The sequence below is a fragment of the Phascolarctos cinereus genome, unplaced genomic scaffold, assembly GCF_003287225.1.
Source record: "Phascolarctos cinereus isolate Bilbo 61053 unplaced genomic scaffold, phaCin_HiC Scaffold_5;HRSCAF=322, whole genome shotgun sequence".
Taxonomy (NCBI): Eukaryota; Metazoa; Chordata; class Mammalia; order Diprotodontia; family Phascolarctidae; genus Phascolarctos; species Phascolarctos cinereus.
In genome coordinates, this window is record NW_027555958.1 from 225,942,125 (window position 1) to 226,518,840 (window position 576,716).

At 39.7% G+C, this 576,716-nt stretch overlaps 2 protein-coding genes and 1 pseudogene across 5 annotated transcripts; 1 reads left to right on the top strand and 2 right to left on the bottom strand.

Annotated features, from left to right (window-relative positions):
- Positions 1-302: 302 nt before the first annotated feature.
- Positions 303-60,342, bottom strand: ENPP4 (ectonucleotide pyrophosphatase/phosphodiesterase 4). Of its 3 annotated transcripts, none has more exons than XM_078155333.1 (4): positions 60,271-60,342; positions 7,928-8,789; positions 6,057-6,224; positions 303-4,015 (listed from the first exon to the last, which is right to left on the bottom strand). In XM_078155333.1, the coding sequence occupies exons 2-4, from the start codon at positions 8,763-8,765 to the stop codon at positions 3,648-3,650; spliced, it is 1,374 nt and encodes a 457-aa protein (XP_078011459.1). In that variant the 5' UTR covers positions 8,766-8,789; positions 60,271-60,342; the 3' UTR covers positions 303-3,647. The 3 variants fall into 3 exon arrangements, with proteins under 3 accessions (XP_078011459.1, XP_020849540.1, XP_020849539.1); XM_020993881.2 differs by lacking the exon at positions 60,271-60,342 and adding an exon at positions 15,899-16,006 and having other exon boundaries at positions 303-4,012; XM_020993880.2 differs by lacking the exon at positions 60,271-60,342 and adding an exon at positions 15,899-16,005.
- On the bottom strand, positions 59,718-60,692 carry LOC110213556 (solute carrier family 49 member 4 pseudogene; annotated as a pseudogene).
- A 220-nt stretch (positions 60,693-60,912) lies between these two features.
- Positions 60,913-286,375, top strand: CLIC5 (chloride intracellular channel 5). 2 transcript variants are annotated; one of them, XM_020993875.2, is made up of 7 exons: positions 60,913-61,062; positions 80,744-81,426; positions 216,093-216,202; positions 224,018-224,143; positions 233,746-233,852; positions 269,834-270,018; positions 282,017-286,375. In XM_020993875.2, the coding sequence occupies exons 1-7, from the start codon at positions 61,002-61,004 to the stop codon at positions 282,182-282,184; spliced, it is 1,440 nt and encodes a 479-aa protein (XP_020849534.1). In that variant the 5' UTR covers positions 60,913-61,001; the 3' UTR covers positions 282,185-286,375. The 2 variants fall into 2 exon arrangements, with proteins under 2 accessions (XP_020849534.1, XP_020849538.1); XM_020993879.2 differs by lacking the exons at positions 60,913-61,062; positions 80,744-81,426 and adding an exon at positions 152,450-153,022.
- The last annotated feature ends 290,341 nt before the right edge of the window (positions 286,376-576,716 follow it).

Below are 576,716 nucleotides of genomic sequence, written 5' to 3' on the forward strand. Positions count from 1 at the left end.
CACATGCATAAATGTGTATGTATATGTAGTTTGATGTGGCCTAACTGAAAGTATTTGTGAAAGTGACTGTCACCTTTTTTTTTTTTATCATTTTAAATTGTCACAACTGAGTTTTGTTACAATAAATCATCTTTTATTTTCCCATTTAAAAAAAAAACTCAACAATTTGAGATCCATGAAGAGTAGGGACTGTCTTGCTCTTCTACTTATATCCCAAGCAGGTAGCTCAGAGTAAGCACTTAATACTATTTCATTATTACAAGGATTTAGAAGTTTACAAAGCACTTTACTCTCACAATGTATGACCATTTTACAGATGAGCAAGGTGAGGTTTATTAAGTTTAAGTGACAAACATATAGGGCACACCACTAGTGGCAGAACAAGGACTTGAAACCAGATCTAATCAATTGAAGTCCAATGTTCTTTCACCACGACACTGCTAGGACCTCTCATTAAAGCTTACATTTAGAATAAACAGAGCGGAGAATTTGAGGATAATTTTTATTGGTAAGCTGTTTTTTTCCCCCCAAAGGTATATACAAAAATCTCTCCACAGAAATCCAAACAATAAAGACAAAATATAAATATTTTACTTAAAATTTAAGGCACTACATTTTAAAAATAGTACTTTGTTTACATGTACTTTATTCACACACAGTATTTAATGAGGGGAAAATGATTAAACATTTCTAATCATCCTTTTCCCTTCAAACAACTACCTTTATCAAAAACGGCAGCATCTTCTCCAACTACCCCTTCCCTCCCTCTCCCCCCCACCCAGGTCTCAGAGCTTACCAGATACTGGCAAACAAAAACCATGAAAAAACACTTTCAATTTTCCTGTGTCCCAAGTAACTTGATATTCAAGCTCCTATAACAAGCATAACAGATCACTACAAGGAATATCATTTGAGAGAGTTCAGTTTTTTAGATGTTCAAGGGAAAAGCAAAACTGCCCCCCCTTCCATCTATCTATAAAGATACCTTCTATCAGTTTCATTCTTAATAAAAAAAAAATAGTCAAAATTCTTCTTACCACCTTTGACTGACATTGTTGGAAACTGTTAAATCTCCACTAATAAATATTTCATTTTTAAGTGGTATGTAAAAAGATATCAGCTTTACTAATCAAATATTTGAAATGCTTAGCAAAATATTATAGCAATTTTTGTAAGAAGGTTAATTTTACTAGGTATTTTTCCAGTGTACTACAGCAGCTCCTGGCTTATTTTCTAAAGTTGCAGATTAAAACTTTCATACTGTAAATTAACTTAAAGTATAATTTAACAATAAACTTTTCATTTTAAGTACTGTTCTTTTCTCCAGGAAGATATATATTAACAACAACAAAAAAGAATCCAACTTTGTTGGCATTAACAGATAAATGCATATTCTTGTTTTAAATAATTCATTAACAAACATGCTGCAATTTCAGAAAGTTGAGATTTTCAGAAAGGAGTCATGAAAACTTTTTGAGTATCAATAAGCCTACTGATTGTAAGGGCCAACTTCTGCCCCAATTACTACAAAACAATTGACTATCATATTTCAGGCACTTGTTCTAAAAACAGTCCAATACCCCAGATTTTAAAATTCTGAAAATATTTTGCAATTAGATTCTTTTGGGTTAATTTTGTTCTACAAGTAAGTTTCTAGTCTGAATTATGTAGCAATGCTTACAATAATTCATAAAAATAAACTAATACCCCCTTATATTACCTATTCCCTGGCCTTTGGGAAAAAGCAGATACAAATATTTGTCAAAAAGGTAAATAATCCTGAAATAATCTGTTTGTTCACGTGCCCTCAATAATCAATACTCCCTTTTACCTGCATGTACAGTAGTCACACTTAAAGTTATTTCTGCAGAGCTGGTCTGGGAATCTTCTCTAGAGGCCAACTGACCTGATTAGTCAAAGAATTCTGCTACCAGGAATAGGGCCAAAGTTGACCACACAGGTTGACTCAATCAGTTTGCTAACCAATAAGAGTGCCATATTCCATCATCACAAATAATCAAAAGTTAAGTTACTTAGAAAACAAAATATTTTGTGCAGAGTGTCTTCCAATATTGATGTTTACAAGCTCAGCTATTCAATATTTCACACTACTAACTTTTTAAAGATCACAAGTTCTATTAACCACTTGTCTCGGGCATTTCTCTGATTACAGAGACAAAATTTTCCACTAAATAGTGACTGAGAATGCAATGTGTTACCTTCCTTATAAGAATGTTAAATTTTCAATTAGCAAGGGAAGTGCCACCCTTGGGTGGAAGGACACTCCTTCATGATAAATCTTTGGCTTTAAGCCAGTCAAAATATGAGAAACAACGTTTCTGTGATACAAATAAGAACTGAAAATAAGGTCAACAAAGTTATTTGGGATACTCAGCAACGTCACAGTATTAATAAAAATCACAGTGTAAATAATTTTTATTCTTTAAAGATGACACACAAATAAGGTAAAAAAATCCTAACTCTCAGTACTAGTTCTCTGAACTACCAAACTGCCTAGAAAGTTGAGCCACCAAGAATGTTCAAAGGGGAGAGAACTTCTTAAACCTAATATTCATATATTTCCTAGTAACAGGATATTAGATGTTAAAATAAATAACATGAGAAAGTTAGCAATAGTAACCAAAATCAGTGATTAAAAAAAAGTATAGTTTTAATCCATGAGTTACAAAGATAGGATGTTTAAGTGCTAAAGTTAAAGTGCAAACTCCCCCCCCCCCAACTTACATTTAAGTGCAAAAATAAAATCTTCCTAAAAGGCTAACATTAATTAGCCTAATGGTTATTTGAAATTTTGCCCATGGACCTAATGTTAAAGTTAGGTTGCTGGGTTCTCTTTAAAAAAAAAAAGAAAAGAAAAGCCCAGGTGCCACACAGACACTAAATACGTTGTACTTTATGCAGGAAAGGCAATCATAAAATATTTAATACTTTGTCATATTTCCTTCTACATTTCTAATCTGGTACAATTCTTCAAGAAGTATGTGTAAGACCTCAGCAGACTAGAGTCATAAAATAAGAAGTATTTCTCAAGAATGGTGACAAACACACACCGGACTAGCAAAAATTTAACTCCCATTACCTTTCCTAAGAATCATTGCTTCTTAAATTGGATCTCTGCTTTCCTATTTCCTAACTCTACAACAAAGACAGCAATTCACCATATGTATATATTAGTTGAGGGGAAGGTCTTATTAAAGGTTAATACAAAAATATAGAAACTCTTTTCTCCCTGATACATGAATGTGCAAGAACTGCATGAAGAATTTTGTTTCATTTACATATATAAAGATTCACTAGAGACCCAGATACTTGCTAAGTTTTTGGTATTTGGAGGTACAATAGTTGCAAAAACAAAAAGTGGCATAAATAATGCTGCACAAGACTTTTCTAGTTTGCAAAAGAGATCACTTTTTAGCTTGTCTAGTGAACTCATCTATGGTCAGTGTAGTTATATTTGCTAACACACGGAAAAATGTATAAAAACAACTGTTAACATGTTTGGTCTAACTCCTTTGTAATTCTTTTGAACTGTACCTTTTGATGATATACCATCCAGCATAATTCTCCTATGTTTGATGACTTAACTCAAATGAGTGCTTCAAGACACAGTCAAGACTTTGCACAGGCTATCCAATCAAAGGATCATCATCATCTTCTTCTTGTAGCTGAAGACGGGAAAACGGCCGTGGAACAGACAGTTTGTTTTTCATGATAATGATGAGGCAGGTCAGAGTAGTTAACACCAGAAAGGCACCAATCACTATTCCGATAGCTTCTGGGAGATTTATGCACCATTGATCAGCTAATAAACACTTAGTGTTACTAAAAGTTCCATTGTTTGGATGTGGTTTTAATCCCAGGATGTGACACATCATAGGATAAATATCTACAATGTTAATTGTGCTGTGCTTATAGCCTTTGTGAAAAGCAGGACCATGGGCAGCCAGGAATGGATGCATGCTTGGCAACGAATTATCATAACCATGGTCACCTACTGAAAAAAAAAAAACCAGCAAAAACTTGTGTTAGTAAATACATTTTCTTTTTTGGTACCAAAAAATAAAAAAGTTTCCAATACAAGAACAGTAGACTCATGCATGACCTCTGATTAAGCAAATCATTTTGTGCAGAGATTCAAAAATCAAGGTTTCTGGATTATGGCTGAGCCAGCTTTCTTCCTCTAATCCATTCATTCCCCTGAAATCTTACTCAACCCCCACCACCTTCAAGTTTCAACTACGTTTCCCTCTCATGCTTCTTTTAGTCTCCAGACAAATTCCCTTCTACATGCTTCCACTCATCCTCACAATTTCCCAAAGCCTACTGCAAAGAGTGCTTCAGGTGGCAACCGTAGCAAGTGTAGTGAGCATAAGCAGCAACGGGAAGGATATAAAGGAGTAAGAGCACAGTAGGGAATGCAGAGTTTGAGAAAGCAAAACTGATTAGGTGAGGTCAATGAGGTGACAATAATAGAGACTAAGGATTACAAATAGTGGTTACCCATCTAAATGTGGACTACAGATCTAACAAATTCAGACTGCCACTGTACATTGCAGGAATAATGATTTCATGATCAGGAGTCATTTGATTAGCAAACCCTGTCTCCTCCCCCCTCCTCCATAATGCAACTTTCTGGAAAAAATTTCAGAAATACACAATTAAAACATTTTAAAAAAAACTTTTGGAAACAGAGACATGAAGCTACGAAATATAAATAATCAATAACCATTAAAAGTATAATACGCTAAGCTGGGTAGGAACAGTCAATCTGATTAAAAGAAAAAATATTGGCCCAATTAAATCAAAATTAGTATGTATTTTCAGGTATCAGTGTTAGCTCATAATACATTGCAAAATTATCTACGTTATCTACACAAATAGGATGATTATATTTGTTAGTATAAAATGCACCTAATATATCTAAAACAAAATCAAATTCACTTTTAACATTTAAGTGATCTCTGATCCAACAGGACCCAGGACCAGACTTTCTTAAACCACATGAATTTTAGCACAATTTTCATTGTTCCATGTCCAACAACTGTGAGTTATCAATAAGCTGGTATTTTTACTTTAAGAATGCTTCATGACACATAGCTTTTCCTGAAATTTTATATGAATTATTTTCTTAGCCTAGTAATAATATTTTTAGTACAGTGATGACATATTTATCTGAATTTGGGAGTGAGGTCTCATATATAAAGAATTTTTTCAGGTATTTTCAGGTTACTCCCAGGTAACAGTAACTATTTCTGATGGAAATTTAAATGTGATAGGTAGCAGCACTTCCCTCCTTTCACTGGAAAGGTGGAAACCTAAGAATATGGATGACTACTACATACACTATCAAAGATGGCTGACCTATCAGTTGATTATGATTAGTAAGTTGTTTTTTCTTCCTGTTACAAGGGTATATCCAGAAACGACACAGATGTTATTTGAAAAAAAAAAAGACGAAAGAAAAGGCATCAAAAATTTAAATAAAGTGGAGAGGGCAGACCTACAGAAGAAGAAAGTAGTAAGTACTTTCATTTTCTAAACAGGATGGCACTAAAACATAATGTAATGAGGTTCAAAATGAGAACCATATTTAGAAATCAATTTTTGTAGTATGCTGTATAATACAGTGGTATCATCAAGCCTACTCAGGTCCACAGGATTACTTGACCCTACACTAAATGGCCCCAGACTTCCATGCTCTTCAAGTTCACATGTCTATTTTTAATAGTCTATCTCTTCCCTTACTGAAAAGCTATCAGTTATTTCTTGCTGCTCTTGTTTGCTGCTTCTAATCTGTTCTAAGTAAGGATTTTGTACAAAGTTAAGATCTCATCAATAGACTGAACAGACGTTGCAATACCTACTGAGGCAGGTTTACAGCTAGAAGAGACTTCAGAAATTATGTCATAATTATGAAACATGACAAAATTCTACCAATTTTGAATGTGAGAAATGTCTCAAGTAACAAATAAGCATTTTTACATCTGATAATGTATGATTTGCTCCCTCCCCAAGCCAGCAGAAAAAGCACTTACATTTAAATGATTCATTAAGCACAATTGTCCAGCCTTCATCCGCAACCAAAAGAACTGGCTGAATTCGTTTATTGTGCTGGTAATGAAATCTTTCTGGAATACCATCTTTAAGATAGACTTTCATGTGAGTATTGCAGTGTTCTAGCTTTTTAAAAACATAAGTTTGATCTGGGAGAAAAAGGAAAAAGATGAAAAATTAGTCAATGAACATACTGCAAAGGAAAAATATGATAAGGATTAAAGAAATCACCTTGTCATTTTTGTCATTTTGGAGACTTATCTTGTATCTTAATACTTTTCTGAAGCTATTAATCACCCAATCAAAACGTTTCTCTGCTGATTTTCTAGGGTTTTCTAAGTAAATCATCATGTCTTCTGTAATAGAGACAGTTCGTCTCCTTTCTGCCAATTATTTATATCTTTAATTGCTCCTGTCTTCCTACTACTGCTAGCATTGCTAGAACTATGTCAAATAATGGGCATTTCTTTGCCTTCTGCATGTAATAGGAAAACTTCTAATAGTTCTTCATTGAAAGAAATGCTGACTTTTGATTTTAAAGCTGTATTTTCTATCATATAAAAAAGTTCTCTCCATACCTACAATTTTTAGCATTACTAAGTACTACATTTAGTCAAAGTGGGATTTTTTTATATGTACTGATATATTCATGTAGCTATTTTTAATTTGCTTAATGATCCTAAATGCTTTCCTATGTTGTAAATTGTGTATACCTGGAATAAATCTAACTTGGTTATAATGAATAATTTTGTGTGTGTGTGTGTGTGTGGGTAGTTGTAGTAGTCGTCTATTGGCTAGGATTTTATTTAAAATTTTTACAGCAATATTCACTGGTGATACTGGTCTATAGTTCTCTTTCTCTGCTTTATTCGTCTTGGTTTAGGTTATCAGAACCATATTTGTTTCAAAAAGGGAGTTTGGTAGAACACTTTCAATTACTCTTAATTTTTGTAGTAAAGACCTTACAATGTTTGATGGAATTCATTTGTACACCTGTTTGGTCAGAATTTTCTTTTCCTCTTCTAGTATTTCATTTATGCTTTGCTCAATTTCACATTTTGAAACTGTGTTAAGATGATTATTTCTTGTTATTTGAGATATTTTATGAATTTGTGTCATTAACTAACATCATTACCTAACAGATGATTGCATATGGTAGATTCTGATAATTCTTTTTATTTTCTTTTTGCTCATTATGAATTCACCTAGATTGACTCTGAGAAGAAAAAAGTATTCTACCTAGAATTTGTGTAAGCTATTTTTGGTATTCTCTCCCACTAGCAGGGTTTCTGACACCTGAATATTTTTGGAATAGTTTCCAAACTACAAACACCACCTAAGTCATCTATATTCCTTAAGAGACAGAATAATAACAACAATTATGTGATTATCTTTGGATACTTTAATTATACAATCACTGCTCTTTTACTGACTGTGGATATTATCTGTAGCAATTTTTAAAACCGCTTGCACAACATATTAGCTCCTGCTAACTTAGATGGCAAACTAATTTTAAAATCACTTAAAAAGGAAATCTAATTAGGCAGTAAACATGGAACAAATGCAAACGTGTATTCTGAAGCTAAAATAAATGGCTTTTAAATTATCTGTAGACTGTCTCTACTTCAATGGTATGAAAAATAACACATAATTTATATAATTAAATTGCCACCCTGAATATATATATCCAGTCATTTAAAACACACAAGCCAGAATTTTTATACCTCTTTTACTATAAAGTACAGATCTGCCTAAAATTAGAGACAAATTTGCTGAAAACCAGAAGTGCAACTTTTTACACTCCTCTCCTCCCCCAATATAATAGCTTTTCCCTGTCTAGATATATACATACTTTCTTTAGGCAGTATGGCAGCAACTGGGGTTGTGTCTACTATAGTATAGCTTGAGCGATCAATGCAGGCATCCAATTTTATCATTTTATCCTTAGAACACTGGGTCATCCCATGATCACTTGTAATGATCACATTTAGGCTTTCCCACAATCCCAATGTCTTGAGTTTATGGACAAGATGACCAACGTGGTTATCTACTTCTTTCAACACAACACTCATTTGCTCTTTATCTTCAGGTCCATATTTGTGTCCACTTGCATCTGGTTCTTCCCAATAAAGTGTTGCAAAGGTAACCAAAGGATCTGAGTTGTTCAGCCATTTAGCAATATTGTCTAATCTCTCATCAAATGTTACTGAAGAATTATAATTCATAAAATAGGAAGGAGTTGTATTGTGGATAGCCACATCAGTACCAGGCCACATAGCAGCAGCACTCGTTCTGTTTTCTTCAAGCTCATTGGTTACCCAAATGGGGGTTGCTTCATTCCACCAAAAAGGATCTTTGTCTTTGGATTCTGAAAAACGTTTTTGTGTTTCTGCATCATACATTGAGTTAGCCACGATGCCATGGTTTTCTTCATACAGGCCTGTCACTATACTGTAGTGATTTGGAAAAGTTTTTGTGATGAAAACGTTCTTAACATGCTCCACCAAGACACCTTCTTCGATAAAATTACGAAGATGAGGAAGTTCATACTTCTTTAGATAGTCAGCCCTGAAGCCATCAAAGGATACCAAGAGTAACCGGGGCACCAAATTATAGGTAGAATTACTTCTGCAACTAGTTATAATGCCAGAAAACAGAAGTGTCAACACTAACTTCATTGTGGACATCATTCCAAAAGGTAATAGCCAATCTTCCTAAAAATATAAAAATATTCAGTTTGGCAGTTAATAACTGATTTTTTTAAGTTAAAAATTATTGGAGGTCATATTTTCACTAAGTGAATTCAATTTAGCAAACAATAAAATTTAAAACAGAAAGATTACTGTGCTTACTTGAACATATCCACTATTTTTTTACCTTCATCTTTTTTTTTTTTGGTGAGGCAACTGGGGTTAAGTGACTTGCCCAGAGTCACACAGCTAGTATTATGAATCTGCAGCTGCATTTGAACTCAGGTCCTCCTGATTTCTATTCACTGTGCCACCTAGCTGTCCCTACCTTCATCTTTTAAAGAGGGGAAAAAAATCCCTAACTCCGCCCCCCCCCCCCTTATTATCTTGTACCTGATTGCTCCAGCTTCTCTGCTGCTGTTAGCAGGAGCTGCTCTGAGGGTTTGATAAAAATAGATGACATAGTATAAATGATACAATTCCAAGCAAAAAAAAATTTTAAAGCACTGTTTTTATACTTTAACTGCTCTTAATTTAATTTTCTGAGGGTCTATGAGGTTGGGGGTGGGGGGAGGGAAATACATTCCTGGCTTAAATGACTCTCTCTACTTCATCCTGGAAGGCACATCTCAGAGCCAGGGGAAGTAGAGGTAAATGAGTAAATATTGTGTAAAATAATTCTCTTCATTCAATGATTTCTTCTAAATCTGCTCCTAATTTGCTCACTATAGTTTGCCACAGAAAAACTTAGGAAGGGCAATAAGACTACTGTGTTTAGGGTGGGCAAAACATCAAGAAACTTCATCTAATATTTTCTACATTAATATGAACCATATTCCTCCACGCCAACTAGCACAGCACCCTTCTCTCTCGCTCTCCTGTCATTGTCAATAACACATTTATCATCCCCCTCCCTCAGGCTTACAACTTCAGAGTTAATTTTATTCTCTTCTTTTATCTCTATATTTTAGGCAGTTATTAACTTGTCAATCCTTCCTCTTAGGACCTAATTCTTCTTTCCTTCCATTTCTTTCCACTTTGAACAGCTTTGTTCAAATAGAACATTACTAAAATAACATCCTAACTGGTTTCTCTGTTTTCAGTCTGTCTCTACTTCTGCCCATCAGATACATCCTACCAAGATAATTTCTCACACACTTTATTCACGATACATTCAAAGATAATAGATTTTGAGCTGAAAGGGACCTTAGAGACCATTTAATGCAACCCTCTCATTTTACAGATAAGTAAACAGACTTAAAGAGGTTAAATGACTTGCCCAAGGTTACAGCTAGTTAGAGGGGCCCTTTGAACATAGGCCTTGTTCATAAACCTTCAGTGATGCCCCTATTGCCTTTTGTATCAATTCTTAATATTCTCCTGCCTAACATTAAAGGCACATAAGTCATCTTCATCATCACAACCGCCACCTCACATTTTTATAGAATTTTGTAGCTTACACTTTGAAGTGTATAGTACATCAATCACTCTTTCTTTTACAGATTAAAAAAAAAATTGAGGCCCTGAGATGTTGAACAATTTGTCTATGATCACATAGCTAACTCAAGTATCTGGGGCAAGATACAAACATGAGTGTCCTGGCTCCCAGTTCCTTCACCATCTCATAGTCCCTTCTCATCATCAATTACACCCTACTACTGCCCCTAAATGTTACTACTCCCCTCTACATGCTCTGCCCAGTTCAGGTTTCTCATTGTTAAGAACACCTCTGACCTTTCCCTTATGCTATTCCTCAAAGGTGAAATGCCTCTGCTTTCCAGTCAGTGCCCTGCCCCTAAGGTAGCAGATGCCCATCCCCACCCACTTCCTTAAGCCACTCTCTACTACTGCCTATGCTCCTCCCTCAGCTATCTATTGATCTATTGTGTGTGTGTGTGTGTATATATATATATATATATATATATATATATATATATACACACACACACATATATATATATACACATACATATATATGTATATACATTTTAAGTAATATTAAAATGTAACTTTTAAATGCTACATTGCTCTTGCATCCCAATTGAGAAGAAATTACTTGAGGGCAGAGGGCTCTATTTTCTACTTCACTTAGAGCACCTGGTAGAGTGCTAAGTATTCAGGTGCTTAATAAAAACTACTGAATTAATTTGAGTCACCAACTGGCTCTGCACTCCACTGTAGGTGCTAACTTGAAATTCTGAAGAAAATCACAGGTTTTTTTTCTGTGAAGATCCTTCAGTCTTGGAAGATTACCACACCCCAGCCCCAATTAACCCGAGATTACTGTCTTTGTGTGTAATAAAAATCACAACATACTGAAAAGAACAAGGATAACAAAAAGAACAGGATCAAACACCTCAAAAAGGCCCTATCACACTAACAATTTCTAACAACCAAAGAAGGGGAAGGATACAAGGTATTAACACAACATATATACATCCCACAAAGAATCCTCAATATAACTAAGTTATTTAAGCTACCAAACATACAGAGAATGAAGAAGAAGCATGGAAATCAAATGACCTGGGTTTAAAGCTATGTAACATGGGCAAAGATCTGGCTCTCCTTATCTTAAGTAAACGGAAGGTGTAGGACAAGATAAGGAGGCAGCCAGTGGCTCAGTGGATAGAGCACTAAGCCTGGAGTAAGGAAGACCTGAATTCAAAATCTAGCCTCAGATACTTCCTAGCTGTGTGATCCTGGTCAAGTCCCTTAAACTCTGATTCCCTGACAAACTGGATCCACTGGAGAAGAAACTGGCAAACAACGCCAGTATCTCTGCAAATTCAACTGGGGTCACGAAGGGTCCGACAGGACTGAAAACAACTAAACAACAAAAAGACAAGATGAGAAGTTTTTAACCTAGAGTCAATGAACTTGTTTTTAAAAAAAAAAATTTGATAACTATATTTTATTATAGTTTTCTTTGTAATCATATGTACTTTCATTTTATGCATTTAAAAACATCATTCTGAAGGGTTCATAAGTTTTGCCAGGCTGCCAAAAGGAATTCATGACACAAAAAGATTTAAAAATTCAATTTTAATTGTTTCGGCTAGAAGAAGACTTTTAGTTCAGAGGTTCTTCACCTTTTTTGTGTCATGGATGCAAAATTAATTTTCTTTAGGAACTATGTATTATCATTAGAAAACAAGGAAACAATATTTTTAAAAAGACAAAAAAGGAAAAAAAATTGTCAAAATATGATTGAAAAGCATTAGAAAGTAGTATGGTGTTTCCATGATGATGAATGTAAATCTGATTGCATTTTCACGGATTCAACTTTCTCCTGAAGTACTGCCACCTTCTGGCAAATATACTATACTGAATTATATATAGGTGATAATCATCAATCAGTTCCAAAATCTAAAAATTAAATAAAATCAAGGAATCAACAGTACCGTAGAGCAGCACTGCAAATTATAGAGTATTTACATTAGCATTTATACTAATTTTTAACATTTTACTCATCTCAAAGAAAATATATGCCAAAACAAAATTAGCATTGCCACCCTACCGGTTTAAAGCACATTAATTCTTAAGTGATGAAAAAGTATTTGAAAGAATACTTTTATTTGATTAATATATTTATACTATGGGGCAGCTAGGTGGCATAGAGTGGACAGAGTACTGGGCTTGAAGTCAGGAAGTTTCATTTTCCTGAATTCAAATCCAGCCTTAGACACGTAATAGCTGTGTGACCCTGGGCAACTCATTTAATCCTGGCTGCCTCAGTTCCTCATCTATAAAAGGAGCTAGAGAAGGAAATGGCAACCTACTCCAGTATCTCTGCCCCCAAATGAGGTCATGAAGAGTCAGACACAACTAACTGAACAACAAAATTTATACTACTGGAAGAAATCTGAAATTTTGAGCCCCTCTCTAAAAAGAAAAGTTGCTTATTTATTCTGATCATGATAGACGTCTTAAAATTTTCAATGCGTACCAAAGATTGGTCAAAGCTTCAGGCCAACTGTACTGCTATAAAACTAAAGCACACAGTTAAAGCAGTAACTTTTGAAGTTCACTTGTTGGAGGCTGCTCAAGAAGGTAGAAAGTGATCTAAATGTTACTACTGAAAGTTATCCACACAGTTCTCTAATCTGGCATTCACATTTACACTAAAGCCATCCCTTTTTGCCTGCTGTGAGGGGAAAAGAGGCAGCTAAGGGGCACAACGGATAGAGTGCCAAGCCTGGAGTCAGGAAGACTCTTCTTCCTGAGTTCCAATCTGCCCTGAGACACTTACTAGCTGTGTGACCCTTTAAAATGAAGATAATAATAGCACCTACATCCCAGGGTGGTTGTGAGGATGAAATGATGCAATATTTGTTGTAAAAGTGCTAACTAAGCACAATACCTGGCACACAGTAAGTGTCATATAAATGTTAACAGCTGACTCAGCATGCAGGGCCTTCTCAAGTCTATGTTCTAAGAGGATCATCCGAAGGAAGTTGCGGTATTCAGAGGGTTGAATATTACTGCGTCTGCCATCAGCTCTCCATCTATGATTCTATGAATATTCTAAAAAGAAGCATGATGGGTTTACACATAGATAGTTTTTACCCGGCCAACTCTGTCCTCGTACAAGGAAGTCTTACTTCAATGCCATTCTCAGGGCTCGAATCACAGGACCAGTTTAGGGACAAAACACAATAACAACAATATCTCTAGCACATTATAAACTCAAGGCCCTTCACAATGAGTCAAGTGGTCAAGTCAGATTATAATCTAGAATTCCCGATTAGGAGATTAATTTTTTTTCTACTACATCACACACAATAATGTTATAGTGAAGTTTCAGTCCAAACAACAGGTGTGAATTCCAAACCAGGGGGCTTTGCACATAAATATGACTTTTAGCATTATGACCTGATCACTTTCTGTCTCATTCTATATCTCCCAAACAAATAAACTCCCATAAAAATGCTTCCAAGTAGTTTTACCAAGGATTGGGATGTACGAAAGATGATGAGTTGGCCTCTAGTCTAGAAGACCCTAACTTTAAAAGTGCTGCCTAACAAAAAAACAACAACACACACACACACACACAAATAAATGTACTGCCTCTGACACATACTTGTTACCTGACCCTGTGAAGTCACTGAACCACACAATGCCCCAAACAGCTTTTTAACACCATAAATTGCAGTGTCAAGTGTAAATCTGCACTGATAGAGGGTCTTTCTCACCAGGAACTCCTTACAATGACAAAACTAAAAGACTGGTAAACAAACACAAGATTTTCAAATTTCTATACAAAAAGAAAATTTTAGAGAAGCAGGTAGAGGTCTAGTGACCATTGTTATTTCCCAGCAGTACCCATGAGTCCAGACTGTATCACAACACAACCCTCTTTGAGAAGTTAAAAACATCATTACGCTATCTCCTCCAGATATTTTTCACTCTTAAAGAAGTTCTAGCCCTTTTGAAGTTGGCATCTGAATACTCTTGACTTAGAGAAAGGTGTGTCACTACTCATATATCACCTGCAATGAAGTTTAAAATATCATATTAGCTCTACAAGCACCATTTACTATCTTACTTAGAATGGGGTTCTTAATTGGGAAATTTTAAATGGAGTCTTATCTGCCTAAGCACAGATGATTTTCTCATTTAAAAATATTTACGCACTGCATATCATGTAAGTATGCAACTTTTTGGCAGTTTTTCCGCAGTGACCTAGCATGTTAAGAAAAAGCAGTCTTGTGTTTAAGAGAAGGAAGTCAAAGTAAATATCTTTGAAGGCCCCTGTAAGCATTTACAAAGTCATATGATTCTATGACTTTAAATTGTTCCAGATACCCTAAATGATCAGAACTTAAACATTTGACAGTATATTTAGGACTTTACAATTGAGGTTAATGGAGTTCACACTAAGAACACTGAAAGTAACAAATGGCTGCTTCCCAGCACCTAAAACATAGTAGACACTTAATACCTGTTCTCAGACTTGGGAGATGAAAAAGTTGTTGCTTAAAATAAATAAAACCATATAAAGAAGCTTAAACACAGATCATATCCTGTCAGAAAGATGGCTTCAATACTTTCCCTTTTTACTACTTTTTCCACTTAAGTCTTTGCCTTTCCAGACCACAGTATTTAAAGCTGGTAAGGAATTCAGAGAATATCTGGTCCAGGGGTGGGGAACCTTTGGCCTGGAGGCCACATGTGGCCTTCTAGATCCTTAAATGATGCCTTTTGACTGAAAAAATTCAGTGCTTACCTTTGATCTAGTCTAATCTCATTTCATTTTATGAGGAATAAATTTAGGCTCAAAGAGTACCTTGGCTTCCCCAAGGTCCTTTAATCCCTTTCTTAAATTCTCAACCCAAACCTTTATTAATAACCTATTATGGGTCTAGGCCCCATAAATAACAGCTGCCCTGACTTGTGAGTCATTGGCTTTACGCTATTTAATGTAATGCCCACCCAGGTGTGTGTGCATCACATACCTCAGCTTAAAACGAAATCTTTAAGGCAAATAAACCCATCTGCCTATGCCGTTTCTGCCCACTTCACCCATTTTGTACCACATCCTTCCTGAACTTAACTCTTCCCCTTCTCCCCAAGAGAGGATGTACGCCTTCGGAGGTCACACACCAAAATCCCCTCGCTCCCCCACAGGGCACCAGCCACCAACCCCCTCCCTCTATATGAGGTGAACACCTTTTTCCTCCCCTGAAACCCCTTCCCTCTCACGTTCTTCAGGCCCCCCAACCTCCAGTCCCTTCTCCGTCCCCTCATTCCCCCTTTCTGCAGTATTTCTCCCCCTTTCTCAGCGCCCTCCCTCCCCTAAGTCTCTCTGGTTTTCCTCCAACCCCCTCCCCTCCGTCCCCAGCTCCCTCCCCCTAACCTCCCCTCCTGTCCCTGCCCTCTCCGCCTAACCTCCTCTCCTCTACGTCTCCAGCCCCCTTCCCCAATCTCCCCTCCCCTATCCGGTCCCCCGCCCCGTCTTCCCCTCCCCTGCCCCTCCTCCTCTTCCCTTGCCCGCTACTCGCCACAGGTTTCCCTTAGTGTCTGCTCCCCCCGCTTCCAAATCCACTGACCATGACTGGGGGGTAAAGGGTCACATTCCTCCCCCCACCTCCCCAGGGAAGAAAACTCCGGCGGGGGAGGCTGCGAGGACTCACCTGCCGCCGCCTGCGCCTCCGTCGCAGCCCCGGAGAGCGGAGCCTTGGGACACCCGGCCGCCAGGCGGTGCCCTGGGAAGCTGGGAGTACGGTGGTTGGGGCGGTGGCAGTCCCCCCACGGCGCCTGCGCAGCTGTGGCGGGCGTCCGGGTCGCGGTTCTAACAGCCCGGAGCAGCCGCAGCAAGGCCCGGAAAAGTGGGGGGGGGGGCTGTCGAGTGCCGGCCGGGCGGTTCTGACCAGCTGGGGTGAGGGAGGAGGGGATGGGCTGTGTGGGGCGATAATGGGGGGAAAGGGGTGTGGTGGGCCTGTTTGACACGCGCCCTACGATTGGCTGTCTGGCGAGGGTGGGATGCGATCCGCCCTCTGATTGGTCGGCCTCGGGACGCTCCTTGGACACAGGTGATTGAAGTGAAGCCCTGGCTAGTCCAGGGATGGAGTTCTCCTCTGTGAAGGGGACTTGGGCGGTGGGCTTTCGGGATCTCCCTGCTCCCGGGACCGAAGAAACGGAAAGGGGCATGGCTGGAGAGGTCCCCGGGAAATGACCCTTCTTTTCTGCCCCAGCCAGGTTGAACAGAGGCCAGAACTTGGACTTGTCCTTGCCTCAAACTATTCCCTCCCAGCTAACCTGCGGCCATGCATTCCCACAGCCCCCAGCCCTGCCCCTGCATCCCGGGGATCTGAAGGAAATTGGGGCCATGTTTCACCTAGAGGGGGGAGCACACCTGGGAGGGGAATGGCTGCCTTCTAGAGTTCAAAGGACTGTTAGTGGGAGAGGGATTGGGCTTGTTCTGCTTGGCGCCACAGCTTGGGGGTGGGGGGAGTAATTCAGTTCGAGAAGCATTTAAGTTCCCGTTGTGGACAAGTCACTTTACCGACCTAGGCCTCAATTTCTTCATATGTAAAGTGAGACGTTTGAGACTAGATTAGCGTAGCTCAACCCCAAATGGACCACTCTTAAAGTCATGGAGCTTTAAAAACTCTTTAGCGACCCAGGACAGAGAGATGGGAAATGCCGAGAGAGAAGGAAAAGGAGTAGTTTAGGTTTTTTCTTTTAAAAAATAGATTGAGAAGAGCTTTTGGCAATGTTTTGTAGAGTTAAGGACATAGATGATACCTGGGGAGAAAGGAGGAAAAGGAATACTATTTGTTTTTCTTTTAAAAATCACATAGGTTTAAGAAGAACCATTGGTTATAAATATTTTGTGGGCTTGTTAAGGACAGAGATTGGTGACCTGTGGAGAAAGGAGGAAAAGGAGTATTCAGGTGTTTGTTTGGGTTTTTTTTTTATCGTTTTTTAAAAATTAAGTTTTAAGAGGAGCCTTTGGTATTCAACATTTTATGAACTTGTTGAGGACAGAGAAATGGGGGAGTGGAGAGAGAGGAGGAAAAGGAGTAGTCAGATTTTTTTTTTAATTTTTCTTTTTAAAAATTAGATAGGTCTTAAGAGCCTTTGGTAACATTTTGTGGACTTGTTAAAGGGTTTGGTTTTTTTTCCCATGAACCAGTAGTTGGAAACATTGAATTTTAATGACCTCTAGGGTTCTCTGCCATTTTAAAAATCCTATCATTTTCTGTTATGTTGACTTAGAACCAACACAGAAAAACTTTACTAAGCAGAAGGGGCTTATAGTAGAGTAGGACTGACTTGTCATCTTGTAAATTTTGCTGTTACCACTTCTCCTTTAGAAATGCCACTATGCTGAAAGCACTGTATTATTCAGTTTTGAACAGTTGGCGGAAAACATTTCTCTGCTATAATGGGTAGGTGAAGTGGCAAGCCAAAGAGGAAACAGGAACTTCCCTCAACATTGACACTCACAATTCTGCATGCAACTCTTTAATGTCTGGATGGCTATCCAATATTGGATATTGGATAAATGGAAACAAAAGCATGGTTTGGATTTTTAGTAATTGATTGATTACCTTTTGGGCTATGAAATAAACAGGCATAAAATTAATTATAAAAAGTTAAACATTAGCAAATGTTATCTTCTGCCATTAAGTGTCTCCTATCTGCTAGGTGCTGTGCTAAGCATACAAAGAAAGGCAAAGACAATTCCTGCTCTGGAGGAGTCTAATAGGGGAAACATATTCAAATAGCTATGTAAGAACAGGCAAAAAACAGTATAAATAGAGTGAAGGCATTAGAAGGGACATTTGGAAAAGCTTCTTATGGAAGGTAGGATTTTAGCTGGGACTTGAAAGAGGCCAGGAGAAAGAGAGAAGATGGGAGAAAATTCCAGGCATGGGGGACAGTCAGTGAAAATGCTTGGAGTCTGGAGATGGAATGTCTTGTTTAAGAAACAGCATGGAGATCAGAAAAGCTCGAAGTGCTGATTAGAGGACATAGCACAGTGTCCAAAACATATAGATAGATATCTTAGATAGATAGATAGATAGATAGATAGATAGATAGATAGACATAGATATATACACATATATATGTATGTATGTATATATGTACATAAACATATATATGCATATACATACATACATACATATATATATATATACATACATACTTTTTCCTCCTTCTTTAACATCTGAATGAACTACAAGTTGAGAAAATTCACCTCCCTTCTTTGAAAAGGTACAGGATTATGGGTTTGCAATGCCGAATATACTGTCATACATCCTGTATATAAAAGGCAGCAAAGTGGTACAGTGGATAGAATGCTGGGTCTGGAGTTACCCCTGTGTTCTTGTGTACATTTAGAAGAGTCTTGCATTATGGTCTTAAGGATTTTTGTCTTCTCATGGTATGAGAGATTTATGGTCCTTGGGTTGTTTCCACACATCCTGTCTTCAAGATCAGTATGTTTTGTTTGGACAGTGAGCGTATTTTCTTTTAGTGTTATTTTTTTTGCTTCTCTTCTTCTAGACTATCCTTCATTTCTGTATATTTGAATTCTTAATCTGTTGTCCAGTTTTGTTTCTTTGGTGACACTTGCCATTACAGATTCCAGTTATTTTATTCTGCCCATTGACTGTACTGCACAGGTGACAAGTTCTGCTGTCATAATTATCAATCACTTTTGAACCACTCAGGAACAGTGTATTGTGGTTCCTGTTCACCTCACGTTCCTCTGTCTCATCGAGTGTTCTATTGTTTCTTCTTTGTTTTGCAGCATTTGTTCACAGATGCCTGAACTGGTTTACTAGACATATTTCCTTCTGTTTTAGTGTTTCCCATGTTGATTTATCTCCTTGTGTTCAAGGTCTTTTAGTTTTCTTTTTCCTGAGATTTTTGATAATGTCAGGCTTTCCCCACCTCATTTTCCTCTTATTCACATTCTGATTCTGATGGATCTCAAAGCGTGTCAGCTTCCCCCATGCTGGATGATTCATGGGCTCTGCCTCAAGTGACTTTTGGATTGACAGAACTGCCCCAGTTGGATGCTGAGCTCTTTCCCTCAAGCTTGGTGGAGTGCTACATATCACCCCCCCACACACACACACACATACTTTCCATAAATAGTGTCCTGTCCTAGTGTCCTGCCCCACTCAATTTGTTCCTCAGTTCCCTGGCCTGGTAGTGACCATTCAGAGCTTTGCAACATTGGGGCTTTGAGTTGATTTCTGAAGATTAGGTTTCTAGGCTCTGGAAAGAAGGATGAGAAGGGTGTGATGTTGAGCTCTTATTTCAAGCCTGCTTGAAATATGTCCTACTCCTTTCCCTCTGTTCTTTTGCTCTCCTGCAGAGATCTTTTGAAGCAGAGACCACTGTTCACCTAAGTACTGACTGTCTTCCATAGTCCCCAGCAAGTTTCTGCTCCTGAAGGGCTTCCACAGTGCTGGCTGGCTGTTGAAGCCACCTGAGAAAACTTCCACAGCTTAGAGCTAGGGTATCTGCAGCACTGGGAAGAGGGAGGGAAGACTGAAAATATTTTGTTGCAAGCCATGGGTAAATTCCTTAGATTTTGGGGTTAGCTAGAACAGCTTTGTTAACCTGTAGTGTGGGAGGTGAGGAAGAGATGTTGAGTAAACTCAAGGTAGGTGTCAGCTCGTGATTTTTTTTAACCCTTTGGAATCTGGGTGTCTTAGACCAGAGGTGTCAAACTCATGATTGTGGCCACAAAACTCCTGAGTGGGGCCCAAAAAAGATTAAAATATAATTGGGAAATGCTTAAAAAATTAAAATTAATACAACATAATGTTAATTTGTGGTTTTCTAAGTCAGTATGGCTCTTTCATGGATCCCATTTTATTTTAGCTTGAAATCACTGTCCTTAGAACATGGAGACAGCTGAACTTGCTTTATCTTTGGTGTAAAATTTATGTTTTGGAGAAGTTTGAGAGGTCATGGGGATCAGAGAAAATATCTAGTCCTCCATCTTGTTGCTTACATGACCCACATCCTTTTTACTATGTAGTTTCTGTTGCTGCCATTGTAACTGAGTACTCCTATGATGCTAGCATCTGTGCCTCTTTTGGCTCTGCCTTATATTCCTAATCATAAATCTGTCAAGATCTAGGGTTTCTTTACAGGGAGAAGAGAGAAAATAAATCCAAAGATGAGGTCATTAAAAGAGCATTTAGAGACTTCAAAGTGTTTTCTTTTGGATAAATCCTTGGTTGAGCTATTTATATTTCTTTCGCAATGGTAGTGTATTTTCTAGTTTAGTTTAATCTGTATAACTTCTTAATGCTATTTGCTTTGATAAATGGGTTTACTCACTTTTCACTATTTGTGATAGTCTTTTCTAGCATTTGATGGTAAGGAGTCAAGTCTCTGGTTGTAAGCTTGGAGTATCCTCCAGCTTTAAGGGATTAAAAACCAGGGAAGCTATTAGCTTTTTTTCATTTTGAACCAAAAAATATTCCCCTAGATCAGCAATATTTAGAACCCTTCTCTCTTAGATGAGAACAGTGGCCAGCCTTGTGGGCCCTACTCCTCCTTCCCTTAAGTAAGCAGGAATCATAGTCTTACTTGGAGACAGGTGGTCAAGATTCCAGAGATCCTATCCATGTCTCCCCTTGACCCCATCTATATGTTTAGACATTCTATGTGCACATAGCCTAAATGGTCAATAACATTACATACATAAAGAGGTGCACACAAAATGATACAGAATAGATGGATATCTTTGAGGAAAATAAAATGGCAGTTGGAGGGGGATAGGAGGGGGCAGTGAAAAGCCTCCCGTGGGGAAAGTGGTACTTGAGCTGAGTTTTGAAGGAAACCAAGGCTTCTTCAAGAGGTGGAGGTGAGGAAGGAAAGCATTCCAGGCACAGGAAACATCCAGTGCAAAGGAATTAAGGTGAGATGGAAGGTCAAGTCTGAGGAACGTTGAGTAGTCCAATGTGGCTGGACCTCATAGTACATTTAGGAAATTAATGTATAAGAAGACTGGAAATATAGGAAGGCGCCAGCTCATGAAGCACTTTAGCTGTCATACTCAAAAGGTTAGTCAGCACAGTTGATATGGCACTGGACCTGGAATCAGGACAAACTTTAGTTCAAATCTAGGCTTAGATACCTACTAATTATATGACTCCATACAAGTCATTTAACTTCCGTTTGCCTCAGTTTCCTCATTTGTAAAATGGGGAGAATAAGAGTTGTTATAAGGATAAAATGAGTTAATATTTGTAAAATGTTTTATAAACCATAAAGCACTATATAAATACTAGCTATTGTTAATATTATTTTACAGGTAATAGGGAGCCACAGGAGTTATTTGAGTAAGAAGGTAGCATGGTCAGATCTGTGATTTAGAAAAATCACTTTGGCATCTGAGTGGAAGATGGATTGGAGTAGGGAGAAGTATGGGGTAGGAAGACCAATTACTAGGTTGTTACAAAAGTCCAAATGAGAGGTAGTGAGAGTCTGAACTAGGTTGGTGAGAAGGAACTTCTACAAGAGATGGTGAGAAAGAAACAACATTTGGCAACTGATCAGACCTGGAACATCCAGCCTGAGAGAGATTTTATACCCCCAAAACTAACTCCTCCACTAGTCCCTTATGATATCATTCTTTTCTGCCCTTCCTTTTTGGTCGAGACCATGATTTTATTTCATAAGGAACACTTTTCTGTGTTGGGTCAGACTCAGGCCAGGTTCTGGTAGTTTAGATTCAGTATTGGAAAATAATAAGACATTCATAGGTCTTTCAACAGTTTACAAACACATTTATTTAGCCATAGCAAGAGAAGGGCATTTAAGATGCTTTGAGTTGATTCGGGTAAGCAAAGCTCTTTCTTCTGTTACCCATCATGACCCACCAGCTAAGCCAGTGCAAGACCCCTGGTACTCCTGAGTTAACCTAGTCTTGGGGAATGTCTTCATACCTTTTGAGGAAAAAAATAGCCCAACCTGCTATGGGGGAAGAGAGTTATTAATATATTTTTCCTAATGTACCCTGATGAGGGAATTTTCTCTACCAATACAGATCCGCAAATGTTGTGCAATAATTTTAAGAGAATTCCCTGAGACACTAAGAGGTTAAGGAACTTTCTTAGGGTCACAGAATCAGGAGGCAGGGCTTGAACCTAGTTCTTTCTGACTCTAAGGTCAGACCTCTATCCACGATGCCATAAGCTTCTTTCCAGCACTTCCTACCTGTCTTTGAATTCCCATTCTAGCAATACTAATGACAATAAAGCAAAAGTGATAGTGTTTGTTCCACAAGGCCAAACAGCCAACTCCCACAGGCTCCTGTTGTCACATGTAGCTGACCTCTTGGGTCCTGAGGAGATGAGATACAGCAAGGCCAATAGTTTTGGTGGTATGGGAGGAGGATGAAAACAATTAACCCTGGGTGAGGCTTTTCAGGCAGGTAGGCAACAAGTATTTATTAGGGGCAGCTAAGTGGCTCAGTCGATAGAACACTGGCCCTAAAGTCAGAAATACCTGAGTTGAAACTTGGCCTCAGATACCTGAACAAATCACTTAGCCTCTGTTTGCCTCAGTTTCCTCATCTGTTAAATGGGGATAATAATAGTACCTACCTCTCCAGGATTGTTCTGAGGGTCAAATGAGATAATAATTGTAAAGCACTTAGTACACTGGCTGGCAGATAGTAAGCACTACTGTATAGAAATATGATGATGATGTGCTTATTTTGTGCCAGTCATTGTGCTAAGAACTAGGGACATAAATTCAACAAAAACAACAAAAAAAGGCATCCTATGCCCTCAAGGAGCTTAGATTCAATGGGAAAAGACAACACATAAAAGGGAACTTAAAAGAAGGGTGAGGGAAAGGTACTAGCACAGGTAACGGTGTCAAAGTCAGAACAAAGCACAGAGGGGGATCAAGTATGGTCAGCCTGGGCCTATCTGCAAAATGGGAGCCCCTGGAAGGACCTCACCAATGGGATAAAGGGGCCATCATCCATTCCAGGGTGAGAAGATTGCTGAGTCATTATGCCTAGGTCCAGGAGAGTCAGAAGTACAGCAGAGAGGGAATGAAGCATGACTGGTTTGGGCCTGTCCTCAGAATGGAGATCCCATGAGGAGGGAGGAACTCCCTAACAGGAGAAGAAGTCCAGCTTGGCAGAGGGATATTCCAGGGTAGAAAGGCCCCAAGCACTGAAGGACTTTCCAGGGCAAGAAGGCAGCTGAATTATGGTGAAGAAGTCCACAAGAGTCTGAGAAACAGAGAAGGCAAAGTAGAGTATGAAGTATAACCAGCCCTGAGGCTACATGTTGTGGTGGAAGGTACCTGAAGGTTGTATTTAGATAAAAATGGAGTGTTTCACTGAGAAAGGTATTGGATATGGAGTACAAACTTTACAATTCTGTTTGGAGATAGCATTTATAATAGCTAGCATTTATATAACTCTTTAAGGTTTGCAAAGCACTTCACAAATATCTCATCTGATCCTCACGACAATCTTGGGAAGTAGGTTTTATTAGAATCTCCATTTTACAGAGGAAGAAACTGAGGCAGGCAGAGGGTAAGGGATTTGTCCAGGGTCATGTAGCTAGTAAGTGATACTGGATTTAAACTCAGTTCTTCCTGATTCAGCACTCAATCCATTGTACTATCTAGCTGTGGTGAAACATAATTTTAAAACAATAATAAAAATGTTTATTGCTAGAAATGTTACCAGTCTTTATGTGGAACATGGCAGTGAACTTGATTTGAAGTGTTATGGCTCATAAAGATCTTAGGAAGGGTGTTTCTAAGGAGAACTGGCTTTTATACTTTTGGTTTACTTCTCTTTACTCCAGATCGACAGCACTCATATTTCATGGCTTGTCAAGGTGATGAAAATCACAAATTCTGCTTAGTCAGACATTTGCATGATAGATAAAGAAACTGACAGAAGTAGCTTTGGATAAGAGATTTATTCATCTATAGGTGATTTAAAAGCATAGTCTGAATTATCATAAAATAGTGCATAATAATAGTATGTTATCTTTTTTTGTTAATTCAGTTTTATTTTACTTTTAGTTCTGAGTTTTTCGCCTTATCCTTTCCCTTCTCTCACCCATTGAGAAGGCAAGAGAAAAAAAAAACATCCATTACAAGTATACAAAATATGCATGCAAAACAATTTCCCACATTAGCCATGTCTGAACAGAAAAAAAGAAAGAAAGAGAATATGCTTCATTTTGCATTTTGAGTCCATCAGCTCTCAATCTGGAGGTGGATAGCATGCTTTGGAATTGTGTTGATAAGAGTTAACAAGTTTTTTGAAGTTGACTATCTTTACACTACTGACTTTTTTTTTTTTTGAGGCACTGGGGTAAAGTGACTTGCCCAGGGTCACACAGCCAGTAAGTGTTTGAGGCCAGATTATGAACTCAGGTCCTCCTGACTCCAGGGACAATGCTCTATCCTTTAAGCTACCTAGCTGCCCCTCCACTATTACCATCACATGTAGCTGACCTCTTGGGTCCTGAGGATATTGCTAACTTCACTTCATATCAGTTCGTATAAGTCTTTTTAGGTTTTTTGAAACCTAAGCATCCTCTTCATTATTTCTTGCAGCACAATAGTATTCCATTACACTCATACAACATAATTCAGCTATTCCCCAATTGATAGGCATCTGTTCAATTTCCAATTCTTTGCCACCACAAAACAAGCTGCTGTGAGTATTTTTAGGCATATGGGTCCTTTACCTTGTTCTTTCATCTCTTTGGAGAATAGGCTTAGTAATGGAATTGTGGATCAAAGAGTATACACAGTTTAATTGCTTTGGGAGCATGATAACAAATTGCTGTCCAGAATGACTGGAACTTACTAGCTGTGTGACCCTGGGCAAGTCACTTAACCCTTATTGCCTCACCAAAAAGAAAAAAAAAAAAGAATGACTGGAAAGTTTTCACAGCTCTATCAACGATATATTAGTGAAGATCATGCTATCCTCATAGTTGACATTAGAATATTCACATGACAAACTTAAGTTTGCTTTTCACAGTGTTATAAATACAGTCTCTGTTCTATTGATAGTAATCTCAGAAGGCTTTAAAGAATAAGTGGGGGCAGCTAGGTGGCACAGTGCATAGAGCTCCAGCCTTGGAGTCAGGAGGACCTGAGTTCAAATCTGGCCTCAGACAATTGACACTTAACTAGCTGTGTGACCTTGGGCAAGTCACTTAACCCCAATTGCCTCACCATAAAGCAAAAAAAAAAAAAAGTGTGCCTTGAGGACTTACACGGATTAGTAGAAAGAGGGCTGGCCTGAGAGTCAGGAAGCTCTGTGTTCAAGTCCTGCCTCTGATTCAAACTGACTATGTGACCATGGGCAAGTAATTTAACTACTAAAAGCTTTATAGAGGTGACTTGCTGATCTACATGAATAATGTTTCTACATAGGGAAAGGTCCTTTGCCACCTCCGCACCCCCATACCAATAGCCTGTGGATCACAAAAAAAAGTGACACCAACACCAGGGGCATTATTCATATAGTGGATGCACTTTTACTTTGAGGTAAAAAATAGTTTTTATCTTCTCTCGGTAAAAGATACAAACTCAAGATAGATATAAATTAGCAAGGCAATGTTCTAAATGTAACAGGTATCCTCCAAATTCCTTGATTTGCCTTTACAGACCAGGTAGGCTAGGGTACACTACAGAGGTTGTAAAAGTATCTCACTAGTGTCCAAAACATTTTTTTGCCCTTTACAAATCAGTTCCAGTTTAGTGACATTATATTTTTTCATCTCAGAGCTAATTTGGGACACAAAGCAATGCTTTATTCTTCCAATGAAGGCAGTCTAGTTCAATTACAAGAGCACTGAATTTGGAGCCAAAGGGCTTGGCTATGAATACTGAGTTTGCTACTTATCAACTTGGACACATCCACTCTGGGTCTCAGTTTCCTCATTTGTAAAATGAGGGAGTTGGACTTCTAAATCTATGATTGTAGTAGCTAGTAGTATCCCAAGCAAGTCCAACAGCTTTAAAATGACATTAAAATTTTTTTCAAAGTTTTGTTTATGTCATTTGGTTTTATGCCACAATCATATCCCCACGAGAACCTCACCTTACCTCTGCATTGAACCCTTCATTCCTTGAAATGATAAAAAAAAAAAGTTAAGCAAAAGCAACCACTCAGTGAGCTCACCTGAAAGCTTATACTTCATTCTATACTCCAAATCTTCCACCTGACTCCTAAAAAGAGGGAGACAACACTACTTTTTAGCAGAATATAAGTATCAAAGACAATTATTCACTCAAATCCTCTCCCAACTTTCGTATTCAGCCTCTTGTAGGATCATATTCTGATTTAACTTTATATCCTTTACTTCATAATAACTACTCTGAGGCCAGATCTCACATCACCAATTGCCTGTTGGACATTTCAAACTGGATGTCCCAGAAACTCCTCACACTCAACCTATCCCAGCCTGTTTCATTTATTTCTGCTGCTCACTTGCCCTTATTGAAATTGGTATGAAAGGAAAAGGAGAGACATAGTTACAAGAATGTCAAGACTGTTCCCTCAAGGGCACAGACTGACTTGACATATACCATAAGAGGGGAAAACTCCATCAGCTGTGTTTGATTCCAGGCATTTCATATCTGACAGCCAATCATGTTGTCACAGAGAATCAAAAGACAAACTCAGGATTAACCAGATAGGGAAATTTTGTTCAGAAGGGAAATAGCACAATGGAGAAACTGAGTCAAGAGACTCCCACCTTGGGCCACTCAAAGGTCATCCCCTCAAATTTTCCCAGGGACAGACATCCTCCTGTAGCAGTTCTCAGACTACAGCACATGCCATTTTCTCCTTGACTGGTGGACTATTATTGGCTGTGTGACATTTGAGACAACTGTCCCTATAATCAAAATGCAAAACAATAATAAGTTGTAGTCCCAAGAGTTTTTACATCATATGGCAAAATTTCACAAACTATAGCTTAGGGCTTGGATATTATTAATTTTCTCACATTTCTCTAACAGTTGCATTTCATTTATCCTTCACTTATAAATTAAAAATAACTACATTCTGGGGTTTCAGATATATGGTGAATACCTGATAGTTGACTCGCATTAATGTTTTGAAGTTCCGTCTTTAAGCCACTCTATACAATTTCACAATTTTTATAAGTGATAGCCAAAAATTTTCAAATGAAAACTCACTATTATAAATGTATAAATCCACAAACGAGAAATTATTATTATCTGTTTTTAAAAAATATACCCCATTAGATATTGAACAGTTTCCAAATATCCATTTTTATCACATTCTTTTAACAGCTTAATTCATAATCTAACAGCATCCAGATGAAAAGAGAAGTTACCTTTTTAATAGCATTTTTGATAAAAATGGTTGTCCAAATATAACAATATAAGACAAATGACACCAATTTAGTGGAATGCATTTCCAAATTATCATAAATAGAAAATCATTCATTTTATCACCTTTGATATTTTATACTAATCATATTTAAAACCTAGTATAGACTTATCCAATTGAAGAAATTATGATGATGATGGTGATGATGATAGCAATAGTCCACATGTATATAGTGCTTATCATATGGCAGTCACTATGTTAACTACTTCACAATCACTGTATCACTCAATCCTCACAACAACCCTGGGAAGTGGACACCATTATTATTTTCCTCTTTACAAATCAGGAAACTGAAGTAAACATTAACAAGATAGCTTACTTAAGATCACACATCTAATAAATTTCTGAGACTGGAGTGTAACTCAGGTTTCCCTGATTCATACTTTTTAAAATAAAACTAACATTTGGCACTTCTGGTTGCCAAGATGGCAGGGTAAGCAAGAAATCACCTGAACTCTCCCATCTTCACCTCCAAACAACTATAAAATAGCACCTCAAAACAAATTCTGGAATGGCAGAGCCAACAAAAAGACAAAATGAAACAGTTTTCTAGCCCAAACAACTTGGAAGTTTGGCAGGAAAGGCAGTGTAGTCCAGGTAAGGCAATGTTCTGGCAAGCCAGCAGCAGGCCCTGCATCGCCAAGCCAGTGAGAGACCTTGAGTTCCAGTACAAGTTAGTGACTGAGGCCCCATGCTGGTGCAGCAGCAGCAGGTAAGTGGATAGTGCCACCCCCTTAACCCCAGCAAATCCAGGGCAGCACCATCAGGGCACCAGCATAACACCAGGCCCCATCACAGGCCTCACTGCAGCACCAGGCAAGCAAGCCTCCAGCCTCCAGCACAAGAAACGGGACAATGCTCCTTCCACTCCAAGAGCAGAGCTCAACTTTAAAAGCAGTGAAATAAGGAGCAGCTATGTGACGCAGTGGACAGAACTGTAGCCTTGAAGTCAGGAGGACCTGGGTTCAAATCTGGCTTCAGACACTCGACACTTACAAGCTATGTGACTCTGGGCAAATAACTTAATCTCGATTGCCTCACCAAAAGGCAAAAAATAAATAAATAACAGTAATGAAATAGGCAGGAAATGATGGGCAAAAAACCCCAAACAAACCCCAAAACAAAAAAAGAATCTAACCATAGAAAGTTATTATGGTAACAGGGAAGATCAAGACACAAATTCAAAAGAGGACAATAATATCAAAACACTTACTGCAAAGCCTCAAAGAAAAATGTGAGTTGGTGTCAGGCCTCCCCCCCAAAAAAAAACTTTTGAAGAGCTCAAAAAGGATTTAAAAAATTGACTGGAAAAATAAATGAGATGCAAGAGAATTATGAAAAAACAAAGAGTCAACAGCTTGATAAAGGAAGCACGAAAGGAAAAAGATGTACAAAAATTTAGTAACGAAAACAGCTCTCTAAAAAGTAGAATTGGCCAAATGGAAAAGGAGGCAAAAAAGCTAAATGAAGAAAATAACTCCTTAAAAATTAGAATTGGAGGGGCAGCTAGGTGGTGTAGTGGATAGAGCTCTGGCCTTGGAGTCAGGAGGACCTGAGTTCAAATCTGGCCTCAGACACATAACACTTAACTAGTTGTGTGACCCTGGGCAAGTCACTTAACCCCATTGCCTCATCAAAAAAAATTTTTTTAAATTAGAATTGGATAAGTGGGCACTAATGACTCCATGAAACATCAAGCATAAATCAAAATCAAAAGAATGAAAAAAATGGAATTGTGAAATATTTTTTAGTTATCATTCCTTCATATTCAACTCACAGATGTGCCCTCTGTCTATATATACTCCTGTTTGCCCTAATAATGAGAAAGTTCTGATGAGTTACAAGTATCAACTTCCCATGTGGAATGTAAACAGTTTAAACTTATTAAGTCCCTTATGATTTCCCTTTCCTGTTTATCTTTTTATGCTTCTCTTGAGTCATATTTTGAAAGTCAATTTTCTGTTCAGCTCTGGTCTTCTCATCAAGAATGTTTGAAAGTCTTCTATTTCATAGGATGTCAGTTTTTCCCACTGAAGGATTATACTCAGTTTTGTTGGGTAGGTGATTCTTGGTTGTAATCCTAGCTCCTTTGCTCTCTGGAATATCATATTCCATGCCCTCCAGTCCTTCAATGTAGAAGCTGCTAAATCTTGTGTTATCTTGACTATGGCTCCATGATACTTGAATTGTTTCTTTCTGGCTTCTTGCATTATTTTATCCTTGCCCTGGGAGCTCTGGAATTTGGCTATAATGTTCCTGGGAGTTTTCATGTGGGGATCTTTTTTCCGAAGGTAATCAGTGGATTCTTTCAATTTTTATTTTGCCCTGTGGTTCTAGAATACCAGGGCAATGTTCCTTGATAACTTCTTGAAAGATGGTGTCTATACTCTTTTTTTGATCATGGCTCTCAAGTAGTCCAATAACTTTTAAATTATCTCTCCTGGATCTATTTTCTAAGTCAGTTGTTTTTTCCATTGAGATATTTCACATTGTCTTCTATTTTTTCCATTCTTTTGGTTTTGTTTTATTGTTTCTTGATGTCTCATTGAGTCATTAAATTCCATTCGCTCAATTCTAATTTTTAAGGAATTATTTTCCTCAGTGAGCTTTTGTACTTCCTTTTCCATTTGGCCAATTCTACTTTTAAAAGAATTTTTTCCATCAGTGAATTTTCTTGCCTCTTTTTCTCCATTTGGCCAATTATGCTTTTCAAGGTATTCTTCTTCTCATTGGTTTTTTGAACCTCTTTTACCATTTGGCCTAGTTTATTTTTAAGGTGTTATTTTCTTCAGTATTTTTTGGTGTCTCCTTTACCAAGCTGTTGACTCTTTTTCACGATTTTCTTGTATCACTCTCATTTCTCTTCCCAATTTTTCCACTACCTTTCTTACTTGATTTTCAAAATCCCTTTTGACCTCTTTCATGGCCTGAGACCAATTTTTATTTTTCTTAGAGGCTTTGGATGTGGGAACTTTGATTTTGTTATCTTCTTCTGAATGTGTGTTTTGATCTTCCTTGTTACCATAGTAACTTTCTATGGTCAGAATTTTTTTTCCCCATTGTTTGCTCATTTTCTCATCCTATTACTTGACTTTTAACTCTGCTACAGTAGGGCTCTGCTTCCAGGGGGAGGGTGCCTGCCCCAAGGTTCAGGGGTTTTGTATAGCTGTATTGAAAGATACTTCTAGGGATCTGTAAGTTTTCAGTTCTTCCAGAGTAGTATGATGTAAGGAGAAAAAAGTTTACTACTCTCCTGGCCTACGTTCTGATCTGTGAGTGACCATAAGCACTCTTTTCTGCCCTGGAACCACTGTGACAAGAGTACCTGCTCCACTGTAGCCGTAAGCTTTGGTGTGCTAGTGCTCCTCCTCACCCTGGGACTGCCACCTAGGACTGTGACCTGGATCTGAGTATGGGCAAAGCAACAGAGTCCTGTCCCCTAAGCAAAGAGACTGCTGTAATCTCCTTCTGACCAGTTGTTTGACCCCCTTGCCATCTGTGGGCTGAGCCTCCAGAAGAATCTGATGCCACTGCTGAATCAGTTACTTCCAAGGCCTGCTCATGGTTTGCTGGGACCCAATCTGAGCTGGTTTGGCCTGCACTGGACTATGCTCCCCTCTCACCTAGGTGCAACAGACCTTTCCTGCTGAGCTTCTAAGTTATCTTTGGCTGGAAAATGATTTCACTCTGTCCTTTTGTGGGTTCCACTGCTCCAGGAATTGTTTTATGGCATTATTTAAAGATGTTTGGAAAGGTTTAGGGGAGAGCTTAAGTGAGTTGCTGCCTTTTCTCTACCATCTTGGCTCCACTCTCCTTAAAAATGTGAACTATCTCATTGGAAAAACAACTGACCTGGAAAATAGGTCCAGGGGAGATAATTTAAAAATTATTGGACTACCTGAAAGCCATGATCAAAAAAAGGACCTAGACAACATGCTTCAAAAATTTATCAAAGAAAATTACCCTGATATCCTAGAACCAGGTGGTAAAAAAGACATTGAAAGAATCACCAATCACCTCCTGGAAGAGATCCCAAAATGAAAAACTCCTAGGAACATTATAACCAAATTCTAGATCTCCCAGATCAAGGAGCAAATATTACAAGCAGCCAAAAAAGAAACAATTCAAATAATGTGGAGCCACAGTCAAGATTATGCAGGATTCAGCAGCTTCCACAGTAAAGGATCTGAGGGCATGGAATATGATATGCCGGAACACAAAAGAGCTAGGATATAACCAAGAATCACCTAACCAGTGAAACCGAGCATAATCCTTCAGGGGAAAAAAAGGGTTGTTCAGTGAAATGGAAGGCTTCTAAGCTTTCTTGATGAAAATACTAGAGCTGAACAAGAAATTTGATTTTAAATTACAAGACTCAAGAGAAAGCATAAAAAGGTAAAAACGAAAGAGGAAACATAAGGGACTCAATAAGGCTAAACTGTTTGCATCCCTACATAGGAAGATGATACTATTAATTCTTAAGAGCCATATTGCTGTTAGTGCAGTTAGAGGGCGTATACATAGACAAAAGGTGCAGGTATAAGATTACTTTGATGGAATGATATAAAAAAAAAATTAAGGGGGTAAGAAAGAGGATTACACCGGGAGCAGAAGGAAGGGAGAAGTAGAATAGAATAAATTATATCACGTGAAGAGGCACAAAAGATCTATTATGGTGGAAGAGAAATTGAGGGGTGGGGCAGTGGGCATTGCTTGAACCTTAAACTCATTGGAATTAGCTCAAATAGGGAATAACATACACAATCAGTTGGGTATAGAAATCTAGCTTACCCTATAGGGAAGTAGGAAGGGAGAGGGTTGAGAAAAGGGGAAGGGACTGAGAAGGAGGGCAGAATGAAGAGAGGCAGTAGTCAGAAGCAAAATACTGGTGAAGAGGGAAAGGGTGAAAGGAGAGAGAGAAAGATAAATGGGAGGGAAAACAGAATGGAGGGAATACACAGGAATCATAACTGTGAATGTGAATGGGATAAACTCACCCATAAAACAGAAGTAGATAGCAGAGTGGATTAAAAACCAGAATTCTACAATCTTCCAAAATTTGTGGGGTGCAGCCAAAGCAGTACTTAGGAGAAAATTCATTTCTCTAAACTTTTATGTCAATAAAATAGGGAAAGAACAGAAGAATGAAATGACCATGCAACTAAAAAAAAAAAGCCAAAAAATACAAAAAGAACAAATTAAAAATCCCCAATTAAGTGCCAAATTGGACATCCTGGAAACCCAAAGGTGAGATTAATAAAATTGAAAGTAAGAAAACTATTGAGCTAATAAATAAAACTAGCAACTAGTTTTATGGAAAAAAAACAATATGATAGATAAAACATTGATTAATTTGATTTAAAAAAAAGAAATTACCAATGTCAAAAATGAAAAGGGTGGATTCATCACCAATGAAGAAGGCATTAAAGCAGTTATTAGGCAATAGTTTGCCTAATATATACCAATAAATCTGACAATCTAAGTGAAATCAGTGAATATTTAAAAAATATAAATTACCCCGATTGACAGAAAGGGAAATAGAACACTTAAATAACCCCATCTTAGAAAAAGAAATTGAACAGTCCATCAATACCATGCATTTTTAGCATTTTTTTCATTTGATGCCACAATTAATAGAACACATTTCACTACATCATAATTTAATTATAGGACAAATCTCAACCAAATCAAATATGGCTGTACAACCACAAAATAAAAATCTGAATTTTCCAGGTCTGTCAGGCACCTGTGCTTTAAAATTTAGAGCCCAGATTAACAATTAGCTCATTTTCAAAGATTCCAAGTAGCACTTTCACTTTTGCATGAACTTTTTGTTTATTTTCTTTCAAACATTACTGAAAGAACCAAGTTAATTTCTTTTGTGTTAATAACCTGGCTTCACCCTCTCTTTCCCTTTTCAGTAACTCCAGGTGAAAGATAAGGAGAGATTGCAAGTAGCAGCCCCCAATTCCCATCCCCTTGTTTTGGTGCTCAAAAGATACTAACGATGGGAATACTCCCCCAGAATTGTCTTTCAGGGGCAGAATACTGTATTTCCTTGTCATATCCCAAACTATCAAAAAACTAATCTTTATTCCATAGAATTTCTCCTTTGTAATTTTTTAGCATAAAATTTTATACAACCCCAATTAATTGCAAGACTTACCTTTTTGGGTTTCTAAAAGCTTACAAATGCATGGCTTCTTTCTAATATTTCTTTGGTGATCCTGCTTCTAATTTACCTAAACAATTAATTCTGTTATGCAAAGCTTGGAAAGTTCTACTTCAGCCTTCCCAAAAGACATTCCTAGTTCCTAGTCACCTCCCTCTCTTCCTGTAATTATACAAATATTTATCCTCATTATACAGAATAGCATCTGGGCCCAGGGTAGGTAGGGATGGAATAGGGGGTCCCTCATCGTGGACCATTCTGGTTTAAGTCACCCTTTCTTTTCCTTAAATTAAATTTTACTCATTTTTTAAGTTGCTCCTTCATTTTAAACAAATATTCCTTTTTTTGTTGTTGTTGTCAAGAAAGGGTTAACAAGAGACATGCTGTATACTTACTTTTTTTTTCTTTACTCACATTATTTTCAAACTAGCTGCCTTCCTTTATTACACTAAAACAATATACCTATTAGTCTTTGGCAGAAAAGTGATTTCAGTGTTATTTACCCCTGAAACTTTTACAGAATTTAATTCTTGTTTTTCCTTAAAATGAATTCTACAGAGTAGTGCTCCAAAACTCACTATCAGCATATGTTAAGTTTCTGCTAAGTGCTTTATCAGATAGTACAAAGAGAAATGGATGAGCTCCTGGAATTGCCCAAAGTCCCAGGAATTCTGCCTTGCAATGGAAGGATGGAAGGAAGGAAGGAAGGAAGGAAGGAAGGAAGGAAGGAAGGAAGGAAGGAAGGAAGGAAGGAAGGAAGGAAGGAAGGGTCTTATTAAGCATTTACTATGTGCCTGGCCCTATGTTAAGTACTTTACAATAATTATCTCATTTGATCTTCACAACAATCCTGATAGGTGGGTGCTATTATTATCCCCATTTTGTAGCTGAGGAAACTGAGGCACACAGAGATTAAGTGATTCCTTCAAGGTCACACAGCTAGTAAGTATCTGAGACTGGATTTGCGTTCTGTTCTTCCTAACTCTAGATCCAGCTCTCTATCCACTGTACCACCTAGCTGCCTCTTCCAGCTAATAATTTTTAAGTCTTATTACATTTTGTAGATAGATGATTCTAATTATAATAATTTAAGGATATGAGGGAGCCTAGAGGTCATCTAATGCAACTCCTTTCATTAGCCCACTTTTAAAAGAGAAGCCCAGATATTGTGACTTCCACATTTCTCTCAAAAGTATCACCATCATAATCATCCAAGTTAACAACCAAAGTCATTTCCCACTCTTCACCTTCTCTCACTCTATCCTATCCATTTAGTTGCCAAGTCTTATCAAGTCTACCTCTACAGCATCTCTCCCATCTGTACCCTTCTCTCCACTCACTCATATGGCAACAACCATAGTTTAGGCCCTCATCACTTCCCACCTGCATTATTGCAACAGCCTCCTATCTGGTCTCCCTGCAGCCAGACTCTCCCATTTCCAATTTATTCTCTGCTAATCTTTCATACTGATACTCATACCAACATTCATACCAATACAGTCTGAACATCTCACTCTCTTGCTAAAGAAGCTGTGGTGGCTCCCTAATGACTTTAAGAACAAATACAAAGTCTCCTGTTTGTCCTTAAATTTTTTTCACAATGGAGCTCTAACCTACCTTTCTAGCTGTAGCTCAAGCTTTTTTTCTGATAGCTGCTCCCCCTGCCAACATTACCTCACATTTACTTTGTATATGTTTTATATCTATTTATGCACAATTTCTTTCCCCAGATGGCATTTAAGCTCTTTGTGAGGAAGGCACTTGGTGCACAATGCTTAGTAGAGTGCCTAGAAGAGGAGAGGGAAGGGAATAAGCGTTTATATAGCACTTACAGTGTCAGGCACTGTGCTAAGTGCTTTTTCCTTTTTCTTTTTTTTTTTTCTTTTCTTCTCTATTTTTTTTTTACACAAATGCTATCTCATTTGATCCTCCTAACAACCCTGTGATACAGACGCTATTATTATCTTTTTTTACCCTTGAAGAAACTGGCAAACAGAGGTTAAGTGATTTGCTCGGTGCCTCTATAGGAATATGTTGTTGATACTTAATAAATGTCTCGGGTCTTCTGACTCACAGTTCAGTGCTCTTTCATAGAATCCCAAATTTCCAGAATGATCTAGTACCCTCTATAATATGTCTAATGATTAGTCATTTAAGCCTCCCTATAATTATCTCCAGTGACTGGAAAACTCACTACTTAAGACTACACTTTGAGGAAAATTCTGTTTCACAGGTATTTGACCTGAGATAGATTTCAAGAAGTCAATGAACTTTGGAAGTATATTATATTTTGATTTTCACTAACCTTTAACTGAAATTTATTATTTCCTTCAATATTTAAAAGCATTATTCTGAGAAGGGGTCCATAGGTTTCACCAGACTGTCAAAAGGGTGCATAACACACAAAAAAAGTTAAGAACCCCTGATTTAATTGTTAGGAAGCTTATCTTTATAGGAAGCCTGCCTTTCTACAATAATTAATCTTTCTTGTAGACACAAAGTGGGAAGAGGAATACTAGCTCCTTCTGTGGTCTATAAAGTTGTCCTTTCTCTGACATTAAAGTAAATGTGCCATTCATTATTGTCCTGGATAAATAATCTATGTTCTAATGAATGTAATCATTGAACTATTTGCAGAAATGAAATCTAACACCTCAGTGGGAGAGCTAAAACCACCCGGATTCTGATTCTGTTTCCTCTCTGTTCTGTCGCCCTCCCATTTGTGAGATAATTAGGGTTAGGATATGAGCCAGAAAGAGAGATATTAGAGAATTATTTCTGATTCAGAAATGTTATTGCATCTATACAGGAAACTCCCTAATGTGGAAACTGCCTGTAGCAATACAGATCGGTGACTATTGTACAATTGTACACTGCTCTTAGAGCAGTGATTTTCAAACTTTTTGGTCTTGTGACCCCTTTACACTCTTAAAAATTATTTTGAACCCCTCAAATAGTGAGTTTGTGTGTGTTATATCTGTTGATATTTACAACATTAAAATTAAAATGTCTTAGTATTATTATGAAAATAGGCTTGTCCTTATAGACCCTTTGAAAGGGTCTCATCAACTCCTAGAAGTCCCTGAAACAAGAACTGTTGTCTTACAGAATTATCTAGGGCACTGAAAGGTTAAGTAAGTTGACCAAGGTCAGATAGCCAGTATGTGTCAGAAATGTAACTTGAAACCAAGACTTCATGACTATGAGGCCAACTATCTATCTGCTATTCCACATTGGCTTTAAATTCAGAGAATATTTTTCATTACTAATAAACATCCAAGTATGCATGCTCATGCCATTCCAGTCTCTGGTTCTATGTAAAGGGTTACCTAAAAAGTGGGCCACATAATGCTTACACTACAGTAGCCAAATTTCAAATATAACATGACCCTACAATCCATCGTTACTGCAATCTTCCCCCTCGTCCCTTCTCTCCTACTGCCTAGACCTCATGCACATGCTCCCAACCTCTCTATGTTTTTTCAGTGTTTGTCTCCTGATTTTTGAGTAACTGCGAAACCACTCATTTAGAAAACTCATCCATTATGGCTAACTCTAAATCATGCTACACGTACCATCCACATATCTGCTCTATATATCTTGACTTCAACCCTTCAGCTTCTGGTTAGTCCTTCCCTTCACCTCTTGCTCTGGGGAGAGTAATCTTATCAGTTCTACAGTTGCTTTTGGAAAGAGCAAGCCCAAGGTTCTACTCACTATCCTAAACACCCAAGTGACAGATACTTCCCTCTCTAGCTACCACTCCCCTATAAGTATTGTCTCCCTCATCAAATATTTGAATGTAAATTCCTTAATGGAAAGAACTGCCTCACATTTGTGTTTTTACCCCCAGTGCCTAACACAGTGCTTGGCATATAATAGGGACTTAATACTTCTATCATTCATTCATTCATTCATTCATTCATTCATTCATTCTTGCCATTTCTCCTCCTTTAGTTTAGGAAGGCAGTGTGGCATTGGGAATCTCATTCTTCAGGACAATAGTTGGGTGGGATCTTAAAAACATTACTCCTTGACAGTGGCTGATAGCTCAATTCATGAACTCCTTAATTTCTACACTGTAGGTCCACTTACCATTGACTCAGATCACAGCTTTTGCATCTTCTGTGAGACAATTTTTATTATTAGGTGTGGCTAAAAAAACAAAAAAGCATCATCCACTCTTTGGTTGCCAACTTTCAGGCAATGGGTCTTTTAAAAATGAGTTCAGCTGATTATTTAATGACCAATGTGCCTGCTTTTCCAGTTCAGTGAGATCTTCAAGATTGCCTTCTATTGATATTTGAGAAGCAGGCTGCCTAGTGAATAGTCTGCTGGACTTAGGAATGATAAAGATCTGTGTTGAGAAGTTTATTAGCTGTATGGCCCTAAGCAAACCATTTAACATCTCTGAGCCACAGTTTCCTAATCTGCAAAACGGGGATAATAATGGCAGTTGCCTCAGAAAATCAAATAATATACCTAGACTGTTTTGTATACTTTCAAATACTACATAAATGTCAGCAATTATTATAGCCATTTAAAATTATAACAGCTGACATACTTCACATGATTATGAAGCAACCAGGGGAAGTTTCCTGCTTCCCTTCCCTATCCCAGGCTACACTTGTCCACTGGAGGGTCTGGTGGAGGAAATGATACAAGGTCCCCTTCTCCTTGAACCTTCCTGCCAGTTTCTCTTTCACCTTTCCCCCTCTTGGCTAAACACTGACACCATCTTCTCTGATTCTTTCTCCAGTACTGGAGCAGGGTGGGGGGAATGGGTCACTCAGAACACTCATTCTACTTAGACTCTAGGCCCACTTTTCCCATTAATCTCCACTCAGTGGAGATTAATGACAGCTCACACAACTTGGATGAGTAAGAGGTCATCAACTACAATGTTTCTGGTATGACGGAGTATCTATATGCCTTACCGTTTGACCTGCCGCTATGCCCTCTGGACTCTCAGGCACTGCCTTTTAACATCTTGATATACCCCACGGACCCTTGGGCCTTGCTATTTGAACAGGCTCTGAATCCTTAGGACTTCCAGGCCTTTCCATCAGCCTTGCAGCTTACTTGTTTTCTATTCCTTGTTTCTCAAGTATGAATTCGAGCTCCTTGAAATCAGCTTGAGTCAACACTTAATGAACACTTTTTAGTTGACACATTGATTTATTCATTCATTCATTCTCCTTACTGATCCTCTGAACAACTCTGTGAAATTGGTAATAAAGGCATTATCATCCACATTGAACCAGGTGAAGAAACTGAGGCTCTAAGAGGCTAAATGATTATCACACTTCTACAGCTATTGACAATCAGAACCAGGACTTTCAGTCAGTTTTCTCTTGCTCCAAGTCCTATACTCCTTAAGCGAGAATCAGTTACATGACATGATATGATACTATCAGAGAAGGACTTGTGTGGAATAGCAATGGTAAGAGTTTTTTTAAATGTTTAGTAAGATTGTTTTTTAAAAACAACTAAACAGGGAAGATCAGAAGTATGAGGACTTTGACAAGAAGAAATAATATTTCAAAACAGCCACACCTTGCCTTGCCTATAATTCCTGTTTACAAATTAACAGATCACCCTTTATTAGACTGCAAATAAATGATGGAGACTTCCATTCCTTTAGACATTTCCATTCCTTTAGACATTCCTACAAGTTTTACTTTTTTTTTTTTTTAGCTAGGCAATGGAGTTAAGGAACTTGCCCAGGGTCACACAGCTAGTAAGTGTCAAGTGTCCAAGGCCAAATTTGAACTCAGGTTCTCCTGACTCCAGGGCCAGTGCTCTATCCACTGCACCACCTAGCTACCCCAAAGTTTTACTCTTTAAATATATTAGTAGGTATCATAAATGAACACAATTAGCATTTTGTTGTCCATTTATTATCTGAATTGAAATAGAGGGAAGATGCAGGTGTAATAATAATAGTAGTAACTTTGAAAAGTCCTCTAATTTACTCACTTCTTTGGCCAGACAACACAAACTATCTATTCAGATATGAATTTATACTATATCTGAAGACTTTACAAGCTGTGAATAGGCCATTCCCAGTTTTATATTCTTTATAATCTACAAATAGATTCCTCAGGGTGTGAGCCACTGAAAGTCTTATACCCTTTACAAAGTGCAAAATGATCCAAATCTAGAAGAGAACACCCTATATAAGGTATAAATTGACCACTCCAAGTTTGAAAAAGCCTAAAAACCTTAACACATCATTATCTCTGTTAGCTTCCCCTTTTGTCCCGCAATCTTAAGTGATCTGAGAAGACTCATTGTGTCCCCTGATCAACAACCTGCCCCACTATAGTTATAATATATTTTGATGCTTTCTGAGAGTACAGAAACTAATGATGCTTATGAAGGTATCCAACCCTAAAGTAAACTTTCAAAAGGTAGAAGATCCAACCATGGAAATTCTATTCTAGATCTAATTCTAACTGGAGTGGAAATGATGGGAACCCTGGCAAGAAGTTCGACTTTCCTCTAGAGTTTGTGATAGAAAGGGAGAAGAAATCTATACATACTCCATACGGGTATCCTACATTTGGGGGAAGTAGATTCCAGTGTGTTCAAAGGAACTATAGGCAGGGTCTCATGAATTAAGATTGTATAGGGGAAATTAGCTCAAGAAGGATGGGAGATGCTCAAGAAAGGAAGTTAGGAAGGGAGATAATTCTCTTAAGGAGAAAAAATGGAATTTGTTCAAAGAGACCAACATGGATGCATGTATGAGAAACTAAGTAACACAACTTAGGATTTGTGAAAAGAAACAAACAGAAGGTAGAAATGAGGCCAGGTGAGAGATATTGAATATAAATAAGAATATATTACAGTTCTATAAAATAGAATTTGAAAGCTAGGAATGGGCTGAGGCTGGGAAGAAAAGCTAAGGACAATAAAAGAGTGGATTTTTTAAAGCCATATTGGGACAAAAAGGATCAAAGAAGGAATTGAACTTTTGGTCATGGAGGATGAGGTGATAACTGACCACAAATAGAAGGTAGAGCTGCTCAATTCTAGTTTTTCTTCTATTTTCTCTAACAAGGAGAATTAGGTTTTCACTAGAAATGATAGAACCAACATTGTTAACTGGGAATGGATATCCGAGATAAATAAGGATGTAGTAAGAGAGTAGGAGCACCTAGTTGTCCTTGTTAAATTCAAATCACCTCACTTAGATAAGCTACATCCACGAATACTGAAAAAATGGGCGGATGGAATTATTCAGCCATTGTCAGTTGTATTTGTAAAATTATTTGAAAAGGGAGCATACAACAATATTGGAGGACAAACATTATCTTTTTTTTAAAGGGAAGATAAAATAATCTACTAAACATAAGTCGATGAGCTTGACTTTGCTTTCTGAAATAAATCTAGAATGGGTCATCAAAGTAATGGCTAGTAACCATATAGAAACATCCATGATAATTACATAGCTTCATTAAGACCAGGTCATGCTAGACTAGCCCTATTTTCTGATAATGTCATTAAACTGGTAAATGAGGGAAATATTATATAGCAAAGCACTTACTAAAGTGTCTAATGCTATTGTTGTCAAGAAGATGGAGAGATGTGGACTAGTTGATGGTATAATTAGGTTGATTCCAAACTGGTTGGATGGCTGAACTCTTATCATTAATGGTTCACTGTCAACATAGCAAAATTACCCCACGGATCCATACTAGGTCCTGTCCTGTTTAACATTTATGTCAATGACATTGATAAAAGTATAAATGGCATACTCATCAAATTTTCTTGCAGATTAACAAAGCCAGAATCTAAAAGGGATCTTGTCAGGTTAGAACAATGGGTGTTGATTGGTCGATTTGGCCCCAGAAGTCAGAACCAAAGGCAATGAGCAAAAGTTGTAAAGAAGCCAATCTGGACTTGATGTGAGGAAAAAACCTTCTAATAATGAGGTTTATCCCGAAGTGGAATGAGCTGCCTCAGGACAGAGTGGGTTCCTTCTCTCCGAGTGTGGTTGATTTGAAGCTGTATGCTTATTTGCCAATTTCATTATAGTGGGACTTCTTTTCTGGTGTGGGTCAGGCACAAGATGGCCGCTAAACTATCTTCCAACTTTCAAATTCTGTGATTCTGTAAAGTGCTGAATTAAAAAAGAAAAAAGAAATAATCGTGGAGCCAAAGGAGTAGACATAGGGTAGCAAAATGATGGATGTCAAGTAGGCAGCTGATTTAGCTCCCTATTTCTAAGAAGAACAAAAATCTAAGCTAGCAATAGCTTTCTTAAAATTTATTTTTAATTATATTTTTGTACAGGATTTAATAAACAGCAAATGAAATGGGTATTTCCATATACATAGTAGAACAGAAAGAAAAAATTGTGCACAAAGCTAGAGCTCTGTAGTGTATATAATTTGCTTTTCTTTTTAAGTATATAATAAATTCTGCCTGTAGCTTTCAAAGCTGTTTTGCTCATCTATGTTTCTTTCAGAAAGAACTGCTTTCTTTTCTGCAGTTTTTTATATAAAAAAAGATGATTCAGTAGCCCTCTTTTCTTCCCCCCCTTTTTATTTTGCTACACTCTTTCCATAAACCTTCTTCCTCTTAAACCACCTCATCTTCATGTTGATTTCTTTTGTTTTTATATTACTTTCATTTTCAAATACATCTCTTCCTGCTCCCCTACCCAGAGAGCCTTTTTTGTAACAAAGAAGGAAAAAGAAAAAGAGTTTAGCACAGCTAATTAACACAGCAATTGATTCTGACAGAATATACAATATTCCACAGTCCCCTACCTCTGCAGTTAAACAGGGAAGATTCTGAAGGATTTAGGAAACCAAGATATAGTCCAGTTCTAGGTTTTACCACTAATTACTTGGGTGACCTTCAATGAGTCATTTAACTTGTCATATGCTAAAGTGAGGTCAGAGGATGAAGACTGATAAGAAGGCATTAGATTTTGTGAGTTTTAGAAGAGCAGTTTTAGCAGCATAGCAAGAGCAAAAGAATTTCCAGTGAATTCAAAACAAGGAAAATGTTCTCATGTGCAGCACAGAATTTAAAGGGTAGAGTTACATGACTTGATCGTATCATAGTATGTGTCAGAAATGTGACTTGAAACCAAGACTTCATGACTATGACTATTTTTCCTGTGTATGAGGCCTAAATCTGCCTCCTTGCAGCACCTACCTAGTGCTGGTCCTAGTTCTGTCCTAAGAAGCTGAGCAGAGCAAATAGAATTCCTATTCCAAATGACAGCTCTTCAAATACTTGAATACAATTCAGTGTCTCCCCCTCCCCCAAGTGAACTGATCCTTATATGGCATATTCTCAACCATTCTGGTTACCCTTCTCTGGGTGTTCTTCCTCTTAAAATGTGGCAGCAGGAACTAAAACCACTGCTCTATATGTGATCTGACCAGAGCAGTGAACAATGGCATTATCACCTCCCTATTCCTGCACACTGTTTTTTTCCCCTTAATAGTATTTTTTTCCAGTTACACGTAAAGATAATTTTCAACGTTCTTTTTTGTAAAATTTTGAGTTCCAAATTTTTTCCCTCCTCCTTCTCTACCCACCTCACCGAGATAACTAGCAATCTGATTGATACAGGTTATACATGTACAATTATGTTAAGAGTATCTCCACATTAGTCATGTTGTAAAAGAAGAATCAAAACAAAAGGGGAAAATCACGAGAAGGAAAAAAACAAAAAACAAAAAGTGAAAATAGAGTGATTTGTCTGCATTCAGGTTCCATAGCTCTTTAACTGGATGTGGTTAGCATTTTCCATTCTAAATCTTTTGGAAATGTCTCAGATCATTGTGTTGTTGAGAAGAGCTAAGTCTGTCATTGTTAATCATGGCACAATGTTGCTGTTGCTGTAGACATTGTTTCCCAAGGCAGCCAAAGACTACACTATTTTTGGAGATGACATCACATGACATCACTGAGCTTGTTAAAAAAATCTCAGAGTTTTTTTTTTCCCAGAAAACCTAGGCCTGCTTTCCCCCCATCTTGTGTATAGGAAGTTAATTTTTTGAATGAAATTATAAGACTTTATGTTTAACTCTGTTAAATTTCATCTTATTTTATTTTTTCCAACCTTTTTGGATACTATCATTCAGTGCATTAGTTTTCCTTCTGAGCTGTGGGACATTGGTACACTTGATAAACATATCATTTGCCTTTATCAAAGCCATTCATAAAAATGTTAAATAGCATAAGGCCAGATGCACATTCTTGGGACACTCCACTGGAGACCTTCCAAGTTGGCGTTAAACCCCCAGCAACTATACTTCAGGTCCAGTCATTCAACCAATTCTGAAACTATTTAGGTGTAATTTTACTTATTTTGCGTGTCTCCATCTTTTTCACAAGAATGGAATGAGGAATTTTTGTCAAATGTTTTGCAAAGATCTAGGTTAATTATGCCTATAGCTGCCCCCTGATCTACTTGTCTACTTCCTTGTTCAGGAATGGAAATGAGATTAGACTAGCACAACCTGTTGTTGATTAAAAAAAACAAACATGCTCATTATGATCACTACTTCCTATTCTAGATGTTTACTCATCATTCTCCTAAAAAGACTTTTTTTTCTTTTTTTGGCCAGGAATTAAAGTTTTGTCTATAGCTAGCTGACCCCATTGTCTTCCCCTTTTCTGAAAACCAAGTCAAATCAAGTCATCAAGGATTTACTAAGCACTTAATAGGTGCCAGGCCCTGTGAAAATCTCGAAGGATACAAAGAAAGGCAAAAACCAGTTCCTGTCCTCAAAGTATTTATATTCTAGTGGGGAAAGATATCAAGAAAACAACATACAAGCTATATAGAGGGCAAATTGTAAGTAATTTTGGAGGGAAGGTACTGTCAATGTGGTGGTGACAGGATGGGGGTAGCATGGAGGGGGGAAGACTTTTTACAGAAAGTAGGACTTGAACTGAATCTTAAAGGAAGCAGGGAAGCCAGGAGGTGAAGATGAGGGAAAAGGAACATTCCAGGCATAGAGGACAGCCAATCAAAAATTACTGAGTCAGGAGATAAGAGTGTCCTGTGTGAAGAATAAGTAGTCCAGTATCCCTAGACTGTGCAGTGTATGTGCTGGGGGAAGAAGGGCAGTTAAGTATAAGTTAAAGGAGCGTTGTTAAGAGACCAAAAAGCCCAAGAGGATTTTATATATGATCCTAGAGGTAATGGGAAACCACTCAAGTTTATTGAGTAGGAAGGTCCCATAGTCAGATCTGTGCTTTAGGAAGGTCACTGTGGCAGCTAAGTGGAGGACAGACTGGAATGGTAACAGACTTGAGGCAGGCAGACTGACCAGAAAACTGTGGCAATAGTGTAGGTGAGAGAATGAGGGCTGCTGTGTTAGAGAAGAGAAGGGGATAGGCCAACCTTTGCCCTTCTCAAACTCCTGCAGCACGTTTCCCATTCTCCACACACAGTGTTTAAAAGATCTTTGCCAATGACTCAGCCATCACATTTGCTGTGGTTCTTGAGAGTTTCCCATCTCTCCTTGACTGACCACCATAGGATGTTATTCATCTGTGACTTATGATGAAAACATAACAATGACAGAAAGGTGCTCTCTTACCAACACCTTGGGTATCAACTGGGTATTAATTGAGTATTAGCCATGTTTGTTCCATTCCAAAGATCTTTATCCTTGGCAGTAAGATTATCAAATCAAATGAGATAATATTTGTAAATTGCTTAGCATAGGATCTGCCACTTAATAAGCGCTATATAAATATTAGTTTTTGTTGGCAGAGAAAACAAAATAAGATCAGCTGTGTCCATTATTCTATTATTATTGTTCTATCCCCTCAGAGCATGAATCCTAGCCTTTCTTTGATCCTTCCCTTTTGTCCAAAATCACTTTTAAAAAAAGCCAACAACACCTTCTCTTTTTTTGTATGTAGACATAAAGCTATAGGTCTTATTGTTGACTCCTGTGTTAGATTCTGTCTCTTGTGAATTTCTGGAAGTCACTTCTACTATTCTTTTATTTGTTATGTTATCTAGCTTAGTAGGTAGGAGAAGATGGGCAGCATGATATAATGACTGGAGTGCTAGATTCAGTGTTAGAAAGAACCAAGTCCACAATAGTTCCCAACTAAAATCCTATCTTTTACAGGAAGCTTTTCCTAACCGCTCTTAATTCTAGTACTTTCCTTCTTTTAATCGTTTCCTATGTATCCTGTATATAGCTTGCTTTGTATATATTTGTTTGCCTACTATTTCCCCTGTTAGATTGTAAGCTTCTTGAAGGCAGGAACTATCTGCCTCTTTTTGTATCTTCAGTGCTTAGCACAATGCCTGGTACATAGAAGAAAGTAAATGTTTATTGAATTGAATTAAATCTGCTTCTGATAGTTACTAGCTACATGACCGTGGACAAAGTACTGAACCTCTCTGTGCCTCAGTTTCCTCACTGGGAAAATAGGGATAATAATACTTGTAGTGTCTACCTCATAGGGATATTGTAAAGCTCCAGAGAGATGATACAAGTGCTTTGCAAACCTTAAAGTATTATACAAATGTCAGCCATTTCCTCCTTGATCCCTTTCTTTCCAGTTTAAGACCCTATACAGATTTGTAAGACCCTATACAAATTCCTTCTTACCAGCCTTTGTTAGGCATATTCCAAAAGCCCAATATTCCTTATTTTATATCGTAGTTCAGAAAATCAACTTTCATTTTCATATGCCATATTCTTTTTTTTTTCCAGTTTTTGTTCTTTTTTCCCCTTATATTCCTATTAAACATATTTTCACATTAGTGATGTTGTAAGAATTAAAACTAATAGGGTGAACCACCAGAAAGAGGAAACAAAACTCAACAGAAGGAAAAAAAATAGCAAAAAGTATGCTTCGATCTGCATTCAAACTCCATAGTTCTTGTGACCCTGGGCAAGTGATATGACCCTGGGCAAGTCACTTAACCCCCTTTGCCTTGCCAAAAAAAAAAACCCAAACAAACCCCATAGTTCTTTCTTTGGATATAGATAGCATTTTTCATCACGAGGCCCTTGGAGATGTCTTCGATCCTTGTATTGCTGGGAAGGGTTAAGTTTATCATTATTAGTCATCTCTGTTATTATATACAATGTTCTGGTTCTGCTTACTTCACTCAGCATCAGTCCATACAAGTCTTTGCAGGTTTTTCTGAAGTCAGCCTGTTCATCATTTCTTATAGCATAATAGTATTCCATTACATTCATATACACAACTTGTTCAGCCATTCCCCAATTGACATTGGAGAGCCCTCCCAATTCTGAGCTTGTTCCATCTTCCTTTCTTCTAGGAAGCCGTACAGCTCTATGGCAGAGCAGTTAAAAGTCACCAAATAGCCAGGCGTAGAAGGCCGTGATAAATAGTTTTTTAAGCTCACAGCCAATTTATTGCGAAATGTTTCCATCAGCACTACCTGCTCCCAGTCCAAGATGGCCCTTGGTTAATAGAATTAATTTATAGAGGATCGATGGAGAAGTAGCATGGTGTAATGGAAAGACCATTGAATTTTAAGTCAGAGGAGTTGTAATGGGCATACTATGAATGACTCCACGCCTGACTTAAATTACTTAGAGGTGCCCACCAAGGGGCTTCCCTCCTGTACTGGTGGAACTGACCTCTTTAGAATCCTATTCCCTAATGCCTGATAAGCAATAATGAAAGCTATAAGATCAGATTGTCTCCTCCTGTATAATCTATGTGACTCCTGGGCACAGCTGAACTCACTTCTAGGTTTCCGTTAAAAGGCAAGTAAATACCTGAAAGGTCGCTGAGCAACCTAAAGCATACCTGTGTTCAGAGCATCACAGATTTAGAGCTATAAGGGACCTTCAAGGCCTGCTAGTTCACCCTCTTCATTTTGTGTTTGAGGAAACTGAGGCCCAGAGAGTTTAAGTGACTTGCTGAAAGTCACTCGGTATGAAGCAACGATGAGATTCAAACCTAGGTCTTCCTACTCCAGTTTCAGCACTCTATCCACTATACCATCCTGCCATCACCTTAAATGGTGAGTGTCTGTTGCAGTGGTAAACCAGTGGCAGGTATGGACCATAACATCACCAGAATGTGGCCTTATTCAAAGCACCATGGTCAGTGGTGTAGGAATTTCTTGCTATGCCACAAGTTAGTTCAATAGCTAACTGTGAGTAGTCATCCAACCTATGGATAACCCCAATCAGACCCACTAGGGTTATGGGTTAGGAAGTGGAATTGGTACCTAGGGCTACCATTACTTATCAGTGTCCCATGACTTCGGACTGATGGTGTCTCAGAATCTTTGACACAGGCTACAGAAGTGTTCTGATATATTGTCAAAGATGCACCTATCTCTGATCTTATGATACAGAGTCATTCCTACTTAGGCCTTGCTGGTTGAGAGCTCGAGAAGTTTACAGCACAGTCCAATGAAAACATGCCTCAGAGAGGAACATGAACAAAGACACACTGAAAAAGCCACCCACCCAGGTGACTAGACTAACTAGAATCGCCACAAATGTTCTCATCTGATTTTCTTACTATCCTCTTATTCACAGAGTCACAGTGTAAGGGCTAGTTTAGGAAGCACCAGCCCAGAACATCTTCCTTAGCATTTCCTTGTGTTTTTCCACCTGGCAACTGAGTCAGCCTGGGACAAGAAATGCAAGGGATTTGGAGTAACTTGCCCGCAACCATTAATGTAAAGATAGTTGCTAAAAAGGCGTGTAATTGTTTCACTGAGTGGGAGTAAACTACTTTGCAAAAAAATCCCCCCAAACCCAAACACCCATGCCAAGACAGAACTGGAGTGATACCGCTTAGACAGTGTGCCATGTACAGCTGCAACATGCCAGGTGGCAGTTGATCTGCTTGTTTTGGTAGGAGATACTTTCCCTCTGTCTTGGATATCAGGATGTCAGAAGCCTCATATGCCTAGATGGTGGGGACACCAGAGAGATCTGCCAGAGCTCAGTCACAGAAGAAGGGAAAGTGTGCTAAGTAGAGATGGGGTGTAGGGTAGGAAATGATACACAGTTGACCCTAGGAGACTAATGAGAGACTATTGACCCTGAATTCCCTGATGAACTGTTGACTGAGACATCAGGCCCCCAAGGGGATGCTGATGAGACAATTTCTTGGTTTTTCTCCATTGACTTTGAAAGTGGAGTATAAGAATATGATCTCCTGAAAGGCCACTTAGATAATACCTGATTGAAGAGATAAGAGGGAAGTGGAAATTTCTTCAGGATTGATAGAACAACCAGGAGTTTTAATAGTGTCTCTGTGATTCTGGTTTTATTCTGTAAAAGTACTCTGTCTGGAGACATAGTGATTAAAGCACTGGGCATGGAGTCAGAAAAACTTGAGTTCAAATCTGGCCTCAGACTTTTACTAATTGTGTGATCCTGAATTTCTATTTGCTTTCGGTTTCCTCAACTATAAAATGGGGATAATAATATCACCTAACTCCCAGGTTTGTTGTGAGTATCAAATGAGATATTTGTAAAGAACACTTAGCACAGTGACTGATAGACAGTAGGTGCTATGTAAATGCTTATTCCCTTCCCCAAATTTAAAATGCAAGTATGCTTTCCTTTAGGTCATAGTCACATGAAATTGGGAAGAAGATCAGAATCTTGAAGGGGAATAGGGTCACAAGATAATTTTGATAAATTTGATAAATGTTTTCTGTCAATGATTTTATACTTTAAACCTTAAATCAAGTTGATCAAAAGAACACGTACAAGCAATGGGAAGTTGGAAATGTTTCTCAGTGCACATATCAAGATCCAGTCAGGTAGCTTGAAGCTTAGGTATATGTGTAAAAAGCCTGGGGCTAATAGCCTTACCTCAGTCTGTTTTACTTGTGTTGAGATTGTGATCTAAATAAATGGTATTCAGAAGAGAAACCAGTGCTCATTTGTTTACTTAATCTTACCTCTTCCAGGAGTGTACACTTGAGAGATAGGCACATCAGTAAAAGTAAAACTTCCAAAACACCTCCTCCATAAATAATGGCAAAATAAAATAACAAAAATGAAAACAAAATGTGATTGTAGCATGAACAAAATCATTGCAGCAAGGTTGTTGCAAAGAAAGGGAAGCCGTCCTTTGGGGGGAAACATCCTCATGGCAATATCTGTATATATAGGTCTGATATACAAACTGTGTAGGGAATTAACACCTACCTCCCAGGGTTGTTGAGATAATACTTGTAAAGTGCTTTGAAAACCCTGAAACACTATATAATGCTAGCTATTGTTGCTATTATCATTAGAACTGGAATTGATCCAATTTGGAGTTATGCTAAAAAACTGATTAAAAGGTTCATATTCTTTGACCCACAGATTCCACTGTTAGGTAAATGCCCTCAAGAAGATCAAAGAGAGAGAAAAAAATTGCTGTATAGAGCAAAATACTTACAGCATCACTTTTTGTACTAGAAAAGAATTGGAAATGAAGTAGATGCCCATTGATTGGGGAACTGTGTTTTGTGAAACAAACTGTGATATATAAATATAATGGAATATCACTGATTCTTAAAACAATGAATATGGGGAATTCAGAGAAGCTCAAGAAAACATATGAACTGAAGCAGAATGAAGTAAGCAGAACTAGGAAAACAATGCAGGGGATCAAGGCAAGGGCACAATCATATATTCAGCATCTACTATGTGCCAAGCACAAGATAATAATTACAGATATTATCTTATTTGACTCTCAATACAACCCTGAGAGTTAAGTGCTGTTGTGATCCCCATTTTACAGTTGAGGTCATTGAGGCAGACAGGATTTAACTGACTTGCACAAGGTCCCATAGCTAGTGTCTGAAGCTAAGTGTCTGAAGCTAAGTGTCTGAAACAGAATTTGAACTCAGGTCTTTCCAATCCAGGTCCAGCACTCTAACTGTACAATGTACACAATGAAAATGTAAAGATCTGAAAAGAAAACAAAATACCATGTAATTATAATGACTATGCCTGGCCACAAAGAAAAGATATGACAAGATACCTACCTCCCTGTCCCTTCTTTGCAAAAGTGTGGGGGGGTGTCTATGAGTATAAATACATGTAGTTTTAGACTCATTGTATATGTTGGTTTTTCTGAACTGTTCTTTCTTCTCTTTGAATTCTTTGTTATGTATGGTCTTCTGGGGAGAGTTATAATCTTTAATTTATTTAATTAATTTGAAAATTAAGATGATGTAAAAACAAAAGAGCAAAATATTTTTTAAATTGATTGAACACAACAATATAAATTTCTAATATTCACATATATTTAGTATATGTTAACTTTAACAAAGTTGCAGCAAAATAGTTCTTTGTAACAAAAATGCTGAACTTTTTTTCAATGTTTTTACCTGGATTTTGTTGCCCTTGTTATATTTTTTTACATGGCTGTAGCTGGTGCTTTTATTATTCTTTGAGTACTGAACATTTAAGTGAGGCTAGTGAAGTAATCAGGCAGGCCTGGCATGCAGATGGTAAAGTAGCCAATCTCTACTGTTATCCGCAGTGCAGTGTGTGGGAGAGTATGGGAAGAATGGTTAGGTAAAGATCTGGGGATTTGTGGAGCATCTCCGCCGTGGTAGTCCTTTGCATTTCCTTCCAATGTCCTCCTTGTCTCTCTGGAGACTTTGATTGTTTACCTTTTGGGAGAGGCAGGATCTTCTATGCTATATTTAGGTTCTCTGGGTATGGAGCCATTAACTAGCACAGGATGAATGGGCTCTCATCCCAGGGCACTGACATCTGGATAGAAAGGAGTGCACTTCCTTCTCTCAGTGACCCCCTTTCTCGCACATCACCTCTTGGCCTTTACCACCATGTGTTACAACCATCCTCAGGGACCAGTTGGTGAACCCTGGAAGAGAAGCACCACCCCTTTTTCTCTAACCCCTCTGGAGATGTGGGTTAAATTTTTAGGGAAATAGTTGCCCTATCTTTTAGCGTGACTATGCCTGAGGTTGGATCATCTTTGTGCTGCTGATCTTCATTCCCAACAGTTTTCTCCGCTAGGTAATACAATTCCTAGATATAGTTTTGCCGGTGTATCTGTGGGGATGGGAGTGGAATGGGGGGAGGGGCACAATGAGACACTATGCCAGGGGTGGTGAACCTACGGCCTTGAGGCCACATGTGACCTTCTAGGTCTTTGGGTGCAACCTTTTGATTAAATCTAAATTTTACAGAACAAATCCCCTTAATAAAATAATTTGTTCTGTGAAGTTTTGATTCAATCAAAGGGCTATGCTTGAGGACCTAGAGGGCCACATGTGGCCTTGAGGCCATAGGTTCTCCACCCCTGCTCTATGCTATATCAGTCAAAATACGAAATAGAGAAGAGATATGAATGGTGAGGACCTGTGTCCTAGAGGGGCATATTTGACCCTCACTGACTGAAGTCAACCCTCCTATCTCTACAAAAAGTATGCCAAGCTGTGGGCATTGGGAATATGACAGGAGGAACAATAGAACAAGGTCCTGTAGGTGTCAGAAATAAATCAAGGGCATTGGAATGCTTAGTCATCTTGGAAGTAATGAGAATCACCTCTTACTTGGAGCAGTAGGTAGAGCACTGAGCCTTGAATCAGGAAATCTGCATTCAAATCTGGCCTCAGATACAGCCTAGCTGTGTGATCCTAGGCAAGTCACTTAACCTCTATTTGCCTCAGTTTCTCATCTTGTAAAATGGGGATAATAAATAGCACTTACCTCTTAGGATTGTTATGAGGATTAAATGAGATAAAATTGTAAAGCGCTTAGCACAGTGGTTGACACATAGTAAGCTCTATATAAATGTTATCTATTATTATTATTATTATTACTATTAGACGGGCAGGAAAGAGAGAGGATGATCAGAAAGAAGCTTTGAGGTAGGAAGGAGGGAAATTGAGGAAGCTTAAGTTAGATGGCCTCTTTCTCCTCTGAGAAAGAGTCATCTGCTCAGAACAAAGAAGGCAGAGATGAGGTGGGAAGACTGAGGAAAACAAGAAAGGTTTGTAAAACTGATGTGCGGAATCTGATAGAATTGATAAATAAGGAATAAAAGGATTTCTAGGTGGCATTGATGGCTTGAGGTTAAACAATGTTCTTTTGAGGGGTCAGGACTATGATTTTATTGGAATAGAGACCTCCCAATGGGGAAAGCCTTTTCTACTGATGCAGATCAGCAACTGCTCTGCAACTAGTTTTAATGAGATGCTTAGGGGCATTGAGAGATGGAGTGACTTCCCCAGAGTCATTCAGCTAGTAAGATTAAAAAATGGATCCTAGTAGCTCAAGCTGTCTACTCTACTTGCTGGTGGGGCATAAATGGCATCCTCTGGGAATGGAGCCACAGCCAAAAACCTTAGAGGCAGGAATTAGGACACTGATTCTACCACTGATTCACTTCATGACCTCCTTCAGGTCTCAGTTTCCTCATGGGTAAAATGGACATTATAATACCTCCTCTACCTAGTTCAGAGGGCTCAAAGAATGCATGTGAAAGTGCTTTGGAAAATACAAGTATTTAAGGTGACATGCATACCCAGCATATATAAATTGGCTAACATTCTCATCCAGGAAATAAAGTTTATAAAATGTGACAACTATGCCTTGTGGTTGGCGCCTTATTATGTGAGAGTAAAACTTGGTGAATTCACGGGGCAAAACTATGAATGACTAGTTGAAGTAGGACTGGGTTAATGAGTGGGTCAGTATCAACATGCTGTAGTAATCTAGTTCTGTTTGGTACAGGAAATCCAAAAACAAGGCTAGAATAAGTCAAGGACATTTTACCAGGAAGAGAGACACCAGAAGATGAGACGGCCCTAGTGAGTAGAGATCTCTGTCTTGCTTCTGGGAGATATGCTTCTTTTAAACAAAAACAGAATAGAAACCCACTTTTGGTCTTGCTAGACCAAGAAATATCTTTTCTGGGAGGTATATATGTATGCATGTGTATGTATGTGTGGTCTTTGTATCTTCTCCTTATGGCTATCAGTAAAGTAAGTGCATTTAGGACCCAAGCATCAGAGAGGGTACACCTGGACAATTCGGATAATTTGTTATTGAAACACTCATTTTTCCATAGGTAATATAGAAGGGAAAGGATATCTTGTACCCTTTCATACTGCTTTGGACTCCTGAAGATGCAAGGAAGGCAAATTCAAATTCATTCACATTTCTTCATCAGGTATATTTAAATGCATGTTTAAATATGTGATTTAAAGAGATTTCTAAATACAGTGCTCCCTTCTTCTGCCCCTACTCTTGTGCAGCTAAATTAGGGATAACAAAATAAAAAGCTTAGTTATATAATTTTCTCATCCAAGGAATGGAAAATGGTGATGAAAAATATGGATGTATAGGAATGTGCATATGTATATGTGGAGAAAAGCCTGGTGTAGTGAATAGAATGTTAGCCTCAGGCAGGGAGATGATGTGGGCTCAAGATCTGCCTCTGATTCATGTTGACAATGTGACCCTCAATAATCCACGTACTTTTTCATTGCCTCAAGCAAATGATCTCCTCCAGACCACTGTACCAGGCAAGAAGGAAATGCTACTTCTTAATTAACTAGAATGAAAATCCGGTCATCTTAAATGACACTGAAAAAATCATCCTCTGTTCCAGTTTGTCTAATAAACACATCTAAGAAGATATAGTTACAATTCATAGTAACAACTAACCAACTCCCAAGGAACTGAGTTATTCTTCTTAATTGACTTCCTTTTGTTTTTCTCCTTAACAAGATCTAGGGTCAGGACTTCAGAAATCATCTAGTCCAGCCTCCTCATTTTACAGATGTGGAAACTGAGGCCCCAGAAAAGAGAGATCACATGGCTAGAAACTGGCAGAGCCAGAGTCTGAAGTCTGAAGACTCAGGCTAGAGCTCTTTTCATTACATTATGTGGCCTCTGCAGTAGATCTTTTAATTTGCAGCTGAATTATATTTGCCTCAAAAGTGATTTTTCTTTTCTTTTTGGATACTGGGATTTAGCTTCACTCTGCTACAAGATTCTTTGTTCTAAGGAGTCCTTTCTACAGGAAGACTTCCTTGATTCTTTCCCTCCCCTCTAACCACCCTGTATTTATCTCTTTTGGTTTAGCTTATGCATATTTATTTGTTGTTCAGTCTTGTCCTTCGTAATTTGGGGTTTTCTTAGCAAAGATATTGGAATGGTTTGCTATGTCCTTCTCCAGCTCATTTTACAGATGAGGAAACAAAGGCAAACAGGATCAAGTAACTTGCCTAGGGTCACATGGCTAGTACCTGAGGCCAAATTTGAACTAAGGAAGATGAGTCTTCTTGACTCCAGCCTGGTACCCTATCCACTGTGCCATGTAGCTGCCCTACATATATTTATGCTGTTGTTTAGTATTTTTCAGGTGTGTCCAACTCTTGGTGACACTATTTGGAATTTTCTTGGCAAAGATGCTGGAATGGCTTGCTATTTCCTTCTCTAGCTCATTTTATAATAAGGAAACTGAGGCAAACAGGGTTAAGTGACTTGTCCACGGTCACATAGCTAGTAAGTGTCTGAGGCCAGATTTGAACACAAGATGAATCTTGCTGACTCTCGGCCTGGCACTCTGTGCAGTATGATGCCACATAGCTGCCCCATATATATTTATATTCATGCTTATTGTTTTCCCAGATAAGATGTAAGCTGCTTAGAATGGCAACAACAAAACAACTGACCTGGAAAATAGATCCAGGAGAGATAATTTTAAAAATATTGGACTATCTGAAAGCCATGATCAAAAAAAGAGCCTAGACATCATCTTTCAAGAAATTATCAAGGAAAACTGCCCTGATATTTTAGAACCAGAGGGCAAAATAGAAATTGAAAGAATCCACCAATCACCTCCTGAAAGAGATCCCCAAAAGAAAACTCCTAGGAATATTGTAGCCAAATTCCAGAGTTCCCAGGTCAAGGAGAAAATATTGCAAGCAGCCAGAAAGAAACAATTCAAGTATTGTGGAAGCACAATCAGGATAACACAAGATTTAGCAGCTTCTACCTTAAGAGACTGTAGGGCTTGGAATATAATATTCCGGAGGGCAAAGGAGATAGGATTACAACCAAGAATCACCTACCCAGAAAAACTGAGTATAATCCTTCAGGGGAAAAAATAGACATTCAGTGAGACAGAGGACTTTCAAGCATTCTTGATGAAAAGACCAGAGCTGAATAGAAAATTTGACTTTCAATACAAGACTCAAGAGAACATGAAGAGGTAAACAGGAAAGAGAAATCATAAGAGACTTATTAAGGTTGAACTGTTTACATTCTGCATGGAAAGATGATATTTGTAACTCATGAGTCCTTTGTCAATATTGGAGTAGTTGGAGGGAAAAATTATATGTATGTATAAAGATAGATAGATAGATAGATAGATAGATAGATAGATAGATAGATAGATAGATAGATAGATAGAGGGCACAGGGTGAGTTGAAGATGAAGGGGTGATATCTAGAGAATAAAATTAAGGAAAGAGGATCATACAGAGAGAAGGAGAAAGGGAGAGGTAGAATGGGTAAATTATCTCACATAAAACAGACAGAAAAGGGTTATACATTGGAGGGGAAATAGGGGAAGGTCAGAGGGAATGAGTGAATCTTATTCTCATCAGATTTGGCTTAAGGAGAGAATAACATACACACTCAATTGGGTATGGAAATCTATCTTACCCTACAGGAAAATGGGGGAGAAGGGGACAAGAGAGCAGGAGGATGATAGAGGGGCGGGCAGATTTGGGGAGGGGGTAATCAGAAGCAAACACTTCTAAGAGGGACAGGGTCAAAAGAGAGAATAGAATAAATGGGTGGTGGGATAGGATGAAGGGAAATATATTTAGTTTTTCACAATGTAACCACTATGGAAGTGTTTCGCATGACTATACATGTATAACCTGTATCAAGCTGCTTGCCTTCTCAATGAGGGTGGATGGGGAGCAAGGAAGGGAGAAAATTTGGAACCCAAAATTTTAAAAACAAGAGTTAAAAAAAATTGTTTTCACATACAACTGGGAAATAAGATATACAGGAAATGGGGTATAGAAATCTATCCTGCCCTACAGGAAAATTGAAGGGGAAGGGGATAAGAGAAGGTGGGGAGAGATAGAAGGGAGGGCAGATTAGGAGAGGGGGTAGTCAGAATGCATGCTATCTTGGGGTGGGGGGAGGGATGAGATGGGGAGAAAATTTAGAACTCAAAATCTTGTGGAAGTAAATGTTGAAAACTAAAAATAAATTAATTTATAATAAAAAAAGAAATTGGATAAGCAAAAAAAAATCTTCTTGAGAATAGGAATTTTTTTTTGGTTGCTTATATTTGTGTATATAGTGCTTAGCACAGTGCCTTGCAAATAGATACTTAATAAAAACTTGTTGACTTGACCCAGCTTCAAATTCACCCCCAACCTTCTATTAATTTCCAGGTCTTTGGCCCATGGTGGTGTAAACCAATGGTGTCAAATTCAGATGGAAACAGGAGCTTCTAATCCATACATAAAGATTCCTATAGGCTGCATTATTGTCTTAGTTCTTAATTGTCTCATTTACATTTTATTTAATTGTCTTATTTACATTTTATTGTATTTTTAATTTGTTTTTCAAATATTTCCAATTATATTTTAATCTGGTTCAAGCCACACTTCGGAGTGTGGTGGGCCATGGGTTGTGTGTTTGACCCCTCTGCTATATACCAGCACCCTACAGAACTCTCAACTGTCCTAAGCTGTGAATCTTGCCGTATCCCTCCTGCCCATATTAGACAGGACAGAGACCTTGGACTCTAAGGCTAACTTCTTCTTTGTGTTTTTCTGTTTCTTAGCAAAAGTTAGATGATTCAGAAAATGCACCCCTCTCCTTTTTTGCAAAGGTGTAGTACCATGGGTGTAGAACATGCCATATACTATCAGACATGTTTGATTGAGTTGGGTGGTTTTTTTCTTAATATAAATTTATTTATTTTTAGTTTTCAATATTCACTTCCAAAAGTTTTTGAGTTCCAAATTTCTCACCCCTCCCCCCACCCCAAGATGGCATGCATTCTGAATACCCCTTCCCCTGGTCTGCCTTCTCTTCTATCTCTCCCCCCTCCCTTCTCTTATCCCCTTCCCCTTCTATTTTCCTGTAGAGCAGGATAGACTTCTATATGCCATTTCCTGTATTTCTTATTTCCCAGTGAGTTGGGTGTTTTTCTTGAAATGCTTTGCTCCTTTTTCTTTTTAAATCTTTGTTCCAAGGAGTGACTCACCAAGGAGACAAAAAAGGAAGGGATGTATTTGGAAAGGAATGTTATGTGAAAACAAAAGGTATCCATAAAAATATGATTTTTAAAAGTTAAAAAAAAAAGAATGGCAACAATAACAAAGCCTTGAGAATGACTGTTGTCTCATTTTTTGTATTTGTGCTCCCAGGTCTTAGGACAGAGTAGGCACTCAATTCGTGCTTGCTTTTTGTAAAATAAATTTTATTGACATTATTTCCGAATTTTGCCTAAATTTCCCCCTTTATTTGCTCTCTTCCCCTTCCAGAGAGTCATTTCATTTAAAGAAAGTTTGATAAGCTCTTTTAAAAAAGAGAGAGAAAAGAAGGGGAGAAAATCAGCAAAACAATGGAAAAATAGGAAAATATATGCAATGTTCCCTACCTACGAACCATGCCCTAGTCTACAACCTATGGGAAGGAGTGGGGAAGGTGTGCTGTCATATCTTTTCTTTGGGACCAGGCTTGTTCTTTGTAATTTTGTGACATTCATTTTCAATTATTTTGTGCTTGGTATTCTTTCTCTTTCCATTGTTGTGGTCATTGCATATATTGTTTTCTTGGCTTTGCTTTCTTCACTTTGCATCTGTTTAAGTAAGTCTTTCCAGGCTTTTCTACATGAATCATATTTACTACTTCTTACAGCACAGCAATATTTCATTACGTTCATATTCCACAATTTATTTGGCCTTTTCCCAATGAGGGACATCTGCTTCATTTCCATTTTTTTTTTTTGCTGCCATAAAATAAAAATATTGTGCTGTGTATGGAGACTTCTCTTTATCAATGAATTCCTTGCAGTAGGTGATTAGTAGTGGAGTATGGACATTTATTTTTGTTACTTGATTTGCATAGGCATAAACACTAAGAGTTGATTAAAAATATGTGAGTGGTTGTCACTTCAGGGGTTTAGAACTGGTGACAGCGGTACCTAACAAAAGAAAAGCAAGGTCACTTCCAGCTCTAATAGTTTATGTGGAAGGCTTACAAACTGAAACTTATAAAACAATGGTAATTGGTCACATGAGCCCTCTCATTCTTTCTCTAAGTAAAAAAAAATAAAGTGAGCATTTCCTCTGTGGACCAAGGATCAGTGATGAAAAGTAGACAACACTGCCCTCTCATGGACACAATGAGTAAGAGCAATCAGAGGAAGGCTGAACGAAATTTCCAGGGCTGGCTGGCCTCTGGCACGCCCAGGGTTCATAATGTCCAAAGTTGAGGAAAAATGGTTTTATTAGGGAAAAAAAATAACATACAAGTAGGCCATTGCTGTGATTTATACATCTGTTGGCTACTTTATGTTAAAATCTGGTACATATTTTTAACTTCTAAAGAATTTACTGGCCTTTTTCTTATTCTGATCAGTGACTCAGAGGAGTCTTTTGATAGTAGAAAAAATTGAATTAATATTATCCTTCTCATAATAACATTTAATCACTCAGTAGTTTAGCATTGGTAAATAAAATGAACACTAAACTGTTTGGGGGAGTATTTTTTCCAAAAGAGAGCAGTCCTCCATCCCCAGAGTCAGGCATCTATGTGCCAAATGGGTATATTTTACAATCATCTATTACCACCATTCAAGTCTTGCATTGTTATCTAGTAGTAATAGAATAAACATAAAAATAAAAATCTGCACCCTAATAAAACCTCCAAAAGTTTAATCTCTTTTCTTCCCCCTCCATTTAGTTATGCAATTCCAAGCAAACATCTGGTATACCTTTGTGATGGCCAATCTCTGTAAATCCTTCCCAGTCTGTGCTATCAGACTGAGACATTAACATCAGGATAAAGCCTGTCATAGGATTCCCTGAAGCGCAAAATGAGGAGCAGACTGAGCAAACATGACCCAGAAAGGCACCAGTTGAACCAAGACAACTCCATATGATAAAATGTGAGAAAAAAATAAAAGCACTCCCAAGAACATATTACTTAAAAAGGTAACGACTCCATGAGTAACTCTTTCTGGAAGTGGATAGATAGTTTCCACAAAATGCTGAAAGAAGATAGGAATACTGCTATTTAAGAATACTCCCAGCAGAATACAGAAGGCATATAATGTCACTGTAGATAAAGGCAGGGAAGTAATGCTGCTCAAGCAGGTCAGGGTGAACCAAGTGGATGAGAGTGTAGCTGCAGAAACAGTATTAGGACAATGAGCTTCAAACAAAATCTGTAAACCTTACAATAGCTATACCTCCACAGTGCAGCCTCCAACGTGGTCAGCATCTACTTGGCTGATGTCAAAATGAAATCCAGAACTCCAAAACCAACCAGCAAATACACCTAAAAGTATAGCATAGGCTAAAGTTATCATCAGAAACCTCAAATTGCTTAAGAGCTTACAGAAACTGTCAGTAGCTTAGCTGCTGGCTAGCTGTAGCCATGTTAGAAGGAAATGGAGATTGTGTTGGAAAATAGGCAACTGATGCAAAAGAAGTCAGAATTCCAAATTCTGCACATAATACCATCTCTATATGTTATCTCTATACGATCCCTAATATGGATGCTATTACTTTCTGAGGCAAATAGATGTGATGTTTCATTAGAAAATGGAACCACAAGAGATCCCATCAGAAATGCACAAGCTCCACCAAGGTAATTGAGCATGAAGGCCATCGCTATAGCAGTAGCCCATTCATCTGCAGAAAATCATATAGTAGACAGGAATGGAGCAGTATTCATTACAGTTGGATGTGTTAATCCATTAAGCAGCTGTCCTTTATGGAGCAGTCTTATTTTAATCTCTGAAGTCTCATGATATAGGTATGTATCTTAGACTTGTTACCAAAACCAAAAAGGATGTCAGCTGCACAGTTACTCAGAGATCTCTCTTGTCTTGCATTTGAAGCAGGGTAGGAAGCCAATGGGCGACCAGAGTATGAGCAGCCTGATGGATGTCCCAGCTGGGGAAAACATATACGCCAAATGAGTTCTGGATGGAGCCCCAGATGTTTCATACCAGGTCCTGCAGGAGGCTGGGTACCAGGTGATGATTTTTTTTTTGTTACAATAACCTAATCTTCAATTGTGATAATTAAAAAGGTTTGAGAGACAGTTTCTGGGTAATTTAATCATTTTATTAATAAGACCAGCAGATTGTTAAGAAAAGGATGGTCATTTGGTCCTCTCTCTTAGACCAAAGACAATCATGCCAGGTGGGATCCCAGTTTATATATACGCTTCCAATGAGGGGCTGATGGCACCCATCATTTTATCACCCTTGGACGGAGAAAATATCTCTCTACCAGACAACTCCCAGCTTTGGGCTATCTAGGCAAAAGGATCTGTCTCCACCCAAGCTTGAGTAGAACACAATGGGCTTCCCTATCTTAGATTAAATTCCTTGTAAGGTTGGGTGGGGTCTGACCAAGATCTAGAAGAGTTAATGCAATCTCATTTTCAATAATGTCCTTTGAAAGACCTTAAAATCAGGTCTTTGAAAGAAGGGGAGAGCGTCTGAATCTCCTCAAGATATTGGCTATTAATAGTCATTTCTCTCAACATTAAAGAAAAGATGTTTGCCTTCATTTAAAAATAAGCCTAATTATTCTAGTTCCATAGCATATATTTTGTAATAAGTCTTTGATTGCAGGTCTGCTTATCTAGAGCAAGATGAAATTTTTCTTTGAGTTCTTTGCAATTTCAAAAACAAGCCTTGTATTTGTATAAATTTACATGAATATTTTTCCTGGTAGTGGCAGCAAATAAGCCATTACCTCAGGTCAGCTCTATGGGGGAACAGAAAGAGTGCTGAGCAGGGAATTGTTAGATTTGGTATTGATTCTGACTTTTATCAGAAGAAGCTCACTATATGACTTGGACTATGCAATTTAACCTATGCCTCAGTTCCCTTATCATTAAAATGAGGATGTATGATAATATCTGTCTTACCCAACTTCATGAATTGTGAGAGTTGAATGAATATCATTCAATCATTTTCAGTTGTATTGGACTCTTCATGACCCCATCTGGAGTTTTCCTGGCAAAGATACTGGCGTGGTTTGCCATTTCTTTCTCCAGTGCATTTTACAGGTGAGGAAACTGAGGCAAACACGGTTAAGTGACTTCTCCAGGGTCACACAGCTAGTAAGTGTCTGAGGCTAAATTTAAACTCAGGTCCTCTTGACTCTAGGCCCAGTGTTCTGTCCACTCTACTACCTAGTTGTCTACTACCTATAAAATTCAAGATATTGTTATCATCATCATCATCATCATCATCATCATCATCACACTGAAGGAGGAGAAGTGCCAGTGGAAGGCAGCAGGGATCAGTGATCATACTGAATCATAGCCAGAAGGGACAACAGAGAGCATCTATAATTTTGTCATTTTGTAGGTAAGTAGACCAAGTCTCAGAGAGTCTACGTGATTTGTCTAAGGTCACCTTTGTAGTAAATAGCAGAGGTGAGATTCAAACTATGCTGTGTACCACAATGTTCTTTAGTTACCTTACGATTAAATAGAATAATCTACACACCCACTAGTTCACTACAGTCTATCTATTATGGTGGAAAGAAGACTGGATTACAAGTCATCAAATCCGGATTTGAATCCCTGCTCTTCTTACTATAGATGGAAAGGACATCTCAGAATTCCTAATACCCTTACTCCTCTACTCTTCTGTTCTGTATTAACTGTATGATTCCATATTTTTCTCTAACAATTATTGTATTATCCAGAGATGCCCAGCAAGTCATTTCAGTATGGAGAGTACAATCCTTTCTTTGTCTGTTAACCCAGCCTAAATTTATATATATATATATATATATATATATTATATATATGTATATGTTTATGTATGTGTATATATTTATATACATGACCTCCCAAAAGCCTTAGAGCAATTTTAAACTTTAGTAGCTTAAAATTGCATCAAGGCTTTTAGAATACCATATATATGCATGCACAGCTGTGTGTTTGCACACATATGTGTATACACACATCTATAAGTACATATATACATATAATTATATCGGGATTAAATATATAAATCAACCAATAGGAAAGGGCACGTGATTTGAAGGCAGAGATGCAGCTTGGACTATGTTAAAAGACTCTGTATTATTGGAACTTGCCATCTAAAATTAGTAGTAATTGATATCCATTTTCTACGTGGCTATTAGTGAGTTGCCTCATTTTCCTCGCCCTCAAAAGAAGGGCTTACACCTTATGTCCTCTAAGGTCCCCTCTACTCTGAATTCTATGATCTTTATGAACCTGAATCAACTACCTCATCCTAATAAATTTCTTCAAAGCTCTCCCATTACTGAGGCTCAGCAACTGTCCCTACTTTAGTTGTGAAGTCAAGTCAACAAACTAATATACTAGGAGCCTAACATGTACAATGCACCATGAAAAGCTTTGGGGATACAAGAGTAAAACAAGACCTGATCCCTGCCATTGTAGAACTTACAAGGTAAACACACAGATAAGTATGATTCATATCATAATATGCTAAATGTGTGCTAGATGGCACAGTGGATTGAGTGCTGGGCCTGGAGTCAAGAAGATTTGAGTTCAAATCCAACCTTAGAACACTTACTAGCTGTGTGACCTGGACAAGTCATGTGTCTCATTTTCTTCAGCTGTAAAATGGAGATGATAATAACAGCACCTAAAGTGCTTAGCACAGTGCTTGGCATATAGTAGGCAATATGTAAATGCCGGTTATCATCTTCATTATTATTATATGAATTAGAGAGGTCTAAACAGAATGGCATGAGAGAGCTGGGAGGATAACTGGGGGGTGGGTGAGAGGACAGGGAATCCTGGAAGGATTCATGAAGGTGGTATCATCAAAGCTAGGCCAGGAAGGAAAGAAAGGCTAGGAAACAGAGTCCATTTTAGGTTTGCAGGTCAAGTCCAAAGCTGGGGAAATGTGAAGAGTCTTGTTTGGAAAAAAAAAATTTACATGAAGGGTATTTACATTTTGAACTTCAGTAAGATAGTTGGGAAACAGTCAGTTATTAAACATTTATGAAGCACATCCTAGTTCACTGATGGGTATGAGGCCTGTTGGTTACCTTCAAGCTAGTTACTTTCAACCTGCTTTAGCCTATCTGCCAAGATAGTTTTACTGGGTTGTGGCCACTGTAGCCACTACAGAGAGTTAGGGGACAGGTGGACATCAAAGGTGGATAAGCAGTCCTGAAAAGGGCTTGGCAAACTCTTACACTAGAGGTGCCAGTCCTCCTTGAACATACGATAAATGTGAAGCATGTGAAGACTTCCCGTGGTGGAATGGGAGGATGAGAATAATTTGTTCCAATACCATGAAGGTGGCTCAAGCAGGGGCTGTGGAGTGCTTAGAGCTTGGTCAGACATCGAAGACACCAAAGTCATCCACTGCATCTGGGGCCATCACCAGGTGTCTTAACTTTTGTCTTGCCACTGGACTTCTAAGACTGGAGGAGAGAGTGAGGCTGATGACTGCAACAGTGCCTCACTTAAATCCAGTTCATCTGTAAGTCAAGACATCACCCCATGAAATCACTCATCCTCTTAGAAAACAAAGGATGATCAACAACATTAAGCACCTACTAAGTGTCAGGCACAGTGCTAAGTGCTGGGAATACAAAAAGAGGAAAAAGTCCCTGCCTTCAGGGAGCTCACAGTCTAAGGAGACAGACAACAAACAAGCTAAATACAGGATAACTAGGAAGTAATTAATGAAGAATGGGGCAGCTGGGTGGCCCAGTGGATAGAATACCCTGCCTGGAGTTAGGAAGACTCATCTTCTTAAGTTCAAATCTAGCCTCAGATACTTACTAGCTGTGTGGCCCTGAGCAAGTCCCTTAACCCTGTTTGCCTCATTTCCCCATCTGTAAAATGAGGTAGAAAAGGAAATGGCAAACCCCTCCATCATCTTTGCCAAGAAAACCCCTCAAGAGGTCATGAAGCATTGGACATGAGTAAAATGACTCAGCATCCACAATTAACAAAGGGAAGGCACTAGAATTAAAAGAAGTTGGGAAAGGCTTCCTGAAGAAGACAGGCTTTTAGTTGGAATGTGACAAAAGCCAGGTAAGTCAATAGGTTGAGATGAGGAAGGAGAATATTTCAGGTATGAAAGCCAGAGGAAGTGTCTGGAGCCAAAGGATGGCATGTCTAACTGATGCAACAACAAGGAGGCCAGAGTCACTGCATCAAAGAGTACAAGGATGGAAGTAGGTGGGGTTGAGGGTGTAAAGTGTAAAAAAAAAGTAGAGAAAGGGGGGTTGGGGGGCTTGTGAAAGGCTTTGAACCCCAAACAGAGGATTTTGTATTTGATACTGGAGGTGAGAGGGAATCACTGTAGTTTTGCACAGGGGTATGATACAGTTAGACCTGAATTTTAGGAAAATCACTTTGGTGGCTGAGTGAAAGATGGATTGGCATGGGGAGAAACTATATACATAGTGTGTCATCAATAAACATTACATATATGTGTACATACACACATGGTGAAAGATGCAGGGTTTATGTTTTATTTCATATACAATAGAAAAATACTGAAGGTTTGGGGGAGAGGGTATATGGTTATTTAAACAGAGACATAATTATTTGTGCCTGGTATGGATTTTATGGGGAGAGGGGAGTGTAGAAAATCAGTTTCATCATAGGCACAATGATGACAAAAGGCAGTGACCCATATGCCAGAGAGTCTGACCTGTGCCCCTATGGAATTAGAGTTGAGAGAGGGGTACCGCCGTGATAAGACCCAGAGATGGTGGCTGGGCACTTGTGCAGCACATTGCTGGGTGATTACTAGGGAGGCGTGAGGACAACAGTTCTGTGGGGAGTTAATGTACCACACCATGTTGTTGTCCCAGGGCAAATCCCCAATTCCCTTTCCACATTTCCCTCATCTTGCCTCAGGGATATGTCAGTTCTCCCAATTAGTATGATTAATCTGGCAATGGTTCCAGGGATAGATTAGAGAGAGAATAGACTAAAAGAAGGGAGACCAATTAGGTATGACAGGAGCCCAGGAAGGAGCAGAAGAGGTGGGAACAGTGGGACTGGACATTGACAGCCCAGGTGCCTCGGCTAGGTGGGGAGCAAATTAGTCAATCTGCAGCCCATCTTCCCCACCTTGGGAGCAGAAAAGAGTAGTTGATATTTATATGGTGCTTTAAAGTTAACCAAAGACTTCCCTTTACCAAGATTTTCCTATTAGGTAGGTAGCATAAACATCATTGTCTCTATTTTTTTAGATGAGAAAATTGAGACTCAGAGAAATGAACTGACTTGGCCATGGTCTGACAGACAGTAAGTAGCAGAAGTAGGACTCAAGCCCTGGTTTGCTAATTACAAGTCTAGGGCTGAACATACCAGACCATATTGCTTCAAGGTGTGGGAGCCAATAGGAACCTGAGATTAGCAGTTTTATAGTCAGAAAAGCAATGAAAAAGTAGAGAGTGGGGTTATACTAAGGAGGTTAGAAGGACTAGGGTCCAAGAACCAGGAGAATGGTGGACCTAAGAGGCCAAGAGTATGGCTCGATGGTGCAGTGGATAAAGCCAGGCCTGGAAGCAGGAAGACTCATCTTCCTGAGTTCAAATCTGACCTCAGAGACTTACTAGCTGTGTGACCATAAGCAAGTCACTTAACCCTGTTTGCCTCAGTTTCTTCATCTGGAAAATGAGCTGGAGAAAGAAATGGCAAACCACTTTAGTATCTTTGCCAAGAAAACCCCAAATGGGGTCACAAAGAGTTGCACACGACTGAAACGATTGAACAACAAAAGAGGTGGTGAGCTGTGCCACTGGAAAAACTTCAGAACAAAACAAAACAAAACAAAACCAGGGCTGGTTGTGAGAGGCATGGAAAAAGGAAGAGTAGGATTGGGGTAAAGCCTCCTCCTAACGATTATTTCATAGTAAATAAGACAAAATGTGTGCTTCAAAGATTGCATTTCCATGCTATAGCCAAACATTGTCATTTCCTCTCCCCTATCCAGGCTAGATTTTTAAGAAATAAAGGTCGTGGGGCAGCTAGGTGGTGCAGTGGGTAGAGCTTTGGCCTTGGAGTCAGGAGGACCTAAGTTCAAATCCGGCCTCAGATACATAACACGTACTAGCTGGGTGACCTTGGGCAAGTCACTTAACCCCATTGCCTAGCAAAACTTGGAAAAAAAAAAGAGAAATAAAGGTCTCCCCCTTCATATCATTCTCATCCTTCTCCTTATGACAAAAAACAAACAAAAAAACCCCCCACAATATTTCTAGGTCTGTGGCATCATAACTTCACCCCTATTTGTCACTAGAATAAAATACAAACTGCTTAGGTTGGCATATAAGGTCCTCTGTAAATCTCAGTCCAAATCACCTTTGGGCATTTTTTTTCCACACTGTTCCCTTTCACCCCCACTTCCTTTCAGCCTGATTGGATTACTACCTCTTTTCCGAATTTGTTCTGCTATCTCCTACCTCCACACATCTTTATATAATCAATCTCCCATACCTGGAGTGTATGACCCCTTAACACCACTTGTTCAAAGGATTGGACCCATAACTAGGAATTTTTGCATATGGGTCAAGTGGTACAAACCATGTCCAAGAAGTGACAAAAACAGCATTTTCACCTTAGGCTGCATTTAGAGAGGCATGCCTTCCAGGTGATGTAGAGATCTATTGCACTCTGCTATGGCCAGACTTCACATTTTTGGAAGGAAGTTGCCCAGAAGAAAGCAACCAGGATGGGGAAGGGCCTCAAATTCATGTCAATATGAGAAGCCAGTGAAGGACCTAGGTATTTAACATGAAGAAGAGATGGGTTTTGCCGGAGCCCTCCCCTTTTCCTAAATTCCTCATTACCGTCAAGGCTAGCACTATGCTGCCAGTCACCAAGGCTCACAACTTTGGTGTCATCCTCAACTCCTCATTTTCACCCTCTATGTCCCATCAATTGCCCAAATCCTGTTGATTGACTGTACCTTCATATTTCTTATATAACTCACTGACACAACTCTCATATGTACTCTCTGGAACTGTGACCTTCTAATGAAAGCCTTTATCACTCATCCCTGTATCAAGTCTGTTTCTACTCCAGTCCACCCTCCCCTCAGTTGCCAAATTAATCTTCCCAAAGAGCAGGTCTGACCATGTCACTCTCTCTATTAAATAAACGTCAGTGGCTCCCTATTCTTCAGAGGAAACTGAGGTCCAGAGTTAATGTTAGAGGAAGGACATTCTACTTATCTCTCGCTCAGTGCTCCTTCAGGCAGAGTATTGATGTTTGCCTTCCCTTGTAAGCAGCTCCTAAGCTCCCTTCTGAGAGCTTACCAAGTCTTCCAGAAGACTGGATATTCATTGCATGATTCAGAACAGCAGCTAAGCAGAGAAGGAGTCCTTTGGTCCTTCTAAGTTCCCTCTGGCACCCACCCCTTAATGCCCCACCCCACACCCTATGTACATTCTGCTTGGCAGGAAATTTTAAGCGTTTTATGGCAGCAAAACTTCAAGGGAAAGGAAAATCCCAGGAATGTGGGAGGTAGAGGCATACCCAGGAAGGCATGGCTCTCCAGAGGGAACTAAAATTCTAACTCTTTCCCCTGCCTTGCCCCACTGAAGAGACTCCACTTTCTAATGCCCCACTTCTGGGATAGGTCACACTAAGAGACTAAGAACATCTAGACCCAAGGAAGCATTTTTTCCTTGCTCCTAGGAATTCACTGCCTGCAAAGGGCCAGGATCCCTGAAGTATCTCCACCTCACCCCCCCGCTTCTTGCTCAAAGCGTGGACTCTAGGCTTCGGAAAATTTTGCAGGCAAGACCAAAATTTTGGGTAAAAAAAAGTTGGCACAACTTTCCAGCAGGGGTGGAGCTAAAGTCTCCCTTCCCCCAACTTGCTCCGCTTTCCAGAGAGCTGTTGTGGCAATAGGACAATCACGCATATAAGAAAAGAACCATCCTTACCTTGTTGCTGTTTCCTGTGTCAGGGGACCAGCAGAAGTTTCTGATCAATTTAGAGGGCATAAGCCTTTGTTTTGGGTCAGGAAAGTACCCTTATCCCCCATGGAGAGTATGTATGCCCACTGGACCTCATTTGGAGGACCAAACTCCCAACTGATTGTCACAGACTGGGGCTGCTTCCCAAGACCATTGGGCAGGTTGGTATTGAGAGGGGTGGAGTCTTGTCAGAGGAGCCACCCTTTTATGAGGGCTTAACAAAGGGAACTGATAGGCCAGATCAGCCCTTTTTGGACTTTTCTTCTTCTTTTTCTGTTTAGAGGATTGGCCAAGTGGGCGTGTCTTCTGGGGAAGGGCAAGCCTGTGAATATGGAATCTTCCCTTCCTCTACTCTAGAAAATGGTCATGGCTGCTTTGGGCAGCACTGGGAAGCATGCTGCCCTTCCGCAAGGAGGCAGCATTGGGAAGCATGCTGCCCTTCCGCAAGGAGGCAGCATGATACAGTAGAAATAGCACTGGCCTTGGAGATAAGAAGTTTGGGTTCATGCCTTGCTTCTTGTACTTATTATATGTGCAACCCTCAACAAGTCACTTAACCTTCCTTGGCCTCAATTTCCTCATCTCTGAAATGAGAGGGTTAGACCAGATGCCCAGTGAAGTGTCTCCTAGCCCTAGTTATAGCTCTGTGATCCCATGACATTGTCATTAGCTTGTCCAGGAGGCAGAAGATAGCTCCTTCAGAGAGTGGACTCCCCAACCCAAGAGATGGCAGTAGCTGGGGCTTTGATAGGTTTTCTAAAGACAATAACATGGCAGAAGCAGACACATGCATGCCCCAAGAAGACAGCTCATGAACAATGATTTCTGTATAGAAGAAGAGAAGCTTTTAATCTCCTGGGTGGTCAGATTATAGAATACAGCTTTCTAGGCAAAGAAGGGGAGTTTTCTCGGGCAGTGCCAGCCTTGGGAGATTGCTTTGTCCAGGGGACTTCCAGTTTGAGAACTCTAAGTTCAAGAGTTCAAGAATCAAACATTCCGGAGAGAGAAGGGGATTTTCTGAGCACTGTTGTCTCTTGGTGAAAGCATTGCCCACATGACCCTTGTGATTAGAGGACTTGAATTAGGGAAATAAGTGACCTGAAAACCACCATTTCAGTGAGTATTTCAGACAATGTAGGCCCAATGGGAAGGTGGCATTACTTTTTTAAGGAGTTTCCAAATATGCTTACCCTTGCTTCTAGGGAATTTATTTAAGTGTCTTATGTTTTCTATATGTTTATGGGCTCCTGTAAGTCTTTTGTATTTCTGTGTGGCAAAACAAAGGCTGTCTATCCTACTCATTTTGTATTTTTAACTTTGAATGCTTGTATGGCAACTGGGATGGAGGACTCTTTTAGTTCATTTACCCTAGACATGAGCTATACTTAAGATAAATCGGGAAGTTTTCCTGGAGTAAATTCCTGGTGGAGGCATAATGTTGTTCAGTCGTGTTTTTTTTGTGTCCAACTCTTTGTGACCTCATTTGGGGGTTTCTTGGCAAAAATACTGGAGTGGTTTGCCATTTCCTTCTCCAGCTCATTTTTACAGATGGGGAAACCGAGGCACACAGGGTGAAGCGACTTGCCCAGGATCACACAGTTAGTAAGTGTCTGAGGCCACATTTGAACTCATGAAGATAAATCTTCCTGATTCCAAGACCAGTGCTCTATCTACTGCACCACCTACCTGCGAAGGAGACATAATGAACCCAAAAAATGAGGGTAAAAATTACTCTCTGGGGTTGCCCCTATGATCAGTCCCAGTCAAGTAGCTTTGGGACCTTTGGACCACCAATTACAAGTGAATGAATGAATGTTGCTACTTTTTATAGGGATGAACTTAGAATGAAGTAAACAAGTCTCATTCATTAAAGATTTATGAAACACCTACTGTATGCAAGGCACTATGCTAGATACTTGAGATAGAAAGATGAAAACTACATAGTCCCTGTTCCGAAGGAATGATATCTAAATAAGACGTGTATGATCTGAAAATATAATCTAAGTTTGGCTGGATTAAGCAAAGGAGGTACCCGGACAAATTATTCTAGTAATAGCTGAGAAAGGAGAGAAGATTTTTCAGCCAGTGAGAATGAGGAAGGCTTCATGGTTTTTGAAGGAATTCAGAATTTTAAAAGGCAGAGATGAGGACAATATACAGTCCACGTTTTGTGGACAACCTGAGTGAATGGGGTGGGTGGTATACTGAGTTCAGAGAATAGCCTGGCTTGAGTAGGATGCAGAGCACATTATAAGGATGCTAGGTGGTGCAGTGGGCAGAACACTGGACCTGGGTCAGAGACTTGAGTTCAAATTCCTTAGACACTGTGTGACTCTAGGCAAGTCACTTGGCCTCTGGCTGCCTCCATTGCCATCCATACAGATGAGGATCTGTAAATTGGGATGATGATAATAGTGAGGTTGTTATGAGGACCACATGAGATAATATTAAGTACTTTGTAAACCTTAAAGTACTACATAATTATAATAATTATTATTATTACACGAAAGGGAATAATGTCAAATAAGGCTAGAATTAGGTTGCATCCAGATTGTGCAGGCCTTTAACTGACAAGCTAAGGTGTTTGTATTTTATCCTGGGGATAGCAAAAAAATTTGAAGTTTTTCAATGAGGAGACTAACATGGTCAAGCCTATACAATAGAAAGATTATTATTTTTGTTAGCTGTGTAAAAGATGGGCAGCTAGGTGACTAGAGTGCTGGGCCTGTCAGGAAGACTCATCTTTCTAGGTTCAAATCTGGTCTCAGACACTTAATAGCTCTGTGACCCTGGGCAAGTCACTTAACTCTATATCCTCAGTTTCCTCATCTGCAAAATGAACTGGAGAAGGAAATGGCAAACCACTTCAGTATTTCTGCCAAGAAAACCCCAAATGAGGTCCCAAAGAGTTGGACGTGATTGAAACAACTCAACAACAAACAACAATGTAAAAGATGGATTGGTGACAGAAGGCATTGGACCAGGGAGAACGTTTAGGTAAGTCTGTTAATGGCCCAGTTGAGAGGGGATGATGATCTGAAATAGGAAATTGACAGTAGGAAGCATGTTGCGAAGTCAATAGGAGCTGAATACAAGGAAGTATCCAACATAGTAGACAGAATGCCCCAAATCCTGGAGACACGAATTAGAATCTTGCCACATACACATCAATCAATCAATCAAAAAACATTTATTAAGTGCCTACTATATGCCAGACACTGTGCTAAGTGCTGGGGGATACAAAAAGAGGGAAAAGACAGTTCCTTCCCTTAAGGAGCTTACGATCTAATGTGGGAGACAACATGCAAACAAATACATACAAAGCAAACTATGTACAGGATAAATAAGAAATAATTAAAAGAGAGAAGGCACTAGAATTAAGAGGGGTTAGGGATTTTAGTTGTGGCCATGGCAAGTCATTTAGCCCTTCTGGACCTCAGTTTCCTCATCTGTAAAATGGTGGAGTTGGACTTGATGACCTCTAAGTTCCCTTCCGGCTATAAATCAATGGTTCTCTCACTGTCCTACAGCATATAGATAACAGACCTTGGGAGGAGACTCAGTTTAACGTCATCAGCAGCTCCAGAGTAGGGATGAATGGTAAGAGTGACCAAGGGTTGTAGATTAACAGCAGAAGGACAAGGGATAGTGCTCTTCTGAAAGGGCTAGCATGTCAAGGAAGGAAAGCGTAATCAGAATAGGAATGGTAAACTTGGAAAAGAGGCAAAGATCAAGGGACCAGAGGGGTGTGGCAGCAGGATCTTCATTTATTCATTAACTCAAGAAATATTTATTAAGAGCTGACCATGTGCTGGGCACTAGGCTAAGTGTTAGGGATTCAGAGACAAACATCAAAATGGAGCTCACCTCCCACTGGGCAAAACAACATAGGCATGTATATAAGTGCATATGAAGCCATTTGGTGGACTAGCGCTAGCCACTGGGAGGATAGAAATCAGGAATGTAGGAGGGCTAAGGTTTGAAAGAAGTCAGAGATTCTAAGAAGTGGAGGTGAAGGAGTGAATGCATTCTGAGCAAGTCTGGCTGACAGCCTGGGCAACGGAAAGGAGGCAGGAAATGGCACATCGTATGGTAGGCCAGTTAGGCGGACACATGGAATGCACGAAGGTAAGTAACGTGCAATAAACCTGGACAGGTAGGTTGGAGCCCAGTTGTAAAAGACGTGAGTCCATATTTAATCCCAGAGACCACAGGAACTTGTTGAACTGGAGTGTAATACAGTCAAGCCTGTGCTTTAGGAATATATTCACTTTGGCAGGTGTGTGAAGGACAGGGGACAGAAAGGGAAAACTCTTGAGACAGGCTATTGTAACATTGAGAGGTATTAAGGACCTCAACTTGGGTAGCTGGGTGGTGCGGCAGATAGAGCGCCGGGCCTGGAGTCAGCAAGATTCATCTTCCTGAGTTCAAATCTGGCCTCCTGACACTTACTAGCTATGTGACCCTGGGAAGTCACTGAACCCTGTTGGCCTCAGTTTCCTTATTTGTAAAATGAGCTAGAAAAGGAAATGGCAAACCGCGACTCTAGTATCTTTGTAAATCCAGAGTTGAGAGGTTGAAGAAGCAATAAGAGAAGTGGAGACAAAGAATGGAGATGGCTTTTTTTTTTTTTAAGAATTTGGCTGTGAGAGGGAGGCTTTAGAGATGGCGATAACTGGAGTGGAGAGTAGGGTAAAGTGAATTTTTTTTAAAGGATAGGAGAGAACTTAGTGTGTTCGTAAGCCACAGGGAAGGAACCAGGGCATAGGGAGAATTTAAAAATGAGAGACAGGGAATGATTATGGGGGTGGGGAGCCGGAGGAAATGGGAGAGGATGGGGTCAAGTGTACAAATAGTGGGATTGACCTTGGCAAGGAGAAGGGCCTCTGAGGTCTATTCTGGCTCAAGCTCTGTGATTTTATAATCCTATGACCTTTTTCATCACAGACTGAAGAGAAAAAGAAGAGAGAATGGGGAAGTATTTTAAGAAGTTTTGAAATGTAAAGTAGAGAAGAAGAGGGAGCTCACAACAAATATATTCTATTTTCTCAGTAAAGTAAGAGGGATGTGAGGAATGAAGAGAAAGTTAAGAACAGCGAGGTCCTGTAGGTAACACATCCTGTTAGCTTGGCTATGTGGCTTCCTTTGGCACAGTTCAGCAGCCCCTGGAATAGGAGGGGCATGACTGAAAATGACTGACAGTCCTCCAGATCTTTGAAGATAGCTATGGTCTCCATTCCTCCCCATCACCCTGCTTCCCTTCTCCATCTTCTCTTCTTCAGGTTAAATATCTCCCTTCCTTCAATAGATCCTCATATGACATGGACTCAAAGACCTACACTACCACGGTTGTCCTCATAGGATCATTGGACCATATTTTAGAGTTGGAAAGGAATTTAAAAGACATGCAATCCTCCCCACTCATTTTTCAAATAGGAATCTAAAGCCTTCGGAAGTTACATGACTTGCTGACCCTTTGGATGCTCTCTAGTTTAATTTTTTTTTAATCAGACCTATGAAGAGAACTATATTGAGAATTCTCAGGGGGGAAGTTAACTTTTATCCATTCAGATCTACATTTGATGAGCAAGTTATAGTCTCAGACTATAAGTTTCCTGCACATTAAGAGTTTATGACTTCTTGTTGTTTAGTCATTTTTTCAGTCGTATTCAACTCTCTGTGACCCCATTTGGTGTTTTCTAGGCAAAGATACTGGAATGGTTTGCCATTTCCTTCTGTAGCTCATCTTACAGATGAGGAAACTGAAGCAAATAGAGTTAAGTGACTTGCCTAGGCCACACAACTAATAAATGCCTGAGGCTGGATTTGAACTCAGGTCTTCCTGACTTCAGGCCTGGCATCCTATCCACTGAACCACCCAGCTGCTCTAGTTGCACCTGGTTTTGACCAAATCAGGATCATGAAGTCAATTTGTTTCTGAAGCAAGACTAGAACCCAACTTGACTTCAAGTCTGGTTCTCTATCCACTATATCATTCTGTTTTCCTGAACTGTGTCACTAGGAATTAAACACAATCCTATAGAATTCATTTCACTAGAGCAAACTACATACCTATATATCACATTCTCACACATTCAGGTTCTCTCTTTCTTAAAGCATCCCAAGTTCAGATGAGCTTTTTTTTTTTCTGCCATATTACATTGTTAACCCATGATAAACATTCAGTCTGGTAAAGAACCCCTTCCCCCAGTTTTTTTCAGATTAACTACTGTCCAACCATGCTTTCCCTATCCTGTGCTCAGGAAGTCAATTTTCTGAACCCTTGTCTATTGTTTTACATTTGATCCCTGTTAAATTTCATCTTTATTACAGTCAGCTCAATGTTCCAACCTGTCAAGAACTTTCTGAATCCTGATTCTTACCCACTATGTTAGCTATCTCTCCTAGTTTTTGTGTCATGTGCCAATTTGATAAGCTCTCCATCTATGCCTTTTTCAAGCTAATGATAAAGCATAAGGCTGAGCAGAGATCCCTGGAGCATTCCTCTGGAGAACTTGAGAGATGATGAAGTCTCAAATGTTACTATTTAGGTCCTAGGTCAACAATGGCCCATGGCCTAACTTTGGTCTGCTGCCTGTTGTTTTTTAAAAGCCTGCAAGCTAAGAATGGTTTTTACATTTTTAAATGGTGAGAGTTGGCTGATAGGTCATAGTTTTCCAACCCCTGATTTACATGACTGAGGCAGAGAGGGAATGCAGGACAAAGAAACTGAGAAGGCTGATGGACTTGGAAGCCACAATGACAGAAAGATAATAAAAATGAATATTGAAGTCATCAAGGATGATGGAAGGGATTGAGGTTGGAAGGAAGATTACAAGCCATGTGCGAGACTCAATGAGCAAAAAGAGGGAGTAATCTGGAAGTCAATTGATGAAGATTCTATACATAGTGACTTATTCAGATGGTGAGAACATCAAAAGAGAAGAGTTTGCTGAGTGATGGTAACAGAGGGATGGTCTGAAGTGGCAGTGGAAACCAAAACACATGCCTCCTCCTCTTCTAGCCTCTGTGAGTTAATGGCAATAGAGAAGGAATGGCCAGCATTGGAGAGGATGGCAAAGGGATGTGGTATCATTAGTAGAAGTGCAGGTTTCAGGTAGTGTCTAGAGATGGAAGGAGTGACAGAAAAAGATTCCAAGAATGAAGGGAGATTCGCTAACAATAGACTGAAAGGTCTAGAAGACAAGTAAGAGGGAAAGAGACAAGGAAGATAGGGACTAGTGAGAAATAGGACTAAGATGGATGAGGATGCAAGAACTGGAAAAGGTAGAGCTGGAGTCTCCTGATCTTTTCATATCATTTCCTTAAGAAGGAATCAGTCTAAGATCTGGACACCAGAGCTGTAAAACTGTACTAGGCATTTATTTACCAGATCAGAGATTTAGATCAGGAATGTACCTGAGGAATGATTCAGTCCAACCCCCTTATTTTCCAGATGAGAAAACTGAAGCCAAGTTTGTCATTTGACCAAGGTCGTACATCTAGTAAGTATTTGAGGCAAGATTTGAGCTCAGGTCTACCTAACTCCAAGTCCAGCACTCTGTTCACTGCACCACCTAGTGCTTGACCCATTGGGGTCAGAAAACCAATGACACTGACTTCCATAGGGTATTTGGAGAAATGGGCTTATTCAATGGAAAGAGTATTAAGAACCATAATGGAAGGGGCAAGATCAGTGTGAAGGGAGAAGGAAGGAGTGAAAAAGTAAGGATTCATAACATAGATCTGAAAAGGAACGCAGGGAATGACAATTTGATAAATGTTTGAGATCTCAGCCTCCAGTGGTCACTATTGGCTACATAACTTTGAAAGGTAGGACCTTAATTGAAGTTCAATGTATTTATGGGAATCTGGGTAGTACAGTGAATGAATTACATTTTTTAACTTCTCAAGGGTACAGCAGTCATCACCCAGGCTTACAAAGTAGGCATCTCTCATACTGTATTGAATATGCTGCCAAGTTCTACCAATTTTACCTTCATAACATCGCTAATATATGCCCTTTCTCTCCTCTGATAGTGCCACCACCCTCTGCAGGCTCTCATCAGCTCACACTTGGACTAATGCAATAGCTGCCGATTGGCCTCAAGCCTCTCCCCACTCCTGTCCATCGTCCACAGCTGCCACAGTTATCTTCCTAAAGCTTAGGCCTGACCATGTCACCCCCTTACTCAATAAACGCCAGTGGCTCCCTACCTCTAGGATCAAATATAGAATTCTGTGCTTGGCATTCAATGCCCTTCATGACCTGCCCTTCCCAGCCCACTCCCTGTATTTTTCCAGTCCTCTTATACCTCATATCCCACTACTGCCATGTACTCTGTGGTCCAGTGACACTGGCCTCCTTGTTGTTCCTATCATATGACACTCTATCTCCTGACTCAGTGAATATCCACTGGCTGTCCCCTATGCCTGAAATTCTCTCTCTCTCTCTCTCCATCACTGTATTCTGACTTCCCTGGCTTCCTTGAACTCTTGCCTAAAATCTCACCTTTTACAGGAAGCCTTTCCTTGTTGTTATTGTTGGTGAGTTGTGTTTGACTCATCATCACCCCATGTGGGGTTTTCTTGGCAAAGATATTGGAGTGGTTTGCCATTTTCTTCTCCAGCTCATTTTACAGATGAGGAAATTGAGGCAAACAGGGTAACTTGCCAGGGTCACAGTAAGTGTCTGAGGCCAGATTTGAATTCCAGTCTTCCTGACTCCAGACCTGGGGCTCTATCCACTGCATCACCTAGCTGCCCTAAGCCTTTCCTGGTTTCCCTTAATTCTAGTGCCTTCACTCTGTTGATTTTCTCTACTTCATTCTATATATATCTTGTCTGTACATAATTGTATATATGCACTCTCTTTCTCTCTCTCTGTCTCTGTCTCTCTCTGTCTCTGTCTCTGTCTCTGTCGTCCCCCCCACCCCCCCGGTCTCTCATTAGACTGTGATCTCTTTGAGAGTAAGGCCTATCTTTTACCTTTCTTTGTAACCCCAGAGCTCATTATGGTGACTGACATATAGTAGGCAACTTACCGCTTTTGGATAGTTCTGATCCCTAGGAAGTTCTCCCTTGTATCAAGCCTAAATCTGCCTCTCCTCACCCTCTACACAGTGAAGTCTGTCAAAGAGAGAGACAAGTAGCAGAGGCAAGCAAGAATTAGCAGAGCGAGGAACTGTCAGATGCAGACTACAAACATAAAGACCCCAAACCCCTAGGACAAAATGGGAAATGTTTTGGAGCCCCTTGGAATAGAGATTGGCAAAGAAGTCAACAAACACAAAAACCCTTGCATACAAAGTGCTGTTCTAACCATTTAAAATATCAAAATGAGACTGATTATCTTAAGGGGAAAATACTCCAAAAAAGGGTTGTTTTTCCTTCTTTGGCTATTTGCTTCTCTGTTCTATTCCTCACCTAGATTGAAGACCCCTCAAAGGCAGAGAGGCAATGCCTCTGAGTCCTCAGCATTGCGTGTTATACCTCGCACAGAGTAAATTGCTCCTCAATAAAATGTTCATTGATGAATACAATCCTGATGCTACAGAAAATGTTGTTTCAAGCAGGAAATGGTAGGAAGGAGAGAGTACTTAAATAAGAAGTTAGAGCCTCAGGGTATTTGTTGAGAAGTTACATGAAATAGGGGAAAGAATTCTGGATTTGGAGAAAGAAAGCCTAGCATCAAATCTTGGCTCTACTCTTTCCTAGTCTGTGTGACCTTAGGCAAGTCATGTAACTTCTATAAGCCTCAGTTTCCTCATCTGTACAAAGGGGATAATGATACTTATATTACCTATCTTCACTGGGTTGTTATAAGAATCAAATGTGATAATGCTTACAAAGGAAATAGGGACAGTACTGATTTCATTGGTATTGAGAATTTCTTCTACCAATGGAGATCAGCATCCTCTTTAAATAGTCTTAGAGAATATGCCCTAGGTCACAGAGCCAGTGTATGTCAGAGGTCATACTTCAACCCAGATATTCCTGGCTCTTGGGCCAGATCTCTATCACAACCATGCTGCATCACGATGTATGCAAAGAATCTTATAATCCACATAAAGCACCATATAAATGACAGCAGGATTGATTATCATTACCATCTTCCTTACTGACTAGCTATGCATGAAAGAAGGCTGAATTTGGAGACAGAGGATCTCAGTTTGGGTCCTAACTCTGTCACTTACTACCTGTGACCTTGACCAAAACACTTGATCTCCTTGGGGCTCCATGGCCTCAATTAAAAAAATTAGAGGATTGGTCTAGATGACTTATAATGGTCCCAGCTCTAAATTTATTGGGGAAGCCAAGTTACCTCTCTGAATTTCTGTTTCCTTATCTATAATATAAAGAGGTCAGTCTCTCAGGACCCTACCAGCTTTGAAATTTGGTGATCATGTCTATGAAAAGGAAGTCATCCATTATGAATCCTTGCACCCTTTGTTCAGTGTGGTCTGTGCCCATTTCCTCTTCCTTCTGATGATTAATCACCCCCTTGATAGATAATGGTTCTGTTAGCTGATAGGAAATATAAACTTGATTTATCACCGGTCTGGACATGTGAAAGAGTTAAAATTTATTCATCATTGGCTCCTTACATTCAAAGTACTTTGAAGCCATTTATTCATTCAGAAGAGGGTTTCTTGCACTTCTAAAAAGCTATCTAGGAGTAGATTGGTTGTCGAATTTTGTCAAAATTTAGCAGAGGGGTAGGGTAGAGAAGGAAACTCTATTTACCAACGGATAGCCACATTTTGAAGATTTGAGTGCATTCGAAAATAATCAACCCTTAGCTTACCTGAAGTATCCAGGAAATAAAGATAATTGTGTGTGTGTGTATGTGTGTGTGTGTGTGTGTGTGTGTGTGTGTGTGTGTGTGTATGTGTTCAGGGCAGGGGGTGGGGGAGATGGGAAGGGGGACACAGAACTACTAGAAGCAGTGTAGTGAATGGAGAGCTAGTCTTAAGAGTAACAAAGACCTGTTTTCATCTTTGGCTTCTGACACATACTGATTGTGTGACCCTGTCAAGGTCACTTGAGCTCTCAGTGACTTCCCTCCAAGCTTTATATTACATTTATTTTATTTGTGTTTGTATTATAGACAACTATGTCATACAGGGGGTTAAAAAAAACCAAACAAACTGGACTTGGAGTCTAGAAGACTAGATTAGAATTTACATCTGGCTCAGACACTTTTTAGCTGTGTGACCCTGAGCAAATCACTTAACCTCTGTCTACTTCAGCTTCTTCATCTAGAAAATGGGGATAGTAGCACCTACATTCCAGGTTGTGATGAGATAATATTGGTAAAGCACTTTGCAAACCTTAAAGCAATATATAAATGCTAGCTATTTTTGTCATTATTCTTATAAGACTATCAGTTACAGAACAGTTACTGACCTCATTGGTGGAGGGAATTTCCTTGCCAGGAATTGTCTAAACCAATGAAATCCCAAGTCTGGGCGAAATAAAATAAAATGAGGGTGGGGCAGAGAAAAAAAAATCCCAGTTACAAGTATAATTAGAAATGAAAGAGTTAACTATATTTATTAGCTTTATTTTCCACCCAGTGGAAATGTGGTTTGCTGACTAAAGCCTTTGTAAATGATTGTTAGAGACCTGTCATCTGTAGCTGTTGGTAGCTACTATACGTGTTCTGCAAATGCTGTTTCCTCTGAAAGTTTGTGTATCGTAACCTGTCTCATTATTCTGTCTGATCCTGTCCAGTTACTCTTGGAGAAAGACAGCTCAGACAAACAAGGATAGAAGACAAGGACTACAGCACTGTTTCTGAAATGATCCAAAGCGAGGAGACATATGAAATCCCTGATCAGCCAGAAGAAAATGAAAATAAGCTTTATGAGCAGGTTTGTGATGATAGGTTATCCCCAGGTTCCACCACAGATGAAGAAACTACCTACATCAATGTCCAGGAGACTCCAGGGAATGCTCAGTATGACTCTGTGTCCTCCTACTGGGATAATGATGAAGAATACAGCATGGTCTTTTCTCAGCAAGGAGAGAGAAATTATGAGCTGCGTGCAGAAGTCTGTGAGCAGGCTGAAGATGCCCATCAACAGTCTGAAAAAGCCTATGAGTCTCCCAAACACTTCTACCAGCTTCCTGAACCACTCTACCAGTCATTGGATAAAGCAGACCAGAAGCCTGAAGAAATTTATCAACCGCCTAGGGCAATCTACCTACTGGATGAAGAAATTTATCCAAAGGATAAATCCAAGGAGAGGATTGATGCAGACACGGGCAGGATTATCTCAAGGGGTACATTGCCCTCTCCCACAAGCTTCAGCATACAGTCTATCAAAAGCTCCTTTAGCTTGTTTTCCAGATCTGACAGTTTGCAAGAAGTCAGAAACTCTACCAGTGACCCAGAGATCTATCTCTTCGTCAAGGTAAGAGGATACCCCTCTTAGATGTATAGATGCTTAGGTGGTATGATAGGGTTTTCTTTTTAAGGCCAATCATGTATTGCTGGCCATGGTATATAGCAGAGGTATCAAACACATGGCTCCAGGGCCATGGTATGGTCAAAATAAGGTAAATTGAGGCACAAAGTTATAAACACAATAAATGTATTAGTAAAGTGTGAATTTATCAATAAAGTGAGTCAGCTTCCTTGGCAAAGCTAAAACCCTGAGATGGGGAATGACTACCCTTTTCATAGTTTTTAGGGAAGTGCAGAATGAAAAACAGAACTTTGTAGACAGGAAACAAGTTATGATTGGTTAAAAGAGCTTAACATCATAAATGTTGAAATCAATATGATTGGCTACAGAGCTGAAGCATGGGGGACAATATGATTAGCTGAAAATTGGGATTGAGGGGCTGGCAACAATCCCTTTTTTCCCTCCTGTGACTGAGAAATGTTCAATGTTTGAGTCCGCATACAAGGTTAGAGATGATAGACTAGACTTTCTTTGTTTGGATAGCAAACCAGACATCCTTGAAGGATAGCTTGGTGGTGTAAGGACCAGACTCCCTGGAGTCCATCTGCTTTCTTCAAGGGTAACAGGTTTTCTTGACATTAAGAATAACAGAGATTAACAAGGGAACTGGATTTCTAAACTTAACTCATTGCAGGCCCAATGAATTCTAAACTAAACTGAGAGACAAAGAACCATGACTTAGGCAGTTATAGGACAAAATCAACTAACTATAAATAGGATCAATTAAAAAAATAATAAATATTCAATCTGATTATTTCAGCTGCATTGCCCACAACACTCACAAGTACTGCCCAGACTAGATTAAAATATAATTGGGAAATATTTAATAAAATAAATAACAATACAATAGAACAAAGATAATGATAAGATGTGATTTTCTAAATTAACACCCAGCTTTCAGGGCTCCTTTTGTGTGGTTTAGTGACCTAGTTTCTATTTGTGTTTGACACCACTGCTACACAGTGTCATATATTGAGACTCTTTCCTAAGCAACAGTGTTAAAAAGCAGCAACAACCAGGGATGTAGCTGAGTGAAAGAAAAGCTGAATGCTGAGTCAGAGGATCTCACTTTGAATCTTAATTCTGTTAACATAATATCTCTGTGACCTTGGGGAAGTCAATGCCCCTACTCTAGGCTTCAGTTTCCTATAAAATGAAGGCATTGGTAGAACTCTTAGCTCTAAATATATGTTATGATGTGATGTGATATATAATATGCTGTGATATGACATTATATAGCACTTTTCTCACATCAGTCCCTGATGCAGGTGGGATGAGTGCTATTATCCCCATTGCACAGATGAAGAAACTAAGACTTGGACTAGTGAAGCCACTTGTTCATGGTTATACAATTGGGAGGTATCAGAGCTGGAGTTCAAACCTAAGTCTCTCTTGACTCCAGGTCTGTTATTCAACAGCTATTCACCAAAGAAACTGATAGTCACCAAACCCTTCTAAGTATTCTCAAATACATGAAAACATTTATTTTAAGAACATGTTAAAATGCATCATTGGATTATTTGTTTGGATATTTACCCTATCTACTATTAACATTGATAAAAGTCCATCTGTTTAATTGCCCGCATGTGAATAATAGTTGTACAGAGTAAAATCATTAAAAAAACATAAAATGTCACTAAAAACTTTAGAATATTAGAGTGTGAAGGGGCTCTAGAACATAGGATGATCTGTCAGCTGAGACGGGCCTCTGAAAATCCACTAGTCTAGTCTAAGCCCCTCATCTTATAGGTGAAGAAAATGAGGCCCAGGGCTAATAAGGAGGCAGGCAGAAAGTCAGGATGTATTAATGTCCTACTGAAATAGGGGGACCTGGATTCCAATCCTATCTCTGCTGCTTTCTACCTATGAGATTTTAGACGTCACTCTCCCTTTTAGTCTTTCTTCCTAGGAAAATCAAGGGGCTAGACTCCATGATCTCCAGGAATCTGTGCAGTTTTATGTGTTATTGATGAACCTAAGAATTGCCTCAGATTTCTGTTTTGGAATAATGTAAGGTTTATATTGCTCCAACAAATGAAATTCCTTCTGTCAACGTGGATTTTTGTTTATTTATTTTTGTGACACTATAGCTTGTGAAAGTCAGCTTGGGAATATTTCTCAGTTTCCTTTCCTGTGTGTTTCATGTGTTATATAGGGACTTAGCTCTTAGAATAATAAACGCTCTTTTGCCTTTGACCTTGCCCTTTTGTTCCTGATATTGCTATCTAAATTGGCATGTAAAGTAATTGCTGCTTCAATAATTGTCAGGAAAATAATGATCCATGTTAATGTTTAATGACAGTGATAATCAGATATAAATCTTCAGTGATCTTTGAATTGGGGGTCATTATGATAGAAAACAGATGAATTTTATGAATCTCATGAAATATGATAATTATTTCAGGTATGAACAAATAATTATTTATTAGAATGTATGAGATATTTCTCAACATTTTCTCCTGACAGTGTTCACAACTGTTGATAATTTGAGGACTGAACATTAATGAGAATCCAGGTGAATATGATTATGGACCTTACTCTAAAGAGGAGCCATTTAATTCAATTTACCAAATATTTATTTTTTTAAATTTTTTTGATGTCTCTTGTTTTTTAGATCACTTTCATTTCCCAAAATACCCCTTCCCCACTACTTTCCAGGGAAAAACCCCTTAAAATAAAGAATTTTTTAAAAGAGGAAAAATTAATCAACAAATATATTGATAAGAGTCTGACAGAATATGCAGTGTTTTACACTCATTCATAGTAGTCTTTCACTTCTGAAAAGAAATGAGTCGCCAAAAATTTCTCAAGCATTTTCTTTGTGTTTAGAATTGGGAAGAACTACTTCAAGGCTTCAGTACTTGAAAATGGAACATATCTGTGATTTAAATGATGCAGATGTGATCTCAATTGGGGCAAATTGAAATCTATCCCAGCCTCCTCTTCCCATGTGATTCTGGGTCTTCTTTCCTCCATAGATCCCTTTGAGTGGGATTTAATATTTTATTTTAATTTTATTTTTCCCAATTATGTGTAAACTTTTTTTCAAATTTTAGCTTCCAAGTTCTCTTCCTCCCACTCCTCCCCCATCATTGAGAAGGCAAACAATTTGACATAAGTTATACATGGGTAGCCATGCAAAACACATTTCCTTATAAGTCATGCTGTGAAAGAAAACACAGACAAAAAAAAAAGCCCAAGAAACATAAAGAAAAAAATCTTTGATCTGCATTTATACTCTTTCTCTGGAGATGGATACCACCTTTTATCATAAGTCCTTCAGAATTGGCTTGGATCATTGTATTACTGAGAATAGCTAAGTTATTCACAGTAGATCATCATACAGTATTGCTGTTGTCATGTACAATGTTCTGGTTCTGCTCATTTCACTTTGCATCAGTTCATGTGAATCTTTTCAGTTTTTTTCTGAGAGCATCTTGCTTGTCATTTCTTAAAACACAATAGTATTTCATTACAATCATATACAACAGCTTGTTCAGCCATTCCCCAACTGATGGACATCCCCTCATTTTCCAATTCTTTGCTACCACTAAAAGAGCTATTATGAACATTTTTGTACACAGAAGTCCTTTTCCTTTTTTTTTTTTTAATATCTTTGGGAGACAGACCTAGTAGTGGTGCTTGGTCAAAGGGTATGCATGGTTTTATAGCCCTTTGGGCATAGTTCCAAATTATTTTCCAGAATGGTTGAATCAGTATACAACCTCAATAGTATATTGGTGTTTTATTTTTCCCAAGTGCCTTCCAACATTTGTCATTTTCCTTTTCCATCATATTAGCTAATCTGACAGGTGTGAATTAGTAGCTCAGAATTGTTTTAATTTGCATTTCTCTAATCAGTAGTGGTTTAGAGCATTTTTTCGTATGACTATCAGTAGTTTTGATTACTTTGAAGACTGCCTGTTCATATCCTTAGACCATTTATTAATTGAGGAATGCTCTTATTTCTATAAATTTAACTCCATTTTCTATATGTCTGAGAAATGAAGCCTTTATCAGAGAAATTCACTGTAATTTTTTTTCACAATAATGATCGCCAACTACATAGTTCCCTCCATCCTATTTTCTCCCCTGTTTATCCTACTGTCTCTCTTTTTTCCCTATCCATTCTTAAAATGTTTTGCTTCTGACTTTTACCTCCCCCAAATTGCTCTCTTTGCTATTAACTCCCCCCTCCCCCACTCTCTGCCCTGCTTATCTTATCCCCTTCCCTTCCTGCTTTCCTGTATGGTAAGACAGATTTCTATACCCAACTGAGTGTGTATGTTATTCCCTCTTTGAGCCAATTCTGATGAGAGTAATGTTCATGTTCTACCTTCCCCCTTCCCCCATTTTCCCTTCCACTGTAAAATCTCTTTTGGACCTCTTTTATGTCAAATAATTTGTCCCCATCCTGCCTCTCCCTTTCTCCTTCTCCCAATGCATCCTTTTTTCTCATCTCTTAATTTTTTTTAGATAATCATATCATCATATTCAACTCACCTCTGTGCTTTATGTCTGTATATACTCCTTTTAACTGCCCTAACAAGATTTTAGGAGTTACGAGTATCATTTTTTCACGTAGGAATGTAAACAGTTTAACCATATTGAATCCCTTATGATTTATCTTTCTTGTTTACCTTTTTATACATCTTTTGTATCTTGTATTTGAAAGTTAAATGTTCTATTCAGCTCTGGTCTTTTCATCAGGAATGTTTGAAAACCCTCAATTTCATTGAATGACCATTTTTACCCCTGAAAGATTATACTTAGTTTTGCCAGGTAGGTGATTCTTGGTTATAATCCTAGGTCTTTTGTTCTTCAGAATATCATATTCTAAGCCCTCTGATCCTTTAAGGTAGAAACTGCTAAATCTTGTGTTAGCCTGATTGTGGCTCCATGATATTTGAATTGGGGTTTGTTTGTTTTTTTGGCTTTTTTTTTTTTGGCTGCTTGTAGTATTTTCTTCTTGATCTGGGAGCTCTGGAACTTGGCTATAATGTTCTTGAGAGTTTTCATTTGGAGATTTCTTTCAGGGGTGATCAATGGATTCTTTCAAATTTATATTTTACCCTCTGGTTCTAGAATGGCAAGGCAGTTTTCCTTGATAATTTCTTGAAAGATAATGTCTAGGCTCTTTTTTTAAAATCATGGCTTTCAGGTAGTCCAATAATTCTTAAATTATCTCTTCTGGATCTATTTTCCAGGTTGTTTTTCCAATGAGATATTTAACATTTTCTTCTATTTTTTCATTCTTTTGATTTTGTTTGATTGTTTCTTGATGTCTCATAAAGTCATTAGCTTCCACTTGCCTAATTCTAATTTTTAAGGAATTATTTTCTTCACTGAGATTTTGTACCTCCTTTTCCATTTGACCAATTCTACATTTTAAGGAGTTCTTTTCTCCAGTGTATTTGTGTACCTCTTTTTCCATTTGGGCTTTTTAAAAAATTCTTTTCTTCAGTGAAGTTTGTATTTCTTTTTCCATTTGGCCAATTCTGCTTTTCAAGGTATTCTTTTCTTCATTGGATTTTTGTGCCTCTTTTACCATTTGGCATATTCCATTTTTTAAGGTGTTATTTTCTTCAGTATTTTTTTTGTGTGCCTCCTTTGCCAAGCTGTTGACTCTTTTTTCATGATTTTCTTGCATCACTCTTATTTCTCTTCCCAATTTTTCCTCTACCTCTCTTACGTAATTTTAAAAATCCTTTTTGAGTTCTTCCCTAGCGTGGGGCCAATGAATATTTTTCTTTAAGGCTTTGTAGTTTTGATTTTGTTTTCTTCTGAGTTTGTGTTTTGATCTTCCCTTTCACCATAGTGACTTTCTATAGTCAGGATTCTTTTTTTCTGCTATTTGCTCATTTTCCAGCCTATTTCTTGATGTTTAACTCTATGCTAAAGTAGAGTGGAGGGGGCACTGTCTCAGACTTCAGATTTTTTTGTGCAGCTGTTTTCAGAGGTAATTCTGGAGACTTATTAGTTTTTGGTTCTTCCAAGGTGGTATAATCCAGGGAGAGTTGTATTTACTTCTCTGTTGTACTGTGCTCTGGTCTGTGAGTGATCAAAAGCACTCTTTTCCACCGTGGAACTGTGACCAGGGTTCCAACTCCCCTGCAACCTCAAGCGCTGGTGTGCTAGTGCTCCTTCTCACCCTGGGACTGAGACCCAGTAACGCAACCCAGATCCAAGGATAGGCAATGCAACAGAATCCTGCCCCTGGGGCCAGCAAAGAGACCCCTTTAATCTCCTCCTGACCAGTTGCCCAGCCCCCTTATTATGTGTGGGATGAGAGGTCTGGAAACCTCTGCTGCCACCACTGATTCAGTCGCCCCTGGGGCCTACTCCTGGGGCCAGTCTGCTCTGGCATGGCCTGACCTGGACTGTGCTTCACTCTCACCCTGGTGAAACAAACCTTTCCTGTTGACCTTCTAAAGTTGTCTTGGACTAGAAAATTGTTTCACTCTGTCTTTTTTGTGGGTTCTGCTACTCTGGAATTTGTTTAGAGTCATTATTTAAAGGTATTTGGAGGGGTTTGGGAGAGAGCTCAGGTGAGTGCCTGCTTTTACTCTGCCATCTTGGCTCCGACCCTCATAGATCCTTTATGGAGGTTCTACCTAATATGTTGGAGGCCTTCTTTTGACTCTCTTTTTTAAAATAACATTTTATTTTTCCCCAGTTACATGTAAAGATAATTTTTAACAATTCATTTTTTTTTTAAATTGAGTTCCAAATTTTTCTCTTTCTCTCACCTCCCCTCTTCCCTGAGATGGTAAGCAATTTGATTTAAGTTATACATGTTCAATCATGCAAAACATATTACTATATTAGTCATGTTGTGAAAGAAGACACAGACCCAAAAGAAAAAAAAAACATGAAAAAGAATACAGAAAGTGAAAAATAGTATGCTTCAATCTGCTTTCAGACTCCATCAGTTCTTTCTCTGGAGGTGAATAACATTTTTCATCCTTTGGAATTGTCTTGGATCATTGTATTGCTGAGAATAGCTAAATAATTCACAGTTGATCATCATACAATCTTCTTTTGACTCTTACATGCAGTAGGCACCAGTATCATACTAAGGCACTGTTCTGATTGCTGCCACCTTCCTTTCTAGCTGCCCATCTGACCATCCATCTCCTCTATCATTTTCCTTGCATTACTTCTTTCTCAGGGGTCATGGCTGGATATATGCTACTGCCTACCTATACCTATTGTGTAGGTGCCATATGGGTCACCCATAGCTTTGATTCTTTGGTAGTGGTCCAAGATTCATAACCATACAACATTATTGAGAGAGACAGACACAAAGAGGGAGAAACAAAGATTAAATAAGGCATGATCCCTGCCCTCTTGGAGCTTATGATCTTGTTCTTTGAGCTGGATTTAATTAAATAGTGGGATATAAAACAATCCTGAATAACTATAATACAGAATAAACCATGGCAAATATTGAAGAAAAAAAACACAAGAGCAAAGTGTTATGTGATGTCCAGAGGTAGGAGTGCTTATATTGAGGTGGGAGAATAAGAAGAGTATATATAAAAAGAGGTAACATTTGAGTTGAGTTTAAAAGAGTTCCTTGGATTTCAGCTGACAGAGAATGGGAGAATGGTGCTGAAAGGTACCTACTTCCTAGAAAGCTGAGGAATTCAGTCAAAAAATGTTGATTTTATTGGGCAAGAATTTAATGAATTACTTAACTCAACTCTAATTTGAGTTACTTTTTAAATTTTGTAGCTTTGAAATAAACATCTGTTTTTTTAAGGAGTTAATTTTTTCAAGTGACCAGAAGGAGATCAGCAGAACAGTTTGTTGTGACCTGAGATATGGGAATTAGAAGCAAGAATTAGGAGCAAGCCAGCTTCTTGGGGATCAAGGAGGAAAGGATCTTTGGCCAGAAATAAGCTATGCTTTTATGACTAAGAATTGAGGAATCTGTACAAGAGATTTATCTACTGAGCTGGACAAGACTTGATTCATTCAGTATATATTCTACATAGCTGGAAGAGCCTGTCCATAAAGGAGAGTCTTACTGTTTGCAATAATATTCATTCTAGGTTTTCCTGGCAGTAGTAAAATGAATGCTACCCTCTTCTTGTTCTGATGCCTTCCTTCTCCCAATCACATTGTCTCTAAGAATCAACCTAGCTGCAGGACCTGGGAGAAAGAACAGACCTCATACACACATATTTTATCCTCCTTTTTCTCTTTTTTCTCCCATCCCTCCTGCTCCCGGACTTTTCCCCTTCTCTAGTCATCCTTCTCCCAGTAGTGAAAGGTTAGAGGTGAACAGGTTTGAAGTAAAGAGGTTGGACTGTATTGGAGAAACTAGGCTGAATCAGACTCTGAGGAGATCGCAACTTTTCAAACTAGTTTTGACATTTTAACTAGTGTCCTTGATAGGATAATGAATAGCCTGTAGTTACATACTTTATTGACCCCCTCAAACAGCCTTAACAAACAAAGGGCTCAGCACTCTTCCGTTGGGAGGATTAACATTGTACATGGTATAAATATTTAAAATGGAATTATATTCCTAGATTTAGGAAAGTTGCTTCTCTATAGTTTGTACCCTTAAAAATTCTTACACCTCCTAAGTCAAGTAGCTTCTGTTTTATGTGTGTGTGTGTGTGTGTGTGTGTGTGTGCGCACACATGCGCGCACATGATAACTTGCCTGAAAACATGTTGCTGTCCTAGTTAATTGTCCAGGAGTAATATAAAAGACAAGAAGTTCAATTTCAGGACCCAATAGCCATAAGAACAAATCCCAAGGTCCTTGGTAACAAAGAAGGAAGGTATTCTTCTGTGTTCTTCATGCAGGACCTCTCTAATTGTCTAGAGGCTCTTAGAATTTTTATGTATGTTGGGTACCAGTGGAGAATTCTGGCTGTCTGTTATTTTTCACTCTCATTATGTTATGAACTTACCTCCTTCCTATAAGGAAGAACTTCTAAAACATTATAGATATCTAAAGAAGGAATAAGCTATCCTGGCAGATATTAAATTATGTGTTAAAAGAAGTTTTCAAGCAGAGACTGGGTAACCACTTGCTGAGGATAGAATTTGGATGCCCTCTAACTCTAGGACTCTGTGTTTCTAGAACCATATTCCTACTGCTGGTACTGTCAAGAGTACCCAGCTTCCCCTAATATTATTGTTATGACTCAACTCTAGCAAGAGTTTATCTGATAAGAGCAGCATGTTATTAGTTTGATCAAAGATCATTTTGATGGGCTAACAAAAAAAGAAAGAGGAAGCAAAAAGTCTACATAGTCTACTCATTTATTGATTGATCAATTGGCTATTGATTTAGTCAGTTGCTAGACAAATATATAACCATGCATACATTAGAGTGAACTCCCTCCCCTTTAACCCCTATCCATCCTGCAAAAAGTAATCAGGTCAGAGTAATCTTCCTAAAACAACACCTAGAATACAAGTTCAGAAGATTAAAGACTTAGACATTCATTTAGTCGGGTTCCCTCAGATGAGAAAACTGAGGCTCAGAGGTCACACAGATAAGTGACAGAATTGCCCAACTCCTTCTCTACCTTAATTGATGAGAAACCTTCAATGTCTCCCCACTTCCTGCAAAATAAAACCCATGTTCCTTAGCTTAGAACTAAAGGAGTCTGCTCCGCCAAAGTTCTGAAAACATGGTAGACAACCAATGAATATTTGATAATTCATTGATTATTCATCAGTATAGAGGCAACTATGTGCTGTATTTTGTAGTATAGCCAGGGTATGAAAAGCTATGAGAGATTTCAGTGATAGAAGGCAGAGCCAAGATGGTGGAGTAAAAGCAGTGACTTGCTTGAGCTCTCCCCCAAACCCCTCCAAATACCTATAAAAAATGGCTCTAAACAAATTCTAAAGCAGCAGAACCCACAAAAAGACAAAGTGAAACAAATTTCCAGCCCAAGACAACTTGGATGGTTGATCGGAAAGATATATCTTGCCAGCCTGGGAGAGGAATGCAGTTCGGCGTGTGCGCGCGGGCCACAGCGAACCTGGAGCAGGCCTCAGAGGACTGAATCACAGGCAGCCGTGGCAGTTTCCAGACTTCTAAACCCACATACGCCAAAGACAACTTAGAAGGTCAGTGGGAAAAGCCTGTGTCTGCCGTGAGAAAGAGAAGCACTGTGGGGTCTCAGCTCTGGTCCCAGAGCTCGGCCCTGGGGCGGCGGCTACCTCCTGAGCTTCCTGCCCACAGACTGAGGGGGAATTGATAAAAAGGAAATGATAAACCACTCCAGTATCTTTGCCAAGAAAACCCCAAATGGAGTCATGAAGATTTGGATATAACTGAAAAACAACTGAACAACAAGGTTTTCAATGCATTTTACATATGTTATCTCATTTAAACCTTACTATAACCTCCTGAAGTAGGTATTACAAGTATTATTATATTATCTCTACTTTACAGTTCAGGAAACTGAGGCTTATAGTGTCTTGCCTCCAGGAAAGAAGGAAACAAGTACTTATTAGGCAATTGCTATGTATGTGCCAGGCACATTACAAATATTACCTCATTTGATCCTCAGGGTAACCCTGTGAGGCAGGTATTGTTATTACCCACATTTTATAGTTGAGAAAACTGAAGCAAACAGAGGTTGTGACACGCCCAGGATCACACAGGTAGTAAGTGTCTGAGGCTGAATTTGAACTCAAGTCTTCCTCATTCCATGCCCAGCATTTGATCTACTATGCCACCAGCTGCCTTTATGGTCACACAGTAAATATAAAAGGTAAGACTCTAACCTATGTCTTCCTAAATGCTTAGCACATAGTAAATGACTAATAAATGCTTTTTATTTACTCATTTTTCATCCATTCTTTCCCTCATGCCAGACTACCTCTCTATAGGCAACTAGGCAGCACAGTGGACAGAACATTGGACCCAAAATCAGGAAGACCAGAATTTAAATCCAACTTCAGACACTTACTAGTTGTGTGACCCTAGTGTGCGTACTACCTGCTTTTCTTTTGTCATATCTCATAATTCATACTTTTTTTTGCCAATTCAGTTGACCTAAATCCAGAAAATAAGAAATTATCATTTCAATTAAAATAGATTAATATGCTAAAAGCTCCTATTTTGATATCACTTTAAAATATATAAAGCCCTTCTTTTACAACAACTTCAGGAAATAGGTAGGTTTTTTTGGTTGTTTGGCCTACAAATGTGATTTTATTGGCAATAGATCTATAATTCATCCAGAACTTATAGCCTTAGATAATTGTCTAGGTGATGGAGGAGTCAAATACCACACCCATGGTCACACAACCAATATGCCAGAGACCCTACTAGACTCCAGATCTTCTTGTTACCCAGGGCTACTTTAATCTACCACCCCACAGTAGTATCTCCCAGGTAGTTAGTATAAATATTATTTTTTTCATTATAGAGATGAGGAAACTGAGATCAGGTCAATAATGTCTAAGGTAAAATACTACCAGAAACTGGAACCATATATCTAAATACTTTGCTTCATACTGATAAAACTTATTTCAGACAAATTATCTCATTAGTTTACAAAACTTTTTATACCTTTTTCTATATATCTATGTAAGCACTTTCTGATATAGCTTTAGCAGGAAGCTGTGTGTCTTTTGTATTTTTTATTAGTCATTTAGACAAGAGATAGGCGCAAGGAACATGCTTAGGTAATGTAAAGGGCTGAATCAGGAGGTCTTGGGAGTTCAGAAATTTAAAAAATGGAGAGTATTGCTTTATGCATTTGTGTGTCTCTTTAGCTCTGTTTATTCCAGAGTTCACGTTTGTAGTGTATGGGGGGAATAGGGTTTAAGTTTGACTGCTCCCAACCCAGAACCCTGATAGATCTGAAAAACAAAAACAAAAACAAAACAAAACAGAAAAACCTCTGAGGAAGCATTAAACAACATGGGTAGCTAATAACAAAGTTTTCTAGGACTAGCCTCTGGAGGGACTGTGCCTAGGATTCACCCAGGGGACCCATCTTAGAGTTCCAAAGATAGGAATTCTTAATCCCTTTGGTAGTCTGATGACTGCATTATTCTCGGAACAATATATTAAAATACATAAGATTAAAAAGGAAATAAGTTATATTGAAATAGTTATTAAAATGTCTTATTTTAAACACATTTGTGGACCTCATGTTAAGAATTACTACTATCAGAGGAGGTTGCTTAAAAGTGAGCTAATTAGTTTCCTCCTTTCCCTTCCTCTTCCCAGGAGATTATGAAAATGGGACACTAAAGAGCAATTCCTTAAAATGGCATTTGGGTGTGCCTGTGAGAATCAGGTACAGAAGATAGGGTGGAGGGAATAGAAAAAAATACATACAATCCTTTCTAAGAGTGTCAGAGCAGCCATTCAGGAGTTTTAAAAGCTGTTTTCTTTTTCCTTTGTATTTAAATTCATTAGATAATTATGTATAAGTATGTATGTGTAACACAGCTAGGTGGCACAATTGATAGAGAGCCAGACTTGAAGTCAGAAAGACTCATCTTCCTGACTTCAAATCTGGCTTCAGACACTTACTGGCTTCAGAACCCTGGGCAAGTCACTTAACCCTGTTTGCTTCAGTTTCCTCATCTGTAAAACAAGTTGGAGAAGGAAATGGCAAACCACTCCAGTATCTTTGCCAACAAAACCCCAAATAGTGTCTCGAAGACTGGATAGGGCTGAAACAACTGAACAACAATATATGTGTAAACAATCCTTTCTAGATGGCATAATATTTTGAAAGCAAGTGAGATTAGAAAGTCAGTATGGTAGAATGGATTGAATACTGGACTTGGAGTCTGGAAGACCTGGATTTATTTAAATCTTACCTCAAAAGCTTAATACTTGTGTAACCCTGAGTAAGTCATTTAATTCATTATTAAAACATCTTTAGAATCATAATTAAAACATCTGTAGAATGTGAAGGTTGAGTTCTAAAGCTACAATCCTATAGGAGTACAGGCCAGAGCCAGTTGGAGTTATGAATGATGATGCAAATTATTCTTACTAATAAGACTAGAGAGAAACTCTGGGGTGAGCCTGGAAGGAAAAAGGCTGGAAAGACACAGGAATCAAGCAAATCCCAGGCACACATCCACAGAAGTACTGAATAGGTCCTGAGACTTAGAATGGATAGCACAATTACTTGAACTGATAGCTCAGAGATTGGGTCACCACCTGGTGGCTTGTACAGATATTGCATTCTATTTGGCTATTCCAATCACTCCCCTTACTGCCAATGCCAGAGAGGGTGTGTGTGTGTGTGTGTAGGGTTGGGAATGTGTGAGGCACATGTACCTTATTAAATCCCAGTACACATGTAAGAATATACATTGGGGAAATTTTATTTATTCATTTCACTTCCAGTAAAACTATATCTCACAAATTTATCTATATGATCTATCTCAACCTGTGCATACTAAGTGTCAAATATTAATATATTTGGAAATAGATGGGCCTGCAAAGATGTCTTGTTCCACAAGACAAAGAAATGGCTGTTCCAACTTGAACAAAAGCAGATAGTTCAAACTGCATCATTGGAAACCTCTGTGGGGATTGTACAAGCTTGGACTTGTCCCATAAGCCTAATTGTCATTTCACAAGACTAAGGAAGTATTTAAAAAAAAACTATCTAAATGAGGAACAAGTTGGATCTAAGATAAATTTTTACTATGAATTCCTGCTTCATCAGGGTGCTTATCAGTCTTTTCATATGGGCTAGTGTTCAAATCAAAAATATCACAGTCATTAAAGAGACCCTAATAATTGCCCATAGTTATTGATTTGAACCATCATGAAGATGTTCATAAGTTTTAGAGATGAAGGAGCCTTAGAATATAGTTTTAGAGCACAGAGCTGGATGAGACTTTAGAACACAGAATGTTTGAGAAATATCTTAAAATTTAGAATGTTAGAAAACGGGACATAGAATGTCAGACCTTAGAACATAGACTGTTACAATATGGACTATCCGTGCTGAAAGATAACTTGGAAACTGTCTAGTCCAAATCCCAGCTTTTACAGAGGCAGCATAGAAATATGTGTAGACAGATCAAGAAGATCTGGATTCAATTCCTGTCTCATACAGGCTGTCACTTAAACAAAGGCAAATCACTTAAACTTCTTATGAGCACTCCCAAACAACTAAAAGTAGAAGGTTTGGGACAGGTTTAGATCTGCATTGGTAGAATAAATTTCTCCACAGGGAATTCCTTCTATCAATGAAATCCTAGGTCCTCATCAATGATGATGATGAGGAGGAAGTGAGAGAAAATTATTTTACTATTAAATTAATAACCAATTAGTAATTTGAGATCCAGGCTTTTCTCCTTTATTTCCTCATTTGAAAATAGTCAATATCTGTGAAAAGTCAATCTCTGAAGGACATGATTCATTGATGAGATTGTCTCAAGGAACATGGTCTTCAATCTTGGGCAGGACTCTACCTAACTAACCTTACTTCTAATTAGAGTGTAAATAGAATCTAGTCTAGGTGACTTCTTGGCCTTGGGGAAAAGAGCCCCTGTCCTTGTACTCCTCCACTAGAGTTTAGGATGACCCAGTTCATGAAGGAGAAAACCAACCAGAGTGGTCTGGATGGAGTTGGCTTCTCCTGTTCAGATTGCCAGAGGTGGTTGAGTCTCATGATCAAACCACATTCTCACCAGAAGCAGCTGAAGACTATCTAGCCCACCTCCTCTTTAAATATCCACCAATCAGGGCTGATTTTCACTTAGCATTCCCTTTTACAAAGGTATTTAAGGCATTCACTGTTTCTATTGGTTGTCTTTAATTACCAAGAGAAAGCACTGACCGTCAATTTATTGGTTGCTGGCTAGTTTAATTAATAAATTGATTCTTAATTACCCAGCAATTGTCTCTTAGGGTTTTTCATTCATCACAGAGGAGAAGGACTAGGAGGAGGAGAAAGGGGAGAGTGATGATCACACATTACCAGTCAGAGAAAAGAAAAAGGCCCTGGTTAAGAGGCTGCAGTGAAAAGATCACAGACCTCAGAGCCAGAAAACTTTGATTTGAGTTTTGGCTCTGTTCCTTGGGCAGTGGCTTCCTCTCCTCCGGTCCTCAGTACAAGTAACGCATTGAACTAAATGTTCTCTAAGACTCCTTTCCTGGCTCTGACTTTTTATGTTTGAAAGTTTCACTTTCTCTTCAACAAAAGCTTTTCTTTTCCAGAAAGACAACATCATCATAATATTCTCTTAGAGCTCTTGTTGGCTCTGTGACCATAATGTAACAATAGAATATATGATGAGTGGCAAGGGGGTAAGGATATTTCTGCAAAAATCAGAGCAGGATCAGAATCCAAATGTGTTGTGGTTGAAAGGACACTATATTTGGGGTTAGATGAGCTGGGTTCAAATCCTGACGTTGCTTTTTACTAGCTACTTGAACTTGGGTCAGTCTTTTTATCTCTATGGGCTTCAGTTTCCTTATCTATAAGACAAAAGGGTTGGACTAAAGGGGTTTCCTATGCTATAAATGAAGGAGTTGATGTTCTAGACTTTAATTCTCTGACTAGAAGTCAAGCAGTTGACTCTAGGCCCCAGGATCTCCTGAATTAATTTCTCTTCTGATTCAGTAACATTGGTGACTGTCACAGGAAGTAAGCATCCTGTCGTTATATTGAGCCTGTGTTTACTGAAGATACAGCAAAACATTTTTAGGAAAGGCAAGAATGGATTGATATCTGCACCAGTGCAAGGATAACCCACATTTTTGGAATCACAGAGCCGTCAATAGAAATTTAACATTCATTAATGGACTTACTTTGTTTCTGAGCATGCTCTTCACCCTCATCTGGCTCAAGGCAAAAAGAGGTCAATCAGTTCCTGTCTTCCCTATGCTTCAGTTTCTGTAACAGTGTATCTTCTCCTGTACAGTGTTCTGCCTTAGACTCTTAATCTTTAGAAAGTGAGCAGCAGATATTCTAGGCTGGTCTGTCTCAGAACTGAGCTCTGGACAAATCCATCTCCTCCGGTTTCCCCTTTCACTATTTAAGCTTGTGGTGATTCTGTGCCTGCTATTTTGCTCCATCCCCAGGGGAAACTGACTTCCTCACTTGTCACTAAGAAGGACCCTATTTCCCTAGTAACTCCTCAACCTCCCCACTCCTTTCATTTTTTGCTTTGGTATCTGTGGGAATTGCATGCAACAAGTGTCAGAATCTGCTGATTAGTAGTTTCATCCCAGATAAGGCCCATCTGACAGGTAAGAGACTAATTAATCATTTTTGACCCAAGGTTGTCCTTTCTTACTGACTTGTGCAGCCTTCTGGGGATAAAGGTTAGAAAGCTGTGCTCTAAGTCACCTCCAATATATATGCCCCACTTATGTGCTCCATAAACAAAGTGCTCCTGCCTTTCTGAAAGCTCCATGAGTCAGTGGGGAGCTGGTGAAATCAGGTCCTCTTGGAAGCTGTCAGCCTCCCTTGGTTACAGGAGTTCAGCGTGTAGCAATCACTGAGCAACCACTAAAATAAATAGGACTATGCGTTGTTTGGGAAACTCTTAAAGCTCGGAGGTTTCAGCAGCAATGACTACCATGATTGTGTGTGGAGCCTGGTCATGAGTAACTGAAATGTGACCCTTTTGTTAGGGACACTGCCAAGATATTCTTCTCCCTCACCCACCTACCCCACCCTCTCCCCAGAGAAGTGTTTCATTCTTCAGTGATCCCTTAGCCTACAAAGATATTGGAGGGATGTTACTTTTTAGGAATGCTACACTTTTATTGGCTTAAGACCCTTCCTGGGAATTTGGGACAGAACTCTACAAGATTGCCTGATAAATTAACATCCTTCCTTTAGGAGTCAGAACTGGAAGGGACTGTAATAATAATAATAATAATGATAATAACTTTTACATAGTGATTTAAAGTTTAGAAAGCACTTTGAGTATGTTAACTCATTTGATTCTCATAGCAGTCCTGTAAAGCAGATGATATTATCTCCATTTTCACAGATGAAGAAACTGAGGCACAGAGCGATAAAGTGACTTTCCCAGGGTGTACTACTAGTAAGTGTCTAAGGGAGGATTCAAACTCAAATATTCATGACTCTAAGTTCTGCATTATGCCACCTAGCTGCCCTAGAATCTAGAGTGTTTGAGACTGAAGGGAGCATAGAATTTAAAATCTTAGAACATAGAATACTGAATGCTCAAAGTGGAAGGAACCTTTGATGCATGCCCAATTCATTAATTTGTTACTTATATTTTAAATTGATGTAAATGTTTAGAGATATAAAATTTCCTCTTAAGTGTTGCTTTGGCTGTATCTCACACATTTTGTTATTTGTTGTTGTCACTATCTTTAATGAAATTATTGAGTATGTCTATTATTAGTTCTTTGACCCACTCATTCTTTAGGATTAGATTTTTTTAGTTTCCAATTAATTTTTAATCTATACTTCCAATGCTATTTATTTATTATAATTTTATTGCATTATGGTCTGAAAAGGGTGCATTTAATATTTCTACTTTTCTGCATTTGATTATGAGGTTTTTATATCCTCATACATGGTCAATTTTTGTGAAGGTGCCATATATAGCCAAGAAAAAGGTATACTATGATCTATTCCCATTCAGTTTTCTCCAGAAGGCTATCATATCTAACTTTTCTGAGATTCTATCCATTTCTTTACCTTTTTCTCATCTATTTTATCATTATAGTTATTTAACTCTGAAAGGGGAAACTTGAGGTCCCCTACTAGGATAGTTTTACTGTCTATTTCTTTCCATAATTCATTTAACTTTTCCTTTAAGAATCTGGATATTATGCCATTTGGTGCATATATATTTAGAATTGATATTACTTCATTGTCTATGATGCCTTTTAGCAAGATGTAGTTTGCCTGCTTATCCCTTTTAAGTTGGTCTATTTTTGCTTTTGCTTTGTCTGAGATCATAATTAATCCCCCTTTTTTACTTCAGGTGAAGCACGATAGATTCTGCTCCAGCCCTTTATTTTAACTCTGTGTGTGTCTGTCTGTTTCAAGTTTCAATCCAACAACATATTGTTAGATTTTGGTTTCTAATTCACTCTGTTATCTGCTTCCTTTTTATGGGTGAGTTCACTCCATTCACGTTCAAAGTTCTGATGACTAGTTGTTCATTTCCCTCCATCCTGTTTTCTTCTTTTTATTCTTCTTTCTCGTTTTTATCCTGTCACTTCTCTAAAGTCTGTTTTGCTTCTGACCACTACCTTCTTTTATATGCCTTCCCTTTTATCACTCCCACTCTTCTCTTATCCCCTTCCCATTAGAAGGGACCTTTGAACATAGAATGTTAGAACACAAGACATAGAATGACCAAGTACGAAGGTACCTTCAAACAAAGAATGTTAGGACACAGGATATAGAATGTTTGAGTGGTAAGGGAGCTAAGAGACATCTAGTCCAGCTCCCTTCTGTCATGGCTCTGCAACTAGCCAGCTGGGTGACCTAACTTTAAGTCACATCATTTCTCTGAGCTTTTTATAAAATGAAAAGATTGTATTAGATTATCTCTGAAGTCTATTATAACTTGAAGACTCTATAAGGCTAAAATCCTATGATTCCTCTGAGGTTAGGGCATGCTTAAAAACAAAATAAATGCATAATGAAAATTATTTGTAGCAATGGCTCTGTAAACTTTTGAATACTCCCTCCACTGATGCAGACAGCAACCTATTCATGCCCATTTTGGGCAATTTTGGTCCATGTCTTTCTGTAAATCCTTGATTCATTTAGAACCTCTCCAAGATATACAAAGCCTTCCTCTGGTTTTGTTAATGTCTTGACAATACTGATTTGGCATTTGTACTGTCCATTTGTTATCTGCTCCTCATTCTACATGCTCTATGTAAGCCCATGAACAAAGATGACCTATTGTGGGGCAGCTAGGTGGCGCAGTGGATACAGTGCCGGCCCTGAAGTCAGGAGGACCTGAGTTCAAATCCGCCCTCAGACCAAACACTTGACACTTACTAGCTGGGTGACCCTGGGCAAGTCACTTAACACCAATTGCCTGAAACAAACAAAAAAAGATGACCTATTGCAACAATTCCTAAATCAAGTCCTAATAACTAGCGAACATAGTTTTAGGGAATCCACAAAGAAAAAAGATCTAGACTATGTTCTCCACAACACTCTAACAGTCTCAGTAGAGTATTCCCAGGCAGTTTGACAGACAGTGGGCTTCCTTTTCATTAAAAGATCATCAGGTAAAGGTAGATGACCAATTTTAAAGTGTGTTGGAGGGAAGACTCTTTTTTAGGCACAGGTTGGACCAGATAACAACCAAGGTCCTTTCTGATGCTGAGATTCTGTGATATGAGAAGGTATCATTGTATGGTGGGAGAAGCACCAAATTTGGGATCAGATAACCTGACTTTGAACCCTGGTTTCATCACTTACTATCTGTGTGACCTTGAGGCAAGTCACTTCCCTTCTCCAGGCCTCAGTTTTCTCATCTGTAATGTGGACTTAGATGGGCTCTGGGATCCCCCCAGCCTTCAAACTAGCATTCTCCAATTATAACTCAAGAACATTTATTAAGCATCTGTCTAGAAATGGGCTACGAGGGACAAGAAGAAGTATAAGTTCCGGCTCTTTCTTCCAAGGATTTGACAGTTCACTTGGGTAGATGAGCCTAATATTTATCCAAGAATTATAAAACAAGATAAGATCCGTATATCTAAAACCAAATCCTCAACTGTGTAATTCAGGCTGCATACATAAGTACTGACGGAATTCAGAGGAAGGACCAGTCACTGTGGCTTGTAGATCAACTAGAGTTCATCAGGAAAAGCTTCATGGAGGAGATGAGTCTTATAATGGGCACTAAAGAAAGTGTACAGGTTTGATTGAAAAATAGGAGCAAGGGAGATTTTTCTAGACAGAGAACTTTATGAGTCTTGTCTTAATCCGTCCTAGGTGGCAGTGATTTCTCTTTGGAGTGTCCGATAGCTCTTTGCTCAGTCTCTCCTAGTCACTTTTCTTTTTATTTCAGACCTCTGATTTCAACAGTGTAGGGAACATCCCATGGAGGAACCTCTTCTATCAATGAGGATCAGCAGCAATTTTTTATAAATTAGTTTTAGATAGTTGCCTGAGAGAACTGAGAAGTTAAGTGACTTATCTGGAATCATCCAGCCATTATGTGTTAGAGATGGCACTTGAACCCAGGTTTTCCTGACTTCAAAAAGGAAGGAAGGCAGAGAGGGAGGTAAGAAGGGAAGGGAAAAGCAAAGGAAAGAAAGAATAAAGAAAAGAAGGAAGAAAGGAAGGAAGGAAGCATTTATTAAACAATTGCTATGCACAAAGCATTGTGCTAAGCAATGAGAACACAAATACAGGAAAAAGAAAGTCCCTGTTCTTCAGAAGCTTCCATTCTAATGGTGGAAGAAAACACACAAAAGGGAGTTGAAAATAGAGAGGGGAGAGGAAAAGGAGGAGTGATGGAGGTACCTAGTGTGAAGAACATGGTTTTGAAGTCCAGAGCCAGGACAAAAGGGAGGCGTCAAAATGGAGAATCCATGATGGACTTACCCATGGGAGAATGGGCCTTAAAGAGAAATGTTCCATGTTGAGGAGGCCACAGGGATAGTTGGGTGTTCCATAGTGAGGAAGCCCCAGATGCTGAGGGAAGTTCCCAAATGAAATAGCATGATTTGAAAATTCTGGAGTAAGAAAGGGCTGGAACAAGGGCAGCCATTCATTTACTATATCATGCTGCCTCTTCTCCCAGCACTTATTACACTCTAATTTATGTCATAGTCATTTATGTACAGATCTTAAACTCTCTACTTGGTTTCTTCTTATCACAAGCACTATGTCTTATCCATTGAGAGGATTATTGTTCACATGTAATTGGGCTAAGTGGCCTTGGAGGTCCCACATAAGACCTTCCCTAATTTCCACAATTATCACTGCTCCCTGCTTCTTGAAATTAATTTGTGTTACCTTGTATTTACTAACTTTTGTACATGTTCTTTCTCCCTAGTAGAAAGCTCCCTGTCCTTTAAGACAGGAACTGTTCCTTTGCACAAGTGGTCCTTCATGTCTAGGGCAGATTGGCTTTTTAGCTTTCTGCCTCTTGAAACCTCTAGCTTCCTTCACGGTAGAGGTCATGTCCCTTCCAGGCGGAGGCCTTTCCTAGCATTCCCTTCTCTCTGCCTCTCTCCAACGATCAGCACTCTTAACATCTTAAAATTACTTTCATACTACTTTTTATGTAGTTTGTGCTTATTTACTTGTGTTCATGTTGTTTTTCTCCTTGAAATCTCCTTGAGGGCAGGCACCATTTCATTTTATGTCTTTGTAGTCCCAGCGCCTGGCATAATGCAAGGCAAATTGTAAGGTTTAATGTACATTGGTTAAATCAAATGTAGTTCAGCTCCCTCATCTTATAGTGGAGAAAACTCAGGCACAGAATGGGGAAGTGACCTGATCTGCCCAAGGTCATAGAGGCAATAAGTAACAATTGTATTTGGAGCCCAGGTCCTCTGCATCCAAATCCAGTGCTTTTCTCGTTGTGCTAGGCTGCTTTTTAAATAAAGTGAAGTGAGTTGCATTGAATTATCACTGCTTCATGCTACCCTAAGAATCAAACTTTCTGTCTAAAACACAATTAAAAAATCATTTTAGCAAATGATGTTGAAACGGAACCTATGAATGAATTGATTCTAAGTAAATTGTAGTCTGTTCTTTGCTGATTCCTATGTATGTAGCACAGGGGACAGCTAAGTTTTGAAGTAGAGCGCTGGCTTTGGAGTCAGGAATACTCATCTTCTTGAGTTCAAATTTAGCTTCAGAAACTTACTAGCTGTTGGACTTTGGGCAAGTCATTTAACCCTATTTGCCGCAGTTTCTTCATCTGTACAATGAGCTGGAGAAGAAAAGGACAAACCACTTCAGTATCTTTGCCAAGAAAACCTCAAATGGGGTCATGGAGAGTAAGGCACAACTGAAACCACTGAACAACAACAACATGGCACAGCCCACATGCTCTTGCATTCCTGCACTTCATAAAGGGTGTAGCTAGGTATTAGAGACTTAACTCATAAAAGTCTTCATTGCAGGGCTCTTCTCACTGAGATTACAGAATGAGCTGCCTGGCCCAGGGTAAAGTTCCTTTTGGTCTCAGGAGGTGATTGGTTCTGACTGGCACAGATAGCAACAGCTAAAAATAGCCAGAATATAAACCCAGTGTGCCATAGCACTCAGAGGACACTCATTTCAGACAGAAAAGTCTGCCAGGGTTTCTGCCAACATGTTATCAGGAATGTGCTCACTTGCCTGCCCATGATATCAACTACTAAAAAGCAAAGTAGGTTGGAAACATAGAATTTTTAAGTAGTTAAGAGCCACAGGTCTTCTTTCTATGTCCCTTCAGTTCAATTCCACAAGCATCTACTCCAGGCACTGTGCTAGATGTTGGGATTACAAAGACAAAACCAAAGTCATCCCTCCTCTCAAAGTTCTTTCATTCTGCTGAGGGGGGTGGATATAAATTTCTGTGAACAGGCACAAATAAATGCTAAATATTTTTTGTAATGTAGATTGGAGGGTGATTGTTGAGAGAGCTGTGAGGGATCAGGAGAGGCTTCATAGAGTAGATATAAAATCCTGCGTATTTGCAAGTATAGAAACTGAGATTTTGGTACCTCAGATAATTTATCCAATGTCACACAGCAAGTTACTGGAAGAATCAAGTAGGACTAAAACCCAGGCCCTCGGACTCCTTTTTCTGAGCCCTTGCCAAACACCATGCTGCTTTTCTTACTGAAGGTAAGGAATTGCAGATGTACACCTGTTCACCATCTCTATTGGTAAACTGAGGCTAGCCCTTCACAAAATCATAAAATTTATTTTAGCTATGTCATGTTTAAGATCTACAAAGTGCTTTCCAATTAATTTTTAATCTATGTTTTCATGGCCTTTTATTGAATGTAATTTTATGGCATTATGGTCTGAAAAGGGTACACTTAATATTTCTGCTTTTCTGCATTTGATTGTGAGGATTTTATGCCCTCATACATGGTCAATTTTTGTGAAAGTGCCATATACATCTGAGAGAAAGGTATGCTGTGTTCTATTCTCATTTAGTCTTCTCCAAAAGTCTATCACATCTAACTTCTCTCTCTCTCTCTCTCTCTCTCTCTCTCTCTCTCTCTCTCTCTCTCTTTTAAGGCAATTGGGGTTAAGTGACTTGCTCAGGGTCACACAGCTAGTAAGGGTCAAGTGTTTGGTGTGAGGCCAGATTTGAAGTCAGGTTCTCCTGACTTCAGGGCTGGTGCTCTATCCACTGTACCACCTAGCTGCCCCCACATCTAACTTTTCTAAGATTCTATTCATTTCTTTAACTTCTTTTTTATTTGTTTTATCATTAGAATTATTTAGCTCTGAGAAGGAAAAGTTGAGGTTCCCTACTAGGATAGTTTTACTGTCATTTGACTCTTCCTTAAAAATCTGGACGTTATGCCATTTGGTGCATTTATGTTTAGTATTGATATTACTTCATTGTCTATGATGCCTTACAGCAAGATGTAGTTTCCCTGCTTATCCCTTTTAATTTGGTCTGTTTTTACTTTTGCTTTGTCTGACATTGTAATTACTACCCCTTGCCTTTTTTACTTCAGGCGAAGCACAATAGATTCGGCTCCAGCCCCTTATTTTAACTCTGTGTGTATCTCTCTGTTTCAAGTGTGTTTCTTGTAAATAACATATTGTTGGATTTTGGTTTCTAATCCATTCATCTATCTGCCTTCTTTTTATGGGTGAGTTCACCCCATTCACATTTACAGTTTTGATTACTCATTGTGCATTTCCCTCCATTTTATTTTCTCTCTCTTTTTATCCTGTCTCTTCTCTAAAGTCTGTTTTACTTCTGACCACTGCCTTCTTTTGTCTGCCCTCTTTTTTATATTACCCTCCCTCCTTCTCTTATCCTCTTCTACCTCTCTGTTGGGGATAGATTGTAATACCAATTAAGTATTACCAAATGAGTATTAAGTATGTATATATACATATATTTTCTCTCTTTGAACCAATTTAGATGTGAGTGAAATTTGAGCATTGCCCACCTCATTCCCCACCATTTTCCTTTCTACTGTAAAAGTTCTTCCTTGAGTGTCTCTTTTATGTGAAATAATTTTCCCCATTCTTCCTCTCCCTTTCTCCTTCTTTCAGTGCATCCCTCTTTCTCAACTATGTTTTTTTTACATCATCTCAACATAAATGATTCACTCTCATGCCCTCTTTTTATGTAGACTTCTTCTAACTGCCCTAATAATGATACATTTCTTAGAAATTACATATATCATTTTCCCATACAGAAAGGTAAACAGTTTAATCTTATTAAGTCTTTCATGATTTCTCTTTCATGTTTACCCTGTTATACTTGTCTTGAGTCTTGTATTTGAAAGTCAACTTTTCTGTTCAGCTCTGGTCTTTTCATTAGGAGTGCTTGAAAGTCCTCTAATTTTAATGAAATATCCATTTTCCCCCTCAAAAGATCATACTCAGTTTTGCTGGGAAGGTTATTTTCTTGGTTGTAATCCTGACTCTTTTGCCTTCTGGAATATTATATTCCAAGTCCTACATTCCTTTAATGTGGAAGCTGATAAATCTTTTGTGATCCCGACTGTGGCTCGATGGTATTTGAATGGCTTCTGTCTGACTGCTTGGAATATTTTCTCTTTGATCTGGGAGCTCTGGAATTTGGCTATAATATTTCAGATGATGATCAGTGGATTCTTTCAATTTCTATTTTCCACTCTGGTTCTAAGTTATTGTGGCAGTTTTCCTTGATAATTTCTTGAAATATAATGTCTAGGCTCTTTCTTTGATCATGGCTTTCAGGTAGCCCAATAATTCTTAAATTATCCATTTTCTATTTTCTAGATCAGTAGCTTTCCCAATGAGATATTTCACATTTCCTTCTATTTTTTTTCCCATTCTTTTGATTTTGATTTATTATTTCTTGATGTCTCATGGAATCACTAGCTTCTACTTGACCAATTCTAATTTTTAAGGAATTATTTTTTTGTGAGCTTTTGTATCTCTTTTTCCATTAGGCCAATTCTATTTTTGAAGGTGTTATTTTCTTCACTATTATTTATGTCACTTTCACTAAGCTGTTAATTGTCTTTTCATATTTTTCTTGCATTTCTTTCGTTACTTTGCCTAATTTATCCTCTATTACTCTTACTTGATTTTGAAAATCATGTTTTAGCTCTTCCAGGAATTCTTGGGCTTGTGTCCAGTTCACATTTCTTCTTTGAGTCTTTGCTTGTAGCTGTTTTGACTTTGTTGTCTTCTGAGTTTATATCTTGATCTTCCCTTTTATGGTCATGCTCTTTTTGTTGTTGTTTGCTCATTTTCCACCCTATTTCTTGATTTTGAACTTTATAATGAAGTTTGGGTTCTGTTTGTGTGTGGGGAAGGGGCACTTTCTCAAGCTTCATGCTTTTTCCCACTACTGTTTTCAGAGCTAGTTCTGGTGGTTTGGAAGTTTTTCGGTGTTTCCACGGTGGTGTGATCTATGGAAAGGAGCAGTTACTGTTTTCCTGGTTTGCACTCTGATCCTTACCCAGGGCCCCTGATCTCTTGAGATTGCAATTGATACTGTTCCTCAGAGTCTCTGATCCCTTATTACTAAAAGTAATACTGCTCCTCAGGGCTCTCACTTCCTCTTGACCAAAAGTGCCCCTCTCTGCTCTTGAACTATGACCCAGTGGATAGAAGCAATAGATTTGCCAGACAGCCTCTGGCCCTGTGTCCAGTGCTAGCACAGAATCCTCTGTAATCTCTTTCTGAATAGTTGCCAGGTCCCCTTACCATATCTGGCTTGAGAGCTTCTGAAGATGTTGATGCTTCTGTATGTACCACCTGGTCCCACTACTGGTCTTTCATCTACCTGGGCTTCAGGCCTGGCTCCACCCCCTTGTCATAGATGTCTGTTTTTGACTTCTTAAGTTGTCTTGGGCTGGAAGAATATTTTACTCTGACCTTTTGTTGGCTCTGCCACTCCGGAATTTGATTTGAGGCATGATTTTAAAGTTATGTGGAAAGAAATGTTGGCAGAGCTTGGGTGAGTGCTTTCTCTACTCTGCCCCCAGAAGTCCTGGCTATATTATATAACAAAGAATATTTTTTGAAGAGAGGAAGAAGATGAAAAATTAGCAAAACCAATTAATATTTTGATGAAATATGATAGGAAACATAATCTTCCTTACCTGTGGACCTCTCAGCTGTGAAAAGGAGGTAGAGAAGTGTTTTCTCCTATCTCTTGGGATCAAGCTTGCACTTTGTATTTTTTGACATTTATTTTTGATCATTTTGTGGTGTTCCTTCCATTATATTGTAGTCTTTGTGTATATTGTTTTCTTGTCTCTACTTGCTTTACTTTGCATCCATTCTTTTAATACTTTTCTATATTTATTATATTCATTGTTTCTTACAGCACGGTAAGATTCCATTATGTTCATGTACCACAATTTGTTTATCCTTTCCCCAATCATGAAACATCTACTTTGTTTCCAATTCTTTGCTGTCACAAATAGCTATAGCTATAACAATTTGCTATCAGTACTTTAGTGTTTATGAGGACTTTCTTCTTATCAATGACTTCTTTGTGTTAAAAATGCCTAGCTGCAGAATCTCTGGATCAAAAGGTATAGGCATTGTAGCCACTTTATTCATATTCTTGTTACTGTTTAGTCATTTTACTCATGTCTGACTCTTTGTGACCCTATTTGGAGTTTTTTTTGCCAGAGATACTGGAGTGGTTTGCCATTTCCTTTTCCAGCTTGTTTTACAGATGAGGAACTGAGGTAAACAGGGTTAAGTGACTTTCCCAGGGTCGCACAGTTACCAAGTAACTGAGGCTAGATTTGAGCTCATGAAGAAGAGTCTTCCTGATTCTAAACCCAGCATTCTATGCACTGTGCCCCCCTCATGTTCCACTACTTCCCTTCTTATCCTAGGGGTAGTTTCAATGTTGTCAGGTGATTTTTAGCCTTTTCTTCACTGCATCTACCTGTCTTCAGGATTCCTACATATCCCTCAGGGCCTGGATGACATACTGCCACCTCCTCCTTGAACCTTTCCCTGATTCATTGACTTTGAAATGGTCTTTCCCTCCCCAAAATACTCATAGCATTTTGATTGAGTCAATTTTATACCCTCATCAATTTGGACTATAGTTATTTGTATATTCTCCTTTATATTCTGTGGTGGTAGGGTTTATGTTGCCTCAAAGCTTACCACAGTACTTTACACTTACTACATTTGTTTGTTGAATCAATCAAATATGTATTGATTGCCTGCTATATACCCATCTCTATGCCAGGAACTGTGAGGAGAAATTGAAGAATACTTGGTTTCCTTCAAAGTGCAAGTAAGATACTATTTCCTAGGTGACACGTTTGTGGATTTCTCCGCATTCCTCAGCTGCTAATGTTTTTTTCCTTGAAATTGCTCTGTATTTACTTATGTGCACATTGCATTTCCCCAGTACAATGTAAGGTCCTTGAGGGCAGGAACTATTTTAATTTTGTCTTTGTAATTTTAGTGCTTAGAATAGTTCTGTCTTCTAGTAAATACTTAGAAAATATTTATTTAATTAAATTAGACAATTAGGTAGTGCCATGACCAGAACAGACAAGTTGGGGTGAGGAAAATCTGAGTTTGAATCCTGCCTTAGTACTCACTGGCTATGTAACCCTGGGCAAGTCACTTGACCTCTCTCAGCCTCAGTTTCTTCATATGTAAAATGAGTATGATAATAGCAGCTATCACATAGGCTTAAAATGAAGAACAAATTAGATAATATTTGTAAACATGTTTTGCAAATTTTAAAGAGCTGGCTGTTATTAAGTAGGGTAAAAATGAACTGATACTGTCTGCAATGAAATATTGTTTTTCCAAGAAATCCTCAGGATCTCTCAGAGGCTCTACTATATTTGCTTCAGAGTTCTGGAGGGGGTAGAGATTGGGAGGGAATGTCTCTCTCTCTCTCGTTTTTAAAAAAATTTTTATTTTAATTAATTCATTTATTAATAATAATTTATTAATTTTTATGTTTATTTTCTTTTAATTTTATTTATTTAAATATTTAAATTTATTTAAATTTATTTCATTTAATTTTCATTTTCTGGAAACTGTAGTCCTGCTTCTCAGAAGCCAGTGCATCTATTTATAAGTCCTTTCATTTCCAAAGTTTAAAGAGCAGCAGATTGGTTTTTCACCTGTGTGATTGACTCTTAGCAATTAGTGGCCTCATTATCCCAGAATGTGCAGCCTACTTTGATCCAAAATTATTTTCAGCTTCTCATTTCTGTAAGTTCAGCTTGAACTTCTTTATTTTCCCTTCTCAAAATTTTCAGTTAGAAAATCCAATTTAGTCAAATAACCACTGGTAGCAAATAGGGCATTTCACGAGTGTTTGCAGCTGTGTCCACACACCCTGTAGCAAAGCTGTCCCCAGAACTGTTCTAAGGGTAACTTTTGGTCACAAAGATGAGCACAGGCCTAATTAGCTCAAATGGCAGTATGGAGAGGCTGCCCAGTTGGGCTGAAAGTAAAGGGCTGAAGGATTCTAGAATTGTTCCTGTGTTGAGAATGTAGATACAATAGAAATGTGGTCAAGACCTCCCACTGAGCCTGTATCAACACACTAATGGGAGGGGAAAAAATGGAAGAGAAAGCAATGTCTTCATCTGCCCAGATGTTTTGACCAAATGATGCCCACAAATTATCAGACTGATTTTTTCAAAGAAGGGACTAGCCAGATGTTTTGACAAAATGTCAATGTGAAATCATCAATACCCATGAGGAAAGTAATTTGTTTCTTTTGACTGATTTGGCCAAGTGGCAAAATCATTCAACCAGATGTGCATTATAGACATGGCCTAAATGTTTTGTTTATCCAAAGAAAGGATCTAATTTAAAAATTGCAATAATAATAGCCAGCATCTATATGGGCAACTAGGTGGTGTAGTGGATACAGCGCCAGGCCTGAAGTGAGGAAGATTCATCTTCCTGAGTTCAAATCTGACCTCAGACTGTAGCTGTGTGACCCTAGGAAAGTCACTTAACTTTGTCTCAGTTTCCTTATCTGTAAAATTAGCTAGAGAAGGAAATGACAAACCACTCTAGTATCTCTGCCAAGAAAACCCTAAATGGGGTTACAAAAAGTCAGATACAACCAAAACCGCTGAACAACAAAAAGTATGTAAGTAATAGTACTTTAAGGTTTGTCTTATTTGATATATATAATATATATATATATATATATATATATATATATATATATATATATATATATATATATATATAAATGCTATCTTATTTGATCCTCAATGACAATGTTGTAAGATACCGTTATTATAGATGTCCTCTTATTATTACCATTTTACTGATGAGGAAACTGAATCTGAGAAAAAGTTAAGTGACTTGTCCATGGTCACACAGCTAGTAAATATCTAAGGTAGAATTTGAACTGAGGTCTTCCTGAATACAACTACAGCATTCTTATCCACTGCAGCACCTGGCTGAGAGGCAAGGATGTTAATGAGAATGTAAGAGTTTAAGATTTGTTATGGATGTTTATCCATGCAAGTTTATATTTATATTTTAACAAATGTGAAGTATGTTATGAATAGAACTCAGTGAAGACACTCCATCTCCAAACTGACATTCAGTTTTGAAAAGCTGGGGTCCTCAAACATTCAGCAGAGCAATATGTGATACTATACATCATGTTTCCAATTGTTAGAGGAGGTCTTTTCTGCGCAGCAAATGGCAGTCCTTCCATAATATACAGTTTTAGGTGGCAGCTTGAAAATCAGAGAAATTATGTGACTTGTCTAGGTTCACACAGCTAATACCATCAGAGGTGGCATTGGAACCTGATTCTTCCTGACTCCAGAACCAGCACTCTGTTTAGTATGCCACACTGCAGGAAACTGGAAACTTTCCAGATTCTAGTCAGTTCATTAAAACATTTATTATACCTCCTGTATGCAGGACACTGTGTAAGGCAATTGCATTGGGGTTGGGGGATATGAAGTTTAGATGACATTGTTCTTGCCCTCATATAACTTAAGGCAGCTAAGTAGCCAAGTTGGAGTCCATCCTGCCTAGGATACTTCAGATCTGTTGGGATCGTGGACAAGTCACTTAACTTCTCTAGACTGAGTTTTCTCATCTGTGAAATGAGACTGTAACAGCACCCGCCTACCTCACATGGTTGTTGTAAGAATTAAGTGTGACAGTATGTGTAAAGTACTTTGTAAACCTTAAACTGCTATTTAATATTAACTATTGTTATTATTGTGTTATAGTGATAAAAGTGGGATAAGACACAGATAAGGTGCCAGTGTACAGCTGAGGACATAATGCTGGAGCTGGAATGAGGAGAGGCCTGGATTCGAATGTCACCTCTGATTCTCTTAGCTCTGTGTCCATGGGCAAATCACTTAACTTCTCTGAAATTCAATTTCTTCATCTAGAAAATAATACCAAGAATATCAACCTCATAGGATTGTTATGAGACTTACATGTGATAATGTATGCAGATTAATCTACTAGTTTATTATTAAGATGATACAGAATGACGCATATGTATATCAGAGAGGTTGAAAACAGAATGATTTTGGCAAAGAAAATGGTCCTTCTTGAAGGGGCATCAGAGAAGGAGATAGGATTTGAGTTGGGCTTTTAAGGATAGATAGGAATTTAAGAGGTAAAGAGAGAAAGGTGCAATGGAAAGAACACTGGAATTGACATTAGAGGACATGGGTCCAAAGGCTGACTCTGCTATTTCTTACCTCTAACTTTCAGTAAATTAAGTCACCTCTCTGAGCCTCAGTTTCCTCAACTGTAAAGTGAACAAGATAGACTAGATGATTTCTCATTCCAAATTCTGATTCTATTACATTGCATGCATATCAAAGAGTCAGTTGGTCAGTCAAGCATTTATTAAGCACTTAATATGTGCCAGGCACTGTGCAAAGTGCTGGCTATGCAAGAAAAAAGGCAAAAAAACTGTCCCTGGTCTCAAGGAGCTTACAGTCTAATGAGGGATATAATATGTGAACAACTATGTAAGAACAAACAACATACAGAATAAATTTGAGATAATCAATAAAGAAAAGATACTAGCATTAATCAGGATTGGGAAAAGCCTTCTTGAAAAGATGGGATTTTAAATAAGACTTGAAGGGAGCCTGGGGAACTAAGAGTCAGAGATGAGGAGGGAAAGAAATCCAGGCCTGGGGAACAGTCAGGAAAAATGCTAAGAGTTATACGATGGAGTCATGTGTTCAAGGAGACCAGTGTCACTGGATCAACATGGAAGGTGTTTGTGAGTAGGGGCGGGGTGGGAGTAAGTTGTAAGAAGATTGGAAAGGCATATGGGGGCCAGATTAATAGAGAATTTTATATTTGATCCTGAAGGTAACAGGGCACTACTGGAGTTTATCAAGTGACTTGGTCAGACCTGAGCTTTAAGAAGATCAGAGCAGAGAATGGACTGCAGTCAGAAGACACTTGAATCAGGTAGACCCAACAACAGGCTGTTGTGGTATTGTAGGCACGAGGTGATGATGGCAGGTTCAAGGTAGTAGTGTTGGAGGAGACAATGGGCCATATACTGGAAATGTTAGGATGGTAAAATCAACAGAATTTGGCAACACATTGGACGTGGCAGAGGGACAAGAGTGAGGAGTGAAGGAAGATCCCGAGCTCTAGGCAGTTGCAGAGTTTACTGGGGGCATCAAGTCCAGTTTGTTTGGAGCATTCACAAGTGGAACACAGACATGAGGTAAACCCCATTGAGAGGTTTGAATATCATGCAAAGAAGTTTTAACTTTACTTATTAGGCTGTAGGTAGCCACTGAAAACTTTTGATCAGAGGAAGAAGTAATATTTTTTAATTTATATGCATTGTAAAATACATTTGAACTAAAGCAAAAAACCAAGAAGTAATTCAACAACTATTTTATTAAACTTTTACTATGTGCATTCATTCATTTTTCCCTTGTTTGAAAACTACTTTTAGTGTGAAGTTCTATAATAATTCCCAGAATCCCCATCTTTTTATCCTTTGTTTCCTGTCCACCTCCATCAACCTGGTTTTTAACGAGAGAGGGACACAGAGAGAGACAGACAGAGAAACAGAGAGAGGGGGAGAGAGAAAGACAGAGAGAGACACAGAGAGACACAGAGACACAGAGAGAAACACTGCATACAATTCATGTGAAAGCTTGAGGCTTGCAAAGTACCCTGCAAAGCAATTTAAATAATGTTGTGCAAGAACTTAACCAAATGAAGGCTTCTGAACATTTCTCCCTTCATCATCTATCATGCATGCTTGAAGACTGGTGGTTGTTTGTATTAATCTGTGTGTGATGGCTCAGAACTCTCAGACAAAGGTTTTCCCAGGTGACTCTAATTTTGGCTTTGGTGGAGCAGTCCTTAATGAGCTATTGTTCCAAACTATCGTGCTCTATGCAAAGCAAGGGATGGCCAGAGTCCAATCTCTTATCTTCCCTACATCGGTCTTCCCAGGAGAGAGTGGAAAAGGGAATTCAGAATAAAGGCTTTTAAGGAAGTGCCCTTTAGACCGCAAGCTCTTTTGTTCCCTTCTCTGGCTCCACAGTAACCTATTTCCCCTCCCAATACTCTTCTTATCAGTTATGGAAGATTAGATTGCAGATAATTTGTTGTGACAACTGTCCACCGAACTGAATCCATTTTCTGTGGCCAGCTGTCTTTGTCAAGACTGGAATCTAATGGACTTTTTGCTCAATCACATCTTTAAAAACAAAGATTGTGGCTTTTGTTTTTGAACCAGTTATTTTACCTTGAACCTCACCATCTTTCTCATTGAAACCTATCTTGTAATGAAAATAGAGCCACTTGACATATGAACTATATGACAGGTTTGCCACACTTCAGACCCATCCTCCCCCACCTCTCCATTAAGAGAAAGGAGGTGTGTTTCATGATCATTACTCTCAGATTACATTTCATTGATCACACATTCATCCAAATTCAATAGCCTTTTAGCATTGTGGTTGACATTATTGTAGTCATTTTATATATTGTTTTCACCTATCTGCTGCTTTTTTTACTCTGTATTACCTCATACAAATCTTACCTTTTTTTTTTCTGACTTCTTTGTCTCCCCCCCACCCCCCTTTCTGGTCTGGAAATGTGATTTCAGTGACACAGGAAATTCTTAGTATGGAAATTACCATCATTGATTGGTGATTTATAATTTCTAGTCTTTTTAAGTTGCTTGGGGCACTGAGAAGTTATGACTTTGGGTAACACAGTTGGTATGTGGCAGAGATCAGACTTGAACCCAGGTCTTCCTGACTGCAAGTCTAGCCTTCTATACATTACCTCCCTGCTTTTCATCCCTTTTTTGGGAGGCAATTGGGGTTATCCAGTGTTACAAAGCTAGTAAGTATTTGAGTCTGGATTTGAACTCAGCTCTTCCTGACTCCAGGGCCAATGGAGATAGGATTCATCAATGGAGGACAAGGACCAAGTTGGAAAGTTCTCAAGGGACTTCTACCCTTTCCTGATTGACAATCACAGTGACACGTTTCCTTTTGTGAGGCTGTTTTCTCCCCTCTTTATGGATTTCTTTTGGTTTTACTGAAGGAGGATCTATTAAAAGTCATTTTGGCATAGAGAAAAGAGCCCTGGACTTGGAGTCAGAAGGTCTAGGCTCCAGTTTTAGCTTTATCACTTAGTAACTCTGTGATCTTGGGCAAGTCAGTTGATTTCTCTGAGCCTCAGTTTCTTATATAATCAGCATGTACTACCTGTCTCACCTGGTAGGAAAAACATTATATAAATATGAACTCCTTTTCCTCTTCTGCATCCTCCCTTCCTCCTCCTCTCTCTCCTCTCCAATTCCTCTTCCCCTTCCTCCTTTCTTCTTCTTCTTCTTCTTCTTCTTCTTCTTCTTCTTCTTCTTCTTCTTCTTCTTCTTCTTCTTTCTTCTTCTTCTTCTCCTCCTCCTCCTCCTCCTCCTCCTCCTCCTCCTGCTCCTGCTTCTCTTTCAGAAAAATGATTAATACTCTAGAACTTATCTATTTGTGTAAGCTCTGAAGAAATTTGATCACCTGAAATGAATGAAATTGGTAAGGAGAGAGGGGTGGAAGTAGAATAATCAGGTTCTGACTTTTCTAGTGTTTCGGCTTTTACAAAGTGCTTTAAGAAATTGAGGACCAGAGACATGAAGTGATTCAACCCAGATTGCACAGTGAGTCAGGATTATAACCCATAGGGACTAGATTCTTGACACTCAGGCTAAGTTGTTGTTCAGAAGACTGAGCTCCCTCTTGGGGAATCAGTGTTTTAGGGGATGAGAAAATGACACCCTAGTTTGCCCAAATGTCCATTTGTAAATGATGCATGAAATCACTCTCAGGCATGAATCAGTTTACAATAACTGATGTTTTCCATTGGGTAGGCAATTTCCCACATCTGGCATAGGAAGGAAGAAAAGAAAGTTAATGCAACCTTGTTGTTTTCACATTGAACAAAGGCATGGTCCACTCTGAGAATATGAATCATTGTTCATTGGGCCAGGTTGTGAAATGAAGAGAGATGCTCCTTCCCAAGGGTTGACCATTTAGGGAATTATCTTTTTAGAGTTTTAGAAAATATGTTTATTCCCAACCTCTTGGAAGAGACTTCTAAGAAGAGTCAGCTAATTACTCTGGCAAACTTTGTGGAAATTTGACCCACCAAGTATCTGGGATGGTATTAAAAATGAATGAAGGCATTTTATTCTCTAAGGAAAGCAAGAGAGTGACCATGCCAGCTCATTGCTCCAGGTCAGCGGGCTAATGATCACTTATTTATAAAAGACCTTCTGCCAACAGGCATTGGTAAAGCCCTGCACCAGTGTGCAGGGTGGGCCTGGTGAACGCCCACAAGTTTAGGAAGATTTAAGAAGGATAAAAAAAAAATCTGAAGTGGGCTAGATAAATGTCCTTGAATGAGTCACTTTTCCTGTTTGTTCCTCTGGTTCCTTATCTACCAAATAAGGAATTTAGGACTAATACTAATACTAATAATATTAATTAACATTTACATAGCACTTATTATGTACCAGGCACTTTGCTGAGCACTTTATGATTATTCTCTTATTTGATCCTCACAACCATCCTAGGAGTTTCAAATGAGGTAAACAGAAGTTAAGTGACTTGCCCAGGGTCACATAGCTAGTAAATATATGAGGCTAGATTTAGCCCAGGCATCCTATCCTATCCATCCTATGTTCCCTGGCATAAGTCACTTCTAGTTCTGCTATTCTATGTTTTGTGGTCTAAGGTTACTTCTAACTCCAACATTCTATGTTACTTATTTTTTTAATCAATCAATCAGTCAATCAATCAACATGTATTTATTGTCTACTATGTGTTAGTTGCTGTGCTGGTTTTGGATCTCAAAGACAGAAATAAAACAGCCCCTGTCCTTACATTCTATCATGGAAGAAGAGAAAACATGTATCTCTGTAGCCATATGAAAATGAAAGCTAGTTTTCGAGGGAGAAGAAGGCACTAGTAGCTGGGGGGTGGGGAGGAATCAGGGCAGGCTTTTTGTAGTAGGCACCACTTTTGCTGAGCCTTGAAAGAAACTTTTTTAAGTTTCTTAAAGGCTTAAAGAAGATTTTAAAAGGCAGAGGTGAGGAAGTAGCGCATTCCAGACATGGGAAACAGTCTAAGGGAGAGCAGAGAGATGGGAGATGGAGTATTGTACATGAGGAACAGTAAGAAGTCCAGTGTTTTGGACTGTGAACACATGGAGGGGAGTAATAGGTAATAAGGCTAACAGGTCAGTTGAGGCCAAATTGTGAAAGACTTTAAATACCAAACAAAAGACGTTATGTTTGATCTTAGAAGTAATAGTGAGGTACTGAATTTTACTGAGTGATTGAGTAATATGGCAGACCTGAGCTTTAGGAAAGCTTTAGGATGTATAAGAGTTCAGAGATGCATGGGGCAGGGATACCAATTAGCAAACTGTTGCAAATATCATGAGAAAAAAAGATATGAGCCTGAATTACAGTGGTGGATTTGAGAGATGTCTTCTGATTCTCTAATTCTTAATTTGCTGCTTCAATTTTAATAGGATGAAGTTAAGATGATTTTAAAAAAAAATTTCAGTTTATTATTTATTTTAAACATTCTTTTCTTTTTAAATTTTGAATTCCAAATTCTCTTCCTCCCTTCCACCCCCTTCTCCAAGGGGGAGAAGGCAAGCAATATGATATCAAGTATGTGAAATCATGTAAAACATATTTATATATTAGCTACATTTCAAAATTAAACAAGAAAAGTAAAGAAAATGAGACAATTATACTTCATTTTGTACTCAGAGTTCATCAGTTCTCTCTCTGGAAGTGGATAGCATTTTTTCATCATGAGTCCTTTGGAAGTGTCTTGGATCATTGTATTAATAAGAGTAGCTAAGTCTTTCACAGTTGGTTATCATTGCAACATTGCTGTTATTATGCATAATGATCTCCTGGTCCTTCTTGCTTCAGTTTGCGTCAGTTCGTATGGGTCTTGCCATGTTTATTTTTTTTTTCTGAAACCACACCCCTCTCATTTGCCATAGCACAATAGCACTCCATCACAATCATATGCCGAAGCTTGTTTAGCCATTGCCCAACTGATGAGCATCCCCTCAATTTCCAATTCTTTGCCACCACAAAAAGAGCTTCTATAAATATTTTGTACATATAGGTCTTTTCCCTTTTTTCTTTTAATCTCTATTGGATACAGAGCTAGTAATGGTATTGTTGAGTCAGAAGGTATGCAAAGTTTTATATCCCCTTGGGCCTAGTTATAAACTCTTTTCCAGAATGGTTGGCCCAGTTCACAACTCCATCAACAATTCATTAGTGTACCTATGTTCCCCTAATCCTCTCCAGCATTTGTCATTTTTGACAGGTATGATGTGGTACCTCAGAGTTATTTTAACTTGCCTTTCTCTAATCAATTGTGATTTAGAGCATTTTTTCATATGACTATAGATAGCTTTGATTTCTTCTTCTGAAAGCTTCCTGTTTATATATTCTTTGACCATTTATCAATTGGGGAATGGCTTTTATTTTTATAAACTTGACCCAGTCCCATACTCAGTATACATTTGAGAAATGGGGCCTTTATAAGAGAAATTTGCTGTAAAAAATTTTGATATTACATTATAGTCTATGGTACCTTTTATGAAAATGTAGATTCCCTGATTATCCCTTTTAATTGAACCTATTTTTCCTTTTGCTTTGTATGAGATCATGACTGCTATCCCTATCTTTTTTTTTTTTAGTTCAGCTGCAGCATGTCAGATTCTGCTCCAACTCTTTATTCTAATTTTGCCTATCTTTCTGTTTCAAGTGTGTCTTTTGTAAACAACATATTGTTGGATCCTGGTTTCTAATTCATTATGCTATCTGCTTCCATTTTATGGGTGAGCTCATCCCATTCACATTCATAGATTACTGTGTATTTCCCTCCCTCTAATTTTCTTTTGTTTTTTTCTTTTCTCTTTCTCTATTTTCATCTTGTCCTGCCTCAAAAATCTATTTTGTTTCTAACCCCAGCGTCCCTTAATCTGTTTTCCCTTTTATCCCCTCCCCTCTTTCCCTCCTATTTTCTATTGGGTAAATTCCATTTCTATACACAACTGAGTGTGTGTGTGTGTGTGTGTGTGTGTGTGTGTGTGTGTGTGTGTATGCATGTTTCCTCTTTAAACTAATTCTGATGAAAGTGGGGTTGAAGCATTGCCTGCCACCATCCCCATTTCCCCCTTCATTGTAAAAATGCTTCATTGTGCATCTTTTTATGTGAGAAAAATTTCCCCATTCTACCTCTCTCTTCCCCTTTCTCTCAGTGCATCTCTCATTCTCACCCTTTAAATTTTTTTGAGATCATTCCATCATAGTCAACTCACACCCATGACCCCTATCTATGTAGACTTCTTCTAACTGCCCTGATAATAACAGTTACATGCATCTTCTTCCCATGTAGAAAGGTAAAAAAGTTTAACTTTATTGAGACCCTTATGATTACTCTTTCATGTTTACCTTTTCATGCTTCTCTTGTGTCTTCTGTGTGAATGTCAGATTTTCTATTCAGCTCTGGTCTTTCCATCAGGAATGCTTGAAAATCCTGTATTTCACTAAATATCTATTTTTCCCTTGAAGGATTATATTCAGTTCAGTTTTTCTGGGTAGGCTATTTTTGGTTCTAATCCTAATTCCTTTGCCTTCTAGTATATCATATTCCAAGACCTCTGCTCCGTGAATGTGAAGTCCATTAAATCTTGTGTTATCCCAATTCCACCATATTTGAATTGTTTCTTTCTGATTGTTTGAAGTATTTTCTCTTTGACCTGGAATTTGGCTATTATATTCCTGGGAGATTGGGATCTTTTTTGGGACATGATAAGTGGATTCTTTCAATTTTTATTTTACCCTCTGAGTCTAAGATATCAGGGCAGTTTTCCTTTATATTTTCTTGAAATATGATGTCTGGACTCTTTATTTGATCATGGCTTTCAGGCAATCCAACAATTCTTAAATTATCTCTCCTCAATCTATTTTCCAGGTCAGTTATTTTCCCAAAGAGATATTTCGTATTTCCTTCTATTTTTTCCTTCTTTTGACTTTGTTTTATTGTTTCTTGATGTCTCCTGGAGTCATCAGCTTTTGCTTACCCAATGCTAATTTTTAAGAAATTATTTTCTTAAGTGAGCTTTTGCATTTCCTTTTCCATTTGGCCTATTCTATTTTCTAAGGAGTTCTTTTCTTGAATGATTTTTTGTTCCTTTTTAACCATTAGGTCAATTCCATTTTTAAGCTACTATTTTCTTCAGTATTTTTGTGCCTCTTTTATCAAGCTGTTAATTTTCTTTTCATAATTTTCTTGCATCGTTCTCATTTCCCCCCCTATTTTTCCTGCCACTCTTATCTCTTTCTTTAATTCTAGGAATTCTTCTTGGGCTTGGGTTCAATTAGCATTTTTCTTTGAGGCTTTGTTTGTAACTGTTTTCATATTTTTGTCTTCTTCTGAGTTTATGTCCTATTTCTGCCCTGCCACAAAGTGGCTTCTTATGGTAGAATTATTTTTGTTGTTGTTGTTTGCTCATTTTTCCTGCCTATTTCTTGACTTTGAACTTTATGTTAAAATTGGGCTCTGCTCACCTGGGAATAAAAAGGCACTGTCCCTAACTTGAGGCTTTTTTTGTGCTGCTCTTTTCAGAGCTAGTTCTAGGGATCTGCAAGTTTTTGTGCTTCCAAGGTGGTGTGATCCTGGGAAAGGTGTGGTCATTGCTCTCCTTGTCCACACTCCTGTCTTTAATAAAGAAGGACCCATTCTCTCCTGCAGCCATAAGTGGTGGCATTCCTCTTGGCCCTGGAACTGTGACCATGGCCCTTACTCCCTTATGTCTGGTGCCCAACACTCCTCTCTGCCCTGGAACTGTGACCCAGAACTGCATATTGACAAAGTGCTAGCTGTACCAACTGCCAGCTAAGGGTCCCCAGTAATCACTTTCTGACCAGCAATCCAGTTCCCTTACTGTCTCTGAGCTAAGAGCTACCAAAGCTGCTGCTGCTGCAGGCCGCTGCTGCTGCAGGCCACTGTTGCTGCCACCACAGGTATGGGCTCTAGGCAGGCCCTCACCCCAGTGTCACAAACTTCTCCTGCAAACCTAAGTTTTCTTAGGCTGGAAAAATGTCTCACCCTCACCTTTTGTTGACTCTGCTCCTTCAAAATTTTATTTGAAGCATTATTTTTTTTAAAAAAATTTTATATTCCCCCAATTACATGTAGAAACAATTTTTAACATTCTTTTTTTTGGTTTGAGCTCCAAATTCTAACCTTTGCTCATTCCCCTCCCTCTTCCCTGAGACAGTAAGCAATCTGGTATAGGTTTTATATATCCAGTTGTGTAAAATATTTCCATATTAGTCATTTTGTGGAAGAAAACAAATAAAAAAAAAGAAAATAAAAATAGTATGCTTCAGTCTGTATTCAGACACCATCAGTTCTTTCTCTAGAGGTGTATAGCATTTTTCATTGTAAGTCCTTTGGGATTGTCTTAGATCATTGTATTGCTGAGAATAGGTAAGTCATTCAAAGTTACTCATTATACAATATTGTTGTTACTGTTTACAGTGTTCTCCTGGTTCTGCTTAACTTACTTTGTATCAGTTCATGTAAGTCTTTCCAGGTTTTTCTGAAATTGCTCTGCTCATCATTTCTTATAGCACTATAGTATTCCACTATAATTATATGCCACAACTTGTTCAGCCATTTGCCAATTGATGGGCATCCCCTCAATTTCCAATTCTTAGCCACCACAAAAAGAGCACCAATTTAAAGTTGTTTGGAGGGGAATGTTGGGAGAGTTCAGCTGGGTTGCCTCTAATCTGCCATCTTGACTCTGCCCCCAATCCAAATGATCTTTTTGAGTTATAGTTCTAGAAAGTGTCAAGAGAATCCCAAAAAGCCTATTTCTGCTAAATGTAGTTACTCCAAGGATAAGCTATAAGCTAGGAAATAAATAACTAATCAAAAGAGAATTGGAGTATTAGAAAGCAGACAGGCTTATTTAAATCCATGATAGACCCAGCTTCACATGCAGTGAACATAACTGCTGGCTAGCATTTATATAGGGGATTTAAAGTTTGCTGAGTACTTTAGCAATTGATCTTTACATCCACCTTGGGAGATAGATGCTATCATTATCACCATTTTATAGATGAAGAAACTGAGGCTGTGAGAAGCTATGGCAAGCCCAGGGTCGCACCCAAATAGGAAGTATTTGAGGCAGAATTTGAGCTCGGATTTTTCTGACTCCAGGTCAGGCACTCTATGTAACGTATATATATACACAACCTAATTGCTACTGAATTTGGATTCAAAAGACCCAATTTCAAATCCCAGTTTTGACATGAGCTGTGTGATTTAGGGAAAGAAATGTCACTTCTCTGAGACTCATTTCCTAATCTGTAAAATGGTTGCAATGGTATCTGCACTCCACATTTCACAAGTTTGTTATGAAGAAGATGCTTTATAAACTGTGAAGTGCTATGTAAGTGTGAGTTGTTATTATCTGTCCATGAAGGTGTGGCTGGAGGGCTATAATTTTCCTTTTTACCCAGGGTATATTTTACCCAGAAGTACTATTGTTCTGACTTATTTATAAAGGACCAAAAGGACCTCAGATTCCTACTTTGGGTTTCACAGATTCATATTAATTTCTGGACAAGGATGGTCTGGGTAAGTGATATTTGTTTTCTGGTGTTACCAGGATCCTTATTTTCTCTTTACTGTTACATTCCCTGTCTCTCTATATTTTCACCTTACTTGTGAATGAACTCAGGAAACAATCTAAATTCATACAACCTAAGTTGTAAATGACCGACAATACTTAATGTATGACTTTGCAGTATTATTTTATATTTTGATAGGGCTTATGCAATCTTAAGCCAAAGAAATGCCTTTCTAATTATGCAATTCAAGGTCCAACAAGTAATAGAGAAGCTTTGGGGGAGAGTTCCTACTCAAGGGTCCCCCTGAAAGCATGTCACATGGTCAGTCAAATGGCCAAATCAAAGAGCCAAAATCAAAACTAAAATTCCTAAGAACAAACCACAGTTTGATTTATGTTTACTGTCTTTATATAACTCCTATTGTCTCAACTCTTCCAATCCCTTATTCTATGTCAATGTCATTAGGAGCCACCAAAACAGTTATTAGTTTTTGTAATATTCATGTCTGGGCCAGTCAGCTCATTTGGTGCTAATAAAGTCAAAGAGACTCTGAGATCATCAGATGAGTCCAAAAGTGGGACTATACCCCGCTTACCCTCACCCAACAAGCTACCTTGCAAAAAGGCATGTTTTTCTGTTACAAAAAGACAAATGAGAAAACAGGAGGTTGTTGAATTGAAATCTGCCAGCAATCGGTCCCATCCCTCCACTCCAATCCCGTTCAACAAGCCTATATTAAACCTAAGGCACTGAGATAAGTGCTGGAGATATAATGACAAAACAAAAAACCCTCAAGGAGTTTATGCTTTGCTGGGGGTGGGGGTGGTAGATAGAATGTAAACAGTCAACTATACAGAAGATAATTTTTGAAGGGAGAGAGCATCTACTAACTAACAGCTAGGGGGATTGGGAGAGGCTTGCTATAGGAGATGGTACTTCAGCTAAGCCTGGAAGAATACTCAAAACTCTAAGAGGCAAAGGTAGGTGGGGAAGGAGTTCCTAACAGGTATGAGGGACAACCTGTGCAAGGCACAGAACTGTTGTTTGTCCATCAGGAAGGTGATGCCAGGATTTGCAAGTGAATTGGATTTAAGTGAGGGGGGGCTCTGCAAAGTCACCAGCCACACTTTCTCCACCTTAGCCATCTGGGTCCAGTGACAATATACAGATCAGGATGACTAGAGATGGCCCCCAAGGCACAGAATACTGAGTCCTGGGAATAGCAAGGCAGGCAGTTTAGATGGAAGGTAGAGTGTATGAAGGGGAGTGGTGTGTATAATAAATTATCTATCTCTGAAATGTGAACTACAGCAGGATTATGAATGACTTAAAATGCCAAACTGAGAAATCTTTACTCTTTCTAAGGACTTGGGAGCCACTGAAAATTCTTCTAAAAATGAGAGTGACAGTTAAATTTGTTCTTTGTGAATATTTTATTGTGAGAGATGTGGAGGAAAGATTGGAGGAGAACCTAGAAGTAGGGAGACTATTTGGGCCCAGATGAGAAGTGGTAAGGACCTGAATTATAATACCTATGGAAGTTCACATCCTGTTGGTGATGGGTATGGTAGCCTTCACCCAAGACAGCACATTTTCTGCACCATATGTGATGTAATTCCCAGAACACTGGATTTGTAACCAACTGTCCCAGATCTACTACCTACTGTCTGACTTTGGTCCTACTGTGTGGGTCTACATTTCCACATCTGCAAAATGGAAGAGTTGGACTGGATGACCACTACCTAGTCTAAATTCTTGGATTCTGTAATATAAGGTGTTTTATATTCATTCTTCCATTTCCCTTTTTTTCTCCTGTGAGCTGAGAGGACAAAACAGCATCAATAAACTAAAGAAACTATGCCCTCTAGGGACTGACTGAGAATAGCTCAGAATTAAGGATGAGTGCAAAAACAAAAAATAAAAGAGGATTTCAAAGGCATCTCTGCTTTCTAGGATGGACAGGCTAGTGATTCCTGACCTTCATAGACCTTCAAGTCTTCCACGTTCCCCCTTTAATCTCCCTATTCTACCTCCTAAAAGGCCACTTGGTGTTGTTCAGTCATGTCCCTCTCTTCATGACCCCATTTAGGATTTCCTCGGCAAAGATACTAAGTGGTTTGTCATTTCTTCTCCAGCTCATTTTACAGATGAGGAAACTGAGGCAAATGGGGTTAAGTGACTTGCCCAGAATCACACAGCTAATAAGCATCTGATTTGAACTCAGGAAGATGAGTCTTTCTGAGTCTAGGCCCAGCACCCTGTCCACTGCACCACCTAGCTGCCCCAAAAGGTCACTTAGTGTTGTTTTTATGCTAAAGTAAATTAAAATGAATTTAGTTTTGACTTTTTTTGGGGTTACAAGCCTTAGAAGAACTGGAGAAACCTTAGGGCATAACAAAATCAGGGCCAAAGTTAGCAATTATTAGACTAGACACGTGAAGCCCAACTCTAACATCTTTGCTTGTGCTTCTTCCATGAATTCAATAGTGTTAACTTTTAATGAGGAAATAGTGCCTTCTTAACTTTTTTCATAGATAACCACAGAGGTTATCTAGTCTAACCTTTTACAGATGAGGAAACTGAGGCTGAGAGAGATTAAGTGACAGGGAGTAAGGATCAGAAGCAGGATCTGAATTCAGGTCACATTACAGCAGAGCCTGTATAATATCTCCATTACTGGGATGCACTACTTCTTCACCAAGCTGCCTCAACCTTGTAAAAATCAATTTTTACTTAAGATTCTAAAGAAAGCATATTGTATGTTCAACAAAGACATATCAAAATGTAGGCACTCTTTAAAACCAGTTTTATTTTATAAAGATCCATTTTGATTTACATTATGCCTTCTTAACATTTGGAGCAAAAATCAGCCTAAGTAACTATAACCTGAATGAAGAGGGTAGAGTAGAAGGAAAATGGGCAGCTAGATGGCGCCATAGTGAACAGAGTGCTGGGCCTGGAGTCAGAAAGACTCATCTTCCTCAGTCACTTACCAGCTCTGTGATCTTGCGCAAGTCACTTAACCCTGTTTGCCTCAGTTTCCTCATCTGTAAAATGAGCCAGAGAAGGAAATGGCAAACCACTCTAGTATCTTTGCCAAGAAAACTTCCAAAGGGGTCACCAAGAGTCAGATAGGACTGAAAACAACTGAACAACAACAAAAAATGAGATGGTTGGACTAGATAATCTCTAAGGTCCTTTCTAGTTATAAATCTATGATCCTACAGTGTCCGTTTTAGGTGCCTATATTTTGAAATCCACAATTTATTGGTGTCTGTGGGCTTTTTAAGTATAACCACAAGCTAACCAATGTTCCCATTAAGAAAATCACAATTCTTTAGGTTCATATCTGTGGCTTTTTATCAGAACGCACTCTGATGTGTTGGGTCATAGCAGGGATGGAAACTCTTGCTAAGTACCAAACTGAAAGCTCTTCATGGTCCCTGTGAGGAGTGAGGATCGGGTGGAATGGGGAAGGAATGTCAAATGGAAATAAATGGAGGGATTCAAGAGAGAGATTGGGAAGGGCCACTTTGAAAATTGGTCACCAAATATTTGAATAGGGTAGAATAAAATAGTGGTCATAGAGTCATTGGGTCCCATGGCATGGACTTCTGCTACAGGTACAGAGTCTGTGTAAATGTATGCTCAGGACTTTATGATTGATGTTATAAGGTCTTTGAAAAACTCCACCTAAATCAATTTAATCTATTTCGACAAACATTTTTTAACATTATCAAAAGGAACCATGCTAGGTGCTGTGGATTAAAAGATGAGCAGGGAAGTTAGGTAGAACAGGGAATGGAGCATTTGTCTTGGAATCAGGAAAATGAGTTCAAATCTTAGCTCAGACATTTACTAGCTTTGTGACTCTGGGCAAATTACTTAACCTGTTTGCCTCAGTTTTCTCATCTGTAAAATGGAGATAATAATGACACCAACTATATAGAGCTGTTTGGAGGACCAAACGAGATACCATTTGTAAAATGCTTTGCAAACCTTAAAATGCTATATAAATGCAAGCTTGTTGTTTTGTTGTTCTTACTCAGGTCCTACCCTCAAGTAGGAACAAGGCAAACAAAGCAAATTCCAATCACAGTATATAGAGAAGATAAAGCATAAGAAGGGGTGCAAAGTAGTTTAAGGCATCAGAAGCTTATAAGCCAATCAAAGAGACAAACCATATACCCATTAAAAGGAAAATTACAAAGACCATATGTGCTGGGTATATCAGTAAGGCCTATGGATACTCAGTGCTATTAGCATTCAGAGAAGAAAGAAATCTGTGGGCTTGGCTAGGCTGATAAGGCTTCTTAGAGGTGGTGGGACATATGAGCTTGGAAAGACAAGAGGAAAAGAAAGAGGGTTTCATGCCAGGGGAATGTCATGAACAGAAGTAAACAAAAGCTAACGGGGACTGTGTCCACGTAACATCCAAACAACCAACCATGTTAGTCAAACAATCAGCCAACCTGACAGGGGAAAACATCCCTAATTACTCAAAAGCTTGAAAGAAACTTAAGGAAATTTAGATATTTCCCCTCAATTGCAGAACGAAGTGCAGGGTGGATTCTTTCTGCTTGTTGTAGTCAGACAAGGTTCACCCATCTTCTGGATGCTGTTCAGTAAAGATTAATCTCTGTTGATCTCATAGAATGCCTTCCTTGTCTTACATTTTGGCCTGGACATTGTCAATTGTACTGGGCTCCACGTCAAGGGTAATGGTCTTGATTCACAAAAATCTGCATTGTCAAGCACTGGTGATGGCAAAGTACATGCTGAACAACAGAGTCAACTCTTGTTCTTTGTGGGGCTCAAGTTTTGTGTTTTTTTTTAGTATTATTATACTATTTAATCTTTCATTATGCTTTCTTATCACCCTTCTTCCCCTCCACCCAAACATAACAGAACCTGTATCTGGTTCCCACAGGGTTTTGCCCTCATCTGACCTCCATTAAAACTTAAAATATTAGCTCTCTTAGGGGCTTTAAAATTATTGATACTTTTTGCTTTTATATCACCTTTGTTTCTCCAGATATGACTCCTTTATCTCTACCCATAGTGATTTTGCAGTTAATAGAGAAGCCTAGAGAAGACCAAGAGATCTGTAAATAGTGTTTTTATCCATTGGTTCCATATGACCTCTTGATTCAAGGTCAAAGCCTTCAGTCTCTATTTCTTCTGGGTACACATTGAAAGATTTACACTGATTGAGTCCAAATAATGTTCCCGTATAATAAGAGAAACTTTCCATGTGAACGAGAAGTTGTTCAATGTGTTCTTTGGTGGGACCACTCTATTTGATGTCAGTGTTGTATATCAAGTGATTGATTCAGTGTTTTGATGCAACAATCCTTGAGAGCCATACTCAATTCTATTCAGAAGATATGATAATGGGTTTGGAACTAAGCAGAAACACAATGATCTTAGGTTGCCCTAAAAGGCCATGTTTTACATAAATTATTCTCTATTATTAATAGTGTGTTTTTAATAGAGAATAATTTTCCATGTAGATACCATTTGCTATAGCATTCTCACTATATCCATGTCTATTTTACATATTTGCAGTACATGAATGGGTACTGAGCTGAATCAAAACCTCTGAATACTCAATGAAGGCCACATAAATATTTTGCTTTTGGGTGGCTTGCTTAATAATTATCAAATTAATAATGAGTTGCCCTTTATGCCTCTAGCACTTTCTGATGCACCCTCAGCTGATGTATTATTTTCTTCCTCAGTGCTTATAAGATTTTTGGATAATGCAAATATAAGCCACTTACGTGTTTATGCATGTTCTATAAAGTGGCTTATATTTATAGAGAAAAGTTGGTGTTCTCATTTCTTAAGAATAAATATGTGATGCCTTCTGTTAAGAAGGATAGAAAAGCTTATATCCATGGTGAAGCTGGTGAACTTTACTTTGTTAGTAATTCATACACCACTGTGAAGTGTCTAAGTCAATAATTATGAATCCTATCTTGACTCGCCATTTTCCAGTTTTACCAAGAAGCTAGAGTTTCAACCATCTCCCTTGATGTAATTGTTCTGTAATTCATTATGTTAAAGGGGAGCAAGTTCTTTGCGTTGTGTTTGATCCAAATTGCACTTTCATTGTTGCAGGGCTTCCTGTCTCCTTATAGATACAGATGACCAGAAATCTTCCATATTTTACTTCTTTGGATGTTCTGTCTTTCCTCTGATTTCTTCTCAAGTCTCTATAGTAACATTTTTTATTGGTGTTAAATTATTTCTTTAGTTCATTGTGTTGTTTTGACTTTTTAACCTTTCAGCTTTCATTCTCAATTGTTGATGGAGGCCAGCTCTCCTGATTGGTGACTGACTGACTGACTGTCCAAACACTATTTCAGGAGTACCTTCAGCGATCTTACACTCCACTCCTGACTCCATTCTCTGAACTACTTTTCCTCCTGCACAGGTTCCTTGCTCCTTCCTTCTCTACCACCCCCTCCTCTTCCAGCTCCACTTTCTGTGTATCCTTTCCCCAGTAGAATGTAAGCTCCTTGAGAGTAGGAATTGTCTTTCTTGTTTATATAATGTATTTCTGCTATTTAATATGGTGTCTAGTACATAATAAGCCCTTAATAAATGCTCCCCTGTGTGTGTGTGTGTGTGTGTGTGTGTGTGTGTGTGTGTGTGTGTAAAATCTATCTATAATTGCTGGTATTTTTTTGCTTTCTAATTCTGTGTTTTTTGTTTGTTTGTTTTGGTCCCTCTAATTAGGTTGTATGGCACTGAAGTTTTCTATTGCAAATTCAGGATTGATATTGATGACAGAAAGAGTTCCACAGTCTTTCTGTAGGTCATCAATAACTTTCTCAAGCTGCTTCTGCTGTAACGGGGCTTGTCCTTAGGAGTATTCCTTGATAGCTCCACCTGTTCCCCTATATCTAGAACATATATGGTGTTCTTATGGTGGAGACACCCACAGCAAATATCTTGTGCAGATCACATTTGTGTTGCTAATGCACCTGTTCGTCATAGTTCTATTAATTATTATTAGTAGTAGTATTCTACTATATCATTTCTTGTGTAGGGTCCCTTCTGTTTGATTTCTGCATCTACTCATCAATCACTTCTTCACCTTTGCTTTTGCCTTTACGACAAAATACAACGGTTTGCCTAGCATTCAAGATCCGTCCACAATTTGGTTTCTAGTTACCTTTCCAATGTTATTTCCCATGACTTCTTTTCAATAGCTCTATCTTCTAGCCAAACCGCATTTCAAGTTAGTAGTCCTCATTGTATCTCCTGTCTCTGTGCCTTCACCTATGCTAATGCCCCATACCTGAAAGACACTCCCTCCTCACCTATGCCTCTTAGAATCCTTACCTTCCTCTCAGGCTCAGCTCAGACGACGTTTTTCTCTTCTAAGTCTTTCTCTGGGAACCAGTCTCCCTCCATACTGCTGCCCTCTCAGTTGTTACCTTGTATTTACTTATCTGCCAGTGTAATCATATCTCCTCAGTAGCACATACATTCCTTGAGGTCATAGACTGTTCATTGTTTTGTCTTTCTATCCCCAGTGTTTAGCACCGGGCCTCAGACATAGTAGGTACTTAATAAATGTTTTTCTTTCTAAAGCTGGTGCTTAATAAATGTTTGTCGAGTTGAATTGACCCATTGCCACCTCCCTCAATTAACATGGAAGTATTTCTTCCAGGTAGGGATAACAAATCCCTTTCTATCATTAGTCAACAAATAATAAGTATTTATTAAGTGTTTATTATAAGGTAAGAACTGAGCTAGGTGCTAGAGATAACAAAGTCAAAACAGTCAAATAAACAGTACTGGCCCTCAAGGAGCATGCACTCTATTGTATAGCTTAAAGCCTTATAGAAATGTGAGTTTGTTAATGTATATTTCTACTGTCCTGATGGGTCAAGCTCATCAGAAGGACCCAATCCAGGGAAGGAAGATGCTGATGCAGTAGGACATTAGCCTTTCTCTCCCCTCCTCGTAACACATACACACACATACACATCTCTATTTATTAGTCAGTTTATCTATCTATCTATCTATCTATCTATCTATCTATCTATCTATCTATCGCCTCTCACTCAGATTAAATGTGGAAGTCATTTAGGAAAGCCACTTTGGAGACCTTGGTCACGTGAAGGAGGGGGCAAGTATCGATGGGAAAGAGGTATCAAAAAACACATCCTTCCCTCCTCTGCTCCCCTCCCCCTCCCCAATGCTCACACCAAACACAAGTTGGAGTCATCTAAGTAGCACAATGAATATCTGCCTCAGACACTTTGTGATCCTGGATAGATCTCTTAAGCTTTTTCAGACTTAGTTTTTTGTTTATGTGAGATAATAGAGATAGTACCTACCTCACAGACTCAGTTTCTTCAACTATAAAATGGAGATAATAATAGTACCTACCTCACAGGATATATGCTTTGCAAAACATAATGTGCTACACAAATGTTATCTTAACTATTATTAGAGCAATATGGCATCCTCCCTCTCCTCTCCACTAGACCCAACTTCAGAGGCCTCTCCAGGTTTATTTCATGACCTACTTCCTCCATTAGGCCTTTCCTGATTAACTTAGCCCACAATGGTCTTTCACATATTTGAATTTCTCTAGTTTCACTTAGAGCCTATGAGAGTTATTTAGAACTTGGATATAAGATAGGAACCATATCTTCCCTAAACCATCTATTCCCCCTAGCATCTAGCATGGCGCTCTACACATAGGATTATAGATTTAGAGCTAGAAGGAAACTCAGAGTTCATCTAGTGCAGTGATTCCCAAAGTGTGGTCCAAGGACCCTTGGGAATTACCAGGAACTTTTCAGGGGGCCAAGAAGTTAAAGCTCTTTTCATAAAAATACTAAGCTTTTTAAAATGTCTACTGTAGTAAATATCAATGGACACATAACATATAAACAAAAGCTCTTTGGAGTCCTCAGTATTTTTTTTTGTTGAGGCAGTAGTGGTTAAGTGACTTGCCCAGGTCACACAGCTAAGAAGCATCAAGTGTCTGAGGCCAGATTTGAACTCAGGTCCTCCTGATTCCAGGGCTGGTGCTCTATCTACTGTACCACCCAGCTTGGGAGCAGCTGGGTAGTACAGTAGATAGAACACTTATTGAGGTCAGAGATAGAATTCTTTTTCATCTTTGTATGACCTGTGCCATGTACATAAAAGGAACTATACACATATCACATACACATATACACATATGTATATACACATGTATATTTCCACGTGTATATGCACATGTATGTATACACACATATGCATGTGTATACACATATATCTATACATACATCTATATTCATATGCATATATAAATATATATGTTTATTGAATTGAATTAGTAAATGTTTTTGAATAGCTAAAAGGATGGATTCATGCTAGGAGTGTATTTACATGAAGAAAGTGGCTAATAGATGATGGATCCATTGAATCTCATGAGAAAGTCCATTTTCCCTCATGAAAGCCCAATTCAGCTACAGATCTAAGGCTGGTAACTTGAAGCCACAGCTAACTCGGAATCACAAGGCAACAATACACAAAACTAAGGTTTCTTGGTAACCCAAATCCCCATTCTTCAGAGTCAACTGACAATATGCCAGCTTTTTTTAAGCAAGTTATTAGAGTTTCCTTCACTGAGAATTCATTTTACAGCTCGTTGTGTGCCATAGTTGGCTAAAAAAAAATGTCCCATGAGAATATAGTGCTTTGTCTAATCACGTGTCATTCTGCTAAGACATCCGCCCCTAAAGCTGGCCCCAACAGATCTGGCAAACTATTTAGTCCCATAGATTTCCTTTTGTAGTTCCTCTTGGTGTCTCTAATCAGTGTGATTGTAACTAGGGTAAGGTGACTACCACTTTGCCCTAGAGTGCTAAAACTTAGAGTGAGCTAACAGAACTTGTATGCTCTTTTGGCCGACAGAAACAACTAAGTGAAGCACCTAGCTAGCAAGGATAATTAATAAAACTAGGAAGCTACCAGATGGTGTTTCTTTTCCCCTGGCCTGGACAGCCATACCCAGGCAATCTCCTCCCCAGTGAGACTCCACACTGCTCCCACCCTAGCAACGGTTTCAAGTTGTTCTACAGTCTCTGTGTCCATAGGGCCTTGTGTCCTCTGAGCTCTCTCCCTTAGGTGAGTTTGAGGGGATTCTCTCTGGGTTTGCCCTAGGCATTAGAATTCATCAACCAACAAGCATTTATTGCGTGCTAATTAATTATGTATGGTACATTATGTGAGTAGGGGATACAAATAAAAGGAAAGAAAGATTCAAGCGTTTATTAAGCCCCTACGGTGTGCTAGGCATTGTTAAGAACTTTACAAACATTTCATTTGATCCTCACAATACTCCTGTGTTATTGTTGTTGTTGTCCACTCATTTCAATTGTGTTTTACTCTTTGTGATCCCATTTGGGGTTTTCTTGGCAAAGGTATTGGAGTGGTTTGCCATTTCTTTCTCATTTTGCAAATGAGGTAACTGAGGCAAACAGGCTTAAGTGACTTGTCCAGGGTTACATAGCTAGGAAGTGTCTGAGGCTAGATCTGAACTCATGAAGATGAGTCTCCCTGACTCCAGACCCAGCACTCTACCTACTGCACCACCTAATTATGTTACTATTTCACTAGACAGTTATCCCTTCCACATCAAGACTTTCCCCATCATGGTTTTGAAAAATCGCGGGTTGACATGAATTAAATTAAATGGGAATGTTTTGGGATTTTTGCAGAAGCTTCAGACGACATGTGAAAGCCAGCAGACAACACAGAAAAAAGTTTAGAAACTCAAAAATGCATAAAATATATGTATAGTATGCATAACATCAATATATTTTATCTTTTAATAATTCAGATTTCTAAATTATCAGAGGAGGGTCAAAAATTTTATATGGATTTTCCATATTACTGGGGTGCCACTCCTCTAACCCCGGAGATGTAGAAGGGATAACTTCATCTTCAGATCACAGAAGCTGGAGCTAGAAAGGATTTCTAGCCCAATCCCCTCTTTTCACAAATGAGGAAACTGAAGCCCAAGGAGATTAAGGGATTTGCCCAGGGCCACATAGATAGATGTGAAGCAGACTGACCCAGGTTCTCTGATTCAGGGAACCAATGGGCTTTCCACTGTACATGCTGCCACTCTGGGCATTATTATAATCATCATCCTATGAACTCTGTACCCATTTTCTCATCCCCATACCTCTCCTCCTTATCATGTGGGGTGGGGTACTAATGCAGGGTTCACTTGTAGAGGCATATAGATAGCACTTCCATGACTAGCAGAGAGGAGACAGCTGAGGAGCCAGAGTTGACCACTGAATTTAGCAAAATCTTTTTGGTGTGGCTGTTTTGCAGCCCAGCCCTGTGTCCTTGGATTCAATGGCTTCCCACCAAATGAGGCTTTAGTATGTGAGTAATGCAGGGTGTATGTCAGAGCTTTCATTAGTCATGCATCTGGGCTCTTGGAGCTTTATAGTGACATTAAGTGTGATAGGAGCTGATGTAATCATGCCAGGCTGTGTCAATCCAAGAAAAATGACTAGTGTTATATTCAGCTTTCTTCATCCAGAGGCTGTGTTTTATAAAGGAGGGTGGGAGCGAGGCAGAAGGCATTGGTGACAATGGCTTTGTCTATCCTGCGATGCTCTAATGGGTCTGTAATCTTATAGATGAGGGTGTCCTTGCTAACAATAAGGATCACAGCCAGTCCTAGGTCACCCTTGGCATGATATAACCATCCTCCTGTAAGTTTGTCATTGAGGGGGTCCAACCAGCATGCTGGGAGCCTTCTTCACGTTCTCCTGATTTTGTGAGGATAGGGGACAGGGAATGATTTCTGGATTCTCTGGATGAGGAAACTCTGCAAGGAATTTTGTGCTGTTTCTCGCACAAGAAAGACACTCCATCTCCCAAATGGGAGCATTTTCACTACATGCCTGGAATGCTCTCCCTCTTCCATGACTCCTGACTTCCCTGGTTTCTTTTAAATCCCAGCTAAAATTATACCTTCTGCAAGAAAGCTTTCCTGATCTACCTTGCTGTTCATGCTTTCCCTATGTTGAATATCTCCAATTTATTTTTTAAAATATATGTACATAATATCATATATAACAGGTATAGGTATGATATATTTAATCACATATGTACATATATATGTGTATAATCAAACGAAATGATGTATGCTAAGCACTTTGCAAACTGTAAAGTCCTCCGTAAATTTCAAGTACCATTATTTCATTATAATTAGTAGTACTATTAACATGAAGAAGAGAGGCTCATCATCACCATCAGACCGGGAGCTAGGGCTGCAAAGGACCCTGGCCGAATCTCCTTTTTTTTTTTTTTTTTTAACATATGAGGAAACTGAAGCCCAGGCAGATTAAGGCACTTGCCCAGAGCCACCTAGGTAGTGTTGAGGCAGATCTGACTCTGTGCCAGTGTGTTTCCCACTGTACATGTTGCCATCCGGGGCATTATCACAGTGATCATTAGACTATTGTCTTCTGGAATTAGGACTAGTTGATGAGGCAGCAGATCCTGGCCAAGATCCAGTGATCTTGGGGCAAGAAGCTTTCTTTATGTATAGCATACTGTTCACTACTTTCACGGACTGGTGATTTCATCCATTCCATGTGCATACTCTGTCCATTAGGACAATTGACAATCCAGCCACAGCTTCATGTCCGTTGCAATCTTGCCCATGTCCTCCCGTGGATCCTCTGTCTCCTCAATGTGCTGAAGGACCTCCTTTAGGCTTTTTTTTTGGGCAAGGCAGTTGGGGTTATGTGACTTGCCCAGGATCACACAGCTAGTAATGTCAAGTATCTGAGACCACATTTGAACTCAGGTCAAATCTGAGTCCAGGCCAGTGCTCTATCCTTTAGGCTTTAAAAAAATATTTCCTAGGTAGTAGTGCAACACTCTATCCATCTGTTTATCCTCACTCTCAGTCAATCAATAAGCATTTTTAAAAGAGGCTAATAGATACCAGGCACAGTGCTAGGCACTAGGGATATAAATATCAAAAATAAATCAGTACTCTTAAGGAGCTTACTTACATCTCTTGAGGCAAGCAAGATGTATACATTTGATATAAGAACATGTTGCATAAAAACAAAACAAAAGCAAGGCTGTTACATACAAAGTAGTTAGGGAAGGAGGAAGAGGTATGCTGAAGTCAGGGGGCTTGTGAGAAATCAGTAAACCTAGAAATCAGGACTTGATTTATTGATCTGTTGATTGTCTAGACTTAAGAAAGTGATGAAGAAATTTTTGTTGTTGCTGTTTAGTCATTTTTAGTCCTGTCCAACTCTTCATGACCCCATTTAGGGTTTTCTGGAGTGGTTTGCCATGTCCTTCTCCAGCTCATTTTCCAGATGAGGAAACTGAGGCAAACAGGGTTAAGTGACTTTCCCAGGGTCACGTAGCCAGGAAGTGTCTGAGGCCAGATTTGAACTCAGGAAGATGAGTCTTCTTGACTCCAACCTGGCACTCTATCCACTCTGCCTCTGACAAAATGTTTACAATATGTATTAAACTTAAAAGTATGTTGGGAACACTTTTTTTTTCTTTCTTTTTTTTTTCTTTTGAGAACTGATTGTTCGACATTTACCAGCACATCCCTGGAGACAGAGCACTAGCATTTGGAGGGAATAAGGAAATGCTGCCTGGATAAGGTAAAACACTTGAGCTCTGTCTTAGAGGAGGAGAGAGAGTCTATGAGGTTGAGGTGAGAGGGAGTGCACCCCAGGCACAGGGCATAGTCAGTCACTGCAAAGCACTAGGCCAGGACGCGGAGTACTACGTATGAAAAAATGGTGAGAAAAGTCAGTTTGGATGAATTGTAGAAAAGAGAATGGATAGGAATATAGAATAAGGCTGGAGAGAGAGGGTCGGGCCAGGTTGTGAAGGGTTTTAAAGCTAAACAGAGGAGTTTATCTTTTATCTTGGAGGCAATGGGGAACCCATGGAATTTATAGAGCAGGGGAGTGACATAATCAGACCAAAGCTTAAGGAAAACCACTTAAGCAGCTATAAGGAGGTTGGTTTCCAGTAGGGAAAGACTTGTGGCAGGGAGGCCAATCAGATCTTATGACACGACTAGCTCACTTTCTTTTCCTATCATACATTTCCTGAATGATGCTGAGAGACAGTGTAGTCTAGTAGTGGGTTGGGCACTGGACTAGGAGTCCTGAAGAACTGGGTTGGGCTCTTTCCTTGGACATTTACTAGCTGTGTGAGTCTGGGCAAGTCACCAAAACTTTCTGTGCCTCAGTTTCCTCAAGTGTAAAAGTGAGAGGGGTTGGACTTCATAGATTTGATAGTTCTAGCTCCAAATCTATGGTTTTATGATCACTTCCACCATTTCTTGGGCTAAGATTATCATAGGTAACATGTAGTAGCCTACTTGTGCCTGCTACCCTTGAGTCTGTGTATGTATACATGCACATACACACACATATATGTATGAATACAATGCATATAACATACATGTACATATAATCTATATGACATACATGTGTAGACACATATACATATGTGTGTATACATATATACACATACATACACATGTGTGTATGTATGTATGTATATATGTATGTGTGTATGTATGTATATGGGGGGGTGTACAGGGCCTTCAGGGAGGACTAGCACCTTTGGTGTGAGGCCTTGCTGAACCTTTTCAGGGCTGCTCATCTACATTTGGTGTCCACCTTTCACACAACTCTCCCCTGTAGATCCAAGAAGCTGTAGCATCTGCAGCAGGCACACCCAGGTAAAACCATCACAGTAGACAAGGCTAACCCAGGTTAAGGGTAACCAATAGGCCTCAAACCCACTGGTGAGTTGGGGGGATGTCTACTTCAAGCATGTGAATACTCTCCCCAGAGGAATGGGTGGATGAGAACACTTTGTTCCGATAGATATGAAGGAGGCTGAAACAGGCGCTGTGGATGTTGACATTAGTCAGACATTGAAGACATCAAGGTCATCCACTGGATCCTGGGCCATCACCAGACGTCCTGACTTTTGTCTGGCCACTGGACTTTGATGACTGAGGAAAAGAGTGTGAGTCTGATGGCTTTGTGCAACTCTGCCTCACTTAAATCCAATTCATACAAAAGTCAAGCCATCTCCCTGTCATGTTATTGGTCCTCTTCTAAACAAAGGACAAACAGTCTGTGTATGTGTGTATAAACATATAAGTGTATACATGTGTGTATATGTGCTAATATATTAGGGTACATATACTGTCTAATAGAGGATATATTACATGTATATTATTATATAATATTTTAATAATTATTATATATTAGACAGTGTGTATGCGTATATACATACACACATTTTATATATACTGACCATATATACACACAGACACATGTATATGTACATATTTTATATGCATTTATGTCTATCTATAGATATATCAGTCTATATCTATACATAGCTACTGATCTGTCGATAGATCTATGTCTATAGCTAGATCTGCATATATTATATATGTTATATATTATGTTTTATATATACATATATGCATTTATATCTATTATTTATATCTAGAGCTATATTTATTTCTATATCTTTAACTCTCTATTGTGCAACTCTGCCTCACTTAAATCCAATTCACATACAAGTCAAGACATCACTCTATGATGTCTTTGGTTCGTCTGTAGATGTCTATATAGAGATAGATATAGGTAGATATCTATATAAGAGATGTAAATAGCTATAAGTGTAAATAATATATACATATATGTATGTGTACACACATACAAATCTATCTCTATAGCTATAGAGATGGATAGATGGAGAGAGAGAGAGAAAGATAGATAGATATTAGATAGTGACTACCTGGGACCACTATCCAAAAGGAGAAAAAGAGGCCTAGACTGCATTTGGGAAATTGGGCAATACTTTTAATGATCCAAGGTTGCTTACTCTCAGGCCAAAAAAAAAAATGATCATTACAAAACCAAAAATGTCTTCCTGGTGACATTATGTGATTGGGAATCTTGGAACACCATAATCTCTGAAGAATCAAAGTTGTGAGTAATCCAAAGATCAGTTTTTTACAGTCTAGTGAAAATGCGTTTTCCTGCCAACACATTCTCTTTCTTCAGCTGAAAGTGGAAATGACATTTAGACCTTACGAGAACATTGTGAGCACAATAGATAAGATGTGTGAAGCACTTTGTACCTCCTAATTAGAAAGGCACTTGAGGGTAATCCAAGGGACATTGCTATGATTTTATTTCCACCCAAGCCCTGTGTGATACTGGTATCATCTCTCTGAGCAGAGTATAAACAATCTAGTAACTGCCCAAAGGGCAAAGGGTATCATGAAACAGAGTCATATTTATCTCCTGTGTTAGGACTGAGCAGAACTCAGGTAGAAAGTGTTGTAGCTTTAAAAAGTAAAAATAAAGTGGGTTTCCTTTTGCTGCTATCGGCAATGACTATGAGATAGTTTTAAGGACCGCATGGAGATGCTAGGGTTCAACAGGTGGAGTAACTGGGCTTTTTAAAAGATAAAAATAGAACGAGTTGTTCATAAAAAGAGGGACAGAGAGAAGGAGGTGGAACAAAAAGAAAGAAAGAAAGAAAAAGAAAGAAAGAAAGAAAGAAAAGAATTGACAGAAATGTAGGACTATGTGGAGAGCCCTTAGGGTTGAGACAGGTCTTCATTGTGCCCTGACTTCATAAAAGACTTTCTTTTTATCATTTTATCATTATCACCTTTTTATCATTGCCATTAGGCAAGAAACTATCTTATCATTAAACACTTCAAAAACAGATTTTGTTTTGTATTATATGATATATAATTATTATAATATAATGTTATATATTATTTTTTATTACAGATATTTATATTATCTATTATGTTTATTATTGTAGAAACATAAGATGTTAGAGCTGGACAGGACTTAAAAGTTCAAAGAAGGCAATTTAGGGCAGCAGAAGGAGTGTGGTACAGTGGTTAGAACACTGACTCAGGGTCTGGAGGACCTAGGTTCAAATCTTGTTTCATATGACCTGTGGCAAATCACTTAACCACCCTGGGCCTCAGTTTTCCCATCTGTAAAATGAGGGGTAGGGAGAGTGGTAGGCTAAATTAGGTGGCTTCTATGGTTTCTTGTAGCTCTATGATCTGTTTTTTTTAATTGTTTTTTAATCTGCACTGATAAATTTTGCTTTTGTTGCTTACTACCTATGTGATCTTAACCAAGTTACTTAATTTCCCTGGGCCTCTATTAGTGGCAGACTCAATTCAGGACAGTTATCCACTCAGTTCAGGTTCATTGTTGAAATGAAGTGAGGCACTCCTAGGTCATTCAGCTGGTAACAAGAGGAGGTTTAGTTAGCTGTGACATAGAAGAAATATTCAACAAGTATACTCTAGCACTTAGCTTGAGTAGATGAGCCCACCTTCATCTCTGTTGGAAACAGATCTGGTGGGCAGGGAAGTGGTAATTCTACTTGTCAAGTAGATCTTGAGACATCTGCTTCTAAGTCTAACGGATCCTGACCTTATATTTTGTGCCATTAGGTGACCAGGAACCCACAATATAGACAAATACTACCAGGAAACAGCCTCTAGGGAGGTGTGATTTTAGCTTTAGGCACTTGGTCCAGTTAAGTCCCAGGAACAGGATAGAGTGCTGAGCCTGGAGTGAGGAAGATTCATTTTCTTGAGTTCAAATCTGACCTCAGACATTTACTTGCTGTGTGACCCTTGCTAAGTCACTTGACTCTATTTGCCTCAGTTTCCCTATCTGTAAAATGAGCTGGAGAAGGAAATGGCAAACCAATTTCTTTGCCAAGGAAACTCCAAATGAGGTCAGGAAAAGTCCCACTTGGTGGAAATGACTCAACAACAAATAACAAGGGGGGAAAAACATAACCTAACTTGCATGAGAGAAAGGATTAGGATCTAGATCCTACCACTGCCTCAGTTTCCTCTCCTGTATGTCATACTAGATGGTCTCTAAGGGCTTCTAGATAAAGAGATAGAGCTTGTGATCTTGACCTCATTTCACAGACGAGGAGCCTGAGACCCCAAGACTTGTCCGAGTTCCCACAACTGCTTAGTGACAGAGATAGGGCCAGAATCCAGTTCCTTGATTGCAGCTCAGTTTTCTTTCTACTATAAGATATTACCTCCTCTACATAAACTTATTCAGTTCTGATCAATGGTCCCTATCAGATAATACTCCCTTGAACCTAGCTTGAATCTTTCAGGTAGCATTTTAAACCCTGTTTCTTCTTTCGAAGAGAACAGTGACCTCCATCCTCTATTTAGGAGCTCTCATATCCTGAAACACGTTATAGTATCTTATATTATAGTGTATACACTAGAAAGATTGCTGCCTCTGAAGGACTTGGGTTTCAATCCCACCTCAGAAGCTTACTGTCTGTATGACCCCAGATAAAACATTTAACCTTCCTTGGCCTCAGACTTCGGTATTTTTAATCTATTAAATGAGGAGGTGGGACTAGGTGGTCTCTGAGGGTCGCTTTCAGCTCTAGGTCAGTCATCTGATGTTTGTGCAAATTATTTTTGTTGTTGTCTGTTCAGCAGTTTGTCATGTCTAACTCTTTGTGACCCCATTTGGAGTTTTCTTGGCAAAAATGCTGGAGGGTTTGCCATTTCCTTCTCCAGCTCATTTTACAGACGAGGAACTGAGACAAGCAGAGTTAAGTGACTTGCCCAGGGTCACACAAGTCTGAGGCCAGATTTCAAAAGCTTTCCTGACTTCAGGACTAGCACTCTTATCTACTATGCTACCTAGCTGTCCCTAATGCAAATTATCTATCCATCTTTTATTTTCTAGGCAGAATAAGTCCAATTCCATTAGCCTTCTCTTCATTCTTTTTCTTTTTATCATTCAGCCCTGAAGCTTTGCCAATTTTTCCATGCCCTTCTTTTTAAATTAAATTATATTTATTTTTAATTAACAAGCATTTATTTTTCTCTCCCTCCAATCTTCTCCCCACTGAAAAAAAGGAAAATAAAACCCTCATAATAAATATGTCGTCAACCAAAACAAATTCCCACATTGCACCCCTTTATTTTGTGGTGTGAAGCCTAGACAGTTCCAGAGCTCTACTAAAGTCCTGAGTCTTGTTAAGTATAATCAGTCAGTCAACATGCCTTTATTAAGCAAGACTTAGCATATGCCAGGAACTATGCTAAGTAGTGGGGATACAAATAAAAGCAAAAAGACAGTCCCTGCCCTCAACAAGCTTAGATTCTAGGAAAGGGAAAAGACAACACATAAAAGTGGAACTAAAAGTGGGATTGAGTATGGTAGCTAAATCCAGAGAGTAAGAGATGGATGTTCTGGGGACCTTTTCTAAAATGAATGTTCCAGGAAAAACCCAACAATGGGAGAAGGGCCCTGCAGGAACAGAGTCAAGGGGCAACTGAGGCATGGTGGCCCTCTGGAGAATGAGGGATGGCTAGTCTGGGTCCTTCCCCAAAATGGAGCTTCTGGGAAGAACTCACCCATGAGAGAAGGGGCCTTCAAGAACACAGTCAGGAAGCAGCTGAGGCCTGGTTTTATAGTCCAGGACCACAGCAGGCTAAATCCTTTTGAAGTATATGAACATCATATTTGATTTTTTAAAAATAGTGCTAGTTTTCCCACGCCCCCAAGATCATTGTCTGTTATAGTGGCATCCAGTTCTTTGCCCTTGTGTATTCATGGGGCTTGGCAAACCTGCATTGGTCCCTTCTTGTTTACTTATTCCTAACTACTACTCCAGAGTACTAGGGATATTTTGAATTCCAATCCCATCCTCCCATTATGTGCTAGCTGCTGTCAATTTATTTCTCAATATTCTTCACTTCTCTCCCTTCTCACTCTTACAATCCCCAAATCAGGTAGTGTAGCATTAGTAAATGATTGAAAGAAAATTTTTATTTACCCTAGTGGCTTTGGAAAAAAGATCAGATGTGGAAATAAACTGGATCAAAGGACCTCAGTTTGAATCATGGCTATGCCATTTATCATGTTTTGTTTGGCCTTGGGCCAGCTGCAAACTTCTGAGTGACGTGGAAGTATAGGACTGAAGCTCCATGGTGTACTCTACACTGTGAAGAACTCGGGACATTGTAGGGTTTGGTCCCATGATCCTAGGACATGTACTACCTTTTGGGTGTTGTTGTTCAGTTATTTCAGTCTTGTCTGATTCTTCATGACCCCATTTGAGGTTTTCTTGGCAAAGATACTGGCGTGGTTTGCCATTTCCTTCTTCAGCTCATTTTACAGATGAAGAAACTGAGGCAAAAAGGTTAAATGAATTGCCCAGGGTCACACAGCTAATAAGTGGCTGAGGTCAGATTTGAATTTAGGAAAATGGGTCTTCCTGACTTCACTCTCTCTACTGTACCACTATACTACTTTATATACTTTAGAAAGTTGTGGTAAGGATCAAAATGAGAAAATGGATTGGAAAGCACTTTGTAACCAGAAGACATGCATTCAAATCATGACTCTTCCATTTGTTACTGCATTGTTAGACACTGGACAGGTCACTTGACCTCTCCTGGCCTCAGTCACCTCATCTGTAAAAGGGGGAAGTTGGATTAGATGACCTGATAGGTCCCTATGATCCTCTAATCTTTGTAATAAAAGTAATTGCTATCCAAGCCCAGAAATATAGTCTCCTTGAAGAGGTCAATAAACAGTCCATCCATCAAAAAGCATTTATTAAGTGCCTACCATGTGTCAAGTGCTGTGCTGGGCACTGGGAATAAATAGGGAAAAATAAAATGGTCTTTGCCCTCAAGTAGCAGTTATCCAGTACAGTTGTGTATAATAACATGCACATATATGGATCTATCTATTGATCTACCTATCTTCCTTCCTTCCTTCCTTCCCTCTCTCTCTTCCTTCCTTCCTTGTTTCCTATCTATCTCTCTGTGTGTGTATATAATCTGTTTTAGACTGTTTATATATGTATGTATGTACACACACACACACACACACACACAAGTAAATCCTAACATAGATAAATCAAACAAGAAACCATAAAGTCAACTGCTAAGTGGCAAGGGGAAAATTACAATTTTATATTAGATCAGAGAATGGGGAGTCCAGTAGGGGTCCAAGTAGGTAGGAAGACCATGGAAGAGGGTAGGTCCTGTTAGTCTTGAAAGAAAGGTAGGATTTGTATAGCTAGAAAGGAACGTGTATAATATTCCTGGGTCTAGAACTAGCCCAAAGATGGGAATGTGCAGGGTATGATGTGTATTTGGAGAGATATTGAAGAGACCAGCCTGCCCAGAGTGGTCATAGGATTGAGACCTGAGATATTATCTTGTCCAATACCTTCTGTTTTATGGATGAGGAAACACGAGGTCCCCCAAAATGACATTTCACCATGTTACATAGCAGAACATTGATTCAGTCAATTCAGGGCCCAAATCTTCTGAGTTCAGATCCAATGTTTTTATGTCTATGGAAGCATAGAAAAAAGGGTGAGGTAGCTAGGTGGTACAGTGGATAGAGCACTTCCTGGAGTCAGGAAGATCTGAGTTCATATTAGACCTCAGACACTAACTAGTCCCGTGACCCTGGCCAAATCACTTAACCTGTGTTTACCTCAGTTTCCTCCTCTTCAAAATGGGGATCATAATAGCTCCCAGGGTTAAAGGAGATCATATTGTAAAGTGCTTAGCCCAGTGCCTGGTACATAGTAGGTGCCTAATAAATGTTTATTCCCTTGAAAGTGGTGTGATACAGTAAAAAGAGAGCTGGCTTTGGAGTCAGAAAAGGTGGGTTTAAATCCCAGCTCTGCCACTATTTCCAATGTAACACTTTCTCTCTCTAGGCCTCAGTTTACTCATCTGTAAAAAAGAAGGGGTTGGCCTAGATGACCTTTAAGGACCCTTCCAGTTCTACATCTATGGTTCTTATAGGAAATTATTTTGGATAGACTGGTGTGGCCAGATTACAGAGGGCCTGAAGAGCTGAGCAGTGGAGTATAGATTTGATAAGGGGGGAACTCTTTTCTTTCTTCTTTACTTTCTTCTCAACCACATTAAAATTGTGGCATGCCCTTTATGTTTGGCCATCCCTTAGGTGAGCAAAATCAGTAGTTCCTAGAAATACCAGCAGAAATGTCTATGACATGACACTTAGGTATAATCCCATTAAGTGAGCTCTATGGTTGCTATAACAATGAGTCAACTAAATACAGGCAATTTTCTTGAAGCTACACAGAAGTTTGTTTTAAAAAGCATTTATTAAGCACCTGTTATATGCCAGGCTGTGTACTAAGTGCTGGGAACACAAAGACAAAACAAACAAACCAACCAAAAAGCAGACCCTGACCTCAAGGACCTTTCATTCTCCTAAGAGTGGAAATCAATAAATAAATATAAAATATATGCAGAGAACTTTGGAGGAAGTACTAACAACTGGTGAGGACGGGGATTAGGAAAGGCCTCTTGTGGAAGGTGACAGGAACGTACTCATTGTAGGAAACCAGAGTTTCCAAGAGACAGATGAGGAAGGAAAGTACTTGAGGCATAGGGGACCCGGGCAAAGACATGAAGACAAGAATTGGCATGTTGGGAATGGGGACCACCAAGTAGGCCAGTTTGCTTGGAACTGAAGTAGGAACTATCCCTGTCCCGGAATCTCTGGAACTAAAGTTTCTCATCGTAGGGAATGATGGGAAGTATTTTCTTTTTCCCTTCTAGGTGACACATTAAGGTCATAGTCAACTAGAATTTATTAGGTTCCAATAAACCAGGCACTGTGCTAAGCACTGGGGATACAAAGAAGGGCAAAAGACAGTCCCTGCCCTCAAGGAGCTTGCAGTCCAATGGGGGAGATAGCCTGCCAACAATTATGTACAGATAAGATATAGGCAGAATAAATTGGGGGAGGGGTAGTCTCAGAGATTTGTATACACAAGGAGTGCATGCATACCTTGACTTCAGGCTTCAGTTCATACCATTTTCATTCCCTTATCCATGCCCAAACATCAGTGGATATATGGCTCTGAGTGCCAACATCATATTGAAGCTGGGCACACCCAAGGCCACATTTGTTTGTAGAGAAATTGATCTGTACCTTCTGGCGCCACCCGGGTGCCTTTCTTATGGAGCTTTGACTTACTTTCCCTTTTTCCTGCGCCTCCTTGCCCTCAGGTCCCCAAAATGCCCCTTACCCTCAACCCCCAAAAAGCCATTGCTAGGGAAACACTAATTCACAGCTAGAATCACAGCTATAGGAGCACATTATGGTTTTTTTAATGCCCAGAGCTGGTCACTCCATTCACATTAGACAGAAGGTTCTGGGATTGAGTTCATGCTCCTTTACAGAGGACACAGGAAAAGGAAGATCTGGGACCTCGCAAAGAAATGGAGATCTCTCTTGAGCACAGAACTGTAACTAGTGATTTTGGTGCTCAGGAAAAGCAGTGTAGAATACACTTGGAGCAACTCATGTGAATATTGCCCTTAAATCAACTTTGTAGTGTCACTATATAAAAATAAAATTAGCATTTTTTATAAACTCAGTTAATCAGGAGGGAGAATTAGTCACTGTAGTAGTTACTGAATCAACTTTTCTGCAAAGACAGTGCACGTGTCAAAACTTTATGCCTTCTAATTTTCACTTTCCTGGGTGATTGTTCCTGTTTCCACACCCTGGTTGTAGCTCTCTCACAAGTATGTATGTTACAACCAAACTTCCACTGCTTTTTCCTTCCAGAATTAGCACTATGCCCTGGCTCCATGCTTTTTACAGGTTGTCTCAGATACTTGGAATTTACCACCTCCTCATCTCTGCCTTTAAAAATCTTAACTTCCCTATCTTTCAAGACAAAGGCCACTTCCTATGGGAAGTCTCTCTTAATCTCTGCCCCTCCCTCCACAGATTACATTGTATTTTGTTATATCTCCCAAGTGAAATGGAAGCTTCTTGGGGGTAAAGCACTTTTTTGTTTTGTATTAATATCTCCTGCATGAAAGACAGTGTAGTTTAGTAGATGGAGAACTGGCCTCAGAGTCAGGAAGTCCTGGTTCAGATCCTACTTCTGGCACATCCTGGCTGTGTGACCCTGAGGAACTCTACAAGTCTCTAAGTTGAAGAGCTGATCTTCGTTGGCAAAGGTAGTTTAAACACCCAAAGTTCCCCTACACCAGGCACAAGTCCAGACAAAAAAAGAAAGAAAAAAAAACAGGTGGAGGAAGAGGGTGGGGAATTATCCATGCTGAAACAAATAGCCAGTATGAACTAGAAATTATAGTCTAAAAAGCATCACTCTTTTTCCAAAATTAGAGTGTAGTTTTGAAAGAAATACTCAAAATTTACCCTGCAAGGTATGCATTTTGTGACTTCAGAAACTCTAGAGGTCAGGTTAGACATTGCGCTAGAGCTAGGCATTAAAGCAAGGTTACTTTTTGCAGTAATTTTAAACAAAACTCTGGCAGAACCCTTGCTCAGTATTTTGAAATTATCTTGCAAATGCCTCCAACTAATGGTATTAAATAGCTGACATATAAATGATTTTTAAAAATCTATTTTCAGGTGGATTTTATTATAAAGCTAATATTAAATAATTGCATGGAAAAGTCTATTATTATTTGCTAACAATCCTTTAATATTTTAAATATCTATAATTTCTCCCGTGTAGATATTCTCATCAATAAAGATAACAAGGGAATAAGTGTAGTGTGGACTGAGAGTCAGAGACTGATTTCCTATCTCAACTTGGCATTTAACGTCACCTGGCACATAGTAGGTTCTTAATAAAAGCTTGCTGATTGATTGATCGTGACCCTCTGGGATCTTGGGGAAGCCATTTTCCTTCTATGGGTCTCTCATTTGTAAAACTTGAGAGTTCCGTTCTTGACTGAATTCTGTGATGATATGAACCTCTCTGTGGGTTAGTCTATGATTCTGGGGAACTCTACAGCCATCCTGGTGTTGAACCTCTCTCTACTTAGCTAGGCTGGTCTTCAGATGACACATACTTGTCATCAGTACCATACTGGAAGCCTTTCCCAGCTCTGCAAAAGGTATCAGAGCCTGTTCACTGCCGTGCTAACAAAGCCTTCAAGAAAGGTCGTCTCCACACCATGATAAGGGCTTTAATGGAGTACTATAAATTAGTATTTGATAACTGGGAAGAATGTTGGGATAACTCCTCTTATAAAGACACATCACAATTTTTATTTTTTCCTTTATTTTCAATAAGCCTACTTGTCACCCTGTTTTGGAGGGATTGCTTTATTTGTTTTTATTTTAAAAGTTTCACTGAAGCTTTTTTATATGGAGTCATTTCATGATGAACCCACTCTCTGTCTTTCTCATTGAATCCTTTATAACAAAGGAAAAGTTAAGCCAAACTGACAAATTATCCTTATCTGATATAAGCAACAACATTCTGCTCCCATAGCTCCCTCTTCTCTACTGTTTCATCATCTGTTTGGAGAGACTGTTTTAGTTTATCACATTTTTGTTTGAAAAAAATTTGAGGGTTTTATTTTAAAATCCATTTTGCTTAATTGATAAATACCTTTGTAATTTTACCAGACTTATAGAACCAATTTTTTTTTAAGTTTTGGTAGTATCACACATTGCATTTCAGGTTTACTAGAACCTCAAATAGATCAATAATTGTCATATTAATATTTCTGCTATATTGGGTACAGACTGAAGTTTGTGAATGTTTGGATCATCATCGTCTCAATTATCAACCTTTTATTTCTTTTTAAAAATTCTGATTTCACTCAATTATCCATATTATGTTGGTACATAAATATTTGTAATACCAGTCTCAAAGCCAGTTGGTGAGGGACTCTTTTCTTATCGGTGGAGATAATATCATATACCTGACTGAGGGCTGGGGAGGAGTTGGTGAGAACAGGAGAGGAAAGCTCTGGGAGACTCCAAGCTCTACATATGAGGCTTGACTCCTTTGCCAAGAAATACCTGCTTCACAATGAACACACATATAACAATTAGTGAAGAAACCCACTTATCCAAATTGGTAGCAAAACAGAAATCAAAGAAAGTATACATCGGAGAATATGTACAGATGAGAGAGAGAGAGAGAGAGAGAGAGAGAGAGAGAGAGAGAGAGAGAGAGAGAGAGAGAGAGAGAGAGAGAGAGAGAGAGAGAGAGAGAGAGAGTCCTAGATCTCACCCAAGAAAAAGTTCTCTGAAGTCTCTAGTATAGCAATGTGGGGATAAGGGGCATGATGGAGAATGCCAGTTTTTCCTCATATGTTCTCAGTCTTTCCTTCAGCAACCTGAAGGAGGGTTGGCCTCATCCAGCTTCTCTTTCTCAAAATTGGAAGCCAGAAGCCCCCAAAGTGACTGCAGGGCCCAAAGTGACTTGAAGCTTGCAGAAAGTCTAAAAACTGCAAAGCTCTCCTCTCTCCTCATTTCACCAACTCCACCCTGTGCCTTATACAGGTGAAGGACATTGCTCTCCACCAATAAGGAGAGCATCCCATACCAATGGGTTTTGGAACTGAGGTTACATGCTAATTACTTTATTTTTAAAAAGCTAAGACTATGATTGGGTACAGTTTATCTTACACATATTCTGCCAGGGCATACTGACAATAAACAATTCATCTGAACAAATTCACTGATTGAGTCTAGATCGATAAGAAGTCAGCTTTTCAGTCAAATGATTGCTTTCAACTAAGTTTGCATAGTCTCCCCATGGAGGACATATACATATTGCGTACAACAAACACAGACTAAAACAAAATGGATTGGTCTGTGTATATTTCTTTACCATAATAACGTATTTTTCTTTCATGGAACCTATTGATCTGTTTCACAGAAATTCACATTTCCATAGAATATAGCTTCAGAAAGTCTACTTTTTATTGCAACTGAGAAAATGTTAACAGAATAAGATTGACAATTCATATGCATGTTGTGCCTCACAGTTTATTGACTGGTTTCCTCAACATAACCAACCCCTTAGAGTAGGTAGCATGATTATCATTGTCTACATCTTACAGAAGAGGAAACTGAGTCTCAGAGAGGCTAATTGATTTGTCAAACATCATTCAGCTAATCTTTACAGAGGACCTTTCATTTAGAGAGCTCAAAATAATTTTATGTATATGTCAGTTTCCCCTCCATACCACATTTCTGGTACATGTTATACCTATCTCAAAGACCCAAGTTCTCATTACAGAAAAGAAAAGTTAGCTGCTTAGGATGATAGAATCAGGGGAGGACCAAGTCCAGGCCTCTTCAGTCAGATTATGAGCCTTATCCACCAACCATTTCTTTGGTCCTCCACTACAGTGGCTATGTCACTAACCTGGAATGTGTAATCATGAAACAAACAATTTTTCCAAGTTCTTTAGTGATGTAAGCCCGAAACCAACAATAAAGCAATTAACCACAATCTTGATTAAATGTCTGCTATAAAGACTGCAAGCTGAGTTTTGCAGGTGCTTCCTCTGCAGCAAAAATAGAAGCAACCTTCTGGTTTGATGGTGATGTACCTACCATAGTTTGCTGTAAAGGACCCTTAGGGTTTTCCTCCCTCTGTTTCTTTGAATTCTGCTCATTCTTCGAGGCTCACCATAAATCCTACTCTCCAGGGCCCTACCCCATAATGACCTGTTGTCTTCCATTTTTGTACCATTCTTTTGGTGCTCATTATATATTCTCTTTTATCGCTAATTATTTGGGTTTTTTTTTAAAAAAATGAAATTTTTATTATCATTTGCTTTTATATCACCTGTATTCCTAACTATTGTCTCTTAGAGAGCTCCCACTGCCAGAGAACCAGCTGCTAGGTACTGCAGTAGAGAAAGTATTTAGGTCTGGTGTAAGGAACGAGTTCAAATTTGACTTCAATTTACTAGCTATGTGACCCTGGTCCAATCACTTAAATTGCTATTTGCCTCAGTTTCCTCTTCTGTAAAGTGGGAATAATAATAGCACCAGGGTTTTTGTGAGGATCAAATGAGATAATTGTAAAGTGCTTAGCACAGTGCCTGGCACATAGTAAGTGCTATGTAAGTGTTACCTATTATTAGTATTACTTTGTAATAATGAATAGAGACAAGATAAAGAAAAATTGTAAAGTTACACAGAATTAACTGTGTCAGAATAAAAGTCTAACATTATATGCAGTATTCTATGAGAATAATGCCTTCTTCTGCAAAGAAATGGGGACAGTGGAAATATCTTCTGATGATTTCTCTTCATTGAGACTAAGCTTGGTCAATATCATTTCATGGAAATCTGTTTCAGTGGTTTTATTGTTCTTTACATTTAAATTATCTGTTTTTATGTTGGTACCTGATTTGTCCAAATTGATTGTAAGCTCCCTAAGGACAATGTAGTTTTGCATTCTCTACTTTCTTGCCTATAATAGGTGCTTAATAAAAGTCAGCTGATTACTTTGTATCAATTAAGATTATTTTTGTAAAGGGATTTGCAAACCCAGAAGGTAGTATGACTTATAAATGTTAGTGAATGGTATTATTAATGATAATAAAGCTCTGTGAAAGAAATAACTGTTAGAGAGGTGACTGCAAAGACAGGAAGACCTGCTTTAAAATTCTACCTCTAATAGGAACATGCCTTGTGATCCTGGGTAAGCCACTTAACCTCTCAATGACCTAAGCAATTCTAGGAAAAGGTGCAGATCTGCCTTGTGCATTAGGAGAGGACATTCCATGCCTACACTGATGAGTTCCGTGCACTGATGAGATCACAGTTCAGGTCAAAAACAACTATCAGAAGATCCCAACAACAACTTAACACCAGGTATATATTGGTAATTAAGTAAATTATGATCCAAGTGGGCCCTGTTATAAGAAAAGGAAAAGGAAAACAAAACAAATTTTATGGGCTGTATCAGTAAGTACTACGTATCAGACACTGGGAATACAAGTTTAAAAAAAGGGGGGGGTACAATCCCTACTTGCAAGAACTTAACATTTTAATGGGGGAAACGAATACATTAAAATATGCATACAGCATAAACACAAAGTTAATTAACTACAAATATTTACAAAGTAAGTTTAATGCATTGTTTTAAAAAAATCTGTCAAAGTTAAAGTTAATATTAAGGAAGAAAAAAAAAAGAAAAAGAAACCCAGAAAACGAAAAGGGAAAGAAAAAGAAACAAAAGGTTAAAAAGAACACTGATTCCTGGCTATGAATGAACTTGACCTGCTTGCTTCACCTTTCCCTTAACCTGACACCTCGCGCCAGCTCATCTCTCCACACTTTCATTTACTCTCTCATTTTTTCCTGCCTATAAAACGATAAATACCTCCTCATTTCTCATGGGATGGGGTAGGGGGTTCCCACTCCCTGTCTCCTTCTCCCCTTCTTGAGCACGGATCATGCAGAAATGGTACTTTCGCATTGGTAACACTAGTACTCTGCTGTCCTGAAGAAACTTCATAAAAGAAACATAAGAACCTGAAAACCATCTCTATCTCTCCTTTCCTCTGCCCTAGCTCTCTCTTTCCCCCTCCTCTTTACTTCTCTCCTCTCTTCTTGCTTTGCTCACCTTCTCTCTTCCACGTCTTCTCTCCACCTCCCGCCCCCCACCCATTCTCTTTGCCCCTTCACCCACCCGAATTTGTCTCCCTCTTTTTTTTCCCTCCTCTCCCAAGGAAGGACGGCGCAACACATTCCCTGCAGCCCAGTCCTTTCTATTAAAGGGGCTGCGCCCCGGATGCGCAAAGAAAGGCACAGACCAGCCCCAACCCGGGGGTCGAGCAGCGATCCAGGACCCAGCCTGTGACTCAGGTGCAGCCCAGGCAGTGTCTCCTCCTCCTCCTCCCACTGCCCGCTAGCCCCGCCCTCCTGTGTTCCCGGCTATTTTGGGCCGCCTGGGAGCTCAGCAGCGCTGACAGATGAGGATACAGTGACCTAACAGAGACGGCCCCAGCACTTGTTGCACCCTGGAACTGTTATCAGCACGACGGGTTCATTTGTTTCCCTTTCTCCTTTGGTAGCCTGGCTCCTCTCTTTTTGGGTGGGGACTCTGCCACGGAAGATCCTCCCCAGCTGGGAAACTAGAATGTTTTAGAAAGCCTCGGTGGGAGCCGTTGAGGAAGGCGGGAGAGAGAGAGCATCCAGGTGTTGTTGAAGTGGCCACCTCTCAGGATACGGGCAGTGGCTCCTGCCTATGACAACATGACTGACTCGGCTTCTGCTAACGGGGACAACAAGGACCCTGAAATCGAGCTCTTCGTGAAGGTAGGTCTGCGCCAGGCTCCAGTCTCCACCTGCCACTTACTAGCACCTTGAGTAGCACCCGCCCTAGCAGTGGCTCACGCGCGGAGCCCTAGGGAGAGGGAGGAAGGGGCCAGAGTGGCCCTACCAGGGGCAGCGGTCCACAGCGACCCGCGCCGTACTGCGCCCAGGGTCGCTTTCTCGAACCCCAGCGCTCCCGGGGAAGAGAGACGGGAGTCAGGTGAAAAGTTGGCAGGTACCCCCTGTTTACTTTCCTCTGGGAGAGTTTGCCCTGCACTTTTGTCAAACCTGCCGCCTGGGACCGACTGTGTCGTCACCTCCCCAGCTCCGGAACCAGGCAGGAACTCCGCTTGCCTTCCCACCTGGGCTTGTTACGGAGAGGAAGATAAAGGGGGGGAGGGGGTGGAGGCAGGTATCTGGATGCTGAGGCTAAGAAGGGAAAGACGGGATACTTAAGCCTCTAGGACCCTAACTGTGAAAGAAAAAGGAAGAAAGCTTAAAGATTGTAGATATGTTTCTCCTTTGGTGATGCCAGAAAACCAATTCAGTACTTTTCCTTGTCTTTTTCTTTTTTTAAAATAAGAGCTACCTAAAAGGAAAATCAAAGAAAGGTGTTCCCCTGCTCTGCCAAGCAAGAATGGCCCCTGCAAAGTGTTTATAACGAAGGAATGTGATGGTGATAACTCTCATCATCATAATTGGTCTTAAAATTGGAAGCTATTATCTGGAAATGTTGAGTTAGCGAATAAAAGGAAAACCGTGGAATAAATAACCTCACAGAGGGTCTAAAAGGACAGTACAGAGTCCCAGTGCAAAATTAAGCAGTCATGTTCTCTAAGCAGTAACAGCTTAATCTGAAAGCTGCTATAATTCGTTTGCTCCTGTAGCTAAGAGAGAAAACTGGGAGAAGTGGCTGCTTTCTCTAGTCCTGCCAGTGTGAATAGAAAGAAACATTTGATCAGTCCCTTGCACAGGCACCCTCAGGAGCTTAGTAACCTGAGGCCAATTGAATGTTGCCTCTAGAAACTCTGCTGAAGGAAAGGGTAGGAGGAAATAATAGGGTTCAAAAATCTGGGGAGGCTAAAGGTAAAGATAGGGGATTTTAAAAAATCTTTAAAATGCAAAGGCAACCCTAGAAACCTGGAGATAAATTTGAGGTGAGAAATAGTATGTGAATGTAGGGTCATGAGGCCAGCAGAAACTTCTTAGTTTCGGTTTAACTTGAATCTTCCCTGGGATGAAAAGGAAATCCCTGTGCAAAAGTGACACCTCACCATTCTTTAAACTATTAAGGGCACTAGAAGCACCTTGCAACTACCAAGAGCTCTAGAAATTCCTTGACACTTAACAACACTCCTTTAGTCCTCCTAAAGATGCTAAAATCCAGTTATTAGCTCTTTTTACACTAAGAAATTGGATACATCCTACACTGTACCTGCCTTCTACAGTGTCATTTTAGTTTCACAGAATCTGCTTTGAGCATGTGTTGCATGCACACACATGCAATTTTCTAAATTATCTCTGTAAGTATGTTTGTGAGATTTATGACATTTTCTCTGGCCTCCCCCTCCCCACCCTCTTCTGTCTTCTTTTCCTCCATCTATTTCTGTGACAGCTCTCCCTATGGATGTCCAGGTGCCTTGACACATAGGGACCATGAAAGATGAGGGAAAAAAAATCCTATCCATTCCTAATGGAGCCAGCTATAATCTGTATCTGAGCTGTCGATGGGCCATATTGTGGGAGTGGTCCGGAATGGCCTCAATCACAGCTTCCAGGTCAGGAGACCAGGAGGAAACTTGAACAAAGAGAGTAGTCTTGCTTCTCTCCTGGAAGACAGCTATTTCAGAGCTTCCTCAGATTCCTTAGGAGTAAGTAGGTAGCTTCAGTCTCAGATTCCTGAATGACTTAAAAAACACAAATGGGCCCTTCAGAGCCAAAAAGCCTCTCAGTAGAGCAGACACCAGTGTCATCTGCGCCTAGGAAATTTGACGTTGACCATCTTGAAGAGTTCTTTCTGTGGCATAAAACCTCCACTATCCCAAAGGGCTTTAAAAAATAACCACAAAGACCAATTTCCCCCACAAAAGATAATTAATCCATAATTAGTAACCCAATCTTTCATAATGAGTCCAATAATCTATCCAGTACTGAGGAGGTCAGAAGACAGAATGGGGCAGGGAATTCTTCAAAAACAATTTTCATTTTTGCAGAGTGATTCAAATCCTGCCTTTGATACATAGTAGCTGTGCGACTGTGGAAATCACTTCACCTTTCTGAGCCTGAGACAATTCTAAGACTACAATTTTTTTTTGTTATAGATATCTTGTTTTTTACATCAACTTAATTTTCTAATATATCCCTATCTCCCCCTTCTAGACAGCCACCCCTTACAACAGAATTTTTTTAAAGAAAAACAAATTAACAATCAATCAACACATCAACCTCTTGATTCTAATACCTTCCCTCTATTATTTCTTATTTATTCTGTATATAGCTTGTTTGGTCATATTGATTTGCTTATCGTCTCTCCTATTATGTTATGAGTTTCTTAAAGACAGGGACTGGCACATAGTTGTTGTTCAGTTGTTTCAGTTGTGTCCTACTCTTTGTGACCCCATTTGGGTTCTTTCTTGGCAAAGATACTGGAGTGATTTGTCATGTCCTTCTCCAGCTCGTTTTACAGATGAGGAAACTGAGACAAGCAGGGTGAAGTGACTTGCCCAGGGTCACACAGCTAGTAAGTGTCTGAGGCCCAGATTTGAACTCATGAAGATAAGTCTTCCTGATTCCAAGACTGGCACCCTATCAACTGTACCACCTAGCTGCCCCTATCTACCACATAGTAGTTGCTTAATAAATGTTTATTAACTAATAGGCTGACAGTTGATGAATCTCCACACTAGTAAAATTAGAGATCTTTGTTGTAGTGACTTGGCCAAGTGATTCACCTTCTCTGACCCTGAGGTTTTTCTTCTATAAACTAGATTCTCATTCATGGGGATAGGAAAATGTTTGAAATATTCTGATATAATTGTAGTGGTCAGGGCTTTCAGTAGTTCCTTCTAAGGAAGCAATAACACACTTTGTAGAATAAGGTTTCCAGGAAGGTATTTATTTATGTCACTTCTTAGTGGGGGGGGAAAAAAGGTTGCTAAGTACAGAAGGATCTGTGAGTTAATCAGCACAGGGAACTCCCAGTGTTTGAATTCCCTTTACTAACACAGATGGCAACCCATCTATGACCTCGTAAATAAATCCTAGGGTTATTATTGCTTGAGGCACTGAGGGATTAAGTGACTTGTCCAGCTACTAAGTGTCAAAAATGGGTTTGAATCCCTGAGTCACCATTTCTTCATCAAAAAATTAGGGAGTTGAGGGGCAGCCAGGTGGCACAGTGAATAGAGCTCTGGCCTTGGAGTCAGGAGGACCTGAGTTCAAAGCCAGCCTCAGAAACTTAACACTTACTAGCTGTGTGACCCTGGGCAAGTCACTGAACCCTGATCACCTCACCAACCCCCCCCAAATTAGGGGGTTGAGTAAATGGCCATAGAGTTCCCTTCTAACTCTCTATTGTCCTATGAAAAAAATTCAGTGTAACTCAGATCAGTGGGTGGTTGTTGTTCAGTAGTTTTTCAGTCCTGTCTAACTCTTCACGAACCCATTTGGAGTTTTCTTGGCAAAGATGCTGGAGTGTGTGGGGAGGGGAGGGGAGGGGAGGAGTGGGGCATGGTAGAATCAAGATGGCAGAGAGAAGCCAGGAAGTTGTCTGAGCTCTCCCCAGTTTTCCTTGGCAACAACATTAAATCAAGCCTCTAAAAGAATTCTGGAGTGACAGAATCCACAAAAAGAGAGTGAAACAATTTTGCAGCTCAAGATAACTTAGAAGGGCTTCAGGAAAAGTCTGTCTTACTTGGAGAAAACAGGAGCACAGCACAGCTCAGGTGGCATCTGGGCAAACCAGCAGGAAGTTCTTAGCCACAGCAGAGATCAGCAACCAAGGCCCCATGGTCCTGGCTCAGCAGGCCGGTTGTGAGGCCTACAGCCCCAGCACAGCAGGTAAACTGTCAGTCCTGGAACCCAGGGCACAGGAACGAGTAAGCCGGGGTGCAGGGGGCAAGTCAGCAGCCCCAGAGGCCCAGTGCAGAAAGTCAGTGACCTGGCCCCTGATACAAAAAGCTTGGAACAGTGTCCCCTGTACCACAGGAGCAGAGCTCAACTTTTAAAAATGAGCAAAAAGCAAAAAAAAAAAAAAAAAAAAAAAAAAGAGCCTTACCCATAGAAAGCTACTATGGCAACAGAGAAGATCAAAACTCAAACTCAGAAGATGACAAAAGTATCAAAATGCCTACATGTGAGCCCTCAAAGAGGAGTATGAGTTGGTCTCAAGCCCAAAAAGTCCCCCTGGAAGAGCTCAAAAAGGAAAATCAAGTAAGAGAGACAGAGGAAAAAATGGAAGAAGAAATGAGAGTTACGCAAGAGAATTACGAAAAAAGAGTCACTATCTTGCAAAAGGAAGCACAAAAATTGACTGAAGAAAACGGCTCCTTTAAAAGTAGAATTGGCCAAATGGAAAAGGAGGTACAAAAGGTAACTGAAGAAAATAATCTCTTCAAATTAGAATTGGGCAAGTAGAAGCTAACAGCTCTATGGTCTCATAGGTGTCTATCAAGAATGTCAAGAATATCAAGAAACAATAAAACAAAATCAAAAGAATGAAAAAATAGAAGAAAATGTAAAATACCTCACTGGAAAAACAACTGACCTGAAAAATAGATCCAGAAGAGATAATTTAAGAATTATTGGACTACCTGAAAGCCATGAGAGAGAGAGAGAGAGAGAGAGAGAGAGAGAGAGAGAGAGAGAGAGAGCGCTTGCACAGCATCTTTCAAGAAATTATCAAGGAAAATTGCCCTGATATCCTAGAACCAGACTGTAAAAGTCATTGAAAGAATCCACCAATCACCTCCTGAAAGAGATCCCAGCATGAAAACGCCAAGGGATATTGTAGCCAAATTCCACGACTGTCAGGTCAAGGAGAAAATACTACAAGGAGCCAGAAAGAAACAATTCAAATATCAAGGAGCCATAGTCAGGATTACACTGGACATGGCAGCTTCTACATTAAAGGATTGAGGGTTTTGGAATATGATATTCCATAAGGCAAAAGAGCTTGGATTACAGCCAAGAATCAACTACCCAGCAAAATGGAGCATAATCTTGCAGGGGAAAAGATGGACATTCAATGAAATATGGGATTTTTCAAACTTTCCTGATGAAAAGACCACAGCAGAACAGAAATTTTGATCTTCAAATACAAGACTCAAGAGAAGCATAAAAAAGTAAACAAGAAAAACAAAGCATCACATGATATTCAATAAGGTCAAACTGTTTATATCCCTACATGGGAAGACGATACTTGTAACTCTTAAGAACTGTATCTCTATTAAGAGGGCAGTTAGGGGTATATTTGGACTGAGGGTGTGGGTATAAGTTGACATATCAAATCAAGTGATGATAAAAAAATTAAGGGGTGAAAAAAGGATTGTACTTGGAGAAGAGGAAAGGGGGAGGTAGAATGAGGTAAATTATATTACATGAAGAGGCATGAAAGACCTATTCCAATAGAGGGAAAGAAGGGAGAGGGTGAGCATTGTTTGAATCTTACTTTCATTGGATTTGGCTCAAAGAGGAATAACACACGTACTCGGTTGAGTAAAGAAATCTATCTTACTCTATAGGGAAGTAGGAGGAGAAGGGGAAAAGAAAAGGTAGGGGGCTGATAGAAGGGAGAGAAGATTGAGGGAGGCAGTGGCCAGAAGCAAATCACAGGTGAGGAGGTACTGGGTAAAAGGAGAGAGAGAAAAGTATAAACGGGGAAAATATGGTGGAGGGAAATACACAGTTAATAATCATAACTCTGAATGGGAATGGGATGAACTGTCTCCCATAAAACAGAAGTGGATAGCAGAGCAGATTAAAAACCACAATCCTACAATATGTTGCTTACAAGAAACACATTTGAAGCAGAGAGACACACAGAATAAAGGTAAAAGGCTGGAGCAGAATATATTATGTTTTAGCTGAAGTTAAAAAAAAAAAGCAGGGGTAGTAATCCTGATCTCAGACAAAGCAAAAACCGATCTAATTAAAAGAGATAAGGAAGGAAACTACATCTTGCTAAAAGGTACCATAGACAATGAAGTAATAACAATACTAAACATATATGTGCCAAGTGGTATAGCATCCAGATTCTTAGAAGAGAAGTTAAGTGAGTTGTAGAAAGAAATACACAGCAAAAATATACTAGTGGGGGACTTCAATTTCCCACTCTCAGAACTAAATAAATCTAACCACAAAATAAACAAGAAAGAAATTAAGACGGTGAATAGAAATTTAGAGAAATTAGATATGATAAACCTCTGGAGAAAATTGAACGGGGATAGAAAGGAATGTATCTTTTTCCTCGGTGATACATGGCACTTACACAAAAATTAACCAGGTATTAGGACATAAAAACCTCACAATCAAATGCAGAAAGGCAGAAATATTAAATGCATTCTTTTCAAATCATGATGCAATAAAAATTGCATGTAATAAAAGACCATGGAAAGATAGATTAAAAATTAGTTGGAAACTAAATCTAATCCTAAAGAATGAGTGCATCAAACAACAAATCATAGAAACAATCAATAATTAAAGTCAAAGAGAATGACAATAATGAGACAAACCAAAATTTATGGGATGCAGCCAAAGTATTACTTAGGGGAAATTTTATATCTCTAAATGATTACGTGAATAAAATAGAGAAAGAACAAATGAATGAATTGGACATGCAGTTAAAAAAGAAATGAAAAGAAACAAAGAAAAAAGAACAAATTAGAAATTCTGAAAATCAAAGGAGAGATTAATAAAGTTGAAAGTAAGAACACTATTGAACTAATAAATAAACTATGAGCTGGTTTTATGCAAAAAAAAAGCAACAAAATAGATGAACCTTTGGTTAATTTGATTAAAAGAAAGAAGAAAACCAAATTACCAGTATCAGAAATGAAAAAGATGAATTCACCACCAATGAAGATGAAATTAAAGCAGTAATTGGGAGCTACTTTGCTCAACTGCATGCCAATAAATCTAATAATCTAAGTGAAATGAATGCTTATGAAAATAATTTGTCCATATTAACAGAAGAAGAAATAAAATTCTTAGATAATCTCATTTTAGAAAAAGAAATTGAACAAGCCATCAATAAACTCCCTAAGAAAAAATTTCCAGAGCCACATGGATTTATAATTGAATTCTGCCAAACATTTAAAGAACAATTAATTCTAATACAATATAAATTATTTGGAAAAGTAGGTACAGAAGGAATTTTACCAGGTTCCTTTTATGACACAAATTTGGTGCTGGTACCTAAACCAGGAAGAGCCAAAACAGAGAAAGAAAAGTATAGACCAATTTCCCTAATGACTATTGATACAAAAAAATTTAAATAAAATATTAGCAAAGAGATTACAGCAATTTATCAACAGGATAAATTTATCATTATGACCGGGTGGGATTTATACCAAAAATGCAGCGCTGGTTCAATATTAGGAAAACTATTAACAATCATTGACCATATCAATAACAAAACCAACAGAAATCAATGATATGTTTAGATCTATTTGTGTGAAAAGTGTTTTGTAATTGTGCTTGGAAATCAAGAAGATTCCCATCAATTGGGGAATGGCTAAACACATTGTGGTATGTGAATGTAGTGGAATACTGTTGTGCTATAAGAAATGATGGGCAGGTGGATTTCAGAAAAACCTGGGAGACTTATGTGAAATGATGCCGGTTGAAGTTAACAGAATCAAGAGAACATCGTATATAGTAACAGCAACATTGTGTGATGATCAACTATGATTTGACTCGGCTCTTCTCAGTAATACAATGATCCAAGACAACTCTAAAAGACTCATGACAGAAAATACTAACCACATCCAGAGAAAGAACTATGGGGTCTGAATGCAGATCAAAGCATACTATTTTCATTTTTTTTTGGTGACTTTTCCTTTTTGTTCTGTTTCTTCTCTAACAACATGACTAATATGGAAATATGTTTACATGATTGCACGTGTATAAGCTATATCAGATTGCTTGCCATCTTTCGGGGGGGAGAGTGGGAAGGAGGGAGAAAAAATTTGGAACTCAAAATCTTATTAAAAAAATGAATGTTGAAAACTATCTTTACATGTAATTGAAAAAAAATGCTATTTACAAAACAAAACAAAAAAACAAAGATACTGGAGTGGTTTGCCATTTCCTTTTCTCCAGCTCACTTTACAGATGAGAAAACTGAGGCATTACAGGGTTAAGTGAGTTGTCCAATGTCCCACAGCTAGTGTCTGAGGCCAGATTTGAACTCGGGAAGCTAAATCTTCCTGACTCCTGGTCTGGTGCTCTCTCTATCCACCTTGCTGCCTAGCTGCCTAAATGAGTTGTAGGTGCACCAGATAAGCCTCCAATTTTTTTTTTGTTGTTGTTAATTGTTGTTGTTAAAACAAAGTTATCTGGCTTCAAGAGATGAGGTGTTACACATTAGTTTGGAGTGGGTTTTATTTTATTTGTTTATTTATTGGTCTTGAATTGGTATAAGTCATGCCCAAGGTGACAAAGATTTGTTCAGGGCCCTGAGAGTTTAAGTGACTTGCCTGTAGTCACACAGCTAAATATGTCAGGAACTGAACACAAATCTTCTTGATTGCAAGGGTTAACCTTCTGACTACTATGCCTGAGAGCCATATGAAGCTGTCAGAGTAAAAGGTGTGTCCACTGATTTCCAGAATAGAATCATTTGGGATTCATTTCTTCACTATGAAGACTCACATAGCTAACCAGCCTCACCTTTCCCTCACTCTTGCTTTTTCTTCTCCTGGGCCTATCTAGTCACCTTTTTCTTCTAATAACTTTCATTTACACAACTTCTCCTTTCCTCACAAGAACTGGGTAAATCAGGTATTTCCACTATTATCATCTCCATTTTACAAATGAATACATTCAGTCTCAAAGAGTGTTAATGACTCACCCATGGTCAAATAAAGATTTCACAGGGATGGGTTCTCACCTAGATCATACCTAGTCTACAATTTATAATGTTAGTTTTCTTTGGTTAATAAGAGTTTAAATGACTTGCTCATGGCCATATGTACAGCTATTTTTACATATATTTCAGAGGCAGAATTTGATCCCTGTTCTTTACCTAACCCCAGGTCCAGTCTTCTTTCCAGTTATATCATACTGCTTCCATTCTCCCTGTCCCCCTTCTTTCTGTCTATGCCCTCCGCCTCCCCCCCCACCCCGTCTTATGCTTCTTAAATTTTCCTACTCATCAATCAAAATTTCAAATTTAACTTGAGTGTTGCCAATAGAATGTAGACAAGTATAATCACATAGGTCTTCATGAACCCTCCTAGTGCTATTAGGACTGGCCCTTGATGGATGGGAGAAGGTAAATTATTGGGGAGAAGGAAATTCTGGGTAGAGATGAATAGGAATAAGAAATAAGTGAGCAGAGATGGGTAGAGAGTGGAAAAAAACAAACAAACAGTATGTCACAGAATTGTGAGTAAGCTTTGTGCATGTACATAGGACAATAAAGAATCTGGCTAGTTGACATAGAGTTTAGGCTGGGATGAAATCCTACAGGAAATTACATGTAATAGGGAACCTTAAAAAAACAAAGTGATATTTTAAAGGAAAGGGTGGCAGGTTCTTGAGAAAGAGGAATAACAGTTAAAACAGATATAGAAAAATTAAGGTTGCATGAGTTTGCAGGGTAGGTTGACTCACAGAGCGACTGGAGGCAGGGAGACCCGGTAGGAAGCAATTGCAGTAATTTGCAATAATTAGATTGAAAAAGAACCAGGCCTAATGAGATTGTGATTAGGGTAGTAACAGTTGGGTGGGGAATGAATGAACCTGAAAGAAGTGCTTAAGAAAGATTTCATGAGCATTGTAACTGAGTGGGTGTAAGGGACAAAAAGAGGAATGGTATCAGTGAGGAATGATCTTAAACAAGGTAGCTAATTTACCTTTTGGCCTTAGGCTCCCCAGTAAAATGAGAGGTTTGCATTAGATATTCTTAAGGTCTCTACTGCTGTTAACAGGTGAAGAGGCATTTATTAAGCACTTATGTGTGCCAAGAACTTTGTTAGGTACTAGGGATGCAGATGGAAAAATGAGACAGTCACTTGTCTCAAGGAATTCGTATTCTAATTGGCAGTGACAACACGTATAAAAGAGTGTTCAATTGTAGGCCAACAGGGCAAGATGTAGGAGTCCTTAAGAGTGTGTGGGCAGAATAGATGGCAGATCACCTGGGTCCATAAGGCAGATCCTGCAGTAGGACCTGGTGAGCCTAAGGACATAGTGGCAGGCCTCCACCTCACCAGAATTATAGTTGATGACTTCCTACTGGGTAGTGCATGGATAGAGTTGCTGGGTCTGCAGTCAAGAGACCTGAGTTCAAATCCAGACTCAGACACTTCCTGGCTGTGAGACGCCGGGCAAGTCACCTAACTTCTGTCAGCCTTATTTTCCCAACTTGCAAGATTATTGTGAGGATCGAATGAGATGATAATTATAAGGTGCTTAACGCAGTGCCAGGTACCTAATACGCTCTACCTAATAGGCTATTATTAACATCAAAAGCAGTATGAATGGCAATTGACCAGATTGGCTAGGACTCCTCACCACTGGGGAGATGGGAGGAGAGAGTGGTCCTGAGGAGATTTGGAGTACAATGGGCACTCTAGACTTTCTCCTTTAGAAATGTGTATGTGGGGGTGGGGGGTAGGGAGGGCAGTTAGGTGGTGCAGTGGATAGAGCACCGGCCCTGAAGTCAGGAGGACCTGAGTTCAAATCTGGCCTCAGACCAAACACTTGACACCTACTAGCTGTGTGACTCTGGGCAAGTCACTTAACTCCAATGCCCCCCCCCCAAAAAAGTATATGTGTAAGGGTGAGAGAAAGGGTAAGGGGAAGGAGGGTTAATATGCAGCCAGGATGGGGAAGGAGAGAGAGGGGGGAAAACAGATATTCCCATGGGATCTGGGCAGGGGATAGGTCAGAGCTAATATTTTTGTATTCTTAGATTGGAAAAGAACGTATGTGAAAGCAGGTGAGAGCTTGTGAAGTCCTTTCAATTCTAACCTTGTAGGCAGCTGAATGTTCTATTTAAATGAGTCTGAATTTTATTACCTAATCCAGAGGAAGGAACTTCAGATTAGGAATGATACCACAGGTTTTTGAGGATCTTGTTCAACTTGAGCTAGGCACTTCTCAGCCTTCCAAGCAGATTTCAGAAAACCATGAGACCCACCAAATTTGTGCAGCCTTCACTCCTTGAGGAAAGCCTACTCCTACCCTTTCTACCATCTCCTTGATCATCTTCCTTTGCCAATAAAAATGAAAAGAATACTTGGAGTCATGGAGCTCATCTCAAACAAAATCCAGAAAAATTTTAATTCTGGAAAAGAGCTAGAATAGAGAAATATAGATAGGCTTTATTGCACTTATTTTATATCTGTTAGGATATATTATTATCAGGCCAACTAATATACATACTCATTCTAATAACTAATACATACATAGACTAATATACATACATATATATGTTGCATATGTAATTGTGAGCTCCTTGAGGACAGAGAACTATGTATATTTTTTAAGTGTGCATAAAGCCACAGGATTTAGATCCTGAAGAGACCTTAGAGGTCATGTAGTATAAAATCATAATTCAGAGAAGTGACATGAAATGCCCAAGGTCATATGGTTTGGAAGTGGCAGAACCAAAGTTCAGACTTGGTTCTTTGACTTCAGATCCTATGCTTTTTAGACTATACGACATGGCCAAAGTGCCTAATGTAATTTAGTGTGTGATCAATAAATGCTTGTTGGCTAATGTTAGGGGCTAAGGGTGAAAGAGATAGGTAAAGGAATTGGACCTGTGATTTCATTGGCCCACACCGTTTTGGGCCCACACCGTTTTGGGCCTATCTCCCTTATCTTTCAGCAGAGTTTATCTAATACATACATTTGTTTTTATTTTTGTTTTCTCAGAGGTAATTGGGGTTAAATGATTTGTCCAGCGTCACACAGCTATTAAGTGTCTGAGGCCCAGTTTGAACTCAGGCCCTTCTGACTCCAGGGCCAGTGCTTTATCCACTGTGCCACCTCACTGCCCCACATATACATGTTAATAGACCAATTTCACAGGATATTCATCCAGCTACGTTTTATAATCTGGATAGTTTGCGTTTTTCATCTACTTTTTGAGGTATGGATTGAGCTCTTTTGCATTTTTGGTCTATTTCATTCAGGGAATCTGAACCCTGACTCTAACCCTGGAGGATATTTAAACCTCGACTCCAACCCTGGTGTATAGTATAGTATTCTAGAACTTGGTGCAATTAGTAGGATGTCCTCTGTGAAGAGGAGCAGTTAGATAACTCCATCATTAATAGTAACTCATAATAGATAAAGAAAAATCTCCATCTTAAGGTGATGTAATTGATGCACAGTAATACCAAATGATATTCCCAAGGTCATATAACTAATAAATGGAAGAGCCAGGTCTTCTGATTCCCTATTCTGCATTAATCAATTAACAAATATTTATTAATCACCTACTATGTGTCAGCCACTGTATTAGGTGCTGGATCGTAGAGTGTGAGATCATATAGGCAGTTTGAGCTTTGATTTTTTTTTTCAAACCAAAGGACTCTATAAATTTTAGGTGTTGAAAGTAGAAGTGAGAGTGGTATTATAGAAGAAAAAGATCCATCTTAGATTGGAAAAGAACATATCTGGAAGCAGGTGAGAGCTTCTGGAAGATGGAAAGTGGTTTGGAAGAACAAACACAAGATGTGTTGTGTTTATATTGGGTTAGGATTCTCCTGGCTTCCATCCTCCCACCTTTTCCTCTTCTGTCTCCAAGGCTTAGGAAGCAGTGAAAATCCAATAGGGCCAGTGTGATGTCACTTGGAGGCACTTAAGACCAGAGCTAGGTGTCTTTGAAAAGCCAGTGTTTCCCCTTTGTCACCACTGCTTGATGGGCAAAGAATGTTCAGGGGCTTTCAAGCAACGCTTTATGGTTGCTGATTCCACAGGGATTTGGACCTAATTGTCTTTGTTCAGTTATTGCTTTACGTGACCCCATGGACTTTACCCATGGGATTTTCTTGGCAATGATACAGGAGTGTTTTGCCATTTCCTTCTCCAGGTGTTTCCATTTTATAGAAGAGGAACTGAGGCAAATAGAGGTTAATTGACTTGACCAGAATCACACAGCTAAAAGTGTCTGAGGCCAGATTTGAACTCAGATTTTCCTGACTCCAAGCCTGGTGCCCTATCCACTGTATCACCACCCGGAGCTGCCCTTTTGGATCCAATAGGTGCCCAGTAAGTGTCCTAATTACTGACTGAGACTGGGTCTACACAGCTCACAATCATTCTCTCTCGTGGTCTATCCAGTTAAATAATCAGCAACTCAATGCAAAAAAAAAATTGTCAAATTAATTACTTTACCATTATTTTGGTAGTACACTGAATGAATGCAAAAACATTACAATTATGGCAAAGAACATAAAGTACTCTAAAAACTCAGACGTAAAAATGAAATTTGAATATGTGAGGGTCCTTGTTACATAGGGTTGTGGAGCTGGCACGGGCCTTTGAGACCATCTATTCCAACCCCCTTATTTTGTCTATGAGGGAATTGAGGCCCAGTGTCAGAGGCAGGACTTGAAGTTAATCTTGGATACTTTATCTCTTGTTCTTTCATAATGGTCCACATTTGATTTCTGCTTTTTTGACAGGCATCCAATGTCCTCAAACTGTTCAGGTCCTCCTCCTTCGGCCAGCTTCCAGACCTTCTCTTCCTCTGATCTGTCCCTTCCCTACATGTCATCCCACTCTACCCCAACCCTTACTACCATGACGCAGTGGAAAGAGCGTTGAACTTGGAGTCAGAGTTCACATTTCACCTCTGGCATTTACTATTTGGGTGACCAAGCAAACCTAAGCCTCAGTTTTCTGATCTGTAAAATGGGAACGATTCTTGTAGCTTTTCCCTTGAAAGGTTGTTGTGAGATTCATAATAAGTTAAACATTTTGCTCACCTTAAGCTGCTATATAAACATTAGTGGGCAGGCCTCACGACATAGTGGAGAGAACTGGACTTACCTAAGGTCACATAAGCAGCAGAGCGAGGATTTGAATTCAGGTGATCCCATACTAGATCCACCGTACCATTTTGTTTCTGTCCTGCAGTGTTTTTCAGTTGTGTCTGATTCTTCATAATTTCATTTGGGGTTTCCTTTGCCAAAGATAACTGAGGTGGTTTGCCGTTTCCTTCTGCAGCTCATTTTACAGTTGAGGAAACTGAAACAAACAGGGTGAGATGACTTGTCCAGGGTCACACAGCTGTTAAAAATGTCTGAGGCTGGATTTGAACTTGGGGAGATGAATCTTCTTGACTCTAGGCCTGGCACTCTATCCACTTGGCTGCTATTGCACCGTACCTCTCTGTAATATATTTGCATTTCACAGCGGCCTCCTACAACCATAATTCTTTAACCCAACAAGGCAAATACTTTAACTAGTAGGAATTTCAGGTATCTTAGGCTGAGGGGGAAGGGGAACTTTAGGCAGTCCTCAAATCTTTCCTCTTAGGAGGCATCCACCACCATGTCTGACAAGAACTGCCTGACTTTAAACCCCATGTTTCTCTCCTTCTGCTATACTGATAATGCTTTTTTTCCCCCTTTTTATAGAACAGAAAAAAAAATACAGCACAAAGACCATTTCTATTGTTGGAGAAAGTTAGGTGGCACATTAGATAGTGCTAGACTTGAAGTGAGAAAGACCTAAGTTTGAATCCTGCCTCAGCCAATTACTAGCTGTGTGACTCTCTGCAAGTCTCTGCCTCAGTTTCCTCATCTGTAAAAAAGAGTGCCCTACCTCATAAGGCAGTTGTGGAGATCTTGTGTGATACTCAAGCTGTCTGCCTTAGTTTCCCCATCTGTAAAATGAGCACTGTACCTCACAGGGCAGTTGTGAAGATCAAATTAGATATACGTAAAGTGATTTTGAAAAATGTGAAAATGCTTTATAAATGTGTTAACTGTTATTACTCAGACAAATGGTTTGCCTGTTTTGATGGTATGGATTGCTCAATTGAGTCAATAATTGCTTTGACTCTGTTTCTACTAAATTGGACAAGGTTTTTCATTCAAGTGATGCAAGCTGACATTTGGTTTTAGCACAGCCTCAATCCTGGTCACGATCAAAGTTATAGGGGACGGGAAGGGTGAATGTGAGCAACAATATATTTTCTGCAGATATGAGACTTCCCATAATGGATTGCTTTATTTGCTTATTTGGGGATGGGGTGTGATTTCTTGACTGTAGAGAACTTCTGTTCTGGACACTCCCTTCACTGAGGAAGAGCTGGCAAAAGATTGTAATTTATAGACTTGCTGAGTGGCAAAGCAAATGTAATTTATAGTTCAAGTTGTCTGTAACATGGAAACTTGCCAGTGGCTACATTGCTAGTATGTGTAGGACTTGGCCAGTATTAGGCAGGATTTGAACCTGGGTCTTTCTGAAACTGAGGCACGACTTCAGTCCTCTACTGCAGGGGTCAAACACACAACAGTCCTGAATGAGTGTACTGAACCAGATTAAAATGTAACTGGGAAAATATTTATCAAAATAAACAAAAATACATTTTTCAATTGTTTCAGTCACGTTCAACTGTTCATGACCCCTGTTGGGGTTTTCTTAGCAAAGGTACTGGAATAGTTTGCCATTTCTTCCTCCAGTTTATTTTATAGTTGAGGAAACAGAGGCAAACAGGGTTAAGTGACTTGCCCAGGGTCGCACAGCTAGTATCTGAGGGCAGATTTGAACTCAGGTCTTCCTGACTCCAGGCCTGGCACTTTATTCACTGCATCCCCTAGTTGTCCCAAAATACAATAAAACATAGATAATGTTAATATGTGGTTTTCTAAGTCAATATGTGTCCAGCAGGGATTGTTATGTGCAGTTTAGTAGCCGCCATTTCTATTTTAGTTTGATACCACTGCTCTACTCCATAATGCCCTTTTAGAAGAAACAGTTTTTACTATTGGGTTTGGGAGAGAGAGTGGCTAGGAAATTCTATGAGAGTGATTTTTCCCCCCACCCCTTATTAGTTTAGTCTTGGCCTTTGGAAAAAGGTGTTTTAAACTAAATAAGATTGAATATACTAGGATCAAAAGTGTCAGAGTGGAACCTGTCTGAGAACCAGAGGATGAATTATAATCAATGAGACCTTAAAGATACCCTAGTAAATAATAACAACTCCCAGTAGAATGCCAGCTACTTGAGGGTATGTACTTCTCCCCTCTTTGTGTCCCCTACACTGGGCATTATGCCTTGAGCATAGTAGGCACTTATATATTTGTTGACTCATATTTATATTTACATAGCACTTTGTGGTTTACAAGTTCCTTTTCACTACATTCCTTTGTGTTGGTTGCTCAATGATTATCATCTCCACTTTATAGATAAATAAATGAAGATTCTTAGAGGTAAAGTTGTTTTTCCACGGCCACATACCTGTTAAACTTCTGAAGCAACATTTGAACCCAGCCCTCCAGACTCCAAGTTGAGCATGCTGCCGTACAAATGAGTTGGTATCCAATAACAGATTGTCTGTGAAGGAGATTGAGAACTAGAAAATACTACACAAAAGGCAGTGTAGAATCATGGTCAGAAGAGCAGGAATTTAGAGGAGGAAGGTGGTGGTGGGCTGGTGAAGGAAGGTTTCATAGAGAAAGTGATCCAATTGGAGTTGAGTCTGAAGGATAAGTAGGTTTCACATAGATGGCAATCCAAGCATTAGCAATAAGTGTGCTAATTGCTGATTGAGACTGAGTCTATACAACTCTGAATTATTCACTTATGTGGTCTGTCCTGTCAAACAATCAGCAACACAATGTGGAAAAAAATGCAGTCAAATCGGTTATTTGGAAGGGAGGCTGGAATGTGTACGCCATATTGGGAGGGATAGAATATACAAATCCGTCTAGATTGGATGAGGAAAGAGTGAGAGATAAGATTGTTAGGTTGGAACCTAATTATGAAGCATCTTAAATTTGACGAAAGGGTTTCATTTATTCTGTAGGCAATAGGGAGCCAAGGAAAGTTTTTCAAACAGAAGTGGTGAAATGTTGTTTTAGGCAGATTCACTTGGCAGTAAAGTGCCGAATGAATGGGAGGCTGCTCCAGGTGTGTGATGATGAGGGCCTGAACCAAAGTGTCATCAATAAGAATGAATTGGAAGACATAATAAGAATAATGTGAGATGTATTTGAAAGGGGAATCCACAGGATTGAGAGGGTGAGGGAGAGGTAAAAGTCAAAGATGACCCTGAGGCTTTCAGCCAGAGTGACTAGGGTCATGATGGTGCCTACTGGTTAAAAAAAAAACAAAAACAAAAACAAGGAAACCAGGATGGAATTTGGATTTGGGGAACAAATAGGAAATTTTGTTTAGGTGGGTTGGATGAGTTAGGACATCCATATGGTATGTGGCAGGCAAATGAAGATGTAGAATTCAAGAGACAGGCCAGGGATGGAGCTTGAGATATCCATTCAGTTTCCAAGTCTTACTGATGATACTACTTACATAGCCTATATCTCATTTGTCCCATCCTCTCCATTCATACAATCACTATTACAATGCAGGACCTCACTGCTTTTCACTAAGACTGATAACTTTCTAAGGGCGTCTAGGTGGAACAGTGGGTAGAGTGCCAGGCCTGGAGTCAGGAGACTCATCTTCCTGAGTTCAAATCCAGTTCAAATCAGACACTTACTAATTGTGTGACCCTGGGCAAGTCACTTGACCCTGTTTGCCTCAATTTCCTTATCTGTAAAGTGAGCTGCAGAACGAAATGGCAAACCACCCCAGTATTTGTAACAAGAAGACCTTAAATGGTGACACAGAGAGTTAGACATGACTAAAACCAACTCAACAACAGCAAAATGGAAATACTAATAGCACCTACCTCACAGGGTTCTTGTGAGGATCAAATGAGATAATAATTGTAAAGCACTTAGTAGGGTGCCTGGCACATAGTCAGTGCATATCAGTCAATCTGTAAACATTTATTAAGTGCTTACTGTGTGCCAGGCACCCTGCTAAGAGCTGGAGATACACAAAGAGGCAAAAGACAGTCCTTGCCCTCAAGGAGCTTACAGTCTAATAGGGAAGACGTCATGCAAACAAATATATACAAAGAAAGCTATATATAAGATAAATAGGAAATAATTAACAGAGAGAAGGCACTAGAATTAAGAAAGTTTAAAGAAGGCTTCCTGTAACAGATGAGATTATAGTTGGGACCTAAAGGAAGCCAGAGAGGTCAGTAGTTGGAGCAGAGGAGGGAGAGCATTCCAGGCCTGGTAGACAACCAGAGAGAATGCTGGGAACTGAGATGGAGTGTCGTGTTTACGGAACAGCCAGGAGTGTCGCTGGATTGAAGAGTATGTGATATAGATAGACATAGAGTGTGTGTGTGTGTGTGTGTGTGTGTGTGTGTGTGTGTGCGCGCGCACATACATATACACATATATATGTGATATATAGTTATATAAAGTTTAGTTTTATATATAGTTATACTTTTAAATATATATTTATAGTTATAAATATACATTGATAACTAAACATACATATTTACAACTATATGTAGTTACATATATAATTATATATATGTGTCATATATGTGCATGTATATATCTGTTATGTTACATAGGAAGGCCCCTACATGACTTAAAGTTCTAGTGACATATTTTAACTTTTGATCAATCAATTTAACAAGCATTTATTATGGTATAGTACATAGAGCAGTGAGCTTGGAATGAAGAGGTCCTTGGTTCAAATCCTCCCTGGACACTTAATCTTCCTGTGCCCATTTCCTCATCTATACAATGAGATTGGACCTGATGACCTTTAAGGTCCCTTTCAGCTTTAAATCCATCATCATCATCACCAGACACTGTGCTAATCACTGGGGATACAAAGAAAGGCTCTTGAAGGAGTTAACATTTTAATTGTGGGGGGGGTTGAGGGGAGACATGTAAACCATTATCCTTCAGTTCACAGAGCTATAGAGCTATTGTTGTGAAGGAGAAAAAGTAGCTGGATTTGGAGTCAGAGAACCTTAATTCAGGTGTTGACTATGCCACTATGTGACTTTGACTCAGTTTCTTCATCTGTAAAATAAGAAGGTTGGAATAGATAGGCTTTTAAAGTTCTTTCTAGCTCAAGATCTCTGATCTTTTATCTGAACTTGATTGATTTAAAAAAAAATTATTGTTCATCACCATGCAGTAGGTAAAGGAAGAAGAAACAGGTATCTGAATCAAGAAAATATGTAAAAGGAAAAGCCTTTAGGAAAGCGTTTTTTTTTTAATGGAGTCAAACTGTGATCCCATTACTTAGAATGAAGAGAACTAGAAACAGTGCCCTAGTTATTCTCTCTTAAAAAAAGAACCACAAAAAACCAATTTTGGCTTCTGTCAAGGCAGTGGCAAACGGGTACATTCAGTGGGTTATGGGCTTGAGAAAATGGTGGTTGCAAAGGCAACCATGATTGTTTCTTCATGCTGCCAGTGGCATTAAAGTGGTGGCCCAGTAAACGCAGATGAAGGGGTGGAATTTCATTAGTTAAATACCTTGAAACTATATAACAATAATAATAGTTAGCATTTATATAGCTTTCAGGGTAGCAAAGTGCTTTTGAAAATTTATTTCATTTCATCCTCACAACAATCCTAGAAGGTAGGTGCTATTTTTATTTTCATTTTATATATGAGGAAACAGAATAGTTAAGTGACTTGGCCAGAGTTATACAATGTCTGAGTTTAGAATTGAACTTGGGTCTTCCTGGCTCCAAGTCTAATGATTTATCCATTAAACCACCAACTTCCTGAGTATAAATTTGTTGCTAAGGCTAAAATCACAGAGATATCTTAGAAATTACTTCAGAAACAAATAAGAACAAGATTTTAAAGGCAGAGAAGCTTTAAAGATTCAATTCTGTTTGTGTGTGTGTGTGTGTGTGTGTGTGTGTGTGTGTGTAAGACTAGGAAGGCTATTGGGACCAGACAGAGCATGATTTGAGCAATAGGAGGTAGTGTGTGCAGTGTTCTCCTGGTCCTGCTCACTTCACTTTGCATCAGTTGATCTAAGTCTTTCCAAGTTTTTCTGAAATCATCCTGCTCATCATTTCTTACAGCACAATACTATTCCATTACATTCATATACATTCAATACATTGATACAATACATACATTCAATGGCTTGTTCAGCCATTCCTCAGTTGATGGGCATCCCCTCAATTTCCAATTCTTTTCCACCACTTTCTTATCTGTTTGAAAACCCAGAGATGATCAACCAATTGGTTGATGTAACATACCTACAGGTAGTCAAGATTCAAGACAGGAGGGGAAAGTCAGAGAGAGTCAGGGAGAGAGGCCAGCCCAACCGTTACAAGATATCTCTTCTCTTCTCCACCCATGCTGTGGTTCTTATTGCCTCTCACCTTATTGCCACGTTCATCTCCTTCCCAGAGTCCTTCCTTCAGCTTTCAAATATACCCAAGACCCCCATATCTTAAAACACAGACACACTTAACTGTGACGCCTCATTCATTCGCCATCCAATGTCTAGCTTTCCTTCATGAACTCACTTATTCCCCATTCAATGTTAAATCATACGCCATCCATCACTCCATTGAAATTGCTCCATCACACTTTTCTCAATCATAATCCACTTGAGACTCTCTGCTGCATTTCCACTAATACTCCTTCAATCTACTCTATTGTTTCATACTCGGAGAGAGCCACTGCGTCATACTGAATAGAGCACTGGACTTGGAATCAAAGACACTTTGGTCCAGATCCCGTTCTGAGCGCTCACTAATTGTGTAACCCTGGACAAGTCACTTAATCCTTTTTGATCTGTAAAATAAGGATAATAATAGCTCTTATCTCACAGGGTTCTTACAAAGATCAAATGAAGTAATATATGTAAAATGCTTTGCAAACTATAAAGCACTATGTAAATATTCATTATTACACTAATTTCATCAGTCAATGAAGTATTTATTAAGTACCTCCTGTATTCCAAGCATTGAAGATGTCTAGTGACATCCTAAACACAATTCTGTTGAATAAAGTTCATCCTAAGCCTGAAGTTGAAGGTTTTCCATTTAGTGGTCCTGATTTTCCTCTTGAAGAACTATAATAAAATGCAAAGAGAAGTGCCGTGGAGTGAGGAGAAATGTAGACCTAAACCCTAGTTTTGTCATTCACTAGCTGTGTGATTATAGGACAATCACTTAACCTTTTAATTCTCACTTGTCTTATCTATGAAACCTGGATAATACTTCTATAGTACCTCTCTCAAAGGCTTGTTTTGAGAAAAGGACTTTGTAAAACTTGACTGTTATCCGACTATTACTCTCTGATAATAAAAAAAATACCTTATACTTATGACATTGTATACTTCAGTTACTCTTATGGGTCTTCAGTTTTGTCAGTGTGAGTAATTCCCTCCAATGGTGTAGATTGCAACTCACTTGACTGCTTCTCCTATGCAGTTCTTGACTGGGACTTTTGTCCCACAGGGAGGGTGGGAGTCTTCATGTGTCCAGGGCCTTTCTCTAAATCTCTTGCTGTTGTGTGGATGCTGGTAGTACACATGGGTAGAACACATCAGTTATTCCTTGATCTCACCTTTTTGAGTACCACATTTCTCTGACATCACCCGTTAGCCAATTTTCTTGTGCAGTTTTTGTTGGTGAGATGTTAGTCTGAAAATGCCCGCCATCCCTTTTGAATGACCTACTCCTTTAATTTTTCAGAGACTGTGGTAATCCATGTCTCAGAGATAATACAGCATCACTGAAAGGATACTAATGTTGAAAAGAATGGCCTTTGTTCCAGTGAGAAGCTTAGGATCATTAAAAGCACCATATAATTTCTTTTTAAAAAATGCTTTATCGATGTTCATTTTAACATCTACCTTACTTTCCAATGAATCCCCTACCTTTCTTTAAAACAAAGACATACAGTTAAGCAAAATGAATCAACATGCTGTCCATATCTGACAATTCTGCATCTATAATGTACAACTTCTCTGGCAGGAGGTAAAAGAGACATTGTACAATTTCCCAACAGCCGTCTATCTTGCTGTCATCATCCTCATTCTAAATCCTCATGCCTGTTCATTGTCCATCTTTGTCATCTGTTCAATATATATGTAATGATGGACAGCTCTATAGATTGTCCATACAATACCATATTGGATTCTACACAGTAAGTGTTCTTCATGTACTTTGTTTTTTCTATGTGGATAATTAGGGGAATTTTAAAAAACTGATTATAATCTGTAATATTCTGGATATTGATGGAATCTACACAATGTCACCTGTAAATAAGAACTTCTGGAGAATCTCACCATCTGTAGGAAACCTTTAATTTGGATTTTGCCTTAGACCACCCTCCATGACAGTGGCAAACACATGTCATTTATAACCCTAGGTTTTGGTTTTTGTTCAGTTGTTTCAGTTGTGTCTGATTCTTTGTGACCCCTTTTGGGTTTTTGGGGGCAAAGATACTGGAGTGGTTTGCCATATCCTTCTCCAGTTCATTTTACAGATGAGAAAACTGAGGCAAATATGGTGAAGTGACTTGCCCAGGGTCACACAGCTATTAAGTGTCTGAGGCCACATTTGAACTCATGAAGATAAATCTTCCTGACTCCAGGCCTGGAACTTCATCTACTTCCCTGCCTAGCTGCCCATTTTATAACCTATATTTGATGTTAATAATTGGAGGGTTGTTGAACAAAGTTATTTCTATTGTCATATTTTTGAAAGGTACCATGTATGATTTGGACATACATAAAGGAGACACCCTGTTAGAAGAGGTCTTTAAATCAGGATTGTGTTCTACTGAAGGAAAAAAAAATAGTCAACAAGCATTAGGCATTGTGAGATCTTGAATGCACTGCATGTTTCATTTAATTATGTGATTGGGAAGATGTAATTTATTGTTGATACCATTTGCAAAATGATGAAACCTATAGTATTTTCATACCTTCATCAAGGACGCCATCTCTAGAAGTACAAATTATTCTCATAAAGATTTTATAGAGTTGTAAGGGACAGCTAGGTGGTACAATGGAAAGACCACAGGGCCTGGAATCGGGAAGATTCATCTTCCTAAATTCAAGTCTTGTCTCAGAGGCTTTCTAGCTGTGTGACCCTGGGTGCCTTAGTTCATCTGTAAAATGAGCTGGAGAAGGAAATGGCGAACCACTCCAGTATGTCCCCCAAGACAACCCCAAATGGGGTCACGAAGATTCAGACGTGACTCAGCAACAATAACAGCCAAACAAAAGTTGGAAACAGGATTGGAAACATATGTTCTCCTGATCTTTTTTGGGAGGGGTGGAGGGGAAGTGGAGTTAAGATAAAATCTGTAATTTTTCCAAGTATTTTCTATGTTCTCTATTTTCACATATCTTTTTTTTTTTTTGGTGAGGCAATTGGGGTTAAGTGACTTGCCCAGGGTCACACAGCTGGTAAGTGTCAACTGTCTGAGGTCGGATTTTAACTCGGGTCCTCCTGACTCCAAGGCCGGATCTCTAATCCACTGAGCCACCTAGCTGCCCCTATTTTCATATATCTTGAGAACTGATCTCTTACACTCTCAAAATTAATAGCTCCAGCTCTGACCTCCTCCATGTGTGGTTGGTTTAGAGCTTCCCTTTTTCCTTTGTTTTCCTTAGAGCCATTTGTATTTCTTCATGAAAAACAACCAGAATCTGTAAAGTTGAGTCTGAATGTGGTAGCTTCATTGTCACTGATGAAGAGGATAGTGTTTTATAGAATCCAACAGATCTTTTCCATTTTTCATGTTGCCCTACTTCCCATTTCATCCTTGTGGGATCTGGCTTAATTGGACCCTCCTGCTCCATTTTGTTACTACCTTCACTGACTTGCTATTTGTGTGGCAATTCTGCTAATCAATCAGCAAGCGTATTTACTAAGCAGAGGGCCATGTTCACAGATATAACAGATATTTAATCATTTGAGAGGCTCAAACGAAATAATGTATATGAAGTGCTATGTAAATGCTAGCTCTTATTCTTTATAAATTGATGTGTTCTATTTTCTCTTTTGACTAAATTCTAGAATACATATTTTGTGAATTGGAGTCTCTTTAGACTGGAGGTACAAGGGAAACAAAGAGTGAGTAGGCAGTGGAATTGTGTGTCAGAATATAGTAGTAACAACAGAAGTAGGGCAAGTAATTAAGGATTATGGATTGAGAATAACAGATCTCTGAGGCCAAAAGCACCCAGGAGGTCAAGAGATGGCGAAAATATAATCATTTAGAGATGAAAGAAGGTTTCCAGTGTGATAAGTGAAAGCATAAGCCTGAATGCAGTGGTCCACCCAATGATTTCCTATTAGAGAAGCTGATGACCTGGAAAGCTGACATGTTTCAGGGAAGCCTAAGGCTCAGGACTCAGCCTTTCCCAGATACATATTATATTTAGGCAGAAAGTAGAAAGGGCCCTGTTGGTAGGTAGACCTGGATCCAGGTTCTGAAAGAAGCTTAGATGAATCCAATCTCCTCTACCCTCAGCAAATTTTGAAATGAACAAGTCTAGCAGCCCTCTCTAACTTCCCTAGGGAAATAAAAGGTCTCTGATGGGGAGAAACTCTTGTCCACCCATTTAGGTTCCAACCTTAGCCTGAATGGAAACTCAACCTAAAAGTAAATCAGATTTAGTTTCAAGGGCAACAAACCTGGGGTAATTTCAGAGACATCCTGCCCATCCTCAAATAATTCCCCATCACTTTCCTTATATCTGGGGCATTCATTTAATTAGGAAAAAAAGTGTCTTTCATTCTACAACTGGTCAAAAAACTTGAAATGCAAATGAATGGCTAAGGGAACAACATGAATAGGAGTTGAGTTGCAAACAAAGTATAATCTGGAGGCAGCATGCTGCGGAGTAAAGAAATGTGGATGGAGTGGCAAAGGACCTGACTTTGAATTTCAGTTAGTGTCTGATATAGGTTAAAACATTTGACCTCTTTGGGCCTCAGTTTCCCTCTCTATAAAGTGAGAGATTTTGGATTAACTGAAAGATACTAAATCTGAGGATCTAATCAAGAACCCAAAGTATAAGTGACTGGCTTTTAGGGCTGTTTTGATTGTGCTTCTGGGCAGAGAGAAGGAGGAGTCTGAGAAGAAATGGAAGGGTTTTTAAATTGGGGAGGGCATCACCATAAATATAGAGGTAGGTGGAGAGATACAGAACAATGAAGCTGAGGACAAAAGATCAATTTCACTTGCTTTACTACTTTGCCCATGTTCTGTCCTTTACCTAGGTAGGTGCAAAAACCAAACAAAAAAATCCATGCACTATTTTTGTCCATCGGCTACAAATCACTTGATTTATGACAAAATTTCCATAAAGGTCCCATATGATCTTAAGATCATAATTTTATAGCTAGAAGAGATTTTAGAGGTAATCTAGTGCAGCTCCTGCTTTTTGTAGATGACAAACTGAAGCCCAATGATGTGTCCAAGGTCACACAGGCAGAGCTAGGATTTGAATTCAGGTTCCCTGACTTTGGTTCCAATGCTGTTTCTCAGAGCCACAAACTGCCTCATGTTATATTTGTTCTCTAATTGTTTTGTGTACGTTAATTCTGGTCTCCTCAGTTAAGTGTCTTTCAGTCAAGGACCATGCCATTTAACGTCAGATGCTAAGAGCTGAAAGGGTCTCCCCTATCATTTTTCAGATTAAGATATGGAGGCCCAGGTTGATGAAGTCACTTGACCAGTCTCACAGATACCATCAGAGTTGGAATTTGAATCCAAGTCCTTTGACTTCATAGTCATCATGCCTTCTATAATCTGCATCTAACATATATTTATTCATTCAAGAAATAGTTATTGAAAAGCTGTACAATTTAGAGTAAGAGACTTGCGTTTGACTTGACCTGGCTTTTAATTCTAGCTGCCTGTGTGATCTTGAGTAAATCGCTTATCTTCTCTGAACCCTAAATTTGTTTCTTCATCCCTAAAATAGAGGAGTTGAATTAGATGATTGCTAAGCTTATATCCAACTCTTAATTAATGTTTGCTGTTTCTCCAGTTTTATTGTGAACATAGCCCTCGGTTACACTGTGAAGGGTACAAAGACATAATACAAGGTTCTTTCCCTCAAGGGATTTATATTTGGGGAAGTGGCCAGCATTTCAGTGTACATCTGTCACGTACTCATTTTACTAGAATGTAGCATAGCAGCAGGATTTGTGGATTTGGCCTCTCAAAGTGGAGATAATGTAGCCTGTCAACCTCCAACAACTTCTGCCTGCTTTGTCTAGAGTAGACTCAAACACCTGGCCCTGACCTGTTTTCTTGCAATGGTTGAGTAATAAGATGAAGAACTTTGAATTTTTTGGATCAATTCTCTTCATAAATCTTCAGTTATTACTATTCATAGCAGCTGAGACCCAGGAAGTTGTCTCACTGCCATAGACATGGGGAGCTGAGGAGCCTTTCTCTCTATGGGCAAGTATGGCGGTTCTGGTGTTGGATGGCTGCTTCTGAGCTGCTGGGCTTTACATAGACATTCTCCTAGAACTGAAGTCATCCACTCCCTCTTGTCTTCCCATTTCTCCTCCCTGCTGACCTTTTCCCCCTGGGTATTTTTGGGGACATAGTTCTGTCAAGTGATATTCTTGACATTTATGTCTTGGATAAGCCATGCAAGTGGTAGCCAGGAAATGCCATTGCCCCTGGGATAGTAGCCACGAGATCATAGGTTAAGAAGAGCTGTGAGAAAATTCAGAGGTCACCGAGTCCATTCTCCTTGTTTAATGCAGGATCTTGAGGCCCATAGTAATGAAGTGACTTACCAAGGCCACATATATAGTAAGTAGCAGAACTAGGGCTCAGTCTCTGCTCTTCAGAAAACCACTTCTCTTTTCACAGTATCAATATCTCTGTCATCCCTGAACAGTGGCATGAAGAGATAGAACATTTATTAAGTGTTTATTATGGACCAGGCATTGGAGGTGGTGCTAAGTAGATGGTGTGGTGGATAAAACACCATTCCTGGAGTGAGGAAGACCTAAATTTAAATCTCTCTGTGATGCTAAGCAAGTCACTTAAACCCTGTTTGCCTCAGTTCCTCATCTGTAAAATGGGGAAACACTGGAGAAGGAAATGGCAAACCACTCCGGTGTCTTTGCCAAGAGAACCCTGTGGACAAGTCCATGGGGTCAGGTAGAGTCAAACACAACTGAACAGTAACAACAATGGGCCAGGTGCTGTGCTAAGTGATAGGAATACAAACACTAGGAAACAAGATGGTCCCTTCTCCCCAGGAGTTTACATTCTGAGGGAGGAAGACAACATATAAAGGAGAGATGGAAACTGGGGATGGGAGTAGAAGGGGAAGACTAGGGTGTGGTGCTGTAGGAAGGGGCCTCTTCATGAAGTGAGGAGTGAGGAGGTGAAGTAGTCCAGAGAGTGAGTAATCTGGGAATTAGCAGGCATGGCTGTGGTTCCTTAAGAAATGCTGAGCCTTGCCAGGTGTGGGCCAATCTGATGATAATGATCATCAGAGATAATAGCAAGAGCTGGTGTTTATAGGGTGTTTTGAGGTTTGTAAAATGCTTTACATAAATTATCTTATTTGAACCTCACAACAACCCTATGGAGTGAGTATCACTATTATTATCCCATTTTGCATATGAGGAAACTGAAGCTGAGAACTATTAAGAGACAGGTTGTAGATCATCTAGCTAGTAAATGACTGAGGAAGAATTCATACTCAGGAATTCTTAACTCCCCAGTCCTGGATTGTATTCACTACACCAGCTAGCTTCCTCATGAAATTCTTAAAGGTTACTTCCAACTCTAAAAACCAATGATTCTGTTGTTTGGTCATTTTTTCAGTGATGTTCTACTCTTGGTGAACCCATGTGGGGTTTTCTTGGCAAAGATACTAGAGTGGTTTGCCATTTCCTTCTCTAGCTCATTTTACAGATGAGGAAACTGAGGCAAACAGGGTGAAGTGATTTGTCCAGGGTCACACAGCTGGTCAGTGTTCAGATTTGAATTCGGGAGGATGAGTCTTTCTGACTGACTCCAGGCCCAGAAGTCTATCTAGTGCTCCACCTAGCTGAGGTTTGCTAAGTGCAATATCATTCTGCTTTGGGGCATTGCTTGGGGTGTCCAATAACAACACAAAATGTGTTTAATGGAGATGGGAAATGACATGAGTTCCTCATTTCTGTACTAATTACCCACCACAAATTAAGCTCATAAACCATCTTTTCCAAAAGGCAAGCCAATCTTGACATCACTGCAAACTACCCCAGAGGGTGGAGTTGGTGAAGAAATTAGAGGGGCAATTTTCAGTGTTTAGAGACCACACCCATAGCTGATGGCAAGAGCTCTTGGATGATCCTTGCCCATGACTCCCCCATGTCTTTGGATAAGACATTACACTTTTCCAGAGAAGTTGCCCCTTCACAGAAGTGGGGACAAACAGTAAATATATCTAGTGCCTGATCTATACGGTAAAACAAAGTACACAACAGAGTATTGTCCCTGTCATCAAGAATCAGTCTAATTGGAGAACCACATGGTACCCCTTGACTTCATAGCACCCCATGAATAAATGTTAACATGATTTAGTAATACTTTTGGTAAGGCTATCTCTGGGGAGGTTCTGATTAAGACAAAATATACCATTTTCCTCTCTTTTCCTCTCCCTTTCCATTCTCATTCCTTTTCTCATAGCACTTTAGGGTTACATTTTTATTTTTGATGTTACCAAAGGATATTTACTTCAACAATATATGAAGAACAGAGGAAAAAACATTTTCCCCAATACCTACTAGGCATATTCTCCCCTACACCACCTCAGCCTTTGGGAGAAGTTTGCCCAAAACTTATTTCCATTCCTACAGGAGCCTTGGTCCCACCGTGTACCTATCCAAAGGTGATATGGCTGTCCCCGTGACTCCTTTCAACTTTCATTGACAGGGGTCCAGAAGGTCTCTTGCTCCTTGATACATCAAAACTGGCTGCAAAGCCTGGCCTGGAATACCAGGACACCAAGGCACACCCTCCTGAGCCTCACCTGGAACTCACCAGGTTGAATAGGCTGTATTCCCATTGGCTCTGATGGAAAAGAACAAATGAAAAGATCAAGGCCAGAAGACCTATTATTCCTACCAACACAGTCTCAGAGGGAAAGAAGGCCTTAAAAATCTTTCTCCTTACTCCATGGTCTTCACGGTTAAATTGTATTAAAACAAAACAATGAGCTAAAGAATCCCCAAGTTTCCCCAGACAAGAATGAAATAGAAAGCCCCATTAGAGTTACTTTCCACATTTCAGTCTAATGCTAAGCTGTCACCATAACCCAAGTGTTTATTTTTAGTCTGTAGTGATTCCTGAATGAGAAAAGCCCTTTCCTCCTTAGATTCTAGGCCTTCATCTTTTGATTTCTGATCAAAACTACTCTGCAGATAATAATTGCCAATAACCTGGGAAAGAATTTACAGCAGAAGGCAGATCTGAGTTGAGTCTTAAAGTATATTCAGGATTGGAAAAGGTGGATAGAAGTAAGGAAAGGCATTCTGGGAGGCAGGGTAAGCATGAGCAAAAGGAAGGTGGCTGGGAAAAGACAAGTATGACGTATAGACATTGGCTGGCATGTAGGGTTTGGGGAAAGCAGGTACTTGTAGGTAAGTTTGGAAATATAGATTGGGCCTAGCTTTTGGAAAGCCTTGAATACCAGGCTAAGGAGTTTAAACTTCATCTTTTAGATAAGTAGTGTCCAAAATTTTAATAGTACTCTTATAAAAAAAAAAAGTGTGTTCCTAGTACACATGTTTATTTCTAAGTTATATATAATTTATATAAATATGTATTTCTAAGTTTATATATATATGTGTATTTTCCAAGTTATACAAAACTCAGCATTCATAATTTTAAAGGGTGAGATAAAGATTAAATAATATTTGATCCTAGGGTCAATAGGGAGCCTAGGGATTGACTATGGGATACTATCCATTTTCCCAGCCTCCTTCTGGCTGATCAACAGAGCCCCAGGTGATAGCTTTTGGAAATGGTAGGCCTCAGTTATTGAGTAAGGGAGTGATATGATGAGACCTGCACTTTAGGAAAATCACTTTGGAGCTGTGTGGAATGGGGAGCCACAAGGCAGGAGGAGACCCGAGGGTGTAAACTAGGGTGGTAGTTATGTGAGTGTGAAGGGAGGGACATAGATAAAAGAGATATGAAAGTAGAAACAAAAAGGTCTGGTACCTGATTGTATGTGAGAGTGAGGAATTGAGGACCATACCAAGGATTTGAATTTGGGTAGCTGAAGGGAGAGTGATGTCCTTGACAGAAATAGGAAAGTTCAGAAGAGGAGTGGGTTTGTGGGGAAAGATTGTTTAATGCGATTTGATCATATATAAGCCTGCTTATCCCATGTGACTCACTCTGTCTCCTCTTCCCCCCCACCCTTCAGGATACAGCCTGCCCTTCTGAGGGGAGTCTGCTGCAGCTGTGAGATGATCTGGGGGACAGGATGTGGTTAAGAGAGTAATCATGGCGGTGGATTTTGACTCCATAGCCGCTGGTGCCAGTGGGTCACTGTTAGGTTGTTACCACCCTGAGAGGAGGAGGGCTAGGGAATGAAGGGAGGTGTTGGGAGCTTGGAGTGGGGTGGGAGGTATGGGGAGAAGGAAGCCAAGTAGAGAAGGGTGAGGGTATAATGTTGGAAACAAAACTGGGATTGACTATGGGATGCTATCCATTTTCCTAGCCTCCTTCTGGCTGACCAACAGAGCCCTAGGTGATAGCTTTTGGAAATGGTAGGCCTCAGTTTGGTTTCTTCATCCGTAAAATGAGGAAGTTGCATCAGACCAGGGCTTCTTAACCTAAAGTCCGCAGATCTTCAAGTGGTCCCTGAATAGATTTCAGAGGGTTGGTTAACTTTAACGGGAAAACAAACAAATAAAAACAACTTGCATCTTTATTTTCACCAGCCTCTAAATGAAATGTAGCATTTCCTTCAATGACTTAGAAACATCATTTGAAGAAAAGGTCCATAGGTTTCAACAGACTTCCAAAGGGGTGGTCTATGACACAAAAAACCTTAAGAACCCCTGCGCTAGATGATTTCATAAACACTACATTGGAGACCATGCTTTAGCTGATAAGGAGCTGTGGAAGGGTTTTGAACAGGTGATACCGTAATGACAGTCTAATTAAGTCTAGCAGTTGTGTACAGGATAGACTGGCTATGCTAGAAGAAGAGGCTGCTTCTCCATTCCTGTAATTCAAGGAAAAAATAATTCAGCGGATTTTTTTTTTAAAGACCAAAAATGTTTTTTCCTCCTTTTTTCTGATGGAAGCAAGGAAAATCATCTTTCACAAAGTATTCACATAGAGATGATGATTACACCGTCAATGAAGTTGGCAGGAGCAGCTGATAAAAATCGGATTTGCCAGGCACTGCACTGCAAAGGAGCTTGACATCCCAGTTGGAATGAGAGATACTAGAAAGGTCAGGGACTACAATAATGCCAGTGCCATGCATCAGAGCTTTCAGAAGTAGAAATGTTTCTACTGTAATATGTTATTTAAGGATAGAATAAGAATGATCACTTACCTTTCTTTTTTTTTTTTAAATCTCATAATAAATATATATTATAAGTGGAATTCTTCTATAAAAGAGAATTCTTCTATAAAAGTCAAAACCATGCAAGAAAATCATTACCTTCCTTGATACCCAGGCAGAGTTGAGGGAGCTTAGCTGCTAAAAGGTAAAAGAGCAAGGTAATACAGTCTACAGGTAAACCACACTTGCATGCGCGCGCCGCACACACACACACGCGCACACACACACACACACACACACACACACACACATATCTGAATCTAGAACAATGGCAATAGCAGCAGAGGCTGTCCCTCTTCACTGGCCACCTGATAGCCGTTCTTATTGTTTCAGAACAGTGCACAGGTATGCATGCACTGTGGGGATGCCCACCTCCCCCTGAAGGGCAGCCCCATTGACAGCTGATACTGACATTTACCAGATTGGATTCAGTGGAGGACAAAGGCAAGGGGCGGGGATAATGAAGAGTGAGAGTGGACATTGGATTCTAGCCACCCTGCTGTGAAATCTGACCTTTGAAGGTTGCCTATGCACCAAACCAATGAAGATGGGTGCATGTGGTTATTTATGTAGGAGGTTGTGGCAAAAGTGTTCCCTCTTTCAAAATACATTTTCGGATTGAGAGGGGTGGCCACAGGTGGGTGTGTTAGAATGTAAATATAAGGCCCTAAGCGTTTGTAAAAGTCCTAATACCGGGGGTCCACAAAATATGCAGCAGGAAGGCCAAATCCTCTGCTACCCATTCAAACTTTGTTTGAAAATATAAAAACCCTTCCAGTTGTTTTTCAGTCATGTCAGACCCTCTGTAAGCCCATTTGGAATTTTCTTGGCAAAGACACTGAAGTAGTTTGCTCTTTCCTTCTCCAATGGATCCATTTTGTCAGGCAATCAGATTAAGTGACTTGTTCAGGGTCACACAGCTAGAATGTGTGTGAGACTGGATTTGAACTCAGGTCTTTTTAACTCCATTCCCAGTTCTCCGTCCACTGAGACACCAACTACCTCCAGTTCTTAGCTCATGACTGTACAGAGATAGGCATCAGGCCCTCTGGTTTGCTGATCTCTTTGGGCCTTATGGGAGCTTATCTACAGTCCTTGGAATCAGGAAGACCTGGGTCCAGTTTAGCTTCTGACAAATACTGGCTGTCTGTCCTGAGCGAATAATTTAACTATTCAGTGCGCTAGGCAATTCTCCGTCAGTTGCAGAGAAGGTGCTGACTTTCATTGGTAAAGGGAGTTTTCTCCCAAAACAGTTTGTTTTGTTGTTCTTTTAATTTACAGGATTGTACTCATTGCATATTTTGTTTTCTTGGTTCTGTTCATTTTAGTCTGCATCAGGTCACGTGAGTTTTTCCGTGCTTCTTTCTAGTCATCAAAACAATCATTTCTTATCATGTAGTCACACTCCATCACATTCACTTACAATTTGTTTAGTTTTTTTTTTCCTACATGATGGGCATTGGCTTTGTTTCATGTTCTTCACTACTATTAAAAAATGCTGGTTATCAATATTTCAGTGTATATGGAGGCTTCTTTTTTTGTCATAAAAAAAGGCTGGTTAGGGGCAGCTAAGTGGCGCAGTGGATAGAGTGCTGGCCCTGGAGTGAGGAGGAGCTGATTTCAAATCCAACCTCAGACACATAACACTCACTAGCTGTGTGACCATAGACAAGTCACTTAACCCCATTGCCTAGCTAAAAAAAAAAAAGGCTGGTTCTTTCCATCTCGTTCAGGATGGAAGTACACAGTCTGATCCCACTGCCAGAGCTTTGACCTGCTCCATTTTGGACCTGGGACAGTCACAGTCTACCCCTTCTTAGCCAACTTGGTGGCCTCTCACTCCTAGGGGCTCACCCTTTTGATCCAGAACTAAACGCAGACACCCAATCTCCTTAGATATCTGCTAGCCTCAGCCTCCCCCTTAGCTAGGATTACAAGAATACCTGCACTAACACAACTGGCTCTTTCTATCATTAATAAGGCATCTGTAGTATATGTGTAGCATGTGGGTAGGTTTTATTAATAGAAAGGGACACCATCTTATGTATGTTTAGCAGGGGAAATTCTAAATTAAAAAGTATGAGCATTTTTATCACTTTCTTTGCGTGATTCCAAATTACTTTACGCAGTGGCTGGTCCAGTCCACAGCTCCAGCAACAGAGTAGTAGTGTGTCTGTCTTTCGATAGCTCCTTTAACATGAACAATTCTTACACCACCGTTGCCAGTTTGCCAGATGTGAGATAGTAAGTTGTTTGGAATTTTTACTTCTCTGATTATTAGTGATTTGGAACATCCTTTCATATGGTTGATAGTACTTTGCAATTCTCCTTTTTAGAATTGTTGGTTCAGATCCTATGATCATTTTTCTGTTGAGGGAATAGCTTGTCCAGTCAAATCAATGAGCATTTATTAAGTCGCTGTTATGTGCCAGGCACTGCTCTAAGTGCTAGGATTTAAAAAAAGCAAACAAGAAAAAACCCACCAAAACAAACAAAAAAAACCCAATTCTGTGCCTTTTCTTGAGGAATTCACAATCTAATTGGGGAGACGACATGCAAATAGCTGTGACAAACAAGTTATATCTAGGATAAAATCAAGATTACCTCAGAAAGAAAGAGTTAAGATTGGAGAGGTCCTCAAAAAGCTCCTTACAGAAGGTAGGGGTTTACCCGAGACTTGAAAAGAAGCCATGGAAGCCAGGAAGCAGAGATGTAGTATGAGAAACAGTCTCTGAGAATGCACAGAGGTCAGGGGCTGGTAGGTGGCACGGTGGAGAGGACACCAGCCCTGGAGTCGGGAGGACCTCAGTTCAAATCCAGCCTCAGACACTAGCTGTGTGACCCTGGGCAAGTCACTTAACCCTGATTGCCTCAAAAAAAAAAAGGCTTAGAGTCAGGAGATGGACAGTTAAGTACAAGGAGACCAATGTTACTGGATCGCAGGGTACATGGATATACATTAGATATAAGAACACTTGAAAGGTAGGAAGGGGCCAAGTTATGAAGAGTTTGAAAGCCAAAGGATTTTATATTTGATTTAGGAGGTAATAAGGAATTTATTGAATGGAGGAGGTGACATAGAAAGACCTATGCTTTAAGAAGATCAATTCCCCAGCTGAGTGTAGGATGCCCAGAGTAGGGAGAGATGAGGTAGGGAAACCAATCATAGGGCTATTTGTAATAGTCTAGGTATGAGGTGATGAGGGCCTAAACCAGGGTAATGGAAGTGTCAGAGGGAAGGGTGTTGTAGATGCTAGAGATGCTGCAAAAGGAGAACTGTCAGGATTTGGCAAGTGGTTGTGGGGTGTGAGAGTGAGAAGTCAAGGATGACATTTAGGTTATGAGTCCCATGACTGGGGGAGGAGCATGGTGGTATGCTTGATATTGATAGTAATAGGGAAGTTAAGAAGAGGCCTAGGGGAAGGTAGAGATAAAGAGTTCAGCTTTGGACGTGTTGAATTTAAGATATCTTTGAGATATCCAGATGTCTCATAGGCAGAGATGTGAGACTAGAGATCGGGGAGAAGTTAGGGATGGACAAATGGATCTGAGAGTCATCTGCTGAGAGATGATAACTGAATACAGGGGAGCCAGTGAAATCGCCATGTGAACGGTAAAGAGAAGAGAAGACGGCCCAGGACAGAGTCTTGTGGGATGTTCACAGTTAGTAGGCACTGGGGTAAGAAGACTTTTTAATGACATTCTAGGGATGGCCAGAAGCAAGAGAAAATGTAAAATGAATGGATTAAAAATGAAAAAGTTTGGGTTAGCCTACCAGAAAAGCTTCAAAGTGTAGGGGCTGCAGGAAACAGAGGAACAGCAATCAGGAAGAGCAGATATGGGGAATAACAGACATGCTGATAAAGATAGGAAGTTCAATTAAGGGGAAATGAACAATGCATTGCTATCAGAAGACTAGTTAGAGATTTCCTGAGGGCAGAGCCCAAGGGAACTTGCCAGCCAATTAGTGAAGCAGGTGGTGAAATAGGAGGCCAGTAGTTTTTCCCCAGAGCCGATGGGCACCACTTGGACCTAGATCCTACCTAGATGCAAAAGGACCTTTCTCTTCCAGAGAAAAAAAGGAGATTAAAATTAATTTCTTGGCTTTAGACTACAAGGTAGGAGTAGGGTAGACCAGCAAGATTAGCCATAGCCTCAAAGGTTGGAGCCTAGATAAGAATTTTCCAAGTTAGGAAGGAAATATGAAGATGAGGAGAACCTAGAAGAGGGATTACTTAATAATGTTTAAAACCTATGCTAAACAAAATGATTAATATGTTTAAAAGATGAAACAAAAGAAAAAAAGCCCTTGAATGTAGGACTTTATTATATATTCCAGTCTGTTGAGATAATTTTGATTCTTGCTTCAATCAGCCATTATATTCACTCTCCCAGATACCCTAGTAAACCTGGAATCCCTTTTAAAGTGAGTAGTCCCTTCAGAGATGACACTGACAATTTACCTATGCCTGTTCATCCCATGGTACTCTTGTCCATACTCTTGCATAAATTCATTCTGTGGGGTTCAACCAATGTTCCAGCCGTCCTTGCTTTCTCTTTACCTCACAAGGATGCCAGAGAAGCATGCCAGCTGTCCATTGGCCATCCTTGTCCTCTCCATCATCTTCACTTTTCAGGCCTCCCCTTCATAGTTATTGATTTATTTTACATTTCAGTCTGCTCATGTCCTCCCTGGGTCTCTCTGTTGTCCTTTGGGTGACCCTTAGTTCCAGTTCTTCAGTGACTATAGTGTTACCACCCCTCTTTATCTTGTGTCATTTGCACACTTGTTAAGAGTGTCTTAAATATCAACTACAGTTTAACCCTTCCACATCTCGACTTTCCCCATCTCAGTTTCGATATATCATGGGTCAGCATAAGAAATTAAATGGGAATTTTGGGGGAGATTTGTAGAAGCTGCAGATGACATGCAAAGGCCAGCAGACTACACAGGAAAAAGCTTAGAAACTCAGAAATACATAAAATATATATGTACTATTGTACAATAACAACATATTCTATCTTTTAATACCATAATACTTCAGGTTCCTTCTCTGGCATGAAGGGAGGGCCCAAAAATTTTACACAGATTTTTTCAGGTTGTGGGGGCACCCCCCCCCCCCAACCCCTATGGTGTGGAAGGGATAAGTGTAAATCATTGATAAAAATATTTCAGAGTATAAGGTCAATGACAGAGCCTTAATAACCACCACTAAAAACATTGACCTCTTAACATTTTTTGGATGTAGTTGTTTTTTTGTTTTCTTTTTTTATACTGTAATTGTAGTTTGGATAGTTTTACATCTTCCATACTGTACCTCCGTACTGTATCCAGCCTGCACTTCTTCGTCTTGTCAACGAAGACACAAATACCTCACTTTTAAAAATAAAGATATGTTATATCAATGGCCTTCCCCTAAAGTTACCCTTTCAAAAAAAAAAAAGCAAATGGGGTTAGATTGAAAGGTGTTATTTGATTTTTTTAATTTAATTTGATTTTTTTTATGGAGAGGATTCAGATCTGTACCCATGCTGAACTCTTGGCATGGAAATGTTCTCCATTGGTCCAAATTCTCTACTTGTCTGCAGTTTATAAGCAATGCAAAGATGCTGCTGCTGTTGTTTAGTTGTTCCTCAGTCCTTTCTGGCTCTCATCATGACCTCTTTTGGGATTTTCTTGTCAAGGATACTGGAATAGTTTGCTGTTTCCTTCTCCAGCTCATTATTTCCAGATGAGGAAACTGAGGCAAACAGTCAAGTGACTTGCCCAGGGTTATATAGCTAGTAAACATCTGAGCTGGATTTGAATTTAGATCTTCCAGACTCCAGGTTTAGCATTAGCCACTTAGCCACCCTAATGGAAAGTTACCTGGGGCACTAAGAGGTTAAATGATTTGTCCATGATTGTGTAGCAGACTTGTTCTTAGTGAACTCATTCTGGTCCTTAAAGATTGCCTCTTCTTTCCCTAGTTTACAAGTCGTCTGTTTAATAATCTGTTATAGAATTTTGTTGGGAATAGACATCAAGCTTAATTACTATATGATGTCCAGCATCTGCTTTTTCACTTTGAAAAAAATATCAGAAATGTTGGAGAAGATGTGGAAAAATTGGAACACTAATGCATTGTTGGTAGAGTTGTCAAATGATTCAACCATTTTGGAGAGCAATTTGGAACTATGCTCAAAGGGCTATAAAAAAGTGCATACCCTTTGACCCAGCTAATAGCACTTCTAGGGCTGTATCCCAAAGAGATCATAAAAATGGTAAAAGGACCCACACATACAAAAATGTTTATAGCAGGTCTTTTTGTGGTGGCAAAGAATTGGAAATTGAAGGAATGCCCATCAACTGGCAATTGGCTGAACAAGTGTGGCATATGAATGTAATGGAATACTATTGTGCTATAAGAAATGATGAGCAGGCAGACTTCAGAAAAACCTGGAAAGACTTGCATGGACTGCTGAGTGAAGTGAGCAGAACCGGGAGGACGATGTACACAGTTACAGGCATGTTGTGCAGTGACAAACTTTGATGGACTTTGCCCTTCTTAACAATGCAAGGATCTAAGACATCTCCAAAAGTCTCATGATGGAAAATGCTATTCCCATCCAAAGAAAGAACTATGGGGTTTGAATGCAGGTCGAAGCATACTATTTGCTATTTTTTTTCCTGTTTTGTTTTGTTTCCTTTTTCTTGTGGTTCCTCCTATTGGTTCTAATTCTTCCTTACAACATGACTAATGTGAAAATTAAAAAAAATAATAACTGAAAAAAATACCAGAACAAAGATTCCAGTCTTTGGGGACTTTCTTCTCTCATTTTCTGTGCTGTCTCCAAGATTACTGACATCAGTTCAGCAAGACTTTTTAAAGTCAGTAGAATACAATTTGTCTAAGGCCTGGAGATTCAGATATATTTAAAGATATATTCTTGTCTAAAGGGAGAACCAGCCATTATAACCTTCATAGAGAAAATATGGTAGATTGGCTATACAGGCTTTCCCATCTCAATTTAAAAAAAATTATTTTACTTAAATAGTATTGGTGATGAATTCCTTAAGCATAGAATTCTCTAAAATAAATTTCTGTGAATTTGCCAAGATCCTTATTCCTATTTAAGAGATGGTTGGCTTTATAATTTTTGATACTATCAATCAAGGGACAATAATTTGTTAAATATCTACCGTGTGCCAGTTACTGTGGTAGGGACTGGGTACATAAAGACACAAAATGAAACACCCTTGGCCCTCTAGGATTTTTTTTTTACTTAGTAGGAATTTTATATATATATATATATGTGTGTGTGTGTGTGTGTGTGTGTGTGTGTGTGTGTGTGTGTGTGTATGTGTGTGTGTATATATATGTATAGGTATATACACATACACATATATATTTTAAATTAATGAATCCCCAAATCATACATATATGGTGTTATTTTTTTTTAATTAATGAATCCCCAAACCATATTGTCTGGTTTGGTTTAAATGAGTTATATTGTATTTTTCCTTGCCTTTAGCATATGGCTACACTGCCATATTGCACGGCTTGGTTAGTCAATTAAAAATTCAGTTCTCATTAATTCACGCTACTGGAGAGAGTCTGTCAGTTTTTTGTTTGTTTGTTTTTGTTTTTTTTAGGATCATGGTTCTAGAGTAGGGAATTCTGAGAACATTTAGTCCATTACCCTCATTTTACAGATGAGGAAATTGAAACCCAGGAAGGCAACATGGCTTGTCTGTGGTACACAGGTAGAAAGTACAGAGGTGAGACTTGAACCTAGCTCCTCTAATTCTGAATCAAGTGTACTATCTTGTCTCACCGTATTCAATCTAAAGATTTCAGAGGCCTTTAAAAAAAAAGCAACTTGTATTGCACCTTCAAGGCTTGAGTGATTAGTGTTGTCCATTTAATAGCAAGGGAAACTGAGTCAGTGAGAGCCAAATGACTTGCCTCAGGTTATAGAGCATTAGCAACTTTAATGCTTACATTTAAGAGTCTGGCTTTTGGTAGTTTAAAATAGTTGGATTAGTGGTACTTTTTATTATACTTAACCTCAAGCCTTTTAAAAAAAGAAATCCAAGACACATTGTAAACTTTTTTAATAAAGAGTTAAGATAGACAGAGTCTTCTTGGCCAATCCATGAAGCTCAGTTCCCTTCTCTTGCTTTCCATGTCCCAGTGAATGTTTCCCAGAGCACTATTAAACATGTATACTTGACACCTAATGAACGCTAAATACACTTCCCCTTAGTAACCAGGAATTACTGCTACTGATTTTACACACTGTAATACCTAACCAGGACTTGTGGGTTTCCTGTCATTTTCCATTACTTGAAACATTTCAGTCCATTGTGTTATGAGACAGATTCCTAGCACCTCAATTTACCTTCTGGCCATTAAGGAGGCGCTTTTGGAAGCCAGTGTCAAAGTCTGTAGCCCTGGGGATAGATAGCTTCAGTTTGGAGATTTCTGTTCAAGAAAACAATCATAATTCAAAAGGCTGTTTTAGCCAAAGTGCTTTTAAAAATATGACTATTATCATATTAATCTGCATGTCACCTTTGGGTGTTTAGTGGCAGGGAATTTTTTCCCCCCTAACCATTATAAAGTGGAGAAACTGAGGCAAAGAACATAAAACTTGAGTTGCCTTGGACACATGGTATTTTTGTCTTCCATATTTCAAACAGTTGCCCTAGTGATTAACTGTACTTCATTACAGATGGGCTTTACGAGCTCCCCTCTCCTAGTCTTGGAGAACCCAGTTTAATAACGGCAGCAGCATATCCAATTTTCACAAATTAAACCATTGTAAGGTAAGGATCCAATACCTTAATATTCCAGTAGGCAAAATGCCCAGTGACTTAAAGAATGCAGGATTGCGTTCTGCTTTAGTTTGTATATTTTCAATGAATGCAAATTCTACTAGCTTCTAATAGTACAGGCAGACTCATGGAATTTCAATAAATAATTTAACCCTGGCCCTGGTGTCAGTTTCAGTGTTAACTTTCAGCACCTGGCTGCCATTACTATATGCAGCAGGCAGGACCCTCCTCCACTCAGAGGTATGGAAATTTGGCTGAGATTCACTACCCTTTTTAGAATACAGAAGTACCAGATTACTGTCCTGGAGTCAGAGATTTTTTTTTCTTTTTCCTTAAACAGGAGTTATGTGATTTCCAGATGTGCACAGATGTGTCTGTCATTTTTTTAATTTTTTTGCAAGCAACACTGGGCACAGATATCTCTCTACTTTTAGCATACTGGTTGTAGAGTGTGTCTTTACATAGCTACTTGGAGCAATGTACTAATTTTTTTTCATCAAAATGTGCCATATGGGAAAGTTATACCCTGCTTTACATCCTGTTGATGCTATTGTCTCTATACTCTTTAAAGAACCTGCCTCAGGGGCTGTGGAGAAAATCTCAGGAGATCACCTCCTTAAAAAAGAAAGAAAGGAAAGAAAACAGTCCTCTTTCTCAGGGCTACATCTCTAAGAGATGAGAGAGATTCTCAGAGAGATTTAGGGTAATAAATGTCATCTTAGGAGAACCCACTTGAAAAATTGCATGAGAAGTGTGCTTTTAATTATAACAACAATAAAAACTCACATTTTTCATAGTGCTTTAGGGTTTACAAAGACCTTACCTCACAATGACCCATTGTAATCCCTGCTTACTAAGGAGAAGTGTATTTAGCATTACATACTGTATTTTAATTAATGAATCCCAAAACCATATTGTTTGGTTTGGTTTAAATGAGTTATATTGTACTTTTCACTTGCCTTCAGCATATGGCTATACCACCATGTTGCCACTTAGTCAGTTAAAAAGGCAATTCTCGATTATCCGCACTAGTGGAGGGAGGGAGGGAGAGAGAAAGAGAGAGAAAGAGAAGAGAGAGAGAGAGAGAGAGAGAGAGAGAGAGAGAGAGAGAGAGAGAGAGAGAGAGAGAGAGAGAGAGAGAGAGAGAGAGAAAAAGAGAGAAAGAGAGAAAGAGAGAGAGAGAGAGAGAGAGAGAGAGAGAGAGAGAGAGAGAGAGAGAGAGAGAAAGCGAGCCAGCGCCTGTCAGTTTTTAAGGTGATATAGCAGCAGGGTTTAAGAAAAGGATGAGAATTTATGGGCGTTTAGTGTACCTCCCTCATTTTACAGATGAGGAAACTGAGGCCCAGAGAGGTATCTTGCCTGAGGTACACAGGTAGAAATTGGCAAAGGGGAGATTTGAACTTAGAGTTAGTTGTCCCATATTGGGGTTACATTTATATAGCTCTTCATACTTTTTAAAGCATTTCCATATCTATTATCTTGCTTGATCCTCACCACCTCCCCATAGGCATAGACAGGGGAGGATTACAACCCTCATTTTACACATGAAAAAAAATTAAGATGAAATAATTTACCGTATGCTACATAAACTAGTATAGTTTACTCCCTAGTTAATAATCTTTCAGCCAAACCACATTGTCAACAATTGACCACATTAATCAATCTGCAGAAATTTACTAGGAGCCTAATGTGTCCTCTTTAATCTTAGTGCCTTCCCTGTTCCCAATTGTATTCTGTACAGAGCCTTTTTTGTACACAGTTGTTTGGATGCTTGCCTCCCCCATTAGATTGTGAGCTTCTTGAGGGCAGGGTCTATTTTTGGCCTTTCTCTATATCCCCAGGTATAGGTATGGATAGGTGCTTAGTACAGTGCCTGGCACATAATGGATTCTTTTTTTTTTTCAGTTTTAATGGGTTCTTAATAAATGTTATTTGACTGACCGCTAAGTACTGTGCTAGAGACATGAACATGAGATACAGCATAGTGGATAGATGGCTTGTCTTGTACTGTCTCTCATGCTCACTACCTGTGTGTCCTGTGGCAACTTATTTCATCTCCTGGCTCTTGGTTTCTGTCTATATCTGGTGCAGAAGTACCAGTTTACTCTCCTGGAGTCAGAGATTTTTTTCTTTTTCCTCAAACAGGAGTTAGGTGATTTCCAGATGTGCACAGATCTATAGATCTATCTCTATAGAATAAGGTTGGACTAGATGACCTTTGAGGTCCCTTCCTATTCTAGATCTGTAAGACCTACGAGCAAGACCCAACGTTTCTCAACCACAGTATCCTCATTTATAAGATGGGGATAATCAATAAGCATTTATTAAGAGCCTGCCACATGCCAAGTACTATGCTAAGTGCTGGGGATACAAATACAAAAGTGAGGTGGCCATTGCCTTTGAGGATTAAATGAGATTATGTAATATATTTAAAAAACTTAAAGTGCTGCATAAACAATTATTATTGTTATCTTCTCTCAAAGAGGTAGACACTAAAGGTAGCTCATTGTTTATAGGATTTAAAGCTGGAAGCGGCCTTAGATTTGTAAGCATGGCATATATAAATGTTAATTGGTGTTGTTAAAGTACATTCTGCCTAGACAGATTCTGGAGTCCTATAACCTAGATCTAATCTGGCTCTGACACTAGCTTTGTGTCCTCAGGTGAATCAGTCAATCTCTCTGGGCATCAGTTGACTCATCTAAAGCATGAGGGAGTTGGACTAGATCACCCCCAAAGGTTCTTTCCAGCTCTAAATTCTGTGATGTTTCGACTTGCTCATTATACAGATAAGGAAGTCTTGGGCAGTTTCCTCAAACTGATATATTCCTCCAGAACTGTACTTGGAGTGTTTTCTATCTTTGTGTGCTGTCCGGCCATCTTGGAAATTTCACAGAGGTCTGGCTTTTACCCTTAAATGTCATGTGGTGGTGTCATGGCAGCATCATGGTGCCACCCTAGCATTGTCTTGCCTCACAGCATCAAATACTGGGGAGAACTGAATGGGGAAGAAATTTTAGCCATGTTTTGTCTCCCACCCCTTGCAAATGATCATTTGGTCACTTATGGAAAATTGTCCAGTTGATTTCTTTCATGAAAACTAGGGGTCAGGAAATGTGGAGGGTGGGGAATAATCTGAGGGAAGTGTGAAACCAAGTTAGCTAGGGATATGATAACAATGACGATAACGATGGTTTTGATGATGGTATTTTTATTTATTTATTTTAATATTTTATATAGCATTTATATAACACTTATTACATACAAGGCACTGTACTCAGTGATTTACAAGCATTATCTCATTTGATCCTCAAAACAACCCTTGGAGATAGGTGCTATTTTTATCCTCATCTCATAGCTGAAGAAACTGAGGCCAACGGAGGTTGTGACTTGCCCAGTTGTATCTGAGGTTGTGTCTGAGACCAGATTTGAACTTAGGTCTTCCTGACTCTAGGCCCAGCACTCCTTTGAATGCGTCAGATATTATAGGGGGAGGGGCAAGGTTCTAGGTACTAATTTCCCAGCTGGATGGTAAGCTTCTTGAGGTCAGGGCCCAAATCTCATGTTTCTCTGTGATCTTCTTCAGTGCTGAACACCATGTTGCATAATAATAAATAATTGTTGGCACTGATGAGGTACAGTATACTATCCATATTTTGTCTCACTACCTCTGGAGTCAGATGATCTGAGTTCAAATGCTACCTCTAATGCTTATTCTTTGTGTGACTTTGGGTAAGTTATTTAATCTCCCCATGCCTCAGTTTCCTCATTTGTAGGGTGTTGAACTAGATAACCTCTGACAGCTGACATTTATGACTTTGGGCAAATCAACCTAAGCTCTCTGGACATCAGTTTCCTCATCTATAAAATGAGAAAATATAGGAAATGACCCCAAAAGTTCTTTGGAGTTGTGTTGTTGTTCATGTCCTACTCTTCATGACCTTGTGGATCGTTGTATAACAATACTGTCCATGAGTTGTTATTGGCAAAGATACTGGAGTGCTTTGACATTTCCTTCTCTAGTGGATAAAGACAGACAGAAGTTAAATGACTTGCCCAGGGTCACACAGCTAGTATCCACAGAACCACCTAGTTTTAGAGCTATGCTCTAAAGTGAAGGTAGGTGCTGCTATTGTCTGTTTTGCTGATGAGATATCTCTATCACTAAGCTAGTAAGCATAGGAGTTGGGATTTGAATCTGTGTTCAATCAATACTTCTTGAGTTGAGCTGAGAAACACCTTGTAAAGTGTTTGGGAGCTCTGAGGTCTAGACCAGCTTTTGCCCCCTTACTGGCTTTGTTACTTGGACCTCTGTTGCCTAGAGCAACACCACTGTCCAATAGATGTGTTGAAAATGGCCGTGTGAACCTAGAAATACTATTGAAAATTCAGTAGATTTTTTTGTTCTTTTTGTGTTTGTTTTGTTTTGTTTCCCCGACCTTTCCACGTTTACTCATGTCCTAATGGTAATAGGCAAGAGGACATCTGTAACCTGAAGAATCCCAGAATGTCCTATTTGGAAGAGGCCATTGAGATAATTTAGTCTCACCCCTTTCATCATACCAAGTAGGAAACAGACTCTTACCTTTAGAGGTCAAGTGACTGCCTGGAGTTACCCTGATAGTTATTGGCAAAACTGGAAATACTACATGCTCAAAGCCCTCCCTTGCTTCAAAGCACACTCTCTTTTTAATTATTATTGTTTTTTTCCTGGTGGCCTACTTCTCATCTTATCTTAAGCTATAAGACCTAAAGATCCAGGCTTCACTTGCCCCACTGAAATAAATGGTAAGTTCTGGCTTTTATTTACATTGCATGGCCAGGAAGAGGTAATGAAAAGATGTAAGTAGCATGATGTGCTCCTTCAATGGCCGTGTGTGTGATAATATAATGTTAATGTGAAGCAGTATAATATAAATCAGAAGCAGGATTAGAACCCAGTTCTGTTGACTCCAGAACCTGCGCTCTTTTTTCTGTACCCCAGTACCTCCTCACAAGGTTGTGGCAAAGACCAAATGATATAATTTACAGAAATGTTTTACAAACTTTATGGTGTCTGCTATTATTATTATTACTTGAGTCAACTAAGTGGCTCATAGAGCACCAGGCCTAGAGTCAGGAGGGCCTGATTTCAAATCAGGCCTCAGACACTTCCTAGCTGTGTGACTCTGTGTAAGTCGTTGAACCCTGTTTGCCTCAGTACCTTATCTGTAAAATGGTCTGGAGAAGGAAATAGCAAACCACTCCAGTATCTTATCCCCAAGTCAGACACAACTGAAAGAGCTCAACAACAGTAGCAAAATTATTATTACTGTGTTAGGTGCTGTGAAAGTCAGGGAGCCTCTTAAGCTACCCCCGCTGCCACTACCACTGCTACTGCTGCTACTACTACTACTACTACTTCCACTGCCACTACTACCACCACCACCACCACCACCACCACCACCACCACCACCACCACCACCACCACCACCACCACCACCACCACCACGATTATGTTGGAAAGATACAAGGGGTTACCATGACTTCTTTCCACCCAAGCCCTTTGCATTTGTCTGCAAACCATTTCTTCTAACCGTTCGAAGACTCTGTGCTTTGTGCTCATAAAAAGGGCCTGTATAATTCTGTCCAAAAACAATTGGAGGGACTGGCTGACCAAAGCAACTGATAAGACCTAGCAGGGGCCTCACTGCTATTTGTGCTTAAAAGGCCATTTTTCTTATCATCACATACTCTAAACATAGTCAAATAATAGCAGGTTTCCTTCCTTAGTAATATGCCATCAAAATAAATGGAAGCTGTGTAACTCTGGCCTGCCCCAGGCGACTAGAGAGGAGATGGTGGGGAGGAAGAGGGAGCTAGGGAGAGGCAAAATAGTCTCTCATTATCCAAGGACTGGAAGCAATTTTTAGAAACAGGTGAAACTAGTTAATCCTGAGCCATCAAACTGGAGAACTAATACCTCTGTCTAAAATTATTTTTGTTCCATATTTGCAAATGGACAAGGTATACTTGAAAAAATTTTTTATTACAGCCTTTTGTTTTTACAGCTTGGTCATTTCCTTATGTACACCCCCAACACCCCGCCCCCACCCACACCCCCACTGAAAGCCTGCCTTGTAACAAAGAAAACGGTTTAGTAAAATCAACCAGTTGAAGTCTGATGGCACATTCCTCATCAATAGTCCTCCACCTCTCTATGGAGAGAAAGGAAATGTGTTTCATCATCTTTTCTCCTGGACCAAGATTGGTCATCACAATTAATCAGAGTTTAGCTGCATATTGTTTTAATGTGCATTATTGAAATAATTTTGTAAATTATTACCTTGTTCTCCACTTGCTTTGCTCTCTATGAGTTCACACAAATCTTTCCATGTCTGTCAGAATTCCTCAATAAAAATAATAATAGTATTTACAGTTAGCTATTATGTCTATCATGTGCCAGGCCCTATGCTAAGCACTTCACAAATATTATCTCTTTTGATCCTCACAACAGTCTTGGGAGGTAGGTTTTATCATTATCACCATTTTACACGTGAGGAAGCTGAGGCAGAAGGAAGTTAAGTGACTTGCCCAGGGTCACACAGCTAGCAATCACCACTGAGGCCACATTCGAACTCAGGTCTTCCTGACTCCAAGCCCAGTGCCGTATCTACTCTACATCTAACTCCCTCTATTTGCTACTTCTTACAGTGCAGATGGGGCAGCTAGGTGATGCAGTAAATAGAGCACTGGGCTGGGAATCAGGAAGACTTCTCTTCCTGAGTTCAAATCCAGCCTCAGACACTTACTTGCTATGTGACCCTGCGCAAGTCACTTAACCTTGTTTACCTCAGTTTCCTCATCTGTAAAATGAGCTGGAGAAGGAGATGGTGAACTATTCCATTATTTCTGCCAAGAAAACCTCCAATGGGGTCACAAAGAGTCGGACATAACTGAAATGGCCGACGAACAACAGTGCATTGTATTCCATTATATTTCTATGCCACATTTTTTTTTCCCAACCATTTTCCCAATCAGTAGGATCTACTTTGGGTTTGGTTTTTTTTTTTGTTTGTTTTTTGAATTATGAACTTGGCAAACATCAGCCAACCATGAATTACATTCACTTTCTTTCCTGGTTATGGTACTGCTGTTGTTTGATTTCCACAAAAAGTAGTCCAAGCAAGCAGTCACAGTTCTTCTAGTACACATAGGAGGTCCGTGCACGATTGTGTTACAGTTGAGAAGACGCTATAACGAAATTCTTGCTGGGCTCAATAACTAGATCTTTATGGCTGAAATCTAAATTAAGCATAGGTTAAACCAAATGCTATTCTCTAATGGATTGTGGTACAGAACAAATTTAGCATATTTGGTAACCTAACCAGAGGAGAAAGTTCCAACGTTCAAAAAGCTTATAATTCACTTTGTGTGTGTGTGTGTGTGTGTGTGTGTGTGTGGCAATTGGGGGTGAGTGACTTGCCCAGAGTCACACAGCTAGTGAGTGTTATATGTCTGACGCCGGATTTGAACTTGGGTCCTCCTGATTCCAGGGCTGGGGCTTTATCTACCGCGCTACCTCGCTGCCCCTAACTCACTTTTTAAAAAATGTGTGTTCTTTTAAATTTTATTGATAGCTTTTGTTTTTATATCACATTTCTTTTCCGATATATTCTTCTCACCTCCTGAGAGGCATGTCTTATAACAACAAATAAAAAGAAAGGGAGGAAGCAGTTCAGGAAAACCAATGAGGCCATCGGCCAAATCTAATAATATATGCCATCTTAAACCTCTACAGTCTCTCACCCTTGCAAAGAAAGGAGAAATATATGTTCTCTTATCTCTTATTTGGGGCTAAGCTTGGTCATTATAGTTAAGCAGTGTTTAGTTTTAACTTCTGTTGTTTTGCTGGAGACATTGCTATAAATATTGATTTCTTTATTTCACTTTGCATCAGACCATATAAATCTTTCTATGCTTTTCTGCATTCATTATCATATTTGTCATTTCTTTCCTTTTTTTTTTTTTTGGTTAGGCAATAGGGTTAAGTGACTTGCCCAGGGTCACACAGCTAGTAAGTGTTATGTGTCTGAGGCTGGATTGGAACTTAGGTTCTCTTGAATCCAGGGCTGGTGCTCTATCCACTGTGCCACCTGGCTGCCCCCCAATCTGTCATTTCTTAACAGCCCTGTAATATTCCATTAGATTCACAATTTGTTTAGCTATTTCCCAAATGATGGTTATCTACTTTGTTTTTAATTCTCTGCTCCCATAAAAGGTATTGCTATTTGGTTTACATGGGACCTTTCTCTATCTGTGATCTCTTTGGGGTATATGTCTAGCAGTGGGATCTATTTATGTATCAAAAGGCATGGCCATTTTTTCTTAAGGGCATTCCAAATTGCTTTCCAGAATGGTTGAACCAACTGACAGATCCACAACAGTGTAAGTGTTTGTATTACCACAATCCCTTCCTTACCGACTATTCCCATCTTTTGTCATCTTTGCCCATTGTATGGGTGGGAAGTGAAACCTCAGGGTGGTTCCCATATCTTTTATCACTAAGGATTTGGAGCCATCTATCATATAGTCCTTAACAATTTACAACCCTTTTGAGAACAGTTCATAGGGAGTTAGATGCATTCAGTGCTGCACATGGAGTCGGGAAGACCTCAGTTCAAATCTGAATCTTGGATCTTCTATGATCTTCTCCTTCATGATCATAGGTGTGAAATGTCCTTGATCTGGCATGCCAGATCTGGCACTTATATCAAATGCTTCATCGTTTTACAAAACATCTATCTCACAGCAGCTCCTGTGAGATAGTCCGGTTATTTTAATGTTGGTGTTACAAGTGATAAAAGTGAAACAGGAGTGAAGTTGTTTACTTCAAGTTACTGGGCTAGTAAATGCCTCAACCTTGGCTCAGACTCAGGCGTCTTTGATTCATTAAATCTAACTCTTTTTTTTTTCCCCTTATATTTCAATGTCTCTATAACTCATCCATAGGAATGCTTAGTGGGCTATGTGATGTAATTGTATACCATGGAATATTTTTTTTTACATTGCCTAATTTCCCCCCTGTATCTGCCCTTCCTTTCCTTCCTCCCAGTGAGTCGTTTTATATAAAAGTTTTCTTTTTAATAAAGAGAAATAATAGAGGAAAAATGTGCAAAAATGATCAATACATTGAAAATATCTGCGATATTCTACATCCATGGGCCTCTCACTTTGCAAAAGAATGGCAAATAGCTTTCTTATATATCTTCTTTGGACCCATGCTTATTCTATAATTAAAAAAATTTTTTTTTGGTGGTTCTTTTCATTTTATATTTTTGTAGTATAACTATATATATTGTTTTCTTCTATTTAGTTCTGTTTGCATCAGTTCATATAAACCCTTGCTTTTCATCATACTTGTTTTTATGGTGCAGTAATACTCCATTATATCCATATATCATGATTTGTTTAGCCATACTTCAGTCAATGGGCATCTTTCTCTGCCCCCTTCCCCTCAGTTCTAACTTTTGAGTTCATTGTTCCTTCTATTCATGCAAACCCATTACTCTTTTGCAACTTATATAGAATTGACTAGGAGATCAAGAGGTTTAATGTCTTGCCTAGTATCATACTAGGGCAACTGGATGGCTCAGTGGATTGGGTGCCAAGCCTAGAGTCAAGAAGACTAGTTTCCTGAGTTCAAATCTGGCCTCAGACACTAGCTGTGGGACCTTGGGCAAGTCACTGAACCCTGTTTGTCTCCGTTTCCCCATCTGTAAAATGAACTGAAGAAGGAAATTGTTAACCCCTCCAGTATCTTTTCCAAGAAAGCTCCAAATGCAGTCACAAAGAGTCAGGCATGACTGAAATGACTCAACAACAAAAAAGTTTCACACAGCCAGTTTAGGGTCACCTAGCCAATAGGTATGGAAGGTAAGAACTGAGCCTAGATCTTTCTGACTCCAGATCTCCAGCCGTTCTGCCACAAGCCTTGGCCTTGCATAGATCAAGAGCTGAAATGCCTGGTGAATTGAATCCAAAACAATAGCCCTGATTTGTGCCAAGAGCCTCTATCCTCAACAGTGGATTCAGTGATGTCCACTCGGCTCCCTGAGCTAACACATAAATCTCAGGAAGGGTTTTAAGAGCGAGTATCAAAACAAACGGGAAGCATGGCGCTTAGCTACTCATTCATCAGCTATTTTTGGAGAAGCCCTTGGCCGAGTTCCCTCCCCCTGAGCATGTGTGTGGGGGATGTCGTAGAATGCTGCTGTCTCTGGTTGATTCTTACCATGGAGCAAATTATCATTGCCAGAAGCCATATTCCCTCAGGGTTTATTCTCTGGAGGTGTTCTATGTGGCTTCCCCTTGGTCTTCCGACTTTAAACTCAAACTCGCCTTTTCCTGCCAGGATCTTGGCAATCTTGTTGATTTTTCATTTTGAAGCTGTGAGGCTGCTGGGTAGTAGTGGTGGATTTGGAAGAAGGAAGACTGTAGTTCTAATCCTGCCTTAGATACTTGCTAATTGTAAGAGTCTGGGCAAGCCACTTGACCTCTCTCAGCCTTGATTTCTTCATTTGTAAAATGAGAATAATAACTGTACCTACCTCACAGAGTTGTTGGGAAGATCAGGTGACATTTTGCCCAGTGTTTTGGAATTTTTTAATGTAGTGTTTTATTTCCAAATTATATGTAAAGATAATCTTTAATATTCATTTTTTAAAATTTTGAGTTGTTTTGGAAACTTTTAAAGCATTTATATAAATTCTAGCTATTTGACCTTGGACTGTTACTTGTAGCTGGTTTTGTCCTCAGTATTTGAACCCCTCATGGCTCCACACACAATATAAAGCACAAATATAAAGTACATGCAATATAAAATGCTATGGGAGGGACGAGAAATTGACTGGAGAGTCAGAGCCAGGGAAAGTTTTGTGAAGAAGGTAGCAAATGAGTCAATATTAAATATTAAAACTGGTGGGGGCCTTAGAGATAAACTTAGACATCATTTAGCCCAGCCTATTGAAAATGCAGTGGAAAGAACACAGAATTTACAGTCACAGGATCTGAGTTTGAATCTTGGCTCTGCCATTTGACTTTCTATGTGATCTTAAGCAAGACACAACCTTTCTGGGCCTTAGTTCCCTCATCTGTAAAATGAAGGGGCTGGACTTGTGGTTCAATTGTTTTGATTGTGTCCAACTCTTCATGACCCCTTTTGCGGTCAGATACTGGTAAAGATACCAGAGTGGTTTGCCATTTCCTTCTCCAGCTCATTTTGCAGGTGAGGAAACTGAGGCAAAAAGGCTTAAGTAATTGGCCTAGAGTCACACAGCTAGTAAATGTCTGGTGCTGGATTTGAACTCAGGAAGGTGTCTTCTTGACTCTGGGTCCAGCATTCTACTCAATGTGCCACCTAGCCACTGGACTAGAAGACCTCTAAGTTCTTTTCCCTTCTGGGACCTAAAATCCTATCAACCTCCCCCATCCCATTTTAAAGAGAAGGAAACAGAGGCTCACTGATAAAATAACTTGCTAAAGGTCACAGAAGATGATGATGATGATGATGATGAACAGAAATGGAGCTCACAACAGAATCTTCTCATTCCTAACCCAATTTTGCCTGTTCTCAGATAGGGCCACTCTTAAAGGGTTAATCAGAAAATCCTTTCCACCAGAACAGTCTCCTGTTCCTTCCAGATTCTGACTAACCAAAATTTTACTGTTTATGAAGAAACAGGAGCATATGTTGTTCCAAATACTTCTTGCTTATTAAAAAAAAATACATCCCAGTAGTCTCCCACCTCCAAATTAATTAAAGGAAAGCTTGTGTGTATGTTTTTAAGCCCAACACTTGGACTAAGGAACTAAGGTAATTTAAAATAGAGGCCTACATGGAAATTAAAGCCATTTGTTTGCAGAGATATTTGTGCCCATTTGCCTGTGGCAACTGCTGTAAAGGAAAAGAAAAAGAAAAAAGGAAAGTTTCCCTAATAAATTGAGGAGGTGATAGTCAGGTGACTTTATCCCTAAATAGAGTAGGTGGCCATCTCTGTGGTGTGACTCCAGGAAGTTGCCATGTTGCCTCAACTGTTTAATCACTTCTTAGGAAAATAATCGGGTGTACTGGAAAGAAAAAGTACACTGATCTTGGGAGTTGGAAGATGTGAATTGAGTTCTGGCTGTAACAGTTAACTAGCTAGGATTCTGTTCAGTCATTTAGACTTCTTTGTACTTCAATTTTATCATCCCTAAGTGGAGATGATAATTCTCTTATTATTGTAAGGAAAATGCATTATAAATCTTGAGGCATTTTACACCTGAAAAATAGTATTATTAGACTTTGCTACTTCTAATTGATTTGTGAATTTTTCCGTATGGGTGCTCCCTCCAAAAGTACAGCTTATGTCCCATCCATCCCTTTCCCCTATGGCAAGATCCTTGTCAATGTTCTGTAATCACAGGGCTGAGATCCTTCTTCTAGATTTCCACATTGTATGGACACTAATGGGGTATATGGGCTACTTCTCACTATTTCTTACTGTTGCTATACAGCCAGACTATCTCCTTTTCAGTTCATGCATCTCGCTGATAATATCTTCTATACATAACGCTTTTCCTGCATGACTCTTTGTTAGTAAATGTGTTACCATCTATTTGTATACCTCTTTTCCTGGGGCCTTTCAGTGATTTTTATAAATTAGATGATAGTTCCTGCAGTGGTTTTAGGTTTTTATTTTTATGTTTAACCAATTTTTTTAAAGGCCAAAATGAAATCTAGGTTCATAGTAGGCTCTTTTTGTTTTTCAAAGAGTGCAACAATAAGGCCTTTAACTTGGCTGACTTCCTGTAACAGAACTTCTGGTCCCTTGGAAGTCTCATATTTTTTTTCCCTAATTGTTCTATGTACCTAAGCCTTGATTCGTGACTAAACTACGAGCCTCTTGCATTCTAGGACTGCATGGTCTTGTACTTCTTTTGTATTTTTTCACTTGACAAATATTTGTTGAGATCTGTAAACCTTGGACAAGGAGTCAGGAGATTCAAAACTGAATATCCACATAGGTCCCCGGAGGGATGGGGAACCTTGGCTATCATTTCAAAGCATAGAAATTTGTGTGAAGTTTAGGATGTGTGTGTCAAGATACCTTAGACATATCTTTTGTTCTATGAAGACTGCAGGACTCGAGTGCCATATCTGTTTTGCATGAGAGGTCCCTCAAGTGCATGTCAGGGAAATGACTCCATGACCAAGTGCTGGAAATAATTCCCCAGCATCTTGAATAACAAATGAAAAAGTATGTCAGGAGGAGAAGAAAACAAAAACTTTTTGACAGTGGTCTAATTGAGTGGAAAACATGTTTCTTCTATCATGTTTGAGGATTCTCTTGGGGGAGATTTATGCAAGAAGGGCGTCTCTTTGGAATTAAGACCATGTGGGAAGGAATTCTTTTTATTTGAGGCTGTAGATTTGTATCTGATTTTGGTTTCCTGTGCTTGGGTACATTGCTGGGACAGAAGGATTCAAACCCGCCTTGTTGATCCAAGCATTAGGTCCAGTGAGAACGTCTAAAGAATAACATGTCTATATAATAAGTATTTGTGGAAAAAAAAGTTCCTGGTGCTCTCAAGCAAGACGAAGGCTTGCATTAGACTTTAGTAGCAGATTCTCAGAAAGCAGCAATGGGGTCAAAGACCCCTTCTCATTCCATCTTTCAGTGTCATAACTTCAGTTCCTGGTATAATCAAAATAATCTTTGACTGCTCTTACTTGGAATTTTCTGCTTCATACAAAAGCCTAATGGCTTTCTTTTTCTTTTTTTGCCCAGATCTATGATTTGATGGGTATGAAGAACTTCCAGCATGGAAATGCCCTCCACTAATACAGATTGGCAACTTGCTTCTAATTCATAGTCAGAGAGAGTTTCCTGGATTGCTAGAGGCAGTGGTGACTAGGGAGTAGAGTAAAGCATGACAAGAGCTAGGAATGGGAGAGAGGAGGGGAGAGCTTGAAAATATTGAGGAGGGAAAGGGTAAGTGTTAGAAAAGCTGAAAGATATGGGAACCATAGCACAATTGGAGGGCAGGAAGAGTCTCCATCCATAAAACTGCATGGAAGGATGAGAGGCATTACAGCAAGTGGTAAGAACCATAGGACCTGATTCAAATCCTGGAGCTGCCTATTAGGACCTCCATGGCTCTGGGCAAGTCAGCTCTCTTCTCCGGGCCTCAGTTTCTTCATCTGTAAAAGAAGAGGCATGGATTAGATGGTGTCTAAGATTTCTTCTAGCACTGTATAAGGGCACAGGCAGAGATGGGGAATATGCTCAGATGAAGGATATGAGTAGAGCTCAGCTAAGATGGTCCCAGGCTTCTTGATGAAGACCACAGCATTAATGATAATAATGATTATGATGACAATTAATAATAATAGCCAACATTTATATAGCACTTACTATGTGTCAGGCACCATACTAAGAGATTTACAATTTCTCATTTGATCTTCCTAACAAGCCTAGGAGGGAGGTGCTATTATTATCTCCACTCTACAGTTGAGGGAATGGAGGCAGTGGAAGTTAAGTCACTTGCCCAGGCTCTTACAGCTAGTAAGTGTCTAAGGCAGGATTTGAACTTGGGCCTTCCTAACTCTAGGCTTGGCATTCTATCTACTGCATCACTTCCATTTAGCAAATGTGCTATCAAAGGCACAAGACCTTAAGATATTAAGATATAATTTGGAACTCAGGTAGAGCAGAATGTTCTGAGTGAACCAGTGATTTCATGAGTGTGGAGAGCTCCCAGTGAGAAACTCCTTTGGCCAAGGACGCTCTAGGTCCTCACTGTGGTCCTTTGACTGAATCCAAACTTCTCACAACAAATCCCCTTAATAAAAGGATTTGTTCTGTAAAACTTGGACTTGGTCCAAAGGCCACACCCAAGGACCTAGAAGGCCATATGTGGCCTTGAGGTCACTGGTTCCCCACCCCTGGAGGCAGATTTGCATCTGCTCTGCAACTGGAGTCTTACAGGGTTGCCTAGAGGCCCTGAGAGTTCTAATGACTTACCCAAAGACACACAGATATTGGGTGGTTTCCATTTCCTTTTCCAGTTGATTAAGGCAGACATAGTTAAGTGACTTGCCCAGTGTCACACAGCTAGTAAATAAAGGGCTGAGGTCAGATTTAAACTCAGGTCTTCCAGACTGCAGGTCTCATGCTCTACCCAGTGCACCACCTAGTTCAGGGGTGGGGAACCTGCAGCTTTGAAGCCGCACGTGGCCCTCCAGGTCCTCAAGTGTGGCCCTTTGACTGAATCCAAATTTCATAGAACAAATCCCCTTAATAAAAGGATTTGTTCAGTAAAATTTGGACTCGGTCAAAAGGCCGCACCCAAGGACCTAGAAGGCCACAGGTTCCCCACCCCTGGTCTAGCTGCTTCATCATACAGAAGGACAAAAGGAATAGCTCCTTCCCTCCAACTTCCTGTTCCCCCCCATCCCTATTAAGGGACATTTTGGGGACCCCTCACCTTGTCTTTTAGGTGAGAAACCTTGACTCTGAGGGTAGGAATGGGATGAGGAGAAAACTGTTACAAATAATAGTATAAAACTTACATTGTCTCAGGTCTCTATAAAAACCTAATTGAAGTTTTCTGGCTAGAATGTTTTTCACATTTATACTTTAGTTCCTAAGTAGCTACATTTTTTTTCACCCAGTGTGTTTTGGCAGAACCAATAACTGTATTGGGCTGGGGATATGCCTTATCCTTTTCCTAATGGCTCCCATCAGACTTGACCTTGCCCCAGTTTAGCTAGAGAGGCAGAAGAATTTCTGCTCCTTTCTCCAGCAGGAGTATTATGCCCTCATTTTAAAGTATTAGCTATTTTGTTTAAAGTCTCCCTAGTTCTTTTTATTGTCTTGTTGCTTCCCTACAATTCCTCATAATTATAACTCTGTGGACCACACTGAAGAATTTTCCTCCTTCACTAAGCCATTGCCAAAGCCAAGTGATGCATATCTTGCTTTCCCCTCCCCCCACGATAGTAATAATTACACCATGTGTGTTGGTTAGAGCTTTCCTTTTTACAGACGTGATCTAATTTGATATTCACAGTGACCCTCCAAGGGAGGCAGGGCACTTTTTATTATCCTCCTTATTTAACAAATGAGGAAATAAATGCTCACAGAGGTTGAATGACTTACCCAACATTTGTATCTGGCATATCAACCTCCATTGGCTGTGTCGGCACTGGGGTCTGTTCCCATCTCCTCCATTCTTTCCACCATAATGAAATCCACCTTTTAGGACCTTGAGTAAGTCCACTCGACCAGTCCACTTAGGGTAGCCAAACCAGCTATATGAAAGGATCGAATTTTGGGATTTTCCAACTGACTTCACCCTCAAAACACAAGTGAAGAACTCTCTGGTTTCTGTGCAAGCATCTAGGGTTAGTGCTCAAGAAGATTGTGAACTAAAGGATGACCATCTTGACAGCTGTCTATTAAATACCTCTCCATTTCAGCAGCCTACCAGGTATCCTATTAACCTGCATCTCTTCTCCAGGATTCAACATTCTCAGTTTGTCCCTCTGCCCAGCATGTTCCTAAAGAACCACGGACTCCCTCTTACCCTTCAATTTCAGTTCAGTTCATCAAGTATTTGTTGATGAGACTTCAAAGCCCAGTGGTCACTACTTCCACATTTAGCACAGATTAGGTTAGCAGGCTGGATATTTCCAAGCAAGGTCCTGAGGGGGATGGGTGCTGGGGATAAGTGTACTTAATGGAGGGAAGGAGGAAGAGGAAAGGAGGAGCTAAAATGGGGATGCAGGTTTAGAGAAGACAAAGATCAAATCTATGATTTTACTTCTAGCTTCTTACTCAAGAGATTGCTTGGATTTTTTTGGAGGGAGTAATTTTTCTGATGTGTGATTTCATCTTTGTAGGGAACTTCTGGTCTGGGAAGTCCCTTTACCCACGCAGATAGATAAGCCATCTGTAACTTGAGGTCTTGGACATCGAGATATTATGCAACTTGCCTGATGGTCATACAGATAATAGTAATGACAATAACAACAGCAACGATAATAGCTAACATTTATATAGTCTTTTAAGGTTAGCAAAGTGCTTTGCATGTTATCTTATTTGATCCTCACAACAACCCGGCAACATAGGTACTATTACTATCTCCATTTTTGCAGATGAGGATACCAAAGCTAAGAGATATTTAAGTGACTTGCCCAGAGCCACACAGTCAATCAGTGTCTGAGGTAGGATTTGACTTGGGTCTTCCTGACTCCATGCCTAGAGCTCTAGCCACTGTGTCACCCAGGACCTGAACTCGGATCTTTCTGACTATTAATGCCAGCTGTCTATCTATTATACCAGGTTGCCTCTTGCACTAGGAAAGCCAGAGCCACAATACTGGAGGAGATGAGGGTGAAATAGAATGGAAGAATGATAGGTTTTGGAAACAAGACAATGAAGAAGCATTGGACTGGAGGGTCAGGAGTCCTGGTTTCTAGTTCTGACTAATATTACTTTTGACCTTACACACATTAATTTGCCTCTTAGTAATCCTCAGTTTCCTCATCCATAAAATTTAAGTCTTGGATTAGACAAAACCTAAGGCTCCCTTCCAACTTTAAATTTTCAGTAATTTCCTTTTTTTCTATCAGGCTCTTCCCTCCACTAAAAGAAACCCACTAACAAAATAAATTTAAAACAGGAAAAAATGGTTCAAACTTCACTGAAATTAAATTGTCCCTAACACTGGGTAAGAGTTTTGTCAAACTATTTTAAATCAGTCAATCTATCCATCAACTAGCATTTAATAAGTGCCTACTAATTCCAGGCACATAATAGATTAAAAAAAAGATAGAGACTGCCTGCTGGAAAATCCTCTTGGAGAAAGCAACATGTATCCATATAAGGAAACACAACATAAATACAGAGTAAATAAAAAGTACTTTGGGCTAGGAGGAAACACTAACAGCTGAGAGGCTTCATGACGAAGACGGCTTTAAATGACTAAGGAGGCAGTTAGGTGGGCTCAGTGGATACAGAACTGGGCCTGAAATCAGGAAGACCTGAGTTCAAATCTAGCCTCACATACTTACTAGCTGTGTGACCTTTAGGGCAAGTCACTTAACTGCTGTCCGTTTCAGTTTCCTCATCTGTAAAATGAGGACAATAATACCAGGATTGTGTGAGGATGAAATGGGATAATATTTGTAAAGGATTTAGCACAGTGCCTGGCACATAAGCATTTATTAGTTACCTTCTATGTACCAGGCGCTAGCTATATCAGCACAGCACTTCTTCCCACCCTCCCATCTGGCCATGGCTTTTTGCAGTGATCTTTGTGAAGACACATGATGAACTCACTTTTAAGTTAGCAGCTATTCCATGGGCCAAGGTGTTATTAAAATTAACAGTGGTCTGGCTTGAGCAAGCTCTGCAGAATGAGGAAATGTCAGTAATTATAGCTCTGTAGGTGACATAGAATGCCCAATCATTTTGTCCTCACAGTTATAATAGAGCCCATTCACAGTTAGCTACTCAGGGGCAGGTCCGTTTCCAACACTTGAACAAAGTGAGAAAGGAAGAAGTGATGGGGTTGCTTGGTTTTGTTAGGACTGAGTTATAGTGCCTGTAATTTCACAGCCATTACTTCTGTCCAACCCTGGAACAGGTCTGAGTTTTCCACAGTAACTCTTAAATCTAGGTGAGTATTTAATTGTTAGGAGAAAAATGGCCATGTAATTTGGATACATTCCTTCCAACTGTGCATCCTATCCAGTTCTCATCCTGGGCAACTCTTGACTATTTCCTCTTATAAATAAATCCCTGATATCTCTCTCCTTCCCTCTCCATCCTCCTTTCCCCTTTTCTCTGTCTCTGGCTGTCTCTGTCTCTTCATTCTCTCTCTGTCTCTGCCTGTCTCTGTCTCTTCATTCTCTCTCTCTGCCTCTGCCTGTCTCTGTCTGCCCCTGTTTCTCTCTTTGTGTGTATATACATATGATTTGCAAACCTGAAAAAGCTTGTACAAGTACTAGCTCATATTGGTGGTGCATATCATTGTAGTGTGGCCAAGTGATTCTATCTCTATGTCTAGGGCAGCTAGCTGGCTCAGTGGGTAGAGCGCCAGAACCAGAGTCAGGAAGACCTGGTGTCAGATCTGGCCTCAGACACTCACTAGCTGGGTGACCCTGGGCAAGTCACTTAATCCTGTTTGCCTCAGTTCCTCATCTGTAAAATGAGCTAGAGAAGGAAATGGCGATCCACAAGAGTCGGACATGACTGAAAAAGAGTGAAGGACAACATCTATCCATATAATAGTGAGAGCGAGAGGGATGATGAATGTAAGCTCCTTGAAGGCAAGGGCTGTTTTTTCCACTTCTCTTTGTAGCTTTGGTGTCTAGCCTCCCAATGTGCTGGGTGCCTTCTTCTTCCATATCTTTAAAGTTAAGTGCATACTAGAGCAGTCCAAGCACTTCCCCTCCTACAACATGGTTTGCCCAGATCCTTCTCTATTCCCATATTTCTTTGTTTCCTTTCATGCCACTTCTTGAGCACAACAATATCCCACTTTAACATGATAGAAAACATGTTGATCTTTTATCTTTCTTAGATTATTTTTTTCTTTTTCCTTTTGAAAAAAAATGTTTTTTTAAAAATTTATGCACCCATGGGGCAGCTAGCTGGTGCAGTGGATAGAGCACTGGCCCTGGATTCAGGAGGACCTGAGTTCAAATCTGGCCTCAAACACGTAACACTTACTAGCTGTGTGACCCTGGGCAAGTCACTTAACCCCATTGCCTAAAATAACAATAACAAAAAAGGAAAAAAAATTATACACCCAGATCAGACACCTTCTGCATTTATACACACACATTTCTTTTGTCTTTGAGTAAAGTCCGGGATTATTCTGCTGGCTTTCCATGAGCTTTTTAAGCCTAATGTTGCTGATTACAGTGAAAATCTTTCTTGACCATTACAGGACCTCTCAATGTGACATTACAGGACCTCTAATTTTGACAAGATGTTACCAACAGAAGCCACATGGCAAGAGTAGTGTCTTCATATCTCAATATCTTATAGTCAAGTCTCACTGAAGAAAACCTCCAGTACTACTACTAATCTTAATAGTTAGCGTTGTAAAGCATTTTACAAATATTACCTCATTTTATCCCCACAACCCTGGGAAGTAGGTGCTATTATTATCCTCATTTTACAGATGTGGAAACTGAGGCAGTTAGAAATTAAGTAATTTGTCCAGGGTCACAAAGCTAGTAAATGTCTGAGGCTGGATTTGAACTCAGAACTTCCTGACTCAAGGTTCATCATTCTATCTACTGCGATACTTAGCTGCCCTAAATATTAACATACTGATTTTACATTACAAAGTTGTTAGGGGCCAATGTGGATTTTTGATTAAGATGAATCAATCATACATCTGTCCCATCCTTTAAGACCCAGCTGAACTGCTACTTCTTTGACAAAGTCTTCTTCATGTTGGAAATTATCTTGTTTCTCACATCTCATATAAAACTCTTTACCTAAGCATTTATCATAGTCACTTCTATCAATACATGAGTTATATGGCCCTAAAGGGTCTGTATAGTTTTGTTTTTTTAAAGGTCACATGTCAAAAATTCTAATGCAACTGGAGTTATAATCAGGATGTCATGGGTTCAAATTCTGCCTCTGATAGCTAACTAGCTATATCACCCTGGACAAGTCACTTGACTTCTGTCAGCCTCAGTTTCCTCATCTGTAAAATGAAGGGGCTGTACTCAATGACCCCTACTGTCCCTTATAGCTAGAGCTCTAGCTCTATAATCTTTAAACTTTGATGCTGTGTGTGTGTGGGGGGTGTTAAAACACAATTTAGATGACAAGTGGATGAGCTAAATAGGGAGCTGGAGAAACCAAAAATGTGTTGTAGGGGGGTATATGATGTAATGATCTAGAGATGTGAGTAGCGTCTAATGTGTACTAGATGCCATAGTAAGTGATGAAGGTCATCTTGTAAAGGTCTTAGACTTAAGATCTCCTCATTTCTTTCCACTGTCATGCAGTCAGACTAGCTTAGGACCTGGGCCCATGAAGTGTTCTTTAGTCATATGGTTTTGAAATATAGTTTTCCTTCTTGCCCAATGTGGACTGAACAGCCAACATGCTTTCACTCTCACTGTGGTATTAGAAGGGGAAACCACAGAGGTTTGAAGGCCATTTTTTATTTTTCTTAGTTGGTGGCACAGGGATTTCAGTGTTCAACCTCAGCTCAGGAAGACCCAAGTTCAAGTGATGCCTCAGATACTTACTAGATGTGTAACTAGGCATTTAACCTCCCTTAGCTTCAGTTTTCTTATCTGTAAAATGGGAATAACCATAGCATCTATCTCCCAGGCTTGTGAAGACCAAATAAGGTGACAGATGTAAAACAATTGGCTTATATAAGTACTAGCTAGTATTGCTGGTACATATCATTGTGGTGGAGCTAAATAATTAATTCATTATCATTAGCTAACCTTCTTACCATTAAAAGGTTGATTTTTTTTAATGTGGTATAAACATTGTCTCATTTTTTTCTTTTCCTGAAATGCCTCAATCTTACCAGTCTAATAATTGAGGTGAGATGTAAAAGACAATGCTATTGTAGACAATGCTGTCTACTGCACACAAGGAGCTACTCAGTAATATTTCTTATTTAGGGAGAGAGCAAGAGGTTACGTTCCCCAATCAGAATGGTTTTCTTCAGTTGTTCCTGTTTGTTTACTGTTCCTAACACACGCTATGATCTAGCTTTTGCTCAATTGCTCAGGCTTTCCTGTTTCAATCCCTATATTTCCATCTGCCTTTCTGCCTATCTAAATACAAATAGTATCTTTTAGGTTCCAGTTTATGGTCCTTTCTGCCTATTGAAACATATATAATATTCTTTAGGGTCCAGTTTAAGGTCTATCTGGCAACCTTGCTGTTCTCCCATACAGGATGTTCCATCTCCTGCCTCCATAGTTAGTCAAGAGGGTCCCCTCGTGCCTGGAATATTCTTCCTCCTCACCTTAGCTTCTGGGATGTCTCACAATTTTCATTTCAACTGCCATCTCCTTTGGAAGCTATGCCCATTGTTCTCTCTCTGTCCTGAAATTCCTTTGTGTGTGTATATGTGCATGTATGTACATATAAATATATATATATATATATATATATTTATATATATTTTTCTTTTGTATATATTTTTGTGCATTTATTTCCTTATGTACATATTCCCTGCTACCCCTCAATAGATTATTAGTTCCTTGAGGACAAGGAAGATTTTGTTTTTGTCTTTGTATTCCCAGCACCTAAAAGACTGCCTGCACTTCTTAATTAATGTTCATTGTATTGAAATGAATTGAAATGCTTTGGCTTTCTTTTCTCCTAGGCTGGATCAGACGGCGAAAGCATTGGGAACTGCCCATTCTCTCAGCGTCTCTTCATGATCCTGTGGTTGAAAGGGGTTGTGTTCAATGTCACTACTGTGGACCTGAAAAGGTAACAGAAATATGCATCAATATCTAGAATAGCTTTGGAGAGTCACACATCTCAAGAGTGAGGATGCCCTTAGCCTGGGACATCTCAAGGAACATTGTAGGTTGGAGTGTTTGAATTTCCAGGGCTATGAGAACCGTGCTGTTCTCTCATGTCTTTGGAATTCCCTACAGGTTATTAGCTTTTAGGGAAAGAAAAGTGTTGGTCCCCCTTATTTCTCTGTGATGTGACTGCTGTCATTTTAAAAATACATTTTGATGATTGGTTGTAAGACATTCAGGCACGGAGACCAGATTTGATGAAAATTAAGCTGTTTCTATAGACCAATCCTTTGTCTCTTTTCTAACTCGCCTTCTTAAGTGAGGTCATAAATCAAGGCTCAGTCCTTAGCTCTCTGACTTTCTTTCTACACTTCCTTTCTCAGTGAGCTCATCCATTTTTCTAGGATCTTTTTATCTCTTTTTGCTTTCAGTCTAAACATCCCTACTTTCATTCATATACATGAATGTGTGTATACACACTCATACCTAGGTATAGGTATATATAGATATGTATAGGTAAAGGTATATCTATATACACGCATGTATAGGTATATATATGTGTATATATAGAGATCTATATATATGTATGTATATATAGGTGTGCATATATGAGAGGTATATGTACACATATGTGTATGTCTACACGTATATACTACAGATGTACACATATATACATGTGTACATACATTTATATACATGTGTGTATATATGTGTGTGTGTATGTGTGTGTATATATATGTATATATATACACATATATATATGTATACACACACACATACATATAGTGTTGAATATATCTTGATTTCCAAATTTATCGCTTCTGCTTCCCCTAGCCAGCAGGTCATCCCTTTAAAAAATAATTCAGTAAAACTAGCAAATATCAACTGAGCTTGATAGATAGATATAGATATAGATATAGATATAGATATAGATATAGATATAGATATAGATATAGATATAGATATAGATATACCAATAGAAATAGGATTTCACATCCATGGTCTCCCACCTTTCCAATGAAGAGAGGAGAATTTTCTCATCTTAGCTTTGGAGACAAGTCTGGTCATTTTAACTGTACAATGTCTTGACCACCTTCCTGATCCCTAACTGCAAATTTCCATCTGTTTAGTGAACTTTTCATTTGGATATTCCACAATTACATAAAGCTCAATTTTGTTTAAACTGAACTACCCTTTACTCTATACCTCCTGACTCTCCTTCATAAACAAGAGCCTAGAGGTGATCTCAGCTTTGGTGCATAATTCAGATATACTAGGTTTAGACAGACTAACCTTGAAACTCTCATCATTGCTTACTCTGTATTGTTGCTCTTTGTGTGCGTGGATTAACAATCCAAGACACAAGTCCTATCCTTTGTATGCCCATGTGCGTGTGTGAGCTTGCACGCACACACACCACCTTTCCACAGTTACTAGAGCTTAGACTGGCACATTGTCTACAAAAGCTGGTTGACTTGATTTGACTGACCATGTAGACCTCTGTAGACCACCATACTTGCTTACATCTGTTATTCCCTACTTTCACACCAAACTGAAGGCTCTTACCGGCCATGCACACGTCCAAGACAGCTAGCTGCAAACACTATCTCAACCACTGTCTTTCTTGCTGCCATTATCATAGCCCTTAGCTTGTCTTCTAGCTATCCCATTCATTGCCCCATACACTAACTCCCTGTCTCCTCCTTCATACCCCTAAATTCCCCTACACCATAAAATTGTAATTATACATCTTCACAATTGGTCTAACAATGGGGAAAGTAAAGAAGAAAACTTCCTGAATAAGCAAAAACATCCATAGAAGCTGTATTTTGTCTTTCTTTGTATCCTCACATCTTACTTAGAACAGTGTCTGGCACGTAGTAAGTTCTTAATAAATTTGTTGACTAACTCACCTGTATTTTTGTCTTTTTTAAGTCTTGCAGCATCTCAATCTTTTGATGGAAGTCTTTTTTTTTAGCTTTTCCTTTGAAGCACATTTCTATAGTTAATCACCAAGTCTTGTCCATTCTTCCTTCAGAATACTTCTCATCTCCATCTTTTCTTTTCCTTTCCATTTTCATTGTGAGCCTTATGATCCAAGATCTTAACTTCTCAAGTCCAGGTTAGTTTCCCCATTGGAGGCAGAAGACCAATCTGCTTTCAATCTCATCTTCCAGTTTATCTGTATGCTGCCACAGAAGTCATTCTCATAAAATGCCACTTTCATCATTCCATTGTTGTGCTCAGAAACCTTCAATGGCTCCCTATTACCAGGCTCTGTAGACTGACATTCGGGGCTTTCTACATTCTGGATCTGACCAAACTAATCTCCTCATATTCCCCCACATAAACCCTCTAATCCAGCAGTTAGTCTGGCCTACTCATTGTCCTTGCTAACCCCCATGACATACTTTTTCCCTTGCCTAGAATGCCCTCCGCTCTCTTTTTGGCTTATCCAAATCCTACACATAATTCAAGGCTCAGAATAATGATGATGATAATAATAAACAACTAGCTCTTATATAAAACACTTTAAGGTTTGCAAAGCACCTTATACTCGTTATCCATTTGATCTTTCGTGTATTCTTTTTTTTTTTAAGGCAATTGGGGTTAAGTGACTTACCCAGGGTCACACAGCTAGTACGTGTCAAGTGTTCGGTCTGAGGCCGGATTTGAACTCAGGTCCTCCTGACTTCAGGGCCGGTGCTCTATCCACTGTGCCACATAGCTGCCCCTATTCCATTTGATCTTGACAGCAACTCTAGGAGGTAGGTGCTGTCGGTTATTCAGTCATTTTTCAGTTCTGTCCCACTCTTTGTAACCCCATTTGGGGTTTTCTTGGCAGAGATACTAGAGTGGTTCGCTATTTCCTTCTCTAGCCTCAGGGCAGCTGGGTGGTGAAGTGGATAGAGTACCAGGCCTGGAGTCAGGAAGACTCATCTTCATGAGTTCAAATCTGGCCTCAGACACTTCTTAGCTATGTGACCCTGGGTAAGTCACTTAACCCTGTTTGCCTCAGTTTCCTCATCTGAAAAATGAGCTGGAGAAGGAAGTGGCAAACAGCTCCAGTACCTTTGCCAAGAAAACCCCAAATGGGGCCATGAAGAGTTGGACACAACTGAAACAACTGAACGACAACATGGGAGGTACAGAAGAAACAAAAATAAAGTCTAGCTATGATGATAGAACTGATATGTATGAAGCAATTAGCAAATGATATATAACAGTGCATAAGTGAGCATCGAATTGCATAGTGAGAAGCATTGATTGAGTGCTGATCTTGGAACCCAAAAGACTTGAGTACAAATCCCACCTCTGATACTTAACAGCTATTTGAGCAAGTAACCTCTCCATACCTCAAGCAGCAACCTAACAGATGGGTAGGATCTTTGAACTTTTTTCTCAATATTTTGATAACTTTAAAATATTTTTAATATTCTATTTAATTTTAATTAAACTTATTTAATTAATTTTAATTTATAATGTTTAATTATAATTTATTTAAATTCTCATTCAGATAAAATTTTATTTAATCAAATATTTATTTAAATTTTTCATTTAATCTATTTTCCTTTGTAATCTTACACATTGTATTTTGTGCATTTAAAAATATTCTTCTGAAGAGGGTTCCCTAGCTTCACCAGACTGCCAAAGGGATCCATGATTCATATACAAAAAAAGTTAAGAATCCCTGAAAGTCTGTGTCTGCCAAGAAAACCCCAAATGGAGTCATGAAGAGTTGGGCACAATTGAAAACCACACAAGGACAACTTCTCTATAGTCATCCTATAAATCCCAATCTCTTGGCCTTCAAGGCAGAAAATACTAATTATTGAAAAATAAGATCAGTGTTTCATCTTGGTTGCTGGGAACCCAAGAACTGCGGACTTAAAATCGTTAACTCTCAAAAAAAGGAGGAGAAACTAAACAGGTCCTTTATTTGTCTGAAGTGAGGAACACATGCAGAATAAACAAAGAAACTAAGTAAATGAGATTTCTAAAATGCTTTCAGGAGGTGTGCCACAAAGCACAGCTGGTTAAGTGTGTGTGTGTATGTTTTAGGAATGGTATGGGAACAGCAATGTAATTGAAATTCTTCCTTGCCTCCTCCTCTGTTCCCAACACTCCCCCTCCCCCAACCCCTAGATTGATTTCTCTAGAATTTTAATTGACTTCAGGTTAATCTTGGTTCCAGTACTCCCTTATTTTTTACAATCCTTCCACTACCACCATTGCCAAGGTTCCTAGAAAGAGCCCATTTTCAGACGATATATTTGGAGAGGGATCTGACCTGACTGTCCTTCACGTTGAATTTCCCCTCCTTTCTGACCCTACCCTTTCCCTTAGGGAAGGGGTTCTCAGCCTTTTTTTAATGTCATGTATCCTTTGGCAATCTAGTGAAGCCTATGAATCCCTTCTCAGAATAAAAAAACAACCTAATTCTATTGCAGAACGGTTCTAGAAATATTTTTAAAAACAATTTCCTGGTCCCCAGATTAAGAACTCCTGCCTTAGGTGAATATTCTTCCTTTGTTTAATGCTTTTTCTTCCTTGCTTTTTCATCTCATACCGTGCCTAGGCCGATTGTGCTCATTTATTGCCACTAAACTCCCCCCATCTATCACAGGTCTTTTTTTTTTCTTTTATACTGACCATGCCTTTCATTAACTAATCATGGTATACGTGTAGTTAATACAGTCATATTGACATTTGCTATAGATTGAAAGTTGTTGTTTTTGTTGCTGTTTGGTTGTTTTAGTAGTGTCTGACTCTTTGTGACCCCAATGGGCTTTTTTTTTTTTTGGCAAAGATACTGGAACGGTTTGCCTTTTCCTCCTCCAGCTCATTTTACAGATGAGGAAACTGAAGCAAATGGGATTAAGAGGATAACACAGCTAAGAAGTGTCTAAGGACAGATTTGAGCTCAGGTCTTCCTAACTGCAGGCCTAGAGCTCTATCCACTGTACCACCTAGCTGCCCCAATTAAAAGTACTTTGCATTTAAGTCAATAGAAGAATTTCTTTCTTGCTTTCTTCTGTTTAATTGATGTGAGGTGAATGAATGAATAATGCATTGATTAAGTGCTTACTATGTACAAAGCACCATGCTAAGCATTAGGGGTACAAATAGAAAAGTAAGGCAATTCTTGCTTTTAAGAAGTTCGTTCTAGTGGGGGAGATGACACATAGGGAAAGTTTCAGCTCGTCTGAAAAGTCCTACGGTCCTTATGGACCAGTTTTGCAGCAGCAAAACTGATGTAAATGTCTTTTCTTTGCGATGAAGGCTCATCTATATCCATAACTATAATACTAACTAGCATTTATATAGTGCTTTAAGGTTTGCAAAGTGCTTTACAAATATTATCTCATTTGATCTTCACAACAAGAATTAGTGCTATTAGTATTCCCATTTTACAGCTGAGGATACTGAGACTGACAAAAAAGCTAAGTGACTTTCTCAGGGTCACCCAGCTAGTAAGTGTCGAGGTCATATTTTAATGCAGACAGCAGGTAAAGGACCCATGCACCACACCACCTAGCTACAAATCCTTCACTTCTGGTAAAATGGCATTAGACTGAGAAATAAAGGATCCTGAGTCCTAGTTCTGGCTCTCTGTCACTGGCTAATTGTGTGATCTTGGGAAAGTCACTCCTTTTCTCTAAGCCTAAATTTCCTCATTTGTACAGTGAAGGAAGGGCAGTTAGGTGGCACAGTGGATAGAGTGCCAGGCCTGAAATCAGGCCGACCCGAATTCAAATGCTACCTTTGACATTTGTTAGCTGTGTGATCCTGGGCAAGTCACTTAACCCTGTTTCCTCATGTGTAAAATGGGAAACCACTCCAACGTCTTTGCCAGGAAAACCCCTAAAGGGGTCACAGAGAAGTCGGGCATGACTGAAACAACACAACAAAACGAAGAATTTGGTTAAGATCATCTCTAAGGTCCCTTCTAACTCTAAATCCTATGGTCCCACTGCATTCTGGGCCATCGCCAGTCTTCTTGACCTTTGTCTTACCACTGGACTCTGATGACTCTGGAGGAGAGAATGAGGCTGAGGACTTTGCGCAGCTCTGACCCCCTCATATCCTCATGTTGTTTTCAGTCGCCTTTGAGAACAAAGGATGACGAACAACAAATCCTATGGTCCTGTATGTCACAAAATAAAAATGAAATTATGGTATAACATCATGAACTCTTACAGTCTGATTAGTTACATTAGATATTATTTCTTTGAAGTTGTGGTGTCATTAAATATTTAGCTTCACCTATTCCTCAAACAACTTTTAACAGCCCCAAAATAATGTCTTTGTTAACTTACTGTGCCATTTTTAGACCTCTCTACCCAGTAGCACCAAGTGAGTTGAATATATAATCCCTGGCTGGGAAAAGATAATAACATGGATTGAAATGTCCTGTCTTTGCCTATTAATTTTGCCTCAATGTCTGCTGGGACATGTGGTCTATGAACTAATGTCTAGTATGCCTCTGTCAATCTTTTTTTTTTTTTCCCCTCAATCTAATGGTCTCCAATGCCTGGTATTCTCATTAAGGATTGTTAACATATCACAGTAATAAGTTGTTGAGTTTGGAAAGGGCCTTATCATTGTGAGACCAGAAGTTACCAGAGTTTAGCTGTATAGTAAGAACACGTCATCTTGGACAAAATGGCAGTGAAAGATCTTAAATTTTCTCTGTCTGAGAGATACTACACTTTGGGGAGGCATTTCTTGCACAATTCATATATTTCTTATGTTCAGAGTCCTGTAAAGTGTATTTCTGGTATGCAAATGATAGCTGTGCTGTCAAACCATGCTAATTTCCAAAAGAACATGTTAAGAGCAAAAGAAGGTATATATGGTTTATATATACGTATATAACACCATATGTATGGTTATGTATAAGCTGTTGGTGTAACTAAGCTAAGGTTATAGCTAATTACCTATTTATGGATTGCCCTTGCCCATTTTTTTCAGGTAGGACTCAACTTACGGGCTTTCTATCCTACCTATCTCTCAGTAACATTCAGGATGTAGGCTATGGAACCAGAGTGTGTTTAGGACTAACAGAGAACTTAGGAATTATTTTTTATTTTATTGATTTTTATTAAAGTTCAGAGAGGAAGAGTAATTTGCTCAGGGTAATAGTGTAGCCGACCGCTGGCTAGAATCCAAGTGTCCTATCTCTCAGCTCTATCCATTGCCCACTATATACCACATTGCCTTCTCTCTTATGATATTAAGCCTCCTCTTGTTCTTTTTTATACTTTTTTCCCTCCTTTTTCACGTACAATTTGCCTTTACTGAAAGGTCAAATTTTTTTTGTTTGTTTTTTTGTTCTTTTGGTTTTTTGTTTTTGGCTAGGCAATGGGGTTAAGCAACTTGCCCAGGGTCACACAGCTAGTGAGTGTTATGTGTCTGAGGTCGGATTTGAACTCAGGTCCTCCTGAATCCAGGGCCATTGCTCTATCCACTGTGCCACCTAGCTGCCCCATGAAGGGTCAAATTTGCCTTTTCAAAAGGACAGTAGGTATTAGATTCAAATAGATTTGGAATTTTATTGATTCAGGAGGTCCCTCCAGTGATACAGATCCCAAATCATACATGCCTGCTAATCCTATGTGACTCTTGTCCACATCCTCCCAAAAGTTTGAAATGGGAAATTCATCCAACATGCTTGGCAGTCAGTGAAGCTGATCTCTATTATAGAGTTTGGTATTTTTCTGAAAGAGTAAGTAGAGTAGTATGAACCAAAACCTACTTTTCACTTTCTTTGTAGAAAGCCTGCTGATCTGCATAACCTGGCCCCTGGGACCCATCCACCATTTCTGACATTCAACGGGGATGTTAAGACAGACGTCAACAAGATTGAAGAGTTCTTGGAGGAGACCTTGACCCCGCAAAAGTAAGGGGGTATTTATTTTCTGGGGTTTATGAAATTGTGGGGCTGGGGAGAAACCAGGTATCTATACTGGGATCAGAAAAATGTTCATTGTTACGTGTCTGCTTTGCAAATGGGTGTTTATCAAGTTTGGTTAGGTCAAAAGACTACAATGAATGGGATCTCTCTTCTCAGAGAGAACCCTTAAATTTTATAGAGAGGTCTGTCTGTTGCCAAAAAGACTCAGACACAGAGGAGGTTCATGGAACAAATATCCCTCCTTGACAAGGTGAGCCTTCCACTTAAGGGGGAGTAGGGGACCTACCTACCTCATCCACTTTTGATACCAAAATTCCATTAATGGGGAACAAATTCTTTCAGACCACACCTAGAGATTAAAAAGTTTGACATACAAATACTCATAATGTGTCATCATGGATAGAGCCCTAGACTTGAAATAATAAGGCCTAGGTTAAATTCTACCTCAGACATTTCTTAGCTGAGCAATTCACTCAACTTCTCTCTGCCTCAGTGGCCTCATTTGTAAAAGGACACTCGACTCAATGGTCTCATCAGTTGCTTCTAACTCTAAATCTGTGATACTTCTGGCAGTTAATTATTCATTTCAATTCACAATGATGTATAAACCATAGAATCATGTAGTTTGAAATATGGACTCAGAATCAGAAGGGCCCTTAGACATCATCTAGTTCTTGTGGAAAGTGGAAAGAGCCCTGACCTTCAATGAGGGTTTCAGGTCCCAGCTCTGATACTGATCCCTTTGCTTAGCTTCTTTGAAAACCTCAGTTTCCTCATCTATAAAGTGCCTATACTATCTCAGAGGGTCATTTTAAAGGATCAAATGAAATGTGAAAATATGTTAAGAGCTTTAAAAAAAAGGCAGCATTGCATAGTGATTAGAAAATTAGACTCAGTCAGGAAGACCTGGGTTCAAATTTGGCCTGACTACATTAATCGGTATAAGTTACTCAACCTATCATTGCCTCGAGGAAACTCTCATAATTATAAGCAGAATTTCATTTGCATTCAGAATTGCATTGCTAGAGGGAGTTTTCCCATACCAGTGAAATCACAGGTCTCCTCCTTTGCTACCTTCTGCACCTCCACCAGCGTGTTCCATAAATAAAGAAAATGATAGCTATCAGAACAGGTTTTGATGGATCAGGCTGATGGATAAGAAGACTACTGAGGGGTACAGGTCAGCTGAAGGTTATAGAAAAGGGTGCCAAGGAAGGAAGAAAAGGGTACAGAAAGGGGCATCTGGAGGCAGAGAGACTTCAGCAGCCACACAGTTTTACTTGCTTCACTATTAATGGTGAAATACACCATCTGTGGTATACTGGTAATGTTTAACAAACAGCTTTCAAAAAATGTAAACATAGCATAATGTACATAAGTATATAACTTTCAAGTTTAATATGCATTATTAGGGGCAGCTAGGTGGTGCAGTGGATAGAGTGCTGGTCTGAAGTCAGGAAAACTCATCTTCTGAACTCAAATCCGGCCTCAGACACTTACTAGCTAGGTGACCCTAGGCAAGTCACTTAACTCTGTTTGCCTCAGTTTCCTCATCTGTAAAATAAGTTGGAAAAGTAAATGGCAAACCACTCCAGTTTCTTTGCCAAGAAAACCCCAAGTGGGGTCACAAAGAGTGGGACATGATTGAATAATAACAAAATGCATTGTTAACATTTCCCTCATCATTTTCTTATCGACAAAAAAACAAATCAAGTGCTCATTTATGGCATTTGTTGATTTTTCAAGTTGTAAATGCTCACACTGAAAATTTAATAATTGACTCTTTTGAGCCAGTTCAAGTTGGCTCCAACACATGCTTGGGTATAGTAGAAAGAGCACTAGATTTGGAGACAGGAGTTGAGATTGAATTTTGGCTGTGCAATGAAATTGTCTCGCCTCTCTAAAATGATAGGGTTAACCTATCCTATTGAACCTATTCCTCTTGTTGAAGATATTTATAGGTGGGAGTGCCACAGATTCAGACCAGTCCATCCTTCCTGTGTGAGTTGAATCTTCTTCCCTCCTTTTCCTTCTTCCCCTCTTCATGCCCTGTTTGGAGGGGGAGGAGGCGCTGAAAGCCTAATTTACAGGGCCTGGACAATAAGTTTTGTGTTGAGTTTTATTAAGGGAAGTAGGGTGCTCAGCCCTTCTCGGCCTCTAGCTTGGTGCAACAGAAACGCTGTGTTCCCTCCAGCAGCTCCGAGCAAGACAGGCTGGGTGTCTGTGATTTCATACGTGAGGGTGCTCTATTTCTGAGCTCTTGTCTTCATTTTTCACTTCAAGATTTACTCTTTGGGTCTTTTGGACATCACATTTGGTTGAGGGGCTAAAAAGAGGACTTGCTTGGCCTTTGGTTAGCTTTGCAGATGTCCACAACAGAAAGAAATATATGGGGACCTGCCCAGGGTGTGCTGGTAAATATTTAACAACTGGCTCTATTCCCCCCCTAAAATGTATCTATGAAACACTTTGAAATTTAATCAACATTGTTAATATTTTCTGCCAACACTTTCTCAAGGCTAGATGCTCACCAAAACAATAGATCAACCCTCAGGCCTAGAATCATAGAAATCTGAGTTCAGATCTGGCCTCAGACACACTGAGCTATGCAGCCCTGGGTAAGTCACTTAATCTCTATTTGCCTTGGTTTTCTTCTCTGTAAAATGGGTCAGATGAGATAATAATTGTAAAGCAATTAGCATAGTGCCTGGCACATAATAAGGGCTATATAAATATATTAGCTGTTATTATTATTAATTTCCTAGTTGTAAATGCTGACACTGAAAATTTAACAGTTGGTGCTCAATCCTAAGCCTGCATCTACAAAGTATCACAGGACTCTTTATCTTATGTCAATCAACCAATTAAGAAACATTTATTAAGTACTTGTTATTATGCCAGGCACTGTGCTTACTTGTCCTCAAAGAGCTTACATTTTATCAGTGGGCACAGCACATACACCGCACCCTAATGCACATACACACAGACATACACACACTCATGCACAAAGTGTGGTAAAACCTTTTACAGAGTTTGCTAATATAGCAGGCAAGTGAAAGTGTCATACATTCTGTGTGTGTGTGTGTGTGTGTGTGTGTGTGTGTGTGTGTGTGTGTATGTAAAAGAGAGAGGCAGAGGATGAGTGAGTGTATAAACACATCTATCTATGCTTAGGTCTCTCACTATACATTAGCTAAGAATACATGAGTTTTAGAGTGGAAAGACATAAACACAGGTGCCAAGGAGCCAGAGAGTGGCATGGTACAGTGTAAAGATTTTGTTCCAGATTTGGAGCTTAGATGACCTGGGTTTAAATCCCAGCTATCACTTTTAACTGTGTGACCTAGGGCAAGTCATTAACCTCTCCAGACTTCAGTTCCCTCATCTGTAAATGAGAGGATTGAACTAGATGGATTCTGAGGTTCTAAGCTCTGTATCTATGACCCCATGCTCTCATGAGGTACTTTTTAACCTCGAAATTTTTCATCCTAAGCCTTAAGTCATACCTGCACACTCAGTATGTCCAATGACGTGATCACCATGTCTGCACATAGACACATCTGTTGGCACTCAGTACCACCAAGGCATGCCTGTCTACTGGCAGGAAGGCTTTCCCTGTCAGTATAACATTGCAGGGTAGTTCCTGTTCATTCACTCGTTGATAGAGAGACTGGTGGCAGGCACTGTGATCCCTCAGCTCAAAGAGGTTATCACTTGAATTGTCCATGACTCTGTCTTCCTGTCACAGTGTGATTGGTTGACAGGACTGTAAGAGCCCAAAAGTACCATTTTTGATGCGTCCGACCATCTTAGAAAGTTGTGCCATACATAGGATTTAGAACTGGAAGGGACTTTTGAGGCCCACCAGAGCGGGCATCTTCCTTATTGTAGAGATGAGAATCCTGGACCCCACATTGGCTAAGTGACTTGCTCTAGGTCAACGTGGGTAATAAGTGATAGAGTTGAGATATGAGTCTAAATTCTTTAACTCCAAATTGCATATTCTTTCCACCAGACCATTTGCCCTCTCCATATTATAGGATATCCTGAACTGCTCTTTAGTATAAGTTACAAATTTTTTCCTATTATCTACCTTGTGCTAAATGTAAGTGTATCCTAAAATTGTGTTGTTAGTAAGAAAACAATGAAAAGGATAGAAATGAAGAAAGCAGTTGATAATAAAAATATACCTAAGATATTTTTATTTGAATGAAAAAGTCTTTTACAATTTTTCATAATAAATATTTTGTTCAGAATTTTCATTAATTTTTTCATTCATATTTTTTAAGAGAAATCTCATTTTAAGGGGTAAGTCTTGTATTGAAAGGAAATTTTAGATCCAGATCAGTATAGTAAGCCAACCAGTCCAAAGCTCCTCTTGCTAGCATTTGAGGAGAATTAGTTGAAATGTTATGGTAGACATAAAAATCACTCTAAGATGTGGCACCGAGGACCTCTTTAAATCACAGCTGCCTAGGAATTTCCTGTACTGCCTAGGTCTTTATATGAATTTTGTGTTCCTTACCTGAGGTCAAGGGCTCTGATCAGAGGCTCAGGAGAGAACTGTCTTTTTCTTATACCTTTGGGAGAGGGATCCAGTTGTGGGGGCTTGCTGCTTGCATGTATTTTCAGAGACAGGTGGTCACTAGGGGTAGTCTCCAATTAATTGATGTTCGTTAAATGCTCCCCTCCATACATAACATTCAATTTCTGTTCTCTGTGTCTTTGTCCATGCTATCCCCCATACCTGGAATGTTCTCCCTTCCCTCCTCCACCTCTTATAATTCTTCATTCCTTCTAAGGCTCACTTCAGCTGCCTACAGGAATTCTTTTCTGACTGACTCCCATGACTGTTAGTCCTCTCCAGACTTCCACACCCTCCCCCACGCCCACAATTATTTTGTATATTTTACAATTTTCTTATCTGGGTACAACTTACGTTAGTGAAAAACCACCAGCCAGGTTAACTATTAGTGACTCTAATTTCCAAGGAAGGGTTTTTTTTTTAAACTTTAAAATATCAGCTTGCATCAATCAAAAAAATATTATTGATCATTGTGCTAGGTGCTTTTGGAGACTACATAGGTGCATAAGATATCCCTGCTTTTGAGGAGTTTGCAATCTAGTCAATTAAATAGAAGATAAGCCAAATACATATGAAAAGATACTAAGTGGCATATATACTAATAATAATTGGAGAGCATCATGAGAAATATAATGGATAATTTTGATTACATTTAGTTAAAAAGTTTCTGTACAACAAAACTCATGAAGCCAAAATTAGTAGAAAAGGACGACATTGGGAAAAAATTTTTATTAGAGAAATGCAAATTGAAATTGCTCTGAAGTACCACTTCATACCTATCAAACTAATTAACATGAAAGAAAAGGAAAATGACAAGTGCTGGAGGGGATGTGGAAAAATAGGGACACTCATGCACTGTTGGTTTAATTGGGAGCTCGTCCAACCATTCTGGAGAATAATTTGGAATTATGCCCAAAGAGGGCTGTAAAACTGTGCATATTCTTTGGCCCAGCAATACTACTAGTAGGTCTGTGTCCCAAAGAGATCAAAGGAAAATGAAAAGGATCTGTATATAAAAAAAAGTTTATAGCAACTATTTTTGTGGTAGCAAAGAACTGAAAACTGAAGGGATGTCCGTCAATTGGGAAATGACTGATCAAGTTGTGTATGTGATTTTGACGGAATGCTATTGTGCTTTAAGAAATGACAAGGGTGATGATTTCAGAAAAACCTGGGAAGACCTATATGAATTGATGCAGAGTGAGGTGAGCAGAACCAAGAGATCATTGTGCACAGTAACAGCAATATTGTAACAGTGACCAACTATGAAAGACTTGGCTAATCTGATCAAGACAATGATCCAAGACAATTCCAAAAGACTCATGATAAAAAAATGATATCTGCCTCCAGAGAGAGAACTGAGTCTTGAGCACAAATTGAAGTATAATTTTTTCACTTTCTCTCTATTTCTTTTTTTTTTTTAACAACATGGCTAACATGGGAACATGATTTCACCTGTAGAGTTGATTTCATATTGTTTACCTTCTCAGTGGGTGGGGGAGGAGCCAAAGGAGAGAAATAATTTGGAATTCAAAATTTTTTTTAAAAGTGCTAAAAATAAATGATACATTAAAATAAAATTTGCAAAGTGAGAAAATACAAAGAATAGCTGACATTTATGTTCTGCTTGCTATATGACAAATACCATGCTTTACAATTATTATCTCATTTGATCCTCAAGACAACCTTGAGAGGTAGGGGCTATTATCCCCACTTTACAGATGAGGGAACTGAGGCAAACAGTGGTGAAGTGACTTCTCCAGGTCACACAGCTAGTAAGCGTCTTAAGCAGGATTCAGATTCAGATATCCTAACATTAAATACAGTGCTCTGTTCATTACAAGATAGAGAAGACAAACTGAGAAGTGAGCAGCAACACACATAGAACCTAAGGTAACTAACACTCAGCTGTCCAGCCCTGCAGAGCTGAGGACATCTTTTACTGAATCCAGCTGGTCACTTTGCTCCAAGTGCCTGAGGACTAGATCTTCCTGCTTTATGGTTCTGGTCCTTCCTCATTGTAGGGATTTTAAATCCCACCCAGAGATGGGGCTGAGGAACTGTTTTCAGTAAATAAGTGGTGTAAGCATAGCTTGGGAGATAAAGAGGGTGATTTCAACAAATATGTAAAAATGAGTAAATGTAGTGACTACCACAACAGCAGTAATACTAATATTCTATTAGAGTCCCATACTAATACTTCGGTAGTGCAGGGGGGCAACCCTGGGTTGTTTTTTTCTCTTTTTTGGCTAGGCAGTGGGGTTAAAGTGACTTGCCCAGGGTCACACAGCTAGTAAACGTTATGTGTCTGAGGCCGGATTTGAACTCGGGTTCTCTTGAGTCCAGGGCCAGTGTTGTATTCACTGTACCACCTAGCTGCCTTGTACCCTCAGTTCTTAAAGACCATGACCCTGGAGCAAGTGTTTTGGTGAAGTGTACCGAGGTGGGTAGCTTTTAGGTATGGATCAAGTGAAAGGCTGTGTCAATCTCCAGTCCATCAGCCAGTGAACAGGCTTACATGAAGTGCCTTTTATTGTTTCTATTCAGTCATTTTCAGGCATGACCAACTCTTAATGACCTCATATGGGGTTTTCTTGGCAAAGACAGTAGAGTGGTTTGCCATTTCCCTCTCCCGCTCACTTGACAGATGAGGAAACTGAGGCAAATAGGCTTAAGTGACTTGCCCAGGGTCACCCAGCTAGTAAGTGTCTGAGGTTGGATTTGAACTCGGGTCTTCCTGACTCTAGGCCCAGCACTCTATCTGTTGCATCATCTACCTGCCCATGAAGGGTGGCATATGTGTGCATTTCACTATGCTAAGCATTGGAGATACAAAGAAATGAAAAAACACAGTTCCTGCTCCCAAGAAGCTCATAATAAAATGGAAGGGAGGAGAACACATCATGCAAATGACTATGTACACTCGAGGTGTATATACACATATATGTATATATATATGTGTATGTATATGTATATATGTGTGCATGCATACATACATATATAGCATAAATGGAGAAAGAATTATTGACTATAAGTCTACTGCAATAGTCCAGGCATGACGTGTTGAGGATCTCCACCAGGGTGGTGGCTATGTAAATGAAGATGAGGAGATGTCTAAAGGAGATTGTGAATGTAGAAATTATATAGCACCTGACAATAGTTGGAGTCAAGATGAATATGAGGTTGTAGGCCTATGTGATGGGAGGATGGTAGTATCCTTGAAGGTAGTAAGGAAGTTCAGAAAAGAGGAGAGTTTGAAGGGTGAGAGAGAGGATAATGAGTTTTCAACATGTTGAGTTTGAAATTTTTACTCCAGTTCATGATGTCTGAGAGGCAGACAGTAATAAGAGTCAGGAGAGAGGTTAGGCCTGGATGAGTAGATCTAAAAATTATCTTGTGTAATGGATGATAGGTGAATCATGGGGGCTGATGAGATTACCAAATGAAATAGTATAGAAGGAGAAGAGAAGGCTCAGGGCAAACCCTTGGCAGAGACCTATGGTTGGTGAGCATGACCTGGAGGAAGCCAAGGATACTGAGGAGTGGTCAGGCAGGAAGGAAGAAAACTAGGAAAGGATGATGCCATGAAAACCTGGAGAGGAGAGAGTATCCAGGAGAAAATGGTGATTGATGATGTCAAAGGCTGCAGAGAGGCTAATAAGGTTAAGGACTGAGAAAAGACCATTGGGTTTTGCAGTTAAGAGATGACTGGTAGCTTTGGAGACAGTAATTTTAGTCAAATGATGAGGTTGGAAGCTAGCCTGAAGAGGGTTTAGAAGAGTGGGGGAAGAGGAAATAGAGACATTTAGTGAAGGTGGCTTAGTTACCAAAGGAGTTAGGTTACTAAAAGGAGAGGACAGCTAGGTGGTGCTGCAGCGGATAGAGTTTGGAGTCAAGAAAGATTCATCTTCTGAGTTCAAATCTGGTCTTAGACACTTGCTAGCTGTGTGATCCCGGGCAAGTCATTTAATCCTGTTTGCCTCAATTTCCTCATCTGTAAAATGAGCTGGAGAAGGAAATGGCAAAACACTCCAGTATCTTTGTCAAGAAAATCCCAAGTGGGGTCATGAAGAGTCAGACATAACTGGAAAATAAAATGACTTATGGGCCATGGGCATGTTTGTAGGAAGCAAGGAAGCAGCCAGTAGATAGGGAGACACTGAAGATGAATGAGAGAGTGGGGCTGATAAAAAGAATGATCTGTTGGAGAAGACAGAATGGAAAGGGATCCAAGGGTCCATGGAGAGTGTTTTGCTTTGGCAAGGTGGAGATCCACAGGTCTTCATGTGAGACTGGGGTGGAAATGAAGGGGAAAAACATCTGAATGATGTGAGATAAGGGGAAGTGGAAAAGAAGCAATCATTGGCCAATGGCCTCAATTGTTTTCAATGAAGTATTGAGGCGAAGCTTCCAACTCAGGAGGTAGGGGAAATAGACACTGAGGAAGGCTGGAGGAGGAGAGATAAAAAGGTTTATCATCTTTTCTTCCCTGGCTCTCAGTTTCCTCCTCTCCAACATCAGGCTTCTAAAGTCTTATCCAGTTCTGACCTTCTACATCCTTTGCTCCAACATTCTATATTTTAAATTCTTTTCTAGCTCTGACATTCTATGCTGTGATTTTACATTTTGTTTTCCGAGTCCCCTCTGGCTTTGACATCCTAGGTTTCTAAGAAATAACTCTAATGGGCTACTTTGTAAATTTTTTTTCCCCTTGGAATAAAAATTCTACCATCATCAGCTCCTACTCAGGCTACAAACCATGAGTTCAGATACCAGTTTCACCACAATCTGCCATTTCACCCTGGACAAATCTCTTTGTACCGCCGTCTCTCAGCTATGGCTAGCCCCATCATCTCATCTATTACAAATCCAGTTTGGGAATAGAAAAACAATTTTAAAGCAATATGCTGGTCCAAAGTGCTGAACAACATTGATTCTGATAATTGTGTCTCCTTCCTTTCATCAGAAACCACCATTTACGGTCCCATCCTCTTCATTCCAGGTACCCCAAACTGGCTGCTAAACACAGGGAATCCAACACAGCTGGGATTGACATCTTCTCCAAGTTTTCTGCATACATTAAGAACACAAAGCAACAAGATAATGCCTGTGAGTAACACCCAGACACGGGACCCTTGTGTCCTACATGCATCACACCATCTTTGTTTCTACCCATCACCATTTGTGAAAACTACAGCCGAGTGTCATCTGGTATGATGGCTCCTCTTTGCTTGCGCTCACTCACACCATTGCCACAGACAAGGAAGTTATTAGTAAAACCCTGCTGGGCATACTCCAACCTTATTTTTAAAATTGCTAAACTTGAAAGAGAGATGTAGTTTGGTTCTTGGGTGTCTATTATTTCATAGTAAAGTTAAAACAGGCTAAGGGTTCTCAGATTCTGATGCAGCTAAATTAGTAAGCTTGCTTATATTCCAGAGAACATAGTTTGGAGAAGCCCATTTTGCTTTCTTTATGATCTCTTACTTTTAGGATAATAGTTTAAACCTGGAAGAGACCTTAGAGGTTATCTAGCTCAGCAGTTCTCAAACTTTTTTGGTCTTGGGAATCCTTTGCTCTTTTAAAAACTATTGATAACCCCAAAGAGTTTTTTGTTTATGTTTATCTGTCAACATTTACCATATTAGAAATGAAAACTGGTGAGTTTTAAAATATTTGTTACATTAATTGATAAATTCATTTAAAAATAATAGTAAGCCCATTGCATGTTAAAACAAATAACATGTTTTTATTAAAAATAACTTTATTTTCCAAAACAGAAAAAATGGTGAGAAGAGTGACATTGTTTATATTTTCATAAATGTAAATTTAAAATTGTTTTTATACCATTGTGCATAAGTCAACCCAATTGTTAAGGGATCAACTATAAGATTAGAAAGTTATTCCACACTGAGTATTTTAGCACCACTTGTGTTTGTAGCCAAGCATTCATGTCTAAGCTGTTTGATTATTAATGGTTCTGATAACAGACCAATACAAGCAAAATATCAAATCTAGCCGTGTCTGTAGATTCATTCATTGGTAAGGCAATGTAACAGTTGTTACAGATGAGATGTTAACTCAATCTTCTTGTAGCTGTATCTTTAATTCACAGCTCATGTAGCCTCTCCAAAACTCTACTGCATACTCATGAGAGCATGAAAAGAAAAAAAGTACATAATATCTTACTACTATCATGAAATTAGTTTTGATCTTACTGACACTTTGAAATGGGTTTCAGAGAATCCCAGAGGGGCCTTGGACCATGCTTTTTTTTCCTTTTTTTTTCTTTTTGGCAGTTGGGATTAAGTGACTTGCCTGGGGTCACACAGCTAATAAGGTATGTGAGGCTGGATTTGAACTCAGGTCCTTCTGCCACCTACCTGCCCCAGACCACACTTTTTAAGAGCTACTGATATAGTCCAATTCAGTTTTCTATTTATTTTCTTTGTTTTATAGGTGAGGGACTTAATTATAGAGGTGTCTTCAGGATAAAACAAAAAATATAAGCACTGACAGTTTTAAGTTTAATGTGTATTATTAAATTCTCTCTATCACTTTCTTAAATTTAGACAATCAACAAAATAGTAAGTCAAGCCCTGATTTTGTAGCCTTTGCTTATTTCTAAGGTGTAAATGTTCACACTGAAAATTGAACAGTCGTGCTTTTGAGAGCCTGTACAAGCTGGCTCCAGCACACTGTTGGACTTGAAGCCCAGAATGGTTATGACTGGCTGAAGGTGGCTCAAGGTAGTAAGAATAGCAGACCTGCGATTTGAGCCCAGGCCTTCAAACTCCAAATTCATTATATCATATGTCATGTATTCAGAGTTTCTTGGCAGGGCTGATAAACTCTCATGACATGAGAGGTAAAAGCAGGAAAAAATGCTAAGACCCTTGGTTTCTACTCTCAGCTCCTTGGCTAATGCAATAGCTAAAGACCTCTCAAACTAAAAGGTAGTCCAGTGGATACTGCACTGGTCTTAGAATCAGAAAGATTCATCTTTATGAGTTCAAATCTGACCCCAGACACACAGGTGTATGACTCCGAGCAAGTCACTTAATTTGTCTTCCTCAGTTTCTTCATCTGTAAAATGAGCTACAGAATTAAATGGCAAATCATTCCAGTATCTTTGCCAAGAAAACCCCAGATAAATCATGGAATGTCAGACATGACTGAAATGACTCAACCCGTAGAGACATCCCTTTGCTTCTCTTGGTTTGAATTTAACATCTGTCTGTACTATCTAGAACAGGGCTTCTTAAACTATGATATTTGTCTGGAATGTGGCTGGGTCTGTCACTTAATAGTTGTGTGACTTTGGGAAAATTTTCTGTCTCTCTCTGAACCTTAATTTCCTCACCTGTAAAATGAGCCTGTTGAATTAGATCATCTCTGAGCTCCCTTCCATGTATAAGAAGTCTACAGGCTCATTTTTATTTTCATACCTGGTTATAGTTTCCTTCCTTCATTTCTTCCTAATGGATTTATTCTTTTATCCCATCCTGTCCCCAGGGAAATGCTCAGTGGGAGAGCATTTTGGCACAATCAATTAGCAAATATTTATTGACTGCCTATTATGTGCAAAGAAAGCATTGTGTCATATTCAAGGAAGTGCAGGACACTGTCCCTCAAGGAACTCACAATGTAATTAGAGGGAAGTGATCTGTGTTCATAAGAAGATAAGTCACAATACCAGGCAATCTATGATAAGTATCAATGAATGGTAACTATAGACACTGAGTGCTATAGGAGTGTAGGATGAAGCACTAGGCTGGAGTGGTCAGGAAAGGCCTACTAGATTTGGGAATATTTGAGCTTGTCCCTGATGCTAGGATTTAGAAAAGTACAGAGCTGTGATGTCCAAGAGCCAACTTTTACTGACTCGGAACTGAGTTGTTAACTGAGCTGTTAAAGTTGTTAAATTTATGCCTTGGAAATCTGCAAACACTGTAAATCGAGGCTTGATTTATTGTTTCATTGATTATCTAGACTTGAGAAGATGGAGAAAACGTTAATAATGAGATTCAAGTATGCCATGTGTACATATATATATGTATATCTATATACGTCTCTACATACAATGTGTATATATTTGTTATACATTATATATGTATTTAATGTTTATATACATACACACATACATGCGAACCATTTGTTAAACATTTACTAGCACACCTCTGAGGGACCTGAATACCGAGACAGAGGAATCTGCATTAGGAGAGGCATAGGAATAGGAATGCACAGGGTAGGGGATAGTGAATTGACCTGTCTGGCTAGACCTAAAGGGTTTTCAAGGACAGTGGTGGCAAATAATGCATAATTTAAAAAAATTGTTGACTCCTCATGAGTCAAACATTTGGGATTTTCATGGCAAAGATACTGGAGTGTTTTGCCATTTCCTTCTCCAGCTCATTTTACAGATGAGGTAACTGAGACAAACAGGGTTAAGTGACTTGGCCAGGATCACACAGCTAGTGACGTCTGAGGCAGGATTCAAACTCAGGTCTTCTTGACTCCAAATCTGGCCCTGTATCTTTCTATACACTGTCTAGCTTGTACAGTGGCACAAGTCAATTGACACCTGAGTGACTGTCAGATAATTGGTACAGATAATAAATGCCTTAGGAGTTTGGAGGGCTTGGGGCAGAGAAAGCTAGTCAGGGAAAACTTAATGGCAGGAGCCCTGAAGGATTTGGATTCAGGTAGATACAAAGGAAGACAGAAAGTGGAAATTGGAATGAGAGTGTGAAGAAAAACCTAGAAGTGAGGATGCAAAGGCTGGGGTAAACTGGTTTGGACAAAACAAAGAAAGTGTTTTGGAAAGTGGGAAGTAGGAGATAAGATTGCAAAGATAAGGTGGGGCTAAATTTGAATGCCAGTAAGATATTTGACTTTGTCCTCCAGGCCAGGGAGAGCTTTTTGTGTAATGGACCCTTTTAATAAGTCTGGTGAAACCTATGGACTCAAAATAATATCTTTAAATAATTAAAGGAAATGCTAAATTATAGTTAGAGGTAATTAAAAATAAAGATGTATTTTGTTTTTCCCCATCTAAATTCATGGACCCTCTGAGTTTGATCCTACATTAAAAACCCTTGCTTTGGATAGGTTCCCAAAGCAGGTAATACTACCCCTTGGTGGGTGCTAGAATGATGAGGGGGTGGTGGTAGTAGCCTTGGGTACAACTAGGGGGCCTTTAATAAAAATAAGGGGACGATGGAAGCATAAGGAAAGAAGAAAAGAAAATTTTGAAAAACTATTCATATGTGCTTTATCTGTTGTGTAGCAGAGTTAAAATTGGAGTGATTACATTGTTTCCCAAATAAATGCACGAAATGCGAGTTATAACTGATCAGTGGTCAAATCTGCCGACAGGTCTTAACAAACAAGTGATGGCAGCCAAGTGTGTTGCGCATTGTGGGAAAGTCTAGCATGCATTAGCAGGAGTATGTGCATGTAATGACTTGCTTACAATATGATACTATACAGTCACATGATACAATATTGCATCATCAAAATTTCAATGCTTGGAAAAACCTAGAAACTTACAATAAATTATTAAATTTAAGATGTGTCATTTAAAAAATCATATATTTTTTGAAATGATGCAAATTTAAAAAAAAACAGCAACTGTTAAAGGCTTAAAGAAAGTAAATTTCCAGGGGGGTGCTGAGTAATTTTTTTAAATGGGGCATAGGCCAAATAAGTTTGGGAACCTCTGCTAGGCCATAGGAAGTCATTAAAGGTTTTTGAGCGAGGAATTGGCTTATCAAATGGTATTTTGGGAAGATTAGATTGTGATGTGTAATATGGATTCAGAGGCAATGTGGTAGAGTGAAAAGAGTATTGGTCTTGGAGTCAGAAGACCCGAGTTTGAGTCCCAGATTTGCTATTAACTCTGTGACCCTGGACAAGACTTCTTTACTTCATTGGTAAAACGAGCTAACAATACCCAAACTATGTACATTACAGGTTTGTCGTGAGGAACTCCTGTGCAGTTGTTTTTCAGTTGTCTCTGATTCTTCGTGACTGTATTTGGGGATTTCTTGGCAAAGGTACTGGAGTGGTTTTCCATTTCCTCCTCCAGTGGGTTAAGGCAAACAGATTTGCCCGGGGTCACACAGCTAGTGAGTGTCTGAGGCTGGATTTGAACTCAGGTCTTCCTGACTCCAGGCCCAGTGCTATATCCACTGAACCATTGACTGCCTCTTGTAATTTTCTTTAGAGATTAGGAAATTAACACAGAGAGTTTAAGAAACTTGCCCAAAGTGATACAGCTGACAAAGTGACAATCACTCTTCTGCTCAAAGACTTTTTTCAATGACTCATTATCTCATGATGAATTCAATTTGAGCTCCTCATGCTGGCATTAAAGGCTATCTCTGTGCTGATATGAGATTCTTTTTTTTTTTTTTTTTGCCATTTCTGCCTCTACTCATGTTGTTATCTCTATGGGCAGTGTCCTCCTTTCAACCTCTCTTGTAATTCTAGGCAGTGTTGAAGCTTAGATCACATTCCACCTAATTAATGATGCTTTCCCTTGATACCCCTAACTGGTGGCAATATTGTAATGCCCACAGCGCTTCCTTTGTACCTACATTTATCATATATATCCTGTTTGGTTTTAGCGTTATTTGTATATTTGTCTTATTTTTTCCTGCTTCATTCCCTACTAGACTCTATGAGATGATTTCTTTAATTCATTCAGCAACTACCTGTGTTTTAGGAATATAAATTTAGCAGCAATGTGGGGTTAAAAAGAGGAGGAATTAGAAAGAGAGACTGGAGTCAGGGGGACCAATTAGGAGGGTTTTGCAAAAGTCCAAGTGAAAAGTGATGATAGGGTGATAGGTATGAGACTAGAGAGAAAAGATCTCTCACACTCGTGAGGGATGTTGTGGTAGAATCCAGAAGACTTGGGAGCTGATTATAGGCAGGTGAGTTGTTGTTATTGCTATTTTTGTTGTTATTGTTCCTTCATTCTCAAAGAAGACCGATGGTACCACGAGGGTGATGTCTTAACTTGCCAATGGACTAGATTTAAGTGAGGCCTCAAGCCTCACTGTCTCCTCCTGAGTCATCAAAGTCCAGTGGCAAGGCATAAATCAAGATGACCGGCTGTGTTCTAGGATGTAGTGGGTGACCTTTACCTTTCTAAATTCAGGACTTTCCTCTCTCAGATTGAGGCAGAGGAGTGAAAGAGAAGGGGGAGGGTAGAAAATGACTTCAAGGTTGGGAACCTGGATAACTAAGCATATCTTATTCATCCTTGTATCTACTACATTCCTTGGCATAGTGCTTTGTAAGAGGTGCTTAATAAATGTTCATTGTATGAATTTCTTACTGTCTTTCTTCTCTTATCACATGCTCTTTGTCTGTAATATTTTGCTTTTACCTTTTGATTTTAGCTGTTTCTACCCTAAATTCACTTTAAAAAATTTTTTCTATGTATTCTTTTGCAGCTGGGAATATGTATTTTGCTCTTCAGAGCTGTTAGCTGTATTCCTTCCTTTGAGAGTGTGTATATGTATATATATGTACATGTACATATATGTGTACATGTACATACATATGTGTATATGTGTATATGGTGTTCCAAAAGTCGACTTTTGGGACACCTTGTGTATACATATGTGTGTATAAGTAAGTATATGCTACCAGGGATAGGGAACCTGTGGCCTTGAGGCCACATCTGGCCCTCTAGATCCTCAAGTGTGGCCCTTTGACTGAATCCAAACTTCACAGAACAAATATCCTTAATAAAGGGATTTGTTCTGTAAAACTTAGACTCATTCAAAAGGCTGCATCCAAAGACCTAGAAGGCCACATGTGGTCTTGAGGCAGCAGGTTCCCCACTCCTGTATCTCTTAAGATCCTTTGCTATGGGTATCTAAATACGCATTCTTCAGTCTTCTGTCTTATAAATTAATTCTTTGTATTTGGCTCATAAGTCAGATTTTTGTTCATTTTCAACCCCTTTCCAGGGATATAGTTAATCATCCTCCCCTCTAATCCCAAACATACACACACATCCTTTCTCATTGTAGACAGAAAAGATATAGACAGGAAAGATAGTCCTAAATAACTTGTTCCTTTCATAGTTCTTCTGGAGGACTTCTCTATTCATACATTTGGTCTTCTCCCCTCTTCAGTTCACATCCACGATAATTCATCTTCCAATACTGATCTTCTACCTCTGAGATATCCACATTGTGCTCTTAAAAACCATCAATAGACAAAGAGATTTCCACTTTTCTATGGTACTTTTCATTCTATTGACTGATGAGAAGATTTTCAGGTATAGTTTATAATTTCCCTCTTTATATTCAGCCTTGTTTCTTCTATTAAAATTACTTCTAACTTCTCTTGAGAACTCTTTGGACATAGGCTCTGTCCTTCTACGTATTATGATTGTTATTACCTGGACCCTCTATGGATATTTAATCAAGCTGCCTTCTCCTTTCAGTCAGAATCCCAAAGGCAGCTGGTTGTCATTCATGCAGTAGATTAGCCCCCTGTTTCAGGTAATACCAGGTTCTGAAATCAGTCTCTAGGTTTATATGTATCCACCAATCCAACCTCTTGATTTGTTCCTCTACCTATTGGTTATTCCCTTTCTTCCTTTTATCTTGTCAAATTAAATCTCTATTAAAAAGATCATTATTTTGGTAGCACTTTAATTGAATTAAACTAAAAGGACTTTTATAGCCAAATAAATAAATATAAATAAAAATAAAATAGAAAAATCATTATATTCCATTCAATCCCAGGTCCACACCTCCTCCTGCCCCACCCAAGGCAGGAAAGCCCCCTTTGGAATTGTTATTCATTTCCCCAATAGCTATAGCCTCCCCAGATGAGATCTGGGTCACCAGACTGTAGGATTTAGTATCTGGTCATAAACATCTTGGCTTCCAGTAAAACTGGAGCTACACTTGGAAAGCTCTTGGACAATCCATTAACTCGTTATCTGTGCTAATATTAGAACGTCTATGGAAAACTTTCAGTGCTTCTCCTGGTTGTAGCAGCATGGGCAAACAGGATACTGGGATGCCAACACTTGGGTTTTGATATGTCCTCATAGTGTTCGCTTCCTCGTTGGGTGAGAAATTTTCTCCCAAATGTATCTGCCTCCTACCTTGCCCCAACCCCATTCTCCCTAAACTGCTATGCCTGAGGTCAAAGTAGATATGGAGAGAAACTTTCCTCATGTTACCATGACTCTCCGCTTCTCCCCCTGTCTCCCTTACTTTCATCTTTAAAATAAAAATAAATTGCTGTACTTTGTACAGTATACAGAGAGACTTTTATATTAAATATGATTTTATGTGATATTACTGCGTTGATCTATTTTTACTGATTTGTAGGTATTTTGAAGTTTTATTGTTGATTAAATAGGATTATTTCTATAAAAAGGTGAGTGTCAGGAGTAGAACCTCCTAATATTTTATCATTTCTATGGAAAAGTCAGACTTGGCTTAATAGCAAGCACAATTTCCAGGAACAGAATCCTCTGTAAGTGTGAGAAATGCTTGTAAATCTTTTTTTTTCTCTTTCCTGATCTTGAAATTCATGAAGTCCTCAGTTCTCAGAATTTCAGTTACTCTGAGTATGTCCTTTGGATACATCACAATTAAATTATAATAATTAGAGATTCACTAAAGCATCTCTAATTGGGAAGTTATTCTTTCTTTGCCAAGTAGCTCCTCCCAACACGTTTCTTTTAAAGAGGTTTTCCCATGTCCCGTCACTCTCAGAAATAGTGTAACTATAGATTTAAAGAAGACCCCAGAGGCCATCTAGTCCAATCCCCTCATTTTCCAGATAAGGAAACTGAGACCCAGAGAGGTTAAGCGGCTTGCCTATGGTCACATAGGTAGCAAGTGACAAAGTCAGGATTTGAACCCAACACTCCTGATGCCAAATCCAAGAGTTGTTTCCATTGTACCACTCTACCTCCAAGTTTTCTTCTCTTTCCTTTTGCTTCACCTCCTGTAGCCCTTTCTGAAGATAAAATACACAAACCAATACTTCTTACTTTTTCCTCCTGTTTATCTTCCTTATCCTTCTTTTTCCTTCTCTTCTTTTATCCTGCTCTAATTTCTCATTTTCCTCCATCTTTCATTTTAGTCCATATTCTCCTTTGCAGCAGATCAGTGACACTCGCCTTTCCCCTTGCCTGTACCAAGGTCTATCCAGTTTAGGCTCAGCACATGCCAGTTCTGCTCCTGCTGAAGGAGTGTGTGTGTGTGTGTGTGTGTGTGTGTGTGTGTGTGTGTGTGTGTTTATGTGTGTTTTCATTTCTTCTTTTTCTTCCAAGTTCTACATGGCTTATGTCCATACCAAGCTCTTAACTGCCCTCCTTTTCTGTATCATAGTCATCCTGTTTGAATGGCTACATTTCCTATTATATGCATCCAAAACACTTTGTCATCTTCCTCCTCTTCCTCATTCTTCCAGTAGCTATGATTGCTTTTTCCTAACATGGACCACGTACAAGGGAATATGTACATATGCAAAGGAAGCCAATTTACTTCATAATATCTCTGTGATATAGATATTTATTCCCATTGTCCAGAAGAGGAAGCCAGAGCTCAAGATAGGCAGAAATTTGCTCTCCATTCCATTCTCCCCAACACCCCACCCCCAAACCACCAATGTCTGTGCCTGGGGTTTTAGGGAAGGGCTTAGAGATGGGAAGAAACCTTCTTTGCTGTCATCATGCCTCTATATGTTTCATGTGTAGGCTATAAGGAAAGATGTGTTTGTCATTCTCCATTAGAACTTTAAAAATAGAGCTAGTTAACATAAAAGAATGGAGCCCTGGTGATGATGGTTTTTGTTGTTTAGTCATTTATGACTCTTTGTGACCCCCGTTTTCTTAGCAAAGATACTAGAATGGTTTGCCGTATCCTTCTCCAACTCATTTTACAGATGAGGAAACTGAGGCAAACAGGATGAAGTGACTAGACCAGGGTTATACAGCTAGCAAGTGTCTGAGGCTGGATTTGGACTCAGGAAGATGAGTTTTCTTGATGCTAGGCCTGGTGCTCTATCAACTATGCCACCTAGCTGCCTCAGTCTTGACTAGTTTCCCATAGTTTCCAGCCTCTTTCTTCTTGCTCCTCCTTTCTTCTTTTATTAACTTCTTTGGCTTAAAATAAAAAAGGGTTTAAAAGGATTAAAGCAAGGATATATGTGTTTATTTGTGAAATCATAGGACTCCCAGATCTATCAAAGGATCAGTGTCTTTTTTTTTTTTTGCCTAGAGTGAGAGGTGGGCGACAATATTTCTATTATCTGCTCGCCATCCCTACCCTTGCCTCAAAGCTAGTTCCCTTTGTATAGACAAATGTCCTTCATCCTTTTGCTTCTTCCTCTCCCACCCCATTTGTCTGGCTGTCCCTTGGAGCCAGGAAATGCTCTCCCTTAGATAAATAGGAATAACTACAGGGACTACAATGTCAGGGTTCCCCTCACCCCATTCACTTACTGTCATAGAAGAAGTCCTAGATTTGGAATCAAGAAAACTGAGTTTGTATCCTGATTGCACTACTCACTCCTGTGTTACCTTGGACAATTTCTTTTAATTCAACAAATGTGTCTATCAAGTGGCCAATATGCATCGTGTAGAGTACTGGGGATATGATGACAAAAAAGAAAGGAAGGAAAGAAAAGAAGCCCTGCCCTCGAGGATCTTATATTCTGCTTGGGGAGGGGGAGGACAGGAACTTCCTCTCTCTGGACCTCACTTTCCTACTCTATAAAATGAAGGGGCTGGTCTAGATGAGCAAAGTTGTATGGTCAGATGAGCACTGGATTCAAATCTCTTCTCTGATGTGTCCTGCCTGAGTGACCTTGGACATGTGACTTAACCCATCTGGTCCTTGGTTTTCTTGTCTGTAAAATGAGGTCTTGGCACTGTGGACTTGGAATAAAGAAGATACTTGCTACTTACTAGCTGGGAGACCCTGAGTAAGTCACTTAACTTCAGGGTGCCTCAGTTTTCTCATCTGTGAAATGAGGGAGTTGGCCTCTAAGAATTGAACCCTAAAGCTATGATCCCATAACTCGATGACCTCTGAGATTCTTTCCAACTCTAAATCTGTGAACTTCAAGGATGCTTTTGGTTCCCAATCCAATGAATTTATGAGTTCTGGGCCTCTCTATGTCTTGCCATTTGACCAGACCTCCTTTGGCTTTGCCATCTCCGCTTATAGAGTTGTGTGCTGCCCTCTCCTGGCACTTAGGGGAGTCTGTGCTAGGGAGCAGAGCTCACCGTGTAGAAGGACCTTAGCTTGCCAGTCAGTCATAGCCCTTCAGGGACTCTCGGTACAGGATCCAGCCTGGTCCTCTGTCAGTGGCATTCCATACTCAAGGAAGGAGATTCTGAGCACAGATCCAACTTGACTTCTCTTTCTGAAGCAGTGGAAGTCACAGTTTCCCCTAATTTCCAGCCTCTTTCTTCTTGCTCCCCTCTTTCCTTTTTTAAAAATTAGTTTCTTTAGCTTAACATTTACAAAAGGGGTTTGAAAGGATTAAACCAAGAATGCATGCATTTATTTGTGGAATCATAGGACTCCAAGTTCTGTAAAAGGATCAATGCCTTTTTTTTTTAAGCACCAGGAAAGTAAGAAGGATGGAGAATCTGTTCCAGATCTCCAGGAAGTGGCAAGTGCTGTGAAAAAGAAACTGCACATATTTATTATTCTAAGCCCCTTCAATTACAAGGCTCCCAATTCCTTCAACACTTCCCTTGTTCCTTTTGACAGTCCTCCTTCCTTCCTCCCTTCTCCTCCATAGTGATCGAGGAAGGAACATGAGAACAGGGTAGTGATGACAAGAGCCATGGACTGGGAGGAGGATGACTTAGGTTCTATCACTAACTTGCTGTGCGACCTTGGGTGAGTTGTTCAGCCTCTTTGTACCTTTGTTTCCCCCACCTGTAAAATCAGATTGTTGGTCTGTTGTTGTACAGTTATTTCAGTCATGTCCAACTCTTCTTGACCCCATTTGGGGCTTTGTTAGCAAAGATACTGGAGTGGTTTGCCATTTCCTTCTCTAGCTCATTTTACAGGTAAGAAAACTGAGGCAAACAGGGTTAAGTGGCTTGCCCAAGGTCACACAGCTAGTAAGTGTCTGAGGCTGGATTTGGACTCCAGGCCCAGTGCTCTATCCACTGTGCCACCTTGCTGCCCTTTGGACTGAATGGACTCTAAAAATTCCTCCCAGCTGTCACATCCAGGGCTGTGCAGAATCTGAGAAGAGTCTTGCTATCTCTGGAGCTCAAAGACTTACTTTGCCAGAACTGGAGACGAGAGACTTTAGCTTCAGATTCTGATTGTGACTCTCCCAGAAAGCTACTCTAACCCTTAGTTTCATTATTGGTAAAATGAGGAAAGTGATACTTCAGGTTCTTACCTCCTGAAGTTTTGTGAGGCTCAAGTGGGATAATGTAGGTAAAGAGATGTTTAGATATCAGATGTTATTATCTGATTACTCTCCCCGTGCTCCTTTGCATCTCACTGGGTGTGACTACTGGACAAGATCTCAGTTTCAGGAGTTGCTTGGGTTGCTCGCTTAAACAACAGCCCTTAGGACCTTAGGAACGGAAGCAATATGGGATTGAGTAGGAAGAGCACAGAATTTGGCATCAGAAGACTTGAGTTCCAATCCCAGCTTTGCCACTTACTACCCGTGTGTCCTTGGGCCAGTTACTTAGCCTCTCTGGGCCTCAGTTTCCTCATCTGTAAAAAATGCAATTAGACGGGCTGGCTTCTAAGATGTCTTCTAACTCTGAATCTATAATCCTGTGACCTTATGTTGCTTTGCTTAGCTCTGGGGATCAATCGCTTTGGGAGTTTTCTGGTGTTAAGACGAGTAGGTGGATCTTCACAGCATTGGCAGAGTGGAGTGACACTCAGCAGTGACCCCATTCATTCGTTGAGTAGCTAGTGTGGAGGAAGGTCTCTGAATCTCAGTATATGATTACTTGTTTCACCCTAACCTCATTTGAGGGAGGAGGAGGAGAAGGCCCCCATTGCTGTTATTTTTGTGGTACAACTGGGTGGTCCAACGAGTCCCACCAGAGCAGCGAGGATAAGGATGTGACTGTCTACTTACTTTCACTTCCTCATAAACCACATAGTGCTTTCTCCAAACCCACCCTGGTCACAAAGCGACCCTTCAGCCCAGCTTCCCTGGCAACTCCAATGTGTAAATGGCCAGCCTCGGTTGTTGATGTTGGGTTTTTGTTTTTGTTTTTGGTTCTTGTTTGTTTGTTTGTCAGTCAAGCTACGGTTTTGCTTTGCTGAAAATTCCTGCAAAGAAAAACAAACAACATAGGTTTGGTCCACCCAACTTTCCAGTGAGGAGACTCCTTGGGGCTCAAGGGGAGGGTTTGGGGCATCCTGCAGAGTTGCACGTTCCCTCCTGCCCAGGGTGCACATTTCCTACTGGTGCCACTTAGTTCTCCTCAGGATTGTCCAGGGGCTGATCTCCAGAGGGCTGAATTATTGGAGAGGAACACTCATAATTTATGGCTCAGAGATGTTCTTGAAATGAATCCTTGGGCGGGCATGGGGATGGCGTGTGGTGGTGGCTGCAGGCAGCGTGCTCAGAAGGGAGGGCGATGGTGGAGGAGGGGTGGGGAGAGAACTGGGTCCTATGTGGGTGGGCGCATTCATTAGTGGGATGAGAAGGCCTTTCACTGTGTGGGCTCCCTCCTCAGAACTGAGCGGGGAGACCACCAACACCATTCCGTGCGGTGGAATTTCCAGCCGTCTGACCAGAATGATTCCTCTCAGCCTGGCCTGGAGTCAGATCAAGGGCTAGGAATAAAGGAACATTAAATGACTAATTTGTCCATAAGTTAAATGCTCTTTTACCTCTTGCTACTGCTCCTTCTTGCTGTGGGAGGAATCCTCTCTTATGCAATCTATAACTCTGTATGTGTGAATCTCTTCGTGCATATATGTGTTTCTATATGTGTATATATAGACATATATATGATATGTACATATACATGTATATGGAGAGAAATACACATAGCCTGTACACTGTATGTGTGTTCTGATGTTTTTTATGTACCACCAGAGGCCATCACATACCTTCTTAAATAAACAGCCACATATGCCAATTATCCAGAAAAAAAAATGTGGTTACACAAGAAAGTTATTAGTGATAGGATGAGAATCCAGGTCTCCCCACTTAGAAGCAACCTATAGTGGTGATTAAACTAAACCTGATTTCACACATATGTATATTTATATGTATATTTATATGTATATGTGTATTTATATGTGTATACATGTATACGCATGTGTGTTTGTGTGTGCATTTGATTGTGTGTCTATGGCTACGCAAACACAGCTTTACAGTTCAGTGTACATAGTGACTTCCATAATAACCCCCATCTGTTTTGGAAAATAGCTTGAAGAAAAGTTCTCCTAGTCTGTCTGGTCCATCAGAAAAACAGATTGCTGGCCATGATGGTGCATACCCATAATCCCTTAATTGATGCCCTTATCTCACTCTGTGCAGGAAGTGTTCCAAAGCTTCTCTTCCAAGCCTCCCATGCTACTTCCTTTTGCCACTCAGCTGAGGATCTTGCCTCATGCTTTATGACAAAATTGGGACCTCCTGCTCTTCATCTCAAAGCCCTTGACAGAATTCCCAACTCTCTCCTTCTTTCATGTAAAGTCTCTCCAATAAAGTGGCCCTTCTTTTAAAGGCAGGATGTGCCCTTGATTCCATCCACTCCCATCTTCCCCATTGCCCCCTGATTTCTCCCTGCCCTCTTTCCAATCTTCAACTTCTCCCTGTCTACCAGTTCCTTCAAATAGGAGTCTCTCGCTATCCTTAAAAAACCTCCACTAGACCCTAATCTTCCATCAAGCTAGTATCTGCTGCCTCAGCCAATCTACTAAGAAAAGTTGTTTATATTCACGACTTCTACTTTCTCTTTTCTCATTCACTCTCAACCGGTTTTCATCTGACTTCTGACCTCATCACTCATCTGAAAGTAGTTGTTCTTTCCAAAGTTACCAATGATCTCTCTCTCCTCTCCCACACACCTCCCTCTTTCTTTCTTTCTCTCTCTCTCTCTCTCTATCTCTCTCTCCCTTCCCTCTCCCTTCCCCTCTCCTTTTTAAGACTGAATCTTCCTATCAGATAGGGTCTATCTCATCTAATCTGAAAGCATAGGAGCTATTAGGTGGTAAAGTGGATAGAGCACTGGGATAAGAATCAGGAAGGCTCATCTTGAGTTCGGATTTGAACTGAGACACACACTGAGCTGTGTGACCCTGAGCATGTCAATTAACCCTGTTTGAGGGTAAAATGATCTGGAGAAGGAAATGTCAAACCACTCCAGTATCTCTTCCAGGAAAACCCCAAATGGGATTAAGAAGAGTCAGACATGACTGAAAAATGAGCAACCAACAGAGCTACTGATGGACCCAGTTCTACTCTGATCATCCTGGGAACTTTGCTTTATTCTGTTTCTGATCTGGGCCAGTTCACCCCGCCTTAGGCAACCTTGCAACAGTTGTCCTCCCCATATGCTCCTGGGGGCTCACCATGCTAATGCCAAACTTAGTGTAGATGGGTTTATTCCACTGCTCAGAACTCCCAAGCTCATAAGTACTTCCAGCCTCAGTCTCCCCCATAGCAGGAGTTACAGGTGTGTATGGCACCACACCTGGCCCAATGATCTCTTAATTGCCAAATTTGATTTTTTTTCTTCTCTTTCCTCATCCTTCTTGATATCTCTTCTGCATTGGACACTATTGACCACTGTCTCTTGTTTGCTTCAGTCTCCTCTCTGCATCTTCATGTCACTGCACTCTCCTGCTTCTCTTCCTACCTAGATGGTTGTTCTTTTGCTGCCTCATCAACCATGTCATGTCCCCTAACTCTGGGTGCTCCCTTAAGTTCTGTCCATGGGCATCTTCTCCTCTCCCAGTGACCTCATCAGTTCCGTGGGTTCAATGATCATCTCTATGCATTCTGTCACTTGTATCATCTACTTATCCAGTTTGAGTCTTTACCTTGAATGTCAGTCCTACATCACTAGCTACCTTTTGGAAATTTCAAATGATGTCCTAGAGACATCTCAAACTCAAACCATCCCAAACAGAACTTGCTATCTGTCTCTGCCAAACACATCTGTCTTCTGTCTTTCAAACCTCTCTATTTCTTATGAAAACACTACCATTCTTCAGTATTATTCCCCACTCATCATTCTCCTTTATCCCACAAATCCAATCAGTTGCCAAATCTTATAATTTCTCTTTTGGAGTAAGAGATATCTTTCGGGTGGAAATGAGAAGGGACTATGTTCTAGGCATGGGAAATGAATGACCAGAGGGAAGGCAGAGAAATAAGACATGAAGTACCATGGTGGAAGACAGGGGAGAACACTTTGGCCTAATATGCATCCTCAAATGTGAGGAACAGAGAAGGTCATTTTGGCCTCCCATACATCCCCTTCTCTCTACTCAAATAGCTATTGCATGCGTTCAGGCCCGCATCACCCTTTGCCTTGATTATTTAAACAGCTTCTTCATTGAGCTGCCTGTCTTAAGCCTCTCCCCACTCTAGTCCATCCTACACAGATTTGCCAAAGTGATTTTCCTTAAACACAAGTCTGACCATGTTACTTGTTTCTTCTATAAACTCCAGTTGTCTCCATGTTGCCTTGGGGATAAAATATAATCTCCTCTGTTTACTTTTGAAACATTTCACAGCCTGGTCCCAAACTATCTTTCCAGCTTCATTATGTGTTACTCCCCATCCTGTATTCTCAGATTCAGTCAAATTGGCTTTCTCTTTGTTTCTCCCCCATAACACTCCATGTCCCATTTCTATGTCTCTGCTCTGGTTGTCCCACATGCCTGGAATTTTTTCACTTCTCATTTATAGATCCCAGAACCCCTCTCTTCCTTCAAGTTTCAGTCCCAAAGCCAATTTTTACAAGAAAGGTTTTCCCCAATCCCCTCACTTGCTAGTATCCTTCCCGAACCACCTTATATTTAACTACCTTGCTTTTTAAAAATTTGTATTTATTCCCCTTATATTTATTTTGCACATACTGATATAATGCATCTGTTGTCTCCTGCGAGAGAATACAGGCTCATTGAGAACAGGGGTTGTTTTATTTTTTGTATCCCTATCACCTTAGTAGAGTGCCTGGCATATAGCAGGTACTCAATTCAGGCTTGTTGGTTGCTTCATTGGAGTGGCCTCCCCAGAACCATTTGAGGAGACTTGTCTTTGTATTGTTTTGCCATGTCTTGTGTTTCTTGTCTACACCAATTGCTAGTTACAGCTCTGCTTCTGAGCACCGGTTTTGGACAAGAGCAGAGTAGGGAGAGATCTGGGCTGAGGCCTAAGACAGGAGATCCTAGGGAAGGGAAATCATAGGTGTTTTGAAATCAAAGTAGAAAAATGTAACACACTCTTCAGAGTCCAGATGTTTAAGCTTTGCTTCATGAACAACATCCCATTGAGGGGAGGGTACGAGTGTGATTATCATCTTACCATTTTCTCATCGGGAAGAGCTGAAACCGAGAAAGAGAGGTGAGTCTACCAATCAAGAAGCATTTATTAAGTACTACTATGTGGCAGGCACCATGCTATGAAGAGAAAAATGGAAAAGTCCCCACTGTCTTAAGAGTTTATATCTATCAAAATATATATACATAAACATTTAATAAATAATATAAATTATGACTATAAAATAATATATACTAATTTATATAATATAAAATAGTACATTTAAAATATATTTATGAAAATATAAAATAAATATGAAGGAAATGACCTTTGGAAAATTTAAGATTGATGGTTTCCTTTCACAGAAGAACAGGAACAATGGGAGTCAGCCCTTCCTCTGCTCATAATTGGGTGATTAGAAACATCTCAAGGTGAGGTAAGGGAAGTCTTTAAAAAAACTTTATTATTAGTCTAAAATCAACTACTATTCATTGGTCTTCTTTGGATAGATGAGTGTGAGAAGGGTATTTAAAAGCCAGTAGTAGTAATTGTTGAAATAGGCTGAACAGGATGGAAGGTAATGCTCTGTTGTCTAACCTGGTGGTTCAGTGAATGGATAGAGTGCTGGGCCTAGACTCAAGAAGACCTCAGTTCAAATCTGGCCACCGACACTTTCTAGCTGTGTGATCTTGGGTGAATCCCTTAACTGCTACCTGCCTCAGTTTCATCATCTGTCAAATGAGGATTATAATAGGACCTACCTCTGAAGGGTGTTGTGAGGATCAGATTATACACTACTTGTAAAGTGCTTAGCACAGTGCCTGGCATGCAGTAGGTGCTTAATAAATTCTCCCTTTTCTCCCTCCCTTCTCTTCTTGCCTCCTTACCTCTCTCCCTCCCTCCTTCCTTCCTCCCTTCCTTCTTTCCTCTAGATACTTAGCACAGAACCTAGACCTCAGTTTTATGGCCATAGCTCACAGTGATGTTGGAATCCCTTTCTTTATAGCCCTTTTGGAGTGATAAATTATGCTGTATGTTCCAGTTGTGAGGTTAGGTCACACCAGGAGGCTAGCCTTCTCTGTGTGTTTCTTGGGGGAAGTGGACTGCATTAAGACTTCAGGTGTGTTGTAATCATCTGGGAAGTGGTCTGTGATGACAGACTTCAGGTTTGGTCTAGGGGGCACAAGCCCATATAGTCTTATATATAGTTGGAGCATCTCACGGTTGGATTCAGGATTAGAAAAAAAGGACTCTTGGACTTTTAGTCTTTCCCCAAAATACTAAAGGACACAGTTTGGTATGAATGGCCATCCTGGTCACATCTATGGTCCATCGGGCCCAATGTTCTATCTGCAAAATGGGTACTAGGGGGATACCTTGTAGGAAAACATCATGGCTTCCATGATGGTGACTTTAGAAGTTGAATAATAATGTGAAATGTCTCTAGTTTTCCTTAATAGCCTATTATGGATCTAACTTATATGAATTCATCTAAATTATACTTGGACTTATTTATATTTGTAGCCTCTACTACTTCTTTGACTAAGGAGTTCCATATGCTCACTACCCACTGTGTAAAATACTACTTCCTTTTTTGGTTTATTCTATAAACTCTCTCTTCCAGGCTTCATGCTAGGGGGTAGAAATGGGGACAACCTCTGGTCCACTGAGACTGAGCAAACAAGCCCATTCTCGGTCTGTCCATATATGTGCTCTTTGGTTTTATAAATGTAGACCATATTTCATTGAAGCCTTCTCTATTTTTCTATCAGAGGCCTATCTTTTGTAGCCTGCTTCCCCTGGATTATTTCAGTTGACTCTCTGGTTTTTCTCCAACTTTATTTTAGGCTTCTCAGGGCTCTATGACCAGGCCTGAATTCCAAGTTGGAATGCAGAGTTTCATGACTTCTTCAATAATTGCTTCATTTTAGAAACAATGAATAAATTAGTTTAAATATATAAAAAATGCCTTTGCATAGATAAATGGTGTGGGGCGTTCCTTTCATTTGTTTATCTTTTACCTTTTACATGACTCATAATGATGGCTAGCACTTATATGCATATACATACCCATTACTGTATACACATGCATGTGTATATAGGTATGGGTATGTACATATGTGTATGTAGGTGTATACATATATAACTTAGAGGTTTGTAAAGCCCTTTACCTATGTTATTTATATATTTCAATCTCACAGGAACTCTGTGGAAAAGTTGTTTTTATTATCCCCATTTTACAGTTGAGAAAAATAAGACTGAGAGAGGTTAAGTGACTTGACCAGGATCATCAGGATTTGAACTCAAGTCTCCCTGATTTTGATTCAGAGCTCTATATACTAAACTACTTAGCTTCCTGGATTATTATATACTCTCAGACAGAGATGGGATGGGGAGAAAATTATTTACTCCAGGAATCCTGGCTGTGCATCTATTCAGTGGCTTGAAAATTGGAAAGACCCAAGTATATCTCTCATATTTAGTATAACGCCTATCTTAGCCATGAGGGGGTTGTGGTCCTTTGGTTTTGTGATAGACAATTCTTCATTGACACCTACGCCAGTATCCACACTAGCATTCACCAAGTCAATTTTCCCACAGAACATGTTGGTACTTGAAATATATTGACAGAACCTATAAATTCTGGTCTAAGAAGTATAAGAAGGAAAGGAGATGGAATAACTACCCCACCCAATACACCCACACTAGTTAAGAGTTCGTAGGGGTAAATTTTGTAGCGAAATAGAGGAAATAGTGAAGTTTTTTTCACATACTTATATTGTATGAACAGCATTTTTATATGAAAGTATTTAATATGTTACTGGGCTGCTAGGTAGTAGATAGAATGCTAGACCTGGAGTCAGGAAGATTCATCTACCTGTGTTCAAATCAGGCCTCAGACACTTACCAGCTGTGTGTCCCTGGGCAAGTCACTTAACCCTTTTTACCTTAGTTTCCTCATCTGTCAAATGAGCTGGAGAAGGAAATGACAAACTACTCTAGTATCTTTGCCAAGAAAACCCCAAAAAGGGGTCATGAAGAGCCAGATACAACTGAAAAATGACTGAACAACAACAAATTTTATATTTTAGAGGGAAAATAGCATTAGCTTTGAAACTTTCTCCTAGACCTCCTTTTGACATTGTGCAGGGGACCAGGGATCTATGGAACATCATTTGAGAAGCAATGATACAGTCACCAACCATTTGTTATGACTATAATGCTCAGGAAATGGTGTTTTCTGATTCATTGTAAAAGGTATAGGGCCACCAAAGATAAACTTCCCCTACTTAACAGTTCCCCTGACCCCCCTCATCTGCTTTCAGTTTTCTATTTCACACTGCAAAGAGCAGATAGACAGTGCAGTCTTTTGTGGATGCTTTTCCTCAAGGTGCCCAGATTTAGAAGGGAACACTCTGCAGCCTTTCGGTAAATAGAAACAACTAAACTTAGCACTGAGCTAGCAAGAATAATTAAACTAGAAAGCTGCCAGCACTGCAGGCCAGCAGAACTCCAGGCGAACCCTTCTCCTGGCCCATTGGCCCACCCTTGTCTCAGCCCATGGTCACCTCAGCAGGATTTGAGGGGACGTTTCATATTGCTTGATTCAAGCACCTCTTGTGCTGTTTGCCCACAAAAATTGCTAGAGCTCTGCCTTAGAGCACTGATTTTGGACAGGAACAAAGTGGGGAGAGATCTGAGCTAGGCCCTAGAGAAAGAGATCCTAGGGCAGGAAGGTGGGATACTTTTTTCTAATAATTAGCAAATCTCTGAGAGACTAGTTTATACCATTTTCTTGAGGGCAGACACGTAGATGGAAGCAGTGAGGTAATGAATCAGATGCTTGCCCATGAAGCCAAAATCACCAACATAAACTGCTTTCTCTCCAAATTTTGCAATATTGGAGACATTTACTCATGTCATATAGACATATACCTTTAGAGGAAGTTGTATAGAATTCACTTAACTCCCAGTGAATTCTGACAAAGAAAATTTCTGAACAAAATACCAATGTAAAATGATTAGTATTAACATACTATGATGATTGTATCACAGGATTTAGAGCTAGAAGGGACCTTAGGAGTCATCTAGTTCTCTCATTTTACACATAAGGAAATTGAGGCCAAGAGAAGTTAAGTGAGTTGTTCAAAGTCATACAGATAATCGGATAATCAGTTAAAGTCTGAAAGGCAAAGATTTCTTCTTCTTTCTTCCTGCTTAAGAATTATAGCAGCTAGGTGGCACCATGGATACAGTACAGTGTTGGACCTGGAGTCAAGACAACTCATCTTCCTAAGCTCAAATCTGACCTCAGACACTTACTAGCTGTGTGACCCTGGGCAAGTCACTTAACCTTGTTTGCCTCAGTTTCCTCATCTGTAAAATGAGTTAGAGAAGGAAATGGCAACCCACTCCTCTATCTCTGCCAAGAAAACTCCAAATGGGGGTCATGACGAGTCAGACATGGCTGAAATGACTAAACAGTAACAGCAAGCTTAAGAATTTACTAGCCTTGGGGTAGCTAGGTGGCACAGTGGATAGAGCACCGGCCCTGAAGTCAGGAGTACCTGAGTTCAAATCTGGCCTCAGACCAAACACTTGACACTTACTAGCTGTGTGACCCTGGGCAAGTCACTTAACCCCAATTGCCTAAAAAAAAAAAATTTACTAGCCTTTTTGTACTATTTTTTGTTATTGCTGCTATTGTCTTCATAATCATTATCAATAGGACACATTTTAATTAATGCACCATTGTAAGGATAAAGCGTGAATTGAGGATTTAATTCAACAAACATTTATTAAACATGGAACAGTCATGGTTTTGGGCACCGGTGACACCCTCCCACACATATACTTACGCCAGCATTTTATAGTGGCTATAGGGATGGCCTGGGTTCAAATGATGCCTTTGAGATATACCGTGACAGTGGGTAAGTCACTAATGTTTCAGTGCTCCCCAGGTAACTTCTTACACCTGGGGATACACAGTCCAAAAGAAATGGTCCATCTTCTCAAAAAGTTTCGTCTTTCATGACTATACAAACAAATAAATACAAAATAATGGAGAATAATTTGAAAGGGAAAGGATCATTAAAAGGGTCCTGTAGTCAAACCTCTCTCTTCATTTTGTAGTGATGGAAGCTGAGACCAGCTAGTTTACTCAATTTGTTGTTATTGTCTGAGTCTTTTCAGTCGTGTCCAACTCACCATGACTCCATTTGGGGTTTTCTTAGCAAAGATCCTGGAGAGGTTTGCCATTTCCTTCTCCAGCTCATTTTACAGATGGGGAAACTGAGGCAAATAAGATTATCCAGTTTTACCCAATTTACACGGGTGGTGAATGGCAGAATCTGGATTTGAACCCAAATATTCTAACTCTAGCACTACACCTAACTAGTTAATCTATTAACAAAAGCGTACCCTGTGTATGTCCCTAAATTTATCCCTAGGTTAAGAATATTTCCACGATGAGCTTAAGAAGTCAAGAGCTAGGCATCTCGGTGACCCAGTGGATAGTCACGAAGACACCTTGAGTCAGGAAGTTCTGAATTCAAATCCAACCTCAGATACTAATTCTAGGCAAGTCACTTAACTACTCTCTGTTTCAGTTTCCTTATCTGTAAAATGGGAATAATAACAGCACCTATTTCACAGGGTTTTTGTGAGCATCAAATGAGATAACATTTATAAGGTACTTAGCACAGTGCCTAGCACACAGTAGGCACTTACTAAATACTTGTTCCTTCTCCTTCAAAAAATGGGAAGACCGTGTTTTGCATGACTGCACATGCATAATTGGTATCATATTACTTGCCTCCTCAATGGGTAGGGGAGAGGTGGGAGAGAATTTGGAGCTCAAAATTTTGAAAGATCAATGTCAAAAAATTTTGATATGATTGGAAAATATTTAATGAAATAAATAAAAATAGAAAAAAAAAGGGAAGCGGTTCAAAGGACAGTCCCAGAATGACCAAGATGAAAAGTTGAAAAGGACCTGGAATTGTTTAAATTAGGGAAGTCATAGGAAATTGGTGTCTGACTTCCTATGAGCCTTCTCTCTCTCTCTCTCTCTCTCTCTCTCTCTCTCTCTCTCTCTCTCTGAGTTAAGTGACTTGCCCAGAGTCACACAGCTAGTAAGTGTCAAGTATCTGAGGTCACATTTGAACTCAGGTTCTCCTGACTCCAAGACCAGTGCTGTATCCACTGTGCCACCTAACTGCCCCCAGCCTTCTCTTTTACAAAGGGTTCATGTGCCAGCCATGGTCACCCACTATTGGACATGACCAGAACAAAAAGATAGTTAAATAAAGCATCAGGGGAGGCCATTTGGTGCAATGGAAAGAATTCTGGCTCTGGAGATAAACCTGAGTTTGAATCTCCACTATGCCACTGTCAACCCGAGTGACCTTGAGTTGAGTCACTTCATCTCTTTAGGTCTAAGTTTTCTCATCTGTAAAATAGGAGAGAGGTTGGACTTTAAAATTTTAGATCTGTGGCTCTGATTTTTGGGGGGCAAGGAGGTGGAATCTCCTAAATGGTAAACATTAAGCACACCACCCAGGGAGGTCGCAGTCTCTGGCTTTTCTTTTTTTTCTTCTTCTTCTTCCTTGCTGGTATTACACGAACATCCGCATTAAGCCCAACCTGTGGCTCAATGTATAATAATAACCTGTTATAAAATAACCATAAAAAACTTAGCTGTTCTCAGCCTAATTCAGTGTGCCGTATAAACTACGACCAGCACTAATAACTTTAGTCAGCATTTATGTCGCTCTTTCTATTAGCACAATGGGGTTTACAACCATTTATGAGTTTCTGGAAAGCCTAATAGGAAACACACATTCTCCCCCTCTCCCCACCCCGCCTTGGCTGCATAGGAGAAGGATTCAAAAGAAGGCGTTTTGCTTGAGCAAGGCCAGCAGGGGTCGCCACCACCCCACTGCTGAAGCATGAGCTGGGCACGCTAATAAGGAACACGTTCAAGCCTACTGGGAAGGCTTGGCTTTTTCTCTCTCCTTTACTGGCTCCATTCAGAGCTGCTCGCTCTTGGCTCACCATTCTTGCTGTTTTTGCTTGCTGGCTTGCTTAATTTCTCCCTGCTCTTCTTTCTTTCTTTCTTTCTTTCTTTCTTTCTTTCTTTCTTTTTTCTTTCTTTCTTTCTTTCTTTCTTTCTTTCTTTCTTTCTTTCTTTCTTTCTTTCTTTCTTTCTTTCTTTCTTTCTTTCTTTCTTTCTTTCTTTCTTTCTTTTTCTATTGATAAATAAACATTTTGGGGACCTTCAGTCTGTATAAACAAAGGGAAACTTAACATTCAATTCCCAAAGTGGTAATCTTTTCTTTGACATACAGTTTTTAGGAGATTGACAAAATTATTTGATTCTGTAGTTGGGTATATTATCTTTTATCTCCCTTCAATCTTAAATATGAATTTGTATGTGTGAGTGTATACACACACATCTATGTATTTTTACATGTATATACCTATGTATATATTTATATATACATACATATATCTGTATATCCATTAGATTGTAAGCTCCTTGAAGGCAGGGATTGTCTTTTGACTCTTTTTGTATCCCCAGTGTATAGCACAATGCCTGGTACATAGTAGGAACTGAATAAATGTTTATATATGTATATATGTATGTGTATATACATATGTGTATATATATATATACACATATACACATTTATATGATATATACTATATATTTATTATATTATGCATATAAATATAATATGTTGGTACATTTATAATATATAATAGATTTATTTTTAGTATTTATTATAATACATAATATATTATATATATTTATTGCATGAAAGGTGAAGTCATTCTAAACACCTTTTTAGTTTGATATGTTAGTCCCAACTTCCCTTAAAACAGCCAAATAATTGCCCAAAGCTGATGCCTTTTATTTATTTACTTATTTATTTTTGTTTAAATATAATGTCTCTGGACACCTGCATTTAGAACTTTAGGTTATTCAATCCAAACCCCTCAATCTGAGGTCTGGCAATGAGAAATGATTTGCCTAGGATAAATGGAATCTAAATTTAGACCTGTCAGTGACCTTTGAGACCATCACATTCAACTACCTCATTTGGCAGATGAGGTCACTGAGACTCAATGAGGTTTGGTGATCACATAGGTGGTACAGGATAGAGGCAGGATTTTTACCCAGGTCTTCTGACTCAGATCCTATCATCTTGACACTGTTTTATTCTGATTCAGAGGTAGGATACTATACTCGGTCCTCTGACTCCCAATTCATTGCTCTTTCTACTGTTGACACCATCATTGATTTATATAGACTATCTATCAAGAAATATGGTCCTTTTAAATCAATATGGGTCAGGAAGCATTTATTGAATGCCTGTTGTATGTGTAGCACTGAGCTAGGCCCTGGGGAAACAGATATCAAATTGAGACTGTCCCTGTCCTCAGAAACTTATTCAAAAGGATTTCATGAGGGATCGGAGGAAGGGAGATAAAAAGAACCCGGCAGAAACATGGCTATCTGTGGCAATCTCTTTCTGAAAACAGGGTTCTGGAGACTGACATTCAGAGAAAATTTTTCTATTCTCTGTCTTCCCCATCCCTTTTTGCCACCCTCCAAAGACGAAAGAAGCCTGTGAATTACATACCTCTTTGACCTGTAGTCCAAACTAAGATTTCACGCCTATAATCCTGTCTACTGAGCACTAAGTGGTTTCACAGAATCTTAGAGTTGGAAGTCTTATGAAACCTTGAGGTCATCTAGGTTAACCTTCCAAAATTTTCATGCAGAAATCACTCCTAAAAAAGAAAACCCCAAACTAAAAACCAGCACCACCATCACCACCCACATCACCAAGCTCATATCAGTTTGCACCATAAACTTTTCTCTGCCTACCCTACATGGTTGAATGAGAGGATTTGGTTAAGTTGCCAGTTCCATTTTGTTTTCTGGTAAACTGATGTGGCTTTTTTCCCCCTCCTGTCTTTCTTCTTGTCATGAAGATCTAGAAACAGAGACCCTGAAGTACCCTCACAAATGGGATCCTCTGAGCTTTTCACAGCCAGTGTCAATTTGACAGCATTGCTCTCTCTGGCTGTGAATCCAAGTCCAATTTTCTCTGTCTGCTGTAGAAGGATCCTCCAGAACAGCTGACCAAGAAAATTGGGCCCAGCCATGCAGCCTGAGAGAAATAATGATGCCAAACCCTAAGAAATTATTCCAGCCAGGCTTGGATCATAGAAGTGTTGGAAAACGCATGAAAGAGATTTATCCTGTGAGCTGTCCAGCCTGCTCCTTGGACCGGAAAGGTCTTGGGATGTTCAGATAAGTTTGAGATGAGGCACTGACCTTTTGCTTCCAACATATGTTTCTCACTCTGTCTTTCTCTCTACCTTTCTCTCTTCTCTCTCTTTCTACTTCTCTTTCCCTGACCCTCTCTCTTTTTCCTTTTCTCTGTCCTCCTCTTTAACTTTTTCTCCCCCTCTTTCACCGTCTCAGGGCCTAATGAGAGAAATCAGATTCATTCTGAACTCCACTGCCTTTCCAGATACAGATATTAGTAACATACCACCTTAGCCATAAACCTGAAATAGGTGATTGCTCAAAAGGTGTGAGAGAAATTCTTATTTTTCCTCACCCCATCCCCAAACTTCAACTTTACCTAAAAACCACAATTCTATCTCACAGTCTCAACTGAGCTCCTTACCACTTGGTAGTCTGTTAAAATACAGTGTCCCAAAAATCTCAGTGCCATCTTAAGCTAGTAAAACTTAAAATGACATTAAGACTTTTGGGACACCTTGTTTAATACTCCATATCAAAAGAGGTATTACTAGTTAGTTCTAATTCACTATGAAAGAAGGGCTTTCTCAAGTAGAGCTTGAGGGCACCAAATACCAGAGGGAGTGCTATTGAGTGAGGAATGCAAATGTGGACTGTGAGTACCTGGATGGTTGACTTGGTGCTAGGGAAGATAATTTTGTGATTTTTTTCCTAGGTCAGAGGAACCTGTGGCCTTGAAGCCTTTCTACTGTATTCTGCTAAGGCTTATAAAGGATATTATCAGGGAAATATATGACCAGGGGAAAACTGGGCATATAGCAAGGGTGAGAGATCAGCAACGGGGACAGATCTATGTCAGGACAGCAAGGCAGGTAGAGGCCCCAGTGAGGTGGGTTTGTTCCCCCTGCCCCTGCTCCCGTGGTAGATTTATGAGAAGATATGTATAAGAATCCGATAGGATAGGCTGGCATGGATGGGTTGCCCACACTAATCAGATCCATTGGGGTGCGAATATTTGTTTTTCATATCAAAAATCAATAGTGGCAGCTTCTTCACTTTCCTTTAAAAGAAATGGTAGATATTGATGATGCTCTGGGAATAACCACCTCAGCAGTTTCTGATTCAAGTCTTTTAACAAAGACCAAACTGGTCTCTAAAAGCATAATACTAGCTAACTCTCATGTATCGCTTTGAAGTTTGCAGAAATTCTACATTCCAGGGGCAGCTAGGTGGCACAGTGGATAGAGCACAGGCCCTGCAGTCAGGAGGACCCGAGTTCAAATATGGCCTCAGACACATATCGTGCACTAGCGGTGTGACCCTGGGCAAGTCACTTACCCCCATTCCTAGAAAAAAAAAATTCTACTTCCCAAGGGTTCTTAACATGGGGTCCATGCACTTAAACTTTTTTTTTTTATAATTGTATTCCAGTCTTTTGTGATCTCATGTGTTTTATGTATTTAGAAACATTGTCTTAAGAAGAGGTCCATAGATTTTACCAGACTGCCAAAAGGGTCCATGGGGACAAAAAAACCCCAAAACATTAAGAGCCCCTTTTCTACATGGATTATTTTATTTTGCGAGATAGATGCTGTTGTTATCCCCACTTTACATATGAAGAAGCAATGACTTATCCATTCAGCTAGATGTCACACAGCTAGTAAGTATCTTAGGTGGGATTCAGACTCAAAGTGAGATTCAAAGTCTTCCGGACTTCAGGCCCGCTTGGCCCCACTGCTTCTGTGCAAAATTTCCGTCTGTCTCTTGTTTCATTTCTTGCTATTTTTGCACATTCCAGCTGAGTCTATGTGATCATAAACAGCAGATGCAAAGTGAAAAATTCAGTCAGCTATATTTGGTTCCATACAATCCAAAAATATATGCGTTTCTCATATGACATTGCCCCCTAATAATGTTGTTTCACCATAATGTTATAAATACATTATAACCAAATCCTACCATAAAGTCTCTTGATCATATTTTTGTAACATTATTAATATGGAACCAGAAAGGGTAAGCAGTTGCTCATGGTCATGCAGACAGTTGGTTTTAGAAGTGGAATTTGAACCTAGGTCTTCCGATTCCAAAATCAGCATTCTCTCCCTTAGACTAGACTTTTGCCTTCTAAAGTAGCATATTCAAGTTTAATAGACACCAACCCAGTGTTATGCTTGTAAATGTTTTAACAACTGGCTTTCCAAAAATACAACTCACTTTGAAGTTTAATCTGCATTGCATTGCTAACATTTTCCCCTTCACTTTCTTAAGTCTGTCCTGGGGTGGGGAACCTGACCTAGAGGCTGCAGGTTCTCCACCCCTGGCTAATCAACAAAACAATAAACCAAGCCTAGCTTTTGTAGTTTGCTGATTTTCAAGGTGTTGATGCTAAGAATTTAACTACCAGCTTTCCCAAACTAGCTGGTTCCATTACTATAGCCAGTGGTTCCTTTCCTCTTGCTTGTGTGTGTTTGTGTGTCAGAGAAGGGCTACTCATAAAAATGAAGATTGTAGGATAGAAGGATGTAAAAAATAGGGATAATCAGAGGGTTTTAAAGGTAACATTTCCAAGTAAATTTTGACTGGATGTGGGAGTAAGGTAGTTTGCTAGAGAATTGCTAGATAGTTAATGTAGTTAATGACTATAGGGAAAGAAAGAAAGGAAAGAAAAGGAGGGAAGGAGAGAAAAGAAGATAGAAAAAAAGAAAGGAAGGAAAATTCTGAGCTATGCTTGAAAGTGTGTTGGAGGCTGTGTTTTAAAACTTGGCTTCTCAGTCTCCATTCAGACTCTGTGCCCTGGTAAGAGTATATTATTTTCTTAGCTCAAATTGCTGTTTCCAAGTCATTATTTCTCTACGATGAGAAAACAATATTGGGTCTTATGTAATATCAACCTCAATGAATCTGGAAGTGATCAGGGAATGGGTGGGTTTTTTTCCCCTTCTCTTTAAAAAAAGGGGGGGGAATAAATTTGAGATTGTTTGCATATGGCTAAGAATATTTATGAACTATTCCCCTTGTTTCCTCATTACATATTTCACCCAGTGTGTTTGTGTGTGGTATAGGATAAATCTTTACAGGGGCGATGGGATGGAGTAGTTAGAGAAACAGGTATTAGTCAATAACCTGAGTTATTGGTGAATCACAGTTCTGTGGATACTCTAGAAACCCCCCTCCCCACTTTAGTTTCCATGCCAGGATAATTACCCAGCCTGCCGCTCAAAGGAAGCCTTTGGAGTTGGGGGGAGGTTTCAGATCGCAAAGGCAGAAAGAATCTAAGCTGCCTTGTTTGGACATTTTCAAAGCCTTCTTGCCACTCTGGTTTCGATCATACGTCCCTCATCTTTGCTGAAATGGAAAGTACAGCATACACTGCTGTTGTGACCTAGGCTGAAATAGGTAATGGAATTCTTAGGCTGCCAGATTGGGACCTAGCTAATGGGCTGAGATGGAAGGTAGGAGAAAACAAATCTCATGGCAAGGGTGATCTAAATGCAGACAGCACTTGTTAGATAAGCTTGCTGGTTTTCCGGGGTGTGGAGACCATGGGATTTGTTTGCATTTCATGGTGCCTCTCCACATACACAGGGACAAATGTCCCTGTTCTTACTGAGGCAGATTCTAAGAAACAGAGAAGTGAATGGGACTGACAGAAGACAAGCAGACAGGAGCAGAATCCTGTGCTATTGATTCCCCCTCCAGAGCAGACCATAGCTTTTAAGTCTGTTGTATGCCTTGAATACATGGTGAGAGAGACAGAGAGAGACAGAGACAGAGAGAGAGACAGACAGAGACAGAGAGAGAGAGAACTTCTTCCACAGAGGCATCATATGCATGAGACTTAAAGTCAGAAGATTTGGGTCACTGATGGCATGGCAGCATGACCATGGGGTAAGTCACTTCACCACTCTATAAGCTTCAGTTTACTTATCTGTGAAATGGGAATATCATTATACTTGCTTTACTTGAGGTTGTTGTGAGAAAAGCATTTTGCAGACCTTAAAAGGTGCTTTAGGAATACGAGCTGCTATTTCTCTGGCTATCCACTGGGCAATGTGGTATGATGGGTGCAAATCCAGCCTTGGAGCCATGAAGATCTGGGTTCAGGTCCTGCCTCTAACATACCATGACTTTGTGACCCTGGGCAAGTCACATAAACTTTCCAGGCCTCAGGCAGCTCTCTATCGATGGCAGAGCAGGTGCTAATTTGCATGGGTATGGGGAGTTTCCCCATCTCATTGCTCTCACAAATCTGGTCCAAAAAGAAGCTCTTAGATCAGAGGTGTCAAATACATTGTCCATGGATTTCATTGCAACCCAATACCCCCAAATGAAGCACAAACCAGATTAAAATGTGATTGGGAAATATTTAACAAAATAAATAAAAATACAATAGAACATTAATATATGTGGTTTTCTAAGTCAATATACAGCCTCGGGTATCCTTATATACAGTTTTGTGTCCCTCTTTCCTATTTGAGGATTTTTCTTTCCTTTTTGGTGAGACAATCAGGGTTAAGTGACTCGCCCAGGGTCACACAGCTAGTAAGTGTCAAGTATCAGAGGTTGGATTTGAACGCAGGTCCTCCTGACTCCAAGGCCAGACTATCTGCTGTGCCACCTAGCTGGAGGCCCCTCTGAGTTTGACACTACTGTCTTAGACCAGTCATCTGCCCAAGCACATATCTCATGTCTCAACACCCACACTCACACATCAGCCATCCTCCTTCTCTACTCTTATCATGCTTACCTCCTCCAACCTTTACCTACCTATTGAAGTAGGTAAATGGGGATGAAAATGGACTGGACTAGTCAGTTCCAAGATTTCTTCAATCTGTTTGTCTTGGGAACCCAAAATTATAGTACTGTATGGTCCTACCCAAGAGAGATAACTTCACTTCATATGGCAGTGTCCTATCACACCAGTTAAGAAATAAGGTTACTAAATGATATCCCTTCAAAACTTGCAAGCTCCATGAAGGGACGGTATATCTTCCCTGTAGAGGGGAGATACGTATACTTAGATAAAAAGCATAAAATACTTCCCTGCTATCCCCAACACCTGCTCTTGAAGAGCTTCTATTTGTGTTTGTATCCTCAGTGCCCAGAATAGGGGCCAGAACATAGTAGGCATTTAATAAGTGATTGTTCATTGATCCACTTTTGTATTTGTATATTCAGTGTCCAGCACACAGTGAGCAATTAATGAATTCTGGTTGGTTGATCTCAGAGAACTATAGTTAAAATAATATTCTTTGGCCTTTCTTTCAAGGCCTCCTTGGTGCTCTTCTGAAAAAAAAATTGATCTCATAAAGTATGATTCTCTCTGGCATATGGTATTGGAACTGTGTCACAGAACTGTGAAATAGCTTGCTGGCTCCAAGTCCCAAAGCTGACTGTGGAATTAGAACCTGGATCTCATGACTTCTCAGTACATGGCCTCTTTTTTCACAGAAAAGCTACAATGGCAATAGCACTGGATTTGGGATCAAGGAACCCAGGTTTGAAACTTGCTTTTGTCACTTGCTACCTTTGTGGCATTGGGCAAGTCTTGCTTAAACTGCCTGGGCCTCAGTTTCCTCATCTGTAAGATAAGTGGTTGGAATAGATGACTTCTGAAGTCCCTTACACCTCCAAATATATAGTTCTGTGATCTGGACCTTTTTTTTTTTTTTAAAGTCTTGACCAAGAGCTGGTCAGAAAATTAGTCAATTGGCTTATATCAACCATGGTATTTGCCACAGCTGACAGGTGTCAATTAGCTCTCCCTTATCCTACTCCCCTTGACTAAAAGGGGCAAAAGGATTTAACAGACAAACAAAAATAAGTCATGAATGCTTCAGGGAGAAAATACAATAAAGCTGCATTAATCCTTGCTTCTTCTAAGACCCTCAAGGCTTACAAACCCTTGGAAATCTAGACTCTGTGACTGAGGGGAACACAGACATTTCTTCCCGTCCCTGGATACTCCTCCCCTTATGCTGGAAATACAAAGCAGATGATGAAGCAGAAAGGATGAATGATGCACAAGGGAGGGAGAAGTATTGGGAAACAACCCCCAACCTTCAGCCAGTTTTCGAACATTCCAACAGGAATTCAGTTGATTTATCCCGGGTTGGTGTCGTTGCATTGTTTTCAACAAAAGGTTCTGAAAAGAAGACAAAGTATATATATGTGTTGAGTGGCCAACAAAAGGGGAGGGGAGACAGGAGGGGAAAAGCTGGTCCAAAACAAAGCCGTCCCTTTTGCTTCTATTAGAATTAAGGTCAGGCTTGAATCACATTAGTTTATGGGTTCATGCTCTAAGCAAACTCTGGTGAAACTGGGCAATTGGGGAGTGGTGTTGACACCATGGCTTAATTGGCCGATAGCCAGAGTAGCTCTTTGCTCTGAGTATGACAGTTTTCTGAATGAACACAGGCAGAAGATGGTCGTGCCTTGCCTAATGTCATTAACTGGTTCCATGAAAATACAATATTAGGTAAAGTAACATTACATGGGCCAGTTAGTCCCAGAGTTAGATCAACCGATTTCTATCTAGATCATTCCAGTGGAGTTCCATGATTCTTCATCAAGGTTTTCTCTTAATGATTTGAGAGGCAACATGGTACAATGGAGTCAGGAAGACCTAGGTTCAAATCCTGCCTCAGACACTTATTCATTGTGTGATTGTGAGCAAGTTACTTAAAATCCCTGTGCCTCAGTTTCTTCATCTATAAAAATGAGATGGAGGTGGACTCGATGGCCTCTAAGGGCCCTTCTACCCTTAAATCTATGATCTTATAAGACTATGCCTGTTCTTAAGTATAGAGGGGAAGAATGGTATAGTGTAAAGAACATTAGACTTAGAGTTGAATTCTTGATATGTCTCTCACTCTAGTCATGACCATGAGCAAATCACTCCCCGCTCTGGATTTTGTCATCTGTAAAGTGGAGATAATAATACCTGTACCACCTACCTCACAGTACTGTTGTAAAAAGAAAATCAACCCACAAGCATTTATTAAGTACCTTCTGTGTGCCTAAGTGCTAGACAATCAGAAGTAAAGAGTGAAATAATCCCTACTCCTATGCAGCAAAAAACCACAGACTAAACCAGAAAGTATAATATAAACACAAGCAATCATGCCCAGTACAGTGCTCTGTACCGGGGGGAGTGCTTAATAATGATTTGTCACATTGAATTGAAAATATGCATCACTAATATATCACCCTGGAGACATTAAATCTCTGATGTTGTATCCGTCACTGAATTTCTGATTTGGAACATCTCACGGCAATGTTGGATCAAACAATCCCTTCATTATCCAAATGAAGAAACTGAGGCTCAGAGAGAATCAGTGACTTTTTCAAGGTCACATAGCTAGTAAGTGACAGAGGAGAAATTAGAAGGCAACTCATTTGACTTCAGAGTTAGGTTTCCCCCCCCCCCATTGGTACTACATGGCAGGGTAGTCTCTTGGGGTTGCTCATTTGAATGCTTTATTTTTCATCCCCAGAGACCAGGAAGAATCTTCTGATAGAAACCTTTTAGAGAAAGTCTTCAAAAGTACCTCTGCTACTTGCTTAGGAGTTCAATATGATCCTTGAAATGGATATTCCCGTAGCTCCCTCTACAGCATATTTAACATGTGAAATACAGGAAAAGATCATCTGCTCTAGGGTTTTCAGGATGAAATGTCCAGATCCCACAGTCTTCTCAACCAACTTTAATCTGTTGAAGTTTTTAGTCTCCTCTGACCTGATATTTTATCGATAAGGGAATGATTGATAAAAGTGTGAAAACTCCACCTAAGTAGGCCTAAAACTTATGGGCTTAGTTAAAAAAAATAGTGTTGGAGTAATCTATAAAGCAAATGATATTTTAGATATTTAAGGTGCCATGTTTATTATGTATTTTTGTTGGGAAAAGGTAAAAGTATAACTCTAATTTTTCTCACATTTTAGAGTGAATGGGATTTGGCTGCTATTATCGTGTCCATTTTTAAGATAGGAAGACTGAGGGGGAGTAAAATCTCTGGCTCATATTACACTTTAAAAGTTCTTTGTGGCTTTGAATGTGTATATATGCGTATACGTGTGCATACACACATATGTGTGCCTGTGTTTATATATGCATATATGTGTGTGTGTTGAATTGGGACCAAAGGTTCTAACTGAAATTCATGACCTGTGGCAGACTTTACAGTTCCTAGTCAGTCTTCATCAGTACTTTCAAGGTCTGTCAACAGTTACACAGAGATTTTAAGTAGCTTGCTCAGAGTAATGCAGTGAATAAGTGTCTGAGGCAGTATTTAAACCTAGATATCCCTGACTCCAAGTCTAATGCTTTATCCACTACTCTATGCTGCTTACTTTTCCCCTGACAAAGTTGTTTCATAATAGTACAGGATCATAAGATCTGAGATTTAGAGAGAGAAGGGACGTTCCAGCTAATCTAGAGGTTCCCAAATTTATTTGGCCTGCTGCCCCTTTAAAAAAAATTACTCAGCACCCCCTGGAAATCTACTTTCTTTAATCCTTTATCTTTTGTGGGGTTTTTTTTTGGTGGCTATTAATTAATTAATTAATTAATTTTTGCAATTTGCATCATTTCAAAAAAAATTCTTTTTTTATAAACTGACACATCTTAAATTTAATAATTTATTGTAAATTTGTGGGGTTTTTCCTGCATTGAAATTTTGATGATGCAATATGTGTCATGTAACTATATAGTATTGTATTGTAAACAAGTCATTACATGCACATATTCCTGCCAGTGCATGCTGGACTTCCCAACAATGTTCATCAGGCTCACCTGCCAACACTTACTTGTTAAGGCCTGTTGGTGGACTTGATCACTGATTGGTTATAATTTGCATTTTGTGTGTTTATTTGGAAAATAATGTAATCTCTACGATTTTCACTCTTTTACACAACAGACAAAACATGTACGAAGTTTTTCAAAACTTTATTGTCTCTCCTTTCCTTATGCTTCTACCACCCCCTTATTTTTATTCAATGTGCCCCAGTTGCACCCCAGGCTACTACTACTCCCTGCCCCCCCCCAGTCATTCCAGCACCTAACCCAGGGGGCAGTATTGCCCATTTTGGAAACCTGTGATTTCTAGTCCAATCACCCTCATTTTATATATGAGAATCTGTGTCTCTCGGTCTCTCTTATCTGTGTGTCTCACTTTCCCTCTCTCTTCAGTGACCTGGCAAGTAGGAAGGGCTTAATAAATACTTGCTGAATGAATCAATAATCATTGCTGAAGAGATTAGCAAAAGCCTTTACATTTTGTAAATTGTTTTTGGTCTTGTCTCCTAGCTCTTGAAAGAGGCTTGACAAAGGCATTGAAGAAACTGGATGATTATCTGAAAACACCCCTGCCTGAGGAGATAGATGCTGATACTTGTGGAGATGATGAGAAGACCTCCAGGCGCAGGTTTCTGGATGGGGAAGAGCTGACCCTTGCTGACTGCAATCTGCTGCCCAAACTCCATGTAGTCAAGGTAAGGCAGAAAGCCACCTGGCACTGGTTAGGTGTCTTCCAAGAGCCAGTACTACCAATGGTGCCCAAGGCTATCATTTTTCCTTGAGTGAGTTTTGCTCCTTCATCCATGTCATGCTTTCCCTCAAAGGTGTATTTTTCTTCCTATAAAGGACCCGTCTTATCACTTCTTCTGGGTCTTTCTGATGCAAGCTCTGCAATTAGACTGTGCCTCACTGTTGTGAACCTCAAGTGAGAAAGAAAATGTATGTTAAGTGTTTTGCAAGCCTTGCTATGTGTCTGATATTTTTTTCATATTGGTCTCTCATGGTCCTTCATTTTTAGTGGTGCAGAAGAAAGGTACAGTAGGCTATGGGACCTACCTGCTAGCATTGCGTTTATTGCTTGTACCATGCACATTTTATCATATATTTTATCATAATCATAGCCTTTTAGAATTGGGAAGGACAGGAGAGGTCAGCTGGTCCAACCTCCTCCTACCTAGTGCAAGAATCTTTTCTACAATTGCCCTGATGACAACCTCTGCTTGAACAATTTTAGTGATCAGGAGTTCACGCTTTCACAATGCACTGTCCCATTGTTGGATGGGTTTAACTGCCAGAGCATTCTTCCTTATACTGGGCCAAAATCTCCCTCTCAGTAGGGACCCTTTGGTCTTTTTTTCTACTCACTAGAGCAACATAGAACAAGTAGAATCCCTCTTCTTTGCTAGAATATAAACTCCTGGAGCACCAGAATTTTTTTCATTTTTTTTTATTGTTGTATTCCCAGAAGCCTAACACAAGCTCTAATGTGTGGCAGATATTTAGTAAATATTTGTTGGTTGATTGATTCTATAAGGCAGCTCTTCAAAGAATTGAAAACAGAAATTATTTCCCCCTAAGTCCTCTTTTCTCATGAATAAATCTCCCCAGTTTTTCAGTTCTTCCTAATGCAACACAATTTCAGGAACCTTACCTTTCTCTGGACATTTCTTGGAAAGATTCTAGAATCTATCAAAAAGAGATGGTTGGGGGCAGTTAGGTGGTGCAGTGGATAGAGCACCGGTCCTGGAGTCAGGAGGACCTGATTTCTAATCCGGCCTCAGACACATAACACCTACTAGCTGTGTGACTCTGGGACAGTCACTTAACCCCAACTGCCTCACCAAGATAAACAAATAAATAAATAAATAAAAGATTTTAAAAAAAATTTTAAAAAAAGAAATGGTTGCTGAACATGAGAAAGGGAAGCAATTATTACAGAGAATCATGAAGGTTTCATTAAGATCAGTTCACGAGCCACACTAGCCTCATTTCCTTTCTTGACAGGATTACTAAACATGTAGATGAGAGTAATACTGGGAATATAGTTTTACCTGAATTTTAGCAAAGCTTTTGATAAAGTATAACATACCATTCTGATAATAATAGCTAAACTTTATATAGGCTTGAAGGTTTGCAAACCTCTTAATGCATATTGTCTCGTTTCATCCTCGCAGCAATCCATCCCCATTTTACAAATGAAGAAACTGAGACAGAGGCTAGGGTCACACTGATAAGTATCTGAGGCAGGACCTGATTCTGAGTCCAGCTTATGGAATGATATGTATTAGATAATACAGTCGAATTCAGAACTGGTTAGATGGCTGGAGTTAAAGAGTAGTTGAAACAAGGTCAGCGTCAGTATAGAAAGAGGTCCCGAGTAGATTCCCTCAGGGATCCATTTCATATTTTTCTTAATGACTTAGGTAAAGGCACTGGTGGTAAGCTCATCAAATTTGCAGATGATATCGAGCTGGGAGAGATAGCTCAGCCACTGCTTGACGGAGTCAGGATCCGAAAGGATTTTCTAGCACAGGCCAGAGCAACAAGCTGACTCTAATAAGATGAAATTTAATAGGGATAAATTTAAAGTCTTGTACTTGGTACCCAAATACCACTTCACAAGTGTAAGATGGGGGAGTTGTGGTTAAGCAGCAGTTTGTCTGAAAATATAACAGCTTTTATGTCTTACGACTCTCTTCCTCCCTACAGTGAATAAATGAATGCATGAAAGAAATGTAAGTTCTTTCAATGTACCCGGCACTGTGTTAAGCACAGGATCCAAATATGCAAAGCAAGCAACTTGGCCCTCAAGGAGCTTACATTCTGATAGGAAAAGACAACACACTTAATGATGATGATAATAATAATAAATAGTGATAGCTGACGTTTATGTAGCTCTTTAAGATTTGCAAAGGACTTTATGTATGTATTATCTCATTTGATCCTCACAAAAACCCTGAGAGGTAAATTCTATTACAAATGGGGAAACGGAGGCAAACAGAGTTTAAGTGACTTGTCCAGGGTCACACAGCTTGTAAATGTCTGAGGCTGGATTTGATAGTGTCTTCCAACACTATCCAGTCTCCTATGGCTCTACTCACGATTTCTGTGACCACCCAAACCATAATATCCCTCTCTGGCCACCACTCCCCTATGTGTTGTTTTCCCCTCACAGTATAGGGGAATAGTGGGCAGGTCAGGAAGGACATTTTGGACCAGGAATTCATAGGAATGGTGCATCTAATCATTGGGCAGTTGATTTTATGTCCTTTCTAAGAAAGAGAGTATTGATTTGATTACTCAGACTGAGTAATCTCTACCACACTCTACTGAGAGGTAGAAAGAATAGTTGTGTGTGGGAGAGGAAGGGGACTCAGGAGGAGGAAGATGGAGGAATTTCTGGGTCAGGAGAGATGTGGCGAACTCCCTTCAGTGGGAAGCCGGGAACCCAGGGGCAGGAGTTGGAGTACCTGGTCAGAGCTGGAGGCTAGCGCATAGGAGCATGGTGTGAAGGTATGTTAGTCAGCAAACGTTTAGTTAGTGCCTACTGTGTGCCACTCACTGTTCTAAGCTTCTTGTAACTATTTGTTGCCAATTTTTACTGGAGTCTGAGGCCAAATCTATGTATATTGAATTAATTGAATTGCGACAAGGTCTAGTTGTAATCCATGACCTGTAGCAGACTCTGTAGTTCCTAGTCAGCACTCATTAGTACTTTCAAGGTCTGTCATCAGTCAGTATCTTACTTTGTGCCAAGTGCTATGTTAAGCTCAAGAATACAAAGGAAAAAAAAAAAGTGCAGTCCCTCAAAAAACTCATATTCTAATGGGGGAAATGTCATGAAAACAACTACATACGTTATCATCATAACTAATATTTATATAGCATCTACTATGTGCCAGGCACTGTGCTACGTGCTTTACTATTATTGTCTCTTCATTTGATCCTTACAACAATCCAGGAAGTACGTGCTATTCTCCCCATTTTATAGATGAGAAAACTGAGGTGAACAGAGATTAAGTAACTTGTCCAGGGTCACACAGCTAGTAAGTATCTAAGGCTGGATTTGAACTCAGGCCTCCCTGATGGTAATCTCAGAAGGAAGGCAGTAGTTTCTAGCCAGAAACTATGAGTGAACCAGATGTGTCAATATGGTCTGGAAAAACCTGTGCAACCTGCTTGCTGACTTGAGTCAGAATGATGGTTTGGGGCTGATCCAGTGGTCATCTGTAGTTCTGGCCAGAGTATATTTCTTTATGGTCATCAGTGGACTACAGGCCTTTTGGTATCTTTCCTAAGCATACTTTATCTTTTTTTTTTTTTGTTCTTCGGGATACTTGCTCCCATTAGGAATGCCAGAATTCTAGTCCAATTCACTTAGCCAGGGTGAGGTGATAGGAAAAGGACAGAATTGAGAATCAGGTCACCTGGATTATTGCCCAGGTTCTGCCACTAACTAGCTTTATGACTTGAGGCAAGTCACATAACTACTTTGGGTCTCAGTTTCCCTGTCTGTAAAATGAGGAAATTAAAATACATTCATTCATTCATTCATTCATTCATTCATCCAACCTCCTCACTTTATGACCGAGGGATCATTTATTGAATACCTGCCACAAGCAAGGTGGTGTGCTTGGTTCCAGCTCTCAGAGGCTATTCTAGGACTTCCTTCTTGAGGAAAACTCAATTAGTCACTCTCTTCCACAGAAATGAGGGATCAGACATGGGATGACCGATGATGGGGTAAGGAGGCCAGGCAGCATATTGTGTCTCCTTAGATTTCTGCTGATCCCACTTATCAGATCCCAGAGACCTGGCAAACTTCTGCAAGTCAGGAAAGATGGAAGCAGGAGCCAAGTCATGCCTCCAGTTTGGTTTCTGGAGCCAAGACTTAATCTGGGCTGTGGGAGCTAACTGTTTTCATATGAAAAAGCAAATTCAGAACATGCAGCAGGAACGTCTCTGTGCACGTCAGAAAGTCATGTGCACGCATTTTCTCTCTCTTGGCTTCCCCTGAAGTTCATCCTCATACATGGAAGCTGAAAGGACCTGGCTCAAGCTCTCAGCAAAAACCTGGTTTGAACTTTCATTGTCTGAAACACTTGTAGCTCACCCCTCCGGGAGTCCATTCAACAGACAAGGAAAAAAACCGGCCAAATCAGTACAGTTCTTTGGGAACTCATCTAGGCCTCCAGGAGAGCTGCAGGGAAGGCAGCTTTCCCTAGTATTAGAGGATCTGGGTTGAAATCCTACCACTGCCACTACCAGTGTGACCTTGGGCAAGTCACCTAACTGCCCTGGGCCTCAGTTTCCTCATTTGGAAAATGAGAGGATTGGACTAGATGTGTCCTGAGGTGATCCTTGTGATCCATTAATTACAGAGGGATTGGATGCTGTCCTCCTCCTTGTTGTTGTTCAGTCATTTTCAGTCATGTCCAACTCTTCATGACGCCATTTGGGGTTTTCTTGGCAAAGATACTGGAGTGGTTCACCATTTCCTTCTCCAGCTCATTTTACAGATGAGGAAGCTGAGGTAAACAGAGTTCAGTGGCTTGCCCAGGGTCACACTGCTAGTAAGTGTCTGAAGCCAAACTTGAACTCATGAGGATGAGACTTGTAGACTCCAGGCCCAGTGCTCTCTCTACTGTGCCACCTGGATGCCCAGGATGCTCACCTAGCAATGTGTTTTGCAATGGTCAGCTTGTATGTCAGCATCCTCTGACATCTTATATATCTTTTTTTTTTTTACTTTGGAGTAAGTTGTTCCAGAACCTTCCTGGTAACTTTCCACTTTTCACCAGTAGCTCTACTTGGCTTTGACTTCTTGGAACATCATGGCCCCTCCAGTATAAGCTGCTCGCCTGAAATATCACCACTATGCTGATTGACTCAGTTTTGGATACTCTGTCTTCTCAGCTCTGCATGGCCTCTCCCTTCTGATTGGAGAGCTGGAAGACAGAGCAATAGGCTTCTCCCTAAGCCTACCTTCATAGAAGGCTCAGAGCTTTCTGAACTTTGCTTGGTAACTCCATTTTCCATTAGCAGCTCTGCTTGGTTTCAAACATCAGACTCCTTGGTGGTTCCCCCCTTTCTCTCCTTTGCAGCTTCATTTTTCTGTGTTGTCTTTCCCCATTAGACTGTAAGTTCCTTGAAGGAAGAACTGACTTTCTTTTTTTTTATTTATGTCCCCAGAGCTTAGCATAGTGCCTGGCACGTAGGAGGCACTCATTAAATATTTATTGAATTACTGAATTGAATGATTCGAGTTGTTAGGAAGCCTAAATTTTTCTCCTGGCAGCTTCCACCTCTTCTTCCTAGTTCTGCCCTCTAAGGTCCAAGAGGAACAAGTCTGATTCTTTAAAATACTTGAAAATAGCTATCACATCCTAGGCTCCTAAGTCTTTTATTCTTCAGGAAAGTTCCCTCAGCAGATTCTCCCATGGCATCATCTTGAAGCCCATCACCATCTTATAGAATCAGACTCTAGAGCCAGAAGGGAGCTCAGGAACCAAAGAGTTTGACTCATTTTACAGGTGAGTTTTGGGGACATTAAGTGAATTGGCCAAGGTCACAGACTGTAGTGTCAGAGGCAGAATTTGAACCGAGGCTCTTTTCCTCTGGAACCATTGTTCATTCCACCATATTATGTTGCCTCCCATAGTTCACCTTTCACCAGATGCTTTCTTTGTGATAGTTGGTTGCTTTTTTTTTTTTTGGCTACCAATCCTTCTCTATCCTCTGCCCTTTTCTCCCTCCCACCCTTCATTGGAAAAAAATATAAAACAAAGAAAGTTGCTGTAACAAATATGCATAGTTGAGCAAAACAAATTCCCACATTGGCTATGTCTAAAAATATATGTTCTCTGGATGCTCTCTAGCCTATCAACATCATTGCTCAATTGTGGTCCTTAGGACCAAGTGCAAGCACTCCAGATGTGGTCTAAGCAGGGCCAGAGGACAGAGATGGCCTCCTTCCTTCTAGACATGGTGCCTCTCAGTTCAGCCTGATCCAGGCTTTTGTTTTCCCTGGTTGCCATATCATGCTGTTAACTCACATTGAGTTTGAATTTTACTCAAAATTCCCAAATCCTTTCCAGTAAGTCTGCTGTCTAACCACACCTCTCCAGTCTTATGAAGTTGCTTTTGTGAACCCAAGTTGCAAGATTTTATATTAATTCCCAGTTAAATTCCACCCTCTTAGATTCAGCCCATTATTCTAGACCAGGGGTCAGCAAACTGTGGCCCAGAAGTCTGCCCCACCTGTTTTTGTGTAGCCTTCAAGCTAAGAATGTTTTTTTTTCTTTCTTAATATTTTTAAAGTGCAATTGTGCTTGATTTAAAAATATAAAAAGCTTTCTTTGCTCTGGTCTATATGGAAATAGGCAGTGGACTGCAGCCCCTAGGGTATTGTTTGCTGGCCTGCTGGCCCCTGTCTTTATCTATTGAGCTTCTCTGGGTTCCAGACTCAATCATTTAGTGTACAGGCTGACTGCCTCTCCTAGCCCGTTGTTAACATGGCAAGCCAATGTAACACATTTTAGACCTAGAACTTTCAGTCTTTTCATGATTCCAGGGGCCCTAGGGGTCTTTATAGCTCTTTAAATTCACCCTGAAAGAAAGCCTGAAGGAAGAGATCTGCCATTGCACATTGAATTGACACTGTGAGGAAAAGTAATGCTATGTCCTTTACAAGCCTCAAAATGCACTTGCAATATGGAGACACATGAGGACATTCCAACCAACCTACAATAAAGAGTACTTTTCTTTCTTTTTTACATATTTTTTTACTTATTTTGTTAAATGTTTGTTAAATGTTTCCCAATAACATGTAAAATTTTTTTTGACATTCATTTTTAAAAAATTTTGAGTTCCAAATTCTCTCCCTCCCTCCCACATCTCCCCCACTCATCGAGAAGGCAAGTAATATGATATCAATTATACATATGAACTTGTGCAAAATATATTTCCATACTAGACATGTTACAAAAGAAAACACACAAACAAGAAAAAATAAAGTTTTATAAAGTATGCTTTGGGTGCAGCTAGATGGCACAGTGGATAGAGTACTAGCCCTGGAATCAGGAGGACCTGGGTTCAAATCTGGCCTCTGACACATAATACTCACTACCCATGTGACCCTGGGCAAGTCACTTAACCCCAATTGCCTTGCCGAAAAAAAGTATGGTTTGGTCTGCACTCAGAGTTCATCAGTTTTCTCTTTCTGGATGTGGATAGCATTTTTCATCATGGGTCCTTTGGAATTGTCTTAGATTATTGTATTGCTAAGAATAGCCAAGTCATTCACAGTTGATCATCATACAATATTGCTGTTATGGTGTACGGTGTTCCTACTGGTTCTGCTCACTTCACTTTGTGTCAGTTCATATAGGTCTTGCCATGTATTTTTGAAACCATACCCCACCTTGTCATTTCCCACAGCACAATAGTATACCACCACAATCATACCACAACTTATTCAGCCATTCCCCAATTGATGGGCATCTCTTCAACTTCTAATTCTTCATCACCACAAAAAGAACTGCTATAAATATTTTTGTACATATAAGTCCTTTTCCATTTAAAAAAAATTATTTGGGAAACAGGCCTAGTAGTGGTATTGCCGAGTCAAAGGATATGCACAGTTTTATAGCCCTTTGGGCATAGTTCCAAATTGTTCGCCAAAATGTTTGGATCAGTTCACAACTCTACCAACAATGCATTGATGTTCCAGTTTTCCCACATCTTCTCCAACATTTTTCATTTTGCCATTTGTCGTGTTGGCCAATCTGATAGGTGTGATGTGGTACCTCAGAGCTGTTTTGATTTGCATTTTTCTAATCAATAGTGATTCAGAGTATTTTTTCATATGACTATAGATAGTTTTAATTTTTCTTCATCTGAAAACTGCCTGTTCATATCCTTTAACCATTTATCAACTGGGGAATGACAACAAAACATTTTTAAATAACAGTTTATTTATTGTACACCTTTTTTTCTTCATCAGCACTGGTGCTTGCCTCCTACCTTTGATTAGAATGGTCATGCTAGGACTCTACCATTGCTTGCCTTAAGTAACTCCTTCTTATCCAGTGACACCAGATTTTCTGACAAACCCTAGAAAGATTAGTAGCCAGTATGCTTGACCTAGGAAAATCGAGGCAGGCCTTGCTTTGCCACTAACTTCCTGGGTGGCTTTTGCCAAGTCAACGCTCTGTTCTTAAATTTCCATCTCTGTAAAATTAATGATAGCAAGGCATCATTTGAATGTTAGCAATTATTGAGTGCCTGCCATGTACAGAACACTCAGGGAAACTGGACAGAGTAACATAAGGACAGATTCTTTGGGTGAGCTCTTTACCAATTTTAAACTGTTCAGAAAGATGAATGCGTTTCTCATTTGTATCAAAGCGACAAAGCACAGTGAAAAGAGCTACAGATTCCTGATGCCAGCTGTGCCCTTACTTGTCTATCTAACTTTGGGCAAAGCACTCCCTCTTTGGGGGCCTCAGTCTCCTCATTTGTAAAATAAGTGGGGGGGAAAGATCCACCAGATGTTCTCCTAAGACCCCTTCCAGAGTTGACATTCTAAGATTTCTAGGACTTTGCTATGAAATTAGACCTGCCTTGTCTGCTGGTGGTACACAAAGGGTTAATGATAACAAATGCGAGTTTTTGTCTCACAAAAATACTATGTAGACACAACCAAATCAGTATATTCATTCATTTGAGTAGTTGCTAGGTTATCTGCCAGAAAGAAGAATGGTGAGCAATCAGAGAGGGCTAGGTGTTTGCCCAGCAGCCCATAGATACCATGCTTTTCCCTTTCATTTAAATGATTTTCAGGATACATATATGTATATGTGTGTGTGTGTGTGTGTATATATGTGTCTGTGTGTGTGTGTGTGTGTATATGTATATATATGTATGTGTTTATATTAATGTATATACATATACTAGCCACAGTAATTTTGATCTATACTCATTCCTTTCATATTTAGTAGAAAGGAGAGAAAACACATCTCTTTCCTCTTAATCTTTTATACTCCTCAAACTTGCTGAGTTTTCCTTCAGAATTCTTTATTTTAGTTTAAATAGGTGCTGCCTTATAAATTCAATTTTCCACTTCTTAAAATTACTGCATAATTTCAAACCTCTGTATCTCTCAAGGTTTTGTTTTTAAACTGCATGTATGGAAGATAGCCTGGCACTGAACTTGGATATAGGAAGATCTGAGTTCAAATCCTATAACAGACATTTACTATCTTTGTTACCTTTCACAAGTCACTTCTCTGGGTTCCATAGTTTCTTGATCTGTAAAATGAGGAAGTCAGACTCAGGGGTTTCTGTGGTCCCTTTTAAATAGAAATTGATGATCCTACAGCCTGTCATTTCAATGATGTCAGGAGCTCACAGGAAGTAACTCCCTATAACACAGAAGCTCAGCCCCTTCTTAGAAGCTTAGATTCTTGGACAGTCACCTGGGGTAGGTAGAGGGAGGTTGACCAATTTGTTCGGAGTGATGCCACCAATACATGTCCGAAGTGAAATTTGAACCTATGTCTTGCTGACTCCAAGGACATCTGTTAAGCCATTATCCCAAATTGCTTATCATCTCTCCAGTTAAGAGAATGGGTTGTCTGGCTATTCTGCAAATGCTCTTCCTCTTTTCACCCAACGATACCCACAAGCTCCTGGTAGTAATATCTACTTAAAAATAAATGGAAAGTCTCATGCAGATGCCCTAGACACTACTTTAAGAGAAACACAAGGGCAAGGCGGAGACCAAGGAATGGTCAGATAGATAGGAAGAGAACCATGAGAGAGTAGCGTCACAAACACCTAGAGAAATGTCAAAAGAGAGTGATCAAGAGTGTCAAAGGGTAATGTTTTACGTTAGGCCTGTTCTTTGTGGCTCCAGGGTACTTTTCATGCATTCTACCTTCATGCACTCTACATTTATATTCTTAAAGTTCTAGCCAAACTGGCCTATTTTGTTCCCCCAACCCAGAATTTCACCTCTTTACCTTTGCACAGGCTGCTTCTCCTATCTGGAATACACTCCCTCCTCACCTCCATCCACCTCTTGTAATCCTTAGCTTTCCTCAAGGTTCAGTTCAGGTGCAATCTTTTCATATCACCCATGTTATTAATGCTCCTTCCTCAAAGTAGCTTGCATTTTCTCCTAACTTGTGTCTGCTAAGTAGGATGCAATCTTCTTCAGGGCAAGGACTATTTTTTATTTTGTCTGTGAATTCCCAGTGCCCAGCATGGTTCACTGGAGAGAGTACTGGATTTTTGGAGTCAAAGGACCTAGGTTGGAATCTTGTTTTCTGCCACTTAATACCTGTGACCTTTGGCAAGTCATTTAATTTCTGTGATCCTAAATTCTTTAACTGTAAAATGAGGGAATTGGACTAGATGAGCTCTAGATCCCTTATGATTCTAAATCTGTGCTTCTATAGTTCTTTAATGGAATCAGATTGAATTGGCTCATTGGTCTAAAACTAATGGGTAGAAATTGAAGGGAGGCAGCATTTGACTTAATGTGTTTTTTATTTTAGGGTGGTTTTTTTTGAGAGAGAGACAGACAGAGAGACAGAAAGAGCTTCCCAATAATGGGACAGTCTATGTGGTTGGGTAATAGGGATGTTCAAGCACAGACTGTATGACCACCTTTTTTTTTTTTTTAAAGGCTTTTGGAGACTTTGATCCAGCAATACCACTGCTAGGTCTGTGTCCCAAAGAGATAAAGGAGGTGGGGGAATGGAAGGATCTATTTGTACAAAAATATTTATAGCATCTCTTTTTGTGGTGGCTAAGAACTGGAAATTGAGGGGATGCCCATCAATTGGGGAATGACTGAAACAAGTTGTATTATATGATTGTAATGGAATATTATTGTGCTATAAAAAATGGCAAACAGGATGATTTCAGAAAAACCTAAAAAGACTTACGTGAACTGAGGCAAAGTGAAGTGAGCTGAACAAGGAGGACATTGTACACAGTAACAGTAATATTGTACAATGAAGCAATGTGAATGACTTGGCTATTCTCAGCAGTGCAATGATCCAAGATAATCCTAAAGGACTCTTGATGAAAACTGCTATCCACCTCTAAAGAAGGGACCGACGTCTGAATATAGACTGAAGCATACTGTTTCTCTCACACTCTCGCTCTCTTTCCCTCTTCTCCCCCTCTCTCTTTCTTTCTGTCTTCTTGCACAAAATGACTGATATGGAAATGTTTTACATGATTTCACATATATAACCCATATCAGATTGCTTACTGTCTGAGGAAGGGGAGGGAGGGATAGAATTTGGAACTCAAAACTTTTAAAAAAAATGTTAAAATTGTTTTAACATGTAATTGGGGGAAAATAAAATATTATTTTTAAAAGGTTGTTGGAGAGGGGATTCCTACATTGGACAGGAGTTTAGACTGAATGACCACGAAGCTTCCTTTCAGTGATAAGATTTTGTGGTTCTCAAAGTCTTGCTCACTTAGAAATGAACAAACAAAAATCCCAACAGCAGTGACATTATAAACTCACATTCTGCTGGTGATCTTTTTTAGGATGCCCAATATACTCTTGCAATATATTTTTTCAAGAAAACAATCGCCATACTATTCTTCTCTTTTTTCCTTGCTCCCTCAAATATGCATTCAAATCAATTGCTGTTGTCTTTGTTACAGATCGTAGCCAAGAAATACCGCAACTATGAGATTCCTGCTGAGATGACAGGTCTATGGCGATACCTCAAGAATGCCTATGCGCGAGATGAATTCACCAACACCTGTGCAGCTGACAGTGAAATTGAGATGGCTTATGCTGATGTAGCCAAGCGACTCAGCAAATCTTGAACTCTCCCTCACCCTATCTTGCCTCTGCTGCAAAAGAACTTATTCTCCACCAAAGACTCCTGCTTCACAGACTGCTCTTCCCTGTTGCCTTGGGAGATTTTATTATTATTTTTTTCATGATCAAGTCTTGCTGATGTCACCATAACATCAGCATCTGTCTTTCAGAAAGATCTAGAGCTCATCTGGCCTTACCCATTGGGGAAACTGAAGGGCAGAGGTGCATCAGTTAATCTCTTCAAGTGCTGGTCTGATCTTGGTTTAGTCCAAGTGCATGAAGCCCTCTCACACTTGGAATTGTTTAGCTGGCTATTCTGCCAACATCTCAAACCATGTTCTTGAGTGGATAAGGAACATGGAACCAACATTGACTCTTCTTCTCCTCTTTTTGTTGACCCCAGTGACTAAGGATATGAGCCTCTTTTAAATAGATCTTGTCAGAGGCAGCAATTTTGCCTCGGCACGAGAGGTAGAAGGTATTTGACAAGGATGAGGGTGAGTGGATTGTTGGATTCTGGCAAAAACATTTTCAGCCAGGATCTTTTAGCAACCCCCTTGCCAGTGAGTCCTAGATAAAGAGAAAATTGAATACTACTTAGTCACTGGTACAGCTGGCTCAGCTGCTATCTTTGGTGCTGGTAATGTTGTTATAATGCTGCCCAGCAGTAATTAATATAAACTATGGTGGGAAAGAGGGTAAGCACACAATTTTCAAATGGTATGCTTGCAGGCCAAGGGAAAAGTAGGTGACCCAAAAGGAGAAGAGGGCAAAGGGGTGGAGCAATGTTGATGCCAAAAGGCCCACTGGGTCTGCCAGCCAGTGGGGAATGCTTGAGCACTGATATTTGCTTGCCACTGGGTTGGGTATATTTATCAATGGATATGTTTTATCCATGGCGCAGGGGAGAAAAATGAGTTCTCTGCAGGGGCTAAAGTGCTGATACCTGCCAGGCAGGTCTTCTCTCTTCTTCTCCAGGTCTTGGGATGATGTGTGTCTCATTACCACCAACCTTCCACCCAAAGAACTAAGAAATGGCCAAAAGATTTCCCTTCAGTTCCTCCTAGTTTTTCTTGTACACTGACTTTCCCAGATGAGTCCATCCAGTTGCTTCTGTATGATTCATTTATATTAGTACCTGCACGAGAATTACCATTGGTTTATGGCTTGAATACTGAGCATCTTAAGGAGAAATTTCTTGAGATTTTCATACTGAGGGAGCTATGTGTTTTGAATTCGAGTTCAACATGGTTTATATCCTGTTTGGTGGAATATACCAACCCATCCAAGTCATGTTTCCTACCTTAAATGTTCTTTACCAGTTACAAACAGGTGGCTCACAACAGAGCTCTAACTAAGGCAGGGTGACCGAAGCTTGGTCCATGGGCACCAAACTTTAGAGGATGCCAAAAGTACCATCTCATAGTACTCTTCCTTTTCCTCTCATGTGAGTTGCTCCTTCACCTTAGTGATGGTGGCCTTGTTTTGGGGTGTTCTTCTTTTCCTCAGTGGCCACTCCTGAGGCCAGCTATTCCTTTGACTTCTGATCTTGCTCCCTGCCCCTCTCTCCATTTTAACCTGCGAAAAATTCCTTGTTATGGCTCTGACCAACATTTTTCCTGCTGGTTTTGCCTGTATTACTTTTCCTTTGTAACAGAAGGATTCTTAAAAAAATGAACTGACCACCAGCTGTGTCTCCCAATGAATTCATTGTGAAGAACACTATGTTAGGGCAGGGACCAGACTCAAAACCAGACTTAAGAGCACCTCAAAACCACTAAATTTGATTTACCATTTCCCACAATGGTCAAGAAAGAGAGGCATCGGTCTCTTCATGAGAACAGCACCAAATCCTGGCAACAGAGAGGAGAATCTCCTTTTCCCCTGGGGTTTTGGAGGGGGAAATGACACCTTGACCAGAAGACAGAGAGGGGAAAAGATGTACCTTAATTCTCAATATTTTGCCTTTTGCCTGTAAGAGGAAATGACTCAGTGAAACTTTTATAAGCCCTGGGGGGTGGAGGGAAAGCAGAGTTGAAAATATAGAGCGAGCCGATTCAGTTCTCCATCTCAAAGAACCTTTCCATGGGCTCCATGGAAACTCTGCTATTTGAGATGTTTAAACATGAGACCTGATGAGGAAATCAACCATTTTTACTGTAGGAAAGTATGCTGAATTGGGCTCTAGAGGCTGATGACCTGAATGGTCCCAGAGGTCTTTTAATTAGTGTGAAATCCTGTCTTGCTCAGAAATGCTTCCTTGGCCCTGTAGAACAAACTAGATGACCTGGAAGAGACTTCACATTTCTCATTTCTAGGAGTCTCCACACCCCCACCCTTCTTTCCCTTAAAACATGTTCAGTGGTATACACAGTGACCTACTGTCAGCTCCAAGGTAGGGCAGCTTTAGTGAGAGTTTTAAATGGAATGCAATTAACTCTGATGGATACCCCAAAGCCAATAGTGAGAGAGTCTCTTAAAATGGTATCCTTGGAGCCAGCTATGATCTTGATGCCTGAGATAACCCCATGTATAATAACCATGTACAATGCTGACATAAAGGATGGCGCTTTTGAAAGATACCCAGTTTAGATATATATATTTTTTGGTCCCCAGAATAGATAATTATAGTTATTAACATATTTGATTAATGCTCATGGGTTTGTTTTAATAATATCTTAAGACTGGATTGATTGGAGCAATTGAAAATCAGCAAGGTATAGTGGAAGCCCTGAGCTGAGAGTCAGAAGATCTGGATTTTCATGTTGGTTTGACTTCTAAGTCATTATGTAGCCTTGAAAAACTTATTTTCCCTCATTAGACTTCATGTTCCTCACCTGTTAAATGAGATCAGATGACCTTCACTTTCTTCACGTTGACCTTCTGTTGTTCTTATCACACCCGTAATAACATTACTTCCTGCTCATATTTTTGAAAATCCTTGCATTCTCCTCTAGGAATTTGCTTGTAGATCTGGTGATTATCATACATACTATCTGCTCATTATATAATCCTAGTGAGAGATTGGACCAGCTCTATATCTGTGTTCTTATGAACTAAGTTTCTGGAATGAATTAGAGTTATTAAGGAGAGGAAGGCAAAACAGGAATTAGGCGGCTCAAGGAAAAATGTTAGTAATTTAAGTGACCCATGATAAGAGAAATGGGAGCATCCTTAGCCAAATCTGCATTGACCCATACCAATTTCCTGATGAATGCCTCTGTGAGACAACTTTTCTACTTTCGGTAGGTAATGGCCCCTCTTAATGAGAGTAAATCCAATATAATACTTTTTGGACAGTTAACAATATTAATCCCATGATTATAATAGGGCTAAGAAATTGTTTCCCAAAGATTCATTTCTTCACTTACTGTGTTTGACATTGCTGTTTTTTATTATTATTTTAAAGTCCCTCTGTTCTCTCTGAAGTGGTCTTTTCTGATGGTGAAGGAATTTGTTTCTGACTCATGTGATCTTTTGAACCATTCTATGTGCAAGGAAGAAAAAGGCAGAACAACTTTAAACCTATTTGGCTTCTGAGTTCCAGTCCAGTAACTGTGCACTGGTATCCTCTTAACAAATGAAAGAAAAAATGTGATATTTCCCTTAGCCCTTCCAGGATTGTTCCAATTCAAGCTCATATTCCTATCAGAGGACTATTACATATAAAGTTGATACTAGATGTGTTTAAAGAAGGCCAAAGCCTTCTTCCATGGAAGAAACTACATCTCCCTAAATGAATATGGGGTTGATTTTTTTTTTAGCAGCCTTGTTGGTGAAGCCTAAGGAGAAAAGAATCTAAGATCTGGTTTTAAGCAAGTTCTCTTGATATAGGCTATGCCAGCATTTAAGATAGGAGCTGTCCAATAGAGATGTTTGAATATCCTTCTCTTTCCCTCTGTCCTAAGCCTCTGACAGACTCTCCTAAATCTATGGATTGAGTTAATATTTCTCTTTTTCACAAGGAGCATTTTGTTTGCAGACACACCCCAAGAGAAAGTCACCTGATTCTCACTAGACCTTTAACTGTGGTGATAAAATAACAGGACTTGCTGTGAAGCCTCAATAAATGTAAAGTACTTTTTAAATAAAGAAAAAAAGGGTTTTTTTCTTCCTCATGGATTTGAACCATTTATAAAATTATTTCTGAGCTTTGATTGGTACTTGATTCAAATAAAATTTGGTTTATTTTCAAATATTACAGAAAAGATCATCAAACTTCTTTTGAATGCAGACTGAAATTGTTTCAGGGGACAGCACTTACGGTGAGATACGTCTGTAGAGCTTAATGCTGAAAAGGAAAACCCTAAGTGAGAGGGAAAGAAAATTATGGTGAAGTCTTTTCATATTTTTCCATTTAGAGCTGGCATAATTTTCTGGGATTCTGGAAGGCTCCACCAGCCCCATAGCCCAGTTGACTGGCCTACCATGGCGTTCTATGCAACCTCTCTTCCCTATCTTTCTCTTCTTCCCCTAATCTCCACACAATACAACTCTTTCCAAGAATTTCCTCCAATGTAATATTTCCTTTGGATTAGAAAAGGAAAGGGGAGTGGGGGAGGCATTGCCTGAAAAACTACTAGGAAAATGCAGGTAGTTAATTTGAGAAGTGAAAGATTTCTAGCAGTAGCGGGAATTCTGCTATTGTCACTCACTCCATTAACATGCATTTTTAGTTCTTTTAAGCATGACATGCTGAGTTAGGTTAACACTAGCTAGGATACATTCATCCTTGAGTTTAGCTCATTGTCACCTCGGGAAATTTGTCAGTACTGGTCCCAAAGTAATGAGTGTGACTCTGGACAAGTTACTTGACCTCTGATTCAGTTTTCTCAACTGCAAAATGGGAATAATAATAATAGCACCTGTCTCCAAGGATTGTGTGAGGATCAAATGAGATAATATTTGTAAAGCCCTTAGTAGGCATTTTATGAATGCTTATTCCCTTCTCTTCTCCCTCTTTGCTTCCTTTTCCTCTTTCCATTTTTCCTTACTTCTCCTATCCTAGCTTGCCTTCCTTCCTTTTTCTATTCAATCTTCAAAACCCAACTCAAAACCTACCTTCTCTTTGAAACCATCCTTTGCTATTACAGCCCCCGTTGAGATCCCCTCCATTATACTCAGTGGATTTAGAGTTAGAAGAAGTGGGCCAAAATCTTGGTTCTGCCACTTACCATCTGGGTGGCTTTAGGCAAGTCATTTAATTTCTTTGGGTCTCAGTTTTCTTATTGGTAAAATGGACTAAGGGCAGCTGGGTGGTACCATAGTGCATAAAGTGCTGGTCCTAGAGCCAGGACAACTCATTTCCCTGAGTTCAAATCCTGCCTCAGACACTTACTAGCTGTGTGACCCTGGGCAAGTTACTTAACTCTACCTCAGTTTCCTCATCTGTCAAATGAGCTGGCGAAGGAAATGGCAAATTACCCCAGTAACTTGAAAAGAAAAAAAAGAACACAAAACCCCAAATGAGGTCATTAAGGGTTGGACATGACTGAGACAACTAAACAACAACCACAAAAATGCACTAGATGGCATCTAAAGGTCCCTTCCAGCTATAAATATATGATCTTATCACTCCTAAAGCATTCTGCTTGACACCATGCAGTTTGGCACTTAAATGTAGACTATCTCATAATATTCACTTTGGGGTAAGTCTTTTTTCCTCAACAAAATTTTCACCTCTGTGAGGACAGGCATACAAACTCTTTAGTATACAATAACCAGTAGCAAGATGGACTGCTTGCTCTATTCTGTATATGATAATTCATTTCCAGCCTCCCTCTCTTTGCACAAGCCATACCCCCTATGGCTAGAATGCCCTCCTTCCTTACCTCTGACTCATAAAATCTCTAACTTTCTTCAAACCACAGCTCAGGCAATATCTCCTACTGAAAAGCTTTCCTAACTTTTGCAATTAAATATCAGTAGACATATTGTTTCCTTGTGTAGAATATAAGTTCCTTGAGGGCAAGCTATTTTTTCCTTCTTGCCTTTGTATTTCTAGCACTTAGCACATAGTAGGTGCCCAAAAATGATTCTTGAATCGATAATTAGAATAACAGAAATCAGAGTGTGAGGGAAAGACCTTAAAGATAGTCAAACCTGTATGTTTTTTAGGTGAGGAAATTGCATAAGTGACTAAACTGGGAATAGAACCCAGCTCTTCTGAATCCCAGGCCAATGTTCTTTCTCCAACAGTACTCTGGATCCTAAATGTTGAGCAATTAGTAAAAGAGATGAGTCTTGAGAGAAGATGAGTACCACAGTATGGCACTTAGGATAGCCAGGCAGTGGTATGACAGTCCTGAATGCCTTTGGGGGGCAAGAAAGGGAAAGGTATGAGGCTTCCTAACCCTGAAAGAATAATAATGATAAGGATCAAAGTAAGGCTCTGAAGGGGGCAGCTAGGTGGCACAGTGGATAGAGCTGTGGGTCTGGAGTCAGGAATACCCGTCTTTGTGAGTTAAAATCCAGCCCTAGACACTTACTAGCTGTGTGACCCTGGGCAAGTAACTTAACCCTGTTTGCCCCAGTTTCCTCATCTGTCAACTGAGCTGGAGAAGGAAATGGTGAACCACTCCAGTATCTTTGCCAAGAAAACCTCAAGCGGGATCATGAAGAGTCAGACATGAGGCCTCTAGGCCTCAGTTTCCTCATCTGTGAAATGAAGGGGTTAGATTAGGTGACCTCTAATATCCCTTCCAGCTCTAGATTTATTATTCTAATATAGATAAATTGAACTTCATAGGTACCACTTGAGACTGGGTGGGATGCGACTTCATGGCTAGATGTATAAGAATAGAAATATATTCTATATACTGAAAATGAAGAGATTAGGTAAGAGGGACACCAAAGTAGTAGCACTGAAGAATAGGTGTATTTAGTCCAATTAAATTTAACAAGCATTGATAAAGTGCCTAATTAGGTGTCCTAAACACTATGCTAGCTTCATTAAGTGAAACAGAGACCCATCAAGCATCATCCTTGCCCCCTAAGGAGTTTACTAACATAGCAGCCTTTTTTGCTAACTCACATATAGCAATCCCACAGATAAAACCCCAGGAAAGAAGTCCTTTTGGGGTTTGTGAATCTGTAAGCAAAACCTCTCAAGTATTCTCAGGGACAAACACCCTTGATGATGCCACTTTTTATTCTGCTGTTGACTTGTTACCATAGTAATTCTCTCACTGAAATCAAAGGCAATCTAGGGGGTATAATCTGAAATCATCTTATAAATTATTTAAAATGCAAAAACAGTATCATTAATTCGCTCAGATCTCTCACTCCTGTAATACCAAAGAAACCCCTTTTCTCCCATCAGTTAAATCTCTTCTCAGCCTCAAAACCTGAGCTTAGACAAATAGCATATTCCTGGCCATATATACAGAAACATAGACAAACATTTAAGTGACATTGGCTGTGAGAAAGGTCACTTATCAGCATCGCCTCTATGCTCTAGAAAAGCAAGGGAAAGACAAAGTTGTTTATTATAATTTCTTCCCCTCATGTCAGCTGTCAGCTTCTCTAAAATAATGGAATTGTAGTCTGATGAATCAGTTCCTCTAAAAAAATAGTGAACTCTTTTCCTCTCAGAATAACATTTTAAAAATACTCAGTTTTACCTCAGTGATGTCACTTAACTGCTTTTCTTCAGAGAATAAGATTTAATTCAACAAGTTAAGTTTTCATCAGGATTGAAAGATAATTGAACTAACTCTGTTCCCTACAGAAATTCTCTTTAGAATGTCTTCTCCACAGAATGATTGTTAAAGTCTCTCAAACAAGACATTTAACTATCCAAGTCTCCCTCAAACTCTTGTCCAGAGGCAGTTTTTTTCTGTCTCTCAGTGCCTTAGACTGCTGGAGATGAAAGTTAACTATCAGACCCAATTGTCTACATTTTTAAAGATTTAATTTTTATTTTTTCAGTTAATAAGCATTGTTTACTCTTCCTCCCATCCACTCCCATTGAGAAAAAAAAAGACAGAGAGGAAAGCCCCTTCTAACAATCTGATTAGTCAGACAAATCAAATTCTCACATTGATTATGTCCCAAAATAAATGTCTCATTCTTGATCTTGAGTCCATCAGCTCTCTCTCAGGTGGTAGGTAGCAATGCATCATGATGGTCCCCTCGAATTATGGTTGGTTATTGCATTACTCTGGGCAGCTAGTGGCACAGTTAATAGAATGGGCCTGGAGTCAAGAAGACCCATCTTCATGAGTTCAAATCCAGCCTCAGACACTTCCTAGCTGTGTGACCCTGGGCTAGTCACTTAACCCTATTTGCCTCAGTTGCTTATCTATAAAATGACATGGAGAAGGAAACGACAATCCACTCCAGTATCTCTGCCAGGAAAACTTCAACTGGGGTCATGGAAAGTTGGACAGGAATGAAAGGACTGAACAACCACAAGTATCTACTGTGTAGCAGCCATAGTGCTAAGCACTGGGGATAGAAGAAGCAGCAAAAGATAGTCCCTGCATTCAAGAAATTTACAATTTAATGAGATAATTGAAGCCATGGGACCAGATGAAGTTTGAAAGAGTGAAAGTACAGGGAGAGAAGAGAGAAAGGAACAAAGGCAGAGCCTTAGAGGACACACACATGTTCACACACATACACTTACACACATACACACACACACACACACACGATAGGTGGAAAGAGGAAGATGATGAAGACCAAGGAACAACCTGACAGGTAAGAAAAGAACAAGGAAAGAGCAATATCTTGAAAGGTAAGGAAGGAAAGAATGCCCAGAAATTGCTACTGCTGCTGTTTGTCCCTCATTCTCTAAGAGGACCAATGACATCAGGGAGGTGATGCCATGACGTGCAACTGAATTGGATTTGAGTGAGGGAAGGCTGTGCAAAGTCACTAGCCTCACTCTCTCCTCCAGAGCCATCTGGGTCCAGTGGCAAGATATAGACCAGGACAACTGGAGAAGCCCCAAGATGCAGTGGGGGACCTTGGACTTTTTAAGCTAAGTCTTCGTTTGACTGAAGCAACACTCATTCAGTGATTAAGCCTTAGCCTAGAAATAAGGGCTGGGCAGTGGTACCAAATTCTGTAGAAAAATCAAGGATGATAAGCATCAGGAAAGGTCAGTTGGATTTGGTTATTAAGAAATCAGTTGGGATCTCAGTGAGATCAATTTCAGTGGAGTGATGGGATTACAGGAGGTTGAGGAATGACCAGGTGGTAAAAATTAAAAGAAGCATGTGTAAATCCATAATCCTATACATTAATCCAAATTCAAATCGTATACCTACACTCAAAATGATGACCCTTGAAGCAGAGCTATACCTAGAAATTCTGGTGCATGGGGCAAGAGCCACAAATGGCCAATAGCATGAAAAATATCTTCAAATCATCTTACAGTCATTGGCTGACTTTCTATTTTAACTGAGTATTCTTGCCATATAGCTGCTAAAGTTGGTTGTTTTTTACCTGTTCAGGGAATATGATTTCGGGTAGTTGCCTCTAAATTTCAGCCCGGGGCAAAAACAGCCATCTCACTTTAGTTATGGCTCTGCATTGAAACACCACATCCACTATTTGACATCAAATAATCAATTAAATGCAGTATGCCATACTGACTAAGTCAGAGATCGTAAGTGGTCTTGTATAGTTCGGAAAAGACTTCAGCAATAAGGGTAAAAAAAAATGCCAGAGTTCCTGATTGTGCTGTGTTAATTCTTTTTCAAACTTTGACATTTTTTAACTCTTATGACCTCTTTCCTAAGATCCTTGGGAAAATTAATGACCTTACTTTTTCATGACTATGAATTCCATGAGAGCAGAGACTCTTATCTAAGCCTTACATCATCCCTAGGCCTAGCACAGTGCTCTGCATTCATTCATTCATTTGTTTAAGTACCTACTCTATGTCAAGCACCATTCTGTAAATACAAAGACAGAAATGACACAATCCCTGCCTTCTGGTGAACTCACATTCTATTATGAGGAAATGATACATACACAAATAATTAAAACTAAAATATATACAAGTATACAAAGAGTAGTAGAGGGCAGAGAGGGCTCTTATAGCTGGAGGGGATCAAGAAAGGCCTCTGCATGTAAACAAAATAAGTTTGTTGAATTGAATTGAATTATAGTTCCTTTGGAACTATAATAGCCCTGGGTTTCTAGCTCTAAAATTTAAAAGGTAGCAGGTAGTCTTAAGTTTAAAATGAAAGGAAAGGACTAACAAATATATTAGACAAACAGCCATTACCCAGTGAGTAAATGGTCAATGAGTATGAGTAAATAGTTCTCGAAATCAGAATCACAAACAATTATCTGTTATATGAAAGGATGCTCCAGAGCAATATTAATAAGGGAAACATAAAACAAAACAACTCTGACGTTTTACCTCATACCCAGAAAATTGGAAAAGGTGATGAAAGATGGGGAGAGCCCCTCTTGGAGGGGTTGTGGAAAGACAGGCATGTGAATACACTGTTCCTGGAGTTGTGAACTAGTTCATTCATTCTGGAAAGCTATTTAGAATTATGCTAAAAGTGACTACACTATCCATGCCCTTTGACTCAGAGATCTCACTGCTGGGGATATACCCCAGGAGTTCAAAGATAAAAAGAAAGGTTTTTTATAAAATAAACACAACATTTTAAAGAAAAACAATTTTGAAAGACTTAAGAAACAATGAAATAGCCAACCTTGACTCTAAAAGACTAATGATGCTACTCTCCTCTTACTGGAAAGGGTGAGAATAAGTATTTATTAAACACCTGCTATGTGTCAGGCACTATGCTAAGTGCTTTTTTACATACTCCCCAATTATTCTCTTATTTGATTTTCATAACAACCCTGCAAGATAGGTAATATTATTATCCCCTTTTTTACATTTAATTTAATATTATTATCCCCATTTACACTACACTTATCTCCCTCAAATCTCTCCTCTCCTCTTAAAAATACCTCTGAAACCTTCCTGGTAAATAAATAAGCATAGTCAAGCAAAATAAACACACACTACCAGTGTTTGAAAATGTACATCTCTTATTGCACCTATCGTCTGTCTGTCTGTCTGTCTGTCTATCTATCTATCTATCTATCTATCTATCTATCTATCTATCTATCTATTTCTCTGTAGTCTATCTTCCAAGAGGCAGGTAGTGTATTTCTTCATCAATCTTCTGGAGTCAAGATTGATCATTGCATTGGTCAGAATGATTAGATCTTTCAAAGTTTTCCTTCACAATATCATAGATACTGTATAAATTATTCCCTTGAATTTGCTCACTTCATTCTGTATCAGTTCATACTAGTCTTCCTAGGTTTCTCTGACTCCATGCCTTTCATCATCTCTTATGACAAAATAATATTCCATTATAGTCATATAATTTCTTTAGCTTTTCTCTAGTTGATGTGCACTATGCCAAAATATTTATTTATTTATTTATTTTTGTACTAGCAGAGTACTGGCAACAAAGTAGATGTTGATTTAGGAAGGGATAAATGTGGTACATGAGTTTAATGGGATATCACTGAATTGTAATTAATGATAAATATGAAGAATATGAGAAGTATAGGAAGAGTTATATGAACTGATTCAAAATGAACTAAACAGAACCAGAGAAATGATATATAGAATAACTACAGCAGAGTGAATGGAAAGAAAAAAAATAGAAACTGAATGCTATGTAAGTATGAGGATCAAGCTAGTTCCTAGGAAGATCCAAGGAAGATATTGAAAAAAGTTTTTTTGTCTTTCTTTGCAGGGCTGAAGGTAGGATAGTAAGGAAGTGGAATACTGCCTATAATGTTCGCTTTAGTTGACGCATTTTTAGTATTGCTGACATGCTTTTTTCCCCCTTTTTTTCTTTTTTATTCTTTACTATAAGGGATGGTAGCCTAGGGATTGGAGAGAAGGAGGAGATATAATGGGAAATGAAGATGATGTAGAAAACAAAACATAGCAATAAAATTGTTTAAACATAGTGGACAGACGACTGGAATAGAAAAGAACAAGGCCAACTGAACTGCTAGTAATAATAGCCCTCACTCCTATAGAATTTTTTTTGGGGAGATGGGGTTTGAGAAGCAAATATGGTTAAGTGACTTGCCCAGGGTCACGCAGCTAGCTAATATATGAGGCCACATTTGAACTCAGGTCCTCCTGATTCCACGGCTGATGCTCTATTGACTGCACCACCTAGCTGTCCCCATTCCTATAGAAATTTAAGGTTTATAAGGTACTTTTATCACAACCACCTCATGAGGCGGATAATATTACCTTGTAGCATTTTTATCACTATTTTATAGGTGAGGAAACTAAGTCACAGCTACTTGCCCATAGTCACAGTGCCAGCAAGTTTCCAAGGGTAGACAAGGTCTTCTGACACTATGTCCAAGATGGTTTCTATTACGTCCCATTATCTAACCATTGTTGTTCAGTCATTTCAGTCATGCCTAGCTTCATGACCCCATATGGGGTTTTCTTGGCAAAGATACTAGAATGATTTATTATTTCCTTCTCCAGCTCATTTTATAGATTAGGAAACTGAGGCAAACAAGGTTAAGTGACTTGCCCAGGGTCACCTAGCTAGTAAGGGTCTGAGGCTGGATTTGAACTCAAGTCTTCCTGACTCCAGGCCCAGTGCTCTATTCACTGCACCACATAACTGTCCCATTACAACCTGCTAGATAATGCTGATTCACGAAATAGTTAAATGTTCAACATTCTGGAAAGAGTGAGAGATCCCAAAATCCATCATTATGTTACTTAATCTAGAAAAGATAATTTTTATACAATGAGAAAGTGGGGAGGGAGTTTAAAATGAGTAGTTAAAAAAAAGTAGATCAGTGGAGGCTATTTCTTTTTTAAATGTTTATATTTATTTTATATAGTTTTTAATTAAATTTTAAAATATTTTACCTTTGGTTCTTAGATTATCTTCATTTCTTAATATATCCCTTTCCCTTTCCTACCCAGAGGGCTATTCCTATAACAAAGATTTTTTTAAGGGAAAAAATCAATTAAAACTAACCAGCCCATTAGGCTAACAGTGTATATTGTATTCCAACTCCATAGGTCCCCACCTCTACAAAGAAGGGATTTTTATGTTTCTTTTTCAGATACAAGCTTTATCATTATAACTACACAGCATTCAGCATTTGGATTGCTTAAAAAGAAAAACCTTATAGCACCTTGCAAAAAAGTGCAAAATTAATTTCAAAGGATGTTTTAAATACATCAAAATTAAGAGCCCAGCTAGAGAAGTAAAGAAAGGGTGTCAGTGGATGGGTGGGTAGCAGAACTACTTGACTAAAACAGTGTAAAAACAGTATTCAGAGGTAAAAAGAAGACAGCAGACAGACTTAATGAGTTCTTTGCTTCAGTCTTTATGGAGAAAAATATCAAGGGAATTGCCATGCTCAAATATTCTTTCCAAGGAGATAGGTCAGGGATATTGAATTAAATAGTAGTAAGGCCATAGCCACATTTAGAAACATGGGTGGGAAGAAATTGTTGGGAACAGATGCTTTCTGCCCAAGAATCAGAAAGAAATTAAAGGTGAAATTATAGTATTATTGGCTACCATATGTAATTGTTGATAAAATAGTGTCATAACAACAGAAATAAGCCAGGAAAAGGCCTAATAGAATCAGGGGATCAAAGATTTAGAATGGTTAGCTAGGTGGCACAGTGGATAGAGTACTGGGCCTCAAGTCAAAAAGACTCATCTTCCTGAGTTCAAATCTGGCCTTAGACACTTACTAGTTGTGTGACCCTGGGTAAGTCACTTAACTCTGCGTCATTTCCTCATCTGTAAAATAAGCTGGAGAAGGAAATGGCAAACCACTCCAGTATCTTTGCCCAGAAAACCACATGGACAGTATTGGTGTGCTGTGGTCCACAGTCCAAGGAAGAGCTGGACATGGACAACAACAACAAAAATAGCACCTATCTCTTTGTCGTGAGGTTAAAATGAATGAATATTTGTCAAGGGTTGTGCAAACCTTGAAGTGTTTTATAAATACTAGTTGGTGAGAGAAAGAGAGAGAGAGACAGAGACAGAGAGAGAGAGAGACAGAGAGGGACAGAGAGAGAGACAGAAAGAGACAGAAACAGAGAGAAACAGAGAGACAGAGACAGAGAGAAGGAGGGAGGGAGAGACAGAGAAATAGAGACAGAGAGACAGAGAGAGGGACAGAAAGAGAGACAGAAAGAGACAGAAAGAGACAGAGACAGAGAGAAACAGAGAGACAGAGACAGAGAGAAGGAGGGAGGGAGAGAGAGACAGAGAATAGAGACAGAGAGACAGAGAGAGGAAGAAAGAAGAGAAGAAAGAGAGAAAAACAGAGAGACAGAGACAGAGAGAAACAGAGAGACAGAGACAGAGAGAAGGAGGGAGGGAGAGAGAGACAGAGAAATAGAGACAGAGAGACAGAGAAAGGGAAGGAGGGAGAGAGAAAGACAGAGAGAGACAGAAACAGAGAGAAAGACAGAGGGAGGGAGGGAGAGAGAGACAGAGAGAGACAGAAACAGAGAGAAAGACGAAGACAGAGAAAGACAGAGACAGAGATAGAGACAGAGAGACAGAGAGAGACAGAGAGAGAGAGAGAGACAGATAGAGACAGAGAGAGAGACAGAGAGAAGAGAGAGAGAGAGACTTCATTATCCTGGAAATTAAGAAAGCTGAGAGAGTAAATGATCATAGAGATCATGCTAGGAAACATGATGGATTTAGAGCTAAAAGGATCAGTGGATATAAGATCAGCTGGTCTCTCCCATTCCTTTGACAGAGGAGTCAACTGAGGTCTAGAGAGGCATTGGTTTGGTCTCTCATAGACATCCCCTTCTCTCCTTCTCTCCACTCTCACAGCTATCATGTTGGTGCAGACCCTCATTGCCTCTCACCCAGAACTGTTTCAATAGCCTCCTTACTGGATTCCCTGCCTCAAGTCTCTCCCCATTCCAATTCGTCCTCCACTCAGCTGCCAGTGAGTTTCCTGAAGTGCAGATCTATGTCACCCCAGAGTCAGAAAGACTCATCTTTATGCGTTCAAATCTGGCCTCAGACACTTACTAGCTGTGTGACCCTGGGCCGAGTCACTTAACCCTGTTTGCCTCAGTTTCTTCATCTCTAAAATGAGCTGGAGAAGGAAATGGCAAACCACTCCAGTATCACTGCCAAGAAAACCCCAGATGGGGTCATGAAGAGTCGGACATGACTGAAATAACGGAATAACAACAACAAAAATGAGTTAGCAAAGACTCTAGGACAAGAGACCTCAGGGTGTGTGTTTGTGTACATGTATGTGTGTGTGTGCATGTATGTGTGTGTGCATGTACGTGTATGTGTGTGTCTGTGTGTATGTAAGGGTATATGGTAGTACAGTGTTGGAGTAGCCCACTTTGGCTGAGATATAGAGTAAGTGGCACATAATCTGAAAGCTGAAGAAGTAGGTTGGAACCAGGTGAGGGAAAGCCAGCCTTGAATGACAAGCAAAATAGAGACAAAATTCTTCCTTTTAGACAAATTCTTTGTCCCTAGCCTGATGCTGCATATTCCAAAGTCAAACCTGTATCTCTATACACAAAACCCATGAACAAAGGTGATCTGGCACATTAGAAATGATTCTTCTACTTCCCATTTGCCGATCCTGGCCTGAGCTATCTGGCTCTGTCCCTGGTGTCCCTTTAAACTCTGGCAAAAATTTAAGCACACTGTGGTTTCTGAGTTCTCTGGATAAAGGAGATTTTGGAGATGAGTCCTGAAAAGGTGAATCAGGTCATGGATGGGCCGGGACCCACTTCTTTAGTGAGACCAACCAGACCGAAACTCATGCACCAGTTAAATGCCCTTTCTCTAGCTATGGACCCCAGGCATTGGGAGAGACCTTTCTAATTGTGAAGGCAATTCTTTTGCTTTTGCTCTCCTTGTTCTGTATAGGGAGGCAATCTCTAGAAGCTCCATCCAGCCCCAAATCCAAAGCCTTTGAAGTCCCCTGTGACTAAGGAAAGAGAAGGCCACGTTTCAAAGGTGCTTGCCTTTATGCATCTGCAGGAGTAAATTTGCTGGGCTCCACACTCGGATTTCCTTTCAGGTGATCATGGATTTGGTGGTAAGGAGGCTAGCTAATCTTCAAAGAACACAGATCATCCCACCCTGCTCCCCTGCCCCATAATTAGGTGCCCCAGATACTCCCAATAAGCTTGTGATAAAAGGAAATCTCCTGAGTGTATGTCGGGCAGGTGGCTTTTAAAGGTCTAAATTACCATCTGAAGCAGCCCTGATGAAAGGGGTCCAGGCAGGTGCAACTTAGCCTGACAAGGATGGGGACACACTTGTTAGGGCGGGGTGGGGCAGCCACAGCCACTCACCCAACACCAAGGCTTAGGCAAGTGTCTTTCTCTCACCATGAGCCTGCCTTAGGTTGCTACTATAGACTACAGGGCAGAGGCCTGTGACCCTGTTAACTCCTAGCCTGTGGGTGTCCAGAATTAGGGACCTGAGAATTAGGGTCTGAGAAGGTGGAAGCAATAAGTAAGGGGAGCAGGATGGGGACCACAACAAAGAGAAAGAGTCCGTAGTCACAGAGTACCAGATCCAAGGTCCAGGGTCCAATGCAAGGGTCCAAGTCAAGTTTAAGTTAATCGGTCATCAAGCTTTTATTAAACAGACACCCCAGCGCCACGGTACACTATGCTAGGTGCTAAAGAACAGTCCCCTTATGAGAAGGAGCTTACATTCTTATGGAGGAGACAACATACAAGATATAAAAACGCATGCATACATGTATGTATATATACATATGTGTGCATACCCATACATTGCAATACACTCGTGTGTGCATATATACATATGTGTGTATGTATGTGCACACATACACACACCACAGTGCTAGGTGCTGGAGAACAATTCCTTAGAAGGTGTCTACATTCTTATGGGGGAGACAACAAGGATATAAAAATATGTGTATATACATTCATGTGTATATACATATGTGTTGTGTATGTATATTCATATACATGTGTGTATGTATGTACACACACACAAACACACACACACACACACACCACACAGTGCACAGTGCTAGGTGCTAGGAGAACAAATCCATATTAGAAGGAACTTACATTCTTATGGCGAGACAAGGCTATAAAAACATATGGACAGAGACAGAGACAGATACACACAGATGCTGTATATCTATAGATATATCTATCTATCTAATCTCTCTCTCTCTTTCTATCTATGTATCTACATACACAATAATCTCATATTTGCTCTTTTCTCCCCTCTGACACTGCCACCACCTTGGGGCAGACCCTCATCGTCTCACACCTGGACCATTGCAATAGCCTCCTAACTGGTCTCTCTGCCTCCAGTTCCATTTCAGTCCACCCACCACTCGGCTACCAACTTAACCTCTGAAAGCACAGGTCTGACAATGTCACTTTGCTAGTCAATAAACTTCCATGGTGGCTCCCGAACACCTCCGGGATCAAATACAAAATTCTCTGTTTGACTTTCCAGCCCCTTCAATAATGCAGCCCCCTCCTACCTTTTTGAGTCTTAGACTTTATTCCCCACCACCTAGTATAGAATCCAGTTATACTGGATTTACTGCTCCTTGAATAAGACCCTGTATCTGCCAGGGAGATGAAGGAAGGAAGGGAAGAGGAAGAAAAGTGTCTCCCATGCCCAGAATGGCTTCCTTCAATTTCAGCTAAAAATCCTACCTTCTGCAAGAAGCCCTTCCCAGTCCCCAAAAATTACCTTCTATTAACCATATCTATAGCTTGCTTGCATATCAGTGTTTTCATGTTGTCTCACCCATTAGAATGGGAACTCTTTGAGGGCAGGGACTGTCTTTTACTCACTTTAGTTGAGTAAATATTCATATTTGTTTGCGTGTAGTCTCCCCCATTAGATTGTAAGCTCCTTGAGGGCAGGGGCCGGCTTTTGCCTCTTTTTGCATCCCCAAGGTTTCACACAGTCTTTGGCACATAGTAGGCCCTTAATCAATGCTTGTTGACAGACTGTTAACTGACTAGAAGGCAGGTGCTTGAGCACCTTCTTAAAGGTAGAAAGGAGCCCTGTGAGGCCAAGGAAAAGGAGCACAAACCAGACATAGGCAGTTAATGAGAAGAGAGTAGGGCAATTCTCAGGATTATAGTTGGAGAAAATTGAAGTCCTTGCTCACTTTAGTTGAGCAAATATTTATATTGTTTGTATGTTGTTTCCTCCATTTGGTAAGCTTTTTGAGGGCAGGGATCGTCTTTTGCCTCTTTTGTATCCCCAACACTTAGCACATTGCCAGGCAAATAGTAGGCACTTAATGAATGTTTATAGCTTGGTAGATAAAATGCCTATTGTGTGCGGATAATTGTAGTAGGTCAGGGTATGCATGTGTTGGAGGACAGCTGTGGATGGAATGAAACAAATTTTCTAAAAGGCATGGTCCTTGTCTAGTAGGGAATAAGACAATATATAGGAACAGATAAATATGTACAGATAATTATGGTGTGCATTTTATGTGAGAGAAGCAAAACCAAATGTGAGGCAAGATCACATGGGGAGGAAAAGCTTAGTGAAGGCTTCATGGAAGAGATAGCCTTTGGACTGGACTTCAAAAGATGGAACTGCATTGAGCAAACATAAAGGAAAGGGGAGGGGGTCTCTCCAGGCATAGAGAATAGTATAAACTGAATCACGAGGTGTGAAATCTCAGGGCATGCTTGAAGGCGCAGGGAGCTGTCCAGTTTGGCGGCAGCAGAGAGCATAAGGCAGGAAGCAGCATGATATTAGGCTAGACAACCAAAATAATGCTGGGGAATGGGGGGCTTTTAAATACCAAATGAGTAGGTTTAACTTTCATTTTGTAGGTAGTAAGAGACCACTGAAGATTTTTAAGTAGGGAAGTGACATTATTGTATCCATAAATAAAGAAGAGTGACCACTTGACCCTACTCTCTACCTCTTCTTCCTTCTTCTCTGTGAGGCCTTTCCCAATTCCTCCCTCCTCACCTGATCTCAGAATCATAGAATTTTGAATCTAAAAGAGATTCTAAAGACCTTCGTACCTTGTTGGTGTCATGGGCCCCACTGGCAATATGGTGAAGCCCCTTTTCTCAGAAAAAATATTTTAGAATGCTTAAAATAAAATACACAAGGTAAAATACAAAGAAAACCAATTATAGTGAAATAAATATATAATTTATTTTTTCCCATCCAAGTTCATGAACCCTCTGAAATCTAAGAACCACAGTACCTGTGATCTAGTATAACTCTTCCATTTTATAGATGAGGAAACTGAGGCTCAGAGAGCTGATTTGCATCCAGTGGCCTACTACTAGTAAGTGGCAAAGTTGAGATCAGAACAGCAGTCTCCAGATAACTAGTTCTATGGTCTTTCCAAAACACCACACTCCCCTTTCTTTGAACTTTTCTTATAGCGATTATTGACTGTCTGTCCCTGGGCTCCTGTCCTGCCTCTGGCAATGGTTGAATAATCCCAAGAAGTCACTTATGCTCTTAGCTCATCAGGTACCTTTCTAAGATTTTAAGTTGCCAAATATTGGTTGTATGTATTGGTAGAGGGAATTTCCTTTCTGAGAGTTCCCTTTGCCAATGAAATCATGGATCCTATACATATGTACATCCACATACATACATACAAAATCATAATACACTGTCTGGCATGATTAGTTCATTTAACTGCTTTATTAAGTCATGTGTTTTGTCTCTCCAAACTAAATTATAAATTCCTAGAGGACAGAAACCATCCTTTATACTTTTCCTATATTCTCTGCAGTGTCATTTAGTCTTTTTTAGTTGTGTCAGACTCTTCATGACCCCATTTGGAATTTCCTTGGAAAAGATGCTGGAATGGTTTGTCATTTCCTTCTCCAGTTCATTTTGCAGATGGGAAAACTGAGACAACCAGGGTTAAGTGACTTGCTCAGGGTCACACACCTAGTAAGTGTCTGAGGATGGATTTGAACTCAGGTCTTCCTGACTCCGGGCCTAGCACTCTATGCCTTGCACCACCTAGCTGCCCTATTTTCTGTAGTACCTAGCATGGCACTGGCAAACAGATCTAGAACTAGTATGGAGGTAAGTAGGATTTTCCCCCCAGGTGCTCATATCTGCCCAGGATTGTGCCTTCTCCTTGGGATGACTGATATGCCTGTGTTTCACCTAATGGCCAACCTGTTGCCATAGATGGCCACACTCATGGTGTCCTAGGTCTCTCCCAAGGCCCTATAGGTACTTATCTTGGGGAAAAGGGGAAGGGGATAGGCATCTCCTTTTCTTGCATGACTGTTGGGATGTGTTCTATGGCATGCTACCCTACCCTACCAAATGTTTTTTCTCCAGGTTAAAAACAAATCCTATTTATAATTGTGCCAGGGAGATGAAGGAAGGAAGGGAAGAGGAAGCAAAAGTGAAAATAGGAAATGAAATAAAAGGTCATCCCATTTTGATGCAAAGTGATCAGCATTTGGAGAACCAGAGAAAACTTTAGTTCCTGGAGACTTCTTCCCAATTTGCAAAGCAAGAGCTCCTTAGAAGTCCAGTGCCATAGAGTCCCATGAAAAAGATAAGGTCAGTGAAAAAAGGGAGTGAGGAGAAGCTTCATAGGTGGAGATTTGGGGGAGAAAATCCATGGAGGGTTCTATCAAGTGCCAAAAGTTACATGTGCCTTGAGGTTTGCAAGTGGTAGTCATTCATTGCTAAAAGTCAGGCTTCAACTGGAACCCAGCAGCTCGGGGGACCCAAATGGCATCAATTAATCCGAAATTGGTAATGACATGTTTATTTTGGATCAAAGGAGTGGTACTGTGGCTTTCATTCAGGGGATATTCTATTGTGGATGGAGGAGTGGGGGAGCTCTCTGACCTTTCTGAAATGATGCTCATGACATTTGAAAGCTAAAGTGTGTGGGGATATCCCTCTCAGGTCTGGTGACCTCTTAAGACATTCTTCCAAGTTCAGAAGGGTATTTTCCTAAAGAGGCCCCGAAGGAGAGCCTCACCTTCAAATTACAAGTCTACAAACCAGAAAGGCTAAGGCAAACCAGTCAATACCTCCTCTCTGTTTTCAAAGGTTTGTTGGTAGATAGCATTGGGCTTTTAGGGTTGGGTTGCATATCAACTTGTAGCATTTTTATGGAAGGCTGTCTTACTCTTAGTGTGTAAACAATGAGGCCAGAGAGAATTCAATCCCATTTCCAGAACCCACTCACAGTTCATGAGTTCGACATTTCAAACCAAACCCAAACCTTCAGTGGTCAGGTTGGTTTTTGTCTTTGGCCAAGCACAACCTCCTGTGCTTTATAAGTGGGCAGGCTGGGATGGGAGGTCTTTTACAGGGCTCATAACAAACGGCAGCAAAGGCTTCTGGGACAGAAAACAAACTCTTTCCAAAAGAAGATTTCGATGATTAAGTGTAAATGAATCAGAAACATATGGATTAAATTTCCCTGAAATTACAAAAGGTTTTATAAATTAAGAGGGGCATGGAATAGTTTTTCTGGTAACCCCCCAAAACATCTGAGAAAAAAAACAAGCACACACAAAGAACCTCAGACATTCTATGAACTTAAAATCCATCTGGGATGTCCCTTGTTTGGTAAGCAAGGTTGTGTCTTTTACCTCCTGTCAACTAAAGGGGAGAATCTGCAGCGGAAGGAAAAAACAAACAAACAAACAAACAAACAAAAACCCTTTCATAGCCAGAGAGAGGAAGGGAAGGGGTAGCAGGGAAAAGCTGGCCCATAAGCTGTCTGTTAAATCTTTCCATTTAGTTACCTTTCTCTTTATGAATGCCGCTAAGATTCGGGCTTTATCATATATAACTTTAACTCAGTAATATCCTTCATGGGGCTATGATTTGCTGGCTCCATATGTAACCTCTTGGCCTATAGAACTGCCTCCATCTCAAGGCCTGCTGTTACCTGTGCTTTGGAGGGTTTTTTTTTTGCAGGGGGGGGGTTGGTGGGGGAGAGGTGAGAGATGGGGGAAAGAGAGGAGGTAGCAGGCAGAAGGAATGAGGGATAGAAATAAGAGGGGGAAGAGGAGAGTAGTTGTTTTCTCCTGTTAAATCTACTTAATATGGAACTCATTGTCTGTGCTGGTTTGGAAGGAGAAAAAAAGCCAAAACAAAAGAATAAAGCAAGACAAAATAGAAACCCCAAGAGTTTAGATGTTTGTTGAAATCTCCCCCTCCCTCAATCCCACTCCCCACTTTCCCAGTCCCCCTTGTTAAATTCATGCTGAAGCCAACAGTTCCCATCTAGTGCTGGAAATGTCCTGGGCAAGATGGTCATTATTCCTATTTTCTGGGTCAGTCTGCTCAGTTCCCCCACTTCAGGGCAATTAAACTAACTCTTTCTCCTTCTCCTCTTCCTCCTCCTCCTCCTTGCCTGACAGCTGCCTTGCATTTGGATTTACTGTGTGATTTATCAGGCCCGCTGATGTATGGCTGCATGATTTAGTACTGCAAAAATACTGTGGAATGCACCCCAAAAAGCAATATATGCATTATTATTATTAATAATAATAAAGATAAATGTCAGCCCCAAGAGGCTTTGATGGTCTTGCCACTCCATTTAACATTTTAACAGTGGCATGCGGCCCCTACATGGCACTTGGTTACATCTGATGCATTCAAGCCGGCTAAGAAAAGGTTATTTGTCAAATGCTGGGTCTGAGTCGGGGGATATTTTTAAAGCTTTGGGTCAGACCAGCCCAGCTGCATTCCTGTCCCTGACGTTCAACGGGCTGAACTTTGTCACATTATTAAACTGTCAGCAATGCAAGGGCGTTGTTTAGATTTCTGGTGGGAACTCCTCACACATGCTCTGCCTCCTCTATGGGGATTATATCAACACCATTGTTGAGCACATACAAGTGAACTGGGCTGTAATTACTCCCGGAAAGCCTTGCTTGCTTGGTCTCACTGGGCTAAAATGGAAATACCAGAGACAGGCTTCTATGGGCAGAGCGCTATCTCGAGATCCCCCCCCCACCCCCCGTACACACACACACACACACCACACACACACACACACACACACACACACACACGCACTCCCTACTTCTAGGTCAGAGGTAGGGAACCTGTGGCCTTCTAGGTCCTTGGGTACAGCCTTTTGACTGAGTCCAAATTTTACAGAACAAATCTTTTTATTAAGGGGATTTGTTCTGTAAAGTTTAGATTCAGTCAAAGGGCTGTGGGCTCTCCATCCCTGATTTAGGCTGTCACCCTTAATGTGGCCACAGCACACCATTCCTTAGCAATCTGCTATGGGGAACAGCATGTTGCATGACCAGCTGACCAGACTGGACTTTGGGAGAACACCAGAGTTGCTGATAGGTACAGAGCTGAACTTTTTCACCGCACTAGAAGAATTTACAGGTGTTCTTATTGAACTCTCTCAGAAATCGTTAAGCAACTGTGGACAGTGGGAGAGTTTCCAGAAGACAAGAAACAAATTGTGTCTCTGTTTTCATAAGGGGAGAAAGGAAGATTCTATTGACTATCTTACTGTTATGCCTGATGTTAATCCAACAAAATTATTTTTAAATTTTATTTATTTATTTGTTTCTAGTTTTCAACATTCACTTCTATAGGATTTTGAGTTCTGAATTTTCTCCCCCTCCTCTGCTCCCCACTTTAAGATGGTGTGCAATCTGATATAGAGTATGCATGTACAATCAATTAAACATATTTCCACATTAGTCATGTTGTAGGGGAAAGGGGAAAACCATGAGAAAGAAGAAACAAAAACAAAAAAACCAAAAAGAATGAGAGAGAGAGAGAGAGAGAGAGAGAGAGAGAAGAGAGAGAGAGAGAGAGAGAGAGAGAGAGACTACACCGTGCTTTGATCTGCATTCAGACTCCATGGTTCTTTTTCTTCATGGTTCATTTTCCATTATGAGTCTTTTGGAATTGTATTGCTGAGAAGAGTTAAGTCTATCAAAGTTGGTCATTGCACAATGTTGCTGTTACTATGTACAGTGTTCTCCTGGTTCTGCTCACTTCACTCAGCATCAGCTTATGTAAGTCTTCCCAGGTTTTTCTGAAGTCTACCTGCTCATCATTTCTTATGGGACAATAGTATTCCATTACATTCACATACCACAACTTGTTCAGCTATACCCCAGTTGATGGGCATCCACTCAATTTCAATCCAGCAAAATTCTGAAACAAATCTATGAGCCCCTAGAAAGGGAAACTGACCACTACAAGCCAGCATGGGTTCACCAAAAATAAATAATGTCAAACTAAAACCCTCTCTCTCTCTCTCTCTCTCTCTCTCTCTCTCTCTCTCTCTCTCTCTCTCTCTCTCACTCTCACTCTGTTTCTTCTTCATTCTTCCTTCCTTCCTTTCCCTCTTTCTCTCTCTTTAAAAAATAAAATTATAACAATGACCAACTGTCAAAGACATAGCTACTCTAACCAATACAATGATCTAAGACTCCAAAGGACTCAAAATGAAAACTGTTATCTACATTCAAAAAGAGAACTGATGAACTTAAGTATACTTTTTCACTTCCTTTGCTTTGTCTTTTTTCTTTTCTTTTTTGTAGCATGGTTAATATGGAAATATATTTGCATTACTTCACATATATAATTGATGTCATATTGCTTGCCTTCTCAATGAATGAGGAAGGGGTTAGAGTGAGGGAGAGAATTTATAACTCAGAAGTTTTAAAAATTAAAGTTAAAATAAATAAAGTATAATTTAAAAAATAAGGTTATAAAACTGTTAGATTAGAGAAATATTGTTGGCATACGTGAGTCAGGCACTTGGATTCTAGCAAGTCATCAAAAGCATCCATGATGTCTTTGTGGATAAGATAGATTTTTAACGCCAATAAGATAAAATTTAACAAAGACAAATGTAAAGATCAATACTTCAGTTAAAAAAAAGACAACTGTACAAGTATCAAGTTGGGGAAATTCAAGTGAACTGTAAGTAGTTCATAAGAAAAGGATCTGGAGACTTTAATGGACCACAAGCTTGATATGAGTCAACACTTTGATGTGGTTACCAATTAAGTTAATTTCATTACAGGCTGCATTAATAAAACCATAGCATCTAGAATGAATAGGAGATCCCAGGGACTCTGTGCGTTGGAACCTTCTCTAGATGACACACTTTTAGGTTTTTTTTATTGTTGTTTTTTGTTTTAATTAATTAATTTATTTTTTAGTTTTTAACATTCACTTCCATAAGATTTTGAGTTCCAAATTTTCTCCCCATCTCATTCCTCCCCCCAGACCAAGACAACATGTATTCTGAATACCCCTTTCCCTAATCTGCCTTCTCTTTTATCTCCTCCCCCCCCCTTCTCTTATCCCCTTCCCCTTCTATTTTCCTGTAGGGCAAGATAGATTTCTATACCTGATGACACACTTTTAGAAGGGCATTGACAGACCTAAGCATATCTGGAGTAGATGACCAGAATGGTTCAGGAGCAGACCAACTATGTCACGAAGAATGATATTATATGAGGGAGGAAAATAGGAATATTTAGCTTGAATTAGAGATTTGAGAAGAGTAAGTAGGCCTCATACATGTCTTCAGATTTTGAAGGACTGTTATGAAGAAGTTTTAGCCTTACTCTGTGTGGTATCAGAAGGCAAGATTAGGATTCATCAGTTTTCAGATCAATAGAAGAAAAAATCTGATAAGAAGAACTGTACAAAAATGGAATTGGCTACTGTTTATGAAGGGAATCCCTTTCCCTGGCATATTCAAATAGAGGCTAGGCTGGATAAATAAACATTTGTTAATTACCTACTATGTGCCAGGCACTGTACACATTATTTATTCATCATTTATTCTAGGATATTCTTCTTTCTCATCATTTTGTCATGGAATCCTAGGATAGAGGTCTAAACCAGTCAGCCTTAAATAGAAATAGAAACTGATCACTGCCAGCTACATATTGACTTAAAAAATCATAAATTAGCATTATCTCTGTTGTGTCTTTATTTATCTTGTTAAATGCTTCTCAATTACATCTTAATTTTGTTCAGTGTATTCTGGAGAATTACTGGCCCATATGGTTTGTGGCAGATATTTAACACCTTTGATCCAGGTGATTTTTAAGGTTCCTCCTAGCTCAAAGTCCTCTGATCCCTCCAGCAAAAGGATATGTGTCACTGGCCCCCAAATTTAAGACTCTGAATCCTTGCAGATTAAAAAAAAAAAAGCAAGAGGAACTAGATAACCTCCCGTGCACCTTCACTCTGAGATAGAGAGAGAGGGAGTAGAACAGGGAGTAGAATATGTGGCCTCAGTGTGGCCCTTTGACTGAAACCAAACTTCACAGAACAAATCCTTTTATTAAGGGAATTTGTTCTGTAAAACTTGGACTCAGTGAAAAGGCCACACCCAAGGACCTAGAAAGGTTCCCCACCCCTGGAGTAGAGAAACAAAAAGGAAGGAAGAAAGGGAGGGAGAAAGGAAGGAGGGAAGGAAAAAAGGAAAGGAAAGGAAAGGAAAGGAAAGGAAAGGAAAGGAAAGGAAAGGAAAGGAAGAAAGGAAAGGAAAGGAAAGGAAAGGAAAGGAAAGGAAAGGAAAGGAAAGGAAAGGAAAGGAAAGGAAAGGAGTAAGGAAGGGAAGGGGCAGTGGGGAAGGAAGGAAGGAAAGAAGCAAGGAAAGAATGAAGAAAAGAAAAGGAGAAGGTGGGAGGGAGGAAGAAAGGAAGAAGTGAGAGGAAGGGAAGGAGGTCAAAGAAAGAAGGGGAGATTTGAAATGGTCTGTGAGACCCTGAAAGTGACTGTGGAAGAAAGTTGATTCTCATGTCCCCAGAGATATTTAAGTCTAGGACAAATACTATCTGTGTATTGGTTTGCTCCTGTCAGGAGGAAGGGAATTAGACTAGATGATTTTGGTTCTTCTGGATTAGAAGGAACCTTAAAAATCGTTTAGTCCAACCGCTCTCATTTGGCAGAGGAGGTGAGCGAGGCTCAGAAAAATGAAGTCAATCAGGCAAGAAACATTTATTGTGCTTATTATGTGTCAGGCACTGTGCTGAGTGCTGGAGATACAGGGGGAGGAGCAAACACTGTCCCTGTCCTTAAATAACTCACATTCTAACGGGGAGACAACATGTAAATAAGGAGGTCCATAAGATAGGTACAGAGTAGATGGGAAGGGACTAGCAGCTAAAGGGACTGCCATGTTTGAGCTGTCTTAGAGGAGAGGCATGAAGCATCCTGGCTGGGATTCAATATAGGATCCTCTGACTTCCAACCCAATGTTCTTTCCACTGTACTGTGTGGCCTTTCCAGGGTCTGGTCTAGACTCCGCCAGTAATCATGACCTTGAACAAACCACTTTCCTTCTATAGACTTCAGTTTCCTCATTTATAAAATGAAAGGTTTGGACCAAATGATCTTTGAGATGCCTTCCAGTACTGACATTCTGTGTTCTATTTCTACATTGGTGACCAAAAATAGAGCAAATTAGGGTTAGAGCCACTTTGCAGAATCCCTGGAATGAACTGAGGCTGAAACAATACAGGGATGGCTCTAATGGGATTTAGTTACCCCAGTCTAAAACAAAACACATGGTGTAGCTTCTCAGCCCGGGCCCTGCCCTTACGGCCCCATTCCAGCTCACATAAACATGTGGGTGGTCCCTGGTGGGTGACTCTTAGTGTGTGCCTGTGCACAGAGAGAGGGGAGATAGGAAGGAACCACCCTCTCTGTCTGTCTCCACAGCCACTCCCTTCAGTTGACCCATCATCACACACAGGTTCATTAAGGAGAAGGAACAGAGCCCAGCCAGGCCTTTTCTTACCACCATTTATGAATTAGTTAAATTCTGGGCAAGACCTGGTCCTCTTTAGGCCTTGGCATTTGCAATGATGTGGGGAAAAGTTTCAGATGCTTCACCTGGGAAACACAAGTAGTTAGATGCCCTTTTAATTCTCATGTCTCCCAGAAACTCCTAGTTATTATTAATAACAATTTCAGACACTTGGAGGTCATATATTAAGGGAATGTCTTTACTCTTTAAGCCTCTAGATTGGCTAAAAGGTTCAACAGTACATAACTCTGGAAGATTGATACCATTAATCCCCTTCAAATACCTCCTCTCTATGGAGGTGGATAGCATTTTTTTTTTTGTCATGAGGACTTTGGAATTGTCATGGTTCACTATACTGATCAGAGCAGCTAAGATTCTCACAGTTCATTGTCATTGTGGTTGTTTTAGCTGTGTCCAACTCTTCATGACTCTGTATGGGGGTTTCTTGGCAAGGATACTGAAATGTTTTGCCATTTCCTTCTCCAGTGGACTAAGGCAAACAGAGATTAAGTGACTTGCCCCAGAGTCACACAGCTGGTGAGTGTCTGAGGCCATATTTGAACCCAAGTCTTCCTGACTTCAGGCCCAAAACTCTATCTGCTGAGCCGTCTAGCTGCCTCCATGATGAAGAAAAATATTCTTTACTATAGCTTAATCCAGTGTATTAGGATTATAGCTCTAGAGCTAGAAGGGACCTTAGAAGCTAACTAGTCCAACCCTTTAATTTTACAGATGAGGAGACTGAGTTCCAGAGAAATAAAATGACTTGTCCAAGGTCATATAGAGGTGAGATTTGAACCCAAGTTGTCCTTACTCCAAGTCCAGTGTTCTTTATCAAGAAAGGTTCTAGATTCATGTTTCTATGTAAAACAAAATCTACCTTATGTCCTAAAAAGTATGGGCGGTGAGGTATGTATGGCATTGTAGGGAAATAGGTATGGAGCTAGGGAAAGTTGGGGATAGAGAATGATGATTGAAGGGACAGGGATGAGGAAAGAAGGAATTTTCCTTGTTACCAAGTTTTATTAGCTTACAAGCCACTTATATAGCATCTTCTAACTAACACTCAAGATTTTTTTCCATTGAAATATTTTTTCAGGCAAAACCAACCAAAACATTTAATATGGATCACTTTTTGGAATAATGACTATCACTTCCATTTCACTTCATGAATGTTATAGATATCCTCTACTGGGAAATGCCAATTGTCAGCTGAGCTATAAGAAACTTGATCATCTTGGCTTCCTGAGAGTTTGATACCAGTCATCTTGATTCACCATAATCCATATGGGTCCTTTCCATTGAAAGGCATCTTGATTGATTCTGAGAACAAGGGTAATAAAATCTCAGAAGCCAATGCCCCTACCTCCAGGCTATGAGTCTGCCCCAGGGTCAGAATCAAATCAATGTTGCACAAAATAAACCAAGAGAATTCCCATAATGCCAGGTCACTGCACAGGATGTCTGGGGCTGACAGAATACCATCCTTACTCATCCTTGGAAGTACATATCCCCCTATATGGGTCATGAGACAGCATGAGGATTGTTTGAAGTAGGTGGTAGTGATCAAGGGAAAAGAGAGCAAGCATTTATTAAGCACCTATTGTTTTCCATGCTAAGCACTATACAAATATTAGTTCATCTTATTCATACAATAACCCTGGGAGGCAGGTGTTATTAATACCCCCATTTTACATTTTACTGAGGCAGACAGGAATTAAGTGACTTGTCCAGAGTCACACAGCTAGTAAGTGTATGTGTCCAGATCTGAATTCAGATCTTCATTAAGCTAGCACTCTATCCAGGATGAAGATTGAGTTAAATAAATTACTAAGTACATATTGAGTTTATTCATCTGCATGTAGTAGGGGGCGTTGATTAGAGTACCTGTCATGAAGCAAAGCATGGGCTATTTGTCTCCCATGGGAAGAGATACTACTACTTTGATTCCTTGCTAAAGGACATGGCCATGCATGAGGCTTCTACTTGGTCTCCATAATATGGGGAGGGAGAGAGAAGGAGAGTAATGCTGTGCCAAAGAGGATTGGCAACTAAGCCGAGAAGAAAAAAAAAAGCATTTATTAAGCACCTACTATTTGCCAGGCAATGTGTTAAGCACCTTACCACTATAGTTACTACTACTACTACTACTACTGATGATGATGATGATGATAGTTTCCATTTATATAGCATCTTCCATGTGCCAGGCATTGTGCTAAGTGCTTTGCCAGTATTTCATTCTACCCTCACAACAACCCTGGGAGGTAGGTGCTATTATTATCCTCATTTTATAGTTGAGGAATCTGAGTCAGACTAAGGTGGACTGAATGGGTGAAACTGGATTTGAACTCAGGTCTTCATGAATCCAGGCCTGGCACCCTATCTACTTCAACATATAGCTGCCTAGCTGGAAGGGTCTTTCTCTCCCCTCTCCCCCCTCCCCAACAGCAGCTAGGGTGTTTATACATATGGCAGTGACAATGCGTGCTCGCCTAGGTGAAGCTAAGACTGGATCTGGTCTCCTCTTCTGCTTTATGTCTCTTCCCCTGAACACAGGGCACCAAACAGTCGTCCTGAGAGATGGATGTTTCCAGAAAGAAGGACATTTCCAACCTTTTGGGCTACCTCATGAGATGGAGACATCGAAGAACTTGAATTAGGGTCTAGTTTCTTAGCAAGAGGATGCTTCCTTCAAATATACCCTTCTCAGAGGCTTCACCTCTCTAGGGGATTCTAAAAAGCTATATCTAGAACTGAAATTCTGGTCCAGTGTAGTTGAGATCTCTCCCAATCAAGAATTATTTTGTCTCCTTGTTTTTTCTCTGTCCCATTTTGACTATCAAGCTGTCTCCTTGCAAGAGAAGCACCATCCTCCATCTTTTACAGGGTGGGTGACTTAAGTTCTTATATTGTGGCACAGTTCTTTTTTTGTTCCTAACTACTAAAATCTCATCTGAAGACTAATTCTTTAAACACATATTTTAGCTATTTTTATGAAACCAAAGGTTTTTTTCCCCTCTTCCTTTCAGGTGTCAAAATTCTCATCTATGACCAAGGCAATATCTTATATCCTTTGATAATTTATGTAGTTCTATTTCTTTAGAAATTTGTAATTCTTCTGCCCTTTTTAGCTCTAACGTGCTTTATATAATATTGTTGTTACTGTTGTTTTTCAGCTATGTCTGACTTCATGACCCCATTTGGGGTTTTCCTGGCAAAGATATTGGAGTGGTTTGCTATTTCCTTCTCCAGTTCATTTTACAGATGAGGAAACTGAGGCGAATAGGATTAAGTGACTTGTCCAGGGTCACTCAGTTTGTAAGTGCCTGAGGCTAGATTTGAACTCAGGAATATGAGTCTTCCTGACTCTAAGGCCAGTGCTCTATCCACTAAGCAACCCCTAAAAATAGAATATATTATAGATAATATTTATTTGTGGTTTCTAAGTCAATATGAGGCCAGCAGGCGTCAATTTCTATTTGAGTTTGACCCTGGGAATGGAAAGAGCTGAAGCCCTGGGTTCTAGTCTACTGTGACATGCCAAAAAGGGCTTGGCAAGAAAGAAAATAGCAGACATGGTTTCCTATGATTCTTTGGGGACCGTCGCCAGTCTGTCTCTGAATAGTCCTTGGCCTAAGTGAATCACTTTGTGAGAAGTAAAGCGATGCAGGAAAACCAGTGCTTCATTGGGACTGAGAGGTCCTGGCTCTGCTAATCACTAGCTGTGGGGCCCTGGTAAGATGCTTCCCACCTCATGAACTAATTTTTCTCGTCTGTAAGATGAAAGTGTTGGAGTAATTGATTTCTGAAGTAGCCCCCAGCTTTAAAGCCAAAAAAAGAGAAAGGAACAGAAAAAAAGAAAAGACACATGTATTTCTTGCTTGCAATATACTGAGACAGACAACTGGCAAGGGATTTGGAGCTGTATTGGAAACCTGATTCTGCTATTTGGTCCTTGTTATCTGCAGAGCAGCTGGGTGGCACAGTGGATAAAGTGCCAGGCCGAGAGTCAGGAAGACTCATCTTCCTAAGTTCAAATCCAACCTCAGACACTTACTAACTGGGTGACCCTGGGCAAGTCACTTAACTCTGTTTGTCTCAGTTTCTTCAACTGTAAAATGAGCTGGAGAAGGAAATGGCAGACCACTCCAGTATGTTTACCAAGAAAGCCTCAAATGGGGTCACAAAGAGTCTGCAACAATTGAACAAACAACAAAATGACCTTAGTCAAATACAGTCTCTTCTCTGGGCCTTAGTCCCTCAGTTATAAAACAAGGGACATGAACCAGGAGATTTTTAAAGTCTCTTCAAGCTCTAAATCTTATGAAGAGGCATCTAAAGAAAGGACTGAGTGTATAGGGACAGGGAATAACGTTTTATTTTGGGAGAATTGCTGGTCTGGGAATCATCTTGTTTTTATCTTCTTCTATTGTAACCCTTCAGATGAGAGTTCATTGCAAAATTCGCTACTCTCATTTCTAGCTTTGCAATCTTCCAATAAAGCCTGGCGACGGCCAAGGGTTGCAGAGAGGAATTTCCACCCACTTCTCCCCAAATGAGAAATCATTTCAACGTGAGGAAGCCAGGCACGGCTGGTACAGATCCGCTGAGCCTCTGGATTTCAAGAAAAGGACACGTCCTCATCGATGATCATCCCAGAGATCTGCTGGACTTCCAATCATCTCCTGGCCCCATCCCAGTGCTGCGGCCACTTAGTTTTCGATAAAAGCACTTAAGGAAAGTTTAATGAAAGGAAAAACCAGGGTGGAATTGGCTTTTTTTAGTAATAGAAGAACTATTGTGTTGTCTTCCCTCTCCATATTTTTCTTTCCTTTCTTTTTGCAGTATTTCTGCTCAGAGAAAATTATAGGGTGCAGGGCCAGCGTTGTGCTCTGTATGTTTTGCTTATTACAGTGGTTAAAATGAGAAGCATGGGCAATGGCGTATCATTATGACATTCCTGATAGCCCTGATATATTTGTGCATAGTTGTGTGCAGTTGTGGGTGAAGGAGGCCGGAGGACGAGCTGATAGGCTCTGAGCAGTTGTTCCCTATATTGTTTATTTGTTCAATGTCCTGCTGTGCCATGGAGTCGATACTGTGCATCTATCTCTTGTTCATCTTCTCCCTCCTTGCCTCAATCTTCTTCATGTCCTATCTCCCATGCCTAGAACCCTCTCTGTCTCTCTCTCTCTCTCTGCCTCTCTCTGTTTCTCTCTGGCTGTCTTTCTGTCTCTCTCTTTCATCTCTATGTGTCTCTGTGTCTCTGTCTCTCTCTCTCTCCTTTCCTTCCTCCCTCCCTCCCTGTCTCTTTCTTTCTGTCTCTTCCCCTCTCTCTGTCTTTGTCTCTGCTCTGTCTCTGCCTCTCTCTGTTTCTCTCTGTCTCCTCTGTCTCTGTCTCTCCCTCTCCAAGACCCCCCTTAGTCATGAAGCCTTTCACAGTCCCTCTTAATGCTAATGCCTTCCCTCCAATGATAGCAGCAATGTATCCTGCCTATATCTTGTTTGTACATAACTTGTGTTGTTTACACATTGTCTCCTTGTTAGACTGTGAGCTCCTCGAGGGCAGGAACTGTCATTTGCCATTCAGGCACATTTGTATTGTTGTTATTCAGTCCTTTCAGTCATGTTTGACTCTTTGTGACCCCATTTGGGGTTTTCTTGGCAAAGATACTGGACTCTCCAGCTCATTTTACAGATGAACAAACTGAGGTAAACTGAGTTGAGTGACTAGCTCAGGGTCACACAGCTAGGAAGTATCTGAGGCCAGATCTGAACTCAGGTCTTCCTGACTCCAGGCCCAGTTCTTTATCCACTATGCCAACTAGCTGCCCCTTTAGGTACATATTAGGCATTTTGCTCATAAACTGACTGACTTTCCTTTTATTTAAATGGAGTAGAAAGCCTAAATGTCAAATAACCTGAAAAGAAAATTCTTTGAATTAGAGATGTTAGGAGCTGGTTGCTTTTGGCAGGGAAACTGCCTGTAATCCCACTCATACGACAGGAGTTCTAGAATTATGAGTTCCTTCCATTTGGTTTTCATTTTTACTTTTTTAATTTGCTTTTCTAGGGGTATCCAACAGAAAAGCCCTTAGCAGCCCTGTGTAGAAGATTTAGGAATATTTCTAAAATCCATCATGCTATATAAAGAAAAGCACTCTGATTCTGGAATCTGGAGACCTGGGTTCAAATCCTGCTTCTTGATGCTTACTTGTGTGACCCTGAACAAGTGACCTAATTTCCTTTCATCATCCATTCTGCATTCTCTCTCTCTCTCTCTCTCCTCTCTCTCTCTCTCTCTCTCTCTCTCTCTCTCTCTCTCTCTCTCTATTGCTCTCTTCTACTTATCAGCATGGAGATAATCATGATTACCCAGAAGAGACTAACATGAACAGAAAAGAAAGGAAGTTTTCTCCATTTGCCAGCCAAATGTGGCTGCACCAGCCTTGAAAACAGTCAGGGAAACTCAATCTTCCTCCTGAAAATGAAATGGACCTGTATGTGAGTATAATACTCCAAGGAGCACAGCCATCACCCTCACCCAGCTGGGCTGGGCCCACCCCTTCCCATCACTGACTACAGGATTGGCCTTCCTTGGGCTCACTGTTTTCTCTGACATCTGGATGGTATATGCTCCATCTGTGTCCACAGAAGGGCCTTTTGCCTACTTTGTTTTCACTGGGTACATTTAAGCACTTTTGTGGACTAGATCTACTCTGCTGTGTGTTATCCACCATCTTGGTAGAGTTAGTTCTATGCTAAACAATTCCATCATGTTTTTTTGGAATCCCCATGTAGTATTGCCAAAGGGTAAAATAGATTCAACGGTGTCCTTTCACACAAGGACTTCTACTTTCATTAAGGAATAGGTGTTCCCAAACAAGGGAGGAAGGAATTTGCCTTTGGCTTGATAGTTAAATTCATTCATTTATTGGACAAACATTTATTAAACATCTGCTGTGCATAGAACACTGGACTGGATTCTGGGAAAATTACAAAGTTTGTAAGTCATTCTGCCCATGTTTAAGTCCATTATAGTCTAGTGGAGAATATGTCACAAAGACAAGAATGAAAACCCACCACCTTTTGTTGTTATTTAGTTGTTTCAGTACTGTTTGAGGCTTCATGAGCACATTTCTTTGCAAAAATATTGGAGCATTTTGCCATTTCTTTCTCTAGCTCATTTTACAAAGATGAGGAAACTGAGGCGAAAAGGGTTAGGTGACTTGCCCAGGGTCATATAGCAAGTAAGTGCCTGAAGCCAAATTTGAACTTGGGTCTTCCTGACTCTAGCCCCAGTGTTCCATCCACTGTACCACCTAGTTGCGCCCTCTCCCCAATTTTTTTGTTGATTAGTCATGTCTGACTCTTCATTACCCCATTTGGAGTCTTCTTGGCAAAGATATTAGAGTGGTTTACCATTTCTTTCTCTAGCTCATTTTACACAGATGAGGAAACTGAGGCAAATAGAGTTAAGTGACTTGCCCAAGGTCATGCAGCTAGTAAATGTCTTAGGCCAGATTTGAACTCAGGACTTCCTGACTCCAGGCCCAGCGTTCTATCTACTGCACCACTTAGCTTCCCAATGTACCACATTACAGACACTGCTAAAGGCAGCTAGATGGTTCAGGTGACACAGCACTGGGTCTGGAGTCAGAAAGATCTGACTTCAGATCTAGCCTCAGACACTTACTAGCTATGTAACCCTGACCATGTCACTTAACCACTGTTGGCCTTAATCGTCTCAATGTAAAATGGGAATAATACTATTACTTACATCCCAGTGTTGTTGTGAAGATCAAAGGAGCAAGCGTTTGTAAAGCGCTTAGCATTGTGCTTGGCATGTAGTAGGCACTTAATAAATGCTTGCTTCCTTCCTTCGTAGAGAGAGGCAAGACATAATGCTTTGTGACAAAATTGAGCTAGCAATCTTGAAAACAAGCTAGTATTTGTTTAGCACTTTAAGTTTTGCAAAGTCCTTTACAAATATTATCTCATTTAATCCTCACAACAACTCTTAGAGGTAGGTGGCTTTTGTTACCTCCATTTTACAGATGAAGAAACTGAGGCACAGAGAAGATAAGTGACTGGCCCAGGGTCATACAACTAATAAGTGGCTGAGGCCAGATTCAAACTCAGTCTTCCTGACTCCAAGTCTGGCACTTCATCCAGTGCACTAAATAGCCTCTATAAAAAACATCTCCTAGAGATGCAAAATATGCATATAATTAAATGCAAAGCATATGCAAAGTAACCCAAATTAATTTCAAGAGGTAGAGATGGGAGGGGATGAAGAAAGATAAGGAAAGTGCTACTCCTGTAAGAGGTGGTCCTTGCACTAACACAATGCCTTCCACAGAGCCAAAACTTAATATACATTCATTTAAATGGACAGTATTGAACTTTAAAAGGTTACCAGCAGAGCTATTAGCATATGGCTCACTGTACCTTGCTTCCTGCCCTTCCTCAAGTGCCAAGCTAGAAGGCTTCCATTAACATGTGTTAGAGTTAATAAAAGACATATTAACAGTAAATGAAAAGCATGTTATAACACAAGAAGCAGCCAATTAAGACCTGGGTTCTAATCTGCCCCCGTATTTGCTAACTTTGTGACCTTTGGAGTGTCACAGACTCTAAGCCTCAATTATATAATAAGTCAATTCTGGAAGAAAAGTCCTATTCCCCTCGCAAGATTGGTACAAGGCTTAAATTATTGTTTAGTCATGTCTAACTCTCTGTGACCCCATTTTGGGTTTTCTTGGCAAAGATACTGGAGTAATTTGTCATTTCCTTCTCCAGTTCATTTTACAGATGATGAAACTGAGGCAAAGAAGGTTAGGTGACTTGCCCAGAATCACACAGCTAGTAAGTATCTGAGGCCAAATTTGAACTCAGGTTGTCCTGACACCAGGCCCGGTGCCACTGTGCCACTTAGCTGCCCTACAAGGATCCAGTGTTATAACGTATGTGATAGAGCTTTGGAAACTACAAAGTACGTTTTAAATGTTAAAGTATTATGTAATCAGGAGAAGGATGTTATTTAGAAGCAGGCATTAGCCCAACATTAGCGTGGAAGACTGTCTAATTTTCAATTAGGGGCAGTTAGGTGGTTTAGTGAATTAAAGGAGTGAACCTGGGAGTCAGAAAGACTGAGATCAAATCTAGCTTCAGATATACTCACTAGCTGTGTGACCCTGAGCAAGTCACTTAACCTTTGTTTGTTTTAGTTTCCTCATTCCCCATTCCAGTAAAATGGCGATCGTAGTGGCACCCTACCTCCCAGGGTTGTCGTGAGGATCAAATGAAATATTTGTAAAACACTTAACAAAACTTGAAACACTACATCAATGCTAGTTATCATTATTCAATAAAAACGAAACATTAAAATACTACTTTAAACATCTTCAGTTTTGTGATTGTATTTCTCTTGATTAAACTAGCAGCTGAAACTTAACCTGTAGAGGGTTTTTGTATGTGTGGGAGATATATTTTCTTTTTTTTCCTCAAGTACATTAAACATTAACCAGCCCCCCAGGCTAATGTTGGACATTACCCCCGTCATTGAACATTAGTTGTAACATATACATCTGTTCCCAATGCTAAAGCACTTAATTTGGGAACCAAAATTACGATAATATAATAAAGGGAATGTATATATGATGAAAAATAAACTCTGAAGCATATTAAATTACAACTTGATGCTTTCTACTTTATTCAATCAATTTCAAGTTCTCTCCTATAACTCAGTTAAAATAAGAGGAAAGAAGAGAAAGGGAAAGCAGCACTTTAAAAGTATCTCCAATTTTAACCCATTTGTGCTACTTCAATAGATTTAATAATATTTAATATTATAAAACACACACAGTAATCCTGTGTATTTAGACAGTGCCATTTTCCAAGCATTGATACATAGAAATTACCTTATTCTGCTTAATATTCTATCCAGAAAAAATGAGACTTTGGCTGGTTTGCCATGAGTACTGAAGATCTGATGGACATGAGGAAAGATTTGATGCCTCTGCACACCAATCAAAGTTTTCCAGTATTCTAGAGTTCATGAAACCATTTGTACTGGAAAGGGCAGTACTGGGGTTTGGAGTCAGAAGACTTGGGTTTGCCTCCTGATTCTTCCATTTCCAGGTTTGGAAATTTGTTTGGAAAACATAGAATCAGAGTAAGAGAAACTAGCTCTTACTGAGACAAATTTCCAACAATCTAGGCTAGCTTGGGGACTTGCCCTTCTCTACTCTGGGGACATTTCTGTCTAAAACATTATGTCTAAGGTAAGGATACCATTACCAAGGTGAGTTCCATAGTAACGACCCTTCCTACTCTCTCTCCTTTTTTCTAGACTTTATCATAGACCACCACCCTTCTGCTATGACCACATTCACTTGGACATGGGACAATGAATTGGCTCACTATTTATCTTGCATTAGTTATATTTTCACATCCCTGATGAGATTGGGGAGACACCCTTGTCTCCTCAGCAACCCATAGACAAACTATTTCTTGGGGTGGGCTTCTTCCTGAGCTGGCATGCTTCATCAAGTTTATAATGATTCTTAGTAGATTCAGTTTCAAGGGCTGATATTTGACCATGCAATCCAATTATGGGAGTGTATTCCTGTTTGGAATCTTTTTCTGCATTTTGCACCAAGAATGGTTCATATTGTCCAAATATGATGAAGCAGAAGACATTCATCTACAGTTTGCCTATAGCATGGATATTATATCAATCCTCATTGGTTGTGTCCATGACACCTTGTTTGAAGACATATTAAAACCTTGTCTCTCATTTGTTTTACAAAGACCAGGTCAAAAGTCATCTACTACATGAAACTTTCCCAGCTGCCACTGGACCTCATAGAACACTTTATTTTGCAGCTTTCTAACTAACTTGTCATGTAAGACAGAATCACAGGATCATAGGTTTAGGGAAGGAAGGGAAATAAAATGTCATTTTACCCAAGCCCCTCATTTTTTTTTCAAATGAGGAAACTGAGGCCCAGAGAGGTAAGATAACGTGTCTTCCTGGTCACATGGGTAAAGTTAGTGTCATATTTGGGATCTGAACCCAGCTCCTCCCACTCCATAGACAGAGTTCTACCCACTGCATCATGATGATAACATAACTAACTTTGTTTTCCTCTTATCCCCTTTCTGGGTTCTATTAGGTTGAGGATTTAGTAATTCAGTCATTTTTTCAGTTGTGTCTGACTTTTCGTGACTCCATTTGGGGTTTTCTTGGCAAAGATACTAGAGTGGTTCACCATCTCCTTCTTCAGCTTGTTTTACAAATGGGGAACCGAGGCAAACAGGGTTAAGTGACTTGGCCAGAGTCACACAGCTAGTAAAGTATCTGAGGCCAGATTTGAGCTCAGGAAGATGAGTCTTCCTGATTCCAAGGACAGTGCTCTATCCACTGCACTGCCTGGCTGCTAGGTTAAGGTTCGAGATTATGTCTGGTCTAAGCTTGCACATAGTAGGCACTTAACAATTGTGTGCTGGACAAATAAATGACTTATCACCACAGTAAAGACTCACATGCATATAGCTCTGTAAGGTCTCCAAAACATTTTCCTCCAAATGAACTGGTGAAGTACACCATAAAGGTACCGTTATGTCCATATTTCCACTACCTCTCCTTTTCCCCTGGTGGGAAACCTGTGGTTGGGCCTCACTTTTTCCATTTCTGAATCTTGACCCTAAAGTCAAACATCTCAACTCTGAATTGCCCTTGAGTATTGAATACCTTTCTCCAGAGTCCGTCCACCATTCAAACCCTGTCAGTTCTCGACAGTGGGTCAGACCCACCAGTCTGCTTTTGCCATTCTCCTTCTCAATTGCTGGACACAGTCGAAGGAAATCACGTCACCATGTTGAGGAAAAGCTTTCTATAAAGTCATGTTATGCATTGCCACTGGGCTACCATTGTTTCATGGAAATGTTTGTGTCCTTTCTTGCAGTGGTTTTCCTCTCTCCTCAAGCTGTCTAGCTATCCCCTCAATCCCTAAACTTTTCCTCTCTCCTCAAACTGTCTAGTGATCCCCTCCATCTCTAAACTTTTCCTCTCTCCTCAAGCTAACTATCCCCTCCATCCCTAAACTTTTCCTCTCTCCTCAAGATGTCTAGCTATCCCTATTCTGTAGTGAGTAAATGGAGTCTATGTGCATCAAGCTCCCTCTGCCCTTGTGCTCCATACCTCAAAAATCACCTATATCCTACTGACATCTTAAACTCAACAAGTCTAAAACAGAACTCATTATCTCTCCCACTAAATCCACTTCTCTTCTCAATGTTCCTATGTATTTTGGAGGGCAATGTAATCCTCCAAGTCCCTCTGGATCATATTCTTATACCATCCCTGAAAATTTCCTCTCTGCCATCTTCCACATCCAATCAGCTTCCAAGTCCTGTTGAATCTACCTTCAAATCATCTTTTGCATCTTTCCCCCTTCTTTCTTTTTCAACTGTCATTACTCAAATTCAGGCCCATGTCAACTTTTGTTTAGCGTCCAGGGGTGGGGAATTTGTTGCCTTGAGGCCACATGTGGCCTTCTAGGTCCTCGGGTGTGGCCTTTTGACTGAATCCATGTTTTACAGAACAAATCCTTTTATTGGGGATATGTTCTGTGAAGTTTGGATTCAGCCAAAGGGCAGTACTTGAGGACCTAGAGGGCCACATGTGGCCTCAAGGCTGCAGGTTCCCCATTCCTGGTAGACTATTGTCTTTGCTTCCTAATTGGTTTCCTTGCCTATCTAATCTGTCCTTCATTTTGTTGTTGTTGTTCAGTCATTTTTTTTCCCCAGTAATATCTGACTCTCCATGAGGTCATTTGGGTTTTTCTTGGCAAAGATACTGAAGTGCTTTGCCATTTCTTTCTCCAGCTCATTTTACAGATGAGGAAACTGAGGCAAACAGGGTGAAGTGACTTGCCCAGGGTCACACAACTAATAAGTGTCTGAGGCCAGATTTGAACTCAGGAAGATGAATCCTCCTGACTCCTAGCCCAGCACTGTATCCACTGAGCTACCTAGCTGCCCCATCCTTCAGAAAAATTCCAAAATAATCTTCTTAAATCACAGGTCTGACTACATCCCTGCTCAGAAACTATCATTTGATCCTTGTTGTCTCTTGGATAAAAGAGAAACTATTCTGTCTGACTTTTGAGGCCCTTCATAATCTGGCCCCAACCTATCATTTTTTTAGACTTATTTGACATCACTCTCTTTCATGCATTTGATGTTCTAGTCTGAAAAAAAATCATTCTTCAGAAAGAATTGGTAATTAATGTCATATTCACTTGACTCCAGGTCTAGACAATGTTTTTTTCTAAAACTATTGTTCCTAAGCAGCAGTAATAAAAACATAGCAATGTCAGTCACCAGTATACAGAAAGCCAAGAGTAAATACCCTCTGACTGGTTCCTCTGCCTTTGATCACACTGGCCACATTCTTTGTCTAATGCTACAAGGTTCAAGATGATATTTGTAATGAATGATGCTCGCCCTTTTCTGAGTATGACATAAAGTCTAGAAAAATAAAAAAAATACAATGGACTGTATTTACTCTGTGTCCCCTTCCAAATCTCTGTGCAGTGTTCTTAATCTGCTGACCTTATTTTGTGTCACTTTATATAGCTCTTTCCATGTTTCTTTCTTTCTCTTTATTTTATTTTAATTTATGGAATAAAATAAGCATTTCCTTATAGTACAATAAAAAAAGATGAAACCACAAATCTGCTATACATAACTTGCTATTCCTTTCAAATATACAACATAATTATCATGTAAATTTCTTTTTCTTCTTCCTTTCCCCCTATTCCCACCCTAGAGATGGAAGGCTACCATTAGATACAAATAGGTACATATATGTAAAATTATTCCATTCATACTTCTATTTTTCAGTTCTTTCTGTGGATGCAGATAGTGTCTTTCTTCATATGTCCTTTATGGTTAATTTGGGGATTTATAATAGACGAAACAACTTATTAGCTCAAAGTCATTCTTAAGACAATATAGCTATTACTGTATATAGTGCTCTCTTGATTCTGCTCATTTCGCTCTTCATTATTTCATACGAGTCTTTCCATGTTTCTTTATACTCATTTTTTTTGCCTTATGTATGTACTTTTATCAAGAGCGTCACAACCCTCAGAAATAGATACTTCTGGTTGTACTTTGTTTAGTAACAGAGAAAACAGGCTCCCATGCTCACCATTCTAGGAAGTTATCAGAAAAAGTATTCAAACCCAGGTCTTCCTTATTAATAGTCCAGCACTCTATTCACCAGGCCTGGAGAATCCAAGTCTTCTGATTTCAAATCCACTCATCTGCACAGTCTTTCAGGGAATGAATGGAGATGGTGGTAATTTTCAAAGGAGTTTGGAAGTTCTGGAGTCACTTGGACAGTCCGCAAAAGGTAGCAGCATTGTCACCAACCTTGGGCAGGAGGACTCCTGGCATATATAGGAGAAAGATTAGAAACAGATACACAGGGACAGAATGACAAATTGATGGGGAGATAGAAACACAGAACAACAGAGTGATGAAGAGAGAGAGAGACAGAGACAAACAGGATCAGGCAAATTACTATTAAAATGTGTGTTACTTGGGATGGGAGAGAAGAGGAAGAAAGAACAATGAAGACAAATTTTTCCCATTTCACCATTTTCTTGAGACAAACAGAGGGAATGATAGCCAGGGACACACAGAGAGACAGCTAGTCAGACAGAGACAGAGACACAGAGGGTGCATTCTTCATTTTGATAGCACCAAAACATCCCAAAACATTATTACTTATTAAATCATTAATATACCTAGATTTATTCAACATTGTCTAGTCATTCAACAGTTTAGATTACTATACAAGATAGGCTTTTCACTCATACAATAAAGCAGCTATGAATGCAAATTCCTTGAAGGCAGAGAATATTTTGTTTCAGACCTTTTATGCCCAGCACTTACTTTACAGCACCATGCTTTACACATACTAGATATTTGATGAATTGAGTTGAATTGAATCAGAGACCACCTCTATTTGCACACTAAAGATCCATCTGACCAAAATTATCCTCTCACCAGTTTGTCACATTGTCTAGAATTCCCACTATTATTGTTACTACTTTGGTTTAAGCTGCTTTCTCAGGTAAATTCCTATAAAGACAGGCATTATTTGGGGAGAGGAGAGAAAAAAGAAAGGGAAAAATGAAGGTAAACTTTTCGTATTTCATCACTTTGCCCTATGGAAAATGGGAGATACTAGTTGGTAGGAGATCTGGTTTCTCTTTTTCTGCTTATTGTGTGACCTTGGGCAAGGCACTTTCACTTCCTACATCCTCAGTTCTCTCTCTCTCTCTTCTCTCTCTCCTCTCTCTCTCTCTCTCTCTCTCTCTCTCTCTCTCTCTCCCTCCTTCCTCCCTCCCTTCCTTCCTATCTCTCTGTCTCCCTCTCTCCTCTCTCCTCTGTCTCTTTCTGAAAAATAAGAAAGAAGAGAGAAAGGAAAGAGAAAAGAGAGAGGGTCAAAGAGATAGAAGACAGAATAAGAGGAGGGAGAGAGTAGGAGACAGGAGAAAAAGAGGACATGGAAGGGAGAGAGAAAGAGAAGATTAAGTAGAAAAAAATGAGGTGAGAGAAAGAGGAAAGAAAAGAGGAGAGGGAGAAAGAGGAGAAAAAAGTGAGGTGAGATGGAAAAAGAAAGAGATAAGAGAGAGAAAGAGAATAAATAAAAGATAAAGAGAAAAGAAGAGAGAGAGCAAGAGAAAGAGAGGGAGAGAGAGAGAGAGGAATAGGGAGGGAAGAAAGAAAAAGGAAGAAATAGAAAGATAAAGATGCGAACACACACACACATGCACACAAAAAGCCTTATGCTCCTACATTTCATGCTTACCTATAGACCTTTCTTTTCCAGTGGAATAAAGCAATAACAATTTAGTAAGTAGGATTCTGCAAGTAAACATACTACAGATGTTCTAATGAATTGGGACACTGCAGCTGGACAGACCACCCAGAATTCAAGCTTCTTTTACCAAACCAAAGCATCTTGTCACCCTAAGGAGACTTGTGATGAACATTTGCTTGCCTGCTGCCTCAGTTTGGCTAAAGATAAGGTTACATTGTCCCAAAAGGGAAAGGATGGTCTTCACTGCTTTGAAGTGCATGAGATATTATAGATGAGGCTTTTTGATATAATAGCAGGGCCAAATCAACCCAAAGACATGCCTCTGGCCAGGGCTAATCCTATGCAAAACTCTACAATTTTTTTTCTTTGGTTCATTTTCACCTCTGGTCAGCCTTCTCTCATTTATCCCCTATTTACTCAGGGCTTTCATGCTACTCTCTAGGTGCCTGATAACCCCTACTCTAGACCTCCAAAATGAATCATCTCTTTTCCCATTATATAAGAAGAAACTTGCAAACAAGTAAAGTTGTCCCCATTACACACCTTCTGGCTTCCATCATGGCCCTGACCCAGGGCCTTGTCCAATGCAGAGCCCAGGCAATAAGCCATCTGCTTCTCAGATTCTGTGTTTTCCAGGGCCTTCTCCAGGCAGGGCCAGGCACCAAAAGCTCTTGACTAGGCTCCTATACTCCCTCCTGTTCCTGCCTGGTGTGAGGCAGCTCTCCAAAGACCTAAGGGAGTACAACATTACCGTCTGACACAAAGATGGATTATTTGTTGGGATTATCCTGAAATCTAATCATATCCCTCCCAACATACCTCTCTCCAACTACTGATACTCTTCCTGGACTCACTACTCAATGATTAACCTACTCCCACACCTTATACTTGTCCCATCCCAGTAATGCTGAAGCCCCAATTGTCACTGCACAAAATTCTATTGCCCATTCCCAACTGACTTCTTGTTTACTTCTATCCATCTCCACTCTATCCCCAAAGTGTCCCACTATAGATATACCCATCCCTTCCACTGTGCCTTCTGGAAGATATTTTATAATTAGCAAAGTTCTCTTCATCCTTTCCCCGCATTCCATCTTCTAGTCCTCACTGAGACCCAACTCTCTGAGGACCCTGCTTTTCTCACCATCCTTTCTAGTACTGGTTGTACTTCTTCCCATCCTCTTCTTCCCAACTCACTGATCATAGTGGAGGAGTCAGAATACTCTTTGCTGTCCATTGCTGTCCATTGTCCATTTCCCTCTATCACCATCACTGAGCAACCTTGCCTCCTACAAATTCATCATCCAATCCAAATCCTAATGGCCATTACCTGTTGGCTCCCAGGGCATTCTCCTCAATGAGTTCAATGAACCTGACTTATAGTGTTTCTCTCCACCACTCCTGCCCTCATTCCATCACTCACATGTCTTTATTCTCATATTCATTCACTTCCATTCTTCTTTATGTGATAGAACCAGTGGTTTCCTGACATACCTTTCCTGACCCTGACATAGTTTCCTTCTACTCAACCTCATTGGCTCTAGTTTCTCTGATGCAACTTTCTTATTTGGGGGCATAAAAGGTCCCAATTGTATCTTGTCATGGCCTCTTACATGTGGTGGGTACTCAAGACTATGTAAGTTGCCCTATTCTGATGACTGATAAGAAATAAGTTGTTAATTGAGGGAAGAATCTTTTCATCAAATAATAATAATAACATCATTTAAACATTCCTTTTAAGTAAATATTTAAATTTTTGATAATAAAAATTTAATATTTCTTTTAAAGAAGTAGACTTTATTGCTATTTTTTGTTTTTGTAGCATCTATATTTGCCCTGTATCTTTCCCTTCCTGTTCCCAAAGAGTTAGCTTTTATATTAAAGAATATTTTTTTAAAGAAAGAAGAGAAAAAATTTTGTAAAACTGATCAATACTTAAAAAAATTGAAATTACATGCAATATTTCACCCCCATAGATCCTAACCTCTGCAAAGGAATTGGGGGGAGTATCTCTTTCTTTGTAATTTCACACTATTTAGTTTCAATTGTTTTATGTTTTTTTCATTTACAGTGTGATAGTCATTGTAAATATTGTTTCCCTAGCTCTGCTCTTTTTTTTTTTTACTTTGTGTCATTTTATGTAAATCTTTGTATCATGTCCATTATTTCTTAAGCTCAGTTCTATTACATTGCAAGTTACAGGACTTATTTAGTCATTCCTCAATCAATAAGTATCTGTTTTGTTTCCAGTTCTTTGCTACCACAAAAAGGCCTGTTATAAATATTTTGTGGATATGGAGCCTTTTTATATGTGAATGTTATCCTGAGGATAAGTGTCTAGTAGTGTAATTTCTAGGTCAAAGGGTATGGATGTTTTAGTCAGCTTATTTGTATAATTCCTAATTGCTTTCCAGAATAATCGTACTAATTCCCAGCTCCATCACCAATGAATTCATGTATGTCTTTCCAAAACCCCTCTAACCCCATCTCTTTATCATCTTTGTCAATTTTTCTAGTTGTGATGTGAAACCTCAGGGTTGTTTTCATTTCCACTACTCTTATTATTAGTGATTCAGAACATTCTTTCATTTTCATTTTCAATTTTTATTTTATTTCTGTTTGTTCGTATCTTTGATCACTTATGTATTGAGGAATGGCTTTTTGTCTTTTATATTTCTATTAGTAGTCTGCATAACTACAATATCAAACTTTTCTTGGAGATAGTTGGTACAAAGACTCTTCCCATTCAACTATTTCTCTTTTATCCTGAGTGCTTTAATTTTATTTGTGCAAAAGCTTTTCAATTTCATGTAATGAATATTGTCTAGTTTATGTTTTGTAATTGCTTCTATTCTTATTTTGGTTAAAAACTCATCCTCTAGGGGGAGCTAGGTGGGGCAGTGGATAGGGCACTGGCCCTAAAGCCAGGAGGACCTGAGTTCAAATCTGGCCTCAGACCAAACACTTGACATTTACTAGTTGTGTGACCTTGGGCAAGTCACTTAACCCCAATTGCCAAAAAAAGAAAAAAAAAGAAAAAAAATCATCCTCTACCCATAGCTGTGAAAATTATATTAATTGAGGCTCTTTTATTTTTTTTTATAATGAATTGAATATTCAGCTTAAATATATATATTTGTTTTGGAATATGGTATAAAACATTGAAGTGGCTAGGTGGCACAGTGGATAGAGCACCTGGCCTGCAGTCAAGAAGACTCATCTTCCTGAGTTCAAATGTGGCCTCAGTCTAGCTATGTGACTCTTGGCAAGTCACTTAATCCTGGTTGCCTCAGTTTCCTGCTAGACTATTTTTTCTGCTAGACCACTTTTTACTTTTCCCAACAGTTCTAATCAAATAGTGATTCTATTTTAGAAAATTGTGTTTCAAACATTGGGTAATTGAGTGCAATTATTTCTGATTTTTCCTTATGTAGTATGTTCCATTGATGTAGTTTTCTATCTTTTAACCAGTACAAACTTGTTTTAGTGAGTGCTACTTTGTAATATAGTTTGAGGATTGGAAGTGCTATTTTCCCATCTTTCCATCTTTTTTCCATTATTTTCCTTGATACTTAGATTTTTTTGTTCCTTTAAATTAATTTTGGTATTACTTTAGCTCTGTAAAGTATCCCTTTTGATTGGTATAGACTTAAATCTGTATATTGACTTCGGAAAAATTGTCATTTTGACTGTATTATCATGACCTGGAGATAAGCAATAAATGTTCCTCTATCTATTAAGTTGTCCTTTATTTCTTTAATATTTCATAATTCACTCCATATAAGTATTGAGTGTGCTTTAGTAGAATGATTCCCAAATATTTTATGAATTTTTGAGTTACTTCAAAAGGGACTTCCCATCATATTATTACCTTATGGATTTTGTTAATATCATATAGAAATTTTTGTGTTGATTTTTATAAGTTCATTTTGTAGTTGGCATCTTTGCTAAAGCTATAATTTAGCCAGTATTTAGATAATGCTTTAAATTTTGTAAAGTACTTACAAATATCTAATTTTATCCTCACAAACCCATTTCATAGATGAGGAAACTGAAGCAGATAGCAGTTCAGTGATTTGCCCTAGGTCACATAGCTAATGAATGTCTGAGGCCAGATTTTTTCTCATGCCTCCCTAATTTCAGGTCTGGCACTCTATCTACCCTGCTACTCGGCTACCTCAATGTGTTAATTGTCTAAGTTCCTTTGCTAATTTCCTAGAATTTTCCAAGTAAACTATAATGTCATTTACAAAGAGGGTTAGTTTTCTCTCTTCTTTGCCTGTCTTTATGCCTTTAACTTCTTTCTCCTGTCTAAATGCTATTGTTATAATGGGGAGCCTGAGCATGCTTGCTTTGCTCCTGTATTTATTGGGAAAGCTTCTAATGTATCCCCATTACTTAAAGTACTTGCTTTTAAGTAGGTACTTCTGATCTAATTTAATAAACACAAATGGATGTTATACTTTGCCAAAGGCTATTTCTGCATCTGTTGAGATAATCACGTGATTTTGGTTGTTGTTTTTTAATGTAATTGTGTTGATTATTTTCATAATGTTGACTTTCCTGCATAAGTCCAATTTTATCATAATGCATAATTTTTGGATAAGTTTCTTTTGCCACTATTTCACTTAAGATAGTTGAATGAATATTCTTTAGTGATATTTCTTTATTTGTAGTTCTCATTTTTTGCTCTATGCTTCTTTGGTTTAGATATTAGGACTATATTTGCCTCATAAAAAGGAGATTGGTAGAATGTTTTTTCCTTTCAATTTTTAAAATCAATTTGGGTAGGATAGACACTAAATGTTCTTTGAAAGTTTGAAAGAATTATCCTATAATGAACCAGGATAGAGAGTTTCCTCTCCCTTTTTTGGTAATTACTTTACAACTAGTTTTATTTCTTCTTCTGAGATCAGATTATTTAAAATCTATTTGGTATTGTTAGTTTTGGTAATTTGTATTTTTAAAGGTAATGGTTCATTTCCTTTTTGTTCTCAGTTTTGGTGGTAACAACGACAATTCTTTTTATTTTTTTTAGTTTTGTTGTGATTTCACCTTGCTCAGGTTTTTATTTCATTGATTTTTTCCCCCTTCCTTCTAAATCAGGTTATCTAAAGATGTATCAATTTTGTTAGTCTTTTCAAAGAAACAACTTTTAGTTTTATCAGTCCTATAGCATTTATGGTTTCTAAAAGTGCTCCACATGTTTTCTCATTTGATCTACATCAACCCTGTGGGTTAGGTGCTATTATTATCCCCTATGTGGCCCAATGGACAGTGCACTGGGACTGGAGTCCAGAAGACCTGAATTCAAATCCAGCCTCAGATATTTACTAGCTGTGTGACTCCAGATAAGTCACTTCACCTCTGTCTGCCTCAGTTTCCTCAGCTGTAAAATGGAGATAAAAACAACACCAACTTCCCAGAGTTATTGCATGTATCAGATGGGACATTAATTATGAAGTGCTTTGCACAGTTCCTGACACATAGTTGATGCTTAATAAATGCTTGTTCCTTTCTCTTTCCCATTTTTATAGGTGAGGAAACTAAGGTTTATAGAAATTAAATAATTTGCCTTGGGTCACACAGGGGGTAAATATCTGAAGCAGTATTTGAACTCAGATCTTCCTGACTCCCAAGTCCAGCACCCTATTTAGTAGGTCACCTACATAAGTGCCTGCCATCAGAACACTGATACCAAAATTTTTGAAGCTTTTCTGGATATTTTCCTCTCAGCTTGCTTTGGATTCTTGAAGTTGTGAGTCTGGAAGGAATAATACTTGCTGTAGAAGCCTGTGTGTGCTTTCCCTAGTACATGCCAGGAGCTAAGATAAAGAGGATAGAATATAGATAATGCTTTTTACACCAGTAGGTGGCTTTCCTTATTGGACCAGTTCACTTTCAAAAGCCTCATAGATCAAGTTATTTGTGACCCAAGTTGGATGAAATTTTGCCTTCAATAAACTTTGCTGTGACATTTGCAGAGAAATGGAAATTTTTTTAGAAACTATTAGAACAGAGTGGAGAAAACAATGTCACTGTTAGGGGATTCAGAACTAAAGAAGGTAGGGCCAAGGAGGGGAGAGACCCAGCCATTAGACAAGTCATTTGGAAAATGAAAGTCAATGCCCCTAGTGGTTGGCCTCTATTATCTAGTTTAAAATACATTTTTTTGTTTGATATCGTTTTGTGATACCAACTACCTTGGCCCTCTCTGCCTGAAGGCCAGATATGTTGCATCTCATTGCTCCCCCAGGGTTCTCCAGTACACTTAAGGGGGTTTAGAGTGTCCAGGCTCTGCCATTGGCTATAGCCCCCACTGATAGTTCACTCAAGTATAGGGGGGCCCCTTGCACCTCAGTTCCATTTAGCCACTAACAATTGCATTAGTTGTTACAAAGGAACATTTCCTTCAAAGGTATAATAACAAGTATTCAGATACTCTTCCAAACATATGGGGTTTAACACTACTGCCACCCCTCTTTGCACCACCTCATACTCTGGGGAAGCAGAGGGGATCAGGTCCACAGCTGAGCTCATTTCTATATAATGCAGTCCCAGTTCCAAGTCCCCAACTCTTCATGCTTGACCCCTGGCTTCTCAGGGCTTTCTTGTCCGTCTGCAGAATCCAACTACTGGCTCCAACATCATCATGGCTTGAACTCCTGGATCCAGTGAGGACTGGTGCTTGTACTTTAAACCAAGGATAAACAAAATCACTCCTGGTGGGATGGGGTTGGGGTGGGGGTGGGGAGGGCTGGATCAGGGAAAATAGATTTATATTGCATGGTTAAAAGGCCAGTAGGGACAGATTAGGACGAGGATCCTCACCTATCCCCTTCAGGGAGGTGAGGGTGAGGCTGACTAGTGTTGGGAAACAGCATCCTACACCTCAAGGCAGCTAAGATGGTGCAGTGGATGAAACATTGGACTTGGAGTTAGGAAGACCTGCCTTCAAATCTGGTCTCAAACACTTAAAAGCTGTGTGACCTTGGACAAGTCACTCCACTTCTACCTCTCTCCATTTCCCCCTCTGTAAAACTGAGATAACAATAACCCCTGGGGTTGTTCTAAAGACAAAATGAAATAATATATGTAATGTCCTTTATAAACCTCAAAACACTATTTTTTGTTATTGTTCAGTCTTTTCAGTAATGTCTGATTTTTCATGACCCCATTTGGGGTTTTCTTCACAAAGATACTAGAATGGTTTACCATTTCCTTCTCCAGCTCATTTTACAGATAAGGAAACGGAGGCAAATTGGGTTCAGTGACATGCCCAGGGTCACACAGCTAATAAGTGTTTGAGGCTGGATTTGAACTTAGAAGGATAAAGTTTTCCTAGCTTCAGGCTCAGCACTCCATCCATTGTGCCACCTAGCTACCCCAAAGCATTATATAAATGCTAATTGTTATTATTAGTATTAGTATTATTATTGTCCTAGTAATAGAAGACGAGGAATAAGAACTTTAAATTCCTAGTCAGTGCTACCTAGGTTTTCCAAATTTCTTTTTTCTTTCATGCTATTTAAAACTTTGTCCCTTCCTTTTTCTTTTGGTTGGCAAATGATGAATCACTCAAATAAATCAGTACACGATCTAAATTAAGGGAGCAAGTTGTGCTGGGCTGTTTCCGTATTTGTCAAGGCCACATCTATGGGCCTCTGCCGTCTGGGCTTCAGAAATTCGCCCTTTCATGGTGCTTTATGAAGTGGGCTAATCGATTCCATTAAACAAAATGGAGTTGCAGCAAATCCATTCCTTTCATTTGGTTCTTAAGTGAAATGGAGAGATGCTGGCTGAACACCCTGTACTGTTTCTCAACCCAGTGCTTTATTTGGCCAGGAAAGATGTGATTTAAGGGAATAGAGTCAATTGCATTTAAAAGGAAAATGGATTGACTTGTGATAGAGCACAAGAAGCTTTAAGGTGGTCACCTTCTTGCTAAGCTGAATGACTTTGGAGGGTAGGGGTGCTGGTGCTAAATATTTCTGGCCTAATATTCAGTTTGATTGTAAAGGGGCAATTATGCCATCAAATACTTGAATTTTTTTTTTTAACATTTTGGAATAAGGAGAGAAAGTTCTTCTTTGAAAAGGACTATAAAAATTACCTTTCTATCCCAAGGGGAAATCAGTTTTGTGGAGTGGACCTGGAGTCAAAAAAGAGCATTAGAGTCCTGGCTTTGCTATTTATGATATGGGTGACTGTGTTGGGGCAGCTAGATGGTGCAGTGGATAAGAGCACCAGGCTTAGAGTTAGGAAGACTCATCTTCTTGAATTCGAATCTGGTCTCAGACACTTGCTAGCTGGGAGCCCTGGGCAAGTAAGTCACTTGCCTCTTTTTGCCTCAGTTTCCTCATCTGTAAAATGAGTTGGAGAAGGAAAAAGCAAACCACTCCGGTGTCTCTGCCAAGAAAACCTCAAATGGGGTCACAAAGTTGGACACTACTTAAAAATGACAAAAGACTCTGTGCTGAGTCTTACTCTCCTCCAATGTAAAATGATGGCTGTAGAAGCATGGATTTAGAGTAGGAAGGCATCTTAAAGGTGATCTAGTGTCACTGTCTTATCTCACAAATAAGAAAACTGTAGCAATAACCTCGGTGACATAGAGGATAGCATGCAGACTCTGAAGTCTGGAGGACCTGAGTTCAAATCCAGCCTCAGACACTTATTAGCTAGGTGACCTTGGGCAAATCACTTAACTGTTTGCCTCAGTTTCCTCATCTGTCAAATGAGCTGATGAAGGAAATGGCAAACCACTCCAGCCTCTTTGTCAAGAAAACCCCAGATGGGGTCATGAAGAGTCAAACCCGACTAAAACAACTTAACAACAAGCAATAACATCCACCTCACAAAATTGTTGAGAGGTTGAAATGAGATAACAGTGTATGGTAACCTCAGTGAGTGTTAATTGTGAAGAATTGGCTTCAGTGCTTTTGATCCTTTCCGTTACCTCCTCCCTGATGGAAAGGGGAAGGTCTGAGTCCTTCTCAAGCCTCTCCTGTCTTCTCCCTAGGAGGATGTTGAGGTATGATATTCAATCATTGTCCTTTCCTTCCTACCTGCCTCCCCCTCGTCCCCACTTTTTTTCTCTGGAGAGTTAATCAGCCATACTCTATTACAACAATTAGCTCACTTTCAAACTTTGGGGCAATATAATATCTCTCAGATCCATGTAGTTTCCTCTTCTCTTGTTTTATAGAATCTATACCTGATAAAAAAAAATTAGTAGCACAATCACAATAGCTCAGAACCCCCAGTTAGAAAAATTCCTAACATTCAGCTTTGCCTCTCTGTCCTAATAAAATTTTTTATCTCTAGCTGACCCCCAGTCCCTTTATGTTTCAGGCAAAAATCAGGATATGGGACATAACAATGGTAACTAGCATTTAGGTGGCACTTACTTTGTGCCAGGCACTGTGCTAAGCACTTTACAAACATCTTATTTGATCCTCACAACTGCGGTAGGTAGATAGAAATATGTTGGTTAGCCATTTTCTGTCATGTCTGACTCTTTGTGAGTTCTTTTTCAAATTTTCTTGTCAAAGATAATAAGTGGTTTGCCATTTCCTACTCTAGCTCATCTTACAGATGAGGAAACCAAGGCAACTAGGGACCTGCCCAGGGTCACACAACTAGTGTCTGAGGCCAGATTTGAACCCAGGAAGATGAGTCTTCCTGATTCCAAGACCAGTGCTCTGTCTGCTGTGCCACCTAGCAGCCCGTGCCTATTACTGGATAGGAAAAGGAAATAGAGAGCAGATCTTTTTTTTTTTTTAACTTCCCTCAGTCCTTGCAGAAGTGTGTATAAGCCATAGCTTCATTTTTTTCCTTTTTTAAATTAATTAATTTATTTTTAGTTTTCAACAATCACTTCCATAAGCTTTTGAGTTTTAAATTTTCTCCCCCTTCCTCCCCACCTCCCTTCCCAAGACAGCATGCAATCTGATATAGGCTCTATATATACATTCCTATTAAACATATTTTCACATTAGTTATGTTGTAAAGAAGAATTAGAGCAAATAGGAAGAACCATAAGAAAGAAGAAACAAAACAAAACAGAAGGGAAAAAAAAGAGCAAACAGTATGCTTCGATCTGCATTCAGACTCCATAGTTCTTTCTCTGGATGTGGATAGCATTTTCCATCATGAGACTTTTGGAGATGTCTTAGATCCTTGCATTGCTAAGAAGGGCTAAGTCTATCAAAGTTAATCATTGTACAATGTGGCTGTTACTGTATACAATGCTCTCCTGGTTCTGCTCACTTCATCCAGCCTCAGTCCATACAAGTCTTTTTAGATTTTTCTGGAGTCCACTTGCTCATCATTTCTTATAGCACAATAGTATTCCATTATATTCATATACCACGACCTGTTCAGCCATTCCCCAATTGATGGGCCTCCCCTCAATTTCCAATTCTTGGCCACCACAGAAAGAGCTGCTATAAAGATTTTTCTACCTGTGGGTCTTTTCCCCATTTGTATGATCTCTTTGGGATATAGCCCTAGAAGTGCTATTGCTGGGTCATAGAGTATGCACATTTTTAGTTGTTCTCCAAAATGGTTTAAGCCATAGCTTTAGCCCAGGTCTTTTGCTCTGATATGCCCGTCAGGGTCCAATGACCCTTCTTGATCTATCCCTTCTCTACTACAGCTTACTCCTCCTTTCCATCTGTCCCTTTTACTTTCTCCTTTCTTCCATTATCCTCATACAGTTGATTCTTCCTGACTCAGTTTAAGTCCTGGGTGATGCTGGGGAACCTGCCTTCCTACTAAAACTGTTCAGCTCCTTCCTCTCAGTCGTTGTCCCACTAACTGTGTATATCCCTTCAAGAATACACCATTATGACTCAAGTCCTTCTGACTCAAATACTGATCTCAGCGCTGAGATGGAATACTTGCCCCTCTCTATTACAAATCCATAGACGTCAGTCAGTTCTCAAACAACTATTATACATCTAAAGTGCTTTGTCAGAGACATAACTGACAACATATATATGTTGTGTATGCATATATACACACATTTATACACATATAAATACATACACATATACATGCTTACATATGTGTGTGTGTGTGTGTGTGTGTGTAGATATATATCTGCAACTCTTCTGATGAGGGGATGGGGAAAGTGAACTTGGGACACAATAAGGCAGCTTCTGAGTAGGCCACAGCTTAGGGTACAAGGCCAAGAGGGACAGGAAGAAGTTCACATAGGCTACAATCTCTAGAGGGGAAGAATCAGGGTATGCATTTTAATTTTCTGTTTTAATTGGATGCCTTCCTCCTGAGAGGTGGCTGAGAAACAGGCAGTGAGGAAATGAGGGACAAGGAGAAGTGATCATTTTGTAGTATGTGGTAAGACCTCAGAAAAGGCAGGACTGAATAGGATATCCCTGGGGAGAATTTAAAGACAGGGTTCAGGATATGGGCACTGAACGTCTCTCCTATTCACTCTTAGTGAAATAAGAACATGGAGGCATTCATGATCTCAAATACTCAGAAACCTCTCCCCAGTTCATAAGCTCATAGATTTATAGCAGGAAGAGACTTTAGGTGCCAGCAAGAACAACCCCCTTACTTTACACATGAGGAACTGAGATCCATAGAGATTAAGTGACTTATCCTGTGTCACACAGTTACTGTGTCTGAGGGAGAGAATGAACCTAGGTGTTCCTGATTCCAAGTTTAGTGTTCTGACCACTGCTACTACTCTGCCATGTTAATAATGACTTTCCTCCTAGAACCTCATATAGCCACCCTCCTCCCCTTATTTTGCACCACTAATGAAACGTAGATTTTTTTTTAAACTTTCTCCTACTACTTGTCTATAACATCCTTAAGTGAAGGAACTATTTCTCTTCTGAACTTTGTACTTCCCCTAGAGCCTAGTACATGGATTGGCATGTTGATAGGCACCTAATAAAAGTCCCTTGGTTGAATGAAATTGGAGGATATTAGGAAGAGCAGTTAGAAGGGGGCCAAAGGCAAACTTCACCTAATTCTCCATTTTGCAGGAAAACCTTCTCCATCAATGGAAAACAAATGACTGCTAATCCTGAGGCCTGTAGGGAGAAAGCGGTCTTCCAAGGCAGAATCCTGTGTTACCACGGGCTCCTCGCCTGCCAGGAGAAAACCACATCGTGTGCTAGCCCACGTTATGGGCGTCTCACATGGAACGGGATTTGGGGCGGCCTGGTCCCTGACAACCTAGGAGCAACTCTGCCCCGGCACCGGGGCTACTGTGTTCTCTATTGAATTGCAATTTTTCCTTTTGGTATTGATAAACAGCTGCAAAGTCAAATTAGTCCTGTTTACTGTCAAATTAACATGGAAACCAAGACTTTCTGTTCTTTGTTTATAGCTCCTGTACTGCCTGTCCCAGCTCCCTGGAGTGATTAAATGCAGGCAGACGGCTTCTGACGGTCGATGCTCTCACAGATCAAGCAGGAGGCAAATTTTGTTTGTCTTCTAAAATAAACTATCTTTTCAGGTTCATGGGCTCAGAATAACAGTGATCGGGTTTCCCCAGCTGTTTTTTATTCCTCTGTTAATTTTACTTCTGGCTCTTTCCAGTGATAGGGTCTGCTTTTGTTCTGTTCTTCTAATGCTGAAGAAAGGAAGAGAGTAGAGGCTTGTGAAAGGAGGGAAAGGAAGGGAAGGCTGGAGGGGGCTACACATACAATATTCTCACAATGCTCCAACTCATAATGCAAAGGGTTTTAATTCATCAACATGACAAGTTTAGTTTATCTCTTATAAGTTTATGAGAGCCTATGGAGCATAGTTCCTAGAGAGATAGGCTCAGTCAGGAAGACCTGGGTTCCAGTCTGGACTCTGATCCGTACTGTCTGTATCACTTTGGGCAAGTCTTTTAACCTCTTAGTGCCACGAGGCAATTCTCTGAGACTGTATTTCAAAGCCCGTCTACACTGTTTGAGGGCATTCCCTACATTAATAAAATCACAGGTCTGATCATTTTTTTAAGGTTAATACAAATCAATGTTCAAAAAGCATATTATTGCACCATCCCTATAATGTTCTCTAAGTACTCAACAAAGAAATTGCCCATCATCAGCCTAGATGATTTTTTTTTCCTGTAGGACCTTCTGAAGGCCAGCTGTCACTCAAAGGCCCCAGCAGCTGGAAGGTTGGACATTGCACATTTCCAGGCTTAAGAAGTACTTATACCAAGTCAGGTCCCCTTTACACCATATAGATCTTCTATACCTACCCTCTCTTTTGAGACAGGAGACGGACAGAATCTTCCCAAGCGGACAAGGAGGAAAGTATAGTGAATTCTCCCCAACACACTAATAAAAATTAAATTTAGAGTTTGGTTGGAATATATAGCTGAGGAACAAAGGCTAAGACTTCTAATTTGAAGCCTTATGCCACGTTCCAAAATATATACATATGGGGGGGGGAGGGGTTGAAAGGTCAACTGGAGTGGTGATTGGTTAAGTGATTTGGCCAGGTTCACACAACCAGCATGTGCCAAGGGTAGGCATTGAACATAGGTCTTGTGACTCTGCAATTGGCCTTCTATTTACTACTCTAGGCTCCCCTTCCCCCCACCCCCACCCTGGCCTTTTCAGTCTCCTTTTATGTGTTACCTTTCCACATTAGATTGTAAGTTCCATAAGGGGATTGTCTTTCATTTTTCATATTTATATCTCCAGAGCTTAGCACAGTGCCTGACACATAGTAGGCCCTTAAACATGTTTATTGATTATTAATTAAACAAGAGTCATGGAATCAAAGAAAGTTGTTTTACATTGGTAAGTGCAAAACAGCACAATTGGAATTTAGTTTAAATTCATGTTTTACTCACTATTGTATAGCTAACCATCTTCCTCAACTCCTAAGTAAATGTAATATAAAGTTTTACCAAGCTTTAAAATTTGTCAGCTGACACTCTTTTATTTGAAAAATATTTTAAATGTTTTGCATGGCATCACATGTATATATTGCTTGCCTTCTCAAGGAGTTGGGGAGTAACAAGAGGGAGGGAGAGAATTTGGAACTCAAAATTTAAAAAACAGGATGTTAAAATTTAAAATATGCATATGAGAAGTACTTAACAAAAATATATTGAAAAAACATTTTTAATTAAAGTATATCTTAAAGAATGGAAAGAACTGATTTTAATTATATAGACCAATTAATAGAGTTTGAGATGAAGAGTACCAAAGTCAAAAGTAAGATTTGGAGGAATGGAGAATAAAACGATTCATTGTAGGAGTGCTGTTTCATTTCATTTCAGTTGTGTTTGACTCTTCATGACCCCATTTGGGGTTTTCTTGGTAAAGATCCTGGAATGGTTTGCCATTTCCTTCTCCAGCTCATTTGACAGATGAGGAAACTAAGGCAAACAGAGTTAAATAACTTGCCCAAGATCACACAGCTAGCTAATAAGTGTCAGAGGCTGGATTTGAACTCAGGAGGAATCCTCCAGGCATGGCACTCTATCCACTGCGCCCCCTAGCTGCCACTTAGCTGTTGTAGGAGAAGGTTCAAGTAAAGCAGGGGCAGAATGTATGGTCAGAAATTACCAGATTAAATTATCAAGGAAAACTGCACAGATATCTTAGATTCAGAGGGTAAAATAGAAATCTAAAGACTCCACCAATCCATTCTGGAAAAGATCCCAAAATGAGAACTCCTGGGAATGTTGTATCAAAATTCCAGAGCTCCTGGGTCAAGGATAAAATACTTCCAGCAGCCATAAAGAAACAATTTAGGTATTGTGGAGCCACAGTCAGGATCACACAAGATCTGGTAGCTTCCACATCAAAGAAGCAGAGAGCTTGGAATATGATATCCTGAAAGGCAAGGAGGATAGGATTACAACCAAAAACAACCTATCCAGCAAAACTGAGTATAATCCTTCAGGGGGAAAAATGGATATTTAGTGAAATACAGGACTTTTAAGCATTGCTAATGAAAGACCACACCTGAATAGAAAGTTTGACATTCAAACACAAGACTCAAGAGAAGCATAAAAAAGTAAACATGAAAGAGTAATCATAAGTATCTCAACAAAGTTAAAATGTTTTATACTCCTATATGGGAAGATGATACATGTAACTCCATGAGAACTTTATCATTATGAGGGCAATTTAAAAGAATTTACATAGACAGAGGGCATGGATGTGAGTTGATTATGTTAGAATGATCTCCAAAAGAAATAAAGGGTTGAGAAAGAAGAATGTACTGGGAGGAAGAGGAAAGGAGAGGTAGGATGGGGAAAAATTATCTCATATGAAAGAGGTATGCAAGGAAGAGCTTTTACAATGGAAGGGAAAATTGGGGAGGGTTGCTTGAACCTCACTGTCATCATAATTGGTTCAAAGAGGGAAAAAAATTATCTATCTATCCACATATCTGTAGTGGTTTATACAAATGTAACTTACCCAATATAGGGAACTAGGAGGGGAAGGGAATAAGAAAAAGGTGGAGGAGATGATAAAGGGGAGGACAGATAAAAGGAGTCAGTGGTTAGAAGGAAAATATACTTTTGAGGAGGGATAGGATAAAAAGAGAAAGAAAAGAAGAGGCAGAAGAAAATGGGGTGGAGGAAAATATGCAATTAGTAGTCATAACTGTGAGTGTGAGTAGAATGAGCTCACCCATAAAATGGAATTGGACAGCAGAATGCATTAGAAACCAGAACCCAACAATGTGTTGTTTACAAGAGACACACTTGAAACAGAGAGACATACACAGAGTTAAAATAAGGGGCTGGAGCAGAATATAAATGCTTTAGCTGAAATTTTTTTTAAAAGGCAGAGGTAGCAATCATGATCACAGACAAAGCAAAAGCAAAAATAGACCTAATTAAAAAGGATAATCAGAAAAACCACGTTTTGCCAAAAGGTACCATGGACAATGAAGTAATATCAAAATTTTTTGTAGCAAGTTTCTCTGATGAAGGCCTCATTTGTCAAATACATACTGAGCATAGAACTGAGTCAAATTCATAACAGTAAGAGCCATTCCTAGGTTGATAAAGGATATAAATAGGCAGCTTTTAGAAGAAGAAAAAATCTAAGCTATAGCCAATGGGAAAAATGCTCTGAAATCACTACTGATTGGATAAAGGTAAATCAAAATAACTCTGAGGTACCACTTCATGCCCACCAGAAATGACAAATGCTGGAGGGAATGAGGGAAAAATAAGTACACTAATGAATTGTTGGCTGAATAGTGAACTGGTCCAACTGTTCTGGAGAACCATGAACTAGGAACTAGTGGAACTAGGAACAGGAACCTGGAACTAGGCCTGAAGGGCTAGTAAATTGTGCATAGCCTCTGGCTCAGCCATACCACTACTAGGTCAGAATGCAAGAGAGATAAAAGAAAAGGGAAAATGATCTATATGTACAAAAATATTTATAGCAGTTCTTTTTGTGGTGGCAAAGAATTGGAAATCAGATAGGGAATGGCTGAACACGTTGCGGCATGTGATTGTAATGAAATACTATTGGGCTGTGGGAAATGATGAAGGGAGTGGTTTCAGAAAAATGTGGCAAGACCTATAGGTCCTGAACTAATGCAAAATGAAGTGAGAAATATTGGAAGATCCATGTACATAGTAACAGTAATGTCGTAATGATGCTCAACTGTAAAAGACTTGGCGACTCTGATCAGTACGATGATCCAAGACAGTTCCGAAGGACTCATGATGAAAAAATGCTGTCTACCTCCAGAGAGAGAACGGATGAACTCTGACTGCGGTATACTTTTCTTACTTTATTCTTCTTGCTCTTAGAAAATATGGCTAATATGGAAATATGTTTTGCATGATGTCATATGTATAACTGATATATTGCTTGCCTACTCAGTGGATGGGGGAGGGACTAGGGGAGGGACAGAATTTAAAACTCTAAGTTTAAAAAGAAAAGAATGTTAAAAATAAATACATAAGATAATATAAAATATAAACATAAATACTAAATTTATATACATACATACATACATATGTGCATGTGTGCATTTTATATATATATATGTATGTATGTATGTATGTATGTATGTATATAAAATTATCAGATTGTGAATAGGCTAGAAGGCTAGGCTAAGGGGCTTAGCAAAGATACAAATGCTAAATAGCCTAAGCAAAGTATAAACACTGCTCTGATTATGGCACTTTTCTACTCAATAATCTGTGATGGCTCCCCAGTGTCAAGTAATAAAATATAAACTCTGATCCTGGCATTCAAAGCCTCCACAATCCTACTTAATAAATGTTTATTAAATCAAACTGATTTGAATTGAAATGAAATGAATTTGAAAAATGAAATCTGTTAAAATCAACCCTCCTCCACAGAAGTATCCTATTAAAGATGAAGTGCTCAAACATAGGATAGTACCATGATATAACATGGTACATTATTTTTTTTGAGGTAATGGGGTGAAGTGACTTGCCCAGGGTCACACAGCTAGCAAGTAAGTGTCAAGTATCTGAGGCCCCATTAGGTCTTTCTGAACCCAGGGCCGGTGCTCTATCCACTGCACCATCTAGCTGCCCCTTAACGTGGTCCATTATAAAGAGTGCTGGATTTGCAGATGCAAGATCTGGATTTTTAGTCAATCTATCAATTGTGGGGGAGATTCCAGACAGGATGCCCCTGGGGCTCCCCTGAAAATTCTCAGGTACTTCAGAGACAGTCTGACAAGCATTTGGATGAATAAGAGATTTGCTTTTTTTTTTGCATTGAAATTTAAATTTAGGTTTAAATTTGCATTGAAAAATCTTGACATTTTGGCATTAAGTGGTACCTACTGAATAGTGGGTGCCTAGATCATCAACCTGACCTGCAGCAACAGCAGTGGACTGGAGTGCTAGGTCAGTTAAAAGCAGAGATGTCTTCTGACTTGGTCTTTTTCTTCAGCCCTATAGGTGGCATCATGTAGCGTCTTTTTCCCCCCTCTCTTTTAAATAGTATTTTTTTTCCAATTGCTTGTAAAGACATTTTTTAACATTCATTTTTTAAATAAAATTTTGAGTTCCAAATCTTCTAATTTCCTTCTAACCACAGCCTCACTTAAAATCTGTCCTTCTCTTTATCATCCCCCCCCCCTTTCTCTTATTCCTTCCCTATTGGGTAAGTTCATTTTTTTTTTTTAAATAAAATTTTAAGTTCCAAACTTTCTCCCTCCTCTGCTCCCTCTTCCTTAAGATGGCAAACAATTCGACATAGATTATATACATCATGTAATTTCTAATGCCTCGTGGCCCCTAAACAGCCGGGACTTCATTATCTCCTAGTCCCAGTTACGACTTCATTCATGCAACCAAATGGGCTGAGTGGCACTGTCTCTGAAGGCCCTAGAAGTTTCCAGGGGAGCTCTGGGCACACAATCCCTAGAATGGCCTCTTTAGACCACTTACACCGCTGCTATGCTTTGAATAAGTTTGATGCTTTATGTGTTTCCTTGAAGGAGCCATGCACCAACTGTTATATGTCAAATGCAAGCTTATCTCTCTGTTTATGCAGAAGCTGAAAGCTGAGTTTGAATACAGTTCTGCCATTTGCTATGTTTATTAAACTGCATGAGACATCTAACTTCTCTGGCCTCCTTTTCCTCACGTATAAAATAAAGGGATTTTATTTGGTCACCTTTAAAGTACATTCCAGTTCTTAATTTATAAGGCAATGAAGCAATCATCAACTGCTAAAATACTATAAAGTGTTGTTCAATTGTATTTGACTCTTCATGACCCTCTCTGGGGTTTTCTTGGCAGAGATATTGGAGTGGTTTGTCATTTCCTTTTCCAGCTCATTTGACAGATGAGGAAACTGAGGCCAACAGGGTTAAGTGGCTTGCCCAGGGTCACACAGCTAGGAAGTATCTGAGGCCACATTTGAACTCAGGAAGAGGAGTCTTTCTGACTTCAGGCCTGGAACTTTATCTACTGTGCCACCTAGCTGCCCTTTTCTTGGCAAAGATAGTGGAAGGATTAGCCATTTTCTTCTCCAATGAATTAAGGCAAACAAAAGTTAAGTGACTTGCTCAGGGTCACACAGCTAGTAAGTGAGGCTGGATTTGAATGCCGGTCTTCCTGACTGCAGGTCCAGCACTCTATCCACTGAGCCACCTAGCTGCCCCAAATTATAAAGTGTCCTTGCCTTAATTAAATAAGACAAATATAGCAGCAAGATCATGGAGGATGATCCATATATTTCCATCACCTTCATGACTTACACTGCTTATAGGTACAGGGAAAGGAGTGGACCTCCAAAGTTGGTTCCATAGGTAGAACAGAAGGCATGAAAACAAGCTAAGAAGAGCTTCCTTTCTCAGTCAGTCCCTTATGACTTCAAATAAGTGACCTCTGTCCCTTATGATAAGTGACACCGAAGTCATTTAAATTTTTATTTTTAAATTAAATTATATTTAAATTTAAGTCATTTAAAAAGATAAGTCATTTAAAACAAGGTCTGCTGACTATAGGGTAGCAGAGTTTCCATAACTTATTGACCTTGTTTTGTCATTAGAGAGAGTCAACTTTGACCAGAAAATGGCAGATCCTTTCCCTGTGATTTACAAATTACCCAGAAGCCTCTGGCTTCCTGGAATTTCCACTTAAAGAGTACAATATCCAAAGAAACATTTTGAAACCTCACAATTTTCACTAACAAAACCAACCAACTAACCAAATTAAAGGGTGAGGGAGAAGGGTGGGCAGGCTGCATAGGCAGTAGAGGGAGATATGAAACAGAGAAGCCAGAGTTTAAGCACTCGAAAAAAAAATGGAGAAGTATAGTCATGTATCTGTGGTAGACCACACTCTCGAAGACATTTTCTGGGCTCTCTCTCTCTTCATCTCAACTTCTTTTGGCATAAGACTGAGTCCCAAGCCCAGAGATGCATTGCATTTTATAGCTGGGAGGGAATTTAGAAATCATTTAATCTGACTTTCTCATTTTACAGATGAGGAAACTGTAGTTCAAAGTGAGTTGTTGACAATCACACAACTAATTAGTGTCAGAGATAGGATTAGAACCTTGGTCTCCTGACTCTTAGTTCACAAGACAGATGGGAGATCCATTTATACCCACTGGCTTCTCATGTGAATATTTAAATCTCTAAACATAAAAGCAAAATCCTATTTTGGGGCACCATGAGGCTGGCAAGCCATTCTGAAGATAGATGAGGGGTTTTGTGTTTGCCAGTTACTTTCTTGCTAAATCTCCTTTCAGGACAGCTATTTGGCACAGGGCTGTAGAGTTCTAGACCTGGAGTTGAGAAGACCTGAGTTCAAATCCAGCCCCAGACCTTTACTAGTTGTGTGAGCCTGGGCAAATCATTCAAACTCTGCATGTGTTGGTTTCCTCAACTGCGAAAGGGGTATAATTTTAACACCTTCCCCCCAGGGCTGTTGCAGACATAAAATAAGATATTATATATATATATATATATATATATATATATATATATATATATATATATATATATAATATAAATATTTGTAAAGCACCTGACAAACTTTAAAATGCTATATAAATACTAGCTAGAAGCTAGAAGGACTATACAGGACATATAGTTCAACCAGAAATGTTGAAGAGACCCTCGTGATACAGATAAATGCTGAAGGACAGTATTTCTCTCTGCTTTGGTTCCACACCAGTCAGAGTCAATAAACATTTATTAAGCACCTACTATGTGTCAGGTGCCAAGCTAAGCACTGGGAATACAGAAAAAGACAAGATAGTCCCTGACCCCAAGAAGTTCACAATCTAATGAGGGAAGATAGCACATAAATAGAAATTGAAAAGTGAGGGCGGGGTATCCAGTATAGAGGTAAGGGGGCAGGGAAGGAGTTGGGAAATGATTTGAGGAGCTGAGTTACAGGCTTGATTTCATCTTGTAGAATGATGAGTCTCCGGAGATTCTGAAGGACAGGAGAGCAGCCAGGTAGGAGATAACACCAGCTCTCTGATTAGGTTTCCCAAAATACTGCTTCCAGGATCATGCCACTCCGCTAATCAAAAAGCTTCAGTACCTCCCTACATGGTCTGCAAAGTGAAGTTCAAATTCATTCTAATGACATTTAAGGCCTTCCATCATCTGGCCCATTTTTTACCACCCACCACTCTTCTATTTGAACCTATTGAACTTGTGGTCAGCAAGACCTGAGTTTGAATCCTGCCTCAGACACTTACAGCTGTGTGATCTTGGGCAAGTCATTTAATTTCCTTTACCTTCAGTCTCCTTATCTGCAAAATGAGGATGATAACAGCACCTACTTCCCACAGTATAATCAAATGAAACAATATGTAATTTGTAAAACTCAAGGTACTATATTTATTATTATTGTTATCATCATCATCATCATCACCATCATCACCATCATCTTAACAATTAACCCCTTCAGGCTCATTCCTACCTCTGTACCTTTGCTCAGACTGGACTTCTTACTGGAATGAATGCCTCTCCATTCTACCTATTTACTACCTACTTATTATATAAAAACCAACTTAAATCCTGTCTCCTTCAAAATGTCCTACCTGACTACTCGGGGCCAAAATAGTCCTTTCCTTCTGAGTTTCCAATAGCACTTACGGTCTCCCTCCTTCCTTCCCTCCTTCTTTCCCCTCCTTTCTTCTGCCTTTCCTCTCTTCCTTTTTTTCTCCCTTCCTCTCTTCTTTTCTTTCTACCTTCCTTCATTCCTTCCTTCTTTTCCTCCTTCCTTTCCTTTCTCCCTTCTCCATATACCACAATTTATTCAGTTATTCCCCGGTTGATAAGCATGTATTTTTTTTCCAGGTTCTTTTTTTTTTTTGCTACAACAAAGTGTAACTATAGATATTTTGTATATATATATATGCATATATATACATATATATACATATATATACATATATATATGTATATATATATATGTGTGTGTGTGTGTGTGTGTGTGTGTGTGTGTATGTGTGTGTGTGTGTGTGTGTGTGTGTCCTTTCTTTCTTTGACCTTTCTGGAAGCATTTCCCTAGTAATTGTATTGCTGAGCCAAATGGTATGCACAGTTCTGTGGCTTTTTGCATACAGTTCTAAATTTCTTTCCAAAATGTTAGACTAATTCACAGCTACACAGAGTACAGTAGTGCGCCTGTCCTCCCACAGTCCCTTCAACAACTGCTATTTTCGTATTGTGTCATCTTTGTCAATATTATGGATGTGAGATATAATCTCAGAATGGTTTTAATTTTCAAATCTCTTACAATTAGTAATTTGTAACTTTTTGGAAATGATTGTTGAGGGCTTCCATTGCATTACTCATTTGAAGAATATTGAAACTATTGAAAACTTAAAAACCATTTAAAAACGGATGAAAACATTTGAAAATTTATTCCCCAATTGATAGGTAGCCAAAGGCTATAAATAGGCCTATTTAATTAGGGTTAGGGTTGGGGTTAGACATATTTGTATATAGATATATTTATAGCCTTTGATCACTTATATATTGAGGAATGTTTCTTATTCCTATATTGCTTAGATATCAGTACTTTATCTGTAAAAATCTTTGCAAAAACTTCCCCCCAGTGAATAATAACTAGCATTTATATAGCTCTTTAAGCTTTATAAAGTACTGTTTATGAAGTATACCTATTCTTCCCATGGATGCTGATTATGTTTGTGGAAGAGTGCACCTCAGGCAATTTGGGTGTTTTTTTTAACCAATTGTTTTTGCTATACAATCTCAGAAAAAGACCTTTCCTAAAAGCTAATTAAGTCTGATGAGCCACAGTGTAGCCAGCCGTTGGATAATCCAAGGATCTGAGGTAGCAGACACCCATTGTGGACCAAACTATTGAATCTGAATTTAGGTTGGAAGAATTGTCTAGAAGGGGTTACAGATAAAATGTTACTAAACTAAATAAAATGTTACTAACTAACTAACTAAAAATAAAGTGCTTTACACATGTTAACTCATTTGATCATCACAACAGCTCTTTGAGAGACGGTGAGCGACTTGCCCAGGATCACACAGTTAAGTAAGCATTTGAGGCAGGATTGGAACCCGGTCTTCCTGACTCCAGTATCCATCCACCATGCCCCCTAGCTGCATACTATTTTCTTTCTACTTCAAACGTCATGGATTTTGCTTGTGCACCAGCTTTTCAACTTTATTTGCCATTTCTTTTGCAAAATCCTGTCCAAGCCCTGTCTATGAAACAGTGATGATGGCAGAATCAGACAAGCCAGGGAAAGCTAAAGGCAGCTTTAAGCCAAGGATCTGGCTCAAGCACAACTCAGGCCCATCAAGGATCACAAGCTGCTGAAAAGTCTCCAGCTCCCCCCAAACTCGAGAGCGACCTGTCTATTTTCCTCCTCTTGGGCGCATGCTTGAGCCCAGTGGTTAAAGCTTCGGTCCTATCTGCTGGGAGCAAAGCCAGATCTCTGGCTGGGTGTAACCTAAGGGCTCTGGTTTGTCTCCATCCTCATTAGGGAAGAGATGGAGCTCTCCAGAGGCTCGCTTTGTTTTCTCCTCAGCGTTCTTCCTGCTCCAAACCTCTGCGGTGAGGAGACCTACATTCTAGGCCTAGCTCCCGCATCAACAACTTGGGTGACCTTGGACATGTTGTTTACCATTTCTGGACCTCAGTTTCCTCCTCTGTAAAATGAGGAGGTTGCATCGGATGATCTCGAAGGTCCTTTCCAGCTTGGAAATGCTATACTTTTCACGGCTTCAATAGATGGAGCCGTACCGTATTGAATTCCCTCTCAGCCTTCCAACCTCAGCGTTGCTTTCCAGAACTGGGGGAACTTTAATTCCAGGGCTGCAGACTTGCAACATTAAAAACCCTTCCCAGTGGAACCTAATTGGAGCCATACTGAATCCAGGCACGCCCGCTTCCACAGAGGGTCTGCCGATTTCCAGGCAGACTTTTTGCTCCATGTCACTCTGAATTTCACTCATTTCATTTCAATCTGATGTCGTTTTGAGTGTGTGTTTATTTTACCTAATAAGTGAATCATTTACCCCATAAAAATCTCATTTTGGAGGAGGTGGGGTGGAAGCAGGAGGAATGAAATTCAGCAATGGGCGATACACAGCGTACTCATTGACCTGCTCCATTAGCTGGGACCAGGGGGTGAGGGGTGATGTCATCTCCACTGATGGAGGCCAGACACGCAGGGATAAACAAGGCTGCCGTTCTCCACTCATTGGAATAGACAGTGCCAAGGCAGTTGTGCCGGATTTGAAAGAAAGGGACTCCAGTGTTGATTTCATTATAAAGACACCATGAAGTCTCCACAAATGTAGGAATCTGTTGACCCACTGTTTGTGCCTGAATTAGAGACAAGATTGAGAGAGGCAGCTGACAATATCCAACCATGAAACTCCCATCAAATCATACAGATTTGACATCTACTCCCACCCACACTGCACCCAAACACCCACGTGAATGTGCGTGAATGTGCAACTTCATTATTCAGTGACATTTAGCGTCATCTAACATCAAAGCCACTTCTGGCTTCTTTATTATCTGTGGCCTGAATATTGTTGACAGAGCCAAATTCATCTGGTAGGGGCAATATGGTACAGGGCGGAGGGGTGAGGGGTGGGGTGGGAAGTGTTCAAATGGGAATTATACAACTCTGGGTTTTAGTCTTCCTTCCGATGCTAACTTTCTGATCAGGGGCAAGTTTCTTAACCTCTCTGAGACTTTGAGCAGAAAGACCAGGGTTCAAGTTTTGCCTCGGACACATCCTGGCTGTATGATACTGGAGAAGATACTTAATTTCTCAACGTTCTAGGTATCCATCTGAAAGTACAAATTGCCAGGAAGGTGCCAATCAGTATCAGTAAAGGAAGCTCTTCAAAACAAAGTTTTCTACCTTAATGAAATCATAGATATCATTTTTTAAAAAGTCAGCTTATGTGCTTATAATTATTTTCCAAGTTTTATATGACAAGAACAAGGGTGGAATTGAGAAATAAAGAAGTTGTGTGGGCCTCTTTTGTGTGGGGGGAAAAGGAAGGTAGAAAGAAAGGATGAAATATGAATGGAAAGAACACAGGCCTGGAAGTAAAGGGAACTGGGTTCAAGTCCTGATTTAGCCATGTACTAGTCGTATGACCTTGGGAAAGTCACCTTCTGAGCCCTGGTTTCCTTATCTGTAAAATAAAGGAATTGGGCTTAGATTATCTCTATTTCCTCCAAGCTCCAGCGCCTATGAATCTATGTTCCCTAAGGTGTTTTCCAGTTCTAACTATTTATGGTTTTATGATTCTAGACCTAGATCTAAAACTACTCATTAGGTGATCTTGGATAAGTCACATCTCCAAGATTCCATTTCATCCTGCAGCCCCTTGCTTGCCGCATGTGGAACAATGTCTTTCTAGATCCAATTTCCAGAGACCATAGAGGAGTTAATCCCCTTGGTTTTGGAACTCTGCCCTGGGACTAAACTGTCCTTGGTGAGTGAGTGCAAATATGCCTAACTAACTTAGCATCCTGCTTCACATCCATCCATCCATCTAGTTCACCTTGCCATCATCTGCCCTGATGCTACACATATATGCAAACCACCCCAACACACACACACACACACACACACACACACACACACACACATGCACACACACACACACACACACAGGCTCAGAGAACAATAATCAACTAGAAAGGATGGGACAGCTACTCTATAACTCTATTAGTTGGTTATTGGTTTTCATGAGTTAAGAGGACTGAAATGACATCCCATGTGTCTATGACTCTATCAACTATCTCTGTGACTCCCCAGATCAAAACATCCCTTCCTGGCCATCACTCCTCATATGTGTTGTCTTCCCTTATTAGAATAGAAGGTTCATGAATCACAGAGGTCATCAAGAAGCGTCTGTTAAATACTTACAGTGAGCACTCACAGTGCTGTCTCATAGTGACACTGTGAGAGGGGCTTTGTTGTTGTTCAGTCTTTTTTCAGTCTTGACTGAGTCTTTGTGACCTCATTTGGGGTTTTTTTTTAGCAAAGATACTGAAGTGGTTTGCTATTCCCTTCTCCAGCAAGTGCTAAGTGCTGGGAATACACCAAAAAAAGGTTAAATAACTAAGTGCATACAATATATTCATAAAATTGATGAAGGGGCAAGGTACTACCTATGGGAGGCTAAGGAGTAGGCCTCCTGCAGAAAGGGGATTTAAGCTGAATCTTGAAAGAAGCCAGGGTAGCCAGGAGGCAGAGGTGAGGAGGGGGAACATTCTAGGAATGGGAGATCCCCATTAAAAGGGTATAGAGAAGGAAGGTGGCATGTTGTGTATGAGGAATTGCAAGTAGGTCAGTGTAGCTAAACTGCAGAGTAAATGGAGGGGAGTAAAGTATCAGACTGGAAAGTTAGTGTTATGATTGAAATCAAGGTAAACTGGGGCACAAAGTTCTGAGCATGATCAATTTATTGACAAAGCATGAATTTGCCAATAAACAAGGTCTCAGCCCCTTCAGAAAAGCTAAGATACCAAATGAAAGGGATAGCTGTCTTTTATGGACAAAAGGAGAAACCCTCAAAATAGAAGGTAGCATCACAGATGGGGAAAACAGTATAATTGGTTATAAATTCTATAGCATCATAAGCAGCAGCTAGGTAGCGCGGTGGATAGAGCCCCGGCCTGGAGTCAGGAAGATGAGTTCAAATCTGTCCTGAGACACATACTAGCTGGGTAACCCTAGGCAAGACACTTAAGTATTTGACTGTTTCCTCATCTGTAAAATGAGCTGGAGAAGGAAATAGCAAACCACTCTAATATCTTTGCCAAGAAAATCCCAAATGGATTAATGAAGTGAAATGACTAAAGTGAAATGACTAAAACAACAAAAAGCATCAGAGGCATGAAGTCTAATCTGATTGGTTGGAAATTGGCAATGTGGGACTAGCAACAATCCTGTTGCTAAGAAATGTTCTTTTTTTTCTTCTTGCATCCACCTGCAAGGACAGCTTAGTGGACCAGACTACCTTGGCTAACAGGCCAGACTCTCTGTCATCCACCTGTATCCTTCAAGAATAACAGTTTCCTTGAGGCAAGAATAAAACAATGATTAGCAGGAGAACTGAACTTCTATATTTAACTCAGAGACAATGAGTGATTTACTTGAAAGCTGAATTTCCAAACTTAACTACAAGAAATATGAAACATGCCTTATGCAGTTACAAAAATGTTGGTAGTGATACAGTATGAAATCAATTACAGAATAGAATCAATTTTATTTTCCAATTTTCAGTAGGAAGGGGCCAAGTTATAAAGGATTTTAAATGCAAAAGAGAGAACGTTATATTTTCTCCAGGAAGTAAGTCACTGGAGTTTATTGACTGGAGTGTGTGTGTGTGTGTGTGTGTGTGTGTGTGTGTGTGTGTGTGTATAAGAGAGAGGGAGAGAGAGAGGGGAGAGAGAGAGAGAGAGAGAGAGAGAGAGAGAGAGAGAGAGAGAGAGAGAGAGAGAGAGAGAGAGAGAGAGAGAATTTTGGCAGGTATTTGGAATACGGATAGGAGGCAGGGAGACCAATTATAAAGTTATTGCAATGGTCTAGGTGAGAGGTGATGAGGGCCCATACTAAATGGGTGGTGGGCATGTGAGGAGAGAGAAAGGGATGAGTACAAGACTTGTTGTGAAGAGAGAAATTACAAGATTTGATAATAGATTAGACATGTGAGGTAAGTGCAGATGAGAAGTTAAGGATCTCACTGGGGTTGCAAGCCCGGACAACTGGGAAAATGGTGGTGTCCTCCGTATGATAATTTATAAGAACAGCTAGTAGGGGTGGGGAGGGTTTAGTGGTGGTGAAAATAACGAATGCTGTTTTATAAATGTTGAGTCTGAGATAGCAAAGGAATGTCTAGTTTGAGATATCTGAAAGGCAGCTGGCGATGTAAAACTGAAGCTTGAGAGAGACTAGAACTGCATATACAGATCTGGGAATCATTTTCATAGAGATAATAATTGAAGATATGAGAGCTGATGAGTTCACCAAGCAAGACAGTAAAGAGGGATGAGAGAAGAGGGTCAGGACAGATCATTGAGGGACCCCCACAATTAGTAGGTATGCCATGGATAAAGATACAGTAAAAAAGTCAGAGAAGAAGCAGTCAGATAGGTGGGAAAGCAGCATTATGAATGCAGGACTCTCTCCCTTTTGCATTTGTATCTCTAGCGCCTAGTACAGTGTCTGGCACATAGCAGCTTTTTCATTCATTTATTTTCAATTCCTTCATTTATGTATGCATGCATGAGTTTATACTTTCCATGCCTGTTTCATAGGCTTGTGGGGAGGATCAAATACATTAACAAGTATACAAGAGTTTGGGATCTATGAAGTATTACATGTAAGATGTAACATTATTATCTTTATTTTTGAGCAGATTCAAATTCAAGAATTGGAGCTAATGTGGACTTGTGGCTATGTCTGCATGACAACAAACACACCTATGACAATGTCAAAATTCTGTTCATAATCCAGGTGATTCCAAATAGTGAATATAGCTTAACTGAAAAGTCCCACTTTTCTGAAATTCCACCTGCTTTTTAGCAACATTAACCGTCTAGAACATAGCTAGGTACTTAAGACTATATCAAAAATATTTCCAAGAACTTTATACTATCAGGTAGCCATTGAATTATCCTAAGACCAGAATTAGAATCACATGCAAGTTAAGACTTCCAAACATGTTTTTCTACCTAGGTTCCTCTTATTTTTCCCCCAAGTCACAACTTATAGCAGATTAGACACAAGGAGAATAGAGAGTAGAGGTGAAGGAGAAGGCATCACTAGAAGGCATCAACACTGAGAAGGGATAATGGACAAGGAAAGAAGATATAAAAGGATCTCTAACAGTAGTGTGGGTATATTCGATGTCAAGAACAAGTAGCCTTATGTACCTCAATAGGACTCCAAGCCATCAAGTTGTTAGGCAGCCAGGTATTATAACGGATAGAGGGCTGGGCCTGGGATCAGGAAGACTCGTGTTCGTGAGTTCAAATCCAGCCTCAGACACTTACTAGCTGTGCGACCCTAAACAAGTCACTTAAACCTGTTTACCTCAGTTCCTCATCTGTAAAATGAGCTGGAAAAGGAAATGGCAAACCACTCCGTTATCTTGGCCAAGAAATCCCCCAAAGAGTCAGATACGAAACAACAAAAACAAAAATCAAGTTGTTAAATTGTGTTTAATAAAAACTGTTCAATCAGACTGAACAACTCAAAATTGTGGTTGCTTGATCCATTGCCTTAGATGGCCACAATGCTTACTGTGATAACTCCATGATGGTTTCACCAATGTGGATAGTCCCTCCAGCATGCAGATAGCAACCCATCCACACCCTCCCATCCTATGTAACTCTCGTCCATGACTTCCCATAAATCTTTTATAAAAAGTTTACCCAATGTTTTCGAATCTGTCTTCTGGTTCTTTTGATGTTACATTGGATTCCAGTGGAGCCCAGCATTTATCTCACTGTTGTCACATGACTAGTCCACCTTCTTTTCCAGTCATACATCTTTCTTTCTGAGTCAGTCTTCATGCTGCTTCTCTTGTGTAATTCTTAGTTGGCAATGTGATACAGCCTAGTTACGCCCACCATGAGCATCTCCATTGCCCTTTGGGTGAACCCCAACTTTACTTCTTCAAAGACTGTAATATTCTGAGATCCTTTCCAGCTCTAAATTTATGGTCCTATCATCCTATTCTATGACTCACGGTCCTGCAGCAGCACCAGAAGAATATTGATGTTAAAAAGATGGGCCTCTGTTTTAAGAGAAGCTCAGACATCATTCAAGGCATGGCATAATTTCCCAGTGGTCACCCAACCCACAATCCTCTCCCTGCTCAGTTCTGCACCCAGATCAATTGTTCGTGCATAGTACCTGTCTGAGATATAGTCACTAATGGAATAACTCTATGGGTTGTCTATCCAATCCCTTCATCTACTTGTTTCATCCAGTTTGGGTAGTTAGACTGGACCCTTTAGAAGTATTTTGGAACTCATTCAGGCAGCTCTGCTATGACATTGAGTATATTCTTCAGAAAAATATGAAACGGGGACATTAAGGCTTCCATAAGTGATATTCTATAAGTCATCTTTACCATCACCAAATTGACTCAAAGATATTGTGAAAACATCCCACTGTGCTGATTTTCATTTGAGTATTAAAAAGCATTAAAAAGCATAAGACATTTCTTTAAGATCTCTCCTCCACCAATTTAACTCCCATACACATGTCAAAATCACACAAGAATACTAAAAAGATTTACAAACAACAAAGACTTTTTGTAAAGACCCTCTGATTTTAATGTCAACTGAGGCAAACAAAAAGGGAAATACATGCTTTCCAACTGTATTTGAGACCATCATGGAGGATATCCAGGAAAAGTCCAAATAAATTTTTCAAATAAGTGGAATAAGCATTTCCTATGGATGTGAAGCCCTTTAGATATTTCTTCCTATAAACAGTGTATCTGTTGAGAAAATTCCTACAATTCATGTTTATCCTGCTCACTCCTAGCATGTGACTGAGACTGGATCTGAACTCATGAAGGTGTGGTAGAAAAGAAGGAACCCTAGAGAACCCTAGAGGTAGAGTAAGAAGAATTAGGTTTTAGTCTATGTTTTGCCACTAATCTGCTGAATGACCTTGGGCAAGTCACTGCCTTCCTCTAAACAAGTCAGCTTCTTCCTCTATAAAATGAAGCTCTGACATTCTGTGTTTTAACATTTTGTACTCTTCAATAAGGTTTCTCTGAGTGCCTACCCTTCGTATTTTGTATTCTAGCATTCTATGGTCTAAGGTCTCTTCCAGCTCTGAACATTCTATGGTTTTCTTCAGTGCAATGACAGAAGCCAAGCCTTGGACTAACAGTTGATGTGAAAATGGCACATCTTTGTCATTCTTGCTCCTTATGACCACAATTACCAAATTATTTAGTACATGTTTCCATGTTGAGGTCTAATTACAGAATTTTTACATTTTCTTTCTGTTTTGGTTGCTGCTTGAGACTAAGCTGGTTTGCTCAAATACTTTTTTTTGGTGGTGGTGGGGGGACTTCATGACCTGAATGGGTTTTTTAGGAGTGAATCATAAATGTCTTTCAAAGAGAGGGTTAGATTTATTCCCTTTGTGTCTCATGTGACTCCCTAAAAAGTAAAGGAAAAACATGTAGTCACTTTGAATTTAAGTCAAACCAAATTTCAATAACCAAAGAATTTAAACAGAGGTCTGGAAGCTACATCACCTTCTCTAAGACACCAGATTTGGCTTGTATTCTACTGTTACAAAGGACTCTAACACTTTCCAACCTAATACAGCTGAGGAGACTGAGGCAGACAGAGATTAAAAGCCCAGGGTTTGTTGTTGTTTTTGAGTCATTTTTCAGTCATGTCCAACTCTTTGTGACCCCATTTAGGTTTTATTGGCAAAGGTACTATCATTTCCTTCTCCAGCTCATTTTACAGATGAGAAAACTGAGGCAAACAAGATTAAGAAACTTGCCTGGGTAACACTGCTAATTAGTGTCTGAGGCCAGATTTGAACTCACTAAGAGTAGTCTTCCTGACTCCAGGTCCAGCACTCTTTCCACTGTACCACCTACCTGCCCAGGGTTCCATAGCTAGTAAGCATCTGAGGCAGAATTTGGACTCAGGCTTTCCTAACCCCAGGCCCAGTTCTCTATTCATTGTGCCATTTAGCTGCCTGAATATTATATTTTTCCTCTTCAATTTCATCTTATTAGACTCAACCCAATAATTCATCCTATTAAGATTATTTAGTATTCTGACTCTGTCATTCAGTGGTTTATCTATCCCTCTCAATTTTGCATCATCCCCAAATTTTATAAGCCTGCCATCTATACCTTCATCCAAATCATTGATAAAAATGTTGAATTGTACAGAGATCACCAATGCACTCCACTAAGTGATACCTCTTCCAGGTGACACCAGTTTGATTTGAGGCATTATTTTAAAGTTGTTTGGAGTGGAACACTAGAAGAATTCAGATGGGTTACTGCCTCTAATTCTGCCATCTTGGCTCTGCCTCCCCTTTCCTTCAGTAGTACATACTAGGATTTTTCCAGGGGTCAAAAAAAGTCCACTAGCCTATGGTTTGAAGAATCTACCCTCCTTTCCTTTTTTTTTTTTTTAAATTAGGCAATTGGGGTTAAGTGACTTGCCCAGGGTCACACAGCTAGTAAGTGTCAAGTGTTTGGTCTGAGGCTGGATTTGAACTCAGGTCCTCCTGACTTCAGGGCCAATGCTCTATCCACTGCACCACCTAGCTGCCCCCCCTTAATTTAATTTTTGATTTTTTTTTGAAAATCAAGACATTTGCCCATCTCCAGTCCTATAGTACCTGTCTTGTTCACCAAGATTTCTCAAAAATCCCTAAGAGCAAATTAGCCTTCATATATTCCAAAGTTAGCCATAAGTTAAATACAGAGAGAGTATTTTGTTTATTGTATAGATTCCATTTCTGTTCATTTGTATCTTATTTAGACCTTTTATACCACTTTAGGGAGTCATGATTATAGATGGGTGTGGATAAGGATTCTCTCTGTTCTCTTCTGAAGAAACCAAAGCACCCTCCAGACATTCCCTTTCCTTGGGACACCTATTTGTAATTTTTTAAAATTCATTTTTTACAAACCCTTTAATAAAGTTTCTTATTTCACCACACCTCTCCTGGTAGCCTAGAAGGCTCTATAGTTAAAACATTTTTTTAAGTAAAAAAGGCTTTAATAGGTGACTCTAGGAATCATTTCCTAAGAAATTATTGATTTCATCTTCTACAAGACTGACCATTAAAATGGAACCCTTGCCATAGCAACTTAAAATAAGAGAATAAACAGAAAAAGATCTACGTAGCCAATGTTCAGGACTTCTAATGTTCTCTTTATCTTTCTGTTAATGGACTGCATTATTGTTCCATTCACCATATTTGTACATTTTTACTTCCCAGACCGTGATTCCCTTTTCTTTACCATCAGCCTGCCTTACATATCTTCCCTCACATTAGAAAGTAAGCTCCCTGAAGGCAAGAACTGTCTTGCTTTTACATCTGTATCCTTAGCACTTGGAAGAGTGCTTGGAACCTGGTACATACTTAATAATAATAATGATAGTCAGATTTATATAGTGCTTTAAGGTTTGTAAGTCATTTTACAAATATTATCTCATTTTTTTCCTCAGAACAACCTAGAGAGGTAAGTGCTACATTATCCCTGTTTTATAGATGAGGAAACTGAATCAGACAGAAGTTAAGTGACTTGCCCAGGATAATAGTAATAATCATAGTCCGAGATTGGTTTAAACTCACTCTTCCTGGCTAAAAGTCCAACATTCTATTTACTTGTTACCTAGCTGTATTTTTCATTCATTCATTCATTCCTTCCTTCATTCTTTCATTCATATACCCTGCAAATGATCCTATAAAAACTTAAGGTGAGGAGGAGCTAGGTGGCACAGTGGATAGAGCTCCAGCCTTGGAGTCAGGAGGACTTGAGTTCAAATCTGACCTCAGACACATAACACTCACTAGCTGTGTAACTCTGGGCAAGTCACTTAACCCCGATTGCCTCACCAGAAAAATAAATGAATAAGTAAAAAACAATAAAATAAATATCTAGGGTGAGGTTACAGATTTCAGCAAAAATTACTTCTAATTCCTTTGTGCTCAGTTCAATTCTACAACTATAACAGCACCCTACTGGGACTCAGGAGACCTAAATCCAGACTGTACTAGCTGTACAACTTAAGGCAAATCATTCCTTCATTTGATAAAGAAAGAAGCCAAGGCCTAGGGAGGTTAAATGATTTGCCCATACTGTTAGCAAATAACAGAACCCAGATTCTTTCCACAATGACATCCTTCCTTTTTTCCTTATGTGGGTACTTGGAGAACAAGGGTAAATGGATATGTTCAGGAAAAGAAACAGCAAGATGACCAGAGAACTCTGCCTTGGGCAAATTCAATTAAATAGATATGTTTTTCTTCACGTTGCGTTAGAGGGCCACATGCCGCAGAAATTTGATTCTTGAAATGTTCACCACTGATCTTGGCAGCTATCCCCTTTCTGGTTTGTGACTCTTTCAATAAGACACCAAAAGACTGGGAAAAAGAGGGAGGAGATCCCCACCCTTCCAAACCCAAAAAGACAGCACCATCTATCATCATGGTTCGTGCAATGACCTCAGGGGAGGTCACAGCTACTTAGGCATTGGCACTGTTACTGCGGCAAGCCCCATAAAGCTTTTTGGCCCAGGAAACCAATTAGCCAATGATCGCATCCACTTCCTTGTGCCTTCCTGAATTTCTTAAACATGTGTTTCTTGGAATCAACCCCTTCTGCCACATAGACCAAAGTGACAAATCATCCAGAAAAAAAAAACAAAACCAAAACAAAAAAACTTAAAGCTAAACAAAAAGCCCACGGGCATGTGTTGCAACCAGTCAAAAGCATCTCCTTGTGCACAAAGTGAGAGGAATAGATAAGTCCAACTTCCAAATTTGGTTATAAACCATTTGTACATGAAAATAATCCTGCACAATGAAAAAGCACCAGATTTGGAGTTGGAGGACCTGGGTTTGAATCCTGACTCTTCCACTGGTGACTTGTATTACCTTGGGTAAGTCATATAACCTCTCTAAGCCTCAGTTTCTTCATCTGAAAAAAAATGGAGTCAGATTAACTGACCTTTAAGGTCCCATCTACCTCAAAATCTATGATTCTATGATATCATTCCTATATAGACTTTGAGGTATCCTGGAAAGAGCTCTGGATTTGGCTTCAGGAATCATGGATTTGAATCCTGATTGTACTACTTTCCACTCTACAATGTGAATTCTCTTTCTATTACATTATGTGAGTGATTATGGTGATTGGACAGATGGCTGGAACTCCAGAAGACTGGACTGGTTGAGGTAAGGAAGGACAGTGGCAATCCCAATCTCCATAACCTCTATAGTGAAACCTGAGGTGTTTTACCAAAGTCACAAATTGAGAAAACTTTCCAAATTGATTATACCTTACATCCTATCCCCATGCCCTAGTCAAATCGGCCTAAGTACTATTCTTTGTCTACAACCCTCCGTTCCCCACCACCATGCCTTTGCATGGACTCTTCCCTATTCCTGAATGCCCTCCCTTTTGTCTCCCTTCAAGGCTCAACTCTAGGGCTACTTCTTTTGAGAGTCCTTTCCTGTAGGCACTGTGGTAGAGCTGGAAAGAAAACCAGTTCTGGAATTAGAGGACCAGGGTTCAAGTTTCACCTCTGATACTTGTTACTTATGTGATCTTGGGCGAGTCATTTAATCCTTGGCCTCAGTTTCCTCATCTGAAAAGGCTGAGCTAGGTGGCTATTGGGGTCCCCTCTGGTTCTAAATATGATTCTCCCAGTCATCAATACCCCCAACATTGCATTAATTATATATGTGTGCATATGTTGTGTGTGCATACATGTATATATATATATAAAACATAAGCACACATATATGTATACAAATATAATATAAGCACATATGTATATACAATATAAGCACATATATATGTATACGCTACATGTTCACACACATACATACAAATACACAATATGTACACATATACATAATGAATACAGTATTGGGGGTACTGACAACTGGGAGAACATATAGATATAGATATAGATATAGATATAGATATAGATATAGATATAGATATAGATATAGATATAGATATAGATATAGATATAGATATAGATATAGATATAGATATAGATATAGATAGATATAGAATTCATGGATATAATAAATATCCCATATTTATTTATCTGTGGACACACTACAGAATGTAGGTTCCTCAAGAGCAGTGACTATCTCACTTTTGTTTTTGTCTCCCCATTACCTAGCTTAGTTCCTGATACATAGTAGGCACTGAATAAAAGTTGACTGGTTTATTGGTTGGTTAGGAAGACTATTCTTGGAGATGTTTTTTCAGACTCCATTAAACTGCTGTACCTCTCTTGGATTTGCTGAAGTGATTCTTTCTACTTTCCAGGGTGGTATTAGGTAAATTTCTTCATTTCTTCGGGCCTCAGTTTCCTCAAGTATAAATTTAATAGGTTGAATTATCTGATCTCCCAGGTCCCTTCTGGTTTTATCATTCTTAGTGTCAGAGCTGTGAATTTCCTGGGATCTACCCTGGGCCTCCTTAACCAGAATGATAACCAGAAGAGGGAGTAGGGTTCTAGGCAAGGTTCTGCCTAGTTCTCCCTCTCTGGTAGGAATTTACAGGTAGGGGAGGAAGAACAGAGGCAGGCAGAGCTACCAAGTTTCATTTAGCCCAAGCTCTGTACTTTCTGCCATCAGATCTAAGGATAAAGTAAAAGGATTTCAAAACAATGCCATGGGAACACAGAGAGATGTGGAGATTTCTTGACTTGCTCAGATGAGCTTTGTATCAGTTTAAGATGAATACCCTAAAGCCCTGTTTCTGTACTGCTCCTCCTTGAAAACCTGGATCCTGAGAAGGGGATTGAAGATAAGACAACCTTTCAAGAATTCGCAAGTATTCTTGTGAACAATGGCCATGAGGCCCAGTGGAATCAGCCCAAGCTAGTTAGGCCTAAGCAAAATTCTCCATTCAGACACTCAAAAGAGCTATTAGTAACATGATACAAAGATCAAAGCTAGAAATCCAGGAGCCACCAAGTCCAGGGGGTTAGGCAAGGAAGTGTGTTCTGATTTAGGGAGTGGTGGATCCAAAGACAAGGTGGGATCCTCACAAAACAGGATCAGGAGAACACAGAGAAGTATAGGGATTCCCATCATGCCAATTTATTTCATCCAAAGGCACTATTATTTTTGGATGGAAGAGCTCTACCTGTTCCATCTCTCCATTTCCTGTGCACCTGCCTCCCCCTACCCAAACACACACACAGCTGAAGGTAATGGGGGTTCAGACATCTGCCTGCCATCCTTGGCATCTGGAGAATGCCTTCCACTCAAGGACCTTGCATTCATGTCTCCACAAGCATTATCATCTCGGTCTGCTTTATCCACTTTTTAGGGAGGCAGCACAAATTCTTCCATTTTGCCGAAGGTAGAAAGATCATTTTTCAATGAGCTAAATGACTCTCCTCCGGGCTAGTCAAGTGAGGGAGTTGGTACCTGCCTTGTGCGATGTCCAGTGGGGAGGATTGCCCAGACTTACCAGTGAGGAACCTTGATATAAATATAGTATCACAACCACCAAATACAGCTTGAATACTTGGTGCCACTATATAATTTCTCAATGCTCACTGCCAAGCATTTCTTCTCTGGGAAGCAAGGTTGATGCAACAGATCAGTATGGAATAACAGAGTGACAGGATTTCAGAGCTGAAAGGATCTTTAAAGATTCCATAGTTCAAACTATGGCTAAAAACTAATGTCTTCTACCACATATTTAACAAATATGAATTTAGCCTTTGTTAAAAGATATCCAATGGGAGGAAACCTTCTACCCTCCTAGATCGTCTAATGGACCTTGGGATTGCACTAACTGTGAGGAACTTTCTTTTTACAGCAAGCTTAAATATATCTCTTTGCAATTTCTACCACTGCTCCTTATTCTGACCTCTGGGGCCATTTGAAAAAAGCTTACCCTCTCTTCCATATAACAGCCCTTTAGATACTTGAAGACAGCCATCATCTGCCTCCCCACCTCTCCTCCTACTGATTCTTCTCTTCCTAGGCTAAACATTCCCAATCCCTTTCAATTTACCCTTGAAGAACATACAGAATTCTTCATTTTTGTTTAGCACATAGTAGGTCCTTAATAAATGTTTATTCATGGGTTGACCCCCATGAGTCAAGAACATAGAGAACTTCAGTTGGTTCTAAGAATATTGGATAAATCAGCTTATGGAATCCCACCTTTTCCAACACAAATAAAGGTAATGATTTTATTTTTTTTAAATCTGGACCAGTTATTTCATTAGTGGGGAAGGGGGACTCCTGCTTAAGAAATAATTCCCTTCTTCACGTTTATCATTAGTACTGAGAACTTAGTGGTATGGAAACAATTTTTTTTTCCTGAGAGCAGAAGTCAGTGGTGTTATTTACATAAGAATCTCATGACTTAGAAGGTTGGTTTGCCTCATTCTCCTATAGAGATTCTTAACAATTACATCAAAGGTCCCAAATCATTGGCAATACTGGCTTTCTCATCATAGATTGGAGATGTACCCAATGGTGAATTAATGAGGTGGGATTAGAATCTTATGGCCATGTGACCAGAACTTTCCCCACCAAACTATTCTGCCTTCCCATTATGTTCCTAACTGGATAATAGATTTGATCATGGAACGAATTGTTGGTATGTCTTGCTGTATGCTAATGTTTCTAATTATTTTATGGTAATCTATGCATATATACAGATTTACCTTCAGATATTTTTTGGAAATGGAATAAAAAAGACACCCTTTTTATAGTGAAAGTTTTCTTAGGATCATGGAATCTCAGAGTTGGAAGCAGGAGTGTTGTGAGGTTCAAATGAGATAATGGACGTGAAAATTTTGCAAAATTTAATTCACTATATAAATGCCAGTCATTATCCTCCTCCTCCTCTTTCTTCTTCTTCTTCTTCTTCTTCTTCTTCTTCTTCTTCTTCTTCTTCTTCTTCTTCTTCTTCTTCTTCTTCTTCTTCTTCTTCTTCTTCTTCTCATTCTTTATCTGTTTGTTTGTTTGTTTCCAGTCATCATAGAGTCACCAAGCAACTAGATGGCTCAGTGGATAAAGCACTGGGCCTAGAGTCAGGAAAACCTTAGTTCAAATCTGGCCTCACACACTCACTAGCTGTGTGATCCTAGGCAAGTAATTTAACTTCTGTCTGCCTTAATCCACTGGAGAAGGGAATAGCAAACCACTGTAGAATCTCTGCCAAGAAAACTCCATGAACAGCATGATCCAGAAGTTAGACAGGACTACCAGACCTCTAGACTAGGGGTGACTTCATTCCCTGAGCCAATGCTCTTGATGAGTTCAAGCTATGTTTTTTGAACAATACAGAGATGTGCTGATAGATTTTAACAACAGAGCACTGGGGGGAAAATGTATCTGAATCATTAACACGTTCTTAAGTTTAGGCAATCATCAAAATAATAAATCAAGATCTGCTTTGTAGTGTTTGCAAATTTGCAAGGTGTAAATACACTGAACATTTAACAATTAGCTGATTCAAGCTATTTAGAGCTGACTCCAGTATAACCCTGGTTGGAAGAGAGCTCAGCGGCCATCCAGTCCAATCCTGATTTGAGCAAGAATCTCTTCTACAACACAGTCAAGAAGTGGCCATTCATTCTTTTCTTGAGGATCTCCAGTGAGAGAGAATTCTCTGTTTAATTCTTTTAATTTAATTAATTCTCCCATTCCCACCCCCATTCCCCATTCCCCCATTCCATTTTTGAATAGCTCCCATAGATAGGAAATGTTTTCCTTACCAGAAACATCAACTTGCCTTTTTTTCTTTTTTCTTTTCAGGCAATTGGGGTTAAGTGACTTGCCTAGCTACTAAGTGTCTGAGGTCAAATTTGAACTCAGCTCCTCCTAATTCAAGGCCCTGTGCTCTATCCAGTGCTCCTCAACTTGCCTTTTAAAAAATAACCTCAAGGGGAAGCTAGGTGGTGCAGTGGATAGAGCACCTGTCCTGAAGTCAGGAGGACCTGAGTTCAAATCCAGCCTCAGACCAAACACTAGACACTTATTAGCTATGTGACCCTGGACAAGTCACTTAACCCCAATTGCCTTAAAAAAAATAAGCCAAGAGCATAAATCATAGATTTGAGAGCTGGAAGGGACCTTAAAGACCATTTCTTTCATTTTACACCCATTGCTTCTAATTCTGCCCTCTGGGACCAAGTGGAGCAAATTTGATTCCTTCTCCAGGTAACAAGAGCCCTTCCTCCTACATGAGATGAGACATTTCCAGATCTGCCTCTCCCACCAGAATTAATGCCTCCCTCAGAAGAATGAGTGTTCTACATGTTCTTTCACCCCCAAATGGAAATCAGATGGAGAATGGTCAGAGTTCTCATACTCTCAAGAGTAGTAGCTCCCCTCAATTATATCCAATTCACTTGTGAGTCAAGACATCACCTCCTGATGTCATGGGCTCTCTTTGAGAATGAAGGACAAACAACAACAGTGAATAGTTGTTCCTGGCTCCATTGGCCAATGGGACTTCCTTGGCATGGGACCTCCCCACACCCACTCTCCATTACAGGAACTAAGGAACCAACTAGGAGTCTCTGGTCAAGTATGCCCATTACCAAGAGGTCAGAGCACACATGTCACCAGAAGTGGCCCAAGTACATCCTAAGACCCACCACCCATCACCATCACAGGAACAATACGATGCTATATATCCAAATAGATATAATAGACAATAAGAGTTTCAGAAAGGGGGAGGGATTAAGGTTCAACGGGGCCACATATATGCCTCCAGATAAAGGGTAAGTGATTTATTATACTGAAGTCCTCATTTTTTAGGTATTCTTGAAGTCTGGGATGTGTCATGTGGCCCACACTTGTAATAAGTTTGTGGTTCCTTATAGGTCCCTGACCACAGGGTAGCCTGGAGACAGGAATCTACAAGTCTTATTGTGAAAGACCTATATTAGCCACTGAGCAGTTGAATACATGGAAATATCTCTGATTTTTTTTTTCCTGTGGTTTTTCTTAGTTGCTTTCTTCTCCTTCAGTGGAAGAGAGAAAAAAGGAGGGAGAATTAATACTTCTTTATATAGTATCATACTAGCTTTGGAACAGCCACTTCTCTAAGCCCCATTCCCCTCCTCTGTAAAACCAAGGAGTCAGACTAATGATCTCTGAGGTCTTTCTGAAATCTATTCCCCTAGGATTTTATTGTTCTCCATTTGTTCTTTTGTGTTCATTGTCCTTATCTCTGTCTTTTAGAATCTCTAGTTCCCTTCATGAGCATACTACAAGTACTCACTAGAAACACTGATTGTGTGGTCAAGGCAGAGGTGGTCTTTTTTTCAGTCCTTTTCAATGACATCCAACTCTTCATGACTCCATTTGGGCTTTTCTTGGCAAAGTGAAGTGGTTTGCCATTTCCTTCTCCAGCTCAGTTTACAGATGAGGAAACTGAGGCAAACAGGGTTAAGTGACTTGCCCGGGGTGGTTACCATGGTAGAAAGAGCGCTGGCCCTGGAGTCAGAGGAATCAATGAGTTTCATTCTCGTCTCTGAAGCTTACTACCTGTGTGACCGAGTCACTTAACCTAACCTCCCTTGACTTCAGTTTCTCTATCCGTGAGATGAGGACATTGGAGCAGATGGTCTCCAAGGGCCCTCTTAGCTCTAAATCAATGAAACCGAATACTCCAAATCTATGAAAACCATCCACATCAACAGGCTCAGGAGAAGAGGTGGATGTAGTGGGAGGATCTCTCTGGAGAAAAGGGGTTGCTATTTAACCACTAATGTGAGTGTTCTATCTTTTTGTTAGGGCATCAAGCTGAGGAATAAATGCTGAGTATCTCAAACAGCAATGGAGAGACACAGCAGGAGGGGGCATCAGAGGCATGTGTGCTGCAACCAGCTCATATCTGCCTGCAACCAGATCTTACCTGCTCGGTAAAGCAGACAAATTTCTCAGCGAGTATTTGCACCTTGTAAATTGGCAGACTCTACAAATTGAGGCTTGATTGTCACTCTAGACCGAAGAAAATGGTAGAGAAAATGTTAATAATGCAGATTACACTTTAAGGAGCATAATGTGTACCTTCCCCCCACCCCCACCCCAGCCAGTTGTAAAGTATTTAACAACACTCCCCTGAATGTGACCAACCATGATTTGCACTGCACAAATGGAGTGAATGATGTCATTGTGAATAGATATGATTGGAAGCTAGTGGATAGAATGCAGGACCTAGAGTCAAGAAGACCTGGGTTCAAATCCAGCCTGTCTCACTTACTAGCTGTGTGACCCTGGGCAAGTGACTTAACTCTGTTTAACAGTTTCAGTTTCCTCATCTGTAAAATGAGCTAGAGATTCACTCTAGTACCTTTGCCAAGAAAACTCCAATGGGGGAGGAGGGTCATAAAGAGTCCAACATGGCTGAAATGGACTCGACAATAACAACAAAAATGTCTATTATGTGCCTGGCACTGTGCTAAGCATTGGCAATACAAAAAGATGTAAAAGACTAATATTGACCTCGAGAAGCTCACAATCTAACTTCATCTGGATTATTACCATAGCCTACTAATTGGGCCCCCCTGCCTCATCTCTTTCTGCTCTAATCCATTCTTCACATAGCTGACAGAATGATTTTCTTAAAATGTAGATCTGACCATATTGGTCAGCTAGGTGTTGCAGTGGAGAGAATACTGGGCTTGGAATCAGGAAGACATCTTCCTGAATTCAAATCTGACCTCAGAAACTTACTAGCTTTGTGACCCTGGGCAAGTCACATAACCTTCTTTGCCTCAGTTTCCTCATCTGTAAAATGAGCTGGAGAAAGAGATGGCAAACCACTTTAGTATCTTTGCCAAGAAAACCCCACTTGGGGTCATGAAGAGCTGGACACAGCCGAAAAGCAGAACAGACCACATGATACACACACACACACACACACACACACACACACACACACACACTCCCACCCCACTCCCCACCCTCTCATGCACTCAATAAAGTCCAGCACCTCTCTACTACCTTTAGGATCAAATACAAACTCCCCTGTTGGTCATTAAAATGCTTGACAACCTGCCACTTTCCTATCTTTTCATTCTTCCAGTGAATTACTCCCCTTCACTCCCTCACAATGGGCAGGAACAGGCAGAGGTATGGGACCACATCTTGCCTTCCCTGGAGAACTTCTTTGAGTTCTGGAAATGGAATGGTTCTTGCTCCTAGCATATTGCCTACAGATACCCCTGGCATAGCGTCCAATGCAAACCAAGAAGGAAGGAATAGAAGGGGATAAAGATGACGTGAAGAGGTGAAGCCAAGGACAGCATTAGAGGTGGGAGGAGCAGTATCCTGAAAAAACAGAGTGCATGAGTTGTATATGAAAAAGGGCAAGTTAGAATGCTTATGTATAGCAGCAGGCCAAGCCATAGTGCAATGAAAAAATATGGTGGTCAGGTAGAGGGTCCTAAATAATGAAGGGTCTTGAAGCACTTGTTTCATTTAAATCCATTTTAGACTCATTGCAGGAGGCAACAGAGGGTTTTGGGTTTGGATAGGGGAATGCTATGATTTCCTTTGAAAGACTTTTGTTGCCAGTTGGATTAGAATGTGTGAATTACATGTATAATCAAAATCAAATTGCTTGCCTTCTCAAAAGGTGGGGAAAGATGGGAGGGGAGGAGAGAATTCGCAATTCAAAATTATAAAAAATGGCTGTTAAAATTTTTTCCGTGTAACTGGGAAATATTTAACAAAATAGATAAAATAATTTTAGAAATAGAATGTGAATTAGAAACTCAGAGCTGTAATCATGTCCCTACCATGTTTAGAGATTTTCATTGGCTTACCACTGTCTAAAGGATAAAAAATAAATTCCTTATCATGGCATTAAAAGCCAGGGTTAAGGCAAAGTAAGTGTTCCAGCTCCTCATGGCCCCACCTGCTGTCTTATGCTGCCCGGACACCTTTCTTTCTTTCTCTCTCTCTTTCTCTCTCTCTTTCTTTCTTTCTTTCTTTCTTTCTTTCTTTCTTTCTTTCTTTCTTTCTTTCTTTCTTTCTTTCTTTCTTTCTTTCTTTCTTTCTTTTTCTTTCTCTCTGTCTCCCTTTCTTTCTTTCTTTCTTTCTTTCTTTCTTTCTCTCTTTCTTTCTTTCTCTCTGTCTTTCTTTCTCTCTTCTTTCTTTCCTTCTCTTTCTTCCTTCCTTCCTTCCTTCCTTCCTTCCTTCCTTCCTTCCTTCCTTCCTTCCTTCCTTCCTTCCTTCCTTCCTTCCTTCCTTCCTTCCTTCCTTCCTTCCTTTCTCTCTTTCTTTCTGACAATTGGGGTTAAGTGACTTGCCCAGGGTCACACGGCTAGTAAGTGTCAAGTGTTTGGTCTGAGGCTGGATTTGAACTCAGGTCCTCCTGACTTCAGGGCTAGTACTCTATCTACTGTGCACCTAGGTGCCCCCCCCTCCCTTTTCAAGGGACATACAAATGTCATTCAAATTTTCTCAGGATCCCCGATCTTTCCCTTGCTTTGTCTGAACAATGAGACAAAAGCTGCCCCATACAGTTTTGAGAAAGGCATTGATTACATCTGGTCACTGATTACATCTGGTTGTTGTTGTTTAACCTTCATTCTCAAAGAGGACAAGTGACATTAGAGGGTGATGTCATGACTTGCAAGTGAACTGGATTTAAGTGAGGCAGGGCTATGCAAAGTCATTAGCCTCACTCTCTCCTCCAGAGTCATTTGGAGTCCAGTAGCAAGACATAGGTCAGGACAGCTGGGGATGGCCCCAAATGCAGTGGGAGACCTTGGCCTTTTTAAGCTCAGGTCTTTCCCAGGCCTCAGTTTGTCTGCTGGTCAAATGAGAATGTGGCACTACATTGATTTAGAGCTCAAAGGTAACAATCTTACTCCCTCATTTTACAGATGAGGAAATTGAGGCTGAAGACTAAGTGATTTTCCCAAGATCACACAGGTAATAAATGGCTAAGTCAGGATTTGAACTGAGGTCCTTTGACTCCAGGGTCAGCAATCTTCTAACTATGTAACTACTGCTCTACTAACTACTGCCATCCCCTCTATCTTTGCCCACCTCCCTGAGCTAAGGACCTGAACTCAGACTAGAACCCAGAACTCGTAACTCCCAACCTGCTGTTCTTCCCACTCACTGACCCACACTTCTTTTTACTTCCACTCCACACTTTTGTCTAGAGCTGGCACTGCCTGGAAACTCCTGACTGCAGCTCCTCTACCTCCCATCCCCAAGTCACTGCCAGAATTTTGCTGCGATGAAGCCAAAAAAGCAATTTTCTTCTTGGATAAGGACCCCAACAATGCACAGGTTGCTGAAATCGTAAGCTTCTGGAGTGGCTCCTCTAGAGTGGATGAGCAGCACAGGGCTGGGAGGGCAGTGAGGGGAAGAGCAGACACTCAGTTGGAATTCTTCAACTAGAATCCTTAGGACAAGCTGCCATGAAATGATAGCACATTCTTGTGGCTGGGGCCATGGAATTTTCTTTTAAAATATTTCTAGAGTTTTCATTGGATTTTTTTTCCTGGTGGGGATGAGGGTGGCAGGAGGGTGAAAAGGAAAAGGGAAGAAAAGAATGGAGGGAAATAAAGGGAAGCAGAGACTTAGAAGCCAAAAGTTCTTGGTGAATTTGTAGCTCACCTTAGCAAAGGGTAGGAGAGATGGACAGACAGACACAGAGACAGACAGACAAAGACAGAGACACAGAGACAAAGACAAAGATGATGAGAGCCAGAGCCAGAGAGTAAGACAGCAAGACAGGCAAAAAGAGACAAGAGAAAATGAGAAATTCATGTGAATAGAAATAACCAGGGGTTAATTAGGATCATTATTTTTCTGTGCTTGTTGTATATATTATTCTTTGAGCTCTAAATCAATGGTTCTATGTAGTGCCGCATTCTCATTTGACCAATGGACAAACTGAGGCCTGGGAAAGACCTGAGCTTAAAAAGGCCAAGGTCTCCCATTGCATCTGGGTCCATTGCTGGTTGTCCTGACCTATGTCTTACTACTGGACTCCAAATGACTCTGGAGGAGAAAGTGAGGCTGATGACTTTGCATAGCCCTACCTCACTTAAATCCAGTTCACTTGCAAGTCAAGATTTCACCCTCCTGATGTATAAGACTAAGTCAGGAGTTCTTAACCTTTCATGTGTGGTGGACTTCATTGTCAATGTGGTGAAACATATTTTGAAATAATGTTTTTAAATGTATAAAATAAACTATATACGATTATGAAGTAGTAGTAGTGGTAGCAGCAGCAGCAGTGGTAAGCATTTATATAGTGCCTTGAGGTTTACAAAGTGCTTCACAAACATTGCAACAACAGAGTCAGGACTAGAACCCAGTGACTCCTGGCCCAAAGATCACTCCATGATATCAGGCTGAATCTCTGGAGATCAGGAACCTCCCAGTCATTCTGACTTTAGCCACCACAGCAACATTTCCTAAACATACAAGATCCCTAAATTGCTGGGAAGAAATGGAAAGGGAGTAGAGCACAGCCTTACCTTCAGAGGATTCATCCCACAATGGATCAAGAATTTCGGACATAGGCTGGGAAACATCATCATTGCCATCACCATCATCATCATCATCACCACCACCACCACCATCATCATCATCACCATCACCATCACAATAATTATCATCACCACCACCATCATTATCATCATCATTGCCATCACCATCATGATATCATCATGATTATTACAATCATCACCACACCACCACCACCACCACCACCATCATCATCACCATCACAATAATCATCATCACCCCCCCACCATCATCATCATCACCACTGCCACCACCATCATCATCACCAATATCATCATTATCACTAGCATTCATATAGCACTTGAAATTTTCCAAAGCACTTTTTATATGTGTTATCACTTTTGAGCACAACGAGACTAGCATTCTCATGCTTTTTACATTTCATAAAATCACAGAGTACCGTTGATGAACAAAAGATTAGGGTTCCTGACTTTTGTCCCAGTGATCTCTTAGTGATATCGGGTTGCCTCCCTGGAGATCAGAACCTCTCATCCTTTTTGTGAACACAGGGAGAATTCAGAGATTATAATTTCATAGGCTTAGAAATGGAAAGAATCTTGGAGGCCATCAGACCCAAACACACACAGCCCTATCCCATTTTGTTGATGAAAGAAAAACTGAGACCCACGTTTACGTGACTCACCATCACACCAATAGTAAATAACAGAGCCAAGACAGATCTCCTTTCTCTCAATGTAGTGATTTTCCCAGTGTACCATATAGCCTCTCCCATGTATTTTAATAAAACATTTTTAGCAGAACCAAAGACAAAGAAGTGAGAATCTCCACTGCAAATCTTTATTACATATGTATTATTTTAAAATTTATATTATTTTCTGATTCATATATAATTATACTATATTTAAATTTATATATAATTTATAATATATTTTTCAAAAGAAACATGATTATATGAATTTTCTGGAAGTCTTCACGAAAAAGGGAAACCATTGCCTGACTCTACTGACTTTCTTTAGTGTTTTTTGAAGAGACAGTTCTCAGTCTTTCTCCATGTTCTTCACATGTTTGGTTTACTCATTTCCCTCACTTGAAATGCCCTCATGCTTCTGATTGTCATAGCTAGAAGAAATCTCAGAAGCCATTTCGTCTCACAGATACCACCATAAGAATCCCCTCCATGGTATTGCTGACCAGATCATTCTGCCTCCGCTTGAAGTCTTCCAAGGAGAGGGAACCCAATGTATCTGAGGCAGCTCACTCCTCCTTTGGCCAGCTCTAATCGTTAAGAAGCTTTTTCCTGACATCAAGCCAAAATCTGCCTCTCTGCAGATTTTTTGCTGCTACTTCTGTTCTCTGGGGCCAAGTAAAAGAAGCCTAATCCATCTTCCAGCCTTTCATATTCTTGAAGACAGTTTCCATGTCCCAACCCCCCACCCAATCTTCTCTTCTCCAGTGTAGACATCCCCTCTTCTTTTAACACATGCTCATGTGGCATGCTCCAATTCCAGTTGCCAACATCCAGATGTGCTCTAGTTTGTCAATGCCTTCCCTAAAACACAGCCCTCAGAACTGAATGCATTATCATAGATGTGGTCGGACCAGTACATGGTATGGTCTTTTGACTTTGCAAATTCTCTTCATTTTTTTTTTTAGGAACCAGCTCAAGTCACACTCCCTAAAATGAGAATTCCCTGATCCATAAGATGAAAAGGCTACATAAATCACCTGTAAGGTTTCCCTCAAACTGAACCATCTCAGAATTCATGAGCTCTCTTCTGAATTTCTCCACTCTAATGATCTGCAGTTACAATAGCTGGCCCTTGCACAGTGGCTCTCTGATGTATAAACTGCTCGACATCGATGATTATCATTTGGTACAACAATCAGCTGGAGGGGTCCTGAGCAGTACAACTGGAATGGTGAAGGGCCTCAAGTTTGTGTCATATCAGGTAGGTGGCACAGGAGGCATTGGGTGAACCAATAGATAGAGTGACTTGGTCTGGAGTCAGGAAGACTTGAATTCAAATTCAGCCTCAGATACTGACCAGCTACATGACTCTGGGCAAGTCACTCAGCCTCTATTTGCCCCAATTTCCTCATCTGTAAAATGAAGATAATAATACCTCCTATTTTCCAGAGTTGTTTTGAGGATCTCATGAGACAATAATTGTAGAACTTAGCACAGTGCCTGGCACATAGATAACACTATAAAAATGTTAGCTATTATTATTAATATGAACTATTCTTATCAGCATCATTTAAAGGAACTGGCAGTTCTTTGAGAAAGAGAAGACAGGCGTGGGAGTATGGATAACTGTCTTCAAATATTTGAAAGGCTGTTATGAGGAAGAAGGTTTGACCCTAGATGACAGAAATAGAAACTACTGGAAGAAAGATATCAATATAATGGAAAGTTTAGTCAAAATTTGAGCTATGCAAAAGGGGAATGACTTGCCTCTGGAGGTGGTAGGGTTTCAAGTACTAGAAGGATTTCTGCAGAAGCCAGATGACCGCTGATTATTAATGAGGCAGTTGGGAACCACAGTTCAAATACCATCTCAGGCACTTGCTAGCTGTGAGACTCTGGGCAAGTCATTTAACCTCTGACTGCCTCAGTATTCTCATCAACAAAATGTGGATGATAATAGTTTGGATTGGTGTAAGAGTAAAACGAGATAATATTTGTAAATATTGTATCAAAGTCTGTATCTGGGGCCATCTCTAGTCATCCTGATATATATGTTGCCACTGGACCCAGGTGGCTCCAGAGGACAGAGTGAGGCTGGTGACTTTGCACAGGCCTGCCTCACTTAAATCCAATTCACTTGCAAGTCATGACATCTCCTTGCTGATGTCATGGTCCTCTTTGAGAAAAAAGGACAGCAATAACAATCGAAGGCTTGAAGAGGGAGGATAGAATATCGTAGTATGTGAAAAACAACAAGACAGACAATTTGACTGGAAAGATTTGACCCACATCATGAAGGGTTTTAAATGCCAAATGAAGTTTATAGCTGATCTTGAAGGCGATAAGGAGCCAAGTATCATTGAATCCTACAGTTTTAGAGTTGAGAGGTCTTTAGAGATCATCTAATACAGTGATTAGCAATTCCCATCTTTTGGCCTACAGACCTGTGAGAGTCCATGAGGTTACTGGAAGAGATCCTTGAATATATGCAACAAACATGTTTTGCAAACTTTAAAGAAGTGTTACAGAAATGCTAGCCATTATCATTATTGTTGAGGACACGGTAGAGAGAATCCATCTGGAGGACTGAGTTGATTCCAATGGACACTGTGGCACTTCCCAACTCTTACTAGAACCATCTAAGGAAAAAGGTAGTGCAGGTATGATGTTTTCCGCATTTAAAGGGTGAGGAAACAGAAACACAACAAGGTTAAACAATTTGTCCAAAGATTCACAGCTAATAAATGACAGAGCCGGGATTCAAGCCCAGTTCTTCTGGCTCAAGATCCACAAGTCTTTCCACTGCTACATCTGCCTCTGTGCTGTCTACTCTGGGCAGCCACACAGTTTAGCACCTAATTATAGGCCAGCTTCATTGTGGCTTCATTGTTTCATGCATACTCATCTTGTCTCCACATCTAGATTATAAGCACCTTGAGGGCAGGGACCGTGTCTTATATTCCTCACTACCACGACTCCTGGTTCCTAGCATACTGCTAGACTCTGTGGAATTCCGTTATTCAGTCGTTTCACCCTCCGACTCTCCATGACCCGATTTGAGGTTATCTTGGCAAAGATACTGGAGTGGTTTGCCATTTCCTCCTCTAGCTCATTTTACAATGAGGAAACTGAGGCAAACAGAGTTAAGTCACTTGCCCAGGGTCACACAGCTAGTGTCTGAGGCTGAATTTGAACTCATGTCTTCCCGCCTCCAGGCCTGGCTTTCTATCCAGTGGTACCATCTAGCTATGATTAATAGGTACTTAACAATTATTTTTGCTGGATTGAAAGAAAAAAAGTAAAAAGAGGTAGGTTTGCCAAACTAGAAAAGGGAGAAATTTGGTTGAAAGGTCACAAGAGTTTCATCACTTAGAGTCTCTGAAAGTTGATGAATCAACAAACATTTATTAAGCACCTACTATGTGCTAAGCCCTAGGACTACAAAGATAAAAATTAACCCATTCCTGCTCTCAAGGGGCTTAGATGCTATTAGGGGAGATAACACATACACAAATAATTGTATGTGACATTTATTCATATGATATAGATAATGTAATTACAGTGTTGGTACTAGTAGCTGAAGGAATTCAGAAAAGACTTTAAGAAGTCTTAAAGGAAACAAGCGTGTACTAAGTGCCTGCTATGTGCCAGGCACTGTGCTATGCACTTTACAAATATCTTATTTGACCTTCAAAACAATCTTGGGAGGTAGGTACTACTATTACCTCCATTTTTACAGCTGATAAAACTGAGGCAGATAGCAGCTAGGTGGCACACTGGATAGAGCACTGGCCCTGGAGTCAGGAGGACCTGAGTTCAAATCTGGCCTCCGATACTTACTAGCTATATGACCCTGGACAGGTCACTTTACCCTGATTGCCTCAGTTTCCTCATCTGCAAAACGAGCTGGAGAAGGAAATGGCAAACTACTCCAGTATCTTTGCCAAGAAAACTCTACATGAGGTCATGAAGAGTCAGACTCAATTGAAAGGACTCAAACAATAAGGGTCATGTTGCTAGTAGTAAGTGTCTGAGGCCAGTTTTGAACTGACTCCAGACACAGCACTCTCCACTGTTCTACCACACTGTGCATAAGGTATAAGAGACAGAAATGAAGAAGATGGAGAATTCCAGGAGTGGGGGTTAGACACTGCAAAGATACAGAGAGATGAGACGGAATACCACTTTGTGTGAGAAACAAGAAGACTGGACCATGAAGTGTGGGAAGCAGAGTAATGTATAACGAAACAGGAAAGGTGGGGCTCACATTACGAAGGGCTTTAAATGTCAAATAGACTTTATATTTGATCCTGGAGGCAATCAGAGCCTCACCTAGAGAGTGTCATTGAATCCTACATGACGATTTTATAGTTGGGAGTGCTTTTAGAGATCGTCTCATACAACCATTATCAATTCCCAGTCTTTGGGCTGCAGACCTGTGAGAGTCCATGAAATTACTGGAGGAAATCCTTGAATACATGCACAAAACATTCTCATTCTGATCTGTATTTAGTGCCAACAAAATATGCAATCTGATTCAGCATAATAATTTTTTTTAAATTCCTTCTGCAGGTGGAATAAGTAAAATATCTCCAGATATATGTTTTATTTGGTGTCAGAGTGGATATTTGATGATGCAGTAGTAAATAGAATGCTGGAAGAAGACCTGAGTTCAAATCCTGCCTCAGATATTTACTAGCTGTGTGACCCTGGGTAAGTCACTTCACCTCATCTCAGTTTCTTCATCTATAAAATGATAATAGCACCTACTTCCCAGGTTTATTGTGAGGATAAAATGAGGTGCCTGTAAAGTCCTTTGCAAACTTGAAAGCATTGTATAAATACTAGATATAATTTTTTCATATGTATATATATGCTATTACAATCAATAAAATGCAAATTCATTTTATATTAGCTTTTCATCAACATTTTCTTTTTTAAACTTAGTTAATTAATTTATTTTTAGTTTTCAACAGTTACTTCCATAAAGCTTTTGAGTTCTAAATTTTCTTCCCCTTTCTTCCCTCCTCCCTCCCCAAGATGGCGTGTAGTCTGATACAGGCTCTACATATACATTCCTATTAAACACACTTTCATGTCAGTCATGCTCATCAACATTTTCAAATGATATTTTTGCCTCGAAATAGATACTAATAGCATAACCACTGTCATGCAGGAGGGGGACTCTGTGAAATGTGTTGTTATTGTTGTTGTTTTCAAAGGGTCAGCATGCTTGAAAAAGATGGGAACCATTGATTGGGGTACTCCCTGTTAATGCTGGTTTAGCTTGATTGTGTCTTCTCAGAACAAGGTTGTTCACTCCCTCTTTACCTTGTCTTCTTGGTGACTGAAACTTGGCTTCTGACTGATAAGTGCTAATATTATCCCAGATACCAATGTTCATCTGATGAATATATGCTTTCTAGCATTGTTCCTTTTTATTTACTTTTCTAACTTCAGGACTTTTAAAATTAATAGGCAGAGTCTCCATAGTAATGGCTGTCAGTTCTTTGTCCTTGCTATGGTTCACACTAGCCCGGATGTCAATGTTGGGAGACCTGGGCTCCATTTGTAGTTCTACCCATTACACTGGGCAAGTAAGCTCTTTTCTCAGTTCCCTTCATCTACAAAATTAAAGGGTGCCTCTAACTCAGTGGTTCCCAACCTTTTCAAGCATAGGTTTTTTTTTCCTTTTATGTCTCCAGGATGAACTCTCCAGGTCCTGCCTCCTTTTCCCAACCCTACCCCCACTACCTCTCCTCCATTCTTTCAATTCTCCCCATGGCCTCCCCTACACACTAAAATCTTCCTCTGAGGCCTCATCATGGCATGGAGGTGACCAAAGGTTCTGGAAGGCCAGGCCAGCAGAGCTCAAGATTTGGCAGAACTTATCAAGCTAGAGAGACTTCAAAGGCTGCTAAGAATGAACTTTGTGCCTGTGGTCAGAGGGAAAGCCCAGCTAAGTGCATTACCAGAACAGTGGCCAAGATGGGGGTGGGTGAGGAAATAAATTCTTTTAGCCCCATCAGCTCACCAAGACTGTCTACTAAGGTATAGAATAGCTGACCTCTGAATTTGCATTGATGGAGAGAGCACCCCACAGACCAAATCACACATCCTTGAAGTCGAAGTATGTAAAATATGGCAATGCGTTATGGCCTTCATGGAGGAAGTGTTCTATGTTCCTGTAAATAATAATTTTCAGGTGAGGGAAGGTTGCTCAGCTTGTCTGATGCTTTTTCTCACTTCCCTCCAGACTCTCATAATTACTGTTGCTCCAAGCCCAGTTGGGTGGGGCTTCGTATTTTCTTACTCCAAGAATTGACCTTAATGTGGGGTTTTCTTTATCATGTTTGTGAGTTCTCTACACCAGGGGGAAGCCTGGGCTTTCTATTTCTAGTGCCTATTTTGAGCCCAGGCCCCAAGCACTTTGCTGGCCAACATGGGGTTGGCCATGTGGGGAGACAATAAGGTTTAATAGCCGTTAAGAGACTTGGGTTAGAGCCAGCTCTGCCGCTGAATAGCTGTGTTGCCTCAAGCTAGTTACTTGACCTCTCTCCAGGCTTCAACTTCCTCTTCTGTAAACTGAGGATAACAACACTTAAAGCTGATGATTATATGAACAAGGTTAGCTGGTTGTGCAGTGAATAGAGCACTGGACGTAGAATTAGGAAGATGAGTTCAAATCTGGCTTCAGACACTTCCTTGTTGTGTGACCCTAGGCAAATCACTTAACCTCGGTTTGCTTTGTTGTCGTTTGTCCTTCATTTTCAAAAGGGACCAATGACTTCACAGGGTGATGTCTTGACTCCTACATGCATTAGATTTAAGTGAGGCAGAGTGAGTCATTGTAGTCCAGTGGCAAGACAAAAGTTAAAATGACTGGTAGTGGCCTGGGATGCAGTGCATGTCCTTGGTGCCTTTGATGTCTGACTGAGCTCTCAGAGCTCCCCAGCACCCACTTCAGCCTCCTTCACGGCTGTTGGAACAAACTGTTCTCATCTTACCATTCCCACTGTGGGAGGTCTTCACATACTTTGAGTAGACATTCCCCTAACTCATCAACAGGTTTGAGGCCCATCAGGGACCCTCAACCTGATTTAGCTCATCTGCCAACAGAGTTGCAGTATGACCACTGAGCTGCCTTCTTGGAGCCACAGGTGAGAGCTGAGTGCCAGGTAGACACCAAAGGTGGATGAGCAGCCTGAAAAGGGCTCTCACACCAGAGGCGCTAGTCCTTCTGAACACCCATGCACTCTTCTGTTTGCCTTAATCCCCTGGAGAAGGAAATGGCAAACCACTCCAGTATCTTTGCCAAGCAAGGGGCAGCTAGGTGGTATAATGGATAGAGTGCCAGGCCTGGAGTCAGAAAGACTCATGTTCCCGAGTTCAAATATGGCCTCAGACACCTACTAGCTGTAAGTTACTCAATCTCTGCTTGCCTCAGTTTCCTCAACTATAAAATGGAGATGATATTAAGACCTACCCTGCAGAGGTATTGTAAAGATCAAGTGAGATAATATTTGTAAAAAGAACCTAGCACAGTGCCCCGCATGCAGTAGACAGTATGTAGATGCTTATTCTCTTCCCCCTACTTGAGGCAGCAGTGATAGAAATGCAGGTGTTTGGAGTCAGGGTACCTGGATTCAAATTCAAACTCTGCCACTTATTATCTGAATGTGCTTACACACATGACCTCTTCTGGACTTAGTTTCATAAGGAGGTTGGATTAGAAGACCTCAGACAGTCCTTTCCATCTCTAAATCCATGATCCTATAATCCTATACCAAGAAATCTCAATTAAAAAAATCAGATAGCTTATCCTATCTCTGAATGAGGATCCCATGAGATAATTTATGTGAAATCATTTGGAAAACTATAAAAGTGGTAAGCACAAAAAAAAGCACAAAGCACTATGATGACATATGAATGTAATTAATATGTACTATTACAAGATAATATAGGGGAAACCAATTTTGTTTGCTGGTGGGAAGGAGGGTAAAGTTTGGCAGCTCCATCCTGACTGCCCTCTTCAGATTTGCTCCCAAGATGATTTGCCTGAGAACCAGGAACTGTATTGAGGTAGAAAGGAATCTTATTTCAGCTTCATCTAGCATCTGGGCAGTTTTGCTAAATGGAGTCCACAGGATGATTTGAAGGGGCCCTAGGCTGGTGACCCAAGGGATATGGTCGAAGTTAAAAGGAATTTGGGGCTATAACTCAGATAAGAGTTTAGGCCTAGGAACCCTGAGCAGTCTAGGAGATAAGGACTTTAAAAGACTTACTCCAAATGCCTAAGGACTTCTCTAGCTAGCTGGCTGGTTTCAGCTGGTTTGAGTTTAAATAACAAAATAGGTAAAGAAAGCAAAGAGCATCATTATCAAGCTTGACTGAAGAGTTAGTTTTCCCCATGGGCGGATCACCTATGGCAAAGAAGACCAGATGGTGATAGAGGGGAGCAGTGTCAGCTCGTGAAAGAAAACTACATTGCAGCTAATCACCTGTGGATGGCAGCAAAGAACTCCTACCTGGGGAGGGCAGCAGAGAACAGCTCCTACCTGGGGAGGGCAGCAGAGAATGGCTTCAGAGCCACACTCAGCAGAAAGCAGCATGGAGGTCAGGAGATCTGAAGGCATGAGTTGCAATGGTCCCTAACCATGTGTGTTCCTTACATTTATATTCCTTCACACACACTCCCTTCCATGCATAACCTTCCTTGCATATTCTGAGTTTGCATTTATTCCTTGTGTGCAAGAGCTCCTAATGCTGTGGGAGAGTACATCTCGATATTTGTAGTGGAATTCTTTTTTTATTACTTATTTTTCTGTATTGTTTGATTAAATACTCTTTGCTTTGAACTAATGTGTCATTGGGTTGATGTGGTAAAAAAAAACCATATTGACTGGCCCACAATGTGTCTCAAACCTGGGGGTGGCTTTCTATCTCATATATGAGGAGGGCCTCAGGTGCTACAACAATAACAACAATAATTTAACCATTTATTGTATCATTATTGTATCCTTCTTAAGGAAATGGGGGGTGAGGCCCTGTTAAGTTTATCTACTTCACAACTAGAAGTGCTCCTGAGGCCCTCACTCACAGCTTATTGACCTGTTTTCCATGTAATTCTAACAAGGCCCATCATCTGATCTCTAACTCTTTGATGAGTAAGAAGCAGAAAATTAGAAGAGGGAAAGGTATCGTAGCATGTATCTGGAGTCAGAGAACCTGGTTTCAAATACTGGCTCTGCTGTTTACGTACCTGTATAACTGGGCAACTCAATTCCTCTCTCTGGACCTCAGTTTCCCTGTCTGTAACATGGGTTGGGACAAGAGGAGACCAGAGTCCAAGATACCAATAGCCTTGAGAAGAGCTATCTCTCATAGATTCATAGAGCTAGAAAGGGACCTTAGAAGCATTCAGTCCAACTCCCTTCGTCTTATGGATAGGCTTAGAGAGATGATTTGCCCAAAGTCACATGGATAGTAAGTGCCAACATCGGGATTCAAACCCAGGTTTCTGATTCTAAATCCTGCTCTCTCTCCATTACACCAGCTGACAGCCTGAGGAACAATGAAAAAAAAAACAGAAAAGCTATTTTTCAAAAAGCATTCAAGAACTAAAAAAGGGATAGTGATTTGGTCCAATGGGCCCCACAGATACCACACCATACTGAACACACACACACACACACTCACACACACACACACACACACACACACACACACACACACACACGCTCCCTCCTAGCTACTTTTAACTTCTTATTTTCAATTCTCCTTTGGCTTCTCATTTCTGCCTTCCTCACTGGGTAGATTTGCATGGCCTAATGAAGACAAGTTATGATTAGACAACACACAATTTTCTAGATGAGGCAACCGTCTAGACAACTCAAACTTGCCTGAGGTTCCCCAGCTACTTAGGGCCGACTAAACCACCTAGTTAATGAAAAGCTACCCACAGAGTGAGGAGAGGGAGGGGAAATGTGCACAATGCACAGAATCCATTCTTGGCAGAGTCAGTGATGCACTTGGTGTGGTTAACTAGACTTGGGCTTGGGCCCCGTGAGTTTCTTCTTGGCCCAACTTTGATTTTTTTTTCTTGTTCTTTCCCTGACATGATTCCTAGGGATCCTGCTCCATCATGCTCTGAGAGAATTTCAGTCTTGATCCTAGAGAGGTGCCAATTTATGGTAACCAGTGGGAATGGGTGGGGGACCTTGGTGGTTTTTTTTTAATTAGATAACATTGTTTGGTAAAAGAGCATTGACCTGAGGGTCAGAAGTTATGGGTTTAAGTCCCACCTTGGCTACTTCTATGACCTTGGGTAAATCATTTCTCAAAGTCTCCATTTCTTCATCAATAAGAAAGGGTTAAAATGATTTCACTGCCTCCCTCATAGAGTCATTGCAAGGGTCAAATGGAAGCATGTATATAAAGTGTAGGCATAAAGTATTATATAAAAGGGACAGCTAGGTGGCATAGTGGATAGAGCACCGGGCTTGGGTTCAGGAAGACTCATCTTCCTGAATTCAAATCTGGCCCCAGATACTTACTAGCCATGTGACCCTGGGCAAGTCACCTAACCCTGTTTGCCTCAGTTTTCTCATCTGTAAAATGAACTAGAGAAGGAAATGACAAACCACTCCACTATCTTTGCCAAGAAAACCCCAAATGGAGTCACAAAAAGTCAGAGACAACATAAATGAATAAACAATAATCATATAAAGGAAGCATTTATTAAGCACCTACTATGTGCCAGGCATTGGGCTAAGTACTTTACAAATATTATTTCATTTGATCCTCACAATAACCCTGTGGGTGTAGGTGCTATTATTATCCCAATTTAACAGTTAAGGAAAATGAAGTAGACAGAGGAAAAGTGACTTGCCCAGGGTCACATAGCCTGAAATATCTGAGTCCGGAACTGAACTCAGGTTTTCCTGACTCTAGGTCCTCGGTTCTATCCATTGTGCGATCTACCTCCGTCTGTATTAATGAACCATAAGCTTTGCTTGTGATTTCATCGATATGGAGCAATGGTCTCCTAACTTTTTAAATCGTGTATTCCTATCAGTAAAAAAAAAAAGTTCTAAGCACAGCCCAATATATGTTCACATATAATATAAATATATAAAAATATAGCTAATAGTTATAATAGCTAACATGTCTATGTAACACCTATTATGTGCCAGGATTGTACCAAACACTTTATAAATCTTATCTCATTTGATCCTCATTTGAACCCTAGGAGATAGGAGCTATTAACATCCTCATTTTTTAGATAAGGAAACTAAGGTCAATAGTGGTTAAGTTGCTTGCTCAGAATCACGTAGCTATTATGTATCTGAGGTTGGATTTGAACTCAGGTCTTCCTTACTCTGGAAAACCAACATTCTATCCACTGCACCACAGATGACAGATAGATAGAAGATAGATACATAGATAATATGCAGTACTATGGAACACACACACACACACGTATATAATGTAGATTATAAAATACACACAAAATAGACATTTAAAAGGATGAGATAAAGATAAAATAAATAATATCTAATGGTAGCCATTTCTAGAGTGGTGGGAGGAGAGGGGAAAAAAAGAAATCTGCATGATAACTTTATTATGTATTTAAAGGAATAGCAAGTTGTACATAAAAGATTTGCAGTTTCATGAGCAATCATCTTTTTTACTATACTATGTTATGGAAATGATTGTTTTATTCCATAAGTTAAAAATAAAATAAATAAAAATTTAAAAAAATACAAAAATCATGTTGCTCTCACTATAAATTTATATCTTTAGTGAGAGTAACATGATTGAATATGCTTTATTATTTTATAATCTCTGTTAAACAGTATAATACCACAAGTCAGAGTTCTGGTCCTATGATCAGATTAGTTTGAGACTCGGTTTTAAAGTCTCTTCTGATTCTATAAAACATTAAATATTTTATTGATGCCTTTTTTCTTTTTAAAAACATTGCTGTCACTGCCCAGTGACTCCCTTCTCTACACTCTCCTTTTTCACAAATAAAACAAAGTGAGAGAGTGTCTGTATCTGGGAATGTATGCTTCACTCTGTATCTATGGTTCATCACTCTGTCCTAGGCAGCCTTTTCCATTAGTCAGTGTGTTATATGTCACCCACCGAATTATGAATTTCTACCTAAAGAAGTAAGGCTAAGTGATGCATTGATCATCTATTATCTCTTGATACTAACATTGCAACTCTCATTTTTGGGAGACCTCTTTCCAAAGCAGAAGAAACGTTTGCATTAAGTATGGCTTATTATAATTCTTTTTGCTTTCATGTTAGGGGTTAAAACTTTACTTTGAACTATAGCTGATTGAATTTAAAACATAAAAAAAGAAATGCAACTGCATATGATCTCATAATTTGCATGTTAATAGTTCAAGAAGTTTCTTCCCCCTTCCCATTTTAATTTTACAAGAAGTGCAAATGGACTTTGTTTCACCCCTATCCTTCTCTCCCCTCCCCCAAGGTAGCAATAGCTTATTTCAAGATCATTCTAAATATAATTATTAGAACCCAAAATGGGTTGACTGGCTACCTTGAGATAACAATAACTCAGTTCTGAAATTGTTGAGTGTTTGAACGTGCGCCAAGGCTGAGTTATTCAAAATATCAATGACAGTAATAAATAAAATAGAGGCACCTAGGTGTCACAGAAGATAAGGTGATAGACCGGGAGTCAGGAGGACCTCAGTTCAAATCTGGCCTCAGACACTAGCTGTGTGACCTTGGGCAAGTCTTTTAACCATTGTATGCTTCAGTTTTCTCATCCATAAAAAGGGGATAATAATACCTCTCAGGGTTGTTGCAAGAATCAAATGAGATAAAATTTGTAAAGTGCTTTGCAAACCTTAAAGTGTTATATAAATGCTAAATATTCTTCATCGTTATCATTGTGGTCCTTGCCATTATCACACATACCTATATAATGGTTTAAAATTTACAAAGAACTTTATATACATTACTTCATTCATTCGATCCTCACAATAACCTTGTAAGGTAGGTACTATTCTCCCACTCTTATAAGTGAGAAAACTGAGGCTCAGAGAGGTTAAGTAATTTACCTAGGGTCAGTGGGAAAAAAATGTCTCTTTTACACAACGTCATTCAGAGAGAGAGAGGGAGAGAGAGAGTATTGGGTATGGGTTTTATTTTCACCTTTTAGTGGTGTAATAATTATATTTTCTGCATAACTACATATTTAGAGAGCATTTGCCATTAAATATTGGGCAGTGTGTAGGGAAGACAATCATTGGGGCAGCTAGGTGGTACGGTGGATAAGGCCTAGAGTCAAGAAAACCTGAGTTTATTTTTTTTTAATTAAAAAAAAATTTTAGGCAATTGGGGTAAAGTAACTTGCCCAGGGTCACACAGCTAATAAGTGTCAAGTGCTTGGTCTGAGGCCAAATTTGAACTCAGGTCATCCTGATGTCAGGGCCAGTGCTCTATCCACTGTGTCACCTAGCTGCCCTAAGACCTGAGTTTAAATCCAGCCTTAGACACTTATTAGATGTGTGACCCTGAACAAGTCACTTAACGTTTTTGCCTCAGTCTCCTCATCTATCAAATGGGGATAATAATAGCACCTACTCCCCAAGGTTGTTATAAGGCTCAAGTGAGATAATAATTGTGAAGTGCCTGGCATATACTAAGCACTGTATAAATATTAGCCCTTGTTATTATCTCTCCAAAATTTCTTTGTAGCCTCCTTGAATGCACAGGATCATAGGTTATCAGAGGTAGCCTCATTTTACAGATGAAGAAATTGAGACCCAGAGAGACCTGTCTGCTGAGGGAGGATGCTTCACCATCAGTCCTTTAAAGTCAGGATATTACCATTTCACTCTTCCTGATCTTTTTTTTGTGTGTGCGCAGCAAGTGGGGGTTAAGTGACTTACCCAGGGTCACACAGCTAGTGAATATCATGTGTCTGAGGCAGGATTTGAACTCAGGGCCTCCTAACTCCAGGGCTCGTGCTCTATCCACTGCACCACCTAGCTGCCCCCTTTCTGATCTTTTCCAGGGAACCCAAAGCACTGAAGAGGAGAATTCCTGATGCATCAATGTGAACGGAACTCTGTCTCTTATTGCCAAACACAGTGAATCAGAGAGTTATTGGCTGTGCCCTGTCCCACCAGTCACTGAGGAAGCCAGTTTTGGAATCTTGGTCTGGCACCTCCTTGTTCAGAATTATTCCTTCAGTGTACCAAGTATTCCCTGGGAACAGAGTAATGATACCAATGGCTCATGTTTATACAGCTGTCTTAGCCTGATTACAAAGCACTTTCTTGACAACTCTCTGAAATAGGCAATGAGGTATTATTATCTTCATACAGACAGCAAGGAAACTGAGATTCATAGAAGTCAGAGGTAGAACTCACTCAGTCTTCCGATTCCAAGGCCAAGCTAGTTCCACCATAACACAGTGACTCAAACTGATGGACAGGTGGTTCAGTGCATAGAGTATTGGGCCTGAAGTCGGGAAGACTCATATTCCTGAGTTCAAATCTAGCCTTAGACACTTACTGGCTGCATGACCCATGGCAAGTCACTTCACCCTATTTGCCTCAGTTTCCTCATCTGTAAAATGGGCCAGAGAAGTAAATAGCAAAACACTCCAGTATCCTTGCCAAGAAAACCCCAAACGGGGTCATGAAGAGTTAGACAAGACTGAACAAGAACAACAGAAGGTGGTTAAATTGGGAGACAGAGGGCATAGAATAACAAGAGGTCTTATAGTCTGTAAAGGTCTACTTTATGCATTATCTCATTTGAGCTTCATGAGATATAAGCTACACCTATTATTATCATCTTCATTTTACAAATAAGTCAGCTAAGGCTAGTAGGGAGACATTCCTGACTCCAAGTCCAAGGACTCTATCCATTAAGTAAGTAAATGGTTAAGACCAGGTGGATTGATCCAAGGATATGCTGGGAGTCAATTGTTAAATTTTAAGTGTGAATTAAACTGTAAGCTCCTTGAGGACAGGGGCTGTCTTTTGCCTCTTTTTGTATCCCCATCACTTAATACAATGCCTGACACTGAGTAGGCATTTGATCAATGTTGATTGATTGAAATCAGAGCTTGATTTGTTATTTTGCTGTCTGGTGTCAAGAAAGTGATGGGGAGAATATTAGTAATGAAGAGTAAACTTAAAAGTTTGTCTAGCATACATGTCCCACCCCATCCCCCCAACCTGGTTATTAAATATTAACCAGCACACTCCTGGATTGATCTAACCTCAGGGACTCAGGATGGCTTGTATCTTTCCCACCTCTAATAGCCTGTATACAATAAGGCTGCCCTTTTTTTCCTTTTGGAGAGAATTCCTTATTCAATGCTCAGGGAAAAGAAAGAAAGAAAAAAAAAGTCAGAAAATGAATACCATGTGCTGAGTTTTCTTCCCATCAGTCTGTTTAAAGCATTGAGCCAATGTCAACCAATCTTGAGTTTCTGAGTTGTAAATAATAAATTGAATGGGTAAGATTTTTATCTGAGCTGCTCTGTGAAAGCCGCTATTCAGTGTCTGAGTTCATCATGCTGCCAACCCAGAGCCCCCGGCCCCAAACACACACACCACACATACAGAATGAGCTGAGGTGCTGGACAGACACCTAACATCAGCCCAGGAAATTCACAGTGAAAGCTGTCGTTTCCACCTGATCTCAGGCTGCTTCCAGTGTCTGAGGCCTTCAGGCCAGCCAAGTGAAACTGAGGAGGCCTCCTGGGCCTGCTCTCTTCCTCTCCTTGCTGCACCCAGAGCTCTCTGACCAAAGGAAAGCTCCATGGAGAGAGCTTACGGTGCTTCATTCACAGCCAGTCCTTTGTTGGGCACCTACTTTGGGCTCAGCACCTTACTAGAAGTTATAGGGAAGGCAAGAGAAGGGTATGGAATAATACCTGCTCTCATAAAGCTTCTAGGCTAGTTGTGAAGATAAAACTGACATAAAAGGAAAAAATATGCAGTAGTCTTGTGTTTCATGCTGAGAAAAACAAAAATGGGAGATTCACTGTAAGCTGGAGTAGTGTGGGAAGGCTTCATGGAACTGGTGGGGCTCAAGCTGAGTCATAAAGCATGAGTAGGATTTTTTTTCCATTTTTTTATTTCTCAAAGTTTTATTGATACCATTTGGTTTTTATTCCAAAGTCATTTCTGGAAATATCCTTATGTGTCAACCCTCAAAATTAAAACCTCTCTTGTAACAAAGAAAAAAAACAAGTAAGCAATTTTAGGGATGGCAAGGTATATAACATTATGCCCTTGTTTCACGTCTCTACTGAGAGGAGCAAAATATGGTTTGTTTTATGTTCTTCAGGGTCAAATGGGGTGGACAGAGAGCAAAAGAAAGAGAAAGGGAGAGAGACACAGAGACAGACACAGAGAGACAGAGACAGAGATGGAAAGAGACAGAGAATGGAGAGACAGAGAGAGAGACAGAGAGAGAATGGAGAGACAGAGAAGAAGAAAGAGAAGAAGAAGAAGAAGAAGAAGAAGAAGAAGAAGAAGAAGAAGAAGAAGAAGAAGAAGAAGAAGAGAAGAAGAAGAAGAAGAAGAAGAAGAAGAAGGGAGAAAAAAGAAGAGAAAGACAATGTTCCATGAATGGGAAGTAACAGAAACAAAAGTGAAGAGACGTCAGGAGGGATATGATAGGTACATGGGACAGTAAGTAGAATGATTTAATTCTGATGGAGAATACTTTTTAGAGATTAGTGATAAATATAGTTGGAAAAAAGGGTGGAGCTATGATCCAAGCAATAATGAAAAGTAATGGAATCACCTTATTTTCATTCAAGGGATGGCTATTTGGTATAGAGAAAGCCTCATGATATAATATATAGACAATTAGAGTGGGAATCCAAAGTCCTAGGTTCAAATCCCTGCTCAGTTACTTGCTACCTGCATGACATTGACTTGGGACAAGTCACTTCTCCTCACATTCCTTGTCATTGAACTGAGAATACCAGAGACTATATGATTATTAAAGTATGTACCTTCTAGCTTTAAATCCTATGAACTTCTGTAACTAGGACGGGTGGTAGGAATGAGCAGTCACTTTAGCAAAGCGGCTCATGACAGGATTTCACAGCATATGTCACGTATGCTCCCCATTCTACAAGGAACTTGCAGGAAAAGCACCTTCTATTCTTTTCTTTTCCATCTAGATCTAGACCTATCAATCAATGTGGGAAGCTCCCAGTGTGGGAGCCTCTTTCTACTAATATTAAATAACCAACTTATTTGGTACTTACAGATTTTTGGGAATTGCTTGGGAGCACTGAGTGGTCATGACTTGCTCATGGTCTCATAACCTGTATGCATCAGAAATAGAATTTGAACCCTGTTCTTCCTGAGCCCTAAACCTAACCATTATACCACGTAGCTACTTCCTATATATCCACTCTCAACCCAAATAAACTTACAGACCTACTCTCCCCAATTTGAGGCAGTAGTTGCCAGTTAACATCAGCTAAGACGTTGTAATTGCACCCCAGACACCCTCCTCTCTGCTTCCCCATTTCCTGTTGACTTCTCACCCAACCTTTAAAGTCCAAGTCAAATATTGCCTTCACCATGAAGCCTTCCCTGACCCCACCAGTCAGTGCTGACCTTGGTCTTTATGCATCATAACTCTTGTCACTCCAATGTACCATCTACCCAGCCACCAGAGGAATATTCCTAAGGTGCAGATCTAATCATGTCAACCCTCATCTTCCCTTAAATATCTCAAGCAGATGCCTATTGTCTCAAAAAACAAATATAAACTCACCTGTTTGCCATTTAAACTCTTTACAACCTTCCCCTATTCTGGCCTCCCTGGTCTTCTTCCACATTACTCCTCTCCCTTCACTCTGTGATATAGCCCTAATTGCTGTTCTGGACACAATCTTTCATTGCCCCCTTTCTATGCCTTTGCATTGGCTGTCCCCTCTTCCCAGAATACACTCCCTCCTCACCTCCATCTTTAGTAACCTTTGGTTACCTTCAGGACTTGGTTCAAGAGACACTTTCCACTTGAAGCTTTTTTCCTACCTATTCCTTCTAATACCCTCCCTCTAAATACCACCTTGTATTCATTTTGTTCTTACAGAGAAGCATCCTGGTCAATGTGAATAGAAAGTTGGCATTGAAGAAGCCAGGAAGATTTGGGTTCCAGCCTCTTCTTTGACCTATACTGACTGTATGACCCTAGGCCAGTTACTTATCCTGTAGGTACTCAAGGCAATTCTCTAAGATTATAAGTTGCAAAGAAGGTGCCAACCTGCATTAGGAAAAGGAATTTCTTCATCCAGGACTTCCCTATGTCAATGAAAGAGTAATTATTATTATTTCTATTAATAATAATAACTAGCATTTATATGGTGCTTTAAGGTTTACAAAGGTCCATACCCCATCTACATATATGTTTCTTTGTGTATATGTCATCTCCACCGTTAGAATATAAGTCCTTGAGGGCAAGGTCTGTTTCCCTTTGGTCTCTGTATCTTGAGAGCTTAACCCAGTACCTGACACCTTATAAGCACTTAATAAATTCTGTTGGCTGGCTAACGGACCTCCCATAGAGCTCTGCTTATACCTGTCCTATGCACCTAGGTATAATAATCAATAGTCAGTAATCATTTATAAAATGTCTCCTGTGTGCTGTGCTATGCACTAGAGACAAAAAAAAGGCAAAAGATAATTTCTGCTGTAAGAATTCACTAATGAGGAAGATAACATACAAACAATTGCGTATAAACAAGATACATGCAGAAGATATTGGAGATAATTAATAGAGGGAAGGCACTAACGTTAAGGAAAATTGGGAAAGGCTTTATGCAGGAAATTGAATTTTAGTTGGGACTTGAAAGGAGCCAAGGAAGCCAGGAGGTGGAGATGAGAAGAGAATATTCCAGGCACAAGGGACAGCCAGAGAAAATGCCCTGAATTATGGTTACTTGTGTCCATCATATGCTTCTACAGGATTAGAAGTTCCCTGAGGAAAAGGATCTTCTCTTATCTAAACTTTATACCCCACCCAGACCTATATTCGTTGTGTAAGGAGAGTACTTAATAAATATTTATTAAATTGAATCGAAAAATTAGAATCAGCTACTTCAGGGATGGTTCTGACTAAAATTGAAACATTTTTTGGAGATTCCACATAAAATAATAAAATCTGTGAATGTGAACGTCATGTCTGCCCCCCCTATTCTGGAAAAGGGGAGGTATGCAAGAGCATCTGTTTTCAATTATCCAAGAGTGGTTTATTCCCCCTCCCCCTATGCCTGTTTCAGTCTCTGATCTTTACTCAATAGCTCCTCTGTCCAAGGGTAGGCAGAGAAAGAGAGAAAGGTAGCTATCTATTCCTGTTACTTGAGATCAGCTTCATAGATTGGGAGCTGGACAGGATGTCAGAGGCCATTTGATCCAGTCTCCTCATTTTACAGAAGAGAAGACTGGGTGCCAAGAGGTGAGGTGACTGGTCCAAAGTCATACATTTAGGAAGTGACAGAACCCTGGTCCCCAGACTCCCTTATTCATTGCTGTTGTTCAGGCATTTTTTTTTCAGTTGTGTCTGACTCTTTGTGAACCCATTTGGGGTTTTCTTGGCAGAGATACTGGACTGATTTGCCATTTCCCTCTCCAGCTCATTTTATCAAAGAGGAAACTGAAGTAATAAGGGTTAAAGTGACTTGCCCAGGGTCCCACAGCTAATATGTATCTGAGGCCAGATTTGAATTCAGAAAGAGGAGTCTTCCTGACTCCAGGCCTGGCACTGTATCCACTGTGCCACCTAGCTTCCTCCCCCACCTATTCATTATCATGTCTTTATTTCAGAAGTAACAATAATTCATTAAATCCTTCAAAAGGCTATGTAAAAGGAGAACATAAGGGATAATCACTGAATCTAATGAATCAGTGGAGACCTGGGAATTTCTGAGGGTTTGATTTTGTCCATCTGGCCAAATATAGTAAGGAGGGTATTGACTAGTGAGTCAGGAGACTGGAGTTTTAGTCCCTGCTGAACTATTAATTAGCTATATGACCTTAGGTAAATCATTTTCCCTCTTTGGACCTCGATTTCTTCACCTGTCAAATGGGATGAAATGGAATAAAAAAATTATTAAATGTTTATTGTGGGCCAAATACATACAAATAGAAAAGCAAGACAGTCTTTGTTCTCAAGAAACTCATTCTCATTGGCAGAAGATTGAACCTGTGGTCCACATTGGTTTGGAATTAGAGGGCCTGGGTCCAGCTCCCAGCTCTGTCACTGACATGACTTGCAGCAATCTGTTTCACTTCTTGGGGCCTCAGTTTCCTTTCCCGTAAAATGAGAGATTTTTTACTAGAAGGCCTCTAAGGCCCCTTTCATATTTAAATCTATGGTCCTTTGATCCCTTGCTAGGGCTAACAAACTATGATACTACGCTGTCATTCATTAGCAGAAATCTACACCCGTTGACTGTCAGCGCATGAAGCTGCCACAGCAAAGGAGAACAGAGAACAGACAGCTCTTGGTCTCATTCCTGCCCTAGCCACCAAAGGTGTTTGCTTCTAAGACCTTGCACAATCCAACAGATTAGCAGCTCAGTGTTGGGTTTCAACTCGGAGCAGAAGATCATCGTCAGGGGCTAAATATACAGGAAAACTGGCAGTGAGCTGAGACTAGTGTGGAAATATGGTCAGGAGACATTCTCCGCACATTTCTGGTATGAAGAATAAATCGTGCAAAAAAAAAAAAACAAAAAAAAACCCGTTTATAATGAAACCTGAGACTGAATGGAACAAATTCCTGCAAAAAAAAAAAAGCCTTTTTTTTTCTTCAATCGCTTGCACTGAAAAAACCATTCAATGAGATTTTCAAAAGCCAGCCCTGCTAAAGATAGTGTTTCCTTTGCCTTAAGGAGGGAAAGCATTTGAAACTAAAAAGCCTGCTTTCTTGCTTTTCTGGGATCACCTTGGATTCTGCCATCTATTCACTTGTGGGGTTCTGGATTGGGCTACTTTATTAGCGTATTCTGAGAAAGGACTGAATAGCTTTCACTGTCAGTCCCTTAGAGGGCAGCTAGGTGGTGCAGCGGCTAGAGCCCTGGCCTTGGAATCAGGAAGTTCAAACTTGAGTTTGAACTTGAAACTTGAGGCCTTTAAATCATGAGTTCAAACCCAATCTCATATACTTACTAGCTGTGGGACTCCAGGCAAGTCACTTTACCCTGTTTGCCTCAGTTTCCTCATCTGTCAAACGAGAAGGAAATGACAAACCACTCCTATATTTCTGTCAAGAAAATCCCAAATGGAATCACAAAGAGTAGGACATGATTGAAATGATTGAACAACAGACCCTTAGACTGAATTTGGACAGCTCAATGTTTTTTGTTTGGTAATGACTATGAACTAAAACGCTTTGAGCAGAAATTTTAGGAGGCAGGAAACATGCAGGCCCTAGAATCTATGAAGTGGGTAGTCTGCAGCCTGGCCCATCCTTGAGGATTATAACTCTATTCTGACACTCTGGGTTCATGGCCTAGTAATCATTACCTCACTATGTGAAATCATTTCATCTCTCTGGGGCCTACATTTCCACATTTCTAGTAGAAAAATAGTACCATTAATGCTCATTAGTATTAGTATTCAGCCAGTCAACTGTCATTTATTAAATGTCCACTGTGTGTAAGGGGTGCTTAGGGAGGACTGGCACTACTGATGTTAGACCTTGTTGAGCCCTTTTCAGGGCTGTTCATCCAGCTGTGGTGTCTACCTGTCACCCGGCTCTCACCTGTGACTCTCAGGAACTATATGACGTGCAGAGGCCGCATGCTGCAGATGGCCTAAACCAGGTTGAGGGTAACAGACAGGTCTCAAGCCCATCGGTGAGTTAGAGGGGCACCTACCCCAAGCATGTGAAGATTTTCCCTGGTAGAATGGGAGGATAAGAACAATTTGTTCCAATGGCCATGAAGGTGGCTGAAGAAGGTGCTTAGAGCTTGGCTAGACATAAAAGACACCGTGGTCATCCACTGTATCATGGGCCATCACCAGTTATCTTGACTTTTGTCGCTGGACTTCAATGACACTGGAAGACAGAGTGAAGTGGACAACTTTGTGCAACACTGCCTCACGAATCCCATTCACTTACAAGTCAAGACGTTACCTGGGATGTCACTGGTCCTCTCTGAAAACAAAGGACAAATAACAGCTATGTGCCAGAAACCACGTTAAATGCTATACTTAGTAGTAACAACTGACATTTTATATAATACATTATATTTTACAAAGCATTTCAAGGACACAATCTCATTGGTACTTTATAACAACCCTTTAAGGCAGGCACTATAACTATCATTATCCTTGTTTTACAGAAAAGGAAACTAAGGCTCAAGAAAGTTAAATGATTTACCCAGGGTCACATAGCTAATACTTGTCTAAGGCAGGATTTGAACTCAGGTCTTTCTGACTTTGGGTCCAATGCTCCTAGCTCCAGTCCACTATGTTACCCAGCTGTCCCTGAAAGCAGACTCTGTGGTTGTTCACATTCTCCACCTACTTTTAAATCTAGTCCTGAGGAGCATGTGATTCCTGGAGAAAACTTGGTGAAACATTAATGGTCTTAAAGCATTATGGAGCAAAATTGGTTTCTGACCAGTCCTTCCCTGAAGCCCAAGAAAACCAAGATGTAACCACAGAAAGTAAGGATATTAAATATATTAAATTAACTGTAAAGATGTATCTAGACCCTGAATCTCTTTATAGGATGTGAAGTTTTCCTAGATTGAATCAAGAGCAATGCTGTTAGCTAGAGAAAAATTGGCTTTATCCCCAAGGCACCTTCTCCCTTCAAAAAAAATAAAACAAAACCAAGCAGGGAATAACTTCAAAAACCTCACTATGAGATAGTTTGAAGCACAATGGAAGGGTCAGAGACATGCACTCTTCATTCAAATAGGGATTCCTAATAGGGCCAAGCAGTGCCTGCAGAGAGGAAGCAATTTCAGATAAGAAAATTGGCTGTTGATTCAAGGAAGGCTCAGCCTCAGCAGTTGAGATTCAAGCTGAGAAAAGGATCAGAGCCTAGAAACCCAGCTGAACAAAGTACAAAGGTGGACAAAGGTACTGAATCCAGGAAAGTAAAGTGAGGGGGAAGGGGGCAGAGAAAAGAGCTGCTTTAGTGGAAATGTGATTTGCCTTGGCCATGTGTGTTTCCTTCATTCATGTTTCACTACCCTTATATTTTAAGTTTGTTCCCTCTTTTTCTACAGATGCTATGTGTATTTGTGGGAAAGTGTGTCTCATTATGAAGAATGTTTTATGGCTACCACTTTAATTATGTCATTTCAGTAAATGTCAATGCTTTGGGCTAATTGTTACTACTGACTGATTGCTAAGGAGAAACTTACCAGTGGGGGCTCCTTTATAGTTCTAGGAGTGCTGAACCACAGGGTACTCTAGAGCCTGGAAATAGCAGCCACCCTCTAAGTATACAACATGGGAGTGCAAATGCCACTTGAAAGAGGAATCCAAAGAGGGCAATGTAGTTATAAAAATGTGAATGATAGCTTACAGTGCTAATGGGTCTCAGAACTGGGGATAACTTCATTCCTATGTCTAGTTCAACCTTCCTCCAAATGGATAAATCCCTACAACAATACCCTGAGCAAATAGTCATGAAGCCTATGCTTGAACCATCCCTCCTGCCCATTAAAAGAGAATTCACTGCCTTATGAGTGAATAGTTAAAATTTTTTATTAATTACATTAAATTCTTAATTCTTATTAATATTATTCTATAATATGTTATATATAATATAATAATTACATTAATTACATTAAACTGTAACTCACCTCCCTATAGCTTCTATCCATTGGGCCTATCCCTATAGAACCAAGTAGAATAAAACTACTCCTTCCATGTGATAGGTCTTCAAATAATTGAAGACAGCTATCATGCCCTCTTTAAGGCTTCTCTTCTGCATAATTACTCCCCCAATTCTTTCTACTAGTCTTTCTAGGAGGTGGTTTCTAGAATGTTCACCATCCTGGTTGCTGGCCTCTGCCCCCTTAAATGCACCCATAACTTAACACAGTACTCCAGTTGTGATCTGGCCATTGCAGAGTAACTGAGTGCAACTATCATTCATTCATTCAACAAGCATTTATTAATTGGTTGCTATGTGCCAGACACTGAGCTTGGCAGTGGGTGTACAAAGACAAGTCTCTGTCCTTAAGATGCTTATAGCCTATTAGAGTAAAACAATATGAGCACAGATAAATAAATATTAAATATATAGAAAGATTTTTTAGGAGAAGACACTATTGAATAGGGGGATGGAGAGGGTTGTTTTTGGAAATGAAGATGATATAAAACCAAAATATATCAACAAAAATATTTTAAATATTAAATCCTTCAATGTAATTCTGATCTTGTGTTATGGAAGTACCACTGGGTATGTATTCAGTAGAACCTGAGTTCAATTCCTGGTTCTGCTATTTATCAGTCATATAAACTAGGGAAGTCTTGACTTCTCTTGGCCTCAGTTTCCCCAATTGCAAACTGAGGGAATTGAGTTAGGTGACCTCTAAAGTCCATTCCAGCTCATAATTCCATGGCTCTTCATTAGGTACTGAATAGAGTTCAAACTCTTTTGCCTGGCGCTCTAGAATCTGACTTTTCCTTGCCTTTCCAACCTTATCTTTTATTACCTTCTTTCATTTATTTTATGTTTTAGCCAAAATTCAACTACCTGTTATCCTGTCCCTTGATCCAAAACTGTTCCATGTGCCCCCCAGCATCCTTCCCCTGCCCCAGTCCTTACTCCCTAAATATTGAATTTCTTCAGTTTAAAGCCCAGTACTGCCTTTATCAGAAGCCTATGAGTTGATACTCACCCTTCCTAACTCATACTTCACATGATACTTTCTTTGCCCTTCTTTTGTATTCATAGATTTTTCAGGGCTAGAAGGGTTCTCAGGGGTCACCTAGGCTAATCCATACCTGTGCAGCCATCTAAAATATCTCCGGCAAATTGTTATCCAGTCTCTGCCTGAATATAGCGAATGTTTGCATTGTTGTTCAGTCGTTTTTCAGTCCTGTCCAATTCTTTGTGACCCCACTGGAGTTTTCTTGTCAGAGATCCTGGAGTGGTTTGCCATTTCCTTCTTCAGTTCATTTTACAGACGAGGAACTCAGACAAACAGGGTTAAGTGACTTGCCCAAGGTCACTCAGCTGGGAAGTGTCTGAGGTCCAGTTTGAACTCAGGAAAATAAGGCTTTCTTATTCCAGGCCCAGCACTCTCTCCACTGTACCACCTAGCTGCCAAGGCTGATATGCCTTGGCAACAGATTGTATGAGAGGGATGAGAGATATTTAAGTGTTGAAGATAACTCCTAGGTTGTAAGTTTTAGAGACTGGGAAGATGGTCACACCTCCTATGGTAATAGGGAAAGTAGAAGGGAAGGGGGAGATTTTAGGAGGAAAGATAATGAATTCTCCTTTGGACCCATTTAGCTTAAAATCTCCCAGGCATCTAGTTAGAGATGAACGGAAAGGTGGTTGAAGATGTGAGATTAGAGGTTAGCAGAGAATCTAGGGCAAGACATTATTCTGAAATGTCATTTTAAAATTTAGTCCTTTGTTCTATCCTGCCAAGATCTTTTTGGATCCCAAACCTGGCATCCAATATACTAACCAGTCCTCCCAGTTTTGTGCCATTCATACTTTTGATAAGCAAATTTGATAACAAGGGAAGTCATTGTCCTCTGGTCAGACTGCACATGTAGTCTTTCAGTCAAGTTAAATCAACAATCAGTTATCAAACGTCTACTGTATGCCAGGTACTGTTCAGTTCAGGGCACAACATTTTTGGAAGGACATCATAAGCTAGATCCAACCTCCAAGTGAGGTTGACCAGGATAATAAAAATCAAAACCAACATTTCTATAGCATTTAAGGCTTGCAAAGAACTTACATACCTTATACCATATGGTGAATAATAATCATAACCAACCTTTAAATAGTACTTTAAGGTTTGCAAAATGCTTTGTACATATTATATTATTATTTGATGAAGGGTCAAATCATGTCTTAGGAGGATCATTGAAGGAACTGTGAGTTTTTAGACTGGAGAAGAAAAACTACATGAGAAGTAGAGGGAGAATAGTGAATAACATGAAAGCTGTCTTCAAGTATTTGAAGGGCTGTCATGGAGGAAAGGAATTAGATTTATTTTGCTGGGCCCCAGAGGGAATAACTATATCGATAAATGAATAATGAATGAGTAGAAAGTGCAGAAAAACTTCATTTGGAGGGAGATATTTCCCTTTCAGAAGGCAGACCAATTTCTAATCAAGAAAGTCATACCCCAGTTAGCAAAAGAAAGCTATGTTCTCATGTAGCCTTTTTCTTCTAATTAGAGATTTAGAAGGGTAGAAGAGAAACAATGTTAAGTCAGTGCAGTTACATGCACTCAAAATATCTAGAAGGTAATTTAATATCAGCTTAAAAATAGCCTCTTCCACTGAGTATAGTTACCAATAGCGTATCTTTAAGAGCCTATAGTAGGGGCAGCTAGGTGGTACAGTGGATAAAGCCCTGAAGTCAGGAGGACCTGAGTTCAAATCCGACCTCAAACCAAATGCTTGACACTTACTTACTGTGTGATCCTGGGCAAGTCACTTAACCCCAATTGCCCCCCCCAAAAAGACTATAATAGTTTGAGAGCTTGGTAGTTTAGTTTTCTTTCTGGAAATATTATTAAGTAATGGCCTAAGAGGAATCTAGAAGGCAGAGAAAGAGGATGAAGAAATCATCTTTTTTCAGATAACTGTTATAACTTATCTTGTAAAGAAACATCATGATGAGAATTACTTAAAGAGGAGCTGAATGGTAGGACTGTGTTTCAGAAGTGAGAAGTCAAAAGGAGCAATAATGGTCAGAGGTGATTCTAGCAGTGATTTTTCTCACAGCTACAACAGTGTGAATGGTTTATTTACATCCTTGTGTTACACTATTACATTTAGTGTACTGCTGAGAAATTACATAGTCAATAACTTTGGTGTCTATTTGAACTTAGAAGATTAAAGGTTTTGATATAAGTGAAGTGATGATCAATTCCTTATGGGAAAAGAAGTTTCTCCAGTTTTCTGACAACCTAGAATGGGACTCCGAGTTAATTGTTTAACTCAAGAAAAAAAAAGTTATAATTTTAATTATTGATAGGGAGATATCCAAACATACTCCTGGATTATCTTAGAACTCTGGAGAATGAAAATGAATTATGATGAGTCAAGTAGCAGACTGAAGTATGATTACCCCCACCCAGGCTTTACGTGCAAGTCAGTGACCCCAAATCCAGTAACAAAATGCCAAACAATAATTATATTATTGACTCTCCTAACACTAGAAGTCAGGAAAAAGTTTAATTGATACCTTTAGTAATATGTCCCTGAATTGAACCCTCTCCTGGAACAAAGGGGAAAAATTGATCAGAATTGACCATTGAAATATCCTTGTCTCACAGTAAAGGAAACATTCTATACTCATAGTAATTTCCCACCTCCCCATATCTTTCTATTGAGAAGAGGGAAGTGTATTTCATCATATATTTAATGGGATCAAAATATGAGTTCAGCTGCCTCATACCACTGTTTTTGTTACATTACTATTGTCACTGCTAGTAGTAAGTGTTTTATAAATTTCATGCTCTTATGGGCAGCGACACTAGATGATAGCCTGGAGTCAGGAAGACATCTTTCTGAGTTCAAATCTGGCTTCAGACACTTCCTAGCTGTGTGACCCTGGGCAAGTCAATTAACCTTGTTTGCCTCAGTTTCTCATCTGTAAAATGGGCTGAAGAAAGAAATGGCAACCCACTCCCGTATCTTTGCCAAGAAAACTTCAAATGGGCTCTTGAAGAGTCAGACACAAGTGAACAATGAAAAGAAGAATAAATCTCAGTTAGATGGAATCTAATGGCTAAATGGAAGGAAACAAGAAAACAAGCATTTATTACATACCTACTATGTGCTGAGCACTCTGTTAAGTGCTTTATATATTATCTCATTTGATAACATCCACACAGTGAAGTAGGTACTATTAGCCTCATTTTTGTCTTTTTTTTTTAAATGCTAGGTAATGGAGTTAAGTGACTTGCCCAGTGTTTGGTGTCAAGCGTTCGAGGCTGGATTTGAATTCAAGTCCTCCTGATTCCAGAGCTGGTACTCCATCCACTGCACCACTTAGCTGCCCCCTATTAGCCCCATTTTTATAATTAAACTGAGGCAGATAGAGGTTAAGTAACCTGCCTAGAGTCACATAGCTAGTAAGTGTCTGAGGCAATATTTGATCTCAGATCTTCCTGACTCCAGGCCCAGTACGCTATCCACCTTCCCACCTAACTGCTGAATGGAACAGACCAGAACCAGTCCAGTGCAAAATTTTAGTGTAGGGAAAGTATTGGTTTATCATTACCCCATTCCTTTTCTGTGCTTTCCTTTGAGGCTAGGCTGGCTGTGTCCTTGCGCTCTTTCCAAGCTCCCCGTTAAGCACCCTGATTCCTCCAAATCAAAACTCTCATTGTCTCAATTCACTCTGGTTTCAATTAGATTTTGAAAGGAAAATATTTGATGAGATTAATTCATAGCAAGGTATAAATCATTGATATTTTTCCTTCAACCTCACCCTTTTCTCCCTCTTCCCACCTCTAGAGTATTTACATTTTCCAAAAGGAATAGGGACAGAGACCCTATTTCATTGGTAGAGGAAAGTTGCTTAGAATATTGAGAAATTAAATGACTTGCCCAGGATCCCATAGCCAACATGTTCCAGAGTAGAAATTTGAACCCAAGTCTTCTTCCTGGCTTTAAGACCCACTTCCTATCTATTCTACTCTGCTATATGTCAGAAAGAAAGAAAGAAAGAAAGAAAGAAAGAAAGAAAGAAAGAAAGAAAGAAAGAAAGAAAGAAAGAAAGAAAGAAAGAAAGGAAGGAAGGAAGGAAGGAAGGAAGGAAGGAAGGAAGGAAGGAAGGAAGGAAGAAAGAAAGAAAGAAAGAAAGAAAGAAAGAAAGAAAGAAAGAAAGAAAGAAAGAAAGAAAGAAAGAAAGAAAAAGAAAGGAAGGAAGAAAGAAAGAAAGGAAGGAAGGAAGGAAGGAAGGAAGGAAGAAAGAAAGAAAGAAAGAAAGAAAGAAAGAAGAAAGTAAGAAAGAAAGAAGAAAGAAAGAAAGAAAGAAAGAAAAGAAGGAAGGGAGGAAGGAAAGAAAAATATTATTCAGTCCAAAAAGAATCCTTAAACATGTGGAATTTTCTCCATCTGTACAATTCAGTATTGGACTAGATGACCTCTAAGGTCTCTTCTAAATGTATATTCTATGGTCCTATGAAACAGACACCCAGGAAGCGGTCTGGGTATGTGCCCTGGGACAAAAATGTTGTGCTATTGCACTAAGTAGAACTAAAACAGGTTTGTGAGACTCAAGGGTAACCTGGGACTGAAGTTATGGATAAATTGACTAGGTAGCTGTCTATAGGTAAAGAGTTAAAAAACTTGAGTTCCCATCATAGCCCTTCTATGAACTGGCTATATGACCTTAGCTAAGTCATTTCTCCTCAGTGGACCTCAGTTATCTCCACTTTAAAACCAGGGAATTGGATTAGATACACATTTTTTTTTTGGCCAATGGGATTAAGTGACTTGCCCAGGGTCACACAGCTAGTAAGTGTCAAGTGTTTGGTCTGAGGTCGGATTTGAACTCAGGTCCTCTTGACTTCAGGGCTGGTGCTCTATCCACTGCGCCACCTAGCTGCCCCAGGATTAGATATTTCAAAGGTCCTTCCTAGTTCTAACATTCGATTAACCTCTCTTAAGTAACCAACTCTACAGGGTGTTTTTGTGCTGTGATTTGAGGTACCAAAAAGTCTCTTAACTAACATTTTTTTTATCAATTGAAGATGATGAGGTGATGAGGGACTAGATAGGGCTTGGAACAATATCAGCAGAGATAAAAGGGCATATACCGAGATGTTGCAAAGAATTGACACTATATGCCAATCGATTAGATATTAATGAAAAGAGAGAATGAGGAATCAAGGATGATGATACCTATGTTTTAAGTCTGGGTGACTAAGAGGATGATGGTACTCTCAACAGTAAAAGGAATATTAAGAGGAGAGGATCTGGGGAAAAAGACAATGAATTCAGTTTTGGTCATGTTGAGTTTAATACTGAGATGCCTATTGACATGCAGTTTGAGATATCCAATAGGGAGTTATGTGACTGATGGTCAGGAGAGAAATCAGAGCTGGTTAAATAAATCTGAGAATCATCTCTGCAGAGCTGATCACTGAATTTGTGAGAACTTATGAGATCACCAAGTGAAATAGTATAGAAGGAGAAGAGAAGAGGACCCAGGACAGAACCCTGGGAGATACTCACAGTTATTAGTGAGGACTAGGATGAAAATCTATCAAAATAGCCTGAGAAGAATTGGTCAGAAAACTAAGAAAGAACAATGTCTCTAAATCATAGGAAGAGAGTCTGAAGAAGGACAGCGTCATAGGCAGTGTCAAAGACTATAGAATGATCAAGGATAAGAACTAAGGAACGGTCATTAGATTGGGCAATTAAGAGATCACTGGTAAATTTGGAGAGAGCTGTTTCAGTTGAATGATGAGGTTGGAAGCCAGACTACAGAGGGTTAAGAAGAGAACAAGAAGGAAGGAAATGGAGGCATCTCTGATGAAGACCACTGAGAGATCCGCATTGATTGTATACAGCCTTCTTAAGGAATTTAGCCACAAAAGGAGAGAGAGAGGACAATGACTAGTGGGGATGGATGGATGAAGTTAGTTTTGTTTTGGTTTGTTTGGGGAATTTTGAGGATGGAGAGAGATAGCTATGGTTGTAGGCATCAGATAAACAGCTGGCAAATAGGAAAAGATCAAAGATTAGTGAGAAAGCAGAGGTAATAGAAGGGACAATCTGCTGGAGAAGATGGGATAGAATGGGATTACTTGTACATGTAGAGGGGTTTGCCTAGGCAAGGGAAATGGTCATCTCATCATGTGAGACAGGAATAAAGGAGGGAAGATATTGGAAATTCAAAATATTGGGAAGAGGCATCTGAATGATATGATATGAGGAAGAGGGGAGAAGAGGAAACTCACAACAAATGGTCATGATTTATTACTCCCAGGATCAAATATAACATCAGCTAATACCTTAGGAGACATTGTTTTCCAACTTGAAAACTAAATATGAAGGCAAGGTATGTGGCTCATAGTAGAGGCATCTGGTAAAGGAGGGGTGAGAGGTGAGTCTTTGTGAGAATGGAATGTCAGGAGGTAAGAGGGAACTGGTAAAGGATATATGAAGGTACCAAAACCTGTCTCATCATTTTTTTCTTTCCTAGCACCTGTCCTAAGTGGCCTATATTTAAACAGAAGAAAATATTAGAGAAATAGGCCACAGAAGAGTTGCATCATTCTGGGCTATCGAGATTCATATTTGCTCTCATTTTCTTTAAGAGATATTTTTCCAATGCAGTTTGTTTTGGCTAATAAGTCTCTGGGAACACCCATGGAGTTTTAAAAACACATTTCATACCAAGAGCAGCACCCTGTCCCAGAATGGCATAGGCCAGTACTAACACAACAGTTATAGCTCATAAGCCCTTACAGGTCAGAATGAGGAAGCTAACAAAGATAGGTCTGATACAGTGCACTGGGATTCTGGTAGTGAAGAAGTCCTGAAGAATCAGCCTCTGAGAAGAACCTAAAAACCTCTTGCATGGGGACACAAATTAATCTCTTTTCTTTCTTTTTTTTACTTCTTTAATTAATTTATTTATTTTTAGTTACAACATTCACTTCGATGAGATTTTGAGTTCCAAATTTTCTCCCCCTCCCTCCCTTCCCCTCACCCCAAGATGGCATGCAATCTGATATAGACTATACATTATACCTTCATATTAAACATATTTTCACATTGGTCATGTTGTAAAGAAGAATTAGAACCAATGTGAGGAAACATGAGAAAGAAGACATGAAGAAAGAAAGAGAGGGAACAAATAGTATGCTTCCATCTTCATTCAGACTCCATAGTTTATTTGTTTGTTTGTTTGTTTTCTGGATGTGGATAGTATTTTCCATCATGAGTCTTTTGGAGTTGTCTTAGATCCTTGTATTGCTATGAAGAAGTAAGTCCATCAAAGTTAGTCATCTCATAATGTTGCTGTTGCTGTGTACACTGTTCTCCTGGTTCTGCTCATTTCACTCAGCCTCAGACTAATCTCTTTTCATACATTTTTAAGATCGGTCTCCCAAGATGTCCCCTCAAGGAATGTAAGACCATACTTATCTGCCTTCTGTCATTTAGACTAGACACATAGTACTTACAACACTGAACTTGAAATGAGGAAAACCTGAGTTCAAATGCCGATTTAGATACTAGCTGTGTGACTTAAATTTAATGATCTTAAATTCTCTGTGCCTCAGTTTCCTCATCTATAAAATGGAGTTAGACTTGATGGTTTCCAAGATTCTTTTCAGCTCTAAATATCTGATCCTATTTTCCTATGACTCCTTGAGGGACCCTGGATTCCTTACCTAGTTAGTATAGTGTACATACAATAAACACTCAGTAAATGTTTGTTGAAATGTTTATTAATTGATTGACTAATTGTAAAGATTGGGAAAAACTAAATCATGGAGGTTCTGTACTTCATGCATTCATTTCACCACTATTTATTGAAAGCCTTCTAGATCTAAGGTTCTCTGCTAAGTTCTATGGTTGTTACTAAAATTTATAAATCAGTGGTCTCTGCCCTAATCTCCTATTAGACTATGAGCTTCTTGAGAGCAGGGGCTGTCTTTTGCCTTCTTTTGCAACCCTAGTGCTTGGCATAATGCCTGGCACATTGTCTATTGACTGACTGTCTGATTGAGGTATACGGGATGCTCAGAGAGGACTAGCATCTCTCATATGAGGCCTTTCAGAGACCTTTTCAAGCCTGCTTATCCACCTTTAGTATTCACCTGTCACCCAGCTCTTGCCTGTGATTCCAAGAAGCTGTGGCATGTGCAGTGGCCATACCCCAGTAAAATTCTCTCAGCAGACAGGCTAAACCAGGTTGAAGATAAACACCAGGCTTCAAACCCATCCCAGCAGAATGGGTGGATGAGAGCAGTTTGTTCCAGTGGCCGTGAAGGTGGCTGAAGCAGGCATTGTAGAGCACTGAGAACTTGGTCAGACATTGAAGATGTCAGAGTCATCCTCTGCATCCCAAACCACAGCCAGTCATCTTGACTTTTGTCCTGTCACTAGACTTTGATGACTCTGGAAGAGAGAGTAAGGCTGATGAGTTTGTACAGCTCTGCCTTGCTTTAATCCAGTTTCCACACAAGTCAAGACATTGCCCTATGATGTCATTGGTCCTCTTCGAAAACAAAGAACAAACAACAACAATTGACTGGTTGACTGCCCTACAAGGTGGGTCTGGAATGCAATTATCACTAAATACTAAATATCATTCAACTCAGGTCATGCTCCCAACCTGAGAGATCAGAAAAAATCAGAGAAAAGACTCAACAATGTTTCAAGTAATTAAGTTCATGGAACATGAGGGAGATGTTCCATTGCACAATTTTGTGTATCAGTTGCATACTAGCACAGAAGCCCATTTCTGGGACCTGAAATAATTTGTTTGACCCTGCTATGCAACGAGACATCATGACTTTCAGTACCCTGAGTAACTCCCTAATTTGCTGAATAGCTGCAGATCTGCATTGGTAGAGGGCTTTCCTTTCCTGGGAGCTTATCCCACCAATGAAATCATAGGTCCAGACTAATTAATTACAATAACAACAATAATAAATAATAAACATTTATCAAGAGCATACTATATGCCAGACACTATGCTGAGCACTGAGGATACAAGAAGAGGCAAAAGATAGGCACTATCCTTAAGGAGTTCACAATCTAATGAATATAATACCAATGATGATGATGATGATGATGATGATAACCAACTCAGAAAACATTCAAATCACATCCCTGACCATGTCAAGCATGATTGAGATGGTGATGGGGGCTTTAAAAGGGGTAATGAAAGTTCTTTTTTTATTTCTTAAATAGTATTTTTCCAATTACAAGTAATGACAATTTTTAACATTTTTTTTTAAATTTTGAGTTCCAAACTATCTCCCTCCCTCAACACCTCCTCCCTAAGACAGTTAGTAATATAGGTTATGTATATGCAGTTATGTAAAATGTATTTATATATTTTCATATTGGTCATGTTGTGAAAGAAGAAACAGGCCAAAAGAATAGAACCATAAAAAGAAGAAAATGGAAATAGTATACTTTGATCTGCATTCAGACTCCATCAGTTCTTTCTCTGGATGTGGATAGCATGTTCAATCATGAGTCCTTCGGAATTGTCCTGGATCATTGTATTGCTGAGAAGAGTTAAGTCGTTCAAATTTGATCATTGCACAATGTTGTTGAAACCATGTACAATGTTCTGGTTCTGTTCAGTTAACTTTGCATCGGTTCATGTAAGACTTTTCAGGTTTTTCTGAAGTCTGCCTATTCATCATTTCTTATAGCACAATAGTACTCCATTTCGTTCATATACCACAACTTGTTCAGCCATTCCCCAAATGATGGGCCTCCCCCTCAATTTCCAGTCCTTGGCCACCACAAAAAGAGCTGCTATGAATATTTTGGTACATGTGGGTCCTTTCCCCCTTTTTATGATGTCTTTGGAATACAGATCTAGTAGTGGTATGCAAAGGCTATGCATAGTTCAATCGCCCTTTGGGAGCAGTGATAAAAGTTCTAATGACCTAAGAAGTTATTTCTAAAATACTAATTATTTCTAGCATGACTTGTTTGGTACATGCTATTGTTTATATTCAGAATCTGCTCACATTGGTCCTGCCCAAATGCAAAGGGGTACTTACGTTTATTCAAAGACATTAGAACTTTGAGTTAAATAGAACTAACTGATTCCTTCGTAAGTGTAAACGAATGCCTTGACCTTTTTCGGCGCAGTGAAAAAAGTACTGGTTCGGGAGGCAGAGGCCTAAAGTTTGGTTCTCATGGTTGAGGCTTACTTGACTTTGTGACCTTTGGAAAGTCACTCAACCTTCCCACCCTCTGCCTCTGTTTCCTCATCTATAAAATGCAGGGACTGGACTACATGGCCCCAGGAGGTCCTTCTAGCCCTAGAGCTGTGATCTTGTTCCTTTCTGCCTTACGAAGTCATCAATGCATTAGAAAGTTCTCCAACACTGAAAATCTCAGAAGTTCCCTTTGGTGGATGTGTTTCTTATTTTGATTGTTCAAAGTCAGAGATAACTCAACACTCACATTTCGAATAGCCCTCATCCAAAGTGGTTTGGAATGGCTTCTGGGCTTGCACAGAGCTCCTCCGGCCGCTGTGGCCAGATAGGAGTGGGGAGTCCATCCATCTGCAAGTGGTCCCATGGTGATCCCACAAAAGATAGAAGCTCAAAGTTTGCCCTATAGTTCTTTCTCCTCCACAAACCACTCCACTTTCCATTTTCTCTTTTCCAAACTGCGCTCAAGCAATAAGGTTCCCCAGAGGGAGTGGATTTGTCTTCAGAAAAATGAGAATAGCAACAACACTGAATAAAGTTCAGCCTAGATCCCAGGGGGCCCGTTCCCTTTTTTCCTTTTGCGTTCCCTTCTTTTCTTTCTGTAGGGGTTGCTGAAGGCCTAGGAATGTTTCTGAGCAACCCAGGAGAAGTCCTTACCGTAAGCACTGCAGCTAAACAGACCGAGATGTTTAGGTAAGCATTATAATGGGCATGGAAATAAAGAAACCACAATTCAAATCATAAGTCATCATGGATGAGAATACACATGTTTGGGGCTAGGTTTATGAGAAACGAAGAACTGAATGATGCTGGCCTTGTGGATCCGCACCCCGGCACTGGTGTTTTCTCAGTGCCAGGAGTGATTTATTTCTGGTAAACAGCTTTGCTCAAGTGGGGCATCCAATTACTACAGACCTTGTTTGCTATAAAAACTAACTGCATAGAAAAATATTGCCTTAGCAAGGTTTAACTGGTGATTAATCCAAACATGTGGCAAAGCACAAATTCCAGGGCTCAAAATATCCTCCCGGCTCCGGAGGACATCTGAACGTCCAGAGAATATCATAATCATCACCCCCAATGAGCCGTGACTCAGAGGCAGTGTATGGAAAGAGGACATTTCCAGTGAAACCATAGTATGGAAAGCAAACAGAAAAGGGGCTAGAAATCTTCCCCTAGGTAAAAGCCCTAGGGCTAACCCGGCTTCTTTGAAGAAGTTGGGCTGCTGTGGAAGTTTTGGGGTGGAGGGTTAGGAAGGAAGAAAAGAATTAAAAATATACTTGTATAAGTTTCTTTACCTAGAGTGCTGTTCTATGGCATAATTCATTGCCTTAATTTTTCTTTAATTTTAAACAGACATTGGGGTACACCTTTTCCAAAAATGAAGCAACGCATTTAGGGAGAAAATTGTTGTTGTTGTTTTAATACAAATTGGCTCATTCTAGAGATCCAGATTTTGCTTTCAGTATCCAGAAGAGCTAATTACCATACCTCAAATATTTGGATTTTCATATGAAAAAGCTTTTAAAAATCTTAATTCCTACTCCATCAAAAATGGCAGCTCCTGTGAAACTCGTGTTAATTTTTTTTTTATTTTTAAAGGCTAAAATGCAGCGATGGGTTTAATATCCAAACCTTCCCACTTTCTCTCCATCTTCTTTCCTTGGGGTTTCCTGCCTTGCTAATAGCTTTCAGTTGGCCTCTCGAGGTGTCCAGTGACGGGGTAGTCTGATCACTGCAAATGTATATTCTCCTTGCATATCCCAGAGGATTAGTCAAAAATACTTTTCCTATTTAAAGGTGGCAGTTGGCAGTCAAAAGGGATCCCAAACTGGTTTGGAATCATTTCCACAGAGAGGAACGTAAAGTGTCAACTTACCAAAGCAAACAGGAACCTTTCTTGCCATGATGGAGCCGGCTCCTGGCTCTGTTACCTTGGTCTCCTGCCATGGGCAATAATCTAAATTCACAGAATCGGGGAAGGGTAGGGAGAGAAATGGGCCTCCAGAAATCATGCAGGCTCACCCATTCCTTTGCATTCCAAACAGGCGTGCCAGGAAATCACTCTTGATGGATTCATATTCTTATCAATTCTAGCACTCAGCATAGGGCCTGGTGCATAGTAGGTCCTTAATAAATGTTAATTAACTGGCTGAATTCAATTCAAAACCAACCAGCATTTATTAGGTGCTTTAGGATCACAGTATCCTTGGTCTTGAGAACATCTGGTTCACTCCCCTCCCCGTTTTATAAAAGAGGAAACTGAGGTCAACCATTAAGCCATTTGCCCAGGATATTAAATCTGTCACACAGGCATTTAATTTGTTTCCGGAACTGTGCTAGGCACCAAGGATACAAAAGCAAAAAATGAAAATATCATTTGCCCTCTAGGGAATTACATTCTCCAGGACTTATTTCTATCCAGTCTGAATTTCTTCTGATTCAACTCAAGCCACATTCTGCCTCTGTTCCCCATAGCCAGAAGGTTCCCTCAGGCCATCTAACCTAGTTTGTAGTTAATATAATATAATAAATAAATTTAATAAATTAAATTAATACATTAAAATAATATAGTTAATATAATATAATATAGTTATGGTTAAAAGACACTAGAGTCCAGGGAAGTTAAGGGATTTGTCCAGTATCACAGTATGAGATCCAAGATTTGAACCCATGTCCTCTCACCCCCAAGCTACTGTTCTTTCCACTGTATCCCAAAGCTGGGAACCATCTTGGACATAATGGTCCTCTAGTCATTGAAAGTCAGTTATTAAATCAGCTCGCATCCTTGTCACTCCCAAGTTCAATAACTACAGTGCCTTCAGCTTCCCTTCACAAACACCTTTCTCTTACTATTTAATCATTTTTATTGCTTTCCATAACCCTCAAATGGCTGGGCCTCAAACTAGACACTTTGCAAAAGCTAAACTAATGCAGAGTGAATATTAGAAGGAGACTGAGCTCCCAGCCTCTGTGGGCTATTCTGCTTTTAACGCTGCCCATTATACAGGAAAGAATAGACACATTCTTCCACTGTCCTGCCACAAGCTTTTAATTAACCGTTCTTTCTGCTACTCTGATGCCTATACACTGGAACTCCTTATTTATAAGTGAGTGATTTATAAGATGGCACATCCAAAAATCGGCCCCACTAAAGGTGACTTTATTTAGGGCCCATGTTAAATGAGTCAGCTTTAACCAGGGGCTCTTCCTTCCATTTTCAAGATGTTTGCTTCTGGGATGAAAGAGTGGTAACAGCTCATCATGGAGCTGAAAAGCCCAGGACAGCACAGGGAGCTGCGATGGTCACCTGGGGCAGGCAACTGGATCATTTTGTTTGGTTTTTCAATCTTGGATGAATTTGGAGGTTCATTTGCTTCAGGTTTCTCAGCTGTGGTCTTAATTAAAAGATGGGCATTATAGGATATAGGACCGAGGGATCTTAATCCAATTCCTTTACTTTCCAGACTGGAAACTAAGACTTTGTCTAAGGCGAATCATAGATTTAATACTGAAAGGGAATCTCTGAGACCATATATTTCAAATGCTGCACTGTGATTATATAGGCAGTAAATGTCAGAGGCAGGATTTGAACCCAGGTTCTCCCTGACACCAGGGCTGGTTCTCTTTCCACTGTACCACACTCCCACATTCAGAGTAAGTAGAAAGGCCAAAATTTGGTTTGAAGCCTTTTGATTCCAAAGCAAGCATACCTTTTACTACAACACTCTTTTCCTCAAGGGAATTTACACACCATTATTATTCTGTTTTCTCTTACATCCTGAAAATATATCTAATTCTGAAATTCTCTTCATATGAAGGTAGCTAGGTGGCAAAGTGGATGGAGTCTTTTTGGAATCATAAAGACCTGAGTTCAAATCTGCCTTTAGACATTTACTAGCTGTACAACTCCAGGCAAGTCACTTAAGCTCTTTCTAGTTCATTTTCTCTCATCTTCAGAATGAAGAACCTATCTCTCAGGGTTTTGTGAGGATAACATGAGTTAATATATGTAAAGGTCTCTGCAAACCTTTAAGAGCTATATAAATACTAAATGCTTGCTGTCATCATCATCATTGCTATCATTACTGTTATTGTTACCCCCTCACAATGAGGTGGCACAACCTGAACATTCCTGAAGTCAGAAAGACTCTTCTCCCAGAGTTCAAATCTGTTCTCAGACACTTCCTAGTTGTGTGACTCTGGATAAGTCACTTAGCCCTGTTTGCCTCAGTTTTCTCTTCTGTAAAAATGAGCTGGAGAAGGAAATGGCAAACTGTTCCAAGTTTGCCAAGAACTTGCAAAAAAGTTGTCAAGTTCTTTTGCCAAGAAAAACTGCAAATGGGGTCACAGAGAGTCAGACACCACTGAAAAGACTGAACAACAATTATCCCTCACATTTGAGGGGAAGGAAAACACCATGGTGGTGTGGAAAGAGCATTGAATTTTGGGCTTGAAGTCAGAAGATCTAGATTTGAGTTCTGGTTCAAATCTTCCTGGTCATGTGACTTTCAGCAAATCACTTAATTTCCCTGTAGAAATGGAGATAATAATATTGACTACCTACCTCAGAATCACAGAAAAACTAGATTACCAAATCACTACCATTAAGAATCTCACTACTATCACTACTAAAACTAAATCATTACCACTAGAATCTTAGTGTTGGAAGGGACTTCAGAGACATCCAGTCCTATTTGTTTCTGAACAAGAATTCTCAATGAGTACTTGACCCTACTTTACTTGAATAGCCACAGTAGAGACAGCTCATGGCATAGTGAACTGAGTGCTGGACTTGGAGTCAGGAAGACCTGAGTTCAAATCTGGCCTCAGACACTTAGTTAGATGTGTGACCCTATGGTTAACCCCTATCTGCCTCAGTTTCTTCATCTGTAAAAATGGGGATTGATAATAACACTTGCCTCCCAGAGCTGTCATGAGCACTAAATGAGAGAATATTTGTACAATGCCTGGTATGTAGTAGACGCTTAATAAATGTTTATTTCCTTCCTTCAGAGAGAGGATCCCAAAATTTCCCAAGGCATCACATTCTACTTTTGGAAAGCTCTAATTATTAGGGGGTGTTTTTAATAGGTTTTACATAATTGCTCATATATAACCTATATTAAATTGCTTACCATCTTAGGGAGATGCGAGGGAAGGGAAGAAGGGAAAAAATTTGGAATTCAAAATTTTATAAAAGATGAATGTTAAAAATTGTCTTTACATGCAATTGCAAAAAATATAATGCTATTAAAATAAATAAAAGTTAAAAAAAAGAAAGTGCTTTTGTTCATCTGATTTCTATCTTTCTGATATGCTAAACAAATGTAATCCTTCTTTTACATGACAGGCTAGTTGAAGACAACTATCACGGTCCATGTTCTCACCCGGCCCGCCCCGCCCCATCCCAGATTTCAGTCTCCTAAGCATCCCTAGTTTCTTTAGCTTATTTACTGATGGCATGACCTCAAGACCCTTCACTAATGTGATTGCTGTCCTTTGGATTCTCCCAGGTTTATCAATGTGCTTCCTAAAATGTGCCACAGAGAAATCAAAACAATCCTTCACATGTGACCTGACAAGGAAAGAGGAAAGTGGAATTATCAGTCACCTCCTGATTCATAGAAGCTATGCCCCTCAAGGCAAATTAAGATCCCATCAGTTGGTTTTGCTTTGTTTTGGTTTTTGGCTGCCATATTATGTGGTTGCCTCATATGAAGTTTGATGTCCACTACAATCCCCAAATCTCTTTTTTCCCCTCTTCTGCACATTTTGTAAGGTGTGATTTGTGTGTGTGTGTGTGTGTGTGTGTGTGTGTGTGTGTGTGTGTGTGTATTAAAGAAGAGGCATTAATATTTATTTTGTTTTTGCATCCCAAACACCGTGGGACCCTTCCATCTGATTTACAACTGAAACTTTCCCGATGTGTTGTCTCCTCCATTAGAATGTAAGCCCCTTCAGAGTGTTTTCAGTCATTTTTCAGTCAGGTCAAACTCTTCATGGCCCCATTTGGGGTTTTCTTGGCAAAGATATTGGAGTGATATATCATTTCCTTCTCCAGATCATTTTACAGATGAGGAAACTAAGGCAACAAGTGTCTGAGGCCAGACTGGAACTCAAGAAGAAGAATCTTCTGACTCTAGGCTTGGCACTCTATCCACTGGGCCACCTAGCTGCTCCTTGAGAGTTGGTGTTGTCGAGCTGTTTTGATTGCATTGACTCTCTGGGACCCCATTTGGGGTTTCCATGGCAAAGATACTGGAGTGCTTAGCCATTTCCTTCTCCAGCTCATTTTTACAGATCAGGAGCTGAGGCCAACAAGGTTAAGTGACTTGCCCTAGGGCCCCTTGAGAATAGGTGGTCTTATTTTTCTATTTGTACCCCCAAAACTTAGCATAGTGTTTTTCACAAAATACGCACAAAACGAATGCTTTATTCATACATGCATTCAAATAAAATTCATACAAATGTCTATATATACACATATAAGGTAATAACAAAACTTCTATATTTGTTTGTATCTCGTGTGTTTTTTGTTTTTCTTCTGTGCATTCAAAAAAGAACTGTTCTATTGTTGGTGTTGTTGTTTTTGGGGGGTGGCATACCAGTTACTCCACACATTAACGTACTACCCTTCCCTTATAGCAGAAGAAGCCCTTCCTGTTAGCAATTATGAGTGGTCCAGCAAAATGAATCAACACATTGGCCATGTCTAAGAAAAGCAATCTATCTCATTCTGCATCCCAAGTCTATTACCTCGGTCGAGAGGTGGGAAGTATGTTTTATCATGAGGCTTTTGGAGTCACTCATCTTTTGCTGCTTTGATCACAGAGCTGAAGTCCTCCAAAGTTGTTTTCCTTCATATTATTATTGTGGTAGTTCTGTAAAATCTCCTGACTGCTTACTTCAATCTAAATAAATACCTTTAGAATTAGAAGGGAAACAGTTAGTTAGGAGGGAAAATATTTACAGAAAATTTCCCTATTAAAAGTGTAATATATAGAGAATTAAGAATTAACAAAAATACATAAGAAAAGAAGCCATCTCCCAGATTTTTTTTTTCACAAGTGCCTCAGAGAGCTGTCATGAGAAAAAAAGGAGAGGGGAATAGGCATTTTTACAGCACCTATTATGTGGTAGGCACTGTGCTAAGTTCTTTTTATAAACATTAGCTCGTTTGATCCTCACAACAACCCTGAGAGGTAGATGCTATTATTATCCCTATTTTACAGTTGAAGAAACTGAAGCAAACAGAAAAAAAATAATTTTTGCAGGGCTCACAGAGCCAATAAGTATCTGAGGCCAGCTTTGAACTAAGGTCTTCTGAAGTCCAGGCTCAGTGCTTTCTTCACTGGGCCACCAGTTTTTTCACGGGGAAAGTACTTCATAACATGTAAAGTATTCATATGTATTCTTCTAATTAGGGAACCTTTAAGGGGAAATTCCTTCTGTACTATCACTGACAAGTTATGCTTCTATGGGAGGTGGCAATGCCATGGTAGACTGGGGTGAATATAACAGCATGATGCTATTATACCCTAGCTCTTCTTACAAACACAATCACCTCCTTGGGGCCTGAGAACCAGCCTACTAGATTGTGGTATAACGATTAGTTCCATCTTGGATGGTAGCATACCTTGAATAAATTCCTTTGCTAGAGTATAAGAATTAGTATCTAATCAACTCAGACAGAAGAACAATAAATATTATTTTATGCTCCTTTGCCTAGCATTTCAGACCATCCACAAGCTAGACACCATTTTCTCAAACTTTCCACTCTTATTTCCCATTATTCCTTTCCAACTACTCTATATCTTGGGCAAATTGGACTAGTCTCTTCTGCACATACCACAATGCCTTAATCTCCACGTAGTTATTCACACAGATCTCTCTCTGTATATCTTCCCTCCCTTTCTTTGCCTTTTCATTTCCTACTCATCCTTTGAAGTTCAGATCAAATGCAATCCCCTTTATGAAGCCTTCTTTAACCTCTCTTTATTTATAGGGACCTTCCTCCTTGGGCTTCACATAACATACAGATTATTATGGTCATCATGCCATTTTGTACACACACACACACACACACACACATGCATACATATATGGATACATGGATATATGTCTATACCTAGGAGATATAAATATAGATATTGATATAGACATAAATATGGACATACTAAGGAACCAACTACATCTATGTCTATATACTTATTTTTATATCTATATATCAATATCTATATCTATGTATATATATATATATCAACATCTGCATCTGTGTCAGTATCAATATCTATGTCTGTAGCTATGTCTATGTCTCTATCTATATCGGTATCTATGTCTATGTCTATATCTAAAGCCATATCTCATTCTGCACTCTGAATTCATCACATTTCTGTCATGGGATAGGTTGCATGCTTCTAGAATTGTGGTTGGTCATTGCATTGATCAGAGTTGAATCTTTCAGTGCTGTTCATTCAAAAAAAATAATATGGCTATTATTATACAAATTATTTGCCTGGTTTTATTAGCTTTACCCCACATCAGTTTAGACAAGTCTTTCCAGGTTTCTCTGAAGTCATCTTTCATGTCATTTCTTATAGTGTAATGGTAATTAATTACATTTACATGCCATAATTTGTTCAGCTATTCACCAACTGATGGGCATCCTCTTAGCTTCCAGTTCTTTACCACCACAAAAAGAGCTGCTGTAAGTATTTTCATGCACATGGGTCCTTTTCTTCTTTCTTTGATCCTTTTGGGCTTAGTAGTGGTATTTGTTGGTTCACAGGATGTCTGGTTAAATGGCTTTTGGGGCATAGTTTCAATCTGCTTCCCAGAATGGTTAGACCAATTCAAATTTCCACCAAAAATGTATTAATGTGTCTGTTTTTCCAAAGCCCCTCCAACATTTGTCATTTTTCACTTCTTATATCTCTTTGATGGGCATATTTATTATATTTATGTTATATGTATATTTACCTTATAAATCTTTTATATTATATTTATATATTTATATTATATTAATTTTATATTATATTTATTTGTTTAATGTTAGATTGTTATATGCTATATTAGACTATTTGTTATGATATATTAGACTGTAAGCTCTGTGAGGGCAGGGAACTATATTTTATCTAAATTTTGTATATTCCATATCACCTAATACAGGACTCAGGCAATCTTATGTGTTTAATAAAAAATTTCTTGAGTTGAATTGACTTTACAGGTCTCTATATGGTGAAATTGCCAGGCCACTTATCCAGGTAACATGCTAGGTAATATTAGCAGGAAGTAGAGGAAGACTCCAGAGCCTTAGCTCCTGCTCTCAGTTGGTTCAGCAGGCTTGGTTCTCAACAGAAGATGAAACCTTGGAGTTATCCTAAGGACTAGGGAAGCCTGCACCCGCCAGGCAGCTGCTGCATTCTATTTACAAAGATACCCAGAACACCTGGGAATGTAATGATGACAGAAATAGCTCCCAAGACAATCATTCTATTTCTAGACTTTTTAAAGATCAATCTGGAATTCAATATCTGAATTGTTTAGCTCAGCAGCCAGCAAGTAACTCTCTTCTATTAAGCCAATTATTGAACCAGGTTGTCTATATAAATAATAGAGTTTCTTTCATTTTGAAAGCTGCTGAATTTATTTTTTTTAGGATGGGGAATGATGATCAAGGAGAAAGACTGTGGAGAGAGGTTTGATCAGGCTTTTATTCGTTTTGAAGAGCACAAAAGTCCCAGTATAGGTATATGAGATGTTTGTTTTCTCTGTACTCAAGGCCAAATAGATTTGTAATCATGAATCTTTCATTTATAAAAATTATGTCCATTAAAAGGCCCAGACTTAAACATTAGCCAAATTTTATTGTTAAAAACATAATTAAGAGCAACGTTTTAAAGGAACTATACCTGAGGTATAATTCTCACTAATCCCTAACTTTAAAAAAACCCAAAACACCATGATTCTTAGTTTATGCTCAAAAATTAAAAACTTTCCTGGAGGTAAGTCCTTAACTTTCAACTTACTTTGCATCAAAGCACTCTTGGCGGTTTTTTTTCCTAAAGGAGAATACCTCTGTATTTTCTGACTCTATGTCTTGGCCACTGGGTGGCTGTCTTAGCCCTTTCCCTAAGCTATTAAAGGTTAGAAATAGGGAAACCTTAGTTTACCTTTTCAACATCTCTGCTCCCAGCTCTTGCTTTCTTTTCTATATGTGGCTGAAAAGAAAAACAAAAATAACAAAATATCATGATCTTTTAGAAATTGGTATGCCATAATTTTTTTGTTTTCCCAAGCACGAGATGTTTCTCACTTCACTCTTTTTGGTTTTTCCCCTCCCATCTGGTATACAGATGATTTAACTGGAGCCTGATATAAAATTATTTGCATACAACAGGGTTTGCTAACTTTCTATTATAGCAAGTCTTGAAATGGCGGCTTGGAAGTAGCCAGAAAGGTTTGCTTAAACGCTTTTTTTAAAAGAGTCGCCAATATTTCATACGCAAAGCAGAACATTTAGAACCAAAATTTCAACAAAGTCTTTGAACATAGGTTTAAACTGGCTTCATCATACTTTGCCAGGTAGACACGAAGGGTTTTTGTTCCAGCAACCAGTCTCTTTGATCTGTGACACACACTTTTCCTGGGCTTCCCATAAAGTATTTTTAAACAGTCTCCAGGCTTCCTGTGGGTTTTTCACTTTTTTAACTACTTCTGATTTTTTCCCCCTAACTAACGTCTACAGTTCCCTTTTCTAAAACTAAGTAACTATGTGGTAGATTTTTTTTTTAAACCTTCCCTCAATGGCCAGAATATTGAGTTTATAATCATTTGTGATCACTAATAACATTTCCCCAAGGATACTGATTTCTACCTACCATATGAAACTAGTCCAGTCTATTTGCTTTCCTTATAGAGTACTAGAACTCTAGAATGTTAGCAGAGAATCTTCACTTACTCCAACCAATTGCTACATAATCCAACTTGGACACAGTGACTGACCAGCAAAGGAATGGTGCAAGATAGGAATGAGATTGGGGAACTTGCCGGCAATCCCCTGGTTGGACTACCTGTTCTGGAAAGGAGAATTTCAGCTTCCAGGGCAACTAATCTGGCACCACACTGGTTTTTTTTAGAGGTGAAAGGGGGAGTAGGGCAGGGGAAGGAAAAATAATACAGCAGAACTGATCTCAACTCAACCAATGGAATCGTTAATGTGGTTTCCAGCAAACTGCTTATAAAATTCATGGCAGCAGCTAATTGCTACCATGTTCTTCCTCACATACTCCCATATTAAATTTGAAATGGGGAGAAAGGGAGGGGGAGAGAGGAGAGAGGAAAGAGGAGAGAGAGAGAGAGAGAGAGAGAGAGAGAGAGAGAGAGAGAGAGAGAGAGAGAGAGAGAGAGAGAGAGAGAGAGAGAATTTCCAAAGCCTTATTAAGCCATGCAGGACAGAGGAATGCATGATCTAAAGTGAGCCATTCACATCACCACAGCTATGTGGGCGAGCTGTCAAGCTCTGGATTACGTGTCAGTCACAACACAATGAACAAGACTCCTGCCAGCCACCTTTACCCAGACCCAGCTTCTCTCAACCCAAACTGCATCAACAAATATAAAGAGTTATGTCTGTGTGCTAGTATAGACACATATATCTGCATATATGTGTGGGTGTGTATATATATATATATATATATATATATATATATACACACACACATACATGTGTGTATGCACACACACACACGCATACATGTATCTGTACCCACATACAGCTGTCTCCAACTCATCTATAGGGGATTCTGGTCAGAGCCTACTGTCAAACCAACTCGCCCCAGATAGCTTCAGAGGGTAGAAAGTCAATGGCTGATCCTAACTACCAGCGTCTTTTCACTCTGATAAGGTAACTTGGCCAAAGAAACCAACACAATGTTACAAGGACACTAGCCACACCTATAGGTGCCTGGGAAGACCTAAAAATTAAGGTCTTTGCCCAGGCCCTCCCACTTCCTGGGGCAAGTGCACACCCCAGAGAAGTAGCTGGTCGAGGGGAATTGTTTAAAGAGTCAACTCAACTGTTATCAATTACTGCTTGACTAAAATTTGACTTTTCCTTCTCCTCCCAAGAAAACCATTAACTCTTGCCCTAAGCATTGACTGGCTGCAATTTCCCTGTAACTCAGTGCTTCTCTGCTTTGAGGCTTCTGGGATTAAGGGTTTGGTGTTCCAAAGTGTACTGCTTCAAACATTAAAAAAAAAATTAATAGCCTATTTCTCTTTTAAAATTATCCTATTTAGGGCCTGTGTATGTGGTGCTGGTTAGCAGGAATTTTCATTTTGCCTGCTAGAGGAGAACTACCTTTCTCCATGTGGCTTCTGTTGATATGCCCTTCTGTCCAGCTCAGCAGCAGAGAAATCCCATTCGCCAACAGCAACAACACAGAGTCCAACAATATCTACTATTGATGAGGATTATGGTGATTACATTTTATTTCCCTATAACTTCCATTTTATACAATACAGACAGGATTCCCTTAGCAATCCTTTTCTCATTCCACCTCTCAAAACTCTACTTTGACATAAAAGCTATTTTGAAGAGAAAAACTGAATTGATTTTGAGTATAGTGACTATACCTGTGATCTCACTGTTATAGGTAATTTCCAGTGGAAAAAATTCCCTCTGCCAGTGCATAGTAGCACTTAGTCTACCCTACTGTCTTGGAGAAGTGCCTGGTGCCCTGGGAAGTTAAGTGACTTACCCAGGATTGCCCAACCAGAGGAACATTTTGAACTTAGATATTCTTGATTTCTGGCTCTCTGATATACTATGCAACCTTTCAACTAAAAATTACTCTTTAGTTAACTGCTCCCACTTTTGCTTTTCACAATTTCCCCCCTTTCTTTTCCCTTCTGTTCCCTTTCCTTCCCTTCTCCCTACCCTTAAACTAGGTGTCCCTAGATCACCAGACTGGAAAGTACAGCAGCCACTCACTGGTTTGATCACACAGCTGATGAGCATGAAAGTTTTGACCTGCTCAGTTTCTGAGTCCAGCTGGTTCAGCTCTTCTTGGGCAGCCTAGTGCCACCCACTCCTGGGACTTTACCATATAACTTAGTCCGGACACCTACAGCCAATGCTATAGCTTGGAATAGCCCAGGTCAGGTGACCCACCAGCCTTAGCCTCCCCAGTAGCAAAGACCGCAGGTGTGCCCCAACATGCCCAGCACAAACTTTTTTTTCTTTCTTTGACCATTCTAAAGCACAATTAGAACATGGCAATAGCAGCTTATAAATCACAGTCCTGGACGTCAGAGAGTTCAAGATGTCTTCTGGTCACTCCAGACTAGAGGATCTTCCCAGCCTACACATATGCATAACAGGGTCTTTCTCTTTCATTTAATTTCTCTTGTTGTTCATTCATTCAGTCCTGTCCAACTCTTCCCTGGTATGGGGTTTTCTTTGCAAAGATGCTGGAGTGGTTTGCCATTTCCTTCTCCAGCTCATTTGACAGATGAGGAAACTGACTTACCCAGGGTCACACAGCTAGTAAGTGTCAGAGGCTGGATTTGAACTCAGGCCCAGTACTCTAACCACTGCTACTTAGCTGCCTCTTGAAACCTCCAAAATGCAAAAAAAAAAAGAAAGAAAGAAAGAAAAAGAAACCATCCACTAAAAATCTCTGTAGGAAAAATCCCTTTCAAATAATAATTACATCTTGTTTTAACCTAGTGTTTGTTTTCTGTATATTTATTCATGCAAAGAGCAGCTCAACCCTCTAACCTAGAGATTACTACTTTCCTGATTTTGCATGAGTCCAGACTTGTGCTTTCACTGGTGTAGGGAATTTCCACTGAGTAAGAAAACTCCCTAAAGCAATGTCCATTGGCATTTACTGAGCTACTTAGATCTAGAGCATGAGTGGAGAACCTGTGGCCTTGAGGCTTGAAGTTTCCTCACCCCTGATCTAGAGAGATACCTGAGTCACTAAGAGGTTAAGTGGCCTGCACAGAGGCCCATAGCCAGTGGGTACCAAAAGAAGGAATTAAACAGATGTCATTCTCACTCTAGGGCCGGTTGTGTAGACACTATTTATAGTGACAGTTAGGGAGTGCACGAGGTAGAGTGTTGGACCTGAGGTGAGAAGATATGAGTTCAAGTTCTGATTCAGACACTTTCTATCTAAATGACTTTATCTCTCTCAGACTCAGTTTCTTTTTCTATAAACACATTAATAAACATTTATTAAGCACCTGCTATGTGCTAAGTACTGTGCTAAGTGCTGGGGATACAAAAAGAAGTAAAAGACAGTCCCTGCCCTCAAGGAGCTTGCAGTCCGATGGAGGAGACAACATGCAGGTAAATATGTACAAATAAGAGATATACAGGATAAATAGGAAATAATTAAGAAAAGAAAGCACTAAAATTAAGGTTTGGGAAAGGCTTCCTATAGGTGATGGGATTTTATTTTATTTGGGATTTGGAGGAAGCTATGGAAGCCAGTAAGCAAAGATAAGGAAGAAGAGAATTTTATGCCAGAGAAAATGCCCAAAGCCAAGAGATGGAGCATCTTATTCATGGAACAGCAAGGAGGCCGGCATGGATCAAAAAATATGTGGTGAGGAGTAAAGAGTAAGAAGACAGCACAGGAGTAAGGGGTGGGGGGCGGGAACTAGGTTATGAAGAGCTTTGAATGCTAAATGGAAGCTTTTGTATTTGATTCCAGAAGTGATAGGAAACCTGCACTTTCGGAAAATTATTTTGGTGGATAAATAGAGGATGGATTGGAGTGGGGAGAGACTGGAGGCAGGCAGCACCACCAGCAGGCCCTTACAATAATCTAAGTGTGAGTGATGAGAATCTGTCAGAGTGGTGGCAGTATCAGAGGAGAGCAGGGGTCATATTAATAGTACCGACCTCACAGGATTGTTGTGAGGATCAAATGAGATAGTATATATATAAAGTACTTTGCAAACCTTAAAGCTGAATATATGCTTATATATATATATATATATATATATATATATATATATATATACACATGTATAAAAGCATTTATATTAAATATACATAAGAATAAAGCATATATAAATATATAAAGCATATAGCATAAATATATATTTAAAGCTAAATCAATGCCAAGTATGCATACTGTTGCTCCTGATTATCATGCTTTTCTCCCTCAGAATTAATTATTTAATGTTTTTAAAGAGGCACATATTCAATTAATCAACAATTATTTATTAAGCACCTATTATACGCCAATTTTTTCCTGTCTTCAAGGAGCTTGCATTCTATCAAGGTTATTTTTAAAAAGTACAAATACAATCAGATACAAGACTTATATAAAGTGTAATCACTTTTGTAAAGGTCGCTTTTGGGGGGATTTTTTTTTTTTTTGGAGAGGAATGGGAAAGCACTTCTATCTATAAGAACTGAGCTCTGGGCTAAAAGGGAGCTCCACTGTGGACACTCCAGAACACATTCTAGGTCCAGGGAGAGTAAATAGACTGCGAAAAAGCATCCTCCTAATGTAACTGGTTCCAGTGACCTCACGTGCAGCTGAATGACAGTGGACAGTGTCCTTCGTTTTGAAAGAGCTCAGTAATCTGCTAATGGTGAAAAGCTAGAGATGAATGTGTGATGGAGGGGGAGAGGACTTGGGTCGGAAGTCTGTCTTTGCTATTCACTACCTGCAAAATATTAAGTAAGTCAATTGCCCTCTCTGGGTCTCCATTTTCTCAACTGTGAAGTGAAGGGATTGATTGACCAGATGAGCTTTAAGGTCCATTGCAACTCCAAATTCAATGATGAATTCCTTATAATATGATGAGGGCAGCTAGGTAGAGGAGTGGATAGAGCACTGGCCCTGGAGTCAGGAGGATCTGAGTTCAAATGTGGCCTCAGACTTACCAGCTGTGTGACCCTGGGCAAGTCACTTAACACTCTTTGCCTCAGTTTCCTATCTATAAAATAAGCTGGAGAAGCAAATGGCAAAATCACTCCAGTATCTTTGCCAAGAAAACCCCAAATGTAGTCATGAAGGGTCGAGCACAAAACAACCACAGTTTTGGCCATTTTGACATGGTTTCCTAGTCATTTATGTGCAAAAACAGTCACCTCCAGGCATAAATGGCCCACCCATGTCGGGTAGGGACCAGGGATGCTGGCTAGAGCCAGCTCATACTGTGTAGAAAGAGCCAGTTGTTAAAATTTTCAGTGTGAGCATTCACATCTCAGAAACTGGCAAATACTACAAACCAAGGCTTGATTTACTCTTTTGTTGGTTGCCTAGACTTAGGAAAATGATGGGGAAAGTGTTGATAATGCAGATTAAGCTTAAAAGTGTGTCCTCTGTACATTTTTTTTTTTGGAGCACCATTGTTAAACATTTACCAACACACACCTGGTGGTGCTTCTCAGATTTTGCAAATGTCCTGAGACCTCTTGAGTCTTGAGACCCTGTCCAGCCAATCAGATACATTTCCATGCGGCAAAAGGAGGGGGTGGTGGTGACTGCATCTACCTGAATTAATTGTGGAATAACTTTTCCATGCTATGGTTAAGTAATCCTCCTTTAGTGAACAGTTGATTGACCTACAAGTGTCTCATCCTAATATCCAAGGTGTGGCCTCAGTTAGGCCTGCTTTTAATAACCCTTGCCTAGAATGTAAACTCCTTGAGGACAGGCATTTTTCCATTTTTTGTCTGTATATTCTAGGTATCTTGTAAGGTACTTGGCACATAATAAATAATTAATAAATAATTGCTGAATGTAATCAAATTGGAGTCTATAGCCAATCAATAGAATAACAAATGAGCCAGAACCATAGATTTTCAGAGCCAGAGGCCACAGAAGTCATCTAATCCAACTCCTTTATTGTACAGGTGAGGGCATGCAAACTCTCCCCAGGTCATATAGGTAGTGAGTAACCAAGCTGGGATTCCAACTCAGACCCTGTCCTCTTTCCACCACACATTGAGCTGTATCCTGTGCATACACTTACTGAGTCCCTCCTATGTGCAAGATGCCTGCTTGTGCAAGGCATGGATTCCCTTCAATGCTCTTTCCACTACACTAAAGGTTTTCATCCCATCATCTCTGGCTTGGCAGAAAAAGCTTGTTTTATTTTATTATTTTTTTTAACCTATCATTCTTTTTTCTAATCCAAAAAGCACTTTGGTGAGCAAGAACTGAGCGAAGAGCAGTAAGCTTACTTCCTGGGGTCTAATCCACATGGAATCCCTACAGAAAGGTAGGCAGGTGAAATGAGCCAGGCTAACACTCCCAGGAGAAAGGCAGCCCACAGCTGGGTAGATTTAAAACCCCTTCCATCATGTCCCTTAATAAAATGACCCTATCATCTAGCAAGGGAAGATGATTTATCTGTTTCAGGGTTAAATGCAAAGTCTTCTTAGAGAAAAGTGTGGAGAGGGAGTAGAGAAAGAGACCTTTTCACAACTCACGTCTTGAATAAAAATAATACTTCTCTTACTTTCCTGACACCACCCCACAGTCACACCACCCCTGTCTCAGTTTGTCATGTTCAGCTCTACGAAGCCAGAGGAAATTGGAGAAATTTATCATGTCTGGGTCCTCTGGACTAAACATTACTTTGCTCCTTTTATCTTCCAAACGGTCACAAAATGGAATTGCTGGGTTGTAATGGATTAACCTCTAGGGTCCACAGTAGCATTTATATTATGTTCAAAGGGAATATTGAGACTGAGAGTGGGTTTTTAGAGTGTGCTTTTATCACACACAAAACTCTTGTCTCTCAGGTCTGGTGAACACTGGCAGACACGTGCTTGTGGAGGGGATGTGAACTTCCCATTGCCTTTAAACAAAGAGAAACAATAAAGGACTTTGGGTTTAAACTCAAGAAATATTCCCACATCTACACCCTCACCCCTACCTCCAAGCACTGCATTTCCATCTGAGGAGAAGCAGGTAATAGCAGGACTGTCACTTTTTGACTCTTTTGCTTAACCTGAATTCAGTTTTCTCATGTTTAAAATAACTAGATGATCTCAAAGGTCCTTTTCAGTTTTTTAGTCCAATTTTCTGTGTTCTAATGTTCTAAGCCCTGTGACTTTTGCTTCTGGTATTCTGTATTACAAGGTGCCATTTTGTGTTCTGTATTCTAATATTCTATTTCTTGACAGCCCTTCCAGCTCCTAGCATTCTACCACTGCTTCTTAAACTGTGGGTCACAACCCCATATGGGTTGCGGAAAATTTGCATCAGTAAAAGGTTTCTGAGTGTACAATGACCAAAAATTAATTAAAAATCAGATGCATAATGAACCTGAGGTGTTTCTGGCAGTGCTTGGCCATGTTACACTGTGCAACGTCACTGCAGCCTTGGTTCTGAACACACAGCATGCGCACTTTGCACTATGCATGTCATCATGCCACACAGTGCCAATGAACTGCTGCCAAAATGAGAAAAAGCGTTTTGAGTAGAAAAAGTTTAAGAAGCCTTGTTATTATGAGATTGTAAGTATCAAACATGCTGCCCAGGCATAACACTCCTAATGCTTCTGAACCCAGATTAAAATGTAATTGGAAGATATTTAACAAAATAAATTTTTAAAAAACATAAATCATACTAATATATATGGTATATCTAAGTTAATATGTGACCTACAGGGATCGTTATGTAGGATTTAATGGCCCTTGTTTCTATTTAACACCATTGATGTGGACGCTATTTAATAAAACCTGTTCTTGAGCAGGGTCAGTCTGCTTTATCATTCCCTAGTAAGCATAAATCACAAATGTTAGAGAAGGAAAGTTGCATAAGAATTATCTTGTCCAACTGTGTAATTTTATCCACAATGAAACCCAAGGCACGGAGAATAGAAATGGCTTTTGTTGTTAATTTTCAACTCATAATGACCTCATTTGGGGTTTTCTTGGCAAAGAGACTGGAGTGGTTTGCCATTTCCTTCTCCAGTTCATTTTACAGATGAGGAAACTGAGGCAAACAGGGTTAAGCGACTTGCGCAGGGTCACACAGTTAGTGTTTGAGGCCAGATTTGAACTTAGGGATATGAGTATTCCTGACTGCAAGCCTAGTGCCATTTCCTTCTCCAGCTCATTTTCCAGATGAGGAAACTGAGGCAAGCAGAGTTAAGTGACTTTCCCAGGCTTACACAGCTAGTAAGTGCCTGAGGCCAGATTTGAACTCAGGAACATGAGTCTTCCTGACTCCAGGCCAGGTGCTCTCTCCACTGCACTGACCAGCTGATCTTCTTCCTTATGACAGCTCTTATATTATTATCTTGTATTCATTTCCCTTTTGCTTATATTTTTTCTCCTTTTCTCCCCCACCCCAGTTGTCAATTCCTCAGGGAAAAATCATCTAAGATAGAATGTAAACTCCTTGCGGTCAGGAACTGTTTTCTTTTTCCCTTTGTATGCTAGTGCCTAGCAACATGTTTGGTATATAGTAGGTATATCAGTAGGTTTACTGATCAATGGTGGATCATAGATTTAAAGAGGCAAGGCCCTTAGCTAAATCCCCTCATTTTACAGAGGAGAAAATTGAATTAGTGGCATTTTGTAGGGGGCAGCATGACTTTCGAAAGAGTATAACGAAAGAAATAAAACATTGTCAGACTCTGCAGCTATGTATTAAAGGATTTGTTTTTCAGGGTGTTTTTTTTTCTCACTTCAGGGAAGGAATAGTGGGAAAAACCAGATTTTTAAAAAATCTTTGTTATTTGAAATATAAAAGTAGTAAACCAATTCTTTTGAAAGAGAAAAAAAGAAAAAAATTTTAGATTTAGAGCTCAAAGAGACATCAGAGATAATCTAATTCACTCTTCTTTCATCTTTTAGGCATAGAAACTGAGAATCAGGAAAGCAATATGACTTACCCAAGGTCATACTGCTAGGAAGTAGCAAAGCATAGATGTAATCATTGATCCAGTTCATTCCAAAAAGAAGATTTGGAAGAAGGGTTTGAATTAGGCAAGAGAGAACAAGCCATGTTATGTGGTGGAAAGAGAGGGGCCCTGGAGTTAGGTAACCAGAGCTTGTGTCTTGCTTCTTCCACTTACCTGGGCAAGTCATTCCCTTGCTCCATCCTCAGCTTTCTCTTCTGGAACATAAGATGGCTAAATGGCATGACCTCTCCCTCTTAGAAGCCTTCATTTCCTTCAAAACTCTGCTCCAATGATACCTTCTACACTGGGACTTTCCTGATCCTCAAAGCTCCCTTCCTCAAAAAATTTACCTTATGTTTATTCTCTATAAATATATTCAGTATATATACACATATATCAGTACATGCATATAGTACATACCTGTATTTGTACATGCAATATGTATATCGAATTTATGGAACTATTTATAAACACACGTATGTGTATATATACACATACATAAATACTATATACAGATGCATATGCAAAGCAATATGTGTGTATGTATGTGTGTGTATCTATTTATCTATCTATCTATCTATCTATCTATCTATCTATCTATCTATCTATCTATCTATATCTATCTATCCAGAGAGAGAGAGAGAGAGAGAGAGAGAGAGAGAGAGAGAGAGAGCGAAGAGAAGAAGCTAGGTAGCACAGTAGATAGAGTGCCAGGCCTGGAGTCAGGAGGAAGACCTGAGTTCAAAGCCAGCCTCAGACACTTACTAGCTGGATGACCCCAAGCAAGTCACCTTTTGCCTCAGTTTTCTTATGTATAAAATAAGCTGGAGAAAGAAATGGCAAATCACTCTAGTATCTTTGCCAAGAAGACCCCAAAAAGAGATCATGGAGAGTCTGATATGATTGAAAACAACTGAATAATAAAAATGTGTTTTTGTGTGTGTGCGCGTATAGCTGTACAATCTATACATGCATGTATATGCACATACCACATGTATGTAAACATGTATATAGAATGCTTGGGCACATATATATGAATATGTATACATACACATTTGTGTGTCATACACCCAACAGGATATATAGAATGTATATTTTTTAACTCAAGTAGTAGTAAAACCAATTTTTTTTAAATTCCCAAAGAAATGATTCTTACTGCTTTGAGGGAACAAGACATGGGAGGAAGGAAGTGGGGACTGTTAAGTATCCCAGTACCAAGGGGAGGAGAGTCAATGACAGAGAAAAACCTGAAGAGGGCACCATCCAGCCAGGTCCTGGGGCTTTGTGGGGTCACAGAGTGAAGCAGGGCAGGGCTACCATAGTCCCCAAGGGCAGGGATCATGGCCCTCCTTTATCTCTCCTCTGGCAGCTGACCATATATGAGATTTTATGCCACATACAAGATCTCTTAGTGGATTGAATTAATGAATGGCAAAACCCTTCCTAGTTCTGCCTTTAGTGCCCTGCAACACTGGTGAACTGCTGGAGGGAATCCCAAGCAAAAGCCTAAAGCAAACTCCTGCTCTTATGGCAGGGTTTTGCTTTCTGAACCAAGAAATTTGGTTGTTTCTTTTTTCTATTTAACCAAGACTTTCTATTGTTTCTCCTGGACCTAAGAGGAAACAGGGTTTTTGTCTTGTGCCTAGGAATCATAACTACAGCATTTAATAAATATTTATTGAATTGAAGTTAGCTAATGGGCTATTCAAGGGTAGCACCTTCCAAAGGTAGAGTAGCAAAAAAGAAAGGAAAACCACTCATTCATTCACTTAATAAAATATAGTTTACCTACCATGAGTCCAGAGAGGCATCATAGAATAGTGGAGAGAGTGCTAGACTCAGGGTTAGGAAGATCTGAAATGAAAGGCTACCTCAAGCTTGTGTGTGTGTGTGTGTGTGTGTGTGTGTTGTGTGTGTGTGTGTGTGTGTGTGTGTGTATCCATGAGCCACACACTCACCAGCTGTGTAGGTCAGGTTCTTCATCAATCATATGTTCGAAAGAAAGAAAGAAAAAGAAAGAAAGAAAGAAAGAAAGAAAGAAAGAAAGAAGGAAGGAAGGAAGGAAGGAAGGAAGGAAAGAAGGAAGGAAGGAAGGAAGGAAGGAAGGAAGGAAGGAAGGAAAGAAGGAAGGAAGGAAGGAAGGAAAGGTATTTATTTATTTAATTTATTCCCTTACTATATGTGCACTGGGTTCACAAATACATGTAAACAAGATAGTCCCTGCTCTCAAGGACTGTGCTAAGTGCTAAGAAAGATAAAAACAATAAAACAATGATTCTTATCCTCCAGAAATTTATACTCCAGTGTGGCCTAGGTTTATACTTTTGAGGATGGCTCAGTAAGTGATGACAATAGTCCTTAATCCTACATCTAAACCATTTTCTGCAGCCTTTCCTTTGGCTGTGTAGTCTCTCTTGGGAAAGGTTTCCCACCGTCTGTTCTAAGGTATTGATTCTCCTTGTCATTCTTTTCTCTCTAGCTCTTCCACTTTATATCTCTTGTTTCTTTCACCCATGTAATCTTGTAGTCCTTGAGACCAGAACTGTTTTTTTTTCTCTGAAACTCTTTTTTCTCTAGAGGTCTACTTGAATTTGCAATTATTCTGGTCTTCTGGGTTTCCCTCTTTGAGCATCTTTCATTTGAAGACACTTCTTCATTGTGCTTTGTGTTTTCTTCTATGTACTCATATCTCCTGCATTGGGTTCTAGGTTGGGGGTTTGTTCCTGGATCAAGTTCCTTACCTGAACTACAACATAACGTGGACAGATGCTGCTTTATTGGAAAGGGGTGACTAAGATGAGATCTCAACTTCTGCAAGGATTGTCTGACCTTGTCTCTGGCTATGATTTAAGCCTAAACTGCCTGGTTCCTGGGTTGGGGATTGGTTGCATGAATGCTGTGTCCAGCACTGCCCCCTGTTAGCACCTTGGGCTGCCTTGTGTGGAACTGGGCTACTTTATACCACACCTTCTAAACACTTTGGATTGCTTTTGTCCAGAGCTTCCACCAGATTGTGGCAGATTGGATGGAGGGGTTCATAGTGGATGATTTTTGCTTGTCTTTATCATCATTTGTTCTGGTGCATTTTTAGAGTATTGCTGCAATATTTTTGGGGGGAGGGTTTGGGGGTAAATGGGATCTAGCCTCCCTCTAGGTTCTAACTACTGCCATCTTTCCACAAACCTCCTAATTGTACAGTCTAAAAAAAAGTCATAGAATCTTATAGTTGAAAGAGATTTTAGAAGTAGTGGAGCCCAACTTCCCACCTAATTTCAATAGCTTCCTTTCCAGATAACCATCCAGTCACTTCCAGGACCATGGAGGTGACTCACTATGTGCCATGAATACATATGATGTCATCATTGTCATCATCATCATCATCGTCATCATCATCATCATCATCATAATACTTAACACTTATATAGTACCACCTGTGTGCCAGGTGCTAAGTGCTTTACAAATATTTCTCCATTTGATCCTAACAACATATTATATATTTATATAATATATATTACATATTATTTATTAGATAATATCTTTACATATTATATATTTACATTTTGAAAACTGAGGCAAATAGGTTAAGTGACTTGCTTAGGATCATACAACTAGTAAGTGTCTGAAGCCAGATTTGAACTCTCTTTCTGACTAAAGTGAACAACATTGATGATCAGGGGTAAAAATATTCTTATATTGAACCAGTAATAGCTCATTATTTCTAAGCACTGTGACAAATTACTTCCCTTAGAGAAACCCAGTTAGGTAGGTAGTACAAGCAGTATTTGTTGTTTGTCGTTCAGTTGTGTCTGACTCTTTGTGACCCCCTTTTTGGAGTTTTCATACTAGAGTGGTTTGCCATTTCTTTCTCTAGCTCATTTGACAAATGAGGAAACTAAGGCAAACAGGGTTAAATGACTTGCCCAGGGTCACACAGCTAGGAAGTGTCTGAGGCCAGATTTGAACTCATGTCTTCCTGATGCCAAGCTCAGTGCTCTATCCACTGCACCACCCAGCCGCCCATACAAGCAGTATTATGCCAATTATATAGAGGAAGAAACTGAGGCTCAGAGCAATCTAGTGATTTGATTTGATTTATTTTTTTGGATTCTTTTTCTGTGTGTGAGGCAATCAAGGTTAAGTGACTTACCTAGGGTCAAACAGCTAGTAAGCATCTGTGTCTGAGACTGGATTTGAACTCAGATCCTCCCAACTCCAGGGCTGGTGCTCTATCCAGTTACCTGCCACAACACGTTTAATTTTTAATTGATTTTTTGTCGTTGCTTGTTCAGAAACCTTTTACTGCTGCCAATTTTTTTGTGATCCCACATGGAGTTGAGGCCCACAGTTGAAGAAGCACTGGAGGGGCAGCTAAGTGGATAGAGCACTGTCCCTGGAGTCAGAAGGACCTGAGTTCAACTCTGGCCTCAGATGCATGATACTTGCTGGCTTTGTGACCCTGCGCAAATCAACCCTGACTGACTTGCCAAAAAAAAAAAAAGCACTGGACTGATGTCTCTAAATCCTATTATCTTATGACCTAAATGAGCTAATTTGGATTTCTGTAATCAAGAGCCAGCATTATAGGCTGTAGAGACCTAGGAAAGATTAATCTCCTCTCCTCAAGATTAAAAAATGAAAAAGCCAGCAGCACCTGGATTTCAGGGAACAGGCGTAGAGTCAGATCCAGGTCACATCAAAGGCAGCTGAAATTTTCTGGCTAACCCATTCAAAGGTTAACCACTGCCTGATGGTCAGCATCCCCAAATTTCACTTCCTTGTAAAAATGCAGAGCTGATGGAGAAGTCCTCACGGGGATGTGGCTAAGTGATTTATGAAGGCGGAAGAGCAAGTAGTCAGAACTAAGAATCCATTTGGGATCTAGAAGCAGTTTGGGGCATTGCCTCATCTGGGTATGCTTGAATACAGTTGGGAATGTATCTAGTACCACTTACATTTTTATGTGCTCCAGAACTACCTCTGGTGCCCCATTTGTACAAAATCCCTGAATATAGCCCTAACTCTGCGTCAGCTCATCCTCTTTGCCCCATATGCACTGAACCACTGAATCCTAGTTCTGTTTTCAAGTGTTTGACTGAACTGAATCTCTTGCATTTGATGCCTTTTGCCATGGAGAGAGTACTCACCTGAAGGTTTTATATGTTGTGTTCTAGTAAGTGGCAAAATGGTTAGAGCACTGAGCTGGGATTTAGGAAGACTCATCCTTCTGAGTTCAGGTCTGGCCTTAGACACTCTCTAGCTGTGTGACCCTGGGCAAATCGCTCAACCCTGTTCTCAGTTTTCTCATCTGTAAAATGAAGTGAAAAAGGAAACGGCAAACCAGTGCAGTATCTTTGCCAAGAGTCAGACATGACTGAAAAAATGAATGAACAAAGTATGGACACTCTCTGGTAGGAGCTCAGGTGAATCTTCAGGAATCTTCTAAGAAAAAAAACCCCAACAATGATTTAATAATGCCTCGGGAAAAGATTATGAAACATATTTCCTCCCTCATGGCAGATAGGTGAGCGGTTACTAAGACAAATTTTTTTTTTCTATATTATGACACAATCACTATATCAGATGTTTTGCCTATTTTTTTCTTTGTCACAGGAGTTTTGATTCAAATAAAGTATAGGAAATAACAGAAGATATAAAGACAAAAGGCATCCATAAAAATGCCTTATATTAAAAAAAAAAGCTTTCAGTCCCTCTCCCTGCTTCTTGACAAGACTGCACCAGTTATCTCTTACAGGTGGATATCTATCCTTATTTCTCTAAGGAAAGGGCTTGACACCTTCCCTAGAAATTCATTCTTCCAATGGCACAATTTCTACTTCTAGAATAATCTATCAAGTTATCAGGAGGGGGAAATGGAGGAGAGTAATGTTTGCTGAAAGAAACCCAGTGAGACTCAGACAGGGCAGGCCAGGCAAGAGAAACAGAGAAATGATTAACCAGCTTAGAATAGAATGGAGAGCCAATGTGTATTTTATATATATATATATATACATACATACATACATACACACATACACACACACACACACACACACACACATATATATGATATATCTGGCAGGATATAGTGTATGCATTGGTAGGCACTGTCCAGCTCCTGTCTTGCCACCTTCACCGAAGACGCTATGGGCAAGAAAGTCCAGGGGGATTATTATGACCGTGAACTTCCAGATTGAGTCCTTTTCCCTGCCAGATCCTCCTAGCATTGTGGGATCTGCTTCAGTGTGAACATCCCTTATAGGAAATCTCTTCTCAATATTGAACACAAATCCCTCCTGTTGCCATTTAAACTCCTTTATAACTAAATTCTCCTGCATGATGTTATAATAACACCTGGAAGGGTATAGCATAACTCCGTGGCTGGGCAAGTTAGAAGCTTTGAGTTCTAATCCTATTTTTTTACCACTAATTTATTGTCTGAAATTGGGCAGCCCATGCCATAGGATTGGTAACTAGCAATAAAGACCATGAAGTACTGCATATTTATGAACATAATAAAGATAGTAGTAATAATAATGATAATATAGGACTCAACTAAATCCTGCTGGGTTTGGCAATTGAGGACGGTCTCATAGTAATTTTTCAACCATCTGAGGATCGTCAAAATCCCCAAGTGCATTTGGCTAAGGTTTTTTTCCCCCCTTACTCTTTAAACCCACATGTATTTTGGGGTAAATTTAATCCACATGTTTCTGATTCATTGACACTTAACTCATCAAAATGTTGTTTTGTAACAGCTATTTGATGTCCAAGAAGCCCTGTCTTAAACCTTCTTTCTTAGAAATAGGATGTTGTGGTTTGTCAAGAAAAAAAAAAAGCACACCCAATTTGAGCCCCCAAAGGTTTGAGTTGTACTTGAAACTGAGAGATGATGAGGTTGAGGCCTAATCTGGCCCAGTCCCCTTCTCATCAACCCTAATTAGCTTTCACCTCCTAGGTGATTTTTCAACTTGCCAATTCAATGATGTACTGACTGAAAATCCTTAGGCTCTAGTCAGCTATGTGATCCAGGGACAAAGTTTGGGCCCATTGAATGAGAAAATAGGATCTTATTCAAAGGAGGCCTTTCTCTCTCCTCAAGATACTTTTCCTTGCCTTGAAATGCCTTTTCCTTTCCCAGTTATAGTAAGGCTCTGTCAACTAAGCTGTAGGCCTGCCTCCTCACTACATGGTGCTTTTCCTCACACGTGAACTGCCTGGCTCGGGTGGGGAACTTGGTCCTTGGCACAGTTAAGCTTTTCTTCATTTTCCCTCTCAATGAAAGCACTGTGTCCATGGTTTTAGGGAAACAAGAAGCTCATAGCGTGAAGAATTCCATTGGTGCTGCAAAGAAGCTAGATTAAGTCTGATGCTGGAATGAGGCAAGCAGCATGATCCAGTGGAAAAAGCCCCAGCTTGGGGGTCGGGGAACATGGATTCATAATCCACCTCTCATGCTTATTGACCATGTAACCTTAGGCAAATCATTTACCTTCCCTGTACCTCAGTTTCCTAATCTGTAAAAAGGAGGGGTTAGACTGGATGATCCCTCCATTTCCCCACCCCCAACTCTGTCTCTCTTTCCCTTAAGATTTCAACAAAAGTGTCACTTACAATAGGACAAATACAAATGGTTACAGCTCCTCTCAGGAGATCCTTTCAAAGCTGCAAACGTGTGCCATCACTTATCTGTCATGGTGTCCTGAGACATCCTGCTTGGATGGGTTGGGGCCTTCTCGTTCAGCATCTACACAATACTGCAGCATTCCAGTTTGTAATCCCAATCCCAGTGTCTTTTCATGAGGTTTCTAGAAAAGTAGGATAGCCCTTTTTGTAGGCACTTATATCTGAGTTTCTCTATTAAAAGAGGTGAACAATGGAAGATAAATATTTGTTGAATGAATGAACTCAATGTGTGCCAAGAGCCCTGAATGAGCCCAGGCACATTGGGCTGTGAAGGACACCAGGGTGGTGGTTTGGTATAGTGGAAAGGACTGTGGAATAGGAGCCAGGAGTCATGGGTCTCAGTCCCTGATATACTTTTTAATGAGCTAAAGTGGACTCCTTTTGTGCCTCATTTTCCTCCTTTGAAAGATGAGGAAAATGGACTAGTTAAAAATCCCTTCCAACTCTAACAATCTATGGATCCACAAGTGAGTGACTTAACCTCTCTTGAGCCTTGGTTTCCTCATTTATAAAATGGGGACAATAATAAAATTTTATAGCTAGCTAGCTGCCCATCTTAGAGGACTTTCGTGAGAAAGTGTTTTCTTTTGAAAATTTATTTCTTAATTTTAAGGCTTTGTTTGTTTGTCTTATTTATTTTGAAGAAAACCTTTTCTAAACTGTAGTGTTAGCTATGTGAGAGGATGTGTGACATAATGAATTAGAAGGCTTACCTTGAAGTTCAGAAGATATTCTAGTCCTGCTATCTGTGGGACTATGGCCCATATACTTAAGCTTTCTTTACTTAATAAGATTTAATGAAACTCTGTAACACTGTAAAATACAGATTTGCCAACCCACAGCAGTGGAAGAAGTTTCCACACAAGGAGTTCCCCACACCAATGAAAGGTCCAAGTGACCAGTCCAAGTTCTTCCCCCCAAAAACAAACAAACAAACAACCTTGCTATATCATTGAGTTGTTATTATGCAAAAGAAAGGGAAAACAGAAGGGGAAAACACAGCGCTGTGCACATAGTTAAGTGGTTAATAAATGGTTGTCCTAGAATGGAAGAGGATTAGGACAATTGTAGGCTGAAGATGAAGTTGATGAAGAGAGCATTTGGCTCCAGGCATCTGGAGGCCTGCCTGCAGGCAACCCAAACCACAGGCTCCAGGCCCGGAGAGCAACCACTGTGACCTTTCCTATGTAGAGTTTATTATGAGGTCTTTGATGGTGTTGCCCCAACAATGGGGCCCACCCGATTGTGCTTTTCTAATTTTCTTGAGTGTTAAAAGGTAGGAGGGTCTCCATTCTTTTAAAGATAATCTCTCTGACACTTCTTTGCTTCAGACTGGATGGATTATTTTCTGTCCCTACCAAAAACATGCCACACCCTATACTTTTCTTCCTCCATGACTTTTTTTATTCTCTGTGTCTGGAATGTTCTCTGTTCCCCTCTTTGTCAAATGAATTCCTACCAATTCTTTTGGTTTTTGTTTTAAATAAATAAATTTTGTTTTAAGATTGCAGACATAAGCAAACACAAAGCTAAAACAAAGCATACTCCCACTCTATGATCCCCCCCTCCTTGTGAACTTGTTATATAACTGTAAATATGTGTGTACATAGATACATATATGCATATACATACATATGTGTATATATGTTTTGTTCATTTATTGATGATTGTATATCAATATAATTGTTTTCCTTATTAATGCTATGTATTTTATTTTATATGGGCAGCTAGCTGATACGGTAGATAGAGTGCCAGGCCTGGAATCAGGAAGACCTTCTTTCTGAGTTCAAATCTGACCTCCGACACTTAATAGCTGTGTGACCTTGGGCAAGTCACTTAACCCTGTTTGCCTCAGTTTCTTCACCTGTAAAAGGGACTAGAGAAGGAAATGGGAAACCACTCCAGTACCCTTGCCAGAAACCACAAATGGGGTCACAAAGAATCAGACGTGACTGAAAAGACTCAACAATAAATTTTATTTTATGCATTTAAAAACATTATTCTGAGAAGGGGTCCTAGGCTTCAGCAGACTGTCAGAGGGGTTTATGGCACAAACATGCTTAAGAATTCCTGCTCCCCCTGAATAGTTAAGGGAAAGAGAACAGAGTGATTGCAACTGATAAATCAAACTACTCTTCACTTTTATAAATCACCATTCAACACAAATTCCCTCTTCTCTCTTCTTCCTCATCTCCTATCACTTGGAAGCCTTTGCCCTTGCTCTTCCTTCACCCGTATTTCACATAATGAAGTGGTGATGGTGGTCTTATTCCTTACCAACATTAATCCCTCTACCTTTTCTAGTGATCTCGTTCCATCTCATCTCCTCTAACAGACTGCCCCCTCTGTCACTTATTTTCTTTCATTATTTCACTTATTTTCAATCTCTCCCTTCATTTTCTCCTGCCTACAAACATGCCCACGTCTCCTCTATTTGAAAAACAAAGCCCTCACTTGATCCTTCCATCCCTGTTAACTATTGTCTCATATCTCTTCCGCTTTTTAAACTAAATTCCTCCAAAAGGCCTATCTACACTAGAGGCCTGAACTTTCTTTCCTCTGGCTCTCTTCTTAACCCCTTATGGCCTGGCTTCCAACCTTATCATTCCACTAAACTGTTCTCTCCAAAGTTAGTAATGATCTTGGTTGACAAATCCAATGGCCTTTTCTCCATCCTCTTTCTCCTTGACCTCTCTGCAGCCTTTGACATTGGTGATCACTCTCTCCTCCATGATACTCTCTTCTCTCTAAGTTTTCAGGACACCACTCTCTCCCAATTCTCCTCCTATCTATGTGACTGCTCCTTCTTGGTTTCCTTTGTTGGTTCCTCACCTGGCTCATGCCCTCTAACCTCAGGTGTGTCTCAGGGTTCTATCCTGGGCCTGCTTCTCTTCTCCCTCTACCCCACTTCACTTGGTGAGCTATCTTATCAGTTCCCATGGATTTAATTACCATCTCGGTGCTGATGATTGTCACACCTACCTTTCCTGCCCCAATCTCTGCTGATCTCCAATCTTGCATCTCCGATTGCCTTTCAGACATCCCAAAGTGGATGTCCAGTAGACATCTTAAACTCAGTATGTCCAAAACAGAACTTATCACTCCCCGCTAAACTCTGCCTCCCACCATTCTCTGCTACTATAGAAGGTAACACCCTCCTTCTAGTCCCTCAGGCTCACAACTTTGGAATCATCCTGGATTCCTCATTGTCTCTCACCACTCTTCCCCCTTGGCTTGTTACCAAGGCCTGTTGCTGTCACCTTTGTGACATCTCTCCAATACCCCCCTTCTCTCCTCTGGCACTGCCACCACTCTAGGACAGACCCTCATCACTTCATGCCTTGACCTGGCAATAGTCTGTTTGTTACCACAGTGCCTAGAACATAGAAGATGCCTGATAAAAGCCTTTTTGTTGATTGATTATTGAACACTAGACTGTTATATGTATTGGGCTGTGTTTTAAAATCTTGTTTGTCTAATTCAGAGCCTTGAGGCCACGTGTGACCCTCTAGGTCACTCAAGGGCAGCCCTTTGACTGAATCTAAACTTCACAAAACAAATCCCCTTAATAAAAGGATTTGTCCTGTAAAATTTGCCTTCTAGCTCCTCAAGTGCAGCCCTTTGACTGAATACAAATTTTACAGAACAAATCCCCTTAATAAAAGGATTTGTCCTGTAAAACTCAGTCAAAAAGCCGAACCCAAGGGCCTAGAAGGCCACATGTGGTCTGGAGGATGCAGGTTCCCTAGCCTGGTTTAATCTATCCTGCAGATCCATTTTTTCTCCTTTTTTTAAATCCAGCCATATAGTTTTGAAAAGTACTGTTTTATAACTTGAAGTCTGAAGGCAGTCCTTCTTTCCTATTTTTGCGTTTTCTTGACCTTTTATTTCTCCATATGAACTTTGTTATGATTTTGTCTAGGTCTATGAAGTAGTCCATTGGTTACAAGGAAGTCACCTGAAACTATGGGACAGAGTAGAAAAAGCATTGGTTCTGGAATCAGAGGTATTGGGTTCAAGGCACAGCTCTCCTTTATGACCCAAGTGATAATTGTTTGAGCAATCACATCACCTCTCTGGGCCTCAGTTTTCTCATCTGTAGAATGAAGGGGCTGGATTAGATTTCATATAAGGTCCCTTCCAACTTTGATTCTATGATATAGGATTAAATCTGTAGATTCTTTTGAGTTATCTTACCATCTTTACTGTATTTGCCCAGCCTAGCCCAGAATATTGAATTCCATTCTAATTATTTAGATCCTTTATATCTATAAAGATTGTTTTGTAGCTGGATTTATATACATCCTATGTAAGTTAACTACCAGAGGTACAATGTATTTTTTGATTATTTTAAATACTATCTCTCTGTCTATTTTTTGTGGGCTTTCATAGACATATGTGTGTGTATACACAAATATGTTTATAGGTGTGTTGTTCATGTAAACAAATGTGCATATGTGTATATACATGTGTGTACATATGTGTATACATGCATATACACATATATACATGGCACAGCTAGGTGGCACAGTGGATAGAGCACCAGGGCTGGAGTCAGAAAGACCTGAGTTCTGGCCTCAGCTACTACTAGCTGTGTGACCCTGGGCAAGTCACTTCACCCTCTTTGTTTCAGTTTCCTCATCTGTCAAATGAGCTAGGAAAGGAAAAGGCAAACCATTCCAATATCTTTGCTAAGAAAACCCCAGATGAGGTCATGAAGTTGAATATGAGTGAAACAACAACAACACACACATATATGTATGTAGAGATATATGTATATATACTTATGTATTCCATATATACACATACAAACATTTCTCTGGTATAGAAACATTATCATATATCTATTTGTCTATACAAATATATCATATATGTACACACATGTGTGTGCACACTTAATTATATGCATATATGTATGTTTGCTGGTAATTTTAAGGGATTTATCTTGTATCCTTTGCTGAATTATTTTTAGCAATTCAATTTCAGTTTTTTGTTGTTGTTAATTCTCTGGGGTTTTTCCCCCAGTAAATCATCATACCATCTTCACATAGAGAGTTTTTTGTCTCCTATTTACTAATCATTATTCTTTTATTTCATTTTTTCTTCCCTTTTAGTCCTCCACAAAATTCTCCTTTCCAGTGTTATTGAAGGCTACATGAGCAAAGCTCAGGTTCTGGCAACTTTTACCATACCTTCACTGGCCACATGTGAAAATGATCTTGGCAAAAGCCCAAGCTTGTTTTCTGAAGAGCAGGCTAGGTAAATATAGAAATGCTTATTACCAGTAGGCTAGCCAATTGGTGACTGATTAATTCTTTGGCTATAGCAATCCACAAAACAAAGGAAAATACAAACTAGCCATTGTGAGATCCTTGTCCAGTGATCCAGGGAACATTCTACTAGAAGTACATTTTATCAATCTTAATATTCTCACCATAAATAAAACAGAATACAGAAGGAAATTTAAGTCTAAGCTTAGGTCTTACCCTTCTATAAGTGGTCTTTTCTGATTCTCCTTAATCTTAGTTCCTGCCCTCTGAGATTACCTCCAGTGCGTCCAGCATTTTGTTGGTACATAATTATTTGCATGTTTGTCCTCTCCTTCACCCTCACCCCCCAGGATTAGACTATCAGCTCCTTGAGGACTGGAAGTATTTTTTGCCTTTCTTTGTATCTCCAGTGAAAGCACAATAGCAGGCACACAGTGGGTGCTAAATATTATTAAGCCTATTGACTTGACTAAATGAAAGGGAGGCTCCTTTTGGAGAAGCAAATAAAAGAATCAGAGTTGGTTTTATCATTCACCCAAAGGCAACAAGAAACAGAATTTCCATGAGATATTTAGGCGTCTTGTATTGCAGGGTTTGTAATAACTATTTGCTAAGAAATAAATGAAACCTATGCACTAGCATCTTTTGCAATGTCTGAAGAGGTAGAGAAATTCTGTGAAGAATTCAATGAAAATTAAATCAATGTATTCTGATACTTAGTGACTTCATTGCAAAAGAATTGGTGAGGATGATTTTTTTAAAAAGTGATAGAAAATATATATCAAGAATAAGGAATGGATAGAAGAGAAGGCAGACCAGGGGGACGTGTATTCAGAATGCATGCCATCTTGGGGTGGGGGGAGAGGTGAGAAATTTGGAACTCAAAACCTTGTGGAAGTGAATATTGAAAACTAAAAATAAATAAATTTATATTTAAAAAAAGAAAAAGAATAAGGAATGGAAAGGACCAGAGACTTGCTGACTGTGCTGAAACCTCATGTGTATACATTATGATAACCTGGAAAAAAAAAAAAAGCTATTACTAACCTTTGCTTCATCTCTAGCCATTCACCCAATTCACCTTACCATCAACCTGCCCCACTGCCATTCTTTCTTTGTTGTGCCACCTTTAGCCTCTGATCTGACACTGGAGCTTTCACTCTAGGGCTCTTTGTTCCTCGTTGGTGAGGGTTTGCCATATCTAGGTGCCCCAGACCCACCAGGATGATTTCTATTTATACCCCAAAGCTTCTTAAACTTTTTCTATTCACAACCCTTTCAGCACCATATGGGGTCATGACCCACAGTTTAAGAAGCACTGCAGCATTCCTCTCTCCCCCAACACACTCTCTCTTCTCTCTCTCTCTTTCTGAACAGTAATCAAATTAATACTACCATTCCTAGGGAGAACATGTTATTTAATTGCCTTATGACTCCATTTATCATCCCTATGACTTCCTAGACTAAATACTCTTCCCTGGCTACCACTCCTCTACATGTATTGTCTTACCCTATTAGAATGTTAGCTTCATGAGGTCAGAGACTGCCACACTATACATACATATATATATATATAGTATTTGTATTTCTAGCACTTAGCACAGTCCTTGATAAATGCTCAAATTGCTTCTCTTATTCTAAGAATCACAGAATTTGAAATTTTAAGGGAATCTATTCTGACCCATTTATGAAAAGAATCTTTACTATAATATACCCAAGAAGTCATCATCTAGCCTTTATCTGGAGATCTAGAAGGAAAGGGAACCCACTGACTCTAGAGAAAGCAATTCTTATTTTGGATAGTCCTAATTGCTAGCAAGCTTTCCCCTCCCCCCTCAACATCCAGCCTAACTCTGATTCTTTGTCCCTTCTACCACCACTCCCACACATTGTTTCTGGTTCTGCCCTATAGAGCCAAACAAGAACAAGTCTATTGCCTCCTCCACATCCACCCATTTGAGAAAAGAACTGGTAGTTTTCAGGCTTAGAGAGAGAGAGGCAGCTAGGTGGCACAGTGGATAGAGCACGGGGTCTGCAGTCAGGAAGACTCCTCTTCCTGAGTTCAAATCTGACCTCAGACACTTACTAGCTCTGTGACCCTAGGGAAGGCACTTAACCCAGTTTGCCTCAGTTTCCTATTATGTAAAATGAGCTGGAGAAGGAAATGGCAAATTACTCCTGTATCTTTAACAAGAAAACCCCAAATGGGGTCACAAAGAGTCAGAAATGCCTGAAAATGACTGAACAACAATAAGCATGGTGAATAGTGAATAACATCATCAGAAAATGAAATTAGGTGTATTACAACAGGTGGAAAACAACTCATTCCTAATGTGGGAGTACATGAGCTATCTGTGTGTGGTCAGAACACTGACTTTTTAGAGTAAAGATCAAAATTAAAATCAATCTAGAAGAGAGAATAAAATGAGAAAAGGACATATGCAATTGAAACAATGCTATCTTAACCTATTCAAACTAACTACTGGTAATGAAAAACAGATAATCAAAGAAAAGACATAGACACAGACTATAACAATTTCATATGGAAGTTTAACTGATATAAATCAATCCCTGTAACAAGGAGAACAAAAGAGCCTTAAAAATGCCTCAGTCAGCAAACACTTCACTTACTTGCCAAGTGGAGGGATATGGCAGCCAAAGGCAACACTGCCTAAGAATATAAACTTGGTAAATTCTTATGAAGGATGATGAGCGATTATGAGCAGCATTGCCTCATAAAACAGAGAAGCAGTGGAAGGTTGAATGAAATCATCCCAAGGGCATTTAAGGATGAAACTGGAAAAATGAGGAATCTGCAAGATTTTGTTGTTGTTGTTTTTTAAAATAGTAAACATGGGTTCAAGAAATCAACTTCATCCCATACAAGATGGGGAAATACAATTAGGCAGCATCTCATCTTTAAAAGAGTTTTTAGTGGGGGCCAGAGGGCAGAATAAGGAGTGATGTATCGAAGTTCCAAAGAAGCAATTTAGACTGGAGGTAAAGAGAACATTCCTAACAATTAGAAATAGAGATAAGTTGTAGAGACTGCCTTGGGAAGCGGTGGATTCTGGATTAGAGGTTGAATGGGCCTTGTTGGGTATGATCTAGTGAGATTCTTATTTAGGTATTTGACTAAATAGTCACTTAAGTCCTTTTCAAATGTGAAATTCTATGATTCTGGGTAATGATATTGGTTTAAAGTCCCCTTTCTCAGCATCACCCTTACCTGATTTGGGCACCAGGACAATATTCGTCTTTGGAAATAGTGTGGTAAGACTCCTTCTGTTCCTATTTTTGAACACAATTAGGTGGCATGAAAATCATTTGAGTTTGTTTTTTTAAATATTTGATGATAGAATTCACTTGTAAATCTACTTGGTCCAAAATTGTTTTCCTTGAAAGTCCATTTATAGCTTGATCAATTACTTTTCTGAGATTGAACTGCTGAGACAATCTACTTCTTGCTTTGTTAATTTGGGAACTTTAAACCTTATACACATTTGTCCATTTCATTAAATTTTTGACTTCATTAAAAGATTATAATTACAGAAGTTTTTCATAATTTTCATTTCCTTTTCATTCATTGTTTTTATGCTCATATTTTATTTTGGGTGATTTGCTTCTCTTCCTCTAAGATTAAATTTGTCAATGATTTATCCATTTTATCAGCCTTTAAAAACCATTTTTTGTTTTGAATTTTAGTTCAATTTTAAATTTAAAAAAATTTGTTGCTCCTAATTTAAAATTTTTCTCTATTATACTTGTTTTGGGATTATTAATGACTTGTTTTTATTACTTATTAAACTTTACATTCACTCAATTAGTTTCCTTTTTCTCTTTTTGTTAATGTAGGGAATCAGATCAGGATTTGCTTCTAAGAACTGCTTTAGGTACACCTCTTAAATTTTGAAATGTTGTATCACTCTTACTACTCTCTTTAATAAAATATCTTTGTTATTTCTATGATTTGGTTTGAGTCACTCATTTAGGAAATCAGTATTTAGTCTATTTAGATTGCATTCTTATTTGCTTTACTGATGACTATTTTATTGCAGCATAATCTATAGAAGATGCATCAGCTTCAGCTGGTGAGGACCTATAGCATTGTCTCTCTTCTCTCACTGGAATGCTGAGAGCAGGGAAAAGTTAGTCAAAGCAGAAGGCTGAGTCTCTGGACAGCAAGCGACTTTTGAAAGCATCCCTAGCCAATCAAAAAGGCTCTTTCTTACGAAGGTGGTTGGTAGATCAAAACCAGTTGCAGAATGTAACACATGCTCCAAAGTCTCTCCAGTGGAACACTGGAGTCACCACGATTCTCCTGGAAGCAGGTTCCCCAGACCCTGCCATGTGGGGAATTGCAGTGGCAACGTTCTGTGCAAGCTCGCAAGTACTGCACTGAATTTGCAAAGATATTTTTTGATATGGAATTTTCTTCATCTAATTGTTTCTAAGAGTCTCTCTTAATCATTGTATTTTTAGAATAAAATGATCCCATCTCTTTATGAGTTAAAAATAATGATTAAAAATTACATGACACTTCACAGATTTTTTTCAGTTTTTCACACACATGTATTATCTCCCTGGCTTCTATTAAGTTCCAAGATCTTTCTGCTGGAAACCTTCCCCAACCCCTCTTAATTCCAGTGATTTCCCTCTATCATTTTTCTATTATCCTGTATATAGCTTACTTTACAAACATTTGTTTGTATGTTGTCTCCCCCTTTAGATTGTAAGCTCCTTCAGGGCAAGTAATGTCTTTTTGCTTCTTTTTGATGCCTAGCACCTAGTAGGCACTTAATAAGTGTTAGTTGATTGGTTGAGTTAAGCCTCACAGCAACCCTGTGAGGTAAGTATTAACTGTATTATTTTATCCATTTGAATGTAGCCCATGGCCTGAAAGGAGACTCTTCCCACTAGAGATCCTAGCTCTGGGCTCAAGCAGAACCCAGAGTGTTCCTTGGTGGGTAGCCTGGTCACAGAGAGAGGAATCGGGGGGGGGTTTGTTGTTTAAATACCCTCTCAGATTCATTATAATCTCTTAATTAAATCTTAGGTCTAGCTAATATCTAATATCTTTTCTAAAAGAAGGTCAACAGAGTCCCTTCCAGAAAGGTACTCACTGTACAAAGCACAAGATATCAGGAATACGAGAACTCTTTATTTCTTAAATCATCAAAGAAAAGCTTAAAACACAAATGACTCATGAACACCTATTAACAAATGCTTAAAGCATCACAAAATCATAGACTTAGAGCTGAAAAGAAACTTAGAAGTTATTTAATCAAATCTCATTTTATAGATGAGGAAACTGAGGCCCATACAGGTTCAGTGATTTGCTCAAGACCACACAGGTAGTGTCAGAAGCAAACATGAAATAATAATCTTATGTTATACTCTCTGAGAAGGGAAAGTGAAACATGGGATGATTGAACATATATTACATATTCCTCTCAGATCAATACTGTCCAAGCATGTCATAAAGTTCTAATCTTCTAATCAGACATGGCTGCTAAGTTCTTTCGTCTTCAAAATCCAATAGGCAGTGGTGTCCTTCTGCCCCCAAGAATGTGCTACAGAAATCACCTCCTGTTGAACAACCACCGAGTAGAGAATTCTTGACCTCTTGAACTTATTTGCTCACCAATGAAGATAGAAATGTCTATTTCTAAGGTTTGTTTTATGGTTATTTGGGCACAGGAAAAGAAACACTGAACAGAAGAGATCATTGTTGTTGAAAAATCTCTTCCTTCCCTTCTCCCAACACCCTTGTTTGAAAGCCAAGGGAGTGCTGGTGTTGTCTGTGCCATCTCAAGAAAGACTGGAAGCCACCTTTCTTGCCTGCTGATAGCCCACAGAGTGGGCAGCTCTTCCTGACTCAGTAGACAGTTATCCCTGAAACAGCCCCTAGTAATGGGGACCAAGTAGAAGCCACTGGCTTTACATGTCCTTTAGCAAGAGACCAAAGCACGTGGTCCACTGAAAGAGGCCTGGGTTCATGTTTGGCATCATTGCCCCATTATATAAATGTGAGAAAACAGACTCAGGAAAGTTAAGTGACTTACTTGTAGCCATGTAGTTAGTAAGTGTCAGTAGGAGGATTTGAATCTGTTTTCATGACTCCAAGTCCTGAACTCTATTATGACACTGCCTTGGTATTCCTTTCAGATGGCATGCTGGGGCTTATTTCCCCAATCTGGCTTTTCCCTCAATTTTTGAAATTTCCAGGAAATTTACTTGCATGAATTCCTGCAATGTTCCTGCAGACTGTTTCTTCACATATTTCTAAAAGATAGCATTTAGGTTGTTCCTTTGAGCTCTGTCCTCTGTCTCTGTTACATTCAGTTATTTTGTTATTCAGTTTTTTTCATGCATGTCTGGCTTTTGGGATTTTCTTGGTGAAGATACTGGAGTGTTTGCCATTCCTTCTCCAGTTCATTTTACAGATTAAGAAACTGAGGCAAACAGAGTTCAGGGTTAATTGACTTGCCCAGGGTCACACAGCCAGAACGTGTCTGAGGCTGGATTTGAACTCAGGAAGATGAGTCTTCCTGACTTCAGACCTGGCACTCTATCAGCTGTGCCACCTAGTTGTCCCATACATTCAGTTATGAAGAGCTCAAATCTTTATATTTCAATAATTTTTTATTCTGAACTGAACATACATATGTTTATATATATATGTGTGTGTGTGTGTGTGTGTACACAAATACACCCACACATATATGTATATATATACACAAAGCAGAACATAAAAAGAAGGTGAAGTATGAAACTGTGAATCTCTATTCTATAACAAATTTCGCAAGCTACCATCAAAACTGCTTCTTTGTTGCGCCTTCTTCTATTCTCTCCTATGCATTTTAAAAATGTTTCAGTGACTTTCTTCTGTTGTTGTTACTGTTTTGGCATCAACATTGTAAGCTCCCCTTAATTCCCACCTATCACCTCCCAATTAAAAAGTAAATGCAGTAAAGTATAACCAATCTACCCAATGGCCATATATGAAAATGTATGTCTCTTTCTGCAACTTTTGTCCATCACTTTTTTATCAAAAAGTGGGGAACATGCTTCATCACAGGTCAAATCATTGCTTTGATTACAGTTTGGAAATTCAAGTTATTTATCCTTACCAATTTGTTGTTATTGTAGAAAATATTCTCTTGCTTCCACTCACTTCACTTTGCATCAGCTCATACAAATCTTCCAAAAATTCTTTGATTTTTTTCCTGACACAACAATCAATCAATAAACATTTATTAAGCACCTATTATGTGCCAGGCACTATGCCAAGTGCTGTAATATTCCATTTCACTTACATACCATAATTTGTTCAACCATTCCCCAATTGAGGGGCATCCCCTTAGTTTCCCATTTTTTGGCCTTTGTCTTTTCTTTGGAATTTGAGCTCTTCATGCAGGGTGAAAGGGATGTTGTCTCAGGCTTCTTGTGCCAGTGGCTACAAGCCCTGGCTGTTTACCTGGTGTTGCTTTGCCCTGAAGCTCTGGGGACCCTTTTGTCTGGTGCTATGTTGAGGGGGTAGGGTGTGGCTGGCTGGTGCTGCTGGAGGCTGTAGGAGTCTGGCAGCTTACCTGGTGCTGAGCTGGTGTTACCATGGCGGTGTCTGGCTTATGCTGAGGCTATGTGGGGTGTTTCTGCATTTCCCTGGGTGGGGGAAGGCTACGCTGAAGCAGTGTCTGGCCTACTTTCTCATTATTTTGGAGGATGCCTGTTTGCCTGGGGCTACATTGAAGAAGTGGTGGTTCTTAGGGCTGGCATCTATCTATTGGTTCCCCTGGCTATGCTAAGGCACATGGGCAGTCCTAGTGTTAGCGTTTGCCTGATCTACCATGCTGGGGCTTAGGATCTCCTGCTGGTTTGCTGAAGTGGGGCTTGCTGCTGGTTTACCAGGATGCTTCCTGTCCTGGAATATGTACCCCTTTTACTTGAGTGAGACAGACCTTTCTTGCTGATATTCCAAGTTTCTTTGGCTAAAAGATCATTTTACCCCATCTTTTTTCTAGTTCTGCTGTTCCAGGATTTGTTTGGGGGTGCTATTTTATGGTTATTTGGAGGTGAATATGGGAAAGTTACAGTGATTTGCTGCTTACTCCACCACCTTGTCTCCCAGAAGTCAACCCAGTTTTCCATTTTTTGGTACAACATAAAGTGCTGCTATGAATATTTTTGTGCATAGACACCTTTTTCCTCTTTCTTTGATGTCTTTGAGGTATAAGGCTACTAGTAATACTGACCAAAGGTATGTCCAATTTAGTAATTTTTTCTGGAATAGTTCCAAATTGCTCTCCAGAAAAGCTAAATCAATTCTCAGTTCAACCAATAGGGTATTTGTGTGCCCCTGCCTGTCCTCCTATACTGTCCCCCCCATACTTGTCATTTTCCTTTGTTATCATCTTTGCCAATATTATGGGTGTGAGGTGGAACTTTGGAATTGTTTTAATGTGCATTTTTCTAATTATTAGTCATTTGGAGCATTTTTTCTTATGGCTATTGATAGCTTTAATTTCATCCTTTGAGAATTGCCTTCATATCCATTAATCATTTGTCTATTGGGGAATGACTTTTGTTCTTATCCATTTGAATACATTCCCTATATATAGGATAACAGATTTTTATCAGAGAAATTGATGCAAAGATTATTTCCCAGTTATGTTTTCTCTCTTGGTGCTCTTCACAAAGAAGAAGAAAATGGTAAAAGAATTTTTAACATGTGTAGTCACCACTAATGGTTTGTATCTGAAGTATTGAGCTTCTATTCCATTAGCCTTCCTCTATCACTGGTTCTTAACTTCATTTTTTTTCTTTTTAATTTCCACTTCAGGATCCACTCTCAGAAGTTGAATTTTGTTTTGCATGTAACTATTCCCCCTCACTATTATCCTTCCTCCTAACTACCCCTTTCCTGTCCCCTCCTGTGTGGATGTGTGTGATGAGTTCAATAGTGCTTTTTATAATTCACACAAGAGTAAGGTTCATTTGATACATGTTACCTTACTCCATGTTTGGAAACTCTTTTTATATGCCCCAAGATCAACTCTTCTTTCTACTGATTAATTATAGAAATCATATTAGGCTCTGCCATTACTTGCAGTTTTATCTTTCATTTTGATAATTTTATTCCTCCAAATATCCGATAGCTATAAAGAATTTCCACTAACTATTCTAAACTGTTGGGTTTCCACTTCATGGTTTTTTTCCCTTTCATCTTTCATTAATTTTACTTTCATTCTTTATAGATGACAGACCCTTCTTCATTTTCCTTATTGAACTTATTAACCACAGGTTCTTGTGGACAATCTAATTTTATTTCTACGTGCCTTTTCATTTACTGTTTTTTCATTGTTCTCTATTTCTAAGTTTCTGTCTTTTCTTTATTTTACCCCATAATATTTTTCTTTACTCATTTCATTGTGCAAAACTAGTAATGTGGCCTCAACACCTCTCATCTGGGTAAGTCAACACCTACTTACTCTCTGGGTTGGATCATTCATTCCAATCTACCCTCACTTTTGTAGATTTAGGTTCTCAGAGACAGACCACCAATACCATGTTCTTCCAGGGTTCGATCTTAGATATTTTTCTCCTTTCAATGGCTTAAATGAGAGCCATATAATTACTCTCAAACTCTCTCAGCATCCTGAGAGTAATCCTGTTGAGGGGAAATGCACACTTCCTACTGGCCAATCTAGTTTAGCCCCCATCAATGCATTTCTATTTGTACATCCAGACACAATAGGCCATAGTGGACATAGCCTACATATTATATTTATTTATATTTATACAAATTAGTCCCTCACAATAATGTTATTTTTTATCTTAAACACAACTATTGACATCAATAAGAGAAAAAAGAAATAATAACATCATAAATGCATTCATTATAAAGCAAATAATATTACATGTGATCTTAGCCCAAATATGCTAAAGAGACATCACAGTCACCACATAAACTTGGGTCACATTCTCCCACCAATGCAATCAGTATCTGTGGAGGAGAATGGGCACACACTTACAGGAACCTAGCAGGAAAGCACATGATGGAGGAAAACCCATGGTCTCAGGATAACTCTCAATTCTGAATTCACTAATCCACTACTAATCCATTTAGGAATATCTGCACTATACAAAACTTCTCTGCTGACTGCTTATCTGTTAGCTCTTACTGCTCTTCAGCAAATTCTCTCTATAGAGAAACATATTTTTTACAAGTTCTTTCAGCTTAAAATTTTTGGAAGGCAATGAGATATAACCCTTAAATGGGAATTTAGAAAATATTACTACTTAATGTTAATTGCAGTTCCCTCTAAGCTAGAGAAGTTCAATGCTTACCAAACTAGGTATTTTTGCACTCACATAGTTGATATGTTGTCCAGTTATAGCAGAGCTCACAGCATGGTAACTCAGGTAGACTCATTAAGCAAGGCAAATATACCTAGCCAGGTCACCTTGATACAAAGTAGCGGCAAAGTCTGTATTCTGTTCCTCTTTCCCTCCTCAAACCAGGTGGGGCAGCAGAGAGCAACAGGCATTAGGAAATACTTTAACTCTTTCCAACTAAAGTGCAGCGTAATGGTTGTCATTAGCCAATGAAATCAATTCTCTCTCTCCCACTAATCAGGAATCAACTGACTGAAGCCTTCGGTCAACTGAGTATTTCTAGCTGCCATGAGAGCTAGCAAATCACTTTTTTTCCCCCAGCCCTTCACTGTGTAGTCAATTTTTTCTCTTAGGTTCTTCTTTCAGTTTTTGGAGGTTTCAATCCCTTATCTGTCTCCATTCTTCACTGTTACTCGCCTTTCACTTAAAAGGAAGCAACTCCCTAAATTTCCTCTATGAAACCAAAATTATACCTGTCTCCAAATATTTATATGATTCCTGATTTTAAAAATTCCACCCATTTTAGTCATAAAACAAATATGTGCAAAATGAGTTGATGTACAATAATTCCTCGAAGTTGTAAGTCCTCAACATGATCCAACTTCTCATTTCGTCATCTTACTTTGATACTATACTTCCTCCTCCTCATATCTTTCCACTTTTTAACAAATAAAAGTTCTTTACTTGCCTCTTTAAAGTATGAAAATGTTTACATACAAATTATACATCATTCTACATCATTCACAAGGTAATTCAGGCATTTCTATTTATCTAACACTGCTCAGATCCTCAATGAATTATGCACATATTTTACCCAGTTATTTTTAATCAAATAAAAGGTTTTTTCTACTCTTTTTTAGGCATTAAAATGTTTATTTATAATGGTAATAATGTCTTATTTCCTGATACAACTCTTTTACTTCACATAAAGATACTTTTCACTCCCTTCTCTGTTAAGTTTCTCCATATAAACAGAACAGTATATTAAAGGGATAGTACTATACCACATTAGACACTGGAGTATGTTTGGTTTGGTTTTCTTTTTTTCCTGCTAGGTAATTTTCCTGTGAGGAAATTTCCACTTTAATTTTTTACTTTTTTTGTTCTTTTTTTTTGAACACTTTATTTGGAACATTTGTTGCCATGTTGACATAATGAAGAGACACTGGGCTTAGTCATGACCATTACTATGCCTTGCCTAAACTTTCCCACCCATTTTAAAATATCTAATGCAAATATTACTTCCTTTAGGTAGTCTTCCCAATGAATAATGTCCTTCTCCTTCAAATTACTCAAGGCTTTTCTGATTCTCCCAGTTTGTGCTCTTTGCTCTACCCCAAACTTGTTTGTATTTATTGTGTATATATTCGCTTACCTGTGTTACGTACTATTCTTCCCTCCCTCCCCCCAATAGAATACAGGGAGTTGAAGGCAGGAATTATTTTGTTTGAATATTTGTATTCTCAACAACCATCCCCACATCTTGTTAATATTTCTGGAAGGCAATGAGATATAAAATACAGCAATTTCCAAAGGATTAAAAATGAATATCACACAGAGGCAATGGGAAAGGCACACGGCGGGTGTGAACAGACTACAATAAATGGATGAGAAATTTCAAAGAATATTAGTAAATGATGCCATCAAAAAAGTGTATGATAGTTAAGGAGCATTCCCCTGGTAATCTCTGGATGTTAGGAGAAATTGAGGGAAGCCTCTAGCATGATGTTGGAGGAAGCACGAGGGCAAGAGTTGCACAGAATAGGTAGCCATGGTTGGGTTGGATTGGTTGTTTTGGAGAGAACATTCAACTAGACAACTAGGTGGTACTGTGGATAGAGCATTGAACCTAAAGTCAGGAAGACTTGAATTCAGATCTGGTCTTGGACACACTGTGTGTGTGAGCAAATCACTAATTCTTTTTCCGCCTCAATTTTCTCATCTATAAAATGAAAAATAATAGGGGTAAAATGAGATAATATCTGTAAAGCACTTTGCAAACTTTACATTTCTGTATAAATTCTCAATATTATTATTATCATGCAAATTGATTAGATCTCATATTCATTCTAGTATATTCAGTATTTGACTATTTCCAGAGCCTAACACAGTATTTGGCACATAGTAGGCTCATAATAAATGCTCATTGAATTGGATTACTCCTACTCTCTACCCTGAAGGAACTTCTAATCCTGGCTGAATGACAAAATTCCAACTGGGAAAAAAATGAGGAATGTAATCCATTCTTCTGTGCATACTTTCTTTCAAATCTATCTCATATGAAGCTTCACTCCTACTTGAAGTATGTCTCTGTTTCTTACTCACTCACTCACTCAATCACAACAGAGCAAAAGAATATTGGATGGCTTCCAGACAAAGTCTTGAAACATTGATAACGTGAGCAGGGGGGAAGGAGAGAAGGGAGACAATTCAATCCTATATGATTTGGTTCCTACTGTTTGAGGAAGAAAAAAAAAACAAATGCCAAATGGGGTTAACAGTTGCTTTAGAGTAGAAGGTTTTCATTTATGTCAGATAACATTTTTATTCTGCAGGAATATTAATAAAAGTAGCATGGGCAAAAAAAAAATCCAGACAGCTAAAAATAAGGATGAAAGTATTTGGAAAAATATCTGTCTTGGAAATGAAACAAAAGCTTCAAGTCAATGCTGAAGAGCCAAATTACATTTAATCATAAAAAACTGTCCATGAAATCTTAAGAATTTTTTAAAATTTATTGATTCCTTATGGTCATCTGATTCCTATAATCTCACAAACATCAATTTAATTAAGCACTGGGCAGAACATCTCATATCAAGGACTCTAAGTCAAAGCACTCTGATTCTAGGGCCACGGGTGTTCTCATGTTAAAGCTAAAATCTTATTTGGGTCAATGTCCTTAGACAAAGAACAGCTATGAACGAACATGTTTATTTAACTAGGGTTATGGTTACATTTTTGTTGGGAGGCAGCAGGGAAGAGAGTACTAACTATGGAGTCAGAGAATCTCAATTCAATCCTGCTTTTGTTACATATGTGGCCTCCAACAACTGACTTAATCTCCCTGGGCCTCAATTTCCCCATCCATAAAATTTGGAGGTTGGACTAGCTGGCAGGTCTAAATCTATGATGTTGCTGATTCTTTTTTCTGATTATTCATGACCCCATTTGGGGTTTTTATTGGCAAAGATGGTTTGCCATTTCCTTCTTCAGATCATTTGACAGATGAGGAAACTGAGGCAAACAGTCTTAAATGACTTGCCCAGGGTCACACAGCTAATAAGCATCTGAGGTCACATTTGAACTCAGGTCTTCTTGACTACAGACCCAGCACTCTGTCCATTGCACCACCTAGCTGCCCTTTAAATCTATGACCTTATGACAATTATTTATCTATTTAATGCCAGGACTCCATGGGACATTATCAATAATGTTCTTGATTTTCATGAAGATGCACGAAGGCTGTAAATTCTCTGTCACTCTTCAAACAGATAGGATTTTACTTCACAAGACAACACCTGGAGAGCTTTGACTACTGAATTTCCCACTAGCACATAAGTAGCTAGAGGGCAGCATCTGAGTTCTCCACGTTTCTCCTTTCCCTTTCCCTTCCTCCTCCAGCAGCTAGCACAGTGCTGGATGTATAGATTCAGAATCTGAAAATACTTGATACTATTTAGTCCAAGTCCCTCAAGTTCACAGAAGAGAAATTAAAACTCAGAGGAGGGAGGTGGCTTGACAAAGATCACAAAAGGACTAAGCAGAGGAGGTGAAATTTGAATTCGGGTCTGGTGAGTTCAAATCCAGAGTGTTTTCTACTATGTCATGCTATGTCATAAACCCTACATGGCTTTGAGTTCTTGCCAAGATTAAGCTAAGTTAAATAATAATAAAAATGGGGGAAGGAGAGGGAGGGAATGTGGAAGAGAGAGGAGAAGATGAGAGAGAAGAGTAGGTGGAAAGGGAGGAAACAGGAGATGGAGGGGGGGGAAAGGAGGAAAGGGTGAAGCAGGAGAGGGAGAATAGGGGAGAGGGAAAGGGAAGAAGGAGATGGAGAGAAGAGGAAAGGGAAAAGGGGGAGAGGAGAAGTGTGAAAAAGGGAAATGGAGAGGGGAAAGAAAAAAGGGAAGGGGGAAAAGGAATGGAGAGGGAGAGGAACACACCATTCATCAGGCACTTCCAGGGAATGAATTGTTTTATTTATGTGAATATCTATATAGAACTATACCTCTGAAGCCTAATTCTTTAAGTTGTAAAGTTTCCAGAAAATTGTGATCATTTTAATAGAACATTTTTCTTTAAATGTCTCATACATTGTCCTATAATCTTAAACAGCAAAGGCCACATAGCTATTTAGGGGCATAGTCTAAGCTAGAAACTAGGTCTTCTGATTGAACATAAGTTAACCTTCCTTCCTTCCTTCCTTCCTTCCTTCCTTCCTTCCTTCCTTCCTTCCTTCCTTCCTTCCTTCCTTCCTTCCTTCCTTCCTTCCTTCCTTCCTTCCTTCCTTCCTTCCTTCCTTCCTTCTTTCCTTCCTTCCTTCCTTCCTTCCTTCCTTTCTTTCTTTCTTTCTTTCTTTCTTTTCTTTTTTTTTGCCTTGGGTAGCTCCCTATTATCCTGCCCGTTGGTATTTCTTCATCATCAGTTTTTCTGCTTCTTTCTGCTGTCACCCTTTTTCCTCTGGGAATAACTAACCTTCTTAAATTACTGACCAAACTTTAAACACAACTCTCATGGACATAGGCGGAATCTTAAGAGATGGAGGGGACTTCCAGGATTCAGGTTTCTCCTTCACCATATCGAATGATATATGATGTGATCTGTGTGGGTCTCCCTCTGCAAAGATGAGTCACAATGCCTCCACATTTTAACACACGAATTTATGGGTTGTGGCCAAAACAATTCATTACCTGATGGCAATCCTGAGGTAATGAGACTCTCCAACTTCAGTCTGGCTGGTCCTTAAATGACCACATAGTCCATTGTTGATTCACAATCAAAAAAAAATTTAACTTGCTAGGATCTCTCAAGAGTTTGCTCTGCTGACCTACCCTTCAAGAACCCAGGAGCACAATCTTAGTCCAAGAGATGATATGATGAAATACTTCCTTCCTTTAAGTAGAGAGGAGGGAGTGGGTGGAAGTAGGTAATGGGAGTGGAATGTTGCATACACTGGTTTTCCTCATTTCTTTTGCTTACCTGTCTTTGTTACAAGGTGGGTATGACAATGTCATCAAAAGTAAACAAAAGATAGCAATGAATTTTTTAAATCTCTAAAATTTAACTTAAATTATTTAAATTTAAAACATTATTTTATCATTAAATCAAAATTAAATAATTTAAAGTTAAACTGAATTTAAATTTAAGCTAAAGTTAAATTTAATTTAATTTAAACAATGTATTCTAAAATAAATTCATTTTAAAGAAAATACTTTAAATTCAGAATAAAAATTATTTTATTATTTAATTGAAATAAATAATTTATTAAAATGTAAAAATTTGAAGCCAATCAAATTTAAATGAAATACTTTAAAATTTAAATTAGGTCACTTATTTAAATTTCAGATAAAATTAATTTAATTTTAATAAACAAAACCAAAATAATTTAAATAGAATAAAAACTTAAAATTCCTACAGCTCAAATGCCACCTCCTGCAGGAGGCTTTTCTAGAAGTTATCTGTTACTTTCTACATTATTTTGTACAAATTCATTTGCTTTCATACATATTTATCCCTGATTCTTTCCTTTCCTTCCACTCCCCTTCCCCCACTATATATAGAATGCAAGCACTTGGAAAGAATGAAATATATTGTTTTCATTTTCTGTATCTCTACCACCTAGCACAGTGCCTGGCACAAATTAAACACTTAGTAAATGCTTATTGTATTGAAAATAAAACAGAACGAAGAACCCAGGGCCACCTTCATAATACAATGAGGTGTTTGAAGAGAAGTTAGGCAGGATACCTCTCCTACTAAGTAAATAATTGTAGTAGCTCATACAGAATTACAAGGAGAAGAGGTGAAGATAATGGAGAAGGAAGAAAAGAAGAGGAAGAGGAGAAGATACTGAGTGCTTATTATATGCCAAGCCCTCTGCTAAGTGTTGAGGTTCTATGTCAGCAAGACATGCCTCACCCTCAGTCAGCTTACATTCCAGTGGAGGAAGACAATACAAAGAGTGAAACTGTAAAAGACAGAAGGCTCTGCTCATGATGGTGTTGGGGTGCTTGGGTGCTTATGCTTGGGTGCTTGTACTTGGGCCCCAATTTCTCCCTAGCCTCAGAAACACTGTTCTTGATAATCATTTAAGATCAATTGTGCCCCAATAAGGGCCAAAAAACCTAAATTAATCTTTTTCTCTCTGAGTGAACTAAAAACACCCCTTCCTGTGTCAGCAAATTCCAGGACCAGACAGAGCTGATCAGTATTCTTCCTGTTTGTTATCACTGGGCCCAGGATGTCTCGGACCAGATACTCTCTTGAATAATGGGACTTTTCTTATCTTGAGTTTCAACTGAGAACTGACCACTCCTTAACCACTCCCTAATCCCACCCTGAATCCCCTAGTTAGCATATTTGATATGTGTTTTATTGCATTTTATCCTATATAAACTTTACCTGTACCTCTCTAAGGTTGTAGGATCCTTTAAGAATCCTTGCCCGCTGAAAAGCGTAACAATGAATCTTTGCCACCTTGAATTAAAGAATGCTTGAGTCTGTGAATTCATTCCAGACAACCCGTCCTGTACTCCGGTCTTTGAGGGGTTACAACCTCTCAAACCTCTCAGCCCGCAGCAATGGCATGGTGTGAACATAGCCCAGAGTATTGAGGAGGCCTGGTTTCAGGCAAGATGAAGCAAGAGTTCACTGACCAGAGCCCAGTGTCCCAGGGTCAGAGCCCAAGGTACTTTGATGACCTAACTTTCTAAGTTTACCTTAGATGTAATTCTAGAGCCACAAAAGAAATATTTGGTATCCGGATCCAACAATTGAACCAGTCTCTTGATTCATATCTTTAAGCAAAATTGCTGAGAGGCAAAGGTTTCCTCAGTATCTCCATTGGTGTGACACTAACCCTACTACTTTGAAAATCTGATAGTTCACCTCAGACCCCTCCTACCCTACCCCCAATGTAGTGGCCAGACCTTTCAAAACCTTGATTCCTATCCCATTCCCTGTCCCAGACTAAAATCTACCTGACTTAGGCCCTAACCTGTCAAGGCTTTTCTCTTTTCTCTTCAAGGTAATAATTTAATTATCCAATAAATTCATTACAAAATTTATTGAATCACAAAACATCAGAGCTTGAAGGGAGCTCTGAAGTCATCTAATCCTATCACTTTATTTTCCAGATGAAGAAACTGAGGCCCAGAAGGGGAGTGAATTATCCATTGTTAGACAGCAGGTGAGGGGACTCTTAGATAAGTTCATGGATGACTGGATGGGGAAGGGGGGTGGAGAGGATGCTGGCTCAGTGTTCCTTTCATTCTCCTTTGCCTGGCCATGGATCTGACCTGGTAAAGGTAGAGTTAGGCCAGGTATTAAGAGGTTGTTCTCTCCTCATCAAGCCAAATCAAATCAAGTCAATAATCAATGTGCCAGACACTATGTTCAGTTCTGGGGATACAAAGAAAGGCAAAAATAGATTCTGCCCTCAGGGGGTTTGCATTCTAATAGGGGAGTCAACATGCAAACAACTATACACACACAAGATATATACGCTGTAAGTAGGAGGCAATCTCAGAGGGTAAGCACTAGTAGTAGGGGCAACCCAAAAAGGCCTCTTGGAGAATGTAAGATTTGAGCTGAGGCTTGAAGGAACCAGGGAATCCAGAAGGTAGAGATAAAGACAGATAGAATTCTAGGCATGGGTGACAGCCAGTGTAAATGCACAGACTCAGAAGACGGAGTAAGAAACTGTTAGGAGGCCATCAGCCCTGGATGGTAGAATGCATGGAATGGAGTAAAGTTTATGAAGACCTGAAAGGGAAGAAGAGTCCAGGTTGTGAAGAGCACTAAAGGTCAAACAGCATTTTACATTTGATTGTGGAGGTAATATGGAGCCACTGATATTTATGGAGTGGGGGTGGCAGTGGTGGGGGTAACATGGTCAGTCCTGTACATTCAGAAGATCACTATGGCAGCTGAGTGGGGGATGAATTCCTCTTCCCCACATATACCTTACCCCCTATCCCAGACCCTTGGCCTTTAGGAAAAGGGAGGAGACTAGAGTCATAGTGGGGCTCCTCAGCTGGGCACCCATGAGTCCCACCATGAAGACAAAGGAAGTTTCTAGGGGATGCATGCTTAGAGAGAGTGAGACAGAAAGAATAGGGGAAGAAAGAGGGGAGACTCTGACAGTTTCTGGAGAGACATATTGGGAGAAAGGGAGGAATTTGGGGGCACTCCTAAAACTGTATGGTCAGACTCAAATTTCAAATGAAAGGATCAAATAAGATAATATCTGTAAAGCACTTAGCACAGTGCCTGGCACAGAGTAGTGCATTTAATAAATGCTCATCCCCTTCCCTTCCTATTTCAGTTATGATTAGGGCAAGTCTTATCCACTTCAGTGTTAGTAAAGAATGGACTTTCTTACCGAAGCCCCACATAAGCTAGTAGCTATATTGTTGTTTGTTTGTCCATTTTTGAAGAAGGACTAATGATACCACCCTGTGATGTCTTGCCTTGTGCGTGAATCAGATTTAAGTGAGGCAAAGGTACACAAGGGTGTCAGCTCACTCTCTCTTCCAGAGCCATTGAAGTGCAGTGGCAAGACAAAAGTCAAGATGACTGGTGATGACTGTGAAGAAGTGTATGACCTTGGTGTCTTTGATGTCTGACCAAGCTCTAAGCACTCCACAATGCTGCTTCCGCCCCCTTCATGGCTACTGGAATAAATTGTTTTCATCCTCCCATTCTGCCAGGGGAAGTTGTCACATTTGGGAAAAACATCTCACTAACTCACCAACATATTTGAAGTCTGTCAGTTACCCTCAACCTGGTTTAACCCATCTACCGAGATAGTTTACCGAGGTGTGGCCACTGTACATGCTACGGCTTCTGGGAGACACAGGTGAGAGTTGGGTGAATCACGTGGACACCAGAGGTAGATAAGCCCTAAAAAGAACTTGGCAAGGGGCAGTTAGGTGGCGCAGTGGATAGAGCTCCGGCCTTGTAGTCAGGAGGACCTGAGTTCAAATCTGGCCTCAGACACTTGACAGTTACTACCTGTGTGACCCTGGGCAAGTCACTTAACCCAGAGTCCCTCACCAAAAAGCAAAAAAAAAAGGGGCTTGGCAAGCCCTTACACTAGAAGTACTAGTTCTCCTGAGCACCCAATGACAGTGTAGAGCAGCCAGCCTCTCTGTCTCTTGAATCTGAGGCATCTATCCTTAAAAAACACCAGGCAAGCCCTTTTCTCTGAGCTTTATCCCTGATCCTCCCTGATTGACATTTCAGGTGACTGGAAGGTTGCCAAAGTGTTCTGTGAGCATCCTCATCTTAAGGCAAAGGCCAAACATCTACAATGCTGGAATGAAGCAAGAAAAGGCTTCATGCCCCACATAAGACAAGTAAAGAGTATGTGGTGGGGACAAGGGAGTGTTGAGAGGTATGGAAAGGAAAAGCAAGGAGATTGCCTCAATTTGCTATTGTGGAAAAAGTGGTAAATTTGTAGTCTAAAGGCTTGGATTTTAGCCCAATGTCTGTAGCTCACTAGCTGTGTGATGATGGGCAAACCACTTTACCCCTCCCACCTCAGTCCCCTCCACTGTAAAATAAAAGGGTTGAGGTGGATGACCATTAAAGTATTTCTATGTCTAAATCTTTGATCAATCAATCAACTGACACTTTATTAAGTGAATATTACATGCTAGGTTCTTTGCTAGGTGCTAGAATACAATGACAACAACTCTTGCTTTCTAAGACCTTGGAGGGAAGGTGAATCGATCATTCAACTGGAGCGGAATATGAGTAAGAACTTACATTTATATGATACCATAAGATTTGTGAATTACTCCACATAATATAATGTTACCTGATGCTCACAACAACTCTATGAGATAAGGTGTTACTGTCCCCATTTGATAGATGAGGAACATGAGGCTCAGATAGATTGTGAATTGTTTGGGGTCAAAGAGCTAGATAATATCTGAGGTAGGGTTTGAATCTTCACCTTCCTGATTCTGAGTCCAGTGTTCTATCACCAATAGCCCTATGGTAATAGGATTGCCAATAATGGGAGGTGGAGCAAAGACGGTGGAGAAAAGCCAGGAAGTCTCCTGAGCTTTCCCCAGTTTCCTTCAGAAACAACATTAAATCAAGCTTCTACATGGATTCTGGAGTGATAGAACCTACAAAAAGATGGAGTGAAACAATTTTCCAGCTTAAGATAACTTCAAAGGACTTCAGGAAAGGTGTCTCATGGGTAAAAGAACAGACTATGTGTGGGAAACCCAATGGGAGGCTCAGCACAGATCAGCAACCAAGGTCCCTCTGTCTTGGCTCTGCAGGCTGGGGCACAAAAGGCCACCTGTGAGGCATCCAGCCCCAGCACAGAAGGCAAATTGCCAGCCCAGGGACCCCCAGCACAACAGGCGTGACTTGGCCGGGTCATCCCAGCACAGTGAGCAAGCCACCAGGACCTGAGGCCCCCAGTGCAGAAAGCCAGCGAACAGATCTTTGGCCCCCAGCACAAGAAGCTTGGGACAGTGCCCTCTGTGCCCCAGGAGCAGAGCTCAAGTTTAAAAGTCACAAAATAGTCTTTAAAATGAGTGAAAAACAGAAAAGAGCCTTGACCATAGAAAGCTACTATGGCAACAGGGTAGATAAAACACAAACTCAGAAGAGGAAAACAATGTCAAAATGGCTACATGCAAAGCCTCAAAGGGGAATGTGAATTGGTCTCAAGACCAAAAAGCCTTCCTGGGAAAGCTTAAAAAGCATTTTAAAAATCAAATAAGAGAAGTAGAAGAAAAATTGGGAAAAGAAATGAGAGGTATGCAAGAGAGAGTCAACAGAATGGAAAAGGAAAGATAAAAACTGACTGAAGAAAACAATTCTTTAAAAAATACAAATGGCCACATGAGGAAAAAATCCACCAAAGAAAACAATTCCTTAAAAAGTAGAATTGGTCTAGTCAAAACAGAGAACAAAAGCTAACTGAAGAAAATAATTTCTTAAAAGTTAGAATTGGGCAAGTAGGAGCTAATGACTCTATGAGAAATCAAGAATCAGTCAAACAAATTCAAAAGAATGAAAAAATAGAAAATGTAAAATACCTCATTAGAAAAACAACTAACCTGGAAAATAGATACAGGAGAGATAATTTGAGAATTATTGGACTACTTGAAAGCCGTAATCAAAAAAAAAAAAGAGCCTGGGCAGCACCTTTCAAGAAGTTATCAAGGTAAACTGCCCTGATATCCTAGAACCAGAGGGTAAAATAGTCATTGAAAAAAATCCACTGACCACCTCCTGAAAAGAGATCCCAAAATGAAAAATCCAAGAAATATCATAGCCAAATTCCAGAATTATCAGATCAAGGAGAAAATACTGCAAGTAGCGAGAAAGGAACAATTAAAATATCAAGGAACCACAGTCAGAATTACATAGGACTTAGGAGCTTCAACATTAAAGGATCAGAGGGTTTGGAACATGGTATTCTGGAAGGCAAAGGAGCTTGGATTCAACCAAGAATCAACTACCCAGCAAAACTGAGCATAATCTTTCAGGGGTAAAGATGGCTATTCAATGAGATAACGGGACTTTCAAACTTTCCTGATGAAAAGACCACAGCTGAACAGAAAATTTGATCTTCAAATATAAGACTCAAGAGAAGCATAAACAGGAGAAAGTAAACAAGAGAAAAACAACATGTTACTCAATAAGGTTAAACTGTTTACATCCCTACACAGGAAGATAGCACTTGTAACTCTTAAGAACTATATCTCTATTAGGGCAGAATGTGAATAAGTTGACTTTGATGTGATGGTCTAAAAAAATTAAGGGATAGAAAAAAGGATTGTACCAGGAGAAGGTGAAAGGAGGTGGCAGAATAGGGTAAATTATATCACATGAAGAAGAACAAAAGACCTATTACAAAAGGGGGAAAGGGAGGGGGTGAGCATTGTTTGAACCTTACTTTCACCGGATTTGGCTCAAAGAGGGAATAACACATGAACCCTGCTGGGTCTAGAAATTTATCTTACCTATAGGGAAGTAGGAGGGGAAAGAGGAAAGAAAAGGAGTGGGGCTGATAAAAGAGAGGGCATATTTGAGGGAGACAAAAGCCTCATTTCTCAAAGATATAGAGAACGGAGTCAAATTTACAGGAAAACAAGTCATTCCCCAACTGATCAAAGGACATAAACAAGCAGTTTTCAGATGAAGCTATAGTCATATGAAAAAATGCTCTAAATCACCATCAATTAGTAAAATGCAAACCGAAAGATCTGAGGTACTACCTCATACATATCAGATTGGCTAATGTGACAGAAAAGGAAAATGATAAATGTTGGAGAAGATGTGGGAAAATTGGAACACTAATGCATTGTTGGCGGAGTTGTGAACTGATCCAATCATTCTAGGGAGCAATTTGGAACTATGCCCAAAGGGCTATAAAATTGTGCATAAACTTTGATTCAGCAATACCACAACTAGGTCCATATCCCAAAGAGATAATAAAAAAGGGAAAAGGATCCACATGTACAAAAATATTTATAGCAGTTCTTTTTGTGGTGGCAAAGAATTAGAAATTGAGGGAATATTCATCACTTGGGAATGGCTGAACAAGTTGTGGTATATGAATGTAATGGAATATTATTGTGCTATAAGAAATGGTGAGCAGGTGGATTTCAGTAAAACCTGGAAAGACCTAGAGGAACTGATGCTGAGTAACGTGAGCAGAGCCAGGAGAATATTGTACACAGCAACAGCAACATTGTGCAGTGATCAATTATTATAGACTTGGCTCTTCTCAGCACTACAATGACAATTCCAAAAGACTCATGATGGAAAATGCTATCCACATCCAGAGAAAGAGTGATGGAGTCTGAATGCAGATTAAGGCATACTATTTTCACTTTTTTTGTTTTTTCTTTCTTTCTTATGGTTTTTCCCTTTTGTTCTGATTCTTCTTTCACAACATGACTAATGTAGTAATGCACTTAATGTGATTGTACATGTATAACCTATATCAGATTGCTCCAGAAGCTGGAGTCTTTGGGTTTATCAAACGGTGAATTACTATAGTCATTTACTACTGTCTTGTATACCTAACCTATCCCACTGATCCAACACTCTGTTTCCATACCTTAGTTCTACAAGACCACAACAGCACCTAAATATAAATACAGATATGTAAATATTATTATATATTACCGTACCAAATAGTTTTGATGATTGGTGCTTTATAATATAGTTTTATAGCTGGTATGGCTAGACCACCTTCCTTTGCATTTTTTTCATTAATTCCCTTGATATTCTTGACCTCTTGTACTTCCAGTTGAATTTCATTATTATTTTTTCTAGCTCTATAAAATAATTTTTAGTAGTTTAATTAGTATGGCCCTGAGTAGAATTGCCATTTTTTATATTTTAGCTTGGCCCACTCATGAGCAATTGATATTTTCCCAATTATTTAGATCTGACTTTATTCGTGTGAAAAGTGTTTTGTAATTATTTTCATACAGTTCCTGGGTTTGTCTTGGCAGGTAGATTCCTAAGTATTTTGTATTATCTACAGTTATTTTAATTGGAATGGGAGGGAGGGAGAAAAATTTGGAACTAAAAATCTTATAAAAATGGATGTTTAAAACCAACTTTACATGTAATTGGAAAAAATAAAATACTATTAAGGGAGGGGGGGGCGGGGAAGGATTGCCAATGAGCTCCTGCCTGTAAGGGAGAATGAAGGGCCAGCCAGCAGCCAGCAACTTCTTCCTAAGAACAATGGGACTTATTAACTCTGTTTAAATATGACCATAAAAATGCCAAATGAGAAGGGAGAATTTATCAAGCTACTGTGGGAATACTGCATATAGAAATAACTCTCTCCCACTTCCCCTCCCTGAAACACTTTAGTTCTTACTTGATCTATGAGTTTTAAACCCCCAAAGACTGGGTCTCCATTCCACTGTTATTCTCATCAACAGCAGTCTCACCTACAGTCCAGTCTCTCTCCCCAAACAGCCACATGAGGAGACTCTAACCTAGTTGAAGAGTAACTCATGAGAAATGCCCAGAGATCTGGGCACGTGGCTATCACGGTAAACACCCTGGTGTGATGTGGCTGTATCAGAAACAGCTTGGACACTGCTGATCCTAAAGAAAGCAGACTGCTGCATGATATCCAAGCTGTTGGGAGGAGAAGAGTAGAGAGGCCTTGGGATGAGTCTGATGGATGCCTGGGCCCAAGAGCTGGGTTTCCTTTCTTTTTTTTTCCTTTTCTTTTCTTTTTCAGGGAATTGGAGTTAAGTGACTTGCCCAGGATCACACAGCTAGTAAGTGTCAAGTGTTTGATCTGAGGCCGGATTTGAACTCAGGTACTCCTGACTTCAGGGCTAATGCTCTATCCACTGCGCCACCTAGCTGCCCCACTGGGTTTCCTTTCAAAAGAACATTCCACTTTTAGATATGATTCTCTTTATCACATGAAGCATCTGGGGCTCCTGGTTAAGGAGAAAGGAGATATGGTTATGAAGTAGAAAAGAGAAGCTTTAAAATTGAAAAGGCTCCTGGAATCAGGAGGACCTGAGTTCAAATCCAGCCTCAGACACTCACTAGCTATGTGACCCTGGACAAATCACTTAACTCTGGTTGCCTCCCCCCCACCAAAAAAAATTGGAAAGGCTCTATATTTATATATAATGTAATATAGGATAGGATAGGATAGGATAATGTAATATATAATACATATTTATATATCTATATATTTAGGTGCTGTTGTGGTCTTGTAGAACTAAGGTAAGCAAGGTATGGTGCTTCACATGAGTCTAATCACAGAGTTTGATTCAATCCAATAAACATTAAGTGCCTACTATGTGCCAGGCACTGTGCTAAGCACTGAGGATACAAAAAGGGGCAAAAAACAGTCCCTATCTTCAAGGGGCTGACAATCTAATGGGGAGACAACATGCAAACTAATATATACAGGATAAATAGGAAATAATTAACAATGAGAAAGCATTGGAATTAAGAGGGGTAGGGGAAGGCCTCTTGTAGAAGGTGGGGTTTTCACTGGGACTTAAATGAAGCCAGGGAGGTCAGTAGTCAGAGTGGAGGAGGAAAGTATTCCAGGCATGGGGGACAGCCAGAGAGAACAGCATGTAGAAATGAGGGGCAGGGTAGTAGGAAGGGGGGAAATGTATTTAGAGTCAAAAAAGTAGGGTTTGAATTCTGTGCAACCTTGGGCAAGTTACTTAACTTCTCTGGGCTTTGCAGTCTTCCTCTATAAAACAAATGGGCAGAATAAGTAGACCTCTAAAGGTCCTTCCGACTTCAAATCTATGATCCTACACATTCCTACACATCCTGTTTGTACTGAATCAGAGAATCGAAATACGCATCCAGAATTGGAAGGGGACTCTAAGGTCATCTAGATCAACCTATACCTAAAGAAACATCAGTTATGATCCTTTGGATAAGTGGTTATCAGTCCAGCCTCCTTTTAAAGACCATGTGATCTGGGCAAGCCACCTTCCACACTATACCATGCAATCTGGTCTGACACTGGCCTCCTGACTGTTCCATGACCAAGATACTCCGTCTCTCAGCTTCGGCCACTTTCTCTGGCCATCCACCATGCCTGGAGTACTCTCCCTCCTCTGCTCAAACTTCTGACCTCCCTGGATTCCTTTAAGTCCCAATTAAAATCCCACTTTCTGCAGGAAGCCCTCCCTAACCCCTCTTAATTCTGGTGCCTTCCCTCCCTTAATTAATAGCTTCCACTTCTCCTGTCTATGGAATGATTACCCCCAAATTACCTTATATTTATTTAGTAAATATTTTGTGTATTTGTATATACCAGTGTGGCCTTGGGCACATCAATGACCCTTGGTTTCTTTAGTGAGTAATTTCACTAGATGGTTTCCAACATCCTTTCTATGTTTACATCGGTGGTAACAATGAAAAACTCATTCTGGAGTCCAAGGACCATTCCTCTGCCACTAGTTGTACGACCTTGACAATATCATTTAACCATGGTGGGTTTCAGTCTCATCATCTGTAAAATGAGGGGATTAGACTCCATGGACCCTTCCATCATGCTCCCTACTCCAATCTATCCTCCATTCAGCCACCACACCTCAAATCCTTTAACTATTGAAATAAGAAGTGACCTCAGACAAATCAGTTCCCTTTTCTGAGCCTCAGTTTCTTCATCTGTCAGACAAAATGGCTGGCTTTGCAGTCAGTGGTCTCATGTTTCAAAACCCATCTCAGATGTTTGTAATCTGTGTGACCTTGTGTAACATATTTAACATCCCTTGACCTCGGTTCTCTCATCTATAAAATAAGGGGCTTAGACTCAATGACCTCTGTTGTCTCTTCTAGCTATAAATCTATGATCATATGATAAGGTGATTTCTAGGGTCCCTTACAGATATAATGTCCTATGATCCCAAATATAGCACTGCCTAATGTTGCTGCCTCCTTGCAGAACTGATCCTGAAGCGTCCCAAGTAAATGAATGTCTACTTTTCACTGAAGTGCACAGGGAAAGAATCTTTCAAAACCTGCTCTGAGCTACCATGGCCTCATTAGATATCATTTCAAACCATTCAAAAGTCATTTTGGTGCTTGTGAGCTATAGGGAAACTCCTACTTTTTCATGTTTTGACTTAAAATAATAAACTTTAAGGTCTAGCTGAAGAATGAAGCTAATTTAGGCATATGAACAAATGAAGAGGAGACACATTCCCAAGCTCTCTCTGTGAAATATCATGTCAGTAGTATTCCATCACAATCATATACCACAACTTGTTCAGCCATTCCCCAACTGGTGGGCATCCCCACTATTTCCAGTTCTTTGCCACCACAAAGAGAACTGCTATAAACACGTTAGAACATATAGGTTCTGTTCCTCTTTCCATTGCATCTGATGGTAGCCATTTCAGGGGTGGTGGTGAGGAGAGAAAAAAGGAGGAAAGAAGAAACTTACATGATAACTTTATTATATATTTAAAAGAAACAGCAAGTTGTACATAATAGATTTGCAGTTTCATATTCAATCACTTTTTTGCATTTGAACTCAGGTCCTCCTGAATCCAGGGCCAGTGCTCTATTCACTGCACCACCTGGCTGCCCCCTGGATATCAGCTTTTACCTCCAGGACAAATGGGAGAATATACAAAGTTGAAAGAAGGTTGTGCTTTTCTTTAGGAGTCAATTTGAAACTTGTTAGCAGGAAAGCCAATTTAAAAAATGTATTGTATTCATTTTCTTGACTTTCATTTCTAGTCTTAGTGGTTCCCAAATTTTTCATTCCAGAACCCCATGCCCTAGCCCCTAACACCAAGTGTGCTTACCCTTTCAAAAACGACTTCAGTTAAAAAAAGTCTAGACCAATACACAAGGTGGCTGATGAACCATCTGCAATGATGGGCAATGGGTCTGGGGTTTTTCTTGGCAAAGATTCTGTACTGGTTTTCCATTTCCTTCGCTAGCTCATTTTAACAGATGAGGAAACTGAGGCAAACAGATTAAGTGACTTGCTCAGGGTCACAGAGTTGGTAAGTGTCTGAGGCCAGATTTGAACACAGGAAGATGAGTCTTCCTGACTCTGGATGCATTGCTCTATCCATTGGGCCACCTAGCTGTGAATCAGCATAAGATGATGGAAAGAGCAGTGGATTTGAAGCCCAAAGACCTACGTTTTAAACCTGACTTGGTTATTTGCTGCTTGTGTTACCTTAGGCAAACTTCTTCACCTAGTCCCATTTTCCTCATCTTAAAAAAAAAATGGTGGTTGGTTTAGGTAATCTCTAAGGCCCCTCCCAGTTACAAATCCTATGAATATAGCCCTAAGAACATTTCTGCCTATTGAAACCCTTTTTTCATGGCCTAGCTCAGATACCTCCTCTTCTATGAAGGACTCTGATGCCCTTTTCACAGATTGACACCTCCACTCCCAATCCCCCTTTCAGAGTAGCCCTCCTTGATCCTGTCCTAAAGCTCATTCTATACTGTATCGTACATACAGGTGGACATGTCTGACATTCCCCATTAAATTGTAAGTTCATGAGGTCATAGATGTAGAGAATGGTCTTTAGAGAACACCTAGTCTAACCTGTCTCATATTACAATTGGGGAATTGAGACTCATAGATGTTAAGTGATTTACTCAAGGTCACACAGTAACAGAGCTGAAATTTGAACTATGGTGATCTCAATCCAAATCCAACGTTCTTTCTACCGTACCACAATGTCTGGTATTCTTTGAAAATGAAAGACAAACATCAAGAACCAGCAGCAGGTCTTCCATTTTGTCCCCTTGAGCAGCAGAAATGGGCGTAGCATTAGGCAGAAGATGCTAAGCTGAACTCCAGAAACTACTTAGAACAACAATAGTAACAAAAACTACAACAACAGCAACCATTTATTAAACATCTATCTACTATGTATCAGGAGCTGTGGTAAAGTTAAACTCTGGGCAGATAGCCCTGCGCTCCCACCTTGATCTGGCTTTTCTGACCCTGGAGCTCATTATAACACTCCCTAACCCTTCCTACTAAATCCCAGCTCATGTTCCAACCTGCTCCTGTGTATTCAACCTGGCCATGAATTCTCTGACTTCCACTCCTACTCTCATCAACCTGGCATCTTCCTCTCTTTCTTTGAAAATTGTTGACCACAATTTTGCTATCTTGCTTCCTGATTCCAAAACACCCAGCTCCCTCCTTTTCTTCCAGAAATAAACCCAATCCTGTCTGCCTCATGCGGGGCCATTAACTCTTGTCTGGATGACATTAGTTCATGAAAAGAAACGTTATCATGAAGAAATTAGAGAAGAAAGGAAAGAGTCTTCAACCACGGCTATGGTAAAAATTCTTAGCAAGGAATTTGTTTAGTTGTTTCAGGCATGTCTGACTCTTCATGATCCCATCTGGGATTTTCTTGGCAAAGATACTGCAGTGGTTTGCCATATCCTCCTCCAGCTCATTTACAGCTGAAGAAACTAAGGCAAACAGGGTTAAGTGACTTACCTAGGGTCACACAGCCAGGAAGTGTCTGAGGGCAGATTTGAACTCAAGATGAGTCTGCTTGACTCCAGTCCCAGCACTCTACTCACTGAACTACCTAGCTATGAATCAGCATGGGGTGGTGCACCCAGCTGCCCCTTAGCAAGGAACAGGAAAGAGCATTAAAAAAAAATAAATGGATAATTTTAATTGCATACAATTAAAAAGCTTTTTTTGCAAACAAAATAAATACAGTTAAAATTAGAAAGAAAAAATTAACTGGGAAAAATTTTGTAGCAAATACCTCTGATAAATGTCTACTATCTAACATATACGGGGCATTGACATAAACATATAAGAACAAAAGCTATTCCCCCTATAGGCTGTCATTTTCACTCTCTAGACCTCAGGCTCCTTATTTGAAAAATGAAGGGACTAGATAGATAATCTCTAGGGCCTCTTCCTATGCTGACATTTTATGTTCTATGATTCACTGTTGTTGATGTTGCTTAAGAAACATTGACATAAACAGTTATTAGAGAGTTAAGATGAAATGAGATGTCTTCAGTCAAAGTAACCATTGGGAACATTAATTATTCAAAGAACTATAGACCCTGATTCTAACTGGAAGGGATCATAATGATTTTCTAGCCCAATCTATTCAATTTATTTTTATTCAATTTTTATTTATAAGGCAACTTGGTGGCTCAGTGGATAAAGTGCTGGGCCTAAGTCAGGGAGACTCATCTTCTTGATTTCAAATTTGGACTCAGATACTTACTAGCTGTGCAACCCTGGACAAGTCACTTAACTCTGTTTGCCTCAGTTCCTCATCTGTAAAATGAACTGAAGAAGGAATGGCAAACCATTCCAGCATCTTTGCTAAGAAAACACCAGATGGAGTCACAAAGATTTGGGCATGACTGGAAAATGACTGAACAATGACATTTAATTTATAGGTGAGACACTTCACGTCTGAGAGGTCAAGTGATTTGCTAAGGACAAATAACAAGATAGTGGCAGAGGCAAGATTAGAACACAGGTCTTTGAATTACCAGTCCATATTCTTTCCATTGCACCATGCTTGTCTTCATCTTCATCATTATCATCAACACTTAGGCAGCATGGTATAGTGAAAAGAATGTTGGACTTGAAATCAGAAGACCTGAATTTTCATTCTAGCCAAGTCACCTACATGTCTGAGTCTCAGTTTTTTTTGGTTTTTTGTATCCATAAACCAGAGTCTATGTTACTTGTTTTTATGATAAAAGTACTTTGTAAAACAGAATCATGCGATTTGAGAATTGGAAGGGTCTTAATCAGCCATCTAGTCTAACTCATCTACAATGGAACCCCCAATATGCCATACTAGACAAATACTCATCCAATTTCTGTTTGAAAACATCCAAAGAGGAGGAACCTACCATCTCTTAAAGAAGTCCATCCTACCTTTGGGCACATCTAGTTGTTAAGAATTTGTTGTTGTTGTTTTCCCTGACATCAAGCTCAAATTGGCTTCTTTGCAACTTTCTACCCATGGCTCCTAGCTCTACCCTCAAATAGAACATGTCAAACCCTCCTCCACATTCCTGACTCCAAGGCCAGTTTCCTATCCGCTATGACGTATTGCTTTGGAAAACATTGAAGACTTGGTGTTGAAAGGACCTCAGTTGGAATGCTGATTCTGATACTTTCTAGCTGTGTGACCTGTGTGAGTCATTTCACCTCTAAACCTTGGCTTCCTCATTTATAAAATGGGATGATAATACTTCCAAAAATGAGATCCAAGGCCTCATTCTTTTTTTTTTTTTTTTTAGATTGAGTCTCTCTATCTCACCCAGGCCAGAAGCTAAGGGGCTGTTTGTAAGCCCAGTCCAACTCTGATTGTCCTGGAAGCTTTAACTGCTCTGTTTCTTACCTGGGCCAGTTCACTGCTTTCTAAGTTACCTGGGGCTCACCATATTAATGCTGCTGTTGTCGTGGCTGTTTAGTCATGTCTGATTCTTTGTGACCCCTTTTGGGGTTTTCTTGGCAAAGAAATTGAGTGGTTTGCCATTGCTTTCTTCAGCTCATTTTACAGATGAGGAAACTGAGGCAAACAGGGTTAAATGACTTGCCCAGTGCCACACAGGTATTAAGTGTCTGAGGCTGGATTTGAACTCAGGTCTTCCTGACTTCAGCCATTCTATCCACTATGCCACTTAGAGCAAATACCTGATCAGCTAGCTCACTGTAGCTCAGAGCTCCTGAGCTCAAGAGATCCACCAATATCAGGCTCCCCAGTAGCTGGGATCACAGTTGTATGGCACCCAGGCTCTTTCTACAGCATAGTATCATCATCCTAGACTTTGTGTTTTGCTTGGGACAAGAAGGGAAAATGGAAAGAGAGAAGGGAGATTTCCACAGTTGACTTTATGGAGGTACTCTGCTTCTAAATATATTCCAGTGTGCAGGATTTGGACAGGGTGGATAGCATGACCGGCAATCAGGTAGGTCTGTTTTAATGCCACTAACTAGCTGCACAGTCTTGGATAAGTCACTCTCCCTTCTTGGCTTTAGTTTCTTCATCTGTCAAACAAAGTATTTGAACTAGATGATCTCTAACATACCTTCTAGCTCTAACAACATTAAAAAATTGTATATTAGTGGCTAAAAAGAAACCATTATATAACTTAAACTATTCTGTTACCATTACATTATACTTTTGAAATTTAAAAATATTGACCTAATAATCTATTATTGGAAAATACTTTGAAAGCGCGCGCACGTGCGCACATGTGTGTGTGTGTGTGTGTGTGTGTGTGTGTGTGTGTGTGTGTGTGTGAGAGAGAGAGAGAGAGAGAGAGAGAGAGAGAGAGAGAGAGAGAGAGAGAGAAGAGTTCTATATGGTCAAAGAAACAAATAGCATTAGTTTTAATTGGAAAAAATAAACTAGAAATAACAGCCATGTCCAGCAATAAAGGGATGCTTGTTAGTCTAGGAGCTTGTCAGTAGAGCTGATGGACATCTTTTTGGGACAGTGCAATGTGTTGATGTTCCAGATTTCACCTATGTGAGGACAGATGAGCTAGAAAAAAAAAAAGTTTGGGATGTGTCCAGAATTTAACAGGGGCCTTCATGTGAGGAGAAAGATTATGACACAAGGCTTACACTAAGTAGCCAAAACTAACGGCAGTGTCAGGCAAAGGTAGAAAGAGAAAGGAGACCCAGTTCTGAAAACAGGAAAGTTAATCAGGCTGTTACTTACAACTCATCAAATGAGCACTTGTAGTAATTTGCCCCGGAAACCCAGTTGCATTTCCCTTTACAGCTCCTGCTGAATTAATTAGGCTAATTAAATGAGGTGGAAAATTACTCCTGCAAATAAGCTGCCATGAAAGGCAGGTCTTAATTTGGCCTAAGGAAAAGCAAACAGTTCTCCCAATGAAAAAGGAATAATTGGCAATTTGTGTGTATGTGTTTTTGAAGGCCAAGGTACAAATGTGTTTTCATTGACAAGCCTGAGGTTTTCCTTGGTGTAAAGAGAGGGTTTCTAATTAAGGGATCACATAATTGTGTGTGTTGGCTAACTGGAGTAGCAAACATCAGGGGCTATGGGATCCCGGTGAGGCAGGACAGAGAGGAGCTCAGAGAGGTTTTGCCAAGGGCCATCTTCCGGGACCAGCACATTGAGGATGGATAGCAACAAAACAGACTCCTTCCTCTCTTAAGGAATGTACACAGCCAGAGTCACAGACCTACACAAAGAGACTCTGAGGTCCTGGACTGGCAAAAAAAAAAAAGTTAGAAATCTCCTATAGAGAAAGGCGGAGGATAATCATAGATTTAAAGATGGAAAAGATGTTGGAAGTTAACTAATCTTACATTTTTTTTATTTTTAGAACTGGAAAGGCCCCCAGAAGTCAACTAGTCCAATCTTCTCTTTTTACAGATGAGGAAACTGAGCCCCAGAGAGGCTAAGTGATTTGCCCAAGTTTGCACGGATAATAAGTGAGATTTAAACTCAGCTCCTCTGATTCTAAAGTCATTAAGCTTTCTACTGTAACACATAGAGGAAGAAGCAAAAGTTAATAAAAATCATTAGGGGCAAGAATTGGGGGAAAGATAGTTTGTTAACCAAATTCCAGAATCTAGAATTACGAGACCTCTTAAATTAAATCCAACAACATTTATGTTGTTGAATTGGCCATTCACTGTGTTAGATATGGGCCTTACAAAGAAAAAACAAAACAGTTCCTTGCCGCGGGAAGCTTATATTCTACTGGCACTGACAGAGAGCTCTACATTATAAAAACTAATCTGACAGCTATGTGAAGGATAGATCCAAGTAGGAAAGAGACTGGAGTCAGAGAGTCTAGACTGAGTAGGCAATAGGCCAAGTAGGAGGGAACAAACTTTGAAAGTGGTGGAGGAGATACAAAAGAAGAAATGGATAAGAGATGGATGAGTGGATTTGATAGAATTTGTCCACTAATAAGATATTAGAGATAAAGAAGAAGAAGAGGAAAGGAATGGATAGACAGATAGATGGATAGACATATAGACAGACAGATAGATAGATAAAACAAACACATATTAAACACTCACTATATACCAGGGACTATTCTAAGTGTTAGAGATACAAAGATAATCAAACAAGACCATCCCAGCCTTCAAAGGTGCATATATTACAGTGGGCACAATAATACATAAAAAGGAGTTGGAAAACAGGTGGTATACAGTGTCAAGTTGTGGAGATGTCCCAAAAGTGACATGGAGGGCTGGTTCTGGTCGAATCGAAGGGAGAACTTACCTATCAGAGACAGGTATCCCAGAAGCAGTATTCAAGGTTCTAGTGAAATAGAGATGAGATGATGGCTGGAGACTAGGGAGAGGAGAGAGGACAGGACAGAATAGGAGATGACAAAATGGGAGAAAGGAAGAAAGGAGAAAGGAGAGGAAAGAAGGGAGAAAAAGAGGGGGGAAGGAAAAGGGAAGAAGGGGGGAGAGAAGAAAGGAGGAAAAGGGGAAGGAGAGGATGGGAGAGAAGGGGAGGACAAAAGAGGGAAAGAGAGGAGGAGATGGGATAAGGAGGGAAGAGACGAGGAAGGGAAGGAAGGAAAAAGGGAAGGGAAAGAGAGGGGAGGAGAGAGAAGAAAGGTAAAGAAGAAAAGGGAGACCGTTGGAGAAATAGCCACATTAAGGGATTTGGAAGAGGATGTGGAATCATGAAGGGAACAGAAAATAAGCAATTAGAGATAGGAAGAAATCCAACTAATCAATCAATGAATCAATCAGTTTCTCAATAAGCATTTATTAAGACCCTACTATGTGCCAGGCACTATGCAACATACTGGGGATACAAAAGTAAAACATCCTCTGATCTCAAAAACTCTCATTTCATTGGAAGAAATAACATATATGAATATAAGCAGATATAAGGTAAATAAAAACATAAATGCCAGGGGGGAGACATGCAAGCAGCAGGTGGGGTCAGGAAAGACCTAGGAGGTGGTAAGTGAGCTAAGCTTTGAAGGAAATTAGGGATTTTAAGGGGTGAAGGGAATGCATTCCAGGTATAGAGGATACCAGTCTGTGAAGACAAGAAATGAAATTCAGACTGTGAGTGACAGCTAATAAGTTAGTAATGTAAGTCTGGAGAGACAAGCTGGAGACAGATTGGGAAAGGCTTGAAATGCCAAATAGGATTTTATATTAAATGTGATAGGGAGCCAGGGAAAGTTCATGAGCAGGGGAATCACATGGAATACTGCTTTAGGAATATCATTTTGGTGGCTATATGGAACATTGATGAGAACATTGACTAGGGGGTGTGGAGTGGAGTCTGGAGGCAAAGAGAACAATTAGTTGGTTATTTCAACTGGCTAAGTAAGTGGTGAGGACTTGAAGTAGGGTGCTGAGTGAATAGAGAGAGTAGGATGTTGTGGAGGTAGAAGTGATGAGACTCGGCAACTGATTAGATGCAGAAGCTGAAGGAGAGTGAGGCATTGAGATATGTGAAGAAGCCAAGGAAGAAGAGTGTCCAGTAGGAAGACAAGATCAGCAGTCTTTCAAGCCTTCATCACCTCCCTCTTGTAGGAGGAGCCCTTCATAGTTCCACATTCTCTTCCAAATCCCTTAATGTGGCTATTTTCCAAGGGTCTCCCTTCTCTTCTTCACCCTTTCTTCTCTCTCCTCTCCTCTCTTTCCCTTTCCTTTTTCTTTCCTTCCCTTCCTCCCCTCTTCCCACCCTATCCCTTCTCCTCCTCTCTTTCCCTCTTTTGTCCTCCCATTCTCTCTCATCCTCTCCTCTCCTTCCCCTTTTCCTCCTGTCTGGACTATTGCAAATAAACTTCTGGTTGTTCTCCCTGCCTCAATTCTCTCCAATCCATCCTCCTCTTAGCTGCCTAAGTGATTTCCTGAAGCATAGGTCTGACCATCTCATACTCTGATTCAGTAATATTCAATGGCTTCCCATTGTCTCCAAGATCTAATATAAAATGTGTTGTACAGTTAAAACTATTCCCAACCTGGCCCCCTTTCTACCTTTCCAGTCTTTGTAGACCATACGTCCCTCCACATACAGCCATATTGACCTGCTTTCTATTCCTGGCACACTAAATCCCATCACTAGACTCCATGCCTTTTTACTGCTTGGAATACATTCACTCCTTACGCCAGCCTCCGGCTTCCCTAACTTCCTTCAAGACCCAGCTCAAATCCTACGTTCTGCAAGAGGCTTTTACTGGTCCCACCAGCACCTCTATGGTACCTTCCCTTTGAAATTACCTCCCATTTACAAAGTAAATATCTTGTAGCTTGCATGTCATCTTCTGCATTATAATGTGAGATTAATAGAATATATAATATATGATACAATATATTATTATATAATATTATATAATGTGATATGATATGATGATATGATATAACATAATATAACATAACATGACATAACATAGCACATCATATATAACCTGAGAGAAGGGATCATGTTTTTACTTTCCATTATAAACCCTCCTTCCCATCTTTCCCCTGTCCAGTGTTCAGCACTGTGTTGTTAGGCACGTAGTAAGTGCTTAATAAAAGCTTGTTAGAAGTTAAATGGAGCTCAAGGAGCATGAAGGCTAGAAAACATCATTGAATTTTCTGACATTAGAGAACAATTTCAGTTGGTCAGGGTCAGAAACCTGATTGCAGGTAGTTGGAGAGAGACCCGGAAGGGAAACAGTGGAAGTACCAAGTTTGGACTTTTTTTTTCTCCCAGTAACTTAGCAGTAAAGGGAAGGGAAGGTGCCAGAATAGTTGAATGTCATAAAAAGGCTATGGAGAGGCATTTTAAAAAAAGATATCACTGATCATCTCATGGGCAAATGGGAAGGATGGTGGCAGTGGATGAACTGAAGCTCAGTCAATAAATATTCATGAAGTGTCTACTATGTGCCTGGGACTGTTTTAAATGCTGGGGATACAATGAAATGATTACTAATCTCTATCCCCATGAAGCTCACAATCCAGTGGAATCTAACATGTATGAAAGAGAAGTAGTAACTGCTGCTTAAAGTTTCTGGAAGGGCTGGGCAGGAAATGGAAACAGGGGTGAATGTAAAGGGATTGCTTCCCTTGTCTGGGCCTCAGTTTTCTCATTTGTAAAATCAGGCAACAGACTGGATCATCTCAAAGGTCTCTTCCAATATTTAAACCAATGATCTTATGATTTGAGTACAATTCTTTAGTTTCTTGTACTTGCTGTCTTACCTAAACTAAATCATTTACCTGCGAAAACAGGGTTCTAGATAATTTTCTGGGCCCAAATGCCCAGATCCAGGGGCCCCACTTCCATTTTCCTCATTAACCCCTCTCCTTCCCCCTGCTTCTTAAACCTGGATGGTTCACTCAAAATCATTGTGCCTCTATTTCCTTGTTGATGAACTCACTCTTTGGACTGGGAAATTTCAATTCCCCAAGAAGAATGATCAAAAAATGCCTAGAGATGAGTAAATAAGGGCAGAGCTAAAAAAGCACTTTTTTCTTTTCCCTCTTTCCTCCCTTCCCTTTCCCTATCTTCCTCACTCCTTCCTTCCTTCCTTTCTACCTTTCTTACTTCTTTCCTCTGTCACTTCTTTCTCTCCTCCCTTCTCTCCTCCCTTCTTCTTCCTTCCTTCTTTCCTTCCTTTCTTTCTTCCTTTCCTTCCTTCCTTTCTCTCTCCCTTCTTTCTTTCTTCCCTCCATCTCTCACTTCCTTCCTTCTCTCCTCCTTCCCCCTTTTCTTTTCTCTCTCTTTTCCTCCCTCCTTTCTTCCCTCCCTCCCTTTCTTCCTTCCTCCTTCTTTCCCTTCCTCATTTCTTCCCCCCTTTCCTTCTTCCTTCCTTCTTCCAGTCTTTGTTTTTATATACTTTATACGTGCTTTCCTTCCTTTCTCTGTTTCTCTCTCTCCCCATCTCTATGTATGTCTCTCCTTGTCTGTCTTTCCACCTCTTTCACTCTCTCCATCTCTGTGTGTCTCTGTTCTGCCCTTCTCTCTCTCTCTCTCTCTCTCTCTCTCTCTCTCTCTCTCTCTCTCTCTCTCTCTCTCTCTCTCTCTCTCCCCTCTCCTCTCTCTCTCTCCCTCTCTCTCTTTCTCACATAATGTGGATGTGGTGAGCTGCTTGGAGATAAAGGAGATGTTAAAGAAGCAGGGAGATGTGGGTGTTTCTAAAATTAGAGAAAAATCTCTTTAGACCTATAATAGTAGCGGGATCAGTCGGGCCTGGGGCTTCAGGGAAACAGTTAATGCTGCAAACTATTAGCTCTGGGTTTGTCAGACACTTGGATTTTAATTAGTGAAGTTCCTGTAAAAGACTCTTTTTTCCTTTTCTATTCTCCACTACTCACTCTTTTTGCGACACATTGCTTTCATAGGAAACCTGAGTGCCTTTGTGTGGCAGCTACTTCACCGGGAGAGGAAGGGGAGTGCCACTTGGCATTACTATGACTGGCTCTCTGTAAAGCTTTATTCATTTGGAGGGAATTTTATTTTGCCCAGTAGCAGGAGGCTACCCTATATGGACATTTACCTTTGGGTGGTACTGCATGAAGCAAAAACAGGTCCTGTGTGCTGGCTAGCTCCCTGGGGCAGCCTTTCTTTTTGCTTATGAATGTGATGATCTTAAGATTGATTTCTCTCCTTCCTCTTCCAATTTAACTAGTGCTCATTTCCCCCAGTTATAAGTCCCCTTCAGGAGTTTGGCAGGCATCCCCATCTTGCCCTGAACCCCACCCCATGCAAACATTTAAGTCATAGAAGCATAAATTTAGAGCAAGAAAAAACCTTAACCATCAAGTCTAACCCCCTCATTTTACAAGTAAGGAAATGGAGGCACAGAAAGAGGTCAAATGACTTGCCCAGGATCACACAGCTGGTAAGTGTCTGAAGGGAGATTTGAACCTAGGTCCTCCTGACTTCAGGTCCGGTCCCCAGTCAGTTAGACCAGAAATGTCAAACGCACTGGCTTCAAGCAGCCAGCACTCTTGGACCAGATTAAAATGTAACTGGGAAATGTTTAACAAAAATATAATACAACATAGATCTTGATAAGCTGTGGTTTTCTAAGTCAATATGTACCCATGGGGATCTGTTTCTCTTTGAGTTTGATACCACAGCATTTGATCACATTATACCATGGGCAGTGGCACAGTGGATAGAGCACTGGGCCTGGAGTCAGGAGGACTCTTCTTCCTGAGTTCAAATCTACCTGAGTGGCTCTAGACAGGTCACATAACCCTGTTTGCCTCAGTTTCCTCATCTGTCAAATGAGCCGGAGAAGGAAATGGCAAACCATTCCAGTATCTATGCCAAGAAAACCCCAAATGGGGTCACGAAGAGTTGAACATGACTGAACAAAAACTTACCGTGTTACTTACTTTTCTACCAATTTCAAGATAAAGTTTCGAGAGAGAAAATATCTACCACTTTTTTTTTATTGTACTAGATTCATGACTTCGTTGGTTTAGGTAATGCAAGGTGAGGAAACTCCTTCTACCTATGGAAGTCATTAACTGCTCTGCAAGTTATATTCCTAAAGAGTCAACTGGGACACTGAGAAGTTAAGAGATTTGTCCAGGGTCACATAGTCAGGAAGTATCAGAAGTTAAGAGACTTGTCCAGGGTCACATAGTCAGGAAGCGTCAGAAGTTAAGAGACTTGAAAAACTGGGGGGCGGAGCCAAGATGGCAGAGTGAAAGCAGTGACTTGATTGAGCTCTTTCCCAAACCCCTCCAAATATCTGTAAAAAATGGCTCTAAATAAATTCTAGAGCAGTAGAACCCATAAAAAGAGTAAAACAAATTTCTAGCCTAAGACAATCTGGATGAAAATTGGAAAGGTCTATTGTTCCATGCTGGGAGAGGAACACAGCTCAGTGTGGGCCATACAGGAAAAGACCAGGTCTTAGGGAACCTGCAGCAGCCCTCAGAGGACTGAATTATTGGCAACTGTGGTGGTTCCCAGACTTCTCAACCCACAAACACCAAAGACAACTTGGAAGGTCAGTAGGAAAGGTCTGTGACTGCTGTGAGAGAGAAACTAGGTCCCAGCCCCAGTCTCCACATGGCCCTGGGGTGGCAGCTGCTTCTGGAGCTTCTAGCCTACAGACTGATGGGGAACTGAGTGGTTGATCAGAGGGGGATTGCAGGGATCTATTTGCTGGTGCTGAGGCAGGAATCTCTTGCTTTGCCTGTGCTTGGATCTGGACCACAGTTCTGGGTGGTGGTCCTGGGGTGAGGAGGAGTGCTGTCGTGGTGGAGTTTGTAGTGGCAGTGAAGAGAGAATCCTCCTCACACTTCCAAGGTAGAAAAGAGTGCATATGGTCACTCACAGACCAGAGCACAGGCCAGGAAAGGAGTAAACACCTCGCCCTTGATCGTACCACCTTGGAAGAACTGAAAATTTACAAGTCCCTGGAAATATCTCTGAAAACAGCTGCACAAACCCCCAAAGCTTGGGGGTTTTCCACACTGGAAGCAGACCCCCTTGAGTTTAAAACTCAAGTAATTGGCTGGCAACATGAGCAAACTGTGTAAAAAAAAGTCAGACCATAGAATCTTTTTTTGGTGACAAATAAGATCAAAACATACAACCAGAAGAAGACAATGAAGTCAAAGCTCCTATTTCTAAAGCCTCCAAGAAAAATATGAATCAGTCCCAGGCCATGGAAGAGCTCAAAAAGGATTTTGAGAAGCAAATAGAAGAAGTAGAGGAAAAACTGGGAAGAGAAATGAGAGTGATGCAAGAAAATCATGAAAAACAAGTCAACAGCTTGCTAAAGGAGACCCAAAAAAATACTGAAGAAAATAACACCTTGAAAAAGCTAACCAAATGGCAAAAGAGTTCCAAAAAGGCAATGAGGAGAAGAATGCCTTAAGAAGCAGAATTAGCCAAATGGAAAAGGAAGTCCAAAAGCTTACTGAAGAAAATACTTCCTTAAAAATTAGAATGGAGCAAATGGAAGTTAATGACTTCATGAGAAATCAAGACATTGTAAAACAAAACCAAAAGAATGAAAAATTAGAAGACAATGTGAAATGCCTCATTGGAAAAACAACTGAACTGGAAAGTAGATCCAGGAGAGATAATTTAAAAATCATTGGACTATCTGAAAACCATGATCAAAAAAAGAGCCTAGACATCATCTTTCAAGAACTTATCAAGGAAAACTGCCCTGATATTTTAGATCCAGAGAGTAAAATAGAAATTGAAAGAACCCACTGATCAGCTCCTGAAAGAGATCCCCAAAGGAAAACTCCTAGGAATATCGTAGCCAAATTCCAGGGTTCCCAGGTCAAGAAGAAAATATTTTAAGCAGCCAGAAAGAAACAAATCAAGTATTGTGGAAACATAATTAGGATAACACAAGATTTAGCATCTTCTACATTAAAGGACCACAGGGCATGGAATATAATATTCTGGAGGGCAAAGGAGATAGGATTACAACCAAGAATCACCTACCCAGCAAAACTGAGTATAATCCTTCAGGGGAAAAAAATGGTCATTCAGTGAAATAGAGGACTTTCAAATATTCTTGATGAAAAGACCAGAGCTGAATAGAAAATTTGACTTTCAAATACAAGACTCAAGAGAAGCATGAAAAGGTAAGCAGGAAAGAGAAATCATAAGGGAATTATTAAGATTGAACTATTTACATTACTGTACTGAAAGATGATATTTGTAACTCATGAGACCTTTGTCAATATTAAGGTAGTTGGAGGGAAAACAGTATGTTTATGGATAAATATAGGTAGATGATAGATAGATAGATAGATAGATAGATAGATAGACAGACATACAGACAGACAGACAGACAGACAGACAGATAGATAGATAGATAGATAGATAGATAGATAGATAGATAGATAGATGGCACAGGGTGAGTGAAAGATGAAGAGGTGATATCAAAAAATTAAATTAAGGGGTGAGAGAGGATTATACTGGGAGAAGGAGAAAGGGAGAGGTAGAATGGGGTAAATTATCTCACATAAAATGGACAAGAAAAGGCTTTTACAGTGAGGGGGTGTGGGGGAAGGTGAGAGGGAATGAATGAATCTTATTCTCATTGGTTTTGGGTTAAGGAGGAATAACATACACATTCAACTGGGTATGGAAATCTATCTTACCCTACAGGAAAATAGGGGGGGGAAGAGGATAAGGGAGGGGGGGAATGATAGAGGAGAGGGCAGATTGGGGGAGGGGATAATCAGAAGCAAATACTTCTGAGGAGGGACAGGGTCAAAAGAGAGAATAGAATAAACAGGGGTTGGGGCAGGTTAGGATGAAGGGAAATATGGTTAGTTTCCTACAACATGACTACTATGGAAGTGTTTTGCATGACTACACATGTATAACCTGTGTCGAGTTGTTGCCTTCTCAATGAGAGTGGGTGGGGAGGGAGGAAGGGAGAAAATTTGGAACCCAAAGTTTTAAAAACAAATGTCAAAAATTGTTTTCACATGCAACTGGGAAATAAGATATACGGGCAATGGGGTATAGACATCTATGCTGCCCTACAGGAAAATAGAAGGGGAAGGGGATAAGAGAAGAGTAGGGGGAGAGAGAAGGGAGGGGTGGGGGGAGGGGCAAGATGGGGAGAAAATTTGGAACTCAAAATCTTGTGGAAGTGAATGTTGAGAACTAAAAATAAATAATTTAATAAACAAAAAAAAATTTCAAGGAAAAAAAAAGTTAAGAGATTTGTCAAGTCTCACACACAGCCAGGAAGTGTTAGGGGCAGGGCTTAAGTTTAAGTTTTCCTTAGCCTGAGGCCAGCTTTCAGCCCCTGAGAAGCAAGGATTGGAGGGTAGCAGGAGAATGGCAGGTGGCATAGTCCAGTAATCCCCCATTTCTCCAGGGAGATAATGTCTCTGAATAGTATTCTTGGCTTCCCTGTGACTGGGCTGGAGCAGTGGGTTAGTCTTCCAGGGAACCACTGAAACAGAAATTGCTGTTTACAGTGTCCCAAGAATGGACCCCTGACCTAATACTTAAGAACCACCAATTCATAGGAGCCTAAATACAGAGCTGGAAGAGACTTTAGAAGTCATTGACGCTAACTGCCCTCATTTTCCAACTGAGGAAACAGAAACTGGAGAACTCAGTGACTTGACCAAGGTCAGGCAGGTAGTATACAAGGCAAGATTTGAACCCAGATCTTCCTGTTGTCACATCCAATATGTTATCTCTGACATATGCTATCTCCTAATCAAGAACAGATTCCCTTCTAACCATCACCTTGTAGAATCCCTAGTAATCTTCCAAGAAAAATTTGGGTGCAATCTCCTACATAAACTATTTCCTGGTTCCCACTCACTCATGCTCCTTGTCATCAGTACCCTCTTTTTCTTCAAAAATACTTTGCCAGGGGCAGCTAGGTGGTACAGCGGATAGAGCTCCAGCCTTGGAGTCAGGAGGACCTGAGTTCAAATCTGGTCTCAGACATTTGACACTTACTACTAGACGTGTGACCCAGGGCAAGTCACTTAACCCGATTGCCTCACCCCCCCCAAAAAAAGCAAAAAAATACTTTGTCATAAACTTTGCATTTGTGGGGCGTATGGGATGTTCAGGGGAGATTAGCAGCTCCAGTGTGAGGGCTTGCTCAGCCCTTCTCAGGGCTGCTCCTCCACCTTTGGTGTCTGCCTGTCACTCAGCTCTCACCTGCGGCTCCAAGAAGCTGTAGCATGAGCAGTGGCCACACTCTGGTAAAAGCTATCTCGAAAAATGAGCTAAACCTAGTTGAGGGTAACCAACAGGCCTCAAACTCATCAGTGAGTTAGGAGGATATCTACCTCAAGCACGTGAAGACTCACCCTGGTGGAATGAGTGGATGAAGACAATTTGTTTCAACAGCCATGAAGGAGGCTGAAGCAGGGACTGCAGAATACTTGGGACTTGGTCAAAGATCAAAGAGGCCAAGGTCACGCACTGAATCCTGGGCCATTGCCACTCTTCCTGACTTTTGTCTTGCTACTGGACTTCAATGACTCTGAAAGAGAGAGAGAGAAGTTGAGGCTGAAGACTTTGTGCAGCTCTGCCTCACTTACATCCAATTCATGAGTGAGTCATCATCTGTGATGTTATTGATCCTCTTTAAAAATGAAAGAGGAAAAACATTCATTTGTGTTCACATCATACCATCCCCTTCTTTCACTATTAGAACTGAAGCTTATTGAGGGCAGGGACTAATGATTTAGTTTTCAAATCAGGGCTTAACATGCTGCCTTGCACACAGGATGGATTTAATAAATATTTGTTACATTGAATTGAATTTAGAACTGCAAAAAACCTTAGAGACTGACCCAAAGAGGTGAATAAATTTGCTCAAGGTCATACAGTGACCCTTCATGCCCAATCAGGATCCCTAATGCTCAGGGTCTATAGGCATACAGTTGGCTCAACCATAAGACCAGATATATTGGGGAATGACAGTTTGAAATAATTCCACCCACTATAACCTGGAAGGCTATCAAATGCTATAACCTCACTCCTTAGAGAGTAGCACTTACTATAATGCCTGGCACCTAGTAGGTGCTTAATAAATGCTTATTGACTGATTTGTTGCTGGAGCTGCTTTCAGAATCTGCTTCTTCCCTCATGCTACAAAGCCCCAGTGGGATCCCAGGGAGAAAGGCTGAAGCAATCCTCACAGAGAGCTGCAGAGGATATAGGGACTGGATGGAAGGAGGATCTTATTTGTCACCTATCTCTGGGAAGCCTGCCTCCACCTAAGCTCCAGCAACTGAAGCCCAAGGAGGATTAAATGGTCCTTAAGAAGTTTTCAGAGTAAGCATTTGCTTACTTTTAGTGATTTCACACCCTTGGCTAAAATGCAATTTTTTTCTCTCTATTTCTACCAGCGAAAAAGAGAAGGGGAGGGAGAAAAAAAAGCATTGCCTCATGCAGAGTCTTTCCTCCAAGGGAATCACCAGCTCACACCTTTCATCATTTTCATCCAGCTCTTTCCAACACTGTGGCTGCTTCCCAGGTCACAAAATGGAGACTGGGCAGTAACATGACACACATACATAAAGAAAACAGGCTTGGGAATTTTACTACCCATGTGACCTGGAGTAAATCACTTGCCTCAGTTTCCTCCTCTGTAAAATGATGTGTTTAGACTAGGTGGCCTTGGATGTCCCCTTCCAGCTCTGAATTTATGATCCTATAGATACCCCCTACTTCCAATTTTTGTAAATCATCTCTTTCCCTTCACCGTGATCCCTTTATTAACCCTATCCCTCTCCTTCTAAATCTTCCCTCCCATCAAATACTAGTAAATGCATCACAGGGTTTTACATGCAGTAGACACTTAATAAGTGATTGGAAAATTATTGTTAAAGCATCTAAAATGTTCCACACAGTAAATTTTTGGCTCAAGCATCAATGTATGTCAGCTTGTTAAAGCTAGTGACACGTTTAACTTTTGTTTCTTAGCTGTGGTTGCAATGTTGTAAATCCATTTGGGACTGCAGATTTATACAACCAAAGGAAAAATCTTTCAATATGCTTCATGCTTATTGGATTTCTTCACCCACCCCTCTGCCCCTCCACCACTCCCAACCCCCTTTTTTTTTCCTTTGGAAATATTAGTGAAAAGGACATTTGGTGATCAAAGTGAATTCAGCTGCTAGCAGAGCAGGAATGATCACAAGTCAATGAGGCTTCCCGTGTCTGTCTATCTTGGGTCAGATTTTGATGAGATCCATACACTGTACCTAAGTTTCCTGCCTCCGGGGGGATCGAAACCATTACTTTGCTTTTTCATCTTGGCCTTGCAGTTCCCTTTTCATCTTTCCAGTGAAGACAGTGGGCTATGTTTAGGCTTCAGCCATACTTCATCAAGTCTCTCTTTTTTCCATTATCCAGAGTGATTATATGATCATAGCATAATAGGTCTAGGGCTGGGAGGCCACTGAGTCACAGAATCAGAATCACAAAATGCTTTCCACAAAACTTCAGAGCTGCAGGAGACCTCAGAGTACTGTCTAACTTGTGTATGAAAGGAAATCTCACTACAACACAGCAGATAAGGGGCCATCCAGCCTCTGCTTGAGGACCCCCAAGGAGGGGGAAGCTACCACCTCCCACTCACTTTTGGACAGCTGTGATCATTGGAAAGTTTTTTCCTAACATCAAGTCTAAATTTTCATCTTTTTCAACTGATACTCACTCATTGCTCCTGGATCTCCCCTCTGGGGCCAAACAGAGCTAACTTAATCCTGCCTCTGGCAACTAGGTGGTGCAGTGGATAGAGTGCTGGGCCTGAAGTCACGAAGACTCATATGAGCTGTGTGAACCTGTTCAAGTCCCTTAACTTTGTTTAACTAAGTTTCCTTATCTGTCTTTGGGATAGTTGGCCCACTGGATAGAATGCTGGATCTGGAGTCAGGAAGACTCATTTTTCTGAGTTCAAATCTGGCCTCAAATACTTACTAGCTAGATGACCCTGGGCAAGTCACTTAGCCCTATTGGCCTCAGTTTCCTCATCTGTAAAATGAGCTAGAGAAGGAATTGGCAAATTGCTTCAGTATCTTTGCCAAGAAAACCCCAAATGGTGTCATAAAGAGTCAGATACTACTGAATAACAACAACAAAAACCCCTGCTCCACATACTTGGCGCTCCAAATACTCGAAGATAGTTGTCATGTTTCCTCGGTACCTTTTTTTCTCCAAGTCAAATATTCTTGGCTCCTTCAGCCAACTCAAGCCCCTTCACCATAGTAGAGACCCTCCTCCAGACAGTTTTCAGCTTATCAATGTCCCACTTAAACCATGATGCCTAGAAATAAATGCGATATTCCTTATGAGGTCTGATGGGGACAGAGTATAGTAGGGCTGTCATACCCCTTTCCTTGAAGTTATAACCCTTCTTACTTCAGCCCAATATCACATCAGCTTTTTTTGGCTGTGATATCACACTGCTGATTCATATTGAATTTGCAGTCCATTAGCACCCCAGATCTTTTCCAGAACAGCTGCTATCTTTTTATGCCTCTCCCATTTTATTCTTGTGAAGTTTATATTTAGTTCCCAAGTGCAAGATTAGATATTCATCTCTATTGATTTTCATCTTATCACAATCAGCCCAATGGTCTCCTCTGTCAAGGTCCTCTTGGAGACTGATTCTGTTATTCATTCTGTCAGCTATCCCTCCCGATTTTGTAACATCTACACATTTGTTGAACTTATCATCTATGTCTTTATCTGAGGCACTGACAAAAATGTTAAGCATCATGGGGTCAAGAACAGATCCCTAGGCTCCTCCTTTAGAGACTTCTTGCCATGTTGACATTAAACCATTAATAACTGCTCCTTAAATCAAAACATCCAAACTTGTTCTGAATTCATCTGTTTGTATTTGTGTCTTCTCTATATATTCCTATCTTTTTCACAAAAATAGGACTAGGTACTTTATTAAAAGCTTTTGCTAAAATCTGGTTCAATCCCCTCATTTTAACTATAGGAAATTGAGGTGCAGGGAAATAAAGTTATTTGTCCAAGGTTACTCATAGGTAGTATACCTCAGAGGCAGCATTTAAACTGAGGCCCAGTGCTTTGAATCTAGACCCAATATTTCTATTTTGTTCAAAAGGAGAGTCCTGAGGAAGGGTCTGGGTCATAACTAACAATTCTGGATTATGAAATAGGCACTGCAAATGTATGCCCTGTGACATCAATGAATCAACTAATAAACATTTATTAAGTGCCCCCTATGTGCCAAGCACTGTGCTAAATGCAGGGGATAGAAAAAGAGGCAAAAGAGAGTCCTCATCCTAAAGGAATATACAATTGAATGAAGAGAGAACCTGCAGAAAAAAATATAGACAAAGCAAGCTATATCCAGGATACATAGGAAATAATTAATAGAGGAAAGGCGCTGGAATTAAGAGGGGTTGAGGAAGGCTTCCCGATGAAGGTGCGATTTTAGTTGATGCTTAAAGAAAACCAGGGAGGTCAGTAGTCAGAGATGAGGACAGAGAGGGCATTCCAGGTCTGGGGGACAGCCAGAGAAAATGCCTAGAGCCAAGAGATGGAGTGTCTTGTTCCTGGAACAGCTAGGAGGCCATTGTCACTGGATTGAAGAGTATATGATGGGGAATAAGGCATAAGAAGACTGGAAATATAGTAGGAGGGGGGGCTAGGTTATGAAGGGCTTCGAATGTCAAACAGAGCATTTTGTATTTGCTCCTGGAGGCAGTAGAAAATCCCTGGATTTGGTTGAGCTGGAGTTGGGGGTGACGTGATTGGACCTGAACTTTAGAAAAACCACTTTAGAGCCTGAATGGAGAATGGATTAGAGATGGGAGAGACTTAAGGCAGACCAGCCCACCAGCAGGCTACTACAATAATGAAGGCATGAGGTGATGAGGGCCTGCTAGAGTGGTGGCAGTGTCAGAGGAGAGAAAGGGATGTATTCAAGAGAAGTTGAAAGCAATTTAAAAAGGCAGGGGGAAGGACCTGTACTTGCACAAAAATATTCACAGCAGCTCTTTGTGTGGTGGCTAAGAATTGGAAATCAAGGGGATGCCCATCAATTGGGGAATGGCTGAACAAGTTGTATGAATGTACAATGGATGTAATGGAACATTATTGTGCTATAAGAAATGACAAGCAGGGTTATTCAGAAGCACCTGAAGTGATGCATGCTTACACGAAGTGACACAAATGTGAAATTAGCAGGCCTTGGCAACAGCTTGGATATGGGCAGTGAGAGATTGTGAGGAATCTAGGGTGACTCCTAGGTTATGACCCTGAGGGACAGGAAGTTGTTGTCGCCCTCTATAGTAACAGGGAAGGTCATCCGGGGGGTAGTAATGGTGTTAGGGGGAACACATTATAGAGACACCCCAGGTTACTGCCACTCAGTGGAGGAGACAGAGACCTCACAAAGCCGGTACTGGGGAGGCTGCCATTGGGAACAAGGTGGCACCAGACCAAGGAAGAGCTTCTTTGTGGCGTGACTACTGGGAGGTGGGATTGAGTTAGCTTTCAACTTCAATGAATTATTCTTGATATGTAGGTGCTGAGCTGAATTGTTTTTATCTGCAGAAGGAGTGCAAATTCTATCAGGCTGCTCTAAATTTAAGCACCCTGAGACAAAACCTTGCTTGCCTTTAGTTTTGACATTGGGAAGATGAGAAAAGATTCTCCATAGACCTTTGTTGTATTTTATTTTTGAAATCAGAGCAAGTCTACTTCTTTAAGCACTTAAACCTTGGAAGTCATTCAAATATTCTCTACTGTTGATATATCTTTTACCTTGACCTTGAACAGGCTGAATAAAATAAAAAAGTCTAAACTCAGTGCTTCTCTCCAACTCCATTTGCTAGAGTTTGCATGTCCATAAAAAAAAATGATCACCAGTCAAATTTCACTGAGATGAAACTGTGAAAAAGATGACTATCTTATAAATCACATTGCAAATGGTGCCACTCCCTAGTCCCAATAAGTTCACCAAAGAGAGGAAATATGGAGCTAGATACAATCCAAATTAATTCATATCTCATTATTTTACAGGCTTACTTTGCTATTGAATGGACCCCAAAAGATACCATTTACCTTATTGATGCTATATGGCTACAAAGGACATTAAGCTGCCTCATCAAATCTACACACAAAGAATAAAAATTTGTCATTGGCATATGTGTGTATATGTACATATATATGTGTGTATATATATATAATGAGACATAAATTCATATATATACACATGTATATTAAAAAGAATAAGAGGCAGGTTCTTAAGGAAGTTCATAAGATCATAAGATCATGGATTTAGAGATAGATGAGATCTTGAAGATCATCTGGTTCAACCCTCTCATTTTACAGATAACTAAACTGAGGCCCAGGCAGGTCAACTGACCTGCTTATGGTCACACCCATAGTATGTAGCAGAACCAGGAATCAAATCCATGCCTTCTGATTCCAAATTCAATACAAGTTTGCTACTCCAAAGGAAGGGTCCAAAAATGTATCGAGCAATGGTAGTACCATTCAAATGACTACTTCCAAAGGAGGCTATTTTGAAGGAAATAAAATCCATTTTGACATGCTAGTGCTTATCTGATCTTCTGTGGCTGCATATTTGATCTTTGTACATTTCAACTTCTCTTTGTAGCAGCTTACAACTCATTCAGATACTTGTCCAAACATTTTTGAATCTAGCTTTTTTCCCACCTATACCATCTCTAACCTGTGTCCTTGAGGCCACGTGTGGACCTCTAGGTCCTCAAATGCAGCCCCTTGACTGAAGCTAGACTTCATAGAACAAATGTGAATTTTAGATTCAGTCAAAGGGTTGTACTTGAGGACCCAGAGGAGGACATGTGGCCTCAAGGCCACAGGTTCCACACCCCTGTCTCAGGCTAATGAGCTCCATGACTTTACTGGGTATTGTAGCACTTCTTTTTCTTTGTACAAACTTAAATCATTTCCCCTTCTAGTATTTCCAGACTTGGTAACAAAGTCCATTTTCAGACTACCTATGCCATTCATTATTTTATATATGAACTATGCCTTCTCTCAGTCTTTATTTTTCTTTATTTTATTTTATTCAATGGCACTCTTCATGCCAGTCAGTGTATATCCTGAAAGCTCAGTGTGTCACATAAATAAATATTGTTTATTTTATATTTAGAAGCTTCCTTGTCCTTAAAGGGCTTAGACGGTCTCATGCTCATCATATCATAGCGTCATGGCCCCCATGTCCAGATTAGTGACAGACCCACTCCTTAAACTGCCATTCCTATAAAGGCATTGGCGTGTTCCACAGAGGGCATAAGGTGTCTCTGATGGCTGATGACATACACCACAAACAATTTGTATGTTCTAAGAAATATAAACAAAATTGCTCTTTTTCGTCCTAATCTCAAAGAGGGGAGCTTTCGATTGTCCAGTCGTGTTCTTTCTAGGCCACAGACCACTCAGGGCATTCTATGGCCACCTCTCAGTAATCAATATAAATTAAGATCTCATGCCTCCCTTATGTGACAGTGATGTAGCTCTCAGCTCACTGGGAGACTTGACAGGACTCTCATCTTCCAGTAGATCAATGGCTTCTGAGGTCTAATTGAGCAGTCATCTCCTTTCACAGATACAGTTGTCGATAAACTAGTCAAAACAGTGTTCTTCAAAAGTTAGGTTCTGACTCGTTTAATCCATTTGAACTAATATGGAAATCAAGGCATTGAAGCTGGGAATCAAGGCCTCAGTCTCCATCAAACTTATTCACGATGGGCACTAATACCCAAAGGACCTATGAAAGCACAATCTTAAATTTAAATATCATTTCCCATGTGTTCTTCCCACCCTCCTAGAGGGACCAGTTTATACTGACCAACTCATAAGAGGCAACTCTGAACAGAGGTTTATTATATGACCCAGAGTTAGGGGCAAATATGGCCCAGTAACAGGTGAACTGCCTTTCCAAAAATGGTGGTTACATCCAATAACCCATGGCTCCAGAAGCCTACGATTCATCACATCTATCCACAACTCGGTGCCTCCCAATGATTCCACATAGCCTGGTCTTTATGGACAGAGATTTCAAAAAACACAGGCTTAGGTGATCATGAGGGTCGAAGAGGAGAGATCAATTGACTGCCTAATTTAATTCTTCCAGGGCTTTATTCTGATGCAGACCTCAATCGAAAGACATAGACCAATGAGTGACTTGGGAAATAGAAGCCATCAAGATACACAAGTGAGGAATATGAGTTCTCTAACAGCCATGGAACCCAATAAATCTCTGGGCTTCCTTCTGGACTGTGTGGAAGCAAGTGTTAGTAGTTTGGTACAGACTGCATCAGGAATCATCTGGGTTCTACACATTCATTGTATTAGAAAAAACCTTAATAGAGTGAATTGGACCCTGGATTTTCTTTGGTTAATATTCTACCCTTAGCCCTCAAACAAACCATAGTATGATCTAAGATGTCTGCCACTTTAACTTTGTCTGGAGTGATAAACATTACATCACCAATGGAGGGGTTGGCATCACTGCTTTCAGGAAGTGGATTCTCTTTTACATCTCTGCTTCCCAGGCTGTGACAGTATGAGGGAAGATTCAGGGGGTCCCAAGAATGGAATATTGTCCACCTTCCCAGATGGAAGCAAACTGTACCTAATTAGTCTCAGCCACAGGAATCAAATAAACGGCAAAGGAGAAATCGACAACTCTATATCAATCACTGGGGTCTAATCTACCTGATCTTCCATGTTAACAGGGTCAGAAATGGTTATAGTGATTGACATAACAACTTTATTCCCTTACTTGTACTCCAGCCTTAAAGTTCCATCTCGTCTTCTTCACTGTGCACACAGTGACCTAAGGGTGAGTAAATACCCAAAATGTTCCAGCTTCCTTTATCTCCATCACTAAGGAGGAAATATCTTTTACTTCACACCCTGGGACCCAATATTGTTTGGCATTAACTGCATGACAGCTCTACATTTGCCTGTACTCACAATAACTAGTATTAATTTATTTATTTTTAGTTTTCAACATTCACTTCCACAAGATTTTGAGTTCCAAATTTTCTCCCCATCTCATCCCTCCCCTCACACCAAGATGGCATACATTCTGAATATCCCTTCCCCTCACTTCCTTCTATCACCACTTCCTTCTCTTATCCCCTTCCCCTTTTATTTTCCCATAGGGCAGAATAGATTTCTATATCCATTGTCTGTATATCTTATTTTCCAGTTGCATGTGAAAACAATTTTTAACATTTGTTTTTGAAATTTTGGGTTCCAAATTTTCTCCCTTCCTCTCTCCCTCATTGAGAAGGCAAGCAATTCAATACAGGTTATACATGTGTATGTACTCACAATAACTAGCACAGAGGTTGCCATAAATTACCCAGACAGGTATCAATTCCTGAGAGCTCATAATTCCGATTTCCATAATACCTTTAATTCATCCTGAGTATCCAACATGTTATAACCCAGAAGGAGATCCTTCCACCTATCTCCACCTGAGCAAAGACAATTCTTCTCTTGGTGGTTTATTCCTTCAGATCTCTGATGGAAACCTGAATGCCTGTGCATGCCTGTTTGGGTGAGAAGGCCTCCCTGTATCATAGAAACCTGAATGCCCATGCATGCCTGTTTGGGTGAGAAGGCTTCCCTGTATCATAGAAACCTGGCTACTGGTATTCAACATTTCCTTATATATTTGACAACATTGACTCCCTTCCCAGGCCACCATGACTCAGGCAAACGGCCTCCAGTCCCCCTAAGGTTCTCCAGTTAGGGTGACTCAAACCTAGGAGAAATCTCATCATTTTTTTTTCTGCTCAAGGGAGTCTGTGAATGATGTTCTCCAAAATATGACTGAGAACACATGAAAGACTGAATGACAGATTCTCAGCACATTATAAACAACATTTCAAGGAGGTAAGTTTTCGATATTAGCAGTAAGACAGAAATCCAGAATGGGCAGAATCCTCAGATCGACTTAAAAGGCATAAATTCCTACCTCTTAAAAAACACATAAAATGCATCAGCCAGCATGGTTTAAAAGGAAAAGGCAGCCTAGTATAGTGACAAAAACTTTGGATTAGGAGTCAGAAAATCTGGGTTCTAATTCTAAATTTACCATGAGCTCTAGGATATGGTCAACTAGAGACTCTCTGGCCCTCATTTCCTCATTTATAAAAGTAGGAGGTCAGACTAGATAATCTCTAAGGTCCCTTCCTGCTCTGTCATTCTATCATCTATGAAATATGGCTCTTCCAAATTCTGTCAGTGAGCAGCGTGAGACAATTCTATTAGCATGTCCCTTTGTTCCATGAAGAGCAGTAGCTGACTGCCAAGCAAGTTTCCTGTGAGCTGGAAGGATGTTATATTTTATTCTCCATAACCTTTCTCAGAGGTCCTAGCTTCTTGTTTTCCAAAATTTTGCATTTAATGAGACTTTTTAAAAAAGCATGCAATTTGAATAACGACAGGATAAATTAGGCCCTCAACTATTGTCATCCAAGGAAATAGTCAGAGCTAATAACTTTGAAGAGAAATCCCATGACGAATGCATCCAAATCGAAAAGCAATCAACAATGATTGTTTGTCAGAACCCCGCCTTTGGCCCAGAGTCAGAGCACAAGAATGAGCCTCCGGGAACTGGTGGAATTTGTTAACATACTTTTGTGTGCATAACGCGGTCAAGAAAAGACTAGGTTTCTAGGAAAATAAAGATTTTTTTTTACTAGTGAGGAAATTCATTTGGCATGATTTTTTACTTTAATGATAATCTTTGATAAGGTAGAAGAGTAGGTCCCAAAGGATATTAGATATTGCAAAATACAGAAAGAATGTCACTGAAGGCTTTCAAGGCCATGCTTCCAATGTCAGAGAGATAAATTAGGAAGTGTACTTAGAAAGCTTACAGAAAAGTAGTTAGTATGAAATATCATGGATTATTCATTGTTTTAGTTATCTGTTTGTTTTCTTCTATTAATTAATTCTATTAACCCACAAAGGTAGAACAAACCATTTTATATTTTAAATATATATATCTTCTGATGCAACTTAGGAGCTTTTCAGTCTAAACTCTTGTTCTACTTGGAGTGACAAAACTCTATTCATTTCCTTTCTACCTTTATGGTGACAATTGGAGTCTGTGTAAATCACAGGGTCTGGGTACAGAAGACTGAAGAGGGCTACTGACTTTTATCCTATATCCTTCCAGACACCAAATCATTACATTCCATATGTCTATATTTCCCTCAGATTTGCACACAGCCAATATTTAGTGAGTTGAATTAAAATGAAAAGTTTTCAGAAAATTCTCAATTTATAAATAGGTTGTTTTTTTTCTTTTTCTTTAAATTTCTTTTTTTCTTTTTTGTTTTCAACATCCACTTCCATAAGATTTTGAGTTCCAAATTTTCTCCCCATCTCTCTCCTCCCCCCATCCCAAGATGATGTGCAATTTGATATAAGTTCTACATATACATTCATATTGAACCTGTTTTTCACATTAGTCATGTTGTAAAGAAGAATTAGAACCAATGGGAGAAAACATAAGAAAGAAGAAACAAGCAAACAAAAAAAAGAGCAAATAATATACTTTGACCTGCATTCAGACTCCATTGTTCTTTTTCTGGACTTGGACAGCATTTTCCATCATGAGTCCTTTGGAGTTATCTTGGATCCTTGCATTGGCAAGAAGAGACGAGCCTGTCAAAGTTAGTCATCACACAATGTGGCTGTTACGGTGTACGACATTCTCCTGATTCTGTTCACTTCACTCAGCATTAGTTCATACAAGTCTTTCCAGATTTTTCTAAAGTCTGCCTGCTCATCATTTCTTATAGCACAACAGTATTCCATTACATTCATATACCACAACTTGTTCAGCCATCCCCCAATTGAAGGGCATCCCCACAATTTCCAATTCTTTGCCACCACACAAAGAGCTGCTATAAATATTTTTGTACATATGGGCCCTTTTCCCATTTGTATAATCTCTTTGGGATATGGCCCTAGAAGTGCTATTGCTGGGTCAAAGGCTATGCACAATTTTATAGCCCTTTGGGCATAGTTTCAAGTTGTTCTCCAAAATGGTTGGATCAGTTTACAACTCCACCAACAATGTATTAATGTTCCTATTTTCCCACATCTTCTCCAACATTTATCATTTTCCTGTTTTGTCATGTTGGCCAATCTGATAGGTGTAACATGGTACCTCAGAGTTGTTTTGATTTGCATTTCTCTAATTAATAGTGATTTACAGCATTTTTTCATATGACTATAGATACCTTTAATTTCTTCATCTGAAAACTGCCTATTCTTATCTTTTGACCATTTATCAATTGGGGAATGACTTGTATTCTCATAAATTTAACTTAGTTCTCTATATGTTTTAGGAATGAGGCCCTTATCAGAGACACTGGTTGTAAAAATTCTTTCCCAGTTTTTTGCTTCCCTCCTAATCTTGGTTGTATTGGCTTTGTTTGTACAAAAACTTTTCAATTTAACATAATCAAAATTATCCATTTTGCATTTCATAATGTTCTCTGTCTTTTGTTTGGTCATGAATTCTTCTGTTCTCCATAAATCTGACAGGTAAACTATTCCTTGCTCTCCCAGTTTGCTTATAGTATCAGCCTTTATATATAAATCACGTACCTATTTTGACTTTATTTTGGTATAGGGTGTAAGATTTTGGTCCATGCCTAGTTTCTGCCTTACTCTTTTCCAGTTTTCCCAGAAATTTTTGTCAAATAGGTTGGGGTTTTTTAAAGTCTATAAGTCAGTTGAACACAAAACAGAAAGCATTTTCCTTTAGATGCACTAATACAAACAGCAGTGAGATTCCCAGGATAGTCTGTAATATACCTGAAATACTAAACATTTATAATGGAAAGTTAGTAGAAGAGATTTGTATAATATGACTGTAATATCTACAGTCCTTTGCACTATCAAAATTAAACCAAGCAGAATAAGAAACTTGTATTTTTGTGTTTAAAGTCTTCCCTGATGTTGGAGCAGCTAACTGGCAAAGTGAATTGAGCACTGGGCTTGGAATCAAGATTCATCTTTATGAGTTCAAATCTGGCCTCGGACACTTCCTAGCTATGTTACCCTGGGCAAGTCACTTAACCCTATTTGCTTCAGTTTCCTCATCTTTAAAATGAGCTGGAGAAGGAAATGGCAAACCACTCCAGTATTTTTGCCAAGAGAAACCCAAATGGTGTCATGAAGGGTCAGACACTGAAATGTACAGTGTCTGAAATAGATACTCTACATCTGTCTGAAATAGATACTGAAATGATTTAACAAGAATACACTTTAATTAAGTAAGGATGAGGAGACAGATGAAAATGTTCGTGGAGGTTCTAAAAGAGATTCCAGAATTTAGAAGTTGAAAGGACCTTAGAAATTATCTAATTTGTCCCTTTATTCTCCCAATAAAGAAACTAAAGCCCCAAAATGTTAAGTGATTTGTTTAAGATCACACAGGGAGTAAATAAAAGAGACAGGATTCAAACCCAGGTCTTCTGACTCTAAACTTAGTTGATTTCTTCAGTATTTTCAAGGACTTTATTGGTTAATAGCATTAGTAACTTTTGTATGTGAAAACATGCTAACAAAAGCTTGCTGTATGTAAGAGAGAGAAACTGTTTCATGTACAATCTTTTTCTGTTTTAGTATGTATGCATATGGAAATACCCATCTTATTTAACTTTTGATAAATTTGGAATAAAAATAAATGAAACATTAACAAAGTAAAAAAAAAAGGACAAATTAACTGAACATGAAATTTAAGAGCCTAGAAAAAAAACAGCTTAGCAATCCTAACATAATTTTAAAAAGGAATCTTAAAAATTATCAGAAAAAGAAATTCAAAACAAAAAAGACTATAGAACTCATAAACAAAAAAGCTGTTTTAAGACCACAAAATTGATCATTATTAGCCAGTGTCATCAATAGAGACAAAAATTGAATTGCTAAAAATTTAAAGTTTAGAAGGTAAATTTACAAGAGAGGAAATAAAAAGAACTCTTAGAAACTATTATGTGCCCTAAAAACTGAAAATTCAAATGAAATTTATGTTCTGGCCTCAGACACATAATACTCATTAGCTGTGTGACCCTAGGCAAGTCACTTAACTCCATTGCCTAACCAAAAAAAAAGAAAAAAGAACAGAAAAAAATTGGTGAGTATCTACAAAAAAAAATTAAATCCCTCTATTAACAAAACAAGAAATAGTGATAACACACTAAGGTACCACATCATACCTATCAGATTGGCTAACATGACAAAAAAAAAAAAGGAAAATGACAAATATTGAAGAGGATGTGAAAAAAACAGAAATACTGCTAATGGATTTATATGAACTGCTTCAACCATTTTGGAAAACAGTTTAGAACTATGCTTAAAAAGCTATAAAAATGCGCTTCTTACCCTTTGACCCAACAATATCTAGACCTGTATCTCAAAGAGATCAAAGAAAAAGAAAAAGGACATTATATACATACATACATACATATACATATATATGTATACACACACACACACACCCCCCCAAAAAAATGTTTCTAGCAGCTCTCTTTTGTGATGGCAAAAAATTTGGAAATTAAAAGGATGTCCATCGATTAGGGAATGGCTGAACAGGTAGTGGTATATGTCTGTAATGGAATACTATTATGCTTTAAGAAATGGCAAACAGGATGGTTTTGGAGAAAAGCAGGAAGACTTATATGATGTAAAATGAAGTAAGCAGAACCAGGAGAACACTGTATACAGTAACAGCAATGTTATGACTACTGTCCATCCTTCATTTTTGAAGAGTACCAGTGATATCACAGGAGAAGCCTTGACTTGCTCATGAATTGGATTTAAGTGAAGCAGAGTTGTGCAAAGTCCTCAGCCTCACTCTCTCTTCCAGAGTCATTGAAGTCCAGTGGCAAAACAAAAGTCAGGATGCAGTGGATGCCCTCGGCATCTTCAGTGTCTGACCAGGTTCCAAGCCTGCGTCCGCCACCTTCACGGCCATTGGAATAAATTTGTTCTCATTCACCCATTCAGCAGGGGAAGTCTTCACATGATTGGGGTAGATATCACCCTAACTCGCTGATGGATTTGAAGCCTGTCAGTTCCCTTTATTGTAGTAATAATCACTGTGAAAGCCTTAGCTATTCTGCTCAGTACAATGATCCAAGAAAATTCCAAAGGACTTATAATGAAAAATCCTATCTACCTCCAGAGAGAGAGCTAATGAACTCTGAGTGGATTGAAATATACTTTTTTTCACTTTATTTTTCTTGCTCCCCCCCACTCAACATGACTAATACAGAAATATGTTTTATATGATTTCACATGTATAATTGATTTTATATTATTTGCCTTCCCAATGGATGAAAGAGGGACTGGAGGAAAAAGGAATTTGGAAGTCAACATTTTTAAAAAATGAATGTTAAAATAAATAAAAATTTTAAAATAGTGATCACAAACAACCCAATCCCCAAAAATGAAATCTCATGGTGGGGAAATGAATTTAAAAAAAAACAACAACTTTGGACAGATAGATTTAAAAAGAAAATTCTATTGAACATTTAAAAAAATAAAGTATTTTGCTACAAAAATCATTCTCAAACTAGATATAAAAATAAATCTAACAAAATTCCTTTTATGAGACAAGTATTTTCCCTATATCCGAATAAGGGAGATACAAAGCAGAGAAAGAAACTTTCTAGGCTAATCTCACAAATGAATACTGGTGCAAAATTTAAGTAAAATCCTTATAGGACAACCTCAGAAATATGTCTAGGAAATGATTTGGTGTGTCCATGTTGGATTCATATCAGGGTTTGAAGGATAATGCATAATTAGTAAAATAATTATCATATTAATAATATGATCATATAATCAAAAAACAATAGAAATTATGTGGTTATTTTAATAGATACAGAAAAGGCCTTTGACAAAATATTTTGCTTAGTTCTGCCAAAAACTCTGAAAGTGTAGGCATAGAAGGGCCCTTATTTAATGTTTTCAAAATTATATATTTAACACTAAGAGCTAGCATATTTTCCAATGAAGACATATTAAAAACTTTGCCACTACAAACAAGGGTAAAGTAAGGATGATCCCTCTCCTCAGTATTATTTGACATAGATACAGAAATTCTACTGATAACAGTAGGACAAGAGAACACAATCAAAGTATAAACATTAGCAAATAGGAGACAAAACTAGCCCTATGTGCAAATAACAAAATAAATACTTAGAAAATCCCAGATAATCAGCAAAGAAAGTAATTGAGACTAATAGTGGTTATAGCAAGTATCTAGGATACAAAACAAACCCATAAAAACATCAACACTTATACATAGCATTAACCAAAACTAGGAAGAAATAAAAAAGGGAAATGTGATTCAAGATGTCTATAAAAATACATGAACACTTGGTAAATAAGCCACACTTGAGGGTCACACAACATGACTCTTAAAACTCTTTCAACGATCTAAAATGAGATAAACAATTGGATAGGTGCTCATCTATATCAACATAATAAAAGTGCCAATACTATCTAAATTTGTTTACAGATTTGGTACTAATAATACTAAATCAGTATCAAATAAATGAAGGGATATTTTTAAAAACTAGACAGAATCATAACAACATTTGTTTGAAAGAACAAAGGGTCTAGAATCTTAAAGGGAAATAATGAAAGAAAATACAAATGAAGAGGCCATATCAATAGCAGACCTCAAACTGCTATAAGGCAGTAACCGTTAAAATTATTTGGTCTTTAACATTTGTTTGTATCATGAGGATTTAGCACAGTGCCTGGCACTTAGTAGGTGTTTAATAAGTGTTTATCGACTGTTCATCCTATGGCATTCTTATCCATGTTCTCCTATAAATCCTTCAAAGGGGATCTACCAAATGTGTTGAAGGCTTTGCCTGCCTTCCTTCCTTCCCTTCCTTCCTTCCTTCCTTCCTTCCTTCCTTCCTTCCTTCCTTCCTTCCTTCTTTCCTTCCTTCCTTCCTTCCTTCTTTCCTTCCTTCCTTCCTTCTTTCCTTCCTTCTTTCTTTTCTTTCTCATTTTTTGGTCATTGCATGGATATCAAGAGAACATTTAGACAGTCTATAGATTATCTCCTGCTCTTGAAAGACCAGTTGGCCCATCTCCTTTTTTCAAGAATACATCTCTCTGATGGTATCATTTGTCACTTCTGCACAAATTTTTGTTGTTAATATTGTTGTAGGCTACTCATACACACCATGTGATTCTCTATTGTCATTTGGGTGACTCACAACTTTAATTCAATGGCTCACTGCCATTTAGAATCTAAGCTCCTTGAGATCAAGGATTGTTTTTACTTCTCTTTTGTGTCCCCAGTGTTCAGCACAGTGCCTTATATAGTAAGTATTTAATATTTGTTTATTGATTGATCACTGGATATTAAACAGATGGGCCTTTATTTCAGGGAGAAGCTTAAAATTATTAAAAACTCTACTGTTTCCCAAAGACAACCCAGACCACTCCCATATTCCTGTTCAATTCTGGGCCTAGCATACCATTGATCCACAATGTCTCTCCAAGACATACTGTTGCACCAACTCCTGCTGGTAGTAGCAAGTGGTAGTAATAGAGATAGCCATTGGTAATATTCACAGTGGTAGTAGTGGCAGTAGAGTAATAATGGAAGGAGGAGTGGGGCATGAGGTGGTGGAGGAGGTATAGTAGTAGCAGCTGCAATAATGGTAGGTAAGCATTGTAGAGGTGACAGCCACAGTAGTGATGCTAAGGTAGTATGAGTCACAGTCGTAATGGAAGTAGGAATGATATTTATAGTTGTAGTAGCAATGTTGTTGTTGTTGTTGAGTCATTTTCAGTTGTATCCCACTCTTCATGACCCGTTTTTAGGGTTTTATTGGCAAAGATATTGGAGTGGTTTGCCACTTCCTTCTCCAGTTCATTTTATAGATGAGGAAACTAAAATAAACTGGGTTAGGTGACTTGCCCAGGGTCATACAGCTTATAGGTGTCTGAGGCCAAATTTGAACCTAGGTCTTCCTGACTCCAGGCCCAGCATTCTATTCATTTTATCCACTGGTGGTAGCCATAGTAATGATGGTGAAAGGAGTAGTGATGGTGAAAGCAGAAAGGAAAAAGGAGAGGGAGGGGAAGAGTAAGAGGAGAAAGGAAGGGGGAAGAAGGGGTAGAAGGGGGTAGTGGTAGAAGGAATAGGAGGAAGACAAGAGGATAGTAGTAGTAGGAGACATTAGTAAAAATAATTACTGCCATTAGCCATAGCAATAGTAGTAATAGTATAAGTATAGAATCACAGAATTTCAAAGTTGCAAGGTACCCACGTGGCCTCCTGATGCTACCCACACATGAACAGAGATCCTATCTACACCATGCCCAGCAAGTAGTCACTGAGCCTTTGTTTGAAGACCTCAGGGAAGGTGAAATTCACTAATCGCTAGAGAAGCCCAGTGCACTTTCGAACAACTCCATTGACTAGGAGGTTTCCCCTTATGCACAGCCTAAATGTGCCTCATAATAGTACTTGTTATAATAGTATGTATACTTGTAGTAGCAGTGCTGGCAGGAACAGTAGCAGCCAGTGGTGGTAGTTGTCCTCTTGTTGGGAGTGAGAATTAAAATGGCGGCAGCTGCCTTTGTCCATTGGTTGGAACCTCACTCCATCCCTGCTTGTCTGCAGAGGAGAGCCCTGTTGCTTTTTAAATAGCAAGGGAGCAGGTTTGGCTGTTTTCTCTCCACCCCCTCCCCCCCCCACTGCAAACTCACACTGTAAAAATTAAATAGTCACCTCCCATAGCAAGTGTAAGGATAAACTGGTGCTGAAAAGGAGGTGGGGGGGGCATGTAAATTGTGCCCAGTGTATGTCAGGCTGTGGTTTTTACTAGATTAATGAAAGCCCCACATGGCATAATTATGTTTACAATGAGCTTACAGGAGTTTTCCCACAAGGTAGTGAAAGGGGATCAGGTTAAATCAATTATTTAGATTTTACAGCCCTGAACTAGCAATGCTGTGTTGCAGAAGGAGGGATAGCTGTTCAGTGGCCTCCTCACCTGGGTCCCCATTTGGACCCAGACTTTCAGCACCTAGATTTCCTTTGGAACCTGAGTCTATTCTTTAATTTTTTTTTTTACCTGAAAGAAACTGAAGAGGACTCCTCACCTGTCAGTATCCTAGGTGGCAGAAAGGAGCCAGTCTTCCTCCTTGATCACAAAATAACTTCCAAGGGGATGTTTTAGGATTAAAACAAGCTCATCCCAAATCTCCTCTATCTCTTACACCTGCAGTTATCCCTTCCCCATCATGACTTTCCCATCACAATTTATCACAGACAGGCCTAAGAAATTAAATGGGAGTTTTGGGAGAGTTTTGCAAAAGCCACAGATGGCACGCAAAGGCCAAAAGAGCACAGAAAAAAATTTAGAAATACAGAAATGCATAAAATATATGTATAGTATTGTATAATGACAACATGGTTTACCTTTTAATGTCATAATAATTCAGACCTTCTCTGGTATGAAGAGAGGACCAAAAAACATTACACAGATTTTCTAAATTATGGGGAAGGGGAGGTGGGACACCATACCTCTAAACCCGTGATGTGAAAGGTATGATAACTGTGTAGGCCTGATTAGTGAGAACCAATGTTCAGGCTAAGAGCTCTTGGGTCCATAAATAAGAACTCCAGACAACAGAGAAAGATTTAAACTTATTTAACAAACACAATAGGGCAATGAGGTGGCACAGTGGATAGAGGACTGGGCTTGAAATCAGGAAGATTCATCTTCCATGAGTTCAAATCCAGCTGCAGACACTCACTAGCTGTGTGACCCTGGGCAAGTCACTTAACCCTGTTTGCCTTAAACCACTGGAGAAGAAAATAGCAAACCATTCTAGTATCGTTGCCAACAAAACTCCTCATGGGGTCACAAAGAGTTAGACACTACTAAATGGCTGAACAGCAACAGGACAGTCAGCAAGGACTGTTTTCCCACTGTGAGATGGAGGGGCATAGGTAGCATAGGTGTCATTGTCTCTCTCTCTCTCTCTCTCTCTTTTTTTTTTTTGTAGATGGAGAAATGGAGTTATGGCAAGGCCAAGTCCAAGGTCACACACACTGAAGAGCCAGCTTCATGCTGTCTGCCACTAATTCTTTATTTTTCTTTCTCTTTTAAATTAAGGGGGTTAAGATGAATTCTGAGGTCTGATCCTCTTCTGAGATGCCCTAATTATAAAACTAGAACTAAAGTCCTCTCATAGTTAGCCTGCCACACTTTCTGCTACCAGCTTATAAGCCAGCTGTGTAGATTTGACAGATTCAAGTTACAGAGTCTGCATCTAGAAGCCCCCTACCCCTAAATCCAGCCAATTCAGTCTATCATCTAGTTGATTTATCTACATAGCTTCAATAATCCAGTCTGACTGAATCACTGAACTAGCTAAATTGGTTAGCTGTTTCACTGGTATATTAGACTTTGATCTAAAAGCAAATTAATTTTAACTGCCACTTGCAGAATATAGATGTAATTTTGTTTAGGGTTGCTTTCCCCTCCTCCTTTTCCAAGCCAATACCAGTGCCTCCAGAATAGCTGAGGATATTTTAAGGTACAGGGCTGTTCTCACAGGATGTATATAATTTATTGGCAGAATTTTTCTGTCAACTCGTCAGTCATTTTCAATTCCAAATTACACAGGCCCAGCCCAAGTCTGGGATTCATTCGCGTTAAATTATTGTGAATCATTGATTTCAGAAATGATAGGTTGGAGAAAATGTGCTTCATGCAAGAGAAATGGAATCCCACAACACATCGTTTCCTGTTTCCTTGTGAGTCTTATTTTTCCACCAGACCCCCAACACCACCCTCTGTCTCTTGTAAGATGCCCCGACCTCCACATGCAAGTCAAGACACACCCCACAAACAGGATCCTAGGATTTTAGAGATGGAAGGGGCACCTTGGAGATCGTCTAATCCAATCTTCTCATTTTAAAGAGAAAGAAACTGAGGCCCAGAGGGGTTAAGCATCTCATCTGGGGTCACTCAGGTAGGAAGAGGCAGAGAGGTAAGGTTCCAACACAGGTCTTCTGCCCCTACAACATACTGCCTCTCTCTATTCATGGCTTCGAGAGAACTCTGCATTCACCTATGGTCAGCAAGAAAGGAAGATAACATCCTTGTATTTCCTCAGAAACCCAGGACAATGGATAAACTCATTCAATATTTCTCTGGTCTGATGAGTTTTATTGTACTACTAATTACATGTTGTCTCCTGACATTTCTGTGCCAGCCCCTCAATAAATATACATTAAGTGCTTACTTAGTATGGTGTTTGGCAAATAGTAAGCACTTAAAATGCTTGTTGACTATGCCAGCCACTATGTATAAATGCCTTGTATTTTTATTAAGATGTTCATATACATAGGTCTTATTTCCTCAGATAATAAGCTCCCAGAGGGAAAGAACTATATCTAATAACAACAATAATATTCATTCATATTCATGGAGCAAGTTACAATTTATGTAACCCTATGAGGTTGTTAGTACTGAAAACTGACGTCCTCATTTTACAGAAGAGGAAACTGAGGCTCAGGGGGAACTGATTTACCAAGGGTCACGTGTCCAGTAAATTACAGGTCTGGGAGACTGACTCCAGGTCTTCTGTTCTAGGGCTCTTTCTAGCATGTTGTACCATATCAAGAAATGTCATTCTTAGATTTTTAAGGACAATAAGAGAGGGCTAAGCTCCCAGTTGCTATTGCCTACACAGCTCCAGATAAATTAAATGACTCATTGAACTGACATTTTTTGCATTTGTTTGTTGTTGTTGTGGGGTTTTTTTTAGGCAATTGGGGTTAAGTGACTTGCCCAAGGTCACACAGCTAGTAAGTGTCAAGTGTTTGGTCTGAGGTCAGATTTGAACTCAGGTCCTTCTGACTTCAGGGCCCGTGCTCTATCCACTTCGCCACCTAGCTACCCCCATTTTTTGCATTTGTGACCAAAGAATCTAGAACCGTTTATGTCCTCATAAAGTAAATACTGCAGATTATCCATTGGTCAGAAAACAATAGAAGGCAGAGCCTCACAGTACCTCTTCATAAGGTAAACACCATTGTCAGTCAACTCCAGAAGGTTATCAGTCAACTGCATAAGTCAGCTACCTTATTTCCCCATAAGGTACTTACTATCAACTGTGTATTGGTCCATCAACTAGGATGGTCAAGGGCCATGAGAAGATAGGTTGAAGGAATGGGGATTTTTAGCTTGGAGAAGAGAAGACATGGGGTGCAGGCAGGGGAGGATGAAAAAAGTCTTTAAGTATATGAAGGGCTATCACAGGGAAGAGAGATGAGAATTATTCTGCTTTACCCCAAGAGGGAAGATCAAGGAGCTATAGTTAAAAGCTGCAAAGAGGCAAAACTTAGGTTTGATATAAGGAAAAATTCCCAAACCGTAAGAACTATATAAAAGTGGAATGAGGTACCTTGGGGAGTAGTGGCCTACTCTCCCCTAAATGTCTTCTAACAAAGGCTAGATGGGCCACTTATCAAATATGTTGCAGAAAGGATGCTTGGTCAAGCACAGGTGGGACATCATAGACTCTGAGGACCTTCCCAGCTCTCATATTCTATGTATTATTGAGTACCTGCTCTCTGAAGAGCTATGTATTAGGTACTTTCTAGAGAAAGCTATAGGAATTCAGTAGACACTGAGTTACTTAGCACTTTACCAATATGAAAGCTCTAACAAACAGCAACTTAGATCTTGCCCAACAAATTTTTTCAGCCTAGTGATTACCAGCCTTATGGAAATTAATACAATACAGCCAGTAGACTGCTTTGCACGTCAGCTGCAGGGTTACTAAAAAGTTACTAACCTTTCTTTCTGTCTGGAAAAAGGGGGAAAGGGAAAACTGCATTCTTCCTCACAGTTTTCACAAGTAATGTTGAATTCCATGTGTAGATTATTGCTTTTTCATTTTTGTATTTGTATTTTATTTTTTATTACATTGTATTGAATATGTAACACAATAAGAATATATATTTTATTATATTTATGTTGAATTTGTAATTATTAATACATAAATAATATAAATAAAGTATATACATGTATGTATATATGAACTTCACAAGAACTCTTCCAAAATACTAGGCCTATTATACCACCTTTACTGATGAGGAACTCTCACAACTAATTAGTGAGAGAACAGAGACCGGAACCTCAATGTCCTTGTTGTTACCACTATACTGTCCTCCTGTCTACATTACACTGCTTCGTTAAAATCACTCAATAAAGATTTATTAATCATATACTATGTGGCAGATACTGTACTAAGTCTTGGGGATACAGAGACAAAAATGGAACAATCCCTTCCCTCAAAGAGCTCACATTCCATACAAGGAGGTAATGTGTGCACATGAAAATATACACTGACAAAATAAATAAGAGATAATGGGGAGGGGTACTTAGAGCTAGAAGGATCATGCAAGGTCTCATGTGGAAAGCTGTATCTGGGTTCAATTTTGAAATGTAACCCAGTAGCTCTGAGGTATCTTTATCTCAACTCCCCCTCCCATTGATGAGTTGAATCCTCAGAACTTGGCTACATCTCTCTCTCATTTTTCTAGGAGTACTCCTAAGAAGTAGGGATTATTCTCTAATGCCAATAACTTGAGCCCCCAGTGGTGTGCTTCCTCCCTAGATATCAGTTGAACATCATTTTGTCAGCCAACCTTAAGTAGCTTTTGGGAAAAGGTATTTATCAAGGAAGTATAATAAAAAGAGTTGGTGCAAAACACCCCAAAAAGTCTGACACATTCTCTTACAAATACATACAGAGTTCAGGGAAAAATAGGCACAAACTTAAATAGCACATGTGACAAGCAGCTAATTCGTAGCTCTTGGTCGCTAGAATTTCTTTTCTTCCATTCATGGGGTGATCAGGAATTTCCTTTTACATATAGTGAATCTGCATTCATTTGTCATTAGCTCCCCTCGCCACTGCCATCAGCTGATCTGCTGATGCAGCTAAGACACAGATAGAAAGAGAGCAGGAACAATATCTTGCAGACTCTTTAAAGCTCAAAAGGTCTTCTCCTGGCCAAAGGTTCAATATCTGGCCAAGGCTGAAGTTGAGGCCTCCCTTCTTATCATTTTCCCTCCCTGCAAATAGGTAGCTCCTCTGTAAGGTTGTGCTAGGAAGCCATGCTTGTTTTAACTGCTCCAATGACTCAAATTCTTTAGCCTGTTCATTCATAGATGCCCCTTTAGGAATGGTCAGATTTCCTTGACCTATTAGAATATGGTTCTTATGCTACAAGACTAATTTGAAGGTCTTTTCTCTCACTTAGTTGAAAGCCCATGATTGATTGAGCATCATATCACTTGCTTTAAGTGGGTTGCAATTTAGTAAATCAATCAGGAAGCAGGAATGAGAGAATTGCTTTCAAAGTGTGGAGAGAGAACACAGACTTCTTACGTAGAGGTTTTAAGAGGGAGAACAAAAGAAGAATTAAGAAGACCATCTAAGGCAATATGAAGCAACTTTTGAGTTGACTTATGAGGTAATATCTGAGGCATTATTTTAGTTAGTGGAAAAAATTGAGGAACATATAGTCTGTACCCCCAAAACTAACATTATGGTAGAAAATAAATTAGTAGCGTCCTTTCCAATAGAAAAATAAAACTAAGCAAACACACAAACAATTCCATCTTTTCAATTCATCTTAAAGAACACATTTGACCTAGATTTTGCTCTTTGCATATTGCAATGACTTTTGACCAAATAATGCAAGTCTGACTCTCTTTCATGAAGAAAATTGAGAACACTCCACGGTATGTATTTGTGAAACTAGAATGTTAAGTAAGTCCACAGGTGGTCCAACTCAATCCAATGAAGAAAGCAGAAACAAAAAATAGTCAAGCCTTGTATGTGGTGTTCTGGAGTGAACAGTGTTCCCTCAAAAAGTGGTTGAATCTTTTCATTTTAAAGAAGGCACTAGACTAACAGAAGATAGAGTCCTAAACTAAGATTGGCTGCTAACAGGCTTCAAGTCCTTGGCCAGACTCTCTAGGCCTCTGTTTCCATCAATCATTCAAAAAGGATTTATTAAGAACTCATGCCAGGCACAAGGGAGTTGGACCAAGTGATTTCTAAGGCCCATCCACTTAACCTCTATAATTCAATGACTTAATGAGTTAGAACTTAAATCTTAGAAAGCAACTTATCAAGTCTACTTTTAGCTGCATATTTTCATCCCTGCTCAAGCTTCTCCATATTCTGCTGGATGTCTTCCTACTGGAATCTGAGGAGAACCTAGATATGGATCTCCAGCCTCAGAATCTCAGATGAGGAGGACAATTATTTCCAAAAACTAAAGACTTGTCTACGTGATGCCAAAACATCCACTGAGTTCAGGTTTTTTTTTTTTAAAGTCAGTCCAGATGTTTGGCGTTGTATAGACAAAACACCCAGATGCCTGAATGAACTCTTGACTCAACTGCTAGAAGGGACCAGATATGCTGGCATCATGGAGATGCACCCTAACCATCCTTGAGGACATCAAGAAGAGGTAACATTCCTTTTCTGGATCCTCTTGCTACTTGCACGGCTTCTTGAAATTGCGGTAGATAGGTGAAAGAGCTGGATTTATGTTTTTAAAGAGAAAAGAAGAAAAAGAACTGCCTTAGAAAAATCAAGTTAAAAACACACACAAAAAGAGATGTAATGTGATATTTATCTCAAATCCATGTTTTGGGAAGTCACTGAATCACAGCTGTCTTGAGGCATTGTGGTTGCATTTCTAAATACTTCCCCCTGAAAATATTTCTCTTTCAACCAAAATTCTGGGCTACCCTCTCCCAACCCAGGGCACAATGACTCTTAGATGCAACAATCAGAACTAGAAACAAGATCTTTTCCTTTCCTACCCTCCACCTGTGGTCTCTCTGTCCACCCTCATCCCTATCCACATATCATTAGACTTATCAAATGTTAGTACTAGAAGGGACCTTCAGGGTCTCCAATCTAATGCATTTATTTTACAAATGAAACACTAAGACCTAGATAGGGAAAGTCAATTGGTCATGGTCACAAAGCTATTTATTGGCAGACCCACGATGGAAGGTTTCATGATTCTAAATCCAATGCCCTTTTGCCACACTCCAACTGATGTCCCTGTATCACTATTTTCAAGGCTGAAGCACAAAAGTGTTTTGGACAGAATGAGATATAATTTCAAGGGTTTTCACGAACATAATGTCAATAAAGAAATGAAACATGGCACAGTGGATAGAGGGCCAGCCTTGGAGTCAGGAAGATGGATTGAAGTATGATCTCTATGTCACATCGAGAATGAAGGACAAACAACAATGTCGTGTGTGCTCTATTTGACCATGAGCAAATCATTTAACTTCTCTATAGCTCTGGTCAGCTCTCTGTAACTCGGAGGTGAGTTGCTCATCTGCATTGATGGAGGGAGTTTACACACTGGGAGACCCTTACACAGATGAAATCACAGAGACATGCCAAAATCTTTCCCAAAAAACATTTTCAGAGAAATAATATTGCCTCTTTCATGATATAATGGAGAGATTGCTCAATTTTGAGTTAAGGGTCCCTGGTTCAAATGCTGGCTTTGGAACTACCCCTGTGATCTTGACAAACCACTCAAAAATTCTGGGCCTTAGTTTTCTCATCTAGAAAATGAGAAGGCTAGGCCAAATGGCCCCTAAGGTCTGCTGCAATTTTAAATCTATGATCCTTCTGATTTCAGGCCTACTATGTCTGATGAGACAGCAGAGGAAAGTATCCTTCAGGCTGATTGTTCCTTCACAGCTTTAGAAATTGGGCAGACTCGGAGGAAATGGAAAAATTCTTTGCCCTGCTGTGGGGCTGGCACATGGAGAGAACTCCGACCTGGAAATGGCAGGCACCCAATAAGAAATTAACTAAGGGCACAATGTGGAAAGAATGCTGTCATTAGGAAGAAGAAATTAGCCACTCTGACTAGTGGAGCTAGGAGAAGGGTTCATGGTGAAGCACTTATCAATGAGATCAAAAAGAGTCACAGAGACCAGGACCTTCTTCCATTAACTAGTCCAAAATGGTGCCTCTCCAGAAACCAAGGGTACAACGAGAGAAGTGACTTCTTGAAAATGCAGCACCCCGATATTCAGCTGCCAACCAGATTTAGAAAACAGCTTTGGTTTGGGTCAAAAATTCAGTTCTACATTATACCTTTTAAATATTTCCCCCTACAAGACAGGTTTAGTTTTGCTTTTTTGTGTTTTAGTTTGCTTTGCTTTAAAAAAGGGGAGAATAATATTGCTAAAAACAACTTTCACCCTCCCCCTTGTCATCCTGCTTCTCAGCTGCTCTTAAAATCACTTTTAAAGGATCTGACTGCTTTGTCCTCTACCTCACCACAGAGACTTTTTAAATGATCCCCAACTGCCACCAAAGGGCTGGTAAATACATCTCTCATAAGGATACAATTAGAGAACAAGTGAAATTAGGGAGGAGAGAGAAAAGGAGGGAAATAAGTCACTAGTTCCCATCCAAAAGCCATGGTAGAGTTCTCAGCGTTTCCATGGGGCTGACTGAAAAGGGTGGAGGGAGTAGATAGTAGTGAGCCACTGTGCATACAAATCTATTTCATAAAAGTGGTGGAGAGAACCTCAAATACAATTCCTCCCTCGTTCCTGATTGACCAGCACCAGAAAATGGAAGAGGGGCAAGATGATTCAAATACAAAAATGAATTGCTTTTCTGTCCCTCTTAAAAAAATAAAAAAAGAAACCTTATCCTCCTTTTCCAACCCCCTCCTCTCTCTCCAGTCCCTCAGCTTCCCCTCCCCTCACTCCCTCCTCTTTCAGGAATTGGCTTTATTTAAAAAACGATATTTCTGCCCAGGCATTCAAAAATGCTGAGTGCCTCAAGCAAACTAGTAGAGTAAGCATGTTTCTCTACTGTTTCTTGGCAGGCTTCACAACCCGGGTCCTGCTTCCAATTAAAGAGCATGTGGCTTCAGTTTAGTATTATCATGAAAATGAAATTACCACTTTAGAAAAGTCAAGTTATTTTGGAAGTGAAAACTGCAGGTCAAGGCCCACCAAAACTCCAAAAAAAAATTGTTCAAGGGACATCTATCTTATCAGAGGTTCAGAGCAGTCAGACCCATGGACATCTTCAGGTTCTCATTCGAGACCATTCCTTTCTACATATCCCTGCCTGGATTCTGTCCTTACCTATGGCAAGACAAAGACCAGCTCATTAAACCCTGGTAGCATCCCCAACCCTTTCTACTCCAGACTGTCATGGTGCAGAGGCCTTAATTAGAAAGTGATTATGAAAAACCTTCACCTGAGAATTTTGTAATTGTTTTCTAGAAGCTCATAGCTTATAGATTTAAAGCTGGAAGGGACCTCGGCAATCATCTCGCCCAACTCTCCCTCTCTTAACTGATAAGGAAACTGAGTCTCAGGCAAATGAAATCACATAGGCAGCAAACATGAAAGGTGAGATTTGAATCCACATCCTCTTTCCACTGGGTCACAATGTCTCCCAAAACTCACAGTAAACTCCTTGAGACGTGGGACTGAGTCTTTCCATCCACCTTCATGACCCTGTATTGCATTGTCCACATTTGGCACTGACTGTACAATTATCCATTCCACATCACAACTGTTCCCATAGTGGTTTCAATATATTGAGGGTCAGCATAAGAAATTAAATGGGAATTTTGGGGGAGTTTTGCAGAAGCTGCAGATGACACAGAAAAAGTTTAGAAACTCAGAAATGCATAAAATATATACATAGTATTGGATAATATCAAGAAAAAAGAGAAGGAAATCTGTGAATCCAGAAGACTTCTCTGGTACAAAGGGAAGGCCAAAAACTTCTATATGGATTTTCCAGATTGCAGGGGCATTGCACCCCTAACCTCCGAGATGTGGAAGGAACAACTGCATCTACTGAATTAATGAACATAATGCTTCTGGTCTGTACCATTCAACTTATTCACCTTATTCTGCCTTGGAACAATAATTACTTATCAGTTTGAAATGTGTCTTCTATACCCCACCAGGTCATACACTGACCGAGGTCAAGCATTTATGTTAGACCTTCACTTTTCTGTTGATTCATAGAATAACAGAGTTGGAAGGAACCTTAGAAATTTTCTGGTCCAATCTCCTTATTTTATAGATGTAAAAACTGAGGCTCAGTGAAGGAGAGATGACTTACTCGGGATCATACAACTGGTTAATGGTAGAATCAAAATTTGAACCCAGGTCTTCAAACACCTCTTTGTAACCTCAGTGATGAAAGCCTCTTAGACCAGATTCCTTTTGCTCAGAAGAAGGAAGACATGCAGAGGTAGCTAGAAAGGACTAATGAACATCTGTGAGAGTAACCTCTGACTCTAAAGTAATTCTATTAACAATAACATACATAAATATAAGATATACATGCATACTTATACACACAAGTGTGCGCATAAATACACACATATGTACAAATGTTTTAGAGTCAGAGTCTACCCTCATGAATTTTCATGAGTCCATTCTAGCTTCCTTTATCTACTTGTCTTCATTCTTCTGAGCAAAATGGACCTAGTCTAACTGGCTTTCATCACTGAGGTTACCAAGAGGTGAGGAGGAAGTACATAGACTACTGAAAACCTTTTTCTCTCTTTGGACCACAAACACCAAGGTGAGGATAGCTAGGTGGTGCAGTGGATACAATGCCAGGCTTGGAGTCAAGAAGACTTGAATTCAATTCTGGCCTCAGATACTTCCTATCTGTGTGACCCTGGGCAAGTCACTTCACCTTGTTTGCCTCAGTTTCCTCATCTGTCAAATGAGCTGGAGAAGGAAATGGCAAACCACTCCAGTATTTTTTGCCAAGAAAACCCCAAATGGGGTCACAACAAGTTAGCTATGACTGAATAACAACAACAAAGAGGTGATAGGAAACCTGGGTTCAAATCTTGATTCTGCCACTAACCAGTTATATGAACTTCCATGTGATATATAGGTAAAAATTCAGACAAGGAATTTGAACTAGCTCAGGGTACAGTATCTGAGTTAGTCAAGGGTATGATGGTAAATGTTTAACAAATGATTCCCTAAGGGAAAAAACACACACACACACACACAAATTTTGCCCACAACACATTTTTAAATTTAATCTGTATTATTTTCTCCATCATTTTCTTAAGTCTACACAATCAAAAAAATAACAAGTCAAACCACGATTTGTAGTATCTATTGATTTCTGAGGTAGTAATGTTTACATTGAAAATTTAACAACTGGCTCTCACAAACTGGTAGGAGCTGGCTCCAGCATATATCCCTGGAGTTAGCCATCAGACAGAACTCTACTAGAACAAGCCCTCCATTGCCATCTCCTCTTAGAAAAACCAAAGAGAGGGCAGCTAGGTGTCCCAGTGGATAGAACACCAGCCCTGGAGTCAGGAGGACCTGAGTTCAAATTCGACCTCAGATATATAACACTCACTAGCTGTGTGACTCTGGGCTAGTTACTTAAACACACACACACACACAAAGGGAAAGAAGAGATAGGAAACATAGACGACAGATTTTTTATCCTAGTGTCATCCACATTCTTGTAACAGAGAGAGAGCATTGCAACCCCATGCTAAGCACCAGTAGCGCAAATACTAGCAGAAAGATGGTCCCTGCCCTCAAAGAGCTTATATTCTAATGGTGGGAGACAATACATACAAGAAAGCTAAAAAGGAGAGCAGAAGAGATAAAGTTACCCTCAAGGGTGCATCATAAAAAAAAGCTGGAGTCAAGGTGGCAGCTGGGACAGATAGTTTGTGTTGTTGTTATTGTTGTTCATCCTTTGTCATCTGAGAAGACCACTGGTATCATGAGGGTGATGTCTTGACTTGACCTTGAATTGGATTTAAGTGAGGCAGAGTTTGGAAGAGTCGTCAGCCTCACTCTCTTCCACAGTCACTGAAGTCCAATGGCAAGACAAAACTCGAGATGGTTGCTGATGATTGGGGGTGCAATGGATAACCTTCGCCTTTCTAAATCAAGGTCATTCCCAGTCCTCAGCCTGTCTGGGGCAATAGCCCATTCAATAACTAAGGGCTAGGCAAGAATTGAGGCAAAATGTTTTCTGTTCTGGCAAGAAACAGAAATGAAGATATGTCTAGCCTGGGCAACCCCCTTAAAATGGAGATTCTAGGAGGAGCCAGCCAATCAGAGGTAGAGGCCACGGTGTGGAGGGGCACTTCTGATATGTGAAATCCAGAGGCAGAGTGAGCTCCTGGAGGGAAAAGGTTTCTGAGGCATTGTAGACAAATTCCAGGAGTCAGGAGTGCAGTCTAATATACAAATATAATTCCATGATAGATGGGGGGAGATTTTTAAAAAAATATTATTTCATCAGTAGAGCTGTTCCTAGTGAATCAACAGATACTAGTGATAGGGAATAACCCTCTACCAATAGAGGTCAGTGCCTTCTCTTCAGATTGCAGATTTACACAGGGCTCTGAAAAGTTAACTGACCTGCAGAATTATTTAGCCAGGCAGAGGCAGGATTTGACTGTACGTACATATCGTAGGAATATGTTCTCGGGTCTTGCCATGCAGGCTGGGGAGTTTTTGCTAAGGCCCTGCCCCTTACTGACTATGCTAGCTTTGTTTGTTTGTTTGTTTGTTTCTTTTGTTTTGTTTTGTTTTTCTGTAAAAGGTTTTAAAACTGTCCTTGATACTTGACTGGTTCAGGGGAGTAAGGATCAGATTATTGATGTGGCTTCCTGGTCACCTGAACACAAAAGGCCATGAGGACATCTAGCTCTGGACCTTCTCTGGACCTTCTGACCACAAATCAACAACATGATCTCCACTGGGAAGCTGCGCTTAATTGAAACAATGTGATGTCTTCTCAGAACAGTGTTCTCCATCTGTGCCTAAGCAAACTTCCTTTAGTGACTGCCAGATCACCTACAAGTGTTTCATTTCATTTCTGTACGAACCTGAGAAACCATGGGGCAGCTAGGTGGCACAGTGGATAGAGCACCAGCCCTGGAGTCAGGAGGACCTGGGTTCAAATTCGGCCTCAGACACATAACACTTACTAGCTGTGTGACTCGGCGCAAGTCACTTAACCCCAATTGCCTCATGCAAAAAAACAAAAAAACCAAAATGAACCTGAGAAACCAGATCAGCCTGGTCAACCCTGGCCTATATGTTACCAGGTTTTCCTGATTCAAAGAGCAGCTCTCTTAATTAATCATTATACTATACTGTATATATATAATGTGATATGATGTACTATAACATAACATAATATAATACACAGTATATATAATATACTGGTGAATCATTATATTATCATCTGATAATAACAATTATAATAGTTAGCATTTATATAGTGTTTAGCTCATTACATACATTAGATCTTTTTTGATCCTCATGACAACCCTGTGAAGCACTTGTTATCTTCATTCCCATTATACAGATGAAAAGACTGAAACTGAGAAAGTTAACTGACTTGCCCAGGGTCACCCAGCTTGTCAGAAGCAGGGCTTGGAACCTAAGTCTTCCTGTCTCTCAGGCCAGCCCTTTGTTCACCATGCCAAACTGACTCGCATATACTGATTTAAATAATCACTGCTCTGAATTCACTATCAGTTGACACAAATTCACCATGTTAATTTCACTTTTGTTGACTTTGATTTGAATTTTGTTTTTAATTGAAAGAAATGGAGGTATCTTCAAGAGACTTTCATTTGAAAATGTCCAATAATTTTAACCCTACCTGAATTATGGATTTCCCCTCCCCCCAAAACTCGGGGGGGGGTACATCCTAGAGTTTGGAAATCTAAGGAGAATTAACTTTTTCAGTGGGTAATAGGGAGCTACTGAAGGATTTTGAGCAGTAGTGTGGCACATCGGAGTCGTGCATAAGGAAAAGTAACTTCACAGCAGTATTAATGTGCAAGAAAGACTGAAAGGTGACAGAATGATTAGGATGCTGCTGCTAGCTGTAGTTTGGTGGATAGGAATAAAGACCTGGGACTAGAGACAGCTTTATTCACCATCTAAGAGATAATCCATTCCGAGGACTCCTGGTCCCAGTTATAGTTTAGTCTAGCTGTCCTGCTGTTCCATCTCCTACTCCAGTCACTCTCTTTGGCTATCTCTCCCACCCCCACTCCCACCCCACCTCCCACCCCAAACACTCTCCCACCTCTGCTCCAACTACTGACTTCCCTGGCTTCAAGTATCAACTAAAATCCTATAGGAAGTCTCCTCAACCCCTCTTAATTCTAGTGCCTTTCCCCCGTTTGTCGTTTCCCATTTATCCTCTAGGTAGCTTGCTTTGTGTGCTTGCACATTGTCTGTCCCCCGCACCCCCCACCTTAGATTGTAAACTGCTTGAGGGGTAGGGACTTTCTTTTGCCTCTTTTTGTATCCCTAGCACTCAGCATAGTGCCTGGTACTAGCAGGTATTTAATAAATGTTTATTGATTGATTGATATATGACACAAAGGATCACAGAATTAGAATGAGAAGGGACCTTAAAAGGTCAGTCCCCTTACTTTACAGGTGAGGAAAATGAGACCCAGAAGGGTTAAATAAGTTGCTTGGAGTCAAACAGCCATTAATTAAGTATCTGAGGTGGGATTCGAACCTCGGTCTTTCTTACTTCAAGTCATGCTGTTTCATGACACTTTATAACCTATAATTACCTAATCTCTACCTTGGACTGTTCTGGAATTCCCTTCACAGAAAAACATAATTGATAGGTAGACTATATTAGGGAGACAGAAAGGAAGAAGAGAGGTTGGAGGGTGGAGGTGGGGGAGGATGTTACAATCAATAGCCTTTGGGGAAATAACCAAATCAAAGAGCAAAGGAAAAAGAGATTGAGATGAATTTCTTTCTTTTCAAATTGTTTTTGGAGCACTTTGCTTGGATTTCTCCTTTGTCCCAATTTTGTCTTGTCTGGATTATATTTCTTTGTGTATATGCCATTTCCTCCTTAAAAGACTAAATTCCTTGAGGACAGGGACTATATTTTTTCTCATGGATGTATTCCAACTGCCTAGCACATTTCCAAGCATATGGTAATTCTCTCATTTGTATCTCTGTCTCTGTCTTTCTGTCTTTCTGTCTGTGTCTCGGACTCTCTCTCGTCTCAGCCTCTCTGTATCTCTTCTCCTCTGTCTCTATTATATCTTCATCTCTGTCTCTGTCTTGTCTCTGTCTCATCTCCCCATTTCTCTTTGTGGATCTGCCCTTTTTTTATCCTGCCTCTCTGCTGTCTCTGTCTCTGTCTGTCTCTCTTTGTCTCTCTGTCTCTCTCTTTGTCTCTCTGTCTCTCTGTCTCTCTGTCTCTGTCTCTGTCTCTCTCTCTCTCTCTCTCTCTCTCTCTCTCTCTCTCCCCGTATCTCTCTCTGTCTCTGTCTCTGTCTCTGTCCTTCCCTCCCTCCCTCCTGCCCCCCTCATCTTTCTCCCTTTCTCCACCTTACTGCTCTCTGGGCTGTGTCAGAAGTCATTGTTCAAAAATGGAGAAAAATTTGTGGCACCAAGTGCCAAGAAAAATTCTTTCAGCCCAATATTCAGTGAATCAAACAGGGTGGGGGAGGGATATATTAATAGAGAAAACAGCAGTGTGTGGTCTTTCTCACATACTTCAGCACGGATGGAAGTGTTTTGGGCCATAAAATACTGCAAGAGTGTGGCACAATTTTGAGGTCTTAACCTGTGGGTAGCCAGATCTGCAGACCCCAAGGATTCTTTGGAGGTGCTCCACCCTTTTCCTCCTGCTTAACTCTGGTCTACACAAGCTTCAGCACCTCCCCTGTACAGAGAGGAACACCCAGGTAGACATAGGTAGAGGTGAGCTATCCCTTTCAAGTCAAGAGGTGGTGGAGCTAATGCTTCAGCGTGCCCACCTGGAAGACTCTGTATCCCACTGAGATGATGAAATCAATTAAACCTCTGAGTGACCTTGAGCAAGTCACTGTTCTTTTGGTCTCGGTTTCTTCACTTGTGAAATGAATAGATCCTCTCTAAGGTCTTTTCAGCCCTAATGTTTTACAAGTCTATGAATCTTTATCAGTTTTGAATTATGGGATCAGAGACCCAAATCTGGAAGGAATCTTAAAGGTCTTTTAGTCCAAATCCCTCATTTTACAGATGTAGAAAGCAAAGCCCAGCAAGATTTAGTGAATTACCCAAGGTCATATAGGTAGTGGGTAGCAGAGCCAGGCTTTGAACCTGTCTTCAAGCTCAGAGTTCTTTTCACTACAAGAGTAATTTATAAATACAAACATCTAAGAACTAAGGTATCTCAGAGGAAAATGATGGGGTCTGTGAAAATTTAAGTGTCTGAGAAGTAAAGTCATTTGCCTAAGATCAAAGAGGAAAAATCTAACAGAAGTTGCTCAGGGAGCCCGGGGTCTGCCTTGTTCTCAGGACACTGAGCTAGAGTTCATAACATCATACATTTAGAGCTGAGAGGACTCTTGGGGGTCATTTAGACAAACCCTCTCATTTCGCAGATGAAGAAATTTAGGTTCATGGAGGTAAAGTGACTTGCTTAGTGGTCACACAGCTGGTTAGTGTTAGAAAAAGCTGGTTACCTGGGCCTCAGGAAGCCACCAGACACACAATCACTATCCATAGTTAGACTCTGAGTTTTGAGTGTCTTCAAACTATCCCAGCTCTCAGCTAAACCAGGAAAGAAAAGGCACAAAGTTAGCCCCCAGGCCCCTTAGGGATGCAAGCTTCCAGATCTTTTACAGCTCCTGTTTTCTTTTCCTCCCCGTACCCTCCCTCCCCCCGCCAGGGTCACGAGCTGTACCCATTTCAGGTCTCTCTGCTGCGTTTGGCTCCCCCGGCCCTCCCTCTCCCCAGCAAGGCCCATCCTTCCCTTCTGAAGGGCTCAAAAGAGTCTGTGCCACAGTGACTGCCCAGAGCCCAGCCCTAGCAGCCACAGTGCAAAGCTCCAATCGCCCCTTGCAGGGAGCAATCACTCCGCCTCCAGTCAAAGGGGGAGTGTGCGGAGGTGTCTTGGGAGCCCCAACCATGAAACCAGAACGGAAAAGAAAACGTCTCGGAATTGCTGACAGGCAAGCCCTCCGCCTGTGGATTGCAAGCTCCTGGAAAAGCACAAACACAAAAACCATGTCAGCTACTGTGAGAGGGCTTCTGGTCCACCGGCATTCCAGTCGGTCCGGGGGCCGCCACCAGGGACAGCAGCCTGGGGATTAGCTGCCTTTAAATGTTTGCTTTCGTTCCTGTTAAGTGCCGCAGGGATCATTTCAATCAAGCCCTCGCGTCAAGGGTTGCAGAGCTCTTGGCTAGCCCAGAGTGGGTGCTATGGAAATAATGCAAATTATTCCTGCCAGCCTTGTCCGTGTTGGAGGGAAACAAATATTCGGCATATTCAGTCACATACTCACGCAGGGTGGATCTGTGCTATTTGAAAGGACATCTCGTAGCTTTACTCAATGTTAGGAGAGAAGAAGCGGAGCTCAAGCCCTTTCACACAGAGGCCAGGTCACCTGATGTGGCAGAGGGTTGCTCCTGCACCCAGTATTAGTCACCACTTCACAATAATCTATCTATCATCTATCTATCTATCCATCTATCTATGTCTTCTACATATATAATACATACATATATGCATACATTTGTGTGTATATTAAGTGGTGAAGTAGATAGAACCTTGCTGGCCTGGATTCAGGAAGACTTGAGTCAGACACTTACTAGTTGTATGACCATAGGCAAGTCATTTAAAAACAAACAAACAAACCTGTGTTTGCTTCAGTTTCCTCATCTGTAAAATGGAGATAAATAAAAACACTTACCTCCCAGGATTGTTTTGAGGATCAAATGAGATTAATAAAAATTATCATAAAGTATAATTAATAATAATAATTGTAAAGTATCTGGCACATAAGCTATCCAAATGTTAGCTTCTACTATTGTTCTATATCTGATACAGGTCTATAGCTCATTGTGGATGCTCAGTAAGGGCTTGCTGAATCAGATTATCCAAGATAACTGCAGTTATCACCTCCTCCCCTCCTCACTGATCACTAAGTAAATTGGTTTTAAATTGACAGAAGCAGCAAGTTAGAAGGACATCAGGACTGGTCATAGTGAAAAATGGCTACTGTAAGTGTACTTATGCCCATGTCATTAAGCACACCTCACTGATTCCACTACCAAATACAAATAATTTTGGGGTTATCCAGGCTTAACTATCCACAGACTGTGCTAGGGATCAGAAATGTGAATTATAGAGGCAGCTCGGTAGAGTGTAAAAGGTGTTGAACTGGGAGACAGAGGACCTTGTCTCAAGTCTCAACTCTTCTCTTACTCTTTTTGTCAAGTTATATAACTTCTGTGGGTCTCAGTTTTCCTTATCTGTAAAATGAGAGAGTTGGACCAATGACCTTAAGGATCTCTTTCCCATTTGGAATCTGTGAGTGATTGATTGGTCCCAGGCAAAGGTGTGCTGGTAAATGTTTAACAACCATCTCTCCAAAATGATGATGATGATGATGATAATGTAGCAGGTCACACTTTTAAGTTTAATTTGTGTTATTAACATTTTCTCCATCTTTCTTCTTAAGTCTAGACAAGCAACAGGTGGGACATTGTCGGTTATCTTGACTTTTGTCTTCTATTGAAATACTGTTGTTTTGTTGTTTTTCATCATTTTTCAATCATGTCCAACTCTTCATGACCTCATTTGGGATTTTCTTGCAAAGATGCTGAAGTAGTTTACCATTTCTTTCTCCAGTTCATTTTACAGATGAAGAAACTGAAGCAATCAGGGTTAGGTGACTTGCCCAGGGTCACACAGCTAGAAAGTGTCTGAGGCCAGATTTGAACTCAGGAAGATGAGTCTACCTTCCTCCCCTCCCTTTCACCCTTTTCTCTTTCCTCTCTCTCTCTCCCCCCTCCTCTCTCTTCCCCTCTATCCCTCCCTCTCTCCATTTCTCTATCTCTCTGTTTGTCTCTCCTCTCTTCTTTTTTCTCTTTATCGTCTCTTCTCTCTCTGCTTTCTCCTCCCTCTCTTCCTCCCTCTTTCTGTCTGTCTCTGTCTCTCCCTTTTCTCTCTCATATGTATCTCACAGAGAGAGATCTCTAGAAATATACATGTACATCAATTCTTTGCACATACATGTGAACATGAGACCTCCATTGAAATCTTCTTCATCATGGGATGGAGATAACCTTGGGTTCTTGGGGACTGTGCTAGTAGATCAGCTCTCATAGAGCCTACCAAATTGGCAGACTTTGATTATAAGCCTAGCAGAGATTCCCTTTCACTGGAGGACCAGACTCATTAAGTCACAGGAGGCCATCACCGGAAGGTTGGCTACTAAATGATGAATTTTCTTGGCCACAGCAACTCATAAAGCTCACTAACTAAGGCAGGGGTTCTTCACCTTTTTTGTGCCATGGACACCTTTGGCAGTCTGGTGAAGCCTCTTGACCCCTTCTTAGAATAATGCTTTTAAATGTATAAAATAAAATGCATAGGATTATAATGAAAACCAATTTCTTTGAAATAGTTATCAATTTTTAAAAAATAACAAGTTCACAGATCCCAGGTTAAGAATCCCTGTCCTAGAGGTATGGAGGGTTGGTGGTCTGTGATGGAAAAGAGAGGACACATATTGATTAAGTCAAAGATCTTTCAAAGGACTGAAGTAAGCACGCCCAAGTTTCTGTGCATATATACTGTCAGAATTTTCCTGGGCTAAAACTTTCCTCTGTACACATTTAACTGGGATTCAGGGAACCTAGATTCTCACTGAAGCTCTGCCATTAGCTAAGTGACATTGAGCAAGTCACTTCCACTCAGTGGGCCTCAATTTCCACATCTGCAAAATGGGGTAGGGGTTGTATTCAATGACCTCTTTCAGTACTGAAATTCTATGATTCCATATATACCAGTGATTTTTATTTATCGTTATACTTATTTAGCTGATGTCCTTAAGTGAACCCTTTGATAGTGTTCCACATCATAATTGACTATGCTCTTTAAATAGACCTTATGAGCCTCAGTTTCCTCACCTGTAAAATCATGAGACTGGACCAGATGACCAGTAGGGTCCCTTCCAGCTATAAATCTGGTCTTCGTAAGTTGCTTGCTAGCCAAAGCACTCAATTTGAGCTAAGACCTAAGGTGGTACACATTTATGTTGACTTCCAATAAATCAGTTATCAGATGCTGAGTCCAAAACTGACACCCAGGAAAGACTTTGGCAGTGAAGTTGGGAAGGAGAAGGAAGCAAAGTGGGTGTAGATTGATAAGGGGGAGGAAAGAGAGGAAGGCAAAGAATGGCAGAAGAAGAAAGAATAAGAGAAGATAGAGCAAGGAAAGGAAGGAGTCATAGTTAATATAAATGGAAAGAAAGAAAAATCCTGAGAAATAATTCCAGAACACAGTGATCTGTTTCTCGTAGAAAGCATGAGGGCTTCATTAATAGGGAAGCGTATGCGTGTGAGCTGAAGAGTATTTATTAATCGTGGTGGTGACTGGCAGATGAAACCAATGAATCCCATAACTTACTCGGAAATTAACCACAGGGAATCTGTGCGTGATGTTTCTTCAAAGTGCTGGGAGAAAAAACAATCTCTCGTTGATGTCCTGGCCTCCAAGTCTCTCCCCTCCTGTCATCTCTTCTCACTTCAAAATTATCTTTTTTTTTTCTCATTGCTACAACTATAACAGCTTTTTTTCCTAGCCTTCTACATCAAAAGTAAACCACCAGGACCTTTGTGTTTGGAACCTTTTCTCCCCCTCTCCTTCATCTATCTCATTCTCTCATTTTCATCCAAGTCTTGTTCCATGTCTCCCTTTGATCCTAACCCCAACTCTACCTGCCTCAGAATTCATTCCTTCAGCAAGCACTTATTAGGCACCAATTATGCATGGGGGCAAGGAGGGGGAGGGGAGAGAGTGATGTTGTACTAAACTCAAAGACTGGAACAAAAACAGCTTCCACCTTCAAGGGGCTTCTGATCTCCATGAATCCCCAGGGCCCAGGCCATTCTATAGCTTAGAGCACTTATCAGTTCCCAACAAACTAATTTTCCAGGTTTGTTTTTAGAGGGAATTCTTAGTTTATGGGTTGGACCAGATGATTTCTGAAGTCTTTTCTGATGCTGTGATTCTAATAAATCTGTGTGGACTCCCATCCGTTTAACAGAGGGACATTGTTAGACACTAACATGAGTAATATTGTTACTATTATGAATAATAATAATTCACATGGTATTAATTGATACTTAAATAGAGACATAGTTTCTTATTTGAGCCTCACAATAACCTTACAGGGTACTATACTGGGCATTGTAGATAGATTTAAAAAAATCACCATGTTCTTACCCTCAAGAAGTTTACAGTTTATTGTTGGGGTGGGGGTAGGGATAGTAACTTATATTCACAAATAAGGATGATATAAAACAAAATATGATAGAGGCAAAATAAGTTTCAGAAGGGGAGGATCCTTGTCACCTTAGGAAGGTTCAGGGGATAGAAGGACCAGGAAAGTTTTCCTGTGCAAAGAATTCTGGGAGACATAAAGGTAAACATGTTATAGCACCTGTCCTCAAAGTACCTACACCCTAAATTTTGGGAAAGCAGATTTCAAAGGGTTCAGAGGATGGACAGGGAAGAATCTCTGGACTAAAATTCTGCAGGGCAAGTCAACCCAGAACATATGGGAGATGGCCACAAATAAAATTATGACAACGCAAAGGGAAACACTTTCAATTAGAGGGGGAAATGGGATTTGTCTGAAGATACTGATGTAGGTTTTTATGTGCAGAAGATAGAAGCAAGACTTGGTAATGGAGAATAAAATAAGCATGACAGAGTCTTGTAAAAACAGTCAGAAGTACTAATATCCAGAAATAGAGAAGAGTTGTGAGGAAAACCAAGGATATCAAAAATGTTTGTCAGGTATACTGGGGGTGAGGGATAGGACGCTCAAAAAAGGGATAGCTTGGGTTAAATGGGACCACAAAAACTAACAAAAGAGAGAAGATAGAGATGGCCAATCCTTAATTAGCTTCTGTTTTTTTTCTGCCAAGAATTATTTTTGTACTACAAATGGCAAAACAAAAGTGGATCGCATGGAGCTGAAACCCAAGCCAAGAGAGGAGATAGCCCTGAATAGTTAGGGAATATGTTTTTTTTAGTACTATAACTCAAAAGTTCCCACCAATGGGCTTCTCCTCATTAATTATCAGTTGATATAGATTAATGAACCAGACATAATTAGCTCCTAGAAAGGAGCTAATGTGTTATACTTGGTGTTGGAGGCAAGAAGATCTGAGTTCAAATCTTACCTCAGAGAGCTCCTAGATCCTGAAGAAATAAGTGACCCTAACCAGCTAGAGCAAGTTGGGGGTTGGGAGAGTAGTCCCAGAGCATGTTCTTTTTGTGTATTAATGATAGTGACTCACAATTACACTCTGTATTTCTTTCAGGATTTTGGGACACGGCTCCTTGAGAACTCAGTGACTAGAATTTATCAAGGGCAATTAGGTATTCTCTTACTATCTGTACTGATACGACCATTCTGGAAAAATATTTGAAACTCTCCCCCAAAAGTTACTTTGACCTTGTGATCCCATTATGGGACGTGCATCCCAAAGAGATTAGAGGTAGAGGGAAATGACCCATATATACAAAATATTTATTTTAACCCTTTTTTATAGCAAAGAACTGGAAAGAAATTAGGTGCCCATAAATTGGGAAGAGCTAAACAAATAAATGGAATGGAATATTACTGCACACACAAAAAATGATAGAAGAGAAAGCTTGAGAGAAAGCAGAGAAGACTTATATGAATTGAGACTAAGTGAAGTGAGCAGAACGAGGAGAACTAGTTATACAATGACCACAACATTGTAAAGGAAAATAATTTTCAAAGATTTGAGACTTCTGATCAAACTAATGACCAATCAGGACTCCAGAAAATCAATCAATCATCTAGAATGCCTCCCATCTCTTGATGGAGAAGTCTTAGACTACAGGTGAAGAATGGGGCATACATACATTTTCAGACATGACCAATACAACACAAATTTGTTTGTTTGACTATACTTTTTAAATGTTTTTACACAAGGATATTTACCCTTAAAATATAGCAAGAACAAGAGCACAAATTCTCTGATCTACCAAAATTTATAAGGTCCTCCTCTGGCCAAGGGACAAAGGGGCTAGACATCAGTCCAGCAGTCTGTAGCTGGGGTTATGGTCCTCAGGGGCTTTGGCTGAAGGTTTCCATCATTAACTTGCCAGATGCTTGAATCCTCAGCTTTGAACTAGTCCCCTCAACCATTCTGAAAAGACTTGCTATATGGTGTCGTTTCACTTTATCCAACAGTTTTAAGGATTTCTAAATTTATCAGGGACTTTTCACACTTAGTGTAAAGCTTAAGATTAACTGATTCAGTATGCCTTATGAATACATGGTTCACACCTATGATTCACTAATTTATTGTTTTCACCTCACAAAGTTATCGGAGCGGAAAAGTAAGTGAGCAGAACCAGGAGAACATTGTGCACAGTAATAGCAATATGGTATGATGGTCAACTGTGAATGTCTCTTCTCAGCAATACGATGACCCAAGACAATTCCAAAGGACTCATGATGGAAAATGTTATCCACATCCAGAGAAAGAACTATGGAGTCTGAATGCAGATCAAAATATACTATGCTCATCTTGTTTTTTCATGGCTTTTTTTCTTTTGGCCGGTTTCTTCTTTCACAACATGACTAATATGGAGTTATGTTTTACATGATTACACATATATAACCTGTATCAAATTGCTTACTTGTCTTAGGGAGGGGAGAGGTGAGGGAAGGAGGGAGAAAATTTAGAATTCAAAATCTTTTTTAAAATGAATGTTAAAATTATCTTTACATGTAATTGGAAACAATAAAATATTATTTAAAAAGAAAAAAGCAAGGTGACTATAGCAAAAAAAAAAGTGTTAGCAGGTTATAACAATCTTGTTACTTGTTTTAAGAGGGGGTGGAATAACTGATGGATTCACCGAATTGACCCCCATCCTTACATATGAAAGGACATGGAAATGGGACAATTTCTGCAAGATTTTCAGTTGTTGTTTTTTGTTCAGTAATTTTTCAGTAGTGTCTAACTCTTTGAGACTCCATTTGGGGTTTTCTTGGCAGTGATGATTTCTTGACAGAGTGGTTTGCCATTCCTTTTCCAGCTCATTTTACAGATGAGGAAACTGAGGCAAACAGGGTTAAGTGACTTCCCCAGGGTAACACTGAAGAAGGGCAAATGTGGCCCTGAGTTTTTTAGAGTTTGCAAACCATAGGACAATGAGTTTGACTTTGATTACTAGAGAAATTATAAAACCAACCATTAAGAGAAGGTTGGTGAATATCTAGAAAGGGAAGTCATGATTGCAAAGAGCTACTATGTCTTCAGTAAGAACAGATCATGCCAGAATAACCACATTTTCTTTCTTGACAAGATTACTAAACTAGTACATGATGAAAATGCTAAGGATTTAGTTTACATAGACTTTAGCAAAGCTTTGGATAAAGTATTTCATACTATTCTTGTGGTTGTGTGATTTGTCCTTTGTTCTCAAAGGGGACCATGACATCAGGAAGATGATGCCATGACTTGCAAGTGAATTGGACCACAGTGAGGGAGGGCTGTGCAAAGTCACCAGCCTCACATTCTCCTCCAGAGCCTTCTGGGTCCAGTGGCCACATATAGATCAGGACAACTGAAGATGGCCAAAGGTGCAGGGCAAAACCTTGGCCTTTTTAAGCTAAAATCTTTCCGAGTTCTCACTCTGACTGGGCAATTCCCATTCAGTGATTAGGGTTGTTTAATAATGTGCATATAAATAGACATTTACTATGAATATTTATAGTAAACAATAATATAATGCTACCTTGCTACAATTATAGTAATATATAGTCAATAAGTATATAGCAAATATAAATAACATCATTGTACAAATATCATATCATATTATATAAATATAATGATGTAATATGCATATAAACATATTCATTATAAATGTATAGTAAACAATAATATAAAATTCTATATTACCAGAATTACAGTAATATATAGTCAGTAAGTATATAGTAAATGTAAATAACATCATTATATAAATATTACATATCACATATCATAATATATTATATATAAATATAATACAATGCACATCTAAACACATGTTCATTATAAATGTATAGTAAACAGTATGGTATGATGATGATGATGATGATGATGATGATTGTGAACATTTATGTCACTCTTTAAAGTTTCCAAATTACTTTACATTACCATTTATCATTCCAACAACTCTTGGAGGTATTATTTCCATTTTACATACTAGAATTGTTTGACATAGAGAAGAGAAAACTCTAGGGGATTGCATAGTTGCATCAAATATATGAAGGATCATTAGATGGAAGAGAAATTCAATTTATTCTAGTTGGACCCTGAAGGCAGAACTGAGATCCTTGAGTGGAAGATGCAGAGACAATTTTCCACTTGATGGAGGAGAAACATTCTGACACATAGAGCTCTACAAAACAAAAAAGAATGGGCTGCTTCAAGAGATTGGGGTCTTTCTCTCTGTCCTTAACATCTTCAAGCATAGGTCTGATGACCTCTGGCCAGGAAGGTTATAGTGGGGATTCTATTTATGTATAGATTTGGGTATAGGTTTGTTTAGATTGCTGTAAGTCCCTTCCAAACCAGCAAACTCTGTGGGTCTGTGTTACTCCTGAGATTCAGTGTGGGGATTAACATTCTGCACATATGCTGGGCCAGTGCATTCTCTACTTATAGACCAGACAAAAACCATAAATCAAAGAGCAAAGTATTTAATGGAGGTAAGATAGAAAAGTAAATAGAAGGGTGAAATCAAGCAATAGACTCATTTTTAGTCCTTGTATATACAAATAGGCACAATTTTCCACAAATGTGCGCTAGTGAGGAAGGAAACATCCCTGGAAAACTTGTGATCCAAGATGGGGATCTGCCTTGATCCAAAGCCAGAACCTCTTCCTACTTGAGTCCACATAAATATGCTTCCCCTAACTCCTTAATAGGGTCCAGAAATTCCACTGCTTCTAATCTCTTTCTTGCATTTGCTCCCATCAAGACTGGAAGGCTTGTAACTTTGCCCCAAAGCTACCATAACTGACATCTACTAAAGCTCCCTCCTCTGCTGCTATGCTCCACTGCTCAGCTGGCGTTTTAGGCAGATTCACACTTCTCTGCTACCCCAGGGAAGCATTATTCTGCCCGAGAGTGCCAGGCCATATCTCTCAGACTAGTCAACATATCTTCAGCTATGTCATTAGTGGGTCAGCCCACTTTGAGACTTCTCTGACTCACCCCTCTTTACAAAAGGTTCCCAAACCTTAGTCCTAGCTGAGTTAGAGCAAGCGAATTCCTTTCACCTCTCCCATGCTCGTATTTGCAGCCAGCATCTCTCCAGGAGCCTTCTCTCCCACTCATCTCTCTGAGCCTGGGGATAAATATTCACACACCATTTCCCTTTGAATATTGAACTCTTTTCTTTCTCTCTAATAAGCAGCCTCCAGCTATGCCAATGGCCGGGAGGCTCTAATAAGCCTCCAGTACTAGACCCATTCTAGGGGTGGGGAAGAAACTGGCTACCTTTGCCCAGCATTCCTGCTTACACAGTGAATTTCCCTATCTTTCTTACATCTCTAAGGCCCTTTCCAGCTCCCATGTTTATAAGTCTCAGATTCTCTGAATACCTACGCTGTCATCCTTTAAAAACATTCAGGGCATACCTTTCCATGCTGTTTCTTAAAATAATAGGATCATACATCTAGAGCGGGAAGAGATCTGAGAGGCAAACTGGTCCAACTGTTTCATTGTCCAAAATAGGAAACTGAGGCCAAGGAACAGTGGAGTGACTTGCTGAAAGGCACAAAGTAGTTAATCACAGGCAGGATATGAATGAGGTCTTTTTACTCCAGAATTTCCATTGTACCATGCCGCCTTCTCTTTTGTTTGTTTGGTAGTTTTTTTCTCATGTGGTCCCTTGAAGAATTACTCTTCATTCTGTAACTTGAGAAAAATAGAGTGAGATTCTGTTCTACAACAGGAACCCCATTTCATCTAGGTTTCTGCAATTCCAGTAAATCAGGAAGAAACACACCCAATGTAAGAGATTACAATGCTTAATTTACAAAGTGTTTTGTTGTTGTTGTTCAGTTGTTTCAGTTATATCTGACTCTTTGTGACCCCATTGGGGTTTTCTTGGCAAAGATACTGGAGTGATTTGCCATTTCCTTCTCCAGCCCATTTTACAGATGAGGAAATTGAGGCAAATGGGGTTAAATGATTTGCCCAGGGTCACATAGCTAAGTAAATGTCTGAGACCAGATTTGAACTCAGGAAGATGAATCTTCCTGAGGATTGTTGTTGTTTTGTTTTGTTTTTTTGGAGGGGTAAAAGGGGGTGAGAGGGTGATAGGGATGGTAATCTTTATTTCAGGGGAAAACAAAGAGAATTATAGACACAATTTGGTATTTATTTTTTTGTTCATTCCAAGTTAACTTTTAACTACAAATCTTCTGGAATCTCCCCTGAGAAAATGGTAAGATTTTCTATTCCTCTGTAGTACTTAAGAGATCAGGACTCCAAAAAAAAACCCCAAGGTTTGGTTGATTATTTTTTTCAGATTTTTCTTTTAGGGGGTAGGAGTGGTAAAAAGGAGCATAGGGAAAGTGGGCCAAAGGGAGAGGGTAGAAGTTGGTTTGGGGGTTATTTTTAATGAGGACACAGAGTCCAGATCCCAAAGTCAGGAAGCCATACAAAGCCAAGGAGAAATGAAAAGCCTTAAAAACAAACTCAGAGAACAATGGGCTCACAATTTTAAACCAAGTATTTGGTGATCACAAGTCTTGCAACAACACATTCCGGGACAATAAGGAAAAATAGGCTAGACCCAAACCAGCTGAGTACTACTTAAAATCTTCTTAATTTAACAGAACCCCTCTTTTTTTTTTTAAATGAATCCAGGATATGTTTCTGGCTTTCCAGCTTGCCACATGATCTCCTGTCCAGATGTGCTGGTGCATATCTAGTAATGGACCAGCCAAAACCACAGTGCTTTCCTCCAGCCTGTAGCTTGTTACTGTAACTGAACCATGCTCCTTTCAGCGACAGAAGCACCACCATTAATATGTGGTGTTGCAACAATAACACAGGAGGGGATAAAGTTAACCATAGCCTTAACATGTATCTGGGAGAAAAAAAAAAAGGGGGAGGAAGGGGGCAGGGGCAGAGGTTGAGGGAGAGGGGAAGCCAGAGCCAATTCAGATCGGTTTATTTGTCAGTTCCACACAAGGCTGAAAATGAAATCTCCAAGTGTGTGGCGGTCTGAAAACTTCCCTTTTTCTCACCTACCGTGAAAAGCTTTTACCCGAGGACAAGACTTCCTGGAGCTTTCTTCAGGAAATTAGCAAATGCCTCCGTTTGGAACTCCAGATTGCACACCACCCACAGCATGGCCAGAAGGGGCCTTTGGGAACCACAGCGTGTAGAGCAAGCAAATCTACCTCAAAGAAGCTCTGTCCGCCGGAGGCCCTGTCCACAGGCGGGGAGGAGAGCTGTGAGAGGAGAGTCCTCGTAGTCAAGGCTTGCCAGTGGGCTTCCCCACTCACATCAGCTGTAAGTCTGATGAGAGAGCTGAGTGATTGTTTGAAAAAGAGCCTATTAACCCTATCCACCCAACTACGCAGTATCTGCATAATGTCAAGGCCAGGCAGTCCTAAACAATAAGGTCAAATGCACAGAATCTTGGAGTTAAGACTTAATGGGTCATTGAATGCAAATGCTCATCTCCATGCAGAAATACCTCCAACATCACCTCTAAACTCACAATGCTGACATATTGTCACATCTAGCTGCTGTTAGAGCAAGCGTCCTTAACCTGAGACCCGTGAAAGTAGAGAAGGAAAACTTCCACTATTTTCATTAACATCTAACTGAAATTTAGCGTTTTCTTCTATTATTTCTTTAAAAATTATTCTGAGAAGGGGTTCACAGGCTTTAACATCGTGTGGAAAGGGTCCGTAACACACACAGTTAAGAACCCCTAGTTTACAGCAATGCTTTTTAAACTGTGGATTTCAACTCTATATTGGTGACAGTAAAAGGTTTCTGAATGCACAATGACCAAAAATTAATTAAAAATCAATGTAATGAATCCAAAGTGTTTCTGGCAACACTTGCCCAGGTTACATGGAGCAAGTTCACTGCAGCCTTGATTCTGAACACAAAGCATGCACACTTTGCACTGTACCTGCTCTCAGGCCACGCAACACCAACAAACGAAAGGCTAAAAGGGGTCAACAGTGGAAAAGGTTTAAGAAGTGCTGGTTTAGAGGGTGCTTCTCTGTCAACGAGGAGGTGTTTGGTTCCATGAAAGATATTAGCATCACTGAACAGCCAATGAATATGGTTAGAAATTGATTCACAGAAGTGCCACTTAAGTGGTATTGTGGAAAGAATGCTAATCAGAAGGACCTGAGAATGACTGTGGACAAGTCACTTTCCCACCCTCTCTGTTCATAATAAATCTATATTGTATATTTATCTCTATGAATTCAATCATTCTAAAATGTCCATGGATTCAGGAGGAGGGTAATATATGACTCAAGCCCCATCCAGTGCCGACTCAGCTAACAGACCAATTTAGTTCAATTCAATAAGTATTTATTAACCACCTACTATGTTCCAGATACTGTGCAATGGGAACACATAGGCAAAAAGTCTTTGTCCTGAAGGAGCTTACATTCTACTGAGTCATTTAGATAGTAACAAATAAATGAATTAGAATAATGATGTAAAGAAAATTAAGTCATTATTTAAAGAAATAATGACTTAGAAATAAGTCATTTGAGAAGAGGGAGTACATTAGTACTGTGGGAGATGCCTCCTCAGTCAAATCTGGAATGAAGTCTGGGAATCCTTAAGGCAGAGGTAAGGAGATAGGGCATTTTAGACAGCTGGGCCAGCATCTGCAAAAGCAGAGATTTGGGATGGAATGGCATATATGAGGGACAGAAAGGAGATCAGTATGTCTGAAATGATGAGAGCATGAAGGGATATAATTTGCAACAAGCCTGGAAATATTTGCAGAAGCTGGACTGTGGAGAGTCTTAAAGGTCAATCTGAGGAGTTCATATTTGAGAGGCAATGGAGAAATCTTGAAGCTTCTTGAGTAAGAGAATGACATGGTCAGACATGGGCATCTGGAAGATAATTTAAAGTGAAAGATAACTCTAATATATGAAGGGAGTCAAGACATGGAAAAGGTAGCAAAGAAATGAACCAGACAAAAAGGAATCTCTGTCCCTTCCTCCTGTGACCTTTGACCCTAGCCCAAGTGGTCACTACTGTCCCCAAAGTTCAGCCTTCACAGATACCCCATATGTACTTAACAAGGTGAATCTCTCCTCATGCATGGAAGGATACAAGAGTTCTGACTCCTGTTCAAGGCTTGGCCCATGGAGCCAACTGGTGATATGAAGGTACCAAGTCTGGACTCTTTCTGACCTTGACTGTAGGCTACTTCTCTTCCTCTTGGGATATACCTCCCCACCCCACTCCAACCCATGGCTATATCTCTACCAGACAGAAAACATAAAGATGATATCAACGTGTTTCATTGGTGCAGAATAGCAAAGTAAATAACTGGAAACAGACAAGCAATAGAATTATTCTCAGCTCTCCATACCCAAATGGGCACAAGGTCTCACATATTCAAGCACTGGTAGCTGAGAATACCTGAGCAACTCCCTCCAAAAATCCATGTTTTAAAGTGAAGTGAATTTTGGCTTCATTGTCTTATGTCAGAGCTGGAAGGAATTTCTTGCCTGAGTCTTCATGGCCCTGTTTTAAGCATCCAACAATGCCTTCTCAATGGGAGGATGGGGTGTTCAGGGAGAAGTAGCACCTCTGGTGTAAGGGCTTGGCAAGCCCTTTTCAAGGCTGCTCATCTACCTTTGGTATCACCTAATTCTCACCTGTGACTCCAAGAAGCATATAGCATATGAAACAGCCACACTCCAGTAAAACTGTCTCAGCAGAGGAGCTAAACTAGGTTGAGGTTACCCAACAGACCTCATACCCCTATGCATGTGAAGACTTCCCCTACTGGAATGGGCAGATGAGAACAATTTATTCCAATGGCCATGAAGGTGGCTAAAGCAGGCACTACGGAACACTTAGAGCTTGGTAAGATATCAAAGATGCCAAGGTCATCCACTACATCCCCGGGGGATGGGGGTGGGTATTGCAGTTTTCCTAACATTTATCTTGTCACTGGACTTTGATACAAATCTAGGAGATTGAGGCTGATTACTTTGCACAATTCTGCCTCACCTTAAATCCAATTTACGAAAAAGTCAAGACATCACCCAATGACGTAATTGGTTCTCTTTGAAAATGAAGGATGAACAAAAATTCAATGTATTTTTACTGCTTCCCACAGATGCTTGCTATAGGCCCTGTGATCTTTTTCTTTCCTGCTTCCTCTTCAGTTGAGACTTAGAAGCTCAATTATACCCAAGGAAAACTCCTTATCTTTTCCCCAAACCCAGGAGTCACACAAATTGCCTTGAAGTTCCAAGAAGCCTCAAGAAGATACTAGATAGAAAGGGATAATGATTATCAGCTTTTGCTAACATTTTTTCAGACACAGCTAAGGCCATGCCCCCACTTAGAGGTAAAATTATGGTATTAGACAAGATGGTATTTATAGCTTCTTCCAAATCTATGACCCAAGGAAGGTCCTACTACTGTTCCGCATTAGCTAAGGAGTCTGCTGCATTTCAGTTTTCAGCCCAAACTTCCTTCCCTTCTCTCATTTCCTCCTAATCTCAGACTTCATATTCCAGCATTTCATCTAGGACTTCTTTCTGATTGTGAGAGTTGCTGACATACTTGGTGCCATAAGGTCAGCACCCCCATGGAGAGAGGTGTAGGCTAGGTCAAGCAGCCCCAGTTCTAGACATGATTCTGCCACTGTATGACACAGGGCAAATCATTTTTCTCGCTCAGCCTCAGTTTCCTTATTTATCAAATGTAAGACTTCAACTAAATGAAGTCTAACTTCAGTCTTTTCAGTTGTGTCTGTCTCTTCATGACCCTATTTGGGTTTTCTTGGCAAAGATGTTGGAGTGGTTTGCCATTTACTTCTCCAGCTCATTTTACAGATGAGGAAATTGAGACAAACTGGGTTAAGTGACTTGCCCAGGGTCACACAGCTACTATGTGTCTGAGGTCAGATTTGAACTTAGGAAGATGAGTCTTCCTGACTCCAAACCTGGTACTCTATCCATTTCACCATCAGTCTAAGTTCACAGATTCATAGAAAATTGAGCTGGAAGGCACCTTAGAGAACATCTGGTCATGGGGTCAGCAAACTATGGTCTGAGGGCCACATCCCACTGGGTACCTGTTTTACAAAAACACGTCCTACAAGGACTCTATTTTTTCCTAACATAAAGACCATAATAAGCTAGCTACACCAAAGCAGGCAGTGGGTGGATTTGGTATTGAAGTCATAGTTCATCGACCCCTGAATCCTTGACTCTCATTGGACACATAAGCACATTGAGGACCAGAGAGGTTGAGACTTTCCCAAGGTCACATAGGTAAGTAGCAGTGGTAGGATTCCATGCTAGGTCCTTTTCTAACTGAAGCCACTGAATTCTACCAGTGCAGTGAGGGGTTGGCCAACTCTAGGGTTTATATTTATTTTAAAAAGTCAAACCCTTATAGTCCTAAGGAATGGTTACTAAAGCAGCTAATGTATCCAGACTTTCCAATATAATTAGATTCATTGCCCTCCCAATCCCCTCAACAAACTTGCTCTTCATTTTTCATGGCCTATTTTTTTCCCCTTTGAGTGTCAATCCTTTCAAATCCTCTGTGCTCCATTCAGTTCAATTTCACCTTGAGTGGTGATAGGGAAAGATTTATTTCCAAAACTTTCTGTGGAAAGCAGGCTACAGACGATGCATTGTTTCTAAGCAGGAATTCAGATGGTGACTGGGGGTAGTGTGGAAGGAGAGGGAAATCCCTGGAAAATCATGATGGATAGTGGGTACTGAAAATAATTTAATTTTTCAATTAAGTATTTTATACATGTTTATATTCATATTTATATACATGCATATTACATATTTGTTGCTAGCACATGACATGTAACATAGGCCTTCCATATAGATGCTTAATAAGTACTTGTTTAATGGAAATGAAGTATCTATTTTTATGGGTATAAAAAGTAAGTAATGGCATCATGGAAAGAGAACTGAAATTTGGAGTCAAGATAAAGGTTCAGGTCCTAACTTTGCCACATACTAGTCTTATCGTCTTGGGTAAGTCAATTAACCTCTCTAATCTTTAGTTGCCTTTTCTATGAAATAGGAATAGTAATACTTGCACTTTCTACTTCAAGGGATTGTTCAATTTAATCCAATTTGCTTCAAAAAGCATTCATTAAGGACTTCCTATGTGCCAGATAACACAGTAAGCACCAGGGACAAAGATAAAAATGAAACAATCCCTGCCTCAAGATTACTTTTTACCAGAAGGAAAAATATTTTCGCAGATAATTACAAAAATATATGCAAGAAAATACAAAGTAGTTTTGGGACAAGTAGTGTATGAACCACTAATACAGTCCTCTTGAGTTGAGCTTTGAATAGAACTAAGGGGTTCTAAAAGGAGAAAGGGAAGGGAGAGCATTCCAGGCATTGGGATCACCTGTACAAGGGCATGGAAGTAAGAGATTTGGAAATTAATAAAGTGCTACAGAAATGTGAGCAGTTATTATTGCTGGTAATAATATCTCCCCACCTGGACTGTCTGTAATTTAATACACAGCCACTGTACAGGCAGAGAAAAATCTATCCAATCTAAATAAAAGAATAAGTGAAGTGAGTAACACTAGTGAGTTAATAGTGAGATTAAGAATAAGATTACTTTACACCAACCAAATTGGCAAAGATAAACAAAAGTGATAACCAGCATTGAATTGCTGGTGTGGCTGTATCAAAACAAGCACACCATTATTCTACTGGTGGTTTAATCTTTCTTGAAAGCAACATGAGATTATACAAGAAGGGTTACGATGAGAAAATGTATAAATGGTGCTTTGTAATCCTTAACGTGCTCTATAAATGTCAATATCATAAATCAACAAGCATTTATTAAATACCTACTATGTGCCAGTCAGGTTGTGGGTGCTGGAGATACAAAAGCAAACAAAGAAATAATCACTACTCTTAATAAACATAAATTCAGAGGAGGGAGATAACAGATACATACACAAATAGAGAATAAAAACAAAATAAATATAAGGAAGTTGGAGGGAAGACAAAAGCAGTTGGTCAAAATCAAAAAAGGCTTTGTGTAGAAGGTGGTACTTGAATTGAGTTTGGAAGGAAGTGAAGGCTTCTATAGGGGCAGAAGTTAAAAGGGATAGAGTGCATTTGAGTCATGAGGAATGGATAGTGCACAGGAATGAAGAGGAGAATTAGAGCATTGTGTGTGAGGAACAGAGAAAAGGGTCTGTTTGGTTGCACCATAGAGTGTGGGATAAGAAGTTATGTATGATGTGGCAGGCAAGATAGATTGAGGTCAGAATCAAGGGGCTTCAGAAGCCAAACAGATAAGTATATTTCATCATACAAACAATATGGAGTCTCTGGAGTTGATTAAATAGGAGGGTGACATGCTTCAGATCTGCACTTCAGGTGCATCACTTTGGCTTGTAGGAGGAGAATAACTGGAGTATGGAGAAGTTTGAAGTAGACAGACCAATTAGGAAGGCATTGCAATTGTCAAGTGAGGGCTGGGCAAATTATCTACTTTTGGATAGCCTCTAGCTAAGAAGGCAGCTAGGTGGTACAGTGGATAGAGTGTCAGGCCTGGAGTTAGGAAGGCTCCTCTTCATGAGTTCAGATCTGACCTTAGACAAATGGCTAGTTGTGTGACCCTGGACTAAGTGTGGGCTAACCCTGTGTGACCCTAGGGTTAAGTCACTTAACCCTATTTGCCTCAGTTTCCTCATCTGTCAAATGAGATGGAGGAGGAAATAGCAAATCACTCCAGTATCTTTGCTAAGAAAATCCCAAATTGGGGTTACTAACAGTTAGATATGACTGAAAATGACTCAACTAAACAGCTAATAATGTTGGGGTTTTCTTTACATTTTAAATAAAATTTTATTTTAAAATGTAAAAACCATTATTTTAGTATTTTAATACAATAAGACTTTATTTTAAAAAGTAAAAATCATTCTTAGCTCCCAGGTCATACAAAGTCAGGCAGCAGGGTGATTTTGGCATTCAGGCCATAGTTTGGCAACCTTTGTTCTAGGTGAGAGGTGGGGAGGGTCTTAACCTAAGGTGGTAGTTGTGTAAACAGAGAGAAGAGGTATGATTTAAGAAATGTGAAGGTGTAAAAAGCAAGATTAAGCATTGATTATATATGTATGGTGAGGGAAAGTGAAGAGTATAGAATTACATGAGAGTTACAAACCTGGGAAACTGGAAGCATAGTGGTTCCCTTGATAGAAACAAAAAAGTTTGATAAAGGAGTGAGTCTGGGGAAAGGATGAATTCTGTTTTGGACATGTTTTATTGGAAATGTCTCTGAGAAATCCAATTTGAAATAGCCAATAGACAATCGGTAATATGGGACTAAAGAGAAATTTTAAAGACAGAAGGTGAAAAAAGGTGAAAGGGAATAAACATTTATGTAGACCTTACTATGTGCTTTTTGTTGTTCAGTCATTTCAGTTGTGTCTGACTCTCTGTGATCCCATTTGAGGTTTTCTTGGCAAAGATACTGGAGTGGTTTGCTATTTCCTTCTCCAGCTCATTTGACAGATAAGAAAACGGAAGTAAACAGAGTTAAGTGACTTGCCCAGGGTCTCACAGCTAGTGTCTGAGGCCAGATTTGAACTCAGGTCTTCCTGACTACAGGCCTAGGACTCTATCCACTGTGCCACCTAGCTGCCCACTATGTTCTAGGTACTTTCCAAATAATCTCTCATTTGATCCTTATAACAACATTAGGAAGCAGGTACTATTGTTATCTCCATTTTATAGTTGAGGAAATTGAGGTTGGCAAAAGTTGAATGACTTACCCAAGGTCATAAAGCTAATACATATCTGAGACCACACTCGAACTCAGGTCTTCCTGATATCAGACCAAGCACTCCAAAGACTGCACCACCTAGTTGCCTGGAGAGAAGAGAAGAAGGTCCTGGAGATAGCCTTTGAGGAACTCTAGCAGTTAGGGGGTATGATATGGATGTCATGATATGATAGTCCAGCAAATATGACTGAGTAATACAGTTATCCCTTCCTCTTTGTGGCATCCCCCTCAATCTGGGTGCCCCCATGATCTGGAAAATCAGTATAAAATTTTTTTGGCCCTTGCCTTCATACCAGAGAAGAAGACTGAATTACTATGTATGAAAAAATTAAAAAGTTGATATTACACAATACTAAACATCTAGTTTATGCATTCCTGAGTTTCTAAACTTGTTCGGTGTCATCTACTGGCCTTTTCATGTCCTCTGTGGCTTTCACAAAATTTCCAATAGATTCCCATTTAATTTCTTATGCTGACCCATGATATATTAAAACTGTGGTGGGAAAAATCACAATGTGGAAGGGAAAACTGTAGTCAGACAGGTGGTTAGAGAACCAGTATAGACTAGCGCCATAAGAACCCAGAAAGTAGGTGGTAGCAGAAATGAGAGGATACTCAACAGTGGCAAATGTGGCATACAGATCATGAAGGAATGAAAACTAGGAAGAGATCATCAGATTTAGCAACTAAGAGATCACTGGGAACTTTGGAGGGTCATCTCAGTCAAGTGATGAAGACTGAAATTAAATTGCAAAAGGCTGAGAAGAAGGCAGGAGGGGAGGTAATACATATACCCAGTCCTTTCCAGGAGTTTGGTTGAGAAAGGGAGGGGAGATAGAAGACCAGGAACGTCCTGGTAAATTTTTAACCTAGAGGAAATGCTAGAGGAAATAAAAATGTATGCACGTGATATTGTAAGTTTAATCTGCTCAGTTAACATTTCTCCATCACTTTCTTAAGTCTAGAAAAATAACAAAATAATACATCAAACCCTAATTTGTAACGTTTGCTGATTTCTAAGGTATAAGTGCTCATACTGAAAATTTGACAAGCAACTCTCACGAACCCATTCAGATTGGTCCCAGGTCTCTTATTAAGACAATAGCCAGTTGGTGGGATGCAAAGGATTCTTGCAAATGAGACAGACTTTGAAGATACCAGGGAAGGAACCAGTAGTTAGGGAGAGATTCAAAGTTAGAGGTAAAGAGGGGGTGATTGAAGGGGCGCTCTACTGGAGAACGTAGGAGGGGATGGGTTTACTGTCACAAATATTATGTTCAAGAGGCAGTGGCTCATATTGGATAGAGAACCTGCCCCAAAGTCAAGAAGGCCTGGATTCAAGACTTGCTTCTGACATACTGGCTAAGTAACCCCTTAACAAGTCATTGTTATTGTTTGTCCTTCCTTCTTGGAGAGGACCAATGACACCATGAACATGATGTCTTGACTTGCTTGTGAGTTGGATTTAAGTGAGGCAGAGCTGCGCAGTCATCAGCCTCATTCTCTCCTCCAGAGTCATCAAAGTCCAGTGGCAAGACATAGGTCAAGATGATTGGCGATGGCCCAGCCCTTAGCAAGTCACAAAGCCTCTAGATGTTCTGGACAGCTCTCTAAGGCTAAATAGTAGAGAAGGAACTGATGAGCTTTGGTAGAGGGAATATTCTTATCTGGGAGTGTCCTATAATAGTGAAATCACAAGTATAGTCTCTACTATTACTACAGAACCGTATAGATCATTTGCCCTGGTGACACTTCTCCCCAAACTGGGCTTATACCCTAGAGATGTTTTGATAGGAAAAAAAAATCTATCTATCCAAAATGTTCCTACTTTACTCATAATAGCAAAAATAACAACCGAAAAAACCCCTGGAAACAACTTATGTATTCAACAATTTGGCAATGGCTTAGCAAATTATGGCATGTGGCTTTCATAGAATATTATTGTTTCATGAGAAATAACAAAAAGAATACAAAGAAATGTGAGAAGACATGAAATGATATAGGGAAAAGAAAGCTAAACCAAAAGAATAATATATTCTGGCAACACTGTGTTAAATGAAACATTTAACAACACTGTATAAAATGTTCAATGAAAAGAATAAAAACAGTAAGAAAGCCGGGATAAATGCACAGAAAAGAGCACAAGAGGGGACGCAGAAATAAACAGGACAATTTTGTTACTACCTCATTAAATGTAGTACACATGTTTTTCTAAACAAACTGTAAAGGAAAGTATATGGTTTCAAGTGATTTTTCTTTCTGGTTTGTGTATTTGAATATCTGTGTATATCAATGGATAAATACTTTTTAAAATTAAATATAAATCAAAAACCAGGAAATTGATCAAATGCTTGTAATCCGAATTTCCAATTCAAATTTTAATTCAGTTCAGATTTTTTGAATTAGAAAATAAACAGAGTAGATATTTTCCTAGCTTCATACTCCTAAACTCACTGTTATTGTTGTTCAGCCATTGCAGTCATGTCCAACTCTGTGACCCCATTTTGGGGTTTTCTTGACAAAGGAACTGGAGTGGTTTGTCATCTCTTTCTCCAGCTCATTGTACAGATTAGGAACTGAGGCAAATAGGGTTAAGTGACTTGCCCAGGGTCACACAGCTAGTAAGTGTCTGAGGCTGAATTTGAACCCATGAAGACAAGTCTTCCTGATTCCAAGCCCAAGGCTCTATCCACTGTGACATCTAGCTGCCCTAAACTCACTATTTAAAAACAAAAAAACCCCCTAGATTTAAGTAGCTGATTTTCTTTTGAAATAATCTTTTTATGGGTTTTTTTTTCTGTCTCCTGTGAGATTTTCTTTGGCCTTGAGCAAGGCACATATACCAAATTAAAGATGGGTTGATCACAACAAATTTATTGTCATTCATAGGCATTGAATTTGAACTAGATTCTAAACTAAGTTCTGCCGCTTACAATCCTTGTGCGATATTGATCAAGTTGTTGCAATCCTCTGAGGATGTTTCTTCATTTGTAACATGGAAATAATGCCTGTATTACTTTCTTGTTGTGAAGATCAAGTCAACAACCAAACATTAAATGTTTACTATGTGCCAGGCCTGGAGGGAATAGAGTACGGAAAACACTGTATGCATAGCAGTTAGGATTATTGACAGCCTGTGTGCTCTACCATTACACATATAATACAAGGCATACAAAGAAGGACCTCAGCATCAGGATAGATGGGACTCCCTGTAGAAAAATTATGGGAAGTCATGGCCAAGAGTCACAAAGTATGAAAAGGCATGGATGGATTATAATCTGTACTGCTGGAGGGAGAGCCCACATCCATAAGATCACAGATCTAACAAAATATTGTTACTATCGGCAATGTTACCACCAACCATTAGGGAATGGAGTATTCCATATAAATTAACTTTCCAGATGACTGAGGCTCTCCTATTTTAAATATCCAAAATAATTTAAAAAATAATAATTTAACCATTTTCAATGGTGAATTTTCTGAAATGAATGATACATTTCATATGTAAAACATAACTTAACCTTCTTCCTGGTCGACTAGAGTTATCATTATACTCATCAATTATTGTATTGGACTGATACAGTAATGTCCCTCAGGCCTAGGATCCTCTATTCCATCTGCGTTCTCAGTTATGTAAGCATATAATTGTGTAGAGTAGTTTCTGATAATTCTTTTCTTATGGTTTTGTTGTGGTTTCATCTTGTTCAATTTCTATTTTGTTGATTGGATTTTCTTTCCTCTTCTTAATTAGATTGCCTAAAGGTCTACCAGTTTTGCTAGTTCTTTCCTTTTCTCTCTCTTTTCTCTTCTTTCTCTTCTTTTTTTTGGGTGTCTTTTCGTTTTCCTTCCTTTCATTCTTTCTTTCTTCCTTCTTTCTTCTTTTATTCTCTGTCTTCTTTCTTCCTGTTTCTTTCTTCTTTTCTTTTTCTCTGTCTCTCCTCTCTTTCTTTCTCATGCTTTCTTTCTCTTTCTTCATTTCTTTATCTCTTCCTTCCTTTCTTTCTCTCTCCTCCTTTCTTTCTTCCTTTCCTTCTCTTCCTTCCTTTCTTTTTCTTTCTTTCTCTTTCCCCTTCCTTGTCTCTCTCCCTCCCTCCCTCTCCCTCCCTTTTTTCCTTCCTTTCTTTTTTCCTTCCATTTCTCTCTCTGTGTCTCTGTCTCTGTCTCTGTCTCTGTCTGTCTGTCTGTCTGTCTGTCTCTCTCTCTCTCTCTCCCTCTCTCTCTGTCTCTGTCTCTCTCTCTCTCTCTCTCTCTCTCTCTCTCTCTCTCTCTCTCTCTCTCTCTCTCTCTCTTCCTATCTCACTGTATTTGAAGTACAAACACTACTCATGGGCCTGGTTCTATTCTGATGGGAATCACTTTTGACTTGCTCAGTTTCTGACTTGGGTCGGTCTGCCCATCCATAAACAGACAACCTGGTAGCCTTTTCTTTATGGGGACTCATCATACTAATATCAGACTTTGCATAAATACACTATCTACTTAACCCACTGTAATACAAAACTCAAGAGATGCACCAACTTCAGCCTCCTCATTGATGGGGTTATAAGCATCTACCACTATGCTTGGCACCTAGACCTTTCATAGAATCATACACACATACTTCTTCCCCTATATTAAATGGTGGTTTCCCTATTTGGCTTTTTACATTCAGAAATTTACTCTTTAGCATTTTTTGCTTGCTCTTTCTTTAATACCAGCTGTCAATGTGCCAGCCTATAGCAGCCCGTATCCAACACCAACCTCTCTCAGATTGTTGCATTTAATTTCTTCTGGGCTGGGAAACTGAATAACCAAGATCAGAATGTTATGTAAAGTAGAAGTAAATAGTCTCTGAGTAAGGGCCCAAAGAACTCTCCTATAAGCAAGGCATAGGCACTTCATTCCATAAATTTTGAGGCATGTATTTGCCTATTTAGAGGCTTTTTGGCAAAGAATCTCAGAATTGCAAGGTTGGAAGAGACCTCAGAGACTATGTAATCTAGTCCAGCTCTTACATGATCAAAAATCTCCTTTACTACATGCCCAACAAGTGGTTCCACATCAGCCTTGAGCTGAAGACCTTGAACAAGAGTGCCTCCAGTCCCCTTTAAGGCAGCCCGTTCCATTTTTAGGTAGCTGTAATTGTTACATTTTTTTTTCCCTTACAGCAGGCCTAAATTTCTTCCTTTGCAATTTCCACCCTTGCAGCTACTCCTAGTCTTGCCCTCTAATGCCAAGCAGAATTAGTCCAAACCCCTTTCTGTGTCACAGCTTTCAAACAATTGAAGAAAGTCAATAGTTCTCCTAAGGCTTCTTTCCTACCGACTAAACATCCTTAGTTAGATTAGATTACGTAGAGATTTTAGTAAACTCTTACTATGTGCCAGGCACTATACTAAGCATTGGGGATACAATTACAATAAAGAAGAAAGGTAGTATCTGCCCTTGGGAAGCTTTTATTCAAATAGGGCAAGACTACACATGAAAGGAGGCTAAAAGGTGATACATACACATGCTCACATGCACATTCCATACACACACTGTCATCAACAAAATCTAACACTGTCTAGCATTTACCACTGCCTTCAGTAATTGGAATTTGGGCCTGAAGGGTAACTTTTAATTATTCCAAAATGGTTCCTAAAATACTTCTCTCACCTCTTCACCCAAATGTGGCTTCTAGTTTTATTAATAAGTGCTTGCAAAGTACTTTCAAAGTGTTAGTCATCAGTGATAATAACATACTTTTAGATAAATGCTTTGAGGTTTAGGAAGGACTTTCCATACAATTAGGGCAGCTAGGTGGCATAGTGTGTAGGGATTGGGAAGACCTGAGTTCAAATAGTTCAGACACTTCCTAGCTGTGAGACCTTGGGCAAGTCACTTAACCCTATCTGTCTCAGTTTCTTCATCTGTACAATGAGCTGGAGAAGGAAATGGCAAACCATTCTAGTATCTTTGCCAGGAAAACCTGAAATGGGGTCATGAAGACACAACGGAAAAATGACTAAATGATATTCATTACAATTAACCTGTGAGATTGATAATGTAACTCTTACCATCCCCATTTCACACATGGAGCAACTGAGGGCTAGAGAGGTTGTAACTTTCCCCAGGTCACTCAACTAGTAAGTGGCAGAGCCAGGAATCAAATATTATGCTCTTTCCACTTTGTTGAGTTCTTTAATCATTCTGCCCTATGAGTTTCATGGGTTCTCCAAAAGAATATAAGTTCCCTGAGGGCAGGGACAGTTTCATTTTTGTCTTTGTATTCACAGCACTTTGGACAGTACCTGGCACATAGTACTTAATAAAAGCTTTTTTGATGTATTTACTTTGTATATATTTTGTATCCATCAATTAGAATGTAAACTCCTTGAGGGCAGGAACAATTTCATTTTGTCTTTGTATCCCTAATGGGTGGCATAGAACTTAATAAATACTTGCTGATTGACTATTGATCAACTGAAATGCCTTCCTCAAGGACAGATGAGCCATTTTCGCCTTCTCATCTACTGCCTGACATAACTTGCAGCCCTGTTAAATGATGAAACACTGACCACATGGAGCTGGCAAGAGACTGGAATCACAAGTATGACCTTCACACAAGTATGGCTTCAAGTTTAATTTACTCTCTTACCCTTGACTTACTGTGCCTTTATTTCTTCATCTGCAATAATATTAACTGACATTTATATCATATTTTAAGGTGTACAAAGCCCCTATACACTTCATCAGGGAAGCTAGGTGGCTCAGCGGATAGAGTGCCTGGCCTAGAGTCAGGAAGACTCATCTTCCTGAGTTAAATTCAAATCCAGGCTCAGACAGGCACTGGTTGTGTGACCCTGGGCAAGTCACTTGACCCTGTTTGCCTCAGTTTTCTCATCTGTCAAATGAGCTGGAGAAGGAAATGGCAAACCCTCTGGTATTTTTGCCAAGAAAGCTCCAAATGGGATCACAAAAAGCTGGATACAACTGAAATGACTGAACAACAACAATGCATATTATCCCATTTGAGCTTCAAAACAACCTTGTGAAGTAGCTCGGCCAAGTAACTCTGTTCTTTAGATGAGGAAACTAAGGCTCAAAGGAGTTCAGGGGTGGGAACCTGCAGCCTCAAGGACACATCGGACCCTCTAGGGCCTCAAGTATGACCCTTTGACTGAATCCAAATTTCACAGAACACATCTTGGTCCTCAAGTGCAGCCCTTTGACTGAATCCAAACTTCACAGAACAAATGCTTTCATTAAGGGGATTTGTTCTATGAAGTTTGGATTCAGTAAAAGGACCACTTGAGGACCTGAAGGGCCACATATGGCCTCAAGGCCATAGGTTCCCCACCCCAATCCGAGAAATAGGAGGAGAACATTCCAGTCAAGAATGTAACTACATTCTCATGCTACAGCCTCCAAACTAATTTGTTTCTATTGTAGTGAGAACTTTCTGGCCCAACTCTCCCAAAGTAAAGTCAGCTACTTTGCCCCACTAGGGGTACCCTTGAGGGGTTTGGGGTCTCCATTCTCTAATCCTATCAGCTCAAACCCCCATTCTGGTTATGTTTTCCCCACCCCATCCCACCCTCTCTCTCTCTCTCTCTCTCTCTCTCTCTCTCTCTCTCTCTCTCTCTCTCACACACACACACACACACACACACACACACACACACACACACACACACACACACCCCTTTCCTTCGAATCTCTAGTGTATCAATTCCATTTAATAATATAGCATAGACCAGCTTTTACAAAGGGACATTTACTTCAAAGACAAAAGTACAAACATTTGTCCCCCAACACCTTAAAGGTACACTCTTCTTATACGACTTCAGTCTTTGGGTAAAGGGGACCCAGACTTAACATGATTTCTGCATAGCATTGGCCCCACCAAGTTCACACCAAAATGTGGCATTATTTTTGATGAATCCTTGTCTCAGCTACTGCCAAGCTGGGCCCTAAAGATTACTCTTAAGGGTATCAATGCTGAATTTGCTGCAAAACCTAGCTTAGACTCAACTCCTGGACTGCCAGATGCCTAGATGCCCAGAAGGCTTGCTCTCTTGAACTTTCCAAACTCATAGGGTCATTATCTCCAAATAAAGTTCCACTTACAACAATAGAGTAGATATCAAATCAAAGGACTAAAGCTTGTTTTCACAGGGCCCCACATCAGCCTCACCTCGAATGAGGAAAAGGCCCAGGGCTATCCCCCTTACAGCACTGTCTCTCACAAGACACTATCAGCAAAGGAGTCAAAGTAAGAGATGTCCAACCAGGAGAGTCTGAGACCAATTAAGGACTTTTGAAGATGCTCCCAGTTTCAGTTCCACAACCTCAGTCAATCAGGAGGCTGTCATTCACCACACATTAAGAAAATGGAACCAGTTATAGGATGTTTATGCATGCTCCAAGGTCTCTCCAAGGCACTTCAATGAAATGTCATCACAGTTCTCCTTTAAACAGACTCCTCAGTCACTTCCACATGGGAAAATTACACCAGCCAAGAACATTGATGCACTCTGCATAGGGGAGTAAGGACTAGGCTCTTTAGCCAGTCCTCCAACACACGATGAACATTATACAATGTTACTCCCAATATCTACTTCCTCCACTCCAACTACTGAAGGCTGTTTGAGAAAATCATAAAACTGTACCATTTGTGTCTCTTACGTATGTTGTTGTTGTTGTTCAATCATTTTCCAGTCGTGTTTGACTCTCCATGACCCTATTTAAGGTTTTCTTGACAAAGATCCTGGAGTGGTTTGCCCTTTTCTTCTCCAGCTCATTTTACAGATGAGAAAACTGAGGCAAATAGGGTAAAATGACTTATCCAGGGTCACACAACTAGTAAGTTTCTGAGGCCAGATTTGAACTCAGGAAGATGAGGCTTCCTGACACCAGGCCCAGCACTCTATCAACTGCACCATTTAGCTGACCCCTATTACATATACATATACATATACATATACATATACATATACGTATACATATACGTATACATATACGTATACATATACGTATACATATACGTATACATATACGTATACATATACGTATACATATACACATGCACGTACATATACATATACATATACACATGCATGTACATATACATATACACATGCATATACATATACACATACATATGTATATGCATACCCATACACACTCATGTACATAGTCTAATTTCAACTGAGCCTGCACTTTTTTTCTCCCACCTTCATCAACTATTTATCACACCTTCCACAGCTGCTTTTCCAACCCTTTTCTTCTACCCTTAAGCCTCCTACAAGGAACTCACTCTCCTCAATAGAAGGCTTTACTTTCTGCTTTACTAAGGAAATAGAAGACTTTCACCACTAGTTCCCTCTTCTCCTTTCTTCTATGCTTCAAAAAACTTTTTCTCCTCCTTTGCTCCAGATTTTTACAAAACCTTCTTCTCAATGCTAAGCCCCCTACTAGTGTTTCTTCCCATTTCCTCCGGGAGCTTGTCCATTTAATCAACACCAATCTCTACCCACAAGTTTTTTCAACTTTAGTCTTTCTTTTGGATCCTTCCCTGCTGCCCACAAACATGCCCAGATCTTACCTAACCTTAAAAAAAACACCTTCACTTGACCCTGTGGTCCATACTCTATCAGAAACCATCAGTCTTTATATTTCTTCCATTTCACAAGAATCTTATGGGGGAAATTATCTACATTACACTTCCTCACCTTCCACTCACTTAATCAGCTTTTTGCTGTTTGACTTATGATCTCACCACTCAACTGAGGCTGCTCTCTTTGAGACAACTGATGCCCTCTTTTTACTGTGTCCCTTTAAAGTAATTTTTGTCCTTTGAACACACTTTTGTTTATATCTTTTGTTTTTACACCATCTAAATTTCCCCATGTCCCTCAATCTTCTTAGAGAGCCAGCCCATCAACGACTTAATTTCTACATCTAATATTCTTTCCTAAAACCTTATCCTTTCGGCAGCTTTTGCCATTGCTGACTACCCAATTTTCTTCCTGGATACTCTCATCTCCCTCATTTTTTTACACTACTTCCTCCTTGTTCTGCTCCTACTTGCCTGACCACCATTCCATCTCAGCCTCCTTTGCTGAATCATCCCAAAGTTCCTGAGCTCAGTAATTCAATTCCTGACTTGGATGATATGCTATGCATACCTCCATGTTGCTGGCCCAGTTATTTAGATATTCCTCTCCCCCAACATCCACCTTCTCCACTCCTACCCCTACATTTCCCAACAAACTGCTCTTTTGGACTTCATAATCTCCAGAAAGTTATCCCCAAAGATGAGATAAGAAAATGCACTACCTTCCCTTCTTTCTGGAGGGCCAGTGGGGGCCTATGGGTACAGAAAAGTACATAAACTCTCAGACTTAATTGACATGTTGGTTAGTTTTGCTGAACTACCTTTTGTTCTGCTCTTATTTTTTTCAAAGGATGACTCTTTGGGGAGGACAAGGGAAGAATATATTTACAAATTCAGATAATATAATAACAAAAGATACTCATTTTTAGAAGTCAAATCTAACTCATATCAACTCTTACTATTCTTGTTAGAAAATCACCAGTGGTCCTCTAGTCTGATTCTAGAGATCCTTCCAGCTCATATGTGGAAAAATAAAAATCTGACTTGTTCATTGAGTGAATGTACTGTTGGTTATGGAGGTGGGAAGGATATGAGAAATGTAAACTGGGGCTGTGTGAAACTTGACAGTTTCAGTTCACAGGGGTTCATCACTTCATCATAACTTCATCATAACTTATTTCAGTTTCAGTTCTCATGGGTTTCCCTTCCTTCAAGATGAGTTTTAACTTTCAGGTTGAAAAAAAAAAGCAAAGCAAAATAAAGCTAAATGCCCAACATTTGACCTAATTTCAAATTGATATGGGAGAGGAAAAGGAACAGATGGATTGCACTAATCCAAGGTTCTCCCAAGAAAACTTCCAATCTGCTGGGCATTTTGGCTATCCTCTCCCCTATCCAAAGATTGGCAGAACTGCTGATGAGAGTTGGCTTGGGTCTAGAGCCTCATGAGGTAGGTGTCTCCAAGAAGCCAATGAGTAGGAGAGCAGGAGATATATTAGGTATGAGGAGCTCAAAAGGAAGTAGGGGGTATAGAAAGGGGGACGAAAAGAAACTCTATGCAAGCTTGGAAATGATGAAGGGACTTGGGAGCCCATCTATAGCATCCCTTGACTGAAGAAAGCACTCAGGGAAGAATCTGAGGTACACATTCTAAGACAGGTCCTGGCTGTTCAAGCCAAAGATTAAGAAGCAACTCTCCACTGGTATTTGCTCTTTATGCTTTAGCCAGGTCCTGGTTTGCTTCCTATATATGGGAAGCCAAAAGGTAAGTCCCTCCCTCCTCCTCTAACTCCAGGCCACTTCTAACACACCTGGCCCATCAGAAGTGGCCTAAAGTCCCAAGAAGGGAGCAAGAGAGGGGACAAGGGCTCACCTGTTTGCTTCAATTACATAAAACTGTATATAGTCTGGGGCAGCTAGGTGGCACAGTGAATAGAGCACCAGCCCTGAAGTCAGGAGGACCTGAGTTCAAATACAACCTCAGACCAAACACTTCACACTTACTAGCTGTGTGACCCTGGGCAAGTCACTTAATCCCAATTGCCTAAAAATGAAAAAAAAACAAACAAAAGCCAGCAAACTGTATATAGTCTGTCTGAAAAATGAATAGCTGTGAATCTTTGGCTCTCGTAAGTAGAGGGGACTTTAGAAGACAAATCCTCTCATTTTATGTATGAGGAAACTGAAATCCAAAAGAGAGAAGTGACCTGTTTGAGATTACACAATTTAGTAGATGAGCTATAAAGAACACAGGACTTCTGATTCCCAGCCACCAAAAAGGGATCTAGCCACCAAACCACACTATCTCCTCATGTAAGCTCTCCACTTGGTTTCTTTGATAGGTATTTTTAACTGTGGTTTAAAACAAATTGGGATGACTCCCTACAGCATCTATATTACACACACACACACACACACACACACACACACACACACATATATATATATATATATATATATATATATATATATATATATATATATACATTTTAATTGTTTTTTGTTTTGTTTTGTTTTGCTCAGGGTCACACAGCTAGTAAGTGTCAAGTATCTGAGGCCAGATTTGAACTCAGGTCCTTCTCACTCCAAGGCCAGATCTATCCACTGTGCCACCTAGCTGGGAAAACAAAAGAGGGGGTGGGGCTGATTTATCAGAAGAGAATCAAAATTTATCAAAAAGAGAACCAAACCAAAAGAAAGATGGAAAAGTGGAGGAGAGGGACAGAAGGGAAAGAGGAAGGGGTGAGGAGAGCAAAGAAAGAGATGAGAGAGAGAGAGAGAGAGAGAGAGAGAGAGAGAGAGAGAGAGAGAGAGAGAGAGAGAGAGAGAGAGAAGGGAAAAAAGAAAGACAAGGGGATGAGAAGAGAAAGGGAGGGGAGGGTAGAAGAGAAAGGAAAGAGACTGGGGGAGAAGAGAAGAAAGAGAGGGAGAAGAAGAGAAGGAAAAGAGGGAGAAGAGAAGGATAAGGAGGCAAGAGAAAAGAGGGGTGGAGATGAGGCTGAAGTAGATAGGGAGGTGTAACTGAGGCAGATAGGGAGGTAGAAAGGGATGAGTGGAGAGGAGAGAAAGAAAGAAAAGGAGGAGGTGAGGGGAGAAGAGGAGTTCCCATGTTGAGAGGGCAGCTGCTTCCCAGGTTATTTTCATTTGCAAAATTAACAATCCTGCTGCTGTCATTTATCCCTCCCCAGTGTCTGTTGCAGGTGGAACTACTTTAGATAATGACCATACACTATATTCAAGCTCTAAAGAAAGAAGCCAGAGTCAAACTGGATATACATTAAGCATCAGTAAATACACTAAGTCCTCAGTCGGCCCGAACTCCCTAGATTTCTCCATCAAGAGTTTTTGTTTACACTACATTTTTAAGGGGGCAGTTAGATGGCACAGTGGATTAGAGTGCTGGGCTTGGAGTCAGGAAGACCTGAGTTCAAATTTGGTCTCAGACACTTACTAGCTGTGTGACCCTGGGCAAGTCACTTCACCCTGTTTGCCTCAGTTTCCTTTTCTATAAAATGAGCTGGAGAAGGAAATGTCAAACCACTTCAGTATCTTTGCCAAGGAACCTCAAATGGGGTCACAAAGAGTCTGACAGAACTGAACAACAACACTTTTTTTTGGCTTTTAGGCAATTGGGGTTAAGTGACTTGCCCAAGGTCACACAGCTAGCAAGTGTCAAGTGTTGGGTTTGAGGTTGGATTTGAACTCAGGTCTTCCTGACTTCAGGGCCGGTGCTCTATCCACTGCGCCACCTATCTGCTCCCTGAACAACAACACTTTTAAGAAGATAATTAAACCCTCTTCTACTTTCTGGGCCTCAATTTCCTCACCTGTAAAATGAAGGAATTGGACTACATCAGGGGTTTTTCCTCTTTTTTTTGTGTTGTGGATATCTTTGGCAGTCTGATGAAGCCTGTGGACTCCTCAGAATAATGTTTTTAAATGCATAAAACACATAGGATTGCAAAGGAAACTATATTAAAATAACAGCTATCCAAAAAAAAAATTAAGTTCACAGACCCCAGATTAAAAACCACTGAACTAGATAATCTATAAGTTTCCTTCTAGCTCTACATTATACAAACCTATGAATTTATGAAAGAAAATGACGGTCTCAGCCACTTGACACTAGCTCTGTGACCCTGGGCAAGTCACTTAACCCCAATTGCCTCATCAAAAAGCAAAAAAAAAAAAAAATCTAAGGACATTTCCTGGGCTCTTCACTGATTCAAATGAATCTCCTATGTGTTCTCCATACCATGCCCCACACGGATAAAGTAAGACCCAGTTGCTCCTGAGAAATCAGTTTTCTTACTATAATCTCACCTTGGACAGCTATGTGAGGATACCTCCTTCCTAGGAGCTCTTCTGATAGGCAGACAGAATGGAGCATCTCTGAAGTGCACTTTCAGTCACAAAGAAAACCAGCTTCAACTGGGGCCATGCCCCATTGGTAGTAGCTTCCCTGCCTGATCTGAACAAATAAGACCACCACCCTACTGCATCACCACCATTCCTAAGATTTCCACAGAGGGCATGCCCTCAAGGAAATGGAACTGGCTTCAGAGGGAACTTTCAGGCAGGCAGCAAATGGCTTACAATTAGCCAAGTCTCCCATTGGTCATCCTCTGCATGAACTGTGAGCTGTTGGGCAATGTGGATGTGGATAGATGATACTTGACAAAACATTCATAGCTGAGCCTGCTTCCTAGATGCCTCTTCCACTTAAGGGAGGCCACAAAATGGTTTTAAAGGGCCCCACCTTCATCATTAGCACCATGAGCAAGGCAAGGCAAGTCCTTCATCCTCTTGCCCACCTATCTCCTATGAACTACATGAGCTGGGATTTCCCCTTTATGACCTCTTCATTTTTGCCTGATTATAGCTGAAGAGACAACTTATAGTGGTATAGTAGATGCAGAGCTGGTATCAAAGCCAGGAAGACCTGAATTTAAGTCCCACTTCTGACACAAACTTGGATATGTGACTCTGGGCAAGCCATTTAATTTCTCAGGGACCTAGGCAATTAATTCTCTGATAAGTGGCAGAGAAGCAGCTGACTTCCATTGGTAGAGGGAGTTTACTTACCTGGGAGTTCCACTTAAAATGAAAATCATAGATCTATCCCTGACCCTAAAGGAGTAAGCAAAAAACATAAGAATACGGTTTAATTTGTCCTGGGCCTCAAACTTTAACAAGAGTTCAAAAATCAGAGTAACAAAAATTGACATTCAAAATGATCACTCTAAATCATAAAATCATGGAATTGTTGGAATTGGGAGTTATAATAGTACCTGGCATTTATATTGGTGCTTTATACATTTATAGAAAATGCTTCATACATTAACTCATTTGAGCTCACAATGACCCTGCAAGCTATGTAATAGAGGCATTATTTGGCCCTGTTTTACAGATGAGGAAACTGAGGGTCAGAGAGTTGAAATGATTGTCCCATGGTCACATAGCTCTTGGGATATTGGGTACAAGCTTCAAGTCTGTATGTTCCTCATTTTGAGGCTGAAACTTTATGCACAAATGCTGTGTTTTGCTTTTCTCAAAGGGGATCTAATCCAATCCCTAACATGAGTAGGCATTCCATCTTCAGCATTTTTGACAAGTGCGTAAGAAAAGGTGAGAGCAAAGTCTCTGCTTAAAAACTTCTTAGGATAGACAACTCACACATCCTGACTTTAGATACCTTTGATAGTTAGAAAGTTTTGTCTTACTTCAGGTTGAAATCTCTTCCTATGATTTTACCTTTTGTAATTACTCTTTGCTCCAGAGAGCCATGCAGAATGAATAATAATGATAGGTATGGGGGCAGCTAGGTGGCGCAGTGGATAGGGCACCAGCCTTGGATTCAGGAAGACCTGAGTTCAAATCTAGCCTCAGACACATAACACTTTCCAGCTGTGTGACCCTGGGCAAGTCATTTAACCCCATTGCCTACCCAAAAAAATAATAATGATAAGGATAATAATAATAGCTAACATTTATATAGCACCTGCTATATGCCAGCCACTGTGCTTAGCCCTTTACAAATATGACCTCATCTTACCCTCACAACAACCCTGGGAGGTAGGTGTTATTATTAGCCCCATTTTGTAGATTCGGATTAAGTGACTTGCCCAGGTGGTACAATGGAAAGTATGCTAGGCCTGGAGTCAGGAAGACCTGAATTTAAATCTAGCCTGAACTTACTAGCTGTGTGACTCTGGGCAAATCATTTAACCTTTGATTTCTCTCAGTTTTCTCATCTATAAAATGGGGATAATAATGGCACCTACATCCTAGGGATATTACGAGAATAAAATAAGACAATATTTGTAAAACACTTAGCAAACTGCCTGGCACATAGTAAGCACTATATAAATATTAGCTATTATTATTACCCAAGGTCACAGAGGTCGTAAGTGACTAAGGCCAGCTCTGAATTCATGTTTTCCCGACTCCAGGCCCTGCACTCTATCCACTTTGCCACCTAGCTGGTCATCATAGCCCTTCAAACACTTGAAGACAGTTATCATATATTCCCCAAATCTGCTCTTCTCCAGGGTAAGCATCCCCAGTTTCTTCAACAAATCATCACATAACATGGTTTCTAGCCTCCATCATTTTGAGCCAAGAATCCCAAACATTGGAGAAAAATTCAAATGTGTTCATTAATCTGTGCATACTTATTCAGGAACGTGGGAACTGAAAACATTTTCAGTTAAAGCCTTCGTTAAAAAGAAGGTTGCTAGTTTAATTCTTAATCAATCCTAAATTAATCCCCAAATGTAATTACTTAATTAATTAGAAAATCTATTCCTTTAAACTTTCCACTTAGTCAAGGTGTCATGCTTATGCATGCATAAATACATTTATAACAGTGGCCATTCCATGGAGTATGTGTGGAGATAGGACCTTCACCCAGACCCCTTCTGGTGGCACATGTTTTTTGACTGAGGTACTTCCATTGGAGTGCTATCTGTTCTCTGTCTACTTCCAAGAAGAAATTTGTTTTTCTCTTGATTAAGGGCATCTGAACCCCTAAACTTCTGGTTGGCCCCCATGTGCTATTTTCCTACATCCCAGGTTGGGAGACTGTGTTAAAGAGGACAGGCCAGTGAGCAAGAGCTGCCCACTCAGTAGATTTTAAAGAAGAGACAAATTTTGTGCTCACTCTCTTCTTCCTTCCTTCTGAGTGGCTCGGGATTCTGATAGCTCTGCCTTGGACTTCCCATTGTAAGAGGAAAGGATTTCTTTTCTCCTTTACCCCCTCCCAAGTTATGTCCATTGCGGGCACACCAATATACGTCAGTAGGACATGTATTTGCACAGATGATTTTTCCAGTCTCTACCTCTTTAGCTTTGCTTCTTTCCCTGACCATAGGACACCAAACAGCAATACTGTGATAGATTTTTTTCCAGAGGTGCAGAGTCATCGAGAGAACCAAGACATTGGCAAAGAGAGGTACTTTCTTTTACTACTAAACCTTTCTCAGAGAAGATGTTCATTGCCCACCACTACTAGGTCTGTACTACAAAAAGATTTTTTAAAAAGTGGGAGGGAGGACCTGCTTATATAAAATTATTTTTATCAGTGCTTTTTGTGGTGACAAAGAATTGGAAATCGAAGGCATGCCTATCAAGCGGGGAATGGCTGAATAAGTTGTAGTATATGACTGTGTGAGAGTAAATAGGATGATTTCAAAAAAACTTGGAAAGACTTAAATGAACTGATAGAGAGTGAAGTGAGCAGAACCAGAGGAACATTGCACACAGTAACTGCAATATTGTACAATGATCAACTGTGAATGACAGCTATTCTCAGCACTACAATGATCCGAGACAATGCCAAAGGATTCATGATGAAAAATGCTACCAACTTCCAGAGGAAGAGCTGATAGAATCTAAGTGCAGATCAAAGCACGCTGTTTTTCACTTTCTTTATTTTTTCACATTTTTTTGGTTTGGTCTGTGTTTTCTTTCACAACATGACTAATATGGTAATATGTTTTACATGAGTGCACATATATAACCTATATCAGATTGCTTACTATCTCACAGAGGAGGGAGGGGAGGGCAGAAGGGAGAGAATTTGAAAATCCAATTTTTACTATTCCACGCTGCCTCTAATGAGTCTGCTTCACATGATAGGAGTAGTCATTAGTGATCTAAGTGGCTCAGTGGATAGAGCGCTATGCATGGAATCAGGAAGCCTTGTATCCAAATCCAGCCTTAGAAACTTCCTAGCTGTGTGACCCTGTGCAAGTCATTTCCCCTCTGTTTGCCTCAATTTCCTCTACTGTCAAATAGGGATAACAACAGTGCCTACCTCACAGAACTATTGTAAGGATCAAATGGGACATTTCTAAAGTGCTTAGCACAGTGCCTGGCATGTAATAGGTGCTTTATAAATGCTTATTTGGGGGGCAGCTAGGTGGCACAGTTAGGACTGGCCCTGGATTCAGGAGGACCTGAGTTCAAAACTGACCTCTGATGCCTAATACTTACTAGCTGTGTGACCCTGGGCAAGTCACTTAACCCCATTGCCTAGCCAAAATAAATAAATGCTAATTTTCTTCTCCCATCATAGAATTATAGATTTAGGGTAGGACTGGTTCACAGAGGCCACCCCTCCCCCATTTTTCAGACGGATAAACTGAGACCTCGGAAGGTTTATTGACTTACCCATAGGCACACAGGGAATAAGTGTTAGAGACAGGATTTGTAGTCATTTCCCATGAATTTCAACTGTATCATGCCCACAAGGTGCTTTGTGTTACTTTATTTTAATATATCTCTATGATCATGAAACGTCCCATACTGGATACATTTCATCAGTATACACATTTCCTCCAGCGATGCTGAGCACAACCCATCTCTGACTTCTCATTCTGAGTGATTCTTTTCTAGGTCTTCTGACAAAGTCCCCCGAGGAGTTTCACCAGATGCCCTCTTAGCCTTCTGGTTCATTCGTTCTCTCATGGATAGCGTGGCAACATTGGGCCCTCCCTCTGTAATTCTTCACTCTAGTTACATACCTGGTCCTCTTCCTTCAACATAAGTAAGAAATTTTCTCAGAGGACTATATTCAATTCATCCTACTATCCTAACACTAGTAGAATATAAGTTCCTATCAAGGATTATTTTCACTTCTGTCTCTGTGTCTCTAGAGTCCAACAAAGTACTTGGCATACAGTAAGCACTTAATAAGTTCTTGCTGAATCAAGATGAATTGAATTAATCATATAACTGAGACTGAAAATTTTTTGAGAGAGTTTTTTTTCCCTTAAAGTCTTGAAAATTACATGTGGTCTTTCTTTCCATTAGCCTCTGTATATTTTGGTCCAATAACAACAACGCTAACAAGGCTACATCATAGAAAAACACCAAGAATGTAATTTTGGGTTTCCATTGCTCTATTTCTTTATATGTTGCAAAAATGCTTTGTACCTCTTTAACTCATGCTTTCTGTCCTACTCAATTGCTCTCCTTTACCCCCAAATAAAGTAATTTTTAGTCAAAGTTGCACAATTCACCCCGAGTTGTACCTCAGGGTCAATTTACTTTTTGAAATTGGTTATTTTTTTAAAAGTATGTCCATGAACATAATGAATGAATGCATTAAAAAGCATTTATTAAGTGTTTACTATGTGCAAAGTATTGTGCAAAATGGTGGGGATACAAATATAGAAAACTGAGAAAGGCCCTCCTCAAGGAACTCACATACAGGAGGTTTGAGCCTCATTGTTCACCTTAGGTCCATCACTTCTCTATCAGGAGGTGGGCTGACTGCTTCATTATCATCAGTCCTAGGGAGTTTGGGTTGGTCACTGAGCTAATAAAGAGTTATTACATCTTTCAGAGTTGTTCATCTTTACAATGTTTCTATGGCAAAAAAAAGGAGCTGCCATATACATATTTATGTGTGTTGGGGGGTATTAAAAAGCATATTTTAAAGGACTTTAAGGCACCACCTGCATTCTTCATTTCCCCACCCTGGGCCTCAAGTTTCCTCAACTTTAAAGCAAGAATATATGATTTCTGACATCCAGCTGGGCTTTGAGTGTCTATGAACTTACCAAATTAATTTAACAAACACGTATTGAGTGCCTGTTATTTGCAGAGCATCTTGCTAGGTGCTCATGGAGACATAAGGTTTAAACAAGACAAGGACCCTATCCTCATGCCCTATTTAGCTTTAAACAGGTTACACATCTCACAAATTGTAGGTGCATTCTCATTTGGTTTTGCTCACATCTTCTGGCTCATTGGCATTTTAATACTTGTTATCCTCTGGCTTTTATCTTAGGAATCTGAAAAAGAGTTTAACATTGAATTATTTTAAATTTTAAATTCACAGGGATCAGTTTAAAAAAATCATTCTATTTGGCTCACAGGAGGCAGTAGCCTTACAAGTATGAAGTTCCTATTTTTATTCCCCCCTCTATTAGTTTAAATTTGTCCCAGTCCCATCATGCCCTCCATTTCCATCCTCACTGTATGTCTTCCAACATTTTGGTGCCTCCCTTCTGTGAGCCCAATGACTCAAAGAGTCAGGCCAAGACAAAGAAGATGTTGTGCCCCTTTCGTTCAGGGCCTCAGGACATGGGTTTGCCAACTCATTTCTTAAGAAAGAGAATTTCCACTCTGAGTGAGAAAGGATTGAACACTTCTGGGCACCAGAATCATGATGGGAAGGCCTCATCCAGGCCTGATTATTGGCGCTGTCTGCGTGCAGGCACTAACAGACACGCTGAGGTATACATCAACTTTTGGAAACTGCAACTGCATTGGCTTCCTTCACCAATGCCGTTGTTTAGTTTGAAGTTGTTGGCACCTGACCACCTAATGAAATTGCTGTTGGAGAAAGTGTCTATGTGTCAGAAAGGAATGCTGGTGAATTTTAACTGGAGATTTCCTCAGGGTGTTTATTTCCCATAGAAAAACCTCCAAAGAGGAAGGGTTTGCCGTGTTTTCTCCGATGGCCATCCTGAAGATGCCTTGATTCCTTTTGGATAAGGGGTGATAAAGAAGAGTCAGTTGGGCACAGTATCTCCTCTCCATTCCCAGTAGGTCTCTGGGAGCACACAGAAGGCTGGTATTTTCATGGCCAGCCCTGTCATTGCAGGAGTAGAAATTGCTGGCTCATCGAGGTCCTTTCTGCCACAGGAACTCTTCTCTAGGTTGATATGATGAAATTCCATCAAGGCAGACCCTAATCTTCACACTTCCCAGAATGAAATGTGGGCTGGCCCAAATATAGACAAGATAGAAAGTCCCAGCACTCTCCAATAGGAAGGCAGTCCCCAGCTGCAAAGGGGTAGGAGAGTGTGTCAAAGATCATAGATATGGAGCTGGAAGAGACCTTGGAAGCCATGTAACCTCCCTAATTTTACAGATGAGGAAACTGAGGTATAGTGAAGTTAAGTGACTTAGCCAGGTTCATATAAGCAGTGCCTGAGGCAGTATTTGAACCAAAGTCTTTTTGATTCCACATTCAGTACCCTATCCCTTTTATCCCACTGCCTCCCCCTCCTATCAGCCATGATAATAATCCCTGACATAGCCATTGTGCATGTCAAACACGCAGCTCAGGGCCAATGGTGGTAGTGTTCCCAAGTGTGGCTGAACCAGATTAAAATGTGATTAGGAAATATTTAACAAAATAAATAAAAATACAAGAAAATATAGATAACATTATGTCCTAAAACTGAGCCAATATGTAGCCAGCAGGGATCCTTACCTATGGGTTAGTGACCTCTGGTTTCTGTCTGAGTTTGACACCAGTGGTTTGGCATTAACAAAACCCTTCATCTCATTTGAACTGAAAAGAACTGTAAGAGATAGGTGAGATGTTATTCCCATTTCCCAGATGAAGAAACTGAAGCTTAGAGGCATATATCAAAGACAGGATTCAAACCCATGTCTTCCTAACTTCAAAGCCAATTCCTTAAACACTATGCCATGCTCTGTCTCTGATGCCCCTTAACTCTTCTTCTGGGGTCACTCCTTTGAATGAGGCAGAGGATATTTCCTCCAGAAGATTACTACATATACATACATAATGGTATTTTTATCCAGAAGGTTATTATATAGTGTATGTGCTTTTACATTATGTCTCTCACCTAGGAGGGCAAAGGATAGTCTCTCATTAATGCATTAGTATAAATTAGTTGATTGGGTTGATTCATTTGCCACTTTGGAAAGCAGAGAAAAGAAAGAAGATAGAATGTGGGGCTGGGTCATGGAACTGGCTGGCACTGCCATCAGCTTGCTATGTGGGTATGGGTATGTCAATACATCTCTCTGAGTTTCAGTTTTATTAATTGGGAATAATAATTCTGGTGCTACCTACCTGACAGTTTTCTCACTTTGCAAACCATAAAGGATCATAGAAATGTGAGTTGTTAGAAAGGAGGATGAAAAGAAAACTGAACAGAGAACAAGTGAATTTTTCCTGGGGTAGATGGGACAAGGCTAAGAAAGTAATTTGGGTAGAGAAGGGCTCCATTTGAGGGCCTTGGGCAGCAGGTAGGTTGGGGCAGGATTCAAACACATCTATTTGGCAATATTCTTTTATGTATGTGTAGGGACATGGGATAAAGCCCCTTTCAGACTTCGCCTACCCTACTTTGTCCTTGTTCTGAAAACAACTTTTTAGTCATTTTTCAGTCATCTCCAGATCTTCTAGGCAAAGACACTGAAATGGCTTGCCATTTCCTTCTCCAGATCATTTTACAGATGAGGAAACTGAGGCCATCAGTGTTAAGTGACTTGACTAGGGTCACACAGCTAGTAAATATATACATATGAAAGGCCCATTTGGACCTTGCAAGAGTACAAATTTAGACTGTCAGCACATTTGCACTTACACTTTGGAGTCGTCTATTTGTATAAGAAAGGGTCAGGAAACTCAAAAGGACTTGAGTTGCTATTCCTTTTCTTCACTAACTCACTGACTTAGGAGAACCTGAGAAACTAAAGGCAGGTTGCAGAAATCGGGCTCCCAGGAATAGAGGGAGCAGAATGAGGAGAGAGCTGCTCTCAAAATGCATAGCAATTAATTCTATAGGCTGTAGATGATGCCTCCAGAGCTGGGCCTTGAAGGAAGCTAAGGTTCTGAAAAGTGGATGAAAAGAAAATATGTTCCAGGCTTGAGGGACTGACAGTGTGAAAATGCATGGAGGTGGAAGATAACATACTGAATTTGAGTAATAGGTAGTGGGCCAGTAACTACCTTGGGCTGGATTGTGGCATCTAGAGGACTTGGGTTCAAATCTCAGTTCTGTTGCTTACTAGCTTTGTGACCTTGGGCAAGTCACTTAAACTTTCTGAGTCTCCATTTCTCCTTAAAATAAGCAAGGTGGATGAGGTGACCTCAAAGGTCTGTGACAGCTATGTATCTATAGGTTCTACGAGCCTATGACCTTCTTAACAACCCATAGTCTGTCCCTTTTCAACTCATTGTCAGGAATGCTGCTTGTCCATCCACTCACTCTCTTATCTTACCCACTGTTTTTCCCTCCAATCGCACCCCCACAGAATCACAGGATCTAAGCTGGGAGGAGTCTCAGAGGACACCTACAGCATCATCCTCCTGAAGCCTGTTACCATCAACTCTGGCCTGTGTGTCACCACCTCACCACCTTTGCTGCCTTTTCTCCCTAGAATCCCAAGCTTCCACTTCCTCAGCTTCTAGACCTAGTACTTCAGAACCATTAAGGGTTTAGGAATTTGTTCTTCATTCAAGCTACTTAATTATAGGATCAAGGATTTCAAGCTGGCTCTTAGGGTCCAGTCTCCTCACTTTATAAAATGAGAAATGGAGGCCTAGATAGGTTAAGTGACTTGTCTAGGATCACGCAATTAAATGAGGTGGGATTTAAATCCCAGTCTTCCTGGTTCTGAATCCAGCACCACTTTGAAGTTGGTAAGGCCCAAGTTCAAATCCAGCCTCAGACATTTACTAACTGTGTGACCCTGAACAACTCACTTAATTGCAATCTGTATCAATGTCCTCAACTGTACAGTGGGCATAATAAAAGCACCCATCTCCCAGTGTTGTTGTGAGGACCAAATGAAATAATGTTTATAAAGGGCTTAGTACAGTGCCTGGCATGTGGCAGGTACTTCATGAATTCTAGTTTCCTTCCTTCCTTCCTTCCTTCCTCCCTTCCTCCCTTCCTTCCTTCCTTCCTTCCTTCCTTCCTTCCTTCCTTCCTTCCTTCCTTCCTTCCTTCCTTCCTTCCTTCCTTCCTTCCTTCCTTCCTTCCTTCCTTTCTTCCTTCCTTCCTTCCTTCCTTCCTTCCTTTCTTCCTTCCCTCCTTTCCTAGTATCTTTGAGCATACATCTAGAGCTCTTTCCACTATATTGTAGTTTTATATTTCTACTCACAGAATCTAATATTGTTAAAGCTGGAAAGGCCATAAGAGACTGTTATTTATCAGCTTGCAAAATAATATAATTATCATAATCCCTATATATACATATATCTTTAACATATATGCATATATTTTATATCACATATGTATACATGTGGTTACATGAGTGTATCTATGTGTATATATGCACACATATACATAAATATACATGCATATATAAATATATGTATATACACACATGTGTATGTATATATACGCATATAAATGCCTATGCATACATACACAAACATGAACACATATATGTTTATATACATACATATATTTACATATATGTGTGTGTATGTATGTATGTATGTATGTAATTTTTCTTCAATTGTTCTAATCATGTTCAACTCTTTGAGATCCCATGGACCATACTGTCTGTGAGGTTTTCCTTGAAAAGATACTGGAGTGGTTTGCCGTTTCCTTTTCCAGTAGATTTAGGCAAATAGATGTTAAATGACTTGCCCAGAATCAAAAGGTAGTGAGTGTCTGAGGCCGGATTTGAACTCAGGTCTTCCTGACTCCAGGCCTAGTGTTCTATCCACTGAGCTACCTGGTTGCCTTCTATATATAAGATTTACCAAGTACTCTTCTTACAACCCCTGTGAGGTAGATATCACAACTATTGTTATCCTCATTTAACAGATGAGGAAACCAAGGCCCAGAGAGAGTGACTTTCTGAGAGTCGCATGGCTAGTAAGTGACAGTCAGGAATTGATCATCTTTCACACCTACACTCTATTCTCAGCTAGGTGGCACAGTGGATAAAGCCCTGGATCTGGATTCACAAAGAAGTCCTGAGTTCAAATTCAGTCTCAGACACTTTTTAGCTGTGACCCCAGGTAAGTCACTTGACCTGTTTCTGCCTCATCTGTAAAATGGGGATGATAATAGCACCTATCTCCAAAGGTTGCTATGAGGATTAAATGAGATTTGAAAAGCGCTTTAAAACCTTAAAGTGCTATATAAATGCTAGCTATTATTGTTGTTGTTATTTGTTTTTCTAGATAAGGAAATTAGGTCTTGAAGAGGTAGAGTGACTTGCCCCTGGTCACACACTGAGTAATCAGCAAAGATGGGGTTAGAATCCTTCAGTACCTACACCCTTGCTGTAGATGTGCCCAAAGTCATACGAGTTAGTGCCAGAGCTAGGACTGAGATGTTAGGTATCACATTCTACACACCCAGGCTGGAAGTCTCATCACTGGCCCCACACCACCTCTTCCTCTGCCCACCTTGAGAATGGCGGGAGGAAGTGAGGCTGAGAGAGAGAGGGTGACAGACCACTGTACAGCTGGGACTGGCCTCGACTTAAGGTAAGGCAAAGCCTTGCGGCTTGAATGAGCAATACCTCAAAAGGAATCCAGTGCCTTCACAGAAGCTTCTAACTCCCAGGCCTTTATCCAAGCCAATCCACCCCCAACTACTTAGGCAAGGAAGTATCACCATCCCTGTATGACCCTAATGCCTGCTCAGAAATTCCCCAGAGATTCCACCCACCTCCTTGCTCCAGCTCCTTCCCCAAGAGCCAAGCACACTCAGGATTCCGGATATCATTCACTCCCCTCTGGCTGAACTCAGTAACCTTCCTTTGCCCTCTTAAAAAATTGGGCCACAGTCACCACCGAGCTTCCATAGGAGAGAAGAATTGGCACCATTCCCTTGGGCTCCATTAATATTTAAAAGGGAGGTGGCATAGTAAGAGTTTGAGAAATGCCCAGTCCAACACCCCCCCATTCCCCTTTCAGCCCCCAGCATATCCTGCCCCAGTCACACATCTGTTCAGCTGATTGACCGCAGGCACATTTTTACTAGGGCTGGCTCAGCCCAGAGCCAATACAGCTGCAGGAAGAAAAAGCTGGATTCCATTCTGCTTTGCGCATCATTGCTGGGGCTGCCAACAGCATTTGCTTCCTGGCAAAGTTTCCACATTGGCAGAGCAACAAGGATGCCAATACTAGAGGTCGGCTGGCAATTCTGGTCACAGATGCCCTCCAGTTCAAGGGAATCTGTACTTCCTCCTTCTTGAAGCTGGTTTGGCTCTGGGTTGCCCCAGCCTGATTCAAGCTTCTGCCTTCACATAAACAGGTGGGTCTGGAGCACAGGCCAATCTGGGAGAAAGTAAGGGGCACCTTGGTAGCTCAGTGGATAGAGTGCTGAGCCTGAAGTTAGGAAGACTCATCTCCTTGAGTTCAAATCTGGCCTCAGACATTTACTAGTTGTGTTACCCTGGGCAAGTCACTTAAACCCATTTGCCTCAGTTTACTGAACTGTAAAATGAGCCAGAGAAGGAAATGACAAACCACTCCGGTATCTTTGCCAAGAAAACCCCAAATGGAGTCACAGTGAGTCAATGAAATGACTAAACAACAACAAAGGTACTAATGAGGTCACTGCCTTGGGTTGTAGTCTGGAGGGGCCCAGATAGTACTGCTCTGCTCTCTGACCTGTCTAGCCGGCTCACAAACACATGGCATTCTGATGATAAAGGGCACTAGATAAAAGGGAATGCGGATGATAGAGAACAAAGCAGTCCCACTACTCTATAAAACAATTCCAATCACGTGCCTTGTGACTATAGGCAGTGACTTCACAGAGGAATAATAGCACAAGTGTGAGAGGGGACCTTAGGTATCTAGTCCAACCCCTTCATTTGATCAAAAAGGAAACTGAGGCTCAGAAGGAGGAAATGATCTGCCCGGAGTCACCTAAGAGACACAAGGAACCTACAGTCAGAATTTCAGCTGATTTTTTTGGACTTGGAATCCTCAGCATTTTTTGAGGACTGAGCATTTGGAACATTGAGCATTATCACTATGAGCTTGCTTGCCCAAAGAGGTCTTTCTGCTCTACCCACTGAGCTACCTAGGTGCCCTTTACTTTCTCCCAGATTGGCCTGTGCTCCAGACCCACCTGTTTATGTGAAGGCAGAAGCTTGAATCAGGCTGGAGCAACCCAGAGCCAAACCAGCTTCAAGAAGGAGGAAGCACAGATTCCCTTGAACTGGAGGGCATCTGTGACCAGAATTGCCAGCTGACCTCTAGTATTGGCCTCCTTGTTGCTCTGCCAATGTGGAAACTTTGCCAGGAAGCAAATGCTGTTGGCAGATCCAAGCAGGGGCCTGGGCAATGGGCTTACCACTCTGGGTCAGGGTAAGAAAAGCTGCGCTTTATGATTTACAAAACCCTTTTAGCTAGATCTTCACAATAGTCCTATGAGGTAAACAGTGTAAGGAGACCAGGAAATTCCTCCTTCCTCCACTTAACCTGTGAGAGCCTTCCTTCTACCCTTTCTCCCCAAAAGTTGTATCTATTTTTATATACATATGTACATATATACACATGCATGCATTATGTATACATACACACATACACATGTTATGTTCTTCAGATAAGCTGTAAGCATCTTGGGGGCAAGACCTCTTTTCGTTTTTGATTTTGTAACCCCAGGGCTTGCACTTACATTCTTTCTCAGTACCTCCTTACCTGTGATCCCCTCCCGGCTGATTGAGTGGTTCCCATTTTATCAGTGAGGAAATTGAGGCATGTGGTGTTTAAACATCATTAGAACTACCACAAGGCAGGGCCCTGATTTGAATCCAGGTCCCCAAATCCAATGCTCAGTTGACTATACTATAATGATCTCCTTGATCCAAGGATATAACCCCACCACTGCCACCCCAAGTTTCTCTTCCCCATAAGACATCTTGTCCTCATTGAAGCCAGTTCTCAAAAGAACCCAGAATGTGAGAGTTGAAAGGGACCTCAGCCCTCACCTAGCAGGAACTTCTCAAAAATCTCTTCTTTTTGGCCACTGCGGCCTGGCCTGTGGGCTACTGGCATGTGGCAAAGAAGACAGTAGTGTCTGACAGATAGGTCTGAACTGATTTTGGTGACTGTCTACCCATCCCTCAGGACGGCATGAGATGTGGACTTTACCCTGCTTTTCAGGTTTGTCACTGTGCATCCTGGCTGAGTGGATGTTAGTGTTTCCATGTATATATTGGCTGAGACTGAATCTTGGTTCCTAAACATCAGTTTCATTAACCCTATGTTGAGTGGCCTGGGTAGAAAAAGGTCTTTCCTCTTGACATTGGCTTGAATTATGTTATAGTTTTGTGGTGTTTTTTTTTATTGTCTTTGCTATAAAGTGCTGACAGAGAGCTCAGATGTCTATTCTAGTTTACCATGAACAAGGAAAGAATAGATAAAGTCAATAGGAAAAGACTGACACAGAGAGTTTGAATGAATTGCCGAATTTCATGCAGCAGTTAAGTACATGAAGTGTTTCATTGTTGTTATTGTTCAGTCCTTTTTTCAGTTCTGTCTGACTCTTTGTGACCCTACTTGAGGTTTCCTTGGAAAAGATATTCAAGTAGAGTGCCATTTCCTTCTACAGCTCATTTTACAGATGAGAAAACTGAGGCAAACAGAGTAAAGTGACTTGCCCAGGGTCATACAGCTAGTAAGTGTCTAAGGTCAGATTTAAACTCAGGAAGATGAGTCTTCTTGACTCCAGACCTTGTACTCTTATCTACTGCACCACCTAGCTGCCATAATATCAGGGTTTTCATGTTGTATAACTAGAATATCCCTGCTATTCCTTGAACATGAGACCCCATCTCCTGAAAACAAGCATTTTCCCTGCCTGTCCACCATGGGGGGAACACTCTCCCTCCTCATCTCCACCTCCTGGTCTCCATGGCTCCCTCAACTCCCAGTTCAAGTCTCACCTTCTACGAGAATCTCTTCCCATTCCTCCTTAATGCTTATGCTTTGCCTCTGAGATTATCTTCACCTTACCCTGCACCTACTTGTCTGTACATAGCTGGTGGCATGTAGCTCCCATCCCTCCCCACCTCTCCTTAGATTGTAACTTCTTTGAAAGCAGGAACTGTCTTTTGCCCTTTTTTGCTTCCTGAGGGTATGTGCCTGGCCCACAGGAAGTGAGATCAATGCTAATTGACTAACAGCCTGGTGTCAAAAAGGACTCGATGACCCCACACTATTCTTTATGTTAGTCAGACAATTTCTAGAACACTGAATTCAATTTGGAGCAGCACATTTTAAGAAGGGCATTGCCAACTCAGAGCATTTCCAAAAGAGCACAAAAAAAAATGATGAAGAGACTAGAAGCCATATCCCATAATCCCATGAGTCCAGCACTGAAGGAACTGGGACAGGGAGAGAGGAGGGGTGGGAGGGGGGAGTAATCCTATCAAAGAGGAGGACATGATAATAAAGAGGGAGTCAGGAAGGTTCACTAAGGAATATGACATCACCACCCCCATCCTGAGGACATGGCATCTCTACAGAATCACAAAAACACAGAAATTTCAGTTAAAGGGATATCAATGAAACTCAGAAGGAAAGATAAGGGACAGTTTTGAAAATAAAGCAGAATTTGTTATGTATTTGTTTTTAAAAGCAAGCAGTATGGAATGGAAGTTCATGTTTTCATATAAAATCTTTTTGTGCTCTGTTGTGTGTATGGAAATGCTGTGTGTGTGTGTGTGTGTGTGTGTGTTCAAGTTCAAAATTTTTTTTGTTGGTTTTTTTTTTGGTGAGGCAATTGGGGTTAAGTGACTTGCCCAGGGTCACACAGCTAGTGAGTGTCATGTATCTGAGGCTGGATTTGAACTCAGGTCCTCCTAACTTCAGGGGGGGTGCTCTATCTACTGTACTACCTAGCTGTCCCTAAAGTTCAAAATTTTGAAAAGGAGGTTGATGAAGGTGGAAAAATGGCAGTGTCCCAAATCTAAAAAATTCCTGCTACAATATGTATAACAGATGGTCATCCAGCTTTTTTCTTAAAGACCCTCTAACCAGAGGAAAGCCATTATACTCTCTAAGGCAGCAGCCTGTTCCACTTTTAGACAGTTCTAAACGTTGCCGTCAAGCAGCTAGGTGGCACAGTGGATGGGGCACTGGGCTTGGAATCAATACCAATCTTCCAACCTTAGATACCTACTAGCTGGGTGACCCTGGGCAAGTCACTTCACCCTGTTGGCCTCAGTTTCCTCATCTGTAATATGAGCTGGAAAAGGAAATGGTGAACCACTTCAGTACCTCTGCCAAAAAAAATCCCAGATGGGGTCATGAAGAGTCAGACAGGGGTGAAATGAAACTAGAACAGTTGTTGATATCAAGCCTGAATTTTCCCTTTACAATTTTCACCTGTGTTTACCGGTACTACCCAATGAAAGGGGAAGAAAACAAACATTTATTAGGTGCGTACTATGTAGTTTAAAAATATAATCACATTTGATCCTCACAACAACCCTTAAAGGTAGGTGTTATGATCCTCATGTTACAGCCAAGGAAACTAAGGCAGACATCAGTTAAGTGACTTGGCCAGGGTCGTACAGCTGGTAAATGAGGCTGGATTTAAACTCAAGTCTTCTCGACTTGAAGCCTAGCACTCTACTCACTGTATCACCCAACCGTGTCACAAAACAAGTCCTATCTCTCTTTCACCCAACAGCCCTTCAAATACCTGAGCACCACCATCATGTCTCTCTTTAGCCTTCACTTCACCAGCCTAAACACCCCCCAGGTCCCTTTAACCTTTCCTCATGCAACAAAGGTGAGTCCCCTTCTTATCCTGGTTGACCTTCGCTGGAGTGTCCAGCATAGCCATGTTTCCTCTAAGCTGGGGTTCCCAGCGCTGAACTCAGTACTGCAGATGGAGTCTGAGCACAGGGAGAGGAGTTTTCCAATGGAGAGATCAGAGAGTTGAGAGCATTAGCTTGTCCCCTTCCTCATTCTGCCTGGGACTGACCCTGTTTGCCCATGAGTTTGACACAACGCATGTAGTCAGTTGTCCTGCTCCCAATGTGTCTGCTGGTTTTCTCTGCTTTCATCTGCTTTCTATTGCTCGATGCCAACATGTATTAAAGTTAATCATTTTCAGGAAAAACTAAGGCATTTCTTTTCAGCCTTTCTTGATCTTCCTCTTGGTAATTAATTACTTTTCCCTACCTCCTCCCACCAAGATTTCAGGGAATCAAGCTTTGGGGGCTTTTTTTGGTTTTGTTTTTGTTTTGTTTTTGGTGAGCTTTGGTCTAGACAAGGCTGCCATTTTTTTCTTTTTCTGTCTCCTTGGTACTATTCTGCCTCAGAAGATTACCCCACCTATTTTTAAAGAAATATTTTTTTGGTTTTTTAAGGCAATTGGGGTTAAGTGACTTGCCCAGGGTCATACAGCTAGTGTCAAGTATTTGGTCTAAGGCCGGATTTGAATTCAGGTACTCCTGACTTCAGGGCCAGTGCTCTATCCACTGCGCCACCTAGCTGCCCTATGAAATTTTTAAAGAAAAAAAAATTGCATCAATCAGACTGAGTGACAGAATCATGTTACATACAGAGTCAAGCACTGGCTTCTGCAATATATATTCCAAAGATCATTGCCTTTCAAGAGCAAAGTGCTCTCTGCCTGAAGCATTGTGGGAACACAGAGTCCATGCACCCCCCCAAAATCCCTTTATTCATGTTTTATTGCATTGTATACTTATTTCTTTATGTGTCTTCCTCCACTCAAGTCCTCCAGTACTATATTATGATATGAAGGTGATTAGAGGTCCTTGAAGGTTATGCCTTTTGAAAACAAGTAATGGCTGGTCATACCATGTTGGAAAGTTTCAAGTTTGGCCTGAAGATGATTTTTTTTAAAGGATCACAGACTTAGAGCTGGGAGGGAATTTCAGAGACTATCACGTCCAACCTCCTCATTCCACAAATGAGGAAACTGAAAAGCACTTTAGCAAGGTTCAAAGAGATGTTGACTTCATTGCAGTGAAATCTTTAGCCACAGCAATTCCTTGCCCAGTCATAGAAGAGATGGGCTCCTCATCAATGTGTGCCCACAATGGTGTAATCAAAGTTGTTTTAAGCATGTATATGTCTTATCCCTCTACTAGGTTGAAGATCCATGAGGGCAGAGAAGATGTCTTATGTAAACTTTGTTCTTGACAAAATAAAATCCCATACAAATATCAGTTATTCTTATTAAAGAATTATGGAGGGGCAGCTAGGTGGCACAGTGGATAGAGCACCAGCCCTGGAATCAGGAGGACCTGAGTTCAAATCTGACCTCAGACACTTGACACTTAATAGCTGTGTGATCCTGGGCAAGTCACTTAACCTATTGTCTAACCAAAAAAAAAAAAAAGAATTATGGGGTTTTGAGATGGAAGAGGTCTTATAATTCATCTAGTCTACATCTGTCCTCTTACTAAAAAAGGAAACAGGCAGGCTGGAATAGAAACTGACTTGCCTAACACCTAGGACAGGGCTCTGCACACAGTACATACTTAATAAATCTTTGTTGAAATTAATTCAATTAATTTTCATTCAGGCCATTTAATATCTCTCACATGATCTTTCTATAGCAGATGCCCTCCAACCCCTCTCACTCCACACCTACCAGAATGTTTAGTCAAGGTTTCCAGAGCCTAATTGGAGCTTGGGATGAGTCTACTTCTAGCCACATGTGACTTAAGGGATTGGAATGGGGTTATGACAAAGAGTTCTCTAACTGGGCTATTAAGCCAAAAGAGCTGATAATTCAGGGAACTTTTTAAAAAGATGAGACAGCTTCCAGCTGAGCTCTCTGGCCTGCAGTTCTCCAGCTAGCATGAGAAAGGCATAGAGAAAGATGGCCATGGATACCTCACCACCACTCCATGCATTCAACTTGGCAAGCTTGGGGAGAGTGTGAAAATAGGAGGCAGAAAACAGAAAAGGTTCTGTTTGTTTTTTCCTGACCTTAAGTAAATGATTATCTTAAGAAAGACTCAAAGTCTCAAGGACTTTGTAAGTTTGAAAAGCAAAGAATCCCATTGTGCCTTAACAGAGTCCAGTGAGGCAAGGTATCCATGACATCAGGGCAAAGAAGTATCATTCTTCTCTATCCATCACTAGGATCACATCTTACTACCTAGAGATTATCAAGGTTAGTGGGAAGCCACCTCCTCTTCTAAAAGGTCTCCTGAACCAGCAGCTCGCTGGCTCAGCAGCCAGTTAGAAGACTTTTTGTCATATCCCATTGTAAGCCCTTAAACAACACATGACTGGAAGTAGGGTCACCCCAAGCTTCAATGTAGTCACCAAGGCTGAAGACTGAAAATGCTGGTGAACTGGAGATGAAGGAGATTAACTAACTTCTTTTTTAAAATATAGATTTTTATTGAGATCTTTTGTTTACCATCACCTTTATTTCCCAGTATATTCTTCTCCCATCCTTCCCAAAGTCATTACCTATAAAATAAAAGAGAAAAGAAAAAAAATTCAGTATTTTCAAGCAACACACTGAAAAAGTCTGACATTATTGTTGGAGTTCTACACCCATTGGATCATTATAATTTCTCAACATTCATTTCTTTTTTTAAAATAAATTCTATTGATATCTTTTGCTTTTTATATCACTAAAATTTCTCCCAATATCTCATCCTGTGATTCATTTCATATATACATATATTTTTTTTAAAAGAAAAAGAGAAAAAAACAATCTATGCTCTGAAAAAGAGCACCTCCAACTTCTACATTAAACCAAGCTGTCCTTTGGCTAAATGCCATATTTTCCACCACCCCCCCCTCAAAGTTTAAGGGACTTATGTTTGTTATAACCTGTTTTTTCTTTTCATCTACCAATGTGCCCTCCTCTCTCCTTCCATCCCTCCCTTCTTACGATGCCAGCTACCCTTCCCAGATGGTGTTTTCAGCACTGCCACAAACCGCACCCCTCCTGTGTTCTTCCAGACAGTGACACTGACACACGCCCACACTCCACCTGTACTTTTCAGTCTCACGGAGAGAAACAACGCTCCTGGGAATCTGGAGACCAGCCAGAGGTCAGAGCACAAAGGAGCATCTGTCTCTCAGATTTAGTCAAGGAACTTCTCTGTGAACCTCCTTGCAGTCTGAATAAACCAAATATTTATAGAATCGGTGGGCCCTGCAGATCACATACTTTTTCTGTTTTTTAAGAGTTGGAAGGAATAAGGATCATAGATCTATAGATGGAAGGGACCCCAGAGACCCTTTAGTCTATTTGGTTCCCCCACTCCTCACCCCACCCCATACCATTTTACAAATGAGAAAACTGAGGCTCCTAGAGGTTAAATGACTTGCCCAAGGTCGCAATGATAGGATTTGAACCCAGCTTCTCTGATTCCACAGCACTTTCCACTATACAATGCTATTTCCTGGGTAGCTAGGTGGCATAGTGTATTGAGTGCTGGGTTGGGAGTCAGGAAGACCTGAGTTTAAATCCAGCCTCAGACACTTACTAGCTGTGTGATCCTGGGCAAGTCACTTAACCCAATTTGCCTCAGTTTCCTCATCTGTAAAATGAGCTGGAGAAAGAAATAACAAACCACTCCATTATCTTTGCAAAGAAAATCCCAAATGGGGTCACAAAGAGTCAGAGAGGACTGAAATGACTGAAATGCTATCTCCTCAACCTTAGACAGCTATGCAACCCTGGGCAACTCACTTAACCCCTGTTTGACTCAGTTTCCTTAACTGTAAAAAGAGGATCATGATAGCACCTACCTCCAAGGGCTGTTGGGAGGATCAGATGAGCTAATATTTGCAAAGCTCAGTGCCTGGCACATAAATAACTCTTGAAACATGCTTCTTTCCTACAAGATGATCTAGTTCAAGGCCCTTGTTTGATCAAGGAAGAAACAAGTTCAGAGAGTACCTAGCTTACTAAAAGTCACACAGCCAGTTAGTGGTACGTCCAGAATTAGAACACAGGTTTTCTGACTTCTAGCCAAGGGTTTCTTTTTCCTGTATGCAGACACCGCTTAGGACACAGACAGAGACAAAGGCTAAGCTCATTTCTGTACAAAGGGAAGTTCTTTTGCTATTTTTAAAAATTCAGGGCCCTGTAGGTCATGCTACATTGGCACCTAGAAAACAAATTTCATGCCCAACCAGAGTTAGCAAGTATCAGTACTTGGCAAGGGGATAATTGAATTAGGAAGAGCTGTGTTTGGCAGGGTAATGGGCATACCATAAAAGGGTGTGTCAAGTATTCAAAGCATGTCACAAAATCATAAAAACCTTAGAGCTATAAGGAACCATAAAGGTTGTGGAGAAGTGGCTAGCAGAAGTTAAAAAGCTGGACTTGGAGTCAGGGTTTGAATCCTGCCTCTGACATTTACTAGCTGAGTGACCAATGGGGAAAGTCTCTTAACTTCCCTGGGCCTCAGTTTGCTTCTCTGCAAAATGGGCATAATAATATCGCTAAATCCCAAAGAGTTACTGTGAAGCTTGAATGAAATACTTTATATATACTTTACATAAAGTATTTGGCACTCTCATTATTGGTTATTCTCATTATTAGAGTTAGAGCTGGTCAGGGCCATGGTGCTCATATAGTTTATCTCTCTCATCTTACAAATGAGGGAAACTGAGGTCCAGACAGGGAAATGATTTGCCTGAGATTACATAGCTAGTAAATAGAGAGCTAGGATTTGAATTCATGCCTGATGACTCTAAATCCATGTTGAGACTACTACCTGGCTTGATCTTGAAAGTCTTACTAAGATCATCTCTATCTTGCAAATAAGTAAATACATAAGTCCTTCCTTTGGCCTGACATCTCCCCAAACAATCAGTCTGTCTTTCTCCTTCTCTTTACTGCTAACCTGCTAAAAAAAAAGTTTCCTACACTCATTAGCTCTTCTTTCTCACCACCCACTCACTCCTCAACCCCTTGCCCATCTGGTTTCCATTCTTGTCACATTTACTGGAATTGTTCTCTTCAATGACCTCTTATTTTCCAAATCCTACACCCTTTCCCCAGTCTTTATCTTCCATGACCTTTCTTCAGTATTTGACCCTATTACCCCCCTAATATTTTGTGATCCTCCTTTTTCCTTGGTCTTCAACAGCATTATTCCTTCCTGGTTCTCCTCCTACCTCTTGGACCACTTTTCTCCATCTTCTGTTCATCCTTTTTTTCCAGTATCTTAAATGAGGGTGTCCCCCAAAGCTCTTTCTTTGGCTTTCTCTTTTGGCCATACTTTCTCACTTGATGATTTCATTTATTATTCATTTTTATTTATTTTTATTTGCTTCAGTTATGAATTAAATACATAAATTACTTCTAAATCTATATTATAACCCCACTCCTTCCCCTACACTTCACTCCTGCTTTTCTAAGTCCCTGCAGGATGTCCCCAGCTTCTCTGCAAAATGGGCATAATAATATCGCTAAATCCCAAAGAGTTACTGTGAAGCTTGAATGAAATACTTTATATATACTTTACATAAAGTATTTGGCACTCTCATTATTGGTTATTCTCATTACTAGAGTTAGAGCTGGTCAGGGCCATGGTGCTCATATAGTTTATCTCTCTCATCTTACAAATGAGGGATTCTCCCCAGCTGCCTCAAATGAAACATTTCCAAAACTGAAGTCATCATCCTCATCTTCTCTAATCCTTCCAGCTTGGTCATTTCGGTGGATGGTACCAACATCCTCACAGTCACCCAGACATCTTTGATTCTTTCCTGCTCCTCACCCCACATATTGTTAAAGCCCTAGAATTCCTACCTGGGGATGTTTCTTGCACCCATCCCCTTCTGTTTATCCATATGGCCACCACCTTATGCAAGATCTTAGATGGAGAGACAGAAGATACCTCAGAATCTTGGATTGGGACTTCTAGTCCAACCACGTCATTTTAACAATGAGTAATCTGAAGCCTCAGCCCTCATCACATATTATCTAGGATGATGCAGTTGCTTCCTAAATGATTCATCTGCCTTCAGTATCTTTCCTTCAGGGTCATCCTTCACCCAACTGCCAAAATCATCTTCCTAACACACAATCTGACTACGTCACTCTCCTGCCCAAGGGCTGTCAATGAGTCTTTATTTGTTGTTGTTCGGTCATTTTTAGATACTCCCAACTCTTCATGACCCCATTTGGGGTTTTTTTGGCAGAGAGACTGGAGTGATATGCCATTTCCTTCTCCAGTTCATTTTATAGATGAGAAAACTGAGGCAAACAGGGTGAAGGTGAGTTGCTCAAGGTCAAAGAGGTAGTGTCTAAGGCCAGATTTGAACTTGTCTTCCTGACTCCAGGCTTAGCACTC

Bases quoted from the DNA above. Each gene is read 5' to 3' on its own strand.
- ENPP4 (XM_078155333.1), bottom strand. From the start codon at position 8,765: ATGATGTCCACAATGAAGTTAGTGTTGACACTTCTGTTTTCTGGCATT. The intron at 6,225-7,927 runs GTATGTATATAT...TTTTTCTCCCAG, and splicing joins TGCCATACTGCCTAAAGAAA to ATCAAACTTATGTTTTTAAA. The intron at 4,016-6,056 runs GTAAGTGCTTTT...TTTTTTTTTCAG, and splicing joins GCTTAATGAATCATTTAAAT to TAGGTGACCATGGTTATGAT.
- CLIC5 (XM_020993875.2), top strand. From the start codon at position 61,002: ATGAGTTCTGGATGGAGCCCCAGATGTTTCATACCAGGTCCTGCAGGA. The intron at 233,853-269,833 runs GTGAGTAACACC...CTTGTCTCCTAG, and splicing joins AAAGCAACAAGATAATGCCT to CTCTTGAAAGAGGCTTGACA. The intron at 270,019-282,016 runs GTAAGGCAGAAA...TCTTTGTTACAG, and splicing joins CCAAACTCCATGTAGTCAAG to ATCGTAGCCAAGAAATACCG.